The sequence below is a fragment of the Callospermophilus lateralis genome, chromosome 10 (assembly GCF_048772815.1).
Source record: "Callospermophilus lateralis isolate mCalLat2 chromosome 10, mCalLat2.hap1, whole genome shotgun sequence".
NCBI lineage: Eukaryota > Metazoa > Chordata > Mammalia > Rodentia > Sciuridae > Callospermophilus > Callospermophilus lateralis.
In genome coordinates, this window is record NC_135314.1 from 93,470,011 (window position 1) to 93,974,381 (window position 504,371).

Consider the following 504,371-nt stretch of genomic DNA (forward strand, 5'->3'; position numbering starts at 1 on the left):
TTCTGAGTTCCAATTAGTCTTTCCCCACGGGTTTTGTACTCCTGTTGAAAACCAATTTCTGTAGATACATGAATTCATTCCTGAGCTTCCAGTTCTATTCCATTAATCTATATGTTTATCCTTATGCCAATACTGCGCTGCCTGGATCACTGTGACTTTGTAATAAGTTTTGAAATTGGGAAGTGGGTCTTCCAATTTGTTCTTTTTATTCAAGATTGTTTTGGCTATTCTGGATCCTTTGATTTCCATTCAAACTTTAGAATCGGCATGTCAGGTTCTACAGAGAACCAACTGGTATTCAGATACAGATTGCATTGAATCTACAGTCAATTTGGATAGTAATACCATTTTAACAATATTAAATCTTTCCATTCATGAACAAGAGATGTCTTCTTTAATTTCTTTCAGCAATGTTTTGTAGCTTTCAGAGTTTATTTCTTCTTTTGTTAAATTTAACAATGCATACATTTTTAGGATAAGTATTCCTCATGCATACTTATTCCAAAGTATGTGACATACTTGTACTAAAAACAAACTATTCCCTGTTTATCTGAAATTCAAAATTTAAGCAGGCACACTGCATTTTATCTAGTCACTCTAACTCAAAAATGACCGAAGAAAAGAAGAAAGCATGGGAACGCGGAGCTGCGAAGGGCATCTGAGCACCCTGGGATTGGAAGAGAAACAAAGACAATTGGAACTATATGAAAGCAAATATTTAGCTCATAGGAGGTAATAACTGTTAGATTGCAGTAAGCTATTTTGTTCCTAGAAGTTGTTCTATTTTAAACTTTACTCTGAAATATCATGTTGCTTTGAAGAAAAAAGTAAACATTTTGAAAATGAGTGCCATTCATCTGAGCTTCCAAAAAAAAAAAAAAAAAAAAAGAATATTTTGGTATTAAGGTCCAAGATGGTAAAGCCTGTGTTATAATGGTATTGTCATCATTCTTCTATGGATGTAAACTCAAAATGCCCGTGAAGTCTATGCAATACTGGATGTCATGGCGATGTAGTTACACCTTGAGCTCTTACTGGGATTGTTTCATGTCTGAGAAATTGTTTCAGTCTGGTGTCTATTAAGAAATAACTCTTCGATTCCTCATAAAACTTGGAAGGAACCATCATTTGACCCAGTTATCCCACTCTAGGTTTATACCCAAAGGACTTAAAATCAGCATACTACAGTGAAGAAGCCACATGGATATTTATAACTGCTCAATTCACAACAGCTATACCATGGAACCAACCTAGGTGCCCTTCAACAGATGAATGGATAAAGAAAATGTGGCATATATACACAATAGAATGTTATTCATCCTTAAAGAAGAATAAAATTATGGCATTTGCCAGTAAATGGATGGAACTGGAGAATATCATGCTAAGCAAAAAAAAAACCAATCTCAAGAGACCAATGGCACAATGTTTTTCTATATATGCAGTTGCTAATTCACAATAAAGGGGGATGGATTAGACAGAGGGGAGTGAAGGGAGGAGAGGGGATATGGGGATAGGAATGATAGTAGAATGAATCAAACATTATTACCCTATGTGCATATGTGATTACACAACCTGTGTAACTCTACGTCATATAAAACCAGATGAATGAAAAAAGTTATATTCCATTTATGTATGATGTGTCAAAATGCTCTCTACTGTCATGTATAACTTAATTGGAATAAATTATAAGTTTTTTAAAAAAGAAATAACTCTTCATGTCAAAATCATAAATGATCTGAGTATTACCCTGATTAACATGACTGTGAAAGAGAAAAGAGTCAGCAAAGATTGAAAAATGTTAGGACAGAGAAAACAGATATGCGAAAGGGCCCACATAAGAGAGAGGAGACATTGTTGGGGTAACAAGGGGTCTAACACCAGGAACTTTTGCAAAGTAGATTGGAGAAAGCAAAAAGACCTTAGAAATCAAATTTTAAAATAGTACTTAAATAAACTTGAAGTATCTGGAGTTGCAAAGTCTATGCCTAATGAAAGCCTGACACAAAGATGCAACATCCCAGGCAGATCAGCCTGAGACAAGGATACCAAGAGTCTCACAGAAATGAATCAGCACAACTGGACAATGTTTTGTTATAAGAGGTAATCTGGACCTTCAACGGCAACTCTTCCTTATGTTACACTAAGGGTTCTTACTGTATCTTTAGAGAAGGAATATGGTGTATGATAGAAACTGCATGCTTATATAAACTTATAAGTATATTGATTTTATACAAATATTTTATTAGACATATATTCAATTTACATGTGTCAGCATGTCCAATCACATGAAATGGATAGCATTTGGGGGCCATTATATAAAAAGCCAGCTCTTGCCCATGTCCTGCACAGGTGGGGAAAATGGGGTTCCTCTCAGAGCAATGGGCTGGTTGAGAAATAAAAGCTAAGAAAAATAGAACCACCAAAAAAACCCATAGGACACAGAAAATAATTTCAAAATTGGGGGCAGGATGGGCAAGCCGATCAGATGGATCGAGCTTCTCTACTCTGGCAGAATGGAGCCCGCGCCTGCTTTATTTATATCAGGAAACATCAAAGGCTTTCCATAGAATGTTAGTCACCAATAAAGGTTAAGGTGGATTGTCCAGTTTCCAGTGGGTTACACCCATCTCCGGAGCTACTATGAGGTATCTTCCTAGTAGAGCAGAGATAAAGTTCACGTGCATTGGGCAATCTTTTGCTGTGGGAGAGCCCCAGATAGTTTGCAATACCTAAATTTCCCTGGCTACCATACCAAGAGAAGACCCTCAAGTAATTCACAGATGGCTGGCTGCCCGAAGCCAGCCAAATATCAGGTACTTCTTTTCCATTAGAATCCAGGCCTTTTGCAGGCCTTGTACTGTTCTCAGCCAGGTTTAGACTCATCCTGATGAGCCATGTTTACCCAGACCCTAACATCTAGGCAAGCTCATTTTCTTCCACAGAACTAGGTTTTTACTCTTTATTCTAATTCAGTGAGGGAAAGATCCAAACAAAACATCAAACTTTAACTGCAAATTTTAAACTATTAAAAAAGTAAGCAAGGGGCCGGGATTGTGGCTCAGTGGCAGAACACTTGCCTCGCATGTGTGAGGCACTGGGTTTGATCCTCAACACCACATAAAAATAAGTAAATAAAAAATAAAGGTATTGTGTCCATCTACAACTAAAAAAAATTTTTTTTTTAAGTAAGCAAACACTTTGACCTTAACTTTTAAATTAGAACCCTGACAGGAAGTAAGAGAAAGTTGATTTGCACTGTAAATAAACCACCCGAATTGTGTATACCGTTTTTTTGAAAAAAAAACATTTCTTGAAATTATGCATAATTGGATATTTGCAGATTGAACATTGTAGACAAATAAATTAGTCAAGCAGAAAACAATCTTGAAAATTTGCTAGATGGAGAAAAATTATTAGATGATGATGATGATGATGATGATGAGAATAAAGTGAGATACTTAGGAAATTTTCAAGAAATGCAATATATTTATGCTAAAACTTTCAGAAGAAGTCAGAGCAGAAACCATATCTAAAGAAATAACTGAAGAAAACTTTGCTAATTCAAAGAAAGGCCTGAATCTTAAAAATAGAATAAATAAATAAAATTCAATCATTACCATCAAGCAAAACAAACTGAAAGAGATAAATTTCTTAAACCAATCTTTCCCAAAAAGTACTCTATAGAATCTCATGAGATTTTAATATGAAAAAAAGTGTTCTGTAGGTAAGAAGTTTGGGGTTTATAATTTTCTTTAAATCTTTTCAGTACCTTAATATGATTCTGAGATTATTAATCTCAAAGAAATAGACATTAACTGCAATGTTTTTAAAATTTATTAGACCACTGAACTCTTTTTTGTCACAAAATGCCTCTTTGCCTCTCATACAATTCACTTTAGGAGATGCTGGTTTTTGTTTAAAAATCAGTTTTACTTAAGAAATAGGTATTTGCAAAGAAGAAAAAAGATTGGAATTAAAAATAGGAAACTGTTAGCTGAGCTTATCTCTACTAAAAACTCATTGTTCTTCTTTATGTTTTTCTGATTTCCCAAAGATTTTATAATACTTTTAGGGTCAAAATTAGAGGGTTTGTTAATTATGTAATATGAAAGAGATATTTTCCAGAACTGCATGTGGGGCACTTAAAGAGGAAATATGGTGTGATTTTTCAGTTTGCTTTAAAATAGAACAGGGGGAAAAAAAACCTAAGCATTTACAGAGAAAGAGTAAATGTGACACAAAGCAAACAATTTTTGAACCTAGGTGATATTATATATGAAAACTACTACTTTTTCAACTTTAATATGTTTGAACGTTTTCATGATGAAAGTTGAAGATATTAAAAATAAACTCCTCTTTAATGACATGAAAACATAAAAACATTATAGAAAGTGCCTGAAGGGAGATACTACAATGTCTGTGATCATTAACACTTGTCAACACCTGTTATGCAGTAGAGACTTAATATATAGGACTTGTGATTTGTTTTTATCCTCATTACTCTTTGATATAAGCATCCCATTTTATGAAGGAAAAACATAGCTCTAAACATCTATAAAGTTTGTGAAAGGCTATACAGGACAAATTCTGCTGACCTGGAAAATACAAATGCTGAATTGATCTTTATAATTAAAATTCAACACAACACTGCCATGGGTAACGAGTGGGTCAGCTCTTTTTCTCTAAGGTTGTTGCATTACTGTGAATTAAAGGCTTTTAAGCAGAAAAGAAAAAAGAAAATGTCTGAAGGTACATATCTGTACACAGGTACAGATGGTCCCCAACTTATGATGGTTCAACTAAAACAACTTCTTGACTTTATGCTGGTATAAAAGTGTTGCACATGCAGTAGAAGTGTACTTTGACTTTCGGTTTTGATATTTCCCAGCCTAGTGTCATGTAGTGTGTGACACTGGACAGAGGTGGCAGCAGTGAGGGTAAACCACAGCTCCCAGTCAACCATGAGACAACAAGGGTAAACAACCAACCGTTTACAGGGTTTGAGCTATGATGCTCTGTGCATTAATTCTTTTTTTTTTTTTTTGAGTTATGATATTTCCATCAAACAATGGGTCTATCTGGACATAACCCCATAATGAAATAAGGAACATCTATATATAATGCATAGAAAGCCTGTATGAAGATGCACATGAAATAGTGGGTGCTTCTGGGAATGAGAGTGAGCGTTATAGTGAAGATTTCAACTTTATCTCTAATGCATCAAAGTTTTCAGAGTAATGCTCCAGTTTTAGAACTGTTTGGTTCTGTGTTCCAACAATGAAGAGATGATTCTGTGACATGATCCAATGGAAGACATTGGAAGACTATTGAAGACTTTGGCCATGCAAGAAGGCTGAGCTCTTTTCTGAGTTTAAAGAACAGTATGACTGCTTTTTGGGTCTATTTGCCAAGAAATTCTATCATGGCTGGGAATTTCATCTGAGACTTTCTTTAGCTGTAACATACCACAGAGAGTGGTGGAGGGTACTTGTTTGGATATGAAGTGTCTCCCAAAAGCTCCTGTTAATGCAAGAGTATCCAGAAGTGAAATGATTGGATTAGGGAACTGTAATCTCATCTCTCCATCCTAGTTTGAATGGACTGACTAGGTGGTAACTGTAGGCAGGTAGGGGATTATTAGAGAAGTGGGTCACTGGGGGTCTGCCCTGGAAGGGTTGTTTTTTCCCTGCTACCGCTTCTTCTCTATTTCCTGAGTCTGCCATGAGCAGAACAGGGCCTTTCTCCACTGGGCTTTTCCCCCATGATGTGTGCATCTTGGATCCCCACTTTTCCAACATGGAGGTAAGATATATGGGGTAGCCAATTTGGAACTGCTGGCTTCACCAGCAGCCAGGAATGGTGAGATTTCCAACCCAGACCTGGACTCCATCTTTGATACAATTCCTGTGTTCAAACCAGCTCTGTGGACTGAGACCTCTGAAACCATGAGCCCCAAATAAACTTTTCCTCCTCTAAGTTGTTCTTGTCAGGTATTTTGGTTACAGTGACTCAAAAGCTGACTAAAAGAATACCACCATAGGACCCAATGTATGTGAAGGCTCAAATTAGCTTAAGGCAGTTCACAAAATTGATTTTTAAAAAATCCTTTTTCTCTAGCCTGTTACTGAGTTCAGGTAGTAAATGAAAATGAAAATGAGTACCGTGCTTCTTTCTCCTTTGGCCTCCCTACCACTTAATTCTCTCCCTCATTTTTCAGTCCTTTCTCACTGGTGCTTAAAACTGGTCCTTGCTCAGTAATTCTGTAGTACCTGCCCACCCCATCCTTATACCCAACCCAGGGTTCTGAGACTCCTACCAAGAGACCTGGATCCGCACTTATCCAACATGGAGGTAAGATATATGGGATAGCCAATTTGGAACTGCTGGCTTCACCAGCAACCAGGAATGGTGAGAGTTCTAACCCAGACCTGGACTCCATCTTTGATCCAATTCCTGTGTCCAGCCAGCTCTGCCAAGGATTCTCTGAGTTTCCTGTATGGCTCTACCACTCTTAAAGAGTCCTTCAGGGCTCTCCCATAAGGCTGACCAATGAGAAGTAGTGCTGCCCATACTAACCTGATTTTTAAAGCAAGAACTACAAATGGGGAAAAAAGAAAACTGGTAAGTTTTCTCACCCCAGTCCCCTGCCATTTGGCGAAGGGGGTGTAAAAAGAGGCATTTCTTCAGAGTGTGCTGTATGAAGTATTTAATTATCTAAATGAAACTCAGAAGCTGGGGTTGGTGGTGCACTTCTTTAACCCCAGCGACTTGGGAGACTGAGGCAAGAGGATGGCAAGTTCAAGGCCAGCCTCAGCAATTGAGTGAGAACCTGTCTCAAAATAAAAAAATTTAAAGATGGACTTGGGATGTAACTCAGTGGTAAAGTGCTCTGTGCTCAATTCCCAGTAACAAAAATAATAATAATAAAATAAAAATTTAAAAACTAAAAATCAGAGCACATGACCCCAATCTATGTGAATCAGTGGAGAAATTGTTCAAATGGTGCAGCTGCCAATTTTAGATACCGGATATGCTCAACTTCCTTCCTTCCTTCCTTCCTTCCTTCCTTCCTTCCTTCCTTCCTTCCTTCCTTCCTTCTTTCCTTCCTCTTTCCATAGTCTTCATTGTCTGTTGATGCTGGGAGTGGAGCCCAGGGCCTCACATATGCTAGGAGCACCCTGCCACTCAGCCACATCCACAGCCCAACATGCTCATGTTTCTATAGAAACCTATTGAAATTTTAACTTTCTATTATCCACACAGGGTACATATGAATACAAAGATCTGATAATCCTTAGATTAACAGTCTCAGCCTCCTTTTCAATTATCCTATAAAACAAGCCATCAGCTAGCTACCTATTGTCACAATTCATGTTGCTTGATGACTTCAAAATCCAGTGGCTTGCAATGACGATCAGATCACTTATTCTTGCTTGTGTGTCTGTGGTTGCACGGAGGTCAGCTGATCTGGGCTGAGTGAGTCAGGCTGCTTCATGTCTCTCCTGCTTCTCCCTGAAACACTGGGCTGGGTGGAGGGTTCCCTTCCCCTGATAATGGCAAAGCACCAAAGACAATGGAGAACAAAGTACCTGTTAAGGACTAAGCCTGGGAAATCTGCACAATGTCACTCTGCTCACGTCCCATGGGCCACAGCAGGCCACATGTTCAAACCCTCACAGCACTCACCTGCCCTGCCTCAAATTAAATATGAGCCTCCAACCCTTCCTGGAGAAAAATTACCCTGATTTAAGTATTTTTGAATATGTTGTTTTTTCCTTTTTAGAGATCATCGTTTTGTAGAATCTCTGATGTGTTTTCCTGCAACAAAATATTCATCTCATTCTTTTGTTTTCCCAAAGACTTAATAAGGTCCTAGCCATGTTTTCCTTACTACAAATCAGGCTGCACAGGCTGACAGGGAGGAGGGCAGCAGGAAAGGCTATTTAAAACCGGCAATTGCTGCTTTTGACATATTGCCTATTACTGAGAATTTGTATTCTTCATCTTTCTCCTCACAGGGTATTAAATTTTGATTAAACCCAAGGACCTCTGACTATCTCCCATAAATAGGAAGAACTCTGTAAAGTCCTAGGCAATGTTTTTATATGCAAAATGAGTTACTAACTTATCATGCTAATTGTTCTGCTGTTTATCCCCCTAAGTCCTAACTGCTCCCTTTAGATTTGCACTAAATCTTTCTAACAGCCTATGGCATTCTGGGTGATAAGTAATTTTTTTATGAGCTTTCACTTCCACAAATATTATATTACCTCTATAAGAAGTATATGCTTCTGTTTGCCAGGATCTTGGGCCAAAAACTTTCAAATAAAAGATGTGAAAGATTCCTAGGATTAAATAGAGGTCAATGTCACTGTATTTAGGTATCTTGGGCACAATCCAATCCTACAAAAATAACATCAGATCTCATTGTGCACCAGTCCCCTATTATTAAATGCATTATGTACACCATCCTAGCAAATTCTCACAAGAACCCTGTGAAATAGGTGCTTTTGCCTCCTAGGATACTGATGAGAAATCTGACCTGCCAAGAACTTGTAGATATTGGCAGAACCTGGATTTGGACTCTGATGCATCTGAACCCATATTTTTTCACTTTTGAATGTCTCCCTGACTTCTGTCTTCATGTGAGAAAGGTTATAATGGAACTCCAAACCCAACCTCAGATGTGTTACCAAAGTCTGCATCTTGTTACATACTGTAACGAGACCCAACAAGAAGAAATTCTTTAAAGAGCGGTCTTTGGATGCTACTAACCCATTAGAGCAAATCCTAATTTCCCCACATATCTCCTGTGTTTCCTCAAGAATATAGTTTTCAGAGTCCCTTGATTCCCTAGTGTGCATGTTGAACCCAGGACCCAGATACCTCCACAGTGGACAGTTCCAGGTTATTTATCCTAAGTTTTCTCCCAATGCATATAATTAATATAAGCATTTTTCTTCCACATAATTTGTTGCCTTATTTACTAAGGAAAGTTTCTTGCTTGGAAAGACAACTACAATGCAAATATTGATAGCAGCATTATTCATAGTATCAAAAAACTAGAAGCAATCCAAATGCCCATCAACTAGTAAATAGTCAAGCATAGTGTGGTATATCAGTCCAATGGAATACTACTCAGCAATAAAAATAATGGAATTCTGATAAATGATCCATATGGGTAAACCTCAAAAATATTATGCTAAGCAAAAGAAACCAGAGCCCCAAAAGCACATGTATAATTTAATTTTATAAAAAGCCCAGAAAAGGAGAACATGAAAGCCTTTATGAATAGTAGACAGACTCTTGACTGGAGGGATGGTACTGTAGAGAGGAAGGGGGGGATTCCTTGGGGGAGATGAAAATGTTCTAAAACTGGACAACAGCAATGACTGCACAGCTCAGTAAATTTACTAAAACTATTGAATTGTACATTGCAATTAGCGAATTTCACAGTATATAAATGACATTTATTGCCACGTATTTTGAAAACAGTTCAAGGATAACATTTTTAGTCACACAAAACATGGGTCAAATTCTTTGCACAGTCAGGTGTTGAGAGATTAATCTCTTAATCAGTACAAAGAAGATAGAAATTCTTACCTCAAAAACCGTTATCTGAATATTAAGTGAGATATTAAAATTAAAGTGCTTTGAAAAACTGGAAAATGTTAATAGATTGATTTCTTCCACTAAGCTGGGAATGCAATTATCTCATACTCACCTCTAGGTGGCGCTAGAATCTAAAAATGCGCAGCCCCCTGGCAAATGTGGCTGCTTTACAAAAATCACCTTTCCCTAAGAGGTTCTATCACTAAAGGGAGTTTTCAGCCCAATGTCTTTTGAATCCAGAGCCTTCTTCTGAATTATTCTTAGGATAACAGATGTGCAACTTCAGTTCCAGTTTTCTAGCCACACTCACAGTTTTTTTTAGCTGTCAATCACACAGTCCAAGTTGTATGATTCCTTCTGTCCTATTAGACCACATTTATCCTTCATTCCTTTCCACTTTCATGGAACTTTAGTTTCTTTTGTAACTACACATTGCTTTCTAATTACATTTTCAGTACTCTCAGTGCTTTGGGACGTAAGCGGGAAAAGGAAGCTGATCTCATAAACAAACTCAAACATAGCAGGCACTGACGACATCCAGGAAAAAAATGCAACCAAAGAGCCCTTGCCTCTGCCACCTGTTTTGGTGCCAGAGATGGAATCCCAGGGCTCATTGTGTAGCTTTTTATATAAGAAAGTTCATGCATTCAAAGTTGCAATAAGAGCTTCTATGTTATGTTCAGGACTTCCGTGTTTAGCCCAGTTCTACCCTTCTATTAAAAAAAAAAAAAAAAAGGTTATAGGTTGTTCCATATCTGATGGTTTCTAAAGGCATTCAGATCAAGCAGGAGAGCAAAGTCCATTGCACAAGATACAGAGGGGCCTGCTGTCCAACAAGGATACACAATGCCATTATTTGCACCCCTGAACTCCTGCATGATCACTTTACTCAGTTCCAACAGGCGGCAGGGCTGGTCTTTCAAGGGAGTATGAAAGCCGAAGCTTGTGTCCCACCATGCATCTTGCAAAAGGAAGAATACGGAAGCAGCATGAGAGCCACACTTGGGAGATGCACAAACTGACAGCACATTACCAAGAATTCCTCAGTGATAGAAATGCACAAGGAGAAGGGCTTGAAAGACAGCTCCAGCCTCTTGGAGCACTTTCTGCGTGGAAACAAATCAGCTTTTCAAAGACAATACCATAGTAGCTTTAAAAAGTGGTATTTAAGCAGCATGGAAATAGCCTACGAGAAATTAATGCAAAATCAATTCAGGCACATAATTTACATCTGCTGTGTTACCCAGAATGGCTCTCTTCTATAACTGGAAATCTATGGACCTAATTCTGGGATGACTGGAAGGAGTTTAATGTCTTCTGGGATGTAGCTGAGCAATCTGTCACTGGGAGGGAAAACCTGTAGCCCTCAGAGCCAGCAGAAACTGGGGTCTTTGTGTTAGAAAAAACACAGCAAATTAACACCTAAGGAACTAGGTGATGTTCACAAGTCCAGGTCATTAAACCCAGCCCTCTGCCCAAACCTGCAGTCTTTCCACACTTCATGGGCTTTGTCCTTTCTAGATAGTGTGTAGCAAACCATGAGCTGCTCCTGCTTTGAAGGTCAACAGTAAATGTCCAGAAAAGACTCAAACTTATCGGTGAGCGGGGACTGCATGCAGACTTCTCATTGAGTCTCTGGGCAAACTGATTGTCAGAGTTTTCCTATCACCGTGATGAGGATGATGCTGATTTTTAGTTCACTGAAATCATTAAGAGTTAGTTTCGTTCAAAACACATTTAAAGTTTCAAGTTTCGGATAATTATAATGAAAGAAACTAAAAAGGTGCAACTGAGGAGCGCAAGAGGAATGGGGTGAAGGGTGTTCTAGGGAAGTCTTGGAAAGTGGCCATTGTTTCAAGAGACTTTCAAGGAGAAAGGATTGCCAAATGCCTCAGAGAAGATGAATAAGATAAGGATCCTGATGTCCACTAAGCCCAGCCCCTAGGGGGACACCTTTTACCTTGGAGCGTGGTTTTGCAGAGTGGGCGGGGAAGCGGTGGGTTTAGAGAGGAAGATGACTGACAGGTGAGACCGCCAGCTCCTAGGGAGCGAGGGCTGGTGGGAGGGGCATTGCCACCCAGACACATTGAATGAGAGAGGTTTTTCTATTGTAGAGACTTTCTCATAACATTGCATGTCTCTATCCAGTGCTGAAATCGCAGACTAGGAATTGTAATGTTGCCTGAGGCACCGTCTTCCTGTGAATGGCTAAAAGTAGGTTTTCAACCAATATTTGTGAAAGGAAGCCAGTTCGCCCTCTCCGAACTGCCTGCTTGCAGCTTGTGTTGAAAGCAGAAATTCTTTTTAATCAGGTCGAAAGATTTCCACTTATTTTTTTAAGGATTTGCATTTCTTAATTGTGTGACCTGGGACATGTGGTTTCACTTCTCTGGGCCTCTATTTCTTCATGTATAAGAGGGCATGGCTTATGCAAGAGGGGATAGTCGCCCGTGGTACACACCTGTAATCCCAGTCACTCCGGAGGCTGAGACAGAAGGATCACAAGTTCAAGGCCAGCCTCAGCAACTTAGTAAGGCCCTATCTCAAAATAAAAAGAACTGAGAATATAGGTCATGGTGAGCACCCCTGGTGGTTCAGTCTACATACCAAAAAAAAAAAAAAAAAGCACATGTTTCACAGTAAACAGATTAACAGATTATACTCTTTGTTGTTTTTATTATTATCATAACCATCTGCCATACAGAGGCAGGCAGAGGAGGGTAACATTTGCCCTGAATGTCCAAATAACTCACAAAATATTTTTTTCATAAGGGGAATTTCAAAAACAACTCCTGCCTCCTGAGGTCCTTCCTGTATTGAAAATAAATTAGCTTTGAAACTATAATGCCATAAAAACTCCTTTAAAAGATACCAAATACACTTCCAAAAAAAAAAAAAGTTATTGAAAGAAAGGAAAGCCTTTCTTTCCTAATGATGCCTTGCCTAATTGGATTTTCAAACAGAAAACCAAAGCATCATGCCAGAAACCCATGCCCAGCAACTGAGGCTCTGGAGGGCCAGGTGGAATGCAGTCTCTGGGTGCTGTAAGAGGTCCAGAGGGAGGGGCTGCGGAGGACCAGGACTCTGACAGCGCTTTGTGAGACACTGTCTAACTCCACAGAAATATGCCGTGGATTTTCCTGTGCTATTAGTCCTAACAATAGGTGCACCCCAGGGGAAGTACCCAGGTTGGATATCTCTATCACCGAGTCTCAAGTACACTGTCCATATTCATGTTTAGGTGTTTTCTAAGACACAGAGGGGTGACAAGAGGTATCTGCCCTGCTTTGAAAATTGGTCCTCAGTGCCAAGCTGTAAAGCCATGGGCAAGTCACCAATTGGAAATCTTCAGCTTCTTATCTAAATGGGGACAATAGCAGGGCCCACCTCCAGGAGCAGGTGGGACTGAGGAACTGGTGTGTGAGGAACTCACTGTGCTTGGTCCACAGGGGCTATTTTTTTTAAGTTGGTGGATCTAGCACCACCTTAACTTTTGTCCTTCATGCATTCCTGACGTCAGTTTCTAGAAGGCACGGCTTTCTTTCCTTGTTCTCACAAATATCCAGGATTGAAACAGGGGAGGGATTGGTGATAAAATTGTTTTTCTCCTTTCTAAAGGTCAGACCCTAAATTCACATTTCTCTGACGGGTTTCTCTCTGACTCATCTTAGTGCCTGAGGCAAATTACACATTTCCTGTCTTGTTTTCTTTATCTGAAAAATGGGCTTTAGTTTACTGTTTTCCCTGCCTGCCTTTCGGCACCTCACTGTTTTGAGGCTATATTCAGTAACATACCCTGCTTGTTCTGCTTCCTCTTTCCTCTTTCAGCTTGCTTTAGATCCTTTCCAGTAGTACACAGTGAGGGAAGCATTTCTCTAAGGACATCTGTGGAGAACACCACCACAGAGCAGTGTGTCTCAGTCCAGGGGACTTTGTCCCCAGGAGGGATATTGGCAATGCCTAGAGACGTTTTTGGTTATAACAACTGGGGCTGGGAAATGCTACTGGTATCTAATGGTTAGAAGCAAGGGATATTGCTAAATATCTTATAATGAAAGGGTCACACTCCCACCCATCTGGCCTCAAGTGCCACCTCTCTGCTAAATGGTAGAGTAGGGTCCTGAAACTTCTTACCAACCTGTCACAACTTTGGCTTGAGCAGCCCAAAGCAGGAGAACCACCATGTCTAGCCCAGTTCTTCTCCAGGCTGCCTTCACCACCACCACCCGCCCGCCCCCCTTGCTGGGCTGAACTGAAGGGAGTGTCTATTTCCCAAGCCCTTTTTCAGAGGTGAGGGTATGGGGGAGCTTGGGGCCTTGCTTGTCATCAAGTTCCCACAAGGCAGGGCTCATCTGGGACGCCCCTCCCTCTGTGTGTGACTCACTGCCACCGTCTGCATCTGCTTTCCTGTCTGGGGATGGGATGACACCAGATTCATCTGGTTAAACAAAAAATGCTTACTGGTTCGTTTCTTTACTGGGGACAAGATCTGCAGTTGTCCTCTGAAAATCCTCCAAAGTTCACACAGGCCTCGCTGCCAGGATCAAAGCCTCAAGGCCTGCAAGGACAACTGCTCTGGTCAGGGCCTGGCTTAGCTTCCAAAGGAGACAAAGCTTTCCCTTTGTTGGGGTGACCCCTGCCTCTGAGTCCATGTCCCATTTCAGATCCACCTTCCCTTCCTTTCCCTTCCCTTCCTTTCCCTTCCCAGAGCTCCCCCAGCAGGCAGAAAATACCTAACAAAGAACTTTTCCCAAATTCTTTGGGGAGCAACATGCTGACATTTGCAGAGAGTGAGGAGGGGCAATGTTTAATCCAAAGACATTACTAACTGGTTCCCAGGTGTCCTGAGGGGCTGTTTGACCAACTGGCATCCCCAAAGCTTTTACTGGAGGCCATGTCTGCTTTGTTCCCACTGGAAGGGTCAGAGAAGGAAGGAAACCCAAATTCATTGACCCATGGTGTGCTGGGCATAGTGCCAAGCGCTCTCCGTGGGTTTCCATATTTATTCTCCACATTGGCCATTGTTACTTTAATTTCTTTTTTAATCGTTAACATTTGTTCTGTTTAAATATACACGAAAGTAGCGTGCATTTTGACATATTATACATACATGGAGTATAACTTAAGATCCCATTCTTGTGGTTGGGTTACTTTGATTTTTTGTGATAAGGGTACTGGGGATTGAACTCAGGGCACTTGACCACTGAGCCACATTCCCAGCCCTATTTTGTATTTTATTTAAAAGCAAGGTCTCACTTAGTTGTTTAGTACCTAACTTTTTGCTGAGGTTGGCTTTGAACTCTCAATCCTCCTGTCTCAGCCTCCCAAACCACTGGGATTACAGGTGTGCACCACCATGCCCAGCATGTTACTTCAATTTTAATATAGAATAATTGGAATTGAAGCCAACAAATGTTGATTACAATGTTACATTATCATGCTACTCCCATAATAATAGGACCTGTATATTTTCATAGAAACAAACAAAAACAAAAATAGCTGAGCCCTTAATCAGCGTCCTTCTATGCTCCAATGTATAGGTTAGTATAGTTTATCAACATCTAATGGAGACCTTTTGCGTCAGCTGTCTGAGACAATATACAAAGGACAAGAAAAGTCTACTCCAGTTCACTTGCTTTGACTGATTATTGCTTCTGCTGCCTTCATCCTTCCTTTGTAATTGCTTGTGCACAGTCACAAAGGTGAGCCACAGAGGACCTGGAGCAGAAGGTCCTTCAAGTGTGGTCCCCAGACCAGCAATTTTGGCATCTCCTGGAAATTTGTTGGAATCTTATTTCTTAGGCTCCATCACACACCTGAATCAGAGAGGGGGAAGTCATCAAACTATATTTTAACAAATGCTGCAAGAGATCCTGATACACTAAACCTGAGAATCACTGACCTAGAGATTGTCATTGGCATAAATCCTCAGCTCTACATCTAATGAGTTGCTAAACTCTGCAGATTCTGAATTTGTCCTGGTTCAGGCCCTGTTAACTCCTGCCAGAAGGCTCCCACTTCTTATTCCTCATTTTCTTCCGGTTTGTGAACCCATCTGATGTGACATTAACTCCCTGCTCTGGGGTTGTCATGCAGTTGTAGGAATAGGGGGAGCATGGGAGAAATAGATGAACTCTGAATAGGGCAGAAGGGTGGGAGGGAAGGGAGGGGAAGGGAGCGGGCAGGGGGTGAGCAATGATGGTGGAATGTGATGGACGTTATTATCCAAAGTGCATGTATGAAGACACGAGTTGGTGTGAATATAGTTATATACAACCAGAGGTATGAAAAAGTGTGCTCTGTATGTGTAATATGAAACAAACAAACAAAAACACAACTCCTTAGACCTGGAGAAAAGAGTCCTGAAAATAAACATCCAGCTTTTATTTTGAATCTTATTTCTTACTCTTACCTTCATGCACCTGATACTCAAATCGTACAAAAGACTCACAGTTTGCTACAGATTCAAACCTTCTCACCTCTGCCTCTGCCTTGGCTTCTGCAGCTCCCTCTGGCTGGTGATGCCTCCTACTCATTTGCATACATTTTTTTTCAACATCCAGCTCTTTTACAAATCTTCCTTGATCCTTTTAATTACAGAATCCCACATAGAGTTTGTATTTACTTCTCTTAAAACTCTTTGTAGACGATATGCTTGCTTGTGAGCATGTCTTAGATTTCTCCCTACTAGATGACAGGGAGAGAACTGTGTCCTTTCCCACCATTTCATTTCCTACAGCACCCCAATCTGTGGCAAAGCTTCACATAGAGTCATTGAGTGAATCAGTGAAGGTTGGATCTATATAAAAAAGTGACTTTTCATCCCTAGTTTCTTAAAAAGTTTCTATCAATGATAAGACTCTTGCTGTTTTCCTTTTTTTTAATTCATTTTTTTATTTCTATAGGACAGCAGAATGCATTACAATTCATATTACACACACAGAGCACAAAGTTTTTGTATCTCTGGTTGTATACAAAGTATATTCACACCAATTCATGTACATGTACTTTGGATAATGATGACCATCACATTCCACCATCATTTTTAACCCCAGCCCCCTCCCTTCCCCTCCCACCCCTCTGCTCTACCTAGAGTTCATCTATTCCTCCCATGCTCCCCCTCTCTACCTCACTATGAATCAGCCTCCTTATATCAGAGAAAACATTCAGCATTTGTTTTTGGGGGATTTTTCTAGTAAAATACCTTTTCCATTTTATCTCTTCCCAAAATTGGGCCAGTTAGAAATCAGAGATTACAACACAAAGGTATCAAGGATGACATTGTTGTAGAACCAGATCATTGTTCCCATGGTGACTCGAACAATATTTAAGAAGGAAATTACAACTTTTGCTCCTAACATTCACCTTGACCCACACAATGGATAGCCAAGTCCTAGCAGTCTCTCTTGCTAAGCAAAGCAAGAATAAAGCAGAAACGCCTCTCAAGGAAACACGGGCTGCTTCCTTAAAAGTGCCCAGTTACCATCGCTGACCTGGCTTAATTCCAAAACTGAGAAAGAAAACTTATGCTTGGACAAAATTAGCTGGGCAGGTCATAAAATCTCAGCTCAATCTTAACATCCCCGTTCATTGAAGACCTTTTTTCCACATGGGTCAAAAAGATGAGAAGGAACATTTTTCTGGCATTCCACCATCATGTGTTAAGCGCTGAGCAGAAACCAAAGTGGAAGCCCAGGGTTGACTTTAAGCCCGAGTTTACCTACAGACAGGAAGTGTTGCCATGGAGAGGCAGAAGCATTGGGTGCACTTTCAAGAGCAGTCATGATGCTGGTAGGTTTTAAGCATCCATAGAAATCCAGGGATTAGCCATACAGCTTCTCCCACCATGGGCTCTGGCCCCCTGCTCTGTGCGGGGTGTGGGTCTCATCATCTATCTGCCTCAACAGTTACCTTTTCTTGGTAAAGACTTTGCAACCTTTCTGTGCACTCCTGTCTCCAGTGGGTCTTTTCTACTGACTCTTAGGCAGGCAGAGGGAAGAGGGGGGCACAGCCTATGGCTGCAGAGTTGCGCCAGCTGGCATGACAGACCTGAATGAAAGCAATCTCTCCTGCTTCCACCTGGCTGAGTAGGATACCCTCTGGCCATGAGCAGCCCCTTCTGCTATTGTCTCAGCTCTGGGGCTTGCCTCATGTGCGCAAGCTTTGAGAGATGGGTCCCTGGATGATCCTCTGCTGTTCTGGTTTTATTTCTGTCATATGAAGTTTCTTCTGAGAAGCACAAGCATTTCCCAGGTCTGTACATCATTTTGTGTCTGTGAAAGCCTTTTCTTGGACTGTCTTGTGGTGCCTAGATACCTGTCCTTGGCAGAAAGCTCAACAGTCTTCCCTTTATGTCAAGATTAGGTTGTAAAGGGGCAGCACATGTCAGAATAGGTGTCACTGGTTGGCAGTGCCAAGTGTGCTCTGCTCTTAGCACCATGGAGGCAGGCAAGAGGAGCTGCTGGCACTTTATATGACCCCAAATACTCATAGTACAATGCTCCCTCCTTGTGTCCCCACCTATGGGAAACATTCCTCCTGATGAGTTAAGAAGGATGCTAAAGAAATATTTTCAGAGGTTCTTATGTTTACATGGAAGATCTCTGGAATTCACAAGCTAGGCATGAAGAAAGGGAGTTTCTCTGGCCCTTCTTGAGCTTCAGGACAATGGAGAGTCAGCCCCACCAGCTTTGAAGAAATAGATGGCTGATGTACACCAATGATCAGCAGCTGGTTGCTGGGAAGTAAATGAGGATGCATGGATTGGTATGGTCCCTGCAGCATGAAAGGACATAGCTGAACACGTTCCTGCAAGCGAGGGCACCTCAGATCATACAAATTATATGTAACAAAGTTAACCAGTTCTAAATACAAACTTGTTCTTGAAAGGTTTAAACCAGACTTAAACAGGGTATGTTTAAACAGGGCTTCCGCTTTGGTTTCTGCTCAGCACTTAACACATGATGGTGGAATGCTCTTGATAGCAAAGCAGATGTTCTACTGCATGGTGGCGGTGATGTCCTTTTTATTTTTAAAGTAGCCTGCCTCAGGTTACTATTAAAATTCTGATTGGTTTGGTGGGCACAGTGGTACTTTCCTGTACTCAGCTACTCAGGAGGCTGAGGCAGGAGGATGGCAAATTCAACACCAGCCTGGGCAACTTAGTGAGACTCTGTCTCAAAATAAAAAATAAAAATGGCTGGGGATGTAGCTCAGTGGTAGAGCACCCCTGGGTTCAATCCTATTCCTCCCATGGTTAAAACCTTCTAATGACTCAGAATGAGGTCAGAAACTTATACAGGCCTATGAGACATGCATGATATTTCTCTCTCTGACCATATCTTCATTAGTTTGTTTTCATGACTATAAAAACTTATGAAATCACAGTGTAGTTCCTTTCTGAGTAGCTTGTTAACCAAGGTGTACCAGCTCCTCTTATAATTCTATAAGCCAAACAAGAACTTTCTTTTTTTATCTTGAGGATTGAACCCAGGGGTGCTCTACCACTGAGCCACATCCCCAGCCCTTTTTATTTTTTATTTTGAGACAGAGTCTCACTAAGTTGCCCAGGCTGGCGTTGAACTTGCCATCCTCCTGCCTCAGCCTCCTGAGTAGCTGAGTACAGGAAGGTACCACTGTGCCCACCAAACCAATTAGGATTTTAAAAGTAAACCTCTTTTCTGTCGCGATTAGCGGGAGTCCTTTTCTTTTGATGAGGCCTAAGAACCTTGACTGATACAAACTCTAATCTCTGTGTTGTTGAAACCAAAGCTGCTTTCTCTGGCCTCAACTTATTCAGCCCCTCAAGCAGCGTCTGACACAGTTGATCCATTACTTCCTTCCTGAAATGCTTTCAGAACCACTTGGCATTTTTTTTTTAAGAGAGAGAGAAAGAGAGAGAGAGAGAATTTTTTTAATATTTATTTTTCTTAGTTTTCAGCCGACAAAACATCTTTGTTTGTATGTGGTGCTGAGGATCGAACCCAGGCCGCATGCATGCCAGGCGAGCGCGCTACCGCTTGAGCCACATCCCCAGCCCACCACTTGGCATTTTGTGGCCGCTCCAAGGACTTCTCCAAATCCGGTGGTCACTCCTCTGTCTCCTTTCTGCTTCCTAACTCCAGAGGAGGCTTTATAACTCATCCAGGGTCGTGACTGCATCTCCAGCCCTGGCCTTTCTCCTCAGTACCAGTCTCACATCTGACACCTAAGCATATACATCTACTACGGGATATCTAGCAGATTCCTCAAGTTGAACAAGCCCTACATCCCTCTCAGAACTGTTCTTCCCTAGTGTCTCCAACTTCAACAACCAGTTTCCTCATCCGCCCAGATGCTCAAGCCAAGAATGAAAAGGTCAGGCCTGGGCTGGGGATGTGGCTCAAGTGGTAGCGCGCTTGCCTGGCATGCGTGCAGCCCAGGTTCGATCCTCAGCACCACATACAAACAAAGATGTTGTGTCCTCCAAAAACTAAAAAATAAATATTAAAATTCTCTCTCTTCCTCTCTCTCTCTCTCACTCTCTCTTTAAAAAAAAAAAAAAAAAAAAAAAAAAGAATGAAAAGGTCAGGCCTGTCTTCTTCTTCTCATTCCTCATGCAACTATCAAGACTTCTCAGCACCAATGTCCAATCCTAAGCCAGGCTTGTCTTTCTATCTCTGCATCTTTATTGGATCCATGCTGCCATCAACATCTCAACCTCCCCACCTCCTTTCCCACTTTTTAAATAATTAATTTATTTATTTTAATTAGGTAAATATGACAGCAGAATGCATTTTGATTCATTATACACAGTTGCAGCACAAATTTCCATTTCTCTGGTAGTACATGATGTAGCGTCACACCATATTTGCAATCATATGTGTACCTATCCTTTCCCACTCTTCACTCTATGTTCCAAACAGAAACCAGTGTGATTAAAAAAAAAAAAAAAAGAACCAAATAAACATAAATCAGATCCTATTCCTCCCATGGTTAAAACCTTCTAATGACTCGGAATGAGGTCTGAAACTTACACAGGCCTATGAGACACCCATGATATTTCTCTCTCTGACCCTATCTTCATTAGTTTTTATGACTATAATGAAATACCTGAGGCAGGCTATAAAAAGAAAAAGAGTTTATTTTGATTCATGGTTCTAGAGGTGCAAGGTCTAGGGGTCTCAACTGGTGATGGCCTTCTTGACAGCAGAGTCCCAAGGCAGTATAGAGCATCACATGGCAAGAGACAGGGAGTACATGTGAGTCCCTTTGTTTATAGAGCTGCTGGGTTGCAATTATGTGGGCTCCACCTCTTACCATTTACTAATGACCTTATGTAACCGAAAGCACTTTCAGAAGGCCCCACTTCTTACCCCAGTTTCTATTAAAATCAGTAACGTAAGACTTTGGGGCTTAACCTTCTGCATGAGTTTGTGGTGACAACCTATATTTAAAACGTAGCATTCTACTCCTGACCTCCTGAAACTCATGTCCTTCTCACACACAACATGCAATCACTCCATCCGAATAGCTCCAAAGTCCCACTAATTCCAAAGTTCAAAATCCAAAGCCCCATCTGATACTCAAGACCAATTCCTTGCCATTTGAGCCTGTAAATCAAGTCAAGTTATCTACTTCTAATATACAGAGGTGGAACAAGCACACAGTAAACACTCCTGCCGCAGTCCGGCTGCAGCAAAATAACCGGGGGGTGACGAGGAACTTGCATAGATTGATACAGCAGGAGTGGGAGCCGTTTATTGTAGGACAGGAGGGGTATATACACATTCCACACAGCTTATCTTAATTAGCATAAACTAGATACAGCAGTCAACCAATAAGGAATCTCCACACTTAATGGCTCGCTGGTGTTACTTCACAAACCACTCCCTCTGGCAAAATGCCAGGCACCATCCTGACTTGTTTACAGACCCTAACACACTCCCTTTGCAAAAGGGAAGCATAGGCAATTAGAAGGGGAAAACTTTCTGTATTAGTCAGCTTTTCATTGCTATAATGAAACACCTGACACAATCTGATTTGATAAAGTGAAGATATTTATTTAACTCATGGTTTTGGGGGCTGAAAGTCTAAAGAACATAGCACAGGGCCCCATGCAGATGACAGAGCTTCTGAGAGAGGAGACATCACATTTGCAACTAGGAAGCAGGAAGGGGAGGGGGTCAAGCTTTTTCTTTTTATAACCACACAAGGATACCCCACCCCTCCAAGGTTGCCAACACCACCACCCTAGGATCAAATCTTTAGCACATGGACCCTTGGAGAATACTCAAACCATGTATGTTTTTCTACCCCTTTATGTTTCAGTCACATGGGTCACTTGCTGTCACTGTAACCTGTCAAGGTTGCTTCAGCTCAGGCCTTAGCACTTGCTCTCCCCTCTACCTGGAATTGTTTCCTCCTAGATATTTGCATTCTTCACTTTTCCTCTTTCAGGTCCCAGTTCAGAACAATCTGGAATATACAGAACAAGCATTTGATACATATTATATTTTTAATAGATTCATTAATATTTTACAAAAAAAAATACTTTTTTTCACCACTTGGAGAATTTTTTTTTTTTAAAAAAGTCACCTTCCCTTCCTGCCTTATAATATATTAGGCAGTGAACAGAACTTTTCTTTCTCTGATAACCAGACATCTTATAGCAAGGAAGGATCGTTGTAACCAATCAGATGTCCATATGGAAAGATGATGGGTCTCTGAGCTAAACTTCAGTCCCATTTCTAACATTCATTTGTTCATTCATTGTACCCAACAGAAGATACAGATCAGGGATGTGCATGGGGGGATCACTAAAATCAAGGATATGGATGCACGGGAGGAAAAAAGACCAGGGAAGAGCCCTGTGTGATGGCAAGGTGTAGGGACTGGACTAGGAGAAAGATTCCAACAACGTGATTCATAGGAACACAAAGCACGTGTGGTCAGCCTACCGAGCGTGCTCAAGTCCAGTGAGATATGGGCAAAATCTGTAAGGTGGAACAGATCATTAAGTGCAAGGGTGACTGGAGCCTGCTTATAGGCTGAACGGAAATACTCTGAGATATGACCCATTAACATCCCACTCAAAATTCATTTCCCACTCAGCACAATGAGGATCTGTCTTCCACTTTAGACAATGGCTGTCAAAGAAGATGTGTTAGTGTGGGATTTCCAAGACCTATAGGTTTGCAGGGAATTTATTGGCAGAGAAGAAGGGCAGTAGGGAGGCTGGAAAGTCATGGAACAAAGATGTAGATCTGACCCTTATATAGGGAAGAGGAGAGGAAGAAAGGCTAGGTTAAAAAAAAAAAAAAAAAACCTCTTGTCCCTCCCTGTGGTCTCCCAGGACAGGCCTCCCTAGCTCCTGCCCAACTCAGTCCTTGCTCAGACCTGTGGGGCCTGTGGCTTCAGCATCAATGGATGGATTGCAACACAGCAGGGGAGGCCAGAGGTTTGTTAAGCTCCCACACTCAGATCAGAAGGGTGCATTTTATGGCCATTGTGTTAGTTAAGAGATTTCAAAGTCCTATATAAATGTGGAACAGGTGACTAACTCAAGCTGCCATTTTTAATCAACAACTGTTTATTGTTGGTTGCTGAGTGGATAAGAAAAGGAAAGTGCTCAGCTTACACATTCAAGTTGCTTAAAATCAATTAAGGGGCATTTCCATTGCACATTGCCACTGATATAGGCGAGGAAATCGATCAGACTGATTGCTATACAGATCTCAGGGCACATGGAATAGGATTAGAAGAGTTTTATCCCTAATTTTAATTTTCTTATTATGTGCTCTTTCACCTAAAATCAGCAGGAGACCAGGGTTTTTGTTAACAGGGAATTATAAATAGGTGAATTCTGGTTAATGAAAAATTTGGCCTTAATGTCAATTGGACTTGGTAAATCAAAGTCACTGTCATCTAGGTTTCAGCAAAGCTCTTAAGCATTTATGCCCCAGAGCATTAAGTCCATCTAGTAAATGACCAGTTTCAGACAAACCACTTGTTTTCCAAGGCCTGGATAAAGGTGGTGCTAAAGATTTTGAAAGCTGCCCCCTCTCTGAGCTCTTTAGAAAGTTTGCATAACTGTACATAGTGCTACTCTCCTGATGCAGCAGCTTTGCATTTCATTTTCTCTGCCTCCTCTTTTTGCTCTCAACTACTTGGGGAGTCAACAAAACTCATCTCTGAAACTGCTTCATGGAAGGGCAGTCATCTGTGTGGTTCTGGGGCGTGTTCTAATCAGGGAGCATTTTTGAGAGATGCACTGGGTGACAGCATTAGGGGTCCCTGTGCCTTGAATCTGGCCAGGCTGGACCAAAGCAAGCACTGGAACTCCTGGCACTCCACCTTGCAGAGGAGCTCCTCACCCAGCGTTCACCTTGCAGTCTTCACCTTGACTATGAACATGACAGGAAATGTGCTCATCCGGTGTCCGCCGTCTTGCTGAAGCACTTGGGTTCTAGTTGGTGCTACCCAGTATGTTTAAAGCTTGAGGCTGAACATATGGCCATTTAGTATGGGCTTCTTTTTCATTTATTTTTTTACACTGAAAACTCTTATTTGCTCTGTCTTCTCTATTGTGGACTCTTCTTCCCATAGAAATCTTGCATTTGTAATTCCTTGGCATGTGAGAGGTACATCTGGATGGCCCCCCCAAAGGGGTTTTTTAAAACCTAATGGTTTAGCTGGGCACACAGCCACTTAGGAGACTGATGCAGGAGGATTGCAAGTTTGAGGCCAGCCTTGGCAACTTGTTGAAAACCTGTCTCAAAATAAAAAGTGCTGGGGATGTCACTCAGTGGTAGAGCACCCCTGAGTTTCAACATAATACTAGTGCTTCTAAGGCAAAAAAAAAAAAAAAAAAAAAAAAAATCAGAGATTTGCTAGGAGATAACAAAAGGAATAGAAAATCGGAATTGTTTCCTAAGTCATTTTTTTTAATATTTGTCATTCAGAACAGGTGCTTAGAAGTCACATCTAAGATGTACATGGACAAGAATTTGAGATTTGGGTTGCATGGCTTAAGTCCAGTAAAATTCTAACCCATGGCATTTTTTTCAGAAGTATTGAATCTCTTCTCTCAGTAGGTAAAACTCTGTCCTGGACAAATGTTCCTGTCTCCCCCAGACCATGAGATTTTTATTACAAACAAATTAAATGATGTAGCCTTCCATCTTCCCTCGGAGAGATTTCATAATGTACTGAAAAGCTAAGTGTTACTTTAAGAGATGAGACTAGAAAGTGCTCAACTACAGTTTAACAGACCTGCCCAAGCATGGGAAAAATTCTCCAGAAAATGTGCCAAAATGAAATCTGGGGGTGGTAAGGTTAGGGGAGATTGCTATTTTCTTCTTTTATTTTCCACAATAGGAAAACGAGTGGCTTTATTGTTACAGGGAAATTAACTACTTAATCTCCAGTGGGTTGTTAAACTACCTTTATTTTGTGGCTCATGGAATCAGCTTTTTTGATTTTATAGTCAAGCAAACTCTACATTGAAGCAAACTGATCTGTTGTTCAGTCCTCTTTAACATGTGTCTCACTTATCTGCAGGATCACATTTAAGAGAAATATGTCTTTTTTTCAGCAACAACAGAAAATTCCAGCTGTCGGGAAGCCAAACTCACAAAAAGAAAGCTATTGAAGAAGAAGCCGTTTTCCCCACCCTTCCCAAATTCCTGCCAGTGGCCAAGGCCGTGTCAATGACAGAACTCCTGCAAGTGGACATGTGTTGGGAAGTTCCTACAATACAGGGCTGCTTTGTAAGGAAAGCCTGTGTGTCCCGGATGCCCATAGCAGCTGCGTGCCCCTAGGTCACCATGAACAAATTCCCTGCGAGAGGGAGCCTCACTCGGTAGCTAAATAAAATGGACTCATAAGAATGTGCTCATTAAAGGCTAAATCTGCTATAAAGATTCAACAAGTTTGAAATCTAGAGAAGTGAACCCTGGAAATAACCAGCTTACCCTGAGACTCCTTTTCAACTTCAATTTAGGGGTTGGGGAGAAACTCTCATTGCATTCACCTTTTCTTTCCCCCACCATTGATTTAAGCCTCTTTCCTAATAAGAGCTTCTTTGTCCTTAACTGATCTCCAAGAATCAAGGAGAGAGAGTTAGAAAATAAGTCAGAGACCTAAGCTGTGTGATATCACTTACCATGAGCAAGATATTGAAAAGGCTCATTCTGTGACTGTAATGGAGATCTTGGCTTTAGGGAATTTAAAGGAAGAGACCTGGGAGATTACATCATCAGGTCTCAGAGGGGAGAGCTCAGAAAGTATTTTAAAAAAGGAAATGCAAAGCTTCGTAGTCTTGTAATTCTTCGCCTATATGGCTGCTGAGGCCCAGTATCCTCTGAGGATCGAGACTTCCTGGGGATCAGGGTGGGGAGCAGAGTGACTGAGATAGCGCACGGATTGCAAACTCCAGTGCCTTACAGGGGCCAGGAGAGTAACAGAAATGGATGAAGAAGCCTGGATATGAGACAATAAGGGATGTCAGGGGCTGCGGCAAATCAGAAAGGCATGCAAATGCGGGCCAAAGAAAACACAGCTACTAGTACACACTGTCTTTGAATTGCTGATTTGTGACATACAGATAATCGACATTTATTTTGCAGATGAAGGAATAAAGGCTCAGAGAAGTGAAGGGACTCACTGAAAGCCACAGAGCCAAGTGGCAGCAGAACCAGCAATGGCAGCTCAGTCTCTAGGGTTCTCCCCATCATATCCTGCCATCCATTTCTTGCACCTGGGGCAGAAATTGGGTGTCACTGGAGAGACACTCTTTCTACTCTGAAAGCTGATATTGAGCATATTAGTGAGAATAAGGGAATTTATTTCAGTAATTCCATACGGATTCTAGTTAACCCAACAATTGATGCCAGCTGTACATGCTACCGCCACTGATGGTCTTTCTCACACTCTGAATTCCTTCTTTGACCTCATACAAACAGGTCCTTCTGTTGGATCCCCTGTGAGTACAGTTTGAGAACCAGTTCCCCTCAGTTCAAGACTTTGGGCAACAAAGCCGTAAACCGGGTCTAAAACTTCTGAGTAAGGCATCTTGAGCACCAGTGTAAGTTTCCTGAAAGTTACCTTTGAATTTGTCTCTAGGGTGTTATAGGAATTAATTACTAGTTGTAAAACACTTTGAAAATTAGGGATAAAAGGATTCAGGATCCACAAAATATTATAATTAATGAATGCCTATCAATGAACCATGATTAAGAATAATGGGCCTTCTTCCCAGATTATCAAACGGAGCCGTCATTCACACAAGTCCATTAGCTATTTTTCCAGAAATGTTCTCTGTATAATTTGCTTATGGGAATTTTGTCCAATGCAAAACAGTGCATTTTGTACTTTTTAAGAAAGTATCATTGATGTTTTTATATGCCATGAATTAATAACAATGGATATACATACTTAATTTTCACTTACAATTTCTTATCCTTGAAAACTTCAAATTTTCTCAAGCTTGGTTTCAAAAAGAACCTTGTCAGATGATACATATTTTTAGGAGATTTCCTCTCCAACTGGTCCTCTATCCAAGAATTCACTGACCTTCTGTTTTACTGGCTAGGAGGGACTCTTTTGATGTATGAATATCAAATATCTTTCAGAGCTCAGGATATGCATATAGTAAATGCTCAGTGAACACTTGTTGGCTGAGTGGAGGAGTGGGCGGCTGGCCACAGTTGCCTGAGCTGTTTGGGACCATGGTGGATACAAGCACACTGTGAGGTAGGAGGCCACAGTAGCTCTTTAGGAAATGTCCTCCAGTTAGAGGACTTGGCTGGGACTTGATTTGGAATTCTAGTCAATTGTCCAATCCCATCTAGTAGTGATTGGTAGTGGCCTCATTGCTCCGTGGTGATGGAGCCTGGTATGGACCATATGTAAAACTTTCAAAGCTACTGAAGTCTAAAAACAGAACAAAATAATTATCGGGATTTCCATGAGACTCACAAACCACACAGGCACAGCTTTTTATATCTTTATTTTGTTTATTATTATTTTTTTTAATGCAGTGCTGGGAGTTAAACCCAGTGTGTCACGTGTGCTAAGAAAGCACTCTGCCACTGTGCCCACAGGCACAGCTTTGAAACAGACATTTACTTAAGTTTAAATCCTATCCAATAATAGCAGCAAATATTTAAGCAGCAATTATATAATGCCTGGTACTGCATAAAGCCCTTTTTGTGCATTTTCTCATTTAATCCTGGTAGCTACCTTATGAGGGAGATACTAATATTGTGCTCATATTTAACTTGAGAAATCAGAGACAGATGAGTAAAATAATTTACCCCAAGTTACACTGAAAAGTAGCAGAATTGAGATTTGGGCTCAGGTCTGTGGGGTTCTAGGCTTTGATTTCTAAATCTCTGTAGTATGGTTTCTCATCAGTCACAGCTGTGCCACTAATGACCTCTGGATCAATGAGTCCCTGACCTCTCCAGGACTGGGTTATCTCATCTTTAAAATGATGAGACTCTGGCTAGCCACTCTGCAGAGGTATCCCTGAACATCTCCCTCTTCATGGTTCCTCCTTCTGACTCTACCCACAGGTCCAAAGAGGGCTACTCTCTTCTTTCACAGTGTCCTATCTGACCCTTTTCATTGGCCAAAGAATGAGCACATGACCTAAAGAGGACCAATAAAGATTGCCAATCTCCTTGGCTATAGTTATTTGACTAAAATCAAACCAACCAAGCTCTTCTCTGGGATTTTTTTTTTTTTCACTTGGCACTAGAGAAGGTGAATCTCAGCCCTTGCGGGGTAATAAAGGAGAGAGATGGGGTCAGGCTGTGCTTCCTCGCAAGGGGAAAAAGCTTACAGGAGAATGAAATCAACACAAAGACAAAAGCAGAGGAAACCAATGTAGAAAATGCTCAGGTCTAAAAAACCCTAAGTTCCAGTAGCTCCTCTGCCATTTCTCCAGTATAGTTAGAAAACCAACGAATAACCGTTTGTGCCTAAGCTGATATGAGTTTTTCTGTTACTGTGCACACAAAGCCACAACAGAGCATCTTGACAAGTGCGTAGCACTGGGCCTGTATAAGCCTATATGAACACGTGTATAGCGACTATGATGATTAAGCTTGATTACCAGTTTGATAGGATTGAGAGACACCTAGGAAATTAGTAAAGCACACTTCAGGGTGTGTCTTTAAGGGAGTTTCCCAAGAAGATTGACATGTGGGACTGCAAACTAAGGGAAGAGATCTGCCCTGAATGTGGATGGCACCATCCAATAGGCTCAGTGCCAGGAAGGAACAAAAGCAGAAGAAGGAAGCCTGTCAGTAAGTCAGCCCAATTCTTCTTGAGCAGGGGCATCTGTGTTGCCGCCATCACCCCAGAATATCAGACTCCCTGGACTTCAGCCTTTCCACATGGATTCACACCACTGACTCTCCAAGGATCTTCCAGACTGTGAGCCTTGGACTGTGGCTGCACATTGGTCGCTCTTGTTCTGAGGCTATAACTTTTTGAACTGAACAGCTAGCTACTTGTTCCTTGGGCTCTCCAGCCTTCAGACAGCCATTGTGGGATATCCACCTTCTGATATAAGCCAATCTAATAAATTCCTGTTTATAATTACACATATTCTGTTGGTTGTTTCTCTAGAGAACCCTGACTCACACAGAGATCTGTTTATAATGGATCCAGGTTTTAGATCAGCATTTTGAGGGCTAAAGAAGAGACTACATCAGCATCTATATCAGGAAAGATGTCCACTGCGGTTTACAGGACACAGCCTCTGCACTGAGTCATGGATATGATCCCAACATCTCCAAAACTTTATACCTGACCCATGTCCAGTTAATGTAAACTTATTGCTCATCCCAGAAATTTGAAATCTTGGCCTTTGCCAGGAGATCTATTTTGCTGGAACTAGTGCCAAGTATCAGAAAGGCAGGAATTGAATACATGCTAAGTGCTCTGAAAAGCAGCAAACGATGATTTTTATTCAGGGTTTCTCAAGATTGTAAGTATCAATGTTCTTTTGTTCAATTCATTTTAGCACCTAAACTCCTTATAGATAGTGCCAGGATACCATTTTATTTCTATCTCTTTGGCACCTGGATTCACACAAAATGGTGAGAGTTTCAAGTGTCAAGCAAGATTCAGAATTAGTTCTTCTAATCTCAAGACACTTGGCATGATTCTTGGCATAATCATTCCCTTCTGGAGGTAGGAAGTGGGCATCTTTTTAAAAAAAAAAATCTGTACATGAGAAATTAATTCACAGAAATAACATTAAGAGAGTAGAATCCATGTCATTACATTATGGGTATGAGCCCAGTAAATGTTAGTTACACACACAGCATAGGCATACAGTTAACTCTTGCTTTCAAGCTATCATTATGTGAACTCAAGGACCAAACAGATACATGGACAATGTGGGGATCTGTTCCTTCTGTTCTAATTATTCTCCTTTTGCTCTCTAGATCCCTTGACCACCCTCCAATGCCTACATATTGCCCCTAGAGGCTGGCACCTAGTCTGTATCACCACCTTGCCTTCCAGCTTTTCATTGGGTATGGCCAATGGGATATCAATGGTGAGTGTGTTGGGGTATCTATTTCCCTCTTTTCCTGTGTGAACACTCCTAGTATTATACCTACATGCCTGCTGCATGTGTCCATTTCCTGGTTTCTTTGTCCTTTGCTTCTGTTGGCTGGCTCCTGCACCTTTCTTCTGGAAACCACCTATAGGCGGATACAGTACTATAGGTGGTTCGGTACTTCTTGCAGTACAGGTAGAGAGCTGGGAGTACCTAGGAGCTTATGTCCCTCTAGAGATTAACCAATAACTGGTATAGAGTGTGAGAGCCCAGTTCCTTTGCCTTGAGGTGGGACAAAATCATATTTTGACATATGATTTCACTTCAGAACAATCTTAGGGTTGAACCATGGTTGGGCTTTGCTTGAGCTTGCTCTCTTACAAAGCTTTGTCCTTTCCCCTCTCTTGCCTCTGCTGTTCTCTTATGTCTTAATTGTTCATTTACACACAAATGCTTGTCTCAGGGTCTACCTCAATAGGATCTGCCCCACAGTCTTTCCATTAGAACTAGATCATAACCTCGGCAGCGGCTGAGCCCCTCTGCAGCCACAGAGCCTATTATGATTTGGATATGTGGTATCTCCACCCACCCCCGGCCCAAAGCTCATGTGTGTGACAAAGCAAGAAAGTTTAGAGGTGAAATGATTGGGTTATGAGAGCCTACACCTAATCAGAGCATAAATCCACTTGGATGGATTAACTAGGTGGGAGATAACACTAGGCATTTAGGGTGTGGTTGGAGGAGGAAGGTCACTGGGGGTATGCCTTTTGGGTTTCTATTTTGTACCTGGTGAGCAGAGCTCTCTTGCTCTGCTTTTTGATTGCCATGCCCTGAGCTCCTTTCTTCCTCCACAACCTCTCACCATGATATGCTTCTTCACCTCCAACCCAGAGCAAAGAAGTCCGCTATCGGTGGACTGAGACCTCTGAAACTGTGAGCCCCAAATAAATTTTGTCCCCTCTGTATTGTTCTTGTCAGTTCTTTTGATCAAGCCAAGAAAAAGCTGACTAAAATAGAGCCTGTTGGATGGATCACCTCCCAGGACATGGAAGCTCTGGAAATGAGCTTCTCCTTTAAGACTAAGGGTCTTAACTGCTTCCTGTTGGTACTGGTGTTTGGGTTGTTGTTGGTTCCCTTAACCTTGCCCATCAATCTCTAAATAGTGTTCTCCCTGACTCTTCTTCCATTAACCCCTTTGGCTGTACTGTCTTTTTCTGACTGGGCCAAGGTAGAACTTAACAGAAACTCTTCTCTGCCCTTTCAGGAGCTAAAAGTTAATACTTGACAAAGTGATTCAGATAACTAGGTATCCCTTGCCAACCAAACTCCGTCAGGAATCTCTCATGTGGAGCAGGCCTGTAATCCCAACAGCTCTAGAGGCTGAAGCAGGAGAATTGTGACTTTAAAGCCAGCAGCAAAAGCAAGTTGCTAAGCAACTCAGTGAGACCCTGACTCTAAATAAAATACAAAATAGGACTGGGGATGTGGCTCAGCGGTTGAGTGCCCCTGAGTTCAATCCCCAATACCCCTCCTCCCCCCAAAAAATTAGGCTGAGAAATGTTCACTTTCCCATCAGTCATAATAGAGACCTCATAGTGCAAGGGACATTGGCAGGGTACTCAGAGGGTATTGTTTTCCTAGTGAGACTAAATTAACCCTAAAGCAAAAACTTCTCTGGATCCAAACTACCAAAGCTTAAAAGCAAAGCTTGAGAAAATCAAGTTATTTCTAAGCAATTTAACTACATGTCAGAACAAAGCCCACAATTATTCAAAAGAATCACAAAGCCCAGCCACCATAAATAAAAGAACACAAGCAAATGAAAAATTCACAATATCTGTCACTTAATGAAAAATTACCATGCATAAAAATAAGCTGGAAAATAGGATTCATAATCAAGGTAACAATCAATGAGCACAAAGAAAACTAGAATTTACAGAGATGATGGAATTAGAGGAATTGACCATGAAGCAGTTTTTAGAAATATTCTCTACATGCTCAAAGATGTAAAGAAAATGTGGATTAAATGATGTGAAAAATGGAAGATTATTTTTAAAAATTAAATGACACATCTAGAGATGAAAATGAAATATTTTAAATAAAGTCATACTGTATGAAGTAACAGCAGATTAATATGAAAAATATTTAAAAATAGTGAACATAAAGGCATAGGAGAACACAAATTACTCATAATGAAGTAAAGGAGGAAAAATATTTTTTCATCAATAAAGCCCACAGTGACATCTGGAGAAATATCAAGCAGTCTAACATATGGTAAATGGATTTATAAGAGGGGAAACAAAATATTTGAAGAAATGCTGAATGGCAAATATATAGGTCCAAGAATCTCAATAATCCTCAAATGATTCAACATAAAGAAAAATACACAAAATCAAGTTAGACTAACTTGCTGAAAAACAGGGACAAAGAACAGCCAGAGAAAAGAAGCCCCTTTATATACTGAGGAACAAGATAGAATTACAGCATATTTCTTGTCAGAAACTATGCAAGTCAGAAGACAATGCAATCATATCTTTACAGCACTAAAAGAAAAACATAAATCTAGAATTGCATTCCCACTGAAAATATCTTTCAAAAACAAAAACAAATTTTAAGGCTTTTTCATAAAAAACAGAAGCTAACCATTAGTTACTGCAATGAATGTTAAAGGAATTCTTCAGGCAGAAATAAACTGAAATAAATTGGGAATTTGGATCTAAGAAAGGAGCAAATAACACTGGAGATGAAAAACACGGCATCAAGGACTAATGGAAAAAGAGAAGGAAGATTCTCATCCATCAGTAGAGCTGAAGGTAGACTGTCAGCTAAAGACATACAAAGTGAAAACTAGAGCAAACACTAAAAGTAAACAAGTAAGCAACAACAGCAATAACAAAATGCAAGAAACAACAACTAAAAAATCTGTAGTGAGAGTAAAAGTGGGTTATAAAAAATAAAGTAAAAGAAAGATGTAAAGAAGGAAGAAAAAGAAACAAAGAACCAATAGGACAAAATAGTAAACAAATAGCAATATGGTATGTTTAAATCTAACCACATCAATGATTATATTAAATATAAAAAGCCTAAACATTTGCTATAGTTTGGATCTGAAATATCCCCCAAAGGCTCATGTATTGAGGACTGGGTCCCAGCTTGTGGTGGGTGTTGGAGATGTTGGAGAATTTAGAAGGCAATGCCTAGTAGGAGGAAGAAGGAAGTAGGTCATTGGTTGCATGTCCTTAAAGATTGTATCATGTCTATAGCGCATAAGCAAGCACTTGCTCGCTTTATCTATCTATCTATATATCTTACTCTGTGGGTATGTGTGTGCTTCCTGGATGCCATGAGGTGAGCAGCTCTGCCACACACTCTGCCATGATGTCCTGAGTCACAACAGGCCCAGAATCAACAGAGTCAAGTGACCGTGGGAAAACTTCTGAGACTATGAACCAAAATAAATATTTCCTTCTTTAAATTGTTTTGCTCAGGTATTTTGTAATAGTGACAGAAAGCTAACACAATATTCCAGTTAAAATAAAGTGATTGTGGGCTGGGGTTGTGGCTCAGTGGTAGAGTGCTCGCCTAGTGCTTGTGAGGTCCTGGGTTCAATCCTCAGCATCACATAAAATAAATAAATAAAACAAAGTTATTGTGTCTAACTAAAACTAAAAAATAAATATTAAAAAAATATAGTGATTGTCAGATTGGATTAAAAAAGGAAAACTGACTATACATTGTCTCTAAGAAACATGCTTTAAATAAAACAACACAACTTGATTGAAAAAAAAAGGAATGACAAAAGATGATTATATGAACACTAATAAAAAGAAAGCTAGAGTGATTATTAATATCACAGTAGTCAATGGTCTAAGTGTTCAACTGAAGAATTTAGAAAAATAAGAAAAAATTAAATTCAAGGTAAAAAAAGAAAAAATAATGTAAAAAACAGAGATCAAGGAAACAAAAAAAATAATAGATAAAGTCAATGAATCTATATCTGGTTCACTAAAAAGATCAATGCAATTATAAACTCCTAATCAGACTGATAAGGAAAAAAGAGAAAGCACAAAATACCAATATCAGGAATAAAATAGGACCATCACTGTAGATCTTACAGTTATTAATAAAATAAATATATAATACTAAATATATAAATATACCTAAAGTAACATGTAAATAATATAATATATTATAATAAGGGAATACCATAAATAAAAATCTGACAACAAATTCCATAACTTAGAAGTCATGGAAAAATTTCTTCAAAGTCACAATTTACCAAACTTAGCAAGGAAAAAAAAAATAAAAGGTATAAACTCAACTTCCTAACTCATTTTCTAAATCTGGCATTATCCTAATACAGAAACCAGGCAAAATCACTACAATTAAAGAAACCTACTGGCCAGTATCTCTACTGAATATAAACACAAAATTATCAAAAAGTGTTTAAACTGAATCCAACAATTTGTGAAATTATTATTTCATCCAGACTACTGACAATTTTTCAGCCTCTTTTTTCTTTTCTTTTCTTTTTTTTTTTTTTTACTGTAGCAAACTTCCAAGTGACCTGTCAACAGAAGAATGGCTAGAAAATTTAAGGATATTAATATGGCCGGTACATAGGTCATCTAGAAAAAAATAATGGAAACGTTAACAATATGATATCTGGAAAAGTAATTATGATATGCTCCTAACACCTACCACGTGAGCATAGAATAGAAGTACACCAGGGGAGACAGAGGCTGAGATCCTGAGATCCTGAGACCCCACCCCACCCCTCCACCCCCGTCACCTTTTCCCCCAGCTATGTTGGCTGATGATGGCTCTTAACAATGATGGAACCTTCTCATAAGAGCTCACTTTGTCCACAGGAGGTTCAGCTACCACCTTCCCAGGATGCTTGTGCGGTAGTGACTGTCTGACCTAAGCACTCAGTACTCTTGATCAAGATGAGACAATCCCTGGTGCCCTTCACATTCTAAAGCTTCCTTGCAGGGTGGGGGAGGAGGGTCAGATTGAGATGAAATTTCCGCTGAGCCCACTGCAGGCTCCTTTCCCTGCTGGGTTCTGCTTCCCTTGCTTCTTGGTCGGTTTCACCTAGGAAAACTGCCCCCAAATTACTTGCATAAGACACCTCTCCTTAGGCATCCTGGAGGGAATCTGACCTAAGGGTTGGTGCCCAGAGTGACGCTGGGAATCAGACGCCAGGGGTGGGATTCTGCAGTTGGTTTCTCACCTGCCACATGACACTGAGGACCTCATCAGTGGTGCTGGGAACTGAAGATTTCTGTGGTGCTAGAGTAGAGTAATTACCCAGACTTTCACTTGTGGAGAACAAGGGTGGAATACAAGGGAAGAGGCTGCACTAGGGTGTGTAGCGTCTCTGACATTTGAAAAGTATGAGGGAAATTAATTCTACATACTGTGGAATTGAGTGGCTGAATTAAAATGAAGTGTGACTGTCAGAGGGACTCCCAGATAGCATTTGAGAAGACCCTTACTTTCTTTACTCAGAGGTGCAAAGAGAGCTGAGTGCCAGGCACAGCAACTGTAAAAGAAGTGGGACTCTAAGAGAAGCTGAATTCTCAGTGCAGCCAAGTCCTAGGCCAAAGTCAGAGCCCTAATGGGGAAGGGATGGGGGTCTAACGTTTAGGGTAGAGATGTCTAAGTCAAGGGCCCTGAGAACATTGATCTTACCTGAGCATGCTGGGTTTGCTACTTCTCCCCTTGCTTGAATACGATACTCAAATCCCGCAGATGCTTTAAAAGACAATATTTTTCCTCCTTAGGATCTGCCACCACCTCCTCTCCTGGCACAGAGTCAAAGCCAACTACGACCCAACTGAAGAAGTCTAGGCTGACAAATGAAGGGGAAGGTTACATGCCACAGGAGCAACAGGACCCGGATGGCACAGGCCAGCAGGAATCGGTAGAGCATTCCTTTCCTGGGAGAGGATCATGAGGGTGCTATGTTTGAGGGGAGAAGAGTGGAATATCAAGTGGCATAATGGAGAATTTGTCAATATGTGATCGACCTCCTGAGAAACAGAATTTAATACTCTGGTAGGGCCTCAGGAGCCTGCTCTTTTTAATCTGCCCCTGGGAAGGCCCCTGGAATCATGTAAAGAAGCAACGACTCACATTAAAACAAGTATGAAGGAAAAAAAATCAAAAAGCACAGAAAGTGAGACAACAGAAAAGATCTACTATATCAAACTAGAAAGCCAACCCGCAGACAGGTTCCTTGGAGCATTGTTAGGGACTGAATTTCGTGCCTTCCAAAATCATTTGTTGAAGCACTGAACCCCAATGTGACACTATTTGAAGAAAGGGGTTTTGAAGATGTCATTAATGTTAAATGAGGTCAGAACAGTGAGATCCTAACTACAGAACTGGTGCCTTTATAGGAGAAAGAGAGAGCAGAGTTCTCTCTATGCACATAGAAGGCCATCCAACAACAGTGAGAAGGTAGCAATTTGCCAGGCAGGAAGGAAAGTCTTAGTAGAAACTAGACCTGTTGGTACATTGATCTTCTGCTTCCAACCTCAAGAATGGTGAAAAAAATTAATTTCTGTTGCTTAAACCACCAAACCTACAGTATTTTGTTCTGGTGGTCCTAGTGGACTGCAGAAGGCCTAGAAGATACCCTCCCTGACTTTCAAGACAACCAAAAATGATCTGCCAGTATTACTGAGAAGGTCAAATGGAAACACTTAACCATCATAACTGGGTGAACATAATGAAGATGAAGGGCAGTAAAGTCAGAATGGAAGCCAGTCATATCTGATCCATGGAGTCAATGGAGATGACCAAAAGAATGTGGTATTCCTGAAGGCAAGATAGATGGGCCACTGGCAAGGATTACTCTTGTGTACATGTTCTCTCTCTCTCTCTCTCTCTCTCTCTCTCTCTCTCTCTCTCTCTCTCTCTCTGTCTCATCAATTTTATAAATCACAATCCATCCAATTCCCCAAACAAATCCTGTGGTTATTTCCCTATTTCCAGAGTACACAATTATCATAGATATATTCAGCAGCTGGCAGAACAGAATCCCACATTTGTTCCCTGACCTGTGGAATGAGGGCTATTTCGGTGGGAAAAGCCAAAGGAAAGCCATTAGCTCTACCTCTACCAAGAAATATAGTAAACCAAAATCAATGCCAAATTTCTGAAGGGATTGTAGAGATTAATACTGCCGGACTTCCAAGAAGCAGGTGTGGTGATTCCACATTCCATCAACTCACCTATTTTGGCTTATGTAGAAGACAGAGGGATCATGGCTTATTGTAAGCTTAACCAGGTAGTGCCTCCAATTGCACCTTCTGTTCCAGATGTGGATTCATTGCTCAAGCAACTTAACACATCCCTCGGCACCTGACATGCAGCTGTTGATCTGGAAAATGCCTTTTCCTCCATGCTGTCCAGGAGAGGGTACAGTATGCTTCCAAGTGGCAAGACCCCGCAATACACCTTCACTTCCTGCCACAGAGGTACATCCACTCTCCAGCCCCGGGTCACAATTAGTTCACAAGGATCTTGATCACCTGTGCCTTCCATAAGATATCACACTGATTCATTACTTTGATGACATTATGCTGATTGGAACCACTAAGCAAGAAGTAGCAATTACTCTAAACTTATTGGTAAGACATTTGCATGTTAGCAGTGCTGATCATAATCCTAAAAGATTAGTATCCCAAAAGCTGAATTCCTGAAAAAACATAATTTCTATTGAAAAGGAACAGAAAGATAAACCTAGGGAAAAGAGTAGTTTGTTTTCAGTTATGTGCAAAAGGGTTGCAATGTTAGGCAGAATCCATACCGAGAAACTTGATAAACCCCCATCTTGGATGAGTCTATGAAGGTCTCTCCATAAGAGACGAATGTGTGGGTCCGAGTAAACAAGGTGGGAAAGATCCACTCTCAATGTGACAGGCATCATCCAATCTCCCGAGGAGAGAGAGGACAAATACAGAGGGTGAACTGGTCTCTCTCTGAGAGTTTTTTCTGTTGCCTTGGACACTAGAATTCTAGGCTCCTAACCCTTGAATCTGGGATTTATACCCTCCTCCTCCTCAGTCCCCAGGGCTCTCAGGCTTTCTGACTAGACTAATAGACTATCAGCTTCCCTGGTTCTTAGGGCTTCAGACTGGGATTAGGCCACTATCTGCATCCCAGGGTCTCTGTGTAACATTGTGCATGTATATCAAAATATTAAAACTTCCTCAGTAAATGAAGAGATACCATTTCTGTACATTCTTTGTGAAAATTTAAATTTCTCGAGTTTTCTGCCCTTTGGGCAATTGCAAATGTTGTAGTTTTTTATTTATCTCGTCAAAACTTAGGTGATCCAACATGATATTAGCTATAAACCTGGGGGCACAAAATTACCAACCGTAGTGATATGTGCTGATGCATTTTTCTTTTTTATCTACTTCTTTATAAATATTATCTATTTATAACTGTTATACTTATGCAACAGAGATTTTTGTTGCTCATAAAAATATGTATGTTATTATTTCCTCTTTTATTTTGTGAAGTAGCCTATGGAATATTCCATCATGCTTATATATATAAATCCCTCTTAAAATGTAAATGAATGTCTTTTAAATAATTTTTAAATTTTTTTTTCTCAGAATTATGTTTTGGGGACCAAACCCACATGTCAGAGTGTAAGAAATAAATCCAAATAAAATTCAGTGGCTTCTCAGTGAAATTTCTAGAAGGACAGTGGTATGGGGCATATTGAGATATTCCTTCTAGATGAAGGAGCAGTCATTGCATCTGGGCCTCCTGAGAACTTAGCAAGAGGCACAACACCCCATGGTCCCCTCTCAGTTTTAAAGGAAACACATTCCTCATCTGAGTGCACTACTCTGGCACATTTACCAAGTGATCAATAAAGTTGCTAGTTTTGAGCGAGGCCTGGAACAAGAGAAGGCTCTGTTAAGAGTTCCAGGTTGCTGTGTAAACTTCTCTGCTACTAGAATCTTATGAGCCAGCAGATTCAAAAATGGCATTTAATGTAGCAGTGGCAGTCTCCTACATGTGAACTACAGCACAGGCTCTTAGGATTTTGCAGCAAAGCCCTGCCACTCTCAACACATGACTATTCTCCTATCTAGAAGCAGCTCTGAACCTGCCACTAGGCTTTAATAGAAGCTGAACACTTAAACATGGGCCACCAGATTACCATGCAACCTGAGCTGACCATCAGGAACTGGGTTTGTATAGGATGCCCTAAGCCATAAAGCCGGGCATGCACAGCAACGCTCCATCATCAACATGATCCCCATTCCTGCCTTCTCTCTTCCAGTCTGCACCTGTTGGCTTCTAGATAATTCTGCACAACCAAGAGTAGACAGCTGTAGCACTATAGCTCCTCTCTGGGACATTACTGAAGGACAGCTGTGAAGGAAAATCCTCCCAGTGGGCATTCCTTCAAGCAGAGAAACTGGTTGTTCCCTTGGCTTGGCAGAAAAAATGAGCAGACATGCAACTATATAGTGATTCATGGGCTATGGCCAATGGTTTGGATAGATGATCAGGGACTTGGAAGGAACACGAATGCAAAATTGGTGACAAAGAAATTTGGGAAAATGCAGATGAAAGGCCTCTCAATGAGCAAAATATATAATATTGGTATCTTATGTAAATGTTTACCAACGGATGACAATAAGTCTGCTGGGTATCGACCTGACTAAAATGAAGGATACCCAGAAAACTGGTAAAGCATTACTCTTTCTCAATCATTCTATGAATTATTCTCAATGCAATAAACCCTCATACCATCCTCTTCTGCTAAGAGGGAAATCCAGGTGGTTTGGTATTTGATTAGAATGGTCGTGCTGCCCTAGTGTGTGTCTATGAGAACATAATGGGAGGAGATTGGCATGTGAGTTAGTGGACTGAGTGGGAAAGACATGTGCTAAATCAGAGTGGGAACCATCCAATTGTCTGGGGGCTTAGATAGAATAAAAAGGTAGAGGAAAGGCAAATTCATGCTCTCTCTCTCTCTCCTGGAGCCGGTGAGCCCTTCTTCTCTTGCCATTGAACATTAGAACTCTAGGTCTCTGGCTTTTGAACTCTAAGACTCACTCAGGGGTCCCACGGGCTCTTGTACCTTCAACCTTTGACTGAGAGTTATTCCACTAGCTTCCTTCATTCTGAAACCTTCGGACTTGGACTGAGCTATACTACTGGCTTTATTCACTCTCCAACTTGTGGATAGACTATAGGGAGGCATCTGGACCTCCGTATTGAACGAGTATACCAGCTCTTCTATCCCTGAGGAGCACCCTTGCTAAAACTGTGTACTTAGCAGAGGGGGATTTTAGCAATCTAATGAATAGGAAGACCCATTCATGGACAACAGTCGATTTCTTTCCCCAGACACCCCTGTCACCATCCAGTGGGCTCATGTTGTATATGGGTGCCTAGTTGACAAGGGGGAAGCTAGTGATTCTTTTTGTTGTTTTGTTTTATTTTGTAGTACTGGGAATGGAACACAGGGCCATGCACTTGCTAGGCAAGCTCTCTACCACTGAACTATACCCACAGTCTGTAGTATTTAATTTTGTTTCAACTTGGCTGGGTCATAGAACACCATTTTTTTTTTTTTTTTTGTGGGAGTGTTTTTAGATGAGATCAGCATTTGAATTGGTGGACTCAAATAAAGCAGATGACCCTTTCCAGTATGGGTGTTCTTCATCCAATCTATTGAAGGCTTAAATAGAATGAAAGAGAAAGAAAGAAAGAAAGGAAGGAAGGAACATGCCCTTCCCCCTTTTTTCTGACTCACTGCTCTAGCTGGGATGTCTCATCTCATCTGCTTCTGCCCTCAGATTGGGATTTATATTATTTGCTCCTCTGGTTCTTAGGCCTTTGGACTTGGGCTGAATCATACCATTAGTTTCTCTGGGTCTTCAGTTGTAGTCAGCAAGCAGATCAGGAGACTTTTAAGTTTCCTTTTGATCATATATACCAATTTCTCCTGATAGATGATTGATATAGCTTATTGGTTCTGTTTCTCTGGAGAACTTTGCCCACTACACTATCTAGTCCCCCCCCCCTTTAAAAAAATAGATGAAAAATGATAGATAGAAGACTGTGCTCAATCACCCAATGAAAGACAAAATTTCTTCCTATTCCCTGACCTATGTCAGTTCTCAGAGCCCAAATTCCTCCATCACTTTCCCATGAGAAAGGATCTTGCAATACCATAGCAGGGAATTTGGTAGTGACTCTTTCAGTCCTTCTCCCCAAGAGGCTTATGACCATTTGTTTAAGAAATCATACATCAAGGAGTAAGGAATAATGACATCTTTGGAGAGATACAGGGTTCAGGTCGACACTGGTTCCCTGAAAAGTCTCCCCAAAGAAAGTTGTATTAAATTGAGCAGTTCCGCTCCCAAGATAAATGAAGCACATGTCTCCAAATATTCTAGTACAGGAGTGTTATAACTGCTTTATATCATAATAGTCAAACACCAAAAGTATCCCAAATTTATATGGTATAATAAAGTATATATACCTGGTCTTTGTCTCCAGTTCCTGGCTTAGAGCTTCAAAATCCCTTGTAATTTCCTGCAGAATAGGGCTGTTTTGTTATGCAAATGAGGTACAAGTGGCAGAGATCAGGGGCATGGCTAGATAGCTTGGGATGGGACTGATCACCAGAAAATCAGTCACATACAAGTTGGAACTCCGATCCAGCCTGACCTCTGGGCAAGGTAGGGAGTTGGAGGTTGAATTCAATCCTGTAGACAATAATTTAATCAATCATACTTCTATAATAATACATAATGAAGCTGCAGTAAAACTTCAGACACATTGGTTGGTGGACACACTGATATGCTGGGAAGTAACATGTTCTGATGTCACCAGGAGGGAATTTGGCAGTTCTATGTTCCCTCCGAAGGCTTATGCTGTAGAATTCTTTATAATAAAACTGAAATTATAATACAGTGCTTTCCTAAGTTCTCTGAGTTGTTCTAGCAAATTATCAAACCTGAGGTAGTAATAGGAACCCCCAAATATATAGCTAATTGGTCAGAAGTGTAGGTGTTGGATCAATCCAATTAAAAAACGGTAAAAGTAAGCATTTTATTTGGAGTCTTAGGAATTACATTTCAGAAAACACAGGCTCAAATAATTTGAATCAGTATTTTGAAGAAGGTAGGAAAAGTGGGAACTTATATAGGCAAGAAGCTCTTATATCATTACCAGATAATTAAAATTGTTTAAAGAATTTAAAGAATCTTCTATTGAAATTGGAAAAGAAAGCAAAGGCTACTTAGCAGGGCTATGTAACCAATACAAGATAAAGAAAAAAATATATAAACCAAAGGGAAATGTTTATATGACAAGAGGCAATAACCTCCTGACATGCATCTTGAGTTCCTAGGCTCTATGAGTTGTTCTGTCTGCTCTGGATGCTAAGAGTCAAAGTTCACATTGCAGCCAGTAGCCTGAGACATGCATAAATCCTGTTCCCAGCATGGCCTCCCAACTCCATTTTGAAAACTTCTTTCAAAGTTGTTGCCATTGTGATTTTCCTTTTATTTTCATACTGTGGATCCCCAAAGTGCATCTGACATCTGAGGGCAGTCTTGTGGAGGATTTTGCCTTTGATCTGTGGAGCCTGTTCTAACTCTGGGGAGTTCATATTGAATTGATTTGCAGTACACTCAGTTGGTGTGAGACTAGTTAGCTGAAGCAGAATATGTTCATCAACAGGAAAACAGATAAGCCATGGTACTTTTTTTTTCAATAGAATATTACTTAGCAATAAAAAGGAATAAACTATTGATTCATACTATAATAAGAATGATTCACAAATTTTATGTTGAGTGACAGAAGGCAGATACAAAAGAATATGGCATGAACTGAGCATTGAAAGCTAAGTAGGGGTTTAATAGAAAAGGTAGGAATGGAGAGTGCATTCCAGATTGAAGGAGCTTTTTTAAGCAAAGGTAAGAAGTTGGCAAATAGATGAGAATATTGGGAATGAAAAGCAATTTCAGATGCTTGGACGATATGTCTGTAAGTGTGTGCATGTGCATAAATGTACACATGTGCTCATGTGTGGGTATGTTCATACATGTGCCTGTACATGCATGTGTATACATGTGTGTGCATTTGTATAGGTAATGGAAATTATAGGCTTTCTTTGTTAGCAAAGTGTGTCAACACATTCCACAGCATCTCATACAAAATTCTTTTTCGGGGGCGGGGGAGTGGGTACCAGGGATTGAACTCAGGGGCATTAACCACTGAGTCACATTCCCAGCCCTGTTTTGTATTTTATTTAGAGACAGGGTCTTACTGAGTTGCTTAATGCCTCGCTGTTGCTGTGGCTGGCTTTGAACTCATGATCCTCCTGCCTCAGCCTCCCCAGCCGCTGGGATTATAGGAGTGAACTATCACGCCAAGCCTCATACAAAATTCTTCCCAAATTCAATTGCTTTGAAGAATTGGCCTACAAAAAATTCTGAGAGTTCCTGAAAAATCCAGGGTAGTCACTGTTACATACACAGGCAAAGTGTATACAACTGCCTTTGACGTGGCAGCTCTGCTGCCTGCTCCATCAAGCAGCCAGGGGTTTGCCTTGTAATCCTGGAGTAACAAATTCCTGGAGTGCCTTTCTCAGTGTGCTTCATGTCCCTGTTCATGACTTTAGAGGAAAACTGATCTTCTGAATACATTTAATTTCTTTCTTGAGATTCTTTTAGGTTGAATATAGGGTAGTGGCAGGCAAATTCTGCTGCATGATTGGGGATGAATTTTGAAGAAGAGAGTAGCAGAATTATTACCCTGGAGAAAATTTGGGGAAAGTTTTCCCAGCTATGTGGATTTAGAAACATTTTGCTAGTCTTAGTCAGTTCAGCAGAAAATCCTTTTAGTTATAGTTTAGCAGGGAAGAAATGGAAATATTCTCATCCCTAAAATGATCTGCTTTTAAGAAGGACTTTTAATGTATTTGAGAGTTTCCATCTTATTGTAGCACATTTCAACCCATTTTCAATTTGCCTTAATTCCCAGTCTTTTCATCTGAACCTCTGATGAAATAAAACGAATGGCGTGACCTCGCCTAACTACAGACTTCCTCTAATCACATCAAATTGTTTACTGAGGTGGCTCTGGAACTAGCTATACTCTATCAGTTGCATTTTCTGAATTTTGTTGGTTTTCATCCTATGTTTCAAATGCTCTGACCTTGTTAGATTCTCTCCCTATTTGGGGCCTTTCGGGATGAAGATAACTTTGTTAGTAGTAGCTAAACACGGCGACTCATTTTTTTTGCATTGGTGTATTTGGAAAGAGCACTCTTACCTGAGGTAAGTGGCCGAGTCTCCTGAGCAGACAGACAGTCCCTCTGGCATGGCTAGCCCCTAAGCAGAGCTGCCCTTGGTCCTGACTGGCCATCTAGCCACAGTCTACTTCTTACTGCGAAATAGTGCTATTTATTTTTGTATTTGGAAAATCCTTTAAGATTTTTATTTGTTCTAACTAAACATCATTTAACAAATATTTATAGAGTCTCTCTGACATATCTGTCTCTTTGCTGGCTAAGACATACATAGATCAAAAATATAGATAAAAATTCCTTTTGCCAGGAGCATTTTACTATAGAGCAACTAGGAGATTCTACAGAAGAAATATCAAAACACAATATTTAAATTGAAAATACAGGTCTTCAAGACATACAAATAAAAAACATTCAACTCATCATCAGGGAAATGCAAATTAAAGCCACAGGGAAGTATCACCTCACTCTATAAGGAAACTACAACCAAAAAGACAAGAAATAGCAAGTGTTGGCGAGAATCTAGAGAAAAGGGAATCCTTGTACAGCATTGGTGTTTTGGATATAAATCATTACAGCCACTATGGAAAACAGTCTTATGGTGGTTCCAAAAAAAAAAAAAAAATTAGAAATAGAACCACCAGTCCCACTTCTGGGTATATATCCAAAAGAAATAAAAAACAGTATTTTTTTTTTTTTTAGAATTTGAATCTAAGAGGTCTGTTTTCAGATCCCTCATTTTATTAATTTGTTTATTTACTTTTCATTCTAATTTGTTATATATGACAGCAGAATGCATTACAATTCATATTACACATACAGAGCACAATTTTTTATATCTCTGGTTGTATACAAAGTATATTCACACCATTCGTGTCTTCATACATGTACTTAGGGTAATTATGTCCATCTCATTCCACCATCTTTTCTAACCCCCTGCCCTCTCCCTTCCCCTTCCACCCCTTTGCCCTATCTAGAGTTCATCTAATCCTCCCATGCTCTCCCTCGTAACCCCACTATGAATCAGCCTCCTTATATCAGAGAAAAGATTCAGCATTTGTAAAACCAGTATCTTGAGAAGATATTTTCACTGCACTACAATTTACAATAGCCAAGAAATGGAAACAACCTAAGTATCCATAAGTGGATTAATGGATAAATAAAACATGGTGTGCACATACACATACAATGAAACACTATTCAGCCTTTTAAAGAAAAAATTCTTTCATTTGCAACAATATGGATGAACCTACAGAACATCATGCTAAGTGACATAAACCAGCAACAGAAAATCAAATACTGCATAATCTCATTTATATGTGGAATCTTAGAAAGTCAAACTCACAGAAGCAGAGAGCAAAATGGTGGTTTCCAGGGGCTGAGGGACAGAGAGTGAGCAGATGCTAATCAGAGTGTACAAAGTTCCAGTTAATATTACTAAGTTCTGTATGTCTATTATATTGCATGGTGACTATAGTTAATAATGAATTATTTACCTGAAAATTGCTCAAAGAGTAGATCTTATGTGTCTTATAACACATACATGCACACACACACAGACACACACAAAAGATAAATATGTGAGGTGATAAATGTGTTAATCAGTTGGGTTGTAGTAATTGTTTCATAATATATACATATGCATGTATACATGCAAAAAAGCACCCTTTTCTTCACTGTAAATATGTATGGTTTTCATTTGCCAATTATTTCTCAATAAGACTGGGAAATAAAACACAATGTCTCCATCCCTATAAAACTAATAGAAGTAGAGAAAATTCTATAAATACAGTTGTGGTTATGTTCTAGGAAGTCACTGCCAGGGCTGAGTTAGTGAATATTGAACCACGGCTCCTAGGGCTGGGATCATGAAAGCTTCAGATCTCAAGTGGTCAATATGTAATCTTGCTTTTGTGTTCTTTTCTTTAAAGACACCCTATTTAATATACAGCAGTGACCTATTAACTGTTGTAGTTAAAGCTTCATCCCAGGGTTTCATAAACTGACTTCCAGACCACACACATATAATCAAATCAAGTCTTTATTGAGGCACACCAGTGGTGGCTGACCAGAACATAAAGCTGTTCCCCTGATCAGCCCCGAACAATTGCAAGGGCACTCCTTATAAGCCTGAAAACCGCAAAAGGGATGTTCAGGGGATCTAGCCAACGCAAGCAAGCCAGGTTACAGAAGTGGGAGAGTTCTGTCAAGCAGTGGGAAGCCTAACCAATCACAGTTAGCCCAGTCACCCCAGTTACAGAAACAGAGCCCTGTTACCCTAGTTACAGAAACAATGCCCCATTAGGTGGTTCCGTGTTCTTAAAGATTTCTATAGCAAAAGGAAAAGAACATTTTGCCTTGGTCATGACCCTTCTACTTGGCATGGTTGTTTTACAGGATGAAGTCATAAAACAAAATGGAGTCACATTTGCTTCTACTATCACAAACATTGAAATCGGAGTCAGACAACACCATAACCCAGGTCTGAACAAAGCCAATCTAACACTGATTCCTTTTTGTGATCGGGAACACTGGACTTCTGCACTATACTTGGGGATCATTTTAAACAGCAAAATCACCAAAAAGAACAAAAAAAATATGAAAACCATTGGCACTAAATAGATCCCAAAACAAGACACCATTCACAGTCTGACTTAAACAAGAAGACAGAAAGTCATCTTGATCTAATCTTAACTGGAAATGTACTTGTTGGGTTAATAAAAATTTTCCATTCAAGAATGATCACGAGATTCTATCCCTAGCACCAGAAAGAAAAAAAATTCATGAAGGTGCTTCAAATAATTTTGGTAAGTAGGTGAATTTGCAAATACAGAATCTGTGGTAATAAGGATGGACAGCATAAGCTTACTTATAATTTATAATTTGGGAAATCTACCCTTGTGTCAATTATATTTTTCCTTAGGTTGTTGAGAGGTACCTGGTCTAGTGCCCTTTGCATATTAAAGGACTTCACTGGGGGTCACCTGGTCACCTTTCCCAGGGATTCTGAACTTATGCTTCCTTTTGAACCCATGCCTTCTTATTCTTCTGTCCAGATAAAGTTGATCCCCTTCCTCTGTCACTTGGATTAGAAATCTTAGCATTATTTATAATACCTTTCTTTTCTCCCCATCTAGTCAATAAGCACAGATAGCTAACCCCTTGTCTACAACATCTGTAACTTCCTCCACACCTATTCCATTTCTCCTATCTTAGCCACAAGAACCCTCTGCCTTTAATAATATGATATAATATAATTAATATACCCCTCGTCCTACTTTTGTGTCTCTTCCTTCTGGTTAATTCTTTACCTTGATGGTATAATCTTTCAAACTTTTGCCACTCAGGTTCAAAGCCTACTAGGACTACTCACTATTTAACACATTAAGAAGTCTCATTTCCTTTTATGATATTCAAGGCCCTCTGCAATGTCAATCAACTAACTGCCCACTCTCCCCTCCTACAGATTCTCACACCGATTTTATGTTGTAATGCTAGAATAGGTGCTAGAGTGACTATTTTTCAAAACCCAAATCAAGACACTTGCTTTGATTGCATTAAATAAATATGAAGATGTTGGGATAAGAGGTCTTCAATCCATACAGTATGGGAAAAGTCCGAGTCCTCTGCTTAAAATTTCTTATTCCCAGTTCTTTCCTGTCTCTGTCACCATGTCTTGAGGGTTTTGCTTTGTATTGTTTTGTTTTTTCTCGTGCCTAGAAGCATCCACAGCTTCCCTTTGTCTTCCTCATTCACTAACCAGTTGATTGCCCAATTGTCTGCCCAGGTCCAAATCAAATCCTCACCCTCCACTGCACAATTTAAATTAGTTGCTCTGCTCTCCGTGCTCTCAAGACATTTTTAAAATCCTTTAACTATTTTTTCCTGCACTAAAATATGTATCTTATTCCCCTTCGATTTCCCCGTAGTACCTAGTGAGAATAAGCCTTTTCTCAGGTCTGCTGTACAAAAAGGACTCTAAACACCTCACTTCTTTCTCACAAGGAGCTCCTCCCAGGCCGTCGCCCTTTTACCACACCATGGCAAACAACATCCTGTGGTGGTTAAGTGGCTCATCCAGATCCACGTGGTAGTAAATGGTCAGCCTGGAACTTGAGCCCAGTCATCTGTGGCATCAGAGGTGCACACGCAGGGAGCACTCACGAGAGATTTTCAAGAATTGCACTTGAAACAGGTGCACCAAGAGATAAGCAGACTGTTCTGCTAAGAAGTCAGAATTGAGAGAAGTCCTGATGTTCTTTCTCCTTAACAAGGAAGATACCAAATAATTGATTAGATTTCAGAGATCATTGTGGGTGAAGTACAAGAGAGGTGAACAAAAGCAGAGAGCAAAAACAATATTTAGACAGTTTTTAAACATGATGTTCAAAGTGCATTTCCTCTCTCCTTTATTAGACATTTTCTCACTGTTTGCCCAGCAGTTGCTCAAACATCCCAGTATGCGCTGAGTCATGCACAGAGACAGCCACACAGCAGCCCCTGATGGGACAGGACAGGACAGCAGACCACACCTAGGGGTGCAGGCCATGCCTGTTGGACTCAGTACACTCAACTCTCTCCCATACCGTCATTTGCCTCCCTACATCTTTTACTTTCCCCAGTGAGAGATGTTACCTTGGAGACACAATGATGAGGCCCAGACAGCAAAGCTTACACAGCTCCTTTAGAAGCATGTAGAAGAGCCAATGGTGAAAAGGCAGCAAGCCTTAAGTGACCTTGGAAAATATTCTTTGTCTCCTTCTGGCATAGGATGTAGGACAGGGCCCAGGCTTATCTTATGGGCAGGGACTGCAATGGGGAGTGGTATCATAATTATTACTGCCATTAATATTAATGCAAGGTTTCCACCCCTATCAACCCATCTTTATGACCTTATAATGGGGTTCATTGCAGGTCTGACTAGTCCAAAGCTTCCAGAACAAAATTGACTCATCAAATGTGGACTTTCCTGATGAGATGCCTCTGGCTTCATCATGTGATCAGCTCTCACGGAGTTGAAAGCGATGCTATTTTTATTTTTTTCTTTTCTCGTCTCACCCTTAGGGATTTTTGGATAACAGAGTTTATTACCTAGGTTTATTTACCTAGGTTCGCTGGCTTGTTTCCCCAAAGCCTGAAACTACACTTCAAATTTAGCCAGTGTCTTTCTTTGTGAGCGTGCCAAGTTCAGAAGAACACAGACAAGCAGGTGCAAACTCTTCAAGTCATCCTTCCTGCAGAAAGCTCGAGAGCAAGCCAGGCCAGGCAGCCCAGTGACGTTCCCAGCAGCAGAAAGCATGGATACCATGATCATTTTCAAAGTCTGAATATGATCCCACAACTCTAAAGTCTAAAAAGCTCTGAAAAAACAAAAACATTTATTTTGTTTTGCTTAGAAATCTGTAGTAAGCTTATTTGGTGGCAAAATCTGCTGGAACTATCGTGAAACTATCATCTTTATAGGCTTTACTTTATTTAGAAGGAATATTTACACATTGTGCTGCAAGACATAATATGTTTAATTATAAGGTATTCCTTGCTGAAGTGTGTGTATATTTATCTGAAATAGTCAAAATCTCAAAGCACACATAACCCCAAGGATTGTCAATAAGGAATTATAGACACATAGCACAAAAAATTATTAAAATTCCTGCTTAAAAACAAATGAAAAGTTTTGTTCCATCTTTATGTTCATGAATTCCATTTCTTTCACCTACTGGGTTGGAACTTGCTTGTTGGCCTAAGAAAAATTACTTAGTTGTCATGGAACTGGTTCCTAATTGTGAATTTGGAGGCTTAAAGGAAATCAATTTTTCTGAGCTCCAGCATCCCCATCTGTGGAATGGAGATGAAAATCCCAGCCCTGAATTTCCTATTTCTCATACTTTAGAAATAGTATGAAGTATGAGTTTGAGACTCAAATACAATCTACATACTATGTCTATTTAGTGATAGTTGTAAAACCATCCCCAACTCTGGTTACCACAATCATTCCTATCTTTCATGATACTCTGAATTCACTGGCCTCAACCAAGCAGTCCTCCTTTGGGATTCCAGGTAGTGGCTATACGAAGTGGCTGAGGCTGGAGACATCTGGTGACTCACCTGCACCCGACATGTTCGCTAGCTTCTTTGCTCATGTCTGTCTCCTTAGCTGGGTAGTAGGACATCTTGATGCTGCCAGATCGGTCTCTTTTCTCTTCAGGTCTTTTGCCATTGTAAAAATATCAGATATGATTAGCAGAGCCAAGATATCTGACTCCTTGATGTTCTTTACAAAAAAAAAAAAAACAACTTTCAGATAAAAAAAAAAAAATACAGCACATTAGTTCATCTAGGCCTGACTTCATCAATATCTTGAATCTTGTCCTCTCAGTCTTCAGTCATTCTGAGTAAGTGCTGACCTGACATATTTATCTTTGCATACATTTAAAAGCACGGGAATACTCCTTCTTAGATTGCATTATGGTTAAAATATTCCAGAATAAATGCTTCTGGTCCTTTGATTAATAAATGTCTTTAGTACTACAAAAAGACTTTAAAAGATTCTTTTCCAATTTGGAAAAAGAGCAAGACTGAGAGAAGGAGTTTATGCCAACGGGCAACTAGCACAGTTGTGTACGGTAATTAATGTTAAGTGGTTTGTATTGGTGGATCAAAGGAACACCCTCAGCACAGTAGATAAGATCCTAGACCCAGGCTGAAACTGGAGTGGGCAGAAACAGCCCAACAAATCCAGATTCTAAAGAATTCGAGAAAAAGACTTCACAGCAAAGGGTAGGGAGTCCAGAAATCCCTAGGGCTTTTGGCTAATGTAGGTTTACCTTCCAGGGGGTGAATACTTTCTTAGTTCTCAGAGTTTTAAAATATGCATGTATGGAACAAATTTGCATGAGTTAGCTACTTTAAACAGGACTTCGGTAAGGCCTAGAAACAAATTTAACAATAATAATAATGCTTTATGTTTTACTGACTGCCTGCTATGTTCTGGGCACCTAAATACATGTAATCTTCATACTATTTCTATATGACAGGCCTGATGATCATCTTCATGTATTCTCCCTAATTACTGACATGTTAAAAACTACCCAAAGCTGAGCAGCTTACAAGAATCATTTCATGTCTCATAGTTCTGTGAGTTACCTGGGCTCAGCTGAGCATGTCTCCTTGAGGGTTTCAGGCAGTGGCTATAAGAAGCAGCCGGAGCTGGAAACATTGGATGACCAAATATACCTGACATATAGGCTGGCTTCTTTCCTTATAGGTCTGCCTCCTTAGCTGGGTAGTGGGAACAACTAGGGGTTGGCTTGGTATCTTTTCTCTCCTGCTCTTCTTCACAGGCCTGTGTAGGCTTTCTCAAAACATGGCAACCGCAGGGTAGTTAGACTTCTGACATGGCAGCTTCTTCCCCCTGATGAAATGTTCCAAGGGAACTAGGTAGAAATTGTGGGCTTCTTTTGACCCGGCCTCAGAGGTCATTTTGAGTTAATCTCCAACAATTCTATTAGCTAAAAGTGAATTACAGGACCAGCCCCCAAGAGGAGGTTCTAAAAGGTATGGTTCATCAGGGGAAAGAGACTAGCATATAAATGAATGAATGAATCAATCAATCTAGTTCTCTGTGATTCCACTATACAATACTTTATATACCAAGTAAAATTATCTGTAGAAAATGAGTTATTTAACAAGGCATTCTACAAAAAAGGCACATCTGATCACCATCCTCCAAAACCTCTAGAAGGCTGAAGTTTAGAGTGAAAACAACATTGGGCTTGGAGTTAGAAGTTCAGAGTTTGACTCCCCACTCTGCAACTCTGGACAACTCTTTTAACCTCCTGGAGACTCAATTTCCTCAAAAGTAAAGTGGAGGTAACAATGTATTCCTACAGGATTGATGGAAAATAAAATAAAACAAGGTATGTGAGCTTGATACTTTTAGTGACAGAGTAGTACATAAAGGGTGGGCTTTTAGTTGTGAAGAAATCATGGTCCCACAGAAGGTTATATAACCATGGAAAAGAAGACAGCACCTCTTCCCGAGACGTGTGCAAATTCAGGCTAATGGGTGTCAGTCAAGAAGGAGCTAGAAGTGATTCCTGCAGTCAGTGAGACATTGTACCAGATGCCCTGCAAATCTCCTTCCATCCCTGTTCTCTCTGACATTGTGTTTTCCTGGGAAATTCATATAATCCTTGAGAGTTGGATTCCTTTCCTTCATATGATGGCACACTGACATTTTGTCAGGCACTAAAGAGGATCCTAGAGAACCAGAGTGAAATGTTAAAATTTACTCCTGGATTTGATTTTCTTTTTACCCAAACTAAACTTCATGGGATGAGAATGAAATACTATAAAAATGCAGGGGGAACCACAGCTGAACCCTAGTTTGAGCCTAAGTTTAACTATGCCTGATGAACTGGGATCAGAGTCCAGTAGCACAATCCTGCAGACAGAGATGGCTGAGGATAGAGAACAGCCCAAGTCCTGAGCTTGCTGATCCACCCAGTCTGAACCCTGAAGAGAAGGTATCGCCACTACAGGTGGAAATGCAAGAGCTCAAACTCACAAAGGCTCTCTGTGATGCTGTGGGGAAGAGACAGTATGGCTTTCAGGACCAAGTGGTAAAGACTTAAAGAAGGATTTGGGCACTTTATCTTTTCTTTCTGGATTTCTTTATAGTTGGCACAGAGAAGCCTGTCTGGGTACCAGGGGTGTTACATAGGAAGGGGCAGTTAACCTTTGAATTCTAAGTAGTGTGAATGCCACCTTGTTTGCATGGAGGTGGGTAAATTCCCAGGATACAGAACAGTTGGTTCTTAACATAGATTTAATCTATGTATAGCAATGTTTCCAGACCTCTTCCCAAGGATTCATTTCATTCCATTGTCATGGACCCATTTTAAGTAATGAACCATGAAACAAATTTAACTTTCTTTTAAATGTCCAGGTTAGTGGTTTTTAGTATATTCACAAAGTTATAATCATTGTCACTAATTGTATAACCTTTTTATTATATCAAATGAAACCTATTAGCAGTCACTTCTCACTCCCACCTCTGGTCTTTGACAAACACTAAATCCTTTGACTCCATGGATTTGCCTGATCTTGACATTGCATTTCAGTGGAATCATATAGATCTTTCTCATCTTCTTGTACTTAGTATAATGTTTTCATGATTCACCTACATTGTAGCCTGTGTCAGTACTTCAGTTTTTTTTTTCTTGACAAATAATATTCCATTATATGGATATACCACATTTTAGTTCATTCATTCATCAGTTGACAGACATTTGGATTGTTTCCACTTTAGGGCTATTAGAAATATTACTGCCATGAACATTCGTATGTGTGGATTTATGTTTTCAATTCTCTTGCACATATACCCAGGAGTGAAATTTCTAGGTTATATGGTAACCTTCTGAGAAAGTGCCAAACTGTTTCAAATTAAACATTTTGATCAGTAATTTTTCTTTTTGTCTTAATGAAGATATTAATCCGTGTTTCTGATCCGCATAAGCATATTGTTAAGCATATTGAATTCATTATCTTTTTAGCCAAAAGCAGAGAAATTTGCAGTATAATCTATGTAGAATAATTTTGGGGAAATGGAACTTTTCTTTAGACTTTTTGAAATATTGACCTTTGAAGTCTTTCAGGGACCAAATGTTAGGTTGGAAACAAGGCAAAGACTAAAAATAGCTCTGGAACACTTACTGGACTGTAGGATCTCTATTTTCTTCTCCCGTCTTTTTTCTCTTGAATGGAGACTGGAGGTCTTTTTCTTTTCTGTTTTTTTCCTGCCTGCTCCCCAACCCTTTTAAACTTTGCTTTTAGATTTCTCTTTTAAACAAACATTGGATTGCTCCTTCTTTCCAAGAAAATTCAATTTCTCTGCCACAAACATTACTAGGCTTTTGTGATATGAAAATGGGAAAGACCAGCAAGAGATGATTAAAAAGAGGCCAAGTTGATGTACATGATAAAGAGCCAGGAAGGAGAAGGGTGAAGAATATTGAGAAGGAGAAAAACATCCTCTGGGGCCAAAGGCAGTTTTCTTTAGTTGGGTGCAGTGCTGGGGATGACAGATGCCAGGAAGTATATGTGGTGGGAAGGATTTAGGGATGAGGAATAAGAAAAATATATGACATACTGCTTAGATAAAATAGGGCCTCTTTATTGTTTTTCAGAAGAATTAAACCAAAATCTTGGAATTCCTTTTCTTAAAAAAAACGATAAAGTCTAGATCTCATGACCCAGGACCTAAAAGTCACACAAAATCTACCAGTGTATGATGTTCAGATTTAGACTATCCAGCTCCCTTAAAAATTAGTGTGTCTTTTATTGGGGTGGGTCTATTCTCTTTTTTTTATTGGTACCTATAAATTATATAGAATAGTGGATTTCATTATGGCATAGTCATATGTGCATGTAACATAATAATTTAATCAATGTATTTCTTAATATCCCTGCTTACCCTCCCTCCTTCTCTCCCCCGATCCCCTTCCTCTAGCCTAATGGTCTCCATTCTACTTTTATGGTATCCTGTGTTTTCTTTTCTCTCTAGCTTCCACATATGAGAGAAACCATAAGATACTTGTCTTTCTGAGTCTGGCTTATTTCACTTAGAATTATAGACTCTGGTTCCATCCATTTTCCTGAAAATTACATAATTTTGCTTTTTTTGTGGAAGAATAAAACTCGATTTACATTTTCCTTATCTACTCATTTGTTGACAGACACCTGGTTTCATAACATGGCTATTGTACATAGTGCTGCAATGATCAGGAGTATGCATGTATCTCTAGAATCTGACTTTAATTCTCTAGGAGAAATACTGAGGAGTGGTATAGTTGAACAATGTGATAGTTCTATTTTTAGTTTTTTGAGGAAGCTCCATGATGATTTTCATAGTGGCTGTAACAATTTACATTCCCACCAACAGAGTATATAACTTCCTTTTCCCCGAAATCCTTACCAGCATTTATTACTATATGGTTGTTGGGTTTTTTGGTGTTTTTTTTTTTTTTTTTTTTTTTTTGGTACCAGGGGTTGAACACAGAGGCACTCAACCACAGAGATACACCCCCAGCCCTATTCAGCCCTATTTTGTATTTTATTTAGAGACAGGATTTCACTGAGTTGCTTAGTGCCTCACTTTTCCTGAGGTTGGCTTTGAACTCACAGTCCTCCTGACTCAGCCTCCCAAACTGCTGGGATTATAAGTATGTGCCACTGAACCCAGGATTAGTTTTTTTTATATATTCTGGCTACTGGTCTTCTCAGAAGAGTAGCTGACAAAGATTTTCTTCCATTCTATACGTTTTCTCTTCACACTTTCAATAGCATTTCTTCAGTTCTTCTCCAAGACACTCTGGCTTGATTTTTCTACCTCCTACAAGAAGAAATAAAGAATTTTTCTTTTTTTTTTTTTTTTTGGTACAAGAATAGTATATCGGACTTCTCAGAAGAAGATATACATTTGATCCACAGATATATGAAAAAGTGTTCAACATCTCTAGTAATTAGAGAAATGCAAATCAAAACTACTCTAAGATTTAATCTCATGCAAATCAGAATGGCAGTTATCAAAAATTAAGACAATTATAAATGTTGGCGAGGATGTGGGGGAAAAGGCACACTTATACATTGCCAGTGGGAATGCAAATTGGTGCAGCCAATATGGAAAGCAGTGTGAAGATTCCTTAGAAAACTTGTAATGGAACCACCATTTGACCCAGCTATCCCACACCTTTGTCTATACCCAAAGGACTTAAAAACAGCATACTATAGTAACACAGCCACATCAATGTTTATAGCAACTCAATTCACAATAGCTAGACTGTGGAATCAATCTAGATGCCCTTCAATAGATGAGTGGATAAAGAAACTGGGGGTATATATACACAATGGGATATTACTCAACATTAAAAGAGAATAAAATAATGTGTTTGCAGGTAAATGGATGGAGTTGGAGAATATTATTCTAAGTGAAGTAAGCCAATTCCCAAAAACCAAATGCCGAATGTTCTCTCTGATAAGTGGATGCTGATCCATATCGGGGGTGGGAGGCTTGGGAAAAATGGAGGAACTTTGATTGGGCTAAGGGGAGGGAGAGATGAGGAGGGGGCATGGGGTCAGGAAAGATGGTGGAATGAGATGGATATCATTACCCTAGCTACATGTATGACCTCACATATGGTACAATGCTACATCATGTACAACCAGAGAAATGAAAAGTTGTGCTGCAATTGTGTACAATAAATCAAAATGCATTCTGCTGTTTTATAGAACATATAATTTAAATAAATTAATTAATAAAAAAGAATAGTATGTCTGGATACATAGATATGAATAATTATTCTTTTGGTAGAGGAATTCTTCTTTTCATTCTTTAAATTTATTCATACTGGGGCTGGGGATGTGGCTCAAGCGGTAACGTGCTTGCTTGGCATGCGCAGGGTGCTGGGTTTGATCCTCAACACCACATAAAAATAAAATAAAGATGTTGTGTCCACCGAAAACTAAAAAATAAATATTAAAAATTCTCTCTCTAAAAAATAAAATAATAATAAATAAATTTATTCATACTAAGTGAAACACTTTTACCAAAGGGCTATATATAGACAAAATTAATACCTACACCTTAAATTATAAAATATTTTTCTTCATACATGTGAAGAAAGGAAGGAAAGAAGGAAGGGAGAAAGGAAGGAAGGAAGGAAGCAACTACAATAGCACACTGTAACAGTACAATAAGTCACAGAGGAGGAAGTGGGATAGGGGCAGCAAGAATTCATGACAACATCCTCAATGTATCCACTCCCTTTTGGAATGTGGCTTTTCATTTTCTTAAGCTTAATAAGATATACAACATTGAAACAGTCAGACGTGGGTGGAGAACATTCCTGGAAGAAAGAACAGGGAAGACTTAGTTCATGGAGGAGAGACTCTAAAAAAGAATAAAGCTTGGAAACTTAACCAACAAAGGAAGGCGCAACAGAGTGGAGGCTGCAATCCCTGGGATGTGAGTAGGTTTGCATCCCAGGCCATCTTAACTGACAAAGCCCCTGCCCCCTAAGGATCACCCCTCACCATCCTGAAGGTGTACCTGAAAGCAAGATAGATCACATCAGCCGTGGTAAAAATAGCAGTGCTCTGTTCAGCTCTGTTTGGTGGAATCATGAGATGCTCCCCTCCTGCCTCTTCATGTCATGAATTTCTGTCTACCCTCCCAGCGTGCACTTCTACCTTGTAAACTCACCGTGTAGGTTTCTTCACTTGGTGTTTAACCTTGGTTAGTCAAATGCATTCATGAATAGAAGTTCTAACTAATGAGAATGGATTAAAAAGTTTAGCAACATTGGGGTCACTTCTCAGCCATGCCACCTGCCACTGTGTTTTCACGAACAGGTTATACCTTAACCTTTCTGATCCTCACTTATGTACAAAGTAGTAATAAGAGACTCTATTTCAATTTTTAGGGAAGAAAGTACCTGGCCAGGATCTACTACATAGTAGGTACTCAATAAGTAACTAATGTGAATGGACAAATTGCAAGAGGAAACATCTCCAAACTCTAACAAGGTAGGGTTCTGTCTCATACTCCAATTTCTTCATCAGAAATTGGCAGGAAGGCATCATGGAACCAATTTCACCAATGTTCACCTTTTATGTTCCTACCACCTCACCAAATCCATCCCTTCCTTGTCTGGAGGTGGGCTTTTAAAGTGCAACTCGGATGTCAGAGTGATATTGACCTAATGTGATTTCACATTGTTAAATAAAACTAATGTATATTGCAGCAGGTTCAATTGTGTTTCCCCCCAAAAGACATTTCCCAGTCTTAAATTTTGATTTCCATGGAAGTGACTTTATTTGGAAAGAGGGTCTTTGCAGATGTAAGGAAATCAAGATGAAGTCATGTTGGATTAGGGTGGATCCTAAATCCAATAACTGGATGGAATTTTTTATGGAGAAAAGAAAAGGGAGATTCAAACACAGAGACAGAGAGACTTGCACAGGGAAGAAAGCCATCCATGGTGGAAACAGATATTGGAGTGATGCAGCTACAAGCCAAGGAATGACAATGAATTCTGGTAACGACTCGAATTCAGAAGAGGGGGCAAGAACAGATTCCACAGAGGGAATAGGACCTAACTGAAACTTTGATTTCAACTTCCAGTCATTGGAACTCTGAGGGAAAAAAAATTCTGTCATTGTAAACCACCCAATTTGTAGCAATTTGTTATGACAACCCTTGAAAATCAGTACACATACAAATTTTCAGGCAACAGACCATGTTCAACAGCATGAAAATTAGTAGTGATAAGAGTAAAGTAGGGGGAAAGGAGAATAAGCAAGAGAAGGCAACAGAGGAGGTGAGAGCCAAAGGGAACTCACGATGGCAACTGTGGGCATCAGCGGGTAACAGCTGGCAGTGTTGGCCAGACCCAGCTTCCTGCAGAGAGGAATGAGATGGGGCTGGCGTTCACAGCTGCCGCAGAGGACAGGTGTCTGAAGTCAGCCTGCTTAGGACAATTGCTAAGGTCGTACAAGGTCAAGCCAGAAGCCAGGCTGGAAGTGCCCATGTTAGTTCTTGCCGGGCATTTGACCCTTCCTTCCATCCCACATCATGGGGGCTCCTGGTTTGCTTTCACTTGCAAAGGGCCAGTTTGGTAAGTAGATATCTCAATCATTCTGGAAAGTTGTGTTTCATGTAAGTTTCTAGTATCAGTCCCTATGCAACCTTCAATCAGGCATTAATGCACCACCTTACTTGTGTAGTACTTATGGGGACATGGGTCAGTCCCTTCTCCCCACCTTCTGTATCCTAAGGTCGGACCCCATCCTCAATAAGTAGGCAGGACTCACCAGGTTTAAGGAAGGGGAACAAAGCAATGTTGAAGTGCTCCTAGGCACTCAGCAGAGCCCAGAGAACTGGCTTTGTCCTAAATAACTGGGTCTCCCCTCCCTCTGCCTCAGATGAGGGACAGAAAACTATGGACCACATATAGTTTAAAATTTTATGAACCACATATAGTTTAAAATCTTTAACTCGTACATGTCTATTTTTGAAAGACTCTAGGCCAAAAGCTGATTATAAAATGTTATTCAGAAATCATCCTTCAGGCCGCTCTATGTGCAAGACAGTGAACTAAACCTGTGGGAATTGTAGTCAGAGATTAAAACCATTAAAATCTCAGAATTTGGTGTGGAAGAGGGAGCTAAGCAGACATTCAGACACAGGCGTGGAAGAAGCGGCAGAAGAAGGGCCAGTGGGAAGGCCGGTGGAGGAAGGATCGATCTTACAGACTGTGTCAGCCCATGGAAATACAAAGAATAAGCCACTAGAAGAGTAAGAGATCCTCTTCAGGAAGACCACAGTGAAAATAGGCTCAACACCCAGGAACCACACACACACACACACAAAGGTTCGATATATGTGGTTCGTTTCTAGCAACTTCTCTCCTCCCCCTTTCTCTACCCACTCACCTACCCTCAATCACTATGGTGTTTGTTTATTGGTTTGTTTTGTTTTGCTTTGAGACAGGGTCTCCCTATGTTGCCCAGGAGGAACAGTGATCCGTCCTCCTCAGTCTCCCCAGGAGCTGAGACTATAGGCATGCTCCACTTGGGTAGGAAACTATGGTCTATTTTTCACCACCCCCCATAAGCTTTATTACTCCCTGAAACAATCTGGTTCGTTTATTCGGTGACTTGATTTATTACCCTGGCCACTAGAATGGTGCCTGGAAGTTGATGATTGTTCCATGAACACTCATTGACTGAATGAAATATAGCCCAACAGGAGCAGAAGTCACTCATGAAAGAGATCAAAGGAGAGTAGGCCTGGGTCCATCCTGCCACTGGCAGACACCAGCCTGAGTTCAGGCTCTGGCACAGGACCACCTCCTCCAACCAGCAGACCCCCGCCAGAACTCAGGCCCAGCCCAGATCCACCTCTGCCCACCCGAGCAAGACCCAGCCAGGCCCAGGGTAGGTCCAGGACTGTCACTCCCCACACACATCTGGGAGCTCAGCCCACTTTCATATTGGGACACTGCAGACATTGCCATAGCCTTCCCCACACAATAACCTCTACCTTTTGGCAACAGACAGGGCCTAGAAGCAGCTACATCTCAGAGCAGGCATCCCAAAGCTATTGTAAGGCCCACCCTTTCAGCCCCATTTCTGAAATACTTTGCATCCAACTTGGGACACCTCTACTGCTATCTCAAGTTACCTCCGCTATATTGCCGCCACCAACTTTAATTGCAGTAGCATCCATTGTGGGAACCCACAGGGTCTGGAAGTCCAGCATCAAGGTGAGGTACAGACAACATAGAAAAACAAGGGAGGAAAGTGCCCCAACAAACCAGGATACTACAATAACAGAATCCATGGACAGAGAAGTTGGTGAAATGTCAGAGAAGGAATTCAGAAGGTTCATAATTAAAATGATCTGTGAATTAAAGAATGGCCTAAATGAGCAAGTACAGGCAAAAATTGATCACTCCAACAAAGAGATAAGAGAGCAAATGCAGGCAGCAAAAGATTACTTCAAGAAAGAGATAAAGATTCTTAAAAAAAAAATAAATTAGAAATCCTTGAAATGAAGGAAACAATAAGCCAAAAAAAAAAAAAAAAAAAAAAAAAAAAAAACTCAATGAAAGCATCACCAACAGACTAAATCACTTAGAAGACAGAACGTCAAATAATAAAGACAAAGTATATAATCTGCAAAATAAAGTTGACCACACAGTAAAGATAGTAAGAAACCATGAACAGAACATCCAAGAATTATGGGACAGCATCAAAAGACCAAACTTATTATTGGGATGGAGGAAGGCATAGAGTTTCAAACCAAAGGAATGCACCATCTCTTCAATGAGATAATATCAGAAAATTTCTCAAACATGAAGAACGAATTGGAAAATCAAATATAAGAGGCTTATAGGACACCAAACATACAAAATTACACCAAGGTACATTATAACAAAAATGCCTAGCATACAGAAAAAGGATAGAATCTTAAAGGCCGCAAGAGGGAGTAATCAAATCACATATAGGGGGAGACCAATTCGTTTCTCAGCAGATTTTCCAACCTAGACCCTCAAATCCAGGAGATCATGGAACAACATATACCAAGCTCTGAAAGAAAAAACTTAGACTTAACTGACATATATAGAATATTTCATCCTCCAGCAAGCAAATACACATTCGTCTCACCAGTACATGGATACTTCTCTAAAATAGACAATACATTATGCCACAAACAACTCTTAGCAATACAAAAAAGTAGAGAGATACTACCCTGTATTTTATGAGATCATAATGGAATTAAACTAGAAAGCAATGATAAAATAAAAAATAAAAGCTACTCCAACACCTGGAGGCTAAATAATATGCTACCGAATGAACAATGGGTTGCCAAAGACATCAAGGAGGAGATCAAAAAATTCTTAGAGGTAAATGAGAACACTGATACAACATATCAAAATCTCTGGGATACTATGAAGGCAGTACTAAGAGGGAAGTTCATTGCATGGAATTCATTCCTTAAAAGAAGAAAAAGTCAACAAACAAATGACCTAATATTATATCTCAAAGCTCTACGTAAAGAAGAACAAACCAACACAAAAATTAGTAGAAGACAGGAAATAATTAAAATCAGAGCTGAAACAAAATAAACAATTGAAAAAATTGACAAAACAAAAAGTTGGTTCTTTGAAAACATAAATAAAATTGATAAACACTTAGCCATGCTAACAAAAAGAAGGAGAGAGAAAACTCAAATTACTAACATACATGATAAAAAGGAAATATCACAACAGACACTACAGAAATACAGAAGATAATTAGAAATTATTTTGAAAACTTGTACTCCAATAAAAAAGATAATATTGAAGTCATTGACACATTTCTAGAGTCATATGATTTGCCCAAATTGAATCAGGATGATATACACAATTTAAACAGATCAATTTCAAGCAATGAAATAGAAGATGAAATCAGAAGCCTACCAACCAAGAAAATCCCAGGACCAGATGGATATATGCAGGTGAGTTCTGCAAGACTTTTAATGAAGAACTAAAACCAATACTCCTCAAATTATTTTGTGAAATAGAAAAAGAGGGAGCACTTACAAACTCATTCAATGAGGCCAGTATCACCCTGATTCCCAAACCAGGCAAAGACACATCAAAGAAAGAAAACTTCAGGCCAATATCTCTAATGAACATAGATGCAAAAATTCTTAATAAAATTCTGGCAGATCAAATACAAAAAAGGTATCAAAAACTTAGTGCACCCTGATCATGTGGGATTAATCCTAGGGATGAAGTTTGGTCCAACATACAGAAATCAATAAATGTAATTCATCACATCAATAGACTTAATGATAAGAATCATAGGATCATCTCAATAAATGCAGAAAAAGCATTTGACAAAATACAGCACCCCTTCATGTTCAAAACACTAGAAAAACTAGGGACAACAGAAACATATCTCAACATAATAAAAACTACCTATGCTAACTCCAGGCCAATATCATTCTAAATGGAGAAAAATTGAAAGCATTCCCTCTACAAACTGGAAAAAGAGAGGGTTGCCCTGTTTCACCACTTCTATTTAGCATAGTTCTTGAAACACTAGCCAGAGCAATTAGACAGATGAAAGAAATTAAAGGGATATGGATAGGAAAAGAGAACTCAAATTAGCACTCTTTGCTGATGATATGATTCTATTCCTAGAAGACTCAAAAAATTCCACCAGAAAACATCTAGAATTAATAAATAAATTCAACGAAGTAGCAGGATATAAAATCAACACCCATAAATCAAAGGCATTTCTGTATATCAGTGACAAATCCTCTGAAAGAGAAATGAGGAAAACTACCACATTTACAATAGCCTCAAAAAAAGAAAGAAAGAAAGAAAGAAAGAAATAAAAGAGAAGAAAAAAAAACTTGGGAGTCAACTTAATAAAAGAGGTAAAAGACCTCCACAAGAACACTAAAGAAAGAAATTAAAGATTAAAGAAGACTTTAGAAGATGGAAAGATCTACCTTGCTCGTGGATAGGCAGAATTAATATTTTCAAAATGACCATACTACCAAAAGCACTACAGATTTAATGCAATTCCAAACAAAATCCCAATGACATTCCTCATAGAAATAGAAAAAGCAGTGATGAAATTCATCTGGAAAAATAAAGACCTAGAATAGCTAAAGCAATCCTTAGCAAGAAGAGTGAAGTAGGTGGCATCACAATACCAGACCTTAAAATACACTACAGAGCAATAGTAACAAAAACAGCATGATATTGGCACCAAAATAGACTTGTAAACCAATGGAATAGAATAGAGGGCACAGAGACTAACCCATATAACTACAGTTATCTTATATTAGACAAAGGTGCCAAAAACATGCATTGGAGAAAAGATAGCCTCTTCAACAAATGGTGCTGGGAAAACTGGCAATCCATATACAGCAAAAAGAAATTAAACCCCTGTCTCTCACCATGCACAAAAATCAAAGTGGATCAAGAACCTAGGAATTAAACCAGAGACCCTACATCTTGGGAGCAAATCTTTACACCTCACACATCAGATACAGCCCTAATATCTAGGATATATAAAGAACTCAAAAATCTTAACACCAAAAAAACAAATAACCCAATCAATAAATGGACCAAGGAATTGAACAGACACGTCTCAGAAGATAATATACGCTCAATCAACAAATATATGAGAAAATGTTCAACATTTCTAGCAATTAGAGAAATGCAAATCAAAACTACTCTAAGATTTCATCTCATGCCAGTCTGAATTGCAGTTAATAAGAATACAAAAAAACAATAAATGTTGGTGAGGATATGGGGGGAAAGGTACACTCATACATTTCTGGTGGGATTGCAAATTGGTGTAGCCAATATGGAAAGCAGTGTGGAGAATCCTTGGAAAACTGGGAATGGAACCACCTTTTGACCCAGCTATCTCATTCTTCAGTCTATACTCAAAGGACTTAAAAACAGCGTACTACAGGGACACAGCCACATCAATGTATATAGCAGCACAATTCACAATAGCTAAACTGTGGAACCAACCTAGATGCCCTGCAGCAGATGAATGGATAAAGAAACTGTAGTCTATATATATATACACAATGGAATATTACTCAGCATTAATAGAGAATAAAATCATGGCATCTGCAGGTAAATGGATGCATATAATGCTGAGTGAAGTTAGGCAATTCCAAAAAACCAAATGCCGAATGTTTTGTCTGATATAAGGAGGCTGATTCATCATGGGCTTTGCTGGGGGGAGGGGAGCATGGGAGGAATAGATGAACTCTAGATAGGGCTAAGGGGAGGAAGGGGAAGGGAGGGAGAATGGGGGTAGTAAAATGGTGGAATGAGGTGGACATCATTACCCTAAGTACATGTATGAAGACACAAATGGTGACTCTACTTTGTGTGCAACCAGAGATATGAAAACTTGTGCTCTATATGTGTAATATTTTAAAGCCTTCTGCTGTTGTACATAACAAATACAAATAAGAAAATACATTTTAAAAAAGAGATCAAGGGCAAGGCTCTGGATTCAGACTTCCTGGGCTCAAACTTCAACTCCTCTCTTTACTCCCTGTTTGACTTTGATCTAGTCACTCCATCTTTTTATGCCTCACTTTCCTCAAGGGAATAATGGGGATACTAAATCTGGTAGGAAGATTGAATAAGCCAACTAACATATGCTAAAAAACTCCTAAATCAGGGATTAGCAGACATTTCATTAAAGAGACAGATAATAAATATTTTAGAGTCTGTGCTCCATATGGTCTCTTGCAAAGACTCAACTCTGCCCTTGTAACACAAAAGTAGCCATAGACATAAGTGAAGGAGTATGGCCCTGTTCCAATTTCAATATTAAGAAATTATAGCACAACATATACATAACATCTTTGAATAATAACAAAATAGTCATCAATTGACCCGGGAAGTAGAAGTCTTTGTTTTGCAACAGATTTACCATGTGATCCCAAAGTTTCCGAGCCACAGTTTAGTCATCTGCAAAATAGAGATAATAACTGCCCTGCCCTACCTGGATTGTGTGGCAATCAGCCAAGGCAAAAGACGACATGAAAAGTGCAAATGTACTGTGTACAAATAAGGCAAAGTGCCTACAAATAGGGGTAAAAGTGCTGTTTGGATCCAAGGTCTCTACCCAGCAGATAGGTCAAATATTATTTTACTCATTCTACAGATGAGGGAGCCAGAAACATTAAATGACTCATCTGAGGTCACACTGCTGATAAATGGAAGAGCTAAATTGAAAACCTAATTTTTTATTCTAGCAAAAGATTCCTAACAACAACACAGCACCTCTCCCCACATACACAACACAAACCTTACATTACAGTGTTTCTTTTTTTTTTCTTTTACCCTCCTTACCCATTTTCTAGGCACCACCCACACCATAAGTACTGGAACAGTTGCTTCCTGTCCTTGCAGTTATCAAGAAATAATTTTAAACTCGGCCCATACATTTTTTTCAAGTCCCCCCAACCCATGTAAAAAAATTAAAAACCAGTGAAAAACTGTTCCTTAATTAGCTTTCATTTAAAAATGTAAAGGAGAAAATTTCACAGCACAATTCTATCTCCATTTCCCTCCCAACCCCCAATACACATATGTTTGAGAAGCACAAAAGTATATTTTGGTCAGTTTTATGTGAGTTGAGTAGCATATTATGTGCTGCTATAAGAAATTCACTTGATGTAAGCCTATAGAAACAAGGAAATGAAGATCTTGGTAGTTGATGAAGACTTAAGCTTACTTTTGATTTAAATGCCAGAGACCTTCAATCAGGGAAACTCAAGATCCCAGCTTTCAGTCACCATGTGACTAAAAATTACAGCCATGCTGACAACTCAATTTCTGGAAGAGAATTGTCCAAGTATTTTCATCCACTACAACAACTAAAATTTAAAAAGACCAATAATACCAACTATTGGCAAGAATGTGGGGAAACGGGTATCCTCTTGCATTGCTGGCAAGAATGCAAAAATGATATGGTCACTTTGGAAATAGGTTGGCAGTTCCTTAAAAAATAAACTTACATTTCTCATATGACCCAGAAATTCCATTCCTAGATAGTACCCAAGGGATATAAAAATGTATGTCCAGATGAATGGATAAAGAAAATGTGGTATATATACACAGTGTGATATTACTCAGCCATAAAATAGAATGAAATCATGACATTTGCTGGTAAATGAATGGAACTGAAGACTATCATGCTAAGTGAAATAAGCCAGGCCCCAAAACCCAAAGTCTGAATATTATCTATGATATATGGATGTTAACACACAATTAGAGGGTGGGGGAGAATAGAAGTGCATTAGATTAATCAATGGGGAATGAAGGGAAGGGAGAGAAGATGACAATAGGAATGACAGTAAAATGAATCGGACATAACTTTCCTGTGTTCATATATGAATTACACCACCAGTAAAACTCCACATCACGTATAATCACAAGAATGGGATCCTAATTAGAATAAGTTATACCGCATGTATGTATAATATGTCAAAATATATTCTTACTGTTATGTATATCTAAAAAGAACTAATTTTTAAAAATGTATGTCTACACAGAGATTTGTAAGCACATGTCCATTGCATCATTATTCATAAAAGCCAAAGTCTGGAAACAACACAAATGCTCATCAATGGATGAATGGATAAACACAATATGGTATTTCCATACAACAGAACGCTACTTAGCAATAAAAAGGAATGAACTATTGATAGCACATATGACAACTTGAATGAACCTCAAAAACATCATGCTGAGTCAAGAACAGATATGAAAGAGTACATAGCCCCATTCATCTGAAATCTCTAGCAAAAACTAAATACACAGTAACAGAAAACAAATCAAAGGGCTATGCATAGGAGCAGGGATGCACTACAAAAAGGGCATGAATGAATTTGGGGGTGTTGGAAGGATTCTAAATTTGTATCATAGTGATGGTTACATGACTATAAATTTGCTAAAACACCTATAACTGTATAGGTTGACTATTCAAAGTATATAAATAGAACTTTAGTGAATCCATAAAACAAATGTGAATTTTTAGTTAACATTTTTCTTAAAATTTTACATATTTATTTTAGAAAGTGCACAAGATATGAAAATGGGGGAAAGAAAACTTTAACCAGTAATGACCACTATTAATGTTTTCAATGCATCACACTGGAAACTCCCCGTGCTTTACAGTTTTTTGCCTCATGCTACTCCTAAGCATCGTAACATCCATTATAAATTATTCAAAAATATGATATTTGGTGACTACACAATATTACATTATATGTACTACAGTAGTGGATTTACTGATTCTCCTTTGTTAAATATTTAGGTATTCCTCATTTTTCAGTTTTATTCTTATAAATATAGATTCTTAAGATGTAATTGAAGTTCAAAGTTTACCACTGAGGCTCTTGAATATACATTTCCAAATTGCTTTTCAGAATATTACATAATTAGTGTAAGAAAATTACCATAGTACTGTTACTTTGGCAACACTGGGTATTTTTTTGAAAATTCAAATGTTTTAGATTACTTTAATTTCCAATGAGTGTTTTGATTGCTTTTTTTTTTTTTTTTTTTGTACCAGGGATTGAACCCAGGAACGCTTAACCACCAGCCACATCCCCAGTCCTTTTAAATATTTTATTTTTAGGCAGGGTCTCACTAAGTTTCTTAGGGCCTCCCTCAGTTGCTGAGGCTGGTTTTGAATTTACAATCCTGCCTCAGCCTCCCAAGCTGCTAGGATTATAGGCGTGTGCCACCACACCCAGCAAGGCTGATTCTTTCTTCAGTACTGTGGCAATCATCAAGGCTATTCACACATATTTCAATTCATTTTCTTTGGGGAATGTAATGGGTTTGGACTTCTCTCCCTTTGAAGCTCAGCTTGGCCTTGAGACTTGTTTTGGTCAGTGAAATGTGAATGAAGTGACATGTCATTTCTGGCCAGAAGCTTTAAGAGTCAGTGAACTAATATGCCATATTCCCTATCTCCTGCCTGCATGATCATGAAAGCAGGTTGAGATGGAGCCTCTGCTAGCCAGAGGCCCTGAATGACCTCCTTGACCAGAGCTCGCCGGCCAACCCAAACACAAAGAAGCATGCGTGAGAAATAAACCTTTGAAATCAATGAAATTCAAGATTGGTTTTTACTACAGCATAATTGATCTTATCCTTACTGAATTTTTGTATGACAATAAGATAAAAAATTGATCAACATCATTTCACTTTGAGAAAATGTGTAACTTAGTACAAGACTCCGAATCAGAAGCAAAGGAAAAATAAGTTTTCACAATCAATGACTTTCCAATTTGAAAATAATTTCACAATGCATTTCTATAAGTAAAGTAAAGAAAGGCTATTGCTTGACTTCTAGAAATAAAGTAAACCATAATTTTTTTTTCTGAAAGTGGTACCCAAAACTCAGGAAAAGTGAACTCCAAGACTCTGGATTAATCCATTCCTATTTTGACGAGTGTCCTTCTACATTGTTACCCAGACAACCCTGTGGGCAATGTGATTTAGCAGGCGTGTCCAGTGCTGCTCTGCCGAGGACAGGTGTTTAGAAGTCTTACACAGACATGTTATGACAATCAAGTTTCTGCCAATGAGAAAAGCACTTTGGATCCCAAACAGGAAGTTACTTGTCAAAGGAAAGAAACCACTTTATCTTCCCCAGGGCCACAATGGCAGAAATACACACAGGATGCAGAAGGTCAGGAAGAGCCACAGAGGCAGGGAAAGACAGGTTCATGAGTATAGCAAGAGAATCGTGTTTTATAAATTATGTTTTTGGATAGATCAGAAATATTCATCCATAAAAATGAAGCGTATCTAAGAAGTGACTTCTCAGTACAAATAGCCTACAACTTGCAGCCAGAATCCAGACAGAACTCACAGAGCTTGTTTATACAAAGAGAAAAGAAACACCAAATGACTATGCATTCTCATCTTTTGAAACGATAAAAGGACTCTCCTACACAGTGTTCCTTGTTGATACACATAATATGCAGTGTGTGTCTGTGTGTGCATGTGTGCCTGCGTGCCTGCATATATATATATGAATTCATACTCTAAGTACAACCATTCTCAAAAAATTTTTTGCTGTCTTTACAAAGTTCCAAGTGTTAGGTACAGTGGCTTATACCTGTAATCCCAGCTCAGTCAGGAGGATCAAAAGTTCAAGGCCAGCCTCAGAGACTTAGTGAGGCTCTAGGCAACTTAGCAAGATCCTGAGTCAAAATTTAAAAAAATAATAATAATAAAAAGGCCTTGGGATGTGGCTCCTGGTAAAGTGCCCCTAGATTCAATTACTAGTACCAATAAATAAATAAATAAATAAATAACAATCTCAACTATATTACCAGATGATGAGAGACTACTAGAAAGAGGCTCTGGGAATGAGAGACCATCCTGGACATTGCAGCTCCCTCAAGCACCCAGGTGTATATTGTTGAGTAAGAGATAAAAGCAAAACCAGCTAAAGAATCCCAGGTGAACCCCAACCTATAGAATAATAATTTTAAAAAATTGTTTTAAGCCACTACACTTGGGGGTGATTTTATATATATATATATTGGTAGTTGGACACAATACCTTTATTTTACTTATTTATTTTTTTTATGTGGTGCTGAGGATGGGACCCAGTGCCTAGGTGAGCCCTCTACTGCTGAGCCACAACCCCAGCCCCTTGGGGGTAATTTTTAACACAGCAATACATAGCTAAAATATGAGTAATGTAATTTACAATTGACAAATATGTAAATTGGAACTAAGAAAGTTAAAAACATTGTCACTCTTATAATAAGATTATAACTCCAAATGTATCATAAAATCCTGTGTTTCATTCACTATACTCTCCTCTAAGTTCCGGGCTTATATATATAAATTGCTTATTGGGTTGCATGTTTCCTTGGTCCTCTAATAGGCATCTTAAATATAACACCAAAAAAGCTCTTGAAAACACTTCACTCCCAAATTTTCTGTTCCTTTTTGGGGGTTTCCTACTTCAGTCAGTGGCACTGGCACCCATCTAATTGCTCTGGCCAAAATTCTGGAATTTTTATTGACTTCTCTCTTTCAATCACACTCCTAAACCAATCTATCAGTAAATTCCTGTCAGCAATGATCTCTAAAATTACCTCCAGACTAAGGACACAGCTCAGTGGTAGAGCACTTGCCTCATATGCATGAGGACTTGTGTTCAATCCCTAGCAACACACACACACACACACACACACACACACACACACAAATACACCTTTGAATCCAAATATACCTTTGCTATCAAAATACACCTTTGAATCTGACCCCAACTGTTCACTAGCTCCCTTCAACCACCTTAGTTCTGCCATCATCATGACTGAGTTGAACTAGCACAATAGCATTTGGGAGAGAGAAAATAGGGGTAAAATGGCACTGCAGAGAGCAGAGGGTAAAGGGAAGGTAGAGGGCACCTTCTGATTCCACAGCTCTTGCTGTCATCCCCACCCCCAGCATCCTTCTTTATCTTCAGGAAGTGGGGCTGGAGTCTGGCAGGAAAAGAGGTGGCTATCTCCCTTTCCCCTCTGCCACAGAAGCTTTATTTGTTTCTAGAAAAAGCATAGTGAGTGGGTATTTGTGTATCACACCCTCTGCCATCGACTCAGAAATAAGGTTCTATATTTGACATGGGGAAGATTACAACTGGAGGGGACTAAGGTCTTGAACAAGCATGAGCCCTTGCTCTGCACACGGATATGTTGCTTTGGATCTTGATGATTTATTCCCCAAGAGAGTAGATCTGGCCAGGAGAAGGTTAATTGACAAAGCGAAGCCATGACTTCCAATAGAGAATGTTCTTTTAAAATAAAAAAAGGACCAAGATGCATTAGCTCAATAAATAATTCATTGGACTGCCTATTCACAGTCTAATAGAAAAAAAAATATTACAGAATGCCTACATGTCAATCAGTCTGCAGTAAGTTAAATAAACATTCTATGCAGATGTCACTTGCAAAACCCAGATTTATACATTAATTGTATGTCTTCCCCGGGAAAAACACAGTATCTAGTAACTTCATTTCAAAGACTATTAAAATCTCATGGTCTTGGAAAGGTTGCCTGACATCTTGTAGGCCAGATCCAGGGCTGAATAGACATGTCCCCTGCCACTGAGTGTACAATAGCCACTCAAATGACACTTCAGTTACATTTGCTGCCCTTACAGAGAAACATGAAGAGCTGTGATCCTTCTGGGCCTTTTGGAATTCTCTTGGCTTCAGGGGGCACAGCTGCAGCAGCAAATGGAAAGGCAAAATGGGCATCTGCTAAAGCCCCCATTCAGCTCCAGCAGCAACTCCCACCTTTACTTAAACAATTCCCTAATTATTTGATGTGCTTTTAAAAGAAAAAAAATGAGAATGACAATATCCTACTAGGAATTGTGCCAAGTGATTTTCATGCCATTTTCCCCCATTTAATGCTTATAATCACATATGAGGCAGGTACTACCATTACCCCATTTTTTATATTTTTAAACATATACAACAGGATGTTTTCAACACCATGTAAAACATTTAGAACATGACGATCCAGAAGACACAGAGCGATCAAAGTTAGCATCCTGGATAACAAGACAAATGGATACCATGGGGCTCCTGATAAGATGCACTCAGGAAACTGGTTGTGTGGTGTTCTTACTGAAAGAGCATAATCCAAACTCAATCCATATCAGCCAAATCCAAATTGAGGGATGTTCTAAAAGATTCTTGTAGAGTACTCTTCATATGTGTCAAGGGTATGAAAGATAAAAATAGACTGCAAATCTGTTGTAGATCAAGGGAGACAACCAGACAAGGAAACTAAATGCAACATGTGAAACCAGGACCAGATACTAGACCAGAAAAAAAACATGAAGTGGGGCAATTGATGAATTTGAGGACTGTAGGTGAGGGGATGGTACCTCATCAGTGTTAACTTTTTGATATTAACGTTTCTCTATGGCATAAAAAGGTCAACATTTGGAGAAACTAGGTGAAGGGTATTAAGGAATTATTTTGTGCTACTTTTCTAACTTCTTTAAATGTTTTTATTAGTGCTTATAGTTTTACATAATAGTGGGGTTCATTCTGGCATAATCATGCATGCATGGAATATAATTTGCTTCATTTCAGTCCCCAGTACTTCCTCTTTCTCTCCCTTCTCCCCTACCCATGTTCCTCTTCCTCTACTCTACTGGCCTTTCTTCTATTTATTGTTTGTTTGATTTTGTGGTACTGGGGGGTGAACCCAGGGGTGCTCCACCACTGAGCAATACCTTGCCCTTTTATTTAATATTTATATTGAGCAGGGTCTCTCTGAGATGCCCAGGCTGGCCTCAACCTGTGATCCTCCTGCCTCTAATTTTTTTAAATTGGTGCTTTAAGATATATATAAAGGTGGGATTCACCTTGGTATATTCATATTTGTATATAACATAATTTGGTCAATTTCATTCCTCCCTTTTCCTGTCCCTCCTCTCTCCTCTTAATCCCCTTTCTCTATTTCACTGATTTCCCTTCTATTTTCATGGAATACACCCTTTTTTCCTCCTAACTTCTTTTTATAAGTATGTGATAATAATTATTATTATTACAATTATAATAATTCAAAATTAAAAGTTAAAAAATGGAAAAAAAATAAATAAAAAACACAAAATGCACATCCAGCAGGGAATCTGGGGTGACAAAGGAGGTAGCCCCCCATTTGGGATGAAAATAATTCTCTTCCAACTGCTGTGGATACCATTTGAGGTTTGCCCTTGGAGTGGCTTATCCAGAAGATTGATTTCTCTTGTGTAAAATTCTTGTGAATGAAAGGCTGCTGGAGTTGGAAGAGAACAAAGAGGGACTCTGAGGGTCCCCATCTTGCAGGTAAGACCCAGAAGGGCATGAGCATGATGGGCCTTAGTAGTTGTGTGACAACTAGAAAAACAGGATTAGGATCTAGCTCTTCTAGGTCACAGGATATAGTTTCTGTGCTACCACTCATTCCTAAAGAGGACACCTCTTTGCCATGATGAATCTCAAGGCCAGAATCAATAATGTAGGGCCTTTCCCTTTTAGTCATGTGACTACCCACCTACTAGAGATTTGCTTCCAGAACCATATAATAAATCATTTATGTACTCATTTAACTAATACTAATTTGAGTGCTTCCCTGTGCCAGGCACTACTTGAAGAGTTGAGGATACAGCAACTATCAAACACAAAGTCCTCACATAATGATGGATGGATCCAGCCTCCACCATTAATAACCTGCTTGACCTTGGGCATGTCCTATGACCTCTCTTAAGTCTCCGTTTGCTCTTTTGCAATACAAAGATAGACTCATTCAAAGTATTAAACAAGATATTGCACTTAAGCTTGCAGCACCATTGTCTGGCAAGGTAGGACTCAGTAAACATTAAGAATTACCATTATTATGTTTTCTTCTCTAATCCGGAACTATTTCAGTTACATCAGCATGGGGAGATATCCAGGTTCACTTGGAAATTCTATAGAATATTTCTAAATTTGTTGAAAACTCATATTTAGAAAGGTAGGTTTTTCCAACACAGTAATTTTCCATTTCCCACTCCATTTCTTTGTTATTTTCAAAGGTAGATAAGCAATAAAAAGAAGGGCAAGAAAGGCCAGCTGAGAAAATTGTTGCTGAGTGAGAAATTCAAATAGGAGTTGTAATAGGCAGCATATCTGATAGGGTTTATCTAGATTCAAATGAGACTGAGCTGGCTGTATCTCACCTCTTGGGCAAAATTTGAAATGCCACTTTGACCAGCCCTTGATTATTTCCATAAATGGAAAGAATAATAGATAACTGTACATAAAACAAGATGAGCAGAACCCTCTAGTGCTGATTGGAGCAAGCTTCTGGTGCCCTCTCTATTGTTATATCTTAAGACTATGGTCATTGTTCTGTTGGCTGAAATTATCTCACTGCATCCTGTAACTCTGTACAAATATCCCATGTCAATTAAAAATTAAAAAATGTCTATTTGTCCACATGCAAATGGTTGGTTCTTACATAGGAAGTACTTTGGTTTCATGTACTTCCTACATAAAAATTTTCAATGAGAAAATTTTAGGGTTACTTCTTATATTCTGTAGTATCCACTCTTTAAAGGAATTGCACTAAATCTATTTGAAAGATTTAGTTTGGCTGTATGTCTAGGAGCAGAATTAATGGGTCCTATGATGTACGCATCTTTAAATTCCTTGATAAACAGAGATGGATCAGTAGTTTTTAGAAGTGGTTCAGATGTGCTGGGTGTGGTGGTTCATACTTGTGATCCCAGCTACTCAAGAGCAGGAGAATTGCAAGTCATAAGTCAGCCTGGGTAACTTAGAGAGACCCTGTCTCAAAAATAAAAATTTGAAGGGCTGGGGATATAACTCAGTAATAGAGTACCTATCTAGTGTGCATGAGGCCCTGAGTTCAATCCTCAGTGCCACAAAATCTTTTTAAAAATTAAAAAATCAATAAATAAAGCATCCCAGATGATTGTATTGGGCAGACAACGTTGAGAATCCATGCTGCTGTCATTTACATAATCAAGTACACAGCCTAGCAGATTGTGGCATTTGTCAGTACCAACTTCAAATTCTTAGAGGAAAATCTGTGTGGCTCACCTTGGGCCAGGTTTCTGCATCAATTCCAGGCAAGCTGGCCAGATAAGTAAGATCACGTAGAACAAGTACATTTGCTAGAGGTCTCCTCTCTGTGATAGCTCAAGCAATTCTTTAAAATGAGGGGAGATTTTTGTAGGTTGGACAGAATGTGATTTGACAAATATTTAAAATTGTTGTTCCTACTTGTTACAGGAAAATTTAAGATAGCTTGCAAAGGCCAAGCAATGCAAGATTTAAAAAGTATGCCAATTAAATGAAGAGACCTAATGTAACCTAAAGAGGTTGTCGGAGGAATCAGGTATGAAATAAGTTAAGACTAGTGTTCCAAATTATGCATCAGGCCTAGCCCATGCTATTAGAAGGGGATCCCAAATTCGACTGGGAGTTTCCTTGCAGCAAACACACAAGAAAAGAAAATCAGCTATATATTTCCCTGTATGCATGAGATAAAACAACAGTTGCAGCTTTCCCTGAAAAAGGTGAGGGCTTAGGAATTTATCTCAGTGGTAGAGTGTTTGTCTAGCATGCATGAGGTCCTGAGTTTTAGTCCTAGTACTGAAAGAAAAAAAAAAGAAAGAAAGAAAAGAAAAGGTAAAAAATGGTGACCTCTTAGCTGGGAAGAATTGTTCTTGGGTGGTTCAGCGAACCTTATCCTTAATGATCCTGCTGCAGAAAAGGAGGATAATTGCTATGATGTCACTTGTCACCTAAGGCCAGGTGTAGAAGACAGGGTGAGGGCAAGAGAAGAGCACACAACACAACACGTGAGGGAACCGAGAACAACTCTCAGTTGAGACCTCATGCTCTTTTCTGAAGACAAATCTCCTCTCAAACTCTCCCTCAAATTTGCTTCTGCTCTCCTCCAACCACACCCCCTGACCCCCACCACAAACTTTCTGCTGTCAAAATTGGGTTGTTTACTTACACAAGAGCTTCAGAGTTAACTGGACAGAAACCACATTAGGGCTGGTCCTCTTTAAAGAGCCTTGAGGAAGTTGTTTGAGGTTCTCTGTGTGACTGACATTAGTCAGTTCTTAGAGGAAAGATGGGTGTGTGTGAGGTAGAGATGCGAAATGAAAAGGAAATGAAACTTGACGGTCGGGGTGCTGTTGTTGGAGTCCACTTTCCAGAAAACCTGCCCTACCTTGTATCCTCTATCTAGCTCTACCTAAACCTGTCTCCAATATAGACTTTGTTCTCAGTTCCATTTTGCCTCATTTAATCAGGTAATTTCTATTGCCCTGAATTGCATGGAGTCAACACATTGAACATAAAGCAATCAGAGCAAAACACGTCTGCTGTGTTGGCAAATAGCATGGAGAGGGGAGTAATTCAGCCAGAGGACATTTGGAGATGGCGTATGCAGCTGTCTGCCTGGGTTCCACTTGGTGCCCTATCCAGACACAGATTCCTAAACCTGTGCTCTTCTTTCCCAGCAGCACTTGATTGGGCCACTGAGTAAGGCCTGGGTCATCCCAAGAAATGGAGAAGGAGGCAGTGGCATGGGAAGAGGCTTATACCTTGGAGTCAAATAGGCCTGGATACTAATCCTACTCTGTTCAGCAACTCAAGCTCTGTTAGATTCAGTTTCGCCTCCTCGAAACTGGGAAGAATTCCTATCGAAGCTACAGATGATGTAAGGATTAGCAACAATGCCAAGCATTAGAATTAGGACAGCATATATTAGGGCCTGGCAAATAAATCAGAGGTACTCTGTAAGTGAAAGCAATGAATCCATTCAGCCATCAAACTGCTCATTAATTTTATTTATTTTTCCTGCTCTGTGCCAGGTCTGAGGACCAGCTACTCAGCCAAGCCAGGTGGAAGGGACAGAGTAGTGAGGAGAGATTTCATGGGCTTCCTTCAAAAGGCCTCATTCGGGAGGCCTCCTTCCATGCCTCCAGAGAAGCGACCATGGGGCTTTGTGGCTAGTACTCTCCAATTGTTCCACTGTTCAGAGCAATGGGAGGTGGCAAAGCTCTCCTGGCCATCTTCACAGTGGAGGGTGGATGGACGGATGATGGACATGCTACAGCCCATCCACTGGCTCTCGGGTGTTGGTTGTCCGCCTGCCCTTATCACCCTGCAGCACAGCACTGCTAAATACTCCTACATACAGTCCCCTCACGCTTCTCCGCTTGGAAAAAAAAGGATTCTAAGGCTACTTGTCTTTGTGTTCCTGAAATGGGCCTGTCTGACCTTAGGATGCTTTTAATCACTTTGCTGATGGCATTAATTTATTTCCCATTATCAAAGGTATGTGTATCATTCTAATTCCTGGAAGGTTTGTAAAAACTCAAAAAAAAAGAAAAGAGCAATTCCTGCAAATTTTCCCTGCTAACACCTCCAGGCTCTCTGTACTTAGCACCCATCCATTCATTTTTTTCCATTCGTTTTTCCAAAAAAAAAAAAAAAAGAATATCATAAAATCTATTATATATGGTACGCATCATCTTCACATGACAACGTGTTATAAAAAGTGCCTCAATGCCATCGTATATTTCTTTTTATTGTTAAGTCTTTTTTATTTGCTTAGAACCATTATGAAAGCACAAAATCAGGAAGTTGAGATACCTGGTCCCACCTGGCTAGGTGATACTGGGCAAATTACTCAGTCTTCACCAAGATGACCTGCAAACTCTGTCCCAGCCTGAAAGGTTTATGATTCTGAGCAAGGTAGTTATCTTTAAAAAGCACAACAAAACAGATTCCGGATTTAAAAAACAAAAACAAACAGATGCCCTGTTAAGCCCAGGGTTTTCACAAGCTCATACATGTATGATCTATAGAAGGGGAGAACTGGTGACCATCAAGGGTCTCTGTGCATGTCGGGAGTTATTCAGGAAGGAGGAAGAAATGCCTCAAGTGCTCCAGTGAGAAATGCTCCTCTCTCTCTGCTGGCCTGTGTCACTGTGTAAGTCTTTGCAGTTGCTATTTCTGGAGCTTTAGGAACTTGAACTCTAATCTCTACTCAACCTTGACACTTTCAGAGGTTATTGAAGTGATTCGTATGGCTATGGAGGAGACAATTGAGGCCTCTATTTCTTGCTTTTTTAGCACTTCTCACCTAAGCCCTGTGTGCATTATTTGGAGGAAATATTTCAAGGAGATCCAGAATTTTCGTTTTCTACCAAACCAAACCAAACATGGGGTTGGTAGTGTAGCTAAATAGTAGAGTACATGCTTAGCATGTGGGAGGCCCTGGGTTTGATCCCCCAAGGAGAAATAAAAAGTGATAGATTTTGTGATTAACAGATGCTCATTTTATCCAGCCAACTGTTCACCATTAAACCTACTTTATTTTTCAGATTTTATTTCATAAGTCTTATTATTTTAAATCCTAATATTTCAAGGACCATTTCAACCAAAAATACTTTCTAATTTCTCTAACTATAAGGCAAGTAAACAAAAAAACCAAAACAAACAACAAAAATGTAAATGAGCCAAACGTGGTGGCCCATGCCTGAAATCCCAATGGCTCAGCAGGCTGAGGCAGGAGGGTTTCGAGTTCAAAGCCATCCTCAGCAAAAGCAAGGTGCTAAGCAAGTCAGGTGAGACTCTGACTCTAAATAAAATACAAAATGGGGCTGGGGATGTGGCTCAGTGGCCAAGTGTCCTGAGTTTAATCCAGTACCAACAAACAAGCAAACAAGTAAACAAAGGTAGATGAAATGAACAAGTCACATGGTCAGAAGAGAATGGGGAAATAAAAGCATATAAAACATCTGTCTATGCTCATGTGCGCATGCACACACACACACACACACACACACACACACACACTACACAAAGATCCAACACATTTGTGAAAAATAGTTATCACACATCATACTTATTTCATATAAATGTTTTAGAGGAGTCCAGTGCATAAAATTTGGAATCCAAAGACTGGCTGGATGTGTCATCCTGAGCAAGCCTTTCCGGCTCTCATTGTAATAGAACAATAACACTGTCCATGAGAATTAAATGAGAAAGCGAAAATAAAACCAAATCTAAACCAAGGCGTAATCCAAATATAAAGATAAAAAAGTTCAGCGTGGTTTCTTGCCACTCATAACAGGAAGACTGAAGAGATGCCAATTCCCCCAAACCATTTTGCATTCTTTCACAGAGGTTTCTAAGAATGAATATTCGGAATTTTCCTTTTGTACTCCTCTGGCTGACTAAGACAGCCTCAGGGTCCAGCTTCCTTCTGGCAACCCTGAACCTATTTTTAGATCTCAAGTGGGGTCCAGTGTGCACAACAGTGAATTCATAAGCCTCCCTCGCTGACTGCTGGCTTCCGCTTGGCCCAATTGAGCTGCCCTGACTCACTGGGCTACATATTCACCTTCTTGGCAAGTCACTCTCTTCGATTCTAAATGGAGACAATCGGCCTCACCATCTGCCTTACTCAGTGGGTTATAATCAAGAAATATGAAGATGGGAGAAGGAGGATTTTTATGATGTTGAGAAATCTTTCCTATAGACTGAGGGTCCGGTAGGGGTAGGTTGGTACAGTGGTGAGTGTGCAAGAGTCAGGCCCAAGATGCTTTGTCTGTCTGGTACCCTCTGTGTCTACTGAACCTCAGTTTTGTTGTTGAGAAAATGAAATTATTTTTGGCTCTAAATAAATTAATTTTCATAACTATTCTAGATAAAAACAGTGATTTATAATTTATAAACATAATGTTGCTTGGTTTTGTTCTCAGGAGAAGGTGGAGAGAGTGTTTGAAAGTTAACAGTCTCCCATCCTACAATAAAGAAATGTGGGCATTATGCATTATAATGCTCAAGTGGTTAAAACATACTTCAGTAGCTTCCAAATGGTTCTATCATTTAGTTCAGACTCCTCAGCTCGGTTGTCGTTCTAACATTTGATCTTGTCTTCAGCTTCAATGCCACTCATACTACTTGCAGTTTCTCTACAGCAGTGGTTGTCCAAGTATGGTCCCTGGACCAGGGGCACTGGTATCACCTAGGAACTTGTTAGAAATGTAAATTCTTGGGTTCCATCTGGGCCCACGGAGACAGACACTACAGGGATGGTACTTGGTTACTTATCCTTAACAAACCCTCGAGGAGATTCTGACGGGTGCTTAAGCTAGAGAAGCACTAAAAGGCATTCCATTTCTTCTCTCACCCTCAGGCTTGAAAGTGCTGCTTCACTGACATGGAAAGCCTTCCAGCTCTGACTCAGGGTCCAAAGCCTACATACATCCCCACATTCCTCACCCCTCACCCATCTCAGTCCTTGCCCAACACCCCTTCAGCTAGCGTACTCCAACTATCCCAAGCCTGAGAAGTCTTCCCTGGGTTGATTACCCTCCTGCATGCTCTCAGAGGAACCTTATCCCATCTCTCTGGGGAACCTCATGTCACATTGCTCACCATTAAATTGTCTGTCTTGCCACATGCTTCCTCAGATCAAGGTTATCTGTTTCTGTATCTGGGTCTAGTCTAGTATTTGGAACATACAAGGTGTCTGTCTGATAAAGATTTGATGAGTGGAGAAATGAATGATTGAATGAATGAATGCAATTAGTCACCATGTGACACAACTAAGACTTAAATTTGTATCAGCTGACTCCAAATCAGACAGGATCATGTAAGAAAGGACTCAGCATGAAACCTGGGTCACAGTAAAGGATTCACAATTCTCTGTTTTCTTCCCCTTTGCTTCCTTTTCTCCCTTTGAAAACACTTGGCACGAAAATTCAAGCAATGGATAAAGACAAAGTTCTATCTTGACTTTTTTTTTTTTTAGTTGTAGATGGGCATAATACCTTCATTTTATTTATTTATTTTTATGTGGTGCTGAGGATCAAACCCAGTGCCTCACACATGTTAGGCAAGCCCTGTGTCACTGAGCCACAACCCCAGCCCCCTGTTTTGATTTTTTGACTATAAGAAAATGAGAAGAGGTTTTCATCCACCTGGGTTTTTGTTGTTGGTGGTGGTGATTCTAGGAATTGACCCAGAGTACTTTACCACTGAGCTATATCCCTAATTATTTTTATTTGTTATCTTAAAACAGGGTCTTGTTAAGTTGCTTAGGGCTTTGCTAAATTGCAGAAACTGGCCTTGAACTTATGGTCCTCCTGCTTTGGCCTCCCAAATCCCTGGGATTACAGGTGTGCACCACCACAGCTGGGGTTTTTACTAGCAGGCCAATCACAATTAAAACATTTGGCCATCAGCAATAAAAATTTTATTGTTGACTAGTTGGAAATATGTTTTTTTTCTTCTCATATTTTAATTTCACTTCAAACTCCCCTTAATAAAAATTTTTAAATATTTTGGACAGTTGAGAAAGTTAGACCATAATCATCTGTACATTTATTGCCTGGGTCAAATATTCTCAGCTTCAGCAGAATGACGTTTTAAGAGATAATTCTTTTTGTTGGGGGCTGTCATGTGTAATATAGGATGTTAACACCATTCCTAGCTTCTTCCCACTAGATGTGAATAGTACTGTGTGTGTGTGTGTGTGTGTGTGTGTGTGTCTGTGTGTATTTTTTAACTGGTACTTCTGGTGCTGTATCTGAAAGATTATACAATCGTGTTTAACTATTAAATTGGGGCAAACATGTTTAACTATTAAATTGGGGCAAATAATTTGATTCCAAATGGCTTCATTCAACTTCAATGTCCTAATTAAGTATCTTTCATTAAACTATGGCATTGTTGCACCAGGGCACTCAATTTTTTAAAAATAATAAAAATGAAGACCTTTAACAATGAACTACTAATCACATTGGTTGGCAAGCTGTAGACTTTGGTACTTTGCCTACATACTTCCATTTTCTCTTCCATCATTCTTTTTTTTTTTTTTTTTTTAAGGCTAGTGTCCTTTTATTTATTTATTTATTTATTACTTTGTTCTAATTAGTCATACATGACAATAGAATGCATTTTGACACATTGTACACAACGGAGCACAACTTCTCCCTCTAGCTGAACATGGTGCAGAGTCACCCCAGTAGTGTAATCATACATGTATATAGGGTAATAATACTTCTCATTCCACCTTCCTTCTCATCCTCAAACTCCTACCCCTCCTATCCCTCCCTTCTGCACACTCTAAGTTTCCTTCTTTCTCCACCGTCCCCTTCCCCCAATATGGATTAGCATCCACTTATCAGAAAAAAACATTTGGCCTTTGGTTTTTTGGGTTTGGCTTATTTCACTTAGCATGAAATTCTCCAGCTCCATCCATTTACCTGCAAATACCATAATTTCATTCTTATTTAAGGCTGAGTAATATTCCATTGTGTGTGTGTGTGTGTGTGTGTGTGTGTGTATCTCACATTTTCTTTATCCATTTATCTGTTGAAGGATTCCTAGGTTGGTTCCATAATTTCCAAACAACTTTGATAACTGGGCCATCATTCTATGATCAATTTTTAATTGACTCCTCATCTTGTTTGCTCCACTGTCCTTCCTTTACAATTCCTGGTAGATGGATAGCCTTTAAAGAATAGAACTGTTGTTACCTTCTCACATACACCAAGTATCCCAAGGTTTGCTGAAGAAAAATCACCCAAATTGATGCCACTATAAATGCTTGGTCCCCATATTCAGCTGGGCTTCTGATGTCTAGAAATCTTATGATGTATTCATTTTCTAATCTCCATTGGCCCTTTCTTAGATTTCTGGCCTTTGCCCACTCATATTAGATGACCTCACTGAGTCCACAGGAGTAATTCAATAAGAAAGTCTTCAACTTCCAGCCATGCAGGCACCCTAAAAACGCACCTCCATTCTCATCCAGTCTTTCTTCCTGGTTCCTGACTTAAAAGATGGCCCAACCTTCTTCCCAAGGCCCATGCCTTTTACTCTGTTAAGGAGTCTCTCCATCAATTTGGGCCTTGTTCTTCCAATTGAATAGTCCTCTCACCTTCAGGGTCTCCAATTCCTCCTGCCTACTCATCTAAACACGGGTCAAGTCCCTCCCATTTCAAAAAGAATTCTGTCTTTATGCCAGTCTTCAACCATGTCATGATTTCACACATCATCTTAACACAAACTGTGGGAAGATATTTGTGGGAAAATGTTCATAGACTCCATGAGATTCTCATCCTTTTAATCCCAACACAGATTTAAAAACTCTTCTCCACACCCCTTTCCTGAGAAATCTTGTCCACCTTTATGGTTTCAGTTATTCTCCGTGTGCTACTGACTCTTGCTGTGTCTTCTGAGTTCCTTTTCCTAGATTTCCAGTTTGACAGAAATCCAAACTCAACAGGGTCCCAGGCTGAACTTGTGACTTTGCCCCACCCTCAAACACGCTTCTGCTTGTTTCCCATCTTCATGAGTGACACAATCTCCTCTCTACTTCCCAAGGCCCAGGCTGGGATGCATCCTAGAAAGTTCTCACCCTCACCCTGCACACTTAATCAGAACAAGTGCTACAAGAGCTCTGCTTTCTAGATGTGTCTCAGATCCACATGCTTTTTCCCTGGGATTCCAGCCCCATCCAGATGGTCTAAGTGATGGGGACAGCCACATAACTAACCTCTGCTTCAGGTCTTGCTCTGCTCTAGTTCATTAACCACGACGGAAACTCCATAAACTCTCTAAAATGGAAATCCAATAATCTCCTTAAAATCCACTTGTTGCCTGGCAAAGTGGCACATGCCCTCAATTCCAGTGGCTCAGGAGGCTGAGGCAGGAGGATGGCAAGTTCAAAGCCAGCCTCAGCAACTTAACCAGGCCCTAAGCAACTCAGCAAGATACTGTGTCTAAAAAAAAAAAAAAAAAAATACGAAAAAGGGCTTAGGATGTGGCTCAGTGGTTAAGCACCCCTGGGTTCAATCCCTGCTCCCTAAATAAATAAATAAATGCCACTTATGGTTTGCTGTTGTCCTTAGAAAAAATTCAAAACTCTTTCATGCTTGTTTGTTCATTACTTGCCCACTTTTCCAAACTCACCCTGAGCTCTTTGCTCTCAACACCACCCACTCACATATGTAATATTCCAAACATAAGAATTATTTTCCCTGCATGCAAACTCAAGTCAACAATGGTCAACAGTCTTGGAATTTACTGGAGAAATATTTCTTTGGTGATAGTTGAATATTCTACATTTAAAGCCAAAGCCATTCTGCAAATGATAAAAGTTCCTTGTGGCTTACATGGTGCTTCATTTTTTTGTAGAAGTAATATATATTCATGATAGGGAACTAGAAAAATCAGACTTGCATGTAGCATAGATTGATAGATTGTGAGTGTGTGTAAAATGTATGTGTATATAACATGTACATATTAGATGTAGCTAATATATATACATTTTAAAATATATATATACACACACACCCCCACATATTTTAAAAATGAAACACTTAGTTTGTGCTGAAAATTTCAGTAAATAATTTCATAAAACCTCCAGTTGTATGCCAGTAGAATAGTCACAAACCGAAAGAAACCACTGTGGCTTCACATAAAAACTGTTTTTGACCTTACTGAGAACTTCCTACAATCTTCCAGCTACCTTTTTAAAAATACTGTGGCAACATTATAACACAAAATTCACTGTTTAACCACTTCTGCAATTCTGTGACATTAGGTGCTATTCTCAGTGATGTGCAGCCACCACTATTATCCATTATCACAACTCTTTTCTTATCCTTAAACAGAAACCTTGTACCCATTGAATAGTTTCCTGTTTCTCACTCCCTCTAGACTCTGGTAACCAATGCTTGCACATATTGTTTTGTAACTGTTTCATTTTGTTTTAATTTTCTGTACCTTTAACTTTTCTCCAACATAATTTTGTGTGTGGCGGGGTGGTACTGGGGCTTGAACTCAGGGGCACTTTACCACTGAGCTATAACCCCAGTACTTTTAAATTTTATTTAGAGACAGTATCTAACTAAGTTGCTGAACAGCTTGCTAAGTTGCTGAGGCTGGCCTTGAACATGTGATCCTCCTGCCTCAGCCTCCTGAGTCGCTGGGATTACAGGTGTGTGCCACCATAACTGGTCCCAACATAATATTTTAATGATTACAGAGATTTTGTTGATTGCATCATAATTTATTTAACCAGGTTCCTGTGTAGGTTAAGTCTGTTTTAAATTTTTTACTCTCACTACAACACTATACTCTATTTCTTTGCCTCATGTTTTTTTTTTTTCTTTTAACAGTTTTTATCTTCTCAAGTCCCTGTGAGAATCTGAATTGATCATGTTATCTCTCCATTAAAGATAATTAAATGAAACTCAGGAAGGTTATGGCAGAACTGGAACTAGGACCCAGGCCTTCTAACTCCATACCACTGTCCCAGTCTCATTATCTCTCAGTTTAGCAAAAGATGGCAGTTTGGACAGAAAGAAGTATCAGAAGACAAAAAAGCTCATGTGGAGAGATGGTCACACAAAGACATCAAGACAGGGGTTTTATGATATGCTTATGGCCTGTAAGCCACATGGGGATGTCACAAGTCAAAAAAGCAGGGAGCTAAATAATGTGAAAGTGAAAGATAGCTGGGACCTAAGGATGGGCACTACCTGACCTGCTGGTTCCCCCAAAATCCTCCATGTGAAGAACTTGCTAGCATGAATTCCCAGCCTCTGCAGTCCACCCATGTTTGATGTGCCAATTTGATAGGCAATACATTATAATAATCGCATTTGGGAAACTGGTTGGAACAAGTCTTAAGGAAACACACACATTCAGTCACACAGTGTTAAGTAGGCTACTGTAGTTAATTATAAAACTCCAGTCTTCCTTGCTTTTTGGTTAAAATGCTGTTATATTCATGGAGCAAACACTGAAACTACAAGTAATTTTTTTACCTTAAAACAATAGCATCTAGGCTGAGGTTGTGGCTCAGCGGTAGGGTGCTCACCTAGCACATGTGAGGCCCTGGGTTCCATCCTCAGCACCACATAAAAATAAAGTAATAAACGATAGTATTGTGTCCAACTACAAAAAAAAAAAAAACAGCAACAACAATAACATCTATTACTTTTTCAACAATTAATTTGTAGGGAATTTTTAAAACATTGGGTCTGCAGTGGAGAAGTAACAAAAGGGTTTATTCAAGTCAAATTCTTTCTAACTTTTCCATCTTTACTCACTTAGCCATTTTGTCACTTCTATAATTTTGAATTATGTGGGTTTCCCTGAAACAGAGACTGAGATGAAGAGTTGTGTGCAGGCAGCTAATTTTTGAGGAGAACCCAGGAAAGAAAACGTGGAAAGGAGGAAAGCCAATACAGTGTGTGTTGAGCAGTGGGCTTTCATTTTGGTACCTCTAACAAAATCTTGCTTGACTGAAGCTTCCCTAGGAATTGGTGCCTAATCCATTTTTATGGTTTAGATATGAGGTGCCCCCAAAAGCTCATATGTGAGACCATGCAAGAAAGTTTAGAGGTGAAATGATTGGGTTTTGAGAGCCTAAACATAATCAGTACATTTTTTTATTTTATTTTTTATTATTAGTTGTTCAAAACATTACAAATATCATATTTCATACATTTGATTCAAGCAGATTATGAACTCCCATTTTTACCCCGTATATTGCAGATTCACATCGATAGGGATACTGCTACATCGATGTTCATAGCAGCACAATTCACAATAGCTAGACTGTGGAACCAACCCAGATGCCCTTCAATAGATGAATGGATAAAAAAAAATGTGGCATTTATACACAATGGAGTATTACTCTGCACTAAAAAATGACAAAATCATGGAATTTGCAGGGAAATGGATGGCACTAGAGCAGATTATGCTAAGTGAAGCTAGCCAATCCCTAAAAAACATAATCAGTACATTAATCCACTGATAGAGATTAGCTGGATGGTAACTGTAGGCAGGTAGGGTGTGGCTGGAGGAGGTGGGTCACTGAGGGCATGCCTTTGGAGTTTATATTTTGTTTGTGGGGAGGGGAGCTCTGTCTCTGCTTCCTGAGCTGCTTTCCTTCTCCACATCCTTCCACCATGATGTTCGGCCTCACCTCAGGCCCAGAGCAATGGAGCCCACCAACTATGGACTGAGACCTCTGAAACTGTGAGCTGCAAATGAACATTTCCTCCTCTAAAATTGTTCTCGGCAGTTCTTTTGGTCACAGCAATGAAAAAGCTACTAAAAGAACCATTCTTCTATTCTTATGAAACCCTGTTATTTCTGGGCTCAAGAATGTAGCCAACTGTGTACAATGAATTGAAGAGCTTTCTACTGTCATGTATAACTGATTAGAACTAGTAAACAAATTAATTTTTTTAAAGATTTGATAATTACACACACACACACACACACACACACACACACACACATCAATAGTTGCAGAGAAAGCCCTGAGGGAATGGAGACCTTCACACACTGCTGGAGGGGCAACACAAAATACTATGGCTACTTTAAAAAACAGATTGGCAGTTTCTAAAAAAAAAAAAAAAGGAAAGTTAGAGGTCCATATGATCCAGTAATTCTACGCCTAGTAAGAGATTGGAAATGTGGAAATGTATCTTCACATAAAAAGTTTTTATACAAATGTTCATAGAAACTTTATTCATATTAGGTAAAAGTGGAAACATCCCAAATGTCCAATATATGATGAATGGGTAAATAAAATGTTTTATATCTATGCAATAGAATATTAATATAAAAGGAATGGAGTGCTACAACTTGGATTGGCCTTGGAGACATCGTGCTAAGTGAAAGAAGCCACATATTATATGATTCTTTCTGTATGAAATGCCAGAATAGGCAAATTCACAGTTGCATGCATAAAGATTCTGTTCCTGGATACAAAACACAGGTCTTATCCCTAGATTAGTGGTTGCCTGTGGAAAAAATAATAATGCCAACCCACTGTGGAGATTAAACTGAGTAATGTAAATAAGGTGTCTGATACATAGCACTTACTTCCTAAGTATATAGTTATTGTTACTATTACTACTCCTATGATTATTATTAGGGAGAAAGAACACAGGGGGAGGGAATAAGAGACACAAAGAGCACAGTAGGCATAGGCTTGGTGTAGAGATCACATCTTTGTCAATAATTTGATCACTATAAAGCATCAAGGTCTGCTTTATGTCACTTCCAAATACTAATATAGTAGATTAGTGATGGCCTTTTCACTTTAAAAAGAAATTCTTAGAAAGTTTTGTTAACTTAATGATGAAAGTGATATTGTTTTTGAAGTACCAAGCATACAAGAGGAATTTTTGTGTGTGTAGTTTTGTTCACTGATTTTCTTTCTTTCTTTCTTTCCTTCCTTCCCTCCCTCCTTTCCCTCCTTTCCCCCTTCCTTTCTTTGTAACAGGAATTGAACCAAGGGGTGTTCTACCACTGAACTACATCCCCAGCCCTTTTTGTGTTTTATTTTCACAATTCAGTTTGCTGAATTGCCCAGACTAGCCTCAATTTTGTGATCCTCCTGCCTCAGCTCCCCACTCCTACCCGAAGTGGCTGAGATTACAAGTGTGCAACACTGCTCCCAGCAAAGGAAATGGAATTTTAACTTTAAAAAAAAAAAAAAAAAGGATGGTAATTCTATTGATATCCAGGGGGAACTGGTTCCAGGACCCCCCTTGGACACTCAAATCTGCAGGTGCCCAAGTCCTTTATGTAAAATGCCATAGTATTTGCATATAGCCTACACATACCCTCCCTTACACTTCAAATCACCCCTAGATGACTAGCAATACCTATGGAAATGCTATGGAAATAGTGTTACACTTATTGTCTAGGGAATAATGACAAGAAAAACGAGTCTGTGTTCAGAAGAGTTGCATTTTTTTTCCCAAATATTTTCAACCTGCAGTTAATTGAATCCAGGGATGGGGAACGCTGGACATTAAGGGTCAGCTGCTGTCAATTACGGAAGGTGTTATTTCCACCCATAGGACAACTTGGCAATAACTAGGAGTTTTCACCTTTGACTTGGAGTACCAGGCCCCAGGTATTTCAGCAGATTCTTAAAGGCCAATCCCTAAGATCCCACTTCAGATGTGGAGTCTGACATGGTATATCAGCAACTTACCAAATGAATGGCTTATAGGACCAGTCTCAAAATCCTAGCTATTAAAGCTTAGTCCCCAACTGAAGTTATAATAGTATTTTTAATTATTGCAAACCCAATAACCATATCTGAAGTTTCTCAGGTATTCTTAATTACTTTTTTTTTAAAAAAAATCTTAAATGAAAGGTGGATCAATTCAAATAAATTTGAAGGGATGTATTCATGGTAGCTTAAAATTCAATTACACATTTAATAATGTATTAATAATTAAACATTCAAAAACTGTATTGAGATATCACCCTTTAAGTAAAGCTTTAAAATCTAAACTACTGCCCAAGAATCACTGAAAACGAACATACTTTATCAAGTATGTGAAACATGCCAAGGCTGTGGATTGATCATGGTGAAGATTTTCAAAGAGGAAAATTCTTTGTTATTGCCATATAATAATTAAACTAATACCTCTACTCAAATAATGCCTAACAGTTAACACAGCTGTTTCACATTCATCTTTTTATTGATTCCTCACAACGAAAGGAGATATTATCATTCTCCTTTTACAGGTGTAGAAACAGAGTGAAATATGATGGTTTTCAAACACTTTTGCAACTTCACAATTCTTATTAAGAACTCAAATATACAAACCCAGCAGGCACAAAGGGACTCTCTGCCCCCAAACTGCTGGGATCAACCACTCCCAGGAGATTCTTTATACACAATTTGAAAACCACCCATGCAATCTGAAAAACAGCATGGGTTTGGGATTCATACAAACCCCAATACTGAAGACTGGCTGATATTCATAAGCTAAGTATTTCTTGAAGTGCACTATTTAACCTTTCCAGTCCTCTGTTTCCAAATTTGTAAAGTAAAAATGATAACATTGTAGAGTGCTTGCACTATAAGCTTCCTAAACTTAACCCTTTGTCTCCTGAAAGGCTTAAGTGATTTTCTCAATGTATTAAAAGAGTGACTTCTTGGGCCAACAAACCCAGGACTTTTCTCTCTATATCATAACACTGTATTCCTGTATTCCTGACCATGTGGGAGGAGATTGGTAGTATATAGCAGCCTGTCCTAAAGGAATGATGGACACACATGACCTGTCAATAGTGGCCTTCTTGTGACTAGCCACGATAGACTAACAGATTGGGAAGGAACATTTAAGGCATGTTTTTTGGGAGGGTGGGTGTACCAGGGATTGAACTCAGGGACACTCAACCACTGAGCCATATTCCCAGCCCTATTTTGTATTTTATTTAGAGACAGGGTCTCACTGAATTGCTTAGTGTCTTGCTTTTGCTGAGGCTGGCTTTGAACTCATGATCCTCCTGCCTCAACCTCCAGAGCCACTGGGATTACAGGCATGTGCCACCGGGTCTGGCTAAGGCATGTATTCTTAATGCAGGTCCTAGACACTCAGGTGGGCTTCAAGTGCTCTTTGAAGCACCCTTAAATTATTTAACAAAAATTCTGAACCAGATGTGCGTTTTTTCTGGGTGCATGGTTCCTAGCTCCCAAATTATTGAAAGCATTCATAAACTAAGAAGAGTTCAGGACTGATGAATTAAGGAGTCAATATACCTTGATCATGGATTTTTACTTTCTTTTGACAAAAAGAGCCAGAGGTTGTTAATCAGCTCATCCAATCTCTGTCCATCAGAGGTCTATGTTTCCCAAGTTTTCATAAGTGTAAGAATAATCAGAATATAGCAACCAAATAAAATAGGACTGAGTATTAAGTAATAAGCAAACATTGTTATTTTTGTTAGGTGCCTTTAAGGAAAAAATTTCCAATAATTTAATTGTTACCATGTGTGGAAATTTTGTTGCCATAAATTTTTGGTGCCATGCAAAGAAAAATGTCCTCTCTCAAGTCCATTCAAAGACTCGTTATTTTATTTTATGAGAAAAGAGACTAGTAAAATATTCAACATAGAACAGATTTAAAAATAAAGAATGCTAAGTTCACTTGACTCTTGTCTGACAACCACAGGGTAGATCAGTAACCAGTTTCCAGAATAAGCCTTGATTCTGTTCAAGTTCATCAGAAAAGTGCTTATAATTTTTATTGTGAATGCAAATATCTTTGCAGAAGGTGGTTATAAATTATATTATGCAAAAATGTTCTGTCTTTGACATGGTTTAGTCAATTTTTCATTTTAAGTGTAATAGTGACATTGTAGTTGTCCTGCCCCTTACCTTTTTAAATAAGAAACTTTAAAAATTGTAGAATACTGAAAAGTTGCAAAGTAGACTCTCTATCCAATTTCTCCTTTTGAAACATCTTATATTACTCCTGTGCATGTGTCACAACTAAGGAACCAATATTGTTACATGACTGTTAAGTGAACTACACCCTACTCAGATTTTACTAGTACTTTTCTTATTACAGCAGAGTGAGAGTACTTAATATCAACATGAATTATCACTGATGCTGTCACCGATGATGTTAATCTTGTTCATTAGCTAAGGTCCTGTTTACTGTTTGCTAGATTTCTCCACTGTGAAGCAGTCATCCCTCCCCCTTTTCATACTCTATGTTTTGAAAGCACATCACTAAGCACAGCCTAGGTTCGAGTCCCTCCCAGTTTTATTGACATGCATACTGAAATATTTAAAAGTAAAATGACACAATGTCAGATCTGTTTTAAAATAGTCTGCCAAAATAAAAAAAAAATGCATGGAGATGGAAGATAAATAAAAATAAGTATGGTGACATGCTGATGACTGTTGAAGCAGGTGATTTATACAGGGAATTTAGATTTGCTCTATGCTTATGCATGTGTTTGGAATTTTTCAAATAAGTGTTTAAAAGTAAAAGAATCACCACAGAGGTCTTCTTCCTAAATTGCAGAGGTTTCAAATGTATTGATGCCATGTTCTCAGACATACCCATTGGAAAACAGAGCAACTGCAAGGCATGACTTGAGAGGGATGGGTTTGAATTACAAGAGGAATTTAACATCAACAACAACAACAAAATGTCACCATAGAATGGGCTCATGATTTTTTTTTTTTTTTTTTTTCAGCCTGTATTAGTCTGGGGGCAGAGGGTAGTGTGGATTCAATTTACACTACCAAGTTCTTAGGGTCATGCTAGAGACAGAAAGTTTTAGTATTGGTGAAAAGACAAAACAAGGGATATAGCTCAGTTGGTAGAGTGCTTGCCTCGCATGCATATGGCCCTGAGTTCCATCCCCAGCACCACCAAAAAAAAAAAAAAAAAAAAAAAAGAAAGAAAAGACAAAACAATAGAATGGCCTGATTGCTTTTCTACCACAATCCTGGAGCAAGGCTGACCTGGTACTTTGGTGGAGCCTTAGAATGTTCAGGCTGCTACAACAAAATACCATAAACCAGGTGGCTGAAAAAGAACAGACATTTATTTCTTGCTGTTCTAGAGACTGGGAAGTTCAAGATCAAGGCACCAGCAAATTCCGCATCTGGGAAGGGGCATTTCCTCATAGATAGCGGCCTCCTTGCTGTGTCTCTGCCCTCAGGTCCTGGCCACCACCCCAAAAGGCCCTACCTCCTAATACAACCCTCTTGGGGGAGTAGGATTTCAACATATGAATGTGCAGGGGACACAAATCTTCAGGTCACAGCACTGTCCCAAAGAAGGAGCTCTTGGTCTGGTTCTGTTTCCAGAATTTCTAGCATGGTGCAGTCCTGAATCCTCAGCAGCTTTTCTGGGTCTGCTTCACTGAGAATTTACCAACAACACTCTGTCTCTGAATCCTTGAATCCTTTCCACCTCTGTCAGCTCTTTTGCAGTCACTTAGCCTGTTTCATTACATTTGTTTGTAAGATTGGCTTTTGTCTCTTGCAGTGCTATAATCTGCTCCCATTGCCGCCATTATAAATTCAGTCTAACCAAGGAGGGCCTTGCTTACCATAGGCACTCACCAAATATTTGGGAATGGGGAGAAAGGCACCTGAGAGGATACTTGTTTAAAAGTGAAGATTTGCCAGGTACAGTGGCACACACCTGTAATCTCAGTGACTCTGCAGGCTGAGACTGAGGCATGAGGATCATAAGTCTGAGGCCGGCCTGGGCAACTCAGCAAGACCTTGTCTCAAAATAAAAATATAAAAGGTTGAGGATGTAGCTCAGTGGTAGAGCATTCTACTGAAAAAAGAATACTTATGTATGTGTGTGTGGGGGTGTATATATATATATATACAAAATAAAAGTGAATATTTCTGAGTCTTGCTCCCCAATATTCTGAGACTCTGCATAGTCATCAAGCCCTGTCCCTGATGGAAGTGTCCCAGGGATCACTTTTACAAATTCTGCTTAAATTCTAAGGTAGAGACTATGTTGATGACCCCTCTATCCCTCTACTGAACCCATTTTGATGAGTGGACACAGGGTGAGTAAACGAGTTTATAATCTTCATGAACAGACGAGAAAAACAAATCTACAGCTGATTTTTTTAATATTTATTTTTTTAGATGTAGTTGGACCCAATACCTTTATTTTATTTAATTATTTTTTTATGTGGTGCTTAGGATGGAACCCAGGGCCTCACACATGCTAGGAGAGGGCTCTACTGCTGAGCCACAACCCACGCCCTACAGCTGACTTTTTTTTTTTTTTTTTTTGGTCAACTTTTGACACAGTTTTAGTGTGACACTCTTGGTTTATTCTCAGAATCAACTAGTCGGGCAAAATCACAACAGGTTGAAAATGTTGACACTTAGACGGCTTCAAAGACTAGTCCAAAATTTACTGGCTTCAGAGTGGCTAGTTCTGTCTATCTTTAAGCAGCTGTTTCACTAGATTTCATGATTTATTGATTCATTTTTTAATAAGCATCACTTTTATTCAAGTGTTCATTGAAGTCATTTAATATTTTAGGCATTATAGTTGGCACTAGAGAAATAGAGCTGAACCAGCAGCATTAAAAAAAAAAAAAAAAAAAAAAGCCAACAATATAATCTAATCTCTCAAGCACTGAAAGAGAAAGTATTTTCTGGTGTGTGCCTTAATATTCATCTATGTAACCACATGATGAGAGTGTGATAGATCTTTGGGGATGTTGGGCTTCCACCCCCTTTGACCAGCTGATCCAAAAACCCCTTCTTCCTTGATTTATTCCTTGGACCCAAGGAACCTACTCAGACAAGCACTGGCTCCATTTTGACAACTTCTTCCCAGTAGAGCCAATGCAGGCACAGCAAACCAACTCATTTATCTTAAGCTCACAGGATGCTCACACTGTAAGGGAAATGCAACCAGGTATGGTGTGTACTGTACAGTTCCTTTAAGATAAAAAGCACCACAAAAGTGGAGAGTACTTTAAAAGTCTGGGACACAATAGGGTATCATAGAAGGAGCAGTGGACTGGGAATCTCATGGGAAACAATATCAATAAATACAACCTTGCTTTTTTTGTTTGTTTGTTAAGTACAAAGCCTTCAGTCCTCAAAGCCCTTTTCTTGACACTGAGTAAGTCACATAGTGTCTCTGGACCTTGATTTCCTTATCTGTAAAATGAGGGGGTTGGACTTGGTTATCTCTAAACTCCCTTCTAGCTTTAAAAGTCTGATTTAAAAAAAAAAAAAACTTTTATCTTTCTATGACTTCATGGACAGACCCAGCTGGCTTTCCATCCCTTCCCCCAGCTCTAGCTGACCTGTGGGGTTGTGACTCTTTGTATATGTGGTTATCAAATGCAACACTGGAGGTTATTTTGTATGGATGATGGAGTAGGGGAAACTTTAAATCTAAAAATTAAACAGGACATGGTTCTGTAGAAAAGTTATGTGGAAAAAGTGGAAGCAAATTGAGATAGTCAGCAGGGAGTAAAGCACAGAAGGCTTCCGGCATGGTCTGGATAGGCCCTTGGTGATCCGAATAAATGTCCTTTAATCATTTCCATTACAGTATGTTTGGTCACTGAACGGATGTGTATTGAAGTGTTACTGTTGCAAGATGCTACGTTAGTCCCTAAAAATTATTGAAGGAAAAGCAAGCTGAAAACTCCATTATTTGGCCAGAATATAACTAAATTTAAAACTGCTTCAGGATTTAAGGAGATTAAGCAACTTCCAAGAAATTATAAACAATTAAATTTTTCAATAAATATTGAAGGATTACAGCTGCATATTAAAATTTTATGCATATTTGTTGTTGGGAAATTCTCAAAGAATAAAAACAGAAAATGTTTTGGAAGTTCGTGCCAAATTTCTAATAAAAATAGTTTTCTGTGTTTAGAGAAAGTGTAATACTGGTATTTTAGATAAAGTGTGGTGATTGTCTTTGGGCTTCAGTGATGCTGCATAATTAAGAAAATCGCTCCAAACTCATTTTATACAAAAGAGATGTAGTCACTTTGCATTATTGTTCCAAGGGTAACTAGATTTTTCTTTTAAACTATCTTCCTTCCTTCCTTCCTTCCTTCCTTCCTCCTTTCTTTCTTTCTTTAATTCTTTCTTTCTATCATCAATGGAAAACAATAAGACTATGTTACTTTTCTTTTTTATTTTGAGATTTGACCTCAAGCAGCACAGCTTCAGGGGCCATGTTCTTGCCCTCAGATCAGGTTGCATGGAATATGGTATATTGAATTTCAGGCTCCTGAACACTTTGAGGTCCCGCTTGGAAACGGAAAGGGAAATGGACAAGAGGGTAAACCAATGGGAAAGTAATGAAGAATTCTACCAATGGACAGACAGAGAGGCAGAAAACAGTGGTGATGGCCCAGGAGGCTATCAAGAAGTCGCAAGTATAAGGTGAGCAATAGACAAAAGGAAATTGAAGCTTTTGTTTTCTAAGTAAGAGAGGTTTAAGATGATGATAAATTTCTGGTTGGATTCCCGGGAGCAAGTTTAAGTACAATGGAAAACAAAGGCCATTCTAGTTAAAAAATAGTTCCAAGAATTGTGAATTATATATTTAGATAAATATATATATATATTTAGATAAATATATATATTTAGATAAATATTTAGATAAATCTATTACATGAATGTTGACATATCCTAATGATGTGGCCTGAAAATGGACATAAATGATTGACACTTTTTGGAAATTATCAAACATTACAGTTGGGTCAAAGTTCATGAATTTGCAATGCAAGATTTGAAAACCATGTGTATTATTATTATTATTATTATTATTATTATTTGGTGGAAGGTGGAGGCTGTGGGGTGTTGGGTACCAGGGATTGACCTCAGAGGCACTCAACCACTGAGCCACATCCCTAGTTCTATTTTGTGATTTACTTAGAGACAGGGTCTCACTGAGTTGCTTAATTCCTCGCTTTTGCTGAGGCTGGCTTTGAACTTTGTTCCTCCTATCTCAGCTTCCTGAGCCACTGGGATGACAGGCGTGCTCTACTGTGCCTGGCAGCATGTGTATTCTTAATTTAATGGGGTTATTTTGCTTTTTTTTAAAGCACTCTGAAAGCTTCTGTCTTTTAATAAGAAATTTAAATATTTTTCCTTATTCTGATACACATATACTTAGGCCTGCTACATTATTCTTTGATTTCAACGAAAAGCAGAAATGGTTAACATTAGCAAAAAAGACCAAATATTGAGCACAGAGAATTGACAGTAAAGTTTGCAGAATGTGGTAGTTTTAATTTTCAAAAAAATACTGGAATGGCATCCTCTGTCCCACATGCTCATTTTCAATGTGACTTCAATACTCCATTCATTAAAAGATGGGGTATATGTGCCGTCCTTCTGAATCTGCATAGATTCATGAGAGTGGTGAATTTAAGTTACAAGACTGCTGAGCCCAGTTCATAAAAGGTAACCAACTTCTCCATGGTTCTCATGGGACGCTTGTTCTTGCAACTTAGCCACATTGCTACAAAGAAGCCCTGACAACTCATGGAGACACCTACCTGGAGAGGAACTGAAGCTTCCAACCATCATCCCTGGCTGAGCACTCCTGATAGTCCAGGACAAAACTATAAGCTCTTCATTGTTTTGAGTTCCTCCATTTTGAGATGGTTTATTATGCAGGAATAAGTAACTAGCACAGGGAAACAAGCTTGGAACTGAGCAGGAAGTAAGGAAACATAACTTCCTATTCCAAGGACTAGAAAGGAGGAATTTTCTCCTGTGGGTTACCTCATGGGTGGGGTGGCTTAACTGGAGTGAAGGAACACTAGCCACTTCCAGTCTGGTGGTCATCCTTAAGTTCCAGGTTTTTGGGAAGGGCCTTCCACTCTTCCAACTTCACGCACCTCCTCACCCTTTGGCTGCCAATGAGCAGAAATCTTGAATAACAGCCCTGATTATCCATAACTGAAATAAAGGAGAGATTACTCAAAAGGAAATTTAGAAAAAGGAAGTCTGTTTTGTTTTTTTTTTTTAATCACTGCTGTGACAAACTGCCTCAAACTCGGTGACTTTTAGCAACACAAATTTATTGCCTCTATAGTCTGTAGTTCAGAAGTTCAAAATAGGTCTTACTGGGCTAAAACATAGGTGCTAGCAGGACCACTTTTCTTCCTGGAGGCTCTAAGAGAGAATTTGTTTCCTTGTCCTATGCAGCTTCTAGAGGCTGCTCACTCTGTGGCATATGGTCCCCTTCCTTCATTCTCTAAATTGTATTTCTCTGTGCCTTTCCTGTATCACATCTTGCTCTACTTCTTTTCTGTCTCCTTTTGTCACTTTTAAGGAACCTTGTGATTACTTTGGGTACAATTTGATAAGGAGTTGGGATGGTCTCCTCATCTCAGATTCCTTGACTTGAGCACAACTGGAAAGTCCCTTTCCCTTGTTGGGTAACATAATCATGGGTTTCAGGCCCTGGGCCATGGACATCTTTTAGGAACCATTATTCTGCTTACTATGGTACACAAAAGTAAAATCAATGCTAGGAGGGCCAAATTGCCTAAAAATATGTCCTTTATGCTGTATATTCTATTTTATATTTTTTTCTTTTATTCACTTTATTGAATTCATCAATTCAATTACCCTTGTTTTTTTCCACTCAAATAGTTTATACTTTAAATATTCAACTTATATTCACTTATATGGTGACCTTATATTAATCATGCATCAATAATTTTTTTTCTGTGTATTTAAAAATAATACAATGTCTATACATCTCCAAATAAGACAAAAATCTTAGCCTGATTTTCTCTCTCCTTTCTATTTATTCTCATGATATAATATTTTTATAGATTGTCATTATTTCTTTTTATTTTACAAATTAGCAATGATAGAGATTAAATCAAGTTTTGACTTTTATTTTAGGAAGTGTTTGGCTGCAAATAACAGAATACTCAACTAAATGTGACTTAAAAATGAGAAAAACTTATTTTGCATAGGAAAAAAAATTCACAGATATGTTGTTTCTGGGTTAATTTAGTGGTTCAGTGATGTCACAAAGGACCCAAGTGCTTTTCACTTTTTTCTCAAGTTCATCTGTCCTGGTAGGAAGAAGACATCTATAGCTCCAGCTATTATATTCTCATACTCCTTGTCGGAAGATAATGTAGGACAAATCAAATGGCTTAATCATAAAATTTATTATCTGTCATGTTTTCTGTGGGTCAGGGATTTGGGAGCAGCTGTTCTGGTTGGTTCTAGCTCAGGGTCTCTCATGAGGTGATAGTCAGGAGTTGGAATGGCAGTCATCTGAGGACTGTGGCTGAGGATCTGCTTCAAGCTGGCTTTCTCACATGGCTGGTAAGGAGCATGAATATCTGCAGGACACGGTGGCGCACTTCTTTGAGAGCAGTCGTTCTCATGGGGTGATTTTGCTTACCAGGGGACATTCAACAATGTATGGAGACATTTTTGTTGTCACAAACTAGAAGGTGCTATTGATACCTGGTGGATGGAGACCAAGGCTGCTGCTGAATACCTTACACTACACAGGAGAGCCTCCTGAACATGAATTATCAGACTCAAAAATGCCCATTGTGCTAAAACTGAGGAACTCTGCCATACAGCAAGGAGCTAAGAGAGCAAAGTGAAAGCAGCAATTGCCATTTATTATCCAGCTTTGGAACTTCTTTGTGTTCTGTGTTGGATGAATCCATGTGAAGGAGTGAATACCAGGAGGTGCATCTCTTTGGGGGCCAAATTAGGAATAGCTACTATAGGCTGGAGGTTTTTCCTGGACAAATTTTCTTCTTCCTTCCTCCCTCCCTCCCTTCATTTTTGATTTTCAAAGGAGAAGTCCATTCTCATAACTCCCACCAGACTTCTCTTTCCTCCTCGTTTGTCAGTGTTATGTGATAAGCCTATGTCTAAACCAATCACTAGGGGACAGAATGGAATTCCTACGATGAGTTTACATAATATAACATTAACTCTCCCACTGGGGCAGGAGAGAACTCGTATTATTTAAAAATATAGAGTATAAATTCTCAAAATCAGTGTTTTACCAGTAAGGAAGGAGAATGGCTTGGAGTGGGTAGTAAGCAGAGTTTGCTGGGCTGAGAGTAGGTCAGTGTTAGAGAATTTACTTAGCATGTGCAAGGCCCTGGGCTGGATACCCAACACTTAAAAAAATTGTATCACACATTTTCTTTTTGGATTCAGTTTCTCTTTAGTGGAATGTATTTTCTAAAAATAATTTCAGAGATGGTCAGTCATCTGAATCCTTATGTGTCTAAAAATATCTGTCATTATTTTGTATTCTCTCTTACATGTTAATTTAGTTGGGTAGAGAATTCCAGGTTAAAAATAGGTCTCCTAGAATACTACTTTGTTCTATATTAACCTTCACTGTTGCTGATAAAAAATAAAATAGGTAACTTAGCATTTTCTTTTTAGCTTTCATGCTCTGAAATTCCATTATGATGCGTTCAAGTATGATATTTTATATTTATGCATTTGGCTCAGCACCAAATGAGAGCTTTAAACCTGAAGATACTGGAACATTTTCTGTCATTTCCTTGAGTATTTTCTTCCAGCCATCGTCTAGATTTCCCATTAGATGAATATTGGAATTTCTGGATTTATTTGCTATGTTACTTAAATTTTCTCTTATCCTCTTCTCCTGAAAAAAAAAACTGGGCCCAGTTTTTTCTTTCACTAACTCACCCTTCAGTTCAGCTTGCATCCCTACAGCATGGTATTGAAGAGACTAAGTTCAAATCCTGGTTCAGTCACTTTTATTGTGTTGCTTTGGGTAAGTTGAACCTTTATATTCTTCAGTTTTCTCATGTGTAAAATGGATGTGCTAATAATATTGCCTGCTCTTTAAGATTATAAATATTAAGTATGTAATGCTTTCTTAATCCATTTGGGTAGTTGTAACAAGATACCTTAGACTAGGTAATTTGTAAACAACAGAAATTTATGGCTCACAATTTCAGAGGCTGGAAAAACCAGTATCAAGGCACCATCAACATGTTGGGCGAATGATCTTTCTATCTTTCCTCATATGGCAGAAGGACAAGCAGGCTCCTTTAAGCCTTGTTTATAAAGCATAACCCATTCAGAAGGGGTCTGCACTCATGATTTAATCATCTTCCAAGGGCAACACCTCTTAATACCATTGCTATTAGGGTTAGGTTTCAACATTTGAATTTTTTTTGGGGGGGGCACAAACATTCAGACCATATAAAATTCTTAGAATACTAGTAGCATACTAATACTTTATTATTCAATTACTCGTTTTTTAATTTCAATAAACATTCTTAATTAGTTCTCTAACTGGTTTGCTTTTATAATAACCTTGCTCTTTTTGAATGCAAGCTCCCATATTATGCCTCTAAGGATTACAAAAATCTATATTATAATACTTTTTGCTGAGTGCAGTGGTGCATACCTGTAATATCAGTGGCTCGGAAGCCTAAGTCATGAGGTCAAAGCCAACCTCAGCAATCTAGTGAAGTCCTAAGCAACTTAGTGAGACACTGTCTCAAAATAAAAAATAAAAAAGGGTTGGGGATGTGGTTCAGTGGTGAAGCACCTTTGGGTTCAATCCCTAGTATCAAAACAAACAAAAAAAAAAGCTTTTTTTCTCTTATAATAATATTAACGTTGGGTGTTGATTCTGTTTGTTGACTGAAATTAGTGTCTCTCTTTCACAGTAATAGATTTCCACAAATGAATGGTGCTTTGGGGTTGATTGTCCACTCATCCTAGATTTGAAACTCTCATTTGTCTATGTATGGTGTCAATTCTGATTTATAAGTGCTTGCTTTGCTGATTGGTGATGGGAGGAGGTCTGGAAAGTACATGGCGCAGGGAAGAGGATATTGGTAATCTTCTGTGTATGCATGTGGTCCCATTTCCTCCAGCAATTGGTGATCGACTCTCTGGGATGCTATTTCGCTCACTGGCCCAAGTACCCATACTCAAAACAGTACGGGTCAGGGCTGAAGGTAGCCATGTCCACCCGTGAGGCTTACATTCCTTCATATCACTCATCACTGTATGACTAAAATAATCTTAGTTATTGATTATTTATTTACAAGTTTATTATTCTCCATGAAAGCAGGGACTTTTTTTTTTTTTTTTTTTTTTAACCAAAGTTTTGTCTCTAGGGCCTAGTACTGGTCTTACACAGAATGATTCACATATTTGTTGAATGAATGAAAAAGTGAATTAATATTGTTCTTTCATTACTCACCATATGAATGACACTCTCTCTGAGCTTGACCCTGCCCCAGATGATCCCAGTCCCTCCTTTTATAGTCTGGTTTGTGATTCTACTGGAAATCCAGTCCTGCCTGCTTTATATAATCCACGAAGTCCACAGAGTCACCAGACCACTGATGTCGTTAGTTAGTCTTTTACAACTCCAACAAATGACTAAAAATCTACTTTCTGCTGTACTTAGAGATTTGTGGTGATAGAGGTGTATGGCATGTGCTTTTGGAAATTCCACAAGTGGTATTTCTGATTTCTACTGTGTGATTTTAGTTGGTGCATACATTGACACTAATTAACATTGAATGTAATAGGGAGAGTATAACCTCCTTTGGGATTCTTTTTCTTTTATAAATATCTTTAAGTTATAAAAATATTTCAAATATATAAAGATACTGAAGATAATATAATGAATAACCATTACTAATCATTCAGATTTAACAATTTAAACTTTAAAAAAAAAAAAAAAAAAAGGTATCACTCTTGGAGGCTCCTTTGTGCCTTCCCATTCCACTCCTCCTCCTCCCTTCTCATTATACTGGTTGATCTGTATGCTTCCTGCCCATGTTGGTGCTTTTTATAGTTTATTGCCTATTTATCCCAGGCATAAATAGCATATGGTATTGTTCTGCAGGCTTTCAAACTGCTCATAGATGGTATCAGTTTCCTCAGTCCTTCAGATTACCCCAAGAGGAAAATATCACTTTAGTTGAATCTTGAATGTCTGGCATTTGCTATTCTCTCTCCTAACAAACTAAGAGCAGGTCTTAGGCTAGAAGCGGGGAGGGGAGGGGGGGAGAAGGCAATGATAGCTAGCTAGAATTTAATAATACTGCTTTATTTTCTACTATATTTATTTTAAAGGTTTCCTTCCTTAAAGCGAGTATTGCTAGCTTTCCATTTATAGTAGTGACTTATATGTTTTCTTTTAAATTGAAGGTAGGGAAAAATAAAAGTGTTGATTTAAAGAAAAATGTTAAGTAGTAATAGTTACAGGCAGTATACTGACCAGGCCAAAAAAACAAAAAACAAAAAACAGGAAGTTTGTACTCATGTAGCTGAAGGTTGTTCTACACTTGATCTAAAGGATAAAGTTCAAGTTCCTAAATGAGGCATGCAAAGCTCCACCTGATCTGACCTCTGTTTTCTTCCCAAGTTCCAAGAATCACAATCATTACTTCACCTCCAGCTGTACAAACTGCTTGGAGCTTCCGCCTCCTCACCTGTGGCACTAGTTGGAGGTACATTTGCTATGCTAATCATTCCTTTTATGGTATTTCCTGTAGCCAGCTCCCCTACCTTCACCTGGCTCTCACCTACAGTGAGTAGGAGCTCTAAGGAAGTCCTCTCCATTTAGTACCTATCACTGTGCTGCATGTATAATCCTCTAATCCCATCCTAAACCTAAGAGTTGAATTTAGTGCCAGTATCACTGTATATATCTTCATGGCCTGAATAGGTTACTAATGTTAAAAGAACTGACCTGCTTGGATGTGGCAGATAAACTGGGGTATAAAATGAAGGCTCTCTGTAGTGGGAAAAAAGTTTATCTCACATTTCCGTGTTTGACCTTTTAAAAAATAGTTCTGTTTATGTGTCAATACCTGATCTTAAATTTTCTTTCACACTGAGACAATACATTAACCTATTGTTCAGATAAAGGGTAAAGATGAATAATAATAAAGAGGACACAGAAGGGGAAAATGATAATGATGGAAAATAATGGTTTTTTATGTCATTCTGACATGGTGGTTTACTGCATAGTACTTATTACATCGACTTGGATGGTTTCATTAGAAAATGAGAAGTCAAAGAGCGCAATTTTAATATAACACGTTTGACATATAACATTTAAAGACAAAAGCTCCCAAACTGTTACAGCTGTTGAGATGTTGCAACAATTTTCAAGTTTCATGGTCTCTGATCCAACAGTGCATACAAATAAATACAGTATTACTAACAAAAACAGTACAGCAAACACTGAATGCTGTTTAAAAGTCCTTTAATGTTAGCTGCATTAGGTTCCATTCATTCATTCAAAAAAATCTTATTCTGAAGCTCATCTTCACGCTACATAATTAAAACCCTTCACTGCATTTGGCCATAGGTAGATCCCCGTCTTAACACAGATTCAAAGAATACTTTATGAGCTACTGGTATATTTGTAGGGGAAAGTTCAGATTTTGCGTTTTCTTCCAAGATATTTCGCTTGGCTAAGGCCCCGGAGAGCGCGGGGAAGCTGCGGGAAGTGACTTCACTTTCTTGATCACAGAATGTCACGTTTGCCACTGTAAACACCCAGCGTTTAAATGAGAAAGCAGGCGAAGTCAAACAGCTCTCACGCGTACGTCTTCCATGTTACATCTTATCCACCAGCCAAACTTTCTCCATCAATGTGGGTAGGTCAGCTTCGAAATGCCGCCTGAAGGAGAAATACTGTCCTAATGTGGCTTACCCAATGCCGGCCTTGGAGTTACCTGAAACATTCTAGCTACTGCACCCAGAGAATAAGCTTCTCGTTTCAATTCGGTCATTTCCGTGGGGAATTGCGGCACGAGCAGGTCTTGGGTGTGGTGATGTCAAGAGAGAGCTCAGATCCCCTAGCTTTCCCGCTACTGGCAAACCTTCCCAGCCCCGAAGCAGCGAGTGACCGGCGTCCTGGGCCTGTCATCCAGCTTCCTGGGGGCCACCGGTGGCCCCGACCTCGCGTCCGCTACACACTGCTGAAGCGCCAGGCTGCGCGCCCTGCGTGTGCGCTTCTCCCCCACTCGTTCCGCGTCTGGAGGCGGATCCCCTTCCCAGCACACAAGTCCTTATATGCACCGGTTGCACCAGCCCGCCTTACTCCAGCCCCACAAATAATTAATGGGGAGGGAGGGCGTCGTTCTTTTTTTTTTTTTTTTTCTTAGGCTTCTTTTTCAGCGCTACAGCATTCGAACCCCTCCGAGAACCCCCCAAAATGCGGCTTAAGGGCCATTTTGCTGCAGTGCACAAATCGGACACACAAAAATAGAGCTTGCGTCCTTGCGATAAGCACGCCTAGGTTCAGGAACAGCTCTTCCGATCCATCCCCATTAGCCCGCAAAAGCCTGGGCGGAAAGGGCGCGCGCCCCTCCCCCAATCCACGCTAGTGCAGAGGGACAGGGTCAGGAAGCGTGGCCTCTCCCCAGTCGGAGACCACGCCTCCTCCGCCCCCCCCCACCCCGCTTTTACTCCTCCCAGGAAGCGGTGATAGACAGTTCTGTGTGGTTCTCCACCCCCACCCCCAGCTGAGTGGAGGAGTTGATGTGTCTCATTATAACAGCCAATGCAGCCGCCATCCACGCACAAGCAAAGAAGCATGTCCCATTTAAATACACCCACGCAGCCCCAGCGCCCTTAGCCGATCAGGGCGCGCAGCCCACACGCACCGCGGCTCCGGGCTTGGAGATCCGTGCAGGTTGGGCTCCCGGACCCGCGGACAGACGCGCGGAGGATCGTGCTCAGGCTCTGTGGGGCTGGGGTGGGCGGGGGAGGTTTGGCCCGGGGCCTCTGGCGCGACACCCGCATGAGGACGCGCGTGAAATAGACCAAGGTGGAATTTCCAAGGGAGAAGCTTCGGGGTGGTTTTGGTCCATTTCTCCGGCGAAGAAGTAGACATGGCGAGCGACTCCCCGGCTCGCAGCCTGGATGAAATCGATCTCTCGGCTCTGAGGGTGAGCAGAAACGTGCTTTCTGATTTCTTTTCAGTGGTTTGGGGCAGGGAGAGTGGGCTCGGTGAGTGGACTGGGGCTGGGGCTGGTGGGCAGCAGCGGAAGAATGCAACCCCGAGGGAACCTGCATTCGGATTTTGATTCGGGGGTTGCTGAGGTGCTCCTGGCTGAGCCCCTACGGCAGGGGCTGAGCGGTACGTTTTCTCCTCTGGCTGTGGTCGATGCTCCCCGGGAGCTCGGGAAGCTTATGCCAATTTCAAATTAGACCGGTGTAAGAGCATTAAAATGAAAGGCTCGTGGTGTGTGTGTGTGTGTATACACGCCCTGGGCAGCCGTCTCTTGCCAAGGCGCGAGACCCAACTGTCCCTTTCGGCAAAAAGAATAACCGCGTGAATAAAGCCACTGGCCCCTCACGTTTTCCAGCTACCTGCAAGATGACATTGTGAGCCTCCTGTCCCCGCCAAGCCGAACCCACCGCTCCAAGGGGGCAGTTTTTGCTATGCGGGTCTTGTAGATGGCAACTGCGTCCCCCTCCCCCTTTTCTGCCTCCCACCCTGGCTCCCTCTCAGCGCTCGCTGAAATGCCAGTCTGCCACTCACCTTTATTTATGGTTTTAACTCAGCCCTGCCTGTGCTTTCCGACTTTGTGACTGTGGTGACATTTCAGTTTTATGGCTGAACTTAAGCAGGTGAAAGGGATGTGTTTTCAGTTCTCTCCCAATCAGACCGGAACTCCCTGGAGTGTGTGAGTGTGTGTATGTGTGTGTTTTCCCCCGTGTCTGTGGCCATTCTTTGGTAGAGCACCTCCCTTCCCCCTGCCCCGCTGCTTCGCGTTTACCTTCACGTGAATTACCTCAGACGCTTTTCATTGTATTGACTAAGACATCACTGATACAGAATCCATTTTGCTGTTGTTTTGAGATTAGAACACCAGGAATCCCAGTGCAGCCTCCACGTTTCCCCACCCCCAACCCCGGATCCCAACACACTCCTTCGGGGAAGGGGGCTGAGCTTTCTTGCCATTTTAATTAGATGTTGCCTGCTAGGAAGGGGGTGAGGGGTGGCGGTGGTGGGAGCAGCCGGAATCTGAGAAATATTGGACACCAATCTGGGGACGGTGTCTTCCTCTCGTGAACCAAAAAAATAAAATTAAAAAGGAAATAGCAAGTGCATGTACTTGATGTCTGGAGTGCGGGTGAAACCCTGTCCATGATAGCTCTGTGGTCACTGAGACTGGCAGTAGGGGTGGAAGTTCACTTGCCCTCCGGAGGAATACATTGTTAGATTGATGCTGAATCTTGGGGCCATTTACCTGAATGTCTAATGTTTCTTCTGACATTGCCTCTCCCTGGATATTTGAAAGAGCTACCTCTCTAATCAAAGTGTTACTTTTTCTTTAGTCTCCATAAACCTCTTCCCCGACCTCTTTTTTCTAGTCCTTTTCCCCTTCCCCTTAATCGGTTGGTCCAGGAGTTGAGGTTTTAGCAAGGCAGTGCTGGAGTTGAGAAGAAACAGGATGCCATTTGACATGGGCTGTTCTGATAGTTGTGTGGCCAAAGCTCATTCATGCATTATTACAGTAAGCCTGCTGTTTTCTGGGTGCCGGAATACCACATCCAGAACCCCTTGCCCTCTGGGCAGCTAGGGGTGGGGTTGGTAACAGGGTGGGTGCTTTGGACCAGTCTGTGGCTTCCTGCTTTAGGGACTGTGTGTGTTCACTTGCCCTACTTTCTGGATGGGAGTTGCTGCTGGCGGGTTAATGTTAATCGGGTGGATGGATGACTGGGACTTGGGGAGGAGGGGAGTGGCAAAGGGGAAGGGGGTCTGAACAATGAGCAAGGTTTGCAGTGATTCCCCTGAGCTGCAATCTGGACATTATTCCTAAATGGAAAGCTCTCTGATGTGATTTTAAGTTGAGCTGGGACTTGTCTCATGTGGGCTTTCTGTTGGCTGAGGTTTTCTGAGACACCAGACACTGTGCCTGCCTGTAGGCTTAAGAGTAACCATGAAAACTCCTGGGCCCACCTTGAAGGCATTTCTCATTGGGAAAACCTGTACCCTGGTAGTCTGTATTTTGAAAAGATATCTTTGCATGATTCACAGAAATTGTTCTTTGTGGCCTGAGCTGCTGGATTAGTTCTCTGCCTGCCTGGAGATGTACTAAGAGGGAAGGCAGTTTATCCCAGTGACTGCTGGCAGGAAGACTTAAATGATGGTGTGCAGACATTTGCTCCCTGCAGGGATGGGGTCTTCCACCAGCCTTGTGTGGGTGAGATGTGCAGGCCAGTGTGTCTCCAAAGGCCAGAGGTGATTTCCACAAATCAGAGGGTGATCATCTCTGCCTCCTCAAATTTGGAGAGGTGGGCTCATGGAGATGAGAAGTCCAATTTGTCCCTTAGCCCTCCATAAGGCCTGCCTGCTGAGTACCTCCTGGGGAGTGAGTGCCTGACCCCTGAAATGCAGCCAAGGTCAGTGGCTTCTAGGAGAATTTGCTGAGGCCTTACCAGTCCCTTGCTGTTTCGGTGGCTCTTTAATGTACACAATCAATGCTCTTTTTGTAAACCCTGGGCTCAATGCATTAAAAAAGAGATCCTGTCTGGAGAGGCCTTATCTTTCTCACTTTGGGGGCTTATTGTTCTCAGCCAGTGATCCTAGACTGGACCCAGTCTAAATTTTCCCCAAATAGGAACAATGCATAATTCAAACCAGAATAACCCGTGACAGTACTGATCATTTAAATTATGCAAGATTTGGATGGTTTTTAAAAGTAAAACGAAGCTGGGTCTTTTTTGGTTAGAAAATAATCAGAATTCAATTTTAGTCTTGATTTTTAGAACTCATGAAACTGAATCTTGGGGGTGGAGATATTTTCACAGATTTAGAACTGAAAGAAAATTGTAGATTGCTCTGCCACACCTTTCATTTAACACATGGGAAGGAGAAACCCAGAGAGGTGAAGTCTGTTGCTCTATTTCCACAGCCACAGGGATTGGGGGGATGGGGCTTAGGGGAGGTAAGAAGAATGGTTTGAGGAGAGATTCTAGGTTTTCTGACTCTTTATTCAGTGCTCTTTGCTCTAAGTCACGTTGTCTGTGGCTGAATCAGAAATCAATAATACATTTTCTGCCTGAGCACCAAAAAATGGCAGAGAGGAATAATTTCAGTGGGGTGATGGAATTTTATTTATGCAGAAGGGAAACTGCTTCATGCAAGTAAATTGGTAATATAGATAACCATGGAGCTTTAAGGCACCTCTGAAATTCATTTTGTCCCCCTCCTCTCCGTGCTTCCTTTGCAGGCAGATGACTGAATGATACAAGGCAAATGGCTGTCCTGCTCCGGTAGCCTCTCCTAGTAACCCATCTCCATCTGAACATGTCCCAAGGGGTCAGTCTAGACACACACATTATTCAGATGTCTACATGAGAGGTTTATGGAGTCTGTGGATGTTTTGTACAATCTATGTGGATACGGATATTATATATAGTATTATGGATATAAACTCTATCCATGTGGGTGTATGGAAATGTGTGTATACATACATAGGCTACAGCAAACAATTTACTCATTCAAACCTGGGCCTTGAGTCATTCTTGCTTCAAGACATCATGATATTAAAAGATGAAACTTGCCACCAAGATGCTTTATTGCACATGAGGTGAGCTTAGCCCAGAAAGCTTTTTGAAGATTAAAATATTTCTGAACCTGAGCATCTTGGCTGTCTTTAGCTTGGCCCACGGGGTAAGGCATTCAAGGCCAGGATTTGGCCACTGCTGATCTCATACTCTTGGCTTCTGCCAGGGCTCACACATACTTTTCTATTTGAATGGAATTAGATGACTACACTTGTCTTTCCCTGAACCCCTCACTCCTTTTTGGGCCGAACTGTTCCTTTCTCCATCAAAACCCAGATTTAAGCATTGACCATATCTGGAATCTTGCACATATTCTTAACTACACTTTTTATGCTTGTGTTATCAATGGTGTGAGGTTTTCTTTCTGATTCCTCACCAGACCGTGGGCTTGCTTACAGCCCACAGGGTCATCTTTGAGTCCCAAGTCCCCGTTAGTTAGATAAATGAATGAATGTGGGAATGAATGTTTAAGCGAATGGAGTAGAATGAGCACTAGCTTTGGGTTCTGTGTCCACATCTTCTTAGTCAACCTAAAAATGGGAATGATCACAACTGCTTACCTTCCTTGTGCACTGATTTCAAAACATCAAATATTCATGGCAATGCTTTCAAAAGCCCAGCACACCATACAAATGTGCTATTCCATGTTAGGTAGAACTTTTTGGGGGAACTTGATTCCACCAACATTTGATCCTGGTGATTGCACCTAATAGAAAATGATCCTGGGAAAAAGGTATCAGAAGGGGCCTCTTTTCAGTAGCACCTCAGTAGACCTTCATTGCCTGTTCCCTTTTATGTGCCAATCTGACCTTGTATGTTTCTCTGATGTCCTCAGTTGAGCTTAGCCTTGGGTATCAGCATTCATTGCATGTGAGGTAAGCTTGGCTCAGAAGCTTTTTGGAGATTACCATATTTCTGAGCTAGTATCAACTATCAGGCATTATTCATTTAAACCTTCTTCTGTCTTTCTTTTTAAGTGTTTTCTCTTTGTTGGTGATCTGTTATTCAAATACAAGCAATTTTATTAAATGCCTGGGCCTTTTACAAGTGTTTCTTTTCTTTTTTTAGGAGGGTGAGGTGGACACCTAAAATGATAACACTAATAGCCCAGTACTTAAAGCCTGGTCAGAGGTCTCCTGGGTCTTAAAGAAATCTTAAAGAAAACATTATTCATTACCCCAGAGCACTTAATTAAATTTGGTCTAAAATGAGATTTCAGTAAAGTTATACAAATTGATGAGATAACGGTATCTTCAGACAACAACAGCATGGCAGTTTTTCTTAAATGTATTTGTTGTTTTTCAGAGGTATTAAACAGGTGTTTTCTTTGCAATGAAACTGCCTTGAAATAAAATAGGGTGTATCAGTAGTTATCAGAACATCAGAGAAATATGCATAAGCATTTTCAGTATTCATTACTAATTGCAGTAATATTTAGTACAAAAGCTGATTTAAGTCATGGTTTGTTGTCTGAATAGTTATCTACTTAGGAGGTCATGGAATATTTTCTGGAAAAATATCCATTATTTTTCCTTCTTGGGCATATCTCATTTTGCCCCCTTATTTCTAAGACTCTTTGAAATCTTGTAATTTTGAGTCTTGCTAGCGAGGCCTTCTTTTACCTCTAGAATGCATCTTTTGTGCCTTCTGGTTTCAGCACGATTCCTTCTTCCAGTCATGGTGGTTCTAATGTCCACCCAGCCAGGGCTGCTGTGATTGAATCATGGTCGCCATGCCCAGCTGAGCACAATCATACTGATTCTGTTTCTGATAGAATTTGAGATAACTTGAGTCTGAAAGATGCTTTAATGTCAAATTGGTTCTTCCATCCTGAGGGGGAAGTAGTTCTCTGAGAATAGGACCTAAACTAGTTTGTTAGTAGTGTGCTGAGAATTCAAGAGAATCTCTATGATATTTTTTTTTGAATGAAATGTTATTCTGTGCATATAAAAATAAAGTTCCTAGTGGAGAGAGAGGGAGGACTTAAGTAGATAATGTTGGATGAATTCTGCTTGAAAATTCTTCCATTCTGTTTGGAAGTTTATTTCCCTCTAGAGACAGATGATTCCATCCACCTTATTTATTTTATAAAACATGCCCAGGATGATGGCTGTTCTCAAGAAGGTACCCCTAAATTCTGAAAATGTATTTTATTTCCTCCCAACCTTTAAAGTCCTTTCTTAGTATCTTTTTCATGGGTCTCTTTGTCTTTTTCTTTGTTTCATCTGCTGTTGTTACTCTTCCCCTGGGAGCATTTGTGATAAGACCTATCTCCTATGTCTCTACTCCTAGCCTTCTACTCACTAGTGTCTCTTGTACACTGAAGCCAGAGTAGGGTTTCAGTCTGGCTATTTCTTTTTTCAAGGTCTTCCCTGACTCTCCAGTCTACAGTCCAAAGACTAGAGCTTGGTATCAGGACCAGCTGTAAGTCAGCTGAATCTCCCACCAAGCTCTGCTGTTGTAATAATGACCACTCCTTCACTACCCCAGGGGGCAACCTCCTTCTTCCCATGGATGCTCTTTAGGGGGCGCCCTACCTTATTTTCCTTTTCTGCACCTGCTACTGTAAAGTAAACACTCATAGGCCACCTTTTCCATACAGTTTTCCCTGGTTTCTCTCAGAGAGATGTTCTTCCTCCCACTTACAGACTCTGTCAGAACTGACCTCACACCTCTTTCCTAAAACTCAAAACTTTCTATCTTGGATTCTATTCACTAATACACAATAAGCTTCATGAAGGCAATGTGCATATTTGATTTTCTTAGGGATCCCTACCAGTGAGTTTTCCACAGCAGGTGCTCAATAAATAAATATCGAACAAGCAAAATATATAATGTGCAGCCCTTTTAGAAAGGCTGGAGGTGGTGCTGCCTGGAGCAGGAATTGAAACTCCAGAAAGGTGGGGCCAATGCTGACCATAGCACAATTTCAGGGAACACGAATCCCATTATATCCTACTTGCACAACTCCAGGGGACACATTTTATGTAGGGTACAACTCCACTGGATGCCAATTACATAGAGTACAATCCCAGGGGCACCAATTATGAGGAATGTACTGTCGAGTCCTGGTAAGAATCCCTATTTGTAAAATTTTCTTACTATGGAAAATTGCTTCCATTGTGTCCATATTTTGAATTTAAAAAAATATATATATATTTTTAGTTGTAGATGGACACAATACCTTTATTTTATTTATTTTTGTGTGGTGCTGAGGATCAAACCTCACCCATTTGAGACGAGCACTCTACCATTGAGCCACAACCCCAGCCCCCATATTTTGAGTTTTGGGAGACTTAGTGCTCTGGGTTAGACTCTCAAAGCCAGTGGGGTGTGCATGTATGTGTGTGTGTGTGTGTGTGTGTGGGTGGGTGGGTGGTATTTCAGTCTTTTTACTGTTCTCTTAATGTTTGTGACTACTACTTTTATTAAATAATATTAGGGGGTGGGAAGGACTATACCTGTATATTTCCCCACTGGAGGATGACCTTGAGTTTTTATCTTGATAGAGTTGGTTGGAAAAATTTTATACAATAAAATAGGAGAGATACCATCTGGGAGTTACCCGGAGTGCTGGCTCTGACCCCTCACCCTCAGAACCTTAGTATATTCACATGCAAGAGGAATGGTTTGGACCAGAAAATACTGGCGGTGACTTCTAAAGTTGTTATTCTTCTGTGATAAAATCTGGGATATGTAAAGAAGCCAGAGACAGAACTGAGGATTCTTATTCCAGGAGACTCCTAGATACTGCAAGCTAAGCACCACAGAAAACCAGGAATTACCATTGAAAAGTAATATCTTGTTCTCATTTTTAGGTGAGTTATTTTTTCCAGTATAGATTCTGATTTATTATTTAAAATGTCATTCTGTTGTAGCTCAGTGGTAGAGTGCTTGCCTAGGATGTGTGAGGCACTGAGTTCGATCCTCAGCACCACATAAAAATAATAAATATAATAAAGACTACTGTCAGGTATAGCTAATTAGAACAAATAAAAAAAGATTTTAAAAAATGAAAAAAAATGTCATTCTGGTCTTTGAAAATGGAGTAATAGGACAAGAACTGATGATGACTTTTATTTAGACTCTGAATGAAGTAAAGATAAGATATTAAGTACTCTCTCTGATCAGTGAAATCAAAACATTGGCAGTGTGCATCAAACTGAAAATTTGTAGACTTTTAACAATACATTTTATATATATATATGATACTAGTGTTTGATTAATGTATTAGAAGTAATAAGTCTGGATGCAGTGTAAATTTGGAAGCAGTCCCCTATTCTATGATTCTGTGAAATATGATTAACTGAAGGATAAGTATGCATATGGTAGGTGTCCAGCATTCATTCATTGATTTCTTCAGGTGTACAGTCACTCAGCACATGATCATCAGGGACCACTAGTGGCTGGACTGTAGTTCTCCATGCCAAGAAATATTCTCATCACATTTTCACATGGGGGGCTTCATCTTGTTATTTGGGTTTCAGATCAGATGCTGCCTGTATTATTACTTATCTATTGCTGCATTAACAAACGACCCCCCAGACTTAGTGGTTTAAAGCAACTATAACCATTTGTTATTTCACCATTTCAGTGTGTCAGGAATTCAGAAGTGGCTTACCTGGTGGTTTTGGCTCAAGGGTTCTGAGGACTCAGCTCGGGCTAGAGAACCTCTTTCTAAGATGGTTCACGCTTGTGATACTGACTGTTGGCAGGAGGCCCTTCCATGGGCTGCTTGAACATCTTTATGGTATGGTGCTGCCTCTCCCTGGACAGAGCATTCCAAGAAAGCAAAGCAGAGGCAACACAGTCTTTATGACCTAGCATTGGAAATCATATACCATGATTTCCACCCGATTTTGTGGGTAATCCAGGTCAGCTTTATTCTGTGACTGTGTGGGAACACTAATACCAGGAGGTGGGTGTCATTGAAGTCCCTTGTGGAAGCTTTCTATCACAGGGAGAGGCTTTCTTTGATACATATCACTAAATTAACATTCCCTCCTACCCTGTAGCCATCCTATTCCAGTGTTTTATTGTCTTTAAAGCAGTTATGACTATCTGAAATTTAAGATAAAATTTTGTCTTCCTCCACTGGATCTTGCTTGTGTGCCTGCATAGTTTCTGGTGTTTAGAACTGTGCATGGCTTGTGATAAATATTGATTAAGTAAATATCAATTGAATGAATGCAATTAATTAATTTAAAAGGGATGTTATTTATTTATTATACCTCATACCTGCAGAAAATTGGTTTTAGCAGCTTCTGATAAAAGCTGTAAATAGGATTAAATCATTAGATCATTGAGCTAAGGAGGAATAAAATGAAAATCAGCAGGGGATTGTGGGGTTGGGGCTGTGGTTCAGTGGTAGAGCACTTGCCTGGAGTGTGTGAGGCACTGGGTTTGATCCTCAGTACCACATAAAAATAAATAAATAAAATAAAGGTATAAAAAAAAGTGACTGCATTTGTGTATCTTGCTCTTTATATCTTATCTATTTGTCTATCTTCTAGGATTTAATGATCTAACTTATTCCTTTTGTAGGTAGAAGTTGGGGGTAAGAGAAGTTCCTTGTCTTGTTGAAGACCGAGCTAGGTCCTGTTGTGACATACCACTCAGTGGGGCTGTGAACATCCTAGCCATTTGAGTGAAGCAGTTATTCTCACCATACAAAAATAAGCCTGAAAAACAATGACTACAAAGATGGTCAAGTTGCTTGAACGTATAAAACACTCTTAAGACAATCTGGTAGTCAGTAGGTGGTAAAGGAGAGCACAACGCAGTCAGGATAGGTAAATGGCAAAGTCTTTGATGTACAATTAAAAAGTTAAGATTCTGTGTGCTGAGAACCCAACTGTAGGAGCTTGAAATATATATGGGATCCTAACCCGAGTGAGTGACCAGAATGACCTCTGGGGTTGCAGGGGGGCCTGGGAAACCAAAGTAAATGAGAGCTAAGACTACTGAATTGTTAAAAATTTGTTTAATTAAGAAACAAGGGACTAGGGTTGTGGCTCAGCGATAGAGTACTTGCTTGGCACACGTGAGGCCCTGGGTTTGATCCTCAGCACCACATAAAAATGAATAAATAAATAAAATAAAGGTATTGTGTCCATCTACAACTAAAGAAAAATAAATATTTTTAAAAAATAAAAATATTTTTTTTCTCATAATAAAAGCAATGCATAATCATTGAAGAAAATTTGGAAAATGAAGAAAAGGCAAAAAGTTCCCATATCATCCAAATTTGTAATTCTTAGGATAACCATGATATCATAATCCATGTACTTTTGGTATATGGATTAGTAGTTTGTTCTATGCAAAAGTAAATAGGTAGCTTTAAAAATTAAGATCATATTGATTGTATTTTCTTTTTTTTATTTTGTTTTTGTTTTTGTTTTTTTGATTGTATTTTCTGCAATGTGTTTTTACAACTGAACAGTCATTTCTCATGCTATTAATGTTTTTTTTTTTTCTGGGATAATTTATAAAACTCTTTATCTATATGGCTCTGGAGGCTGAGTCAGGAAGATCACAAGTTTAAACCCAGCCTCAGCAAGGGTGAGGCACTAAGCAACCCAGTGAAACTCTGTCTCTAAATAAAATACAAAATAGGGCTGAGGATGTGGCTCAGTGGTCCGAGTGCCCCTGAGTTCAATCCAGGGTGCTAAAAAAATGAACAAACAAGAAAACCCCCAAACTTTTTATCCTAGAGAATTTTGAATATATGTGAAAGTATACAGAATATTGGAGTTTATATACATTACAGGTGGGAATGTGTAAAATGTACAGCAATTTTGGAAAATGGTTTGTCACTTTCTCAAAATGTTAAATACAGATAGAGTTGTGATGTGACCTAGCAAATCTCCTTCTAGGTATATATCCAAGAAAAGCAAAAGCAAAAACTTGTACAAGAATGTTTACTGTAGTCCCAAAAAAGAAACCTCCCAAACGTTTCATCAACTAATTAATAAAAAAACAAAATGTAGTTTATCCATACAGTAGAATATTATTCGTCAATAAAAGGTAGTGCTGACACAGTCTACAACCTGAGTGAATAATATACTAGTGAAAGAAGCCATAAACAAACCATACCATGTTGCATGATCCCATTTATAAGAAATGGCACATCTATAGAGACTTAAAGTGATAGTGGTTACTGGGGCTGATGGAAAGAAAGAGTGGGAGTGACTGCTGTGCCCTAAATCAGGTAGTTTGGATTGTCGTACAACTCTGTAAGTATACCGGAAGTCACCTGAACGCTTCAAAGAGTGAATTTTACAAAATGTGAATGAAATTTCAGTGAAACTATTATAAAAAATAGAATAGGGGTTTGAGGTTGTAGCTCAATGGTAGAGCTCTTGCTTAGCATGTGTGAGGCACTGGGTTTGATTCTCAGCACCATGTATAAATAAATAAAATAAAGGTCCATTGACAACTAAAAAAGAAAAAAAACAGAATAATATCATGATTCTCCCTTCTTAATGATGACCTCATGACCACTCTTGTTTCTGCTATAACTCTGTCCACGTCAATGTTGAAATTTCTAATATGCTTTTTTATACTGCTTAGCATTTTATTGCTGAGATGTATCATAATATATTTCATCAACCCCTATTGGTGACTTGAGGTTACTTCTAGCTTTTCAATTCTTAGAGTGTTTCAATAAACATCCTTTACATAAGTCTTTGTATGTGTAGTTTTCCTTTGGATAATTTCTTAGATGTGGAATTTAGAATGAAGCAGCAGGTCTGATCTCGAAGGCTCTTGACATTGTCAAATCACCCTCGGATTTCTTGTGAGGTTGATGTGTATCATTTACAGATGAACACACAAAGCTTAGAAAAATCAATTAATTTAGCAAAGGCAGGTCATAGAGCTACCGAATGGCCCAGCTTATGACTGACTGGCCCCAAAGCCAGGGCCCACAGGGACTTACATGACCCTGTTTTGACTTATAGACCTTGTCATAACATCATAATTATCTAAGGCATCATCTCTCTGGCTTTCACATTTGGTGTTGGGGACCAGTTCTCTTTGATAGCCTTGTAGTGATGTAAGCGTTATTCTAAAGCATTTCCTCCTTGTGATACTGTGTTTTAAGGAACCAGAGTCAGCTTGGAGTGTGTGAAACATAATTTATGAACCAGTTTATGATTAGCATTTTTATCCTTGGACAAAATGTAGAGAGGTTTACAGTTAATCTGTCATTCTTTTTGGTAGACAACCAGCAAGTGTGTTTGGAAAAGGTATGGAATCAGGCTCAGAGGTCTCTGTTTTCTAAGCATTGGAGATCACTGAATTTGTGATCATCACAGAAGATAACAGGATGATTACAGAGGCCTTACTCAACCCTTTATCTGCCAGACAGTTGTTAACATCAAAATCTTGAGTTGTAATTTAAGTTTTTCATATGAGTATAGATATTTTAAGATTACAATGGAGAAAATAGAAGATACATTCAGGAACCAAAAGAATAAAGAACTCTTGTATTTTGGAGTACAGTCTACTTTCTACGCAGTTTATAAGTAAGAAACTATTAAAACTGACACAACTTTATGACTGTACATTTTCTGGAGGCCAGTTCCCTTGATTTACTGGATTTTATGGCCAAACCCTCCATTTCAAGTGCCTATAAATTATTTATGCCTAGGGTATACATCCAGAACTTCACATGGACATGGTTTCATCATTTCTACCTCTAGGTATTTTTTTAACTGCCTGTAATCAAATTATAGCAGAGTGGTGGGTGGGATAGGTTGTAAGCAGTAATTGCAAACTGTATTTAAATAATAATAATAATAATATTTAGCATTTATAGGGCACTTTATATCTTCAAAGTACTTGCAAACATTATCCAATTAAATACCTTCTCTGATTGCAATCTGGATATAAATGCACTTAAATCCAGAGCAGGGTCATGAGAAAAATATGCATTTGAAAGTTAATGCTAGCAATGCTTAGAAACCTCTGTAGTGATGGGAAGTTATAGTCAGAAGTTCCGTTGGATTGTGTTTGCATTTTGGTTCAGCCCAATGTCGGGATTACATTATAGCTGTACTTTATCTATGCCTCAGCTTAATTTCTGATCACTGAGGACAGAATGTTGACCATGACTTTGGTGCTTAGACATGTGAAAATACAAACAACATAAATAAGATTTAAAAGGGGCTCCCTCGTTACATTTTGTGTCTGGCCTCTGATGAAACTCCCATTAGTGAGTGAAATGAAGTGAGGTAGTACAAGGAAGAAAATCTGTGCATTGTGGTTTGCTAATGTCTATCTGAGAATAGTAGATTAAATTGCACAGTAGGATACATTATCAAGAAGTGCATTGGAGAAATGAAACATCTTTAGTTTGACTGTACTAATTATTTCTTGCTGTTTTGGACATGTGTGTATATATTGTCCCTTTACAGGTATATCCATGCATTGCCAATTTAGATAGTGTTTGGAGCAAGGACCTGTGCTGCTTACCCAGTAGGGAGTAGAGGGCTCTGTAGCCTGTAGAGTCTCAGTAAATATTCATCCATGCATTGAGCTTTTTGTAGGAGCTTTACCTTTACAGTTTTACTTCCAAGTCAGTGGTTTTCAAAGGGACATCCTTAGATCAGCAACTTTGAATCAGCTCTTAGGTCTGCTTCTCTGACCTCCTGAGTCAGAAACTGGACAGCAACCTGTGCATTAAGAAGTCTTCCTGTTAATTCGGTTGCACTTTATGAAGCTTGTGGGGTCTTGTTTGTTTTTGGTGCTAAGGACTGAACCCAGGACCACACACACAACCCTTCAGTTGCACTTTATAATCTCAGACCATTATCATAAATGTTTAAAAGACAATTTTCTCTCCTCTTGTTTCTTTCATGCCAGTTTACTTATTCTTTTAGCAGATATTTATTGAGCAACTGCTGTGTGACCAGCACTGGGCTAGATTTTGGAGATATAGTAATAAAATAATGTTAATGAGTGGAAGAAACTTGTGTTAATGAAATGGTCATAAAACTGGTTTACTAAATACAGATTTTTTAGAAAGACATGGGATATATCTCCAGAACTTTGAGTGTGTCTGAAAATGTTGGAGAGTAAGAATTAGTGATTTGTAAAAGGTAACTGCAGCTTCCCATAAGGGGTTTTGGCCTCAAAGAAATTGTGGAAGGTACACATTTTTAGGAATATGGAATTTAAAACCACACTAATTATGTGTGCATTTGGATTGTTTGTAAGGAAAAGGGGATCAAAGAATCTGTGATCAATCCTGAATTGGTCTTTGAATTGCCTTTTTTTTTTTTTTTTTGGCACCAGGGATTCAACTCAGGGGCACTTAACCACTTGGCCACATCCCCATCCCGTTTTGGTATTTTATTTAGAGTCAGGGTTTGCTGAGTTGCTCAGTGCCTTGCTGAGTTGCTGAGGCTGGCTTTGAACTTGAGATCCTCCTGCCTCAGCTTCCCGAGTTGCTGGGATTACAGACATGTGCCATTGCACCCAGCGCCAATATTTTTTAATTTAGTGAGCTTTTTCAAGATGCAGAAAAGCTTCACCCCCATGATCAAGAAGTTGTATCTTTCCCTAGTACTGGAAAAAAAAAAGTACATCTTTCTGATGTTGATTTCCCATTTTTCCTTATAGGCCTAGAGGGATTTTTAATTTAAAGACCAGGAGATGCTGATTTTTGCCTGGAAGCTGAAAAAAAAGAAACCATACCCACAAACTTTTTCAGTCCGACTTTTTATTTGAAGGATATGTTCTTTGGGTTATGTTGTGAATCCTGGGAAATGGAATGGGTGTCTGGAATCTTGATACCAGGTAAATGATTTCCTTACTGAGAAATCCCACAGAATTTCTTTGGAACAACTCATAAACTTTTCTTAGCCACAAAGAATGTCCCATGTTGTTATTTAATCTACCTTTCTTAGAAAAGTAGACTACTTACGTTGTGTGTGTATTTATTTGGAGGAAGGTTGATGGCAATTATGGTTGTCAAGGCAACTGTATATACAACTTGAGCAGATATCCTAATTTTATTTAATGAATAAAATTTGGGGAAGGTGCTTTGGAAAAAGTGAGTTTGAAGATGCCATCTCAGAATACCTATTTTATTATATATATCTCAGAATACCTATTTTATTATATGTATATATATATATATAAATACGTAGTTTTTTAAGTTGTAGTTGGACACAAAAACTTTATTTTATTTATTTTTATATGGTGCTGAGGATCAAACCCAGTGCCTCATGTGTGCCAGCGAGTGCTCTACCACTGAGCCCCAGCCCCAGACCCGAATACCTATTTTAAATGGAAAAGATGGTTTGATAATCATCATTAAGCTAGAAGTGAAAGGTATCTTGTTGCAAACCATTAGGTTTTTCCCAATTTTGATTATTTGAAGGACAGATCCAACTTTCTCAGAAATGGTTTTAATGTCATTATAGCATCAGGGAGTTACTTGAGCATTTTAGGAGTGTTAAATTATTCTCTAGAAGGGGCTATGTATTCCATCTCCTATAAGGTTTGGATAGTTTTCTGTCTAGGTGGTGATGTCATAGGCTTTTTCTAAGAAAACTGACTTTCAGATGACTTTGCAGCCTCTCTACCCAGTTCCTGCCACACCAGTGGGGATTATAGTGCTGCCATTAACTTGATTGAAAGGCCTTTGACTTGGGGAGTGCTGGGCTTTCCAGCTAAACTCTGAAGCTCCTGTAGAGCACAGGGATTCTGGGGACCCGGAGCTCATTGGTTTGGTGCTGGTGTCTTACTCTTTAATGGTTGGGAAGATCAAATCCAAAGCACTCGCTCTTCCTACTGGCTGTCCTCTTCTCTTTCCTTTAAACCAGTAGCTTCAGCACCAGAGAGAACTTGGTTTTCATTCTGGGCAATTGAATAAACAAAGCACTGTGGTATGTTCCAGATCTTAATACCTGTATGCTGCTAGGAGGCCAGGAGCGTTGCAGACACTCTTGGGTCTGAACAATAAATAATTGACGTGCGCTGGTATTGTAGTCATTATTTCCTAAATATGAGCATCTCTTACTTTAGGAGAACAGATGTAAAAGTGTGAAGTATCCACATCTACACATTTGGGAGGAGGGGCCAGAGGAAGAGGAATAGTGTTTCTTTAAATCAAGGTAACCTAATCTTAGTTACACCTTTGTTTTCCTTGAGTGACTGAAAATCAGCAGGGGAAATCTCCTGGAACCTGCCCAGCTGGGTACCTAAGCGTCCCTATGACTGATTGCACCAGAAAAAGTGCTAGTGGATTGTAGGTCCTCGTCATTAGGTATAAAAAATGTCCTTCCCCAGGAAGAAGCCCTTTGTGAAGAGAGAGGAAAGAAATTATCCACAGTCTGTGAAATGGGTATGAGGCTTGAAAGACAATCTTAGAGATTCCGAGATCCAGATCCCAGGTAGGGAGTTTGTTTTCCAGATTGGAAAGGGAAGGGGTTTGAAAGCCTGGTGTCCTCTGGGATCTCTGAACTAGAGCTCTTGCCAGTTCTCCAAAGCCCTCTTTTAATTTGTGTGCATATTTGCCAGGGGTGCCTTGGGTTTTCAAAGCAACAGGGGCTTTCTTGTGACTATTAGGCTCTCTGTCCCCTGGAGGTTAGGTCTGTTTCTTTTCTTTTTGGCAGCAGGGTCTCTGTTTTATTTTTCATGACCTCATACAATGCAAGTTGCATCAGAATTAAAGAAATAGTTCTGTGACCTTCTGTAAGTTGCTTCTGGTTTGTGGGATTCACAGTTACATTTATGTCCCTTGTAAGACTCATTTTCATATGCAGTGCCCATTCCCATTTGTTGTGCTTATTAGCTCCTTGATAAGTTGCTTTTGACATTTTGGTCAAATTTCCTATGACCATTAGGTTTACTTAGTTGTTGGGTATTGCATTTTGATACCAAATGACTTTAATGATGTCCATGTTTTGAAATGGACATCTCCGGCAATTTTTTAAAGTAAAATTTAAGGGAAATTTGGAATGCAAATCAAATATGAGGCCACGTGAACTCCACTTTTCACAGGCTTGCTCATCGAAATTTTATCTGGTTTATGCTTCGAACATAGTAAATGTCAATAGGAATTTAACACTAAATTATACCCTGACAATATAGATAAACTGGCACTCTCACATATTGCTGGTGGGAGTGGAATCTGGATCAGCCACTTTGTAAAACAATTTGGCTGTTTCTGAAAATGTTACAAAGGAATTTACAATAGGAGCTAACAATTCCACTCTGATAAGAGAAATGAAAACATACTACAAAACCCTGTATGTGAACGTTCATAGCAATATGATCCACAACGACCCCAAAGTGGAAATAATTCAAGTGTCTGTCAACTGATGAATAGGTAAACAAGGTGTGCTTCCCTACCATGGAATACCGTTCAGCAATAAAAAGGAATGAAGTATTGATACATGCCACAACATGGATAAACCTAAAAAAATGATTCAATTTGTATGAAATTTCCGGAAAAGGCAAATCTAATAAAAACAAAAAGTAGATTAATGGTTGGCCGAGGCAGGAGATGAAGAAGGTATGACTACAGACGGGCATGAGAGATCTTTTGAGGTGATAGAAATGTTCTAAAATTGGATGGCGGTAACATGAAAGAATTTTAGGGAATATAAATTATACCTCAGTCAAGGTCTTAAAATATAATAGGCCTGAAATACCGCATCATAGTTGGGCCAGCTCCATACACCGAAGGGGCAAACTCCCCCGTCAGGCCACAGAGTGGTCCTTCTAGAAAGCCTGTATCTTCAGAGCCTGGAGGAATGTAGGTTCTGACAGTATCTTATGTTTTCTACTTTTCTTCCTTCTATCCTTTGTTCTGGAAGGCTTGTCATATTTTACAGACACAATCATGATACCTTCCATTGAGATAAGATGTCCTAGATAATGAAGCCTCTCTCGCAAAAAGCAGGATTTTGGAGCCAGGGATAGCATAGCCGTTCCTGCCTGAAACTATTCCTTGAGAGCGCTTTCTGCTTTCTCAATGTGTTTTCTCTCACCGGTCTGTGCATTATTCTCCTGTCTGAAACTCTTCTCCAGACCCGTCATGATGCCATTTGTGAACATATCCTTTATTTGTTTGTCTCTGTCTTCACCTCTGCCCCCATCCCAGAGGAGACTGGAAGCACCACAAAGGCAAGACCTATAGTCCTCGAACCTCCATATCCATTTATTTATGAAATGGATGACTTCTGACCCACAGCACCAGGCTTACCTCCTGGAGTCAGCAAGGCCTTCTATGATCAACCATTCCTCACTTCTTTATAGCAACCACTCCCCTACTCTCCCTTTGTACACTAACTCAGAGTTTTTAAAATTGTTTTGAGTTGTGGAGTGAGTTCAATGTGTTGTAATAAATCAGCTTTGGGGAAAAATTAGGTAGAATATGGAAGAAAAATATCATTCTACACATATTGTGTATGTGTGTGTATTGGGTCATAGTGTGGAGTGTATTTTTTTTTTTTTTTTTTTGGTACTGGGGATTGAACTCAGGGACACTCATCCACTGAGACACATCTATAGCCCTTTTTTTTGTATTTTGTTTAGAGACAGAGTCTCGTTGAGTTGCTTAGGGCCTTGCTAAGTTTCTCAGACTGGCTTTGAACTCATGATTCTCCTGCCTCAGTCTCCCAAGCCACTGGGATTACAGGCATGCACCACTGTGCCCTGCTAGGAGTGTACTTCTTGCAGAGTATAAGGACTGAAAGTTTGAAGTTCATTTTTTTTCTAGCTCAGGCTATAGACTGCCTGAGACTCAACTGGAGGGATTTTAATGTACAAATTCTAATTCAGTAAATCAAGCCCTGATGTTCACACATCCGCACCCCTGTAGGTTCCACATGTGTTAAAGAACTATGATAAACTGCAATTCCTGACATCTGCATAACTGCCGTAGGCCTCTCCCTCACTTATTAGGCACCTACTAAAAGCTGGGCTCATAGGATCCTGAAAGCAGCTATGAACCCATGAGATATAATAGCTGTGTGGACCAATGGTGGGAACCATTGGTCCTTCTGCTGGGAACCTTTCTCTCCCCATCTTTGGTCCTGAGCAGCTATTCATCTTACTTTTTAACACAGAAGAATTAGACACATCTTCCCTACTTTTCACAAAGTTCAATGACGTTTGAAATCTATAGCGATTCCAGGAGGGCAAGATACTTAAAGGAGCTCTGTTTACTTGAGTGAAGGCATTTTTCAACATTGTGGGAGCAGAAGAGCTGAGTCCTACAGGTAGTAGTGGATGACAGGAAGAGGTGGTATTCAAAGAGGAACGAGTTACTGGAAACTTCAGTAGCCACTGGGGCTCAGAGCTCCCTCTAGGAAATGTGGGGAGAGGAGAAGGCCTGGGAGGGTTGAGAGCAGACAGTGGAACTGGAGGGTCCTTCACATCAGTAATCACTGTGGTCATTCCTCCAGGCTGGCCTGGCCTTGGAGATCATAAAACCAGAGAGAACAGCCTATAGGCTTCTACCATGGGCCAGGGCGAGTCTGGGGAGGCAGAGAGAGTGTGCCCTTTCCCTCAGAGCAGTTGGGACACTTGATAGAAGGTTCATGAAACCTGTGGAGACTGAGCACATGCTTAGCTTTTGGGGACTGCCTGTGCCAGGTGCTGGTTGAGGGGCTGGGAGCAGGTGAATCAGGCTGGTGGCTCACTCTGCCAAGGCAGGGCTTTCCTGGAGGATTTTGTAGTTCAGGGATTTGGTCCTCAACTTTGTGGTTCCTAGAACTGCACTGTGATGTATCCAGCAAATCTCAGGTCATATCAACACACAGATGTACTTGGAACTGATCTGCAGCATAATTTATATAATAATTATAATAATGATAGTAATACCTACAAGTATTATGCATAATTTATACTAAAATATTTAAAATAACATTATGAAAATATTGGGTATTTTTGCAGTTACTTGCCATAGGTCAAGCAGTAGGTTAATAAACAATAAAAACTCTAGTCTTATCAATGCCACCTAATTTTGAAATATGTACTGTTCTTCTAATTTTGCAGATGTGGAACGTGAGGCCTAGGTTAAAGAGCCTGGTTTTTTTTTTGTTGTTGTTGTTGTTTGTTGTTGATGGACAGATTCCTTTATTTTATGTGGTGTGTTGAGGATCGAACCCAGTGCCTCAGATGAGCTAGGCAAGAGCTGCCAGTGAGCTACAACCCCAGCCCAAAGAGCCTGTTTTTTGAACCTGGGTTGGTCTAATTTAAATTAGACCCATTAAATGTAAGCACTGTGCTATTGTTTCTTCCCATTTTCTAATATAGAGAAAACACCTTTCTAGTAGTAAAGCTATTGTCTACTCTCCAGGGAAGTGTATTCTTGATTTTAAAAGGATCTGGGACTATGAAATTTTTATGGGAGATGTGCTTATTGGGGCTAGAATGAGGCTGGCATTGAGCCTGGAACTTGAGGTCAGAAGACCAATCCACCATGGGAGCAATGGTTGATCTGGATAAACCCACAGTCACCCATTTTGGACCCTAATCAATTCACAAATGTCCCTGTTACTAAGACACCTTCTTAAGGAAAACATGTCATCCAGAGTTGTTCATCGGCTGGATCTACTTTGTTTTTGAGTCTTGCTTTGTTCACATTCTCTATAACCTGGGTTTCTGTTTTATTTTAAAACCATTTGTCTCATGTAGCCATTGGTGGCTTTAAACTATAAATGGCATTAGGGCAGGAGTAGCCTCTGGTTTGCATTTATGCCCCATAGTGTGTCTGATACATAACTCAGCCTGAGGTGCCTTTTCAGAACCATCCTGTCTGGATCCTGCATTTCCACTAGATACTGAGTGAAGAGGGGCCTGGCTATAAACTTAGTATGTTTTTGACCTTTGAGAGGAGAGATTGTGATATTGGAAAAACAAACCTTTAGAAAGTGGAGGAACTCCTGAGAAATGGAAAGACCTGTGTCCCAGGTGTTGGGTTTAATGTTGGCATTGTCAGAAACCTCCTGTGTTTCCCAAGGTCAATGGGAAGAAACAGATAGGGGCCCCCGAGTGGTATAACGACCCTTACTGTTGATTCTCTATCTCCACTTCACACTTTAAAGTGGTTCATTTTTTTTTCCAAATATTTTTTAGATGAACACAATACCTTTATTTATTTATTTTTATGTGGTGCTGAGGATGAACCCAGTACCATACGTGTGTGAGGCAAGCGCTCTACCACTGAGCCACAACCCCAGCCCTAAGGTGGTTCATTAGCACAGCTGACTATACACCTCTTAATAAGTGCAGGCTCAGTAGATGAGATGTGGGTGAATTTTTACTGGTGACAAGTGGGTGGTGAGGGACGGTCTTTGTGTTCCCACTTCTGTTCATTGGACTCTCAAAGGCACTGCTTGTGGGCAGCTTCCCCAGGGCCAGCAGGAAAGCAGGGGAAAGGACACTGTGAAGCTTCGTGGTGTGGACAGTAGCTAGCTGATTAGCTGGCCACTCTAATTTCCTCAGCATCTGTCATCAGTGGCACATGGTAGGCACTTGGAGCTCTGTTGAATGAGGTCATGTTAGTCTGCTTTTTGTCATTGGGACCAGCATACCTGAAATAGACAACTTAAAGGAGAAAAGGTGTATGGTTTCAGTTCATGGTCAGCTGGCTTTGTTGTAGAGGTGGAAGGGTGTGGCAGAGGAGAGCTGTTCACCTCATGGCAGTAAGGAGGCAGAGAGTGAGAGAGAAAAGGGCTGGGGACAAGATACAGTCTCCAGGGGCATATCCTGCAGGACCCCCTCTCTTTAACCAGGTCTCACTCCCATAGCCTCTGTCACCACCCCACTTCCCCGCAGTCCATTCAGCTATGAGTAGATTAATCCACTGATGAGATCAGGTCCCTTATGATCCAATCACTTCCCAAAGCCCCACCTCTGAATACTACTGCATTGGACACCAAGCCAGGTACACACCCACCTTTGAGGGACAATCCAGTGCAAACCATAACAGAAGTCATCTGGTGCCTTCTAAGTTTGCTTCTAAGAAACATATGAAAGAGAAGCATCCTTTCCCACTAATACAGGGCATCAGGTAAAGTTCAAAGATGGCTCTATTGTGCTATAGAGGCCTGCACTGGCTGGGCTGGGCTGGGTTGGGATGGAAGGGAAGGACCAGACTGTATTTCTTCGCTGTCATATTTGAGTCCATCAAGCAACTGACAATCTCTGTAACAGTTGCAAATGTTAGTTAGAATTTGGTCTTGGGAGCACCTGTGCTGCCTACCTGTGCTGACACTCATTTCATTCTTTGTTTGATTTTTAGCTTCTAAATATTGATGATCTTAAGCTAGTACTCACTGGCTCCTTAGGTCCCCTTTCAGCTGTAGGAGGCAGTTAAATGGAATTCTTAGAGCAAGGTGGAGGGGATATTTTTTATTTATTTATTTAAACGAGGTCTGCAAAATACAGTTCATGTGTGTCTTCCATGTTCTTTATTAGGTCCCTCCTACTAAGTGTGGGAACATTTTTTCCCCCCAAATGTAGACTGTTGTACTTTACAGTAATTAGCTCTGACTATAATGGACTATGGCTTCCTTGGATAGCATCTTTGAAATCAGGTATATTAAATTGACTCTTCCTTTCTCAGGTAATTCCAGCTATCAACAGAATTAATAGATTCCAAGCTTTTATAGGCTCTGGGGCAGTAATGAGGAGAGGGGAGCTGGTGCAGATGTGGCTGCACTTGGTTTAATTTTTCGCTATTATTGTTTTTGAGATGTGCTGAGATTCCAGACAAGCTGGCCAAGTGATCCCAAGGGGACAAATACAGCATGAGTTCTGTGTGAGGACCAGGGAAGGACAATTGAGGTGGACTCAATCCCTATTCCAATGCAGATTTGTGTTGATGTTCCAATCTTCAGCCTATTCCCAGGCTTTTTAAAATCAAGAAGTATAAAAATGAATGACAATGGCTCTGGCCTCTGGTTAGGAGTCTCCAGATGACACCTTGGCAGGGAATTCAGCCAGAACATTTTTTTGCAGTTCCACATAGGTTCACCTGTATGGAGAGGTCACAGTGAAATAATTCGGACTCATTTCTGAGCTTGTGGTTTTTCTCATTTGTTTTCAGAGTCAGAGGAAGAGAATGACTTAGAGGTTATATCAGGGTCAGACTGTGGGTACTGCTTGCTAGCTTTTCAGCTTGGGACAAGTTATGTAAAAATGTCTAGGCTTTTCCTACACCTGTGCAACAGAGACGGTAATTACAAAGATATGTTTTATTTAAAGTGCTTAGGACAGTGCTTGCCATATGGCCAATGTATAGTAACTGTTCAATACTTTTAATACCAGCATAATTTCTTTGATTTGGGAGCCCATTTTGAATCTGGTATGGTGCAAGTGACTGGGTATATTTAGGTCTATGAGGTATTAGGTTTTGCCCTCAAAAAGCTTCTAGTGTAGTGGTAGAGGGGGAGATGGCTATTGGTATAGGGATGGGCTCGAGATGAGGGTGTGGACCAAAGTGGGTGGAGTGTGCCATGGTGTTGAAATGGCCTAAAGCAATTCTCAGTGATTCTCAGCAAGGCAGTGGGAGCAGCAGTGATTTAAATGTCCATGTAGATGAAGGATGAGTTTTTCTTCAGAAGTGGCCCATGCTGTCCTGCCCTGTTGCCCGCTCCCAGAACCAGCCATATCACTCCTATGTCTGGATTGTCATATCTATCTTTCCTGCCTGCCACCCTTCTCTCTAGTTTTTCCCCTCTTCAATCTTTCTGGCATAGGGTCTGGAAAAATCTCATATGAAGCATTTCTTGTAATAAGCTGCAGTGCATGTGTCCTGCTTTGAAAACAATCTGAAAGTTGCTCATCAACAATATGGAACTGAAAACACAGAAAGCCCCACTGAAGTCCCCTTCTTTCTCTCTTAGGCAACCTATTAATATAATACATTAGTGGACCGAAGGATTTTCACTGTAAAATCATTTCAACAGATGTCAGAAAGGCATTGGTAAAGATTTAAAAGTTACTCTTAACTTGATAAGGATATATCTAAAACCAATAGGCAACCCCACACCTGATCTTTAACCACCAGAGACTCTTTGTGGTGGACATTGTTTGTTACCAGCTGTGGTCATCCCGATCCCCTTTCTCGCAGGCAGAACTCTGAATTTCTTCTGGTATTTACCCTTTCACATTCTCAGTTAAAATGACCCTTTCCTCAACCTCATCCTGGAGTAGGTGGAATGGATTAAGTCAGTCTTTAAGCTTCTTATTGATGATTGGGTTATACAAGTCATGTGACACAACCTCTCCAATGAGAGAACCAAAGGAAGCCTTTCAGTGTGGTCTTGGGGGGTATTATGGTTTAAATATGAGGTATCCCCCAGAAGCTCATGTGTGAGACAATGCAAAAACATTTGGAGATGAAATGATTAGATTATTAGAGAGTTGTGAGCTGATCATTGGATTAGTCCACTGATAGGGATTAACTGGGTGGTAGCCATAGTCAGGTAGGGTGTGACTGGAGAAAGTAGGTCACTAGAGGCTACCTTTGGGGTTTATATTTAGTCCCTGGTGAGTTGAGCTCTCTGTCTCTGCTTCCTGGCTATGTCCCGAGCTGCTTTTCTCCACCCCACTCTTCTGCCATGATGTTCTTTCATACCTTGGGCCCAAAGCAATGCAGCTAACTGTCTATGGACTGAGATTCTGAAACCGTCAGTGCCAAATAAACTTCTCTTCTAAATTTGTTCTCTTTAGGTCGTTTGGTCATAGTAGTGGTGATAAAGTTAACTAAAACAGGGTGGTTTCCCTCACTTTTACATGTGGATTTTTAAAATGAGCCTTTCCCTATCCCAGATTTGGATATTATTTATAAGTCTGTGATATCTGGATTTGTTGCAGCTGTTTGGCAATTGTGAGGGGCAGATCTGAAGAATCTAAGAAAAATTGACTCAGGCCCTGTATTAGTTTCACATTACTATAACAAAATACTTGCATCGGTTAACTTAGAAAAGGTTTATTTTGGTTCACAGATCTGGAGGTTCAAGTTCAAAACTGAGTGACCTCATCCCTCTGGTGAGGGCTGCAAATCCTGGTAAGAGTGCCTGAAAAATCAGCTGCTTACCTCATGATTCAGGAAGTAGAGCAGCTGACAGGCTGGGCTCTTACAATCCCCTTTAAGGCATTCCCCCAGTGACCTAAGGACCTTGCACTAGCCTCTACCTCTTAAAGGCTCCATCACCTCTCAATAGTACCATCCTGGTGAACAAGCTTTAAACTTTGGAGGACACTCATGTAAATCATGGCAGGTCTTTCTGTTGTTGATCAGCAGAATTAATCTACCCTGGAACTGAACTCACTCCAAACTTCAAATTATATTGCATAGTATAGTGTTCACACTGTTGAAGGCCCTCCTGTTTGTATATTCTTTAACTTGCAGTTGCAAACATCCTAATTGGTAATGTATTCATTTTAAAGGATGATACAATGATGACAGGGTTAAGGTAAGGACCAATAATATAGAATGCTCTGGAAATCTTAGCCATTGAAAAAGAGCATGTCATAGAAGAAACAAAGAATTTTAAGTATTAGATTAAGGAACAATTTTGTCATTATATAGATGATAACTTGAAAATATAAGAGAATCAAAGGGAGGAAATTATTAGACCAATAATAATTCAGTAATGCGACTGGATAAAAAATAAATATAGCAAAATCAATAATATTCTTATTAGACAGCTGAAATAAATAACTAGCAAATATATTTGAGAAAGATACCTTTTGCAATAGTAACAAAAATGTAAAATAACTAGAAAAAATTTTAACAAGAAGTATGTAAGACTTATAAGAAGAAAAATTAAAAATTTGATGAGACAAAATGAAGACCTAAATGAACATGAAATATCCTATGTTCCTGAATAGGAAAACTTAGTAAAGGTTTGTATTCTTCCCACATTAAGAAGGGATTCCAATAAAAATATCAAGCAGGAATTCATTTTAGCATCTGACAATGTGATTCTAAATTTTATTTGGAAGCATTATCAGATAAGAATAACTTAGACTTTGTGTTTCTATCATTTGTATGTGTATGTGTGTGAGTGTGAGTGTGTGTATGATATGCCTGTACTGCAATACTTGCTGCACAAAAGCTTTAACAGTTACAATTTCATTTTGGATTATGATTTTTGCTGATATAAACACACTCTGTTTCAGGTGATGGTTTTTCCTAGGAATTATATTTAGTTTTGTAATATTGTTATGCTTATTTTACCTGGTGTTTGCTCAATACATTTGATCTTCCTTTGATTTCTAAACTTTGTCTTGATTTGTTTTTGCTGTATCTCTATATTTGTTTTTACAGCATATATGGTAAGATTTTGGTTTTGAACCTAATCTGAGAGGTTTCTGTTAAAGGGGGTGTTTAAACCATTTGGTTTTATTGCTATAAATGATATGTCTGATCTCTTATTTCATTTATTCCACATTCTTTAGTGTTTTCTTTGTTTTTCTTTATAAATTTGTGTTTAAAAAATCCAATCTTGGGGCTGGGGTTGTGGCTCAGTGGTAGAGTGCTTGCCTAGCATGCGTGAGGTCTTGGGTTCGATCCTCAGCACCACATAAAAATAAATAAATAAATATATTTTTAAAAATCCAATCTCAATATACACTTAAATTAGTTCTCTAATTATGTAAACTAATAATAAGATTGTATTCTTTGATATCTTCATTGCATAATAGGATTGAGTGAAACCTTGTTTCCCCTACCTTCATCTTCCTGCACTCCCCAGTGCTTGTTTATATTGTGTTATATCAGTTTAATGTTATACACTTCTTTAAAAAAGAAAAAAAGGTTAAGTTTTAAATTAAAATGTGAAGATACTGGGCTAGGGGTATAGTTTAGTGGTAGAGCGCTTGCCTAGCATATACGAGGCCCTAACAATGCAAAGAGAAAAGAAGAAGATATTAAATAAAACACATTGTTTTTCAAGGATGCTTTTTGCCTTTTGCGTTAAATTGGTTATCATATGAAATGAGTCATTTCCTGCTGTTATTTGAGTTCCCTATGTTGCTTTTTTCTTTCAATGAGCTGAAATGTATATCTTGAATAATTTTGTTTTATGGGAATGTTATATATGTGTCATGTTTTATGAATTCTCACATAGCTCAAAATTTTGCTCTTACCTTTTTTCATGAACAATGAAAAACTCTTTCTTAAGAGTACAATCATTTTATCACCACTTCTCCACATCAGACTTTGTAAATGGTTTATAGGTTTGTAGTGTTCACTTATGTTTTAGGAGGCTTACGCTCTTTTGATATTAATCTCTTTGTAGTTAACCTGGTTTTCTGTCTAGGTAGTTGTATGAATTTTAAAGATATTTTAAATTGCCTTTTGGGGGGCATAGGTAGAATTTGTTTGCATTTATTTTGCTTAGAAATTGGTGCCGTTTTGCTCTAGGAGTTGGTATTTGTCTAAGTATGAATGTTTACCTTTGCTATTATTATTAGTTCTGTTCCTCACTATTGAATTTCTTCCTGTTGAACATCCATCTGCTCAGTTTGTGTCTCTGTACCCTGGGTTTCCTGTGTATCAACTGTTTTGTCTTCACTTTCTGACTTTTAAAACTGCATCTGGTAGTGTTTCATATTTGTCTTTCACAGCATGGATATTTTTCCCATGGTGTTCCAGTATAGTTTTGTTCTTTACTGCTTTCAGTTTTCCAATTGCATTTTTAGACTTCCTTGTGTTCTTTTTAAAATTTCTATCCTCACCTCAGTCTTTTGTTTCCTTTTGACCCTTTGCTCCAGTCTTCAGGAGCTATCCCTTCTTATCCTTTTTCTTCTTGAGAACATCATGACAGTGCATTTTAGATTTTTTTTTTTGTACCAGGGACTGAACTCAGGGGCACTTGACCTTTGAGTCATATCCCCAGCCCTATTTTGTATTTTATTTAGAGACAGGGTCTCACTGAGTTGCTTAGTGCCTCACTGTTGCTGAGGCTGGCTTTGATCTTGCCATCCTCCTGCCTCAGCCTCCTGAGCTGCTGGGATTGTAGGAGTGTGTCACCACTCCTGGATAAAATTTTTATATGTTTTGTATTTTTTATTATATGTATTTAATAAACCTATAACAGGTTTATTATTGATGTTGTTTTTGCTTATGTATTCTCAAAAAGAGGTAAGTAACCAGTCTTGGGATTTTTTCCAGAAGGCCCGGTGGAAGCGGACAGTCTTCTCATGGATGACTTTTGTAACATTGTTATCAGTCTTAATGTGTTTGAATCCCATGTAAAAGTACTTAATTTCTCTTTTTTTTGTCTGTAAAATTAAGAGTATTGATTTCATCCATCTCAGAGGGTTGTTGTGGAGATTAAATGACATGAAGAAAACCCCAAAGAGCATTCACTAAATGTAGAGGTCAGTTTTTGTACGCGTGCTTACATAAAACATGATGTTTTTAAAATAGTTTTTATATTTTAAAAGTTAACATATTAATTGAAAAAAATTGCTTATTATAAAAACAAAAAATAGTACAAAAATATATGTAAATCCCTATTCAATGAAACACCTGTTAATATTTTGGCATACCTGTTTCCTATTCAGTTAAAAAAAATTGCATTAAAAAGAATGTACTTATATGGAACCCTGAACATTTGTCAATAAAACTCCAAAAGAAGCTAGGTTAACAAATTATACATTAAGACTTGGTATAGTAGCTATCATTGTGTTCTGCTTGTAGTAGACACGAAAAGAAAAAGTTGGCTGATATAAGGAACAAATGAAGCATGTTATACTATTTCAAGATAATTTTAGTGTTAATTATTATTTTCTCTTTTATCCAGAAGATGGTATTTTTATTTTAGGCCCTTTTGATTTAGTTTTTCTTAAACAGTAATTGTCTAAAGACTTAAAGCAAGCATGGTGGATGTGTCAGTCAAATTCCTGTTACTGTAGCACAGACCTGAGATGAGGTAAAGAGATAAGGTTTATTGTGGCTCACAGTTCCAGAGGTTGGCCTTGTGCTTCAGGCCTTCGAGGAGATGTAGCACATCATGGAGGGAGCAGGGAGTAGAATAAAGCTGCTCACCTAATGGCTTGGGAAGTGAAAGAGGAAAGGGTTGAGATCTCGCTGTCTTCTTCAGGTGCAGTCCCCATTGACCCGAAGCCCTCCCACTGGGCCACACCTCTTAAAAACACCACCATCTCCCAATGGCTCCATATTTGGAAACGAGCCTTTAACATACAGGCCTTTGGAAGAAGTTTAAAATCCCAACTATAGCAATAAGCCTATTATGTAAGTATGTAGCTCATTATTACTGTATTTCCTGAAAGCAGAATGTTAAATCTGGTCTAGTTTGGCTTTGCTCTACTTTTCATGTTTTACAACAAGCAAATTATTTAAAATTAAGGCTTAGCGTTCTCTTTGCAGGCATTTTTATTTAGCCACCTTTTCCTGTGTTCACCATTAAGGTACAACCTGAAAACTTTACAGCCGTTTTTCTAAAGTTGAAATATATTGAAAATACAAAAAAAAAAGAGTCTCTGCTAACTTTAGTAATATTAAATTTTTTATTATTAACTAAAATGATTATTTTTGTTGTTTATTTAAAAACAATTTTAATTAATTTTCCTGGTTCATGGCCTAAAGCCAGAGGACTGTGCTATTTAGTATAATGGTTTTTTTTTGTTGTTGTTATTTTTGCTTTTATTTTTCAAAGTTCATGCTTGGAGGCAAAATTCACTGTATGTTTACTGTGATGAAACTACTGGAAACAGTATTGCAAAACTGGTTCCTTGAAGGACAGCTATACACTAGATACTGCAAGTTGATATTTTGCATATTGTTTATTTGGCAGGATCAAACAATGTTAGGCTGTGTTTTATAAGTCAGCGCTGCTCAAACTTTAGCATGACATTAGCTTTACCTGGAGAGCTTGTGAAATCACAAATTGCTGAGCTCTTCTGGAGAGTCTGAGTCAGTAGGCCTGGGGCGGAGTCCAGTAATGTGCTTTGTAACAAGATTATGCTGATTCTTCTAATCCCAGGACCACAGTTTGAGAATCACTGATGGTAGGTTACACAGAAGTGGTAAGGACAGTAGGTTCTAGGGTGAGGGGGGCAGGAAAGTTGTGCAGCAAACTTGGGGGGATGTGAATGGATGGCTCCTGGGTCAAGATCGGATTTGAGCAGGACCCTGATGAGTAGGTAGCATAGGGCAGGGAAGAGGACCTGGAAGACAGAGCCACCTGAGAGGGGACTGTGTGACAGTGGTACAGAAGGAATAATGTGCAGGGCCTGCCAGAGGGATGGAGAGACCATCTGCAAAGGGAAAATGTACCTAGTAGAAAGTTTATTTGAAAGAAAAGCAAAATATGAAAGCAGGCCCTAGCAAGGCATTCTCTAGTTCTCTCTCCTTCCTCCTCTCCTCCTATTTCTCTCAACTTCTGAAGGCAATGTAGAACTCATATAATGGATCAGATGAATGGCATGGACAAAATAGTGTTTTAGAAAATTAAGCCGGTAGTATTATGAGATGAGTTGAAGAGGATGGAAGGGAGGCCCTTCTAGAAATCCTAGGCTTGAGGAGATGCAGGTTTTTATATGGGGATTGTCATATCCTTATCATCAGTAGGGTCAGTGGGAATAAGCAGCTTGCTCTGGGGAGGGGTAATAATGATGGGGGTTTGGTATAGGCTTGTGAATTGACAGGGCAGCATGACTGGTAACAGGAATATGTGGCCCACGGTGTGGATACAGAGCTGTAGCTTGGGAGATAGGTGAAAACTAAATACAGAAACCCAACAATTGATGGGCTGGTTGATTCATTCATTGGTTCAATAAATGAACTAAATTGGGTGCTAGGGGCCCCTCTTTAGAGAATAGCCAGAATGGCTGAGAGTCAGGTCCTGACAGCTTTGCTCAGAGGGATGGAGAGAACAGTTCAGAGGATGTAGTATTTGAAAGAAGAGATGAAAAAGGAAGTGAGGAAAAAAGAAGGGAAGAATGTGGAAGGACTGCCCACAGCTGCCATAGCAAATGGGGACAGTAGATCTCCCCAACATGAAGAGAATTTGAGGATGGAAGTGTTAGGCAGTGCCTCTGGAGAGGGTGATGGGAGGTTGCCTTGCAGGAGTGTCCTTTGGAAGGGAAGGAGGTGCCCCTTGTGGTGGTGGTGGTGGTGGTGGGTGGGGGCAGAGGGTCCTCAAGGAGTCAACGGCATTGGCTATAAGAAGTTGTTCAGGAAGCTTAGCGTTAAGCTCTAGAAGAGATTAGAATAGTGGAAGGCTAATGTGCCTTCTTTTCTCAGTGAGCAAGACCTTTGCTGGTTGACTGTCAGGGGCAGGAAGCAATGGCGGGGAGAGATAAAGGTATCACCCCGCAGTCTTGTGCGTCTCGGTGTAGAACCACTCCATCCTCCCAGTGTCATGGGGCCAGAGCCCTGGGAGACATCTTAGGCTTCTCCTTTTCTTTGCATTGCTGTTTGGACCCATCAGCCAATCCTTTTGGTACAATATTCCCTTGAAAAATATATCCAGGATCTAACTGCTTCTGACCTCTACTGCTATCAATTGGCTAATGTCCTCTTTCTCCTGAACTGTTGAAATAGACTAACTAGTCTCTTCTTCCTTCCTTGACCCTGGGACTGTTCTCAGCACGGTGTCTAACGTTGGATCAAGCCACCGTACAAAATCCACCAGGGACTCCTCTTTTATTCAGTCAGAGTAAACGCTGAGTTCCTTACAGTGGCTTCCAAGGCCCTGTGTGGTCTGGCTGGATCCGCCACTGTCAACCCCAAACACATACTTTTCTCAGACCTTATACCCTGCAGGATGGGTCAGCCTCAGCCTTCCCAGGCGTATTTTTCTCCGGATATCTGCCAGGCCTCTCACCTCTTTCAGGTCTTTGCTCACATGTCCTCTGTGAAATGAAGCCTCCCAAGATATTCCTTGTAAATTGGAGCTCCATAGGACTTAAGCACCTCACATCCTATTTATCATCAGGCTCTTCCTATTAAGTTGTACATTTCCTGAGGGTTAGGATTTTTTGCTTGATTTTTGTTCACTACTATATGCTTAGTGGTTAGAACATCTCTTAGAGGCTCTTGATGAAATCTTACTGTGAGAGGAAGTGGGCATGGTAGTCAAGGGAGACAGGCCTTAGAAGCTACTGTTTGTTAAGCACCTTACTGTGTGGTAGTTGTTTTATTTTTATTTAATTTTGTTTTTAAATTTTTTATTTAATTTTTAAATGATACACAAAAACAAAGAAGTTGTACATATTTGTGGGTTGCTGTGTAATGCTCAGTACATGAATATTTGAATAATATTTAAGTCAGGTTAAACATATCTCTTCAAACATCATTTCTTTGTGGTGAAAACTTTTTGTTTTTTGGTGCTAGGGATCGAACTCAGGGCCTGTACATGCAAGGCAAGCACTCTACCAACTGAGCTATATTCCTAGCCCTGTGGTGAAAACTTTTAAAATCATTTCTTCTAAGTTTTGAAATATACAGTAAGTAATTGTTGTCTCTAGTCACCTATTGTGCAGTAATACTCTAGAGCTTCTTGCTCCTACCCAACTATAACAGTCCTCATCCATCAATCAGTATACCAGGTGCTTTGATATGTGGTTGTATTTAACTCTAACAGCTGCCTCGCCCAACGGGCATTATGTTCCACGTATATCTAAGGGAACTGAGTGTTGGGTAGGTTGATAATCTTTCACAAAGTTAATAAATTTATGTAAGCTGTTTAGATCATAGAGACAGTCTAATTAGGCAGAAGATTTGATCTTAGATATCAGGAAGGATTTTTCTCAAATAAGAAGAAAGGAAGAGAAGAAACGTGAGAGCTGAGACAGAAAGGGGAATGTATGAGGCATCTTTTTTTCTGATGACCTTCATTTTACTTATTAAAGATCAAAGCCAATTTATCCATTGAAATTGAGAGGAGGTGAGCGGAGAGTTTAGAAGGGTAGCAGAGGTTACATTCTGCTGAAGACTCAGATCAACAGCATGGTTCTTGATGTGTTTAGGCTCCATGTAGAATAATGAGCCCACCAACCAAAGGTGTTAGCCATGGATGGCATCGTTGAGATCATTTAATTCAGCTCCCAGCTTCATCACTTTTGTCTGTGATCTGCCAAGGCCATGGTCACTTCCATTTATCTTACACCTATTTTCCATTTGCTTTTTGTTTGCTTGTTATCTTCATCATTGTTGAGTGAATTATTTGTCTGGTAGACAATATCCAATGCCTGTATCTCTTCCTTCATTGGCCTCCCCTTCTTCAGTGACCCCCTCAGTCCACCTGTACCTATTGCTGGGCTTCAGGAGTCTGTGGCTTTACCAGGAAAGCAGTGGAGGGTTGACAGTGGCAGGGCAGGGTGAGAGGGGTTACTGGACAGGGGGCCAAAGAAAGGAGAACTTTTGGTGGGGGTCTAGAGAAGATGGAGCTCCAGTTCAAAGTGAGTTAGAGGCAGGGTGGACCTGAAGAAAATTCATTCCTGTTTAAAGTAGTTCTGTGGATACTCTTAAGATGATTTTATTTATTTATTTTTTGGAACCGGGGATTGAACTCAGGGGTGCTTGACCACTGAGCCACATCCCCAGCCTTATTTTGTATTTTATTTAGAGACAGGGTCTCACTGAATTGCTTAGCACCTCACTTTTTCTGAGGCTGGCTTTGAATTCGTGATCCTTCTACCTCAGCCTCCTGAGCTGCTGGGATTACAGGTGTGCACTACCATGCCTGATTCTGATGTTTAAACACTATGCATTTTTACATACATGGGGCTGTCATTTCCTTCTTTTTGTTATTGTTTTTTTTAAATTTTGTTTATTTATTCTTTTTTAGTTTTAATTTTAATTTTTTATATATGACAACAGGTTGCATAACAACTCATATTACACATATAGAGCATAATTTTTCACATCTCTGGTTATACACAAAGTAGAGTCACATCCTTGTTGTTTTCATTCGTGTACTTAGGGTGATGATGACCATCGCATTCCACTGTCTTTCCTACTCCTTGCCCCCTCCCTCCCCTTTTCCCCTCTGTCCTATCTAGAATTCATTTAATCCTCCTACCCCTGCCCCCGCAGCATATTATGGATCAGCATCCTTAAATCAGAGAAATCATTCGGCATTTGGTTTTTGGGGATTGGCTAATTTCACTTAGCATTATGTTCTCCAGCTCCATTTACCTGCAAATGCCGTGATTTTATTCTCCTTTAATGCTGAATAATTTTTTGTTATTGTTATCTTTTTTTTTTTATTTTAGAGAAACCAGTAAAACATTTTTTTAAACATGGAAAAAATTACTAGTGGAATATTTGATGCATAGAATTAAGGGTAAACACTGTGTAGATATGGGTAATAAATATAGCTTGGGTAATAAATATAATTTCTTAAAATTGGAATTTGTGCATAGTCTAATTATGCATCCTTGTCGTTATATTTAGCCAAGGAGGTGTTACAGAATTGGCATTTATATTGGTGTGAACTAATGTTAATATTTATAACACCACTAACATTTAGCTGAAAATTGTTAGTTTTTATATCAGTTTCCCAGTATTTGCCAGGTTGTTTAAATTGTAGTTTTTGAAATTGGTACATGTATATTTTTTAAAAAGCAAGTATTAATTTCATTGCTTTCTTCCAAACACACAAGTGAATCATACACAAGTCAAATGGGAGTACGCATAATGAAACCTCCTAGTTTATGTGAACTTGGATTTTTAAAAAAATTATAAAGAGTTTGTTTTTAAACAATTTGAGTGATTGCAGTCATTTCCTCTATTTAGCAACATGTACTCAGACTTTTGTAGTTACGCAATAAATACATATTCACAGGTTGACACAGGGTCAAGCATCAACTCATTTGCACACTGGTGGTGGCCATGGAAGCTGATAAAACAGAGGAAAGGTTCATCTGGGGCTTACATGGCAATGAGAATCACGTTTTCCTTGGAAAAGGGATGTGATGGGCTGCTTGGGTCCAGTGTTCTCATTTGTGCAGCTGAAGACTCCGAGGTCCTGAAGGTTTCAATTGCTCAAAGCCACTGGGCTGGGAGCTATTAGGGCACTGAGGAGCACCTTCATACCTGCAAAGAGAATCTTTGATTGAAAAATAAATTTTATCATGGTTTCTCTGGGCTGTAAGATCCTCAAGGGCCCCAGCTAGCTGGGCCCCCTACTATTCATCTTTGTATCTGAGTGCCTAGCGATTTCCAGTACCTGTTAGATATTTGATGAATGCATAATTTCCAAAAATAAGTTATTTCCCCTTTTCTGAGAGTAGTTCTTTTTAAAAATACTAGGAAAACAAAAGGGTCGGTGCCGTAGCTCAGTGGCAGAGTGCTTGCCTATTGTTTTGAGGCACCGGGTTCAATCCTTAGCACCATATAAAAATAAACAAATGAAATAAAGGCATTCTGTCCATCTACAGCTACAAACAAAACAAAACAAAAGGGTGTTTCAAGAAAATACAGTTTAAAAAACAGGCTTAATAAATTGAGTTAAAGCATTTACTTCGTTTTTTAAACTATACATATTATCATTGTTTACAATCTAATTTACATAGAGGGCCCATTTGCAAATAGTGTGTGTGTTTCAGTGTGTATGTATAAACAAGTACATATGTGAGTTATTTGTGTGTAAGGAATTTGATATTTTACTTATGTATTTATTTATATTATTATTATTTTTTGGTTGTAGTTGGATACAGTACCTTTATTTTATTTATTTATTTTTATGTGGTGCTGAGGACCGAACCCAGCACCTCGCTTATACCTTATACCACTAATCAGTAGTAGAGATGGGTCTTCTAATTCAATGTTCCTGTCTTTTTCCCAGCAGAACAGCCTGTCTTTGAGGTTAGCTTCTTCATATGCTACCCTGTGTACTGTGATTGGGGTACAGCTGAAGGTGAGGGTAAATGCATTTCAGGAATATATATTTTAACAGTTGAGAACTCTTGTTTACAATCAAGAGGACCGAAGGTACTGTGACCTGAGAAGGAAACTAGACATCAAAGTCAAATCACAGCATTCCTTACACAGAGTCCATAAAAGGACCACAGAAAGAGGTGTGTGTTTTCTAGATGACATCCTGGTGGGCCATCTTCCAAGAGAGCTTCTCTCACATGGGTCCGTTGACCATGGTGGGTCAGTTCTCCCATGCAGCCTCAGGGATCTCACTTTGTATTTTCTGGAGTATTTGTGCATATGTGAGTGTTACAGGGAGGGATGATGCAGTTTCCACATTTTCTTTAGAACATTGTGCCAATATGTCAGTTTATGGTGATAACTAGAAATGTCCCTGGCATTCAGTTTACGTGTGATGAGAATATCTATCACTTCTCAGTGATGGGGACCCTCGTTGACTGTCTAGCCAGGCCTTTCATATCACGGTCATAGAAGCAGACATGAAGGACTGAGATTTATACTTGTAGCTGTTCTGTAGCAGATCTGGGAATAGAACTAACTTCTCACCCCTGGCCCATAGTTCTTTCCACTGGTTTTGGAGTGGACCTGGGCCTCAGAAGTGCTGGGAGAGGGGGTACCACCTTGAGTGTTGGTACTGCTTTTAATTGCCTTCTCATGTATTCAGCAGTTTTATTGTTTATTCGTGTGGAGAACAGGACATTGGCTAAATGAAAGTGGAAATAAATCTTAAAATTAGTTTTAGGACTGAAGCTAGAATATGATGTCCTGAAGGTAGGGACCAGCTGTGTTCCTCTCTGTGTCCCCAGAGGCCCCAAGAGCCATAGAGAGGTGGGCCTGTCTCACCCACACTTACTAAATGCTGGCTGAAATAGAAGTCTTCATGATCCAGGAGTGGATACTGAGCATCATCAGCTAGCTCTGGCCCTGTCCTTGAGATCATTTGACCACTTGGAAATTTGTTATAATTCTCCATTGGAACTAGACATGCTAAAAGCCTATTGGTTTTACGGACATGCCTTGCCTGGAGTCACAAACACATTCATAGGACAGCAGGCACTTGCTTTGTTGTCAAGAGATGAAGAATAAGTACTTCCAGGTATGCACTAGCTGTTAAGATCTTGAGGTCAAATTCATTGCCTCAGCTTTGAAATTGTCCTTTCCAAAAAAGCAACCCGTTCTATCCAGGAAACGTATTAATATCAACCACAGCCTCACTTACCAAGTGCTCAGGACATGTTGGACTCTGTGTCACCTCATTTCCTTCTTAGCCAACAAGAGCAGAGTGCTCCTGGCTTCACAGGTCAGAGAGAAAGGCCAGGCTCACACAGAGAGTGGGCGTGGGGAACTTGAATCCAGGACACAGTGAGTGGGCATGGGGGACTTGCGCCCAGGGCTTGTCTCTAAAGAAGTTTTTCTTTCATCCTTGGTTAGTCATCTTGGGCCTCGTCTACTTATTTATTATTTCAAAAAAGTTTTACTGAGATGTAGCATATAATTCACCTATTTGAAGCGTACAGTTCAGTGGATTTTAATAGATTCACTGTTGTGTAGCCATGATCAATGTGATTTTATCACATTCTCATTACCCCCAAAAGAAACCTGATAACCCATTAGCAGTTATTCCGTTTTCTTGCAGCTCTCTTCCCACCCCAGCCCTAGGAAATCACTAATCTACTTTCTGTCTCCGTAGATTTGCCCATTTTTGATATTTCATACGAATGAATTATGTAATACGTGGTGTTTTGTGAATTGGAGTTATTTTGGTTAGCATCCGTTCATCCAACATGCTGTTTATTGACCCCCCCACCCCCATTCATATGTTGAATTTCTAACCTTCTTGTGACTGTATTTGGAAGACAGGGCCTGTGAGGGAGGAGACAAGGAAGGGTAAGTGAGGTGGTAAGGGTGGGCCCTAATCTGGGAGGATTATTGGCTTTATAAGAAAAGATTCTAAGGACATGCTGTGAAGATAGAACTGCAAGCCAGGGAGAGAGCCCTTACCAGACACTGACTCTGTTTGACCTTGACCTGGGTGTCTAGGCTTCCACACTACAAAGCAATCATGTTCTGTTGTTTAAACCACCCAGTCTACCATGTTTTGTTGTGGTCATTCCTAGACGACAAAATATACCATGTATTAGTATTTCATTCCTTTTTATGGTTGAATAACATACCATTGTGTGGATATAGTCCATTTTGCTATTCATAATTGATGGCATTTGGCTAGCACCTCACTGGCAACCACTCATTTCTTTTCTTTTCTTCTTGGTTCTTTTTGTTTATATATAACATCAGGATTCATTTTGGCATAGTTATAAAAGCTTAGAATATAATCTGCTCTAATTTAGTCCCCACTACTTATGTTTTCCCCCTCCTCCTCCCTCTCTCTCTTCCTTTCCCTCCTCTCTACTGATCTTTCTGCTATTTACATAATTTTTTTTTAGTTAGTGACTTGTGGATGTAGATGAATATGATTGTGGCATATTCATATATATACATAATAAAGTTAAGTCAGATTCATTCCATTGGCAACCACTAATTTAATTTTTATTTATAGATTTCCCTGTTCTGGATATTTCCTATGAATGAAATCATATAATATGTGACTGGTGTCTTTCATTTTGTACAGTATTATCCAGGTTCATCCATGTAGTCCCATTTGTTCTTTTTTATGGCTGAATAATATTTTATTCTATGATGGTAGGTAATAAGATTTGTTTATCCATTGGTCAGTTGATGGCCATTTGGGTTGTTTTCACTATTTGGCTATTATGAATAATGCTGCTATGAACATTTGTGCACAACTTTTTTTTTTAAGAGAGAGAGAGAGAGAGAGAGAATTTTTAATATTTATTTTTTAGTTTTTGGCAGACACAACATCTTTGTTTGTATGTGGTGCTGAGGATCAAACCCGGAGAGGGTGCTGAGGATCGAACCCAGGAGAGCGCGCAGCCACTTGAGCCACATCCCCAGCCCCAACTTTTTATACAGACATTATTTCTCTTGAGTATACACCTAGAAGTGGAAGTATACACCTATGGTTTAGCTTTAAGCTTTTCTCACCCCCGTGGTGCTAAGGATTGAACCCTGGGCCTTAAGCATGCTATGCTGTGCTCTTTACCGCTGAGCTACATTCCCAATCCTTGATTAAGTTTTTATAAGTCCTTTTGGAAGTTGTCAGAGTACCCAAAATATATTACCTATGGGTTTATGCTGTATTTTTGAAATTTGACAGTCTTTGCCCCCTCTGTGCCATTTAGGAACATGCGATGGAATTATAGAATCCTTGAGGTGCAAGTTGGGTGAGAGGTGAGCGAACCAAAATTTCCTTACCAGGATTGTGCCACTGCATAGTGGCTGAATCTGTGCCAAACATCTGGTCTCTTTTTCTCCTGGGCTGTGCTTTCCATGTGATGGCCTCTCAAGATGGAGCAGTTCTTACAAACAAGGCTCCGTTACTGAAGTAAAGATGTTTTGTATGTTGTTTGCCTCTGGCTGAAATCTATTCAGAGTGACATTCTAGAACTAGTCATAGTACTTTGGGATGTGCCTCAGAGAAAGCTTGCCATTCAAAGCACTTTGATGGTAGGAAGGTGGCAGGATGGGGCCCCACCAAGGTGAGGTTCTTGGGGATTGTCAGGAATGGGTGCTAGTAATTGAAGTTCTGTGAGCTCTCATTTCAGTTCTGTAGAATGGCAATGTCTTGGAGCCTGGTGATCCAGGACATTTACAAATGTCAAGATTCACAAATGGAAATGGCAATTTAAAAAGCAAAGTTTGAGATGAAAAGCGGAAAATTACATGATTTTTAAAATGTTATGATACCTTTCACACCCCTGGAACCAATTCAGTAAGTACTAAAGAAATAAGCAACTTTGAAAATTCTTACTGAAGAGGGTCAAGTGCAGGTGCAGGTGGTATGGACAGGGAAAGATCTATAAATCATGAGACAGGGAAGATTTGCCAAGTTACTTGGCAAAGCAAATCTTGTTAGCAAGCTAGGAAAGAGTATTCAAAAACTGCCATCTCAATTTGAAATAAGGTGTGGTTCTGACTTGTTGCATCAATTATTGAAATTTTTATATGTGAAAAGAAAGCCTTGATTTTCTAATTCCTTAAAAAATACATTTTTTTTGAGATGTGAAGAGTAGTTTAATTGTTAAATATTTCATGATATGCTTAAGAAGCAATTGAATAAAAGTATTATTCAAATCTGAAAGTATTAGTCTTTTTAGTATATTTTGTAGCACAGATATACAAGGTCATTTAAAACTTCAAGCAAATAAGCAGTCATTATGTGGTCTAAATTATAGTAATTTAAAAAATTCAACAAATGTTTATGAGCTGTGTACTCGTTGTTAGCCTCTTGGGAATGTAAAGATTAGCTAGGTATCATCTCTACTGTCAAGGAATTTATTATTTAGTGGCTAAAGTAGTATTTAATAAGAACTTTACTAAATGTTATTGGCAGAGGGAGGAGGAGAGGGGATAAAATAGAAACACAAAAAGACAGGCTTAAGGAATATAGTTTTCATAATCATAAATAAAGATTTATAAACTGTGTCTCTTCCAATTAGTATGAAAAACATCCTGTTTCAGCCTGGCTCTATTGAACTGAGGATATAGATCTTACTGTGATACAATGTATATAACTGGAGGACATGATAGATGTGGAAAGTGCATAGTGATTACATGTAGGAGTGAATAATGATAAATTGGATCCGGGTTTTAATGACTATGAGCACGTGGGTATACCTCATGGAGTTTTTGAGACCTGTACAACCTACAGTCAACTCTCCCAGTTTATGGATATTATTACTGCCCTCTTTCCCCCCACCATCCCCAAGAATTTATGATCCAATCCAGTTTTCTTTTCTTTTCTTTTTTTTTTTAATTAAATCTAAGCGAATCCTTTAGACATTAACTTTTTTTTTTTTTTTTTTTTTGAAGAATCCCGACCAGTTGTCTTGTCTAAAGTCCTACATTGTGAACCTGTGGATGCTTGTCTCATAGTTGCATTTAGGTTAACTATTTTTAGCAAGCATGCTTCCTGGCTGATGTTGAGTAGTTATTAGATCAGATTAGAAGCACGTGATGTCAAGTAGTTCTTCTTCTCTCTGATGATTATCAGTTTACTGTTATGAATGTAAATATCCAAGAAGTACCTTGGGTCTCCTTTCTGAAAGGAGATGGCCTACATAATTTATCTCTTGGTTTTTCACTTATCCCAAGGGGTGAGGTACATTTGCCCTAGGCAGTGAGAGGACTCTTGGATGGGAATGGAAAAGGAATGTTGGTCATTCACTTTTCTTACTAGCCGATGGCCTAAACCAGGGGTTGGTGCTCCAGGGAATTGGCCAGGGCAGAGATATAGAGGTAGGAATGAACAAGGTAGGTGTGTGTGTGTGTGTGTGTATTATTATTATTATTTTCAAGGACCAGTGGGCTGAGAGACCCTGTCCTATGTACAAGGAAAGTTGCTAATGTTTGTAATCTATTATGTTGGGGTCATATCCTGGTGATTCTAGCCCTTGTTTATCATTCCATCTATGCACTAAATTTTCTTTGCATTTGTCCTAGTTGTGCTACTGATGGAGACCAATTATAAACAGATTAAAAACTTGTGGCATGTCAAATACTGATGAGTGCTATGATGAAACAGTAGGCAAGATGGTGTGCGTGTGGGTGTGAACAGGATAAGATGGGTTGACAACCTATCTAAGGAGGCATTATTTGTGTAGAAATGTGAATGAGGTAAGGGAGCAGGCCATGCATGGAAAGAGCCCCATGAACAGGTACCGAGAAGGGACATGCTTTCTGTGGATGTCTCAGGAAGAACCAAGCAGCTGGTTGGGCAGCTGGAGGGCAGTGAGGAAGGGCAAGTCGGGTAGAAAACCGAATGTAGGAAGAGTATTTAAATGTGCTTTGTGCTGAGCATAGTTACAGGGAATCCCAGGAGGCTGGAACTGAATACTTCTATTTTCCTTATAGGAAAGTAAATGTAAAAGACCATGAAAATGGTGAGTGTAAAAATAGACATTCAACTAAGGTCTTCCACTTAGTCTCATGTGGTATAGAACTGAATTAAATAGCATTTGACTGTTTTTGCTTTACATTGTATCTCCAAGATGACAATACAAGTATTTTAGCCAAAATGCAAATTAGCCATGGGTTCCACACTTTCCAGCTGGGTATCTCTTTGTAAAGATGTGCAAATAGTTTTAAATCCCATGGTGCCTTTAAAAAAACATTGAAATAGGACTTGAAAGATCTAAACCAAGGAACTGGCCTCTGGGAAAACTCTTGAGCCCCCAGGAGTCTGTGCATTCCCATTCATCACACTGAGATAAGCTCTCTGGGTATCTGATGGGGCTACTGGAAGGACTGACTGGCATGATGGATATGAATGTGCTTTATAAACTGTGATGCACTACATGAGCCTAAGGTATTATTATCATTTAGATCTTTATTATAGTTTTGCTAAACAGAGGCAGTCTATTATCTACCTTTCATTTGAAAGCAAATGACAAATAGTTACTTCAAGGTAAAAATGCTTTTTAAGAGCAGAATCTGATCAATGCACCTTTAAGGACCTGATGAATTATTCAGCTGTTCTTCCAACCAGCATATCAGAACTAGGGAAATGATCACTTTTTATTTCTATTCCAGGCTCCTAGAAATCAGCATGCTCTATGTGAAACCCTATCTGGGGGAATCTTCTTGAGTTTCAATGATGGATTAAGAAACTAGAAAAGCTTTATGCATCTGGAAGAAATGAAAATTTGAGAAGGATTGGCACATTTAAATTAGAAAACTGGCAAAGATTCATTGAGTCTTTAACATGCATGAATGGATGAATGGGTGGGTGGGTGGGTAGGTGGATAGGTAAATAGATGATTGGCACTATGGGATAGGAAAGAATGTGAGAAATGGATATTGGCATGAGCATAGCTGACATTATTTAGCACTTAGATATTCCAGGCATGAATCACACCCTAAACCATATGAGGTAACTACAGTTATTATCCCATTTTATGGAGGGGGAGATTCTATTTGGAGAGATTTAAGCTTACTCAAGGTCACATAGCTAGAAAATGGCAGAGCTGGGATTTGACTGTAAGTCTCCACCCTTAACCATGAGCTTTCTCAAGTTGGATATGGTATCACTGAGGAGAAAGTTTTTCTTTAAGGAAAGTGATGTAATAATACTGAGTTAAGCATAAATGCAATGGAAAGAAAAAGCTATATATTCAAGAATCTAGAAGAAGAATAGAACAGATAACTGAGGGCTGAATTGGTCATGGGTCATGAGACTTGTTGGAAGAGGAGGGCTTTTAGCAGGATCCACAGGACTTGTACTGAAAAAAAAAGGAGCCAGAGGTTGGTGCTCCAGGGGGTCAGCCAGGGCAAAGACATAAGAGGTAGGAACAAACAAGGTGTATGGGTGTGCATCATTATTATCATTATTATTATTTTCAAAGACCAATGAACTGAGAGACCTTGTCCTATGTATAAGGAAAATGGCTGATGAGGCATAGTGGTGATAGTGGAAGGGGGGATAGGATTAGAATGGAAACCTGAAAGGTACCTGAAAGGTACCTGAAAGGTAGAGGAGGGCAGACCCAAAGAGACTGAATTTTATCCTCTTGCCATTAAAGATCTTTAGATGACTCTGAAGTCAGCTTGTGATTTAATCAGAGTGTTGTCCCTGATTCAGAAAACTCAATTTAGAATCAGATTTAAGGACCTAGCAAAGTCGGGAGAGATTGAATGAATGTAAGCAAAAATATGCACATATGTATGATATTGTCATATATTTATGTATGGCTAGGTAAAAAGAAGAAGGAAAATGTACATTGCTTGCTTGAGTTTCAAACATAGAATATTCAAATTCTCTCAGAATTATCCCAGTTGATGTTTACAGGGAGGCGTTTGGCTCTGGAGGGGAAATGGTCTCCAAGGTAGTTTTCCTGTGGGGCTGGAGATAGAAAGATGGATGTTCCTAATGCTTCCAGGTTTCCTTCTGATTCTTATGGTTCATTATTCTTTTAAGCTTAGGTGTGTTCCTTCTGATCTTCATAATAAAAATAGCTACCATTTTCAAAAAACCTGCTATATTCTGAGAGTTCAGGGTAACTGTATGAATTAGATGGTATGATCTCTGTTTTGCTAGTGAGGAACGAAAGCCCAGAAATGTTGACAACTGAAGTCACAGAAATAGCACAGTAATTGGTGGAGATGGGATTAGAAACTAGCCTTCTCTGGTCAGAAAAGCCCTTTTCCTTCTCTACTCTGTGTAAATGTGAGAGTTGGCCAACCCTACCTCTTATTGTAAGTGCTCTTGGGAATGTTATTAAATATCTTTGTTCTTCATTTTCTCTCCTATTAAATAGGAATAGTCATTGGCATCCAGGTGACATGCCATAAGGGTTCCATTAATAGCTCTTTTAGGGTTATTTATTATTATCTATGACTGAGTCCTTCTGTTGACTGTAACATGCTGGTCCTCAAAAAAAAAAAAAAAAGGTTTAAATTCAGGTGCAAAGAAAAGAGGAACATCTTTGAAAATTCATTTTAGATTGTGCATATTAATTTGGGAACTCTAATTAGCTCTCTGTGTTTTCCCTGGGATTTTCTTAACCCAGTTTTGCACCGATGCTGCCGACCTTTTTGCTCTCTCTGTCATCAGCAGTGACTTTTCGATGCTGCTCTGGGCTGGAGTGTACACCTAATGATGGACAGCAGGAAGGAAACTGATGTCTGCCTCACTGTTATCCTCACTGGGGAGGAACCACTTCTTCTCAAACAGGAAGGAGTAACCAGACCTGCCTTACCTTATTTTGACCTTGTGGGGCAAGGACAGGCTCAAGTAGGATGGTTTGAGATTGCTGAAGAAGTCCCTCAGCAGGTTTGACAAAGGCTTTTTTTAAATCCCAGATAACCAGAGTGGGGGCGGGGAGACCACACACTGGGTTGCAGTTACAAGGAAGAGAAAGAGAAAAGAGAGAGAACCAATTCCTGTGAGGTTTAATAGTCATCCCAAACTGAAAATTCCCTGCCTTGTCCTTTGTGTGTTCTTCCAAGGCCTAGAACACCAGAGATATTCATTAACAGGTCGCTAGTGGGGATAAGCTTCAGTATAATTGCGAAGTTGGCCTTTCTAGGAGTGACTTCCTCCTTCCCTGGCTTTAATGAGCAGTTTTATATGCAGATATATTCTCTGGTACTAGTAATATTGATTTCTGGGTCTAATTTTAAAATAACCTGAAGTTATCCTGCTCATCTAAAGGAATATTCACAACAGGCATTCAAATGCAAGTTTGCATTGCTAATGCTGTGAAAATCTGTATGCCCAGTACTGCAAGATTATCCATTTGTTTCCACTGGTAAGACTAGTGTAAGAAGATGAGCTGTGAGCTCTTTCATTGATCAAAATTTGAAATTAAACCCATTGCGCTCCCATGCAAAACACTAATGGTCATTATTTTTTACACAGAACATGTTATAAATATCCAAAAACATTTATTTATTAACTTGATTATTACCACTAATCAAAGTCAACTCTTTTATTTCATTGTTTTTCTGATAACTTCTCCAACTTTGAAGGTTGTCAGTGAAATGAAAATACCCTAAACAATTAACTAGCCCAGTTGTCCAGTGTCTCTGTTTCTCAGTATTAAGATCTTGATGTCCTAAGGGGAGTAGCCATTTGTATACAAATCTGATCATGATATTCTCTATGTCTTATCTCTGTGATGGAGACCATACCAGGCCTCTCAGCATGTAATCTTGCTCATTATCTCCTCAATGATATGGATAGTGAGGGCCTTTTTTGAGTCTGGAGTTGGAGTTTGGAGTTGGAGTTTAAGTAGTTTGGAGTTGAAGACCATACACACTTATACAGTAGTCCTCCTCATTCATAGGCAATACCTTCTGAGACTCCCATTGGGTGCCTGCTATGTTCTTCTCCTAGATGCCGATTATGAAATTTAATTTATAAATTAGGTACTGTAAGAGATTAACAACAATAACTAGTAATAAGTCAAGCAATTATGACAATTTACTGCAGTGAAAGTTATTAAAATTCTGGAATTATTTATTTCTGGAATTTTTGATTTAATAATTTTAGACAGTGGTTGACCATGGTTAACTGAAACCATAGCAAGAGAAACCTTGTATAGGGGGACTGTAATCTACCCATGGCCCTACTAGGAAACAGTCAATGGAGTGATGAATATTAATCTAGCAGATTCATTTTTGAGCCCTTTTTTTAAATCCATGGGCGGTAGACTGAAGTCATGTTTCTGCAGTCGACATGTATCGTCTATCAAGTGCCTTCCCTGTGCCAGGTACTTTGCTCATGTTGAGGATTCTTTTTTTTTTTTCAAAATCACTTCTCACTTTAATTAAGAATATAAAGGGGTGGGCGCGATGGGGCATGCCTGTAATCCCAGCAGTTTGGGAGGTTGAGGTAGGAGGATTGTGAGTTCAAAGCCATCCTCAGCAACCTAATGAGGCCCTAAGCAACTCAGCAAGATCCTGTATTTAAATAAAATATAAAAAAGGGTAGGGAATATGGCTTGGTGTTTAAGCACTCCTGATATATATATATTCAATTCCTGAGATATATATATATATATATATATATATATATATATATATATGATATATATATTTATATGATATATATATTTATATGTATATATATATTTATATGATATATATATATATATATATATATATATATATATATATAATGAATTTTATAAAAATAGATATTTACTTGAAGAAGTAATTTTTGATGTCTGTGGGATGCCACTTCTTTCTTAGTTTTAGCCAGGCAGGGAAGAATCTGGAATATTAGTTTTATATAAGTATATTGGTGGGAGAAAACCAAAAGTGAGCATAGAGAGCCCTTTCCATTTGCAGCTGTACTGTTGGTAACCTTGGACTGGAGGATTCTTTTTTTGTGAAGGGCTTTTCTTTGCCCTGTTGGATATTTATTTATTTATTTATTTATTTATTTTTTATTTTTTTATTTTTATTTTTTTTTCATCTTTCATACATTTGATTCATGTGAGTTATGCTTTTCCATTTTTACCCCAAATACAAATTGCAGAATCACATCAGTTATACATTCACAATGTTTACATAATGCCATATTAGTGACTGTTGTATTCTGCTGTCTTTCCTATCCCCTACTATCCCCCCTCCTCTCCCCTCCCATCTTCCCTCTCTACCTCATCTGTTGTTGTTCCATTCTCATGTTGAGGATTCTAAGGAAGGTTTGTCCCAGAGGACCTCAGAGAGCTTTTGTTTTTGACGCTTACTTTTCTTTACCTGACTATCTGTTTTCCAGATATTCAACTCCTTTTGGATCTTGGGTCCAAGGATAAGCAAATATTAAATTGCTTGCTACTAATGTATGCCATTAGCATTTCAAATTCTGGTTTTCTCAGATTTTACCCCTGGGTATGAGGACAGAACTCAAAAAAAAAAAAAAAAGCATTAATTAAATGAACACAATGAAAAGGAAAATAGCTGTAAAGTATGGTTGAGTCCCTCTCAGGGAGCCCTGATGTAAAAATATATTAACATACAGTGCTAAACAGGTGGGGGTAGAAAGAAACCACCTGAGAGACGCTCTTTGCTGCTGTTCCATGAGGTGCACTTGAATGACTGGAGCCAGTAACAATATTTCTCAACATTTGTGTGTTTACATACATTATCTCTCTATGGTTTGCAGTGAGGAGAGTGATTTTTGGAGATGCTCAGTTTCCCATAATCCTGGTCTGAGGTTCAGCCAGAGGGGAGGCAAGGGGACGAGGGAGAGGGCTGACCTAACTTGTATTTTAGTCAGCATTCTCATTGCAGTGACTGAAAGACCTGACAAAAACAGCATAGACGAGGAAAAATTTATTTTGGCTCATGGTTTCAGAAGTTCAGTCCATGACCAGCCAACTCCATAGCTCTGGGCCTGAGGAGAGGCTGGAACATCATGGTGGAAGGGCATGGCCGAAGAAAGCAGCTCAGGACCTGGTGACCAGGAAGCAGGACAAAATATAAACCTCACCAAGGACAAAATATAACCCCCAAAGACAACCCCCCAGGGACCTACTTCTTCTGGCCACACCCCACCTGCCTACAGTTACTACCCAGTTAGTATTTATCAGTGGATTAATCCACCATTGGGTTATAGCTCTCCCAAACTAATCTTTTCCCCTCTGAAAATTCTTGCTTTGTCTCATACATTGAGCTTTTGGGGGACACCTCTGATTGAAATCTTCTATGTCTGGAGTGTACCAGATTCTTTAACTTGTCACTTCTTTTCGCATCACTTTCTAACCCACTGAGGGTGGATAGGGTTATAATCATCCTCATCTGACCATCAGAGAAACTGTGGCTAAGGGAGATGAAGATACATGGCTGAGGCAGTTAATGAGTGTGAGGACTCAACTTTGATCCAGATCTGCTTGTTTTCTGGTGTCTTGCGTCCCAAGAGTAGAGAATCTTGGTCATCTCACCCCGGGCCTTCCTTGGTGGATCTTCTCTTCCTTGCTAAATGATGACCGTGGTCTTCTCATTTCATAAAATCAGGGCTTCCATAAGTAAATGATCCTACTTTGCCAAAAATTTCCAAATTAAATGGGGAAAAAAGTCCTAATGTAGTATTTTAGTTTTCTGTGTAGACTTTCCCCCTTCCATTTAATGAAGACATAGAATTTCTATAAGGTACAGCTCATAAACATAATGTGAGAGATGTTATGTTTACTTTGTCATCTTTTTTAGAAGAAGCTGCCACCAAAATGATTTTATGGAAATTGTATCTTGTTATGATTCCCATTTTACTGTGTTACAATTTTTTTCTTTTATCTTTAGCCATTTTTTTAAATTAATTTTTATTGTAGGTTGTTCAAAACATTACATAGTTCTTGATATATCATATTTCACACTTTGATTCAAATGGGATATGCACTCCCATTTTTACCCCATATACAGATTGCAGAATCACTTCAGTTGCACAGCCATTGATTTACATATTGCCATTTTGGTGTCTGTTGTATTCTACTGCCTTTCCTATCCTCTACTATCCCCCCTCCCCCCTCTATCTTTAGCCATTTTATGGGTATTATTATATCAGAATATGTGCTTCAGAGTTGATGTGCCGTTTGCTGTGGGATATGAAAGCTGACTCAGAACCGTGATTATGGAGGAGGTTGGAGATGGGAGGCTGTGGTGAGGCTGCGGTGAGGAGCCTGAACTCTTTCCATTCTGGACCGTTAAATGATCCTTCTTGTTTTAATGAACCTGCCAAGATTGATGGGCACAGCTCCCAACTCTTGAGATTCTCCTGTGCGTTTCGTAGCCGAAGGTGTTGGCATGTCACTGATGACACTTGGGGAAGCCTAACGTGTAGAATCACCTCAGAATTCTTGTTATATTCCATTTAAAAGCATTTACCCTTTGGATGTTTCTGGGAAGTGGAGATGTAAGTTCTTGGGTCCCACAAAAAGGCGTTTGCTCAGTGCTGATTTGCAGAGAGGGCAGGCGCAGTTTCAGTGACCGCCCTCTCTCTCTTTGCCAGTGTAGAGCAAGCATAGAGGAAACGGAACTCCCAGACTTCTTGAAGTCCCGTGAACTCGTTGAAAATATGCTCTTTTAATAATGGTGGCCAATGGTCCTCTGACTCTTGTGTTTTACAAATAAAACGGTTTCTAAGCTTGGAGCAGATAACTGGAAAGCCTATAGAACCTTACCATGGTTAAAGGTCATCTAGCTGGATGCTTGAATTCTCTGTGACGTCCCTGCCAAGACTGGCATTGTCCCCCATGCGTGCCTTTCACGGCTTTCTTCTGCTTCTTTCTATCATGTCCAGCTCCCCTCTAAACACCAGTAGAGACTCCAACCCACCGTCCCCAGTCCTGAGTCCCCTGTTAGAGTCTCCGACTTCTCCTCCCTGACAACTACTGACGGGGCCCTTCTGCCCTCCTGTGCTTCTCCCTGCTTCCATTTCCTCCAATAAGCATGACTGGCAGGGCCTCTCCCCTCCTATTCTTCCCATCTTCCCCAGTGTCCTCTAGGTAGGGTCTCATGGCATTGGTTAGTCTCTGTGTCGGGAAATTGCTGTGTCATCTTGGGTGTTCAGTATTGACTCAGTGATTTGAGGAATAACACAGTTCTAGATGCTTCCATTTGCCATCTGTAAAGTGGGTCATGACCTCTTACTCTGGCTGGTTAATTTTATGGGATCTCTGCTAGAGAGACTTGCAAAATCATGTTTGTTCTCAGTGTGTGGAGGGCTCTTCTGCATGGCCCTAGAGTATAATGCTGTTCCCATTCCCTGACTCTCGATTGGTCTGGCCCCAGGGCCCTCCCTGCCAGGCGGCTCCTTCAATGTGTGATAGGATGGACTCAGATTTTCATCACCTGGGCAGGCAGAGTACTGAGGTAGCCGGAGGGTTCTGTGAGGAAGGAATGTTGCTCACAGCCTTTATCACCACTGAGCCAAAGGCAAGTAGGTGCTATGGGTCTTTTCTTCTAGCTCTTCTTTGGTCATGTATCAAAGATATTGAATTCTGGGGGCTGGGGCTGTAGCTCAGTGGCAGAGTGCTTGCCTGGCATGTGTGAGGCACTGGGTTCAATCCTTAGCACCATAATAAAAATAAACAAATAAAAGAAAAGCATGCTGTCCATCTACAACTACAAAAAATAAAAAAATAAAAAAGATATTGAATTCTTCACTCGATTGTGTGTTTGTGGTTCTGATGTTAAAGATCCAGGTTTGCTTACCAACCTATATTGTAGGTTGATTATGAATTACCAGAGTGTAGGCCATACAGACTTTTAACTGATGGCTGCATCTTCTTCAAACTGTTCCATTCTTAACTCTGTGGAGCTGTGGTTCCCCCAAGAAGTTAGACAGATGCTATGGCTCAGGCTTTCTCTTAGTTCTTACTTGCCCCCAACCTGGCTATTTTCACCACGCACCTACCTCATTGTTTGTTTTATTTAACTAGTGCTATTGGATGACTGAGATTTTATCTTTAACAGTGTATCTTAGCAAGACATCACCCTCTTATTTCTGGAGTTTAAATTTGGTTGAGCAATTGATTTTTAGGATGCTCTGTGGAAACGTTAGAGGCAAATGCATATCCATCTTCTGCCTTGGTTATCGATCATAAGCATCATAATCTGCTACATGGAGTAAAGTCAAGCCAATGTCTTTGAAGTTGTTTAAATAAAATGGATCTGTTTTCTCCAAATTGTTGTTTTACTCAGTGTATTGTCTCTAGTTGTTTCTGTTGTGATCTTCTTACCGAATTGATGTTTCAGAGTTCTTTGCATATTTGTTTTTATAAAGTTTTTTTTTCCAAGGTATAAATTGGTAAACTAAGGGTACAAAAGTTTTAAATTTGTCACATCATCTAAGTAAAATGTCCCAAAGCCTTATTTGATTATTTCAGGGATGTTTTGTTTCCGTTAAAATATTAGAATAGGACAGTAATTTAAAATGCTGGTTACAGAGGGGAGTGAGTTCCTTGTTCTTAGATTTTGAGGTTACTTTTATACACCAGCAAAAAAGTTTTGAGGGATCTTGGTTTACATGTTACTTACAGGGCTGAAGAGAACATTTCATTGTTAATCTAAAGCATTCCACCTACCAATTTTTATCATCATTCATCTTTCAATTAAATCTTGGAAGTTTGTCCCACTGAGTTAGATAGCCTGCATTCAAATCCCCACTCTTGCTAGTAAATGACTTTAAGTAACACAGCTGTTACCCTTTCTCTGCCTCCATTTCCTCATCTGTAAAATGGGGTAATACCTACCTTGGAGAGTGATTGAGGGATCAAATAAGTCTGTTTGTATTAAGCACTCTTTGAGCTACATTGATTTTTCTAATTGTGCTGTTTTATATGTGACATATTGATTTAAAAGGAAGAGGCTGTGTTTCAGATTTATAATTATTATGTTAGAGATTTGAATCGAGCTTATGTATTGTAGGCTTGGCATAGAGGAAATGCTATCTCGAGTGAATATTTTAGCTGAGGGAAAAAAACTGCCTGACGGGCAAAACCAAAAGTTCTGATTTCTACTCCCAAGTTCTGCCAATTACAAGCTTGGAAAAAAATCACTTAACTGCTCTGAGCTTTAGACTCCCTGTCTGTGAAAATGGGTAAAATAATATTTTTCTTGCCAAGCTTACAGGACTCTTAAGAGAATTAATTAGCATAATCAATGAGAATACATATATAAGAACTTTTTTTTATTATTAAAACGCACACTCTGCAGTTGTGAAGCAGGAGGTTTGACTGAAGCCTGGCAGGGATTCTAGATTCCTCAAATTTTCTTTAGCTCAGTTTTTTTTAAGCTCAACTCACAAACTATCTTTAGTAACAGCTGAACATTTGTAAGATCAGATTGCTCATGATTTCTGAACAAAACGTGTTATAAAGATTCATTAAATTAATGAACTGATGAAAATTAGTTGCAGTGATAGGCAAGAGAGAAGACAGACTTTAAAAAAAATTTTTAAAAATTTATTCCTTGTAGTGGTTTTCAGTCAGGCTTTTGCAAATGCATGGAGAGAGAGATTTTCGATTGCCTCAATGACTGGGAATGGGGAGGGGGTGTCACATTGGCATTTGATGGACAGGGCCAGGGATTCTAAACTCTTCAAAATGCACATGACATTCTGACTTAAAGAATCCCACTGCTCAAAAGCCTCAAGGAGCCCCATTTAAAAAAAGTTGTTATCCTATCTGATGTCTGTAGGTCATGCCACAGGGACGTTACCAGTACTACTTTCTGGAAAATAAGTGGTTGTACTTTATATTTTGATACATGGAAAATGCTTGTGCCACTTTTCTCATCTTCATGAGGGAAGAAGCCATATCCTGTGGCCTCTTTGCCTTTGATTCTGTGGGTATGTGCAACACAGAAAGCAAAGTGTAGGTCAACAGCTGTTTCTGGGAAGAAAACATGGAAAGCCACTGGCCTATCCCTATTGATAGGAAACAAAATCCTTTTATTATTCTTAGAATTTGCTTTCTTGTTATTTGCTTTTGAATAGGGAATACATCCACATGGCTCAAAAATTAAAACATCCACGAAGGGTGCAGTATTTTAAAAAGCCTTCCTCCTAGTCCTGATCTGCCCATTCTCCTTCTCTGCTTCCTCTGAGTAGTCATTTTGGCTAATTTCTTATGCTTCCATTGTTTCCTCCTGCAAGCAGATGGGTGCATACCATTCACCCCACTTTCTAGCATAGGAGCTCTTGTCTGTTGGCTTGTTCTGAGTCTCTTCTGTATTCATCTCTAGGTATCTGCAGGTGTTTGTCTATCTCATTTGCTTGGAGTTCTCTCTTCTGGAGCCTCTGCTTATCTTCAACCTGGATTGCCCTAGCTCCAGGCCTGCTACTCTTGGGGAGTGGATAGGATAGAATCTCCTATCACAGTCTTCTGCCCCTTGTCTTGACTTCTTTTTCCAGATTCCATTTCCTCTTTCTTAGCTTACTCCCTTATTTTCATAGAACACATCTTTTAGTAGTTTTCCCAAAAAGAATAGAAAAATTTTAAGCATTGCATGTTTGAACATGTCGTTACTGTGTCTTTGCGAGTTTTTGATAGTTTTGTTAGATAATTCTAAGTTGGAAACCATACTTTATTTGTAGACAAGTGATCATATAAGTTGTGTGTAAGTATGTGAATTTATTTCCTTCCATAAATGGGGACATTAATTTACTCATATAGATATATTTAAAAATGGTTCTGCCTAATGTGGAATAAAAAGGACTAATAAGTAATATAGGATTAGATCTGCTTTCTGAATTTTGGAGACCTACTCTTTAATTCTAGTACCTTGTTTCTTCTATCGGTAATAAAGGGGTGTTTTTTGAAGATGAAAGGAGAATGTATTTTAAGGTGATTAAGCCTTGCTGAAAATATGTATAGTAGACATTGTTCTTTGTATCACTCAATTTATGGAGAATTTTTTTTTTTAATGAAATCTCAATAACAGCAGTACCAGTGTCTCCCCTGAGTTTTGGAAGCCATGCGTTATATCACAGATCCCCTTTCTCTCTTTGCATTCACTGCCAGGTAGCTCACAGCCAAATTTGAGACCTACTTCTAGCACCCTGAAAGGGAACTATTTGCATGTCCATTCATGCCCACTGGGCACCAAATATATTTTTCCCTACCCCTTAAGTTGTTTTTTAAGAGTGATTGTCCTACTTTCTTTTCTTAATTCTGTTCTGCCTGTGTCCTTGGCAACCTCCACAGATCCTTTTTGAATGGGGTGAGGGCTGCAATAACCAATACAGGCTCACAATGTCTCACCCTAAAACAACCTCACTTGGGCTTTCTGAAGAGAACATTATTTTCCATTTTTTTTTTTTTAGTCTTTTGAACTGCCAGATTTATAGCAAAAATGGTACCAGCTAGCTATCTTTAGTCATTATCACAAGAATGCTCAACCTCTAACTATTCAGTCAAAGGGAACTTATAGAAATGGATGGTCATTAGCAGCTCTTGTTGAGGGGCTTAGCACTCCACAGAGCTTGTGAATTTTCTCTGTTAATTGAGGAGTAACTGCTGACTTCTTTTTTACAGGTCCCTAAGAAACAGATGTGATCATTTTGCTTGGTTCTAGAAATAAATAACAACAGCAGTAGCAGCAATTAAAGTAACAGCTAACATTTATCGAACTCTCATTTTGTATCAGATACTGGGCTATGTTTAAATGCATTATTTAGTTCTTCCAACAGCCCTGTGAGATTGATATTAAATTGCTTCCTTGTTCTTTCATGCCAGTTCCCCCAGAAGCTCCCACATACAGATTCATCGGATCACCTGCTTCTCACTTGCTCTCTCTGCATTGCTGAACCCTACCGGGACACAGTCACTCCATGATGTACCTCTGTGCTCCCGGACATCATACAGAGTGGCTTCGCTTCCTTGTTCTGGACAGCACCTCTCTGTGCCTGCTGCTGCTGCTGTCTCCCTTTGCAGACCTTAATTCCTAGTCCTTCCTTCTAGCTGGGCCTTGGGATCACTAGGGAACTTTTAGCAATTACTGGGCCTCATTCCTGTCCCTGAAGATGACAGTTCTGCACGACTGTCACAGGAGACCAGTCCTGTGGTGGTTGCAGAATTGCCTCAGGAGATTCTGATGGGGCTCTTGGTTCAGGATCCCTGGGTGGGGTCCATATGACAGAGAATGGCCTTTGTTCAAGGGAAACCCCTCCCCCCAGGCCCCACTGTCCAGAGCCTTCCTTTTTCTTTCTTCCAGGACTAGATCTGCTTTCTCTGAATTTCCATGGACCCCCTTGGCCCTGTGTGTTCCACTGTGGCTTCACACATTCAAATTTTTCTCTTTGGTCCTGGAAGCGCTAGTCAGATTCTCTCCCATTCTTTTTTTTTTTTTAAATCTTTTTTTTTTTAATCTTTATTAAATTTATTTATTTAGTTTTTTAGTTTTTGGCGGACACAACATCTTTGGTTGTATGTGGTGCTGAGAATCGAACCCGGGCCGCACGTATGCCAGGCTAGCCCGCTACCGCTTGAGCCACATCCCCAGCCCCCCTCCCATTCTTAGATGAACTTGTAAGGAAGAGTATATAAGGTGCATCCTTCATTATTCTGCCTTTGGTTTTTTCCAAGTTGCTTTTACAAAGGTCACCAGCACCCAAATCCACAGGACGCTCTGGGAAGCGCCTGCTGTCAGCTTTAATGGGGCACATAGTGTTGGGGAGACTCTTCCTTCATCTTTTTTGGTACCATATCTGCCTAGGTCTCCTGTCTTAAGTGGTTCTAAAAGAATTTTTTTTCAAGCAACTTTAAGAATAAAATAGAATCTTACTTCATTTATAAACAAAAGGATGTGAAATAATATGGTTGGGGAAGAAATGTCTTTCTTCTAGGGATCTGGATCTAGCATTTTTTTAATGAGGAAAATGTGGACATGAGGGAATGAATTTGGCATAATTTCTTAAGACCCCTAAAAGCCAATTTCAGAAAACCCCAGTTTGGGGTCTTAGGTTTTCTCCTGGAAGGGGGAGGCAATTGTGGGTGCAGAGGATGGTTTCCACCAACTTAGGAAAACCTATCAGTCCCCAGGTCCTCAGAGGCTGATAAACCTCTTGGCAGCTGTCAGATGGAAGGCCCTTGTGTGCATGATCCTGGGGGAGATTTGCTACCCATGTGTCCTGTGACTGTGACAGTGCACCTGCTTCCCAGAACCAAGGGACATCTAGGTTCAGCCCAGAGCAGCACAGCTCAGCAGTTTGAACTCCACTTCTTTCTGCTTTGGTTTTTTTGATTTTGTTCTTATTCCATTCCTTCTTTCTTCTTCCCATACTGAAGTAAAGCTTTGTTGAAGTAAAGCATGTGTGCTATAGAAAATTTGGAAAATACTGAAGAAGAATGAAGAATGAAATCAAATTTCTTAGCAACCATTATTCTGTCACTCAGATGTAGGCACCATAAACATGGTGGCCCTTTCTTTTCTGTCTTCTTACTTGTGCAAACACTCATACATTTTTTTCCTTTTCTTTTTTTTTTTTTTTTGTAGTTCTGGAGATTGAACTTAGGGGTTCTCTATCACTGAACCACATCCCCAGCCATTTTCAGTTTTTATCTTGAGACAGGGTCTCGCTAAGTTGCCCAGACTTACCTTGATCCATTCTCCAGCCCCAGCCTCCCTGAGTTGCTGGGAAGACAGGCGTGTGCCACTGTGCTTGGCCTCACACACATGTTTTTTACAAGTAAAATTTGGATCAAACTACATGTGAGAGTGTTTATTCTGTTTTTGTTTGGTAATGATATCTATGTCATGAAAAATTCTTTTTTTTTTTTTTTTTTTTGGTACCAGGGATTGAACCTAGGGGTGCTTAGCCACTGAGCCACATCCCCAGCCCTTTTTATGTTTTGTTTTATTTTGTTTTTAATTTTGAGTCAGAGTTTCCCTAAGTTGCTTAGGTCCTCACTAAGTTGTTTAGGGCCTTGCTAAGTTGTTGAGGCTGGCATTGAACTCATAATCCCCCTCCCAAGCCACTGGGATTACAGGCCTGTGCTACCATGCCCAGATCATGAAAAATTCTTATTGAGATTTTTTTTTTTTAAATGGTTGTCTAGTATTCTGTCTCAGAGATATTCATAATTTATTTAACTAATCCCCTGTTGTTGAACATTTAGACAGTTTCCAATTTGTGCTCTTATAAATAAATAATGCTACATTTAATAACCTTGAACATAATTGCTTGTGCATTGCTGATTATTTCTTTAGGACATATTTTTAGATGTTGGATATTGCTGGGTTTCAGGGTAAGACCAACACTCTTGTGATTGATTGGCCTCCAGCTAGACAAATCTTCCTTGAAGGAGGGAGGTTCAGAGGCCAAGAGATTCTGCCTGCTGCTGTTCACATCTGCTTGAAATCTAGGCTGTATGCTGGATTTCAGAGGAAGGCTGTAAAGCATTTCTTCAGGAATGCCTACATGGGAGGCTCCCTGCACCCGCTAGGTGAAATTAAGCACATGTGTTTCCAAATCAATCTCTATTTGCTAGTGGCTGGTTCTGAATTTTCTCAGTTCTTTGCATGCTTTGGAGAAGTTCTGAATTATCTTAGAAAGCAGCAATGGAAAAATCTAATATTTGCCATTATTTTACTTACTTTTGGAGATACAGAAGTAAGTAAGCCCTCAAGGGTGAGAAGCATTGTGGGGGCAGAGAGGACTCTCCAATTTTGAGGGGTTGGGGGTCACCGCTGCTGCAGAGCTGATGTATGACCTGAATCTAGAACAACAAGAAATATTTCTTTTGTAGAGAGGGAAAAGTGTTCCAGGGAGAGGGAACAGCATGTGCAAGCCACAGAATTGTGACGATTCTGTGACATGTCAAGGGAGCCATGAATACATGCTCATAGGTGGCATCTAGGCAGAACTTTTCCATCTCTGTGCTGCACCAGGTGATGGAATCTGTGTAGACAATGACACTCCTGGTCCTAGGGCTTGAGCCCTCAAGCCCTGGGCAATTTTGTTCATTTATCTCAGTGTGCCAAATGGCACGAATACTGATTTGTAGAAGGGTAACGGGAGCTGAGATGGAAAGTTGGACAGGGTGCCAAACATGAAGGACAGTGTAGGCCACACAGAAAGGAGTTTAGATTGCTTTGTGAGCTATTTAGAGACAGTCCCCATTACAGACTACTATGGAGACAGGAGATAAGCTAAGCTGGTGTCCTTCTTTGCTCTCCTAACAATTCCACGACATACATCCCCACACAACAATTTGATGCTATTAACTCTGCATACTGACCTGCTTCACACTCGTTTGGGGGAATATCGCAGCATTGGAACTACACAGTGGAAACTCACAGTTGTGAAGTCTGTTCTGGGTTGGCAAAAGGTGACAGTCTAAGGAGGAATGATTTGAAAAGTGCTAATAGTAAAACATCAGTTATTTTGGTATCTCCGAAAGTGCTGTGCTATTTACTGTGACTGGTGTGAAAAGAATCAGTAAATGGGAAAATTGTGTTTTGGCCAACATAAATTAAGCCTCCACATATCACCAGTCTGTTGTATTTTCTTTTTCTGGCATTTCTTATTCATTACATACCACTTCATATCTGAGGTCTTAAGAATTCTTCAGCTATGTGGCTAAGAAAAAAATAAAAATGTTGGAATTCTCAAAGGGCTATTAGACAGGAATTTGCTTTACTATTTATTTTGTTTTTGTTTTAGTAAATGGTGTAAATCTAGACCTTAGAAAATAAAAAAAATAGAAATAATTTTATTTTTAAACCTTACATGCTAATGCTTGATATGGGAATCATCTGAAGGTGTTTGGATTTTAGGAAATAAACAAGCTTTTGTCATGACACATTATTTTCTTTTAGATACAAATACATTACAATGATATCTCTGTGTTTCAAATGTAAATATAATTTAAAAATATTGTTTTATATAGTTGTAGATGGACAGCTTGCCTTTATTTTATTTATTTATTTTTTATGTGGTGCTGAGGATCAAACCCAGTGCCTCACATATGCTAGGCCAGCGCTCTGCCACTGAGCCACCGTCCTGGCCCTATATATAATTATCATTTTTTTGGAGGGGTAAGTTGATATTCTACAAGAGGTATTTCATTTTCTTTTTCCTTCTCTTAACTAATTCCACTTCAAGACCAGGAGAACATGTAGTTCACGTGGGTAGCTGAGCAGTCAGCATATTTTCATGCCAATCACTATAGGGAATTTAGAATTCCCGCTTCCTGGAGCCCACCCCACATCTCCCTCAGCAATGGTAAAACATGAGTCAAACACACCAGAAATTTCATATTAAAATTCAGAGGCATCTATGTGTTGACCAATTCTTAACCCCCTCAACAGAGCTCACGTAAAGGTAAGTGATGTATTCCTTGGTCGGTCACCTCGATCTGTCCATCAATCTATACATGACTAACAAAAGAGGAGTGCAGCAGACCGTGGAGAACAAGGCAGGTATTCAGAAGGAAAATCGGAGACAGATGCCCTTCGCACTCTGGTGTTAAAGGCCACAGCGGCTGGCATGTCACACCTGCAATGATTTGTGAGAGTGGATAGATATTCCAGATGCTACATTTCTCAGGCTCCAGTAGAAGCTCCTGCTCCTACCATTGGCATATTCCTGTGATTCCGACTCCTGGTGGGAAGCAGATTTCTTGTTTATTTGTTTGGTACTAAGATTGAACCCAGAATACCCTACCATGGAGCTGCATCCCCAGCTGACAGAGTCTTGCTAAATTTCCCAGGCGGGTCTTGAACTTGCAGGCCTCCTGCTTAGTTAGCCTCCTGAGTCTCTGAGATTACAGATGTGCCTCACCACACCCAACAGCTTTCTTTTAAATTTTATAAACATACTTGCTACAATTAATTGATCTGAAAAAATAGATCATGTCTCACAAATTGATACTTTTGTAAATCTTCAGTATCCACCCATTATTGTATTCCAGCTTTAGTGGCCTCATTAAAACAGTCATCCACCAACATAATGAATGAACTGAGGCCACAAGAAATAAGGCTGCATAAATGGCATCTTGAGAATTGGAGGAGTCAATTGAGAGTGGCCAAGAAGTGGGGAGGCCCATTGCTTTCTTATCTTGTGACTGGCTTTTTTTTTTTTTTTTTTTTTTAAAGCTGGAAAATATCAGTTCTTACAAGATGGTGCTGCACAATATGAATAATTGATGTATAATTATTAGGTGAATGAAGAGTTTCTTTTGGCAGCAAGAGTCTACCCTTTGCCGAATAGGTTGGTTTCATACACCAAGTTACTAGTATATTTTGGTCTTTCTGTCTCCTGGGAATTAGTGTAAAAGCTGGTGAGTCCATTTCCTCAAAATGTCAGACAGGGTTAGTACGTGACTGAGAAGTGCTACCCTTAGGTGTAATGTACCCCACAGAAATGAAGACTTAGGTTCACACAAAAATGTTGCATGCAGACATTCTTTGATCATCATTCACAATAGTCAAAAGGTGACAATAACAGCAATGCCATCAACCTTCATGAAGAATATATCAAATTTGGTTATCTCCAAATAATGGAATATGATTTGGCCATAACAAGAATGAAGTACTGATACATTGTCTGCAGAAACTTTGGAACCATTATGCTGACGGAAAGAGGCTAGTCACAAAAGGTCAAATATTGTATGTTTTTTTTCATGTGAAATTTCCAGAGCAGAGAAATCTATAAAGATGGAAAGTAGATTAGTGGCTACTTAGGGCTTTGGGTGGGGAGGATAAGGAGATGGAGACTGAGAGCCAACAGGTATGGGGTTTATTTTTGAGATGATAAAATGTTTTAAAATTGCCTGTGGTGGTAGTTACATTTATTTGTAAGTACTATGCCCCAAACTGTTGACTTGTATACTTTAGTTGGGTGATTGTGTGGCTTATGAATTATATATCAATAGAGCTGTTAAAAATCCCCACATAAAACATAAAACTGTGGCTGTAACTGTGGAATGTGACAGGAGGGTGCTTCAGGGAGGAACATTTAGATGACTTGAGCCATAATGTTGCGTTTCAAAGCTAGATGGTAGGTACACAGATGTTCACTGTGTTCAATTTACTGTTTTTATTTAAATTCATAGATCTGTCATCAATATGGTTGGTGTATGTGATATATTTTGTAAACAAAAATATCTCTGACCCATACTTCAAAAGCGCTGGTGAATCATGGAAAAGTGTGCTTTATAATATATACTTTAAAAGGATCAAATGTTGTTCTGTGAAAGCTTGCTACTGCACCTCATTGTCATTCATCACCATCACCAATACCATCGCCATTGTCCAGTATCTAGGCCATCTCCAGGGGGCCCTATCATACAGTGTTGTCCGGTGTTTGACTGGAGAAGGGATTAGTTATAGTTGTAGTAATGGTGGCCATTTATTTGGGACCTGTGAAATGCTAGGCTCTGTTAGAGGGGCTTTTTGTATGCGATCTTCAATTCAATTATGAGATGTGTCTACTGATCCTTCTTTTACTGAAGACACAACCAGGTCTGGAGAGATTAAGTTTTGAGAATCGAGGAACTAGTTAGTAAAGAGCAGGTCTGGAATTTGAACCCCTATCTAACAACAGAGTCTGCTCTTAACGATAGCACCATGCAGCTTTTACTATCCTACTGCTTCATGAACTTCTGAAATCCATGTCCCTCTTTGATAGACTTCATGAAAATATCTTGCCTTCTTTCCAGGTGATAATCACAATCTTTTTTCTGTCTCCATGAGCCAAGACCACTTTGATAAGCCTTATATTGTTTGTTTGCAATGCAGACAGTATTTGTTTTCCAGGTAGGAAATTAGACTGAATATGCATTTTCAAATGAGATATTTCCCCTGGAGTTTTAGACACACTCTTCCCTCTTCTCCCAACACATATACCTCCATCTTAAAGACTTAAATCCGTTTTCAAAAAGATGCTTTGCAGTGGAAGGCAGTACTTGATCAACTCCTGATGAAGAGAATAGTAGGTTGTTTTTATTGAGCATAAAAAACAGAACTGTAGAATGGACGGGAACTGGAGATCAATTATTTTAGAGTTTTCATTTTTCAGATGAGAGACCTGAGACCTAAAAAATAAGAAGGAGAGGTGAGATGATCTGGTTGCAGGTGACCTCCAGAAGTCAGGTGTGAGTTGAGGAAGAGAGTGTCCTGAGGTCTGTTCTTTCATGCTTTCTCTAGTTATGTTCTTACCTCTAACTCCATGCCAGCAAGTGTCCCTGCACCTTTGCTTCAAAAGTGTGCAGACGACAGCCTTTGTTCTTAGAGATCACCGTCTATTAGGGGAGGTGAGAGTCTGATAATTCTAGAATAAAGCATAGGAGGTTGGGAATCACAGAAGAGGGACCTTTATTTTAGCCTTGGGGGTGGGAGGATGGAGATATTAGAGAAGGAGGTTTCAGGTAGTTGGTACTTGAGCTGAATCCTGAAAGTTGTATTACAAATTGAGAGACACTTGGTATATTGAGGAAAATGCCCATAATTTAGAGGAGGCAAGGAAGGGGAGATGGCACTGCGGTGTGAGACTGGGACATATCATGAAGGGCTTCTTACGCTGTGCTTACCTTCAGGTAGGGGACTTATTGACTGGTTTAAACATGACCAGATTTACTGTTGAGAAATCACTCTGGTAGCAGTGTCTGAGGTTTCCTTGGAGAGGGAAGGACAAGTTCAAGGGAAAAGATGACTTTACTCCGTTGAAAAGTATTAAGTAGTCTCTGTGTGGCATGGACAACTGATTATTTGCTACATTATTTTATTTACTAAAACATGGAAATCAGTATCGTAATTTTCAGGTGCCTTCCAATTCCATAAATGTTCAAATGTGAAAAAATATGCATTTTAGGATCGATATAAGTCCTGAATCAATATTTGTTAGAAGAATGAATGAACCAATCTTTTCTGGCAGTGCCCTGTGTAGATGTGGAAGGGAATAAATGCCTGAGAAATGAGCATTACATTTGCTCTCTAAGTTGTGTGACTTTCCTTAGTGAGACACATTTTGAGAGAAATCACCGATTGCTTTCCTTGAACAATTTTCCTTTTCAATTTTTTTTTTTTTTTTTTTTTTTTTTTAGTTTTAGATGAACACAATATCTTTATTTATTTTTAGGTGGTGCTGAGGATCAAACCTGGAGCCTCCAACTTGCTAGACAGGTGCTCTAGCACCAAGCCACAACCCCAGCCCCAAACACTTGTCCTTTTACATTTTCTTATTGGTACATTACAGTTGTATGCAATGATGGGGTTTGTAGTTCCATATTTGTACATGCACACAACACAACAATATAATTTGGCCACTATCACTCCCCTCTACATCACTCTTGATAGAATTTTTGGGAAAATAGATTTGAGAAATGACTGAAGGAGCAAGTTACTCTATGGGAGAGTGTTGCTATTTCATTTAGATTTCAGGTCAAATAGTGGAAGCTGTGTTTGGGAACCCGCAGGCTGCCAGTGGGCCCTTCCTATGATTCAAGAGGTGGGGCTTAAAAATAAGTGATCAGGTCACCACACAACTGAGAAGAAAACCTGGGGACAATTTAGAGGTCAGCCTTTGGTGGCGCTCCTAGAGGGAAATTGCTGTTTGAAAGTTTGGCTTAAGTTTTTGATGACTGCTCAGTCCTGCAGCAGCTGGGTATTTCCTGTACCTCAGTCAGTCTTATCCTTTCTTCCCACTATTTGCTCAGTGGGATTCCAGCCAGGAATGTCTAAGAGACAAGGGCAGCTGGGTCTGCCTTGACCTTGGGATTGCATTTTGCTTCTGTGGCTGTTTTGCTTCAGTTTGCACCATTTCAGGGGCACTTCCACAGGCAGAATGCAGCGGGCCTGCCAAACTGAGATGCATTCTTCACATTCTCCATGTGTCTGTACTTGTGCAACCTGAGAAAGTGAGCTGAGCTAGGAGAGAAGGGTCAAAGGAGGTGGTAGAAAGTGCTGTCTGTCCTTAGATATACTGATAGAGTGGCCTCTTTTACCGTGGTTCCTAGAAATGTGACTTATATGAGCCTGCCACATCACCTTGAAGGGAGAAGGCCCACTGTTTCTATGAGACAGAATGACCAAAAGGTTTTGGAACCTGTTTCTTTGGAACTAACTAGGATGATTATTCTAAAGCCCAGTAAAACGGTTGAAAATTTCTTCTCTTGGGAGACAAAGGTCTGCATGGAAAAGATCCTTGTGAATGCTAGTTGTATTTTCTTAACAAGAAAACACTGATGGTCTCTGAGTGGACTGAAGATGGGCTATTTTTATTTTCTCAAGATGCTGCACACTAATTATGCAAAGCTGCCTTTCTCTTGGGTGGGACCCTACAAGAGGGGATTTCTGCCATAAGCTTTTGTCTGGTTGGCTGACTCCAGCCGTCTCCTTCCATCTCGCACAGCCACCAGTTTCCACATTGCAACCAAGGAACTTGCTGGAAACACCCACCTGTCCACCAGTCCTTCGCTGTATTGGGGCCTTCAACTTCTGTGCCTGATTTTACTTCTTTTGATGGGCTTCTGTTTGCTGTCCAGATTCTACCTTTAGCCATCTAGGCTCAAGATCAGGTTTCCAACAAAGCTTTTCCTACTTTGGAGGTAATCTCTCTCCTTTCTGAGCTAACTTGGCTTCATTTAATCTTTTTAGGGTGCCACTTGACTGCTTTCCACCTCATGTCACAGACGCAGTCGTTAATATATTTCTGAAAACCAGAAATTCTGATGGAAAAGCTACCAAGGGCAGGTTTCCTTTTTTACTAAGTGGGAAAAATGATAATGTGTTACATTTCAAAGCTCTCAAAGCCCTAACCAGTTCTCCAAAAGTGCAGCTAAAACACAGTAAGTACCTATAAATAAGCTCATTTTTTCAGGATAAAAATTGCTCAAATCCTAGTTTTCTGTGATTGCTAAGGATTCTTTTGAGTTCATGAACATAGCCAGCATCTGGGACCACAATGCTGTATTTACCCTAACACTTTTCAAGTCATCTCCACGACATTCTGAGGTCTCACCAATTACATTTGAAGTAACTCTGGTCTCTACCATGTTTTGCTTAAATGTTTTGAATTTTGAAATCATAAATACCCTTTTTTTCCCCCTGTGAACAGTTGGCCAAATTTTGTTTTATTGAAAGTTGGGTACCTTCTCTGAATCTTTAGAATTGAAAACCAAGAGTCATTCTCCTGGGAAGCACATTAGGTGGGGACATTGCACAAGTGTCCTGTGCCCACCTGTGGGTTTCATCTCCTTCTGTAGGACCAATGCACATAGAAAGTACGATCCACACCCAGTTCAGCTTTGTGTTCTAAGACCAAGCACAACTACTCCTTCTGCTTGCTTAAAACCTTTTTTATTTTTCTTTATAAATTAGACGAGAACTTGAAAGGAGGTTTTGAGCTGTTCATTAAAATCTAGACAGTTATTCTTCAGCAATTATAGAGTATTGGAAACTTGTGAATCATAAAGTTCTTTTCTTTCAAGCATTAGCAGATTTTTTTTCCCCCTGGGTGTCTACTTTTTAAAAATCTTGTCCACATCCCCTGGCTTTTTATACAGTTATCAAAAAAAAAAAAAAAAAAAAAGAAAGAAAGAAATTATTCCATGAATGTCTTGTGACAGAGATCAGAAATAGATATTTCTGAAAACTGAAGTTTGCTTTGTGTCATCACAGTTATTGTATATATTCCAGGAGGAAAAAAACTTTTGGTCTACCATCTTGGATTTATCTGTGGCTCAGTAAATTAAACTGAAAAAGAAAGATTTTATTAAAAGAAAAGAACAGATTTAATTACATCCATGTGCAGGGGAGTTCTCAAATATGATCAAAGAAGTGGTTAGAATTTGGGATGTATATACATACCATCTTGGCAAAAAAGCAATAAATTACAGAGTTGTGACGAGAAAAAGGATAAGGATTTGGGGATTGTAGGAGCGGTCAATTATGAGAAGTTAAGAATATGAGGGAAACTAAGGGGAGATAAAGGCTATTTCAGTAGGGTTCTTATGCAGATTCAGGTCACTGCCATCTCCAGTGAAAAGAGTTCTCTCCTCTGCTTGGTATGGGAGAGAGAAGGGGACACCTCCACAAAGGGAAATTTATCCCCTTTGGGAAGATAGGGAAGGGTAGAGAGTTTTATTCTACATCTGTTGTTTCTCTGTTGCCTTCTGCTCAAAATAATCTTCATGCCAAAATGGCATATTTTGGAGTGGCAGATTCTGATCCTCATCCATACAAACACCCCTTCCCTTTTTACACACACACACACACACACACACACACACACACACACACACACAGATAAAAATACTTTCTGTACTTAGGCCTGAAAGACTAGCTCAAAGACAAGTCTTCCCAGCCATGGCACTCTGTGGGTCAGTCTTATACATGGTAGGTACATTGTCTGGGAAGATACCGATCAGGAGCAGGAAGGCTCCTAAACTTATTCTCAGGCAGATACCCCTCAAAACTTGTTTCTTCCCATATAAAATGGAGGTGATGAATGTATCACCTACCCAGCTTGTATTGAGGACTGTTGAAGGGTCAGCTAAGATTCTAGATAATAGAGTTCTTTCAGATGACCAATGCAATGCTTGGATTTTGTTTCCTAAAAAACACACAAAACATGGGATCTAGTTGTAGGAGGGTCACAGATACCAGTGGGCCCACAGGTTCACAGTCCTTGAGCAAGATAGGCCAGCACACTCATTTCGTGAAGGATAGGTGTGAGGTTAACATGCATCTTCCCAGACAGGCAGGAAAGCAGATTGGTAGTTTTGGAAGCTCATGTGGCAAGAGGTGCATCCCCTGCATCCCCTGGCACCATGTTCTTCCTCTGGAAGTGAAAGCCAAGTGCAGCACGACAGTTTGTTGGCAGCTTCTGTGAGCCTAACCAAGGCATTTAGTTCTATTAATTGAGTGGCTATGTGGGAGACCCTCTGAAATAGGGGCTCTCCAGAGGAGTTTGTAAACAATAATTGCTCAGTCCACCAGGGAACGATGTTGAGAACAAAAGGTCTAGAAAAGAGATCAACGATAGTTACGGCGACAAAAGGCATAAAATGAGGCTTCAATCTTGTACCGCTATTATTTATTATCCACTTTTGGTCCTATTTGTGCTGCTTTCAAAGATGGTGTGGCAGTTATTAACGCTGAGTGGAGGTCTGACAGGAGCATATTCAGTTAGGTGGCGTTTTAATAGCTCAACTAAAGCTCTGGGAGTAATTACTCAGGATCTCTTCTGTGTGGCTGATTGTGCACTTGTGCTCCGGGCAGGAAGAGGTACCTTACTTGGTGGGCTTTGCTTCCCTTTGGTTGCTCTATGCCAGAAAGGCATGGAGATCTTCTCACATGTTGCTTGAAAATTGGGCATGCTGGTGAAGCTTTGCAGCTGATGGTGCCTGGGAGCTTTAATCACTGTTAGTTAGGACCACTCTGGTGCACAGCTTTGGGGGGACTGTTCCAGCATATTTGTGTCATGTTGTGATTTATGTGGATGATGCCTTTTGGAGTTGTGTACAGAGGCACAGCAGGTTGCCAGCCTCAATGTATGTCATGGGCTGGTGGAAACAAGGGGCTTCTTTAGGAGGCGGTTGGCTGCGTGTTTGTGGTTAAAGTCTCCATAATGAGAGGTTTTTATGTCTTGATGCTCACGGCTTTGCTAAGTGGCAGCCATATTACCATTTCATTGGAAACCCTGTTCTATTCTTTAAGAACTCCCCTGTAGGAGTCCATCTGTGGGCTGCTCTTCCATTGTCACATGAATGTTGGCAAATGGAGGACATTATCTACCTGAAAGAATATTCTGTGGTCACACACACATGGCCCCAAACAAGTTGCTCTGTGTTCTGTTAAATGATTCATAGATCCCCTAATGGCAGGCTAATGGCATGGAACATCTGCCAATTAAGAACACGTGCTCCAGTCCCTCTCAAGTTCCTGCAGCAGGCACTCCACAAATGCCGGTATCTCCCCGTGCCTGCTCCTTGGGGCTGAGATTGTAACTTTTCATCCTTGGATTCCCAGTGCATAGTACAAAGCTGGCCCAGAGCAGCCACTTGGAAAATATGTTGGTGATGATTAATGAGTGGCTGAAAAAACTCTTGATGAGTGCTGATGCAGAATCTGGTGGAACCAGATTTCCCAGGTTTTAGTGTTATCCAGTACCCATGGAGTTCTTGGTTGGATGTTAGTCCCTGAAGACCACACTAAACCTGGAATCTAGGTGGGAGGTTCACAGATATCAATGCACACACGCAGGTTCTGGGATGTCCTTTACAGAAGTCATGCTCTCATTATTGTTTGAGCAAAGGAAGGACGGTGGCATCTCTTGAGGGCCCCGTAAATACTGGGTGTTGGGTTAGATCTTTCATGGGCAGATAAGAGGTGGCTCAAAACTTGGTGTTAATTGCTCACTTGCTTCGTTTAGGCCTCATTTTTATCATCTCTGGAATTAAACTACTGACGTCCACCGTATAGTGTTCTTGTTAGGGTCACAGATGACGCATGTGGGTGCTCACAGTGCTCCAGAAATGAATACTGCTATAGTGAATTCAGTCACTCATTTAATACTTGCCATAAACCCATTAGAAGCTATTAGAAAGTATAGGTGCTTCAGGCAGCTCCCTCAGTCTAGAGGAGAAGGTCAGATACTTAAATATAGAATTATTACATGGCAGGTGTTAGTCATTTTCCAGAACAAATACTGGGAGAACACCGAGGAGGGGGACTAAGCTCTCCTGGGGAGAAGGCATGGGTTTTAGCAAAGTCTTGTTGGGTTCTATAATTGGTCACCAGCCCGTGGCACCATGGAGGAGTGGTGGAACTTGTGGAAGGTGGGGCCTCGTGGAAGGGTGTTAAGGTGTCGGGGGAGCTATACCCTTGAAGGGCTATTGGGACACTTGTCCCTTCGTCTCTCCTTACATCCTGGCTGCCATGAGGTAAATAGTCTTCCTCCTTCCTCTGCTACATGCTTCTGCTGCTGTGAGGTGCCGTGCCACACAGGCCCAAAGCCATGGGCCAGGAGACCATGGGTGCAAACCTCTGAAACCATGAACCAGAATGAACCGTATTTGTTTGAGATAGATTTCTCAGGTATTCTGTCAGAGTGACGGAAGCTGACCAACACAGTGAATAGGATGTTTAATCCGATTTAAAGGTGGAAAAGCAGCCTTTAAGGAAGTCCCTTATGAACAGAGGAATCGAAAGCAGTGAGAGAAGAGCAGGGTAGTGGTGTGTGTGAGGGTGTGTCCATGTGTGCACAAGGGGTAGAGAGGAAGTCACCCTTTGTGGGAGAAATATTCCCAAGGCATTTAGGAAATTTGGCCAGAAGGTAAAATAGTCTACTCATTCCCGTAGTTCAAAAGTAGCAGGGCCTGAAGTTTGAACTGAAATGATTTCTATGACACCTGGGCTCTTTCTACTTTTTAAATACCTGATCTTGAAAATGTGTGCATTGCTACATTTTCAAGTGTTGCATTATTACCTCCTTCCCAAGAGGACAGTATTTGAGTTAATGGGTGTCCATGGGAAATTTTTGTATTATAAAAGTGAGGTTCTTAGTCAGACCTTTGAGGAGTGACTGTTTTGGGGTAAAGTGAGAAGTACTGGTCTTCTCCAAAAAGGCAAGAGACTTCTCTGTCTAGAGGAAATGAAGCCTGGACCTCCTGATCGGGAGGAATGAGATGGTCCCAGGAGCCAGAGGCTGAGCATGGTGGCATTGATGGTTCATGGAAATGACTAACATGAATTATGCTATATGTTCTATTAATAAGATGATGCCTGGAGACAGTTCAAGTAAAAGAAAGACCCCACATCAAATAGCCAAGTCCTTAACTGGCAGGAATCTTTGGGAAGATCTGTCTGCCTCCCCCAATCGTCCCCACCACTGTATTCCTTTTATTTTACAGTGTTGGTTTAGTTCTGCTGGAGCCCAGGTTCCAAGCTACTGAGCCATTTCTAGAGTGCGTTTGTCTTTTGAGAATTTAGAATCAACCTCATTCATCTAGAAGACTCGAGGAAGAAGAGAGCCAGGGTCTCCCTGCTGGTGAGAAACTTCACGTTCCTTGCCGGCAGTGGTGGAATCTCATGGGACCACAGGTAGCTTTGGTATCAACTGAATGGCTCTCCTCAAAAAGGGAGGTTCAGTGACACGTAGATTTTTCATTATAATTGCTGTCATTATTCTTTTTACAATAATTTTTTTAAAAAATGTTTTTAGTTCTTTTTTATTTATATGTGGTGCTGAACCCAGTGCCTCACATATGTGAGGCAAGTGCTTGTACCAATGAGCCACAACCCCAGCCTGATGTCATTATTCTTAATTCATTACTTGACTTATTCACTTGCATAAAAATCCCACTTTTCCTTACCTCTCTAGCCACATATGCCTCAAGTTTCTTGTTTCAAAACAACATTTGAGTACAGTGGCTGAGCAAGATACATGAGAAGAATGCTAGAAACAACTATCCCTAGAAAGATTTGGGGCCATGTGGAGGATGTGAGAGCTGATACCGGGTTTGGGGGATGTTGCCATAAGCCTGTTGTAATTACACATCTACTGGCAAACTTTGGTATCTCAACGAAGCAGGACTCTACTTTCAAGTATTATGGGCTGAGCATTTTGCTATGTGATATGGTTAATGCCAGAGTGGAATTAAGTAATAAGGTTGAAGATTTCTGCTCTGTAACAAAATATGCCCCCCCCCCTTTTTTTTTTTGTAGTACACTTTACAACTGAGCTACATCCCCAGTCTTTTTTAGTTTTTGAGATAATGTCTCACTAACTTATTGAGGTAGCCTTGAACTTTCAATCCTCCTGCCTCAGCTTCCTGAGTCACTAGGATTACAGGCATGTTCCACCACGCCTGGTTTAGCTTCTGGGTTTTAAGTAAGTTAACACCTTAGTGACTGAGCTCTGAACCATCCTAGGGTAGGGTTTTTTTTTTTTTTTTTTTTAATTGTTGGATTGTTCATATCTATTTTCTCTTTCTTTTAAATTGAAGATGACCTCATAATGACTCCATTGTTTTTTCAAACCTCTTAATTGTGAAGTACTTGCTGAAAAGTGCACAAGACAAATGTATTCTGCTTGCATGAGCGGCACCAGTGTAACCATGTCACCATTCAAGGAACAAAACCATCCTGTTATTAGCCTCAGAGAACCACTTCACTGATCACAAGTATTGAGAGGATCAGCAGACATTTTGTCAGTGAAAAGCAATACTTAATAATAATTCAGAAAGAAACTTAGTATTCTTCTACATTCAGACAATAACTTAGAAACCCTAAAAGGATACAGTTATTTAATAGAGGTCTTGGAACATCAGCCCTAGTGGAGAACCCTGGTTTAATAGAGAAATCTGATTGTAATTAGCAATTGATTGAATGAAAAAATACACACACACACACACACAACAACAGCAACAATACCAAGTATTCCTCTCGTTACCTTTTAAAAAATAATATTACTTTTTCTTGAAATCTATTCTGTATGGTAATAGAAAATTAAACTGGTCTTCAGTTCTAATCTCAGTAATTATAAATTGTGAGTAGAGGTGCAATAAAGAATATTTTTCTGATTTTCAAAATTGGGGCTGTGAATTGTACAGGTGAACAATGTGCTTCTCTCCCCACTCCCGCTCTTTCTTTCTTCCCTTTTCTTTGAGTCAGGGATTGAACTCAGGGGCACTCAACCACAGAACCACATCCCCAGCCCCTTTTGTGTTTTATTCAGAGACAGGGTCTCACTGAGTTGCTTAGCGCCTTGCTTTTGCTGAGGCTGGCTTGGAACTCGCAATCCCCTAGCCTTGTCCTCCCTAAGACTCTGGGATTACAGGCTTGTCCACCGCATCCAGCCAAACAATGCACTTTTGAGCTTGCTTGCCAAAACATTCCTATTGGTGAAGGAGAGGAAATGGGAAACCCTAAGATATGCTAGTGTACTCACTGAGAAGCCTACAGCAGAAGCCTGAGCTTTATTAGCATCTTCTCTGCTTTATTTTAAAATTGGTACCGAGTTTTCCATGTTTAATATATTAAAAAAAAATCCACAAACCAATATCTTTATGGAAAACAGGCTTTCCAGAAGGTGAGCTATATTTGAATGTGGCTTCACAGATTATCAAGCGTCAGCCGGTTCTCCCAGAGGAATGTATATTCAATCTTCCTTGTGCATCTCTGCATTTCCCCAGAGAAAAAAGTAACAGCTTATATATGTGTCCTTGTTAATTTTGGAAAAATCATTTATTTACCTAACTGACCATTATCAGCTCCCTCCAACTCCCATCCTGGTGTCTGCATGTTGCTAAAACCGTCAGAATGAAGAGCCCAGCCCTGTTCCTGGGGAAGCAGGGACACTGGGTGTGAGGAAGGTGGATATAAAGAAATGATCTCAGCAATGTAATTGACGTCGCTTTGTTGGGAGAAGGGAGGCATCAGACATGGTGTTTTGTTTAAGAAAATGAATGGCTTCATGGTCTCGATTCCATGTGTGCCTGCTGTTTTGTCTGCACTGTGCATTCGTTATTTGAAGTTCACCTGCCCCGTGAGATGCTCCTGGAATCGTGGATTCTGGAAATACCCTAACACTGGAGGGATGCCGTTAGGTGCTGTCTCCAAGTGATATGACTTGGAATTTCTGACAAAGTGACACTTGCCTTGATGTGTATACTGTTAAAACAGCACCGCAGTAAGGGCAGGTGTATTCCTTCTGCCGATCTCTCTTGGCTTGTTCAAGTCCTGCTTGTGTTTTGAAGTCCAGCCTGATGCCACCTTCCCTCTCCACATTCTTGACTGTTGGTCTGAATCGATTTCCTGCCTGTGTAAACTCTCCTAGCATTTTTGGTGTGTTCTTCCCATCTGGCTGGGTAGAGCTGGCATCCCTGTCTCCATCCCTTCTCCTTACAGGATCAGGGTTCTTGAGAAGTGGGTGAGAGCAGTTCCTGAAGCAGATGTTTCCTCCCTACCCTCATCAGAGTGGTGGAACTTCTCTTCCATCCAGCTTCAGGCTCTGGCCCTGGTAGCCCCAAGGCCTCCCCCGTGGTTCTGTCTACTCTGGCACCAAGAGGGTCCAAGTCCGCTATGAATTTCTTTTCTCCTGGAATCCACACTGGCATCCCCTCTCACTCCCTTCCCCAGCATTTTGAAAGCCGTGGCCATTCTATAGCCCTCTTCATACTAGCTTCAGTGACTTGTCAGTCAGAGCCAGTGGCTTTCAGCTCTTTCTCCATTTCCATTAAAACTCCACCCATGGGACTGGAGATGTAGCTCAGTTGGTAGAGTGCTTTCCTTGCATGCACAAGACCCTGGGTTCAATCCCCAGCACCACCATAAAGTGGGGTGAACTGAATATTATTCTGCAGTGGCCTTCATGTACTGTTTTTCATCTGTGTGTCCTTCAAGGGTGGCCACCATGAGTTCCCTTTCTGATGGGCACATTTTATTTCAGCATTAACTGATAAAAACCAATTTAATCATTGCTTTGTATTTGGCAAAATTCTTTCGTTCTTTTTATCTCATTTCATTTTTAGTACAGCTCTGAGAGGCAGGCAACCTGCCAATGTTCTTATTTCTGATATATGGGAAGAGAAACCAAGGGCTAGAAGATTTTGGTGGATTTGCTCAATGTCAGACAAAAATTGTAAACGATGAAGTCACTTTGTCAAATTCTTCCAAACCACAATCCTTCTGCTTCCCTTCATTTACATTTCCTGTATGTTAATCTATTATAACTAATTAGACCTGCTCCTTGAGGGACATCTCATTTTATAATGTCCCCTATAATAACAAATGGTTTAATTTGCCATTTGATTATGGGAGCTAAATAGTGGTTTCCCCAATTAGTGTCTCTGACTCTGGGCTGGGTGTTTCCCTACACTTACCTTACATCTTACATGTCTCTGCTAGATAAATTTTGTCAATACTTTTGGATCATTTATGTGCATTTGAATCACCTGGGGATGTTGTTAAAATGTTAATTCTGATTCAATAGGTCTGGGTGGGCCAGGTCTCTGCATTTCTTTCAAGGTTCCCAGGTGATGGGGATACTGCTGGTCACAGAACTCACTTTAAGGAGTGAGTTCTTCACCTCTTTATAGGTGAAGAAACCTTGGCTCAAGACAGCAAGTAGTTTTTCAAAAATGTCACACTTGGAAGTATAAAGTCCAGCTCAGAACCTAAACTTGCTCCCTGGAGAGTTGTCTTCCAGGGTGGTAAGGCAGACACGTTCAAGGACATCTTTGGGGTGTACTTTAATGTAGAATTTACTCCAGTGGAGTGGAATGGGAGGGACTTAGGGATGAATGATGATTTGAGTTGGCCTCGAAGGTCTACCTAACAAAGATGGGATCAGAGGAATATCTGGATAGCAGCAACAAAACAAGAATAAGAACATGAATGGGAGAGTCTATAGGACATCTTCTGGGAACAGGCTGGAGCTGATGCCTGGGGAGAGGTAGGGTGCAGCTTTAGGTAAAGTCTGAGCTGGATGCAGAGTAGAGCGTTCAAGGAAGCTCCTGGGAGACCTGGAGGAGGGTCTGTGATAGCACATTGGAGGTGCCCAGGAAATGAGCATGGATCAATGCACCACCCATTCTCTGGTTGTTAGCCGTCCACTGCCAGTGATGTGCTTGGCATCTCCATGGAGCTCTGTGGCTTGGTCGAAAGCCACAGAATTGCTCTGTGATAGCCTTTACTGTTGTTCCTATAGAGCCCGCCATTGTAAAGTCTGTTCACTTTTGGCAATAAAGGATGCATGACCCCCTCCCTGCCCCCCTCCCCCCCCCACCTTTCCATATTTTCTTCCAGGCTATGAAAAAAGGCTGTTTTTCCACAGACCAGTAATAAACATTCTTAAAAGAAGCATTGTTCCTTTAGTAGCAATCTGTAATGGGAAAAGTAGAACACAGACAAAGTGCAATCCTGGTCTGAATGGAGACCGGTTTTTCTTTGTGTGAATAACCAGCATTCCAGTCAGGTTGCCACGGTGATGCTGAGATTATGACTGTTCATGCCAGCAGTCAGAGAATGTTGCCCAATTAGTTATTCTCGGCTGCTGGGTTACCTTGACAGTGGCTCAGACAGCAGGTTTTGAGTTCAAAGGCCTTCAAATGAGCAGTCAGGAGACCTGTAGTTCTGCTTCCCTGGATGGGGCACAGGGACTACAAGTCCCAGCATGCTCTGGATTAGGCTATATGTGGACATGAAAGCAGGTGCCATTTTTAATTTCTTTGCGCCTTTTGGTAAGAATGGGTTACCAGAATCCTTGGGTTGTTAGCTACATGTTTTGTAAGGGCTTTTCTAGGCTGTGTTTACATGTTTGGATTGGAGACAGAGAGAATGTGCATTTTGTCACTGGACAGAGCTTTAGTTTTTTTCTTTTGTTTTAACTTGCAAGATGTCCTGTATAATTTCTGGGGTGTAGGAGGTATCCAGGGAAATGTGGCTTATTCCAAATATCATTTCAGAAATCACCAAGCATTATACAGAGCAATTATTATTATTATTAGCATCTTTTGTCACTTTATTCTTTTGGTCACAATGGCTTAGGATGTGCTATGGTAACAAAGAATTTTTGAGGCTCTATATGACTTTGATTTATTTTTTGTCCCTGCCACATGCCCATTGTGGGTCAGTAGAGGACTCTCTTCATCAGCGACCTAAGAACATAGACTCCTGGAGGCTTTGTGACCACATGTGTGTCCACAGTCATCACAGTGCTTTGTACAGGAGATCAGATATTCCATCTGGAAGTGGCATATTCCTTCCAGCCACACTTCATCAGCTACAGTAAATCAAGTGCTCCTACTCAGCTTCAAGAAGGGCGGGGAGTGCCATCTTACAACATGCCCACAGAAGGAGAAGTGGAATATTTGTTGAAAAACTCTAATGACTGCAACCTCTACCAAAAGCAAGAAGGCTGATGGAGAAGAGTGTTTTAAAGCAGGACTACTAGTTAGACATAAAAATATAAAAATCTCTAAAGAGTAAATCAATTAGAATTCAGTTGCATCATAGCAAACCCAAGAAATCAATGTATTAAGGAAGACGGAAGTTTATTTCTCTCTCATGTCCAGAAATAGGCAGGTCAGTAGTGGCATGGTAGTTCCATGGCCTTGAGAGGCTTAGGATCATTTTATTGTTTTACTGTAACAGTTTAGCATAAGCCTTCTGTTTTTCAGTTAACCTTAGGATCAGATGTGACTGCAGGGTTCCAGCTATCACATCTTCACTTTAGGAAACTAGTGGGAGAAGGGAAAAATAACAAAAGAGCAAAAGAGCTCTTCTTCCAGCTAAGCCAGTTTCATTTGAGTAGACCTTTTGAATGTCCATCCAATACTTTTGATATTGGCTAAATTATATTGTCAGATTTTGTGCATGTATGAATATGTAAAAATAATTTCCATCATATGGGCAATTATAATGCATCAATCAAAAACATGGAAAAAAATACGTCTGCTTTTATGTAATTGACTTAGTCACATATTCACTTCTGACTTCATTGGAGTTGGGGCACGTATTTTTGAGGTGCATACTTTGCCTCCCAAATAAAATTGAGATTTTTATAACTAAGAAACAAGGGGAGAGTCGACATTGGATGGCACTGAACAGTCCTGGTAACATTAACTTAAGAAGCAAATTTTGGTTAAGTAGGAATGACAAGGGAAAGATGGCTATGTGCATTAGCACTTTGCAGCCTGTGCTCTGCAGTACCCCAGTCTGTAGAGGAGATAGGACTCTCCTTAACGGAGTGTGATGGGAAGTGCAGAAAGCTTGTCTCTAGAGATTTGCAGGGTACATTAACACATTAAAATCTCTGAGAAGCTCTGCTCTAAAGAAACCCTCAACCAATGGGGAGGGGCGGTGGTACACACCTGTAATCCCAGCTGCTCAGGAGTTCAAAGCCAGCCTCAACAAAGGCAAGGCACTAAGCAACTCAGTGAGACCCTGTCTCTAAATGAAATTCAAAAAGTACAAAATAGGGCTGGGGATGTGGCTCAGTAGCCAAGTGCACCTGAGTTCAATCCCCTGTACTCACCCCACCTCGCCCCTGCAAAAAAAAAAAAAAAGAGAGAGAGAGAAAGAAAAGAAACCCCCAGCCTACTACTTTTTTTTTCCAATGTTCCCAGATTAATTTTTTTTAAATTAATTTTTATTGTTGGTTGTTCAAAACATTACATAGTTCTTGATATATCATATTTCACACTTTGATTCAAGTGGGATATGAACTCCCATTTTTACCCCGTATACAGATTGCAGAATCACATCAGTTGCACAACCATTGATTTACATATTGCCATTATGGTGTCTGTTTCCCAGATTAATTTGACAGTGGAAACTCAATACCCATGGAAATCTGTAGGGACTCAGGGAGATTTAGCTATAGCTTCTTGAATTTGCCAAAAATTTCTAGATCCTTGATCAGATGCTATAAAGGCTTTATTCCAAAGTTGTCTGTCTTGCTTAACCAACCACCCAGCCAACAAATCAACCAACTATGCTAGGAATGAAAGCCTTGGGGGGAGGAGTTATGCAAATGAGGTCCTGTTATAAACAACCTGTCCTAGTTGGTATTTACCAGCCATCTGTTCCATTAGTTGTGACACCAGATGATGGGCTGAGATTGGCTTGGATATCTTTCTGCCAAATGACAGGCCCCTGCCCCAGGTAGCTGTTGATAGACTCTGGGGCCATCCCACCATCTCTGGAAGTGAGAGTATTAGAAGATCCAGCCAGCTTGTCTTTCCTTCCTTGAGAATTCAGAGAGAAGGCCTAGGTTCTTGGCCCAAAGGTGTTGGCCCCGCCCCCATCTGCACAACCCTGGCCTTCAAGTGGAGGCTCCCATGCAAAGGGGCAGAGAAAGGTGCTCCTTCCATTGTAGGGGTCACAGGTGGGGGGTGTCTGGTGGGGGCGGGGAGGAGGGTAGATAGACAGCCAGTGAAAGGTGGCTTGCATCCTTATTACCATAGAGTGGAGTTGGCTGTTTCACTAGTTTTGCTCCTGCATGGGTCCTTTTGGGGAAAGAACGCCTGAGAACACATTCAAGAGCACATACCTGTTGTTGGTCTTTTGTGAGCAGGTAATAAGTGAGTAGCTGTGGGGAAGTGGTCCTGTTAAGGCTCTTCTTTCCAAAATAGAACCTGGGATGGCTTCCTAATCTTTCTTACTTAATTATTTAGGTAATCGGTTCTTGTCTTTAAAGTCCATCTGCTGCAGTTGCTATCTTTTTTCTTCATCTAAGCATCTTTGAAGGGCAAAATGCCAAAATCTTTGCTAGTCTGGTTCCCATCAATTGGACCTCTTGTTGCTGGAAATACTGGAACATCACCCTGTCTTGACAGGACTAGAGGGATCTGATGCTTGCACCTCCTCCCTGCCCTGACGCCCCCCTACAAAGGAAGGAGCACCTTTCTCTGCCCCTTTTCATGCAAGCCAGGGTTGTGCAGATGGGCAGGGATGGGTGGGGGGAGGGGTAACATCTTTGGGCCAAGAACCTAGGCCTTCTCTCTGGATTCTCAAGGAAGGAAAGACAAGCTGGCTGGATCGTCTAACACTCTCACTTCCAGAGATGGTGGGATGGCCCAGAGTCCATCAACAGCTACCTGGGGCAGAGGCCTGTCATTTGGCAGAAAGATATCCAAGCCAATCTCAGCCCATCATCTGGTGTCACAACTAATGAAATAGATGGCTGGTAAATACCAACTAGGACAGGTTGTGTGATATACTTCCCCACAATAGTTGTATCATCTCTGTAGCAACCTGATGATGGGAGGGACCCAGGTGGGGAGCTCTGTGAACCTGTTGAATTTTAGAGCAAATTGTGTTGTGTGACCTTGAGGATACTTTGGGAGGGTGGAGGAAAATTCTGTAGGGTGTAGATATAGCTCTTGTTGTGCAAAATTTGCCTGTGTCCTGTTACCCTGGAGAATTCATTCTCTTAACTTGTTTTATGGAGTTGGTGTGCCTATTCCTGATTGTTGATGTGTTGGAACGTAATCTCTGAACATGAATTTGGGGTTTGTACTTTCCACATGTTGCCTTGGCAAATTGTAGCCATGACATGAGACTATCAGGCCAGGAAGCATGAGAAGTGCTGGCCAGCAAATTGCAACAGCTGACAGGGGATTAAAATAGCTGAACACTAGAGCCAGAGAAAAAATATTCAAGTTAATGTTGTAAGTCCTTTCTGGATTGTTCTCATCTTTGTTTTATGTTTTTTAGTTTTATGTCCACATTTTTTTTTCATTGTAAGCCCGTCAACAACAATCAGTTTATATGCAATCCTTTATTTTCATCTGTAAGGAAATAAGTTGGAACTGAGCTAAATGTGAGTATGAATATGTAAAATCTATGAACTGAGAAAAATGTGTTTTTGAAAAATTTCATTTATCTCCTATGCTGATGTTTACATGTGACCTACCAAATGGACTGTCTCAAAGATAATTAAATCAACCACGTGTGATAACATTAGTTATATCAGCTCTGGGCATGAATTAAATTTCTTTCTCATGCCAAGCACCTGAAATTTACAACTGCCTACCCATCCTCCCCATGACCCCTGCTTCCTTCCCTTCCAAGCCCACTATTTAGGGAGCAGTGAGTGATTCCTTTGATCTGTCAAAGGATTTTTTAATTGAACAGAGAAAAATGAGAGGTCCGAAGAAAGACAGAGAGGTCTTGACCTTACACTGTAACTAGTTAAGATCTTGGACAAGTCACCTAAGCTTATTTTGTTGGAAATTCTGTGATTTTATGAGTGTATAGTTCCTCACTCTGTGCCTCCAGTAGCCCTTCTATAAAAGGGGAGAGGGATCTCTTGATTTGATATTGGAAATCCCTGATTGCCAGAGATCCTATTGTGGCCGTGGATGGCAGAACTGTGATGTGGAGACGTCATTCATCCAGCTGATATTCACTGAGTGTCTTTAGGTACTAGCTGTGATCTAGTACTGGGGATACTGTGCTGAACAAAACCAATAGAACTTATTCCTTCTTGGATGAAGAATTTTTAGCAAACACTTTTTGAGAACTTACAATATGCTCGGCTTGAGGTTACTGCCCTTCTCTGGCTCCACTGTTAAACCACAAAGACTTTAACGGTCCCCATCGCTCCAAGTCAGTTTCAGCATTGGCCTCTAGTAGAGAAGTGTGTAATGACGCACTTGGATTCAGAATACCCGATTTGAATACTGGCTTTACCATTTGGGGTAATTTTTAATAATGCCAGCAGCAGCAGTAATATAGCTATTTTATTAAGCACTGCTACACATTGTGTTTAATACTACGTTGTTTCTGATCTTCAGGATAATCCTCCTGGTGTGTATTTGAATCTTCACATTGTCATCTACTCTTGGCTGCTACCTCTTCCATTTTACCTTATGCAAGTTACTTAATTCCTTGAAGGCTTAGTTTCATTGTGAGGGTTAGGAATATCTATTTCCTAGGTTGCTGTAAGGATTGGATGTGAAAATGTATAGAAAGCATGTAGGCCATTGCATGTTCCAGGGGTAGTGATAATGTCTATCATAGCCTGTTCTATGGCAGAAGGTCTTGCAGCTATTAATCTGGGGACTCAGGTTTCCATTCCACTTGTAAAGGTTCCCTTCGTGATGCCAGGCCTGAGCTGCAGAGTGCTGAGGAGAGCAGGTGAGCAGCAGGAGGGTGCTGGGAAGGCTGGTTCTCTACTGGCTGCTGCACTGTACCAGGTGGAACTAAACCGACAGCAATTCGGGCAGGAGAGGAGGAGTTTCCAATCCCTCCAGCATTGAGAACGGTGTTCCCAGAGGCTCAGTTCAGCCTAGGTCTTGACCCTACCAAGAGCTGGCTGGTCACCGAGGACCTAGTATGGTAATAAGACACCAATCCCAGCCAGGCACAGAGGTGTTAGGGCTGGTGGAGTCCTGGAAGCCAGCCTGTGCTCAGGAATGCTCTTCCCAAAGACTGTGCGTGCCGCATGGAGCTGGGGAGTTGCCCAGGAGGTTCACAGTCAGTTTCAGCATTGGCCTCTAGTACAGAAGTGTGTAATGATGGACTTGCAAAGAAGGCAGGCTGAGTGGTATGATCCCTTTTGCAGATGGGAGACCAGAGTATGGGAAATGGAATAACAATAGCCATGAGTAGAATCCAGACTGGACCCCCATTTTGGATCAGTCCTCTAATAGGTCTGCATAGTTTATTTGTCTATACAAGACGTTCACCCAGGAAAAATCAGCAGTGTTTTATCTTCATTTTATTGTATATAATTTTTTACTTGAAATATCTACTCTACTTTGGATGCATGGCTTGGACTAGTTTGTTAATGAACAGAAGCTCTGGGGCCCTAGTCTGCATCTCCTGGATGACTGCTCTTGGAGCACTGTTTTTTTTTCTGTACGCCACTTGTGGTGGTAATTTAATGACTGTGTGCATGTCATCATTTGCTCATGTCTCTTTCCCTCCTTAGACTGGAAGCACCATGTGTTGGAGGTCAAGTGCCTTCTACTTCTACTTTTGGGTAGTACATCACACGGAGCAGGTGGCTGTGGAGGGGTTCAGGTGACTATCGGAACTAAATAAACCTGATGGTGTGAGGCAACACCTTTGATCTCTCAGATATTTAGAAGAGAGGATATTACTGTCCTCCTATATTAGAAGAGGGGACAGTAAGTAAAATGTTGCCTTTAAGGGACCTTCCCTGGCTGTGAGTCAGCTGGGACTGAACCCAGGGGATGTTGAGTCAGCCCGCCTTTCCTAGGCTCTACTTAATCAGGAAGGACACTGGTGTTGACAAAGCCTGAAGGCACAAGATAAATATGGAGAGTTCTCTTACTTTTCTGTTTTTTTTTTGTTCTGTTTTGCTTTTGTTCGAATATGCCTGTCAGTTGTGGCTGAAACAGAACCAAACTGCTGCTAAATTTGGTTCCAGGAGAAATAACGTTTTGGTCTTTAAGGCTGGTAAGTTTAGGGAAAGCACAGTGGTTTGGCAGATGTCAGTAGCCAGTCCTGGGTAGACAATCATACCAAGGGCTATCTGTATTCTGTTAGAGTCTGTTTCACCCTGCCAAAGGACTGGTGGCCTCAAATCAAAGATTCTGTCCCAGAATGACTGTGAGGAGTATTGGACAAGTGATGTCTAGAGTTAGGCCATAGTCCCTTTCTTAACTTCATTTTCAAAGAAGGGCAGGTTTGGGGAAGAATAGTGGCCTCTTTTACCATGCTAAGGAGTCGTTGCCCTTATAGATAGATCTGTTTGCGGTTTGCAATCTTTGGGATTTAGTCTCAAGATGTTATTTAAAGTATTCCCATCAATCTAGTATCATTCAAGGGACCTGGAAGAATATCTGCTCCCAGGGCCTTTGTAATTCGTCAAGGGAGAGAAATATGTAAGGGATAGCAGACTTGTCCCTAGATCCTAAATCTCTTCCCTCTGCTGCAGAGTCTGACTGGAGTCTGCCAATGCTGCCCACATTTCATCAGCTGAGGGATGAGAGAATTTGTTCCAACGTCCCAGGAGCCTGAAAAACTTCATGTGTCTTCTCAATTGCCTCACTCATTTCTAAAGAGACATCTGTTTGTCCATAAATAACTGACCCTGTTTGCTAAGCATGTGGTGACATTATTGGTGGAAAAGCAATAGGTCTTCTTTTACTGGCCTTTGTATGGTTTATAGACTTTCTTTAGTTGAAAATCTATGAAATGCAGATTGGATTTTCCTGTGACATATTTCTTGTTTATTAACTGAACTGGTTTGCAAGGAGCAAGAAAGGAAATAGAAGGAAGGAGATGAATATTTATTGAAGTCCCATTGTGTATCAGGTCCTGTGCTAGTCTGGACACGCGTGGTCCTCAGGATGACCCTGGAGAGAGGTAATACTGTTCTCATTTTAAAGATGAAGGCTCTGAGGCTCAGAGCAGTTAGGAAACTTACCCAAGGTTGGAGAGCTTAGTTCATCACTTGAGTGATATCACTTGATTCATCACTCACTGAGGGATAAATCAAAGCTGATACTTCTGATGCCACGGAACTGATGGTGTATGTAGTTCAGAGCTCAGAGTTTGCAATCTGACGTGCTGAGGTTATATCTTCTCTCCTGCTCCTCAGTGCCATGACCTTGACCAAGTGTTTACTCTCTGCATGCCTCATTTTCCTCACTTGTAAAATCAGAGATAATGATAGCATCCATTTGATAAGAGTGTGATCATGAAATAAAAGATTCTTATAATCATCCCTGGCATAAAACATTGTCTACTATGATTTTTATTATCACGACTGACCATATTTGCCTTCATCAGTGCTTGTTGAAAAGTAACATTTTCTTTCAGGGAACTGCCTGCCTTTGGATATGTAGTTATATTTCATTATGAAATAATGTAAACTACTCTACCTTAGAATTAAATCTCTTCTCGGCCTCCCGGCAAAGGTTAAGATCTGAATAAAGGCATGTGTAGCCAACAGGGATTCCTGACTTTGGTAAATGTCAATGATTTGCTCTTTTCTCCTTGGTGGATGTAACATTCTTCCAGGCCGCCCATCCTGGCTTAGAGCAGCTAAGCAAACACGAGAGGGAGAATGAAGCTGACTCTTGTCTGAGCTTTCCTGTCTATGTAACATGATTATTAGGTACAGGCTCTTCTGCCTGCTGCACTGCAGCTTCCACATCCTGACAGCCTGTCTTCTCCAGGCACATGCAGCCCAGCTCCTCCAACAAGCTTTATGGATGTCTTTGGAGCTGGGAATTCTCGAGGAACTTACACATGTGATAGCTCCGTGTGTCTGGGATTGGTGTAAGAGGGGTGGGGCTCAGTGGCTGGAACAGCTTGTCTAGATTGAAAAGAAATGACACAAATGTGATTTAGACCTTTGGCTCTACATTGTGATTCCCCCTCCCTATTTTTTTGGGCAACTTCCTCTACATATGTCGTGGAGAATTGGGAGTAGGACGTCAACCTTATTTAGTAAATAATTATGTCCAGCAGTTTTATGTCGGACATGGTGCTAAGTGCTGAGAACTACGAAGATGAATATGACATCCTCTGCTCCCAGGGCATTTGTAATTCATCAAGGGGGAGAAATGTGTGAGAGGACAGCACCGTGTGAAAACAGTTTTCTTAGAGCTGAGCACGAAATGCTGCAGGTGGAGATAAGGGAGGTAGCATTGATTGGAGAAAGGCTACACAGAGGAGGTTGCACAGATTGGCCTCTCGAGGATGGGCTTGCCTGCTGGAGAATGGCTGAAGAAAGATCTCTCTCAGCAAATGGGCGTTATGATAACCAAGGCACAGGGCTGTGGGGTGTCAGGGAAACAGCTGGTCTGAGGTCTCAGCTGGATGTAACTTGAGGCTGGAAATGGAGGCAGGGCCTCAGAATGACAAGACCTTGAGTTTTAATTGAAACATATTGTACGGAATTTTAAATCAGGGATTGTCAGGGTTAGAATATGTACAGTAGAAGGATTTGTGTGGTGAGTAGGTTGAAAGGAGGCAGGCACAGACAGAAAGCAAGTAGTGCCACGCAGAAATGGTGAGGCCTGTTGTGTGAATGAGGTGGAGTAGATGAACATGGCGGACATTTGAAGGTCATTAGCATTTACTGAATAAAATGAGGGAGGAGGTGGCGAGGGTGGGACCTGGAGGGACTCCTACATTGAGGAAACAATCTGTGAGAGACTGAGGGGTGTGATGGAGGATGGAGGAGGATGTCCATTTTCAACAGGAGTGGTGCTCATCTGGGGAATGCCTCAAAAGGGGCAAACAGGACAAGACTGAGAAGAGGCCATTACACCGAAGACTTGAGGGGTCATGGACCATCCTTGGGAGAATATTCCCCCCACTTTTCCCCTGTTGTTACTAGTGCATTATAATTGTACATAATAGTGAGAATTGTTGTTACATATTTACACGTGCACACAAGATCATAATATAATTTGGTCAATATAATTTGGTCCCCATTCCCTCCCCTTGGGAGATATAACTTTAGAGGTCTTGCTCGAGTAGAGAAAAAAGCTGGATGCTCACCGTGTTTGAGCTCCACAAGAACATAACTGATATGTGTTTTGTAAAGGAATATTTGCAAAAATTCCATTCTTCAGGTTCTTGGATCTAGGTAATTGGAAAGTTGGGGCAAGAGCCTCCGTGGATCAGGTGGAGTGTGTGTGTGTCCACTGCCTAATAGTGCAGTCTACCTCTGCATGGTCCAGTCCTACCTCCTTCAACCCCAGCAGGTGTGGATTCCGAGGATGCCACAGTAAACTCACTCTGTAAATCAGAGATTCTTCACCTGCTTCTCAGAGAACCAATCTGATACGATGATCGTTTCCACTGCTGTTGTCCACTTAAGGCCACTTAGCAGTGGGCTTCCTTAGTTCCTTCAGCCTTCGTTCCTTTGGATATGTCCAGCAAAACGCCTTCCTCTCTCCTAGCAGGTGGAATAAAGTCTATATTAAGCTACCTTGGCTCTGACTACCTGGGTCATGTGCCCATTAGTAGATGATTGGAGGAGAGAAGGGGCTTTGGAAGTTATCAGTCCAGATCCTCCTGAGACCCCCGCTGTGAACGGGGGTGGGGAGAGCCCCGGGTGTGGAAGCTGATCCCTGGCCTGCATCTGTTCCTGCTCCTGCCCTCCCTCACACCCTTGATGGATTGCTCCTTAAGGCAGCCGCTCCTCACCATCCTGCTTCTCCTTGTTCACATTTATTTCTACTCAAGAAAAATAAATGTTGAAAGCACAATTGAGATATTTCAAGCAAATGTAGAACCTCACTCCAAATATGTTGCAGAAACACCACTGAGCAAACAAACTACTGGGAAGCACAGCTTAGAAACAAACAGCAGCTGCCACCGTTTATGGGCTGTTTTTTTTTCTTTTCCTCATTCCTTTCTAATTCTGTTTGTAATAAAACCTGCTGCTCTAATGGCCTAGTCGTTTAACAAATGACGTTTTTCTTCCCCATCCTGAGGCCTCCCAGGTGGCCCTGGCTGTGTCTTGCAGCTCCGGGGTGTTGGTCGCCTCAGAGGTCTGGTTCTTTCACAGTGTTTTCTTGTTGTGGTTCTGATGGAACATTGTCCACATCTGCCTGGCCCAGGTGGAACCTCACTGGACCTTCTGCACTTCTTGCTTTTCAAGGACACGAGTCCAGAGTGTGCTCTTTTGTACTTCAGACTTTGTGAGAGTGGGTAATGCTCTCTCCAGCATTTCCTCATGACAAAATGCTTACTCTTTTTTTTTTTTTTTTCATTTACTTTTTATATAGAATCTTCAAAGGCACATAGCCAAGAACCTTGAATTTAAGGACACTTTTTACATCAGACTCTTTGCCTACTTTCCCCATTTAAAGGCTACTGGTGCGTGGAAATTCTCAACTTACCAACGATCACTCTTAGGTGTTAATAGATTGTCGCCTGTGTGCGAGTCATTGTGCTGGTACTTATTCTTCATAAGGCTTCAGCAAGGTGGAGGACAGCACTGTTTTATAGGCTCAAATACTAAGTTGCTCCTCCAGGCTCCCCCAGGCTCTCTCAGGCTCCCACAACCAGCCAGGACAAAGCTGGTGTTCAACCCAGGTCTGTCCATAGCTCAGGTTGCTTCCCTCCTGCCTCAAGGCCACCCACCACCATAATATATGGTAGTGTTCACACATGTGTCCACTCAAGATGGGCTAAGATTTGCAGTCTTTTTGTCTTTCAGAGCATTTTTTAAAATTTAGGTGCTTAACAATTAAGATCTCACATTAAACCGATTTTTTTTTTTTTTTTTAATGTCATTAGACTTGGCAGAATAGTTGCTACTGTGTTGACAGGTTGACAGTTGGATCCCAGCTAAGTCAACTCTCCCCACCTCCTCTTCCTTAGCCTCACCTAATGGTGCATGACTTCTCCAGTTTGGCTCAAGCCCCAACGGGGCCACTTTACTCATTTGCTTCTCTCGCTTGGCCTTTGTAGGCCTTTAAGTTTGTGACTTGATTTATACCTTTAAAGAAGCTATTTCTTTCCAATTAGGAATCAGTAGAGGTAAAAGTCAATTTCTGTCTCTGAGTTGAATTTTATAGGCTTTGATTTTTTTCTTTTGATCTGTTTGGAATTGTAATTCAGTAATAATAGCTGTAATTATTGGACATTTACTGAGCACTTTACATTTAACTGATTCCGAGGGTTTACAGACACCTGTTTTGGTGATAAGAATGCACATAATTCTCCAATTTAGTATGTACTCTAAGTCCTGTGGTTACCCTTCATGTACTGCAAAAGCATGTTTGGCAAGGGCAGCATTATAGAGAGGGGAGATGAATCCAGAGAATAGCATTCCAAGAGAGTTAAGTATGTTGATAGTATTTTCTTTTGGAAGCTTTTGACTCTCATAGGTAAGATTGCCCCATGAAGCAGGAACATCCTACTTCACTCCAATGTTCACCACAGTGTGTAAGACATTTCAAGATAAATAGCCTAAAGAATTGGAAGCACCTCAGGATGATGAGTCTTTCATTTTATATTGTTTACCTGGAAGTATATTTTCATTTGCTGATGAGAAACATATTCTTCATATTGTTTTAATAGAACAAATGCCTCTTTCTGTCTGATTTAAACCCATTTCGGAGAAATGTAAAATAGAAACAAAATGGAATTTGATTGACTTCATAGTTGCTGCTGAATTAAGTATTTAAAATTTTGATAATATTAACATGTGAGAGCCCCCCAAACTAAAATTACTTACTTATTTCTTTTAAGTGTTTGCTTTTTAAAAAATTTTTAAAAGATGTTGATGGGCCTTTATTTTATTCATTTATTTATATGCAGTGCTGAGAACTGAACCCAGTGCCTCACACATGCTAGGCAAGTGCTCTACCACTGAGCCACAACTCCAGCCCCAAATATTTACTTTTGATTAAGACAATACCTGGAATATTGCTTTGAATATTTGTTTGTTTGTTTATTTATTTATTTATTTATTTTCCAGGACCCTGCAGGGATCTTTGAATTGGTGGAACTTGTTGGAAATGGAACGTATGGACAAGTGTATAAGGTAAGAGCATTGACCTTGACCATGGCTTATGTGTGACTTTGGTTCTTGAATGCGGAGTGGTAATGTTGTCTGTACTTGCTCATAAATGCCTCACAACAGATGTAGTGAAATAATATACTTGTCACTCGACGCTGTCTTTTTAAATATATCTATAGTCATGTTGCCTGAGCTGGATCCTGTGACTTGGGCTTTTCCCCTTATTATAGATTACTGTGTTTGCATCTGACACATGAATTTGGATGCCCCAGAGTTGGAACTTAGGTGGTTAGTTTCCTTTACTTCAAGCACTGCCAGAGTTGGTTTTCAAAGGAGCAAAGGATGCCATTTACTTTAGAAATTTAAGCTATTAGACTCTGGCAGCTGGGAAACTAGATTTGTTTTAGGCCTAGGGCACACGTTAAATGAGTTTAGAGATCAGTATTAGAGGAAGACTGGCCACCTCACAGGGCTAAGGTCTAATGGCAGCAATGAATTTTACAAGTTAGGAAATAATTAAAGTTAAATTTGGAATTGAGCTTCTGTCCTTTCACTAGTTTTTGCTTCCTAATTCACCCCCAAAATATTTTTAGAATGTATTTTTTCCCCCAATAAATGATCTAAATTTTTTTTTTAATATGGGTTGATTTTTTTTTTTTTTGATTATCAAAAGAAAATGCAGGGGCTGGGATTGAGGCTCAGCGGTAGAGCCCTTGCCTACCATGTGTGAGGCCCTGGGTTTGATCCTCAGCACCACATAAAAAAAAAATTAAATAAAGATTGTGTCCAACTATAACTAAAAAATAAATTAAAGAAAAAGAAAATGCAACTGAACTGTTTTTAGACTAAAATTTTGGGGATTTTGGTCAATGAGCTCTTGAAATGCCTTCAAAACAAACCAGCTGTTTCCTCATGATTATTTCTAGGGAAATAGCCATCATTTCCCTAGTGGTAGTGATATGGGACAGCATTTCCATTACAAATTATCCCTTATCCGTCTATTTTTAAAAATTCCTTCTCTGAACCCTAAACTTCTCTCAGCTGGTTAAAATTATTCTAGAAGTCAGATTGTAATATTTCCAATTCTGTAGAATATCAATATATATGTATAAGATGTTCTTGAGAATCTGGTTTTTAAAGTGCAATTATGAGTAAGTACACAATTTATGCTCCTATCAGGAGGAACCATTTGGTATCCACTCCAGGGGAACATTTTTTTCCTTGCAAATAACAATAATTTCCTAAAATGTCAACCCCCTACAATTAGACAAAGTGTAGTCTACCCAAGCTGTTCACTTGATGTTGATTTTGTCTGACATAGAAAGGAATGTGTCTCGGCAAATGCTTTTAAATACTTTCAATGAAGATAATTAGGTTGGAAGATTGTGTTATTGCATTTTGAGAAATTGGATTGAACTTGTGAAATAATGTGGCTAATGAATTAAGGTCTGATTTAGGTAGAGAATTACTTCTGACTCGCTTTCAGTGAGGAGGAGCTGCTCTGCAGCAGGCTCTTAGTTTTATGGCGCCACTTCATAGAGCCCTTTCATCATGGGGTGCCTCCCACCTGTACATCTGGGAGACAGTTCATTTGTTTGTCCACTAATCCAAGAGGTGGAACTGTATGCTCCAACAAAGGGTTTTGAGAATATTTGGAAAATCCAGAATTATCCCTAATTTCATGTCGCTTAATGAGGAACAGGGAAGGAATGGCAAGAAGACTCAAATCTTATTAAGGTGTTTAGCAACTGGGTTGTTAATGTTAATATTCTGCAGGGTTCCAATCTCTTAGTGGTTGGCCCAATACTTGGCACCTTCCAAGTGAAGGGGAGACCCTGTAGTGTATGGTTGTGGAGAACGCATTGGACTTTGGGGACAAGAGATGTGGTCTTTTTTTTTTACCAGTCCCATTTGTTGTTTTGCGGCCATGGCTGATTTCTGTGCTTGAGTCAAATGAGAATGTTGTCTGAGATGCTTTGGGGGACTTCTGATGATTGATCTAAAGAGTTCTGTCTCCCCACTTAGTTAAGGGTTGGTTTCTAGGCCGCCAGGTGATATTAAGTGGCATTACTCATGAACAGAGACACCTGTGCTCACCGAGGACAAATCCAGAATGCTGAAAGACTAAAATAGCAGATATGAACTTTAAAAAATGAGATCCTAAAAAAAATTAAATCAGGAAGTGATTTTCTTCATATTGTATGTTTTATAACTTTCACGGAGTACATGTTTCTAAAATACTGAAGGCATAACTGAGGCTTTATTACCTTAGGGAGGGGGTCCTTATATTTAAAAATATGATAAATATTTTCTTTACATTAAATACTAAACTTTTTGTTTTAATTTTTTGCAAATTTACCTTTCAGTATTGCTGGTTTTCACAAAGTGAGATATAATTTTATGAATAAACTGGTTGGATATGACCTTTATTTGTGGAAACATTTATCATACTTTTAAAATAAGCTGCCCTATGACAGTCATAGGACACATTTATTTTCAAATAGTTTTTAAGAAACCTACTTCATACAATAAATAAAAACAAAAACATAGATATTAAGAGAATATTTCCTGAAGTATATTTATATATGAACCAGATATATCTGGATTAGAAATATAGATATTTTGTAAAAAGGCCATTAAAAAATGTGTTTTTTTTCAAAATTGTCTCTAGTCTTTCTCCCAAGTCTAGCTCTTGGTTACCTGTTCTTGGAAGACTAGATTTGATTCTCTTTAGCATTTTGGTCCTCGGTGATCAGGACCAAGTTTGGATTTATTATTGTTGTTTGCTTTTTACTTTATCTGCTAGACAGTCTAGGTAAATATAATGAATAACGATTTTCTATCAGGACTTTTAATGTGGAAGCTATCTTTCTATATCCATGGCTCCCATTAAAGAACAGACCAACCCAAAACACACATACCTGTTTGTAGAAGGTCTTGGCTGTTGGTTGGCATGTCACCTATAGGGAACCTAGAGGACTCTGGACACATTTTTGGTAAAATACAGTAATTATTTTAATAAGTTAAAATGATTGTTTAATGTTTACTCCCCAAACACCATTTCAGATTAACCATTTAAAATGAATATTGGTCTATCTGTTTCTTAATTGCCCTTTTGAAATATATATTTTATTACAGAATACAATGGATTCCTCAGCACGCCTCATGCCTCTTTTCAATCCCCTTTAATGTGGTCAAGTGCCCAGTAGAGAGGCCTTCTTGGTAGGTACAGTGCTTGAAAGAGAGAGTCACTGGGAGTATAGGCCAACCATGGGGCATCTCGTCCAGTTGTTCCCCTACCCACTAGCTGTTTCCTTGGTCACCTCTGGCCAGGTGGAACTCTTTGCCTCCCAGTCGGTTCATTTGCCGGCAACTTCTTCGAACGTTCATTACCATACTGAGGTGAAATTCTGCCTTCCTGAAATGTTTACTATTTTAACCTCATTTCATACCATTGGAGCTACGTAAAATTTAAAATTAAATCTTCTGTAAGAATTCAGTCCTCCAGATACCGGAAAATTTCACCCTCCTCATCCCAAATATATGCTTGTATCTTCTTTCCTTCATCCACTTACAGCCCCAGTTGCTTAATTCATTCTTCATATGACATGGATCTGAGGCTCTACATTATTCCAGCTTCTGTCCTAAAACTTTCCTAATATTTTTTATTAAAAATAGTTTATACTTGTCAATAGTTTTTCATTTTATGAAATCTTTTTGTGTAAATCATTTAATTTCCATCATAATTTCACTAGAACCTTGTTCTCACCTCAGGTGCATTACAGTTACAGTTCCCTTTGCTTCAAACACTTCACCCCCAGCCCTCTCAATATGGCCTCCTCCTTCAGGTCTCTCTTCAAATGTTCCTCCTCAAGAAAACTACCTTTCATGCCTGCAGTGGTTAGAGCCAGCCACTGCTTCTTCCCCCCTTTGTCCTACACTTGTAACATCAACTGTCATGTTAACTAAAGGACTGCTCTCTGGATGATTTTATTTCTTTGTTTATGCATGTGCCTAGCAATTTAAATACATAAATAGGTAAAACAAGGGTTAGGCCTACTCTGTTTAGTTTGTACTGTTTTTCTAGAAAGTTCTTTTTATATTTGTTTCCTGTTTTATCAACATTTCTCATAAAATATTAGTCTGCTTACTTCAGAAAATCATATTTGCAGGGGCTGGGGATGTGGCTCAAGCTGTAGCGCGCTCGCCTGGCATGCGTGTGGCCCGGGTTCGATCCTCAGCACCACATACAAAGATGTTGTGTCCGCCAATAACTAAAAAATAAATAATAAACTTCTCTCTCTCTCTCTCTCTCTCTCTCCCTCTCTCACTCTCTCTCTCAAAAAAAGAAAATCATATTTGCACAAAAGTAATCAACAAAATGCTCTACTTGGTTCTTATAGTGGGAGATGGATATGAATTTTGTATTAAATGAATTGTCAATAATCTGTATGCTGGGAATTTACAAAATAAGTCAAGACAGTCTTGTGGGATTCAGTCTCCTCATAGCAGTTCTCATACTTTGCTGTGTAAAATGAATATTTGGGAGAGTATTAAAAAAGTAGATTTCTGCAGCTGGGGTTGTAGCTCAGTAGTAGTGCTTGTCTAGCATGCATGAAGCACAGGGTTTGATCCTCAGCACCACATAAAAATAAATAAGTAAAATAAAGTTATCATGTCCATCTACAATTAAAAAAATATTTTAAAAAATGTAGATTTCTAGGCCCCAAACTCTGAAACTTGTTTCAGGAGTTCTTGGGTGTGGTCCAGGGATATGTACTTGTAATAAGTGCATAGGTTCATTCTGATGTTCAAGGCTCCGAGACCACACACCTAAAGACTTTGCAAACATGATTGTCTCCACTCCTGTAGTAAGGTCATTTGAGTGAATACTCAGTCTAATGCTTTTTTGATCGTTTACTTTAGAATTTCTAAGCTGATTCAGACTTGCAGAAATTGAGAAAAGGGGTGAGGGGAGATCTTGACCTGAGATGTGATACTGACCAGTTCTGCTTCACTCATTCAGAGTTTGGACTTTCGCTGTTTTTATTTGACATGCCTGTGATTACAGTTTAAGGTTATTCTTGAGTCATTCACCTGAAAACCCGAGAATCAATACATTGTCAAAACTGACCTGGTATGGAAGAATTGGAATTACCTGTTGCATGAGATTTCCTCAGATTTGTGCACTGTGATCTCTTCATTAACCTTCTGTGTAAAAACAGAGAAAGCATTTTGAGAGTAAGCTTATTGCTTGTCTTGACAGGAGGGTAATTCTGCGACATTTCCCAGGATGCAATGTAGCTTTCCATAGTTGGTTGCAGTGAATCATGTATTATACTATTCATTTCTTGTTTGGCAAGGAGTTAGTATGGGAGAATGTTGTGTTTTTTAAATAATAGTGGCATTTGTTTTTTTTATTCAGAAATACCCAATATAAAGAATACATTCTTTGACATTTGTTGAGTACCAGTGAGACAAAGCTCTGTGTTTCCTGTGGGAATAAAGCAGAGCTAACTGAGGTGATTCCTACTCTTCTTCTTCTTCTTCTTTTTTTTTTTTTTTTAAATATTTTTAGCTGTAGATGGACACAATACCTTTGTTTTATTTATTTATTTCTATGTGGTGCTGAGGATCAAACCCAGCGCCTCACACATGCTAGGCAAGTGCTCTACCACTGAGCTAAAGCCTCAGCCTGATTCCTACTCTTTAGAAGTATGCAGTCAGATTATCTAATGAGGACACAGAGTGTTTCATCTCCTTTGTCTTAGTTATTCCCCCTGTTAGTTATGGTCCCATTTTATAGGGAGGAAGTTCATTTGTTAAATCACGTCACTCTAAGGCAGGTTTTCTCAGCCTCAGTGCTGTGGAGATTTTGTGCTGGATAATTCTTTCTCATGGAGGTTCTTCTGAGTATTGTAGACTGCTTAGCGGTATCCTTGGCCTCTAACCCACTGGACTCCAGTAGCATCCCGCAAAGCTGTGACAATTGAAATGTCACCAGACCCTGCCAAACATCCTCCAAGGGACAAAACTGATCCTAGTTGGGGACCACTGCTAAAATGATAAGAGAAAATGATAAAACTTTAAAAACTGAGGTATAAGCAGAGAGACAGTGGGTCGTAGAATACAGAGCAGTAAATACTGTTCAGGCAGAGTGGGCTCCTGAACGGGCTGTAGGACAGAGGTTCAGGAAAAGATTAGAAATCGCTGGGTGCGGCAGCGCACGCCTTAATCCCAGTGGCCAGGGAGGCTGAGGCAAGAGGATCGTGAGTAGTTCAAAGCCAGCCTCAGCAAGGATGAGGCACTAAGCAAGTCAATGAGACCCTGTCTCTAAATAAAATACAAAATAGGTCTGGGGATGTGGCTTAGGTGGTTGAGTGCCCCTGAGTTCAATCCCTGGTACCAAAAAAAAAAAAAAAAAAATTAGAAATTTTGGCATTTGCACTCTATCTGGGAGTGCCATTCAGTGATTTTGTAAATGGAAAGGACTTTGGAGCAGTTCTGAGCTGGAGTCCCAGTCTGCTCCTGCCTTGCTGTAATTTTGTGAAGATAATCAACTCTCTCTGAGTCTGAATTTCTTCATTCATTAACAGTGCAGAGTAGAGTTATTATGAAAACTCAAGTTGGAAACACTTGGAGCCCTAGGCAAACCCTCCCACCCCTTCCTGACACATAGTAGGCATTCAGCGACCTTTCTTCCAAACATTTGCCAGTTCTCTCCATGGTCCTGATTATATAGAATATTTTATGATTTAAGAGAAATATTTATGGAAGAATGAAGTCAGAAACATACATTTGGGTGCTTTACCTTCTAAATTTGATTTCTTTGTATCTGTGTGTACTCAGAATAGCATTGTTTGTATTAAATCCAATTCTCAATACTTCTTCTAGGCATTTGATGATATAATTGCTAGTTAGATGCTATCATTGATCTTGAGGTTTGAAAAAAGACAATTTCTTGATGATTTGTAAGGAGAAATGCATTATCAGAAGATGTTAGCATTGGCTATGGGACTCTGGAATTTTGGTAGGGTAACAATATAATTTTTGAATAGTTACAGATTTTACGTGTTTGAGGGGAGAATTGACAATAATTCCTCTTTGGCACTCAAAGGTTTAAATAGAGAGCCTTTATTGTGATATTAGTTGAGGGCAGAGTAGGCCTCACATAGGAACTGAGGACCTGTCTTGAGGCTTTGGTTCTTCTCTTAACTTGTTATAGCTTTGAGTTTGTCATAGACCCACTAAGAGCCTCAGTTATTCTCACCTGTGAAATGAGAATAAAAACATCTTTCCTGATATACCCCATCAGGACATGGTGAGTTTGAAGGTCTATGAAAGTATTCTGTTAAATATAAATGTTGTGAATAGCTAAGGTTTGATTATTGCTGTTGTCACTTATCCTGGGACGGGTGAAGGAGTACTTGATACAGGTGTAGGGAAGTCTAGTCCTAACTCTTCTTTCTCTTCTTCATCCTTGGGCTCATCATGCTAGCTATGGTAAATGATGCTCCTTTCTGGGTAGCCTGACTCCAGCTACAGATTGATTCTTGTACCTCTTCCTCTACTCATATTAGGATCTTTAAGCAAACTAGGGGTATTGGATTGAGTGGGAGGTCACTCTGGCTTTGCCCTTGCCTGACCTTTGTCTCATTGACATTTATGTTAGCTGGTTTGCTGTATTTCCCAAAGTGCATTCAGGGGAACCCCAGGAGAAGTTTCTATAGACAGAGGGTTGAGAGACAGAAGAGGTTGCATACCTCTGCTGACCATTCCTCCCTCTTAAAGGGACACAGTGACATTAGCTGTATTGCTTTGTTTTACCCAGCGTTCCTCCAGTTTATTTAACTTTGGAATCCTCTCTCCTCCTCCAAGTAACCCCTATTAATACCTATTAAACTATGCCCTATATATCCCACAGATAAATCAAGGTGGTTTTTGTTCCTGCATCACAGGGCAGTGCTGGTCTCCATTTCTGCAGGTTCCCTATCCTCCCATTCCTTTGGATCCGAGGGCAGTTAATGTCAAATGTGGTTTCAGGCTGTTTTTCCTGTTTTCTTTTAAACTAGGCTATTGGGCCAGGGCTGGTATGTTGATATTCAAAAAGAGTTTTTGTATTGTTCATAATAGCACATTTTGCCTCTTTAAAAAATTAATGATATGGTCAAGGGTAACTAGTTGGTCTTATTCAATTAAAAAAAAAAAAAGTTGGGCTGGGGCCATAGCTCAGCAGCAGAGCGCTTGCCTTCCTTGCATGTGTAAGGCACATATATAAAAATAAACAAATAAAATAAAGGCATGCTGTCCATCTACAACTACAACTACCAAAAAAACAAACAAACAAACAAACAAAAAAAACCCAGAAAGAAAGAAAAAAAGGTAACTGCAGCATACCCAAGCATTGTTTTTCTAGAAGTGCAGAAACTGATTTTTCTTTTTAGTGGCAAATAGACTTTTATTTGCAAAATGTCTCTAAGATGCTGTAGCATATACAAGCATTGTTCTTGGTAATAGATTCATTTGATTATAGTTAAGGCTTTAGGATTATTATCTAATCTCAGATTTGTACTTTATGTGCAGTTGACCAGAGTTGTAGGTAACAATTTTACACCTGTTCTCCAATAAGGAGAATCATTTCCCTTGGAAATGTGTGGCCTGCTGAGCTTTATGTCCTCATAGACCCTATGTGGTGCCCAGGTGTGCTATGAGCTGCTGGGTATAATGAATTAGATGAATGCTGTCCAAGTATGGAGGGAAGACCTTCATGAGTGCCTGCATGCCAGGTACCTTGTGAAACGTCACCTTCTTTGCCAGGTGGTAGAATCTGCATCAACCTCCATTTTGATGAGTGCTACCAAAATTTGCTACAGGGGACTGTGAAGGATTTCTTGTGGTTGCTTGTGGTTCTCAATCTTCAAAGTACATATAAATCAGCTTTGAAAAACTACAGCTATGTGGGCCTTCTCTGGAGATTCGGGTTTAATTAGTCTACTCTGGGTAAAGTATCCCCCTGCAAAAAATCTTCCCAGATGCAGCCAGGATTGAGAGCCACTGGGCTAAGGTATGGTTGCTTAGGTGGTGTAAGTGCTCTTTGGGATGTTTTTGACATTAGAGATGATACTCTTGAACTCCTAGCTCTATCCTGGTGGGTTTTTTGTTTTGTTTTGTTTTGTTTTGTTTCTGTTTTTTAACATTTATCCATGTGCTCAGCATCAGCCTGAATCGTAAGCATCTAATATCTGCTTGAAACTGCTTTGAGGGCAGGGTTTATAGACCTGCAAGTGGCATAACACTGCCCTCAAATCTTTGAGTATCAAGACCTGTAAGTGAGTTGCTTCAGTGGTGTATTGCAGGGCCCAGAGAAGGACCATGCAGGATTGAGCCAATTCTTTGAGGGCTGTGGGAAGACCAGGACTGGCTTCATGTAGGAAGTGATGCTTGAGTCTTGAATGATGGTAGATGTGTACAGAAGGAGAATTAGGAGGACTTTCTAGGGAGCAGTGCTACTCCTGGTATAGATTGCCTAGGTCAGGATCATTGACCTGAGGTGAAGCAAGACTGGGAAGCATGTAGGATATGTAATAGATAGATCATGGATCTTGGACAGATGGCTCTTTTTAGCTTTGTGTCTTGGCCTTGAGGCATATTAGCTCTATGTGCTTAAGCAAGCCATTTCGTTTTTCTGGTTCTCAATCTTCTGGTTCTCAACCATTTTAGTTCAAAATACTTTCATTCCACCTCATATCAATGAGTGAATTGCCGAATAACTTGATGCACAACACTCTCATGACTTGTAGTTTTTATGTCTCATAATACCCACAATGACTTGGTGATAAAAAGTACTTCCCAGTAATTAAATAATCAATAGTTACTCTGTAATTAACTGTTATTCTGGGGTTATTTGTAACATGTAAAATGAAACCCCGCTAGTATCATAGGTGCAGAATTTAGGGCTGCTCACATTTTAACTGTTTTGTATATGGAAAATATCTGAGACACTCTAAAATGAATAACCAATTAATTGGGGCACTGAGTTTAAATTTCTTATCGCTGTAATTTAACCACAAGGGTAATTTTATTAAATCCACTTGAATATTTTGCATTTGCAAGAAGAAATATCTGCTGTTTGGCAAGCAAATATAGTATGTACTCTCTGCTAAGCAGGAACCTTGCTGGGTGGTGAGGGGCTGGGACTGGACGAAGCCTGGCCAGGATTTGCAAGTGGGACTGGGTTCCACCTCTGTTGCTGAGTGCTGTGGCCTTGGGCATGGTTTCAGATCTCAGTTGTGTTACTCGATTCCAAGGCAATGCACAGAACTTCTGTATCCACTTTGTTCCCATCTATAATAAAGGAAGGAAAGGGTAGCTACTCACTCATGGAGGACGAAAAATAAATACAGTTATTATAATATTAACCACGTCATCTTTGTGGACTGCAGGGAATAGTTAGGAACTAAATTATATGAAGAGGTCTGCCTCCTTTAGAGAGAAGATGGTCTATTGTTTTAGGAGACTTGCCCATAATTGCATAATGTGGCCCACTGGGACACGCAGTTTTGGCAGGCCACTTGCATGTTGGAGTTGATGCTTTTCTTTAAAGCCTTTTTTTGAGAAAGTTAGTTTTGACCCATGTATCGTGTTCAAGGAAGCAGTGTAAGGTTCCTAACTTACTGGAACACTTACTACTTTTTAGTTTCGCCCCTCTCTTTTTCTTTCTTATTGTAGTAAGACATACATGCTATAAAAATGAACCATTTCAGCCAGTTGTTAAAGATACAGTTCAACAGCATTAAGAAGATTCACAATGTTGCACAACCATGACTACCATCCGTCTCCAAGACTGTTTTATCTTCCCAAACTGAAACTCAGTACCCAGTAAACACTAACTCACAATATCCTGCTCCTCGGCCTTGCACCCCTAGACCTAGTCTCTCATTTAAAAAAATTTCCCAGTAAACTTGACTGCAGAGGCTGTGGCTTCCCAGATAACATCCCACAGCACTGAATCTCCAGCAAGCCTGATAGGTGTTGCTTATGTCTCCCTGGCATTCCTCCCAGGTGACAAGCCCACGTTGTCCTTAGGAGACTGACCACCCAGCACTGCAGGGCTACATCCTGTTCTCAGAAGCTGAAGCCCTTGATTTTTCTACCTTGTTTATACCCAAATGGAAAAAAAAAAAAAAAAAAAGCAAAAAACAAACAGAAAAAAACCCCAGGTCCTTCTTAGGTAGAGGTCAGCTAAAATCATACAAGCATTTTGTATTGTGAATGTTTTCTGTACTAAAATGTCTGGACTATGGTTATTTCTATTGCAGTTTTATTAAGCGTGATTCCCCTTTACTTTTACATATATCAACTCTTTTCTTTTTTAGTAGCAAAACATTTTTCCTTCATAGGAAACCTGAATATTTCATACAGAAGCAGAATGTTCTGGATAGAAAATAGTTGGGGTCCACCTCAAGTAGCTGTTCTTTTGCTAGTGCACCCCTCCCCTGACCCCATCCATCTGCAGAGTGGCCACTCCCCTGGGCGGAGTCACACTCCAGGGAGCACAGTCCTAGATCCCAGTCCCTTGTTTTCATGACATGACCTCTGCCTCCCCCTCCAGCCTCTTCTTTGAGGGACCTGACTCCCTTATATGCTTCAGGTATCACGTTGCTTGCCATTTGTTTGCAAGGCACAGAGTTTCTGGTTATTCGTGCTGTGCCTTTCCCTGCTCCCAGTCTTCTAGGGCCAGTGACAATAATGCCTGGTTTGGGCAGCAGCCCCCTCAGGAATGGAGTGCTGTGGTCTTCCCTGAAGAGGAAAAAAAAAAATCTCCTTACATATTTGGCAAGTATTGGTTTTGCCCTGCCGATGCGTTGCATGTTTAGAATTTATTTTAAGCAGATCTCTGATATGTATGGATTTAAAATACACAGCAAGCTGTACATGGTGATGCATATCTGTATCCTAGCTACTTGGGAGGCTGAGGCAGGAGGCTGAGGCAGGAGGATCAAGAGTTTGAGGACAGCTTTGCAATTTAGCATGATTCCACCTCATAAAAAGAAAAAAAAATGTGTGTATGTGGGGGGGGGCAGTGATGACATAACTCATTTCAATAAATGCTTCTAATCTGTATATTTGAAATACTGAAGAGTGATTGCTGGCTGAGTAATTAATCACCGACTTCTTAGTAAGTGGAGACACTGTATTTTTATATAACAAACAATAAAGATAAGATGGGAATTCTTGTCCATCTCCCAAAAAGGAAGTAGCATGCCTTGGGCTAGTTACATTTTACCATATGAAATACTTATGTACTGATCATTTGCAGGAGTTTGTTGATTGTTTTCCTAGGATTTGTTTTTGGTGAGAGAGGGAATGAAATGCATAATTCTTAGACTTCTTCAAAAATCAGCACCAATAGCCAGGTGCATGATTTTTTTTTTTCCTTTGAGAAAAACTCTGCAATCAGACTGGAACTTGCTAAATGTTTGTTGAATTGAATTGATTTATTCTCTCAGCTGCAGACGTGTACTTTTGTGAGCAAATGGATGAATCTCACAGCTCTGGAGACCATGCAAATATTTGCCAGGTGCATAATCTGAACTTTTTCTCTATTCTGAGCAGGCGGAAGTCCAGTTACCTACAACCTGGTGTGGGATTATAGCAAGTTGCTTACTCTTTTGGGGTTTATATTTCCTTCTTTTGGGGACATGCAGATTTTCATGTTTGGGCTTGAAGATGGGGGTGGTAGTGGAAATAATGAAACAGGATGGGAGGAATTTCTGGGTGATAAAGTTGAGGGCCACCTGGCTACAATATCAAGATACAAGTACTTTTTAGATTATTTATTGTGAATGCAAGTTAGGAATACCTCTGTATCCATTTCTGTTTCCATTAAGGGCCACACTGTTCCCCCATCCCCCATGGATTTTATATACATAGTGACAGCCACCCAGGAACACCAACAATGCTTCTGAAGGCTATTCTCAGACTTCAATGACAAGTTTTACTCACATTATCTCATTCTCTCTCTTTATGTGCCAAAACAGTGAAAGTTAGGGAAGACACAGGACAGCATGTCCTCCCCTTTGGATGGAGGCAGAGTTGATTGTACATTATCTTAAAAGGAGTTTTAAATTAGGCAGATTCTGATTTTCCCCAGCTAATGCGTGATTTCACCGGAGGAAAGGAAATGTTTTGTGACCTAAATGTGTAGTACGTTTTGTTCTACCATTTTGTACCCACTTACCTACTTTGAGAGATATTAAGAACTTTTGAAACCACTCATTCCCCAAAGAAGCTTGTCGCCAAGTCCCCCTCTTCACGGTGTGAACATGCCCCTCTGTGAGCTCTCCAAGGAAGAGGTGCTGGGCACCCTGTGAGGTAGCCTCAGCTCTCTTGGTCAGCAGAAGGACAGGGAAGTGGGATGAGCAGATGTTCATAAGCAGCCGTGTTGCCCTAGTCTTTGGGGCTTGGGTTTATCTATTGCTCGAGAAGAGACTTGCTCAAACAAGACTCATGCCTACAGTTAATCATCTGAGTACATATGCCATCAATTAAGGAGTGGCCAAGAAACCAGTGTTGATAGGGGAATGAGGGAAACACACACTCACACACACACACACCCCACAAGCCTGCCAACCTAACCCCAAACAAAATAGCAACCTCCAAAACAAAAAGCTCTTTGTTTGAATATTGTTTGACAGTCTGAAAGCATGGTCTGTGAATACCTGGCTAAGTTGATGAGTAATAGCGTGGTCAAATGTACTCTTTGAAATTTGGCCTAAATCCTGGACATCATGGGATAGCTATTACTCAGATCCCTATACCTATGAGCATCTATGAGCATCTAAAAGGGTAAAGTATTTCTCTTTACCCTCATCCGTCAAGTACATTGCTTCCTCCTGGGCAGTCTCTCCTCTATATTATCTGTGGTTCAATTTCTTGCTGCCTGAAAGGGAGTATCTTTGCATTTCTAACAGTCAAATTCAGAGATTCATTGGGATTTGAGTTCCATTTACTGGTGAAGAACATGAACATCCAGAGGTTTCACATGTTATTCAGGATTTTGCTTCTCATGAACCCCGAGGTTAACGACTTGGGAACGCCTAGGCTTTCAGGCTCATGGCCATCCTTGTTTGGGACCCTCCAAGGGGCTGGTTAAAGCTCAGAGATTTTCTTTCCAAGTTTCCATGAAGAGTCAGCTGAGGTGTTCAAGTTTCAACATGAATCTGGAGCACTTGGGGTCAACTACTTCTCTGTGGCTGGTATTTATTTGCATAATAAGAGGAAGAAGAATATCCCCTCTTCACAGTCAGTAGTTCTGGTTAGAATAGAAGAAATGGAGATGCTAAGTGCTGAGCAATGGCTTAAAAAGGGAGAGGACTAAGGGTGTGTATGTGTGTATGTGTGTGTGTGTGTGTGTTTGTGTATGTGTGCGTGTGCACACGCATGCACGCACATGTGTATGTTCATTTGGTATGTGTGCTTGGTGTACTGTGCTCTACTGGGATTGGATTCTTCTCTGTGATGGTAGCAGTTCAAGACAGGTCTTTTCCTAGTGGTATGGAGTCATCCTAAGGTAGATACAGATGTAGCCTTAAAATTTAATTCTGCTAGAATACAGACAATTTCTGCTAAAATAAACTCTTTGTTTGAATATTGTTTTCCAGTCTGGAAGCATTGTTTTATAAGTTCAACTTTATACAAATACAATTTTGGGGTGGATTTGGAGGATAGAAAATATTTATAGAAAAAAAAAATCCTCCAAAACAAAAATTTTAAGAAATAGCAAATATCAACTTCGAAAGAAATACTGGGACTATAAATATTCCTGCCTGCTATCACTAAGAGAAGGAAAAAAGTTAACTCTTTAACCCTGGCTCAGATGAAAGGCTGGGCATCCCAGAGACTGTGGCCTGACAGGCAAAGGGTGGGCCCTGTGAAAGGTCACCTTGGGGAAGAGTGGTAACTTTCTCTCTGGATTTGAACCTTGAGGTTGAAGTTCCTTTAGAGCTCTCCCAGTAATTAAGGAGCCATCTCTTTTGTTTTTTACTGGTTAGAAAGTTCATAGGTTTAAAATGTGCTTTGGGTAGCAGCTTTTCCCTGTGACTTGTGGCTAATGTGTCTCTTCAAAGCCAAGTTAATGCCCAAGGCCTGACCTTGTTCTGAGAACTAGAATCAGCACAGAAACACGTGTATATAGTGCTGCCAGTTGAATGAAAGGCTCTGTACCCAGCCTCCGTACCAGAATGTCACGGAGTACATTCTTACCATCTCTGCTTTACAGATAGAGTCTGAACCCTGGATCACACTGTTAGTAAGGGACACAACCTTGAGTTGAACCCACAACCTTTTGACACCAGTGACTTAAACAATGATAATTCATTGCATAATGGAAGCGTGGTGGGGCTAACTGATCAGTTCAAGTATTCAGGGATCTAACCTGTAATTTAAAAAATTCTGCTTTAACTAAAAAAATGGTTTCTTATTCTTGGAATTCCTCCTAAATAGGAATCCCACTGGCAAGCCACTCTTCATTCAGCAGTGTTTACAGGCTTTATTTCTCTTCCCTGACCATTTTTTAAAAGGAGAAGAGTTATTCTGTGGCTCAAGAAGGACCTAGTGATGCTGCCCATGGGCTGAAATAAATGTCCTTTAAAATAGCCCACTTGAGAGGTGATTTAAAGGTAGAAGCCCAGCCAAAATATTTTGCTATTCTAGAAAGTTCTTTGGCTTGAGTCAATCAAGTAACCTTGACACCACTTCTGCATTTCTGAGTACATTAAAACCTCATTAATTTTCAAAGAGGAGACCTGAACTGAACTTGACCTTTTAAAATGCCTGAGAAGGAAGAATTTACCTAGCAATTTAAGAGTATAAACAGAAGTTTAAGAAGTTTGTTGTAAAGCTTCTGACCTTGAGTGCCCTCAGGTATTTTAAACTGTTTATTTATGCCTGATGATATGCTAATCACAAGTCATCCTTCAATATTAAAGCATTTCCTCTAAAGAATTTATACTTTTTCCTTAAATTGTTTCTCTGCATGTACTTGGTTCATTATACATACAGTAAAATAATTATACAGTAAAACAATTCCTTATTTACATAGTAGTGCCTACCTTTGCATCCAAAGTAGCCTGTGTTGGTGAGGCCTTGCTTGAACATTTTATGCCAAAACTTCACCATTTTGGAGAATTTGACAATATTCCTTAGGTAATTGAACATAAGAAAACCTGAAACTAAGTATCAGGTTTAATATTATGTAAGAAAAAATTTAATATTAATAATAATATTAAGATGATGTATGAAAAAATGTCTCTCTCCTTACTTGGGGTGAGGTAGCCTGATAGAGCCCCAAAGGCTTAAAAAGCGAATAGATACTCCTGAGAATTATTTATAGAGTTTTAAATGCCACACAGAGATACATAAAAGTTTGTAGATTAGAACCCAGAGTCCTGGATGAGAACCCAGGATAAATCTTCCAAATATTCAAACACATGCTCTTCTTTGAAGCACACTTTTACCTCTCTCTATGAGCTGGACCCTTGGTGCTCCAGGTGTGGCCAGCTGTCCAGCAGTATGTTTGTCACCCTCAGGGGATTGTGAGAAGTGCAGGATTTCAGATCCTCCAAAACCTCCTGGATCTCAATCTGCTTCTTAACAAGATATTCCCAGATAATTTCTGTGTGCATTTATATTTAGGAAGCACACAATTAGACCATCTCATTGGCCCCAGGACTGGAGATAGCTCGATTAGTGAAATGCCTTTTCTAAAGAGAGGGCATAAATCCCGGGTTCAGCGTGGGCAGGTTGCCGGCGATGGACCATTTAATCTTTGCATTGAACAGTTGGTTCTCCTGGGAACTGAGGGAGGCAAAGGCAAGGTCTTGATGCCTGTGCTGGTTGGCTTGTCATCCCCACAGAGATAAATCACACTTTTTGAGTAAGTGAAGAGGGGAAGGCAGAGCATCTCAGTTCTGGCAATGACTGCACATGATGTGGAGTCTTATAGTGCTTAAGTGAAGAGTGCAAACAGATTTGAGACACTTGGCTGCTACTGTACATTGGAAATTTTCCCTCCCAACTCTTATAAATTCAATGATTGTCCTAATCTCTGTCCTTTAAGATATTTTAGATGTTTATCTAGTGCCATTATTGTTCATATTAAAATGAAAAAAAAAGAACACCAGAATAAATGATTTCTGTTCTTGAAAACAAAATCAAATCAATACACTTAATGGAAATACGAGAAGGATGATACATGACGCGATTTTTGTGTGAGTAGTTCTTCATGTGATTAATCTTGTGGAGTATTGAAGATGGCTTTCTTTCAAGGGGCCAGAGATGTGTCAGGTGGTTTGACAATGAAAGGACAGGGGTAGATTCATTCACATACACATACACACGGGCCACCTCTGTATGCGCATGCATTCCTGCACACATCTGCTCATGCATGCTTTCATATATTCTTCTATGGCTTCGGGAACAGTAAATGAGATAATGTGCATATAGGTCTATGGGGCAGATTAAAGTGTTCAGTGTTAGTTACTAGAGGAAGCTGCAATGCAAAATGGTTAAGAGCACAAGCACTGGAGTGACACTGGTCTAGAATCTTGGCTCTCTCACTTAGTAGCTGTTTGACTGAGGATTAACTGCTTAACTTCTCTGCATCTTTGGTTTCTCTGAAAAACAGGAATAATAGTAGTTCCTACCTCTTAAGCATTCAATGAAATTAGAATCCAATGTATTTAAAAGAATTTTGGATATAGGCTAAAAAATTAACTAAATTTTATGTATGCACTGTGTGCTGTTATTTGGAATCCAGTGGATTTGGGTAGACATTCCTTTTTTACTTTGTGTGTGGAAATCTTTCATTTCCTTTGTTGGTTAATTTTATGGTTGATGTTCCTTATCCTAAGTGAACTTCAACAAGCAGTAGAATTAACAGAAAATATCCGAATATGGCGTTGTCAGGTATGGCCCTCTAATCTGTGCAGGCATTGTGTTATGGTTTAGATGTGAGGTGTCCCTCAACAGCTCATGTTAGTGGCAGATGCAAGAAAGTTTAGAGGTGAAGTGATTGGATTATTAGAACTTTAACAAAATCAGTGCATTAATCCCCTGATAGGGATTAACTGGGTGGTAACTGTAGCAGGTAGGGTATGGCTGGATTAGGTGGGTCATAGAGGGCATTCCTTTTGGGGTACAGATTTTTATTCTTGATGAGGGGAGCTTTCTCTCTGCTTCCTGGTGGCCATGTTCTGAGCCACTTTCCCTTACACCCTCTCTGCTGTGATGTTCTGTCTCATCTCATGCCTGGCGCAATGGAATCGGCTGTCTTTGGACAGAGACCTCTGAATCCATGATCCCCAAAGTAAACACTTCCTCCTCTAAAATTGTTCATGTCAGGTCTTTTGGTCCCAGCAGTGAAAAAGCTGATTAAAACACATTGAAAGTAGCTCTCATTCTGGGAGTTGAGATGAACTGTAAAGTAGTTCCAGGAAGACTTCAGAATCCTGGATCCAACAACCTGTTTCCCACCCTAGATTCAGATTTAGCAAATAGCATATTGGCTACCAGCTTTATTTCAGGCGCTGTTCTAATTCAGGGGCTGAGAACCTAAGTTTGGGTCCATGCAGATCTGAGGTCAAATCCTGATTCTGTTTGTTACCAGCTGTAGTATTTTGTGCTGTTATTGACAGAGGTGAGTGAAGTCATTGAAAATCTTACTCAGTTTTGTCATAATGTTGTATTTCATGTCCACTGTAGTTTGAAAGTTTACTGTTGGAACTTACTGGCCAATATTTTAGTATTCTGGGGTGGGGCCTCTAGGAGACCATGAAACCATGAGGGCAAAGTCCTTGTACAAAGGAGTTAGAGGCCAGATGTGGTGGCATACACCTGAAATCCCAGCAGATCCTGAGGCTGAGGCAGGAAGAGTTCAAGTTCAAAAGCCAGCCTTAGCAATTTAATGATACCCTAAGCCACTTAATGACACCCTGTTTCAAAATAAAAAAAATTAAGAAAGGGGGGGCACTGGAGATGTGACTCAGTGGTTAAGCACCCTTGGGTTCAATCCCTGATACCAAGAAGAAGAAGAAGTAGTTAGAGGGAATTAGCTAGGCCCCTTTTGCCCTCTGTCCCTCCTGCCTTCTAAGGATACCTAAACAGTGCCACCGCTGAGGAATATGTCCCAAATAGACCTGAAAATATGGGAGGACTACTCCTTCCCCAGACCCTGAACCTTCAGTCCCTTTGATCTTAGCCTCTAGAGTTTTGAGAAATAAAATTCTAATACTTACAGATTACCAAGTCTCAAAGATTTTGTTTTAGCAACACAAATGCACTAAGACAACCTCTTACTTGTTTGGTAATTCTTTTAAATGTCCATGAGAATTGTATAGAATATTTTGTGGGGAAAAAAACCTGTCTTCATCATCTTTTAAAAACAAATTAAGGACTTCTTGCTTCCGCAGTCGGTAAGTCCATTTCCTCTGGGGCAACAACTATTAAGACATACAAGAAAAACATGAAACTCTAGAATACTACTTTTAGAAGACCCTAAATACCACAGGCTTCTTTTGATTCAACAATGAATCTGTGTTCTGGGAAACTAAGACATGCAAGAATGGACTGCTCTCAGTGGGGAAAATATCCTTCTCTATACCCAAACATGACTGGAACGGAATAATTATAGGTATATTAGAAATACTAGGCCAGAAAATTATTCTGAGTTTTTACTATCCTGTTTTGACAAGTTTTTACTATCTTGTTTTGACAAGATGCCAGAAGAGAGTTTAGGGACAATGTGTCACATGCATGTCGGGCAAGGGTGAACAATATCCTTGTGTGACATGGCCTCTTGGGAGTCCGGAGTCAGCCTCCTCCAGACTCTGTCAGGGCTGATTAGTTGATGCCCTGGGGCTGTCTGTCTTTTGTAAAATTATCCCAGCTGGTAGGATTGGCCTTGCTGATCTCATTTTTGTGTGAATGTCTCATTCTTGTGGGGGATCTTTATCAATTATCTGCCTCTACCCGTGCAATGCAAGAGTTATTTATTGTAGGATCATTTTATGGGCTACTGAAAGGAGGTGCTTTGTCCCAGCCAACAAACGTTTCTTGGTCTCCTAGCACTGTGAACCACTAATTTGGAAAACCATTATGATATGTGATTTGAAACAGAATTAAGCCACTGTCCAACAGGCCACAGTCCAACAATTCCAATTTTCCCAGTAGATCAGTATTAGAAATTCTGGTGCTATTTTGCTATTTTTCTTGAGAGATGAAGGTAGCTCATGATCTATATGGAACCTTTATCTATCTATCTATCTATCTATCTATCTATTGTATTTCAGTTATTCTTAGTATTTCCCAAGCTTCAGCCAAATGTATACCAAGCTCATGATTTTTTCCCCTCCAGAACTTGGTAATATTTTCACTTAACTTTTTTCACCAAGTTACTTCATTTACTTATTTACAATTTTGAAAAAGGAAATTATTGCTACCTTAAATAGGAAACCCACTATTTCCAGCTGTGCTTTAAAATATAGTACATTATTTGCAAATTAAGATGTTTGCTCATTTCTCACCAAATCACCATAGTCTTAAAGAATACTTTATGAAATATCACTTTCTCTGGGTCTTAGACCAGCATAGCAGAGGAGAGGACTGACTACTAGGGCTGTGTAATAGACTGGCAGGAGACCCTTGACATCTAGGCATTTGGGGCTTCTTCCTCCGTAAAAAAATTAATTAAAATTTAGGTTTTTTAGCTGCTTCTATATAAAGCAAATACCTTACATATTAAATCTTTTTTTTTGACCTAATAGTTTAAATTTTTGTTTTGCTTTTAAAATTAATAGGACATTGTCCTTGGCTGTCAGAAGTGTTGCAGGCCCTGGGCACAGTTCCTAGTGCCCAAACTGATCTGGAACTATCCATCCTCATCCAGAGATCTAGAGGCTTTCTTCAGGGTGGTGGTGGTAAACCCCCAAACTGATGTGTGTTTGAAGTCTTGCAGATGGATTTTCCCCCTATACTATGACATCGTCATTGTTGCCTCAATTTAAAATTATTTTAACATAATTCCAACAGAAAAGTAGAATTATAAAAAGATCTGTGGCTTCTTGCTGCTGTTTGGCATGAAGCCATGTGCCCTAGGGAGACCACGTGTCACAGTTAGGAACAGGCAGGAGGCATATTAAGCTTCAAAAGGCTTTCTTGTTCTTTCTTTTCTTTTTCTCCCTTCCTCCCACCCTCCCTCCCTCTCTCCCTCCCTCCTTTCCTTCCTTCCTTCCTTCCTTTTCTTCTTCTTCTTTTTTTTTTTTAACATCTATGCTCAAGGGAAGGGATTGGGTTTATGATGGATTTTCTTATTGTCAAAAACAAATAAACTGCTGATACCCCCCGTGAGTGATCTTATGGTAACTAAAAGTCCACTGGGGTTCTTAGAAGAGGGTGGAAGGATGTGTACTGCCCTGTTGGGTTTCGAGCTCATTTATCAATACCTCCTTTCTTAGAGCCTGGTGAGTGATTTAGAACTCAGCTATTTCTAGCAGAGAGGAGGAACAGTCACTCATGAAGACACTGAAATTCTTCTTGTCACCTGCTCCTTTTTAGGAAGTTCCTGCAGAGGTCTCCTTGGTGTGAAGAGGAGGACGGCTTTCCTCTTTGTCCTGTCATTACTGTCTGATCTAGGACAGGCTGTGATAAAGGCTTTTTGTTTGTGAGATCACTTCTCTGATTTCTGACTTCCCCTTTCAGACCTAAATGCCACACTGCTTCTCCCACATTGCCACTGCTGCCACTGCTCCCAGGGCTTCTGTTTTGTTTTTTTTTAAAGGATCTTTGTCAGACGTTTTGGTCTCTTGAAAAGAAAACCCTAATGAGTCACCCCGTTTGCTAATGTCTTTGTAGGCGCAACCAGCTAAGTGCTATTGGTATGGAGTTGAAACAGAAATCTTTGGACCAGGAGCCCACTTATCCTAAGTCTAACGTGGGCTGCTAGCTTCTCTCTATTTTTTTTTTTCTTATGATGACATACGCTACATAAGTGAGGGCCAACTCTGAGGGCACACCAGGGATCCAGATTCCACTTAAAACTAGCTGTGTTGGGGGCTGGGGTTGTGGCTCAGCAGTAGAGCGTGCAACTAGCTCTAGTGTGAGGCCCTGGGTTCGATCCTCAGCACCACATAAAATAAATAAAATAAAGGTATTGTGTCCAAATACAACTAAAAAAAGTAAGTATTAAAAAAAAAAAAAAAAACTAGCTGTGTTGGCTGTGTGCAGTGGCACGTGTCTGTTATCCCAGCAACTTGGGAGACTGAGGCAGGAGGATTGCAAGTTTGAGGCCAGCCTCAGCAACTGAGCGAGACCCTCAACAACTCAGTGAGACCTGGTTCAAAATAAACAGGGCTAGGGGTGTAGCTCAGTGGTAGAGCACCCCTGGGTTCAGTCTCCAGTACCCCTCTACCCCCCAAAAAACAAACAAACAAACAAATAAAAAACTAGCTTGACTGCCAAGGAGAAGAGACATACTGTTTTCTACCGTGTTCTGTATGATGTTTGGTGCCTGAGCTAGGGTATTTTGTCTTTTTTTTCAGCAAGTGAACAAATGAATGAAGAACATTTTTTTTTTTAACTCCAAAATTCAAGAGTCCCCCATGATATCATCTCCTATATTTGAATCTGTCAACAGGCCTAGTTGATTCTGTTTTCCTAAATGGTTCTTGATTTCCTTCTGTTTTCTGTCTCCACTGCCACTGTGCTGGTCCAGGAAAGGGACATTCCTCTCATCTGAATGTTGGCAGTGGGTTGTCCCCTGATGTGATCCTTGCAGCTCTCCATGCCCACTGTGCAGCCAGTGAAGTCTTATTAAAATGCTTATTTGATCTCTTTCCTGCTTAAGATCTTCCAAATGGTTTTCTGTTTGCTTGAGACCAAACTTTGGCTCTGGAACCCTGCACAGTCTGACCCCAGCCTTCTTCTCTAGACTATCATATTGTTGTTCCTCTTCACTCTCAGGGATCCAGAAGATTATCTCTTTTCTTTTAGATCAGCAAGCGTAGTTTGCTCCCTCTCACCTCAGGACCTTTGTACATTTCTACTTCTGGACTGTTTTCTCATTAATTCTATGTCATTTCCTTGAAAAACCTTTTTTTTTTGTCCTCCATAAGATCCCAGAGCCTGTTTTGAGCTCTCATAACCCCCAGCACATTCCTTTAGGAAACTCAGTTCAGATTATAACAGCACATTGAATAATTGATAAAGACTGTAAGCTCCCTGAGGGCAGGCTTACTAGAGTATTCTCAGTAACCAGCACAGTGCTGAGCAAAGACTAGAGGGCCCAAAAGTAAAGGATAGTGTGCAGTGCATGGGTTGCATGTTTAATATGTATGAATAAATAAAGGATGATATTAGTGTCATTAGGAGAGACCTAATTATGGACCACATTGCTAACAGGGCACAGGACTATGTAACATTTTTAACATTTTTGTTTTTCAAAATTATAAAGTCAATGTTTGGGGACTTAAAGGAGAAGGTATTTATCGATAGGGACTTAATTCTGCATAGAACACCAAGCTTTCTGGAGTCACTGTGCCCGTGCACCTGCCCTGTCACTTGGATTCCTTTCCTCACACCCTCATGTCATCGGCCCCCTCAGGTCCTTCCAGTGTCTGCTCAAATGTTGTTTTATAGAGTGGTCTTCTCTGACTTTCTCATTAAAAGCAGCACCCCATCCCTGGGACCTGTCTTCTCTGCTGTCCCTATTGGGCTTAAGTTTTTTCCCCACAATGCTCATCAGCCACTTATTGGTTCATTGATTCATTCATCATTCATCTCCTCTCTTTCCACTAGGCTGCATGTGGAGGATAAGGATTCTGTTTGTTGAATACTCTGTTCCTAGCACCTAGAATAACGTTAAACACCTTGGTGACAAAAAAGCCCACTTTCTGAATGCACGAATGATCTCGATGAAGGAAACTTCGCTATTTCATCCCGTTACCCCTAAGGGGGAAAAAAAGTCCATTTTCATCTTTGACCTCTTCTTGCCCTTCATCCAAAACTGAGTTTCCTAGTGAAGGTCAGGTTCCTATCCTATCGGTTTGTAGGCTCCATTACAGCTCTTGACAGCCCATTAGAAATCCATGGCTCGTTAATGCAGTTCCTCTGCTTCTAGGGCTTCCTCATGAGCTTGAGGGCTCAGCTACACACTCTTTGCTATGTTGCAAAAGTAAAAATACAAAAAAGAAAGCAAAACAAAAAGAAAGTTAGGGCATTTTTACCTAAAAATAGCACTTGCTCTTCATGAAGTGGCAGCCTGCCCCCGGCTCTCACATCCAGTTCTTCTCCAGCAAGATGTACCATAACAAAGGGAGAGGCTGGTGGTCACAAGCCAGGACATTGCAGGGCTCATTAATTACTTGGAAAGTGGTGCCTGGGCTGCAGCCAGAATCCCAAACAAAGAAAGAAAATAGCTCCTGTTCCCCCATTGACAAGTTGATGAGTGAGGTAAGAATGAAAATCATTTGGGTAAGCAAAAGGGGGAAGAAATCAAATGCAAGCAGTCCTTTTGTTCAAGAATAAGTGTACAATTAAGACATATTCCTACCCCCCCCCCCAGAGGGTTGATTCTTATCAGTTCAGACCATGCAAGTCACTGTCTGCTCCTGGCTATGAAATGAATTCCTTATCTCTAATAAAAGGATTGGGAACACCAATTTAGGAAAAGCGTGGATGGTGTTGGAGCCTGGACCCAAGTACATGATATGTATACAAATCAGTTGTTAGTCTCAGTAGCTCCTAAATCACTTGGTCCTTATGAGAACTGTATTGCAAAAACACAGAGTTAAATATCCTCACTCCAGAAAATAGAATCCATAATTTTGGCAAGGCTAAAAGTCCTAAGCCATTTTAGCAAATGTGTGGTAATTAAATGAGGATAGAGAATTTCTTAATGTTGATGTGAAAAGAGATAACTTAAGAAAAATAGACTCAGTGGGTTAAAAACTGATTTTTCTAAGTGTGATTATAATTTCAGGCAATGTTCCTAAGAGCTAGCCCATGACCCTCTCAATTCAGAGCTGTTCAAGGTTCATAGTGAGTCCTGATCATATAATACTTAGATAAGAGGCCACTGGTAACCTCTTTCTATTGTGAGCTAGATAGTGAGCCAGCTTTCAGCATCTGAATGGGCATATGTCTCTGCCATAAAAACCGTGGCTTTAGGGAAAAAAGAAAATGAATACTGTATCTGTCCCCCCACCCCCCACCCCCCACATCACCACAGATTCTGTACATAAAAGCAAGGTCTTCTTAGTTGTCACATCTCCTCAGGCTCCTCTTAGCAATGACAATGTCTCAGCTTTGCTTATTTTGGTAACCATGATGGTGTTGAGTCCTATTAGGGGTTTTGTAGGCTGGCCCCTCAACAGCTGCATGTTTTTCTCATGGACTAGATTGGTTTGGGGGGAGCAAGAGCACAGAGGCAAAGCACTGATTTGTTACTACTTATCATGTCTTGACTTGTTGACCTTGACCTTGAACACCTGGCTGAGAGTGTGAGTCAGGTTTCCCCACTGTGTATTTACTTCACCCTCCCCTTCCACACTGTGCTCTTTGAAAAGAAGTCTGTCTGCCCAGTGGGCACCGAAGGAGTCGGGAGTTAGACTCTTCCTTGAGGGCAGACTATCTGGGCGATTTTTTAAGAAATTTTTCTGCATAGGAGATTTATGTTTTTCTCTAATTCAGTCCTTTATGCATATCATTATGAAATCATGGACATTATATTTTATACTTTGGGTTATCCTCTATCTTGTTGATTTAGTTGTTCGACTTGTTCTGCTCTGGCCAACTCTTTTGGTTATTGGCTGTGTCTCTGTGCCACCAGAGACCCTCCTTTCCTCCCTTCCTCTCTTCCTTCTTTTTTGATGCAATCCTTCCTTTCTAACACTACAGGTGCTTCAGAACCCAGGTTTCTGAGTGATTGCCAAAAAAAAAAAAAAAAAAAAAAAAAAAAGTCTTCCTGTGAGTCTGTGAAGGACACTTAGTCTTTTGAGAAAACACAATTCTGTAAGGCCTCTTGAGATTCCAGAGTTGTTTGTTTCAAAATTTAATCTAGACCAGTGGTTCTTAAAATATGTTCCCGGGAGCAGCTGCATCACCTGGAAACATGTCATATATGCAGATGATGCGGTCAACTCAGACTTAGTCCTGTGTAGCTCAGTGGTAGCGTGCTTGCCTACTATATGCAAGGCCCTGGGTTCAATCCCCAACACACAAAAAATAAGGATAAAAAAGACGGTGGCTTGGAATGAATTGTGGAATTATTCTTCATTTGGGCCTTTCTCCTATGAGACCATAAACAACATCAAGATAAAGACTAGGCTATCACCAGTGCCTAGAATAGTGCTGAGACATACAAGGTATGTCTACAATGAACATTTGTGAAATGATTGTGTTATTTTTCAGGCTTTTGTTTTCATATAATACTTTGGGGTTTCTGTCTCATGTGCATACCAACTCTACTGTTCTACTTTTTTTAAAAAAAATGGAGATAAAAGTTATGTACAATGAAATATGAGGTTCTGAAGGATACACTGTATTGGGGGTTTAATAGATGCAAGTAAACCTTACTAGTTTTCTTTAAATTGACTCTTTTTGTTGTATTTATGACTGCATTAGTAGAACCATAGCTGGTAGTCTTTGATATTTATTTTCCAATCAGCACTAAAAATCAATGCATATTTGTTAAAATAGACATATCAGTCCAAGTGCCACCTAGAACACTCACCTAAACTCTTTTGAGAAACATTTCCAAGAAAGTACTGCCCTCGATGGGTGGAACTTTCTCGATCACTAACTGGTGGATATTAAATGTGTGATGAAGTTTGGGGTTTGGGGGAGGGCAAGGGTGAGGTTGTGATAAGGAAATCTGCTTGGGTTCCTGGGGTCACCATGGCACAGCCTCAATTATTAATCATCTGAGCCAGTTCTCTCAATACCTGGGTTATTGATATACTTCAACCACCCCCATCTGCCTCTCAAATTGATTTCATTTCAGAACTTTGTTCTCACTTGGGGGAGAGGGTCAGCTTGCTGACTTCTGAATTTGTAGATGTGTTTATTATTGAATATTTTTATGCCATTGTGACAAAAGGGACAGGGAAGAGACTTTTTGACTAGAGGGGGGATTGTTTCCAGTAGACTGCTTGGTTATGTTTTCCCAGAATCACTTTGGAAGAAGCTTTGGAACCAGTTTATATACTTGGAAAATTAATTTGCTTGATAGGCATCTGTGGTTATACCAGTTCCATGTGGGGCTCTGTGTTAGGCCTTTGAGGACGTTCTTTAGGGACCCAGCAGAGAGCCTTGTGGGAGAAGAGAGAGGCCCACGGTTAAGTACAACTAACTGGCACGATTTGGGCATTCCAGAAGCTTGAGCTATGTGATGAGGCTGTATCCTACCTCAGTCTGTGGGGGCTTCACTAGCTTGAAAGAAAATAGGAATAAATTAAAATTCAAACTGCATTTATCTGGTCTATTTAATTAGGTTTACTGACATCCATAGACTAATAATTCGGATCCTAATGGCTTGGAAGCTTGAGCTAAGTATTTTCATGGTATAGCAATATCTGCTTTAGGACATGTTTACAACATTACATTTAGTGTCTTTTTTACAATTATGAAAGTAATATATGCTTATGTGGACATTTAGGAACACACGCAAGAGTGTAGATGAAACACCTAATCACCCATAATTCAATACCTAGAGATTATTGCTGTCTTTTAAAAAAATGTGTTTTCCCATATGAGTATATTGTATAAAAAATCTTACAACTTTAAATTTTTTTTTTTACGTTATCAAATGTTTTTAGGATGGCAGAATTAAAGCCCATTAACAGTCTTGTTTATTCATTCCAGGTTTTTTGCTAAAATAATAGTTTTGAACATAAATCTCAATAATATTTGCATGTAAATATGTAAAAATATTTCTGGATATAACTAGGTAAAAAATAATTAACAGAGCCAAAGGAGGCATGCTGGGCGGGGCTGAGAAGTGGGCCCCTGAGCCAGCAAGTGCCAGTGAACACCTTGCAGGTGCAGGCAGGGGTCCTGAGCTGGCAACCAAGGCTCTTGATCTGAAACTTAAAGGAACAGACTGGGTTCTGGTAGGCGTGTGGAATCAGGGGATCCAGGGAGCTGTGGGGCATCTCAAGAAGTTAGATAGTGTCAGGAGGGGAAAATAGGCAGTAAGTATCTGGAGTCTAGCTAGTGGCAGCATGGCCATCAACCAGCCTGGGATCCTTAGTCTTCAACCAGACATCATTGAGGGCCTACTATGCACCAGGCTCTGTGCTGCAAGCTTAGGATACAAACCAATCCAGGTTTTCATCTTGGAGAAATTTATACTCTAGTGAGAAAAATCTTCCATGGATGTGGACTGACAAAAGCAACCCATAGCTCGGGTTTTAGAGAAACTGGATGTTGACTGTAGTCCAAGACAGACTTAGGTAAGAGGAACAGGCAGAAATCAGAACTAGTTCCTGAGAGGTGCTGGTAGAAACTCAGGAACGGTACTGATGGTCAGCCTGGGACCCAAGGCCAGAGCCAGAGCCAAACCCAGCAAGGATGACTTATCAAGCAATGGGGTAAAGCCTAGACATGCATCTTTCTTGTTTAAAGCCACATTGGTCTAATAGGGAAGCCTCCTTCAGCCTGTAGAAGGGGGGAAGAGTCCAGGGCTGGGACCTGCATACTGATACCTGGTTGTGGGAGATGAGAGGAAACTTTAGTGACAGAATGAAGAAGTCAGAAAGTCAAGCTTTCTGCCCAGCATGTATTATAGTTGGAGGTCAATGAAGATTTGCTGAATGGATGTATTGGTTAAAAGCAGAAGGAGGAGGAGAAGGAGGAAGATGGGGGAGGGGAGGGGGAGAGGGAGGAGGAGGAGAAAGAGAAAAGACCAGCGTTAGGGAGAAAGCATGGGAGAGAAAATAGGACTGCAGATAGGGTGCAGGTGCAATGAGCTGGGGTGAACTCAGTCCCTCAAATCTTAGTTCTTTCAGTTCTGTCTCTGTGACCTTGGACAGATTATGTAAGATCTTGGAACCTCAGTTTCCTCACCTGTAAATTGAGCTAAGAGCAGTACCTAACTCACTGTAGAATTGTTAGGCAGTTTTTGTTTTTTAATATTTACTTTTTTTTTTAGTTTTAGGTGGACACAATATCTTTATGTTACATTTATGTGGTACTGAGGATTGAACCCAGTGCCTCATGCATGCTAGCCGAGTGTTCTGCCACTGAGTCACAACCCTAGCCCTGTTAGGCAGTTCTTATAAAGAGCCAAGCACATTTCTTGGCACATAGATAGTACACATTCAATAAATATTTGTTAACTAAAACAACATTAATACTTTTTAATGTATTCTATTATTAACAATTTACATATTCTGTGGTGAGATCCATCTTTCTTTCTCTCTCTCTCTCTTTCTCTCTCTCTCTCTCTCTCTCTCTCTCTCTTTCTTTCTTTTTTTCTTTACCAATATCATGACCTTAAAAATCAAGAAAGGTTATTATGTTGATAGAGAAGATGGACTTTCATATATCCTCACCTATACACTTCACCTGCTTACTTCTTGAAATGAGAATGTCTCCAGGTTAGAAATAGTCAAGGAAGAGTGGAAAGATTAGCATATGCAATATTATTATTAATTTTTTAAAATGTTTTTTAGTTGTAGTTGGTACAATACCTTTATTTATTTATTTATTTTTATGTGGTGCTGAGGATCAAACCCAATAGCTCATACATGCAAGGCAAGTGCTCTACCACAGTCCTAGCCCTGCAATATCATTATTTTGATTAAAAATAAAAGACTTGGATTGTGGAGTCATAAGATAAACATGTCTTCCTTCAATCTACATTACCAAAATAATTACAGAAAATCGGTCCAAGTAAGATAACCTGATCAAATTAGAGACTAAGAGGTACATGGTTCAGATTAAATACTAAAGAACTTTATCCTTCACTCTTTGTGGGAACGCCTTCTCTCTCTTCTGTTCATGTAGAGCTGTGTAGACATGGGCTTCACTATCAGTTCCTGCTATGTTTTGGCTTTTGCTTGTTGAAAGTGTTGATCCCTAGGCCGTTTTCAAGTTCTCCCTCTGGAGAGGGTCTGTTGCATGCATAGTAAAGCTAAAGAAAATATTTCTAGAAGTGAATCTAATGGCCCAGTGCTTCATTTAAGCAGATGCTCTTTTACCTTCTATGGAACACAGGCCTGTATAAGAATCAGAAAAGATGCTATCTCAGAAGATGCAGGCAGTGGGTGAGAAGTGTATGTAATAGACGTCTGGTTTTTGTGGTGGTTGTTTGTGTGTGTGTGTGTGTGTGTGTGTGTGTGTATGTTTTGTATGGTGCTGGGGATCAAACCAGGGTCTTATGCCTGCTGGGTGCATGCTCTACTTTACTTCTGAGCTACACCCCCAGTCCTAGACATTTGCTTGTGTGGATCAGGGACATTAAGTGGGAATAAGAGAGCAGACGTCTCATTGAAAGTCTTTCAGGCTTCAGACTCAAGAATGAACCGAGGCACCCAAATAGGATGCCCGGGTTTGAACTGCCTTAACCCACGCGGGTGTCCACAGTGCCCAACATTGACTTTCTTTATTCCTCCTTTGGACTTCACGCCCCCTCCTCACCTTGGCTTTTCCCTGCTCAGATCCTGCCTTCTGTTTCCTTCAAGTAACTTTGTTTTTCTAGGCAGCACGACGTGTGCTCCATTTTCTCTGTGAGGATCCATCCTTTCAGTCTGGGTAAAGGGGATGTGTTTTTCTTCATAGGAACTTTCTGCTTCTGCATGAGATTATGGATTCTTGGTAAGCCCGGCCTCCTTCCCTTCCAGCCAGGATATTCGGGTTTCCTATAGTCACAGACTCTTCTCATACCACTCCTGTGTGCTCTTTTGTGTTTGATTGGCACAGGGCACTCTGAGTTGGGCAGAACGTTACTTACCATCCTCACTTTTTGGATGAGGAAGCCTGGCTCTCCCAGGAAGGGCCCGAAGGGATGGGGAAGATGAGGGAATGTCTTGGTTTCTCTCCCTCACCAGGGGTTCAGAGACATAAGGCTCTTCGCAGAGGGAGTTGAGCTGTTAAAATGAACAAAAAGGAAGGCCAAGAACTTATTTTAGGACACTGCACTGGAGCATCAACCCTACTCCAGCCACAATTTGCAAGACGTCGTTAGGGTCGTATTTGCGTAGTGTCATGTATGGCTGTGGAACCAGAAAAATGGGGCCATTCAGGGATCACTCAGTGTTGGTTGATAAGTTCTACTAAGCTTTCCGGTACATCTGGAAACGCTGGCAGAGATTCTCTTCATTGATCCCAAAGAGGCAAAGAAGTATGGGATTCATCTTGGGAAGTTTTCCTTGAAAAAAAATGGAGGAAAGCAAAAATTATTTTTTCAGTCTTGATCATTTGACAGAGATTATTGATATTAGTCAAAATGTATTGGAGAAATTCAAATGAACAAGGTCCTTTTAATTTCCATTAAAAGATATTTGGTTCAATAAAGATTATATGATTGGCCTGAAAGTACACATAGACCTATTGATCATCAGGCAAGTGCGAATTAAAATTGCAGTGAGAGATACCCCGTACTGTGAGTATGACCAAGATTAAAAAGAGGGACACTATTAAGTGTTCACAATGATACAAAGCAACTGGAACACTCATGCATTGCTAATAAGAATGTAAAATGATACAGCCACTTTGGAAAACACTTTGGCCATTAATTGTAAGGTTGCTCCCACACTGCTCATATGACCTGGCAAATCTACTTGTAGGTATTTTACTCAGGAGAAATAAAACACATGTCAGCATGTGTCGCCAGCTGGCCAGGCTGACGAGATGAGCTGCGTTCAAGGAGCTGGCTGTGTTAATAACTATAAAAACGGCGAAGAAACCACACAAACATGAAAATACCTTTTTCTCCATTGCTGGGATCAGGAATGGCTCTGAGACCTCAGGTATCATCTCCCATGCTGGAGAGCAAAGGGAACAAGGGAGGGAAGATGCAAGAGAGTGCACACACCCCAACCCCTCTATTTATTGGGAGAAGGACATTCAATAAAAAGTTCCACCCAAATAAGGCAAGGGATTGGGTTTTGAAGGGAGGAGTCTTGCTTGGTGAAGTCTTGTGGTCAGCAGATTGATTGACATGTTGGCAAGTCACCCCCATCTCAGGTGCTGTGTGGGATCACAGGCAGAGAGAGAAAAAGACACACTTGTGTCACACAGCCCAAAAGGCACAGAACGCCAGACCAGTCCTCTCATACACTCAAATGCTCATAGCTCACCCACACAGCCATGGATGGCTCGTGACAAACATGAGGATCCATATATGAGGGTTCATGGTAGTTTTCCTCATAATCACCAAAAGTTGGAAGTGATCTAATTATCTTATCAACTGGGGAATGGAAAAACAAATCTAGGTCCATGTATGTAACAGCACACTACTCAGCAATAAAAGTGAATGAACTGCTTGAACACGCAGCAGCCTGAGTGGATCTTCAAATCATTATGCCAAATGAGAGAAGCCAACTTCCAAAGACTGTACACTTTGTGATTTCGTGAATATCACATTTTAGAAATGGTGAAAGTATAGAGATGGAAAACAGATCAGTGGACTAGGATTGAGGGGAGGAATTTGATCACAGAGGGACATGAGGGAACGTTTTAGGGTGGATTATGATGGTGATCATATGACAACATACATTTGTCACCACTCTTCCAACTGTGCACTTAACAAGGGTGGATTTTATTGCCTACGTATTATGCCCCAATGTAAAAGCTGTGGACATTGCATTGCTAAATTAATAAACAACCTAAGCATTTTCTTTTGTTTTTCTAGCCTTTCAACTAAATTTTATTACATGTCAACAGTGTCCCAGTCACCACACTTGTCCCTGGGGTCAGAAATATGAATAAAATTAGACTCTAACCTGACCACTCTTACTCTTATATGATAGTAACTAAGCTAACTGAAGTTTATTAGTGATTGTTTATTAGGAGTTTTTTGTTTTTGTTTTTAGAGGAGCTTGCATTTTGGTAAATTATCTGTTTCTCTAAAAACACTCTGAAAGTCATTTCAAATGACAGTGATCTCTTGTGAGCACTAGCAGAGTAATAGAATCTGTCTTCAAAGGGATTGCAATAGTTTATGGTAAAAAATAGCTCACACAGTAAAGATCAGCTGCACGGGATTTGGGTTTTGAAATTTAGTTCAGGCTCTCCTCTTTTCATACTTCACTTCTCCCAAGGAAGTTGCTGGATGTCTGAGGCCCAGAAGCTTGCGGTAGTCCCTAGAAGCAATCTGGTGATGTCATATGTGGTAGGTGAACAGCAGCACCTGTTCCAGGCTTCTCCCAGACTCGCCCCAGTCATTTTGTCACAGCCTAAGGGTGGTTAATCTTTAAAGGAGAGAAAAAGGAATGGGCCTGAAGGTAGCTTCCTTCCAGATTATTTTTAGAAGACTCTTCCGCAGGGATCTGAGTGTCATTATTTTGAGATCCTTGCAGGGCAAGGCCATTTCTGGATGCCCTGGTGCAGACATGAATGAGTTCTGTGGGCAGGTAAGTCTCTGGTGCCCACCGATCCTCCTAGAAGCTGACTGCTTTCTATTCTGCCCTCTCTCTGCATAGGCTCCTTGGTCTCCCCAGGTACCCATTCCCAGCCTTCTATTCCACTTACCCTTTCTTCTCTTAGGAGGGCCCCCCACTTCCTGCACTCACTGCGGAGGGGTCGAACTGAAACAGCAAATATTGCTAGGATAATCTTTCTGAAAGCGAAAACTGACACGAGTCTTGCAGTTCTTAGCGCTCTTCCTCCCATTTTAATTTGTTCATTAGGACAAAACCCCAGTGGCCTGTCATGGGATGAACAGTCCTGGTAACTCAGTCCCAGCCCTGTTCCAGTGTCCTACTTGACTCTGCCCCCACCCCCACCCCCACTTGCCTTTCCTTAGAAGCCCCAGGCAGGGCACTCACTCTCTATGCAGTTGCCTTGTGCTTGTGAGCAGAGGGCCTGTGATCTGTGAGAGGCCCCTCTTTGTCTTCTGGGTGAATTTCTGGTAGGCCTTTAAGTTGAACCTAAGCTCCTCCCTGTCCTCCCCACCTTCCTTCATGGGGAGGTAGTCACTACCCTGCCTCTACCCATACTGCATTTTTTGAGATAACCGTGTGTTTTTACACTTAATTCTGCCACTACAGTTTGATTTTTTTTTTTTTTTGAAGTTGTGATTTTCTTTTGTATCCCTATACCCAGCATATTGAAGGTATGTTACTGCTTGTTCAGTACAAACAACAATGAAAGAAACCAACCCAAACCAGGATTTAGGAAAGAGCTGATTGTACTACCTTCTATCCAGAGGCAGATAAGGTAATGAATATATTATTGTTCCAGATGCAGCTATCAAGGCAAGGAGATGTTACCCTGAATGTAGAAGACGTCAGAGCATTATTAACTAGCTTCCCATGGCTTCAAATATTGTATTAGTCAAGCTGTTCGTTACTGTGACCAAGATACCTGGCAAGAACAACTTAGAGGGGGAAAAGTTTATTTTGGTCCATGGTTTCAGAGGTATAGTCCATGGTTAATAAGTCCATTGCTCTGGGCCCAACGTGAAGCAGAACATTATGGCAGAAGGACGTTGGGGAAGGAGCTGCTCCATTCATGGTGGCCAGGAAGCAGAGGGAGAAAGGGAAGGGTCTGTAGGGAAGATGACCCTTACCAAGGCACACTTCCAGTGACCTGTCTCCTCCAGCCATGTCCCACCTGCCTACAGTTACCACCCAGTTGGTCCATTCAACTAGGATGGACTGATTGGGTTACAGCTTGTCTCAGAACAGACTTGCATTAACGCAGGAGCTTTGGGGGGACCCCTCACATCCAAGCCATAATAATATATGGAGCCCGTCTGACATGACCCAGAACGGACAGTTTCACAGATCTTGTTTACACCTCCTGACAACCTGGTGAAGGATGTCTCGTTGTCCCTACTTTACAGATGAGGAGACTGGGACTTAGAGGGACTCAGCTTTGTGGTAAATGAACAGCAGGCTCCACTTCCTTTGTGGGGTCCTTGCTGTTATCTTCAGATCTTCCATTTCCTTGGCTGCATACCCCACCTGAGGCTTGTTGGTTTCTGGCTTCTGAGGGACCTGGGGAAGTTCCTGTCTAGTTGGGGCAGGGATGCTTTGGGGAGGATGGCCTAGGGAATGGCAGTGAGGTTGGGGAAGAAGCAAGACACTGGCCCTTGAAGTCTGGCTCTCAGACCCCAGGAAGGGGACTTCTGGGTTGGCCTGGGAGCTGACGATTAAAGGACAAATATACTGTTCCAGAATGAAAACTGCCTTTGGTGGGGCCGGAGGGGGGGGGAGTCCCCCGTGCTGTTCTCTTCCACTCACCAGTGAGCATGTTGGGGAAGGGGCCCCGAAACTGCCTGAGCTGTCCCAGAATTTCCCTGGACTAAGGAATGGAGGAAACCTTTGAAAAATCTTGCCTGAGATGGGGCATTGCAAATTTGGATGCCTCCAGGGTCAGCAGGTAATTCTGAGTGAAATGGCCAATCCCCTCAACCCAAGGGGACAGCCACTATTCATTTCTCACCAGTTGTTGCCTTAGGAATCCAGGGCCCAGTGTTGCCAGGCCGTATGATTTTTTTTTTTTTTTTTGAGAGAAGCCAGATTTCACATAAAACTTCCAAATTATTCAATATGAATGTAAAACTAAAAAGAAACATAAAGACATCTCCTTCTTCCTCTGCACTTCTACTGCTATGGTCAAACAAAATATCTTGAAGCAGAATTTACCTTGGAGGCACCAGCTGGGTCCCCTGCCTGAGGAGTTGTAGCTACAGTATCAAGAACAACAATGCTTGCCATTGAGAAGGGTTTGTTTGATGTACTTAGATACTCCATTGTTGGGGGCATAAATATTTACAATTGTTATGTCTTGTTGATGTATAATTCCCTTAAGCAGAATTGAAATGGCCTTCTTTGTCCCTTCTTATTAACTTTGGCTTAAAGTCCACTTTATCTGATATGAGGATATAAACTCCTGCTTGTTTACGTGATCCATGTGAGTGATATGTTTTTCCCATCCTTTCACCTTCAGTTTGTGGATGTCTTTGGCTATGAAGTGAGTCTCTTGGAGACAGGATATTGTTGGGTCTTTTTTTTTTTTTTTTTTAATCCAGTCTTTTAGTCTGTGTCTTTTGATTGATGAGTTTAGGCCATTAATATTCAAAGTTATTATTGAGATATGAGTCATATTTCTGGTCATTTGGGTTTAATTCTAGATTCTAATTTGAATTAGTTTCTCCTTTGATTGACTATTTCTTTAGTATAGTTCCTCCCTTTGCTGGTTTTCACCTTTATTTTTTCATTTCATCTTCATGGAATATTTTGTTGAGAATGTCCAGTAGTGCAGGCTTTCTAGTTGTGAGTTCTTTTAACTTTTGTTTATCACGCAAGGTTTTTATTTCATCTTCTAATCTGAAGCTTAATTTTGCTGGATATAGGATTAGAATTCTATGGTTGGCATCCATTTTCTTTCAGAGCTTGGTATATGTTATTCCAGGAGCACAACACAATAATACTAGGTAACTTTAACATGCCTCTGTCACCACTGGATTGATCCTCTAAACAAAAACTAAATAAAGAAGCTATATAGGTAAAAAAATACAATTGATAATTTAGACTTTACAGACATATATAGAAGAATATTTCATCCGTCATTGACTGAATACACTTTATTCTCAGCAGCACATGGATCCTTCTCTAACATAGACCATGTTATATAAGCTATCATATATGGTGGCATACAATTTTAATATTACCTTAATATATTTTTAGTATCCGTAGGGTTATTTTGATAGCTCCCTTTACAATGATATTAATTTTTGTGTTCTTGCTTTTTAAAAATTAGATTTACTTGATTTTTATCAAATTTTAACTGTATTATTTTGTCTCTGATTCTTATATTTCTGCTCCTGCTCTTATATTTTTCTTCCTACCATGTAATTTGAAAATTACTTGATTGTTATTCTAGGTTCCTTTTGACACAGGTACTGTAAGTTATAAATGTTCAGCTGAGTACTGTTTCATTCCAAAGATCCTGATACTTTAAGCTTTTATTATCACTTAGTTCAAAGCACTTTTTATTTACTTTTCTTGTGCTTTCTTCCTTGAGCTCTGAGATATTTATAAGTGTGTCATTTAATTTTGAAATAGTTGATATGTGGGGGTGGGGTTCTATATGTCTTAAGGTGATTGATTTCTAATGTAATAAATCATACAGGAACACAATCTGCATGACTTCAGATTTATAAAAAGTAATAGAAATGCTTTTTATATTGATTGTATTCGTTACATACCTGTCAAAATTGATCAAATTGCATACTGTCAAGTATGTGCATTTTATTGTACTTCAATTTTATCTCAATAAAACTATGGAAAAAAAACCAAAACAACAACAACAACAAAAGAACACCAATTCTGTGGATCTAAAAGTGCAGAATATGCTTCTTTCTATGGAAGAACTCATTTCTGCATCACAGATTCCTAGCTTTTCTACTCCTTGATTCACCCCAAATTGCCTTAATGTCATTCTGACAAAAATCTCTGAATTTGCAGATAACTCCTACAGAAACAATATCCCTGCTCTGAGCTAAGGTTTTTCCAGTTTTAATGTAGACAATATCCACATGTCTCAGTTTGTGCTTCCATTTCTGGGAATCAGCTTGGACCAAACATGACATTTCAAAGTCATAGTAAAATCTTTGTCTTATTATTCATCATTCCTGTTCCTCTCATTTCAGTGGGTTCTGTTTGGGTAAATGCACCTGGCCTTTGATTATAGCTGAATCAGGAGGGGGTTGGCTGGCAGGAGGATCACCTGGAGACATTTCTGCATCTCTCACTGTTCCTTGGCCACTGCAGCCCACACTCACAGCAGATATGCTGTCCTGAGGCTCTTCCCAGGAAGTGCCACAGCGTGGAAGATTGGCAGTATTCGTGCCAGTTTGGAGGTTATCATATGTGGCAGTGTGGGGTGATGCACTCTTTAGGAAAAGGTTCATTTTCTGGAAAACAGTTTGGCCATTTCTAAAAATGTCCAACCATCTCTGAGAAAGGATAAAAAATATGAAAAACCTTTATGCACAGTTATATTGTTTTTAAAGGTAATTTTGGTAGCCCAAAAGAAACAAGTTCAGTATTCCACAGTAGCAGAAGGATTAAACAAATTTTGGTGTAGCTACATGGCCTAATGATAAGTGGCTCTTTGAGAGAATGCTTATGAAGAATTTTTAATGACATGGGGAAATTCCCTGTCAATCAAAGGATGACAGATCTGTAACTGCATCTATACACAGAGTTAGAGATATAGTTAAACCTATTTCATACCTGTATACCTATTTTATAGGTGTTTTTCTTGCTTACACATTTCTGTAGTTTTCCACATATTCTACAGTGAAAAAGAAGTGTTACCTTTTTAAAAATAATATTTTTATGGGGCTGGGGATGTGGCTCAAGCGGTAGTGGGCTCGCCTGGCATGTGTGAGGCCCGGGTTCGATCCTCAGCACCATATACAGACAAAGATGTTGTGTCTGCCAAATACTAAAAAATAAATATTAAAATTCTCTCTCTCTCTCCCTCTCTCTCACTCTTTCTTTAAAAAAAATGATATTTTTATTTAAAAACACCTTTAGATTCAAATAAAAGTTGTAAAGATAGTGGAGACTTCTGGGATACCTCACTCATTTCCTTTATATTTGTGTTATTTAAAAAAAATACAGTAAACAAAAAAAAAATAAAAAAATACAGTAAACAGTATTTTAAAAATAATTAAGACTATATCCTACTGCTTACAATGCCACAAAGATAACTTTTCTTAGTTTTGTAGTTATTTTTTTAAAGGAGGCTTTCAAAGGAAAAAAATACATTCAATAAGAAGAGATGAGGTTTAGGCATTATTTATTTATTTATTAGCACTATTATCTATAACTGGGATCCCAAGCATTTTTACTTATCCTGGATGGAGCATTGGAAGATTAAAAATTTCTTTAAATTTGTTATTTGTCCTAAAATGATTTCAACAAATCTATTTTTTAAATTTATTTTTTTTTTACTTTGGGATTTGATTCCAAAATCGTGCAGTTGAGACAAAAGAACTTCCTCTTTCCTCCTCTTTATTATTCCTTCTCAAACTTCCTTAGCTGCACAAGCGTCAGTTTTATATGAGACGATAGTGGATGAGAGTTTAGGATGCAGTCATCTGAAATTGAATTTACCAAGTAGATGCTATTTTAATACTTTGTTTTGACTGATCAACTCACCAAAGCTGGAAGCTAAAAATAATAAACCCTGTCATTTTAGCAAGTCAAGCCATCATGGAGATTATTAAGAAATGACAGCGTTGGCATTGAGAGGATTCTCTCGCTGTGCTGATCTCTGGTGAGAGCCCTTCAGGAAGGGGCCAGGGTGTGGTCGTGGATGCCGTGGGGAAAGGTGAATTTATGGAGTGAAGCTCTGTCCAGAAGGGAGAGGTCTGATTCACAGAGGCGTGAGAACTCTGTGCTTCTCTCCCGACAAGGATTAGAACATGGGCTGCTGTTTTAGAGCATCTCAAAATCTTGTCTTCATATCACAGTTTCAAAGGCGTCTGTTGTTCAATTTGAAAATTTTGTCACAGTCACGAAGCTGGCATTCCCATAACTCTTGTATTTCTGCTATTTTGTGGGAGGACCTTCTATGCCTTTTGTTCCCTACCTTTTGCAGTGAGGCCAGACAGACCTGTCCCATCTTCTCACATGGCATCCACTTTTGTTTGGGGATTCCGGGGTGTTGCAATGCAGGGTCTGTAGGCCAGGATTAAATGATCTGATGCATGGATTTATTGTGATCATCATTTGGAATAGAAGGTTTTGAGGAGAGAACAGAGGACAGAGGTTCTTATTTAGGTTTGTTTTGGAGAATAGAGCGGGAATATGTGTAAGATGTCATCTGTATGTAAGATTCACCCCAACTTTTCCCCCCATGTTCCTCATCTGCCTGGTTAAGAATCCCCAACAAGGACTGAGGTTGTAGCTTATTGATAGATAGCTTGCCTAGCATGTGTGAGGCGCTGGGTTCAATCCCCAGCACCATAAATAAATAAATAAATAAATAAATAAATAAATAAATAAAATATAATAAATTGTGTCCATTTACAACTTAAAAAAAAAAAAAAGACTCCCCAACAATATGATTTCCCATCTCTCCTCTCCTTAATAAGGCAGAATTCCTGGCACATGAGAAATAAAACAAAAGCAAGAAGCTCACCCTGTTACAGTATTCTGCTACCTCCCTCCTGAGTTAATAGTCTAAGGGAAAATCTATACACTGTATCTCTAAAAGGCCAGAGAGGGAGAAGGAAAGAAAATTAAGACACAGTTTGGTTGGCGATCATTAATGCTTGCTCAGCCCTGTGGGAAAATGAGCATTCTTTCTTCTACCTATGTTATCGGGTAGATTTAGGTTGTTCAAGAATACTGGAGGCCACCAAGGAAAAGACAATGGTCTTTACAAAGATACTCCAAAGCAGCTGAAAATGTATATTTCTTTAATCATGTCACTGTCTGATTCAGTGGCACTTAACTGACTTGGAATCAGCTTCTACTAAGCCCATGGGTCCTGATCCAGCAGGTAGGTCTCTTCTCCAGAGCCCACACCTAGACATTTCTACTCATACTTCTCAAGAAGTGAGAGGATCATTCACAGTTGCATTTTTTTGCAAACTTTCCAATGCTGAGATCTGAATCATCTATTTAGGGCAGTCAGAGCTGCCTAATGGAAACTGCATAATTGAGTGGAATTAAAAACCACTTTCCTGTAGGTCTCCTCCCCATCCCCCATCTGCAGCAACCTTTGACATTGCATAGATTTTGAAAGTCACACTGTAAGATGACTGCCAGGGGTCTTTCAAAGGGTGCTTGTAGCTGAAAATCTGTTTTCTTATCCTTCAATGCTGCAAATCATGAAGTAAAGAAAAACTTTCTGCTGCTTTTAATGAACAGTCTTTGCAGAATCAGCTTCTTGCAACTTCAATCCTTCATGTGAATCAAAAATAGCAGAAAGTAGGTCATAGTGTAAAAGTGAATTAGGCTTCACTTCATTTTATTGACTTTACTAGGCTTTTTTTTTTTCATTCACAGTGGCTGATGGTTAGCTAATGACTGGCATAATAAGGAGGCATTGATTCTCGTTTTCTTTATTTTACCATCTACCTCTTTCGACTATCAGTGCAGCCTGCTTGCTATATGCTCAGGATTTTAACTTTTTCATTTCTCATCTTCACAACAACCTTGAAAGTTGGAATTTTTATCCTCATCTTATGTGTGAAGCTCATAGAATTTAAGTTAAATGGCCCAAGGACACACAGCTCATTAGTAAAAGATATGAGACTTGGACACATTGCTCTGTCTGGAAGCCTTGATGCTATCAACTGCATTTTCTTGATGTTTAAAAAAAAAAGGCAATTTTATTTTTGGAGCATGGTAGTGGAAATAATTAAATTGAACTAATATTGCCAAATCTTAATGCCTCATGAGACAGTGAAAAATACTTGCCATGTCATTAAATCCTTTTTTAAAATAGCAATAACAAAATACTTATTTAAATTAACACTTGGTATGGACCAGGCATTATGAGGAAGGGAAATATATATTATACAAATAAACAAGAACATTTAATATGTCAGAAGAGAAAAATAAAATAGGGAGGGAGGGAGGGAGGGAGGGGGGGGGGAGAGAGAGAGAGAGAGAGAGAGAGAGAGAGAGAATATCACGCACATGCAGTGAGGAGCTTTTGTTTCTGAGAAGGCCTCAGGAGTATCTTGAAATTTGAGCAGAAACATAAGGGAAGTGCTGGAGCAAATCTTTCAGATAGCTGGAAGAAAACTGCAGAAGTAGTAGCAAGTTCAAAGGCCCTGAGGTGGGGTGGTGTTGCTTTATTTGAGACTCAGGGAAATAACAGTCTCCATAGAGTGGTTGGGCTGGAGTTCTTCAGTGACTTCATGCCACAGCTCAGTCCTCTGGGTGACTGACTGCCTTTGTTCTCAAGGGGCAGAGAGACTTCTATAATGATTGGGAAAGGCAGGCAGTAGCTGCCCCAAAGCTGGAAAAGTTGGGGAGCCAGTTTTATTTTCATATTTAAATATTTTCCCTCACAAGCGAAAAAACTCAACACATTTTAATTGAACATTTAAATCTTTCTTACTGGTAGGTATTTCAGGCATTTGGCTTTATGCCAATTGTTGCATCATCTTAAAAGAGAAGCTTTTATATTAATTAAACCCATTACACCTGAATATTTGATTTCGATTCCTGCCAACACATAATTTTAAATTATCACTTAAAAATAATTTGGTAAGGATTAGTAAACTTATCAAAATGTCCTAATCTGTGCCCTTGGTGATGCACTACCCAGTGTCCTGACAGAGGCAAAGTGGACTTTTGAAGGGGACTTTTCACTCTAGGCCTGGGAAGGCAAATCTGTGGTGTCTCAGACCATAGGTATAATAGGAATACCCTAAACTGAAGGGCTTCGACAGCAAGCTCTTATTTTTGTAGTTCTAGAGGGTGGAGAATTCCAGATCCAGGTGCCAGGAGATCCAGTGTCTGGTGAGGGCCGGCTTCCTGGTTCACAGTCCTCTTTCTGTGTCTTCATGGGGCAAGGGTCCTCTGGGACCTCTCTTATAACACGTGCATGAGGTCAGAGCCTCACCTCCTAATGCCCTCACATTGGGGGTGAGTGTTTCCACATGGATTTTGTGGAGACACAAACGTTCATTCAGTGTATAGCTTGCGGTGTGTCTATGAAGTGGTTTGGCCACAGCAGTGAAGGGCACCTGCCTTCGCATGGCTACATTAGTTAGTCAAGGCTGTGCTGTGCTGCAGAAACACATAGCCCCCTGGCTCACTCTTGGAAGTTAGTTCTTTCTCATGCAAAGTATAGGGCCAGGACCAACATCTGGAAAGGCAGATTTTCTCCAAATGGTGCCATGGACATTCTGGTGGCTTCTACTCAGTCACACTGTGTCCCCCTAGGGCCTCCTCAGAGAATTCTGCAGTCAGCTCAAGAAAGAGAATATCCATTTTTGTGGGTTGTTTTACAGACCAACTGGGGCCCCATGCAGACCTTCTGCCTGTGTTCCACTGGGTACAGCTAGTCCTTTAGCACCTTCCAGGTTCAAGGAGGCTGGGAAAGATAGTCCTCCCATGTGCTTGGAGCAAGAGATCTTTGTGGAACATACACACAACGCTGGCTCTGTAGTTGTGATCCATGGGGCACACCTGGATGCAGTGTTCTGCCGTTTACTAGTGTTTTTCCATCCAGGTCTGCCCCAAATTTCAAGGTACTGCATACTGAGGATTACTGACCTCTCTACCTTCAACCCTGTTCACCTTGGCACTAAGTCTGCTTGGTCTTATTATTCAGAGTGGTGTTTAGGGGCCAGAGTAGATAAGAGTTGTGATTCTAAGTATGATGTTCAGGAGTTGGGAACTTTCTAGACAAGTCTATTTTTAGGGAAGATCTGAACCCTAAGGGCACACCCAGCAGCAGAGATGGTCTGTATCCTTGGTGAGACAAATCTTAAGTACTCATTGTGAACAAATGAATTAAACAGCTTCATTGCCTGTAATTGCACAGTGACCATTCTCAGAGAATGTGCATCCCTAATGGATGGCCCCAGCCAGGTTGCCAGACAAAACACAGACCTTCTGCCTGTGTTCCATTGGGTACAGATTTATATTTTAAATAAAGCATAAATACCATTTTAGGATGATTATGTCCCATAACTGTAAGTATGTACTCTTTGAATAAGTTGTATATTTGAATTTAGAATTATTATAAATGTTAAATTTCAGATAAACAGATAAACTCTTCTCCATATAAGTAGGTTCCATACTACGTACATACTCAGTTCCAGTCTATATTTACACTAAGAAGTTACTTTATCTGAAATTTGAATTTAACTGGACATCCTCAACTTTTAGTAGCTAAACAGTTTTTATTGGTCACAGCTCTTGTGCCTATGGCCAAGAGTTCCTTGGAGGCTGTCAAGATGTCCAGAGTTGCTTAAGAATCTCTAGATGTAGCCCCTGAGAACTTGGATCCTTTGTTTGTGAAGCTGTCATGACCTCACCATTGTCCCTCTGGATTGGGGCTCCCCTTCCTTCTCCTCTCCTGGTGTCTGCCTTCCTGGTCTTCACCCTGCCTGCAGAGACAAGGGCTGACCTATTAGCAGCAGCACCAGCCACTCTGAGGTCCTCCCTTTATCAAACTGGTTTCTCCCTGAAGATTAGATTCATCTTTCTATTTTGGAGCAAGATGATGTCTGAATATTTCTGGGACAAGAAACCTGGCATTTCTGGAAGCTGAGCTAACTGCAATTCTCTTGGGGGGAAAAAACCCCAACCAAACAACAACAACAAAAAACCCACATCTTCGGTGAATCACAAAACCTTTCTGTCTCTCCAAGTGTGTTCTTTGTGTAGGTAATGGGAGCCCTTCTAATTAGGACAATTAGATGAATAAGGACACCTGGCCCCCACCAGCTTGGGTCCTAATGAGACGCCAGTGCAGACAGTGTCAGATAGGACCAGACTAAACAGGCTCTCTCACCCTTCTGTGTGGAAATAACAGAGGCCTAGCAGCCGCAGCAGCAGGGTAAAGTCACTTTGTTCTCTCTGTCCTAGATTCCAGCCGCTGCTTTGCTCTAGAGACCTTTTATGCTTGTTTAGTTCTCTATGAAATCAACAGAAACATGGAACACTAAGGAAGCCCATAGGAGTGAGAGACGCTGACCTAATTTGAATGTCCTCCTCCTACAGTTACTCAAAAGAATTCAAGCCTTAAAGGCGCAGAGCCTCTAAGTTGCTAGAGCTTTACCCAGACTCCCCTTGGGCGAGGAGACTGCAGAAGACTGCTGAAATATCCTTTCTTTCCCGCCCTCTTCTCCCTTGCATGTTGTGGATTTCTTTATATAAAAAAACGTAATGTTGATTTTATCTGGATGAAGTTCTGCTGGGGAATGGTCAGCTGTCACTGGCTGTCAACTGCTGGGATTACATTGTGGAATGAAGCGGGGTGGACTTTTTTGTTGTTGTTCTTTAATGTTTTTAATGGCAGTGGATAGTTTTAGTTGTGTTGCAGAGAGTGGTAATCTCATTTTCCATGGAGGGTCTCGGATGTAGTGTTTGGGGTGGAAACACAGAAAATGAAATTTAGACTCTCAATCTGTTGATGGTTCAGAGCACGCATAGCTTGACATTAGTCATACACTGAGTTCAGGTCCTGTCTTAAATCAGAGGCTAAAATAATCCTTTTGCTCTAAATCATGGCTTATAAAGAACAAGTCAGAGGACACGGAGGCAGCGAGTGGTGGCCGTTTCATTGCTACTTGCTCTCTTGTGCAATAACTACATTATTTTTAAGAGTTTTCCATCTGAAGTTACAGGAATTACTTCCAGTCTTGTCTAATCCCATTCTGTCCTTCAGTTTGCATTCAGTCTCTTATAGGTTTTCACAATTGTAACAAAACAGACTGGGCTGAGAGTCCCAGAAAGCAGAGAAAGTCCATCTGTTGACCCTGGAAGTGTCAGTACCAGGAACACTCTAGATGCTCACCAGACAGATCAAGGTTAGACTCTAGAGCAGTGTACCCCAGTCATTAGCAGATTATACATAATTTCTTAGGAATAACAGAGTTTTCTGAAGATCTAGAAAGAGAAACTGGAACTTCGTCCAAATATAAATAGTCTGTTTATTGGATTACGAGATCATTTTATATGGCACCACCAACCCCCTCCCAGCATACTTCTGGTTATTTTTACCCTCTGAAAGGGTGTGCACATGGAATATAAAGAACCTACTTATAAGTAAGATAGGAGGAAAATAAATCTTACGTCCTAAAACAGGGGTTGTCTAACTTGTTCAGCAAAGGGCCAGAAAGTAAATGCTATAGTTTAGATCTTGAATGTCCCCCGCAAAGGTCCATATATTAAAGGCTTATCCTGGGGTGGTATGATTGATGAAATGGTGGGAACTTTAAGAGGTGGGGCCTCGGGGGAGGACTTTAGGTCACTGGGGGCGTGTATTTGAAGGGGATTGTGGGACCCAGCCCCTTTCTCACTGTCTGTTGCCTTCTGGCCATGAGGTGGATAGTTTTGCTCTGCCACTTGCTTCTGATGTGATGTGCTGCCTCACCATAGGCCAAGAACAATAGGGTCAATGAGTCGTGGGGCTGGAACCCCCCAAAATGGTAGTAAAAATAAACCTTTTCTCCTTATACGTTGATTATCTCAGTTTTTTTTTTCTCTTAAATACTGTTCATATTTCATTCTTTTTTGAAAATAAGATCTTTGTCCCACAACCTCAGCCTCTGCCCTTGGAGTCCGAAAGCTGATGTAGTCAGTGTGCAAAGGAACGGTCCTGGCTGTGTTCCAGTCACATTTCATTGTGGATACTGACATGAATTTCTTAAATTTCTCATATCATGAAATGCAGTTCTTTAAAAAATATTCCCCCAAACATTTAATAATATGAAAACATTCTTAATTCAGTGACTGAATAAGAACAGGTGGTAGACCAGATTTGACCTATTGGTCAGGGATGGACAATACTCATGCACTAAAAAGTATTACTAACACCAAAGGCAAAGCTTTGTGAAGAAAGAGGCATCTTTGCTCTATCTGCTTCCAGGGCCTCCCTAAGCATAGAAATGAGGGACAAAGGGGCCTTTGCTGAGTGGCTTATTTTTATACCCTTCTGTGTTTGTTTATGGGCATATTTGCCTAAGTGCATCCATGTGTGTATGATGGGAGGAAGACAGGGTTTTCATGTTATACTTGATCTATTTTCTTAGCAATTTGGAACAATGAGAGAGAATTGAAGAAAATACAGCATGAATGCAATTTTTAAAAAGCACATTATATGAAAAAAATGATATACAATTATATGCTTGTCAAACACTCTGGAAGGTATTTACTAAATGGTAATAGTGGTCACCCATGAGAATTACGTTTGGGATTGTTAAAGAGTAGGGTTCTTGACCTTCTTCTGAATTATTTGGTGATTTGGAATTTGAGTTGTGTTATTTGTGGAATTAAAAATAGTTAAATATTTAATTAAGAAGATATTCATGAATCAGAAAACACTGTACCTGCTTCTGTGAATCTAATTCATTCGTGATTTTTAATGATACCAGCGTTTTATATTGATGCTTTCTGAAATACAGCTTCTGAGAAAATCTCTTCTCTATAAAAGAATTGATAAATAGGAGTGTTTAGGTTTTATAGTAGTAAGAATATCTTCTCCAGTGATGTTGATATTCAAAATAATGCAAATATACACTAGAAATCCCACAATCTAACTCTACTATGGATCTGAGCCACATACCCAGAGTTTTTAGAATACATGTCTTACTAAAACACAAAAAGCCGTGAAAGCAGGTGGTGTCTTTGTCCCTTGGTACCAATGTTTTTTAATAAGGTTTCACTAGATTTTCAAAGTCTTTGGTTAAATTGAAACTGACATTTATGGTAATTAGCTGGGTTCAGGAACAAAACAGGTAAAATCGAATTAAGATGTGCTCTAAATTATGTTTATTTTTAACATGGTGACTCTGAAGAATGTTAGTTCCATTTGTTGGTGATTTTATATCTTGCTTCTTTTCTCATTCCTTCCTGCCCAGTGTGTTAATCTGGTCATCCGAAATCTTTTTGTCTGCCTGTAATATGATAGCCCATTTTGCTGTATTCCATCTGTCTCCCACAGGAGGTGAAAGTGCTTTCCAGAAATGGCTTGGGTTGATATTATTAATCTTTATAAGCAGAGAAATTCCTTGAATAATTTAATGGCCAAATGGCATTTGGGGGACTTGGTAGGAAAATGAATTTTCTTGTCAGCTTTAAAAAAAATCACAGCATGGCCTGCCTTTCATCTGTGCACCTCAAATATCAAAACGCTGGATGTTTATACTTTTATGTAGGTTTTTCTATTTTGCACCACCTAAGACCATGAAGAAACATCTAGAACATTTTTGTTTACTTTTTCCCTGTTTTTTTTTTTTTTAATACCTCACAATAAACTAATCACCCCAAAAAGAAAGCCCTTCTTGTTCTCTGAAATAACAGATGCTGCCTTCGACCTTGGGAGTTAAACTCAAATCTATTCTTGTTTACATGTCTTGAATTTCTTGGATTTGGCTGTGTGAAGACAGAAGTTGGGACTGTGTGCTTTAGAAAGTATATGAATGATTTTTTAAAAAAATCAGTCTGCACAGCTGTTCTGCTGCTAAAGAAACCATTGTTCTCCTCCCTTCCAATTCATTGATATAAAGGTTTTTAAAAATTATTCTTATTATTTTGGATTTTTCTCCCTAGTATTAATTGGAATGAGCCTTGCTACAGATGTCACAGCCTCTGGGTGTCTGGCCTTCCATCTGACACCTGTCTCATTGTGAAGGTACCCAGGGTTGGAGTATGACATATTTGATTTGCAGGGTCCCATTGTTCCTGTGTGTTGGGTAAGGAAATACAGCCTGTCCAATGTTAGGCAGGCGAGCGGGAGTGGGAATATTGATAGCCAAACACTTTTTTTTTTCCCCCTTTTCCCCTCTCTCTGACAGCATCTATACAATGCTGCTTATTTGCCCTGTCTTTTGGAAAGTCATGTGAAGGCAGAGAAAGCTTTCTAAGAAATATGAGGGCCAAGTAAAATTACTCTGCACAAGTATGTCCACATGGATTTATTAATATTTTGTTAGAAGACCTCTAGCAAGTTTGGTGTTTTTTTTTTTTTTTTGTTTGTTTTTTTAAATCAAAACCAAGGGCTGGGGCTGTAGCTCAGTGGTCAAGAGCTTACCTAGCATGTGTGAGGCATGGGTTCGATCTTCAGCACTACATAAAAATAAACAAATAGAATAAATGCATTTTGTTCATATACAACTACAAAGAAATAAAAAAATCAAAACCAGCAGATATGCATTGAAAAATTTTATTTATTTTTTTGTAAGTCATATATTTGAGAACTGACCCCCACGCCCCCTTGCAACCTGGAACTGGGAATTGAACCTAGGGCATCTTGGGCAACTCCCACTGAGCTATGTTCCCTGCCTCAGAAGGAAACCTTAGTGATGAAAAATTCTTCCTTTTGAGCAGTGCAGACTTTAAGTGGTGGCTTTATCCTTTTCCTGGTGCTGAAACCAGAAATACTTTTCCCCTTTAAATGTCATAAAATGCAATGACATTTCTTTCCATATTATATTTTCAACCTGAGCAAATTGATGTTGAGGTGGCCAAATCATTCTTTGCTTCTCTTCATAGGTAGTTTCACTGTGTTTTTCTATTTATCTTCTTGATGCCGTATTTTATCTGTGGGCCATTATAATGAAGCCTATTACTAGCAGTTTGTGTAATTTTATTAGTCAATTTATAGACAACAGGCAAGACATTAGAATGTTACTTAACTCGATGAGCCACAATCCCAACCGCCAAAAAGGATTTTAATAAACTCAGTTCTCTAATCAACTGCTCATAAATTCATTTTATTGTCTCAGATGCCCAAGATGGATGTTTAAAATTTATTTGTCCCATCAACCAATTACTGAGTCAGAAAGCCAACCTCACTGAATATGTCTTGCTATGAAACTCTTCCCCCACCTACAATTTTTCTAAAGCTTTTAAAAACTATCAAGTAAGGATGTACTTTATAGACGATAACAATTAAACCTGTGAACATATGAGTAAGGGGAAAACAACCCCTATCTGTTCTTTTATCTTCATGCTGAATTCTTTCCACATTAGGGTTAGAGCTTAACTATGCCGATTTCTTGCCCAATAGTGGAAACATTTTCTATATAATAATGGAAAATTGTCCATTCAGGAACACGCTGAACTAAAAAGGATAAAAAGTTCTTCAAAATAAAATTTTGCTCCCAGAGTCTTTACACACACACACACACACACACACACACACACACACATTTTCTTTTTGCGGTGCTGGGGATCAAACTCATGCATGCCAGGCGAGTGCTCTAACCACTGAAGTACATCTCTAGCCCCACCATTTTTGACACTATGTTTGTAGGATAAGGTTTTATTTGCAGTCACTGAGATATTTCTAGATATGTTGTTAATTATTGGACTCTACTGGAATGAAATATATTGCATTGCACTTTAAACCATTTTTCTTTAATTTTGAGTTTATAAAAGAAGGTTTGAGCCTAGGGTGTTTTAGAAGTTGCTTTTTTCAAACTTATTTTTCTTTTAACTTGCTTTATTGGCAAAAGGATGGTGTCCATACGCCATGTGAAGAACTGCAGCTTAAAAATAATTAGCTTATGAAGAATTATTCTTCACTCTTTGTGAGAACATAGCTAGGGTTTTCAGGAGAGTATGTATGAACAGGAGATCTACACCATTTCTTAATGAGAGCTAGATTATTCACAAAATAGGAATTGACTTTTAAAAAAATTTTTTTTTAAACTTAACTACATCCATCCAAGTTTATTCTCTTTAAACAGAAATTTTGGACCATTTGTAACGAAACACTTATCTGTAGTTTGGGAAATGATTACTTGGATTTGATGTTTGGGATATTGGTGCTTTTTCATATTATGCCTGTATATGGATCAGTAATTAAATAATTGACACACTCCTAGTGAATAGTTATACAGATCATCTATCATGGAAGGTTGGAGAACATTAGCCAGCCTATTTTCAAATTTTTTCACAAGGTCGAGTTCAGTCTGAATTATACAGTTGGACATTTCTTCTTTCTATAGTATATTGAAAAAGCCTAGGTTTTTGGATATAGACAGATCTAGTTCAAATCTAAGTCTCTTGTTTATTAGCTCTTTAGCAGCATGTAAGTTATTTAAGCTTCCTGAATCTTGAGAATGGGATGTTTTCTAAATTCTAGGCACCATACTAGGAATTAGTAGACCCTTTTCTTTTTTTTCTCTTTTTAAAAAAAAAAATTTTTTTTAGTTGTCAGTGGACCTTTATGTTATTTATTTATATGCAGAGCTGAGAATCAAACCCAGCACTCTACTCCTGAGCCACAACCCCAGCCCTGACCTCTTTTCTTTACTTGGGCTGGTTGCTGTCCCATGGGGAAGGTAGCCCCGTGGGCATAATTTCGCCATCTATGATGGTTATTCCCAAGTTCAGAGAAGCCTGCTCTGGGCCACTCCTGCCTGGCTACCTACTTCTGTCCAGCACACATATGTCTGAGGCCTAGGTGTGTGCTGGGTGTAGCTTAGGATACAAATGTGAACAAAAAAGCACTGTCTTGTCCTTTCTGGTGTCTTACAGTCTAAACAACAGAGGTGAGCACCTTTCCTACAGGGTTTTTGTGAAAATGAAATGAATTTTCCCTTTCCTTCATGCTATCTCCATCCTCTGCCCTCTGCCCTGTTCAAGCGCCCAAGTCTCCCATCTTCCTGAGCAGGCAATGGAGGCAGATCTTTCTCTTGGTTGACAGTTCCATATACAGAATTTCTTTAGAGGCAGACGGCTGAAATGCCTTCCTATGGGGAGTGTTAGCATTAGCATCAAACCCTCTTGGATGCATGGAGACCACAAGAAGTACCTCTTTTTTTGGCAGGTATTCAGCCACTCAGCAGACAGACCTCCATGGGTAGCTGGGGTGTCTTTCTCAGGTCCCAGTGTGAAGGTGCCTCCTCCTGTTCTGATGGCCTATGTAATAACTGGGATCCCTAATGCTTCCTGAAGAGAAGGACAGATAGTAACCTCACCCTGCCCCGATTATGAATTCTTTTTGTCTCTGGACTTTCCAGGCTCATGCAGAAACCAAAGAATTTGGCCTGACCTGGAAGTCAGATGCTTTGTTATGGGGGAAAGTCCTCTTCTTTCCTTTAGTAGCTCATCCATCTCCCCTGAGGCCATAAATTCCAGAGTCTTCTCCTGAGGAGAGAGTTTGAGACCTGACCTCCATCTATTTTAAGTACTTTTCAGATATGACCTTTTAACTATAAAATGTATATAACTAAATATATAAATTGGTTACATAATCCATTACATCATATGTTTATGTAAACGAATTTTAAAATATAATTACTTGTATGTGATTCTAAGTTCCTCAGGCAAAACAAGGAGGTAAATAGTAGATGCACAGGTAGATATAAAACACTCAAGTACTCTTTGTAATAAGATAAGAACTGCCACTCAGGCAGGAGGATAAAGAGGATCCCATGCACGGAACCATCTCTACATATTTTTTCTTTCCTTCTGAAGCTCAGGTGGGATTACATCACTTCCCTTCTCAACAAGATGCCCCGGGTTCTGCTGTACTCAGAATAGCCTGGGTTCACAGGCCTCCGTGGGCTGCCTTTCTAGTGTATTCACATCCCTGTGGGCACTCTTTGTCCCAGCTTACCTGGTCTATTAACTGTTCCCCCAAAGACTGTGCTTTACATCCGCAGGCCTTTGCTCCTACTCTTTGGTCAGCAGGGAATCAATTTTACTCATTCATTTATAAAAACCCCACTGATGCCACAAGGCTGAGATAAAATACCTCCTCTTTCAGGAAACTTCCAAATTCCTACTAATCAGAATCGATTACTGCTTCCTCTCTGTTCCTCACTGTTGGCCTATCATGGGTTCCTCTATTACTCACGTAGGCTTTTCTCATTCTTGCTTCTGTCTAGTTAATTCCTTCACCTGTCCATGTGCCCATTCGACGGTTAGTTCTTGAAAGCTTTATCCCTGGGGCTGTGCAGGATGAAGGAATGCAGTGGGGAACAGAAAACAGAGATGGCACCTGTGTTCTGGGAGCTCACCGTCTCCAGGTGGAGATGGGTGGTGAGGACATGACCACACCCACGAAGCCAAACCTGTGGCTGTGGTAAGAGCAAGAAGAGATTTTTGTGTTTACCTTTCTAGACTGTAAACAGCTAGATGTCAGTAAGAGCCTCTTGCTTGGTAGAGAACTTAGATAAGCCAACTATGATCACATAGTGGAGTATATACTCTCCACTGTTGTTGAATTGTGTTTCCCAAAAAATATATATGGAAGTACTAATGCCCACTACTTGTGCATATGACTTTATTTGGAAAGTGGGACTTTACAGATGTGTTAAGATGTGGTCAGGGCTGGGGCTGGGGCTCAGCAGTAGCACACTTGCTTGGTATGTGTGAGGCATTGGGTTCAATTCTCAACACAGCATATAGATAAAAATAAAATAAAGGTCTATCAACAACCAAAAAAATATTTAAAAAAAGATGTGGTCATTCTTATTTTATAAATAGGTTTTTTAGTTGTGGATGGACACAATACCTTCATTTTATTTATTTATTTTTATGGGGTTCTGAGGATTGAACCCAATGCCTCACACATGCCAGGCAAGTGCTCTACCACTGACCTATGACCCCAGCCCAAGATGTGGTCATTCTTGAGTGGAGTAAGTCCTAATTCAATATGGTTGGTGTCTCATAAGAAAAGGAGAAAAGACAGACACAGATGTGGGGGAAACCCCAGGTGAAGACGGAAGCAGACACTGAAGGGTGAGTCAAGGAACATTAAAAAATGGCGGCAACCACCAGAAGCTGGGAAAGAGGCATGGAACTGGTTCTTCCTCAGGACCGCCAGAGAGCGCCAACCCTGAACACATCTGGATTCCAGACCTCTAACCTGTAAAACTGAGAGAATACATTTCTGATGTTTTAGGCCCCTAGTTTGTGATACTTTGTTATGGCAGCTCTCAGCAACTAATACCCTCTCCTAGAGGGAAGTTCGTATGAACTAAAGCACAACACCACAATATTGTCATGTGTAGGTGAATGAACGAATTTGGATGAGAGAAAAAAATGAATGCATGAATGTAGTGTTTGTTCTCTGGAGTGGTAAGAGACCAGGGTAAGTTCAGGATATTTATTCTGTTCCAACTCTATTAAGAGGAAAAAAAATGAGGGTTCAGTTAACAACACGGTCATCAGTTGAAGAAGCTGAATGATTTACTCAATTGCCCATGGGGCTCTGTCTTTAGAAATAAAGCTGAGTTTTTATCACTGTGGCTAGTTTACAAAAGCTGGAATCACTTAATATTGCAATAGTAGCAACTCTTTCCCTTCTCCTTACAAAATAGAGTCTTAGTTTCTCATCTCCATCCTTTGTCCCCTCAGGCAATTTGTATTGGTCCCTCTGGTTGATTGACTCATTTCAAGGTAAAGCAACAATTACAGTATTGCTGTTGTTTATGTTTGTTAAAAACCTTGTTGCATGTTTTATTTTCAGAACATTTTACAGTTGCCACTGAGTTCCATAGCACTGAGGAATTCATGGTGTTAAAATGTTTTTTTGTTTGTAAGGAGAGGAGCAAGATGTACAGGGGCTGTACTGAAAGCTACGATAATGTAGGGTACGGCCCCCTTCTGCCTAGAAACAGGTCCTGTCCTTCTACTGCCTGAATCCTTCTGCTGGCTCTACGTTTCGTGCAGTGCCACCTCTCTGAACCCTCCCTGACCTCCTCAAGTCTCACAGATCTCTGTTGACATTATAGCATGAGGTCTGGTTTATGTGGGTTTTAGGCTGCGAGTCCCTGGAGGACCGGCAGCCAAACTCGACTAGTAGGCATGCTGGGACCATCTCTTGAGGGAATGAGTGAATGAACGCATGAAGTTCCCAGAGCTGACTGAAGCCAGGAATTCCCAGTCTTTTAGCGGGGACTTGCTATTTTTATCATCTAAGACCATATCCATGAAACTCTAAGCAAATCACAGAAGGCAGAAATGGGACAGCAGTGCCAGCTTGGAGAACTTCCAGGCCAGCCCGAGGCTCTGTGTGGATCTCCTAGTTTTTTCTTGTCAGTGGAGGATCAGCTGTATTTAAAGCTATCCTGGCAGCCTAAGGTTGCAGGATGATTGCTAGAGAGGCAGCCCAGGTTGGCCACTGTGGCTGAGTCTAGGCGGTAGGTTGAAGGAGAAGTTCACCTAACCCAGAAACCTGCTCTGATGCCTGAAGTTCACAGGCTGCATGGAGGGATGTGGTTGTAAGATGACTCCAGCCACAGGGAGCGGAGCAGTCTGCAATCTGCAGAGAATGGCTCTTATTTTCCTCCTATGCCTTGTTCTCCCTCTACTTATCTATATGTTGAAGAGCCTCCTGTGATCTGGCATAAGTGATCAACATCCATGGGGCACCTGAATCCTTCAGAGTAGAACATTTAAGCTAGATTTGGTTTCTCTGCATCCCTTCTAGGCTGTGTATTTTCTTCTTTATGCCCCAGCCACCCCCAGCACTGCCTGTGAAGCCCCTTACACTGATCCCATGATTTTGCCCCTAATCACTCAGGAGTGAAAGCTAGTTCTAAGAGCACTTGGGTAGGCAGACTTTGAGCAGTTCATAAATTAATCATAGTTTGTTACCTGGAATCATACATTCTCAGAGAGAACTTCTATCAGTATTTATTCTCCAGGTCAGGGGATTGGAATTATAAACCTCTAGGTGACAGATCTGCCCTGTTTTTTTTGTGTGTTTTTTCCTCCTTGTTAAATGTTGGGACCTTTCCCTCTCACTTATCACCCAGCTAGAACCTTGCTTTGAGGAAATATGGCTGTGTGTCGGTTATTTTCTAATGCGCTAATTTATTCTTAACCAGAAGTGAACATTGTTAGAATGATTTAACAGCAAACGAATTTGTCATTATTTGAATTATTTTTACTTGGCAAGAATATTCTTGTGTAGACTATCTTTCTGAGGATGAAAGGAGAAATTATGGATGTTGCTTTTCTAGGATTGGTAGATAAGGAAAACAGCAAGCTATGTTTTGGAACCCACTCTATAGCAATTCTTTGTCCTCCATCAAGTCACCTAAACTTCCACATTTCACAATGAATTTTGAGGGTCCCCTAAATTCATTTCCAGCCCTACCGTTCTGTGATTCTAGTTGGCAAACAGTTCTGAAATATTAACAAAGATGAATTTTTTCAAAATTGGACGAGCTGGGATCCGTGGAGGCAGTATTCCTGGCTTTGAATTTGTAAACTACCTGCTGGTAAAATCTCTTGAGTAGTTTCTAAACATTTGCATTCTTGCTTCCTCCATTTTCAAAACACTGCATGATTGCAAAGTGATTCCCCTGAAATGTAATCTCTTGCTCCGCGTAGCATGCTGGGAGAACGCAGGATCCACGTGGAGAAGTTAAGCACACACAGATCTTGAAGGTCAGCAGTACATTTAATGGCACTCTGCGGTCCAATTCCCTCGTCTTTAAGCGTTAGTAATTGCTATGAATACTCAAAGAAGTGCCCCACGTGGGAGCTGCTGGATTTGGGCCATAAACCAGAATTTGGGAATATGTGCCTTGTGAAAGCCAAAGTAATGTTGTCAGAGACAGGCAGGTAAGGCTGCTGCGTTAACCAGCTGGGCAGTGGGCCACTCCTGCTGAAAAAAAAAAAAAAAAAAAAAGAGGCAGTTTATTAGATTTCACTACGATAGATGAAACTGGTGCATCTACTAAATATGTTTTAAAACCTTGGAAATTGATAATGAAACAGGAAAGAGATCTCAGCTTAAAAAAAAAAAAAAAAAGAGATGCCTAGCACAAAAGGTTGAAAGTACTCAGTTAAATGGATCTTCTGTCTCCTTGAATACTTCCCAAGAAGAGGGCAATTTGGACAAACATATGCAAAGTGGTTTGTGCAGGTTGTAGTTAAAATCTCAACATGAGTACTCTAGTTATCAGGGACCCAATAGAGAGCTGTTGCTCTGGACAGTCAAGTTATCACTCTCCTGTTCCAACTATTTTAAAATTTTGAAAATGAAAATATTTAAAATGATATGCCACATAGAGTTGTATAGACATTTTTCTTCTAAAAAAATGATACTTTTTTTTCCTTATAATTGTGGAAGATTTAGAAAGACAGCTCACAGTTGATAATCCCACTTGCTCAGGGATGATTTTATTAAACTTTTGGTGTATTGCCTTCCTGTCTTTTTTTTTTTCTTTTCCTTTTTTAAACTCCATATTTTAACATAGCATATATACATTTTTAAAAATCGGATTTGCCAGGCACCATCTAGCCTATTTGGATCTGGGCTGGCATCAGGGACTGCTGAGAAGGACAAAGCAATAACACAAAATATCTTCCCTCCCTCTTCTTTCCCCTATAGTCCAGAGGGCTGGGGGTGGGGATAGATGGGCAGAGATTGCCTATGGGAAGTCACAGGTATCCTTGGGGCTTTAGTGCTTCCTGACATTGCATCTACTCTAGTTGCTGAATCCCTTCCTTAGCCCTGCCAAAATCTAGGTGGCTGAACTCTTGCTTATCTGAATTATAGCAAAGTTCATGATGAAAGAGAAAAACATCAACAATGGGTCTTGTTCTTTAAATTTCTTTGTAAAGAAAAAAGTAGTATTTGTTATATTGTTCCATTCCCCGAACTTGTTGAACTCGAGGGAAAGTGCATGGAGAAATTTTGTGATTTGTTCTTCCAGGTTAGCTGACCTCAGGGGTCATGCTTGTTTTTTGGGCAGGTTCTTGAGACTGAGAGATTGCTGCCAGGAAGCAGCCTATCAATTAGACAGAACTGGAATTGAATTTTGGTTTCTTTTCGCTCCTCTATGTGATCCTGAGTGAGTGACCTAACTTTTCTGAGCATGAGTTTCCTCATTTGTGAACCACAGTTGATGGTGCATACGTTCCAGATGTGTAGAGAGCTTGAATGGAAGTATATGTGGAGTTCTCAGCACGCAGTAGGGCTTCCTAGTGAGCTTCTCCCCTTCTGCTTTCCCCTGTGGTTTCAGGGAAGTTTGTAGAAGGAATACATTTCATCAGTGAGTCATTGAGTGATGATAATGGTATGCTAATATTTACCCAGATAAGCACTTTGCACAAAACTATTTGTATAATGTTAATCAGAGGAAAAGGTTCTCATCATATATCATGATGCGAATTTTCCTTCCTTCCTATTAACAAGATTTGAGTGAGAGAAAGTCACTGAATTGAAAAGAAAGATTTTCCATGCATTGCTGTGGGGGACATGCTTTTATATTTGTGAATAAAGCTTGCAACTTCTCTTTTTTATTAATTCTCACCACCCCACAAGTATTCTAGTGAATGGGAGTGGGGAGTGGAAATATTTGGGGGTCACTTGGTGTTTGCATTGACAAGGTATTCATTTGTGTTTGGGAAAATAGATCTGGATCTGAAATAACTGGATGGCACCTGTGTTTCCTAAGTGTTTGATATATTCCTGGAAAAAAAAAAATAGGAAACTGAATATTTTGCTTTTTGCTCTGGCCGCGATTCTAAAGAACGTGGCCTCAGCTTTCTGTTCTGCTTCTTATCATGTATGGTGTGGTACTCATAAATTCTCATACATTTTTCCAAGTATTGCAATACTCGAAAATAAACTACTTAAATATTAATATGTAACAAAAGATTGCTGAACTGTAGTGTGGAATAACACAAAGAATGGAGAAAATTTTCATGCCCCCAAAGTGAAAGACGTTGTTGAATGAAATTTCTTATTTTTCAGCTCTGGTTTTTAATGCCACTCACTGTTTACCCTAGTTTTCTAAGCTCCATGCATTTTCTTCCAATCCTTGAGTTCCCTTCAGTTTCTCCCTTTTTTTTTTTTTTTTTTTTCTTGGCATCCTGACTGCTTTTGTCTTTGAACTCATCTTGAAAGGAGAGACAGGCGTGCAGTACGGAAAGAGCAAAGCTGGGCTCTGTCTTTAGGAATAGGTGCTGTGGGTTCTTTCAGAAGTTCCACTGCCTTGAAGGACTGCCAATATATCCTCAAATGGGAAATTCCAACTTCATATGAACTTCCCTCTAGGAGCAGTAGTTTACAATGAGTGTTCATTAAACATCTATTCTAGGTAGTGGAGGGGAACAAATAAAGCCCAGCCCCTATTTTCTTTTCTCTGTTGGCCTTCAGGAAAGTCAGAATCAGATTCAGTGGACTATTAGAAATGTGTTACAGCTTGGCTGGTTCATTCATTTGCTCCCCCTGTATTCTCTCAAGATTTTTTAATTTCTAAATTGAGTCCTACATTCACTAGTGGATTTGGTCATTAAGCATCTTTTCTATGCTAGTTATAGGGGAAAGAAAAAAAAATCTGTGAATCTCACCATCTTGATGTGTTGAAATCCCATAAAGAAAAACAGGTAGTTGGTCAGCTCTGTAAGAAGTTAGATACTTCCTGTGGAGGGAGAAGATACAGCCCAACAGCCCAATTTTTTTTTTTTTTTTTTTTTTTTTAAGGAGATGCACTGTTAGGTGTGGTGGCATTCATCTGTAATCCTAGAGGCTTGGGAGGCTGAGGCAGGAGAATTGCAAGTTCAAAGCCAGCCTCAGTGAATTTGCAAGGCCCTAAGCAACTTAGCAAAACCTGTTTCAAAATAAAAAATAAAAACCGGGCAGGGATGTGGCTCTATGGTTAAGCACCACTGGGTTCAATCCCCAGTACCTCAAACAAATACATAACAATAAAGACACGTTCTAAATAACAATTAAAAATGCAGTAACATGTAACCACAACGGGGAAGTTGAAGAAGAGATGAGGTGTGTGATTAAGAGCCCCAATGAGCAGCTGTGATGATGGGATGTCAGAAAAAGGATTTATCTGCAAAAACAGGAAACCTTTGTAAGAGGAGAAGTGGCAACAGGACCCTGTAGAGAGCAAGGCCCAGCAGCTGGACAGAGCTGGAGATGGCTGGATTCTAGCCCATCAAGAAAACGATTGAAGGACTTTATGTTTCTTCATTTTTTAAGTACCCTATTGCTCATGTGACATCCTGTTACCAAGTTAAGGTTTATTAAGATTCAAAATGCAAGGCCCCTACTCCTTACAGAATTGTGACCTCAGAACCACTTTACAGTCTTCACAGTATCGGGGACTCCAGAAAGCTTTGTTACAGTGGGTTTATATCTATCCGTGTTTACTGTGGGATCATGAAGGGGGACTTAGTAATTTAATGAATAATTTTTAAAGTCTGAGAGCCTGAGAACACATGACCTATTAGCTGCAGGGTGGTGATGTCATCTCTTGACAATTAAACTCCTTGTGGGTGACAGTGAAAGTGACACATGACATCTCAGTATTGTGATTAAAAATGGTTTGACCTCATAGACCTCTGACTGGGTTGCAGAGGGCCCCAAACCACTCTGGAAATCCTTCTAGCTATTTCTGCTCAAAACTGGGGGGTGATTGTGCACATTCTTTCATTCAGTAAGCCCTCAGTCATTTCTTTTTCCTGGATAAGTAGCTGTGTGCGCAGGTTTAAAAATAAAGAGGGCTGAATTTCACAAATTGCTTGTGGTCTGGAATTGGTACTGCTGGTAGTAAGAAAGAAAACACAATAGCAACAGAGGAAAAAGTTCAGTTGCTGATTTTTCTGTAATTATTTTTAAACCTTTTAGGTTAGACCTATGAATCAAAAGAATGTACTTTAGACATGTAACACAAGGAACTTCTTGAGTCCTTAGAGTAAATGAACTTCAAGATATGTGCAGTCTCCAGGCTGGGGAACATTTAAGAAGAGATGTTCCCTCAAGGCCTGGTTGATGTGGATGAGGTTGGACGCAGGGTTTGAGTTCACTGACCATGGCTTGGCTGGACTTCTAGCTTTCAAGGTTCTACTCCAAGGGGACAGCACAGAATGGCAGTTCTGCCATTAGCAGCCTGTTTTCCCTGTCCCCTCTCCACCCACATAAAACTTAATAGCAATAAATAGAAAATGGAGGTTTGGGGAGCATATGCATGACAGTTTGGTATTAGGGATGATTGTTTTGAGACCTACTGTCCTTTCTGTAATTAGCCTCTGACAGTGGCCATGAATTCCTTTGTCTCAATCCATTTTTCTGAAGATGCACAGTTGATGAGCCTTTCTACAACAGGAGGCTTGCTTTGGACTTTATTCCCAGGTCTGATGTCTGCTAGATCTGACTAGTGAGTTCCCATCACTTCCAGCTGAGATTTTTCCCATCACCAGGACATCAGAGCCTATCTCCCCTTAGAGGGTTTGTTATTTCAAGAAAAGCCCAGCATGGAATTGCTGGGAATCGCTGCTGCTGCTGACCACTGGGAGCACATTTTCCCTACTGGTTGTTTTTCTTTCCAGCTTCCTGGGGCTTTAGTGGTATTTACATTAAGGCCCTGTCATTTCACTCTTTCATGAAAATCCATTTGAGTGAGATGTCTGGATCCAAATACAATTTTTTTTTTTTGTAGTTGTTTAAAATGAGCCCAAATGTCCAACAGTCTTGCCGTTGGTCACTGAAATGGAAAGACTAAAAAATAAAATTGATTTGCTAGTTTTTCTGCTTTAAATCTAGTCAAAAAGTCATTTTGCATGCCCTGAGGAACATGGCAGGCATCAGTAATCTGCCTTTTTATTTTATTTAGCATCACTTTCTACTCCACACTTTCAGATTTGTGATGCAAAGCTGTTGAAAGAATTCTAAATGATTTCCAAGTGAAGTATCTTCTCTAATGTGTAAAGAATGCTTCAAGTCTTCAAATGGCCTTGCAATGAGTGTGGGCTTTAGAGAAAGATAGACAAGTAGATAACGTGTGCTGCGTGATGGCCCCATTAAAGCCAGGTTAAACTTTAGCTCTCCATATTACTGTGTCTGCTGATCTAGTGGTGTTAACACTGTCCTCAAATCCCAGTCTCACTGAAAGCTAGCCCATGGCCTGGTCATTCTTATTCCCATCATCATGGCTCCATCTCTGCTTTCCTTGCTTGGTTTTATTATGATAGGCACCCACCAACTCTATAGCAGACATTTTTCTACTGTTCCTCAATAGCTAACAGACCAGGGCCACTTCACTTCCCTGCAGATATCCCATGCTTGATTCTTTCTGTCTCTCCTTTTGCATCTCTGTCTCCTTCCCACACGATCTAACTCAGGCCATCATCCCTTCCCAGAGCCATGCTCAACTGTTGTGAGTCCTTATTGATTGGACTTCTCTCATATATTGATTGACTTCTTCTCGGCTCCTCTGCATTCTCCAGTCTGCCCTCTAGAAAACCATTCCTTGCCACAGACTGTCTCCATGACTTGCCTTCATTATATTAAAAGACCTGCTGTTGCCTTCCCTCTGAGGACAGGGCCATAGGCTAGCAATGATCTTTTCCCTACACCATCAAGAGACTCAGGTGGAGTTGGGGGCATGTGAGTAGAGTGTTTACTCACACAGCCTCGCTTTTGGAAAGCAGTCATTTAAGTACATATGTTTGACAGACTGGAGATGCAAAGAAAAAAAAATGAGTGAGCCGAACGTTGGGGTGCCTGGTTCTAGGGTTTATGTGTGAAGGCTATGCCATATAATGGCCCACATTCTTAATGGAAAAGCAAGCATGTAGTCACATAATCTGAATGTTTTGAAATGTCACTTATTTTTTAGATACTTATATACAATGTATTTTATATATTTAGAAAAACAAGGATGTGTGGACAGACCATTAAAAATGTTTTTTCTGGGCTGAGGATGTAGCTCAGTTGGTAGAGTGCTTGCCTTGCATGCACAAGGGCCTTGGTTCAATCCCCAGCACCACCACCAAGATAATAATAATAATAATAATAATAATAATAATAATATTTTTCCTTATGTTGATGATAACTTTGATACCTGACCTAGGTGTTTCAAAATGTAAAATGAAAGTTATGGTATGAACATACCACAGACAATTCACTTGAATAGAGCTAATGCCATATATTAGGCCACCTAGATTGTGATGTTTGGGGCTGAAGGATTGAAAGTGGATGCTCAGATTCTCTCGACTGGGAAATGAGACAGAGCTGACTGATTCCAATTCTAGCATTTCTCCAGTGGCCGCTGCCTGTTTACCGAACACTATCATTGAGCAATAAAAGATAAGGGAAGGGTTGTTTTGATCTTGCCTAACTTTAGTACAAATATTACTTTCTAGTGAAACTTGATTTTGTTGGACCTTACAAATTTTGGTAGGTGTGAACTCTGTCACCTTCGCAATGAGATATTTTATGATAATGTCATTATCAGACAAGTTGTCAAGACAAATAATCACTCTGTGGTATGAATCTGACTTTTCATCTTGGAGACACAACTGGAAAGGCTGCTTGATAATGATAAGGAAACCAGATGACGTGAGCCAAAGAGACTCAGGCTAGATGGGGAGCAGATGGTGGAGGCGACAGGGACTCTCCCAAGGAAATAGCTCAGTGTTTTCTGCAGGTGCAAAGGACAGGGAGAGGGCGGAAGATTTGAACCTTGAGATCTTACTCCTTTTTGTCCTTTGGATTTTTTTTTCTTTTTAGATATCAAAATGTTATTTACAAAGAATTTATGACTTCCCTTTAAAACGTATAATGAATTCATTCATATGTGGACTTCTGCCAGGATTTTACGGCATATGCTCTTGACTATTCAGAAGAGAATTCATGATTCAAAAGAAGAATTTTAAAATCTGATGTTTAGGTTCCCACTTGAGCCAGGGTGCAATTGTGACCATGGGCAGGGATGTCAGAACCCTTACCCTCACTGTCCCAAAGTTGTGTTGACACTGTTCCTGAAGTCAGTAATGGAGCAGTTCACAATAGTTCATTTTAGAGTTTGTGCTGTGTTTCAGTGGTTTCTGTAACAAGTGAAATATCCTTTTTCTGATATAGGAAATAATGCCCATTTCCTTATTTTAAATCTCCATACCAAAATAGATGAATCTCTTTGTTCTTCTATTGGATGTGGAAGTTGGAGAGTCTTGACCCATTCTGAACCAGGAGTGCACTGTCTGGACTGTCTTATTCATCAGATGAAGCCAGCCCCAGTCAGAGGGGCTTGTGAGGCCAAGCATGCAGGCTTCACCCGTTGGCCTCTGAGCTTCGCTGTTTTCCATGACCTACAACTGAAACAACCAGCTCAATCAGATGTTAGGTTTTCCCCCTCTATACTTTTACCCAACTTTTTTTTTTTTTTTTTGTAAATGAAAAGCTTCAAATTATACAGACAGCTGTGAGAGTGGTGCAGTACATACCTATATACTTTTCATCTAAATTTGCCAATTGTGAACATTTTACTATTATTTTGCTCTGTCTCCTTCTATATGTGTTTATATGTATGCGTGTAAACCTTTTTTTTTTTTTTTCCTCCTGAACCAGTTGAAAGTCAGTTGATGACATCATGCTATTTAGCCCCTTCTGTACATCAGCATTGTCACTGAAGAACCAGGGCTTGGGGAATCTGGTGAAAATAGAAGGGAGTCGGATAGAGCAGAGGAAGGTAGAGTCGAATGGCGGGTAGGATACTGGGGGATGAAACTGACCAAATTATAGTGTTCTATTGTGTGCATGTACACATATGTAACAATGAATCCCATTATTATATATAATTATAATGTATTGATTTAAAAAGTGGAAAAAATACACAGTTCACATCAAGATTTCTCCCAGTAGTTCTAATAATTATCTGTACAGCTACTATTTCTAATCAACGATCACATGCAGCCTTTAGTTGTTCTGTCTCTTCAGTCTTCTTTAATCTGTACAACTTCCCTATGATTTTGTCTTGTGTAATAGTTGCAGGTTGGCGTGGAGACGTCCAGGTCATTCTTTTGGCATAGTTTCCCCTAATCTGTGTTTACTTCCTCATGATCAGACTCAGCAGTGAGTTTTGCCAGAGTCCTCTGTAGTTAATGTTTGTCCTTCCTATTAACTCAGACCAGGAGCCACTTAATGTTTGCTTGGGCCATGATTGGTGGTACTAAATTTAATCCCTGGTTTAAATGGTAGCATACTAGATTTTCTTTTTATTAAAAAAGAGAAAAAAAACCCCACACATTGGTAAATAACCTTTGGACTGTGTGACTCTCTTTACCTCCAAACTTTGGTCTAATGTTTTTGGTATCCATTGAGAATCCAAGCCTGATTATTTCAGTGGTTTCCGAGACCCCAAAGCCTTGAAATTGAACACTGCTGGTGACTGCAGGAGCCAAGGAGGAGTGGGGAAGTAGAGTTTCAAGACAGAAACAGCACCAAGACCCTGACTGACCAAAGCTGTATCCAATTCATCTTTGTGCTCTTTCTGCCTAGCATCATGCCTGGCACAGAGAAAGGCCTAGATAAACATTATGGTTCAGAGAATAATAAAAAGAACAGCCTTTTTCAATTTCTTTTTAATTAGGCCTTAACAGTTTCTGCTTAGAACATTAGGTTATTTCCCTCAGAAGGGCATGACTGTTGGAGTGCGCCATCAGGGTGCTCTCGGTTTTTTACCAGCAGGCAGCATTTCTTCCATCAGCATCCTTTATATTGAAAGCACAGATTTTTATTTTAACTCATAATTCTTTGCCCAGAATCATTAAAATAGCCTGTTTCCAAGTCCTATAAGGAAATATGTTCTCTCTTCCAGAAATAATGTCAGATATATTTGTTCCTTTCTCTTTCTCAGAAAGTCTCTCCCTTACAACCATCAAAATATGTCCTGGTGATTCTTACTCAACAGGACATGCGCAAACTTGAGAGAAGCAAACTGTGCTGCTGTTCTACATGGTAGCCTGGGGCACGGCCATGCATTGTGCTTTCTAGCAGGGGTTGCTATATGTGGCTGCACCATTTTCCTGAGTAGGTTTACTATTCACAAAGTTACCCATACATTTACTCACACCAAAGTCTCCAGAGCCGAGGTGTATTTCTGGACTCCATTGCCAAGGCAGAAACATGACTCGTCTTGGGGAACTTTTGGTTTATGTCTAAAGATAGAATCCCATTTATCTTTTTCTCACACAATCCCTGATGTTTAGTAGTCAGTGAACACATTTGCATACCATTCATGTTTATTAATATTCAGGAGATTTAGTGTTAGCATTGCTGTTTTTGATTTAAGTTGAAGGAAATTATTCATCGTCGTGATGTGTGTCTAATTCACTGGAATGGCAAAAATGTAAAATGCCGCAAATTATTCCTTTGTGTGTTAGACGGTGTGTTGACTTTTCTCTTAGGGGTTCTGTCAAAGTTCGTGGCCACCACTCATCGCACTTCAGACTTAACCAGGTGGTGTCGCCAAATGAAATGAGGCTCCAATGGTTGGAGGCTCCTAAAATTTGGATGCACACTTTATAAGATGCTGAAGAAGCAAAAGTGGTTGGAGACCAAGCTTGCTTTCTTTTCGCCAACCTCAAGTCAGATTTTGGAGTCCTGCTGAAGCCCCTTTTCATTTCTTCAAGCAGAAGAAAGAGCCCAGCATAAAACCCTCTGAGGTCAAGCAACCAGGAGTTACAAAAGTCATTTTTTTACTGTTGTCAAGTGGTTAAGTAGTCTCCATGCTGTATGGTGGCTAGGGCAGTGACTGGGCTGGCTTCCCACAGCTCCATAGATTTAGCTGGTAAGGTGGCAGCAAGTCCAGGTGAAGTTTTGCACAGGCAGCAAAAGCAAGATGAGCACAGCGGCAGCCCCCTGCTTCCCTGGTTCCACACAGAATAACACTGAAATGGAGAGATCCACATGACAGGTGGCATGTGAGATGGGCCACTTTGCCCTGGAGAAGCATCTTCTTATTTATAGTCAAGAAGTTTCAACAGCAGCCTGCAGCTGTGCCTCAAGGGGAAGGGGACCCAAGGCAGAAAGTCTGAGCAAAACGAGGAAGATGGATGGGAGAGGTCTTGTGGCAGTCCTCCACAAGATGGTGACATAGATGACAAGGACACTTGCATCCCTTTATTCCAGGGAAAATTGCCAGGGCATCTCCCAAGATGTGGATCACACTACTATGACATTTAAGCTTTACCCACATGACTTGTGAAGATATCCAGGGGGTCCCATGGGACACCTCTTCCCTGCATATTGCCCTCCTCATCCATTAGTATGAGAAGAAGTTCACAGAAATAAGGACTAAGGAATTTCGTGAAGCAGGTTGGGTGGAAATGTTAAGATGTTTTGGACTTTAGCTATTATGTTATTCAGAATAAAATAAATGTGCTGCAGAAATAAATAACCTTGTCTTTTGGTGGCTTCCCCCACAAGGGTTGGTTTCTTACTCACTGTACATATCCAACAAGAAGAGCTGGAGGCAGGTGTACCTCACAGTCAACCAGGACCCAGACTCATGGCTCCCTCAGTCCACCATGACAAGACAGGACATAGCCAGAAGACCCTGTCACAGGTTTTCTATGCTTTAGCCTAAAAGTGACCCTAGTTACTTCTGCTCATAACATATTGTTCAAAGAACTGTCCCATGACCCAGCTTAACTGCAAGGGGCTGGAAAGAGAGGGAACAGGTGGAATATTTAGTGAACATCCTTTCTTTTCCACAGGCATGTGTTTCTCCAAAGTCAACCTATCAGTCTAGCTTAGTATTTTTACAAGTGAGTATTGACCAATAAAATAAAATAAAATTCTTCTGTGACTGCTTTAAATTTTACAAAGTGCTTTTCCAGGAATTGTTCATAAAAGAGACAAAGAACTGGACGTTCAGGGGAAGGGACTTACTCATGACCAAAGCAGTGAAGGATGATGTTCCAGACTTCTGAAATTATAGGTGGTCCACGTAATGATACTTAGATAGAAACCAAGTTGTGCTTTAGCTTATATTGATTTTGGTGGGAGGTAGGCTCATCATTTTGTACTTATTCATGTTGAATTGAAATCATGTGGTGGTTGGAACACCATCACAAATCATTGAAGCCACTGCACTGTTCTTCAAACAGTTTGCATCCACACTCTGACCCAAAGTCTACAGTGTGAAGAGCTAAACCCCTGCGCAGTTGGAGGAAATGAAATGGTATCATGACTGCAGGTGCAGAACAAGTAACTCTCCACACAAGTCTAAGCAGAGATTTAATTGCTGCTCTTCAAAAGTACAAAACAAGAGAATGTAATAATTAGAACTGTCATTATATACTTTCTCTCACCCTGATGCTGATATTAACTAGTTTTAAGTATATTTTTAACTTTTACTTTGGTATAATTATGAAATTTTTAGCATAAAATCCAAACTGATTTCATTTCTTACATTTAGAATACTTTAAAATAACAGGCCCAGGTTTAGTTAGGTGAATGAGAGAAGTCACAAAATTATATTTAGTGGTTTAATTTTTCTCAAAGAAAAAAAAAGCAATCTCTGAATTTTATATGATCTGTTATTGTTTTGTTGGGATAATAAATAAAAGTTGATAATTTGGCGGGGGGCGGTGGCGGGGGATGTTATGGAAACAACCTTTCTCCAGTCGATACAATTTTGATGTTATCATGTGCAGCGCTGATAGGGATTGCCAATAAGTGATTTATATTTCTAAAACTCGGGGAACCTCCATTTATATTGGCACCATGAGCCCCAGTAAGAAGCCATTCCCTTTCCTCAGTGCATTGCTTACATGTGAAAGTTGCTTTTGGTGCAAAAACAACCAAAACAACAAACAAAACACACACACACACACACACACACACACACACACACACGCCCAGCATACTGCATTATGTCTCTCTGCTCTATGGGCACAGTATCTGTGTTTTGAAGAGTCAATGGTGAGAAAACAGAGCTGTGTTGGTACCTGAGATGGAGTACAGCATACTCTTTCTGCTGGTCTCCCCATCAACCCCACCTAGATCCCAAGGGCAGGTATGGAGGATTCACTCTGGGATTTCAGAGTGAATCCTAAGCTGCATCCAGATTCCCAGAAACATGACTGGCTTATAAGAGGCAAGGACTGCAGTAAAATTAACATCAGAATTTTGATTTTGGGGCTGGGGATGTGGCTCAAGCCATAGCGTGCTCGCCTGGCATGCGTGCAGCCCGAGTTCGATCCTCAGCACCACATACAAAGCACCATACAACATACAAAGATGTTGTGTCCACCGAAAACTAAAAAATAAATATTAAAAAAATTCTCTCTCTCTCTCTTTCTCTTTAAAAAAATATTTTTATTTCTTTTTGCTTTGGAACAATTGATGGTAGAGCAAGAAAAAAATAAGGCTTTCCTTCCTCCAATTCCTTCCCATTAACCTGTGGGAGCAGGGAAGCCCAAAGAAAATTGTTCTGCAGTTCTTAATAAGGATGGAATTCCCAACAGATTGACTAACATTTATCTCTGGAGAAGAGAAGAAAGTTGTTCATTGAAAGGAGGCATTAATAAATGACTTATATTTCTGATCATTATGAAGAAGTGTCATTTAAGAATTGGTTCAGAAAATGTCAGACACATGAAAGTGGATAGAATGAGTTGACCCATCTTCCATAGGCATGGAGATCTTGCCCCTACTGTTTCAGTTCGTTTCATTTTGCCCAGCTTGTCACTGCCACCACCCTCTTTTAATTTTTTGGTTGGAGAATTAAAAGCAAGCCTTAGCCATTAGTCACCATATGAGGAATTTGCCTTATATCTCATAACTAGAAAGTGGTGAGAAAATAGAAGGAGGCAGCCAAGACTCCCCAGGTGGAGGTGTTCTTCAAGGTATTGTAGCTGCCAAGCAAGCCATCTCTTTCCACAGCACCTCCATGCCCTGTATCTGTGCTCCACACATTTATCAGAAGGGTGATGAGTGTGTGCAGGGTGTTTAGGACCCAGCATTGGAGACTCTTTGCTAGTACAGCATTTTGCCGACATGAAATGCCAGTTTAGTGCAGGGCCTGCCTCTCCCCTGAACATATTTATAGAAATTAATATCTGCTCACGTGCTTCTGCCAACAGTTCACAGGAATTTAAAACAGTGGGGTCAAGCTCAGGTCACCGTTGAGTGAAGGCTTGAGTCGTGGGGTTCCTGTGTTCTGCTCTGACAAAGTGTCAGGGGTTGACTCTTTAATTACAGCATTTGGGAAATGACCAAAGATTTGACACTGACTGTTCTTGATTGTTTAAAAATATACTGTTTTTAGGGAGTACAGAGAACACAGTATCAAGGCTGCTGATGTCTGAAAGGTGCTGATCAATATTTTGAATTCAGTTTGGTTACCCTCACTGAGCCCAGGCCTAGAACTCAGAGCCTGCATTGGTCTCTGTGATCTGGGGACATCAAAGCTAACCCTGGGGAGGGGTGTTTCCTGCTTTTAAAGAGCTGGTGCCCACTGTGAGTTGAGGGGTGGCCAACTAGGACCAGCCAGATATTCTAGAAGTGGCGTTGGTGGATTGACTGTGGTTCCATTGGAAAGGGCCTACCCTCCCAGATGGGGGTCTCTCTATGGCTTGAGGTGGCCCAGGCAGAGGCTGTAGTTGCCACATCTGGCTAGGACGCATTCAGAATAGCAACGTGACTCCAAGAAACCTCCGTATAAAATGTTCCTAATTTCCCTGGAGGGAAGTAAGGAAGAGCTTTCAATTAACACTAATACTGGTTACTTTTTCAAGCTAGCTAATTGAACTCTCAGGAAGCAAAGACTTTGTGGAAAAGACGAGAGACAGGATTAATAAATTGCCATCACAGAACAGTTAGGAAGGAAAGGGTAGCCTGGAGCTGGAGCCAGTACCCAGGTTGTGTGTAGAAGTCTTCTGACATGGATAAGAATCTCTGAGGTCTGTTTGTCTGTCTCTCTACTTTTATGCTGGGGATTGGAAGGCAAGTCAGATGGAGAGATATTAATCTTCAAATTCAGGTTTTTTTTTTTGGGGGGGGGGACCGGGTATTGAACTCAAGAATACTCGACCACTGAGCCACATTCCCAGCCCTATTTTGTATCTTATTTAGAGACAGGGACTCACTGGGTTGCTTAGTGCCTTACTCCTGTCTCAGCCTCCCAAGCCACTGGGATCACAGGTGTGTGCCACCATGCCCGGCCCATGTCAGGTTTTGCTTCCCTTCTGTTTTAAAGGAATATAACCTAGTACATAGTTTCTTGACCTTGAGTGAGTTTCCCAAACCTTAGGCTCATCAAAACTCAAAACTCTCTTGTGGGCATAGAGCTGGTCCCATTTCCTGCCTGCCTGCCTCACAGTGAAGGTGCGATAGACTGAGTTCCAGCCAATGGAGTGTGAGCAGAAGGGATATGTCAACCCTAAGCCTGGCCCAGAGCAGTCTCCCACACTGTCTCTGCTGTTCTTCTTCTCCTTCGTCGTCTTTCCCCGGTCTGTTGAGTGGTATTGAATCCAGGCTGAGGTTCCATCATCCTTAGTTGCTGAAGGAACACATGGAAAACTGCCACAGACCAGAAAATACCCAAAGGGAATTATCAGCACTTTCATGAGCAAGAAGCAAGTTTTGTTGTGTTAAGCTACTGAGATTGGGGATGGGGACAGATATTATAGCAACTAGAGTTATCTACTATAAATATTTTCCCAATTATCTACATATGAACTATACTGTCATTTAGTGTTTTTTAAATTGATTCACCTTTTGTGAATTTTGATTTTAAAAGTAAACTTTTCTATTATTAACACAATTGGAAAACAGTATCCCTACAAATAGAAGGTTGCTAAAAATAGATTGAGTGAGAACAAAATAATGGTAGTCATTTCTAGCTAGATGCTATTGCCTGGAGAAGTCTCTTCATGTGAGCCCTGCTGCCTCTGTGTTGTAAAGGGGAAATTATGTGCTATTAGGAAGGTGTTAAAGGCATATTAGCACCAAACTTGAGATTTATTCCTTGACAGAATAAGAAGAGTTGAAGAAGAATTGAAAATAACTTCCCCCTACTGAGATTCAGTGCTATTTAATGTGCATCTCAGCCATCTGCAGTCATCTCGTTTACCAGTGTAACATGCTGCACTTGGGAATCAAAGGCTTAGCAAATGGAGACCAAATAAGAATGATGGCTTGAAAGGAGTTGAAACGCCCAATGGAGAATGCTTATGTGCCATAGGAAGTAAACCCAGTGCATCTCTTGGAGGGGTGGGGTATAACTACACTTCTGTGGGCACAGAAAGACTTGGCAATGTACGTTTCTTCTATTTTCCCCATTATCTATAGATGACCTATATTGGACCCTGTGTGCATTGGACAGACTCAAAGCAGCACCAGTTAATAATGAAAAGAATCAGACCAGATTGATATGTTGCTTTTTGCAGACAAGACCAGGTTTGCAGTTTAACACAAGTTAATTGCCTGTTAAAATAAACACTGTTCAAAGGAATATAATAGGATCCATAATGCCCACAACAGCTTTCCCAATGTTCAGGATACAATCCCAAATTACTATACCGACAAAGAATCTGAAAATGGGACTACTCTAAGGAGAAGATAGATAGAAGCCAACACCCAAAATGATCTAAATGTTGAAATTATTGCATAATGCTTTAAAGAAGCTAGTATAATTGAGATAGAGGAAAATATTCTTGTACAAATGAATGAAAATATAAGGATTTTGGCAGGAAAACACAAAATACTAAACAAAAGGGGAATTTTAGAACTAAGAAATACAATATTTGAAATGTCAAAAACCCTCTCAATATACTTCATTAATAGCAGAAGAAAAATAATAGGAGGAAGATTTGATAAACACTAAGAGAAATCAAAAGAGAAAAGGATTTTAAAAGAGTGAATGAACTCTAGGACCCGTGGGGCAAAATTAAGAATTAATATGTATTTACTGTTTCAGAAGGAAAGGAGAGGAAATGGAGCAAGGGAAAAAAATATTGAAGAAATAATGGGCAAAATTTTTCCGAACTTCATGAAAAACATAAATTTAAAGATTAAAAAAAAAAAAAAAAACTCAAGTGAAGCTCACATAAGGTAAACACAAAGAAAGACACACCAAAGCCCATTACAGTCAAATTGCTGAAACTAAAGATAAACTGAAAATCTTGAAAGAAGCCAGAGGAAAAGGGCCCACGGTGTGCAGTGGGTAACTGATGCAAATGATGGCTGCCTCCCTGTGAATGTGTGAAACAGATGAGCTGAACAGTATCTTTCATGTCCTAACAGAGGAAAAAACTATCAAGCCAGAAATCTAAATCCACTGCAAATATCCGTTGAGAACAGAGGAAAAGACATTTTTTTTTAATAAAAGGAAATATAAGAAACTTCACTGCCTGCAGATCTGAATGACAAGAAGTATTAAAGTTCATTAAGTGTATGGAAATGACATGAGAGGAAGCCTGATTTTCCATGAGGTGATGTACAATGTTGGATATGATAGGTATCTATGTGAATAAAAAAGGTGGTGCCTTCACTCAGTTTATTTAAAATACATGTAGTGATTTTTAAAAAATTGTCTCTGGGTAGATGTAGCATAGGAGACAACAGCATAAAGTACAGAACTGGCATGGGGGTGGGGTGGGGGTGGGGGTGTTAAATGGAATATGCGGTTACAAGACTTGAGTGTTTTTCCCTGAAGGGGGATATAATAACTCTCTTAGATTCGGAAGAGTTAAGAGGCCATATTACATTCTCTAGAGCAACATTAAAACATGGTGCAAAGAAGCCTAGCTAAGAAGATAATAGGTAAATGAGAAGGAATTCTAAAAAAACAATCAGTGTGTTTGTGATATGGAGCGACTGGAGAGCAGATCTTTGCCCAATTCTTTGGGATCCTCATGGAATTTATATTTGAGTGACTGTTTCTTTCTTCCTACTCCTCTGGTCATTTTCATTGAATTACCTCATCCTGTCCACGACATTTTGTCATACGTGTTCCTGTCCTCCATAGTGAGTGGATGCAAACTTCCAGTGCTGTTCCTTCAGTAGTTGTGGAGGTGTGGATTTGGAAGTTTGAAATGGAGAAATATGTTTAACTTGTATCTTCTGTAGAGATTGTCTTTTCTTACAGATAAGGAAGGTCCTGGAAAGTTAAAAGAAAAAGGTTACTGTGGGAGGCTTAAAAGCAGCCCATAATATTATTAGTACTAGGTAGGTAAGTAGGATCTGATGCTTGAGTTTTCATCATAAAATCCATTTTTGAGAAGTAATAATCACTTCCATTTCAGCATACCTATTAAATGCCAGGGCCATGCTGGGCCCTGTAAATATCATATATTACCTAATACTCAAAATTAGGCCAATGAGAAAAATTATTACCTCCCATTTTACAGATGATCTACTAACTTGTTTTAGGTTATGCAATTAATAGTGGTGATTGGATTCAAATCCAGTTGCTTGGATTTGGATCCTTTCCCACATATCACATACCCTTCTCTTTGAAGTTTATCAAATTTAAATGTTAACACTTGCTTTGTTATCATCATTCATCCATAGGTATTCTTGGGCACCACAGAATAGCAAGATGCACCACAATACATGATCTGGTGTTGATGGTGGGGGTAGTTTGTGCCTTTTCCAAGAGCCCAGAATGCTGGAAGCCCTTTCCCCATCCTCCTCCACGTCTATCTGAAAAACATCAGTTTACAAAAATCTGACAGCATTTGCCAGCATGATTTGTTATTTTCCACTGTGTAGAGGAATCAACTGGAGCCCAAATGAATGATATTGGAGAGGCGGGGTATGAAGTCATATGCCTGGGCTCAAATCTAAAGCAGCGCCTTTCCTTACACTTTAAATTTGAATCTCTAGAAATTTGGTGATAAAGACATGTTTTTCAAAGTGTTCCAGAATTGAACTGGCTGCTGGCAAAGTCAGGCTATCGAGAGGATGGGAATAGAATCTCTATCAGCCAGCCATGTTTTCTCCTGTCTCACGTCTGGAATGTCATGGCAGGATATCAGATCAGTAGTGACATTTACAGGAGACTGAACATTTTTGACAGCAAAGATGCAGAGTTTTTAAGACCTTATTAAGACTAATCTCCAGGTTTCCTTAGAACCATAGCCTTTTAAAGGCGTGAAGGAATGTTAGAGAACATCATTCTTCTGTTCTCTTTCCACAGGGTTTTAACATCTACTCTAGAGGCAAGGATACACAATTAGTCCTTCCTGTGTCCTGGCTCCCAGTTTGGGCATTCCTCACCTTGCTTTACTTCTCACTCACCCTCCGATTGCTTCTTGAAGGAGTGAACTTGTGTGAGGCTTCCTACTATGCCTCCTGAACTACTATCCTGAAAGGGTGCCAAGGGTAAAAATGTGTGTGTGATAACTTAAATTGTTAACCCATCTTGGAACAAGTTAACCTATAACTTGTTGGATAGCATGCAAGATTTTATTGCCATGAATGAACTTGAAGAGGGGTAAGATACATGAAGGAGGAAGTTCACTGCCTCTAATGGTCTTAAATCGTTTTCTCAGTACTGTAAATTCTGTCTTTGGATAAAATACTAAACATTCAAGACATTACTTGGCCTGATGTTGCATTAGATGTGATTGGAATCAAAACTTGTTATCTTCTAAAGTCATGTCATTGTGAAAGAGAGTAAAAATCCCCAGAAAGTTTCCAAAATATGTCCTAAAATATTACTTGGTAGAAATTTTAGTAGAGATCAAAGCCATCATTCTAAGTTAAAACCAGTGGACACAGACATCCTGTTGGATTTCCTTTTCTTACTTAGATGGTCTATTCTAGAGTTTGCATTAAACCCAAGGAAAAGCTGCAAAATAATTGATTAGATGTATCTAAGACCATATTTAAAATATATTGAACTTGGAGTTTAAATATATTGAATTTGAAAGTATCAGTGATAAAATAGAATTTGATGTTATATACTAAGATAATGAATTGGCAACTTTTTCGACAATGAAAATAAGAATTTTTTGTATAGTTTTTAAGTTGGACTAGGGGGGAAAGATAAGATCTGCAACAGCATGCAATACCCAGGATCATCCTGACTTTATTGAGGACCATAGGGGCACCCCCTAGTTTGTGCCTCAGTATATTCCCGGAAACAATACCATAAAGTGACTTATTGGGAATAGGTGTTTTTCTATGAGAATAATATTGAGGAGTGACTTTTCTGATCAAAGACGCAGCATCATATAAACCATCCTGCCAACAATAAGTCATATAAACAGATATGAAGACATAGAATAAAGTTCCATTGTTGTAAAGCTTCATACCACAATTGATTTTTACCAAAGGTTTCCATGACGAGTCCAGTTGTCACAGAGCTCTTGAAACTACAGCCTTGCATCAGGGATGGGGCTGTCTAAATGGAAGGACCTTGCGTGACTCCAGCTTGTACTTGGTATCTCGTGATGTCAGCTGAGTCAGAACAAATATTAAACATGTATTTATTCCCCAAAGTGACATTTCTGCCTCTAAACTTTTATGTTTCTATTTACAGTGCACACTCTTGCATTCTTAGACTATGAGAGAATGACTTAAATTGTGGACAAGTTTCAGAAGACCTAGGTTTCTTCCTGAAGTATTTGAATAAGACCCCACCCCACCCCCACCCTCACGGAATTTCTATAGGATGAGTCAAGGCCTTTGTGAACTGACCTCTTATTGGTTCACATTCTGAGTGCTGGAAGGGGCACTCCTTAGGTATGTGTTATTGTGGTGGACAAAGAAGAAGGAAGAGGAGACAGAGAAGACTTTAAAAAAAGAATAGCAGCTAACCTAGCCTCTCTCCCTGTGTCTCTTCTACTGTCCCAGTTAATTCACTTGCTGTTTCTATGGCTCATCATCAGACAGATGCCCCCTCTTCCCTCACCATAGCAATAACAAGGAAGTATTGGATTTGGTACTTCTTTATCTTTTATTACCATAGGGTTATAAGAGATAATAAGAGCTGAGAACTTTTTCAACAATGAAAATAAGAATTTTTTGTATAGTTTTTGAGTTGGACTCAGGTGTGGGGAGAGAAGATCTGCAACTAGCCATCTCCTAATAATGCTAACACAGGCTAAGACTGTCCTACTCTTGATCCTTCAGAATGGAACAGGTCACTTCAGGAAATGACCCAGTCCTAGACCATCCAATTTTCCCCCAAATTGATTTTTGTAATAATAAGAATAAAAAAAAATCCACCTGGAATAGTGTTTTCTCAGTTCTCATATATGTGCCTAATTCACCAATGCCTGGGGCTCTCCCCAAGTTACTGTGATCTAGTTTTTCTATGGTAGGGAGGCAGTTAAAGAAAAGAAGAAGAAGAAGAAGAAGAAGAAGAAATCATTTAGGCCATTTAATGTAAAGCCAGGGTTTTACTACTGGGTTAGAGCCTTTTCATCTGCCAAATAATGAAAGAAAGAATGAAAGGAGAAGGGTTCATTTTACTAAAATCTAGTGACTAGATGGAAAGTATAAATGATTGCTTCTAAATCCTAATGACAATATGTACTAGTATTTACTATAATGCACAATGCACTGTACATGCATGAACCCATTGAACCTAACCAACAGCCCTTACTTTCCAGATGAAGAAATTAAGCACTGAGTGTCACAGAGAATCCAGCTCTCCTCAAAAAAACCCAAAAAAACAAAAAAACAAAAAACCAAACAAACCACTTTCCACTTTTCCTCTCTGTCCTAGCACATGTACATCCTTACTTTCTCATCTTATTTTTCCTTGAGTAAATGCAGTGCAAGTCAGGCAGGCACACATGCACTACTGATGGTCACATGCTTAGCAGCCAGAGTATTGCTAAGGAATTTCAACAGCTGATGTGTTTGTCCCAGTCTTGGGTAAAAATGATATATTATGAACAGCTTATGAAGAAAATGTTTTATTAAAATAATTGTCTGCTTGAATTCCATGATTGAGGACAGGTAATTTCTGTCCATGCAAGATAAATAGCCTGTATCCTTTAAATAATTTAAAGCATATTTCATGATAATATTCTGCATTTGCCTATGTCTTTTATTTAAAAAGTATTGACCCAGTATCCTAAAGCAGGGCAATGATGAACTTAGTTCTCAGGGAATGGAGGTTTTTAAATAATTTTCTCCATCCCTCTTACTGTAAGCACGTAGCAAAGTCTTGGCATCTGTTCAGAATAAATGTTCTGCTTCTTTTCTGTCTTTTAGTCAATATGCATTTTATCTGAGTTCTCCCGCCCTTTCCCCACCCCTTGGTAATCTACAGGAAACCAGACCTTACTAATTTGAGTGCTTTACTCCCAGAGTTACTTATTATTGCACTAGTCCATATTTGCCAGAGCTTGTAGAGGATTTGTGTTGCTTTAGGTGTCATAAAAATTACAAAAGACAGACCCTTTAAATAATGTGTGATTGTGAGGGAAGCTACAAAAGCAGGAAGATTTATTTGGACTGGCTCTCTGCAATAAATTGCTCCTTTTAAAATGCTGCCATGGAAGAGAATTTTGTTTTTTTCTTTGTTTCTTTTTTTGTCAAAGAACTCTTAAGTAAAACAATTTGTAGTGAAACTTACTGTGGTCAGAGACGGGGTTTCTTCTCTTTGGACACCTGTTCTGATGCCCAGCACCCAGATGTCTTCAAGTCTGACTGTTCATGATTGTGCTGCTCTAGAATGTTCAATGATTCTCCAACTTCAGTGTGCAACAGAATTCTAGGAAGGTTTGTTAAGGCCCAAATAGCTGACTGTTCTTCCCAGAGTTTCAAATTCTTAGGTCTGAGTTGGGGCTGAGTATTTGCATACATGGTCAAGTTCCCAGGTGAAGCTGATGTTGCTCAGGTAATAGGCAAATGATGGTGAAACCCAGCAGGTTTTGATTTTAGAGATGAGATGCCCATTCAGTTTACTTGAGTAAAGTTGAGCTGTAGTTGCATTTTACTGATAGATCACCTGAAGGAACCTGTAGGCATTGCAGGAGACTTGGAAGATGGCTGAGAGGCAGTACCCTTGGGGTAGTTCTGGGGTGTCATACCTGCCCAGCATCTCCACATTCCTGTGACTTGAGGCACTTCTCTGGGGACCAGTTACTGGTGTTGCAGTTTACCATGGCTTTCAGAATCCCAGTGGCACAGTGGGAATACCTGTTTCTCCCCTGCACTCCCACAACCCTGAACCCACAAGATTTCTTCCCATCTACAGGAAAATCCATTTTCCCTTCCTTGGTTTGCAGAGGCAGGAGCCATGGATTTTCCTGGATGGCCTGTTTTAAACGATCTGAATGGCCTTCTGTCTTACTCAGAGCTCTTACCTTTTAGTTAGCTAACTAAACCTCTCTGCTGCTTAGTAGGTGGAGCATTTGGTGATGGTGATGGTTATTATTCAGAAGACTTAGCACCCAAGTTTGAAATTATCCTAAGCAGTGATTTGGGGGATCTACTTCCTTTAGTTATACAGTTGGCTTTCTCCTATGTTCATTCAAGTTGCCAAATCTTCTGTATAATTCTCATCCCCCATCAAAACAGGAAAAAGAAAAAAGAAAAAAAAGTACTTCTATTTTTGAGGAAAAAGAAGAAAGAATGCAGGAAACATTTTTGAGGACTGTATGTTTTCTTAGCTTCTTCTGCTATGCATGTGCAATTCAAGGACAGTTTGTCCAATTGCTAACATTGCATGAGAATTTTTAGAAATTAATACAAAATTTAGCTTTCTCTGCCCTTACCCCTTAAGAAACTATAAGAAATATCCAGTTTGCATAATTTAAATCAAACAATTCTTTTGTAAAGATCATATTTTCTTGTCTCAGAGTTGTCATAGAAGGGTGGCATGGAAAGGTGTCCCTGTGTTCCCAGGTTCCATTGGCATTGTATGGGTAGCACAGCTGGGCCAGCCTTTGGGGGGCCAGGCTGCGTCACTCTGCTGGGATAATTAAAAACAGGTTTGTTGTGAAGTTAGGGCTCTAGCCACCCCTAGAATTGCCTCCTCCTCTCTCTCTTGCTTGAAGCTTTAGATTTTTGTTTTGAATCTTCCTAAGGTAAGAAAATTTATATTCTCGTGAGACTTTACATCATATGTTGATGAGCATCAGAGTTCGTTAACATTTTTTTAGAAATCTCTATTTTTCTTTTTCAGTTTTATTATTTTTCTATCATCATCATCATCATCATCTTCATTATTGTTATTGTTATGTTTTCTTACTGGGGATTGAGCCCAAGATTTCTCATGTGCTAGGCTAACCCTCTACCACTGAGTTATATCCCCAGTCCATTTAAAAATTTTATTTCAAGATAGTGTCTCACTAAACTGCTGAGGCTGGCCTTGAACTTGCCGATCTCCTGCCTCAGCCTCCGGAGGAGCTGGGATTACTGGTGTGCACCATCATGCCTGATGCATTTGTTATTTTTAAAAGGCTTCAAGATACCATTAAGAGAATCCACAGATAGTTCTTTTGGCAGATATGTTGGTTACAAAAATCCTTGGCCACACACCAAGCCAGTGACCTATAAATACTCCATGCTGGCTCTGCTTTCTCCTCTTTGTGATTCATTGGAATGGAGATCTTGGACCAGTGCCTTGAGGGAAATGTTATTTTGATGATAACCAAAGATTTTAATCTGAAGAATTGAAGGCACTGATTATAGACTGGAGGATTTCTCTTAGCCTAAAAATTCATTCTCTCCATCACACTGAAGCATATGCTGAGTTTGGGGAGAGGATAGCACTTCACGTAATCACTGTTTAATAAACTGTACTGTATAATGGCAGGAGACTTTGCCCTCGCTGACCTTTAGGTATGATGAGATCCAGATTACTGTCTGAGATGTGCAGAAAAGCATGTATGTAAGAAAAATAAAAATGGAATATATACTTGGTATAGTTTTAGTGTCGACTGTTGGAATTTTGAAAATATCAATTTTTGAAATGCGGTGCTTTTCATTCTGAGTGAGTGTCTGTTAAGCACTGCATGGGCATTAGCTTATTTTCTCCTCACAACAGTCCCTTGAGGGAAATTTTCTACTTCTACCATTTGCAGATTAAGGAAATAAGACTTTAAGAAGATAAATATCTTGTTCATGATTTCATAGAGGGTCAGTAGTAGCATCAGAATTTGAACTCATCTCTGTCTGACTTCAAAGCAAAGTCCTTATGTACTTTGTTCCCCGAAGGAAGCTTCTGGCTGAAAAAACTGTGATCTGATGTGGTCAAAATTGTGCCCTTGGCAATGCCATTCTGCCTCCTTGCCATCTTTGGATCTTTCATGTAAGAAAGAGCATGGGTGGCAGTCTCCAGATGTTCTTCCCCTCTATCCCAGTGCTTCACCTTTACGCTGCCTTTTAATTAAAAAAAAAAAAAAAATGGAATGAGGGAAACAGAAGGTAGCCCTCATCCAAGCAAAACCTGGGAACTGAAGGTCTATCTCTATTTAACCAGAGTATTTCCTACCAGTAGATAGATGGTGTTCAATACTGTGCTATTCTGTAAAGACATCATTACTCCTTAACTTTTTCAAAGGGGTACTTTCTTAAAGTGTGACTATTTATTCAGCAGGTTGCAAGCACCATGTTTTACTGACTGTTCTAGATTTTAGATTATTCCTGTGGAATCCCACAGTAAAGCCACAATGTAACATTATATTCAGCACATGTAGTAACAGGAAGTAAGAAACACCAATTTCTCTATTTTATTATGGAAATTGCATAACATTGCATTAATAAATTATTAATGATTGACATCAATATTTATAAATTCAATGTTAATATTGATAATTGATATGTTGGGTGACAAAATAAAGCATTACTTATAGTAACCGAATAGTCCTAAGCCCTGTAGATCTGATACTAAGAAATTTTGTATGCTGTCATATATTAATATTGATTCCTTTAAGGGATGAATGCTTCTATTTAATCTATTGATGCATCTCTGAAAGATGGTTCTGTTGAAGGCAATCTTTCCTTTAGAGATCACTGGAACTACATAGCATCACGGTAATTTTCTGGGTGACGAGAATATCAAACAGAAATAACAAAAGGAACTAACACTTGACACGAGGGAAAATTAAGGTGACTTCTACTTACCAAGGATTTGCTACATGGCAGGCTTAGTCAGCATGTTTTCTTACATCAGCCAAACATGCCATACACATTTTTATCCTCACTTCACAGGTAAAAACATTGAGGCTCACAGGGATTAAGCTCTGATCCAATGACACGTAACTTCTAAATGGTGGATCTGGAAAACCAGAACATTGTTTGTGGTGTTTCTGTGCCTTTTAAAACCTGAGATTCTGTTGTTGAACTTGTTCAAGCTGGGGCTCAGCTGAGACTTCACCAAACCATTCATCTGGACCATGCGGATATCAGGCACAGTAAGTCATTAGCAGGACCTTGGGCTCAGGGCTGAAGGAAGTGGCAAGATAGTGTGGTACAGAGAGCTAGTGCCTGGTCATCCATGAGCCACATATCCAGGAGTGAATGGGCAGGACATAGTTTCTGATTTTAAAGGGAACAGATTCCAGGTGAGAAAGAACTTAACTAATTATATTCAAGTGAGTGACAATCTATGGAACTGCAAAACTACACCCATGTCTGAGGGCAGGAAAGGATGGTGATCTCTCTGTTTTCATCGATCTTTTTCTTTATGGTACAGGAACTGTTACCAGGTATGTATTATACCTGAGCAGGCAAGATAGATTTGGAAGGACTCTAAAGCCAGACTGCGTGTGTTTGAATCCTTGTTTTATCTCTTATTAGCTTTGTAGGTTTGCGCACTTTACATCTCTCTGTACTCCCTTCTCTCACTGTAAAATGGAGACAATGATAGCAAAATGTCCCCTCACAGGTTTTTGTGAAAAGCTTAGAACAAAGGCACTGTATAAATGTTTTGTGGCTGTTTTCGTGGTCATCATTATCGCCATCACAATCATCATCACCTATCATTGCTGTTGTCAAAAATGCTAAGTACATTTAATAGCGGCCTTAGGTAGAGCAGTTCAAACAAAGCCCTTAGCCAAACTATGAACCATTTTGAAGTACTAGTATTGGAAATGGATGCTAATAGCCAGAGTTGGCCATGGGGTTGGCATTTAGCATATCATGTACTCGTAGGAGGGCAAACTGGTGCAGTTTGGGGGAGGTCAGTTAAGAGCTTTGTTATCAAAATTCCTAAATAGTCGCAACCTCTGTAGTCTAGGAGCTCGGCTTCTAGAAAGTTCTACAGGTGCCTAACCAGTGTACAAGGATAAATGAAGGTGTTAACAGTTTATAGAGATTTATATTTATGGACATGGAAAGATTTAATAATAGGGGGAAAAGCAAGTTATAAACAATATAAAGGGGGCTCTCATCAGAAATATAGGTATTGGTAGATACTTTATAATGAGTTTTTGCTTTTAAGTTCAATTATAGCCACAGGTAATAATCACACCCCACTTTCAAAAAACTTGCTTATGCTTTTTGTGACTAGTTACAGTTCTTTTCATCAATGTCCACGTACAACTTTTCATCCAAATACTGAGAATTTTAAGATCCTGTGAGATGACTTTTCTCTCCCTAAAGAGGAGAAAACACCATGGAGTGTGATTGATTATTTGATGTTCATTATGAGTACACAATTTAGACAAAGTCAGCCCTTGTCATTTAGGAGGAATACTGCCATTATAAAAAATGGTTTCTTTAGCAGATCATTAGTTTCTCTCCTATTTGCTCTTCCTATAAATTGGATTTACCTCCAGGCAACATTTCAATTTAAAGAATTGTGATGAGAAAAGGCCGAGGACATGGCATTGAAACTAGTGTGGCTTTTGTTGTTTGAAACAAGTATCTATGATGTGTCTTTGAATGCCCAGCTGCCCAATCTGTGGCCTATAAGGCTGAATGCTTTTCTTAAGAGATATTGAATAAGCTTCATTCCAATACATTGAGATACAGGCAAAAACAAAATTGGGGATGGGGGTGGGGTGGCAGGTCCTGGGGATTGAACTCAGGGGTACTTGACCACTTAGCCTTATTTCGTATTATATTTAGAGTCAGGGTCTCACTGAGTTGCTTAGCACCTTGCTTTTTGCTGAGGCTGGCTTTGAATTCACGGTCCTCCTTCTTCAGCCTCCCGAGCTGCTGAGATTAGAAGTGTGTGCTGCTGCACCCCATACAAAATTCATTTTAATGTCAGCATGTACAGACTGCTCTGTTTTAGGACAGGTAATGTCCAGCATATAGCACTGCAACACAAGGGCTGGGTCCTGACTGTCATCTGAAAGGTCAGGAGAATGATCAAGTATTAGACACCAGGTCTTTGAGGCATGTATTGCCTATTCTCAGCAGGTTGATGGGGGTGGGAGGAGGAGGAAAAGAGAAAGGAAGAGAGGCAGACTCCACTTAAAAACTGACTCTTTTCTAAAAGTCAACTTGGCTGTGATAACATTTCCCCAGAAATCCAGGGATTTTCTGTAAAGGGCAGAAATAAGTTTTGTGGGCTGTATGGTCATTGATGGAATTACTCAACTCCGTTGTAGCAGAAAATAGCCCTCGGAATATGAAAACAAATGAGTGGGATTGTGTTCCAATAAAACTTTATCTACAAAAACAGGAAGACTATTTGTTGACCAGTAGTGCAAATGATCATTAATTTCCCAGACCAGCCCACGGAATTTATTTGATAACTTGCTGTAAATTACACATTTACAATAAGATTTCATTTTATTATTTTTTTGTAATCCAAATGATGTTAGGACATGTCTAAAAATAGCAACGTATTTCTACTTAGCACTTCCCAGATCTCTTTCCTAAAAGCAATTACCTTTTCTTTTTGCTGTTTCTTCTGGGTACTTCCTTCAAGACTCAGTTAAATAGGCTTTAATTGTTGTTTCCTAATTTATTAGTTTTAGAGATCTGTTGACTTTGTATCAAGATGGTTGGGAATTTAGTTGCCTGATACCCTCAAATGCCCAGTCCTCTCAATATGATTTTGTTACTTTTGTTTCTGATTACTAAAATAAACACAGCAAAAAGTTTACTTTTTAAGCATACAATTTGACCTATTTTCATTAATATGCACTAGCTTTTAAATTCTCTACTCATTTTTTTTTTTTTGGTACTAGGGATTGAACTCATGGGCACTCGACCACTGAGCCACACATCCCCAGCTCTATTTTGTACTTTATTTAGAGACAGGGTCTCACTAATTTGCTTAGGGCCTCGCTAAATTCCTGGGGGTGGCTTTGAACTCAGTCCTCCTGCCTCCGCCTCCCAGCCACTGGGATTACAGGAGTGTGCCAACGCCCCCAGCAGTATTCCCTACTATTTGAACTTAGGCTTTCGGTATCCTGTACACACAACTTTTTGTATAACCAGGCTAATGGCACCTCATTTTATTCTATCATTACACTTTCAGTCTTCAGTCCTGTCTCAAAAGGTTGATTGTAAAAACTGAAAAGTCAGGGGATAATCTCTGTGAATTGCTTTCAGTGGGGCTAATGACCACTGTAATTCAGTGCTCTTGTTCTGAGAGCTTTCTGCTTTCATGGAATTCCCCAATGCCCTCTTTCCCTGTGTTTTGTCCCTTTAATCACAACTTTTAATTTTTGACATTCTTCCATATCAGGGTGCATTTCACTGCCTATCCCACCAGGTTCTCCTCCCCCGGGGTTCCTCCTTTCTGTTCTCTATCTTGGACTGTGGCTCAGATGTCATTCTGAAAATTTTCTTTTTTTCAGATTCACTGCTTCCCAAACCATCTGTTTTCATCCTAGGGCCACTCCTTCAATGTTACGGTTTGGCTGTGAGCTGTCCCCCACCAGCTCACCTGTGAGATACCTGTGAGCTGTCCCCCACCAGCTCACCTGTGTGCAAGAGTGTTCAAAGGTGAAATGCTTGGGTTATGAGAGTCTTAACCCAATCAGTGAATTAATTCCTTGTTGGGATTAAACCAGTGGAAACTGAAGGCAAGTAGGGTGTGGCTGGAGGAGGTGGGAATTTGGGGTATGCCTTTGGGGTATATATTCTGTATCTGGTGAGTGGAGTCTCTCTCTGCTTTCTGATCATCATGTGAGCTTTTCCTTCACTAAACTCTTCCACCATGAGGAAAGGAGCCAGCTGTTTATGGGCTGAGACCTCTGAAACCATGAACCCCCAAATAAACTTTCCACATCTAAAACTGTTCTTGTCAAGTCTTTTGGTCATAGCAGTGAAAAAGCTGACTGAAACACTGGTTGTGCATATCTTCAGTCTTCCTATGAATGTATGTGTGTAGGGGTGGGAGGTTGACTTGATTCTTTAAATGTTTAAAAATCTGTTTATTTTATCCTCATTTTGGATTGATGCTTAGGATGAATGTGGGATTCTCAGATGAAAGTTGTGCTCCCTTGGCCACAGTAGCATTTGGAGGGTAAGTGGTAAGAATGGGACATGGGGGCGGGGCAGAACGCTCCTCAATAGGAGCTTCGTCCAGACTTGCTCTTGAAAAATTTTATGCTCTTTTCTTGACTGTCTTTGGGAATTCTGAAATTCTCTTTGGGATCAGTTCTCCTCACGTACTCATCTCGATTGTGTTCTTTCTTGGAAGTTTTCCTAATGTGCCTGGGAACCATAATTGCCCATTCTTAATTAGGAGTGAGGCCCATTCATCGGCTGCTTAGTGACTATCTCTGTGGGCTTTGTTTTATGATGATCAAGTTGGGGCCTGAACATGGAGTCTTTTTTCTTTTTCTTTCTTTCTTTCTTTCTTTTTTTTTTTTTTTTTTTTTTTGAGGCCTTACAATTTTTGTACAAAAGATTGCTCCAAAATTTATTTTCTTTTTCGGGGGAGGGTGTGCAGTAGTGGAGAGGGGGAAAGAGGGAGTATTAGAATGGAGCCGGGCACGAGTTAGGGGTTAGGGTCCGTGGTTGGTTGTTCCATGTATATGACTTCAGATAATTTCTCCACCCTGCCCCATATCTCGCACTTAGCCTCTGTCCTTCAGGAATCTCAGGTGTTGTCCAGTTCTGCAGGGCCAGTTGGGTTCTGCCCATGGTGTTTTACATGGTAGACTGTTGGTCCTGTTTCAGTCATTCTGTTTTCTGTAGAGAAAGAGATTCGCTTAGACCTCCTCAGGACACTTTGCATGGTTTTTTTTTTTTTTTTTTTTTTTTTTTAATTTATTGTTATAAGTTTATGCCATTTTTTTTCCCCTGGACTTTAAAAAATATTTTTTTGACAGTAGAGTGTATTTGGACATATTATACATACATGGAGTATAACTTATTCTAATTAGGATTCCATTCTTGTAGTTGTACATGTAGAGTTTCACTGGTGAGGTATTCATATATTAACATAGAAAAGTTATGTTCAGTTCATTCTACTGTCTTTCCTATTGCTATCCCCTCTCACTTTCCTTCATTCCCCTTTGTGTAACCAGTGAACTTCTAAGTTTCTTCTGTCTGCCCCCTATTGTGTGTTAGCTTCCGCATATCAGAGAGAATATGTAGCCTTTGGTTTTTGGGACTGGCTAATTTTACTTAATTTAGCATAATGGTCTCCAGTTCCATCCATTTACTAGCAAATGCAATAATTTCATTCTTCCTTATGGCTGAGTAATATTCCATTTTGTATATGTACCACATTTTCTTTATCCATTCATCTGTTGAAGGGCACCTAGGTTGGTTCCATAATTTAGCTGTTGTGAGCTGAGGTGCTGTAAACATTGATATGGTTGTGTCACTGTAGTTGGCTGACTTTAAGTCCTTTGGGTACATGCTGAGCAGTGGATAACTGTCAATGGTGGTTCCATTCCAGGTTTCCTGAGGAATCTCCATTCTACTTTCCAGAGTGGTTGCACCAATTTGCAGTCCCACCAGCAATGTATGAGTGTACCCTTTCCCCCCCCCACATCCTCACCAGCATTTGTTACTTGTATTCTTGATAATTGCCACTCAGATTGGAGTGAGATGAAATCTTATAGTAGTTTTGATTTGCATTTCTCTAATTGCTAGAGATGTTGAACATTTTTTCCTTGTATTTGTTGACCATTTGTATTTCTTCTTCTGTGAAGTGAGTTTATGCCATTTTAATCTCTTAGCTCTCATTTTAATGAGGTTGATTGAAGGAGAGAAGATAACTTGTGTGGGTGATCAGAAGTCACATTATTCTTTTCCTCACCTGTATTTTGAATTGTAATTAGACAATATTTTATTGTCTGCTGTTGATTTTATTCTGCTGTTGAGTGGCATGGTCTGCTTAACTTAACCTTCCTGGATGTGAGAATTGTTTGAAACCCAGGATTCTAGAGACCACATTTTGATCCTATGTTATAACATTCCTCTCCTCCTTCACTCTCCTTGACTTTCTCCTCCTGGCTGTGTGATGCTTGGCCAAGATGGGACTAGAGGAAGTATCTCCTTACTCCTTAGGAAGGCAGTAGCTGTGAACTGTTTTTGAAGTGATTTCCAGGGCTTCCTGGGCTCAGTTCCCATAAGGAACACAAGAGAGACTGACTCAGATTATTCATAACTCTAGCAATAAATTATATTTTGGTAAGTTGGAACAACTGACTTGTGATTATGTCTTGCTCTTTGGTTCTACAAATTCCACACATACCAAATTAACTCCTGAGAATTACAGAAAATTGGAATGAAGACATTCTTGCTTCTTGTGGGCTTTTCTTTTGCTAAAACTTTTCCCTGTATGCTAAAGAATGCGCGATGGCTGGTTCCCCCTCTGGGATGCAGGGCCTAGGGGTGCCTGTTTCACCTTAATCACAGAAAGAGGTATTGTTGAAAACAGGGGCTGTTAACTCAGGCTCCAAATGGACATACAAGCTTTTGTTCTGCAGAATGAGGGAGAGAAATGGGGTGTTGGGTGTCAATGTGTTTCAGCCCCTCAGGGAGGCTTCCATATCTCTTGGATGGGCCAGACTTCTTCATAAAGTTTAAAGTAAATCAAGCTATGAATTCACCGATTTTCTCACATGGGCTTCCCTCCTGGAAAAACAAAACAAATGGTTACTGTGGTTCATTGTCAGTTGTCAGAACAGATATTCGCATTCCTGTGCTACTTTCTTTAGGCTCAAATTTTTAGTTAATACTGAGTGGTTTTTTTTGTTCATTTTGAGTTTTTGAGCAAATGGTAAGCTCTGAAGCACCCAGGGTTAAAGAGTTATGAAAAGCTCTAGGCTTCTGCTTTTGAAACTGAGGATATTCTCTAAGCCTTCCAACAGCCTCAGAAGTAGTCCCACCCAGAGCTTCCATGACACTGTCCAGATGAAGTCCTGGTGGTGGCATTTTACATAGGAGTTGAGGCTCCATCCAGTTCCACTTGAGCCCATGGCCTTGTGTTATGGTTTAGATCCTAACTGTCCCTCAAAGGCCCTTAAGCTAAGAGCTTGGTTGCCAGTCTGTGGCATGATTGGAAGGCAGGTGGTGACACTTTCAGGAGGTGAGGCCTAGTGGATGGAGGTTACGTGCCTAGGTGTGTGCCCTTGAAGGGCATATTGGGCCCTCTTGCCTCCTCTTTTTCTCTCTACCATCTGGCCACCATGAGACAAATAGCTCTGCTCTGCCACATGTTCCCTGCCATGACACTCTTCCTCACCACAGGCCCAGAAACAGCAGAACCAAGTGATCATGGTTGGCAACCACTGAAACCATTAGCCAGAATAAATTTCTCCCCCTAAAGTTGATTTTCTCAGGTATTTTGTCACAGAGGGGGAGAGCTGACAGACACACCTTGTATGTGAGTGTGGAATGGTCATTTTTCTACACCTACATCCCTTATTTGGAGTATTGGCCATGGGGTACCAACCATCATTTTCTTCCCAGTGCTTGTGGGTTTTCCTGGAAGCTTGTTCAGACTTGTCTTCAGAAAACCAGACACACTTGGACTTATGAGAAAGTGTCTAAGTGGTGACCCTGACCCATGTGTGAAGGTCTTTCAGTTAGATGGGACATGTCTCTGGAATAGGAGAGTCTCTCTGGGCACTGGGTATGCCATTGTGGATATTAAATAAAAATGCAATGGCAAATAGGGGAATGGCAAAAAAGGATACAGGAGCTCTCAATCCTAAGTACACTTAGTTCTGATGGCCACAAGCTACTCTTTTGACTTCAAATTTGACCTAAGTACTGCAAAGCCTTCTCTTTGGAGCGGGCTTACTACGACAGCTCTGGCCTTAGCAGGTCCTACCTTGACATTGGCATCCAACCCCATGCATGAAATTGAACAGGAGGTAAGTCTTAACACACTTCTAGTTAGGTGGCTCCCTGGGAAATGACTTTTGCTGTGTATTTACCTAATCATCATACATTTTTCTGCCCATGAGAGGTATTATATGAGACGTTGTGGGTCACTTAAATATGTGTCACAATATTTAAGTGACACCAATGATCTAATGCTGTAGATAAGGTAAATTATGAAAATAACTTTAGTACTGTGCCAATGTATTCTGTAATGCTATGACTAAAATACTAATTACAGTATATAATTATTTTGTTATATATTTAATACAGTTTGTACATACACTAACTTTAATGTACAGCAGAATGAGAGAGGTAAACCAACTCAGTAAACTCTCTGTGTTATTATTACTTTCTCACAATTATAATAAATACAAACTGATTTTAAAAAAAAAAGATTGGGCAATATCCAAAGTATGATTTTAAAAAAATTATTTGCTAGAGACTTCCAGCTTGTGAATATGATATAGGCATCATTAAAAATACACATTACTGCTTTATCAATTGGTACTGCCATTTGGTACTGTGGTATTTAGATATGGGGCCTTCCGGAAGCAATTAGGATTAGATAAGGGCAGTAGGGTGGAGCCCCCATGATTGAATCCTGGTGGCTCTCTGCGACAGAGCAACCAGGAGAGATGTATGTACACATGTATGTTGCCTGTCTCTTACTACATGATGTGCTCCACCACACTGGGACTGTGTCAACACCAAGGCCATCACCAGATGTGGTCCCGTTGACCTTTGGATGTTGTGTTAATCAGCTTTTTATTGCTGTAACCAAAAATGCCTGACAAGAACAAGCTAGAGGAGGAAAAGTTTATTTTGACTCATAGTTTCAGAGTTCATCATGGCTGACTCCATTGCTCTGGGCCTGATGTGAGGCAGAACATCATGGTGGAAGGGAGTGGAGGAGGAAAACACTAAGCTCATGGCAGCCAGGAAGCAGAGAGAGCAGGAGCTAGGGATAAAATTCATAATTCCCAAGGCATGTTCCAGTGATCCACTTCCTCTAGCCACACCCCACCTGTCTATAGTTACCACCCAGTAATCCCTTCAAATTATTAATCCACCAAATAGATCAACCCACTAATTAGGTTACAGCTCTCATCATCTAATCACAGGAGGTGTTAATGAGGAACAGCTCACAACCAAATCATAACAAACATCCAGAACTGAGATCCAAGGAAACTTCTTTTCTTTATAACTCATCCATTCTGTGGTGTTGTGATATTAAGGAATAGAAAATGGACCAGTAACACTCAGTATCTAAGAATATATTCATGAGCATAAATGAAACAAATTGTAGGAGAGTATAGCATAGTCGATGAGGCATGGATCATGGCTCCCATTCCCTTGACCTCTCATAATCTTTTCTGATTTCTCTTTCCTATTCTCATCTTGAGTAGTTAGCCTGAAATTCATTTTTTTTTTCTTTGCAATCCTGGTACTGGAACGCAAGGCCTCATGCAGGCTAGACAAGTGTGTGGTCACTGAGCTACATCCCTGTCCTAAAGCTCATTCTTCTGGGGAAAAAAAAAAATGATAACAAGGAAAAAAAGAAAACTCAGTGAAAGCCCAATGGTAGCTAAGTCAAAAAGAACAGAGTGCATTTTGTTAATTGAACTTGGAATTTGGTATTTGATATCTGCTTTTAAATTCTTCTTTCACATTTGTATGAAAAATGTAAGGTTTTTCCAGAACATGCATGATCCTCAGTAGTGACCTAGGGACCTTGGAAGATATTGCCAAATATGCTGATTAACCCTAGCTACAGAAACAGATGCTCAAACAAACAAATCCTTAGAAAGCTCATATATGATAATAGTTTATTTCTAGCCTGTGTAAGGTGTTCTTTATTATTCCTTTTAGGAAAAGCAGCTTTCACTCGGTGATTTTGGGAGTTGAACTCCTTCCATCTTATGGCTCTGCTATCTTAAAATGCGTCTTGCAGTGCTTGTCTGAATTAAGCCAGTGGTAGAGAAAGGATTTGGCTAGGAGTATGGGGTAGCAGGACCACATTGAAGGATATTATTAGTCAAGATTAGAGGTGTTGTGTGTCACTTCAGTTTAAATTTGATTGGCTAGAAATATGTGTCTATGCCTTACAACAAGGGAATAGGGTATTACAATCTATTTATAGTTTAGTTTTCAAAATACCAACTGTTTTCTGATTTGTATGTTTTTGGCTGTATGGATAAAAGTGGATGATTTTGAAAGTTTTAGTTCCAGGCATGGTGGCACACGACTATAATCCTAATGGCTTGGGAGGCTGAGGCAGGACTGTGAATTCAAAGCCAGCCTCAGCAACTTGGTGAGGCCTTAAGTAACTCAGTAGATCCTGTCTCAAAATAAAATATATAAAAAGGCTGGGGATGTGGCTCAGTGGTTAAGCACCCCTGGTTTCAATTCCTGGTACAAAAAAAAAAAAAAGTTTTTATTAATTCACAGCTGGTTCTCACCTCAAACTTCCTTTTTCCCTTGGAACCTGGATATGTATAGAGTAATAAAAATAGTACTTTATACCAGCTACAATTGTGCTGAAGGAGAATCTTTGATGATATAGGTCATTTCATAATTATTCGCTGATAGTACTCCACCAACTTTTATTCTGCTGTGGGAGGAGGCAGAAAGATATTCTGAATCTAGTTTGTATCATGCCAGACTACATCTCTGCCCAGCCCTGAGTTTATGGACAGCACGTTGGTAGCTTCGAATTGGCCCTGATGTGCTTCCACTATAAAAACTGGCAAGCAGGAAGCCTCTTTCCCTAGAGAGCCAGTTGTTAAACATTTGCCATCCCATCACTGGATACTTCTCATGTTATCCAGTGGTTCATGGTTTACTGAGCTAGAATGATGAAGGATACTTTGTCATAAGTTGAGAGAGAACAACAATGCATAAAGAATTTAATGAATGAAATACATGTAGGTTTAATAAGTAAGAAATTTTGTCTGCCTTCCTCTTCTTTATCCCAAGGACAGCCACTTTGGGGATTCCCCTTCCTGGCTCCTCAGCTGTCTCCACGTGCAGGGTGCCCTCTTAGGAGAGATACCTTAACAACTCACAGACAAAGGGCACTAGTCCATGATTGAGAAGGAGAAATCTTTTCCCCAGCTGCTGAAGGCCCTCTTTCCAGGTCCTGGCCTTCCCCAGCGGCTGACATTGTGTTTGCCTTATCTGTTATGAAGATTTTGTCACCTATGCCTTGCCTTGTAGATCCCAACAGGAGGACTTTGGCAGTCCCAACACCAGTGATGGCTCCAGTAAGGCGGGGGAAGGGGGGGGGGGGAGTCAGGCACAGTTTGAGTGGTGCATGTGTCTGCAGGTGACTAGAGTCTAGCAAAGGGGCTACTTTGCCTGTTCTTTCCTCTCAGTGTTATCATGTCATATCTTTCCCACCACTAGGCAGTCGCTATAATCATGTGAATCTCCTACTTTGATCCAGTTTCATGAATTTTCTAGAGAGACCGAATTCAATAGTTAAATTCAGTAAATGTTTTGTAAGTTCCTTTTGTGTGCAAGATGGCTTTAGGCATATAAAGGAGACTTTGAGAGGTAATCAAATAGTGGGGTTCAGACAAGTGTCTAAAGCTCCAGGTAACTCTGAAAAACAAATTTAATCGGAACCTGATTAGTTGAAATCGATTTAAATTTGCTTGTAAGCAGATAAAAGTCTTAGCATCTTAGGTGTCATTTTTTTTTCCTTTTTAACTCTGTTTAAATAACTGCATATGGTAAGCTGTGGAATACTGTTCTCAGCACAATCTTAGATACAGATATGATTAAGATATGGTTCTTTTCTTAAGAACTTAGTATATGTAAATACTAAAGTCAAAACAGTCATAAGTACTTTAATAAAAATAGCTTTCCTAGAGAGAGTGCTTTGGGACTATAAGGAAGATAGAGATTAATTTTGGAAGGAACTTTGCATGGAGGGAATGGCATTTGGTCTTGGCCTTGACAAATAAGGAAGAGTTTAACAGATGGATGTGAGGGCTTTCAGGATCTTCCAGGATAAAGGCTCAGCTGGAGCCCAGGCTTGGAGACAGGAAATGCAAGGTGAGTTAGAGGGTATGTGTTGGGCAGCTTATGGGAAGTGATGTTGAAAAAATAAGTCAAGATCTTATTGTAAAGGAGTCTCTGTGCCAGCAAGGGAGGTTGAATTTGATGTTGACAATCTTGGAGTGAAGCCACTGATGACCATTTTCTTTTTGAAAAAATAATCTGAGACTTTTAGATTATTGAGATAACCATGTAAGGGAATGGAGGAGGAAGGTACATTCTTAGACTAATACAGAAAGGCAATTGTGTGTAAATGCAAAAACTATTAAATTGGCAACACAGGTAGGAGAGGTGTACAGTTAGAGGCAGAATTGTTACAGACTTCTTTGACTGAGACTTTGAACCCTGGCACAGTATTGATTATAATCATGCTAAGACAGAACTCAGTCCCCTCATCATGTATGTAGTGAACCTGTACCTCTGTAATGTACTGTGCTCAGAGGAACTACCAGTGTCAGGAGCTAGTCGGGTTGTGGACAGAGGTAAGAGAGGAGTCAGCAAGGTGAGGAACAATACTTCATGATATAAAATTGATACATAGAGAACATTTCGGGCAGATGGTTGGAGATTAGAGATGAATTTCACCTTATGACTGATTTGAACTGTTAATGGGATATTTAGGTCGTGATGACTCTCAAAGGAGATGGGTATTGTTGGATAAGTTCTCAGACATCTCTCTTTGACCATTTTCCTCTCCATGTTCATGGACATTCAGGGTGACATCCCATACATGTTCCATCTCTGTGCGAACAGGGAAATAGATCTCAATGAGGAAGATGTAATAATACCTTTTGACCTTTTCTAAGCAGATCAGTTGCTCATTAAGAATCCATTCCCATTTAATTATCAAACAATATTTTAAATAGCTGTGGGTGCTGTGTGAATACAATTTGGGAGGTGTATTTCCCAACCGTGGCAATGGCTGCGTGTCTACTTCTCAATTTGGAAAGATGGCTAGCCAAGGAAAACCAATCATCTTTGCAGTGTGAAAGCAGAAATTGAATTGTTCAAAGCAAGTGTGATTGCATGTGTGTGTGTGTGTGTAAATATGTATGTGTGTTTATGTGAGTGACTTTTCCATTGAGATGAAGGGATCAGTGTAGATGAGCATGACTGATCTCATAGAGCAGGGAGAAGTCAAAAGTTTCCCAGATACTCAGTCTTTCTGAAGTCCTCTGAAACTTATTTTAGATTAACAAAGGAAAATCTTTGTGGTTCTTAGCTAAGAAGCATTGGCTTGGTTTCCTTTCCTATAACGTGTTTTATTCTGATCTTAATGCAACACTGTCATGTCACCTTCTCTGAAAGGAGGGGTGGAACTACAGTCTTCCTAGCAGGGGCCATTTCCATGGTCTTTCATGTAGGAAATTTCAAAAGCACATCGGCCATGGTCATGGTTTATGGGACAACAGTTTCAAAATAATGGCAAAAATCACATATAGAGACAATCCCTAAAAATTGATGCTTTTTCTATGGTTCTGTTTTGAGTGGTACCACTAAATTAAACTATCCAAGGAAATTAAATATGGAGGCGGGGAGCATTGTGTGATGTATGGTGGCTGAAATACTAAACACTCCAATATAACATCAATACATAATTTGTATGGTTACAAATATTATTGGCATAAATAATTCATGCTGTTGCTTTGTATTCACTTGATTAACGGCGTCTTTGTCATTTTTATCAGTCATGATGCCATTGCAATCTTGTGCATTGTGTTTAAAGAATACTTGGGGAAATGTTTCAACTGTGTGTCTGGATGGCAGAATGTATTTATTCATTTAGTCAGATGAAATGAAATAGAGGGTGTTTAATATGCATGTCTGCGTTACACTAGATACTCTCTAAATAAATTACAGACAGTATTAGTCCCTTTCATTGTAAGAAAAATCATAGTTTGATTTTTTTCAAGTAGCCAAAATGCTGCCATTCTGTATGTTTAATTACAATTTTTTGAGGCTTTTCAAATGAGCTTTGAAGAATCCTGAACATTTTTGCTTTGAGATGTCAATAGGGAAACTTTGCTTAGTTAAGTGAGAGTCAAATTACTCCATAAAGAATGTAGAGTAGTTTTCTTCTTATGGGATGAGAGTACTCAGCTCTACCATAGCTGAGCCTTTCTATCCCATCCCCCGATGCTACTGCCATTATTTTGGCTTCGGGAGCACTTCTGAGGGCTGCCCACTGGAACTTCCCTGGCATGGTGCATTTTGTTCCTTGTCTAGTCCTCTTCTCCTAGGACTCAGATCTTGGGCCTGTGCAGTGTCTTCCCTTGCAGCCACTGAGGTCTTCCTGAAGTACTTTCCTCTCACCTTCTCTCCCTGAAACTCCAGTTTCTTTTCATAGCTGATTTCTGCTTGAGGTTAGAGCTCATAGAGTAATTGAAGTAATTTATGCTCAGCTTTAGATGACCACTATCAAAGAAAATCAGAGCTGGACAGCACTTAAAGCAGTGAAAACAGATTTTATTTGGGGCTTTTGGGATAGGGCAAGACAGACCTCAGGATAGAACTGGGCTACATTCTGATTACAACAGCAAGTAGGGATTTATAGCCAGGGAATGATCAGATATCACCTGGACGGTGGGTGATGAGGAGGGTGATAAAATATTGAGGGTAAGGGATTCTGGTTAAACCAGCTTGACAAGATTCTTGCTAGAATTGGCTTATGCAGATATCGACATGGGAGTCCAAACACTGAGGCCTCCTTGGAAAGAGAATTCAGAGGAGCCTGACTTAAGTTTGATCAAAGAGAGATACTGTCACTGGTAAACATGATTTTCCGGGGGGGGGGGGGGGGGGGGGGCGTGAGGTGGGGAGGTGTGTTTCAAATGAGGGGAAATCAACTCCAAATCAAGCCCAAATTTGAGACTGTCTTCTGGGGGTACTCCCCAGGGTGAAGTCCTGAAGTGGTGTGTGGAAGAGCCAAGCTGGATTTCTTCTGATGAAGAAGGGAAGGGGAGCTGAGGGTTGGGGCCATTGTCAAGGTTTGGAATTGGCAGGGGGTGGGTATGAAGTTGGGGACTTACTTTCCTCCTGTTAAATCCTTAGTCTGTAGTACAGAGCCTGGCATACATGTGGGAGCTCAGTCAATGTGTTGGGTGCAAATGAATTTCACAGACAAGGAAAGTGGCCCATAGAGAGGATGAAGAACTCTGCACAGTTCTTTCATATATCCATTAGGTAAAAAATTGCTTTTATTTTTCCTGCCCTACCTATAAGTTGTGCTCACTAGATAATTAGCAGTTCTTTCCTCATAGAGAGCTCTGTGATTCTTCCATACGATGGCATATTATTTCTAGGTTGACTGCCACATAAGTATGTAGTCTCTGGAATCAAAAAAGAGGAGGACAAAACATTTTGCTGTCACACTAACATATTGTAGCCGTGAGTTGCCTTGAAGAATCTTAGAACTCATGGCTTTCTGCCACGATTGGAACATTCAGATGGCGAACGTGTAGCTGGTGGAAAGATGGGTAATACTGGGCTGAGAGTATCTGAGTTCTGACTGCAGGCCCCTTTCCATCTGCTTTTCTATATTAACTCCGCTTGCTTTGCTGGATCTTCTTTCGTTCTGGAAGAAGCTGACCCTACTTTCCTTAAGGATCTGCTGAGCCAGGAGTTCTTTAGTACTGTATTGAACAAAGCCAGGTGGAGAGAGTGGCTGCACGAGAGGCCTTGGCTGGCATTCTGAGAACCTTCTGGCTCCTCCTCGCAAGATGTGGATTCTATATTTACCAGTTCTTACACTGTGACTCATCTCTGCCATATTGGGCAAATACTACTGTAACACTGAGATGGTTTGATCAAAAGTTCTCCTTCATTGCATACCCTGAATAAAAGATATATTTTTTTAACTAATCCTTAAAAAATAAAGTTAAGTGCATCCTAAAAAATAGAATGTGGGTTCATCTGTGCCAGTTTTTAAAACTAGAAAGAAAAAAAAAAAACAATCAAGTAAACCTGAAAATGCCATTTGCCTTAACTAGGCTTTTTATTATAAGAGAAGCATTTTACTCAACAATCTGAGAGTGAAATGTTTTTGGATTTACGCTGGCCAGGCTGTTCCGAACAGACTCTGGGCGAGAATAGTCCAATATGAGGATCATCTGCGAGGGGGAACAGAAGGAAGCCAGCTTTACTGAAGCTGGACAGATTTTTTTTCAACTTGGAAGACACTGGCTCCTGGTTTCTCAAGCAAGGCCAGAGGAAGGAAGTGTTTTCAAGGCAGCCTATAATTTTTTTTTTTTTTCAGGTTGTTTTTCCAAATCTCTGTTTGGTTCCCTTTGTGAAAAATGTACTCTTTTTTTTTTTTTCTGCTGGAGCCCATTTTCCCATGCAGGCATCCAGATTTCACAACGCGGTTGGCTTAGACACTTGGCAGATCTCACAGAAGTGTGGTGGAGCAGGGCTGCATCCTAATGAGCAGGGCCACATAGTCATCCAACAGAGAGCCCCACACAGTTATCTCAAGAGGAGCCTGGCACTGTGTGTGCCCAGGTGAGGGAACCTGTCCTTCCTCCCCACTCGGAGAGGGGATGAAAGGAACCCAACATGGCAGAGGCAGAGTGGGGAGTTGGATATCTCCAAATTCCATCTGCCTCTCTCTTTTTAAATGCTCCTGGGTATTAGACCTTATCATGGGCTTTTTCTAGTTTAAAAAATATTTAGGATTCTTTCTCTCCTGAGCAACCACCCGCTGGGAATGGAGGTGAAATGACAATTCCTGGAAACTTCTTAGCAATGTGATTTTGGGTTTTCTAAATTTCATGCCCACGATTATTTATTAATAATAACCTCAACCATGGGTTAGGACCCCTTCCATTCGTGCCCTTTCCTTCCCTTTTCTTTCTCCTTTCTTCCTACTTCCTTGTTTTTTTTTTCTTTCTCATCTTTTCTTCCCTTCTTTTCTTTTTATCTGTCCACCCTGAGAGCTTTCTGGACTCATGCTCATTGGCATCTGCCACCTCTTGATTCTTGACTGCATTTGGAGGCATGTTGAGCCCGGATGCCTGTCTGCCTTAGAGCTGCCCCTGGGGCCCCAGGGAACATCAGGCAACTGATGGTAATCCTTGCCCTTCTCATGGCTTTACTGGGGGGAAGGGGTATTCCAGGTAACCTTGTTTAAATTTACATGGGTTTATCCATCATGGTTGGCTTTCACAAAATGAATTGCTTTATGAAGATGATTTTAATTACCATTTTCTTGCAACCTTTAACCATTCCTGCATATGTATTCGTTGGGAGCATCTGTTTGAATTGCAAATGCAAAGAAATTAAACACTTGAAGAGTGGCTGCTTTCCATTTTTTTTTTTGTCTTTTTTTCACCAGTTTTGAAATCCATGTTGAAGGGAGTGAATGTAGGTCTGGGACCACACAGACCTGTTACATCATGAAGGATAAAAAAGAATCATGTTCCATCAAAGCAATTTTTCTAGCCTGCGACTGTTCTGAAAGGAAGTTAGTGGAGGAGAATGAGCATCCACACATCTTTTTAAACTGAGTATTATCTGTTTAGGGCCTGTCTCACAATTCCTCTAGACTTTATTATTTGAAATATTTTCAGTTTTTGATTCCTCAAGTGATAAACAGCTGTGCCAGTTTTCTTCGATTTTGTCAATTGCCAGCTTTTTCTGTTGAAAACTCACTTCGTGCACCATATTCTACTTCTTGGTGTTTACATTTGGAGAATACTGGGTTCACTTTCATGTTCTCAATTTGCATGAGCAATTGCAGCAGGATCTTTGCTTCTCCAGTGAGTGCATCACAGCACTCACATACCATGTCAATCATGTCCATGTCTTCATGGAGCCTCTGGTCAAGGTGCTTAGGAAGGTAAGCTTTTCATGTTATTAGAAGAAAGCACAAGGGAGTCTCAGAAGCCAGTGAAGAGGGGCTTATCCTAAACTAGAACAGGTGATGTAAGGGGGCTTTCATGTGTTAGCTTTTCATCACTGTAACAGTGCCTGAGAAAATCAAAAGGAGGAATGATTTAGGCTCTTGGTTTCAGAGTCCATGGTCAGTTGGCTGTGTTGTTTCTGGGTCTGTGGTGAGATAGAACAACATGGCGGGTGCATGTGGTAGAGCAAGGAAAAGAGAGGGGCAAGGAAAGGGTCGGAGATGAAATATGCCCTTCAAAAACATGCCTCCAGTGACCTACTTCCTCTAACTAAGCCCCACCTCCTGAAGTTTCTACCACCTCCCAATAGCTCATTAAGGTGTGAACTCATCACTGGATTAATCCATTGGTGATATTAGATCCCTCATGATCCAGTCACCTTCCAAAGACCCCACCTCTGAGCACTGCTGCATTAGGGTCCAAGCCTGCAGCACATGAGCATTTGGGAGACATTTCAGATTCAGACCAAACAGAGAGGAAGACTGTCCTTAGCAGTCAGCAGCCTCCCTGGCCTTGCTCGATAGCCTTGGAAGAGAACCCAGCACCACTACCTGAAGATGACTCTGTCTAGTGGCAGAGGTCTGAGATGCCATGGGTGAACTTGTGGAATGTTCCATAACATTTCCAGGCCTCTGTTTCCACGCCTGTAAATTTATCTGATGGAACATGGTCTCCAAGATCCCTTTAGAATCCCCTTACATAGCTTCTTTCTTCTATGTTAAGGGATTATCACCCTTTAAAGCACATGATTGTACTTCAAGCTGTGATCATTCATTTATTCCATAGTAGAAGCCAAGTTTATGAGATTTCTTCCAACTTAAGAGCCTCTGGAGAACATCAGGGAAGGGGGAATAGGATCCTTGGAGGTAGGTGAGGAAGAAAGATACCACAAAGTTCCTTCTGCTTTTGTAGGACTCTCAAATGCTGAGCTCACAAATGCCTTAGCATGTGCCATCTGACCAGGCCCCAGCCTGAATCTCTCTAGCAACACAGATCCCAGCTCACACCCAATACTTCATTCTTTCGCCCCTGTGGGCCAGGTACCTCCCACACCTCCTGCTGTACCCTAATCATTTCAAGTCTCGGCCTACATGTTGTTTTCATTAGGAAGCCCCCTTACATCACCTGTTCTAGTTTAGGATAAGCCCCTCTTCACTGGCTTCTGAGACTCCCTTGTGCCTTCTTCTAATAACAGTCCCCCCCGCCAAATATTAATAAATGTTAACCCTCTGTGACCCTCACTATCCTGTTCACTCCTCGAGGAAAGGAATCGTACATTCAACATCATTGCATTGGGCATCGCCTGACAAATAATAGGTGCTCCATTAATATTTGTTGAATGGATAAATGAATTAAGGGAGGTTTTAAAAAGTTAACATCATTGAAATTACTTTTAAATCATTGAAATTTGAAGACCTCAAAATGGTTGAGGGGGAGAAGGCCAATCACCTACAAGAGGGCTGAGATGATCAAGATAGGTCAGAAGTGGGAACTGTATCATTTCATTGAGGGATAGACAGTAGAAGAAAATCGAAGTTTCTTTATCAACGAGAAAAGGGGGAAAATTGTATTAGTAGGCAACTGATTGCCTGTTAATAAACTTGAATCCGTTTGTAGTTTTGTGTAATTGTGTTGGTCTAACTTTTCTCTACAGTGCTTTAACTGCAGGCCTTTACAAATGCTACTGAGCTTGAGAAGCCAGGTGAATTTACTCCAAGGTTAAAAACGGATGACTTGATTCTGTACTTGTTGATTCTGCCCTGAACGCCTGAGAGTAGTTGCTTCCAGACATCGATCTTTCATCTTCCAGAGTATTTTTAGGAGTTGTGTAGAATTTTTTGCTTTATTTATGGGCTCTGGGGGGGTAAGCCGATAAATTGAGATGTGAAGCACCAACTTTGGTTCTTTCTGTCAGTGTCCAGATGGGAGTGATGAAGAATGACATTCCCGTTCTTTTCAGGGAGGAGACAGGGTGGAGTGCGGGGTGATGGGAGGAGGACCTGAGGAGGACAGGCAGGAGCTAAATCTGATTTGGTTGCTTTATTAAATGGTCAGTGAAATCCAACAGAGCAGACAGTTTTTTTATACAGAAACAAGGGAAGGTAAGCCTCTATAGGTCAGCCTGCCCCAGCTCTAAGATGGTTAATCAGCAGTTATGAAAAAATCTCCTGGACAGACCTAGGGTGAGCTGTCCTGGTCCTGCTCCCACTGTCCCCTGGGAAGTCTACCATGGACCGTCTGGCTGGGTTAGGATTGAAGAGATTATTAATAGTAGTGCTCATGTTTGACTCTAGTTGCCCACACAACCCGGCATCTTGTTAATCAGGAATCAGCTCAAATGTCATCTCTTTGCAGAGGCTTTTTCTACCCAAACCAATTTAAGTTTTGCATCCTCTCCCCCAGTCCATGTTGCCCTGGTGTTTTTGACTCCTTTTTCATTTTCCGAATAGCACATGTCATCATCTGGAATGGCCTTTGTCATGGTTTAGTTGTGAGGTGTTTCCCAAAAGTTCATGTGTGAGACAGTGCAAGAAAGTGGAGAGGTGGGATGATTGGGTGATGAGAGCCTTAACCCATTCAGTGAATTGCTCCCCTGATAGGGATTAACTGAGGGTAAATGAAGACAGGTAGGGTGTGGCTGGAGGAGGTAGGTCATTGGGGGCATGCCTTTGGGGTATATATTTTGTATCTGTTGAGTGGAGTCTCTCTCCCTGCTTTTTGGCAGCTATGACCTGACCTGCTTTCCTCTGCCACATTATTCCACCATGATGTTCTATGTCACCACCAGCCTGAAGGAATGGAACCCACTATCTGTGGACTGCTGTCTCTGAAACTGAGCCCCCAAATAAACTTTTCCTCCTCTTACTGTTCTTATCAGGTCTTTGGTCACAGCAGTGAAAAAGCTGACTAAAACAGCTTTTAAATTTCATTAAAATAGAGGCCTTGTCTGCCTCACTCATTGCTGTGGTCCAACCAATCTAGAACAATGACCTGTGGAATAGGTGCTCATTGTTAAACAAATGAGTCATACTTTGTACAAGGAAGCCAGGAAATTAAAATAGATTGCATTTGGAACATGATCATTTGCCTTGATTTTAGCAAAAAGGATATCCATTTATCCTCCCATCCAACCAAGAAACATTTTTTGATTATTTAGTGGGAACTATCTACTCAAGGCAACATCAAAAATAACAGAGCTTTAAATATCATAAATTAAATATAATACAGGAGTAGATATTATCCAAATAAAATCCTGTCTCTGCAGCAAATTCTGAATTGAGTTCTTACACCACAAATAATTAATAGTGTTTCCTCCATCACCATTTCTAACTTAGAATTAGGCATTATCCAGCAACAAGAGACTGAGGAGGTCCCTAAGAGTTGAATCTCCCACTCAGCTTAGGATGTTACTTGAAAGACTGAATAGTAAGTTATACAACCCTGCTTCTCAACTCAGAGCTCCTCACTCCAAAGCCAACACTCTTCTGTATAAGATTCTGTTTGTACTAATGATATATACCTCCAGTGAGTATGCTTATTTGCATGTAGTAGGTTGAGAAAATGAAAGATTAATCTACTTTAGAGCAGTTGGGTTGATGAATAATATAAATTAGTGTTTGCAAAGAATAACTAGGCTTTCTCTCACCACATCAAAAATCAAAACCAAAATTACTCTTAAACAAAAATCCACAAATAAGAATTTATGAGTTATTTATTTACTCTAGGGTTAAAAATGGAGTAAATGCAGTCTCCTCTCTTTGGTGGAGCTGGTAATTGTGGTGGCATGAACAAACTTCCCAAGCATCTCCATAAAATGTACCTTTCCTTATTCTGTATTTTTTTATATGTACTACTCATTTCATGAAGGCAAACTCCATAAGAAGCAAGGACAGATGAGGATCTGAGGCTCAGAGTGGACCATCGTGCCAGGATCACATGGCTTAGTTACTGGCAGGCCAAGGATTTAAACCCAGAGATCTTCAGAACCTGTTTCTCTTTGATTTCAAAAAGGAGAACTCTGGGGATGCAACAGGAAGACAAAGAATGCAGCTGGACCTTTGAGGATCACAACATTAGTGAAAAACCACAGAATTGTGCTTCAGAATTTTAAAATGACATGTGGAGCTCTCCTTTGAATCACCATTCTTTCAAAGCGAGAATATATAGAGATGGTAGATAGATGACAGGAAAAATAAATGGATGGGTTTATGTGTGAATGGACAGACAGGAAGTTGTAAGTACTAGCAGTTAAGGAACTTTAACCTAAAGTCAAATTACATATACGCTAACTTGTCAAGCTTCTGGCTATCCTTATTTCTCATAAACATTGTGTAGAGACAATTTGTGAAAAGGATTTGTCATCTTTTTTATGTACTGTATATTCTGTGGAACTGTTACAAAGACATTTATTGAAGTCGATCATTCTTCTATTACTTTGTGAAATATGGTAGGCTAAGGGGCAAGCCTTGCCTCCAAGCAGTTTCCCTCAAAGAAGCAGTGTTAAGGAAAGTGCTGAAAAATGCTGCTGCTCTTCACCCCTACTCCTGTCCCCACCCAAAAAGTGCATTGCATTGATTCTTATTTGCCTCTCACAGTGACCAGAAGTGGCTAGGTTTACCTTTGGCTAATAAAGACTGGAGAGGGTACTCAAGGACATTCTCTAGTGGCAGGCGAGACCCTTGGTGGGGCTTCTCATGCCAGGTGCTTTACTTGCTCTTGAACACCACAGCAGTGAAATGCACTGGGCTTCTTCACTACTGAATCTCTACTCTTCACATACAGCCTAGCGCTTAGTAGGCCTTTTATGAGGGGGGAAAAAAAGAGTAAACAGAGTTTATGAAATAGGACTCTTGAACTTTTAAACAGTCTATTATTTGGGGTCCTAGATTTTTATTAAATACCAAATGTAAAACAAGCCCTTTGACTAGGAAAAGATTTAAAAATAAAAATCAGTATTATTTAGTTGGTGAGAAGTTGTTGTGTAATATCTTTGAATAATGAGGGCTTTGGCAAATACTCCATTTGATTGAAAGGAATTTTGCAAAGCATTTTAGCCACTAAAAGGAAAGGAAAGTTCTATTGAGTTTTTAAAATGGACTATGTGAGCCCATTTGTTTAAACTAAACACTGAAGAGCCTTAGGTTTTAATGAATCTAACAGACATTTTATCTAAAAAGAACTCATTGGAAACCAGATGGCACAGCCACCATTGTGAGCTGAGCCTAACTCTCTTGTTTTCTGAAGTGCATGTCAATTTAGCTCCACAGAACTCATAGTACAAAGATGCTATTAATTCTGGAAGCCTCTGTACCCTACTCACCCTCTCCAACCATCCCGGCCAAAGCAATACTTCCGTTCCCTGGAAACTAATGCTTTCAATAAAATGTGTGTCTTGGGCAGGAAGTGGGGCTGGGAAGGATGTCACTTCTCTTGGTTTTTAATTTATTAAAAAATTAAATTATTCAATGGCACTGGTCAAAGCATGGTCAGGCAGACTTTACTTAAGACCATCAAGAAAGGTATAGGGACAGCTGTAACAGGTCTTGGAGAAAGGGAGAGAGATGGGGCTTCACTCTCACAGCATAGGTAAGTGGGAATTTATAGCCAAAGAGTTGGACTGGGGGTCAGTGGGGAACATTGTGAGGGAGATCTGGCTAAAACTCATCTAGCCAGGATTCTCCTGAAGAAAGGCCATCACCTGGGGGAAGGTGGAGCTTGACGGAAGTTCAACCAAGCAAAGACTCTGCCATACGTCTCTTACGTGGCCCGGGACACCAAGCTCTACACCACAGATCAATGTCTCAAAGACTTCAGTTAGTAAGGGCAAGAAGAGAGAAAGCCCTTCAGGAATGCAAGGCAAGTGATGCCTTCTCTGGATCTCTTGAGTAGCCTGGGGAGGGTCAAGGGCAGTGAAAACACAGGGGGGTGGGGGTGGGGGTTCAGAACTCTTGAATGCATGCTATGATAGGAAGCGCCTGGTTTATAAGTATAAAAAGTGAGTGCTTTTCAGTTTTTGCCTTTATTTTTGTGAATTCTTGACCTTTGTCAGTGAAGTTAGGTAATTTTGGTTTCTCTTCACTCTTTATGTGATAATCAAATGGGTTATTCCCCCTCATTTATGAGTGGTTAGGTCTTTCCAGCAATGAGTGAAGCACCCTGTAAGACATAAGAATTCTTCTAGCACTCATGGTTCAAGGGCTTAATGCTAAAGATTCCAAGTTTCTGGGTTGGACTTCTATAGCGTCAGCTTCTAGGCCACTAGGCAGTTTCCAGGGGTGGTGGTCAACTACTTACTGAAAACTGACATTTATTCCTTAATCCTAAAAAGTCTTGGTTCTTATCCCATCCGCCAGGGTATAGGATTCCCAATGGTGACTCCTGAAGACTAAAGAGGGCTGATTCCTGATTAGGTGAGGTTTGACACTCACCTTGCACTTCGTTGCCTGAATGAAAGACCTAGGTCTAAGATGTATTCTCTAAACATATTAAGCACACACTGTGTGCCAGGGTGCACAGGCAGGCGCGCACGCACACACACACACATACACACACACACACACACACACACACACACGACCCACATACACACACACACACACACACACACACACACACACACACGACCCGTGGTCATTGACTTTGTGGGACATAAGCTGTGGGCACCAGAATCACAAAGAGATCGTTGCAACCCACTGCAAAGCTGACAGGCCCGTGGCCATTTATAGTGAAAAATCAAACTTAAGTGCTGTGTGCGAGAGAAGAAGTGGGTGAGCAAGAGAGCTCACTCCTGACTGTTGGAGTAGATGGGGATGATGGCTACGACACTGTAATGACATTGCCATCGTTGATTTGCCTTAGCTGATACTTCATTGGGAAGATAAATACCAGTCCCAGAGTCACTGAGAGGGTCAGGTGAACAGATTGAGAAATCCTGGAAACCCCACTGAATGGACAAAAGGAGGCCATTCTAGGCATGATGTCCCTAGAAGAAATGGAGCTTAATTGGGGGCTGACTTGGAAGAAGTTCATTGTCATCTCTTTCAAGCTGCTTTAAGAACTTGACTGACCCCACCCAAGAGGAGCCTGGACATCGCTTCCCTTTAATGGCTTCCAGGCGGCTTGTGCAGTGGCTATAGGCGATTGTTTTGCAGCTGGGTCCCTGTTGGCTAACCTTTCCTTGACTGACAGGGGGCATTGGAAATAGGTGAGGGGAATTAGAAAACAGCTAGAGGGAGAAACAAAGGAGCTATCCTCCCATCTCCTAGGCCTTTATTATTGGCATTTTCTCTCTGCAAGTTGATTCAGGTCAGTAGGGAAATCATTAGCGGGATAGAGAAGCTTTTTAAGGGTTCCTTATTTATTGATGCTGAAGGCTTTGGGATTGTGCATTTTCTTTGTTCTGTGCCTCCACAGTGGTAGGAGTTCTAGATAAAATATTAATCATAAAGTGTTTTTTTTTTATCATTTCCAGTTGCCCAGAGATATTAAGAGTTATGGCCATGAAGCCTTGGTACAGCTATATTTTACTGCCCACGTGTCTTCCCAGAGACGACACATATGCTTTTCATTTTGCTGCCATTATTCTTCTTGAGATCACAGGGCATCAATCATTACTGTGGTGGAAAAATGAAGATGAGGGAGAAAAGCATGGTTCTGTAAGCACAAGATGACGTGTTTGTCTGCAGTGCCAAGGGACAGTCTCTGAATTCAGGAACCAGAAAAGGCTCTGTGACTTGTACTTCAGGAAGAAGATTCATCAGCAAGGAAACCAGAGCCCCCCAACCAGCAGTCGGTATGCAGAGGTGTTTCGAGAAGCTGTGTTGCATTGTGGAATTCCACCTTCCTGGCAGTGTAAAACAATCAGACTGGGCTGGGGTGAAAGAGTCGAGATGCCTCCTCTCCAGAATGTCATATTAATTGCTGTGTCAATGGAAAAGCTGAATGGGGTGTTAATGTCCCCCCCCCAAAAAAAAGGTGCTCTAGGTAGATGGTCTCCCTGGCTCTTACTAGCCAGCGAAAACCCTGGCTGGCTTTTGCAAATGGAAAGGGTTGTCAAGTCCCTGTCCTGTCCAGCATGCTTTTATTCTCATCAGAATGTTATTTTCCATTCGGAGACACCACATCGCAAGGATAGAGTGCTGTGATGAGTGTAAATACATTTAAAAGAGGTTCCCTGTGGTAGTGACAGTTGTCAAGTCATGAGCCTCTGCGTCATATTTTACGTGGACTCTCTCCCAGCTCCTATCTGGGAGGGAGGTGTTAGCAGGCTCAAAGGAGGAGACTGAGGCCCAAAGAGTTAAAGTGCCAAGGTCACATGGCTGCTAGGGGTAGAACTGGGATTTGAATTCCTTTGATGCTAAATAAATTTGCATTCTGCCACTTGGACAATAATATGTAAATCATAGAAAACTTTTATTTATGTTGAGCCTATGGGAAGTGGGGTCCGAGTCCTAGAGCTCCAGCCCCGTCCCACCAACATTGTTCCTTGATTCTTCCAGCACTCTGGGACCTCAGCAGAACCCCCCACCCTGGCAGAGCAGAGCCTTCCTTTGAAATGTAACAGACCTAGCGCTGACTCTTGCATGACTTCATGTCCTCTCCTGCCCACTTCTCTGCAGCCACTTGCCATGCCAGAACAAGTCTGATCCAGAGCAAACACTTCCTGGTGGGTACTTTGAAGTTTAAAGAAAGTTTAGAGAAAGGCTCTGCAGACCTGGGGAGGAAATGTGTCTCTCTGCCGCAATTCTTTTGTTCCTAGTGGTTTTATATCAACCTGAAAACACGCTTCACACACTCTCACCCTTGGGAAAGGGCAGAGGACTGTCCACATGGAGACCAAAGTTGCTGCACTGTGCTGAGGGAGCACGTAGTTTGTTTTGATCCCTGGCCTCAACTCCAGTCTTCATCGCAGGTGCCCATCTGGAGCCAGAACCCACCTATTTCTACCAGTGGCAATAAATGGCTTCTCTTAGGGGTCAGGAGGAAGGAAACCAGATGAGCACTCAAGTAGTCATCCTGTTTAAGGTTCTGTCTGACTTTGAAACTTAGAAGAAACTGGCTGGAGAGATTATGGTATTTCTTGAGGCATAGATGAAGTAGGTCCCAACAGTCTTCATGGCCAGCCCTTTGTCCTTCTGTCGGTGGCCTTTGTTTTCATGTGTTCCTAAGTATTGCAGAAGAGAGATTGCATCACACTTGGTTAAGAAGATAGCGTCTCTCCTTTGGGACCTCCTGTTTCCCAGCAAATTCTTCAGCCTCCCTAGACTGTACCACGTACGCTAATTAATCTCCTTATGGATTTTCCTCCTCCTTATTTTAATTCTCAACTGGTGTTTCCCGAGGACGTAGGCCTTGGGAATTGTAGGGTCATTTGTTGAATTTCTGGCAGTGTGAGAATCTCTAATAGTTTGCTTTTTGTTCTTACACATCGTGAAGTAGGCATCAGAGGCAGAGAAAATAATTGAGGAAGAAAAACAAAACTTGGAAAAGCCCGGAAACAACATCCTTGCTCGAAATAGCCAGGGGTTGGGGCACTGGATGCCTGTTCTTTTTACTTTGATAGGAGCTATATTTTCCTTATTTTTTTCTCTTATTGGCTGCTCAGAGTACTTTGTTGTATAATTCTATTCTTTTCTATGGTTCTATAGAACTACCTTCCTTCGAGTTTCTCCTGGAGAACTAGGACCACCCCCCCCAACCCTGTGTCACATTACCCCATACCCATTGTGACTGTGAACCCAATAGGCGAGACAAATTTCAAAAACCATAGAGTTGAAAGTACAAAGCAAACTGCCGTGGTATTGATGGCTTTTCGATATCCATCCACCAAAAGACTGTTTATGAAAGGCTGAGCTCCAACAATACCTGTGGTCCCTAACAGTACTTAGGGATAGAAGCCATGGCACCTGAGAAGGTGCAATGGCATCAGCTTGTTCTCTGTGGCCTCTGGCACAGAACATTCTTTTGCCAGCGTTCGGACACTTCACCTGGAATTTATCTCACTTCCAACTAATCAGACAACTTTTTATTTACTCTTGCTCCTTTTGAAGAGGCGGTATGTACTCAGGCTACCTGGAAAGACCTTTTTTGGAAATTTGCCTCAGCAAGATGTTTTAAAATCTGTTGACAAGCAGGTGATGTCTAGGTAGCGAGTAGAAAAATAGCTAAAGCTTGAATCCAGTGTTTGCAAAACAGGGCACTTTGGAAGTGATTTGTAGTTTGATTTTGAAATGTCTTAGCTCTGGCTAAGCCATGGAGCATTGCTTCTGACCAGATACCATTTGTCACCCTGACAGCTTTAGAAATATCTACTGTTTCTTTATGGGGAATAGAGGAGTCTTCTTGGCTTCTTTGAACCTGAAATTTTCGCATAATCCAAAGTGAAGATTAATATTTTCCCTGGCCATGTGAGGTTTTATTGGCCAGACTTTTTTTTTTTTCCTGAGAACATTACACCTTTATTTTCCAAATTGAATCAGCATCAAATAAAACACACGTTGCAACCTCAAAATCAGTTGCACTCCAGCTGAATAAGATTGGTTATAAACCAAAATTAGGGGATAAAGCTAGGGTGGGGTGGCCTTATAAATTCTGAGTGATTTCTAGGTACATTAGAAATGGCTTTCTCATTTTGAATCTTTGGGAAAGCCATGTAATTAATCTACATACTAAATTCCTTTTTATTTTGCTTCTCAGAACAATTCCCAAAACCATTACCATACTCCAAATGAGAACATATTTGTCTTACTTATTCGAACGCAGTGAAAAATCAGATCCTATTTTCTGCAAATAGCTTTTTTGCACTTATATTTTCCATATCACTTCTTTATTATGATATAGCTTTAAAAGAAAGAGGTGTCTGTTTTTGTGTTACCTGCTCACATACTTTATCACAAAATGAGGGACCCGTGCTGTGAAATTAGAATTTCCATTTAGCCCTTAAATGTTGGTACAATAATGGAAATTTGGTCAGTAATAATATTATTATTTTCTACCAACAAAGAAACAAACCAGGCTTATGGGATTATTAACATCAACACACTGCAAAACTTCTGAGTGATACCTGTATCTAACTTAATTTATTTTGGTGATATATTTACCTACAAATGACAAATCTTGAGTTTATAGTGAGACTTTGGTCGACAGGGGTTGGGGGACAAGCAAATATTAAAACACTAAGAATTGACTTCTCTACTAGTGTCGGTCAATTTGAAATTCTGAAAATTATTTCATCCTCTTGTGGCAGTCTGATAGCAAAGGGCCTGGTTATGGTCTTTGGGGTCAGAAGAACTGAAGAATGAACATAAAAACGTTAATTCATCTTTTCAAGACTATTTCAAGGTTTTATTTTGTAAAATGCCTCTAGCAATAGACAACCTACATTAAGAAGGTCAACAGAAATAAGCAATAGAAGATCTTTGTTGTGTTCTACAAATTCTAGGAGTTAGTAGTATTTTCTTACTAAAATGAACATAGCCCCGAAGAAAGCAGAAATGATATAGTTATTGGTCATTTGCATCCTGATGTGAATTAAAGACTTAAGAGCAGATTTTTTTTTTAAATGGATAAAAATGGCTGGTTTTCTTAGCCATGTTCAGAAAGCAGATCCTGAAAGAAAATTTTACAATTTTGCCAGTTGTGTTTTTGTTTAAACCATGGAAGGCTGCATAATTAGTCTTTAATCTGTGGACTTCTGCAAAAGTGTGAATGTTTAAAGACATTTCCTTCTATTTTCCCATCTCTGAGACCTGATTTTTAACTTAATATTTTTCTTTCTCTCTTTAAGGAAGAATGTGGCTGGGTCTGGTTAATCAAGGTTCCCTTTGGGGAGCATGGTGGAAAAGTTGCAAGACTTGTTATTCAGGTTTACTCTAGAGCCTTGATGGTCCAGCCAGGTGAATCTCTGGAATTTTTAGAAAAACATCTTGTCATTTTACATATTCTCCACATCAGATCCATGGGAAAAGAGGTCAACCCAGTTCTTGAGCCAAGTGCAAAGTAAGGGTTGATGTCACTGAGGAGAAAGCTGGCATCTCATTGCAGATTTTGCTTTTAGCTGGATTTATCAGACAAGCCAAAGCTGAGGATGGAAGGATGGAGCCGGAAGAAGGTGCCTGCAATTGAGACTTTCCCAGACCCACTGAGGCTGCCTCCTGGGGGGGGGGGGCGGGCAGGGTGCTGCTGCTTGGAAGTCATGGTTTAATATTTCCAGATATTTCCATTATTTCACAAAGTTGAGTAAGAGTATTTTCCATATCCCCATTCTATAGTATATTAAATATTCTCTACACCCCACCCCATTTAAATTTTCTGAAATGGCTATTTTTTCTGTCTTACATGGCCAAAATCCTAGCTATTGATTCTCCTATTCTTTAGGATTTAAATTGTATCACAGAGACCTAATGCTGCCCCCATCCCTGTTTTGCTATTTGACAGAATCTGGGTTAGATTTTTCCTTCATAAAGAGATGGAACTCACCAAGCTTCTTTCTTATATCCAAGTTACGTCGTGAATAACAAAGAACTAATTCTATGCAGTGATGTAAAATATGGTTCTAATTTACTTCACGCTGTCAGGCTTTTGCTTTACCTTCTCTCCAGGTGGGGAGAGCGATGGGGAATTAGCACGGTTATATGTTGATATGCAAACTACCTATTTTGAATTATCAGGAGACAGTTTCTTAATGGTATAAAATGAAAATTTATGACACTGTCAGTGTTGTGCACAGAAGTTTTTTTTTTTTAATGATTTTGTTCATGTTCTCTCCTTCCCTCTGTCCTCTCCCATTCTAAATCATACCTGCCTTTATAAGTGAACATGTTAATTTTCCACCAGCTGCCCAGATCCCTATGGTTTCCTAGTTCCGTTGCTCAGAACATTTAGGCAGAGATAAGTTTTGAGTTGTAATCAGTCATTTATTCAGTACCAACTCTTGTCCAACACTAAGCTGTCATCAGCTGGTAAATATTCCCTGTTACCTGGTTAAGGGGACAATCACTGGAGGGAAACAATAGGGTTGGTTTTATGTTTTTTGTTTGTTTGGGGGCTTTGGGGGGTAGAGCTATTAAATAATAAGATTTCCCTCCCCTTGCACACATATGCATACACACACACACACACACACACACACACACACACACCCCAGCATTTAACTGTGTAACTGAGTGTCCTTTTCTTCAAAATGGAAGATTGCACCTGTTTCTTTGAAAGTGTTGCATTGGCCCTGCATATTTGAGATCAACCTTCTTTTGATGATGAAATGCATAAACCACAAAAGTTCTTTTTTCACCCCCTCTTGTCATTTAACTTTCCAACAGTTTTATTCAACTTGATTCCCTCTTACCAGTTTAGAATGATCTTAAATGCAAAAAAATCAAACATACTCTTAACAGATGGGCCATAATTCTTTTTCAATATTCAGAGGGATGTGATGATGGCAATTTCAAAAATGATTCAAGCATCAGTATTATTAGAGCCTAGAGACAAAAATCCACTCTAAGTGCAAGTCCTTATAGTTTTGTTAAATAAAATTGGATGCATTACTTATGATAATATGTGTGTGAAATTCAAGTTTCTGGATAAATTAGACCTTGGTTAAGTGCGCATACTATGGTCTGACTTAGATGAAAAATATGCTAATAAGGAGCATCTTGCAACAGTCCTGAACCGTGTTCCCACCTCAGCTAACCTGCCCAGGCCAGAGAAAATTATCCCAGGACCATCGCAGCAAGGTTGATAACCATTATGATGTGACATATTTCTCATTGCTGGACCTATCCAAGTTGTCATCCCAAGTCATTACCCAAATCTGTTCAGACATTTTAGGCCTCCAAAAGTGCAAGTAACCAACCTCTTTCTGGAACAGATCGAAGGAATCCTAACACTCTTGAAATTGTCATTTTTAAAAAATTTTAAAAATTTTAATTAGTTGTACATGAAAGTAGAATGCACTTATATACTTTGATGTATCATACATAGATGGGATATAATTTCACATTTTTCTGAGTGTACATATTGTAGAATCGCATTGATCATACAGTCACATACATACAATAATAATGTCTGTTTCATTCTTCTATCTTTCTTATCCCCATATCCCCTGCCTTCCCCTCCTTTCACTCCTTTCTACCTAATCTAAGGTAACACTATTTCTTTTTTTTTGCATTACAATTATTAATATGCATATATATCACAGTTTTTGTATTTTGGACTCATCACTTCTTCCTCATTTAGCAAGTCCTCACATCCATGCCCTGGTCTTTGCTATTCGTCAACCTTTTTCCTCTCCAGTTGCCCACCTGTAATGGTCTGGTATTTGGCACACATGATGATACCTTTAGGCTTTCCTTCTGCTGTTTAGATGAGCTCCAGCCATTCTATGATGATACACTTTCAAAGATACCATAACATATCAAATTTGTAACCATTTGTATTTGGAGCTTTTCAACAGCATACATTGAATTTGACAATGGTCTTAGACAACTGATGATGGTTGAAACAGAGGACTATAAGAAAAAAAAAATGCTGTCACCAAAGTTAGAAACTTCAAATGTAGAACAATAATATAAATTTGTAGCATTTTAGAGCCTTATGTATTTTGCAAAACTTTCATGTTAGCTAATTTTGTTCTTACAGTGGGCTTAGGTATCATACTCTGGTTTTACTGAGGCTGAGATATGAGTGATTTACCCCTGGTCACACAGCTAAAGGGTGACAGAACCCGGTGCAGATCTGAGGGTCTGCATTGTTTCTGTGTCCCACCACTGAAGGTGTCCTTGCTTTCCTCTAAGTCAGCTGCATGGCCTTGGAGGAGAAGGGTGGAAGGGGTTAATAATACCAGCAGACACAGGTGTCCCTAGAGCTCTAATATTTGCTTTTTTCTTAGACTTTCAATTCTGCTGGGTTTGGGTTTGAGAGATTTTTAAAAGGCATAATTCAGGTTTCCAAGAACCCCTATGCCTGACCAAGCAATTTAGGGAAGTAGGGCTTGAGTTGCATCTTAGAATTTTTAAGAATGAAGCTCTTTAACCCAAGCCCCCACTTTGGTGAAGAAGCTGCCCTATCCATCAGCACCAGTTTCTCAGGCAAACAGAGTCAATGGGTCTCTCCCAGGCTTGCCCCCAAAAAGTCAGAGGGTGCAGATGCTCCTAGAAAACAGAGCTCCCACCCGGACAGGATGAGTTCCCTCTGAGAAGGGAGAGATCAGTGTAGACTGAAGTAGGTAGGGAGTCTTCTTGAACACGTGGCATCCGAGCTGTAGAGAAGTTGGGGGAAATTTGAATGGGGTTCTACAAGGCAGAGGCACATGGATGTGGCTAAGAGCCTGGCCCACTGTGCCTTGCTCTCCTGTTTGGAAGATTGAGGACGGCAGTAGTTCCTCCTTCATATGAGGGCTGTGGGGATTAAATAGTAATTAGTTTAAACTCAGCCTGGCAAGCACATTCCCAATAAAAGCAAGTTATATTGCCAGGTCAGTAGAAACCAGGATAACCAGGAAAGGTTGGAGGAGATTTTCAGGTTGAGTTGGATGGGTTGATGGGCCCTACCTGCCTCAAGAATGAATGAAATAAATGGTTATAGAGGAACTGTACGTGAGAATGCTTTCCTGCAGACTCCTCACTTACGCCATAATCAAGGGCAGTAATATCTAATATGATAGGTAGCAAACTTGACGTTTTTTTTTTTTCATTTGTCTTTTTCATAATGAATTATTCAAGGTAGAATTATGCTAATGTTTACCACCATTATTCCATTTGAATATGTCTTTAAACCTAAAATGTCCTAAGGGCTGCCCAGAACTGACTTAACTAACTGCAAATGAGGCCCCTAATTTGCCATTTCCGCCCTAGCACCCCATCCCCTCGCCCCGCTTAGGTTGGCAGCAGGCACTCTGTCTTGTCTGGTGATGATAATAGAGGGCCTGAGTGATTCTCAATCAAAGAAAATGACAGTTCAATTTACATCTGAACGAATCTGATATTCATATTTGCATGCCTAAATGTACCTGGGGTGAAAAAATATGTGGTCCAACATTGTTTCAGTTTCCTAAATCATCGTGACATAGCCTTGTTCTTGATAGGCAGTGGGATCCAGTACAGAGAAATAATGATGGCCGTGCCACCTTGGGCTGGATTTATGTTGCATGAGATAAAATCGTTCTTAACTTTTTTTGTTGCCATGTCAGCTAGCTAGTTACTGTTAATGCTTCTATAATAAGAAAACACTATGCAAAGGAACATTTTTAACAGAATTTCATAAGCTTCTATATGCCAGGTAATAACCAGAACACTGAAAATAAAACTGTCACTTTCACTTGCATTTTAAGTCAGATTTATAGCTTGCTTTCATCATAACTTGGTCCTAGACTGAAAGCAAGATCACTATTTATTATTTTCTATGTAAAGGTGGAAATCAAAAGATACTAAATGAAACAATTTTACATAAACTGTTCATAGGATTTGGTGACAGAGGCTTGCTTTGGAAGCTGGGCTTTGCCATTAGCTAGCTGGGACTCTGAATAAGTCTCCTGTTATCTGACTTATTTGTAAAATAGTAAGCTTTAATACTATAGTTATATTACTATTACCTGGATGACACCCCACTCTGAAGACTCATACCTTGGACTTATGACCCAGGTCTGTTCTGTTTTCAAAATCATGAATTCACAGCATCCCAGTCTCAGACTACAGCCTCTGATTTGTCTGGTTTATTCTCCTCATACCCTACACAGCTGCCCTTTGATGTTGAATGAGCCCTCTGGTCTCTTTTATCAGTTTCTCAGTCCCCATGAGACTTTAATAACTTGTCTCTCCAGCCTTGGGCCTCATGATTCCCCAATTTCATCATTTTAAACCAGCCTGTACTACCTCCTTTGCCCTTTACTCTTCCAGAATATTCACTTTGAAGACCCCTTACCAAGAGCCATTGGACTATTTGATTGCTTTTTCTGCATTTCGGCTGCACAACTCAACTCCTCACTGCTTAATAATCTGCCGTAGGGACCTGCTCAGCTCCTCCTCCTGTTCCCTGAAAATCACTCTGCAAGTTCACCTCCTTTGCACTCCTCCCTTTTACTGCCCCTGCCTTCATAACAATATGCAGGTGACCTTCTCCAGCACCTCTTACAAAAAGTGGAGCCATTGAACAGAGATATCCTGTTTCCACAAGCTCATCAGTGCCCACCCACATTCTCATCTTCTGTCCTGTCTTGGTGCAAGGCTTGTCCCTCCAGGGTGAGAACTCCTCCTCTCCTGATCCTGGAGTTTCCCACCTTTCTTCTTGTGTTGCCTTTTTCAGATCCTGATTGGTTTAATAAAAGACTCGAAATCTTGGTGGATAATGGAAAAAGTGCTATCCAGAGCTTGGTGGCAGTCCTTGGAGCTGGGGAAAGGGCAGGGAAGATGACGACTAGATGACCTCTCTGCCCAGTCTGATCCTGACTTCCATCTTAAGCTCTTTAATGCCATATTCCTTAGCAAGGGATGGGAAGCACTTCTTGGTTGAGACACAATCTGCTGTTCCAACCTTATTTCCTCATTTTTTTTTTTTTAAGACACATGTAATGTCACAGCCAAATACAGATTCAGGTCCTTCCTGATGTGCTGGCCAGGCTCTTACTCAGGCATTCAGTGCCCTTCCCTCTCTTTCCCTGATGTAATCCTTTGGGAGATCCTTTGAGACTGAATTGGAAGTCTTCCCTTTGTACCTACCGCTCCTGTGCTGCCCCGTCTGAGTTGGCTGCTGTAGCGCTGTTGCTGTGGCATGGTGGGTTACAATATCACTTTCTCAAGCTGGGGATTTGTTTCTGAAACCTCCATCGTGAGGCATCATAGATGAAAACCCAAGGTTTGAAAGAAGAAGTTAGTGCTAGAGAGATTGAGGTTGTTAAATGGAATCCTGAAAGATATTTTCAACTAAATGAGGCGACAAAGAAACTGCAGTAATCCAAGATGAGCCTCATTGAGATGCTACCTGTGCTAAATAACAGGTATTTTGGACAAGTCAGGTAACTTGTTTGTGCCTCAGTCTCCTCATATGTAAAATGAAGGTTACAACAATACCTACTCCCTAGTTTGCTGTGGTAAATTATGTACATATATGCATGTGTCTCGGCACATTATGTATATGTTGGAAATGCTTAGAATGGACATAGTAGGTATTAATCTTCATTTATCATCTATGATTGTCATATCCTATTTCTTACTTCCACTCCCTTATATTATGAAGTGATTAGAATTTGTTCTGTTTTGAAGTGTGAATATCAAGGCACATATTTTGGGATGGGGTTCTGTACCCCAGTGTTCATTGGGTCTAATTCATTACTCATTGTTACTCAGTTTCCACTGTGGTCTCAAAGATGCACCTTTTCATTTGACTTGGGAAGCTCTGAGGTGAGGTTTATCTCAGCAAGTTCAGCTCAGGGCATGTGTCGGACAGTCTCACCTGGCTTTGTCAACCTCTCCTGCAACAATCTTGCTCTTAGGTTCTCCTCCCACCCCCCAGCTCTTTTCCCTTTACCTCATGTTGCAGGATTCAACTTTCCCTTGCCTCTGCTATTTCCAGTGCTGTTCTACACAAACATCTACTTCTGTTCCCCACTCCCAGGTCCCTTTTTGCTTACAACATGTCCAACAGGACATGTTATTAATTTACTTATATTAAAATATTCACAATATTAAAAAATCTATAACAAAAAAGGCCATGACTGTAAGTTACATGAGACAAGAAACAGTGTTTTATTTATTTTTGTGTTAAGAGTGGGCATTCAACAATTAGGGTATAAATCCTCATATAGCGGAAAATTATTGGAAGCAAATGAGATGATTCACAAGCAAAAATGTATAAACTGTAAGGATCATGATATGTATTTTATGAATCTGTTCTTTCCTGTTTCCACTATGGATCACTACAGCACCATTGTAGGAAAATATTGAGGGTCAAAATTGTATTTTTGCCAAAGTAGCTTAAAAACGTGTCCCAGCCTTCCTAAGTAACTCTTGACCTTTTAATCACTGTCACAAATCTACTTTATCAGAAAATTTAAAATTTTAAATTATGGTTTTAATCTATTGTTTCTTTTATTTTGATATAAAAATGTGATTGGTCATTGTAGTGACATTCGTACATTTAATATCTACTGCTTTAGCTTTTCCTTAGCTTGCTTCTGAGGCTCTGATATCATCAATTATTTTTTTCTGGGGGGGGGGGTACCAGGGATTGGACTCAGGGGCACTTGATCACTGGGCCACATCCCCAGCCCTATTTTGTATTTTATTTAGAGGTAGGGTCTCACTGAGTTGCTTAGTGCCTCAATTTTTGCTGAGGCTGGCTCTGAATTCACGCTCCTCCTGCCTCAGCCTCCCCAGCTGCTGGGATTACAGGCATGTGCCACCAAGCCTGGCAATAGTTCTTATTTATCCAATCATTTCAGATCATTTTCCCAAGATTCTTCAAATTCTCTAACTTTGATTTAGGTTGTGCTAATTACATCCTTAACTAAGTGCAGTGTTGAAAGTCCCAAGTCCTTATTTCAAAGGGGCTCAAACCTCTAAGGAGCTAGCACTATTGGGCAGAGCCCCTTTATTCCAACTTCCTAGTCATTGGTTTCAAAACTGTATTTCCTAAGAATATCTTTCTGGCAATCCAGAAAGAAATTGTTCTTAAGTAGTTACTGGTCTTGTTAGATGCAAAATAAATTTAGTGGTTGAAAAGTTCAAGCAAATTTAAGTAGCTTCCTTTCTCATTTTGAATAATCCCATAGTAATTTCAGAACTTTGTTGAAATCAAGGCAAGATCCTGTGTGATAGATACAGAACCAGTAAGTTGTCATACTCTCACAAACTGACTTTACTGAAAAGTGAAGCATGCTGGGCTAACCCCCAATATGCTGGGGTTGTAGCTCAGTGGCAGAGTGCTTGCCTAGCATGTGTGAGGCACTGGTTCGATCCTCAGCACCACATACAAATAAATGAACAAAATAAAGGTATTGTGACCATCTACAACTAACAAAAGTATTAAAAAAGTGAAGCATATCAGATATGAGTGTGTCAGTGAATAAAATACAATAATAAAATTCATTTCCATATGACCTTTATAATGCCTCTGCATTAATGCCAATGAATGAAATTCTAAGTTGAAAATATAATGATTTTCTTAATAATATCTTCACCTACAGCTGTGGAAGAAATAATATGTTTTAAAGAGTGATTTTTATGCTAATAAAAATTGAAATGCAGGAAATCCTTTTTTAAAAATTATTTATTAAGCTATTTGAGAAAGGCCCCCCTACCCTGCAAAGTGAGTACATTTGAGAAGTATTAGAATGTTGATTATTTGAGTAGATGAGTATCTCTGCTGAGAGTAGTCTAGCACAAATTAAAAATCTTATCAGAACCTAAGAAAACAGCCTCTTGGACTCCATCCTCCTCAATAGCTTTTTGCACCTGGGTTATTCTTGGAGGACCTTGCAGCTTAAATTAAGGAGGAACATTCAGTTCTTTCTCAGGGAAACAATCTAGGCGGATTTCTTTCTTTGTGTTTTTTCTTTGTGGTAAATCATGTTTCCCAAAAGAACTCATAAATTAGAGTTTTCAATGCTGTCTTCTCCAAAATCAGATGCTATGATATGGTCTTGGTCATGATTGACTCTGAGGAGGCCTCTGAAAATGGAACAGGGAAGAATAAAAACGCTTATATTTTTGTTAACCTTTTACTTCCTTTAGAAGTAAAATCCATTAAGATGAAATTAAATTAGTTGTGCAAGAAATTAAAATAATTTAAATATTATTTTATTAATAATATTACATTTTTAAATAATTTTGGACTTTGGGGAAAAGGCCTCAAGTTGTGTAAAATGTGACTCGTGACTAGGGTAAGAAGGTGTATTTAAAAATACTTATTATAAATATTATGTTCATTTCATGTGAAATTAGATTTTCTTCATAAGGCCTTCCTTTGTATAAACTTGGCCATGTTTCAGTGTGTACTGAAATCCACTACAGTGTATAGAAATGACACCCTTTTGGAACTGTTTTATCGTCTGCTGTTTTCCTTAATAGAGGAGTAGTACTGATTGTATTTATGATATGCTGTGAACTCCTGGACAGGAATTGTCAAGGTTAGGCAATTGCATTGGAATTTATCTTGAACAACAAAAATGAAATGTTAACTCAATAAGGTGGGCCATAAGAACTCATTCTGCCTATTCATTGCTGTTTGCATCTTAGTCTTGTAAGAGAAAAAGGCACAGCAAGTATTTCCATTTGTCTTCTTTATGAAATCCATGAAAAGTTAAGGAGTTTTACCTAGAGCTTTATTGAAAAATTGAAAACTGATCAAATTCTAAATAGAATGTGTATTTTTACTCCTTTAGCTCCTCTGCATTTCTCTTTCACAGATTTTTCTTGCCTTCCAAATTTGTTTTCTGAAATATTTTTTTCTCAGAAAGATTTTCAAAAATATAAGTCAGAAATATAATGTTTAAAAAGTATAATACAGTCCTTAAAAAGCATCATATGTGCACACTAGGTATGTTTTTAAACAATCAAATCTATAAACCGTTGAATGTCCATCAATACTTAACATATTAGTATATTTTATTATTGGTATCAAATTACTCTCACTTATTTGTTATTATGTCAAGATTTTCTGGTTAGAAGTTTTGGGGATGGCATAAGGTACCTTTTAATAATCGAAGACCCACAGTTTGGTTATTTTGCTTAAATGAGCACCATTTTTATTTCCTTAGTGTCTTTTCTATTTGAAGATAGAAACCACCAAAAAAAAAAAAAACCCCATTAATGTTGCAAATATAAAAATGTCTAAGTTAAATGCTAGAGAAATTCAGGTTTGCTCTACTGAATGGTAGGCAAGTACCTGATGCCCAAGGTGATTGAAATCAGGTGCTGAAGACTAGGTTGAAATTAAGTTTGCTATTTTCAGAGAGGAGATTCTGTTTTCTAGTCTTTAACCACAGGCTTGCCCAGGTGCCACAGCCGGAAATGGGGAAGTTGAGGATGGAGGAAGGCAAGCCAGTGCTTCCTGCTTCCATGCAGGCGACCTTAGCTGGGTGAGGTCTGCAAGGTTTAAGAAAGTTGTTTAACTCTTCTTTCCATTTGGGTCAAGAAAGGGTTACCTATTTTTTTTTTTTTTTTGGTTCTGAAAGCTAAGCCACATGCTTCTTTGCTTCCTATAAGCTTGATCTGTTGGCTGTTACTGGCAGAAATTTAATTCAGAGATGGAATCACCACTACTTCTTACTGTGTCTGTATTACTTTTCAGTACTCTTCAGTATCTGTGTTGTTAACATTTATATAACAATCACATTTTTGCAAAAATAAATCTTCCTGGATAGAAAATATATTGTGATTATCAAGTATTTTAATTTATCCTTTGAGCTTTAGAGAGAACTTAAATAGAATAAAAAGGGGAAGACAATATCTTCTTGCTCCATTTACTTTGATACAGGGCCATTATGAAAAGAAAATATGACCTATGAAAAACTTATTTCTTTGAGCTTCAGATTTCTTCTCTGAAGACAGGACTTGTTCCATCAGAGTTGTTATTTTTTCAAGAAGGTGCTTTTTTTTTTCCCCCAAAAGAGAACAGAGGGCCTTAGAAAAGTGGGTCTGCAAAGAGGTCGGGAGTTCATCACACAGCACATGCATGGGCACCAAGCTGCTCCTGAAAATGGAGTAATCAACAAGACAACAAGAAGCCCCTGACTTCAAGATATTCTTTCCTACAGCAGGGAATACCCAGGGAATTTAGCACAAGATAAATAAATAAATCAGATGTAGAGTTTGTTAGATGATCCTAACACAGGGAAAGGGAGTAGTCAAAATTAGTGTGGAGTTGAAAATTTATATATGGTGTCTAAGGAAGGATTCTTGGAGAAGGTGACATTTGGGGTCTAAGAAGTGAGCAAGCAGGTACAACAGAAGGAAGAGAAGTAAAGACCCAATGGCACCTTGGAGGAAGGCACAGGGTTCAGGGTCTTCAGTGTGGTGAATAAGAAGGGATGGGAGCAGCAGAAGAGATCAGAAAGAGACCTCACAATATGCTCAACACTGCAGCATCTCCATCTTTTACCCAGGCATTCTACCAAGTGTTTCTGCAGATATTGACTTAATCCTTACTACACGCTAGAGAGCTAATAATTTTATGTGTATTTTACAGATAAACTGTAGACCCCAAGTAACTCTAGACCCACTAAAGCATCCAAATGTATCTCATAGCTCCCCCAAATTCTTTCCTCTTAACCTCCAGTCCTCTCTAATGGGTCTACAAAACACTAGCTACAGATCCATAATTGTCTCTACACCTGTGTGAAATAAACTGCTTGAGAAGATTGTCCAAAGAGCCAGGAAGATGCTCTCCCCACTCTTCTTAATAATCTCTGAGCAGGAAACCTAGGCTGGAGGCCTGAAAGCATGGTGTAGAGAATTGCACTGGAGTCAGGGAAACCTCACCCTCCTGGAGGGGAAGCTACCTGCCACAGCACTGGTAGATTACAGCTAAATTTAGCAGCAAATCAATACGTTTTCTAACTCACCAGCTACGTTCAGGCCTGCCCAGAGCTGGGGGCATGTCTTATTTATTTAAAAGAGTCCTCATTCTTTCTCAGGGTATCATCACATTTCATCCACTTTTAAGATTTCAGACAAAAGTATTCTCAGCATTATTGTCCTGGAGGGGAAGATAGAGGTGTCCCATGAGGCACTTGTATCTTTGCTCCCAGAGACTAGCTTCCTGGGGATGGGTGTGTTTGCTGACCAAACGCTGTCATCTATGATGGCCATCCACTTTGAAAAAAATATGAATATATAAGTGCTACCTGCCTTTAAAAACAACTTTCTGTTTTCTGATGTCCTTTATGTCCTCTTGTATTCCTACCCAAACAACAACATTCAGATCTTAGCTCAGAAAACACAATTGCTGGTGCAGCCTGTGAGGACAAGAAGACATCCATCAGGGGGAGAGATTTTCAGCAGAGATTTCTATTGCAGCTGAAGTGATCCTCCCAAACACAGCGAGGATTCCATATTTGGATATTCTTTGCCTGTATCCAGGAAGCTTGAGTTCTTTAATCCTTAAGTACCTCAAAGGTGGTGATGGTTGTCAGTGATATAGAATAATGTTGCTCATCTTATTCTTTCTATAAAGCTATGATTCTACTTCCCTTATTAATTGGAAACAGATCTTGTACAGCAATTGCAAGATTCCCATATCCTTGCACATGAAGACCTTCCATTGAATAAAGGCAAATACTGCTATCTTCTTATAATTGATCATCTATTTTAAGTTCATCATGATTTATATTTTAAACAAAATTATTTTATTCCTGCCTCAAGCTGCCAATAGTTAAAAACCATAAGTGTTTGTGAGGATGGAATGCATACACACATGCACACTTTTATTACAAAGATCTAAATATTGTTGAAAAGCAATAATAGGACAACTTTTTAAAAGGACAGACTTTCAAAAATTAATATAATTAGCAGAAATGGTACCTCTGTGTCCAAATATCATAAACCAAATTCTGTTTAGTCCTAATGCTACTTTACTGTGTTTTTTTTAAAAAAAACTAGAATATGCTACTTAATGATAGTGAAGATCTTAGAATTGCTCTATTACATGAAAAAAGCCAGAAGGAAAGTGGTCTCAGGTGCCGTTACATTAGTGTTAATATTACCTGTATTCTTTTAAAGAATCTATGTAGATATTGGGATTTCAGAAGTATTCCCTTCCTCAAAAACAACAAAAAAACATTTTTTTTTTCATTTTTAAAATGCTACTAAGCAAAGAAAGAACAATGCTGTTCCCATCCACCCTGTCTCTCCTCCTACCTATGAGAAATCCCTGAGGGCAAGGCCTTACCTTTTCATCTTTGTAATATTAGAGACACTAGCATAGCATTCAGCATCCACAGGGCACCCATTAAACGTCAAATTCTCTTAAAACAGGGTTTTTCAACTTGATCCCATTGACATTTTGTGTACAATAATTCTTTGTTGGAGGAAGGGGGTACTCTGAGCAATACGGAAGGTTTCCTAGCATTCCTGGCCTCTATGTATTAGATGCCAGTAGCACTAGATGCCAATAGCACCAGTCACAGCAGTCAGATGTCTCTAGACATTGTCAGATGTCCCCTGGAGGGCACAATTACCCTGTTGAAAACCATGTTTTATAGGGTGTGATGTCAAGTTTATATATTTTTTTGAAGAATAAAACATAGATGAGTCTTAACCCCTCCCCCATATATATAATATAGATTCTATAATGCACACATACACTTTCTTATTGAGGAGACATTTGGTTAGGAGTGCTCATCATAGTCTTTTTTTTTTTTCCTTCCATTGGGAATCATTATGACTCCAGTAAATTGCTCACTAAATTTCATCTGTCGCTCGTGTTCCTGCTCAGATTCAACTAAAGCCTACCGAAATTGATTTTTGTGTCAGCAACAGAGCAGGGATTCAGTAAGAACATGAAAGCTTTCCTTTCATTACTAGTCCCCCCCCCACCCCCGTATTACTTGAGGTGTGGTGGGCCCTAATTATATTCCAGTGCTTTCCTGTTTGACATTTCTTTTGTTTTAATTAAAACTTCTGGAGGTTTGAGGACACTGTGGGAGAGGGTTTATTCACCAGCAGCCCCGAGAAAGAATCAAATGGATCCCCATTTGTGTTCCTAGGGCTCCGAGAATGACAGCTGGGAACACTGTGGTCCTTTTCTTTGTGAACTGCACTGGACTTGAAGCCCTGATCTTGCTGCTGTGGCTCCTGTCTGCGGGTGGCTGGCTTCAACATGAAGCCGTACTGTAGGTGCAGTGAAATGTAGCCCTGTCAGTGGGCAGACCTGCGCAGGGCCAAGGGAAAAAGACATAATATATCTTTTTAATCTGCAGCGGAGAGATGGGATGGAGTGAGCGCAGGGCCTGCCAGAGCTCCTGAGGGGAGCTGCCTTGTGCAGCAGTCCGCAGAGGAGCCATTGATTAGACATATTAAAAAATGAGCAGTGGGTCCTCCCGCCTCCAGTTAGCACTGTCTGAGGAAAAGGGAGCCAGAGATGGAGGGCTTGGGCAGGCATTGTCTAGCCTTGCTTTTCTCCTGTAGTGACTTTCTCTGCCTGACCCTGTCCTCAGGGAAACCAGTGAGATTATGAATTGTGCAGTGCTAATGGCCACTGAGGTCCCCAGGGCCTACTTGCATTTGTTAGTTAACACTTGGAAAAGAAAACAAAAACAAAACCTTGTGGAGCAAAACAGGTCAGATGCTGCAGGTTTTCCCCTCCAGTTAAGGTATTTGAGCCCTTCTCTGGTCCCCTTTTCTTTAAGGAATAGTCGAAGTAGTCTCTCTGCAAGCTTTATCAGGCTTCTTCCAGCTGGATCTCCTGACGGATCACTGGAGTCTGCGCATTGTGATTTGTGGCAACCTAAAGGGCTCACTAGGCCTAGAAACTTGCATGTTTCCAAGCATCATTTAACACCTGCAGGTTAAAAAAGCTTCCTCAGGAAGGTCAGAGGATCAAACAGATGTCAGGCAGAGGCCCTACCTTTGAGAAGCTTCCCCTTCAGTTGTGTGCAGGACAGGGGCCTGAGACACTCACTTGCATCTTAAGGCCCAAAGGCATTAAGACTTGGGGGCCTCAGCAAAAGAGAAGTTGGTTTCTGTGCAAGTCACACAGGCTAGTGCAAGCTGTTGAGGGCTAAGCCCTTTCACATGTGACTCTTTACAGTTTGTATCAAGAACAGCCCATCTTTGTGTCTGAAGAGAGTTACCGACCCTGCTACTATTACTATATCCATGTAATTCTAAAACGCTTCTTCCTCCAAGATTTCAAAGTATTAAAATCTTACTCAGTCACCCACAGTAGAAAACCAAAAACAACCACTGGGAACTGACAGAAGGCTATTAACTATGGTTAAGTTTTAAAAATTAAGAACATTCCATTAATTTTGACCCCCCAAATTTTTAAAAATAAAAGATTCCTGCTTAATTTGAATGCCTTTTATTGTCTGAGGGGAGAAAAAACCCAACTCACCACAGGGTTCTCATATTTGTTCCTCTTTGGATTATACACTTCATCTTGGACTGGGGTCCAGGTCCCAAGGCTTTAAAACACTGTTTCTGTCCCTGGATGCCACCCCTGACGTGGGGGACAGAGAAGACTATTGTGCCCGTGGGAAGGAGCAGAATATTTGAGGAGGCTGAAGAGTTGGCTGCTTGAGCATGTTCTGTCCCCATCCTTTGAACCCCCATGTCCAGGGGGTTGGGTTCTCCCAGAATGAGAGGCCACATGATGTGGTGACTCTGTGACCTAAATTAGACAAGAGCTGGTACATCTTTGATTTGTGCTTATTTTTTTGGGTGCGAGGAGGTCACTGGGAATGTGTTCTTGGCTTGAGGCCATGGCCCAGAGACTGGTTCTCCTTGCTTTCCCAGCTCCGGCCACCCCTTAGCTCATCTGCCTCACCACGGCTGTCACTTCAGCTGTGCGTGCCTTTCTTGGGTGCAGGCACTAGGCTCCCTGCCATGGAATCTGCATACATTAACCGTTGTCTGCTAAAAATTGTGTCTATATGATTTGCATCCATTTTGATTTATAAACTGAGCCCGGCTGGCAGCCACCAAGACTGCCACAAAGGGAAATGAAGCAGCCTCTTGTTCCCACCTTGCGTCTGTGAGGAAGCCTTAGCTCTCAGCTGGCCCACCCCTGAACAGTCTTGAAAACTATCCATTCTCTGCCACTCAGAGGTGCCAGGCGGAGGAATTCACAGCGAGGGTGCCAGGGTGGGAGCGGTTGCGTGGGAATGGCCCCGTGTCAGTACCTCACTTCCCCGTGCCACAGTCTGGGAGCCGAGGCAGCTGGATCGCAGTTCTGCAGACATGCCCAGCATACTGTTTTAAGCTACCAGTAGAAGGCACGGGCTGGCCAAGGAAGCCCAGGGGCTTCCTCTGACCTGGGGAAACCCTGGGAGTAGACCCTGTGCCAAGTGTGTTCGGTGAACATTCACGTTCTTAATCTTAAGGATTTTTGGAATCTTTCCATAAAGTTATCTTGTCTACCTCTCTCTGCCTCCAGACATATTTTCTCAAAGCAAAGTTGCATTCCTGAAAGCATCCAGATAGGTGCCTTTAAAGCTTTCATCTTGACGGGTAGTGAAAAGCCAGGATTCACCTTTGCTCTCGTCTGTACAGCTCAGAGGTACAGCTGAGCTAAAGCTAATTTCTAGTTTCCCTGTGATCTATGGAGAAAAAAAGGAAATTGGTTTCTCTGTAGAGTTTAAAAGATCTTCGTCCACTGAAATTCATCTTTCACTTTCTTATTTATGGACAAAATGATTGTAAACCCTGCTTATAATCTCACCCCATCTGGTCCCAGGCACTGTGTTGGGGGCTGGATAGAAATGTAAGGGGTTAGGGAAACCAAAGTGGACATGTGGACAATACCAGGAACCCAAATGTAATCCTCAAATCTCACTCCTTCATTCAATCTGCTATTTAGCAAATATTTCCCTGAGTCCCTTCTGTGCCATGCAGTATGAGAGGCATGGGGGAAATATGTACCCAATCTCAAGTCCTGCTGCTTTGGCCTTCTGAATATCTCCTGGCTCTGTCTGCCTCTGACATTCTCAGTCTCATTCTTTATTTCTGTCCTTATCCAAGTTGTCATTCTTTCTCAGCTGTCTCTGGGAGGGAGCATGCCCTCGGGAGTATGTCCCAGAGAGAGAGAGACCTGATTGAGGTGCTTCATTCTGTAATGGAGAATCTGGATGGTGCATCCCAGCCTCAATGACTGGTAGACAGATAGACACTGATATAGATGGATGTAGCCAGAACAATTGATTAATGAAGCAACAGCTGCCATTACTACATATTTTACACTATTTTGTTTTGTTTTGTTTTATGGTGCTGGGGATCAAACTAGAGCCTCATGCATGCTAGGCAAGCACTGTATGATTGAATCACTCCCCCAGGTCCTCAATTTGGTTTGATGTATTTCCATGGTTCTGGTCACGCTCATTTTGAAAAATATCACGGCACTCTGATCAATGGGGTTAGCATAGGATGCTGTGAAGCTCAAAGGTAGTGCACTCATTTGCAAGTAGGAAATTGCAGACTGCCTCAGTAAAGGTGAGATTAACTCCAAGCCAAATTTGAAGAATGAGCCACTCTGCCTGCATGCCAGTCCTTGGACAGGGGTGTGGAGATGGTGGGGGGACTGTCTGCATTTTCAATGACCTCACTTTGGCTTGTGTACTCTGCTAGAAACAAATGTATTTCAGTGACCTAGAAATGAAAGCGTGCTCCCTTCCAGCCTGGCCTCAGGCTAGCAGCTTGAGAGCTGTCTTGCTGTTTCTTAGAAAATAACAGCAATAACCCAGGTGAGGGTTATGTGCCTATTTCAGACAAAACCGCTGTTTTTCTCTTGCATTCATTTTCAGAGGAGATAAAGGAAGGGCTAGCGTACTGTACTACTTGAGTGAGTTGGATTTTTACCTTGATGTTGAATTATTTTATATGGAACTGAAATAGGTGTAGTTCTTAACCTTAAAGTGAGGTGGTAGAAAAGATAAGGAGAGTCAATTGTGTTTGCGAGCATGTCTGAGAATCAGACTGGCCCATGGTCCCAGCACCCATGACCCCATATGATCTGCTTTCCCCCTGGGGTACCTCTCTTCCTTCTTTCTTGTGGACAGACTTTTTATGCTTTAGGATATTATCTGACACTAGATTTTGGGTCAGTTTTTTTTTTTTTTTTATAGATTTAGTTGGTTTCTTAACTTTTGTTAATATTGATTATTTCAGGAAGAAAATAAATTCTTAGTTTATGCTTTTATTCAGAAATGACTCAGGAGTGGCACAGGCCTGTTATCCCAGTGACTCAGGAGGCCGAGGCAAAAGGACTTCAAGTCTGAGGCCAGCCTCCGCATTTTAGTGAGACCTTGTCTCAAAATGAAAAATAAAACAACGGCTGGTGATGTTGCTCAGTGGTTAAGCACCCCTGGGTTTAATCCCTGATACCAAGAAAAAAGAAAAGAAATGACTCAGGAGCTGGGAGTGATGGCACACGCCTGTAATATCCCAGTGACTTGAGAGGCTGAGGAGGCTGGAAAATTACAAGTTCGAGGCCAGCTTCAGTAACTTAGCGAGACCCTGTCTCAAAATAAAATGTAAAAAGGGCTGGGATGTGGTTCAGTGGTAGAATTTCCCTGGGCTTGATCCTTGGTCAAAAAAGAAAAGAAAAGAAAGAAAGAAAGAATGAACTCAGCAACTGCACTCTGACAAAACATGTCCTCTAATTTTTGTGGAGATATTTTTTTTTAAACTCTTGTCTAGTGATTTTTTTTCTTTTTATAATTTATTTTTTAGTCCTTGGTTGAACAGGTATTTTAGATTCAAATTTAGATACTGTCTATGTTTGTATTTTTAATTTCTCTTTGTCAGGGGAAATAAATTAAAGTTGAGAGCAACATGAAAATTGTACTTTATATTCCCTCGTGATGTAACATCCTCTCTCAGTACCCTGCCCCCAAATAGAACAAGAAGTTTAAAAAACTCTGATGTGAAGCAAAAGATGAACAGTTCCGTGTGTAATTCAAGTAAAATATGAAAAAGTTTGTTTAAAAAAAATCATTTTAAAATTTCACCAGTGAGGGTTTGTCAGAAGCCAGATGGCAACAGTGGATAGAGGTGAAGGCGTCCTGGGAGACAGGCCTCGTTAGCTGTGAGATTTTGGCGTCACCTGTAAAAAGCCACGATCGTTAGGCACCTTAGGGGCTGTTCTCCTCAATTTATTTGTGTTTTTGTCAGGTTGCCTCCTTAAAAATTCCTAATTGTCACTGTGCTTCAGGTTTCTGATGACCTAAAGGTCAGTTTACTCCTAGCCATTCCCTTCAGATCCACCTCAATCTGGATCCTCATTTGGTCTGATATCCTCCAGTGATGTGGGGCTGCTTAGGCTGGGCGGGTTCTCGGGCACTCCATGATCATCAGGCTCTGATAACTCCGAAGCCTTCCCAATCCAGCACGTGGGGATACCTGGATCTGGGACTGTGTTGAGGCTGCTGTTGTCCCCACCTGCAGGATCTCGCTGACTTCTCTCTGCTGTTAGATCCATGGAGAACTATGATTTCAGTTTGGAGGTGAAATTTAAAATGGAGGAAAAAAATACACGTTTTTCTTTTTCACAATCATAGTGGTTACTATAAAAAATAAACAAAAAAAATACATTAAGTTCAAAAAATTGTAGATATTTTATTGATTTCAAGCCCCAGACAACCCAGGACTTTGCATCTGAGATTTATTGTGGATTGCTTTTCTGTCTCCTTGCTTCTTGGGCCAGTACTGCTGTAACCTAGTTCTGCTCAGTCTCAGGGTGCTGTTAGAAAAAGCAAGGTGGTTGTTCTACCCTTGAAACAAATTATTCACTCAGAGAAGACTCCCTGAATCTTAAAGAGTTAAAAATCTAGTGCTAAGTTTTTCAAACTGTGTGTTGGCAAAGGTGCGTCCAGCTCTCCCACAGGGAAGAGTTTGAGAGGCAGGACTGACTTGACTTGGGTATCAGGCCCCTGCTTGGACCCAGGGAAATTCCACTTAAGGTTTTATTTCGATGAAAAAACTGAGATTTAAAAGGTGAAGGGACTTGTTTTAGATCACGGGATTTGAACCTAGCTGATCTTAGAAACTATAATATACTACCTGATAGCACTGTAGATTGAGATCCCTACTCCAAAAATCTCAAGTTTTCCAAAATCTGGAACTTTTAGCACCAACATGATGCCACAAATGGAAAATTTCACACCTGACCTCATGGGATTATCACCATCAAGACACAGGCACACTAAAAATACATAAAATTACCTTCAACCTGGGTGGAAGCTATACAGGAAACAAAGGGATTTCCTGTTTAGACTGGAATCCCATCTCATTTTTGTATATGCATATATACTGAAATATGGAAAAAATATCTGAAACAAGCATTTCTGATAAAGGATACTCAGTTGGTAGTACATAAAATGTATTTGGGGAACCATATATAAAATGTGTTTACAAGTAATGGATCTGATCATCTTTGCTGTTATCAGAGTATACGTTAAGTTTCTTTAAGGAGTGAGCAAAGAGAAACTGTGGGATTGCCCTGCTCTTCACTGCTGTGCTATTTTCTTCTGATTCCTCAGTGTGGTTGCTGCGTTTGTTTTAGTTCCAAAATCCAAAGATGCCCAGTTGTGGGGAGCTGTTGCTAAAGCTCAGCACTGTCTTGGCTACTACTATGATTAATTGCTATTTCATTTTAGATCCCCTTCTAAGATAAAGATAAATGAACAATCTCAAGTGAATTATAGTAAAAGTGTATACAGCTGATTTTGTTATAGTACTTAATATTAAGAATCAGGACAACTAAAGTTTCTCCACTTGTTTCTTCTGATGGACATTCATGTGTCCTCCATCCAGGCTGGCTCCCCTTCCACATAAATCCACCTCTCACCCAAGCTCTTACTTACATTTTGAAGAGGAGCAGAACCAAATTGTTTAGCATTGCACTTTTTATTTAATTTGATACCCACTGCGAAAGTAACCCCAAAAGACAAAGTGGTGAGGAATGTTTTACAAAATAAATACTAACTAGAAATGAATCTTCACAACATTTGAAGTGTGTATGTGACCGAGTTTGTGTCCCCATTGACATACAGTAACATTGACTCTGGCAATTTTTTATGGTTGGAACAGAATGCTGATATTACTCATCAGAACTAAATCTTTTTTTTTTCTTTACAGGGTCGTCATGTCAAAACGGGCCAGCTGGCAGCCATTAAGGTCATGGATGTCACAGGGGTAATGTATCCTTATTGTCTCTATAGCTATACATTTCTAACAAAGTAGTTAGTGATAGAAAAAAAATGTTTTATTAAAGATTATTTAAAATAATCTTTCTAAATATTTAAGATCCTTACCCACTTGTGCTTCTCATATAGAGTATGCAACAAGAGACTAAGGAGACCATGGATAAATCACTCTAATTAAATTCAGTACCTACATTCCGCTGCAGGTAGTTAGAGTGAATAATGTGTGCCAATAATTTACATAAACATAACCATGGATATTTGCATATGAAGGCAGAACAAGGATTTCAAGGCATTAAAAGAATAATGCTGAAATTACACAGACGAGATGCGTCTTAACAGTTTCCCCAAAGGTCTACCTAACACTGGAGTAGACAAGAGCTTGGATAGCTCTAAAATCCTAGTAGGATATTTAACATGAATATTTTCCAAAACAAACATTTTTGACCAAATAATCATGTAACCACAAATTTTTTTTTATTATAGAATAACACTGAAACAAGATGTCTTCCTGGATGATCAAAAGCAATCTAAGGAGCAGGTTTTATTTTAAATGCAATCTAATGCTTTCAATCCGTTTGCTAGATCTGTTTAAAATATTTTAATGCCTTTTCAAGAGTGCAGAGTGAAAATCAGACTTCAAAGTATTCACTGGACATCAAAAGCATGCTAATAATTTTTATTGTCCTGAGGATTTTTCTGAGATATCTGTCTGCTGTACATGAAAGCTAAAACACCAAAGTCCCTTTTGGCCGAGAAGTGGAATACTCAATATAAGTAGACACAGAGTGAATGAGTCACACAAAAGTATTGAGAACCAAGTTACAAACAAGAAAAACACACAGTATGTCTGTAGGCCTGACTTCAAACCAAAGCTTTCCAGACCCAGTCTGTTACCTTTGATAAGTATATGTTAGATGGCGATTACATACCACAATACCAATTTCACCAATTCTCATTTATACCACACATTGTGTTTTCTTTCCTTAGCTATTAACTGATCTGAATTCCTCTTTAAATTATATTTAAGAAGTTAGATATAATTAATGAAAATTTTTTTAAAAAATAATAAAATAAAAAGTTTTGTTCCTATGTATATTACCACTTGGTTGAAGTTCTACTTCTTTTTTCTTGTCTTAAGAACATTATTCCAGTTGCAGAGGTTACAAATCAGTTGAAATATTTAATCTCAATTAAGTTTTAAATTCACTTTGCCTTGACTAAAAAAGAAATTGCATGTGGATTATATTAATTAGGATTATGCTCTCCCACTTGAAACAGAGTGTTAAGGATGTAGAAGAGTCTTACTCTCTCATGTCGAAGGGATCTGAAAGTTGACAGTCCAGGGATGTGTGGAAGCAGTGTGGTGGAGCAGAGGAAGTGCTTATCTTTCTGCCCTGTCATTCTAGCACAAAGCTCCCCTTTTTAATGTCACTCTGTGGTTCAAGTTGATTGTTGGATTTCCATTGATCATACTCTGTGACTGCAAAATCAAAAAAAGGCGGGTGAACTCAAGGATGCCGAAAGAGCCCATTCCAGTGAAATCTTTTCTACATGGATACAACATCTTTGCTTCTATTTCCATTTGCTATATTTAGTTGCAAAGGAGCTTGGGAAATGTAATTTTTTTAGTCTACCAATGTGTCCTATTAAAAATAAGTTATGTAGGTCACAAATGAAGGGGGAGTGAACTATTTGGGATAGTTCACTTAGCAGGGTCTGACACCAAAATCAAATTCAGATACTATAAGCCTTTGCCTTGAAACCCATTATCAGTTTGTAAATCTTTAACAAAAACCCAACCACAGAACATATCAGTTTGTTTTGCAATTTTGCTGAAGTCATACTACTGTGTTTTCCTTGGATTGAATCAGATCTCCACATAATGAGATGTGCTTGGCAGTTTAACAACTAATGGCTGTGGATGGAGTCCAAGACATTCATGCTGTAGATTAAGTTCTGTTGTGTGGCTCTGCAGAACTACATTTGCGTTTCACTGACATCATTCATCTCAGTGCACAATGTTGTTGATGTACAAAGTTTGACTTGAGAACATTGAATATTACTCTTCCAGTTTCTGGTTCTATTGGTGAGGATTTAAATTGTTCAGAGAACCACTTGCTTAGAGCTAAAAAAAAAAAAAAAAAAAAGTCACCCAATAGTTTATCCTAGAGTGTGTATGTTCAGATTAAGGAGGGTCAGCCCTTCTAAACTGGGTTTCATTACATAGCGAAATTCTACAGAAAATTATTTGAGAGTTGCTTTCTCAGTTTTCCCAAGGCTGGTACAATACTAACACCATTTTACATGCCTGGGAGTGTCAACCCATTATGTACAGTGGATGCTTTATAGTATTTGGGTTCAACTCTGTTGGAAAACCCCTGTTCAGAAAGCCAGGGAAGTTTCTGGGATAATGACATTATTGACTATTATTTAACCACTGATTTTGAACAAAGGCAAACATGGATACACACCAGGAAATGGTTTTCTTATGTCCATGGTGTCTGATGGGCATCAGGTGACTTTTGTATCATCCCCTTACATATCACAGTCAACATAACATTTCCTTTGGGAAATTCATGTGGGGCCTTTGTAAAACAAGCAACTCCATTTTTCCACGTTGTCTTTTGTGTACGATGGAATGCTGCAAAGGCTTCTTACCAATTATCATAATTGTGCTCATTATAGCTGCTCTGTTAAAAACTGAGATGAATTCTCAAAGATCATCTTTGTTGATTGCATGCTGTGACCTACTACACACTACTATAGTTCATTTTAATGAAATTTATGAAGTCATAGCTTGAAATTAATTTTTAAATTATTGTTGCTATTCAATGTCACTTCCTTTTTTATACAAAGCAGCCACAGAGAGAATTAGATACAGTGTCTTTATCCTTCCAGCCTGAGAGCTGAGGCCCTTCCAAATTGGTCGGCATTTGCTTCAGAATTACTGCTTACTCTTGGACTTGGTTTAGAAGTTCTTTTAGTTCCCCAAGTCATTAGGAAAATCTCTCCATTTCATTGCTTTATGGAGCTTCCTTCCCTGCTGGATTTGTGTTCTCTAGATTTATCTTCAACAGCCAAGAGGAATCAGACTTCCAACCTCAGGGGTGCTGGTCAGGAAACACTCAGATACCTGAGCCTGCTGCAGAGGGTGCAGCCTCTGAACCTGTCTTATCTATAAGCTCCTCAAGAAGGCCTACACACCCCAGAGTTAGAGATCCTTTTCCTGGATCTTGCATTAACTCTTTTCTGGACACCAAGTGTGAAGAGCCTGTGATTCTTTAATAATCTTTTAACTAATCCCCATTTTCATTTGAATAAAAAAATCCCTGTATAAGCTAGTCCCTTTACAAAGAAAACCTAAAGGACACATAAGACTTAGTGAAATAATTACTTAATATTGTAAGCTTTTACCTTTACGATTACTGGTTATGATTACATTACTCAGAACACTTGGGAGTGTGTGTGTGGGGGGGGGGGGCGGGTGCCAAAACTTTCCTCAAACTGATGAAACTGAAATGGAATTTACTGGCTTGTATACATTAAAACAAACAAACACATGTTCACAAAAATTCAGCAGGATCCAGGAAGTCACATGATATGATGGGAAATTTTGTCTTTGTCCATCTCTGGGCTCTGCTTTCTTCCCACCCCCAGCTCCAGTCTCATGTTCTCATGACCTCATTGTCATTAGTCCCAGCACAAGTGTCAATCTGAGTATCCATGGCCTCACTTGGGTCATGTCCCCATCCCTGAACCAGTCTGTGATTCTTTTTAGCCAGATTTAGGTTAGCTGCCTGGTTCTGGAATCTACACAGGGACTAAGAGTTAGGGAGAACTGTTGCAGAAATGAGAGGGCAAGGTGCTGTGGGTGTGCAGAAATGAGATTTGGTCCTTAAATAAATTGTCTCTTATCCACTTTTTTATATCTAGACAAAAATAATAATTATGATAGCTAACATTGATGGAGTGATTATTATACAGTAGAACTTCTTGAAATACTTTGTGTATATGAATTCATTTAATCCCCTCAACAACCTATACAATGGGTTCTGTTATTAGTCCCATTTTAGAGATGTGGAAACAGAACATATTAAGTATCTTGTTCCATGTTACATGGCTCTTCTGTGGTATGGTGAATATTTCAGCCTGAGAAGTTTAACTTCATCCTCTCAGCCACATTGCGATAGGCCTTCAATTAATATAGAGTGGTATTTAGTGTTTCATTTAGTGTGATTCCTTTTTGATTGGTTTATTCAGCAAACATCTACTAAACACATACCTGATGACAGACAAGGAAAATTTAAAGTTGAACAAATGATCCTTTGCCTGCAGAGGAGCTCATGATAACACAACTTGACTATAAATGTTTTAAAGGAAAGTTATACCTTTTGCAATAAAGTTACAAAACTCATAAAGAAGGTTACTTATCAGGTTTGATAGGGCAGTCTTTACTGCCAGCCCTGGAGAGTAACCAAGGAAATAAATTTCTGGCCAAGGACACAGGATGTGCCAAGGCATGGAGGCTGAAGAAACATGTTCTGGAAGCCGTACACAGCTTAGTTTTGATGTTGAAAACTGCCAACAAGAAATTGATACAAGAAAAATCCAGACAAATCATGACCCGGTCATGAAAGAATTGAATACTGTAACAAGGAGTTTACAAGGTTTTCTTTTTTTTTTTTTTTTTTTTCCCATACACCACTTTGATCAAATAGTCTTGGGGAAACCCAATATATAAAAGAGACATACAGGTTTGTTTGTTTGATTGCTTTACTGGGGTTAGAAGGCCTTAGTTCTGGTCCTTTTCTCCAAACCACTGTGGCAGCCAGTGTAGGGCCAGAGGTTGAACAGCAGCAGAGTCACATGGTTGCATTTTGCCTGCTAGAAGGATCTGTCTTAAGCCTTGTTCGTGGAGTTCAGGCTTTTGTCTTACTGAATTGTTGTAGGTGAAGCCCAGGAGCAGTCTCCATCTCTTATTGAAGAGTAAGGATGTGACCTTCTCCCAGTAGCCTGTCATACATAGGGTGCTTTGCTTATGTTAAAGGGCTTAGTGGATGTTTGCTAAAATTGGACAAAAAGAAAAAAAAAAATCTTCCCTTCCTGGGTCATTTGGTAGAGTCAAGGGGACACAGTGCTTCAATTACTTTTGTTTCATCCCTCCCATGGGAAGGAGTTCCATGGAGTGAATAGTAGCACAACACATAACGATACTGTTAATGCTAACAACAACTGCCACGGCCAAAATAAAAATGGCTAACATCAATTGAGTGCTTATTATATGCCAAGTGCTATTGCTCTTAGTGTTCAGTGTGTATTAACTCATATGATCTTTCCAACAACTCCCCTCAAGGGAATATTGTTATTATATCCATTTTACAAAGAAGGAATTGAAAGCAACTCACCGAAGCCCCATCATGAGGAAATGGCAGAGGCACAGTTCAAGTGCAGTCTGGCAGGGTGTATCCACACTTACCACAGCGGTCTCATAGGATAAGAGATGGGAGGAGTCTCCACAGCGTGACCTTCAGATTCAGGCAGAGCTGGTTCACATCCCACTCTTCCCCTTCCTGATTATGACCTTGCATAGATTTCTTAACCTTTCTGAGCCTCTCTCAGTTTTCTTGTGTTAGATGAGTATACATATATGGTAAGCTTGTTCTGAGACTAAAGTGGGACATGCTATCTAGTGTCTGACATATAGTAATACATCCTTAGTACATGGTTTTAATGATGAGTCTTGGTAAGATACAGAGACTGACTGAGTGGGACAGGTCATAGGAATGAAGGGGATTCTAGAGTATCCATTGCAACTCCTCAGCTACGTATGTGGTGGCCACCGGTTCTTTAGAACTATGTTTCGTGCCATACCTGTGTGAGTCAATTGTTAATATGTGTAAATAGACTTGGTCTGTCTCTCCATCTCAGTCACAGGGTTGTTAGTCTACCCTGAATAGTATGTCTCTATTAAAATATAAGTACTCAGGAAGGATCCAGGAAAGACAGTAGGGCTAGATTCTCTCTGGAAAGCTGAAGACCAGAATCACAAAAAGGATTTCATCTTTTCACTCATTGAAAATAAATGAATGGAAATGCTGAACTCCAAGGTGATAGAAATGAACAAGACAGAAATGAGCACCATCTTCTGGAATCTTCTATTCCAACATGTGTGAAAAGCATTTGACAGTGAGACAGTAACTTCATCAGAGTTCTGGTTTGCTCTCAAGGAGTGTACAGAGGATCAAGGAAGAATTTTAAGTGAAAACTAACTTAGCTGAGTGGTCAGAAAATGTTCTCTGAGAAAGCAACTGTTTTAGTCAGCTTTTTCACTGCTGGGACCAAAAGACCCGCCATGAAGGAGGAAACGTTTATTTGGGGGCTCACGGTTTCAGAGGTCTTCGTTCATAGATGGCCACCTCTGGTCCTCAGGGCTGGGGGTGAGGCAGAACATCATGGCCAAAGAGTGGGAGAAGAAAGACGCAGGGAACATGGCACCAGGAAGCAGAGAGCGAGTTCTGCTCAACAAAGACAAAATATAAACCCCAAAGGCACCCACCAAGGGACCCACCTCCTCCCGCCACACCCTACCTGCCTTCAGTTACCACTCAGTTAATCCCTGTCAGGGGATTAATGCACTGATTGGGTTAAGGCTCTCATAACCCAAATGTTTCACCCCTAAACCTTCTTGCATTATCTCATACATGAGCTTTTGGGGGACATCTCACATCTACACTATAACAGTGACCCCTAGGTGAGATCTACAGCATGGGCAGACCTTGGTTAGTGGTGGGGAGGGGGGCTCTCCACAGGTGGGAGCCTGCCCCTCAGGTGGGTTCAGTACAGCCTGGGAATCCTCTCCTGAACTCCTCGTTTGCAGAGACCACCTCAGAACTTTTCCTTTGGGGCTATTCAGGTAGACATGTCTAGCAGGCAGAACATTCGGATAAAGCACAAAAATAAGAACTTTTCACAGAACAAAGATAAAATGTCTTTTTTGTCTCCGTAATACTCTGCACCTTTGGGGCTATTTCCGGTACTTCAGCTATGTATGCTGTACTCCATGTACAACTTGGAAAGCTTCTAGAGTTCTAAAAATGAGCAGACTGAGCTGCCCACTCTGTGCACACTTCAGCATCTGTCCTTACCTTGCATGCAGATTATACCCCCTTTGGTGGCTTGTGTGTGTCTGGGTCTTTGCACATTCGTGTGTGCTGGTGTATGGCCTGGATATTGGGCTTGTTCTGTGTGTATGTTTACATGTTAGGGAGATTGCTTAAAAGCAAACACATGGACCTGGGAGCTACTATCCATACCTCCAAACTAATAAAGATGAGAACTGGTTTTAAAAAAAGATTTTTGCATCATAGTGGTTTGAACTCATTGGTGCCTTTTGTTCATATATCTCCAAACATTTGGTTAAAGTTTTATTTAAAGCTCTCAGTCCCTTGTGAGGTTCAGAAGCATGCAAATGAGGAAATTGGCTCAAGAAGTTGGGATGCTTGGAATCCTTGAGTGCTCAGATGCAGAACTACAGGAAACAAGTTCCTCCACTGTGGGCCCACCCTGGGGGTCTTCTCTGGAGGCCATTCCCTCCTTTGTGCTGTCCGCACTTCTGCACCCGCTGGGTCTGCCCCCTTTCTTTTCTGGGCTTTCTCTTATTGAAATTTATTGTTTTGTGGGGATGGTTGGTTTGTTTTCTGTGGCTTGACTTCCTTGTCAATATTTTGGCTTTCTTCCTGATGACTTGAGTCTTCTTTGGTCTTGCCTTTATGAAAAGTCCTCCATCATTTAAAGCCTAATGACTTCCATGAGCTCTAAAGCCAGGAACAGAAGCTGTGCTTGTTCCACCATGGTCTCCCCTGCAGAGCTTGCTAATGCAGAACCTGGCCCATAGTAGATGTTATTCAAAATGATCATGTACATATAGACATGAAATATAAAGAGTTGAAAGCCAGATGGAAGTAAAATCCAAATTGCAGACCACAGAAAACTTGGTAGTTATTTTTCCTGGTAACCAAAGTCACAGAGGGAGCCATGATCAATTACATTATTTTTGCTGTTAGAAAACACAATTCATTCCAATCCCTGTGGCCTTTTACCTGAATTGTAGGTTCAGGATCTTTAAGGATATAAGCTATCTCATTATTGGTGGACTTTAGCCAAATGAATGACATCATCCTGTCATTGTCTTAAATTGGTTTACTTCTGGGTCATTTGAGTTTAGAGCTTTTTATTTTTTTAATTCATGGTTTTCTTTTATGCTTCAGTAGAGGATTAGGTATGAAAAAGATACACATCTTACTTCATTATGTATTCCTGTAAGTAAGAGGGTGAAGGTTGGCCCAATGATCAGACTCTTCCAGAGCTCTACTTATGACACTTCATGGTTCTCTTACCCTGGGCATAGTGCTTAACTTTCTCTATTCCACATCTAGAAATGTGAATAAAATCACTTCTTTGATAAAGTTAGTGTAAGAAGTAAATATAGTTACAAAGCATTAGATATGTCAGACATGGTGTGCAAGGCACATTGTTGTTAGTTACTGGGCCTCTTGTAGACAGTTCGGTTTTCTTCCTCTGGCACAATGACCCATCTTAGGAAGTTGTATGCAATCCCCCTGCAGCTACAGGGCCTTGGCACATGCTGTTTTCTCCAAGAAAAATGATTCCTTCCCCAATTTTAGATATCATGTTTTCTCTTTCCTGTCCCTCAGTGGATGACTTCCACATGGAATTCAGAACTCAACTCAAACTCGCAATTCTTGGGTCCATTGAGATCAGCTACTACATATGTCTCATGGCAGTAATTTTGCATACATCTATATCATTCTTTGTTGTACATCTTTGTCTCCCACTAGACTCCAGAAAGTTTCATTTTGGCAGAGCTTGAATCTGTTATGCTCATGGGTTATATTACTATGTTATTAGCACTGAGCATTATGCCTAGGATAGAGTTGGCATTTAATAAATATTTGTTTAATAAATTCATTGAGCTTAGGATGAATACATACAACAAATCCATTGCTGCCTGCAGAATGTCATGGCAAAGTCCTCAGTTGTCAATGCTGCAATGAAGAGGTGCAGAATCAGGCAACTTATTGAGCCACTCTGGGCTTGTTTCTCAGCTTTGTAAAAATATAGATTGCAAGTACGTAACCCTACCTTGAATTTTTGGTGATTCACAGGCGCTTAATTTTCATTTATTTTCTAATGTATTTTAACGTTAAACTTGTGATTTAAAAAGCAGACCTCAAATCATTTGTTAGATATCAACTTTGACTACATTAGAAAATGCCTGCCTCTTAATTTGGATGCTAGGTCACCCCATTCACATGCAGAATGTCATTTAGTATGAAGTTACTACTGAAATTTCAGGGTGAACTCTAAAAACAGCTTTTACCATTTGCAACTACTTATCTCAGGAAATGGAGATTTTTCTCTTTACCTTCAAACTGAAACAAAACCAAAAATTAGTTGACATTGAAGCAAATACATGACTTTAAATTTCTTTTATAAATTCTAATTTTATAGTCACTAAAGCAGTCTCTTGTCACTGTGTAAGTAAATATTATACAATTAAAGCTATAAAAGTGAATGTTTATTGATTTAAATTAGCTTTTGTCTGCTATAGATTGTCATCCTGAATAAAATTTCTATCAAGAATTTCACTACTACAGATTATTACAAAAAAAATTTAAGACCACTTTCTGAGTGATAGAGATAATCTCCTTAAATCCTTGTCCTCTGTGATCCTTGAACAATAAATTATCTTCACATTTTTGTCACATTCAGTCAATGTTGAAGGTTAGAATGATTGATATGTTAACACAAACACCTGCCTAAGAGCAACAGCTACTATGAAAGAGAAAGTTCTAGCTAGTGTCCCAAGTTTGCACACTTATAGGGTAAAGCATTTACGAGTCTGGACTTAATGATGATCAGTCCCTTGGATTGTTATAGAAATAACATAGGTTTATTCTTGTTCCATGGATCAAGAGTTAAATGTTGGGCAAACTTTTTGTACAAATTATAGTAGAATGAAAAAGACATCATTACCGTATGTGTACATATGATTTTGTAACTCTACATCATGTACCACCAAATGAATGAGAATTCACACTGCATTTATATATAATGTGTCAAAAAGCATTCTACTGTCATCTAGAATGAATCAGAACAAATACAAAATATGTTTTAAAAAGGAAACACTGACACCATAGAGCTGTATTGAGTATTAAACGAAATAGTGTGTATACAACATATACAATAAACATTATGTCCGGTTGGCTTTGGCTATACTTTATGAACATAGTCTGAGCATCATATTGCCATCAGAGGTTATCACCAACTTGAAAGCCTGGCCTGGAATCATCAGTTTGTTTGCATTTGAAAATTGCCATTTCTTTGCATAGTTTCTCATCCTCTGGAGGCCAATTCCTACAATGCTGGACGGAATTTTTGTAAGCACTAGAGGGTCATCCCCAAAGCACAAGTGCCTCCTGTGTCTCTGCTGCAGGACATTTGTTAATGTCCTGCTGGTCAAAGCAAGTCATGTGGCCAAACCCCATTTTAAGAAAAGTAATAGCTGCCACCTTTGTTGGGGACAGTCAAATATCAGCCTTTTTTTCCCTCCATCTACCACCAATACTAAAAAATAAACAAATTCCCATGATCTTAAGGGCAAACAAATAAAGGAAAAAACCCTCAAAGCTCCTTTATGTTGATTCTAAAGATATAATTCAGTAAGAACTGCATCATTTCTAAGCCTCAGAGGGACTTCAACAGGTTTCTTATTCCCATTTACAGCTGAAAATAACTTGACATTAGAGTTTAAATGTCGTGCCTAAAGTTAACACAATAAATCAGAATTGATTTTGAAGTCTTTTGGTTGAAGTAATAGATCTTCCTAAAGTACTGGACTTGGCTTATTAAAATTACTCTTCTTTTTAAATTTCAGACAAATTGGTTCCACTATTTTTTGTTATGAGGTAGCTTCTCAGTAATCTTGTCCCTGTGCCTAATAATTAAGTTGTAGGAATACTTACACAATAGCAGATGACTCTTCTTCTAAGACTGTTTAGTCTAATTCTAGCCTCAGTTGTTCTCTTGGAAACATTCTAACTCATTTTCCTCAATGGGCCATATTGTGACTGGCTGAACCATTTCTGTCATGGTTAAATGAATTCTTGTCATCTCTAGTAAGATCCTTGCTATTTCACTGAATCACTAACTACCATTAGTGCCTGGGACTAGAAATCTGGATAAACAGGGTCCCTGAAGCCCTGATAAATTGCATGCTCACTTACTGGGCCATAGAAGGTCAAGATCAAGATTGACTGTTGGAGCTACATGACCATGACCCAATGCTCCATAATTGTGTTTGGAAACAATGCAATTTAAACTTGAAATTCAAATGACTAGCATTCCTGCTCTCCTACCTTTTTATTTGTTTATTTACTTTAGTTGAGAAGATTAACAATGATGTTTATTTTGTATTACACTTTATAACTTTCATCTTATTTAATTATCTCAAAAAACTGGGACTTGTAATATTTGTATTTCATTATAGATGAGAAAACTTAGGCTCCAAAAAGGTAGATTACTTTCCTGAGCTCTTACAACATGTGCCTACCTTCCCACCCCCTTCTTTCTTTTTTTCTTTTTCTTTTTGTGGTGTTAGTGATCAAACCCAGAGCCATGTGTATGCTAACCCCCCATCTTTCTAACCCCCAAATCAATGCATATATTTCCCGCATGTTCCTAACTGCCTCAGTTTACCTTTGCAAAGTGATGAAGAATGTACTGACTTTATAGTGACCTCCAACACTATTTATTGTAGACTTAATTCCATACTAAATTACACTGTTTTTTGACTCTTTCATAAGCTCTTAATTTTCTTAATGATACAATAAGCTTTTTTAGGTCACATTACCCACCATCTTGCAGAGCACCCAAGAGGCAGGAAACAAGTTCTTGTGGAACCTGCCTGCCTTCTCACTAAGGATGGCTGAAGCCAAGACTGTCAGCTGCTGTTAGAAAGTGATCTGTTTCTTTCAGTGCCTCACGTAGTTGCCTTTTTAATCAAAGCAGCTGTCAGCGATCGGGCCGTGCTCTCCACAGAAACCCTCAAGTTGGTTTTCTCCCCTTCTACTTAGGCTTCCCCAAAGTACATCTGCTCGCATCTCACATTCATGCACAATTATTTGGCTCCACACTGCGAGTTTAAAATAGCTGATGCACACTGTAGTAAGGCTTTTGTGGTGTGCTGCCCGGACCCTTCTACAAATGGAAGATATGTGAAGGTCATTCTTCCCGTCGGCCTGCATCGAAGGCGTGGGCGGTTTCCCACTACTGCAGGGAAGATGCGTGGGTCAGCAGTGTGCCAGCCATGCCCTCAGCCACCATACCAGCTCCTCACACTTCAGCTCTCTTCCTCAGTGCTGGGGCCACATGCACCTCCTTAGCTCAGCATCCCTATCATATGTTCTATTTTGAGATCACCTAGTGTTCGATTTAGTTGTGTCTTGTGGTGTGTAATATGCTTTAGTTCTCCTGGGTTTGCAATCTTCATTTTCTTTCACTAACACTTTTGTTTGGTCAGGAAATGTTAGCATTCTGCCACTGTCCTCCTCCTATTCCTGTTTGTTCCTTTGAACATCACTAGTCTTGCTCTAAGTGTTGGACCCTTTGCAGGTCTTCTTTCTTGTATTCACTTTTATTCACAGGCACTTTGCTGGGTGCTTGAGATGGGACAGAGAGACAAACACAGGCAGGGTTCCTGGGCACACGGTTGCTGCAGACTTGTAGGAGTGGCACTTCTGATAGGTACTGCGAGGGAGATGCATGGTAATTCCTGTGGCTAGAACCAAGACTGTTAGATCAGGCAGCTTGGCCAGTAGGAACTCTGGAACTGAGATCTGAAGTGGAAGAGGCCTTTCTATGGAGAAGAGAGTAAGCAACAGGGCGATTATGACACAGGGAGCTGCATCTCAGCATGAAGAACAGTACTGGGCTGTGACAACATTTAGTCGGGGAACTGGACATTGCTTGATAGAATCAGGAGGACATCTCTGGGTGTCAACTTACTCAGTCAGGAATGGTGTGTAGAAAAGAAGAGGAAGAAGAAGGAAAGAAGACATCACATGTGGGAGACTACAGAAGGCCCCAGATACACTGGAAGGAGGCCAGGCAGCTGGGAGGGACTAACAGGGCAGACAGGGGACATACCAGGCAGGTCTTTCAATCCTGGTACTGTAACATCTTACATGGAGGAATAGTCCCCTTTTACGACGGCATCTAAAATAATTATCTGGAGACAGAAGTCTTTTACAACAACCTCCAAATTAAAACACTTACTTCTCAGTCCAACTGATGTGTACCCATCCGTAAAATAAAATTAGGAGAGAGCACACACTCTCCACCAGGAATTTTGGTAGATTCCAAGTTGAAACTCAAAATGAATGAAACTTGAATATCAGGAAACTAACTCTGTAGGGGAGTTGTCTCCTTTTACATCCTGGGCCCCACCACATCTCCCCTTTCCTTTTCATGTTGAGTTTCCTGAAGGTGATGTGGGTACTCCTGCTTTGTGAACTTGCTCAGATCCTGAGAACTTACTTTGCTCCTTTTCCCTTCTGACTTTCATCACCTTCACTCAGGCACTTCAATAAAGGCAGACTTCAAAGAAAATGAACCTAACCAAATTTAAATCCGAGAGCCTGTGTTTTTCTCTTTCGCTTTTCTGAACCTTTCCCATAGCGGATGTGACCGGTGATAGTAGCTCATTGGGCCTAGTTCCAGAGGCCTAGTGTGGACTGCCTAACAGCCTTAACAGCCTGACCACCTTCATCTCCTCCGGGTGAAGAAGTCAGGTTTCTTTTTCATCCCCAGCTGATTACATGCAATGCCTGTTAGCTGGACTAAAAGAAGACCCCTTTGGGCCACCGTTGTGTGGTTTTGTAAACTTTTTCATTTTAGTCAGATAAAATAATTATGCTCTTTTATCGCCATGAAAGAAAAGACGTAAGAAGGAACTTACCATAGTTTAGTTGATATCCATGGTTTGAAGGCTGGAATTACACTATAGACCATGGATTTTCATGACAGATTCTTTACTGTTCTAGGATGAAGAGGAAGAAATCAAGCAAGAAATTAACATGTTGAAGAAATATTCTCATCACCGGAATATTGCTACATACTATGGTGCTTTTATCAAAAAGAATCCTCCAGGCATGGATGACCAACTTTGGGTAAGTAGATTCTTTTATTATGTGAAGAACATTCAGTGCCAAAGGGGCCCATTTCTCCATTCTCATTACTAGACTTGATTAAGTACCTTCAAATATGAAACCGTTAGTCTCGTGGTTTCCAAAATATTGTGTTTTTGAGGTTTTCTCCCATTTTCATGAACACCACTTCATCTTTTCAATATCTTTAAATCCTCTTTCCCTTAATAGAGATCATCCCCAAAGATGGTTGTTAATTCTGGGGTTTCTTTTTTACCCACCACTAATCAATAGTTCTTTATTGCATTTAATTATATTTTGGTACCATGCTATTTACTATTTATGAATTATATGATTTATTTCAATTCATTGAGGTAAATAGTATTCTAATTTCTTACATGATAAAACTATAGTTTATGGGGAGGATAAACTGTTTCAAGTCTGTGTAGCTAGCAGTGGGGGAGGTTGGATCTAACTACAGAATTCTTTGTCCTCTCTACAACTAAAATGTGGATAATTCTGAAATATAAATTACAATTTGATAAGTAAAATACCTAGCATAGTAGTGTCTGACCCTACTGTAGGGATTCTGCAAATGTTTCCTTTCCTGCATCCCCAGTCCGCTTAGCTAAGTACCCTAGTCCTGGATCTTTGAGAGTCTATAAGAGAGCTCTGATTGACAGGCCCACCAATAAGAATTTCAGCAGGTTTGGTACCAGAACCACCACTTCTTGTTGCTGCTGTGCCTGGTCCATATCGTCTTCTTCTCACCTTCCTCGTTTCCGTCATAGGAAATGTTATTCATTTAGCCCTTCAGCAGACTTGAAAAGCCATCGTGGTTTGACCTTCCCTTTACAGTTTTATAATCACCCTTCTAGTAGGGGACTTTTGATGGAAGCCCAGACTGTGCCGCAGCCTTCTACTTAATCTACTTCCCTGTCTCTTAAATTTCTCACATGATGCTGTTGGATTAGTGACTCTGAAATACCCTTTTACACACTGACTGTCTTGCTCATCTTCCAGAGGTCTTGGTATGAACCTAACACACAAAATTCACTGAATTATCATGTGCCTACTAAATGCCTGTGCTAAACCCCGAGGCTCCAGTGGTGATTATTTCATGGATAATTCTTCAAGGGCTCAGACTTGGATAGAAGTTATCTATGGCATTTGCATGCAGCTGAGAAGACCAAGAGTTTCACATCGTTTGGGATTGAATACTCCATCTTTGGAAGTGAAAAGAGCTGCTGGGACATTTTGTTTTCCCCTGTAAGATTCATCTCCAAATTTAAAATAAAACAAAGAAACAAAAAAACCATTTTGGAATAAACACATTTGTTTTATGTAATCACTGATTTTTATAAAATATTTTATGTAATTTCTGAGAAGGTTACATTAGATTTTAATGATGGTCTCTAAATGTAAGAAGATATGGATGTGAAGGTTAAAAATGTAAAAGTAGTAGGAGAAAATGAATTTATAAATTTATAAAAATAAATATCTAAAGTGAGATCAATGACAACAAAAAATTTCGATGGATTTGATGATGAGCATTTTTAAAAATTTCCTAATACCTAAAAATAAAAATCCAAATAACTAATTTAGGAAAAACATTTATTTCAGATACAGTGAGCAAAGAATTTAATAGCTTTCAGAGATTAAGAATTTTCACAAATCAAAAGAAAAAAATAGGAAACTACTCAGAGAAAGATTGAGTTAAGGACAAGACAACAACTAAAAAAGTAAGAAATGTCAGTTACCAAAAAATATGTTTTTAAAATGTTATTGTTACTAATAATATAAATGTAATAGAAATGAAGGTTTGATAACCATTTTTTACCTAGTACATTGCAGTTATTTTTAAATGAACACATATAAACACTGCTTATGAATATGGATATTGGTACAACTTAACTAAAGTGCAACTGAGCACACACAGATGCACACAGATACAACACATACATGCACATTTGTATGCAATCAGACATGCAGATATTTGGAGATTGAGATGTTTTTAAAGAATGTGCTTGAACTGGGGTTGTGGCTCAGTGGTAGAGCACTGGCCTAGCATGTGCGAGGCGCTGGGTTTGATCCTCAGCACTACATAAAAATAAATAAACAAAATAAAGGTACTGTGTCCAACTCAATTTAAAAACATTAAAAAGAAAGTGGTTTACTTTTGAACCAGTATTTCCACCTACAAAAATGCATCCTAAATAAATATTGGGGCAACCATACAAAGTTGAATGAACAAGTTAACCAGTAGGAAATCATTTAAGAGACATGATGCAAGGAATTAATTGATGAAGATCTATATTTATAAATGGATGATTATTCACAATTTTCTAAAAAAAACAAAAGAAAAAGGAAAATACCATATTGACATAGTTGAGATGTCTGAAATAATACTGATGGTTTGGAAAAATATTTACTCCTGGATAGTAAGTTCATTAATTTAATTTTTAAAACATTGTCTCTTTCTTCTCTACTTTTTTCTGGTCTTTCTCATGAATATGGTATCTAAACCACTTCCTGCTGCTCTTTTTTTTTTTTTTTCTTGCTTCTTGTTGGGCTGTCCTCGCCCCTCGTAATGACAGTCAGATCTCTGAGAAATACGGACTGTGCCTCTTGCACCTTTGCATCCTCCTCAGCAGTTGGGAAGTACAGAGCAATATTATGTTGAAAAAAAAAAAAAAGCATTTCTCCATGGAAGTGATATTGCTGCTACAGGTGCTTTCAAGAACAGGTTCCGGTAGGCCTGCAAGTTCAACAGGACATAATGAGGTGGTATTAGTTGAAATGTCTTTGTTTTCCCAAAGGACTTCTATATTGTCAAGAATCTACCAGTTTAGGGGCTGGGTTTGTGACTCAGTGGTGGAATGCTTGCCCAGCATGTGTGAGGCCATGGGTTTGATCCTCAGCACCACATAAAAATGAATAAATAAAATAAAAGTATAAAATGCTGTATCTATTTTTTTTTTAAAAAAAGAATCCACCAGTTTAGCCATGATCCCATATTGCCATGAGTTGTAGTAGATGACACATAGAAAATGATAGTTATTTTTCCCTAATTCATCGCCAGCACCATGGAGGATTCCTTATGCTTCTTCCTAATAAACAGCTCAAGGGAAACCACTATCTTGAGGGTTTTTTGTTGTTGTTCTTGTTCTTGTGTTTTTCAGTGCTGGGGTTTGAAGGAACCCAGGGCCACATACATGGTAGGCAGTGCTTTACCACTGAAGTATGCCCCAGTCCCTATCCTGCCCTACCACTGGTTTTATTGAAGTATAACTGACAAACAAAAATTGCATCCTGTTGGCAAGGATATGGAGAAAAGGGAACCCAAGTATGCTGCTGGTGGGAATGAAAATTAGTATGGTCTTTATGGAAATATTATGTCTCAAAATATTGGCCATCCCTCAGTATATGGGGTGCCTCAAAACATTGGAAATAGAACTGCCAGATCATCTAGCAGTTCCACTCTAGTTTATATCCAAAAGAAATGAAATCAGTATGTCCAAGAGACATCTGTACACCCATGTTCATTGCAGCATTATGGTCAATAGACAGAGAATGATAGCTATTTTTATGCTATCTGTGGAAAGCATTTTCATTTGGTCAGGACTGTAGTTCCAAATTTAAAAAAAAAAAAAAAAAAAAGATTGCTTTGGGACCACCTTCCAACTTATCATCTGAAGCAGTGAGCTGTTTCTAGATGAGTCACTTCTAACCATTAATTCCATTCCTTTTGTGAGTTGGGCCAAGAAAGATAGTTGATTTTCTTGGATATTGTTTTATTCAGCTTTCTTCGCTGCTGTGATTAATGGACCCGGCCAAAACATTGTAGAGGAGGAAGAGTTTATTTGGAGGCTTATGGTTTTAGAGGTCTCAATCCATAGACAACAGGCTCTGTTCCTCAGGGCTCGAGGTGAGGTAGAACATCATGGTGGAAGAGTAGCAAAGGGAAACAGCGCACATAGTGATCAGAAAGCAGAACGAAAGAGAATCCACTCTCCAGATACAAATTTATACCTCATAGCCACGCCCCACCAATCTCCAGTTACCACTTAGTTAATCCCATTAGGCTAAATCTGTAACCCAATCATTTCTCTTCCAAACCTTCTTAGCATTGTCTTTTGAGCTTTTGAGGGATACCACATCTAAACCATAATAGATACAGATATTTATATGCAAGTTGTTGATTGAGGGAAGGAGAAGGGTAATCAAGCAGGGTGGAACTCATTCATTTTCACCATTTTCCTAATCTTGAGATTTATTTTTAAATTGGCAGGAAATTCAGTTGTCATTCTTTTTCTAGTTCCTGGTGAAATTAATTGATTTCACAGGACCTCAGAGTTCACTAATGTATGATGTAGGTCCAGAATGCAGACTCTTAAAATGTGACAGGTTAGCTTGATCTGAAATTCTATGAAAGGCAATGGAAGGTTGTTTTATTTGTTTTTTTCAATGAGCAAAATCTTCAGTCCATTTTCATGTTGATCTTTGGAAAAAGCAGTGAGCCTATTTGCATCTGTGTGGGATTAAAGGGAGGCTGAGAGATCTTATACCCTGAAAACAGGAGTCTCAACTTGCCAGTTCTCACCTTGATCAATTGCTCTTCCCATGGAGATGGCTTTGGTTGCTGGGAACCAAGAGCCTGGAAGTGAATATGTTCATGCACAGGGCTGTTCTGACCACCTCTTCTAGCAATTGTCCAGTAGTTTCTGTACCACTACAGATAAGATAAAAGCTAGGAACAGCCTCATAGAAGTAAGAAAGTCCTTTTTTTTTTTTTTTCTGGTTGCACTTCTGTGTGATAACAGACTAAGGAGTAATTTTGAAATAGCAAAGGCAGTGTAGAAACATAATAGGAAATTAATATCAGATTACAAAATTGATGGGAGTTTGGTTACAGAGTATAATAGTATGTATTATTACAATTCAGAACTCACTGGAATTTGGGTTTTCCGTTACTGAGGACAGTGGTGCATAATATTTGTCACCTTCTTATCAATATGCCAAGGATTATGTTTGCTAACATTGTCATATTATTTCATTAGATCTTTGAAGCCACTTTACAAATGCATGATTATTATCTCCACTCTACAAATGAAGAAGTGAGGCTCAGAGAAGTTAGGAAGTTTTCCCAAGCCCAGAGCTTGTCAATGATGGAGCCAGTGTGTAGCTAACCCCAGCTGTCTGATGTCAGAATCAAGCCCTTAAACCCTACATTTTTCTCCTTTTGGTGATAAAAGATGGTTTTGAAATCAAAGGTTGGTGTTGAGTGGAATTAAAGCTTTTTGTATAAATAAACTTGTTTTAATTTCACTTTTAATCTTTATTCCTCAGTTTCCCTGCCATTCAAAAAGGGTAGTAGGACCTGTTACCTATTACTACTACGACTGCTGTGTAGTCTAAGAAATACATTATGAGAATTACATTAAACCTTTTGAGAATCTTTTAACAAATAATTGCAAAGGTCACAGTTAGTTGACTCTTTGGACTATTAGTATTTTGTTAGGATTATGTTGATATAAAAATATTATTATGGATCATATAGAGACATAGTTTATGCCACTAAGACCAGTGCTTTCTAACATTTATTCCCTGTGTTCAGTCTACATAAAATACTCCCCAGATATTTCTTTGGCTGTGACTGGGGGACAGAAGTTTGCAATATCTCTCCAGCCAATGTATGTGCTATTTCAGGTGTCTGATTGAAATATAATCTGTGTGAATTCTATCAGTCTCACTGTGGAGATAAACTCTTGTTTAGTACCAGCTCTTTGTAGAAACACAACTACTTCTGATAATGGCCAAGTGATTCTCCTTTATCAACTGCTCAGGGCCTGATCCGGAAATCAAAAAAGAGAGCTCTTTCAATAAAGATTCTGATCTCTGAGAAACAAGTCGAACTCTGACACACAACATTACCATCTCATTCTGCTGATCTCAGGGCAGGGCGGCTGTCCTGTTTTGCTATATGCCGATCAGATAGCAGGAGTGAGGAGTACTATCAATTAAATGGACTAATTTCTCTAAAATGAAAGCACAAAATCTACCTTCTTTTGCTTTCTCTTTTGATACCACCATAACAATCACAGGCCATAATGTCTTACAAAAGCAAATACATTTCTAATTAGCTTCCTAAATACACAGTGATCAAAATATCACAGGTTATTACAGTGTAATGGTTCAATATGCCTTTAACTATATTGTAATGCTGCAGTCTTGCAGAACAGGAGTCAGGAAATTATATTGTATGCTTTTGAGAAATGTTCTAGCAGTTAGCTGCAATCCAGAGACCTGTTTTCTAGCCTTGGCAGAGGCAAGTGTCTCTGGCATTTGGTTTTTACCTTATAAAAATAATGATTTTTGTTAGCCAGGCATGGTGGTGCACGCCTGTAATTCCAGCTTCTCAGGAGGCTGAGGCAGGAGGATCACAAGTTCAAAGCCAGCCTCAGCACTAAAGCAAAGGTGCTAAGCAACTCAGTGAGACCCTGTCTTTAAATAAAATACAAAATAGGGTTGGGGATGTGGCTCAGTGAGTGGTGGAGGGTCCCTGAGTTCAATCCTCAGTACCAAAGATAGATAGATAGATAGATAGATAGATAGATAGATAGATAGATAGATAGATAGATAAAATGGTGATGTTGGACTAGGTCTGAGTTGGCAAACTGGCACACAGAGGCTAAATATGTTTAATTTGGTTCACAGAAGGTAATAGTGTTTTAATTATGCCAACATTAGAAAAATCGAGCAGTTTCACACAAAAGTCTGGATTTCTTGAAAAGTTTGAAAAAATCAAATGATCTAAAAATATTGGTCCTGAAATCCTAAATAGCAGCAATATGTTAGAACAGTCTGCCAGCTGCTAGCAGGACACATGCCACTCCACTTTGTGCCAGAGGCCCCATCAGTCTCTTGTCTCCCCTTCATCCTCAACCTCACGCTCTTGCAGTACTTGCCCAGGCTTGTGTAAGACCATCCAGAAAAGCCACCGAGATGAACTAAGATGTGAACTCATTTCCATCCCAAATAGAGACCCTTTCTAGAATCTGCATTGCCATTGGCCAGAACCCCCAAACTGAAATCTGCCATAGTTTAGATTTAAATTTCTGTGGCATCTTGGCTTGGCAGAAACCACGCCTACTTCATTTTTGATTGTTTTACAATTTAAAAGTAAGGGGCTACATGTAACACTATTAAAAATTCAACCACCTGTAGCAGAGCCTTTGAATAGTTAATTAAATTTCCTCTTAGTTCTATGTACCAGAAATGAGATTTTCCCTTTAAAAAAAATGTTTTTAATCAGTGATCTTCTCTTTTATGAGTGAAGAACTCCCTTCATAGGTAGAAGCTAGGTCACTCATCTGGAGAAATGTTTGAATCTCATCATTTGTGAATAGAAGATTTCTAAAGGTTGAATTTAGTCAATACAGGAGTGCCTGAAATGGTAGGAAGAATAATTATAAACAATCTGCCAGGTGTCAAAGTTGCGTGACCTACAGAGACAAAACATAAGATGCCCAGATATCAACAGATTTTATGCTACACCTAAATTAATGGATGATTCTTTGACAATAATGAGACAACCAATTCCTTCTTCTACCCGCAAAGAATTTCATTAGAATGTGTTTAAACTGCTTTTCATCTTAGCAAAAGGACTTCACGTATGTCCCAAGTTATTTTGCTAATGGTCTAAGTAACACTTCTAGATCCTTTTTTAGGTTAATTTTCAGCCAATGTTCCTATTTACACTGAGCACGCCTCAAAATTCTTCACTACCAAAATGCTTATTCCCAAATGCTTCAAGGCTAGTATTTCTCTTTTCCTTTTCTGTTTCTTTTTTTGAAGTACTAGGGAATGAATGCAGGGCACTCAACTGCTAAGCTACACCCCCGCTCCTTTTTATTTTTTTATTTTGAGACAGGGTCTCACTAAGTTGCTTGGAGTCTCATAAGTTGCTTAGGGCTGGCTTTAAACTTGTGATCCACCTAACTCAACCTCCTGAGTCTCCGGGATTACAGTTGATATGTGCCACCTTGCCTTTCTCTTTTCCTATTTTTAACTTGTCTGAAAACTTACTCCTTGATTCTCACCCCAACTTCTTCTATTTGGTTGTAACATTCTGAGATACAGCATTGTACCATTTCTTACTTCCTGAAGGTTAGCTTCTACAATTGGGCCTGTGGACATAATGGACATTAATGATTTACTCCTCCCAACAACAATTCTGCAGAAGATCACGGCATGCCTACTGTGAAATTCAAGTCCCAGCATAGCTAATTTCTCCAGCACTTCCTTAAATATTTTCATGCTGAGTCTGAGCTGTCTGTCTGTTCAACATGGGCAGCTATTGAGCATGAGTGGGAGGGTGCCCTTTGGACAGGCTCTGGTTGCTCAAAATACAAAATAGGCTCAGTATATTCAAAGTGCCTTTGTCATTCTCAAAGTATGAAGTTATTCATTGTCCAGAAGACTTATTGACGAAGTTTGAGACACTTCACAACCATGGGACTCACTTTCTTATCTTTGGAAAACTTAGAATTGGTACTTCAAGCATTCTCTTTTCAAGTCTAAAAATAAAATACAGAAACCAAAGAGGCCCCCTCCCATACATGCTAATTTCAAAATGATTGCAAAAGGCTGTTGAGGTTGCTTTTCAAATTTGAAATGCTTAACAGTCTTACTTTACTTTAGTTGGTCAGTTGAACGATAAATGTATTCATATGTGGACAAACCTATTTTTGTTTTATGTTCCTATATACATATTTTTTATATTGTGAGACTTAAACTACTTTTGGTGAATGAAGCAGCTCTTCTCTAACAAAGTTACAGAATGTGGGTTTGGTTTACACCTTCATAAATCATGCAGATGAGAGCCACGGCTATTCTAACCACACATGTTAAAAAAATATCTTGTGTCTCACTGAGGTTTCTGGACTTTCAAGGTCAGTACCCTGATCATTTGCAGAGTTGTGAATCCTTGGAAAATTTTTTTCCCACCCTTTTTTCTTTTCTTTTTTTTTTTTTGTAGCAGAGATTAAACCAAGAGGTGCTTAACCACTGAGTCACATCCCCAGCCCTTTTTAGTTTTTATTTTGAAGCAGTTTCACTAAGTTTCTGAGGTGGCCTTGAACTTGTGATCCTCCTGTCTTAGTCTCCTGAGCCACTCGGATTGCAGATGTGCACCACATACTTTCCCATCCTTTTTTAGGGTGTCTCTTCACCTGCTTGGTTCATTTTAGGAAGCCCTTCATCTGCCTGCTCCCCTTTCTTACCTTTTGCTCCTACCCCTCCTTTTACTATTAAAGAGAGCTATCTGTTAATAGTTATTTATTCTGTGGGTGACTGACCAGTGACATCGGGACGGGGGGCCAGGGAGGGTAATGAGGTTCCTTTCACTATATTCTGGGTTAGTACACACCATTTTAAAATACTATCTTAGGGCCTTGTTTCAGGAACTAAAAACCAATTAACTAGAAAGTGAGCAAATCCTTTAGGGACCTCAGAAATCTCCCTAGCTTCTGAGAATTAATCTTTTTAAAATATTTCAGGGGTTTCTGGGGTTGGAAAAGGAAGGCTCTAAATGACCTCATCTGGTGATTCTGTTCCACAGGCCCTTGTCTGTGTCTTGGGAAGGAGGTGAGTTCAGGGCTATTTTGGTGCTTCTGAAACTCCTCTGGGATCAACTAAGGCTGGAGCCTCTTTCATCAATTGTCAGCCTGGGGGTGGAGCGCACTGGAGGGCATAATAAGTGCCTCCCAACCTCTGAGAGAAAAATCTCACACTTGTCAGAAATGTGAGACAGCTGACAAAAATATGAAACAATCGACCATGCAAATGGTGAAATATGTCAAAACTCTGTTTCAAAAACTTAGTCTCTTTTTATTTATATAGGAATAACTATTCATGTCCACCTCATGCAGAAATCCTCATTTCTGATCCTTTGATGGTGCTGCACTGAGCTCTTTTCAGAATACATGATCCAGGCCAGGCCCAGCATGCCTGAGCACGTTTCTTTCCCAACTTCAACTTCACCTTCCTTCTTTCCTTCCGGTGGCATGCATGTTTATTTGTTTCTGACCCATTATTTGTTTAGTTGGTATTGAATGAGAGTTTCAAATGGAAGAGTGATTTTCATCTCTCCTTCCCCCACTTGCATTACTACCACCTTCCAAACAGAAAGATCCACTGTCCTCGTATGTACCACTGTGCCTTCTTGCTGTGATACAAACTTTTAAAACCACGCCATGTGTCCGGTACTCTTTTCTTAATAGAAGTTTTAGAAATATATGTGCCTGATACCCTTTCAGCATCTCTCACTCTGACTCTTCACCAATCCCAGACGTGGGCCTTTGGGACTTATTGATGTCCCCCTCCAAGTCAGAAACTCCTCCTCCTTGCCTTTTACAATGCAAACCAAATAAACAATGGAAAAATGCTCACGCCTGTAATCCCAGCGGCTTGGGAGGCTGAGACAGGAGGGTCTGTGTTCAAAGCCAGCCTCAGCAAGGGTGAAGCAATGAGCAACTTTGTGAGACCCTGTCTCTGAATAAAATATAGAACAGGGCTGGGGATGTGACTCAGTAGTCGAGTGCCCCTGAGGTGAATCCCTGGTACCTCTCCTCCGCCCAAAAAAGAAAAAGAAAAGTAATAGATATATTTTGAGATTTCTGGCCATGGAGAAATTTTATATCAATAGACTCAAGGAATGCTCACATCAAACATATAAAGTTGATGCTTTTATTTTGTATTTTAGCATAGTGGTGATGGGTGGTTAGGGAACCTGCCCAAAGTCTCAAACCTGGTAATTTAGAAAGCAGTATGCTTTATAACTGTGTTAGCTGATTAATGATTATATACTATGCATAATGCTGTAGACCATAACAATGTCCACTTCCAAATAAATAAAGGAATTAAGAGAAGGAGACTAGAAAGACAACAGTTTTGTAACGACTGGTAAATCATTTCACCCAGTCTTTGACCCATGGTAAATTCTCAGCAAACGGTAACAGATATTTATGTTCTAGCATAAACTCTTTGAGAACTTTCTTTGAGGAGAATATTAATGATCCATCATGTCTTCCTTGTGAGATGTGAAGTTATTGACTTATTGCTGCTGGGTTTGGCATGTTGAGCCCTGTCTGTGTTTATTAATGTGATGAGGTTGCTTGTGGGGAGGCCTCCCCACTGTGTGGTGGCAGTAATTATCAGTATTGCTGTGCGGCTGCAGGAACCCCTTGCTACCAAGTGCTGGTTTCTTTCTTTCTTAAAAAAAAAAAAAAAAAAAAAAAAAAACCCATTACATAATTTAACAATCATTTTGTTCCACTGTGAGATGAAAAGAATTCAGCAGCCTTCAGCTGGAGCTGAAAGGAGAAGCAAATTATAGAAATCACTGACATTAGTGCCTGGCTAGAGTAGAATTGTTTCCTACTGAAGACTTGAAAGTATTTTGTCCAATCTAATTTTGAAAGACTAGAGTCACTGGGCTTCCACTGCTTTCCCTGGGAACTACAATTATGTGGCCTAATGCAGCACAGTGCCAGGACAGTATCTCCAGCTGATCCCGGAGCAGTGGACGCATTCATGGGAGGTCTGGTCACTTGGTTTTTCAAAATGAGATTGAAAGAAAAGGCACAAGTGTTTTGTTCACTTGAGAAAATATTTCTTTCCATTCTACACAAGGATGTTTCTTTGGACTGTTCTGCTGGCATTGAATTGTAGTCAGCTACATAATGGTTTTTGTTGAACTTGGTTTTATGGAGGAGCCCCCCAAAAATCACATATCTAGAGCAGTATGATGAACACTTTTCTACCAGTGGCTAATCCCACTCTATCTACAAATTCATCAAATTCCCCCTCTTCTAGGATTAATTTGAAACATATTTATAATTTTCTTTAAAAATTCTGAAAAAAATACACATAATACCATATTTACCTAAATTCTAATCATTTTAAAGTGTACAATTCAGTGGCATTCAGTATATTCACAATGTTGAACAATCCATTACTATTATTTGGTTCCAGAATTTTCCATCATCCTAAAAGAAAACTGTATTCATTAATCAGTCACTCCTGTTTTCCCCACCCAGTACCCGGAAGCCACTAATCTGCTTTCTCTCTTCATCGATTTGCCTATTTTGGATATTTTGGATATTTCATATAAATGGAATATATATATATATATATATATATATATATATATATATATATATATATTCTTTCTTTTTCTGGCTGCTTTCACTTTCACTTAGCATAATGTTTTCTTGATTCACCCATGATGTGTATCCTCTATCTAGACTTCATCCATTACATGGATATACCACTTTTTGTTTGTTCATCTGTTGATGGATACTTTGGTTATTTCCAACTTTTATCTATGCACTACTTTGTACATTCTTATTCAGGTTTTTTTTTTTTTTTTTTAAACATCTGTTTTCAGTGTTTTGGGTATACATCTAGAAGTAGAATTACTGAGTTCTCTATGTCAATTCTGTGTTCATCTCATTGAGGGTCTCATGAACTGTTGGCCACGGTGACTGCACCATGTTACAGTGCCTTCAGCAATGGATGAAGATTCTGATTTCCCTACATTTTTAAAAATTATAGTCATCCTCATGGGTATAAAGTGACACTTCCCTATGGTTTTTATGTGTATTTTCCTAATGACCAATGATGTTGAACAGCTTTTCATGTGATTATTAGCCATTTTTGGTTATCCTTCTTTAGAGAGATGTCTTTTGCCCATTAAATTGAATTTCTTGTCTTCTCATTGTTGAGTTGTAAATATTCTTTATATATTCTGGATACTAGGCCCATGTCACGTAAACAATTTGTATATATATTTATATTCTATCAGTTATCCCTTCACTTTCTTAATAAAGTGTCCTTTAATGCACAATAGTGTATAATTTTGATAAAATCAATATTTTTTCTTTTGTTACTAGTGAATTATTGCAATGTCTAAGAATCCATTGAAAGGTTTCCAGAAGAGTCATTGAAAGGATTCAAGAAAAAAGGTCCCTGAGAATTTTTTTTTTTTCTCTTAAAAGTTTAATAGTTTTAGCTCTTACATTTAGGTCTCTAATGCTAAAAACAAACAAACAAAAATCTAGGTCTTTGATTATTTTTGAGTTAACATTTTTGCATATGGTGGGAGGTAAAGGTCAAACACCGTTGTTCTACATGTGGATATCCAGTTGAGTTGTCCCACCATCATTTGTAGAAGAAACTGTGATACACTTTTATCCATAAGTATGTCTGCATATTTCTTTAAAAGACAAGAACATTTTTTACCACAGAACCATTATCACACTTCTAAAAATGCTAATCTTATTTCCTTAGCATTATCAACTATCTAAGTCTGTATGCAAAGTTGTAAGAGTCTCAAAAATATTTTAGCTTTTTTTTAGAAATTTAGTAATTTCTTTATATTTATGTATCTGTTTTAGTGTCCAAATAAGATGTATCCATTGCAATTTGTTGATTTATTTTTTAAATTAAAAAAATTTTTGTAGTTGTAGATGGACAGCATGTATTTATTTGTTTATGTGATGCTAGGGATCAAACCCAGTACCTCATGCATGCTAGGCAAGTGCTCTGCCACGGAGCGACAGCCCAGCCCCTTGTTAATTTACTTTAAAAACCATTTTATATCTACAGGCTTCCCTTCCATCTCTCTTTTCTTTCCCTTTGCAACTCATTTGGTGAAGAAACAATTTGTCTAGACAAGTTTCCTAGTCTAGACGTAGCTGATTTCCTGTAAGTTGTGGGTGGAAAGAACTAGAGGCTCGAGCAGATTCAGGTTTTGGGGGTTTTTTTTGTTGTTGTTTTTTTTTTTGGCAACACTACCTCTTAGGTGATGCTTTGTTCTTCTATCAAGAAGCAAATCTTAGTTATTTCTTACTTGTTTATGTTAGCAACAACTGATAGTCATTACCGAAGTCTGTTCATTAGGAGGTACAAATAATGACATTGTAGTTCTATTATTTCTTCATCATTTGTTAAATGGGATATCTGCTTTCATGAATAGAAGTTTTCCATGTTTTATTATTTAGCTATCCAGTGGTAAAATTAGTGTAAGAAAGAATACATTTCTGTCACTAAAAGTAAATCTTACGGTTAAAGAAAAAGAAAGAATAAACCAGAACTCTCCCCCGACTTTAACTATTTCTCAAAAGAATAAGTTGGTTTGTTATTTTCTTCTAATATTGCCAATTTTGTTCTTGGGAGGTTACTTTATTAACACATTTAATTAAGCGTATTTAATGTGTTTCTAGACATTGCCAGTATTGTTCTAGTCAGTGACTAGAGTCCTTTTTGACATGAATCTTTGGTCTTTGATAGCTTCCCTTGCATATGGGAAATTTGCCACTTATTCTGGTTGGAATGTAGTCTGTTGTAGCATATCCCTGTAAAAGCTTCTTGTAAGCTTTGAAACTTCTGCTCATCCTTAGGAGAAAATGGGTGGGTTTTATAAGGAACCCAGACTTTTTGAAATCATAAGTCAAGTCAAAACAGACATTGAAAACTCACTCGTGGAACTCATTTCGTAACTTTTTATTGAATTTCTATTAGGCATACAGACAAAAAGAAAACGGTATTCCTGCCTGCAGATTTTGCATCCTGGTGGGTATCTTTTAGGACCTAGTGACACAGTGCTGATATCAGACATACACATTTGCACAAAGCCAAAACCATCAATGTGATTTTACCATATGTCTGTTTTAGTTCTTTCTCTACTGTCAAGTCAGGGATTGATTAATAATTATTCTGAGTTCTTTTTATATAATTACCAAAAGCAATATAAATATCTAAGAAGATGACTTTGTTGAGAAATGCATTTGAAGGCAAAAAGATAGAAATGGATATTTCCTTTCTAAGCCTGGAAAATGGATGTAAAAGCATGTAGACTCCTGTTCCTCTTCTGGGCTCTACTTTGCTGTTAAATAAGGGCAATGTTTATTTTCTGCCTATTTTATAAAGTTGCTGAGTGCTGTAATGAGTTTATATTTATAGAGTGCTTGGAGCTTTTTGGATGAAAGGTGCTAAATTAGAGTTTATTGTTTATTGAATTTATTTGATGTGTCCAACCTCCTGGGAACATTTACCGAAGTTAATTAAAAACAGATCGTCCCCACTCTGACAGCTTACAGTGCCAGTTACAAACCAATAACATAAACAGTGTGCACTTCTGTTGTCCTAACTTGGCACTAACTGCAGAACCATAGGTCTTCAGACAGGGGAATGGTCCTGCTTTTGTAGGAGAGATGCATTCTTGTACTGGGGAGAAAGTACAGATAATCTCAACCGATTCTGAACCACCTACCTGACCCCAGTTTAAAAAAAAAAAAAAAGCAATTTAGAATATGGATATTTTCCTCAATTTCCAACTGATAGGTTGAAAATTTTAAAAACAATCTTTCTATCACTGTAGTATGACATTAAGACAAGCACTTCTGTTTTAGCCTCACATTTTCTTTGCAGGTTTGGCATTCCCAAACAGCCAACTAGAGTACCATCTGCTTTCTTCACCGGACTTGGTAGACGCTGTGAAGTGTAACAATAACAATGGCTCCTTTGCTTCCTTTGCCAGTTGGTGATGGAGTTTTGTGGCGCTGGCTCTGTCACTGACCTGATCAAGAACACGAAAGGTAACACACTGAAAGAAGAATGGATCGCATACATCTGCAGGGAGATCTTGCGGGTAGGTGACAAATGGGGACCAACCTATTTCCCAAAGTCATCAAGCAAAACAGGGTATTTTGGGGGGTGCTGTGGTGCTGTGGCCTTCTAGTGTGATTCACAAGTGTGCCATCTCGCCTCCCTCCTTGAAGGTTACTCTAACTGCTGGTGGTGATGGTGGTTGGGCACTCAGTTCTGCTCTGATGGGCCTGCACCGTTTTCATGGGTCATATGCACTGTCATTTGGAGGTTGACATCAGGTGATTTCCTTTAGCCAAGGATTCACTTCCAATGATATATCTAATTAGAAATCTGATATTTTTTTATCATAAAGGTAGTGTAGTATAAAGATAGATTTAAGAAATGGGTTGTTTTTAAGATGGGTCATTTGAGGTAATCCATTTGTATTATAATTAATATGGTGATGGCTTCCCTGCACTTAAAGTGTTTCAGGATTATGTGATTTTAGTGATTTCTTTACATAGAAGCTAGTTTAGCTAATTTTACTTTTAAAAAACTCTTTGAGGCCTAATTACTTAAAGTAATCAAAAGAGCTAGACAAGACTGTGCTTGTTCTACCAGTTTTATCCACAAATCTCATTATCAGGAGGTAAAGACAATCCTGTCATATTTACTGCACTCAGTTTGGGGAGAAGAAGGTAATTGGGCGCATTGTAGTTCACTCAGAATAGTTTAATTTTTCTCTTGCTGCTAATACAGAGTTGATTATAGGTCTACAGAGCATTCTTGCTAGATTCGCCTGATGATCATCATTTATTTATAAGCTCAGTCTTCTTAATTTAAGGGAACAAAAGTTAAAATTGTTTTTCACTACATGTCCAAGATATGCCTTTGAGAGATAGATTACATGCTGCAAATGGATGAATCAGTGGATGAGCATTAAAAAGGAAGGAAGATGTAAATAGATACTGACCGGGCCTTAAATGCAAACCAAATTAAACAAAATACAAAGAGAAATAAAATTTTTAAATGATAGCATTGACGATAGCATAAAAAGTCAAATATCTAGAAATATACAGAAAGAAGTGAATGGCATCTACTCTAAAAACGACACAAAGTTCCTGAGAGAGATTTATAAAGACCTTAATAATTGGAGTTGTATGCCATTTAACGGATCAGAGACTCAATGTGGTAAAGATGTCATTTCTCCTCAGTTTGATCCATTTCTTTTGAACTCCCAATCAAAATTCCTATAGGTATATTTGTGCACAGTGATGATCTGACTTTTAGAAATTATATGGAAATGTCACCCAGAACCACCAAAGCAATCCTAAAGAAGAAAAACAAAGGTAGAAGACTTATGCCCCCAGTTATCAGGATTTCTTTAAAAAACTAGTAAGTAACTAAGACAAAGAAGAAAAACAAAGGTAGAAGACTTATGCCCCCAGTTATCAGGATTTCTTTAAAAAACTAGTAAGTAACTAAGACAGAGTGGTATTGTCGTAGACTAGACAGGGACCAAATGAATAGACTCAAAGCCCCTTGAACAGCCAGGCATGATGGTGCACCCCTGTAATCCCAGCAACTCAGGAGGCTGAGGCAGGAGGATCACAAGGTCAAGGTCAGCCTCAGCAACTTAGCAAAACTCTGTCTCAAAGTAAAAAATAAAAAAGTTCTGGGGGTGTAGCTCAGTGGTTAAGTAACCCTCAGTTCAATCCCTGTTACCAAAAGAGGAGGGGAAAAAAAGTCTCTGAACAGACCTACATCACATGAACACCGTGTTTATGGAAAAACTAATGTTGTTATGGATTAAAAAAATGCTCTTATGAGCAAAAGTTGATGACTCATATGTAAACATGAGATTGATATCTGCTTTATACAATATTTAAAAACTTAAAATAGGTGAAAAGTAAAAAACTAAAGTTCTTATAAGAAAACAGAAAATAATGTACCTATAGCTTAAGGTAGCAAAAAGATTTTTTTTATTTGTTGTTTTTAGATATACATGATAGTAGGATGTATTTTTTCACATATTATGCATGTTACATGGGGTGCAACCCATTACAATATTGATCCCATTTCTTATGGTTGAATATGATGCAGAGTGATACTGGTTGTGTATTCGTACATGAGCATAGGAAAGTTATGTCCAGTTATTCTACTGTCTTTCCTATTTCCATCCCTCTCCCTTCCCTTCATTCCCCTTTGTCTGATCCAATGAACTTCTATACTTCCCCTCCCTACTCTTTCTTGTAAAGATTTCTTTAAAAAGAACACAAAACACAATTTGAGGAGAAACAACCTGTCTATTGCTGATCTTCTCATCTGACATTTGTCTCTGTGTTTTGATGTGCCATTAACTTAACTTGAATTCATGACTTAAACTCACTCCAGGAAACCATGGTGGATTACTTCATCTTCTAGATCACCCTGTGTCACCAGAGATTTCTAAGGTTTCCAGGGCTGGTTCTCCCCATTTGCACTTCTGGGTACAAGGGTCAATCTTCAGGGTTCTATTTTTTTTTATTGGTTATTCAAAACATTACAAAACTCTTGATATATCATATTTCATACATTCGATTCAAGTGGGTTATAAACTCCCATTTTTACCCCAAATACAGATTGCAGAATCACATCGGTTACACATCCACATTTTTACATAATGCCATATTAGTACCTGTTATAGTCTGCTACCTTTCCTATCCTCTACTATCCCCCCTCCCCTCCCCTCCCATCTTCTCTCTCTACCCCATCTACTGTAATTTAATTCTTTCCCTTGTTTTTTTCCCCTTTCCCCTCACAACCTCTTATATGTAATTTTGTATAACAATGAGGGTCTCCTTCCATTTCCATGCAATTTCCCTTTTCTCTCCCTTTCCCTCCCACCTCATGTCTCTGTTTAAAAAGTTTGTACCATCCCTTGTCTTAAAATTTGTGAAAATAGTGGTTTTTCTTTTTCTTTCCAATACCCCAAATGATACTAGGATTTGACATAAGGTGACTCCCTGGTAGGAATGGTTGATCACCTGGAAGTGATCAGAAGAATTATCAGAGCTGATCCTCCCTATATTGTATGATCCCATTCAGTACAGGCTTTTTGGCTCACTTGTATGCTCTTGGTGTCTGCTTCTGAACATTCAGAAGGTAGAGGAGGGAGGGGATCCTCAGCCCTTCTCTTGAGGATTTATGGTTGTTCATAGACTGTAAAAACTATGCATTTAAATCTGTTTGATGCCCACCTTGAGCCAAACTGACTAGATAAGAAAGGTAGTTTTTTACCTAGACCAGTGCCTCAAACTGTCCTGTTGCATGATTTATGTTTACTAGTATCCTAAGTGTACATGTGAGTATGTCTTGGACATCTGTACTCTAGTGCTGAATCTCATTTCTTCAACTAGGAAATTCAGATATTGAGTGTGTGGGCCCACACACCTTTTATTCTATTTTGTGTTTGTGGCCAACAATTAAAAGAAGAAAATCATAAATAATAAAAGACACTTGGATACACAGTTCTTTGAACTAATAATGGTAGAATATAGCAGGCTTTCCTTCAAGGCTCTAATTTTAGCTTCTTTTAGATTCTAATTCATCTGAAAAATATGTGACTACCTTAGAGTAAATCTGTAGCTTATAGAACTCACAGCGCAAAAAAAGCCAAAATCAGAGTAATTCATGGAAATATGGTACATCATCAGGTGTGGATGTCACAGAATGATTGTCTCATATAATGAGCACAAAGTCACCAAAATCAACCCTAAAAATGACAGTGACAAAATGCCCACTGAGTGAATAGAGATGGTTTTCTTTTTTAATGTGAACCACATTGGCTAAAACCAGTGGGAAAGTTCTTGGCTGCCCTTAGAAATATTTTATTGTGTTCATATATAAAATTGTAAAACTCAAGGTAATTTAACTTTTCAATTCAAATATTGCTCCCTCCACATGAAGATTTAGTTAAATCAGGGTTGTCTTCTGTACAAAGAGTGTTGATGTGTTTCAGGCAAATTAGCACATCGAGGCAGCCCTCACTTCTCATGGTACCTGGTTAACTGAAACTCCTGTGCGTGGGAATCTAACCATGCCATCCAGAGTGTGCTCTGGTGGTATCTAGTGTCAGATCCAATATGCAGGGATTTTGTTTAACACAGTGCCATGAATTGCAAAGATAACCAATAAGTACCCATTTATATTGATCAATGGCCTACTGTTGAGAACAACACTATGAGTATGTCAAAGATGTGAATGTCATTCTGTGAAAGTATCTCTGAGTGAGTTTAATTTGGGGAGAATCATTCAAAATAGGTTGTTTTCATCTTGGCTTATCCTGCTATTACCTCTCTCACCTTTTCATTCCTGCAGGGGCTGAGTCACCTGCACCAGCATAAAGTGATTCATCGAGATATTAAAGGGCAGAATGTCTTGCTGACTGAAAATGCGGAAGTTAAACTAGGTGAGAACAGATTCCTGTGAGCTGAGGGACTGCTAGAATTGATGAGATGATTTCAACAGCTCTTTCTTTAAATTAATGTATATTCGTTACTCATGGGTTTGGGGGCCATTGCCCTAAAAATGGAAAAGAAAATGTTTTGTCTGTTTCAAAGACATTTTCTAAAAGCATTTTGAGGAATCAGTTATAAATGATATGATGAACAGAAGAACCTTGTGCTTAATCAATGTGTAGAAATATTGGGGATTTTTTTTTCAATAAAGATTAGAAGTGATAGACCTTAAAATCATCTCTTGCATCTCACATTTTTTTATATGTTTGCTGTTATGACAGAACACTGATGACCCAATTTTTCATTGAAAATATTCATAGTTAGACATATTTAAAATAAGCAAATTCTGCTATGTTACAATATGTTTAAGTTACATGTATGTTGATTTTATGATTACCTAGGCCACCTGTAGAAAATGGGTGCTTGGTAGTCTGCTTTAGGTGCATAATAATTACCCTCCTACATTTGCCGGTTGCCAGTAGGGGATCACTTTCTTGGGCATATGTATTAGAGCCCTTCCGCACCACAGGTCTGGGATTCTCTAGATGAGGTGCAGAACCCCCATGTGCATTTGCCTGCTTGAGTAAAAGTGTAAACTGACCAATATCCTGTAGGATTCATGATTCATCATCTAGAAAAGGATGACTGTCCATACAGTTGTTTATTTTCATTGAGATTTAAATATTTGCTCTTTTTGTTAAAAATATGTAAATTCCTCTTATTGTATTTGGAGCTAAACTTTCATCTCATGAATAGTCCGTTTTAAAAAAATCAAAGCATACATTTTATAGGCTAAGCAGTCACATATGTGCAGACTAGATGAGCTGTCGGAAGATTTGGTCATCCCTGTTTAACAGTTACTTGTTGAGAGTATAGCAGTGCCATGTCCCTTACAAGGCACTTAGATGATCTCATGTAAATATTAGAGCACTGTATGTAGGTGACATCATCCTCATTTCATAAGTTAGGAAGTCCAAGCTCAAAGAGGTTGATCCACTCATCCTAGGTCACAACACTAGTGAGTGGCAGAAACAGGATACGAACTTTGGCATCTGACTCCAGCCCTCAGCCCTTAATCACTTTTTTTGTATACCCTTTATGGCAACCACGCTTGCCTTTTATTGAACACCTGATTTTGGTCATTATGGAGTCTTGGTGTAACCAAATATAACACTTGGTGTTTTTTCATTGTACACTTCATGCATTTATCATGAAGTTGAAAAATTTATGTTCACAGTATGGAAAATGTAGAAGCCATTTCAGTAAGACAAACAAAATGTGGTATATATACATACAGTGAAATGTTATTCAGTATTACCAAGGAAGGGATTCTGGTACATGATACAACATAGGTGACCTCTGAGAACATTATGCTGAGTAAAATAAGCCAAACCAAAGGACAAACACTATATGATTCCATGTATCTGAGCAGTCAATTTAGAGACAGAAAGTGGGAGGTTGCCAAGGTTTGGTAGAGGGCAGTAGGGCAGTTCTTGCTCAATGGATCAGAGGCACAGTCGGGGAAGTTGAAAAGTGTTGGTGGTGATTGTTGCACAGTGGTAATGGACTTAATACCGCAGATGAAAAATGGTTAAAATGGTACATTTTTACATCTTGCCATGTTAAAAAGCGCATATCCATTTTCCCATGTTAAACCTGAGATTGTGGAATAAACAGTAATTTGGCTGTTTTCTCTTTATTAGTGGACTTTGGAGTCAGTGCCCAGCTTGACCGAACAGTGGGCAGGAGGAACACTTTCATTGGGACCCCCTACTGGATGGCACCAGAAGTCATTGCCTGCGACGAAAACCCAGATGCCACATATGATTTCAAGGTATGACTTCTTCTTTGTGTTTTAAAATCAATGGAAGAATTCTCTTGTGCTTTCAGATTTGGGATTTATGTGACCCAATGGGAGAACTGGAGGAAAAAAGGACATTTTAGTGAGAATCTTTATAATGAATCCATCTCACATGCCTATTTAAAAAAATTTTCTTTAAAAGTTTGAATCATATTCTATATTCTTTTTCTTGGAAAATAGGTTGGATTTCCATTTTGATTATTGTCTAGATTTTTGGCAAAGTACATATTCTCTTCTTTGTCCAGTTCATTTACTAGTTCTTATTTTACCATTTTGATTATTGTCTAGATTTTTGGCAAAGTACATATTCTCTGGCCAGTTCATTTATTAGTTCTTATTTTTAAATTTATTATTTTACATATTAACAGGGTACCATGTGATATTTTGAAACATGTATACATTGCCTGTTGTTTAAATCAAGTTAAATATATTTCTCTACGCAAACTTTAATCATTTCTTCAAGCTTAAAAATTTCAAAATCTTTTCTTCTAGCTTTTGAAAGGTACAGTACATTATCATTCTAGTCACCCCACTGTACACTGATAACACAAAATAACTTTTTGCTTCTAGGTAACTATAATTTGGTCCCCACTGATCGTTCTTTACCTGTCTCTTCCACTCCCAAGTACATATTCTGATAGCTTTTAATAATACAAGAAGCCAAGATATGCATTTGTTATCTTAGGTCATCTTTTTCTGAAAAGAATAATCAGACTTCCTCATTTCTGCATTGCTCAGAGTCTAATTATTCAGGTCTCTTTTCTGTGAGAACCAAATGAGATGTTGATCACTACTCTATGGTGGTCTCTTCAGAAATTTGATTTGCAGCTTATCACTTTGTATTTTAAGCTGGAGATTTTCCAATAAATTCAAAGCCATGTTCAAATAGAGGTCTCCAAGAAGCCTTCCTCTATCTGTTCCACAAGCCAACCACCAAACATGAGTTTGGGTTGCTGCCCCACTGCTAGCTCAAGTATCCATTGACATTGTTTTTTCCTGGCTAAGAATAGATACCATAGGACTGGGTGCAGTGATGTGTAGGTAGGAACTGTGGGTTTTCAGGCTGAGCACTAGGTAGAGAGACACCCTGTGGACAAAACGTGGCACTGCCTGGTTTTAGAGGTTCACGGTCCTTCCAAAAATGTCTGGCCTTTTGCAAGTGTTTACCCAGTTAGTGATCTTCTCTGCATTGGGTCTTGAACCCAGATCTCCCAACTTTCTGAAGATAGTTCTGTTCCTCCATAACTTACTTCAGCGTAAGCCTCCAGTTTACCAAATGAATAGTATATTTGACAAAGTCCTGTTTTAAAGACCATTTAGTTCTTCACATGTGGGATTATTATTGAAATCAGGCCACAATGATGCAAACCTTGGGATCCATTATTTCAGGGCATTGACAAAATCACTTGCCTCCTTGGGGAAATGCAAGCTTGAAGGTCTGAAACCTAATCTCCTGTAAATATGCTCCTTCCTCTAAAGTTAGTCACTGCCATAACCTGACAGCAATCTGTCTGAAAACAACTGCCAAGTTAAAAATTAATCTCCTGCCAAAATAAATGACATTTATTTAAACTGCTAATGATAAACATGTTTAAGTAATTCCATTTGCAAATTTCTCCAGAGGAGCCACCACCAAGTATATGTCCCAGGCTAGACATGTATGTCATACTGGCCATGAGCAATTCTCCATACTTTAATTATATTTTACAATTGCTAACTATTCTAAGTATGGGCCATGGATATTTTAGATTACTTGATCATATACCAGGAGGAATCAGTGTTTTTGGAATTATCTCAAACTTAACCTTTTTTGTATTATGACAGATACATTATATATGGGACTTCTCTCCTGTGGCACTGAGTAGATCCCTCTGATAGATTCTTTTGAGAGGCATAACTAGAAAAGACCTTTCTTCTTTCCAAGCCAAAGCATGGAATTAAAATTATTTCTTGAGGGCTGGGATTGTAGCTCAGTGGTAGAGCACTTGCCTAGCATGTGCGAGGCACTGGTTTTCGATTCTCAGCATCGCATATAAATAAATTAATAACAGTCCATCAACAACTAAAAACAATTTTTAAAAGAATCATATCATGGGGCCGAGGATATAGCTCAGCTGGTAGAGTGAGTGCTTGCTGCTCATGCACAAGGCCCTGGATTCAATCCCCAGCACCACAAAAAAAAAAAAAAAAAAAAAGAATCCCAACAGAACAGGTTCCTCTCCATCAGTCATTTAGACCTTCTTCTTATTAGTTTATCAGGCTCATCATGAGTACAGGCTCATCATGAGTGCAGGCTGTTTGAAAGGAAGAAAAACTCATGGCAATAATGTGGGTTTCACTGGTCACCTGTCACGGGTACAAAAGAAGGTGCATGACCAAAGGGTGAATCAGGAAAATTGGGCAGAAATGAAGGTTTGGGATTCTTTGAAGATTTATTTCAATCACTTCACAGTTTCACTATAGGCCAGAGAAGATGCTAATCTTTAAAAAAAAAAAAAAAAAAAAAAAAGCAAACTTCCTTTCCTTCTTTATCGCCACTATATCTTACCCTTTTTTTTTTTTTCTGTCCAGATTCTCTTAGGAATGTGGTCTGTCACCAAGGGACAACTTGACAATAACACCCCATGTGCCTTAGTGAATACCCACTGTGTGCATGGGGTTGGCCAGGCTCTATTTGTGGCAGCGGTTGCTGGCTGGAGTTCATTTGAGACCCCATCAGAGCTCAAGGATTTGGTCCTGGGTGTTTGATGGTGCATTGACCAGCAGGGTCTCCCAGGCTCAGCATCTGGTGTCAACACTAGGGGCTGTCACACGGGATAGATGTTTTCAGCCCAGATGACATGTTTAGAATAAAAGATGACTTGAGGGCCAGTGGATATTTCTAAATTTCCTGCCATGAGATCCCTTGCTTTAAAATAAAGGCAAAATGCAAGCCAGGACAGGATAGTTTGATTTTGTTGATTATTGATATTAATGATTATTATTTGACTTAAGATGTCTTTAAAAACTGTTTCAAGTTTTTGTTTGTTGTTTGATTTTTAAAACTGAAGTCATTCAGCATTATGAGGGCCTCTGTAGGAAAGTAGTCTGAGAGCTCATGGCTTTTATTGGAGCCTGGCTTTGTGGGTTATCTACTGGGCTCAGTAAGTCACTCTCTGCAATAGAGTCTCCTCAGGAGGAGTGCCAGAATTTCATTTGCCTGGTGTGTTGGCTTCCCCTGGAGGCCCTGCCTTTCTTGTTTTCAGAAATTCTGTCAAAACACTTCAAGCGAAAGGAAAGGTTTCATTTCCCTGATAAGTATGCGGGGCAATAATGAAAGCTTTCCCATTTAATAATAAGCATTCAAAAGATTTGAAATTAATAAAACTACTCAAAATTCCTAGGCTGTTTAAACTGTTATTTTTAAAACTTACTCTGAATTTTATTTCAGTTGGATGGAATCTGCCAAGCATTTTATAGTCCTGTGTACTTATTACTTTTAATAGAACCACCCACTAAAGAAAGTTCTCTGTGGCCAAATGCCTATCAATGGGAAACAGGTTGAACAGAGACCAGAACATCTGTCCAGTAGAATATTACATAGCTATTTTGGCAAAGGGGTGCATATGTGTTGGATCTGAAGAGACCCCAAGATAGCCTAAGTAAGTGTAGAGTAAGGAATAGAACTATCTCATAACATCAACATACTCTACCCCATGCCGTGGAGAGAGAGACACATGAGAAACCTAGAAGGATCTGGAATATCCCAAGAGTGTTTTACCTCTGAACAGGGCATGTGGATGGTGAACTTAAAATTCTTATTTTCTGTCTCCTCTTGTCCTATTTTAATGTTTTTGCCATTAGCAGGCTTTGTACTCATATTAAACTAGTGAAGAGAAGTGAAGTGGATGACCAGTCCTCCAGCCCCATGCCTTCTGGGCTCTTATACCCCAAACCAGATTTGTGCTAACACTGTGTCTATTCATCTATATTCTGTTGATGAGCGTTTTCACCCACAGGTGCTGTGGATTATTTGTAAGCATAGGGATCTCCTCTGGTATTTGGGTGAATATTGTGTTCTGGCTGTGGAGAAACTGCTCAATTCATTGTCCCACGTCCCAGGTATTGGCTTAATAAGCAGGGTAGAAATAGTGCTTCTAAGAGGCTCAGCCAGAGATGACATAAACAACTGCCTGAAAGGAGAGTCACTGTGATGAAGGTGTCACCCAAGAGGACAATAGTCAGGCTACAAAATGGTACATTTGTACTTTCAAAGGAGTCCAGGCCTCTGTCCGCTGAAATCCAAACAGGGGTTCTTCCCTATTTGCTCAAAAGAAAGATGATACAGCTGGGACTGGGCATGGGGATACATGCCTGTGATCCCAGCAACTTGGGAGGCTGAGGCAGGAGAATGGCAAGTTCAAGGCTAGCCTCAGCAACTTATCAGCAAGACCCTCAACAACTTAGTGAGACACTGTCTATAAATAAATAAACAAATAAATAAATAAAGGCTCAAGATGTAGTTCAGTGGTAAAGTGCCTTGGGTTCAATCCCCAGTGCAAAAAAAAAAAAAAAAGGTGGGGGCGGGGAGATGGTACCAACAACCACATTAGTGCCACTAGCAGGAAACTGACACCTATTATACATGTTCGTAAGTGTCCATGTTCACACCCACCTAGATAGGACTCCTCAGTCAGGCCCAGCACCTCCTCCAGGTAACACGCACATCTCAGTGGAAGAGATTAAGTTCAGTAGTTTTCCTTTGGCTCAATAACATGTAGATGGATGGGGACTGCAGAAAGGTATTTCTTCAGTTTATGTTTAAACAGGATTTTTAATACTTACCTCTCTTGGGAATATCACCAGTGACCCTGAACTCACCACCTTAGTTCTGTTTATATATAATATAGTAAGTATGCGACATAATGAATAAGTGAGTCTTTTGAAGTCAGACAAGACAGGTTTAAACCATAGATTCTGCCTCCTGTTTGCTGTATTGGCTCAAGGGAATTATTTAACCTTTCTGAGCCTGTATAAAACGAGAATAATAGATTCTATATCACGGTTATAATAGAATAAGTTGTGTTAATAGATATAAAGACATAAATGCAATGCCTAATACTTAATCTATAAACTTGGTACATAAATATATATATATTATATATGTATTAACTTTGTAGTTTTATATTTATGTATCATTTGAAAAAGCACTGCTATATTAGGGGTCATTTTTGACCTAGAACAACAACAATTTCATGTGGTTCAACTTCATATTTGTATTGCACATCTCTGATTGTCTTCTGTTGAACCAGAATGTGCTTCTCTCTAACTTCTACCACTAGATCAAGATGCTGTCGGTAGGGACCACACATGCAATGCATACTGTTTCCTTTTTCCTACTGGGATATTTCAAAATGAGTACGTAACTACAAATCAGTTACCCAATGAAAGATTATTTTGTGGTCAGTGAAACCTGGTAGAATCCACTGTCCTTATTGTGCCCATGATTAAGCTATTGTCTATCTACTCTTGATGTCCATGCTACCCCTTGCAGTGAGGTCATGGGGCTAGGACTCCACCATGGCCATTTCTGCTCAACAGTCTGACTTCTTAATCAGGCACTGCCATTAGGGGGCGGCAGAGAGAATGCCAGGCTGGAGGAGGCAAGAGGACAGCCTCTACCTGTTGGCTTCCTCTAGCTTCCTGTGTCTGCCTGCCTTGGTCCAGTGAGTGCTAGACTCACTGCCATCTGATCTGACTCAGGTTTACCGGCTGAACTGCCATTTGATAATAACTGACCTAAGGATCTGTCTGCATCCTTTTCTGTTAAACACCAACTGTGTGCACTGCACTATTAGGTGTCTGGTGTATATTATCTTACTGAATTCTCACATCGGCCTTGAAGGATATGTGTGCTCTTCACCTTATAGCTGAGGAAATGGGCTCCGAGTTCTTAAGGGGCTGGGCTGGCTGCTGTGTAGTAAGTAACCTTTGTTCACCTGTGGGCACATTGGGATCTTTCCTCAGATGGCCTCCCTTTCCTTGTGTGGCTGGTTTGGCCTTCTGAGATTGCTGCTCTGCACTGAGTTTGGCAGCCCAGCCTAGAAGGAACGCTCTCTTTTTCTGTTCAAGCTGCCTGTGTGCCCCTGTCCCCAGCTCCCAACCAGAAGTTGTGTCTTATGTCTGCCTCCTCAGAGCCACCACAGTGTGTCCCTGTTCTGTTTGTAATGCACACAGTACTGGTCTATTAATCATGCCGCGGGCCAGGCTACGCAGCCAGCACCTCTGGAATAATGAATTACCCAGCTCCTGCCAAAATGAGTCACGCCATGGCCACGAAGGAAACTTATCTCTTCCTGACTCTCTCCTATCTTGTTCCTCTCTCTTCCCTTTCTTGTCTCCTGTGATCTGTCTTACCAGTGGTAATTGGAATATTTTCTCCCATATTTAACTTCTGAAGTGTCTTTGGGACTTGCTAATGTATCCGAGGGCTTATACAAGGCCTGTCAAGGACATTTAAGGCTTCCGAGCACGGCAGTTAAGCATAGCTTACAAGCAACTTTGGGTATGTATGGCCAGTAATATAAATGTTCCTTTTGGAAAAGAAGGAAACCCCAGCAAAAGAAAAAGAAATCCTAACAGTGATATGAAATGAAAACTTAAAAGAAGCCGCAGTAGCTGGCCTGGTCATGTGAAAAACCTAGGATGCAGGGAGTTGGAATGGAGTAGCTTCTGATTTAAAGGGAAGTATTTGTGGATTGGGGGCAGGCTGCCCAAGAGAGACATGTCTTCAGTGACCCTCCCTGCTTCTAGTAGAATGGATCCAGGATCACTTAACAAGTGAGACGTCCTATTCCCCTATTGTCAAAATCTGCTTTCTTTCTTTTTTTTTTTTTATTGCTGTATATGCATTATCATTCAGGAATGCCTTTGGCTGTATATATGTATTTGTGTTTCTTCCATCCCCAAAAGCTTAGATACAGGTACTCCAAGATTGACGTGGTGCTCATCAATGTCTTTAGAACTCTAGGTTCCTACATTTCTACCCTGTCAACAATGACTTGTCAGCTTATTGCCTCATGAATGCAAGATGGATGCTGTAGCTGCAGATACCATGTTTTGATTCAAGGCACAAAGAAGTGGGGATGAGTTGGCAGGACACAAGCTGTGTTAGTTCCCTATTTTGGGGAAAAGTGGAAGCTCTCTGAAGATGGCTGTTTATGTCTCATTGGCTATAACTGTGTCAGATCCATAACTTGTAGGAGAGTCAGGATAGACCAAGTGTAGCTCTCCTATTCTCTGAAATAGAGACAGCAATGGAAATAGGGGCTGAAAGTGCCTGTTGGGTAAACCACAGCCAGATGGAGGGTAATCACAGAAGACTAAACCATGCAGACAGAGGCAGTCTTTAGAGGAGAAGGAAATCGATACTCTTGAGCTTCAGTGTGTGCCAGGTTTTGTGCCCGGGAGCATACCTGAACATATGCGTTTCAGTTACCTCTTTTATATAGCTGAGAAAGCTAAACTCTAAGCAGCATTCTGTGGGTAGCTAAATTAGGAACCCAGATTTAAATCCAGGTCTGTCTGACTGAAACATGTTGCCTCGAAGAATGAGGCCAGTTTCGTAGCATGGAACTGGGGTGCTTCACTGTCTTAACACCATCATTGAGTTGCCAGCACATTCAGTCACCTGTGAAGTAGGAATCTGGAAGGATTATTTTATGGACCCCTAACTTAAAAAAAATAAAGCATGCATGCTCTTTTCTTTTGTAATAGAGGACTGGCCTGGAAGGTAGGAGACCCAGCTCTGTTGAAAAATGTTGGTGCTTCTTTGCACTATGATCTTGGCTCTGTCGCTTTCCCCAGCTGAGAAGTACCAGGTTGGACGTGAAGGTCTACCAGGGTCCTGCCAGCCCTCAGACCACTCAGGCTCTGCATCCTTCTCTCGTGTCTTTGGCTTGTTCATTCATTCAGTACCTCTTTATTAGATGTCTACTCAGTGCCAAGCGGTGTTCTAGGTACTTGGAATACATAAGTCACCAAAATGAAGATCCCTGTCCTGTAGGCCTTATGTTCTTGTGGCGGGGAGTGTGCACGTGTGTGTGCTGGGGGCAAGGGACACAACCCATAAACACAAAGCACAAAGCACAGTCAATTAACTGTGAGTAAACGCACAGCATGTTAGAAAGGGACAGTTTATGGGGGACTGTCCTAGGAAAGGCAGGGGATGGACAGCACTGGGGGAGGACATGGGACTTAAAGGAAGACCTCATGGAGGGGAGCCAGGCAGCCTGCAGGTCACTGGGAGGTGCTGCTGGCCCAGAGAGATGAGCTTGAACACAGACTCAGAGGCAGGAGAGTGCTGGGTCTTCTATGCATTTTCTGCCCCACCTGAGGCAGGCCCTGGAGCCCTCCCCTTGCCAGACCAGCATGTTCTCTTTCAGTCATGTGGGCTGTTCAGCCAGTTCAGTCTCCTAAACTTGGAGGCCATCTGCGTTTGACTCTGCTGTGGCAGTCAGGGGGCAGAGACTGGCCTCCTCCATCCTGCTCGCACCTCATTTCATGCTGCAGTTTCTAGGGATACTGGACACATGCTGGCAGAACTGCCAAGGCCTGTCGATCAAAATAGCACAGGGACCTTTGGAGCTGACCCTCCATTTCCAGACAATTCTCACTGTTTCCTGCCTGATGCCTCCTGCACAGAGTGACTCAGTGTTTGCATCAGGCTCCTGAACAACTGTCTTTGTCTACCAACCATAAAACCCCACGTATAAGCGAGCTGTTTCCCTCTGTACCAGTTACTGCTCCTGTGCCAGCCTGTGACAGGTGGGCCAGGCCTTCCCCTTTAGCTCTGGAAATGTTCTCCTGAGCAAGGCCAAGAGCCTGTGGGAAACACAGTCCTTTGCGAGACTGTGCACTCACTGGGGGTGTACGTGATTCTGAAACCTCTGAATCTTTCTTGAAACATAGCAAGAAGGTACGAGCTGCCTCCTTCAGCAGAGAAGTTACCTGGCAGAGAAGGTAACTTCTTGAAAGCAGAGAAGTTACCTGGCACCCAAGGACAGTGGTATCTATCTGACAACTGGTGACAGGCAAAGAATCTTCCACTTAGTCCTCATGTGAGGTTCATGTGTGCCCAGCATCTGTGGTAAAGTAGGTGGCATGCTAGGCAAGAGGCCAGTGCCCTGGAAAGTCCTCATCACATTGTGTAGGCCTCAGCTCCAACACTGGACAGGCCTCGGGGGTCACTCACAGGATATTGAGAAATTTATTTGTAGAGAATGACTCAGTAGATGAGTTTCATGGTCCTCTTCCAGTTACATGTGTTTTATGGACCCATGACATTTGTTGGATGGGAATATAAGGAAACTTAACTTTGGTCTCTCTGATGTGAGTGAGGTTGCGGGTGAGGTTTTGAATAATATACACAATGCATAATGTATTTACAATGCAAGGAGGGTGAGACTATATCAGGATGTGGGCCACTGAACCAAATTTTCTCTTAGGTTGGAAAACTCCCATCTGCTGGGAAACAAATGCAGCAATCATCTGTTTGAGGTTTCCTAACCTGGTTTTCCCCATCTATTGATTTGACCCCCTCTCCTGCCATCTTTAGAGACCACTGAGCCATAGACACAGAGTGTGGGAGAAGCATATTGTTAGAGATGGAGACTGCACAGTTAAAGGGGAATCATTGGTCTCGAAAATGCTGATCAGAGCAAAAAATCAGTCTGAGCATAAGCAAGAATGTAAGGGTATAAAAACCTCTGTTTGAGAGCTGGAGATACAGCTTAGTTGGTAGCATACTTGCCTCGCATGCACAGGCCCTGGGTTCAATCCCCAGCAACACACACACACACACACACACACACACACACACACACACAAAAGATCTTTATTTCAAATGATAGTCTACTTACAAGAAGGAGGATATTTCATCCTTATACAAATGTATTGAGCACCTACAACTGTTCCAAACTCTCTTCTAAACACTAGGAAGAAACTAGTAAAAAGCATCCTCAAAGTCTCTCTGTCCTCATCTAATTAAAAAATGTGGGGGATGTCTTGCAGGTTAAAAACCATTGAAAATAGATAAACCTACCATCTGATCCAGCTGTATTCCACTCGTGTCTATTTTCTCAAAAGAAATAAAAATGCACAGCTTTGTATTGACTAGCTCAAACTGGGAACAATACTAATGTCTGTCAACCAGTGAAAGCAAACTGCACTATGTCCACCCAGTGGAAATACTACTGACAAAAAGGAGTGAGGTGCGGGTACATGCTACAAGAGTGGACCTCGAAACATTATGCTAAGTGAAACAAACTGATTGCAATATGTGACTCTTAATAGAAGACTTTGGAAGATGCAGACTAATTCATAGTGACAGAAAAGAGATCAGTGATTGCCTATGGATGGTGGAGTGGGGCCATAGATAGCAGGGACTATAGAAGGGCAAGTGCAATCTTTGGGGAGTGATGGGTATGTTTACCATCTTGATTGGGGTGATGGGATACTGAGAGTATTCATGTGTCATACCTTATAAGATGGCACACTTTATGAATGTGCAGTTTGTTTCATGACAATTAGAACTCAGTAAAGATGTTCAGAATAAATAACAGTAACTTCATATGGTTCCATTCACAGATGAATTTCGGTGATAAGTTGATTTTTAAAACCTTGTATTTATTTACCATATATTTGTTGTAAACTTACCCTGAGTTAAGCATCACACAAAGTATCATCAGTAAAAAAGTGAACGAGGACCTTCTCACCTTGGAGCTTGGTTGGGGGGATTAATTGGTAAGCAGGACAACTGAAGGATTTTCCCAGGTTTAACTAAGTGTTTCTTTGTTGACTGAATTTATGCACGTGTCTGTACCTTCCTTGTTTTTCAGAGTGACTTGTGGTCTTTGGGAATCACCGCCATTGAGATGGCAGAAGGTGCTCCCCGTAAGTATCCTCCTCTGGGGTGGAATCTGTTGCTGGGCCACGCTGTGGGTACTGAGGTTCCTTGCCAGGAGCTGCAGTTGCTTTATTTCTGCTACGCTGAGCCCTGCATGGATTCGAGCTGGCGTATTTAGAAAGCAGAGTCATCTTAAATTAACCAGGAATCCGTTCATTTCAGAGCAGCGTGAGGATCTTGTTTCCATGAAGAAAAAATGAACAAAAAAAAATGAAAGCAAACTCTGAAAGTCTTATTTGTCTTACAGATTTGGTGTGTAGTTTATTCTCGAACTTCTCGTCACCTAACATAAAACTGTGAGCAACCCACAAAGACTATAAGCTCCAACGTACAAAAAATTCAAACGCTGGTTTTTCAGGACCAGGTTATGCAAACACTTATATTCTATTGCTGCCATTTTTTTTTTCAGCAACTATACATTAAACCAGGACCTCACCCATGCAAGGCTAGCACTCTACCATTGAATTACACCCTCAACCTTTTTATTTTGAGATGGTGGGGGGGCGTCTCACTAAGTTGCCCAGGCTGGCCTCAAACTTATGATCCTCCTGCCTCAGCCTCCTGAGTAGCTGGGATGACAGGCATGTGCCATTACACTAGGCAACTCTAACTTTATTGATGTTTAGATTTTTAGATTTCTCTGCCTTTATTTGAGGCAGGATGGTCAGGACTCTGGCAATCCTAAGATCCTCTCGAGTTCCTTAAGATCTGGCACACTGGTATGGCAAAGCATTGCTATCTGCTGTGTGGTGGCCATGAGAATGTACCTCTTAGGCTTCCACACAGGGGATGCCATTCTATGCTGCCAGAATGGTGCTGAGCCTGCCTCTCCCAAGAGCCGCTCCCCATCAGAGACCAAGCATGTCTGGGAACAAGAAGGCACTCCCTTTCCCTGGAAGACAAGATTTATTTTAGGCCCTTGAGGCTCCAAGCAACCCCTTGTGACTTTGCTCACCTGCCTTGGATTGCAGGGCAGTCAGACTTGCAGAGCCACCAGAGGACCCTGCCCATCCTTCCTGGATCCCTCCCTAATTCTAGTTCCCTTCCCACTGGAACTTTTCCCAGTGTTATTCTTGCATATTTAATGTCACCTTGGTGTCTGCTTCTGAAAGGACCAGTTCCAAACCATCCTTCTCACCCAACGGACAGGTCATTGTATTCATAGCTGTTTACCTTCATGTTATCATAGTTTTTTTATTTCTCAATCTCGATTTGGTTGATTTCATCTGTCCCATGATTGATTGGGAGTATTTGTTGTCACAATTCCTCTCATTCGCAATGTTGATGGGCATTTATGAATCAGAAAAGCAATATACTACAGTCTTAAAACTATTATCATTCTTGATACTTGGTAGGTAGGGCCAAAAATAAACATAAACCCACAGAACCCTTTGTTTTTTAAGGAGCATATATACTTAGTCTAGGTACAAAGAAAAAAGTAGTCCCAGCTGTTTGAAAAGTAAACTAACAAAATATTTTGATTAAAATATGACTATATGAGAGCCTTCACTGGAAAAGATAATCTCATGTTGACACATCGAGATATTTTTATAACTTGGTCTTTCTGCCAGACTCAATTTGCCTTAATCCATTGGTCTTCCTGGGGCCAGTGAATTTAAAAAACAAACCAAAAAAAAAAAAAAATCATGAAACATGAGAAGCCACTTGAGATATCTGGAGACAGTGAATGATGTTCTAGGATAGTACTTTGGACTTCAGAAATCCACAGAGATCACACTGAGCTTGGATGAGCCTTCAGTGTATAAGAAACTATACTTTGGATTATCAGATACCTTCTATCTTATGACTTAGGCTTTTGCCAACTAAAAACAACTTAATCGTCCTCATTAGACTTGTCATCTAATGCTGTGTGCTTTGAATGTCAGATGGTTATTTACAGCAAAGATTGTTGACACTTTAAATTATTTTCCTTAAATGTGAAATAAGAGTATTCCCTAGAAATGTTAACATATCTGTTTGAAAGGGGTGGTATCTATTGCGGTTCTTTTAATCAGACACCAGCTTTTGTACATGCTTGCCAGATGGAAGCTTTTGGATCCTCTGTCCTGGGCTGCACTCGGCTTGCGTGAGACCAGAGGGTCAGTTGGCAGTATTCGTTGCACTGCAGGATGGACTTGGCCTGGCTTTAGCCTCCTAACCAGAGCTGGCCCTTGTTTTGGTCTCTTGCAGCTCTCTGTGACATGCACCCCATGAGAGCCCTCTTCCTCATCCCCCGGAACCCAGCGCCTCGGCTCAAGTCTAAGAAGTGGTGAGTTTGGTCCTCAGTGTTCTGCGGATCTAAGGGGGGAAGTTTTCCTGGATATCTCTCTTGAATGAGCTTGGATCCCTGGGTCCTGCTGAATGGATTAAACTAATATAAGTATGGCATGGTGGGTGACTTTCCACATATCATTCATCTTAGAATAGTAGCTGCATTGCCTGCTGTTTGTGCAGCACATCATTGCCTACCAGGTAAGGAGCTACTAGGTAAAATGGGTGGAGGAGCCCAAGTAATGACATGAAAGCTGTATGATTTATAACTCCAAGTGGTATCTTTCCTGGCTTCACACAGCATCTTATCAGATAGGGTGATAGTTTAGAGTCAGCCTGTTAGAGTAGCTGACTTCTCTTCTGTTTCTCAACAATGCGCGCGCACACACACACACACACACCTGGTATCACCTGAGATGATTTCTCTGGCATGTGCTTGAGCATTTGTAGTTTTTTGTGGTTTTCCCATTGCTTTCTTTTTATGGAAGGTGATCCTAGTTTCTTTTTTTGGACAATGATGTAAGCTTTGCTTTTAATTAGCTTATTCTTAAAAAGGTGACGTATTACAAAGGAAAGCACTACTTAAGTATTATGGCCACACATAGGTACAGCAGAAAGTTTGGGAGAGAATATGACTGGTTATGCCAGATGTCAGACTTTTCCTTTCTTGTGTACATCTGTGGGGACACGTGTATACATCTGTGGGGACCTGTGTATCTTATTCTGTAACAAAAATCGTGGCTTCCTCCTTCCTCCTGCAGAAGTGGTGTATCTGCCCCAATGAACTCTTCAGTTTCTGAGTCCTCTTGCCCTGGGGTTGATTCCTGCCCACTTGTGACCTCCCTATCCTTTTCCTAGAGACACATTCTGGCCCCTCAGACCAGGAAGGGACAGCCCCTTTGTCCCTTTTCATGCCACTTCATGATCAGATCTCAATGGGGGGGCTCTGATGTTCCCACCCACAGGTTCACCCCCCCCACCACCATCACACAGGGAGCAGTCTTAATTAATACCAGTCATCTGGTAATGACATAGCAACCCTGGTGAACAAGAGAAAGGCACTGCACAGCGAGAGAGGGAAGGAGACCGCCAAGAAAGAGGCAACAGCCTCCCAGCTGCCAGGCCTGCAAGGCGCGAGTGAGTTGCTATTGGTAACAGGAGGCAGAGCCTCTCGGAGGGTCAGTGAGGTAGGAGACACCACTCTCTCCCCAGCAACAGCCTTCTATTGGGCACTGAATCGCATGTGATCCCAGAGCGCCTAAGGCCCCATCCTCTCCCCTCCCTGGATCAGGCTCCCAAGAAGAGGAGCCAGCTCATGCCCTCCCCTGGAAATCACAGGAACATTACAGAGCCCCCTGGCTGCTGGGTTTCTGCCTGTCATTGTGCCAGGCCTCCCTTGGAGCCGGAGGACTTTACTTCCTGTGCCCCATTCCACCTTTTACACCTCTTCCTTCTCTGCTCCAGGGTGCATATTTTGAGCTTTTTCACAGAGAAGGACAAACTGTCCACAGATGTGTTTTGTCTGATGGCACAGTGAGGCCACACACAGTCTTAAAATATTTGTATTAATTGCCAACTTTTTAAAATGTGTCCATTTAGCTTTATGTTTAGGTGTTTGGTTTCTTTTCCAGAAGGGCACAGTATAGCCCTTGCTGAGTAGTGACGGCTCCCTTTTGGGACAAGAGATTGTCCTTCTACCCCAAGTGCCACTTCTACCCATCTCCTAGACCTCAGTGAGCTGGTTGGCACACTGGTTCTGTTTTCATCTTGACCTTGGTCTGCACTGCCCCTTTGAAAGCTGCACTGACCCCACTGAAGAGTGAGTGACAGCCCTGCACTGGTGGAGGTTTTCAGTGACCCTGCTCCCAAAAGACCACCCACGCTGACTTTGCTGGAGAAATAGACACTTCAAGGGAAAAATGTAGGCTGACTTTTCCACTTCGGAATTCGACACGGAGAACGAATTTTGATGATGCTGAAGGAAGCTGGTGAGGGTTCAGAAACTGAGGAGGCCCAGCCAGTTTCATGTTATCCGAGGCATGCCCTTCCAGACTGGAAAGGAACCAGTCAAAACAGGAGACCTATGCTGGCCAGGGACACAGAGGCAGCTTGGCAGTTGGAGAGCCAATTTCTCACTGAAATCACTACCCTTGTAACCGGTTGACGGTGCATCCTCCAGCCAGGCCATGCGATACCCGAATACGCACCCTGGATCCCACTTCTCTGCAACAGAACTCCAGTTTTTAAGTGAAAATAGTTAAGCTCTTCAGAGTTCTTGATCTTAAAACACTAGATCCAAAGTTATTTGAAATAGTATGGAGTTTGCTTTAATAGGCTCTAATGTTTAGGAGGAAATGAAACATCTTGTTTATTCTCCATTTGTTTGTTTACTTATTTATTTTGGGTACCAGGGATTGAACACAGGCACTTAATCAGTGAGCCACATCTCCAGCCCTTTTTATTTAGAGACAGGGTCTCACTAAGTTGCTCAGGGACTCACTAAGTTACTGAGGCTAGCTTTGAACTCACGATCCTCCTGCCTCAGCCTCCTGAGCCGCTGGGTTTACAGGCATGCATCAGGGTGCTCGGCTTTTATATTTTTAAAGGAGAGGAATTCTCCCTACCCCAACCAAAAGAAACAAAACTCCAAAGTGTGCTGTCATTCCCAGCTGTTCTCTACCTAAGCGACTTGTCAGGTCAAGTGTAGTATTCTCGGTGTACATAGCAACACATTACCAAAGTTGGTGCCTTTGTAGTGGACAAGGGGTCCTGAACTTACTTCCTCAGGAGCAACCAGTTGAGGGTTATTTTCAGCTAACACTACTGACTTCAATGTACAAGACATCTAGTCTCTTAGTGAGAACACTCTTTCTTGTGCCTTTAAGTTTAGGGGAAAAAGGTAATAGGCAGCTATTGTCATCACTCACAGGACCCTGGCTCCTCCCATCAGTGCATCAGGACAGGCCTGGGTGCCTGTGGAGTCCTGGGGCTAGGGAGCCATATGTCAGTCTCAATCCATAACCACAGGAAACCCAGGATGCTCTCACTCCCTCTCCTTTCCCCACCAGCAAGTGAACTGTAAGGCTGGGGCCATTTTTCCTCCTTCTGTCTCCCCTGCTGCCCAGGTGGGTCAATCATCTCCTTCGGATTTCCTCCCCCTTTCTCTTTCCACCTGCTCCTCCACACCTGCCCTGTCCGCTCAGTGCCGTAGCTTCCCTCCGGGGGCTTCTTCAGGACAGCATGACTCTCTTCCTGTAAGCAGATGGTCAGTCTCATTCTTTTCATGCGCCCTTTAAATTTGAAGAGTCCTCACAGCAAAGCAGTGGTTGGAGGAGTCCATTTGGAAAACTATAACCACTCATACACCCAAGATCCCCGGTCCAGACCACGCAACCAGGCAGAGTCTGGGCTCCTCCTCGCTGGAAGAGCCAGCCGGCAACCCCAGGCTCCTGCTGCATTCCAGAGCCTACAGTCACCCTGTGACTTCACGAACCTCCTCTTCTGATTCTTGCTGGGTTGTCAGGAACTTTTTTGTTTTGAGATATGACAGAGCTCTTTGTGTGTGTGTGTGTGTGTGTGTGTTTACTAAAGAAAATAATGGTACTATAAAGCTCATATCATGAAATACTTTAAATACAATGAATCTGCGGGTTGTAATGTGATTATTGAGTTTATTAAATGCAAAACAAACACCGCCCCCCACAGACCTTTCCTTTTAGCCTTTTCTGTCCAGTCTCCTTGGAGATGACAGCCCTGTTAACCCTTCCTGCTGACTCACCTCATTCAGAGACACAGAAAATAATTCCCTCAGAGAACACCACGTAATGGTGTACTGGTCTACAGTGGGCCACACGTAAGACAGTGGTCCCATGGAGTTGAGTCTCCTGGTGACGTCGCAGCCACCTCAGCCTGTGCAGGTGTGCTCTGCAAAGTTGGCACAGTGACCAAATCACCAAACAGCACATTTCTCAGAACATGTCCCTGTCCTTAAACAAGGTAGTGAGTAGAGTCATAAGTGAATATGACTTCAGATTCCTGCTCCCTAGTGTTAAAGGCAGATGCTGTGTTCCTTAAGCCTGGTGACAAAGGAAGGGTGCTCGGATACTGTCCTCACGGTCATAGTAATAAGAACAAAAGAGCAAACCCAAAGAGGGCGTGTGTGTTGTCTGGCACTGTTCTAAGTTTGTGATGTGAATTAATTCATTGGATCATCACAGCAGTCTTTGGAGGTAAGTACTGATAATATTCCCATTTGCAGTCAGAGGCACAGGCACAGAGAAGTTAAGTGCTTTGCTCAAAGCCACACAGTAAGTGCCTGAGCCCCAAGGAGAGAAAGAAGGTAGTTCTATGAAATAGGACAGGGCCACTGCGAATTTTCAAGTTCATTTTGCATTTAGAGAATCCCATAATTACCAAAAAATATTAAGCCCAATAATTATAATGGTTTATGTAACTATCTTTAAAGCATTTTAAATTCCCCTAACATAATTTAATGTATAAACAAGATTAGGCTGGGGAGATAAAGTGTTTACAGTTGCTGGGGATGGAACTAGTGCCTCAATCTGTAAATACCACTAGTTATCATTCATCTCTCCCTTCCCACCCTTGGGAAGTTAGTATTACTAATCTTAGGTGAGTTGTTTGTTTTGTTTTGCTTTTTTAAGAAGGTAGACTGCTGGGGGTGGTGACACATGCCTGTAACCCTAGCAATTCAGGAGGCTCAGGTAGAAGGATCACAAGTTCAAAGCCAACCTCAGCGATTTATTGAGACCCTAAGCAACTTAGCAAGACCCTGTCTCAAAATAAAAGGGCTGGTGATGTGGTCCAGTGGATAAACACCCGTGGGTTCAATTCCCAGCCGAAAAAAAAAACAGAAGTAGATTAAAGAGATTAAAACAGGAAAATTATACAAATGTACTTTAAACCCATCAGAACACTCAGCAAACAGGAAATATTCAACAGAGGTAAAGTGTTTTCACATTTAATTAAACACATCCATTCTTTGGTCACACTAACGTAAATAAGAGACAGTGGATGTGTTTTAGGTAAGATTGTTTTCTCTTTAAACTCTGCCATTTGAACAAGACGTGAAATACACACCCAGCTTCATAGCCCTGCACATCCAGGCCCTCCTTTGGGCCCAAAGTGATTCTCTTGGTGTCTGTGTTCCCTCCCACCAGGAGGGCACCGGAACTGGGACTCTGGTGGCTGGATCCATGAAGCTCCATGAGCCAGGCTCCCTCCTGGAGATCTGGAGAATTCTCTGGCTTTTTTTTTTTTTTTTAGACATCAGTGTGGGGAGTGGAATGGACAGTCTATTAAGTCTGGGACTCATTTTTTAAATTGAATGTGAGTTCTTTTATTTATTGCCCTCTAATTAATAGTGGAGCACTTTATAAAAGATAAGCACTTCCTCCTAGTCGCCAGCAAGAGAGAGGACTGCCATTTGCATTCTTGTGAATATTTAATGGCCTTCTGTCTTCATTTGTTTTTGTTTCCTTCTTTTAAAAAAATGGATTCTCCTATCTAGCAATGCGCTGTGTGGCGTTGTCTGTTTCTATTATGGAGGTCAACCTCGCTCTTTCCAGTTTATTCCTTAAGGGAGTCCATTATTTCATTAGGCTTTTCTTGCAAGGTCTCTCCATAGATGGTACCAGGTTGACACCGGCACAGATTTATTCAATGGATCAGAGAAAGGAAATCCCACCTCCCCTCCAGTTCTCCCATTCGGTCCTTCACACGCACAGAGTTGAGGGTCCTCAGAGCACAATCCTTGCCCAACCCTTCTATCCATGCATTTTTTTCATTTATCAAACATAGAGCACAGCAATTATTCTCGCGATGCAAAGATGACCCAGACAGATCCTGACACTGCTGAGAATTTCCAGTATGGGAGAAGTAGAAATATGGGCTGAAGGACTGAATAGTCAGGTGCATAATATCCATCCTCTCGTCACTATTTCTAGTCCATGGTGTGGCCTATCCTGATTCATCCTGGCATTACCCCAAGCACAGTAGATTACTTTTATTTCTATGCAAACTATTTCTAAAACTTGGCTTAAAATTTTTTGGGGGAAAAAAATACCAGTAATTCAGTACTTCAAAAACACGGAATACCGATTTTAAAAATATGGGGAAAAAATTCAAAAACATGGATTAAAATGAAAAATCATTTTGACGGAGGCAGAAATAGAAAGTAGTCCATATAGAAGTGCCTCTCACATTTGAATACTGAAGTACATACTCCCCAGTTTGTTCAGGCCTGAAATAAATATGGCTTTCTGGGAAACTTGGGAAAGCTGTGGGGATCCACAGGACACCACAGGAGGGTGACAGAGAGCATAGAATGGGCCCTTCCTGCTCTGGGTTAGGTGGGCAGGATGTCCAAGGTTCCACCCAGGTCTCCAGGGACGAAGTACTGAGCTTTCAGTGGAGTGCCTTGGAAAGGCAGAGTCAGTCGTGAGCTTAATTATTTATGGCTGGATGGTTTCTTGGAACCTTCAGCAAGAACATGTGTGCCCAGCTCATGAATCATGGCTAAAGTCCACCATTAATTTCAACCACATGTGGACTTACTGCCATCTCTTGTGGGTGTGTTATCTCTTTACTGATTGACCTGCCCCTATGCATCTCTGGCACAGAGTTAATCTTGGAGGAAAAAGGGCCTTTCCAGAGGGAGTTATATGTGCTTCTAGGTGTGAACTTAGATCCAAATTTTCAAGTCCTTGGGTTGATGGCAAAAATACATACATCCTGTTCCAGTTCATTGGAAACCAAAGTTCAAAGTGATTCAGAAATTACCTGTTAAAAAATGTGCCTAATCAGTATTCACTTTCCCATGTAAGAATGTTGCTCGTGGTGCACCCTCCTCACCCCTCCCTCCCTCTGCTTTTCTCCAGTCTGTGTTTTTTGTCCACCTGAACTATCTTTTCTCTAGAGTGATTTTTCTCCTCATTCTTTAAAGCCCCACTTTGGTTTCTTCATTCCAATAGTCCTTCCAGCAAGGGTCCCCAGGGAGAGCTTTCTCTTCCCTAATTCCTTTTGGTCTTCTGTGTAATGTTATGTATAAACTGTGCAGATGCTTTTATATGCTAACTACCATATGTTACCTCAGTTCTGTGTTGATGGTGACGATGCCTTTGACCCCCATTGTACCTAATATAGTGCTAGACCTATTTTGTGATTGGTTGAAATCTATGCTGACCGATGGATGGGGCCTTTTATTTTTTAATTCCAGCATTTCAGAAAAATATATATTTGGTTTTTTGGGGATTGTCATTTTATCTGCGGATTCATCTCTTTTGTTTGACAGGTCAAAAAAATTCCAGTCATTTATTGAGAGCTGCTTGGTAAAGAATCACAGCCAGCGACCGGCAACAGAACAGCTGATGAAGCACCCGTTTATACGAGACCAGCCGAATGAGCGACAGGTCCGCATCCAGCTCAAGGACCATATTGATAGAACCAAGAAGAAGCGCGGAGAAAAAGGTTAGATGCACATTTGCATTTGAGCAAGAGAAACAAAAGATGGAGTGTGAACCGTGGGCTCTTGGTGGATTCAGAGGTGACTAGAGATTTCAGATGCGTTGCTCTCTTAGTGCTGGGGACCACCATTGAGATCGAAGTCTTAGGACATCAGTGGAGTGAAATCTACTGCTGAAGTAGAATCTTCCATTAAAAAAATAGATCTGTGTGAAACATCACCTCTTCCAGGCACTGAGCAAACTTGTGTTGCGTGATACTATGAAAGCACTTTAAAATGACAAGTGATTTTCTTAATTCAAATGAATATTCATGCTCAGAAGACTAAAAATCTACAGAAGACAGACAACCTGAAAAAAAACCAAAATTCATCCAGTTGACATTTTTCTGTACTGACAGTCTTCAGCATTTAAGCTTCTGTGCTCTGAGGCTCATTTCTGATTCAGTTATTTAGAAGTCTGAAAGAATTTTCTCAGAGCTGCAGTGATATCAAAGATCATTAGGTTGCCAGACTTGCTATATGGAACATCAGAGTTTGAGCTGAAGGTCATTTGAGGCACTTCTTTATTTCATAGATGCAAAAACTCCTCTCTCATACCACGCAGTGTTTTCAGTGCCTCTTTGAAAAGGACATGTGTCCCAACGGGGAGCTCTAGTAGTTCACCCTCATTGTTTGAAAGCTTGCCCCTCCTTCACTTGACCCTGACCAAGTGAAGGATCACGTGACCTGGGGCAGGTTTTATGGCCAGATGAGCATAGTTTAGGGAGATAGGGAAGGTTGGGGTGTGGAAGACAGAGATGGAGAAGATAGTAGCAAAGACTTGCTGGATGGAGAACAGGAAGGACAGTGGGCAGGGAGAGGACAGCAGGAGGCAGTGTGGGCTGGAGGGGTGAGGGTGGAGCTTAGAGCAGAAGACCAGAGGCTCACGGGGTGGGGAGGCACTGGTGATGTGCTCTTCCTTGCTTCCCTCTTCTCCACCCCCTCCTCTTTTTTTTCAGTTCAGAGGGATCCCTGGAGGGTGGCAGACAGGTAGGACAGAAGTTTCCCTCCTTTATTTCCATTTTTCTCCTTTTTTGCCTCTATAATTAGCAACCTCGATGCAGCTAGGTGTGTGAGCTGAGGCTTAGGGAAGGGGCAGCAATAGATGGATGGAGAGGGAAGATCAGCAGAGGACCAAGGTTGGAGGAAAAATCCTCAGAGAAGGTTCTGGAGAAGCCCCCCTTCTACAGCCAGCCTCAGGGACTCAAAGGAAAGTATGTGACCAGGAGTGGGAAGTCATGAGGCTGAGACAAAAAGGAAGCCCATCTCCAGCCATGAGTGGGGGGATAGGGATACGATGTCAGTGAGGCTCCAAGAAACAGGGAGACCAGACCAAGCTGGAGGAACTAGGCCCGAGGAGAAACCCATAGGGCAGTATCGAGAAGTTCCAAAACTGACATTTCAGCTGCTCTTTTTCCGTCGTGGTCTTGGGGGCCACTCCCTGAAGTCAAAACTTAAAAGTGAATGTTTTAGGGCAACATATCAAACATCTAACATTAAATTCCAACTTCTCTAAAAGGGAAATTTGATTATACTGTGGGTATACAGACTAGGTGAAATGTTCAGTCTGTTTTGAGAATCAAATTCTGTGTTCCAGTTCCAGCCCTGCCTCTTATGAGTTATGTGAATTTTATCCCAGTTTTCTCATCTTCAAAATAGGATTGGGGGTATAAAAATAATAATAATACCTAATGCCCGGCCTTGTTGCAAAGTTGAAATAATGTGTGTAAAATAGTTACACCATTTCTGACACATAGGTGCATTCGGTAGCTATTTATTAGCTATTCTTATTTAGGCAATTCTTTATGTGCCTAATTTTTCAGTGCTCTTCAGGGACACCTTCTAGAAATCATGATCTGTGAATAAGACTGGAAACCCAGAACCCATCATGCGATGAAGATAGATCTACTTTTAATGTGTTTATTCTGTAGAGTGGCAGTAGGTCTATTCAAGAGTTACGTTGCAATTTAAGGAATTTCATCCTGTTTAGGTTTAGGGTCCCAGAGTTACAGTTCCAGCCTCATCTTTGTCTGCTCTACAAGGAAGGGCATTTGATCAACTGAAATCTCCTTCCATTTGCTGATGATCAAATCACTTAATTTGCTCCCCCTCATAACTTTTTCCCTCCTAGTAGCTTTCTCTGTGACCAGCTTCTGGTAGAATCAAGCAATTTTAATTTGCATTGCTTTATGATTTATTTAATCTGATACTTTTCCTTAAGGTATGTTGACATGTACTAATTTAACCCAGAAGTACAAAAGCAATCAAACCAAATTCTGGTGAGGTATTAAAATTGAGAAGCCTGACAAATGAAGCTTTTACCTTAGAGAGTGGAATTACACAATTAGGAATAATTGTGCTCTTCTTTCCCTTGCTGCAATTTACTTTATTAGATAAAATGTCTTCATTTTACTTTGAACTCTATGTTTATCCATTTTGGAAAAGTTTGAAGTATTAAACTTTTGATATGGCGTATTAAGACACTTTATGCAGGGTTTTACATTTAGGTGAGAAAAAACCTGTAAAATATAAAAAGTAGCCTGAAAACTTCATACTTAACCTAAAGGTATGAAGCTAATTTGTGCTTTTAAAAAAATACAGTTGAACTCATCACACATGAGTTTTTTCACTATCTCTTTGCTGCCTGCATGGTGTCAAAATTGTAACCTGTTTTACCCTGTGAATGCTGCCTCCTAGTGGTAACAAAACCAAATTGCCATTTTAATTCCCTTGTAGGGGTGCCAAAATGTCTTTGAAGTTGTAATTACAAACTCAGATCTAGGAGGAGATAACAGTAATGTTCCATCGTTAAAGCCTCCTCATCACCCACAGATATATCTCCAGCATGATTATATAAGGATTAGTGAGCTATTTCACTATTCTGTCCTCTCTCCCTCCATCTACTTCTCCCACACCTGGATGCCTAGCTACGCACAACTCATGGTTTCTTGCACATGTAATACCGTTAGCCTTGTTCATGTGGATACGCATCTTGGAATGCCTTTTCCTGCCACTTACAGCTTCCAGCTGCTGGAGAAGGGCCACTGACCTTCCAAGGCCCAGCTCATTCCCACCTCAGTACTTCACTGTTCCTTTCCTCCTTTCTGAGCTGTGGAACGAGCTGCTCTTTTCTTTCATTTTTTCATTGCTCTTTTTATGTTCTTCTGTTTAGCATATAACATGTTGGAAAGAAGCTCTAGTTTTAAGGTTGAACAAGTACTGGATTGAACTCTAAATCCACCTCCCAGCCTGACATTTTATTATAAGGTGATGACACTGGCCACAGCATTTCACCTTTTGTAATATGAGTAGCTTCAGTTGGAAAATAGGCTTTATGTTAGAGGATTATTATGAGAAATAAACGTGAGTCTGCAGGTAAAGTAACTAACACTAGTTGTTTGCATGGGAGACATTCAACCGCCATGACACACGACTAAACGGGTCAAGGTCACTCCAGGAGAACTGGGCTGGCATGAAATAATGACACACAGATAGAGAAATACCTTTGTCTTTGGGTTCTGTGATGGCCCCTCTGACCCAGCTTCCACCAAGGAAGCAAGGTAGGCAAGAAAAAGAGGGAGCACACCTCGAACCTGGGTTTTATTAATGGCGGGGGCGGGAGAGACTAATCCATGGAACATTCTATCCAAAAAAGGGCAGAAGGGTAGGATTATAATAAAACAGGTGCGCGTAATTCAACCCCATTGGGTAACGCCCACTCCTGGAGCTGTGCCTTTCTTATCTGAGCGGAGGTAAAGTCCAGTTGCATTGCAGTGTGCAATACCAGTCCAGTACCTCTTTACTCAGGACTTAAAGGTGTGTGCATAGCTTCTGAAGGGGGCGGCCCCTGACAGTTGACAAATATTCATTCCCTTTCTTCGTGGTCATGGTAGTTCTGATTATTGATTTGTCTTGCCTGTTACATTCTGGTATCTTCTGGAGCACAGACTCAATCTTATTCATGTTAACTTGCTCACTGTCAATCAAAACACATTCTAACTACATGTTAATCGTACCAGTTGTCAAAAGTTTCTTTCTGGTATTTATCAAGATATCTAAAGGCAATTTGTGAGGCCATGTAAGTCATAACAAAATATCACTTTCAAAATGGCTGATGCCACAATAAATCATTTAGTGATAAGTTAATAGTGGGCCAAAAAGTTTGATATGGTGACTCTACAATAGAGGTTACACAGAAGTTATTTTTCAGTTCCTTAGTTTCTTTTTCATGTGAATGTTAGTCACTGGGGACCCCTATTTAAGGTCAGCTGGGACAGTCTTAATGGCAGTTAATGCCAGGTACCTAAATCCAGTTGATGGGAACTGCTATATGACAAGTCAGGAGGCCTAGAGGACACCCCAGACCCATATTAGCCACAACTCTGTGGGCCTCAATTTACTAATACAGTCACACGTCACTTGATGACAAGATGTGTTCTGAGAGTTGTCATTAAACGATGTTGTCATTCAGCGAATATCATCCAGTATACTTATATAGACCAAGTGACATAGGTCAGTCACTGGACATGTTCTCTTGATGTAGTCAAGAGATGCAACAAACACAGGAGATGTCTGAGGCTACTGCCAGCATTACACAGCATATATTTTTTTTTGTTTTGGGTTTTTTGTTTGTTTTTTGCATTACTGGGGATCAAATGGTAGACAAGTGCTCTGCCATTGAGCTACACCCCCAACCTGGCATACTGCTTTATGGGAATTTTTTTTTTAAACAAGTGGCAGGAGAATACTCTAAAATAATGATAAAAAGCATAATAGGGTGAATACTTTTATATGACTGGCAGGGCAGTGGGCTTGTTGGCACCAGCATCACCACCAACAGAGGCATGCTTGGGCTGTGAAGTTAGGGCAGCTCCCCTGTCACTGGGTAGTATGATATTTTCAGTTTCATTATAATCTTAAAGGACATGATGTGAGTTATGACTGGACATGAATAGGGGTGGAGGGTTCACTCGGCTGTCACCGTCCTGTGCACTGATGCACTGTGAATCTCTCTTTAGATGAGACAGAGTATGAGTACAGCGGCAGTGAGGAGGAAGAGGAGGAGAACGATTCGGGAGAACCCAGGTATGAACGCAGAAGCCAGGCCTTCTGATTTCCACATTCTGAATTGTGTTTGTGAACATTCACTTTCCTTTTGATTTATAGGTTCATTTTTAGGAATCCACCAAGGTGGTCTTATTTAATTTATTGCCTACAAACATAGCTCATTAATTTGGGGAAGTTTCCTTAGGCAGACTCTGAAGAAAATGTGGAAATCAGCATATTCTTTATCTTGTCCCCCAAGATTTATGGTCTCTATTCAAGATCTTGTTTCCTCACATATGCATCATGTAAAGTGGGTATTTATCTGGGTAATGCAGAACAAAAAGTACTTAAAACCGGGACTTTTGGGAGACCTAAGTGATATTATCAGACTTGAGTTATTCAGCTCATTACCTTATACTTTTGAGAAGGCCGCTGTCCTTGTCATATGCCTCGGCAAGCTCACTGCAGCCTAATCCAAGAGGAAATGATTTCCAAGAAATCAAATTACACTCTGGAGGTGAGCCCCGAGTGGAAGCTTCCATGCCAGTCTCATTGTCACACGTCAGGCCTGGAGTCAAGTGCTGCTTCACCTTCGCTGTCGTCATCCCTACGTTGTGCATTCCACTTGACTTTGCTTCCAACTTTCTTCCAGTCTGTGTTTATAAATAATTAAGACTCGGGTGCTGGCACTGCCAGGATTTCTCTTTCGTAAGAGAACTCAACTGGCAGCAGCTCAGCGAGGCAAGAGCCATGCATACCAGAGGGCTATGTGCTATAAATTCGAAGTAAGCTCTATTGGCCCACACAGAGGGCCACCAGATATAGGGGTCTCCAAACTGTAGCCATCCAAGGAGTGGATGCATTCAAAGGACCAATTCTTATATTGTTGACACCAAGCCTCCTGACCAGGAGCAGGGCTGTTGCAACTGGAATGAGCTGGATGTCTGTGTTCTCTTGAGCTAGCTCAGACCTGCGGACCAGGAGCCTTGCTAAAAGGGCGAGACTGAACACACAGGGCCATCAGTTTTTCTCTCTTCACCTGCCACAGGATTTCTCAAGGTCCAACACGGAAGGAGACTTGTTTCCTTCCATCTGATACATAGCATGTCGGCCACCCCCACTTTAGCTACATAAAAATGAGGACTCTCAAGCAGTGACGTGGAAAACGAACATTCCTCTAAGGCAAAGGTCCAAATGCCCTGCTTTCTGAGAAATGCTATGCTATTTTTTGAAAGCTTACCCAGATGGTCATATCAACCCTCTGACCATTCTCTGAAGAACTGAGAAACCCGTCTCCCCAGCACTTGCTAAGCCGTGCTTTAGGAGGCACTTAGTGATCCAACCAGCAATCATTTTAACATGTCATTATTTCGTACCCTGTGGAAGATGGTGTGCCAAGTCCTGTTTTTATGGATGCATCTAATTAATCTTCATGAAATCCTAAGAAATAGAAAAGGCAATGGTTATCTCATTTTAGAAATGAAGCGAGAGCTCAAGGGTGGCAATCGGGTCACACGCGGAGTTAATAATTGAGTCACTAATGCAGCTCAGGTCTCCTGACATTGATTCAACATTGATTAATATTAATGGGGCATCCTCCCGTACACGTGAGGTGAGGTTCCCAAGCCCCATCCCCTCTGCACAGAGCAAGTGGCCTGTGCACAAAAAGCACTATCATTTAGGGGTTTGTCTTAGAGTTTTACACAAAGGCAGTAAGTTTTCGAGGAGGCTTGTTAATGGACTGTGGGATTGTCTGCAGAATATCATAAACAAAGCCTTTTTATGACATTTATGGCAGGATCTCACACAGCATGCTAACAACTCTCCTAAACCAAACCTTGATCCTCTTGTTAGCTGCCACCAAAACTGCATTCCTCATTGCAGTGCGCCTCACCACCACCACCAGCTGCCGAGACAAAACCTGCAAGTCATCCCTCTACACATCAGGCTTGTCCGGGGTCTCCATAACTCTATCCCCAAACACTCTTCCAGCCTCCGTCCCTACTGCTCCTGTCCTGGTTGGAGCCCCTATGCAGAACCATTGCAGGAGTAGACCTGCTGTTAGCTTCACAGACTGTGATCCACGCTGCAGCCATACAGGCCTGCTCCCGGGACTCCTCTCCTCAAAGCCCTTCCATGCGTGGCTCAGTGGTCCACACGCTTTTGCACAGTCTGCTTCTCTACCTCCTCAAGCCACAATCCTCTCGCTTCCTCAGTTCTGGGAGAACGGGCTGGTGTTCAGTTCCAGGGAAAGGCCACACCTGTCCTAAACTGGGCTCTAAACTTGCTTTTGTTCTACTTGGGACACTCTTTCCCTTCATTGTGATTCCTGCTGTTTCCATAGAGCCTATTACAGTAGTGCCTGTCACATAGCAGGTGCTAGTAAATATGTTTAATGAGTTTATTTCAGGTGGAAGCTTCCAGAAAGATTTAAAGGGCTAAGTGTGAAAAAACAAAAGCCATTTTCCACCTTTTTGCTAGGCTGTGATGCAGAACCAGGGAGGCTAGAACTGTTAGCTGCTCCCTTGCAGTTAGATTGGGGTAGAGCAGACCCAGACTACCAGCAAACCAGCCAAATGCATGAGTTCATCCTCTTGCTCTCTCTGCTGTGTGCACGTGCAAACACACGCAAACCACCTTCTTTTGGATGAGGAAACTTTTGCTGAAACAGAATCTAGGAGTCAGTGATCTGGGTTGCGACTCCAGCTGCATACTCTGCCGACAGAACCAAGTCTCTTAACTATGATTCCCTGGATCGAGCTCCAAACTCCTTAGACTTTAGCAAACTTGAGTTCCATCCTGGCTCTGTGTTGACATGGCCTCCAGCCTTTTCCTTCCCTGATTGAGCCTTCACAGGAGCAGCTTGACCTCTGCCTCCTGGGGTTTGGTGTGAGCAGCAGGGTAGTGGTATGAGTGAGGGTGATCTGTGCTTGTCCAAGTGAGTGGTTCCACTGTCTGCTCCAGAAGGTTCACTTTTCTTTGCTTTATCTTCTCATAACGTGGAGACAGCCAGCCTGGGGCTCAGGGCTTGCACACTCGCTAGTCTTAAACAAATCTCTGCTGCAGGACTGTGGTGTTGACAGTCCTGGAGGAATGTGGCATCCCTCTGGGGATAGAGATGGCGTATATATGCACCCAGTCCCATTGCAAGAAGGCTAAACATGCGTCTCCTTCCCAGACTTCCATTTTGGAGGTAGATGATTGAACTATTGGAGAAACTAGGAGCCTGTGCTCTGGCCCTGCTGCCCTCCCCCAGGACCCACAGTAGCCATGGCCCCTGCCCCATGCAGAATCCTGATGACTCTTTCCTGCCCACAGCTCCATTCTGAACCTGCCAGGGGAGTCTACACTGCGACGGGACTTCCTGAGACTCCAACTGGCCAACAAGGAGCGTTCAGAGGCCTTGCGGCGACAGCAGCTGGAACAGCAGCAGCGGGAGAACGAGGAGCACAAGCGGCAGCTCCTGGCAGAGCGCCAGAAGCGTATTGAGGAGCAGAAGGAGCAGCGCCGGCGGCTGGAGGAGGTGAGCATGCTCCAGGCCACCCTGCACCCTCTCCCAGCCGTGGCCACTCCCCAGGCATCCACAGAGAGCCCAGATCCCACTCTCGAGGCTGGGGCCACTGCCTGGTTGCTGCACACACACCTTGACTGCAAAGGGGGATGAGGCCTGAGTGCTCTCAGACCCAGAAGACGGATGGTGTGGTCACTGTAGACATGTGGGTGAAGGCCTCCACCCATTCAAGTCTTGCTCAGTATCACCTTCTTGGTGAGGCCTTCCTTGACCACCTTACTTAAATTGCACCTCTCTCCCTGTGGCATGTTCTGTTCCCATCCCTGTTTACCTCACTCTGACCACCTTCAGACACACTCTGTGTAAGTCTCTACCTTCCTGCTAGAATGTAGGCTCCACAGACTTGATCTCTTATTCCCTCATTCCCTAATGTGCCTATAGAGCCGTGCCCAGCGCACAGTAGGTGCCTCATGAATATTTATGGAATGGATGAGTTATATAAGTATGATCAAGAGGTGGGATACAGGTGTTAACTAAACCAGAGAGAATAAGCAAATAAGTGAGATGCCAAGTGTGGAAAAGCAGAGCCTGCCTATTGGTTCTCCTGTTTACCCTGGGAACAGCATTTCGTGAGTCCTTCCCCACACCCTCCTTCAGGGCCTGTTCTTTAGCTGGTAGGCAAGGCCACCTTCAGCAGCAAATGCTACTGTCAGCTGCATGGGAAACCACACTGCCGGCCACAGTCTCTTGCATGGCAGGTCCCCAGCGAGGCTCTGAACCTTGTGGTCACACAGACCTTTATTCAGGCCTCCTTCCCAGAAGCTTTCCCACATCTCCAAGACCTCCATCCTCTCCAAGATAAATCAAAACCTCTGGACAGTTATGAAACTGAGAGTGCTAAGCTACTGGGGAAATTGGGCGGCAAATGAAAGGTTCACTAACTGCACAGTAATTGGGTAGTAATTTCACAGGTCTCCCAAACACTAGCTTCCTCCTCATTAATAGGTTCAAAATGGTCTACTTGTTTTATCAGGTGGCCACTGTAGAGTTAGAGGGTGGTGAATTGCAGACACCAAGAGCAGATTGCTTTTTAAATGGTACATCAAGGTCCGGCCTCCCTTGTTTAAATCAGCGAGGGCCTCAGTTCTACTTTGCAGTAAATCTCATCAACCTCATTATGTCCCTGGAATATTAGTTGCAGACCAGCAACAATAATACCCAACAGCTGCAATTATTGAGTGATTTCTGTGTGCCAGTTATCAGGCAGGATGCTTTGCTTATATCCCATATCTCATATCATTTTGCACATGTTCATTATCTGTGTATAAAGTTCGTATAGTTCTCATTTAACAAAGAGGAAACTGAGATTCAGGGAGGGGAAGTAACTGGTACCATATCACAGGGCTGGGAAGTGAAAGCAAGGATTTACACCCTGTGGTCCCTGGTCCCAGTGTAGGCCTTTTAAGTGTAGATGTGTAATCAGAGCCTTGAACTGTGATCCTTAAAACTGGACCTTGAGGCTTTGGCAAGGAGCCAGTTTCTTTGCAATAGGCAAATAAAGCCCTTTGCAATCTAAGTTTATATTGTTGGTGTAAAGAATGCTAGCACATGTCGTGTTTGAAGTGCATCTGTTATCTGGTGTTCCAAGATTTATGATGCCAAAGACAGAGAGGCACTGTGGTGCTGTGGGACAGAAACCTCCCAAGGAGCAGGTGGGAGCAGGGTGAAGTGAGACGTGGGCATGAGGCAGGTCTCAGAGGTGACGTGGATGGTACAGAAATGGGAGGCATCTGCATGACCTCTGGTTACCTGCCAGGCATAAGTGGAAATTCTCAGGCACTCGCAGATATCCTCAGGTTTTGTCTTTCAGCCCTCCCAGGCCATTTGTGATTTCTTGTCCTGCCCCCCCAGCCTGGGGCCACACCATTTCCTTCAATCTCTCAGGCCACTCAAGGACCAAGGCCTCTGCTGTTTAGACAAGGCCTCCTCCTTCAGACTTAGGACCAAACCCTGCCTTTCCTGCTGCTTTCCTGGTGGGGCTCCTTCCCTTCAAGTGTATTTCCCAGGCCCCACTGACTAGAGCAGCTCAGCCCAGAATCCTTGTCCTTTGATTCTCCTGTCTGGCTACTTCGCACATTAGTTTCAGGCTGTAGGACCTTTTCATGCAACCCTAGAAAGTTCTCCCAATCATCCCTTAAAGCATGTAAGATTCTCAAGGATGCACTCAGGCATGCACTTATACATATTCCCGTCTTTTTCCTTTTTAATTGTAAAACACACTCTTGGACTTATATCCACTCGATGGCTGCAGTCTCTTTTCAGAGAGCACATTGTTTCGTTCTGTTTTTATTTTTTAGATTTTCTTCCCCTCACACATGATGTGATTTGTTTTGCGCTTCATATGTTTATTTATTGAGTTACTAGAATAGTCATTTCTAATGATTATGAAGCGCTGACCACGTGACAGGCACTCGGGTCCGTATGTTACATGAATTGTCTCATTTAATCCTCAGGATAATCCCCAGTCTAAAGATAATGCGGCTGAGTCTTAGAGAGGTTAATAACTTGCTAAAGGTCACCCAGCTCGAGAAGAAACCAGGTTTCAAGTCCAGGGGATTGGACTGCAGAGTCTAAGCACCAAGTCACTGCCTGTGTCCTGCCTCTGCAGTGACAAACTGTCTTTGGTGCTTTCCATGTTCTTTACCAGGCCTATACTTCTGTGGTCTTTTTTGTTGGTTTGTTTAATTTCAGTACTGAGGCTTGAACCCAGGGCCTCACACATACTAGAAAGCACTGTCCCGCTGCTATCCCCCAGCCCTTTTTATTTGTTATTTTGAGCCATGGTCTTGCTAAGTTGCCCAGGCTGGCCTTGAACTTGTGATCCTCCTCCCCCCTCCTCCTCCCAAATAGCTGGGATTACAGGGCTGTGCTACCATGCCTGTGATCTTCTACCTTGGACGTTTAGGGATTTTTGAGCAAGACCAAAGAAGCTATGCCCAGCAGGTACTCAGCTCTGAGCTGTGAGACCTCCTTTGTGCCTCTTCTTTTGTGGCATTTAATGGAGATTCTATCATGAATGCAATCAGAACTCAGCTCGGTGAGGCCCAGGCATCCAAAAGGACACCAAAATGTGGCTTGCATAGGAGGAGTCTTCACACTTGAGGACGTGACCCTCTGCTCCATGTGACAATGAGAATGAACCTTGGCTTCTCACTAGAAACAGGAATGCTTATGGACACAGGCATCAGCCTATGCTAGCGTCATCTTTCTGTCCTTTATCTTGGCCTAGAGCTCAGTAGAGCAGAATGAGAAACACTCAGATGAGCATAAATTCTGAACCCCTAACGATGGTACTGTCTTCCACCAGGGACAGACCCTTCTCCTACACCCTACTTTTGCTGGATCCTATCAACGACTGCCATCCCAGCCAGGCTGAGCACTCTGTGTGTCCTGAGCAGGAACTTGGCTCACAAGGGCACATAGAAAGAGCTAAAGTCCATGGTTCATCTTGAGAATTTAGCTTTCTTGGGGTCAGATGGACTTTTTTAGGCATCCTGAGAGAGAGAGAGAGAGAGAGAGAGAGAGAGAGAGAGAGAGAGAGATTACAGGTTCCAAATAAAGGCCACAGCCATCCCCTTTGGTCACACGGGACTGTGTAGGAGGCCCTGCATGTCCTTTTCTATTTATGGGTAATCATGTGGATCTGAGTAGGTTAGTAATCAGTACCTGTATATTATTAGAAGGACAGTGACTCTTCACTGAATAGTGTCATTTATCAGCTTTATGAAAAGCACATGACTTCAATTAGAAAGTGCAGACCATACTCAGGTGTTGGCCAGTGATAAATTATAATTAATAACTTAAGTTCCGGGACTTGATTCAACTCAGCTAAGGTGAACAAGTTCATCAGTAGTGAGAAAAGACATAGATAACCTCTTCAACTTCCACTCAGTTCAGCAAGAATTTCCATTGCTTAACTTAGATTTACAACTTCTTTCATTGTATCACATTATATCACAGAGTTAGTGTGTGAGAATGGGGGCTCCGGTAACCGGCACCCATCATCCCAATTGCTCAGGAGGCAGAGGCAGAAGAATTGGAAGTTCAAGGCCAGCATGAGCAACTTCATGAGATCCTGTCTCAAAATATAAAAAGGACTGAGGATGCAGCTCAGTGCTATGGCACTTGCCAACAGGTGTAAGCCCTCTGGGTTCAGTCCCCAGTACTTGGGTTGGAATAGGGTGCTGAAGATATTACACCTCCTACTCTGGTTATCTCAGACTAATTTATGACAGATTCGTGGTGATTTTTTGATGCTGCTTAAGAATGCTGAGCCAGGCGCAGTGGCACATGCCTATAATCCTAATGGCTCCTGAGGCTGAAGCAAGTGGATGGCAAGTTCAAAGCCAACCTCAGTGACTTAGTGAGGCCCTAAGCAACTTAGTGAGACCCTGACTCAAAATAAAATAGAAAAAGTGCTGGGGATTGGCTTGTGGTTAAGTGCCCTGGTGTTCAATCCCTGGTACCAAAAAAATAAAAGAATTTTTATAGGATAATAGTGTTTTTATATTTTGTTTCAACTGTCTGAGAGCATTCTGTACCTTCATTTTAGGGGGATATCTTGAAGTTACAGGAAGGACCAAATTGACCTGAGGAGTACCAGCCTGCTTCACAATTTTATTTTTCAGAGAATTGAGTTGTTTTTCAAGCCATCAAGGTCTCATCTAGTGCCCTTCAAGACCTTGATAACATTGTCCAGTTGCAAAAGCAGCAGGTTTTTAGCTAAAAACTACTCTGCTGTTTGGTTCCATCACCTAAAAAAAAAAAAAAAAAAAAAAAAAACATTTAAAAGAAATACCACTAGTATCTTATTAGCCATTAACAGTGGAGCATGAATTTACAAAATAGTGCCTTGCAGCCTAAAAACATGAATTACCAATAAGTCTTGGTAACATTTAACTGTGAGTGAATAGAGGCTTTCAAGGACATTGGGCTCATTTGTTTTTTATAAGTATAAGGTGGAATTGAAACCTTTCTTCTATGCCTGCAGGCAGTCCTCCAGTAAATATTTAGTAAGCCCCTCTGCTGGGCAGGCACCATACCGGACACTTGGAATACAGACTGCCCTTATGAAGACCAGATTGGTGAGGAAGATAGGCAGTTAGTCCCAGAGCAGTCAGTTATTGTCTTTATGGTGACCACAGTGGCAGAGAAGGCCTGCTAAGAGAGGACAGCACAGGGACAATGAGTGGAGCCTGGCTTGCAGGTCAGATGGCCAGAGTCCCACTAAGGAATCTGAGCACAGACTGGGAAGATGTGAGGCAAGGAAACCCAGGCACAGCCCTGCAGGCCAGCTCAGTTTTTTTTTTGTTTTTCTTTTTTTTTTTTTTTTTTTTGGTACTGGGGATTGAACCCAGGCATGCTTTAACCACTGAGCCATAAACCCAGCCCTTTTATAAATACCTTTATTTTATTTGTTTATTTTTTTGTGGTGCTGGGGATCAAACCCAGTACCTCAAACATGCTAGGCAAGTGCTCTACCACTGAGCCATAACCCCACACCCAAGCCCTTTTATTATTATTATTATTATTATTATTATTATTATTATTATTATTGTCTTATTCTGAAACAGGTTCTTACTGAGTTGCTAAGGCTGGCTTTGAACTTGGGATCTTCCTATCTCAGCCTTCTGAGTCCCTGAGATTACAGGTATATGCCACCAAACCCAGCCCAACTCAGATACTTTTGAATTTCATTTTAAAAAGAGTGGGAAACCATTCAATCAATGGAATACAGTCGCTTCTACCTGTGGAAAGTGAAACCTTGGCTACTGCAAGGAAAGCAATGGGAAGGGAGTGAGCATGGGTGGGGAGATGAGTTAGTCCAGAGGGGGGTGCTGCTCTGCGCGGCTGGTGGTAGAGTGGGGACTGAGGCAGCTCTGGCCTGTGGAACATGCAGGACGTGATGATCGATTAATCCTCAGATGAAGGAGAGCGAGTAGTGGCAGAAGGTTTCCCCATGTTGGACTGGGCCATGTGGGTGGGAGAAGAAGAGAAAGACCCGTTCAGACGTAATGAGACTGAGACAGTATGAGCTTGCCCGTGGTGATGCCCAGGATGCAGTTGGTTTAGGGAGATACAACCACCCAAGAAGGACTGGGATGAAAGCAGGGGAAGAGTTGGTTGATGGTAATACAGGTATACATTGAGAAGTGGACAGAATCTGGGCCTAAGCTCTGGAACTCAGAGGGAGAAAAGCCAGTAAAGAAAACTGATAAGGAAGTGGAAGGCACACCAGGAGAGTTCCGTGCTGTTGAAGCAAAGAAAATTGAGGTTTCAGCATGAGGGTGAGTTGAAGGGGCCAGCTCTGCAGAATGCCACCCAAAATAAGACAGCAGCACCCTTTGGTTTCAGTGACAATGACGAAATTTAACATGTAGTTTCTGTGTAGTGCTCTCTAGAAAATGCTGTGATTTCCTCTCTGTGGGAAGGGGAGCAGCCTCTCAGGCAGTGAAAGTTGTCAGTTTGAACCTGAGGGCACTGTGTGCTCCCAGCATGGCCTGGCCACCCTCTTCCATCCCCACTTCCTGTGCCAAGCTTATGTCTACCACCAAAGCCATCCTGAGGATTATCCAGGAAAATGGAAAGAACTCTATCCACTGCCAAGAGCTGGACGGATTATTTTAGTCAGCTTTTTCACTGCTGTGACTAAAGGCTCTGACCAGAACAACTGTAGAGGGAGGAAAAGTTTATTTGAGGGCTCACAGTTTCAAAGATCTAAGTCTAGAGAAGGTTGGCTCCATTCCTCAGGGCTCAGGGTGAGGCTGAACGTCATGGCAGAAGAGTGTGGCAAAGGGAAACAGCTCACATCATGGTCATCATAAAGCAGAGAGAGACTCCAGCTCCGGATACAAAATACATACCCCATAGCCACGCCCCCAGTTAGCCACTTCCTCCAACCACCTGCCTCTTATTACCACTCAGTTAATCTGATCAGGAATTAATTCACTGATGGGTTAAGAGTCTCACAATCCAATCATTTCTTCTCTGAAAATTCTTGCATTCTCACACATGAACTTTTGGGGAACATCTCACATCCAACCCATAACACGGATCTTATTTTTAAAGGATGTGTCTAATTCAGCCCAAAAGTTGCTAAGGACATTTGGAGACCTTTGGTGGCTAGGTGTTCATCTGTTTGTCATCAGCTTTTGCTCATGTTTAGCATTTGCTTTGCTCTTGGGGTAACCGGATGGTCTCACAGAAGCTATCCAGCTGGAGGCCAGACCCAGAAAAGTCACCAGAGTAAATAGGTGTTTAACAGAAATTAAGTAATTTCTCCCAGATGCTCTGAGACAGCACCCCTGACCACCAATCCCACCAAAAAGTAGAAGAGCAGAGGGAAGCTACACATCTGTTGAAGAGTCACCATGCAGGACACATGTTGAAGCTCTAAAATTTCTTGGACAACAGGGTGTGGATTAAAATATGTTGGAAGGAAAGTAGGATTTTGGTTATGAGCAGCAGTGCTAGACCCCAAGACTGCCAAGGACCAGTCCCAGCTTTCTTCCTTAGATGTGGGATTCTGGGTACATCCATTCACATTCCTGTGCCTCAGTTTCCTCATTTGGAAACCTGGGAATGACAATAACATTTGCTTTATGGGGCCAAGAGGAAGCATAACTGAGGTTGTTCATAGAAAGCCTCAGAACCTCAGCATACATACTGAAGTTGCTATAGTTACTGACATGGGTACCTTAGACTGAAATCAAGAGGAATGAGTTTTCAAAGTTTGAGCTCCTGTATGTGCTGAAATGCAGAATTCTTGAATTCATTAAAAGACATTTACCAATAGGTAAGCATCTTTTCATATTTTAGGAAGAATATTGTTACAATACTAAGAGGAATTCAGTTATGTCATTAAGAGAAAAAAATATCTAATAGTTTTTAAATGGCTAGCTGGTAGGTTAGTGCAGAAGTAAAGTTCATCAGCACTGTAGGCCAGGAGGCCAAACTTTAATCCTAGCTATGTGGTCTTGGGAAAACTTCTCAACCTTGCTGCATCTCACCTTCCTTACACATACATACAGTACAGTACAGTGATATTTAGTTTGCAGGAATATATATATATATATAAATAAAATATTTGATACTGGGGATTGAACCCAGGGGCATTTTACCACTGAGCCACATCCCCAGGCCTTTTTTGCATTTTATTTAGGGTCTCACTGAATTGCTTAGGGCCTCACTAAGTTGCTGAAGCTGGTTTTGAACTCATGGTCCTCCTGCCTCAGCCTCCCAAGCCACTGGGATTACAGGTGTGCGCCATTGTGCCCAGCTCCAGGATAATTTTGAGAAGCAAATAAACCATATGCATAGTAACCTGGCCCAATGCCAGACACAAGAAATGGATTGATTTTGCTAGCTGAATATTTTGTTATTTTGGAAACAATAATTGCAAAGTATTGATAGTTTTTATCTTAACAATTCTCGGTGTAGACAGCATTTTTCTATTCCTCACTTTCCTTAATGCCCTAACATACCTTCCCTGGTTACTGTAAAACCCGGACTTTTCCATCTTTTTTTGAGGGACTGAGAGCCGCCCTTCCTTTGTGTCTTGCTCATCTGTCTGCTGCCGTTCGTTTTACCAGCAGCTCCATCCTTGCCTGTGGGTGCACCTTGCTTATTAGCGGGGCCAGCTGCCACCTTGGGAAGTCAGCTCTTCCCAGGAAAGCCCAGAGGACTTTTCCCTGGAGATACTCTGCCTCTTAATGGATGGTCTCTCTAGTGCTTCTTGCCGTCATTTCCAACATGTGTAATTATGACCCCTTTATTGCCACCAAATGGCTACACTAAGTCTCATCTCCTACCAGCATCTAAACAAACCCCGAAAGAAGATAAGAGATCTTATGCTGTCTGAATAGTAAGTTTTGCACTAGGGATACAGCACCTCCAGAGTGATCCTTTCACCAGGAAGGTGGGCACCGGGCAATCCAGTCAGAGATTACCTGGGTTTAAATCCTAGCTCTGCCACTTACTGCCTTTGTCATTTTGAGCCAGGCATAACTTCTTTATGTCTAAGTTTGCCCATTTATAAAATAGGCTAGTAATAACAGATAGTGAGTTAATATATACAGAGCATTTAGGATAGTACCTGGCACCTAGTAAATACCTAAGTAAGTTCAAAAAGAGTGTAGTGCATGAAGGGAAGAATCTTTACTTCCCATTACTAGCCTGGTTGTTCCTATTCTACATCTTCTCTTTCCAGGTACAAGGGTTCCCAGTTGCATGCCGTCTGAGCATGCTCAGTGGGCAAAGCAGGAAATAGGAAAATCAGTGTAGCTTTTCACCCGTGCTGCTTTTCCACCTGTTGGACACACATGAGGCCCTCAGCCAGAAGAAAGCACTGTAAGGATAATTCCACTTCAGAACCTGGAGTGTTAATTCATTGGCACTGCTGAGAAGTGGCCTTTATGTCACTTAATCATTAACTCTAGGCATCCCAGTATGTCCTGTGAGCTGCGGCTGGCTGGTCAGGGGCAGAGTGGCCTTTTGTTCCTAGACGTTATTAGCATCAGCACAAGTCAGATGGCTTCCTTGCTGGGCTTTTGCTCTGTTATTTCAGTAGCTGAACAGAAATTAGGAAACCACTGGGAGCCAGGCTGGCAAAGTGGATGCTCATTGTCTGGGACGGGGCCTGCCCACAGCTTCTGACAGTCGTCACAGTCACATGAATGTCTGAATCACACTCGTGCTTCAGGAAGGCGTGCTGTCTGAGTGGACATAAGGAACCCTGCTTCCCAGCAGATCCCAGAGGGGCTTTTTGTCCTCACTTGCCTGCCCTGCAACAGGAGGTGTGGCCTTGTCTGCTTGTCCTGGGATCCCACCAAACTGAGGAAGTTGGGATGAGATTCCTACGCCATAGTTTAAAATGCTACTAAGATTTGAAGTCCTTGTGCCCAGACTTCTTCCTATATTTTTAAGGAATGAGAAAGCATTTTATACTCAAAGCATTTCAGACTGGTCCCCTAGAGTAAGACAGCTGCTGCCCTCCCCCCATCTCCAGGATGCCTCCCGTGGATGTAGGGTGTGCTTCCAGTGCCCACTGGTCACCACACACCTGCCTTCCATGGCCCAGAGTCTTCATGGAGCCTGTTTTATTAGATCTAGTCTATGTTTCTGGTGTTCCACCGTTTTCCTTCTTATTTCTAACCACAGAACTATGACAACAAAATAGTTTCACTCAAAGTATTATTTCACATGACATTTAAATTGAATTGTTTTCATCTCAACTCTTATTTTCAGGGAGCAGTTTTATAGAATCATAGAGCCTATGAAACATAAGGGACTTCAAAAGTAATCTGAACCAATTCTTCTCTGAAAGCAAGAATCCCTTTGAGACACAGTATTCTTCAAACAGGGTCATTTAACCTGTTTGGCATATCTTGCCTTACACATCCATGGACTTGATGTGGCACCTCCTATTTTTGAACAACTCTTCTAATATTAGAAAATGTATCTTGTTATTGATTGAAGCCCTTGTGATAGCTCTGCATTGATGCCAATTATGCCAAATAAACTAAAATGCTTTCCACATCATTCTTTGAAATGTTTTAGGGTAATAATCCTATTCTTCTCCAAACATCAACCCATTTCTTTCTAAATATGATGTAATTTAACATCTTCGGTATCATCTCAGGTGTTCTGGAGTGGCCCTCTGTTTAATAAACTGGCTTTATAATATACTTAATAACACTCAGCGTGCATCATAACACTCTGTGCATCTGAGGCTCTGCAATAGTCAGCTGTCCTGTTTCTGTGGCAAAATACCTGAGAAAAACAACTTAAAGGTTTATTTTGGCTCACAGTTTTAGAGTTTTCTATCCATTGTTATCTGGCTCCACTCTTAGGGGCCTATGGTGAGGCAGAACATCATGGCCTATGGTGGAGCAAAGCTACTTACCTAATGATTGCCAAGAAGCAGAGAGAGAAAGAGAGAAAAAGGCTGAGATCCTTCAAGGTTATGCCCCTGATGACCTGCAACAAGGCCCTATCTCCTTGAGTTTCCACCACCTCCCAAAAGCTGGGGACCAAGCCTTCAACCCATGAGCCTTTGGGAGGACATTCTAGATCCAAGCTATAACAGGGGCTCATTCGAAGGCTTTGGAATCATGACAGAAGGAATTTGAGGTTTTCGACTGCACCTGACTTGTGCACTTTCCTGCAGAGCCATCAGTACCAGGTATGACCATCGTGCTTTTTTTGTCCCTCTCTGTGATGCCCAGGAAAACCCAAGTAGCTGTTCTCCTTGGGGAAACAGGCTCAGAGATGCTAAGGAGCTTGTGACTAATCACGTGGACTAGCATCCATAGAAAAGACAGGACAGAATTCTTCATTAAGACTGCCCGAGGCTCAGGCGGCTAACACCTTTGTCTCTCTTTCTTGGTGCACAGAGACCGACTTGTGCATGTGTGTGGGCTGTGGGGCGGCCTGTGCATCAAAAGTTGCCCTGGGAGTGCAAAGAAAAGGCTTCGTTTAGGCAGCTAATTAAAGTAGATACAGAGAGAAAGGAATGACATCTATCTAGCCTGTCTAGCTTTACTAGTGTTCTCTGGTTGTTTCTGTGAAGACATGAGAGGGTACAGTGAAATCAGAGAGAGAAAATGGTCACTTGAAAAAGCAAAAAAAACATCCTTCACTTTGCATATGCAGATGCCTCAACCTACTTCTTGCAAATCCATGGTGGCTGGACAGCCAAAGCCAGACACAGAGAACATCCTGGCTTAGCCCTTACCAACTGTGTGACCTGGGCAACATGCTGGCCTGAGTGTGCTTTGATTTCCCTTTCTGTCAAATGGGAGTGATGACATAGTAGTATCTGTCCCAAAGCGCTGTGGTGGGAATTAAATGTGTTAATAGGAATAAGGGCTCAGAACCATAGGAAGCTTCATAGGAAGCTCTGTCTGTTTGTTCTTGCTGACAATGATGATTATTATCTTATTATTATCTTTATTTATTTCATTTACTATGTTGCTGTGTAATGAATTCAGAGGATGACTGCTTTATCATTCTCATGCCTTACTAAAATAGATGATTTGGAATCCCAGTTTTGGTTGCAAGGAATCACGCCCTTGCCCTGCTGTGGTCGGTTTGCCATGGTCTTTCCAAAGCTGCAACTTCAGCAACTGGTGAATGGACAAATGAAGTGCCCAGAAGTTTGAATACCTCATGTCACACATACAGCTCCTGTGCAACTTGTATGAACTCTTCCTGTTTAAAGCGAGGAGCATGTGTGATGTGCAGTCCATTCAAAAGACCACACTGGGTCCATTCATTCCTAGTGCCTTTGAACAGAGCCCCTGTGTTCAGGGGATGGTTTGAGGTACTTCCCAAGGAGCCCGACGTGATGCTGCACAGGCTGCTTTCCTGTCCTCTGGAGGCCAAGCCAGGTCTTCCACACTCACAGTAGGGTCCCTTTTTCACCATTTCCAGGAGGTGTCACCCAAGCTGAAAAACAAGAGAAGCTCCCAAGGGCAACTCAGAATTCTGCTTTTTCTCACTTCTTATTCTGAATTCCTAGTAGAATTTTGCTTTGTGAGGTAGCACATCCTTGCTCAGGCTCTTGGAATAAACACAAGGTTACCTGATGTGACCCCCTCATGGAAAGTGTGGGTGGAGGTGACTTATTCAAGGACATAAAACATTCCCTCATTTATTAAGCAAATATTTGGAGAGCACACTGCTATGTGGTCTTCAGTGTTCACCTTAGTGGCTGTGCAGGACCAGAATCTAGTCTTGTTTCTGATCACACATTCTTCCCCTCACTATCACCTTCTGCCCTCCTGGAATGACATGTGACACTGCAGCTATCAGATGTTCATTCTCAAATGTAGATGTTTCCTCGCAGTCCAGATATCAGAAATGCGGTGTGTGTAAAAGACAGTCCCAGGGCAAAGGTTTCTTTTTCTTCTATTTGTTTATGTCTTTTTTTATGACTTTTCATCATTCTGTGTTTTAGTCGGCTTTTTGATCGCTGCAACCAAGAGATCTGACAAGAACAATTAGAGGAGGAAAAAATTATTTGGGACTCATGGTTTCAGAGGTCTCAGTCCACAGACAGCTGACTTCATCTGTCAGGGTCTGAGATGAGGCAGATCATCATGGCAGAAGTGTGAGGCAGAGCAAAGCAGCTGGGAACATGGCACCAGGAAGTGGAGAGAGATACCCTCAACAAGGACAAAATATATACCCCAAGGTTACCCAAGTACCCACCTTCTCCAGCCACACTCTATCTGCCTTCAATTGCCACTGAGTTAATCCCTGTCAGGGGATTAATACACTGATTAGGTTAAGGCTATAGCCCAATCATTTCACCTCTAAACTCTCCTGCATTTCCTCACATATGAGCTTTTGGGGCTCACCTCATATCTAAACCATAACATCCTGAAAAGAGGACTTAAGGTAGCCTACAGAATTTACTCCAGCCACTGTGCACAAAATACACGAGGAAAGAAAGTAGAAAGGAACATAAAGTAGGAAAGAAAATAAAATGAAAGCAGGAGCAGGGTGGGCTCACAGCATGCCTGCATGACATGGTGTCCAGCGCAGTTGCCTGCGGTGGCCCCAGTCCAACTCTTGAGAGACTTAGCACCAGAGAAAAGAGGCAAACTCAAGCAGCCCGGAGTTGGGAGTTATGCTGTCCATCAGAGAAGAGCAAACCAGTCACTCGGGGCGGTTTTCTGGGGCCACTGAAAGCCTGCACACTTGTCCAGGAGTGGTTGGGTGGATTCTGCTTTGAAGGCTCGGGATAATATTCCTGCCATAAACACAGTGAGTACTCATATTCAGCTATTCCAATGACATTGTAAAATGCCATTTTATGGCACTACAGTTCATCAAAATCACTCTTCCAAGAACTAGAGCCCCCTGGTGCAGGCGCACACCTTTCTGCTAATCTAAAGTGATCCAAGAAGGGCATTACAAAAGGAAAGGAGGACCATTTCGCAGCCTTGGTGATGAACATCCATGAGGGCGATTTCTTACAACCAGGCCTTTGATAAGAATGTTAGTACTTAAGGGTTGAGGCGGTATTCTCTGGCAAGAATTTAAAGAGCAAAAATGGTGCAGGGTCAACTTGGGATAAATGTGTTACTTTTGGAAGTCCCCTGAGCAGGGAGACAGGATTAATATTTCCTCATTACAATTATACAATTAACTAACCTGTTCACTTGATAGTACAGACCACGCCTCCACCTGGAGGTATCCCAAGGGAAACATCCATGGGAGAAATCATAATTTCCCCCAAAAAAGTCATTCTTGGGGGACACTAACTGAAGACAACAGGTGCTAGAAGATCCTACAGACCTACTCCATAGAGTAAGACAACAGCTATTTTAACCTAAAAAAAAAAAAAAAAAAAAAAAATTACAGGATAGATGCTATCAATCATCCCCCAAACAGGAAAACATACTTAGAAATTTATAAGAGCCCACCAAATGGCTAATTTTAAGGGATATCCCTTTTGATAATGAAAATAAACTTCTTGGCCATGGAGAATCTATTAAGAGAAATTGACAAAAGGACCACTATAAATGTTATGCATCATTTGAATATAATCTAAAAATACTGTTTGAGTCTTCCCTGCCCCATTCGTTCCAGCTTAGACTCTTATTCCCTTATTTTATCTTTCTATCTTTCTTTAAGATGACAAATAGGTACCTTGCCAGCACTAGTTATAGGTGACTATCTTTTTAGATAAATATTCTCACATCCTATATGTACTCATCATAAAAGGATGTTCTGGCCAGTAAGGGCTAAGGAAGGGCATAAAAAGGCAAGGACCTGGTCCCAAGCTCTGCAGGCTGTTGTTTATCTAGTGCAGTATTCAATACGGCAAACATCAGTGACGTCAGCCAAGAGTGAGAAATCATGGGAGATAAAACCTGAAATGGAGACACCTTTCAACCTAGATTATGAAGTTGGTAATGATGTGATATAAACTGTAAGTATTGATTGGATGAAAAGTGCCACCAAAAAATGTAAGGGGATACTCACATCCTCTGGGGCCCCAAGTTTCTTAACTCTGTTCAGTTCAACAAACTTTGGTGTATAGCCAAGCCCTGTGTGAGAGGTGGAGGGTTAAGAGAGAATCAAGCATGGGCCTTGTCCCCAAGGAGCTGCTTCAAACAAGAGTCATTGGAGCTCCGTAACAGTGCCTGCTTGGAGCCCTGGTCTTTCTTTGACATGTTTTGATATGTCCCCTCAAAATCCCCATGCCCAGGAGGAGAGAGAGCAAACATCTTTCCAGGAAAGACACCAACATTGAGACACAGCAGCTGGAAATTGGCAAGGTGCCCTTAGAAGACTGAGGAAGTAATTTATTTTTCCAGCTTCGCCACAGGAACTGAAGCCTGGGCATATGCCTCCATGTGTCAGCAGTGGCTGATCGGAGTGAGATCATTCTTAATTATTAGTCACTTTTGAGTGTCTTCCTCTAAAACTGTGGAGTACTTGGGAAGCCAGACCCTCTTGAGTTGTAATCAATACTGTATACACCTTGCCCAGGAACCTGCCTGGCATGTAATTATAAAACAGTATTGATTCCTGGCAGAGGGGTTGAAAATGTACAAATTCTTCACCAAAAAAAAAAAAAGCTAAATCTTCAGAAGGCTTAATTTTTCTCCCTCAAGAAAGAGACAAATGGTTGGAGTTCAAAAAAAAAAACTTGAAATATTAGATAAATTAGGGCTATTTCCTGCCAGGAGCCAGATCTGTACACATAATTATTTTATTCTCTGGGCTGGCACTGATTCACTTCTGTTGAGTGTTGGAAACGTCTCTGTTTTGGGTCTGTAATTCAAATTATTCAGTCGGTTCCTATGATGATGTTTTTCTCCGCGTATCCTCCAGTGTTGTTTTTTCTATAAAACAAATAATTGCTTGTCTGGTACCAATGAGTTCCTGCTTTTCCTGCTCTTCTTTGTCATACCATCTAGTATGCCCCATGGCCAGGAGCTCCGCCCTCTCAAACATGCCCGTCATCACCAAATTCTGCTCATTTTATTTTGGCTTGTTTCTGATTTCTGCTTCTCAGTTGGCATCCACTGCAGTCCTATTCAAGTGACTGGAATCTGGATAGGTTTCAGTCTTCCTTCCTTTTGGCCGCATCTCCAAAGGCGGTCTTTGTGAACACCCTCACAGCCTGCCTTTGCTACCTCCTCCATGCCCCGTCATCTCCTTCCTCACCCAGAGAAAGTCTTCATACTGCCTTTCGTCTTCCAGCCTGGCCCCTTCCCGCGGCTGTTGGGGCTGTTTTGAAAACGCACATCTAATCGTGTCATTTGGCTGTAGCAAGCCCTCGCTCCAGTGGCTCCCTGTTACCTGTAATCTAAGATGGACAACCGCTCACCAATCTGGAAATGATAGATGTTGACTCTCAAATGATGCAGCTTACCTCCCAAGACTCAGAGGTTCCTGGAAGATGGTGGATATGGAGGACTGCAGTGGGGGCTACAGTGGGAAAGTTGCTTTGGGGGCTTCTTGGCATTTTGAGTATCTGTGGTTGGCTTAACTGGGGCTAAGTGAGCTTTTGCTCAAGGCTCTTTCTCTGGTTGTGCAGAGCTGGCTTGTCAGTGTGAGACAGTTATGATCCACTCTGTCCCAGGAACCTCATGCCTCCATAGCCACGCGGTGGAGGGTCCTTGAGAATCTCTCAAGGGAGTGGAACCCCCTGGTCTGTTCCCTCTGAACCTTGTATTTAAAGAACAAATCTCAGTGCCAATACAGTGATCTGACACAAAAGGCCTGCAGCCTTTCTCAGATGGGTGCTGAGGACATGTGGTATGGGGAAACACTTGGTTTTGTGTGACAGTCCTATGCACTGCAACATTTTTGGCATTTCTGGCCCCTCATAGTAAATGCCAATCATGTTCCTCAGGCACTGGGATAACCTGAAAAAAACCCTCCCATGCCCCCACAGTTCTGTATGACCAGATATGGGTAACAGTACCACCCCCACTTGAGAACCATCAGCTCCTATAACCACTTGGCTTCATTTGAACTTCCCCTAAAATGTTCTCTTTTCTGAGAGTACAATTAATGGCCAGATCTTTCTGTCACTCCTCTTTTCCCTTCATCTGATACAATGGTAAGAGCTTAGATGCTGGTGACACATTGCTGACTTTGAAATCAAGCTCCACTATTTAAGGGCCATGACCTTGAACAAGGGCATGACCTTGAACAATTACTTAAACTCCCTGTTCCTCAGTTTTCCCCTATAAAATGGGGACGATAGTATAATATTTAACTCTGAAGACCTGTGAAGATTAAATAAAGCATCTAAGGCACTTATCCCACTGTCCAGTATCAGGGGCTCGGTAGTGGTTTGAGATAATGACTGTCAGTGATCACGATGATGTCCCTGAGCATAAGGTTTTACTGGGACAGAAGTACAAGTTGATGCTTACAAAGGAATAAGTCTAAAAACAGAGGCGGCTTGATATATGAGAAAGAGTCTTGGCCTGGGTGGGACTTAATAAGTTCTGTTCCCCCTTAGCCACTAGTGTTACTGGTTGCTGTATAGTCTTGAATGTGCCCTTCGCTCCTCTGGTTCTTAGATTCTCTATAAAATATTTCTGTTTTGTGGTGTCAAAAAGATGGAATGACATAGCACAGTAGAAAATCCTGTGAATAGTCTGATGATGGGTAATAAGCAGCTGTCAAGTCCTAGCCCTGGTTTGAAAACCGACCCACCCCTGGGAAAGCACATAACAGGACTCCTTGGTGAGAGTCCTCTCTCATGGTAAATGGCAGGTGTTCTGCATGCCCCCCTGCCTGCCCTGTGCCCCCAGTAGCCCAGTAGCCACAGAGTCTTGGAGCAGTCGGCATGTCTCACTCCTAGGTGCTCATGTCCATGTTTAGCAGGTTTCTTACAGCACACCCCCTGCCCCCGCTCAGCTCATGTCCACTGCCATCATGATTGTCTGCTTATGGCCCCACAGCAACAAAGGCGAGAGAAGGAACTGAGGAAGCAGCAGGAGAGGGAGCAGCGCCGGCACTATGAAGAGCAGATGCGCCGGGAGGAGGAGAGGAGGCGGGCGGAACATGAGCAGGTAACGTGCAGCAGGATGGGAGTCCCATGCTTGGTCCCCATGTGACCACCGCGTGTCTGCCATGTTGTGGGTCACCTTCTCCTGGACTCTCGGTTAAGGTTTTTATTCTTTCTCCAGCAACTGTTCTCACCTATTCAAAAAGTCAAAAGCACAGCCTTGGCAATGGCCAAGGTTCAATCTTGTTCCCTACCCAGGCCAGAGTCCCCTGACATGCCTGGGTCTTCAGATTCACAGCCCTGGGGATCTGACGGGAAGATAGCACTGAAGCATGAAAAACAAACCAAGCCCTACTCCTCCAGTGCTTGAGGGGAGGTTTTCCTCTCTTGTACTCCTTGTGCATCGATTCAGACCCCTCTCTTTGCTAGATTCGTATTCTGATAGCAAGTGAGCCTGCAGGAGGATTCCATTGCAAAGATGGTGCATGATGGCATTTCACAATTGTTTTACACCTGCTGCTTTCACAAGAGCCTTAGAACTTTATAGCATTGTTAATTCTGGGTACTTCATAAAGAGAGGAACCTGGAATGGAAAGCTTTTAAAATGTAACTGTGGGTTTATTAAAATCAAGTAGTAACAGTAAAATGCCAAGCCATCTTAGGTATTGCAGGCAGAGGGCTGGTGCTTCTGACTATGTTGAAAGGCTTTGGCTTTGGCTTGGCAAACTCTTCCTGTTTGATAAGGGTGTTGGGTATTTTTTCCCCTCCTTCCTTCTGTACTTTTCTTGCAGCACTTGTCACCTTTGAAATTACTGGTTCTTTTTCTCTCTCTTTCTTTCTTTCTCTTCCTCCGAATTCTCTGCTGCCTATCTCTCCAGGAATACATCAGGCGACAGTTAGAGGAGGAGCAAAGACAGTTAGAGATCTTGCAGCAGCAGCTACTGCATGAACAAGCTCTACTTCTGGTAATGGGAAAGCCACAAGCCAGCTGTCCTGCTCTGTGTCCATTGTGTGTGTGTGTGTGTGTGTGTGTGTGTGCAGTTCCAAAGAAGGTGCTGGGCATGGTGACACATGTCTATAATCCCAGCTCCTTGGGAGGTCAAGGCTTGAGGATTGCAAGTTTGAAGCCAATCTCAGCAACTTAGCAGGCATAGACTCAAAAAGGGCCAGGGATATAGCTCAGTGGTAAAGCACCCCAGTATCCTACCAATAAAAGGAGGGGGGCAGTTCTCCAAGCCTTGAAGACCGGAAAATCTCACAGAAACTTAATGCATTTCCTGACCCAATTTGCCAAGGCCTAATACTTTTAATACAATTGTTATGCATTCTTTATTAAATCCATCTATTTATGAAACTCTAACATGAATCCAGCCTTATTATAAGTTCAGACTGCTTTTGAGACCCACTGTGTTTATTGCAGAGTAATTTTTGAGACCATTTGCACCATGCTGGAATACAATCACAGCAAAATGCACCTTTTCCATAAGAACCCACTCTGCTCTGCAGTCATATTTCATTTGCAGACTATTAGTTTTACCCTTATGATGGGAACATTTTGTGTTCCCTGCTCATGCGGCGTCCACTTGAAGTACTTTTTTTTATTATTATTGCATTGCTCTCCAAATGGGCTGCTTGGTGTATTTTTTTTTTAACTGAACTGATATTTTTTAGCCTATACTTAAGCTTGCTAATGACTTTTGTTCGTCCAAGTTTTATTAAACAAAAAAACGATTTAGGTTTATTTAGTTCTGTACTTAACTATGCATGTTTGAATGATTTAATTACTAAATAGGAAGTGGTTGGCTACTTATGGGGGTTGTGTGCTGACCATCCAAATGTCCTTGTTACTGCCATTTTCTCGGTTGCAATTCATCAGGGACAAGTCACTTTGAGTTTGGTGGTAGTTTGTAGGATTGCCACTAAAATGACAGTCTTCTCCTCAAATGACACATTCTTGTGAGGTTACTAAAACAAAACTGGAGTTTATTTCTGTGCATACCCTGACCTCCTCCTGTATTTCTATTAATGTGTAAGGTCCTTTGTTGTTTAGATTTTTGCCTCACTGCATGCTTTGTCACTACTGCCCAATAGTTTTTCCTGGGATGATTTGGTCGTTTTTGTTTTGTTTTGTTTTTTTAACTCATCTTTCCTGGTCTGGGCAGGAGTATAAGCGCAAACAATTGGAAGAACAGAGACAAGCAGAAAGACTGCAAAGACAGCTTAAGCAAGAGAGAGACTACTTGGTTTCTCTTCAGCATCAGCGTCAGGAGCAGAGACCCATAGAGAAGAAGCCACTGTACCACTACAAGGAAGGGATGAGCCCCAGTGAGAAGCCAGCGTGGGCCAAGGAGGTAAGTAAGCAAGGGTAGACATGCCCTGCCAGCCAGGCTTTCCCCTGCACGAGTGCATCCCTCAGAAGTGCAGAGTCCGCTCCATACCATAGTTGGAAGACAGCTCATCACAGGACACAATTTTTGCCACTGGAAGAACCACAACATCCTTTCTGTAGAGAAATAGCCAGGCATCTTACTCTGCTGTGGTTCTGTTTTGTGTGTGTGTCTTTGTGGTCATAGTGGGGTTTTCTAAGTAAAACAGGAAGTAGAAAAATACTTTTCCTTATATGAGTCCAGCTGAAGTTATGGCAGAAGGAATTTTTTTTTTTTACTGACTTCTCCTTGGAAGAGTGGGATTAGGGCTTGGGAGATTATGGGCAAACTCATTTACTGTCCATACCTGGAGCCTGGACAACACGTGGGTATTGTCATTAATACTACCCTGTTCATTGTGCACCAGCGGGTGCACAGTGGAACTCAATAGTGACCAGAGGTCACTCATAGTTATCCAGTAGTTCCAAAGTAATGGTCCTGAATTTGCTCCACGACTAGAGTAAGGGAGGGTTTTTAGCAACTTAGTTCTGTGATGAGCTGGTTTAAAAATTTGATTTAAAAAAAAAAAAAACTATTTGGATCAGAGAGGAAAAAAAGGGTGATAACGAAATGGGTAAAGGAAACAAAATACTAGCTCTTGCCAAGATCAGGCCACTGCTCAGGGAGCCACTGTGTCTGCTCCTGTACATGACACCCTGGTTTTCAGTTGTCATTACTTGTGGCACCTAGTGACTTCCTTTATTTTCTTGTGAGCATAGCTTGTCACTTAAAAGGATGTTTTGGGTTACGTTGTATTTTTATCTAACTTCTTTAGATATTTATAGCTAGAATTTTTTTTTCAAATTATCCAGACAACAATATTACCAGAACTAGATTTCTTACATAAGATCCTGTTTTTATAAAAACAGTTCTTTTTGTTTTTCTAACCTATTTTACCTGTATACAGGAAATGCTGAAAATGATATCTCGATGTTAATTATGGTGGTTAATGGAAGGTGGAAATTTTTTTAAAAAACTGAATTTTTCTTTTAAACTTTTTTTGTGGTTCCATATCTTCTTAAAATCCTTCATGATTATCATGCATTATTACAAAATAACTTTTATCTTTAAAATCTTTAAAAAATTAAGTCCATACAGAAGATTAGTTTTTGACGAGGGGAAGTACATTTTTCATCGCTTTCCTTTAACATTTGTAAACATGATCCATATTTGCCTCTGTCTGTAACAGCTACTCTTTCTCTTAGATCAGTAACTCAGTTTTGTAATCCTACTCCCAGGTACAGCAGCGACCCCTTAATAATCCACCTGTTCTTCCAGCTAAGCAGAATCACTATGCTGCTAAACAGCAGCTGACACGCTTCCTGGCTGGCAGAGGTGCACCATCTTCCTCCACTGCCAAACCACTTTCTAGCCATGCCAAGTCGAAAGCTCCAGCTAGACCAGACTCACAGATCCTGGCTGTGGCAGGTATTCAGAAAGCTGAAAAACTGACCTCCACAAAGTTAATGCCAGTAGCACCCACAGGAATTCGCGATTCCAGAGCAAGACTCCTGTTTCAGCGTCGCTCATGGAAGAAAGATGGATCAGCAGCTTGCCCTATTAGACGTGGTTTGGAAGAACAACTGAAACCTCAGGAAACCTCAAGGACTGGAGTGAGATGGCCAAAGCAATCTCGCTCCCAAGGATGTAGCCCAACTCAAGATTTAGAGTCTAAGGTCATTTCTTCATCCTTTCCTAACATCTCCAAAGTGACAAGTCCCCAGCTGCCCATTAGGACAATTAAGGAGGGCCCTAGACACTGCCATGGACCACAGGGCAGGAGGGGCATGAATTCCTGTGTCTTTACTAGCACCTCTACTCTCCTAAGAAATGCTGCATCACTAAATGACCTCTCCTTGATGCATGACCACCAGGCCTTCAATATTCCCCATCCTAAGCATGACTTTAGAAAACAGACACCTGCAGATTCCATCAGAGAGGACTGTGATTCCTTGCAAAGCATCCCAGAATTCCTTCTTTCCCCTAGGCAGTTCCCTCATGCACAAATGCACCAGAAAAGATGGGACAGCGTGGAGCAGTTTCCATTTCCTCCCTTCGGCCTCTACCCAGCCTGTTCTGATTTGAACTTGACCACTTTAGCTTCATTGTTTTCTGGGTGCTATTTGTCCTCATCATTAAACTTCCTGGCCTGTCCTCTCTATTCAGAACAAGTTCACAGTTCCCAAGCTTTCAGGAGGCCTGGCATTCCTGGGGACAAGTTTCTGCAGATGTCATCGAGGCCATTTTCTAGACCTCCTAATTTCCCTATGCTTCCTGGCCAGGCTCCTAGCAGGAAGAGAAACCTCGCTGCTGGGCGTGCAAACAGCATGGCTGTGTCATCAAGCACTCCTGATGTGAGGGTTCTTGGCCAGCCTAAGTCCGTGCCACCTCTGGTGGGTGACATCTTCCAAGGTCCCTGGCTTCCCAGTCCCCTGGTATTCTCCTTTGGGCTTCATGCACTTCCAGACACATGTGGGGAATCCTTTGGGAGTTTCACATTTAATCCTCTCCTCCTGGGTGTGGTTAACATACTCCAGCTTCCAATTAATCCTGCATCTAGTCATCAAACCATTCCCAAGTCTTAGAGTGGGTGATTATATTTTAGAAGAAATAAAATTATTTAGATGGTAAAAAGTGACAGTGCTAAATTTGGGACTGAAGCAACTAGTATACAAATCAGAGCCTTCTTTGGTTTGATTCATCCTTTTTGAACACCCAACTTCGTTAAATTGGGAATAAAATGAACATGAGAATTCTTATCTTCTTGATCTTGTAATGCTTCTCATCAGCCATGTACAAACTTTTCTTCTAAGACATTATTTTCAGATCTCATTTCTTATACTAGGAAGGAGAGTGGGGCTCAAAGTAGCCAAACAATAACATGCCTCAAGACTTGAAATATGAACAGAATTTATAGCTTAGTGTTTTAACTATTGCCTGATAAGAAAACTTGGGTTAAACTCTCTGGAGGTAAAAACTTTTCAAGTGCATCTTCTGTCAGGATATAAATTTGAAGACATCCTCAGCCGTGAAGAGCAGGCAGCTGTGCCCACGCCACTGTCTCCTGTGACATGGGGTCTGGACATTTTCGGCCCTTGTGCTAAGGAAGACACTACCCAGCCATCTTCTACCCACTTGCAACCTCTTCACTAATCAACTCCAGCATGTTTCCTAACTCAGCTCTGAAGCTTCTTGTTGAAGATTTTTTTCATCTTTGATTACCCTTCCATCCACTTCTTCTCTTGCTCATTGCAGAGCAAGAGTTTCTCATTGGTATTATAGTGTTGTCATGCTTCATCCTCTTTGTCTTCGTTCTTCATTTTGTGAAAGAGAAGTGATCATTGCATCTCATTATCTTTCCCACTTCTTACTGGATACGCTCAGAGCAAATGAAAATGCTTGATCATGTACAAATCTTGTTGTGCTCTTCCTTCCCTCCTTTTCCAGAGTATTCCATCTGTCCTGAATGTCACATTGGCTTTGCTTTTCAGATTTCAGCCAGGAAGGAAGTTGTCTCTGAATTAAAAGAATAGGGATGGTCATGCCCCCCATCCTGCACCTGCTTTCAAATTCTGTACTATTTCTGGATTGAGATGAAAGTCAGATTTGTTCTGTGAAAACAGAAGCATAATGTTCTGTTGAACCTCAGGAAAATTTGAAGGTCTTTTTTTTTCCTCATTTTTTTGGACCTTGGGATTCCTTTTTTTTTTTTCTGCTGTACCTTAAAATGGCATGTGATTGTCTGGGCCTGGTAATAACTCTGTAGCACCCCCCTTCCTTCCCCAAATACATAAAAAAAAAAAAAATTGCCCTCACACCCAGCAGTGACAGAATGCTCTGTTTACATAGTGTTGCACAAGATAGTATTTTAATTTTTTTTAACTCCATCAAGTTCTCTCTCCACCATGCGTGTCAGTCATCTGGCTATAGTTTTATTTGGCAAACAATGATCTGATCAGGGCCAAGATAGCTTTTTATTTCCCATCATCCCATTGGACCTTGAAATCTCTCTATATAAAAACTTCTACACTTGGATCTCTCTGCTGTACAGTGATTTTTTTTTCCCATTTTTATATGAGTTACTTTATATATGAGGTTTCCAAATTATGAAAGTTTGCAGCTCTGCTTTTATTGTTCTTCCATTTCTGCTTATGTTTCTTAAGATTTGACATAAAAGAAACCTGGACACAAATAGTAGGGAGTGCCTTTGAGTTCATGTTCTTCCATTTCCTGGCAGCGTGGCCTGGGCAAGTCTTGGGGCCTTTCTGAGATGCACTTCTGGGCACCTCCAGCCTCACAGTTAGAAGGATCAGGGCAGTCTCATGTGTCTGTTGACACTGAAACAATGGTACCAATGCAAATCAAGTATGGATTCACATTTAATTCCCAAGGCCACTGCAACCACAAGCAATGTTTTGTCTTTGTTGTTTCTGATTTGGATTCCACGTGACTGATTCACATGCATCTCTATCACCTCACTCACCTCTCCCCTGTAATAGATAAGCAGATTTTATTTCCCGTCTCACTTTGCTAAGGACTTGCTTCACTACTTTTAAGTTATGTGCTCCATTCAAGTGGAATCTATGCTTTTTCTTGGAATATTTGTTATGAGTGGATCTTAGAAAAGTCATTCTAGCCCTTATCTTCAGACAAGATTGCATTTAAAACATTCCACAGGAATGAAAGTCTCTCCTATGCTCAGAGGTGCCCTGGAGAAGAGAGGATCCGTCTTGCCCAGTAAACTTCTGCCTCGTGGTTTTGCCAAAGAACCATATGACTCACCCTTTATGTGCTGGTGAGCACAGGGTCAAAGTATCTAATGAGCACTTAGAAGTTATTTATTGACTTTTTTCCCTTTATCTGGCATTGCCAGTAAAATACAGAAAACACATTATTTTGTTCAGTAAGAGAAAAAAAATTCTCATACAATTATGCTGAATTTAGCAATTAAGTAAAACCTTCTAAGGCTTGTGTAGACCCAGTAAACCCAACATCATATAAAATATTATGAAAATGACATAAATATATTTAACTGTCTGCATGTTTGAAACTACTTCTATATTTTGTTTAAAAAATCTCAAAAAATATTCATTATTGTGAAGTGAAACAATCAACAGACTGTTTTCAAATATACAAGCCAGTTTGATAATTGATATTGGTAGAATGTTTCTCCTCTACATGTTTAAACATTTTTATTTATTTTGAAGTTGTTTTATGACTCTTGGAATCAACAAATTTACTTTTAGCTGGGCACAGTTGCACACGCCTATAATCCCAGTGACTCTGGAGGCTGAAACAGGAGATCACGAGTTCAGAGCCAGCCTCAGCACCTTAACAAGGCCCTAAGCAAATCAGCAAAACCCTGTCTCTAAATAAAATATGAAAAAATGGGATCGTGGGGGCTAGGGATGTGGCTCAGTGGTCAATTGCCCCTGAGTTCAATCCCCAATACCTTCCTCAAAAAGTTACTTTTTGATCTTCTATATTTGTATAGCCTTTCTGCATCTCATAGGCCTTGTCTGGCACCCCCATAGTGCCCAGTGGACAGCTCAGCCCTTCCTGAAGTAGAATTGTATTTCTGAGACCAGTTTTTTCTTTCCTCTCTATAAGGCTATAGTAAACAGTATAGTATTTTTGCAGAGGTAATCCAAGCCTCTTTAAAGTTATTTTAGTTTACATGGTAAAATGATTCTTTTAATAAGAAAAAGAAATTGCTTTGATAGTGAAATTTGATCAACCTCTGCTAATCCTGTGCTCTGTGTTCACTGGTAATCCTGTCAACGAGAAACCCTTTGTAACGGGTTTTTGTTGTTATCATCTAGAACCTGGACACTCTATCAGATTTACTAGAAATCTCTTTTGGGTAATGTTCCTGATATTTTATGTCTTGACAACAGGAGTTGCAGCAGATGCTCTGCTACTAGAATTTTCTGAGTATCCTCAGGCAGATTGAAACATATCTTGAATGTGCCCCAGTTTTTAATCACATATAAGCTTATTCTAGGCAGAGGGGAACCTGTTTCTTTTTTTGTCTCTTTCTCATATCTATCTCTAATTAGTAGACATACATTGTAATAAATCAGAGGAGAGGCCTTTTTGCCTGGTCTCAATATATTCAGAAGGACCATCTTCTAAATATACTATCCAGCTTTCCCTCTGAAGCACCATTTCCAGTGTTTGTTTTTGGTATCTTTGCTCCAATTCTTCAGGTGATCCTTTGGTGCAAGCTCTGTGCAGCATTGCCTTCCCAAAAACCTTAAGACAAGATTTTATTGAGGTAAAATGTGTAGCCAGATGCTTCCTTGTTACAGCCTTCTCATAGATTTTTCAAATTTCTTTGGACACACTCAATTCCAGGAAATTACAGCACACTAGACCCATCCTGAAATAATTTTTAAAGTGTAACAAATTGTTATTTAGACCATACCTTTTAGAATGCTGTGCCTGAAACATATTAATGGTAGAATTTAGTCCATAAGCTAAGTGAAAGAAAGCATAGGAAATTCTACTAGAAGTACATTAGTAACATTTGCCCACAACAATCAAATCCATTAACTGCCTGTGAAAATCAGCACCCAACTTTCTGCCCTGTTTGTTTTCTAGTGTAGTTTTAGACCCCCGGGTGGCCTGTGCATCTATAAGCAGGAACACTTGTTTTACTGGAAGCTTTCTGCTGTCATTGGTTAAAGGAATTCTTTATCTCAAAAGTGATTTCTTTGCTCAAGATGGAGTCTTAGAGGCAGACTTTTCTACTGTTGCTTTTTAAAGTGCTGCGTCTTAATGTGTATTTTAAACTAAATGTATTTTACAGTTAAAAATAATATTAATTACAAGTATCCCTCTCTCTGAATACATTTGATTTCTGAATTTGGGATAACAGGTGGGTAGAGTGCAGACAGCCAGGTGTTCATCTGATGTGTGCCTGAAATTCTTGGGTTCCTGAGCTCAGACATAAATGGTTTGTATAGTAGGAGTTCAGATGTTAAGAGGGACTTGTACCTGTCATTCATCTATTAACAATATTCCCTGGAAATAAGAAAATGGCTGATATTTGACTAATTACAGTGGTCTAGAAATATTCGCCACCTTTTCCAGGTGTCTGGCATTTGGAAAGCAGTATGTTACACACCTTCGTCTCACTTTATGTATTGCTGTCTCTGTGGGATTCTTTCCTCTTTATGGTCTTATCTCAGGGTTGCTTTATTCTTTTGCTCGGTGCAATCATCAAATAATGATTGCTGATGTAATATTTGGTACGCATGCACACATGAAGTACACCAGTTCTGGTTTATATCCCTGGCTTTTTGCAGCTAATCTCATTTGGTGTGTGGTGAGTTTGTGGGACATGGAATCTCAAAACTCAAGCCAGTTGGATGCAGCTGTATGTTCCCTGCACAGCCATGGTGGGAGATGAGACGTCCCAATTACCTCCTCAGTGGGGCAGAAGGGTTCTTTTCCTATTGGCTTATCTTACCATGTTTAAACATTAACAAACTTATTCTGTAAATGAGACGGAGTCTGCCGCTAGAAAGATCCAAAACGGGGCAAGGGATGTGAAAGAACAGCATTTTTGAAGTTTTACTTCAAATCAGGGAGTAAAATGAATAAAATGGTACAACTGTGCAGACGGAACTGAATATTGAGTCAGCAAAAGAGAACGAATTGCCCAGTCTGAGGAGTCCTCAGGGAGAGGAGAAGGGTAGCATTGCCCTGGCAGGTTTGGGAAGCTGGGCGATTAGCTTGACCCTGAAGAAATATAGGAGATAAAGCTGGGGAAAGGCAGATCTGAAAGGAAAAACTGAGGCCCCTTGAGGTTGTGTAAGATCTTACATCATGTCTCACAGTGTATGTCTAAAAATCGAAAATTTTCTTCAAGATGGTCCTCTGCGATAGTCATTCTGCCCTAAATATGTACTGTGGGGTGACTGAACCTTCCCTGTGAAGAGCCTAAGGTCTGTTCCCTGCTTTGGGCTGAAAGAGACCCTAGATGATAGGGAATGACAAGGGAATGAAGTGGCCTGAGAGGAAAGGGCTGGAGGAGAGAGAGGGGGAGTGGAGGCAAGGTCATTGCCACGCCTGGAGAGCAGAGGGGAGGAGGGGAGAGCAAGGCAGGGGAGGCCATGCTTGGAATGGAAAGAATGAGGAGCAGCAGCATATTTTAGGGAGCAGGGAGGGACCATTGAAGAGAAAAGAGCCCTAAAGAGAGAAAAAGAAAATGATACAGGAAGTCTGTTTAAGACAGGCGGTGCTCATTAAGGGGGCAGCCTGGAACACCCACATGCCTATCAGAAGCGTGTGAAGAAGTACAGGGTTCATGGACTCAACTTCACTCTCTGCCAGCCCTCCCCATGGTTCTTTCCCTCCTCGTCCCATGAGTCAACCCAACCCAAGTTTCTATTTTCTCCCAAGCAATCTTAATGCCTAGTACAGTTCCCTTTGATCATCTAGGGTGCAGACAGTCTCCCTGGCTAACCCCATGGCTTTGTGACCAACCTGCAAGATATTATTCCAATCAATGTAAGATAAGCTCTTAGTAGGCTCAGCTAACTTCAGTAATACAAGGTAACAGGTAATGGCTCAGAGTTCTGCATTTTTTTTGTTGTTGTTGTTATTTTTGGTGCCATAGTGTTTGCTCACATTAAAAAAAATAATAAAATTAAAGCTTTCTGCAAATTTTTGAGGCAGAGCAGAAAGGAAGACTCATGGCTCTTTGAATTGATCTGAGGGACTCAAAAATGGCTGTGCAGGTGACTACAGAAAATCCTTACTGGGAATTAATTAACTCCTATCCATTGAGGCTCTCTTTTCCTTTGGCTTCTAGGTAGAAGAACGGTCAAGGCTGAACCGACAGAGTTCACCTGCCATGCCTCACAAGGTTGCCAACAGGATATCTGACCCCAATCTCCCCCCGAGGTCGGAGTCCTTCAGCATTAGTGGGGTTCAGCCTGCTCGGACACCCCCTATGCTCAGACCTGTTGATCCCCAGGTATAATCTCTTCTTTATTTGACTGGGCATTAGGATGTATGATAAAACTTAGTAAAAGCCCAGGGGAGGGACTGGGACTATGGCTCAGTGGTAGAGCACTTTCCTAGCATGTGTGAGGCAAGGAGTTTGACCCTCAGCACCACATATAAACAAATAAAATGAAGGTATAAAAAAATACTATAACAACAACAACAAAAAAGACTCCTAAGAGTTTTGCAAGGTGGGGACAAAAATCTTTTTGGTTATAATTACCAAGACTAAAATTCCTATAGACCTTTGAAGTCTATACACACACACACAAACACACACACACACACACACACACAGAGTCTTTTGTTTCTTGGTATTTTGCACTGGAGTCTGAACCTAGAAAAATCAAATAAACTTGGTGTAATAAAACGGAGTCTTGTAAGCCAGCCGTTTCCCCCCAGCAAGCTCACCCCGCAACTGCTTCAGCATCACCCAGGAACTAAAGAAATGCAGAACATCCAGCCCCACTCAGCACCTTGGGTGGGGCCTGGCAGCCTATGATTTAACAAGACTTCCAAGTGATTCTGCTGCCTTTAGAGTCTGCAAACCACTGTCTTAAGCAACTCAGTGAGGAAAAGAGATTATTTCACTTTTAGGAAAGGAGGAAATTTCTGGAAGCTCTATAGGACTTTTAAATTAAATATGCCCAAAATGGAATATGAAGTGAAACAGAGCATGGAATTCCCATAGAAAGATATAGGTAATGCATTTTTGTACACCTGTCTAGAATTTCTTCCAGGCATCCACCTGTGTTAGGACTTTCCACAATGTATTTTAAGGTCACTTTTGAAATATGGAATACTATCTGAACAGGAGTTCAAAGAGTAGTGATAAAATCAAGTATTCTTTGTGATTTAAGTCACCTCTAATAGATGGCTTCCAAGACTTTTGAGAACCAGCCAGCTCAACATAGCTTCTTTTAGATCGTTTTTCTATGTACATGAATTCTTTTATGCCTACCTTCAAAAGGATACATTTTTACAAGAACTTCTCTTTTAAAACCCCCAACTCTGACCTTATAAGGTTTATTTTTCCCCCTGTTAATAGGCAGTTTAGGAGGAGACACTTACTTTCTAAAAAGTGACCAGAAAATGAAAAATATAGATATTTTATACCAGCTAGTTGGGGGAAAAATTTTTCAGGTGCCTCGGTTTGGGGTTTTATTTTTATTGATTGACTTAGGTTCTTTTTAAAGTAAGTTTGTGTCTTGCAGTAGATATTTTTTAGATGTGCTCTGGTTTTAAGTCCTATTTAATGTATTTAGGGATGATATTTAGCATTGGTGTAATTTTCATTGATTCTGTTCCGATTGAAGCCTTAACATTCAGTGGAGCTGGGCTTTGAGGATTCTCTCCAAATTGTCATTAATAACATGCCAACTAAAATTTCAGACTAGACAAGTTTGACAGGTCCTGTACAAAGCAGATACTAAACGCTTGTTGAATTCATGGTTTGATTTAGAAAGCTCTCTAGATTTCTTTCTCAGCCAATATCTATGGAACACCTTCCACAGATAGGACACAGCTAAACTCAGCATTACAGACATAGCTCCTGTCTCTGGGAAACTGAGCCTCCTGAATGGGAGTGTTGGGTTAAAGAATTATTAAAGATAATGAAGTGTGAGCAGTGCTATGATAAAGGGGTACCCTGTGCCCTGGGTTCTGATGATTACTCTTAAGGACCCCCAGTATCACTTCAAGACTGCATGTCTTGTCTGCACAAGCAATATCACCAGATGGCCAGTGGTGAGACTTAGAACTCACAAGACAAATCCTGGTGTCAAGCGATGATTAATGCTGTAGATGGTCAGAGGCAGCAGCACAGAAAGCAGGACATGCAGAGGTTAGGTGTGTGGGCCATGGGAATTAGATATAGGTCCCAATCCAGGCTCCAGCACCAGTCAGCTAAGGAGTCACCATGTGGCTTAACCTCTTTGCATCTTATGATGCTCATGTGTAAGATGAGGGAAATGGTTGTGTCCACTTCATGGTGGACTCAGTGAGTTGACAAGAAGTTTAGAGCAGTCCTGCTTTTACAGAGGAACAACACTCTCTAAAGTCAAAGTTAGGTGTTTTAAAGGAGGAAGTTTGTAATGTTAGAAGAGAAGTGCGTAAATAGATTGCTGGTCAATAAACGCTCACTCAATACAGCTATTGTCACTAGCATCACACGATCCATGGCTTCTCAGAAAGCCATTTAACTTGTTGCCAAAACTCCAATTCAGCCCTATACATTGCTCTAGATGGGAGATTCTGAAGGGCTGTTTAAAGTGTGCTGTGGGCATGATGGACCCTGTAATTCAATTCTCAGGCCCTGGAATTTTTTCCCCTCCTTCAACTGATTGAGACACTGACAGATCTTCTTCTAATAATGTTGCTCTGATGTTGGTTTGTGCTTAGATCCCGCAGCTGGTAGCTGTAAAATCCCAGGGACCTGCCTTGACCGCCTCCCAGTCAGTCCATGAGCAGCCCACCAAGGGCCTCTCCGGGTTTCAGGAGGCCCTGAGCGTCACCTCTCACCGCGTGGAGATGCCACGCCAGAACTCGGACCCCACCTCCGAAAACCCTCCTCTCCCCACTCGTATTGAGAAGTTTGACCGAAGCTCTTGGTTACGACAGGAAGAAGACATTCCACCAAAGGTAATGTCACCATCGCAACCACCATCCCCGTCATGATGGTCATGAGCACCACCACTGGTCCACCCTGAAAAGCCTGGTGATGCTGACTTCCTCCCTCCTCATGCTTGTCTTGGTCCCTCCTCATTCCCAAGCTGAGACTTGGATTATCACTTATCATTTCTAACTGTCATCTCCCCAAAAGAGCTGAGACTCAGGTCAGTAGAATGGCTTAGAAGTATGTGTCCTGTACCAGAATTGGCGCTCTCAACCCAAGCATTCCAGACCCCTTTACTATCCATTTTAAAAATAGAATAATGGATATTTCCAATGATGACCACATCTACTTGTAGACAAATTGAAAACATCCAGATAAAAAGTAGAACATTCATTTAAAGTAAAATTAGATTTCAGGAATTCAGAAGGTGCTATTTGCCCTTGCAAACTCTGGTTGGCTCCATGTAAGGACAGCTTCTTTTAGGCTAAGTCACAATTCAGTTCCAGCCCTGATTAATTACTAAGGATGAAACTTTAGGGTAAAATACCAGCCTTTCCACTGGACAGAAAAGTCCTGAGTTTGAGTTCTTTTGTTCTCCTGTACCAAGTCATTGTTAGATCCCAGAAATGTTCTGGACTGTGACTAATGGGCTACAAACAACCAAGATGTTTTTCAAAATACTGAAAACATCTTTATATTAGATTCTTCCTAGTTCAGGAATCCCCTTTCTCCTGAACTCAGTGTAGAGAGCTGTGACAGACACATGGAATGACCCACAATTTCCAGGAAACAATGCCATCATTAATTCTATGAAAAAGATAGTATAATATTACAGCAGAATTCTATTATTTGAAAATGAAAACAGCTGATGATGGCTTTTTTTTGGTGGTGTCCTCCTCTTGTTGAAGCAGAAGTGCCATCAGAAAAGGTTACTTAGGAGCAAAGATCAATGTGACAAATGAGGTGAGTCAGAGAGACGGAAAGTGGAAGCTGTTGGTCCACTCTAAATACATACAGCTGTGTATTTGTAAACGTGGCAGAAACTCCAAATTGATTCAGATACTTAAGTTTTAGTAATTAAATTAGACTCTTTCAACTCTTCCAATGTTCATGTTTACAAAAAGAAAAAGGTAACATAGCAGTAGTAATATTTAACTTGAATGGATGGTAGCACCACTGTGGTCACTTCCTTCACTGCCTCATCTTTATGTTAAAATGGGCTGTAATAAAAAATTAATTTTTCAAAACAGAGGCTGACACTTTACATTGAAAGTCATTTTCTACACTAGAAGTCATAATGTGATTCTTTCAAATCGTGGACTCCTTTGGTACTCTGACAATATTTGATTTCATAAAAAAAGGGTCTTGCATGAGTCTCATCAAAGGAAACATACTTGAATCTACCTTGAGCTTTTCCCAGATAAGTTAATAATTCACTTTCCTGCTGTACCTCACAGTCTCCTTGATATTCACACAGACTTTTTGATGGCCCTTTCAGTCTTCAAAAAGTCTTCTGACCTGAGGGTCTAAACGGTAATTGCAGGTTAATTAGCAAGTAGAAATATCCTGGAACCATTGTATCAGGTTCTCCAGTCTCACTGAAATGACTTAATGTCCTGAGTTCTAGCCTGATATCCCAGTTTCTCGGTGGATTTCATAGCCTGTTAGTGGTAATGTGAGTTAAAAATGGAACTTGGCACTGTCTGGGCCGCTTTCATCTGATGCAGCCACCAGTGAGGTAATGGTACCCTAAAAAGGTTTCAGGAATCTACCACTCTTGGCCAAACAAGAGAGGTTAATTACACAGAGCTCAGAAAGTCAAGACTATTAACTTAATCTGTCTTTAAGTTTGCTTTTAAGATTGGAAATCACCCTCCTTCATGGTTGCTGGTATGCTTCAGAGTCTTTGGTCTGCAGATCTTTGTTTGGTTTTATTTGGGGAGTTGAATATTTCTTTGAGGAACAAATAATATAATTCTTCCATATTTCAGATAGTTTCTGTAACTTCTGCTTATCGTTATAAAGGAGTAAGATTTTCAGATAAGAACCTGTGGTCACTATTTTCTGGAAAATATTCCTTTTTCTTCCAGGTGCCTCAAAGAACAACTTCTATATCCCCAGCATTAGCCAGAAAGAATTCTCCTGGGAACGGTAGTGCTTTGGGACCCAGACTAGGCTCTCAACCCATCAGAGCAAGGTAAGGGAAGGAAGGTGACAAGTAAAGGAAGAAGCCTCATCTGTCATTGTCATCATTGCTTTCCTAAGGAAAAAAAAATTAAAAAAAAGTTCCCTGTTTGTTTGTTTTTTTGCTTCAGAAGCTTGTTAACTTACCACCTGGACGTTAAGCATTGACGGACCAGACCACATGCCTCTTGCCACTTCAATAAATCTTAGAAATCAGTGTTACGGTGGGGGTTCAAGAATGAATGAGTGGCTGGATGAGTGAATGAAGCAACCCAGGAGGCAGTCAGGTGTATTGAACTGACAGTTTTTAAAATCTAGGAGCAACATTGCAAATATAAATCAGATTGCAGTATCCCGAACTGTAGCTTCCGAGTCCCATTTGAAGGGAGTCAGCAAATCAAAATGGTCTATTATGAGGTGATTGTTTAGCATCCAGTCAAGAAATGAGCCCTGGGAACCATTGAGACATTACAAAGCAACTGCCCGGAAAAGAGTGACCAACTGCAGAGCTCCTCCAGCCTGGCACTTAGGAAGGGACCAGCTCCAGTAGGGAAATCACTTAGTGGGCATTGTTGAGGGTCTCTGAAATGCAGTTATGCTTTCTCCGTTATTCTCTGCTCTCCTTCCAGAATTTTCCATCAACAATGTCTACTCTTATAGTCAGGAAATTGCATCCACTCCCACTGGTTAGTATAGCAGTCTCGACAAGCTAGAAAGTAAGCAATATCTTTGCAGTATCTGGGCAGATTTTATGTGGTAACAGATGCTGTTTGCTGCTGCCGTTCATCAAGCTTCCCTCAGATTTTTCATGATGAATACATTCCTTTTTAGGATCCACTGAAATAGCAAATGGCCTCTGCTGAGGCTATAAAAAGGATGAGCTTGGGCAGGCTGTTTTCTTCTCCTTCATTGTGTTCATAATAAGAGAAAGACCCTCCTTTTCCTAGTAAGAGAGAGAGAGAGAGACTAGAAATGAAGCTTGCAGTTATTTGTACACATTTTTAAGATATGGAATGTTTTTGATCTTAACGCTCTTTCTTTTTCACATGAAAAGCCTTAGGAAGGGGTCAGTCCATAAATAAGATGAAATTATGCTAAGAGCAGCATGCATTCCTTGAGGGCAAAGATGCTAGCTCATTCCGAGTGGAATTACCAATCACAGGAGGCTCTGAATGAGCCATTTTTTTCTTCCCAGTGACTTGTCAGACTCATGCTGAGCTGGTGTTGCTAAGCAGCACCGAGCAGACCCAGACACACTATGGCTGGGGAGCCAGAGGAATGCCAGCCCTGGCTCTCCAGCAAACTTCCTCTATCCCCTTCCTAGAGCAGCAATAAGCCCCCAATTGTCAGGGCTTCTTGCTCTTTTGAACCCTGCCCTTAGGGCTCTGTTCATTAAATCAGTTGCTTAGAATTGAGGTTGCTTTGGATCCAATATTATTTCAACTTTTAAGTATTTTTCCTTCTGTCAACCGAAAAGTAAAAAGAAAGATCTACCATTATGTGGTCAAATAAAAGAAAGCTTTTTATTCTCTCTAAAGTGAGATTTTAATGACATTGGGGCCCCATCTAATCAGTGTTTGATGGTCAGATGCTTATGAGTTTTTACCTGGAATCACTTAAATATTTTTACCTTTTTTTAATATTTCCAATATTTCTCAATATTTCCAAAGAATGCATGAGAGATGGTCAACAATTTTCTACTCAGGTAGAAAGGAAGCGAGCTAAAAGGTAATAATTATTTACCTACAGTGGAAGAAAATCGGGGACAGTGGAGAATCCCTATCTCTGCATGTAGAACAATCCAATAGAACACCCCCATGTCTTGCTAACACATATCTCCATGTGACCAACATTTAAGATGTAAATTAGCTTTGCAGCTCCAGATTGGATTGCATTTATAAAAGCTTAAAATACAGTTTACTGTATAGAGATAGCTCTCATTCACCTTTCCTGGTTAATAAACCACCCCAAAACTCAGTGGCCTGAAAGATAGCAGTTTATTTGGCCTGTACCTCTTCTCCACAAGGTCTTTCATCTCGGTATCTTTACCCCTTAGCAATCTAAGAGCAGCATTCAGAGAGTGACACTCCAGTGCACACAGATATGTTTTTTTGTTTTGTTGCAGTACTGTGGATCCAATCCCCACATAGTATTTTTTTTTCTTTTTTTCACCTTTGTTGATGTCACACTGGCTACAAGTCTGAACCATGGAAAGGTACCACATAGTGTCATGGTCAGAGAAAAGTTTGATTACCTGGGGCTTCTACACTGCATTTCTTACTCTTGGTTGATAGTCCTTTTTTTTCTTCCCAGTCTTTTCTTTGAAGTGATAATCAGGGGAAACTAAAAAATTAGCAAAGTTAGAATAAATGCCAGTGAAAGCTATAGTTAATAAGGGACAGATTCAGGACACTTCTGTTATTATTTTTAATTCATTTGCTAAATTTAGCTAATATATATTAAGAATCTGCTGTATGCAGGGCTGCACCCAGCCCTGGGACCCAGTGACTCCAACCAAGACTGCCTGAGTTATGAGGCCTACTACTTCCTGCTACTCTTTAGAGTACAGGTATGATTAAGGGCAAATTATATTTGTTTATCTCACCTTTTTGTTGTTGTTTTTTTTTTTTTTGGTGTAAATATGTGAATTAGCTTAATTGTAAAAGGCAGACCCTCTCTCTTCTCCTGTGGCAAACTTACGGACCCCAAGTTTAAAATAACAGTGTTTCAACACCAAAGGATCTCAGGCTCCCAAGTTACCATATGGAGAAGAGCCATCAAGGAGAGCAGTTTGCCCTATGGATAATATGATGTGTGTGAGAAACAACCCATTGTATGAAACCAGTAACAGCCACCAAAAAAAAAAAAATAAATAATTGGCAGAGCATAATGGTTAAGAAGCTCGGATTTTTGCTTCCTGAATTTAGTACTAATATTAAACAGAAACTGCAGAATGTGGGTTTTGTATTTGATAATTTGGAAAACAGTACATTTGAATAAAAAGAAAACTCCTTCGTATCCTTGAAGGGAAGACTCTTGGCAGTGTCAAGCAGTATGCTGACATGTAGCTGTTACAAAATAAAAGCAGAGCTTTATTCTGAATACCCTTCCTTCTCCCAGGAACAACTCCCTGGTAACTCTTCTGCTATCTACGCAAACTGTACCAAATCAGAAAGAGTCCTCTAGATAGTATGCTTTTGCAGTTTTGAGCAGGTGTAGCTGTGCTGCAGTCAGTTGCTCAACCAAGTGTTATTGGGCAACCTTTGCAGGTCCTTGTTTATTTAATGAACATCTCTGGATCACTTATATTTGTGGCATACTGCTCTAAGTACATTGCAAATATTAAATGTTCAAACTCTATAGCAACTCTGTGAGGTAGTGACTGTAGTCATCCCCATGTTTTAAATGCACTGAGATAAACAAAAGTTGAGCAAATTGCCCAATGTGATGAAGTTAATAAGTCGGTATTTGAACTCTGGTAGCCTTACACCAAAGTCTACTCTCTGAAGCGCCACTTTGTTGATCACAGCACCAGTGCAGCTGCCACTGCTGCCTGGTTTTCCTAGGGGAAAGAGACCCTTGATTCATTGACAGACTCCACACCGTTTTTCCTGTTTCTCACTCTGGGGTAGATGAATGTGTTGACATTCCTCCTGATCTTAAGATTATCGATCCTTATCCTGTGAGACTCAATACCTTGTAAATATCATTGTCTTGGGAGATGTATTTATACTCGGAACTCTTACGCACTCAAGCTGGAACTGGTGTCGTCTGTCACATGCTGGTGATGCTTCCCTTCCTAAATGGCTGAAGTCTTGGTGATCCCACGGTTCAGTGACCCCAGGCAACCATCCTGGCTCCTGTTTCTCCTGTGTATGCTGCTGAGCATTGCTCAAGCTGCCAGATCCAAGAGCGGTTCTCACCTATCCTGTGGATTTCCAGTGCCTAATGCTGTCAGGGCAATCAGTTGAGTTTAAATCAAGTTTTGATAAGAACGTTTAACTAGATTGTTTTTAAAACTCCCAGACAGTTTAATATTTAATTTTGATTCATGTGTTCTTTCAAAGCAAATTAAAATTCGATCAAACAAGTATACTCAGAATATAAAAAGATTTAAATTGAGCCAGAAACACCCAGTCAAAACCCAATGACTAAAAGCTTAATTTCAAAATAATTCTCTGTCCCACCCCAAGCCTATCTTCTTATGACTTGTTTATTCTCATTGACTGTATCATCAGAGAACAAAGTAAAGTGAATTTTGGCAGCCAGCCAGTTAATTAAAAGACTTGGCCCAAGTACTTGGGCACAAAATCACTTTGTAATCCTCATTTTCTATTTTGACTTTTTATATGATTCAAGTGGATGGAATAATTGCCACATTTTTACTTTACTATGTGTTTTATAGACCAAACATCATTGTCTGCACAATGGCAAATGTAGGAATTAAAAGTTGGCATTTAAAGAAATCTATTTGGATGTTTTCAAATTTTTACATATTTAGATTGAGTAAGACTCAGTAATACATGAACAAGAGAAATCTATTATTTAATGGAATCCTTCTGAAATTGAACCTAGAGCCTTTATCTCAGACCCCTTGGACCCAAAGCCACACCATATATACATAATAAAGAAGAGAAAAATGTGAACAGTATGACATTTTCTCAAATTATTAGTGTTTGACAAAAAAATAAAAATAAAAAGGTAGAAAAGCATTGTAAGTTCTCCCTTTTTCTATAGGTGGTTACACAGAAACCAAAGACTTCATTTAGTCTACAGCAGCAAAAATAGCAGCCTGTCAAGATCAGCACCCACCCTGGTTAGCTCCAGTGGGGAGGACTTGTGCTAATGAGGCCCAGGTCAGGGATTTAATGCCCATGGGATCCAATTAGCTTCACATGGGAAGAGTCTCTGAGCCCCATCAGAGATGCATGCTCATCTCAACTGATTCTGCTAATGCCCTTGCTCTTGTTCTAAGCTGGGACAGCCCTGGCCCAGGCCTCACCATCTAACATGGCAACCACCCCTCACTGTACTGCCTGCCCTTCTCCTGGCCAGTCATGCATAGGCCTCCCTTGGGGGATGCACCTTCTCTGCCAGGCTTTAAAGGCTGGTGCCTGATCGGGCTATAACCTGACCTTTCCTTCTGATCACCCTCCTCTCCAACTTGGCACTCCTTCCTGTTGGTGTCCCCTCCACACCCACATACACCTGGAAACTCCAGCCCTTGTCTTTACTCAGGCTCTTTCCAGCCTCCCAGATTACTGCTCCAAGACCCAGTAAAGTTCTCCCTCCTTCATCCCACTGCCCTTGACCCCTCCAGTCTGCAAGAATTCCCCAAGCTCCAGCAGTATTTACAGCCTCTTTCACAGACAACACTCAGAGTTACCATGTTTACTGTTGTCTCCATTGTGTGTATCTCATTGCCACAATCATGTTGTAACTTGAGTGTTCACCCTGTGACTTGTGCTTCTCTTTGCTCTTCTCATCCCTCTTCCCAATCCAGTGAGGCTCACAAAATAGATGCTATTAGAAAGGTTTTGGCTAAAGAGTCAAAGGGATGCTACATCTGTATACCTATGTGCACTCACACATAGCCAAGTTCATGCTTTCACCCAAGAATTCCAATTCCAGGAAATAGAGACATGATTGAGTATTGGTGTGCAGACAGATGATTATCTCATCGTTATTTGTCACAGCAATGTATTGGAAGCACTTTAATATCTAAGAGCAGAGGATGGCCAAACTAATTCATCTATACAGTGGACTATAATGCAGCCATGCCTTTTTTTTTTTCCCAAAACATAAGAAAATGCTCACGATGCAGTATTAAAAGCTAAAAAAGCAAAAATCAAAACCAAATTCATGATATGCTGCCATATATACAAAAGAAAAAAAAGATGAGAAGATAATTTACCAAATAGTAAAATAAAGTGGAATATATTCTTGTTCAGGGATTTTGTGTGTTGCTTCATATATTTACCTTTTAATATATTTCAAGTTTAGTATGATGCACACAGGAAAAAGTCAAGGAAGCTTCCCTTTAAGATTCATCATCTCAGAGCTAGTGCTTTTAGTGTAATGACTGAAAGATTGAGTCAGGAGTTCATTCCCTGCATGCTCAGAAGCTGGCCAGGAGCTCCATGGGGAAGTTAAGCTGCCATCTTCTGGGACTCCTTCAGTGCATGGTATCATGAGTGCCCCCTTTACCCCTTGACCTTGCGGACAAGTTCTGTACGGTGCTGCTCCACCAATGGCAAGTTATTTCCCCCAGGCTTATTGATGAACAGTTGACAAATAAAACTTACATATACACACACATACATACATACAGCATCAATGTGATGTTTTGAATCTGTATAAATTAACATCTATCATTTCACATAGTTTTCATGTTTTCTGATGAAAACATTTAAAATCTACTCCAAGTATACATTATTACTAATTATAGTCACATAGTGTACAAGAGATCTTCAGAACTTATTCATCCTAACTGAAACTGTTCCCTTTGATCAGCATCTCCCTGGTCTCCTCCTACTGATCCCAGAGGCCCTGATAACCTCGTTGCTTTTCAGAGTTGGACTTGTCCACATATGAGGAAGATCATGTAGTGCTTGCTTTTCTTGTGTTTGTGTTCAAAACACATATGTGACGGTGGCACAGGCCTGCAATCCCAGGGGCTTGGGAAGCTGAGGCAGGAGGATCACAAGTTCCAGGCCAGCCTCTGCAGATTAGCCAGGCCCTAAGCAACTTAGGGAGACCCTGTCTCAAAATAAAAAAAAAATAGAAAGTACTGGAGATATAGCTCAGTGTTAAGTGCCTCTGTGTTCAATCCACAGTGTGTGTGTGTGTGTGTGTGTATGCGTGCACACATATACAAACATGTACATATACACACACACACACATATATATATATGATATATGGCCGTATTAATTTACATTCCCATTAGGAGTGTGCAATTGTTTCCTTTTCTCTGTATCCTTATCAGCACTTATCATCTCATTCTGATAATTGCCATCCTAACACGTGTCGGGCGATAACTCCTTGTGTTTTTAATTTGATTTCTCTGTGCTTAGTGATGTGGAGCATTTTTACATAAGTCTGTTGGCTATTTTTTGTCTTCTTTTGACAGATGTCTATTCAGATCCTTGGCCCATTTTTAAATCTGTTTATTTGTTTTCTTGCTATTGTGTTGAGCTCCTTATATATTTTGGATACGGAACCCTTATCAGATGTGTGGTTTGAAAAATTGGCCCAGTCTTGAGAGTGTGATCAGTGTGCTCCGCCGTTGCAGTAACCCAGATCTCCGGAGAACGGAGCCAGTCTTGGAGAGCCCCTTGCAGAGGACCAGCAGTGGCAGTTCCTCCAGCTCCAGCACCCCGAGCTCCCAGCCCAGTTCTCAAGGAGGCTCCCAGCCTGGGTCACAAGCGGGATCCAGTGAACGCACCAGAGTTCGAGGTAAAGCCTATCTTACCTTTCCCCAGGGACACCGCCCGTGGAGGAAAGCCACGGGTGGAAAGAGGGGTCTTTTTTGACCCTGGTCCTGGTGTGGTCATCACTCTGTGACCCCAAATAGCCCCTTCGCTGCCTCAGTCTTCCACAGGGACTGGGTCACCACCTTTTATTGTGTGGACCAAATTCTTGCTGATCTCAGGTACTAGTGTTTTCCAGAGAAATCGTCAAACTGTGGTCTTATTTAAAAATAGTGACTAGTCACTGAATTTCCATTTTTATTTGATTGCCTTTAGGATTTTATGTACTTCTGAATGTCCTGTTCCCAATGTGCCAATCATCCCTTTTAGAATTCTGAACATAGTTCTTAATTCTAGGTATTTTTCAAAATGAAATTTAATAAAGACTAACATTTAGAATAAAATACACTTGAGGGAAAAAATAAAATTTCTGACTTGAAAAAAATATATTTGACTTTTCTGGTTATTAGATAGGTAAAAATTAGTCTCTCTAAGCATTTAATGCAAATCATTCATCACTGTTTACTTTTCATCAATGGAGAATCTTACTGAAAACCATTAATATTGTACATGTAATTATATGTAACAATACATTTTCTAGCTAGTCAAAATTCACTCTGGATCACCTTCTGCAAAAGGTAATCTTGGTTCCAAGTGATAAAAACCAGTACTTTTGAAGTGCATTTAATAAATATTTATATACTTATAAACCACTTTGTTCAATGAGAACCACGTTTTGTTTATTCTTTCTTGGCCTCTGCAGTGGAGACAACTGTAGTTTATGTCCTAGTATCCCTTTCAGGTTGTAAATAAGTGGAATCACCATGTGTCCATTCTGAAAAGCTTGGTGTCTAACACCTGATATCCATGTCAGTAACTTGGGACATAGACTGGCCCACAGCTGCCCCTATATACATTCTTTGACTTTTGTTTCATAGACCAGAGCTATGTATGTCTTTGTGTCTGAACACAAATTTTCTTAACTTAGAAAAGTGTCATTCTCTTCTATTCACAAGCAACTTAATTAGAGCAAATACTAAAAAAACAAAAATTATATGTATCATTTTATTCTCTGACCTAGATGAGGTTTAATTCTTAATATTCTTTCCTTCAGTTCCTAGTTCTGGATTTAAAGTGTTTTTGTGTCCCTGGTATGTCCCTGCATAGGAAAGACCACTTTAAAACACAACAAAATATCTCTTCTACCCTGGAGTGTGTCTTTTCTACCTATAAGCCCATCAACAAAAGAAAAGTTGGGAGCCTCCCCCAACTTACCTCTTACCTCTTATTCTGGGGCCCTTTACTTTATCACCAACACTTTCCTACCCCCACCTCATTCTTCCTTCCTCAAAGGTCCCAGACCACTTCCACTCCTGTTTAAAAATTATTCCAAATAAGGGTGTTTGGGTTTTTTTTTTTCCTACAAAATTCCATCCTGGTGAGTAAGTAGTAAAAGAGGAAATCAAGCATAGAACCTTAACTTGGAAGCTGGTTTAGCATAGTGAGGAAGAACAGAACTTGGAGAACTCAGAAAGAATCCCCACTTAACTCATAATAGCATCATGAGTTCAGGCCAGTTGTGTCCTCTTTCTAGTCTGAATTCACCTGTAATACAGAAAAATAGAGCCACACCACTAGGTTGGAGCAAGAATTAAATGAGATAATTGACTCAGAAAGCATTTAGCCCTTTACCTGACACATGAGTACTCAGTTCATGATGGTGGTAGTGTGCTTGCTAGTTTTTCTTATTATTACTACTGACTTCTAAGTTACATGTCTAAATGTGTCTTCCTTATTTTGTTTGTCTGAACATTTATTATTTTTCCATGTATATGCTTGAGGATTTGCCTAAGTGAATGACGAGTCCATCCAGTAATCCTGAGGAGGATGACACTCCATTGATGGCTCACCTGGGGCATGAGTCTGCATTTTTTGATGGTCCTGTCTCTCTTGACCCTCCGTTTTCCCTCTAGCCAACAGTAAGTCGGAAGGATCACCTGTGCTCCCCCATGAGCCTTCCAAGGTGAAACCAGAAGAATCCAGGGACATTACCCGGCCCAGTCGACCAGCTGTGAGTGCCTTCGTCTATGAGTTTTTAAACTCTTTTAATTTACCGGAGAACCCACAAGATAAAGTAGTCGGGGATACATTCATGATTTTATAATGAACAAAAATTGAGATGAATAAAAGAAAGGATGCTGGGAACGTCCAGAGGGAAGTGATACCTGATTTAAAAAGAACTGAGCAGATCTCAGATTGTGTCCTCTGCCTTTGAATGTTTTGCTGATCATCAGTGCTCCTTTAGAGAGTAAAACAGTAAGAGAAATTACTCGTGTCTTTCCATAATTTCTGCTCAGAAATGGCAAAAAAGATGTTGAACTAGCAGTTAAGGATGCTCGAGCACTTGCTATGGATTTCTCTTATCTCTCCCGCTCTTTCCCATATTATTTTCCACATGAATGAGCATTACAGTTTTTCTGCTACTTTTCTTGCCTTCCGGAGATGTCCTTTATGGAGCCAAACTTGATAATCATGGCGCGAACAGGGGCCTGACAACTTGAAATCCAGCATCATTGCTGGACATCATGTAGACTTACAGAAAGAAATAAGAGCATGCAGGCTGAAATTTGAAAGTGGAAAATTAATTTGGGAAGAGTTACTATCCACCCAATTTATTTCAGTTTTCTGAGACTCTTTTCTACAAAATGAATGTGAAGCCTTTTGGGTTTATTGTGTTCTTTTTTTTTTTTTAAAGATCTTAAAGTAAGGAGGTATACTGAATAATAATGAAAGAAATGTGCATGGTCCTGGGTTGAACTTCTCTTTGCCTTTTGTCTTTCTTAGTTTTGTTCTAATGATTGCAATTCTGTGTCTAACCTGCTTCCTTTCTTCTGGATTTTCCCCTTCTATGGATTCTTCTGGATTGGGTCCCTCTTATCTCAGAGCTATAAGAAAGCTATAGATGAGGTTAGTATTACCTTTTCTTGGTCATGCTTTCACAGAATGTAAATATTAAATTAATTTCCTGATGTTGACATTCAGAAGAGGCTGGGGGAATCACAGGTTCAAAGTCCAGTCGTCTACTGGGAGGAGAGCCCCTTCAATGGAAGGCAGCCTGAGACCTTCATCCCTTCCCATGTAAAGCTTAGAGCCTACTCTCAGAAAAATGTCACCTTTCCAATGTTCCATCTGGCTAACACCAAGTGTTAGTGCTTTCTTAATGGCAGAGTTTCTCCTTCCAATAGCAAACCTGTCCTCACCAGCCTTGCTAAGAGATGGCTCTCTGGTTAATAAAACCACTAAAAAAAAAAAAAAAAAAAAAAAGAGAGAGAGAGAGAGAGACAGAGAAAGAGACATCATTCCAGGGCACTCCAAATTTACAGCGTGTGATTTGTGAACAAGGAGTTACTGGGTATTGTTAGATTAATTCTGTGGGGCATTAACAAGAGCATCAGCAGCAACATCAACTTTAGTTAATGAATCCTGGTGAGTTAAGTGACTTTATTTCCTTATCTGTGGAGACATTTTTCCATTAGAGAAGTATATGGCTTTGCCAATCGGAGGTAGCTTGCTAAGAAGGATGACTGCCTCACTGCTGTTTGTCAGGCCTGCATGAGTACAGCATAGTGGGATTTCTTTTCAGAGCCAGACCTTGCAGAGTCCTCAATGCATGGAATCTAAAGTCTATCCTGATGGCTTTAAGGCTGAACCTCTGCTGAGCACTATTTTTGTGGAATTACATGGAAAAAGCACTGGCTTGGGGGATCAGCAAGCTGCATTTAAATCTTGGCTCCCCCAGTAAATAGCTGGCTAGTATGAGTCTCATAACCTCTCTGGGCCAGAGTTTTTTCATCTGTAAAATGAGGATAAAAACACCTGCCCAATCTCACCTATGAGATTGTTTAGATCACTCAAGGTCATGTGTGTAGAAGTACTTTGTGATGCGTAAAACCCTATGAAAAACCAAGAACTTGTCATGATTGTTAGGATTTGGGCCTGAGTCATAGAGCTGGTCTCCAGTGGGAAGAGCACTTTTCTATGCATCTGGGCTTTACCAGATAGCCTCGCTTTTTCAGAATTAGGACAATCTCACCATTTAGTGATTTAGAAAGTTATCCTAGCTAAAGGATTATTGTTTATAAAGGAATGAGCCTCTACATGTCTACCTTGTGGGGATGGTATTTACGGAGAGGGAAGAGGGGAATATTCTTAATAGCTCTCTGCCAAGGCCTTGCCAAATCCTTTCCCTCATAATAGTGAGAAGAATGGGAAATTGTCACAACTTTAGTCAATTTTTTCCCAGAACAGGTGAAGAAAGAGAATTATTTTCTGATACCATGGTTACCAGTAAAATGGTTGAGTGTTTATGCACAATTCAAGGCAATTTTATGAGTCCCAGAAATGGCCTAGGAGTGGCTCTCATGTGGGACAGAGCTCTAATGGATTTCATCTGGTTAACCCTGGATATTTTAGACTTTCCAAATTTGCTTTATTTACTTGGGTGTATTCCACCACGTTGGACAGAGATGAGAAGAGGCAACAGAAGTATAATTAATTAATTATATAATTAATTAGAAGGAACTGAGATGATGTGAACCGTACACCAACATCTCTGGGACCATGTGTAGCTAGAAAAAGCCCCTTGGGTGACCCTGACAACCCCATCTCTTGGGTATTATTAATCCAAAGCACTAAAAATACTGGATTACTTGACTCTCCCTAACCCTGTTGTTCTCTCCCTTACTCCACCACCCTTAGGAGACAGATTTGGCTGTCATATTGAGGGCAGAAGGCACTGCTACCAGATAGAGCAGAGGGATGCTACTAAAAATCCTACAGTGCACAAGAGAACTTCCCACAATAAAGAATTATCTGGCCCGAAATGTCAATAGCGCCACAGTGGAGAAACCTAGAATTTAACTAGAGCTAACCCTAACCCTTCCTTCTCCAGTCCACTGGTTTCAATATGGCTTCCTTCTCAGTGACTGTTCTGCCATTTAGATAACTGAGGGTTGAAATGAAAAGTCTTAAACTCTTGTTTGAGAACTTGTTACTTTTTAGTGCTAATTTAATGGTTTAATTTTTCATAAAAGTCAGTCTGGGAAGTACTCATTAATTTTGCATTAATTTCTCATAAGAAGATGAGATTTTTACAGCCATAGTCTGTGATCACTTAGTACAGTCTTTGAAAATAAGTACTTTTTACTTTAGCACAATCACGAATTTGACATGCAGATTATTTGCATAAGCAAACACTGGCTTTGCCACCATTTTTTCATTAGTATACAGGAATCTGAAAACTCCCAAGCACATCCTTAGATGGGATGGAACTTGAGAAAGAACTAATAATCCAAACACTTTTTTCTTCAGATGAGTATACTGAAGTTAAGTGACTTAGCCAGTGTCATATCTTTTGATTTCCTAAATAGGAAGTAACTTATTTTAATACATAAGGAAAAGACTAGCTTCAGTTCCTTAACAATATAATGGTTAAAAAAGTTGAGCTAAAATTTTAATAAACTATATTATTTCCAAAAAGAGGCCTAAAAGAATACTTTTCTAGCTTTATATCCGCTTCATAGTTTAAAAAAAATCAACCATTTTTCCATATTTCTTTTTTATACATTCTCAGATTTTTTTTGGTAAATAGTTCTTTTATTTCCCCTTTTTAATACATTTTTAGCATCAGGCTTGACACAGCCATGCAATAAATTACCAGAAAGTCTCATTATATGAAGAATATTGTCATTATCTGAGAATAAAATGTATGAAAATGGATCTGAACCCAGTGGTGGCAATTTTAGATCTCGTCTATTTTCTAGAACTTTGTTATTATACATTTTTCCATAGTAGATGGCTAAGAAACAAAATGTCAGCTGAACACATAGGCTGTTGGTGTGGAGAATTAATTTTCTTTGACTGGGGGTATTACTTTTGAGTTACTCATTAATGTTACCCTGAAATTTTCACATATGCCTCATCTTCCAAGCTGTTGCCAATTAAACTTAAAAGGAATTTGCAATTATTTCTAATGTTTCAGGAAGGAGATTTTTAATAACAGAAACAAAACAAATTCTGATTAAAAGCAAAATTATAAAGCAGGTCAGAGCTTTAAAGTGTTTCTAAATAACAGTGTTTAGGAAGATGTAGGTCATTTTAAAAAGTGAAAGTTTCTTGAAATCAATGGGCCATGGACTAGCTAAATATTTCTAAATAATTTTGATTTTTCTAAAATCTCTTTTAGTTGTGTTTTGAGGTGTCAAAATAAGGAAAAGTAGGCCCTGGGGGAAAATGTGCTTTAATTTAAGTAAGTCATAGCTGATAGTATTATATTTTACTCAGAATTATTGATTTAAAATAAACTCTTTTAAACCATATTCTCTCTTTACACTATAATAAAATGTAGTTTTTAATGACAAGTAACATTTTAAATTCTAGTTACATTCTTTGATGAGTCTTAACAAGGTCTTAACATACTATAATCAGAACACAAAAGAAATCTATCTAATTTGTTATTATTTTACTAGTTTAGAAGAGTATAATACCCTTTTCCTTTCATGGCTTTAAAAAATATCTAGACACTATGTTCCCATTGTGTTCAAGTATAGTATACTCTTCACTTTCTTTTCCATTTGATGAAAATAGGCATTAGCAATTACCAAGAGGAAATTAATAAAAAGCTGAAATGTACATATGAGCTTTTCCTATTTTGGCTCATTGCCAAAGAAACCCAAAATAAATTTGCATAAAATTCTATGTGTGTGGTACTTTTCCTCTTCCTTAATAGTATGCATTTTATTTAAATACCATTGAGCCTTTTTAATACGATTCTACTTTCACTTTCACAAATGGGATAGATTTAAGTGCTGAGACTGAGGCTATTTTGTTTATGCAAGTGTGCTTGTATAGAAAAGCCCTTGCAAGGCTGTTTGTATATATAATGCACAGTTAGAAATTGCAGAAGCTTCCCTTTTTCCAAGGGCTCCAATTTGACTTCAGGACAAATTTTAAAGTCATCATTGCTTCCCCTTTGATTTTTATGAAATTAGAAAGAAATGGCTCTTTCACTTAACACCTTGAACTTCCTAAATTTCAACTGAAACGCCCGAAGTGTTTCCTCCCCTGATCTCACTCAAAATAGTCATCCCTGGCATGTAGGTAAGCAATAGAGAAATATGATGGTTTGTAGTCTTTTCAAAATAAAATCATAATTATAATTCATACGTGGTTATCACAGCTCTTCTTCTATCCAATTGGGAGAGATTATGTAATGTCATTTAGGTCACCTAGATTACTCTAATCCTACTTCAGGTGAATCGAACAAATACATTTCTGGAATGAAATAAAGAGAGAATATGGCCATAAGAAAATTGTAGGATTTAGTTTTTTTTCAATGAGTTTCTTTCTCCCTAATCCCCTGTCTCTCACTGAATGCTCTGATTCCCACATGGGTCACTAAATAGGGAGAAATGGTAAGACTGATGTCAAATTGCTTTTTCCTCATTTGCATGCTGTGTGCCATGGGCAGTTTAACCCATGCAAATTAGAGCGGCCATGCTTCTGCAGAACTGCTTCCCTCTGCATTGCTCTGATAGCATGCCAAATAAAAGGTAGTCAGATATTCAGCACACTGCCTGCAGTATGCCTGGTGATTAAGTCCCACATCATCACATCCATAAGGCTAAAGGTTTCATCATACTCATGGAAAACTGAAAAATTCTCTCTTCCTTTTGGTGTTTGCACATCCATTTCAGTGTTCTTTGCCAGGGTTCTACCAGGTGACTAGAATTTAAAACTTGAGACAGTGAAACACCTATAATTCTGGAAGAGAACTCCTTTTCTCCTTTTTTTTTTTTTCTTTTTCTTTTTTTCCCCCTCTTGATTAACTCTGCTCTGTGGCTATCAATTTTGATGGCTCTGGGCTTTGGGGTGGGCCATCATTTGATGTGGTGCCTCTGCTCTCCAGGGAATGATCACACACCAAATGAACCTTGGGAATTGCTCTGTTCTATGACTGATGCTAGATTTTGGTCCAGCAGTGATTTTTAAGAAAGGAAAGGCCATCACTGTGGCTTGGGTGGGAGTCCCAGCATACTGGGGAATCATTTTTAATCCCATGTATTTTCCTATTAACTCTGAGGGTGACCATCTTCACCTTCTCAAAATAAAATGAGAGCACAATTTTGTATGTATGTGTATGCGCATAACATGGCCTACACACACATGCACCTGTCTATTCAGAACTGGTCAGTCTCGGTCTAGCTATTGGTTTTGAACAAAGTTTAAAGTGATTTCATCTTTCTTTTCTAGCTTCTACACACCACAAACATCGTTTCCTTAGTTCCATGCAGTAACTATGTTTGTCACAATTCTCTATAGAGCTTTTTTCTTTCTTTTTCCCCCCCTTTGTTGCTTAAGCTGGAGCACTAACTTGCTGAGAGATGTGGCTTTGGTTATGTCTAAAATTCATACGCTGAACAACCTTTCTTTTGTAGGATCTGACGGCATTGGCCAAAGAATTAAGAGAACTCCGGATTGAAGAAACAAACCGCCCGCTGAAGAAGGTGACCGATTATTCCTCCTCCAGTGAGGAGTCTGAGAGTAGTGAAGAAGAAGAGGAAGATGGAGAGAGTGAGACCCACGATGGGACAGTGGCTGTCAGCGACATACCCAGACTGATGTAAGAGGACTTTGGGGTTTTTTTTGTTTGTTTGTTTTTGTTTTTGTTTTGAGGTGGGGTCCTTGCTATGTTTCCCAGGCTGGCCCTGAACTCCTGGGCTCAAGGGGTCCTCCTGACTCAGCCTCCCAAGTAACTGGCACTACCAGTGTGCACCACCATGCCCAGCTCTAGACTACTTAAGTGCAGACCAGAAGACGACTAGGTCTCCAAAGCTAAAGGACAAAAATGGGAACTAAATATAAGTCGTAGATAGGTCACCGGTAAGGCAAATTGACTTTGGAGTTTTGGGTTCTTATTAGAACATAATCCTATAGTTAATCTCTCTCCATAGATATAATCACTTAGAATTTGTACATGTCTAGAACTGTGTGTCCATTACCTTTCCATAGCCATGGGAAGGTAACATATTCCTTTGGTAAATTTTTTTCTTTTCTTTCTTTCTTTTTTTGTTTTTGTTTTTGTTCTTTTCATCTCTAGAACAAACAGTATTATCATTGGCGCAAGCCTTTCTCCCTGGAACTACAAAAGTGAAATTGTGAACAATGGCATTTAGGGAATAAAATGAAAAAATAAATGAGACATCTATTCCATTGCCACCACTGCCACCAGTAAATAAGGATGAATGTACATGGCATCCTGGGTTAAGCATCCCACTGACAGAATCAGGAGTCACACAATCAGGGAGAGAAACTTCCCAGTGTTTGGTTTAATATACCTTTAAATCTTACCCTTAGGATTTTCTACATCACCACCTTCATTGTCTGTCTTCGCAGTCTTCCTTTTGACTATATCTATATCTATGCCTGCCATTATTTCCCTTAGTAGTTAAAGCCTTTACTTCTTTTTTTTTCTTTTTCTGTTTTTTTAACATGAGGGAGGAGCTTACTGTTCTTTCACATTGGAGTGAATCAAAGCGGGATATCCCCATGCTCTGTTGTTTCCCCATCCCTTCTCCAGATACACACAAGGTCTCATTGCCTTGGTTTACCAGAACCTTGACAGAATGCAATGCTGAGTTTTCCAGCTTCACTTTTCCTTTCCAGTCCTGTGACTTAGCTATCAGTATTGATCACCAGACCTCGCTCACTCTTCTCACTCTGTATTGAGAAGATGCCTCATGGCCACAGGTCATTGTCCTGTTCCAGAAGGATGAGATGCAGGTCTGGTTAGCCTGCAGGAAATGCCATCCATTGTTTCACCTTTGTTACATTACAAGCAAGTCTGAGAGGCAAATCCAGTTATCATTGCCAAAAATCTATGCTTGGTGTTTTACTGTTGATTACCCAGTTATTGACAAACATAAATATACTAAAATATGATATTTTGAAACATTGTATTAAATTGATTTTTTTTAACAGCAAATAATATTGTTCTAGAGGCAAAATCACTATTCTAAAACATTTGTGCCAAACAGGCTGGCCCTTTCGGGTTTTATCTTGATTCAGCATTAATTCTTCTCACAGATGCTCAGAATTCCCTTTAAGCACTAAGCATACACTATCAGGATGAGAGCGGATTATGAAATTAAAAGATTGTTGAAATTCCCATTCTATGTTCGACACCATGCTGAAGGCTTTGATACACTTGAGAAGTATGTACACTTGTATTTGACCTTTCAAAAGTTTATATTCCAGTTGGACAGAGACCAAATTATACATGGACAACTGCAGGTTAATATTAACATTTAGAAGAACAACCAGGGCTGGGGCTATAGCACAGTTGGTAGAGTGCTTGCCTCATATGCACAAGGCCCTGGGTTCAATCCACAGCACCACAAGAAAGAAAAAAAATAGAATAACCCAAGATAGTTTATGAGGAAATGCTAAAAAACATTTGGTTGTTTTTTTTTTTAATAAGCAAAGACATTTTTTTAAATTTATTTTTTAGTTGTAGTTGGACAGAATATCCTTATTTTGTTATTTGTTTTTATGTGGTGCTGAGGATCAAACCCAGGGCCTCTCATGTTCTAGGCGAGCCCTCTACCACTGAGCCACAATCCCAGCCCATAACATTTGGTTTTAAGTCCCCCACCCCCCGCCTCTAGTCATATTTTGCAAAGCTATGTATAGTGTTTGTCCTTGTCCCTCTAAAGGCAGATCTGGAATTCCGCTCCATCCTCCATAGCAGAAAACCCACCTTCCTACAGTTCCCCATTTAGACCAGGCTACACTTCTCTTCTGCTGTCTGGCACTCTCTTGTACCTTTAGAAGTCACTGACTCATAGCCCAGCTTGCAGAGGTAGAATCCATACACTCTTCTGAGCTGCCACTGCATCTCATGTTTATTCCTGCATTTTCTTTCTTTCTTTCTTTCTTTCTTTTTTTTTTTTTTTTTTTTTTTTTTTTTTTGGTATCAGGGATTGAACCCAAGGGTGCTTAACCACTGAGCCACATGCACAACCTTTTTTTATTTTTATTTTGAGACAGTTACTAAAAACCATAAATCTGCTAAAATATGATATTTTGAAACATTGTATTAAATTGCTTTTTTTTAACAGCAAAAAATATTGTTCTAGAGGCAAAATCACTATTCTAAGTTGCTTGCTAAGTTGCTGAGGCTGGCTTTGAAGCTCTGATCCTCCTGCCTCAGCCTTCCAAGCTGCTAGGATTACAGCTGCACCACTGGAATTCCTGCATTTTCATTTAGTGCCTGGAATCAGGATTATTTACCATGTGCCTTTCTTCTCTCTGGGCCATGAGATCCCTGAGCATGCAGATAGCATCTTACCTATCTCTCTACTCTGAACACCTTGAATGTTGTCCGGCACAGAGTGGGTGGGTCATCAGCAACTATAAATTGCATTTAATCACACTGAATAGGTCTTTACTTCAAAGATAGGTCTTTACTTCCTTGCAGCCCTTTGCATTCCTGGGTCCTGTGATCACCCCTGCATGTCTTTACTTCAAAGAGTTTCTAGCTTAATCCAAACAAAAGAAAGATATGTGTAAACAACTTTCTGCAGGATAGAAAGAACAAGGGATAGTATTAGAATTCTAGGCAGGGGAAAGAGTTAAGTAAAAGGCACAGAGGTTGAGTTTGATGAAAGAGATTCATAGCAGTGGGGAAGGGATTCTGGAAACCAGACCAAGACATGCACTTTATCATGTAGCCGTTGGGAACCAGTAGGATTTCTTGAACCAGGGAGTAACAGGATTCATACTATGCTTTTGAGGGAGTTTATTTTAGCAAGATAATATGGGGGGAAAAAGATGAGATGCTAGTATTGCAATCCAGATGATCTAGTACTATGATTCAGGTAAGAAATAATAAACTGAAGCTACTGTGAAATGCTTATAATGGAAGCAAGATTTCACATAGTTCTTGAAGAACTGGTAAATTTTATATAGTTCAAATGATCATCCACCAAAGAACATTTAAAATACTTTATATGTGTGTGTGTGTGTGTGTGTGTGTTATTATACATATATGTGTGTGTATGCACATATATATGATATATGATATATATTTGGGGGAAAAAACATACAAACATATATGTGTATTTATGTGTGTTTACTCCAATCTGGCCAATGTTGTGGATGTACTTTATATGGATATAAAATAGATGCTGTCTCTTCTTCTCCAGCATGATAGTTGTATGCCTACCAAATTTCACACTATTAAAAATCCATTATAAAACAGTTACTTCTTTAAAACAGAATTTTTTGAGGCTATAATGCTTTTTTTTGCACAATGTTACTACTTTTGTTTTCTTTTATTAAGATAAACCTTTATATTTTGTGCTGTCTATTTTTTCTTTTTATTTTTAATTTTATTTATTCTAATTTGTTATTTATGACCACAGTGTGCTCTATATTTTTAGAGCATAAAATAAAAATATATTATAACACAGTTAATTCCCATAGAGTGTAAACAAAAGAGCTTCTCAGAAATGGACCCCAGGCTTTCAGGAAAACAGCTGTGGATTCCAGTGTTTAAAGCTGTAGCTTTTTTCTGTATATGGTTTTCTATTTCCATATTTATTGTATAAGACATGACCTGTAGGACAACACCGATATAAGTTTGTGCTCCTTAACTAACCAAGTGCACTATGTCCCAATGCCTCATGCATAGAAAAGTAATGAGTGGAGGGAAATAGACCAAAATTAGGAAATGATCATCTCTGGATTATACAGTTGTGAGGAACTTTTATTTTATGTATATCCCTGATTTTGTGATGGGCATGCACTACTTGTATAATCAGGAAAAGAAAAATGTTTCATAGAACAAGAAGAAGAGAAGGAAAGACAAGGCAAGTTGATTTGCATCACACCAAGCCAGCCACAGAGCATCCTTTTGTATTGTATTGGTATCTTCCCTCAGGTACCAGCACATTTCCAAACAGTACTTGTGAGGCACAGTTTTACTCATTAGGATCATCTACTGATAGCACAGTCAATAAATTTTATCTTCGGTGCCATCTGGACAATGAAAACCACATACATTTGTGTCCCTTCCTTTCTGTTTTCACTAAAGAGCCTACCTCCTGTGACCTGCCCCCCAGGCTATGGAGTGTCTCCCTTGCCATAAGTCCTCTGCCCTCCTAGCCCTTGTTTAAGGAGTGGCCTGGTTAGTATTGCAGAATGGTGATTGGTCATGTCTAGCCCCCATTCCTTGCAGCCCTTTGCATTCCTGGGTCCTGTGATCACCCCTAGCATGCTCCAGCCAAACTGAGTCCTCATCAGCCCTTCAAAGACCTTGCCCTGTTTCAATAGGGATCACCCCTTCCTCTGTCCTTTCTCACTTAACATCTTACCTTTTATTTGAGTGTATTTGTGATCCTCTGTGCTCTTGTGGATGCCAACCCTTTCAGTTTTAGGAACCATATTTTGTTCAGCTTTTATATCCACTACCCAATGCCAAACCAAGGCCCTTTCATACAGCAGGTGCCCAGTAACCATGTATTGAATTGAACACTTTGACAAATCCAGTTAGAGGAAATTATTGTTCTAAACCTACAGCCTAATTACAGTAAATTTCCTGTAGTTTTCCTTCAAATCAGTGGAGGTTTTTTTGTTTGGTTTGTTTTGATTTGATTCAGTTTTGTTTGTTTGTGTTTTTTTAACAGTCTTTATAGGATTTTGGACAACGAGTATTTCCAATCCAATCTCTAGATTGGAAAAATCATTTTCAGAATAAAGGATTGCCTTAAGTATAACATGTTATAGCTGTTTTAGCCTTCGTGGGGTTTTACAGATTGCCTTTTTCCCCCTATTTTGTTTTTAATAAATTTTATATTTTAAAATAGTTGTAGATTTACAGAAAAATTGAGGAGATGGTACAGAGAGCCGCCCTGTTATTACACCACCATTTTCTCCCCACAGTTTCCTCCATTGTTAGTATGGCACAAATGTGATAAGTAGTGAACCAGTACTGATAGGTCATTATTTACGAAAAGCCATGGCTTATGCAGCTTTTCTTATTTTTTACCATAATGTCTTTTTTTCTTCCCAGGATCCCATCCAGGCTACCATGTTACATTTAGTTACCATATCTCCTTAGATTCTTCCTGGCTGTGTCTGTTTCTCAGAATGTCATTGTCTTGATGAGCTTGACCCTTTTGAGGAGTTCTGGTGAGAGGTATTTTAGGACACCCCTCTATTGGAATTTCCAAGGTCCCTTAGGTCAATTGCCTTCCCATCCCCATTCCTCCTCACTGAGTTGTTCATTCATTTGTGATGTAGTTAGATTCTCTTGTCACAGTTTACATTTTCCCTGGCCTCTTCCAACATCCTCACTGAGCTTTTAAAATTTAAATACATTAAGGCTCACTCTTTGTGCTATAAAGTTCTATAACATATCTAAATAAACTTGTTGTTCCCCTTTAATATCTACCTACTCATAAAAATTACTCTTACACATCCTAGTGAACCCAGTGTCAGAGTTACTTTTTAAATTATAAAATGGCAACAGTTACCATTGTCATTTAGGACTTAAACATGCTAATAATTATCCTTATAGTTAACAATTCATCAATTTGCAGAAAGGATATATTTTGGCAGTAAGCCTGAATGAAATCTCTACTAGGAGCATTAAATAAAACCTTTGACCCAAGACCTTTAGTGATGTAATAAACATTTACTAGGTGCTACTCACATGCCACACCAGTGTTGTCATGAAGAGGCCAATACTAATGATATCTGATCATTGCAGAAGGGTGGACTTGGCTCAGTGGTAGAGGTGCACCCAGGACAGTGTGACAGCAGAGTGGAGACTGCCTGAACCATCCCCGGCTGGGATGGGTTTAGGGTTGCCTGAACTGCAACATAAAGGTTAAGTTAGCCAGGGGAAAGCAGAAGAGAGAAAAGAACCTACAAGGAGAGGGAATAGAGTAAACTCATCAAGGGTTTTATGGTATAATGTGTTTAGGAAACGACTCTACATTAGGGTTTTTAGGGTTGGGGAGATGGGGGAACAGGATTTTATTTAAAAATCAGGTTAGGGAGAGAGGCAAGGACCAGATAATGGAAGTCCTTTATGCCAGAGCGAGGGGCTTTGAGTTTGTCCTGTGGTTCATGAGGAGCCACTAAAAGTTAAAAGCAGAAAAGTCACAGGGTCAAATTTGTGTTGCAAGAGCTCACTTTTGCAGCTGTGTGGAATGACTGAATAGGACTTGGGGGACAGGACTAGAGATGGGGGAACTAGCAAAAATACTGTTGTTCAGGTAACAGAGGAAGCTGACCTTACTGGGACATTACAGAAAGGACAGAAAATATTTGGGACATGTTTAGGAGGTAGATAGGAAGGGACTAGACTGAATGTGAGGGGTGAATGAGAGAAAGGAATCCAGGATGGCTTGGAATTTCTAGCATAGTAATGGCACTCCCTGAGATCACTAAGTCAGGAGGAAGATGATGATGTCAATTGCTACCCAGGTAGAAATATCCAACAGGAAGTTGAGTGAATAAGTTACTGAGTAAAGAGATTAGATTATTTATTTAGGATTATTCTGTAAATGGCTGATTATAATAAAGGTCATAGATAAGAGCATGCCAAAAGGTTATGCAGAATGAAGCAGAATCCTAAGAACCCTACGAACATTCAAGAAGAGCCCGTGAAGGAAATAGGTAAGGAACAGAGGGGTCAGTGGAAAACCAGAGAAAGGTCATGATACAAAAGCCAAGAGAGCAAGAAGGATGTGGGGAGTGATCAACAGTTAGCCAGGCATGGAGGTGCACACCTGTAGTGATAGCTACTTGGGAGGCTGAGGCTGGAGAACAAGAAGTTCAAGGTCAGTCTCAGCAACTTAGCACAACCCTATCTTGAAATAAAAAATAGAAAGAGCTGGTATGTAGCTCAGTGATGGAGCTCCCTTGGGTTCAATCCCCAGTACTGGGAAAAAAAAAAAAAAGTCCCGGGGAAATAATAGCCCCTGTAAAAACATCAATGAAAGTTAAAACGAACACTGTAGAATTTGCTATTGATTAATAATTGACACACAAATCAAATCCTCTCAGTAAAATTTAAACCTTCAGAACTGATCCAAATAAATTGGACTTGGTAAAAGTAGTGACACACTGAAGCCTTTGAAAGAGGATATGGATAAAAAAAAAAAAAGACTATTAAACGTTTGCTATGAATTTATGTAGAAAAGAATTGGACCAGTGATAATTTTTAGTAAAATAATGATGAAAATGCAAAAAGTGGGAATAGTTTAACTGAAATATGTGGAGAATTGAGGAATTACCTTGATGGAATTAGCTCTAAAAGTACTTTTTGCATGAAATTCATCTGTACTCACATAGTTCTGATTAAAATGTCTGGATAGAATTAGAACATTATCTTGGTAGAAAAATAAGTGGAGCCAAAATACTCTCAACCTTTGGTCTTCCTGGGGTCATCTATGGCAGCAAAGACCCTGACTGCTCAATGTCAGCTGGCAATGGCCACCAGATCCACCCAGCCCCTGACAGTGACAAAGGATGTCTGAACTGACAAGGAGGAGGAGGGACTCCTTGCCTGGAAGGCCCTTGACAAACACTTCATTCATGGATTTACTGGCTTGTCCCAAAGAAGGATTTAAGAAGAAAAGGAAAGAGACAGATAAAATTAAATTTCAAATAAGTGAGCAAAGAAATCACAGTTTTGAGAACTAGTCTGATTTACCCATCTATCGATATACCAGAAATTATTACGATAATTTTTTTTCTGAGTCTCTGGAACACTATTAATAGCTCCTTCCTGGGACTGAAATATTGAAAATGAAAAGACTTCTTTGAAATTTCTTCCCAAACACATCCGTCCTAGCCTGCATTGAGTTCATTCAACCCACTGCCCCAGCTTAGTGATTTTTCCAAGTGAACGTCTTGCTATACATTTTCTTGTCTGGACTCACGAGCTCTCTCATCTTTTCACCTCTTTTTGATGAAAATCCTTGAAATATGTCTACTTGGCCACAGAGATGGCATAAATCGGGCATATTTCTTGCTTCTTAGAGTGAATATTTCATCAGGTCCTTGAACTTTCATTCCAGAGGCCACGGATATTTTTCAAATACGAAACAATTAAAATTGAAGAATAGAAATAATAAAAAGGTGCCGTTAATATACCTGAGAGAAATAAACCTTGATCCCTTTCCTGTTTTAAAAATACTCATTTTTAAATAGAGGCAGATATCAAAATAGGAAAACCAAAAATGTAGCCTTGAAACCCGAAACTGTATCACCTGCCAGGCTCTGGGTTTCTGGAGCTCCTGAATCAGAGAATTCCTGTGTCCTGCGAATGAGGCACTTCACAGATTTCTGAAGTCCAGGGGAAGCCCATGTGGGCAATCATTTACTCCTTGTTGAGCCCTAGAGCTGTGCCCTGTGCCACAGGACATATAGGAAACTCAGTCTGTGCCCCCATAGAGGGTGTCCACTGAGCGTGTCCACATCCTGTTAGCTTCTTCCATTGTGTCTTCAGCAGAATAACAAGAGAAAAAAAGTATATCACAGTGTGGACTGAATGCAGAAATTTTAAGAAGTGCTAAATACTGTTTGACTTAAGCCATCCTAGTTCTTGGCTGCCCCAAAGAACCAGTGTTCTTAATTGATATCTATTTTTAATAAATAGCATAAAATCTATTTATCTTATAATAACTTTAAGTGCTCCTAGCATGTGCTGTATGCTGGGTACTGGGTATATAATGATGAGCAGAGAGACAAAGACTGCCTCACAAATGTATATTCTAAGGAGAGAGAAGGAGAAAATGAACAGAGAATGAGATAAAGAATTGCACATTGTGATGAGAACTATTAAAGAAAAGGGGAGAAGAGAAAACAGAGGGGCCAGTAGAATAAGACATAGATGATTTAGGCTTCTCAGGAAAAAAAAAAAATCATTTAAAATGAAATCAAATGAATGAAAAGGAGTCAGCCAAAGGGGGAAGAGCTTTCCAAGTAGCAGAAATAGCAAGTGCTAAAGCAGGTCGGGGTGTCTGCTAGTCAGAGATGGAGGTGGAGGTGGAGAGAGGTCATGAATAGCCTGATAGACCTCAAAGCCAACTAGAGCATTTTTTGCATGGATACCAGAAGCCCACTCACTCTAGCCACTGGGTAGAGAATAGGACAAGATGTTTCAGTCATCTCAGGGACCCCAGTCCAGGCATCAGTGCACATTGAAATTAATATGCAGTGTACTTAAGGCCACTGAGAACGCACACTTGAAAACAGTCGAGATGGTGAATTTTATTATATATATATTTTACCACAATAAAAATAATTAATGTAGACAGGAAATGGTATTCCCCAAATACACCTAATCATCAGTACTGTTCCTTCCCATTTCAGACCAACAGGGGCTCCGGGGAGCAATGAGCAGTACAACGTGGGAATGGTCGGGACCCATGGGCTGGAGACCTCTCATGCAGACACCTTTAGCAGCAGTATTTCAAGAGAAGGGACCCTGATGATTAGAGAGGTAAGTTGGCATAATAACTGTGCAGAAGAAGTGCATTTCTTAAGTGGTTTTTATATTAGAGCATTTACAGAGAATGCTTTCAGCATGTATTTTAAGCATGGGGAGTTGGGGGGGAAAACCTGTGCTTCTTAATGGTTGAGTAATTTTAATTGTCTGCTGCCTTCGTTCCTGCATCCTTCTAAGCTTTTGCAGGGTGATTTAATTACATTAGTTCAAATTCTTTGGTAGGAGTTATGCAAATCAGAATATAAAATTTGAGCCTCAGGATATTAAACTGGCAAATCCAGATGTTCCCTACCACAGGAAAGCAGAAATGAATGGTCTCTCTGCAGCATCAGTAGTTTTGTTTTTATCCTTGTGGATTTCTTATAAAAAATTCTCAGTAATTCCAAGAAGTAGTGATACCATCTTATCTCATTAAATTAACATTTTAAAAGCCAGTACATTATTTTGGTGAAAGAACAAAGAAACATGCAGATCTGATTTAAAATGTGCCTTAGCATTTTGGATAATCTTTTTTTCTTTTTCTTTTTTTTTTTTAACTCTGGGAATATCATTTCATTTGTTGGGAGGCACATGTGTGCTTTTATGGTCCTTCCAACATGCAGTGGCTCCCCACTGTGTCTGAACCAACCAGAAAGGCCCTGACAAATTAGAGTCACCTTTTTTTCTTTTCACTTCATTATTCACCATTGCAAGTTTGAGAGCAGGTCTCTACTTGGAAAAAATATGTATAATAATGACTAGTCACAGTGGGCAATAAAAGTAGACCTATCCTTGCATCCATTTTAACATCTATAAAATTCATAAATAGCACTTATAAGATAGTTGAGGTTGTCACATGGGTTTGTGAATAAAGTTAAGTGTTCAATGGAGGTTAACTATTTTATTTTATTTCTTTCTCTCTCTCCATAGACTGAATTCTCTTTTTACTTCTTTTCACAACCTACTCTTCTATGTGAAACATAAACATTTATCATGTCTCGTTCTCCCTCTTCAGCCAGAAGAGAGTTAGGAAAACCCAATAGCACACTTGACTCTGTAAAAAGGCAGAGGGCATCTCACTTTTGTAAGAAAGAAGGGAACTGTAGTTTGGAGATGAATAAGGCCTTTGAAGTAATAATTGGCAGTAGGGCTATAACTAGAAGACTAGTTCACAAAGCAACTTGCTAGAATTTCATTTTATGGCCTTGTCAAATCTTTCAAGTAGGCTTTAAAGAATCCTTTCACGTAGGCCTTGAGTGGAAAATGGACTTGGCTACTGAGGTTGACATTGTGCAGTGCTGGTAGATAAATCTCCCAGTGTGGTGAATGGATAATTTCAATGGAAGTGTAGAGGGCTTCTATCACGATAGCTTGCCACTTGAGAAAACATGAGGGAGAATGTTCTGGACTGAGTTTCTCTTTAACTCCAAATAAAAGGATTCCAGTTTCTAATGTATCCTAAAATTTACCTGCATCTTTATGATGGTCAGGACCTCCAAGTAGATTTTTGAAGCACATTTTCAGGTCTATTGTGGGCCACATCTGGTTGGCTCCCTCCAGTATTCTATGACCATAACCAATCACCTTGAAAAGATATTCACCAGTGTCTTGAATGAATTTGATCTACAGAGAGGGACCCTCAAATCTTTCTGTCCTCTCAGATTCTATATTCTGCTTTTCCCAAATATAGGCTTTTAAAATAAAAATCTGAATTAATCAGGGTTCTCCAGAGAAACAATATTTATAGATATAGATTGATTATGAAGAAGTGGCTTTTGATGATTAAGGCTGAGAAGTTCAATGATTGGCCATCTGGAAACTGGAGACCCAGGGAAGCTGGCAGAATAGGTGAAGATGAGATAAGATACCCCAACTCAAGTGTGAGGCCAGAAAATAAAAGAGGCACATTCTTTCTTCCTCCTCCTTTTTTTCTATTTATGCTCTCAGCAGAAACACTGATGTCACCCAACTTGGGGATGATAATCTACTGCGTGTACCAGTTCAAATGCTAATCTCATCTCCAGAAATACTTTCAGACACTCATCCAGAAGTAGTGTTTAACCTGGGTACCTGTGGCTCAGTCACATTGACATGAAATTAAATACCACACAACCCTTATGTTAAGATCCATTAAAAGGACATATTAAAATGATAAATGCAGGCTAAAGTAAATCCCTAACAAATAGGAAAATAAGATCTTACTGCAATAAGATTAAGCTTCAAAATCTAAACTGAACTTCTAGTTCAATTCCCCCAAGAAGAACATCCACAGCCTTCAGCTCATTCTCTGCATGTGAGTGGAAATAGAGGGTCCTGTCAGTTTACACTGGCTCTGCCACCGCTGATCTTGTCAGATCCACAGATTCCCCGTGTAGCACACACCCCTGTCCCTGTGGTTCTAATTTTCCCATCCTACAGCTCCACAGGAACATTTTTAATCTAGTTCTAGAACATGCCACACCAGCTGTGATCTGCCATTTTGTCTACAGGAGGCTGTCAGCTGGACTTGCTGTCCTCCCTTCCCCATGGCTGCTCATTCTTCTCCCAGCAGACCCCTGGTCTGGCTCCAGGTTCCCTTTCTCCTTGAAGTCCCCAGTGGAACTCAGCGGGCCTCTGTCCATAGCACCTTCTTGGAATCAGCTGGGATCTCTCCAGTGTCTACCCACAACACTGAGCCAGAACACTGCCATCACAAGACCTCTCAGTCACAAATGCTATGGGAGAGAACCCACTTGAACACCTCTTAAGGAAAAAAAAAAAGTGGAAGAATGGTAGATACCAGGAATAGGGGAGTAAAGCTTCGGAGGTCTTCCATGGAAAGACCTCTTTTTCCTGACAAACCAGCGTTCCCTCCCTCCTTCCCTCCTTCTCTCCCCCCCTCTCTCTTTCTCTCCACACCCCCCCACACACACCTGCTGATGCGGTCACCTCTCTTCCCACCTTTGGAAGACATTCACCACATTCTAGTTCATCTGCTGGCAGGGATTGGCTGGTATCTCCCAGGCAGGGTATTCCATATTACCGGGAATCTGGTCCCACTTGCCTGAAGTGTCCACCACTGGGCCTACTTCTGTGGCCAGGAGGACAGCCCCTTATATAGTAGTGTAGCCCAGAGCTCTTGGGTTCTGCCCCCAGATAGCCCAGATTTGAACTCTAATGTCACCACTTAGAACTCTTGTCACTTGGGACAAGTTAATTGACTTTCTTGTACTGTGATTTTTTTTTTCCATCTGTGAAATGGGAATGATAAAAGCTAACTCTTGGTATTATTGTGAGGATCCAGTGGAATACTCTGCACAAGGTGGTTCGCCCAGCTCAGTACCTGACGTGTTAGTGTACAGAACGCCTTAGCTCCCATTCCTATGGGAATGAGCAGAACATAAAGGTCAGAGACACCATTGGGGTTCTGCTAATGAGGTCCTCCAGGGGAGGGCTGGTGTTCATTTCCCTTGTTATTTTTCAGAGTGCCCAGCACACAGAAGGTATCTAATAAGGAGGTTCTGTTTGAATGAACAAGGGGCAGTGACTCAGAAGTGGGCAGACTCCCGGATCACTGCTTCCCTGCTTAGCCTCTTCCGCTCCTTCTGTGTTAACTAATGTTTCTGCATCGATTTTGGCTGGAGGTTGAGTGCTACTGTACATGAAAGATTGAAAAATTATCAAGGGGCAAGGTGTGATTTATGCTACTGGAAAATTGGGGGGAAATGGGAAAAAGCTTTTCCATATTTGAACAGGAGTATTGGGAAGTGCGTGTGAAAAGCAGGAGCATGAAGATAAATTAGGACTGAACTCCCTAAATGGCCTCTAGAAGGTGAAATGTTTGACTCTGGGAATAGGCACTAGTACAAGCTCCAGATGACCACTGTGTCAACATCAATTCAAAAACGCCCCTCTCAGGGGGCAGTCTGTAGTCCAGGATTGTGTCGCCAGGAGACAGAGGACACTGGGCTTCCGGTTATTCCACAAGCTTCCCTGTGCATCAGTGGCCTGCACCCTTTCAGGAGCTTAGGAGGCTGTTTAAATGCCTGCTTTTACTTGCAGACAGGCAGGTACAGTGCTGTAACTGGAGACCAAGACGGGCTCTGGGAGGAGGGAGCCAGGTCAACGAGATGGTCAGAGGATTGACATGAACATCTGTCCTTCACCATCCCCAAAGAGAGTGAGGGGGTGTCTGCCTTGGTCCAGCTGTTCCAAGTGCACACTTAGTTTCACACGTAGTAGGCACTCGAAAGTGTTGAGCTGATGAATGAAAGAAAGAAAAGGCAGAGAAGAAAACCATCACTATGGTCTCCTCTAAGAATTCCCAGTGAGGTAGTCACATGTGAAATCAAAAAGCACAGGATGATGCCCAGCAAAGGGAGAGAGCCGGCTTGCAGAATGGCAGAAAACATCTGCAAACTACCTCTGATGAGGATCGATGTCCAAGATAGATAAAGAAACTCAAAAACCTCCATAGCAAAAAATAGGCAGTAACTCTAAAGAGACATGTCCCCAAAGAAGACTTACAAATGGCCAACAGGCATATATAAAAATATTTATTGTCACTAATCAATAGGGAAATACAAATCAAGATCATAATAAGATATTCCCTCACCCTAGAAAGAATGGTTGTTATCAAGAAGACTAAGGTTAATAAGTACTAGAAAGGATGTGGAGACAAGAGGACTCTGAAACACTGATGATGGGAATGTAAATTGGTACAGCCATGGTGGAAAAGAGTATAGAAATGCCTCAAAAGATTAAAAAAAAAAAAAAAAAAAAAGCTTCCATATGATCAACAATCCTTGGGTATATATCCCAAGGAACTGAAATTGGTGCGATGAAGAGACATCCAGTGTTTATAGCAACACTTTTCACAATAGCCAAGAAATGGAAACCACTTCCGTGCCCTTCATCTGATGAAGGTTAAAGAACATGTGGTACGTGTACACAGTGGAGTGTACCATTCAGCCACGAAAAGGATGAAATCCTGCCTTTGTGACAAGATGGATGGAACTGGGGATAATTATGATCAGTGAATGAAATCAGGCACAGAAAGACAAGCACCACATGATCTCACTCATACATGGAATCTAAAAAAGTTGATCTCATAAAAAATTAGGGTAGAATGGTAGTTTTAAGAGGCTTCAGAGATGGGGAAAGGATTGTGAATGGGCACTAAATTATAGTTACATAGGAGGAAAAAATAAAGAAGTGTGAGACTAGCCAGGCCTATGATACGGGCACTGGCTTTTGGGGACCAGAACTGTTCTTTAATCCTGTCTTCATCCCCAGGATTTTGGACAAAAGACTGCTCACCAGAGCAGTGTTTTCCAAATGTGTTAGAGCATATAACCCTGTCAGTAAAAATTTCAGAGCATCCACATAGAGCATACTCGGTGGTCGTCCTGCTGCGTGAATACATGTATTATAAAAGTACCCTTAAGAACATTAAAAGAGATACTATAAACAGTATTTCAAATGCTTCGTTTAGTCACCATGACTTCGTTTCTTTACTGCCTACATCACAAAGCACCATCGTTACTTGCGGAGAAACTGGACATTAATGATAGTGGATATAAATCCCTATTTTCAGTCTTCTAGATCATTTTAATGTTTCTTTGCAACCTCTGTCAGATCTGATTAGTTCATTATTATTTTGACCTTGTGAGTGACAAAGAGCCCTGTTGGGTAAGTCTGATCTCCGCATTTCCTTAGAAAACAGTTGTAGGGGGATTGTTAGTATTGCTACAGGCCGCTGCTCCTTACCAGCAATATTTCAGGTCATGGATCTGTGTTGTGTGTTTGTTTCGTGGTAACCTCAAAATATGGTGTGTAAATCCAATTAACCAGTAGTGTGTGCACAAGCCTGTACACACACACACACACACACACACACACACACACACACACACTGTGAAGAGAAACTTCACAGAGAAACTTCACTGGCAACGTCCCTGTCTCCTCACAGGAGACCCTCACACCACACATGACTGTCCCTCACGCAGGAGCATTAGGCTCGGGGTCAATCCATTTAGTAAATATTAGCAAAGCTTAATTTTTAAAAAAAAAATTTCTTAAGATAGAAATGTGAATATTACCTTCCCACATCCCAGTCAGTCAGTTTGGAGTCCTTGGTCCCTGGACTGAGTGAGGGGTGACATTGCTCTAGGGCACTTTCTTCCTTCTCTAATGACCGCCCTGTGTCGTGCTCCTCAGACGGCTGGAGAGAAGAAGCGATCTGGCCACAGTGACAGCAATGGCTTTGCCGGCCACATCAATCTCCCTGACCTGGTGCAGCAGAGCCACTCCCCGGCTGGGACCCCCACCGAGGGCCTGGGACGCGTCTCCACCCATCCCCAGGAGATGGACACTGGGACTGAAGTAGGTGCTGGGTTCTCTTCAAGAATCAGGCCTTGCCAAACTCCTCACAGTGTGTGGGTTGGTTTCTAGTATTCAGCTGTGGGTACAGATATTCAGGAGGAGAAATCATAGACACAGAGTAGTGAAAAGTTTTCAGATATGGTCTGGACCAGTGCCTGTTTTTATAGATGAAAGTACTGAGTCTCGGAGAGATGAAGTAACTTACCCGAGGTGCACAGCTAGTTTAGGGTAGAGCTCCTGTGCCACAAGCCAGTGGTAGAAAAATCTGTTAGGCAATGCTCATAGGGGTCATTGACCATTTGGATGAGTTCATGGGGCATGGTCATATTTCATGAATATCCCCATGAATCACACCAAAAGCCCTAAGTGTGTTTCTAAAGCCTATGCACTTTGGCTTCTGACATTGTCCACACACTGGATTTTTATGATGTCTGCTTTGGATTTCAAAGTTATAAGCAGATGAGCTTTGCATGCCCCAAGGAAAAGAACACGGGGCACATTGGAAAGTACAGCATCCTATTGCAGTGCTTGGAGCCAGTGCCAGCTCACATACAGCCCAGCCTCAGTGGAAGGACCCAAAGGCCACCCCTCCAACAGGGAACCTCTCAGGTTGACTGTGTGCCCAGGGTGACATGCTGCTGTGTAGACATGCTTTTACTAGCTTATTGCCCATTGTGTCAGCTTAGGACCATTTGACCAACATGAGATTGCTTTTACTTAAAGATAAAATGTTATCTTCCAGGTAAGATACTGAGGTGCTATATGTCATCCAAAACCTCATTTTCTTGCTACAACTCTTAGAGTCTGATAGTTGATGAAGCCCTACAAGTGCAAACTGGCTCATCAGCCACCAATACCAAGAGCAATTGAAGAGAAGCACACACTTTGGCAGGGGGTTGGGTGTGTGAAGCTGAACAGATTGAGGAGTCTGCAGCCATTGTAAAGCCCACACAAGGTATTATTAGCACTGTCTGTTCCTGCAGTATTTATTTACCCATTTTTCCTGATCTCCCTGTTTATTGAGCAGTATGGTATGGGAAGCAGCACCAAAGCCTCCTTCACCCCCTTTGTGGACCCCAGAGTATACCAGACATCTCCCACTGATGAAGACGAAGAGGATGAAGAATCATCTGCTGCAGGTAAGTGAGAAGGCCCTGGTTTTTTAAGCAGCAAATCAATTTTCTTTCTGGTGTGGCCTGATGATAAAATTAATCATTATTTCATTAGTTAAGCCATTTAATGCTTAGGCCATGCCTTAAAAGGAAGATCTAAAACAAATCTCTCTCCTTCCTCCCACCCCATCTTTTCTATTTTGCTTCTGGTAGGAATCCAGAGGTATCCAGGAGCCCTAGGAAAAGCTGTTCCCCAGCGATCTCTGAACTTACCACATATTTCCCAAAAACAATTTCTGGGTACAATGCTATGCACGCAGTAGATATTTAATAAGTGTGTGTTGGATTGTGTTGAGTTCTAGGTGTGCGCTTCCCACCACAGAAGCCTGGCTGACTTGGAGCCTGGACTTGCTTTCTGAACTTTCGTAACTCACTAATCATTAAAGTCACCGTAGGCCAACTTTCCTATTGAGAATGTGAAATTTCCAAAATCAGTCTTACATGCATATATTTACAGGAGGTGGTGATGATACATTTAATTTTATGAGATTAATATTAATTTTCATTCAAATAGTATCTGTAAGGCTGTTTGGCTAGTGAATGGGGCATGGTCATATTTTATGAATAACCCCATGAATCACACCTAAAGCCCTAAGTGTGTTTATAAAGCATATGCTTCTATGACTTACGCTTTATTCTACTAAAAAAAGAGTAAAAGAGGTATAATTTCAGAGTTTCTGTGCCCTTCCTATAATACATACTAAACAAGGGGAAATCAGTGTTTTGAAGCCCCTTCTCCAAATCTCCACTGGTTATCTTTTAAGATGCCATTGATTTTTCTGATTCTTTTTCTCAAAGCTCTGTTTACTAGCGAACTTCTTAGGCAAGAACAGGCCAAGCTCAATGAAGCAAGAAAGATTTCTGTGGTAAATGTAAACCCAACCAACATTCGACCTCATAGCGACACACCGGAAATCAGAAAATACAAGAAACGATTCAACTCAGAAATACTTTGTGCGGCTCTGTGGGGTACGTCGGTACTTTTGTCCTTGTTCATTAATGAATTGGCCCTCAAACGTCAAATGCCTGTGGATTTTACCATGAGGAAACACTAATTGAATGGGAGGGGTTAGCAGCCTGGGACTATCTTGGCCTCCAGAGAAACCAAAAGCAGTGCTGTATGTAGAGAGAACCTAAACCCTACCAACCTAATGCCAAGGATGATTTCTATAGCGATGGGCGAAAGGCGACCACAGAACCAGTCACCACTTCTTACACGCCCATTGTATTCCCATTGGGGTGATGTGCCCCACATTCTGTCTCTGTGATCCCTGCAGCATCCTGCAAAGGGGAGATGGCTATACCTTCATTTCACAGCTCCAGTGCAGGATGATTTAGTGAATGCCCCAAGGCCATACCATCAGTAGTAAGAGAACTTGAAACGAACAACAAGTGATGAGCCTTGCCTTCTAGTTGGCATCATCCATGTGCAATTCTCGTGGAAGTGATCTGCAGGTGTTAGCTGACCTCCTACTCAATATAGGCATGATGAGAGTCTATCAAAGCCCTGGTCTGGGTTACTGTAAGCATCACAGGCAGATCAGGACATGGCCCATCTGTATCCATCTAGGCCTTCAACTAAAAGCATTTGGGATATTAGCAAGAAAAGTGTGCAGTCTGGGGATCGTTTCCTAAGAGGCATGACAGCTCTGTCCTCTGGGGATGAGACAGGACAGCAAGATAGCCACAGTTCATATGGCAAGGCTTGACGGGTGGGTGAAAGAGCAGACATGTTCTCAGAAGATAGAAGTACCAAGAAGAGGGGTTCAAAAGGGACATATTTATGAATATAGTCCACTGTGCAGTGAACCTCTTGACGTATGTATGTTGTGGTGGGTGGATGACTGATGTCTTGAAGTGTGAATCTTTAGGATGCTAAACTGTCCAGATAAGACCACTCACCTGCCAGAGCTTTTGCAATCAGGGTAACTGCGTGCCAGGTAGGATGGACGAGCATTAGACCCCTGAGAACTCTCTTAAAGTCAGGGTTCATGTGATCTGTTAACACCCTCTCTGGATGTCCTATTTCCCCAACAGGAAGCTGAGCCTGGAGTGTAGAGGACATAAGAGAGTCAAATTTTGATTTGAGGAGGAGGAAGGGCTTTTGTTCCCATGGAGCATAGAAATGGAAACTCTATTGGATGCCCAAGGTGGATAGTTAGGTTCCTGAGAAATAACTGCATGAGTAAATGTGGGTGAACACTGGGGAAAGAGAAGTGGATTATTTAAGGGAAGCCACGAAAGAGGCGGTTGTTACAGGAAGGAAATAAAGGGAAATTGTGCCACCTTCATAGCTGTGCCTAAGGCTCCTCTTGACAAGGTTTCTCTGCGTTAGGTAGTAAATGGCTCGATGTAATGAATGCAGCTACCACTTTATAAAAGAAAACTGTAATTCCATTACTAGAGGAACAGTGATTTAATTACTATGCCGGAGTTTCTACACTCCCTACTGTAGTGGTGACTTGCCCATTATTTATATTTACAAAGCAGTTCCTTAGGTGTTACGGGAACCCCAGATGCAGAAGGTCAAAGCTCACAGAAAGTCAGTCTTAGGGTGTTTCTTAAATTTGCAGGTGTAAACCTTCTGGTGGGAACCGAAAATGGTCTGATGCTTTTGGACCGAAGTGGGCAAGGCAAAGTGTATAATCTGATCAACCGGAGACGATTTCAGCAGATGGATGTGCTAGAGGGACTAAATGTTCTTGTAACAATATCAGGTATGTTACCAGGTGGATCACCATGGTTCCCCACGTCTGTGCAAGTGGGAAAGGTAATTACCTCGTTCCTGAAGAAATTCGAAACTCTGCCATTCCTGTCCAAGAAGCAGCACAGAAAGTGGTAACAGGGTGGCCAGCGTGAGATCACCCATTGGGAAGCCTCTCACCTCTGCATTAAATCTGAGTGACACAAAATGTTCCACAAAAGCTGTGTATTCATGGTTCTTTACCTCTATCAGGACTCGGCAAGGATTTTTTTTTAAAGATGCCAGCATCCTGAGATGGAGAATGTCAAAATGTAGGCTCCTGGGAGGAGAATTGAGTAAGCAGAAATTTCTCTGAGCTATTCTCTTCTCCCACTTGTGGTCCATTGATATCTTGGAAAGTGCAGCTGGACCTTTGGGGTAATCAAGTCTTCAAAGCAGAGGGAGCCAGTCATGACTGCTACACTCTGCAGCTCTTCCAGGTTCCCAAAGAGATTTTTCTTTTTCTTTTTCTTTTTCTTTTTTTTTTAATCCCTTTTGAATCCCTTTCTCTCGCCATGCACAAAAGTTAACTCAAAATGGATCAAAGAGCTTGATATCAAATCAGAGACCCTGCGCCTGATAGAAGAAAAAGTTGGCTCTGATCTACATATTGTGGGGTCGGGCTCCAAATTCCTTAATAGGACGCCCATAGCCCAAGAGTTAATAACAAGAATAAACAAATGGGACTTACTTAAACTAAAAAGTTTTTTCTCAGCAAGAGAAACAATAAGAGAAGTAAATAGGGAGCCTACATCCTGGGAACAAATCTTTACTCCTCACACTTCATATAGAGCCCTAGTTTCCAGAATATACAAAGAACTCAAAAAATTAAACAATAAGATAACAAATAACCCAATCAACAAATGGGCCAAGGACCTGAACAGACACTTCTCAGAGGAGGACATACAATCAATCAATAAGTACATGAAAAAATGCTCACCATCTCTAGCAGTCAGAGAAATGCAAATCAAAACCACCCTAAGATACCATCTCACTCCAGTAAGATTGGCAGCCATTATGAAGTCAAACAACAATAAGTGCTGGCGAGCATGTGGGGAAAAGGGTACACTTGTACATTGCTGGTGGGACTGCAAATTGGTGTGGCCAATATGGAAAACAGTATGGAGATTCCTGGGAAAGCTGGGAATGGAACCACCATTTGACCCAGCTATCGTCCTCCTCGGACTATTCCCTGAGGACCTTAAAAGAGCGTACTATAGGGATACTGCCACATCAATGATCATAGCAGCACAATTCACAATAGCTAGACTGTGGAACCAACCTAGATGCCCTTCAATAGATGAATGGATAAAAAAAATGTGGCATTTATACACAATGGAGTATTATGCAGCACTAAAAAATGACAAAATCATGGAATTTGCAGGGAAATGGATGGCATTAGAGCAGATTATGCTAAGTGAAGCTAGCCAACCCTTAAAAAACAAATGCCAAATGTCTTCTTTGATTTAAGGAGAGCAACTAAGAACTGAGCAGGGAGGAAGAGCATGAGGAAAAGATTAACATTAAACTGAGATGAGTGGTGGGAGGGAAAGGGAGAGAGAAGGGAAATTGCATGGAAACGGAAGGAAACCCTCAACGTTATACGAAATCACATATAAGAGGTTGTGAGGGTAAAGGCGGGGGAAACAAGGGAGAGAACTGAACAACAACAGATGAGGTAGAGAGGGAAGATGGGAGGGGAGGGGAGAGGGGATAGTAGGGGATAGGAAAGGCAGCAGAATACAGCAGTTACTAATATGGCATTATGTAAAAATTGTGAATGTGTAACTGATGTGATTCTGCAATTTGTATTTGGGGTAAAAATGGAAGTTCATAACTCACTTGAATCAAATGTATGAAAGATGATATGTCATGAGCTTTGTAATGTTTTGAACAACCAATAAAAAAAAAAAGAAAAAAAAGGTTGGAGATAAAAGCGAAAGCCTTATTATTTTTTTAATATATATAAATATATATAAACATACATATTAGTTGTCAACGGATCTTTTGTTTTATTTATTTATATGTGGTGCTGAAGATAGAACCCAGGGCCTCATCATATGCCAGCAAGTGTTCTATCACTGAGCCACAACTCCAGCCCTGAAAACCTTATTATTGGTAAAATGCATCCTGAAAGAGTCTGTGTTTGTTGAAAGGAAGGATTTTTTTTTTTTTCTTTCTCATAATCCTTGAAGGAGTTTAGCAAATGCCCCTCTCCCTCCCAGCCCATCTACATATGGAGTTACCTAGGGAGAAGTGAAAATAAAAGCTGCACCCCAGACCAGGGTCAGGACCTCTGGGAGTGGGGCCCAGGCATGCACTGCATTCTGAGCTCCCGAGGGGTTTCCATCATACAACCAAGTTTGTGAACAGGGATCTACACTCAGCTTTCACCACACAGAGACAATGCAACCTTGCACTGAACCTCAAAGAAAGTTTAACTCTTCAACTGTACTTTATATTTGGAGAAAATGCTTCACTTGACACCCCAGTTCCCTGTTTATTTACCTTTCCACTGAATGCTTAGAGATTTGTTTTGCTTTGTTTGGTTTGGTTTTGGGACTAGAGATTGAATTGAGGAGTGCTCCACCACTGAGCTACATCCCCAGCCCCAGTTTTTATTTATTTTGGGACAAAGTTTCACTAAATTGCCAAGGGCCTTGCCAACTTGCTGAGGCTGACCTTGAACTTGCAATCCTCCTGCCTCAGGCTTCCGAATCACTGGGATTACAATTGTACGCCCCTGTGCCTGGCGGAGGACTTGTTTTATCCTTCCCCAAAATGGGTTAACCAAGTCAATTCTTCCTGTATTGTGAACTGAATTTAATTCTGTGTAGTCCTTTGTTCTGGTTAATTGCTTTTTTGATTGCTACATTACCAAATCAAAATTAGAAGCACATGTCTGTCAATCATCTACCCAAAGTGGAAATGCTACCAGAAAATTCATGTTCGGGCTTTATTATGTTGTTAGTAGCACATCCTCATTCTTAACTATTTCCTGTTATCATGAGGCACAGATGGGGAAAAGAGAAAATTAAAATAGGAGCACAAGGTGCTTGAGTTGCCCTTGGATCCATAGTGTCATAGAAAGGAGGAAGCACTGGTGTCCCTGCCCCTCCTGGCTGTCCTGAGCAACGCATGTTCTACCTTCTGGTTACAAAGGCGAATAGCCACTGCATCATGACTCCTGGATTTCAGGTCCGAATGCTCCAACTCTTGTGTCAAATCCAGCGCATGGATTCTGTTCTTCTGGTATATATCACACCTGTGAAATGTAAAACATCTTTAAAGACAAAGATAAATCAAAGGAAAATAAGTTTTCTAGAAGTAAAACCTACATGCCTATATTTCTCACTACTTAGGAAGAGCCGCCCCAGTGCTCCTCAGATAATCTAATGGAGATAATCTCCATTTTCCTCTTTGCATGCTCTTCCTGCAATCCAGTGGTTTTTTTGGTTTTTTAATTTTTTTTTTTTTTTTGAGAGAGAGAGAGAGAGAGAACCTTGATATTTATTTTTTAGTTTTTGGCGGACACAACATCTTTGTTTGTATGTGGTGCTGAGGATCGAACCCGGCTGTACGCATGCCAGGCGAGCACGCTACGGCTTGAGCCACATCCCCAGCCCCCAGTGGTTTTCTTACCATCCTAGGAATTCTTTACTCCAGATCACTTTAGCAAAAGGAGCTTCTAAGTTGTTTCCAGATACACCTCTTTTTTCTTCTTTCCCATGTTTTTTTCAGTGACCACAGCCCCTTGAACCTGTCCAATATCAATTTCTGAACCCAAACTGCCTTTGTTGAACTTGTCTCCCTGTCTCCTTCTAAAATCCTTTTTTTCGTTAGTTACATAAAGCCACTAACAATTGTCATCTCTAATTCACTAAGTCCCCAGTTTTTAATTCTGCAAATATTTCAGTGAAATTGACACAGATGCATTAAAGTAAGTTAGAAATCATAATCTAGAGCTTCTATATTCTAGTGTTCATTGGTATTAATTTATATATTATAATTATTGCAAAAATAGTTTTTATCTGTATATAATTATATTGTCTACAGTAGTTTAAGTTTTTATAGGTATTCCACATCTGGGATCGTAGGACAAAGTAGGTTCAAGGTATAGAGAAGAGGCTTTCCATTGCCATCCACTGCCAGGTCAGAGCGTGAGGGAAAGACGGGACTCGTGAGGGGCTAAATCGCTCAGCTGTCAACGCTGCTTCATGGGCTCAGATCTAGAATGTCCTGAAACTATGATCAGCCACGCTGTTGCAGACTTGGGTCTTAGTGAGTTTAGCAGATGCTGGCAAGAGAGAATAAGAGCAGCTTGCTCAAGTAAGAAACCACCTGAAAATAAAGACAGATTGTGATTTTGTAATTTGTCCAAAACACTTGGAGCTGTTTAAACCACAAGTCCTGCTAGAGAAAACACTTTAATTGTAAAGCACGGGGGATGCTGGTTATTACACTCTCACACACACAAACTGTAAACAAAAAGATGAAAAAAAAAGTGGAGGTAAGGGAGGAGGGAAAAAAACCTATTACAGGGACTTGGAATTAAAGCTCTGCTGTTTCAACAGGAAAGAAGAATAAGCTGCGAGTTTACTACCTTTCATGGTTAAGAAACAGAATATTACACAATGATCCAGAAGTGGAAAAGAAGCAAGGCTGGATCACCGTCGGGGACCTGGAAGGCTGTATACATTACAAAGTTGGTAAGTCTCCAGACACGGGATTGCAGATTCAGTGCATTTACTTTGTCAGAGTTATTCAGTTAAGTTTCATTCAGTTTTTCAGTCAGATATTGATGATGCCTGTGTGACTAGCTTAAGATGTTGCTGGAACCTAAAAGTATATTCGAATTATTCCCCCCGAAAGTCAAATTTGGGAAGTTCCAAGGAAGCATTCAGAATTAAGTCCTAGGCTCCAGTTTGAACTTTTATAGGTACTTCCTCCCAAGGACACATTAAAAGAATAAAAATGTACTAAGTCTACAAGGTCAAAGGGACCAAGAGGAGAGAAGCCAGCAAATAATAGATGTCAATGAAAGTGAACAAGAGGAACAGACCTAGCAGACCAGGAAATGCTAAACCTATAGTGGGGAAAATTATCAAAATAATCCAGTCACTCTGCAGAACACAGAAAGGCCCAGGGACTGAGGGCCCAGGAGAATCTGAGGCAGAGTTATAACGTAGGTCCTTTTCCTGAAAAAAGGAAGGATTTGGGGGAAGCAGATCAACAGCAAGGCCTCCAGGACCCAGGACCTACCCAGTAGGCAGAGTGCTCCCTCCCTCACTATAGCAAAAGGGAAAGGTTTACATGGCCAGTTGATGGTGGGCATCCTTGTGAGGGCATACATATGCATGACCCTCCCTTTGCCTCTTTAGCTCCCAAAGTGTTGGCAACCATGATGATGATCATATTCTCAAGGAAGAGTTTGAAAGACTTGTCTTTGCAGAAACTAATGGCCAGAAAGAAAAGATGTACAGGTACTAACATTTGAAGTCATGAAGAAAAAGGCCTGCTACCTAGCTACTCAGCAGTGAAGCCCAGCAGCTGATAGATGCTCCTATAAATAAGTGGAGACATGGAACATGAAGGAAAGTGAAACAGAATGTAAGGACCTTAGAATAAACAAAGATAATGAGGAGTGAAGAAAATATAGGGAGGAAAGGAAGGAAAGAATTTTAGAGGATTAGAAAAATTGTTTCGGTAACAGAAGAATAGGGCTGTTTAGAAAGGGAGAGCAGGTGGGGAGAGATCATTAAGAAACCAATCTTAGTTCTGTCGCACATTGGCAGAAATAAAAATTTTAATAGAAATGTTGAAAGATAAAGATGAGGAAATGTCCTAGAAAGAAGAATAAAAGAAAAGGGAAAGGAAAGAAAAAGAGAAGAAAAAAATCAACCCAGATGTTCAAAATCTGAGACTTAGAAAAGAGGGAAAAAAAGAAGAATATAAAAAACTTTTCTAGAACCGAAGGCCTTGACATCCCAGATTAAAAGGATTCTGAGTACCCAGTGTACTTACTTAAAAAAAAAAAAGACTTCAAAGAAGGCTCACCAACTGGATATTTCAGTACCAAGATGGCAGAAGTCCTTAAAGTTTCTGTATTCTAAGGAAATTGATAAACATTTTATATATAGTAGATACAGAAACAGAGCCTTGGTACTTCTCAACAGCAATCCTGGAAGTTTAAAACTTCTGCCTTCAAAATCTGAAGCCAGAATTATTTTTAACTTATATTTTGTAACTGTCAGTATTGGGGTTCATGTGTTTGTGTGTGTGTGTGTGTGTGTGTGTGTGTGTGTATGTATTATAAGGAATTGGCTCACATGATGATGAGACCATGAAGTCCCTGCAGTCAGCAAACTGGAGACCCAGGGGAGCCAATCTTGTAGTTCCAGTTCAAAAGCCAGCAAGCTCAAGATCCAAGAAGAACTGGTGATGCAGCCTGAGTCCAAAGGCCAGAAAAGACTAAGTTCCCAGCTCAGTCAGGCAAGAGGATGCAGACTTTTGCTTTTATCCAAGTGTTCAATTGATCAAATTATACCCACCTATTCTGGGGAGGAAAGTCTGCTCTCATTTAGAAATGCCTTCCCAGACACATGCAGAATAATGATTGACCAAATATTTGGGCACCCTGTAGCCCAGTCAAGCTGACAAATAAAATTAATCATCATATCATCAAACCATTGATCAACTTTGGTGCAGAATGAACACATTTTCAGGTATGCAGGGTCTCTAAAATGAAAATTTCACACACCATGCTCAGAAGCTACTAGAAGATGTGTTCCACCAAAATGAAGAACTAAACCTGGTAATCCAGGAAAAAGATGAAGAAAATACCCAGAATAATGGTGAAAGGAACCAAAATGATAACTCTACCACTAGCCTAGAAAGAAATCAGTCTCAGCTCAGTAGGATGATGCAGGATTCCAGGAGAGGTGACTTCAAGAAAAATAAAATGGTACCAATGGATTCCCTGCTGCGGTTGACCATGATAAAAGGTGTGTCTTAGCACAAAGTTTACACATGCTTAGAGTAGGTAAAATAGGGTAGTGAGGAAAAATTAAGGAAATGTAATTATGGTATATCACATGCCCCAGCTGTGAACACTGACAATTTGAACACTTCATGTTGCTTTAACCAAAAATATAAACTCTAACTATGTTGGAGGTCTGAGGGAGAAAGTGATTTATGTGTATGAAGAGATAAAAGGAGATTATATAAGAAACTATACCCTTTTCTTACTGTGAGGTTTGGTAGATAGTGTCTACAATTGAAGAAAATAAAAAAAAAACTGAATAAGCACATTACTTGGAAATCTGGAAATAAATTGCCAAATAAGGAGTTAAAAAATTTGCAAGTATTTATGGGAAACAGGACTTGGGACTGAGGCAGGGACTTGTTTTTCATAAGCCTTATATGACCATTTGACTTTTAAAAATATGTTTCTATAACATATGTTCAAAGTTGATTAAAAATAAGAGAATGTGTGGAGGTTGTTAAATGTGACCTGGATAAGATGGATTATTTAATGTAAGGAGTATCCATAAAGGAGCAGCAGAGTAGCTTTCCACACCTTCACTTCAAAAGTGTCTGTGACATAGTGACAGAAAAGCATAGTGCACAGTTGAAATTGTTACCTGAAGAGCTGGTCCAGTCGTGTCTGTTATGTGACAGAGGTTGAAAGCTACTTAGGTGTGTTAAAGACAGAGTATGAAACAGGCCATGCTACAGAAGAGCTCAGAAAGCAAGAATTCGGTCATTTATCCTGGCCCGTCCTGGCAAGAACCCCAGTATGTTGTCTTCTGCCAACTAAAGAGGGGACTATTCTGAAGCAAAGTCTTCATGTACCTTTCCTCTAATTTCATTTCAAGTGACCTTTCCAGATACCTTGACACTAGGAAGCATTGGTGCTATATAGTGAACCTGAAGATTCTAGTGCCTAAAGAGATAAGCCCCCACTATTTATCAACATTATTTGGGTTTTATTTTTTTAATTATCCTTACAACACAGTGAGCTTATTAGTATGCATTTAAAGCAGGTGTTGAAAAAAAATAAACATTAAATGCCTGTAAACATATGTGACCACAGCTGCAGTCAAATCTAGCATAGGCAATGCACAGAGAAACAAGTGGTATTTCTAAAGACAGGAATGGATGCTCAAAAGACACAGTATTATTCACAAACTAGACCACATGGGGGAGCATTTTTCCATAGCAAGATGGGAAGGTACAAGCTCTTCTCTGCTCCACTGTGCATTTTGTGAGATTCAGAATTGTTCAGTACTTGCTAATAAGATACCCTAGAATTCTATTTTTTTTTCTTGTTTGTAATCTGATTATTTGGCAGAATATCAAACAAGCATCTCATTATTCTTACCAGGAAGAATGCAGATTCATATGCCCATTTGGTCTTCTTTTAGAGTGTAGGCTTCTTTTGGGGGGAAATAGACCCTGCATTCATAGGAAAACAATGTAGTTTAAGTACTACTATGGAAACGGTTTGAAAGCTATTTCTAGATACTTCTCTCATAAAACTTTTAGGAATTTCTTTCAGTGTTTTACCTTTATTACTTGGCATTTGTAATATTCCTAGTGATCAAATGCTATGTACAAAAACTAAGATTATATAACTACATAGCAATAAAATTCATTACAGGAAATAATAAAGTTTGTGTGTGTTATCTCTTGCATATACCTGGCAAGTATTCTTTCAAAACTCTGAAGCTGCAAAAGTCCTATGGCTCTAAGTGTTAGAAGGGCCAGTGCAAATCTGACCTCTTCCTCCTAATCCTATCTCTTTTCATTGCCCTAATATTAGAAGACTGACCTATATGGATACATGCAAAATGAAATATAACCAGAGAGCAATAACTGATCATTATCTACCAGAATATTGAGACAAGTTTAATTTTCAGAACATTTTTTTGCCTCAGTTATCCAGAGAACTACTTTGGGCTCCATTCTGCTTTCTTTGGGGGGTTTCAGTCAAAACACTGAGATCTTTTCATAGTGCCTGATTGCTTTAGTATACTCAAATTCCCATGAAATTTTAAAAACATAAAATAGGAGAAAACAGAAACACAAGTTATATATCCAAGATTCATTTATATTTATCTATTGCTCTTAGCCTATATATCTTTTGATACACTTGCATTTTCAAGGCTATTTTAAGCTTTAATCTTGAATCTTTGCATAAGTTTTAAGTGAAAAGATTAGAGAATAGTCTCTTAAAGAATTCATATAATGAAAAATTGTGGAGACAATTGGAAACTTAACATGTCGTCTAATAAGTGCATTAGTATTTTCCCCCAGTTTCTTCAGGATAGAGAATATTCTTTTTCAACAGATATTTTATGAAGAAAACGCCTGGTATGTGCATCACTTGTAGATTACAGACTTTCTAAGAATTAAAATCTACATTTAATATTTAAAGATCCTGAGGCATTTAAAGGATTCTGTAACCTCTCAAGGTCATCACTGTGAATATCAATCACTATGGTATCAAAGACACATAGTCCACAGAAGATCAGACAACAATTCTTCCATTCAATAAACATTATTATTACTTTGTATAAGGTGAAAATAAAATAGACAACAGTGAAATTTTATCAAGATTCTATCCATGGAATTTAAGATGTTTAATATTGCACTTTCCCAGAGAATAAAAAAGGAATTGGCAAAGTATGTGAAACTCTTAAAAATAGGCCATTATCAGAATTCAGGTCTCCTAGTATTCCAAAATTCAATACAAACACAAACAAGCAATTATTCTACTTAATAATTAGAACTTGGGGCTGGGGATGTGGCTCAAGCACTCGTGTCCACCAAAAACTAAAAAATAAATATTAAAAAAATTCCTCTCTCTCTCTCTCTCTCTCTCTCTCTCTCTCTCTCTCTCTCTCTCTCAAAAATAAATAAATAATTAGAACTCTAATCTGAATAATAAGCAATTGGCACCTTTTATGTCTCTACCCATTTGCATTTTTTCTACCACCTTGCCATACCAGCTTTAGCTACTTACATTTGGTTGAACCTAAAATCCAGGTAAAGTAACATAAAAGACAAAAAAAAAAAAAAAAAAAAAAAAAAAAGATCCTGCTGACTAGGTATGGTAAAGGAAGTGAAATCTGTATCTATGAAAAAAATCCCACGCCAGGAGCATCACCCTCAAATATGGAGTGTGTATTAGTGTGTATATATTTACATCTTGTGACTTATACATTCACTGATACAAATTATTGAATAAATTGATGTACTTTTTAATTTACAACTATTCTATTACAGTTAAATATGAAAGGATCAAATTCTTGGTGATTGCCTTAAAGAATGCTGTGGAGATATATGCCTGGGCTCCTAAACCATATCACAAGTTCATGGCATTTAAGGTAAGTGGGCCTGTGTTTGCTTGGTTTTCCGTTTCCTCCAGTCATCTGTTCTCCACATAAACCAATACCAATTTTACTACATATGATAAATAATAAACCTATTCTGGAACTGTAGGAACTCATAGATTTATTATTTTTAAAACTACTATGAGATGAGTCAAACTAAATTTCTTTAAATATTTATTTTTTAGTTGTAATTAGACACAATATCTTTAATTAATTCATTTATTTTTATGTGGTGCTGAGGGTCGAACCCAGGGCCTCGAATATGCTAGGGGAGCACTCTACTGCTGAGCCACAACCCCAGCCCAGTCAAACTAAATTTTATGTTTACCCTCCTTCATTTGAGATCTGCAAATCATCATCTGCAAGAGACATTTGGTACAGGATGGTTACCAGGCAAAGTATTGATTATGATGCTGTGCAATGATATCTGTTTTAAAAGCATCTAGACTGCTATCTGGTGTTTGGGCTCAAAAAGGCAGACCACTGGCAGCACTGAATCTCAAGGTTAAACTAAGTCTCCAAGTCTTACAATCATGAGCCTTTCTGGACCAAGTCTCTAAAACTCAGTTGATGCTGTCTCCCTGTTGCTATTAGACTTCCCTGAAATGAACACTGAGTGTAGTCACTCATGGAAATGACCCAGTTTTTCTGCATTTTCCCAGGGGATTCATGAGATTGAGTGGGAGTGGGATTGGAATATGTTTAGTCCCATCTGCCTCAGCTCATGAAAGGTGACCCCCAAATGCCAGAAAGACTTGTACTTGCAGGCCCCCTGATGTGTTCAGACTGCATAGCCAGTGTGACTTTATCTTCTGTTTTCTCTCTGCCTGTGTCTGTCTTTCTCAATAGCTCTTTGGCCCTTGACTTTTCTCCATTTTTATAATTACCATCTCTCTTTGGCTTTTTATTTATTCTCTCCTGCCACATATGTCATGTGGGAGCCAAAGCTGTCCCTCTTCAGGGCTGAATCACCCCACTTCTCTGTTGTTCCCTTAGTGCAAGTGGCTCATTTGTGATGTGCTCAGGAAGACAGATTGATCAGTGGAAATGGGCTCCCCTCCATAACCCCACTTTTATGGAAAGGAATTTTTGGAATGCATTAGGTTCATAATAACACTTAAGGGATGTCTCCAAAAATCTAATGTGCTGCTGCTCCTGTTGTGCCAAATTCTCTCTGTAAAAGCTTTTCAGTGGAGATCCCATTCCCATTCTGACGTTGAAGTCACTGCCATCAGGTTACTAGCCAAAGCAATGAGAGAATGCAAAATGCTCTGTTCAGCAGACCCGCCCCAGCCTGCAAGAGGGAAAAGCAAAGGCAAGAACTTGAATAGGGAGGACTAGATCTGACCTCTAGGGACAGGAGGGGAAAGCTTCCTATGCTGTGAGATGCTAGCAGAAGATGAGAGAAGAAGGGTATATTAGGTAGTAGCGATATTATCACCAGGGCAATGGTGGTTTCTCAAATCCTCCCCTAGATTGCAAGATGCAATAAAGGTAGTATGTGAGTAAGTCATAGCAAAGGAAGAGGAACACTCAACAGCTGGTTGGGGCTTTGGTCCATAGAAGCTCAGCTAGAACTTTCTAGTTAAACCTTAGTTGTCAATGCAAGTCATAAGTCTTATGATATTTCACCTCCATCCCTTTCTCTTATTGTCCAAACCTAAGTCTTAGATCTCAACACTGAGTTTAGAGAGAGCCTCTCTGATTCACACTCAGTAACTGAAGGAAAGTGGGGGCCAGAGCATGCTCACCCCAGGCTGTCTCTGAAAGGTAGCAACCACAGATGGGCCTTGCTGCCACATAGCAAAGAGAAGGGTCAGAGAGGTGGCAGGACCTTCTCCAGAGAGCAAAGGCCAGAAGTAAACAGAACAGCAGCACCCAGACACCAAGTTTTAAAGATAGAATGACACTATAAACATAGCTGTAAACCACCTTCTCTGCTGTAAACCTTGCACTGCCCTGAGGACCAGAGATGGGGAAAGGAGGCAAAAAGGGCTGATAGACCCTTCCTCCTGGAGCTAGAATATGAATAGACCTACCAAAGAGAAATATCCTGGCTTTTCAACTTTTCAGAAATTAACTTAGTGGCTAAATATTATTCAGATAATGTCTTTAAATGATGTGGATACTTACAGGGTGATTTTTAAAGTCTTTTTCAGATCTTCAGCACAAGCCCCTGCTAGTTGATCTCACTGTAGAAGAAGGTCAAAGATTAAAGGTTATTTTTGGCTCCCACACCGGTTTCCATGTAATTGATGTTGATTCAGGAAACTCTTATGATATCTACATACCATCTCATGTAAGTTTCCCAAAGCAGACTATAAAGGGCCTTCTGCATGCAAAAGATTTGTTTTGCACATTTTTAGAAGTCATGCTACCCTTACTAATCAGTAAAGCAGATGGACTTCGGGCCTTCACCAGGAAGACAGAATGCTTTTAACCCAACTTTTCAATTCTGCAGCTATTTCAGTGAAATTGGCACATGGGCATTAAAATAGGTTGGAAGTCAAAATCTAGAGCTTGTATGTATAATCATATTAGTATTATTATGAAATAATTATTATAATGTAATCATATTCTTATTACTGTTTTATTATACTATATATTATATCTATCTATCTATATAATAATATATTATATTTAAGTTTTTATAGGTGCTCCACATCTGGGATTATGGGACAAAATAGGTTAATAAGTAAAACATATAAATTTAGCTAATTTTTATTACTTTCTAAAACAGAGTAACATATAAAGAGATTATGTGACATTAATCTACATATTGTTTCTTTGGACTTTATTAAAATGTATTTTAATTTTTCCTTCAGGGCATGGATAAGTTTCCATATTCAGTTTTGAATGGAAATTGTGTCATATTGTGTGGGAGAAAAACAATGATCAGATACTAATTTCCTGGAGAAAATCCCTTTTCAGCTAGTTTTAGTTCCTCTCTACACTATACTGCCTCTAGCAGCAGACTCAGCCCCTTGCCTTTATCTGAATGGGCTTTGCAGATGGACATGTTAGACAGCTTCTGCAACCTTCAGCTTGCCCGTCTGTCAATGGGAATGCCAGAACCTACCCCATAGGGTTATCAGCATTAAATTAAAAAATGGATATAACATTCATTCAAATTTGTAGTTCTTTTTTTAAAAAAAATATTTTTAGTAGTAGATGGACACAATACCTTGATTTTTTTTTTTTTTATTTATTTTATGTGGTGCTGAGGATGGAACCCAGTGCCTCACATGTGCTAGGCAAGTGCTCTACCACTGAGCCATAACCCCACCTTGTAGTTCTTCTTCTTAACAATATAATATCCCAATTACTGTGCTGATATGCTGCCTAAAACATGACTCCTAGAGGGAACTGCTGCACAGATTCACTCTCTAGAACTGTGCAGTATAAATTGTGCATCCTGTGTGTGATCCTCAGGTGACACACAGAAGACACTGTCAGGAGAGTCTGAGGTCTTTTCTGTTGCTGATGGTATGTGAAGAGTTTGGAGACTCTAAAGAAGCACAGTCACAGAAAAAGATTGTTTTAGTGCATTGTTGTACACATGCACGCACACACACTAGTCATTCATTGCTGCATTACGGCTCTTCACACCTGTGTGCATGTGCACATAGAGCTCACACTCAGGCTCTCTGTGAGGGCATCACTGTGCTTGTTCCTGATCCCAACGTTCTTATCCATCTATCCATCAAGCACATACTGGGCTGCTGCGACATCCTCAACCAGGGATCATAGCAGCACCACATCTTCTAGGACAGGTCAGTTGACACTTATTTCAATTGTATAGTTTTTTTTTTTTAATTAGTGGTAATTCTAATTTTTTTTCTAAACGAACCATTAATTTAGATTATTTTGGTATTTCAGCACCCAGATAAACAATCTGAGTCATGTACTCATAGCCTGCATGTTGGGGACCGTCTTAGCCCCATTACAGCTGCCTCATCTCATTCAGCTGCCTTGCTTTCTCCTCATCTTTTTGGGAAGCAATTGTTCTAACAGAAAAAACATGAATTTCAATACCAGAAACTGATATGCTCAAATGTCAGTTCTCCCACCAAATACTAGCACAGCTTTGGTCAAGTTACCTAACCTTTCTGAGATACAGTCTCCTTATCTGTGAACAAAGATAACTCCCATGGGGATCTGTTCTAAGAGCCAGAGATCATATACGTAAAGGGTGTCTCACAAACACTAGGCACCCCATCAATACTGTGTTGTTGCTTTTAGGAACAAGTAAATTTGATTTGTTATCTAGCAACTAAGTTTATATTTATCAGGACATCTGACAGATCCATGATTAAATTAAGCAAAAAAAAATCCTAGAGTGAAAGTTTCCATAAAAGCTTCTTTAAATTGCAAGAGATGAAAATCAAGGTATTGTCTTATTTTCAAAAAGAATAATGGTGGCTTTTCTTTGTCTTTCAGATTCAGGGCAATATCACTCCTCATGCTATCGTCATCTTGCCTAAAACAGATGGGATGGAAATGCTTGTTTGCTATGAGGATGAGGGGGTGTATGTGAACACCTATGGCCGGATAACTAAGGATGTGGTGCTCCAATGGGGAGAAATGCCCACGTCTGTGGGTAGGTTAACCATTCCTTATCTCCTTCAGCAGTTACACCCCCCAAATGAAACGAAAGTCAAGAAATGTGAAACAACCATTTGAGTCCACAAAAAAAAAAAAAAAAAAAAAAATCTGTGAATAATACTTGTAAGACTTTGTCTGTTTATCTCAAGTCGTTTGTCATTTATGTGGTTAAGATGTGAACAGATGCTGTGAGTTATTGCCCATCTAATGTTTTTAATGCAGTTTTGGAAATTCCTTTTGACAGCCTACATTCATTCCAATCAGATAATGGGCTGGGGCGAGAAAGCTATTGAGATCCGGTCAGTGGAAACAGGACATTTGGATGGAGTATTTATGCATAAGCGAGCTCAAAGGTTAAAGTTTCTATGTGAAAGAAATGATAAGGTAAATCCGTTTCAACATTTGCATTAGTGTTTGCATTTTAAGAGACCACCAGGTACCTGTGAAACCTTCATTCTCCTTTATACTGATCCGAATCACCTCTGTGTTAAACAATCAGTAGTATCTTGAAATGGCATTAACTGGTTTGACTCATGTGAACACTCAAGATATATTACTCACATATCAAAACAAACATCTAGAAATTTCTGGTAAGCTCTTATATAACTTCTATGGCCTGCGGGCCTTCTGACAACTCAACAGACACCCCCAGATTCTCCTACGCACTTAGAGCAGTCGGCCCATCATCTTCATCTCCCAGTGGATCAGCTTCACAATTCCCCTCTTAGACTCTTCCCAAAGTCACTATCAAAACCTAACTCTACTCTTATATTCACCCTTAAGTGTAAAACATTTGACATGTATAAATATGAACTTTTGAAAGTTGCCACCCATTCTTTAAGAAATGCACAATCACAAATTCAACTAGTGCCATGTCCTGTGTCATTCCAGCCATGTCTCTTCTGAAATGTCATAGGGGGACTGTTCTCCAGTGGAATTGGCTGTGTCCATGCAGCATGATCAGTCGCTTCTGAGGGGTATCCTGCTCCAGTGCTTCTTCTACCGTGCCCTCCCTGTAGAGTAACCCAGTTTTTAGTAGCTCAGCTGTATTTGCATTTGTAAATCCCACCTTTGTGGCCAAGGCCAATAAAGAGATGCTGCCCCCATGCAGCAGGCATAAACACCTCTAGGAAAGAATGGGACAGGTTGGGCTGCTGTATACCTCTTCATTCACCCTGGGGTTCCCCATTGGCCAGGCTGGTCTTTGTCCAGCCCTGGTGGAATGGGCCTAGACTACATCCCACCCTGGCCAACTTCCCTGACCTGGTGTGGTCTGGGTGGACAACAGCTATGGGTGGCAAGGATGTACCAGAGACTGAGGAGTATTATTAAAAAAAAAAAAAAAAAACAGAGCTAACCTAGTAAGATTCCAACAGCTACCCAGTCTCTGGGATCACAGGATGAGGAGTGATCTGGGTATGAACACCCACACTCTGGTTCACTGATGACCCACTCTAGCAGGCCTATTTCAAGCCAGGCCCACACCATTAAAAGAGGGCTGGACCACACCAGTGTCTAGACCTGAGGTTGAGAGCCCAGGACACACAGCCTAGAGAGAACAGCAGCCCTTTCCTTCCCTCATTATGGCCTTCCATGGGTTCTCTCTGTCCTTACCCATTTTGATTCAGTGACCCTAAGGGTAGCTTTACTTTCATATGTAGCATTAACTGAATGAAAAGCATTTCCACAGACTTCTTAAGAAGTTGTTGGGAGAGAACATTCTTCTGAAGAAGTCATGGAAATGAAGTAGCAGAGACTTTATACTAGTGATAAAAGCAAAATAAATGCCTTGGACCAAAGTTAGGTGTTGGCTGATGAAGGGCTACGCCACAGCCCCAAATCCTATTTTCCAAGGGCAGTGGTTCATTTACATTCAGCTCAAGCAAGCAGTAACCCGAATTTTGCTCACTTCTCTCAGTCATTTGATAAAATGATTTAACAGGCTCAGACCTAATGGACTGTGGTTCTACTTATTAATGCCATTATCTGCTCTGGCCACAAATATGCCAGCATCAGCAGAGAAGCTAAGTGTTAACTCCCGAAATGCCACAGTAAAGAAGCATTAAACACTTGACTGTGTTTGACAACAGCCATTGGAAATTGCTTGATTTGAGATTTTAAAAATTGGAAATGGAAGTTATATAATAGTAGACCCAAAGTTTGCCTCATGACTTTGGGAATTTGAAAGGATCCTCTTCCACCTTAAAGTCTGCCTTCATGTCATTTATGAGGGAGAGAAGGGGAGCCTCTGTGCCTTTCTGAAAATCATCAAAGGACCTGTTGTGTCCCAGGCCAGAAGTCAGGACTTTTATCCTAGCAGGAAACTCTCTTTTAAAATGTGAGCATTCCAAAAGATGTCACAATGTCATCCAGCCCCTGCAGCGTCCCTGGAGGCCAATACCGTAATAGTAGTTGATATCAAACCAGAGTAATAAAGGCAGGTGTGTTTACATAGGCTGCACTGTCTCAGAAGGCACTTTATAAGCACTAGCCATTGAGTCTTAAGAGCTGACACATGGCAGGGATAGGACATGTGAGAGGAAATGGATGGACGGTTGAAGAAAAGAGGGGAAAAAAACATGCAGTTGAACTAACTTGTTTTTAATTTCAAACAGGTATTTTTTGCATCCGTGCGATCTGGAGGAAGTAGCCAAGTGTTTTTCATGACCCTCAACAGAAATTCCATGATGAACTGGTAACAGAAGAGCACTTGGCACTTATCTTCATGGCGTTATTTCTAATGTAAAAGAACATAACTCATGTGGACTTATGCCAGTCTAGAGGCAGAATCAGAAGGCTTGGTCGAACATACCACTTTCCCCTTTTCCTCTCCCTCCACCCCTCCCGATACAGTCCATCTTTCAGTGTTGCAGCCCGGTTGAGAAGGAGAGAAAAAGGTGGCAGGAATGTCCAGGAGATCCCCAAGGATGCTGCGTTGTCCGTGGACAAAGATGGACCATGTGCCCTTCGGAGTTAGGGATAGAAACAGATATTGTGTGCTCTTCTGAGTAAGCTGTGTTATGGTGGCTTTTGAGGTTTTTTTTTTTTTTTTTTTTACCTTTTTTCTTTACTCCCTTACTTTGTAAGAATGGGGAGAGAATGCTCACTGAGAAAATGAGTCTGTTTTTAATTGTCTGCCTGCTAGCTTTAAGTATACAGTATGTTGTAAAATTTCCAATTTCCAATGGTGAGAGACAGCACAATAAATGTACTTTATCTCCTTTCACTGAAGGCCATCACTGCATAGTGGGGTGATTTAAGAACTCTCTTGCCTTCACCAACCCAAAAGGTTGCTTTTTGATAGCAACTGGCTAATGAGTTTTTAAAAGAGAAGAAAAAAAATACTAGTTTTCCCCTCTTTTGGGAAATAGCTTTTAAATGGCTAAACTACTAGCCTTAGTCTAATAAAATCAACTACCACTTTTGTGAGTCTGACAGGTCATATTTTTATATGGCCCTTTATAGAATGGAGCGTGTTGAATGGGATAGAAATGCCATTGAACAAGTTGGCCTGGCCACTGAGGTGGGGCTGCAATGCACCCTTCCCTCAGCTATTATGCAACAGATCAGGGCAAAAGGGGACAACAGACGGAGTCAGACAGAAAGAGCCTCTGGGAAACAAGCTTATATACGTGTATATGTACACACACATACACACACACACACACACACACACACACGTTGTTTTTTAAATGCACAAAGCGTCCCAGTAAGAGGTCACTTATTTGGGGCTTCATTTGGACTGAGACTTTGTTTTTGTGGGAATTGGGGAGTGGGTGACATCCAGGCTCTGGACATTCCCAGCTCTCTCCTGAGGGTGCCACTTTCTCAAGATGAAAACTGTGACTGAAAAAAAAAAATCAATAATAAATGTTTCTGAGCTGCCAGTGTTCTCCTTTGGTAGGTGAGAGAAGGGAGTAGACTCCTAAGCCTGCCGCAGACAACAGCGGGCATCGTTGGCTCAGATTTTAATGAACTTGAAAGCAAGGCTTTGGCCAAAATTCTGAGACCCTAATCACTTTACCTTCCTCCAAATTACCCAACATACGGTAAACAACATTTGTGCAGAGATATGTATGTATTTAGTTCAGGTTGACTTGTGTCCTTATAAACTCTTACTCAAATGATTTGAACTTTTACGTGACTGTCTGGGATTTTTTTTCCAAAGCTACAAGCATGGCCTCCTGTGGTATCGAGGTGTTGCAAAAAACGATATCTGTGTTGCGCTTCCTGTTTTAACCTACCTCGTTTTGTTTGTTTTTGTTTCACTGTTCATCACAGCAGTGTTATCTCCAGGAGACATATAGAGAGCTCAACTGGCAATCTCAGGAGTATTGACTATTTTAAAAACGAAACAGTAGTTGACCAAATTGTTCTTTAAAAATTGGGGGACAGGGGGAGGGGGTCCAATGACAAAAACTAATATGGCTTGTTTTGGGAGAAAGCAATTACTGTGAATGGATCCAAAGAAAAATCTGTGATCCTACTGATTTTGCCTAAATACATGAGCAGCTGATGTACTATTAATGAGAACGAAATACATTAGAAAACTGGTACCATTTCAATCCTATGGTTTGGGGCAAGGGGGGAAGGGAGGGGAAATAATCTGATTTCCAGACCAGTTGATTATACCCCCGTGCCAAAGGTGGTTGTCATTTGCATTTATTTTAAGCATTTAGCACACAGGAATGCAACTGAGGATCATCTTCAGGCAATCACAAGAGGTCCTCATCGTGGTCCCTTTAGTTCACAAAATCAATGAATTGCTCCCGTTCTCATTTTTACTATTGTGATTATGCTGCCGAACAACACTGTCTTCACAAATTCCATGCAACAAATTCAGCAATAACTTTTTGGACTGAACTTAACAACTACTGTAATTGGATGCCGATGTGGACAAAATGCTTTGATCTGGTCTCATCCCCAATGTGATTGCCACCAGCTCTTTATATTGCTGCTGTGGTATTTTAAACCAGAGCTTCTTTAAATTATGTTGCAAACTGATCTTTGTTTTTATGTTTTGTTTTGTTTTGATTTCTAAGTGATGAGTTCGAAAACACACAGCTTTAAATGATTTTTTTATTGTGGATTTTGGGTACAGTTAAGAAATAAAAGGGAATCATTGTGTTTAAACATAAGGTAGTTTGTGAATGTATTTTTTAAAATCTAGATTCATTGAAACAAAAAAAAAAAAACATAAGAAAACAATATTAATGCAGTCTTGTTTACAGTATGTACAGTGACATGACATAGAACATGAGCTTTTCTGGTGCCAACAACAATAAAACACAAACGTTAAACATCAAGCCATGCCTTTTATATTTTTGTACAAATATCTTACATTGAGTATAAGGCAAAATCAAATTTAAAAGGGACGCCCACAAATCTCCTTAAAACATAGTTCTGGAATTCCTTGAAAGTTTTGTCTTCAAAAAAAGATATTTCCCTATCAGGACAGGGCCCAGCCCTGACACATCCAGGCCTCGCTCATGCAAATTTTATCAGAATTATGTCCTTGTGGCTCATACCATTCCCAAGTTTTTGATTTGCTTTATTTTGGAGGGAGGGACGGGTGTTCTCTTCATTCATTTTAATAGCATCTTAATAAAAATGTCTTTAATTTTGATCTTCATGAAGAACTAGAAATTGGCTCATTTTTTTTCTACAAAATTGGAGAATTGAACTCTCCCTCCCCAAAGTAAGCTTAACTAGATCTCTCTCTCTTCTTCACTGAATTGATCATTATACAGCAAGATAATCATCCAGCAAAATCCACCAAGCCTGCCCACACCATAGTCTTGGTCCAAGGTCTGGCAGGTGATCCTCGTTTCTGGTTGCTGGTCAGGGGACTTGTTGCATGGGTTCCTGCATCCAGTGGGTAGTAGAAATGGATGAGCTATAAGGCCCCTTCGTAATGGGAGTCAGTCGTCTCCACGACAGTTTCATTCAGATGTTTGTCAGTGCACACAATGTAGAGGAAGACAACTTGTACTACACTGCACATAAAATCTAATGACTGTTTGGATAGATCTCATTATTTTTTTGGAGACTCAAATAATGCTTCAAGAAGACCCAGAGCTATTCACTTACTGGACAGGGTAGATTAAGGCATGGGTAAAATCTCTCGAGGCCACTTGGACAGGAGCTCCATTTTTCTAACACTTTTGACATCACTTTCTAAGCTGCATTCCTAACACACCTTGCGTCAAGAACACATTTATTAAAAGCATCCTAATATCTGGTTGTCACGAACTACTAACAGTTTTCTGTCTGCTCTTGTGACTCATTGGTAATTGGTGTCTCTGGTCCCTCCTGTGCTATAGATTAGAAAGAGGTGTGGTATTAAGACTGGAGCCATTTTGGTATTATGTGTTGCCCAAGGAGGAAGGGCTCAAGTCTGACCTCCCGTTCCAAGAAGTTAAAAAAAAAAAAAAAAATGCTAACCCTACTACTATGTGTACCAGGTCCCGTCACTGTATCCTTGAAAAGTGGAAGAGCTCTTTGTGTTAGTAGTGTGTGCTGTCTTTGAAAGTCTCACTTGCATTTGTGCTGGTTGCTTTGAGATGTAAGATGTGCTGCATTATTTTTAAGAAGGAATATGCAGTTATTGGTCAAAGCTTAATCTTAACCTATAGCAGGAAAACCTGAGAAAAATCCACAATATGCTGATAGCAATTCTGAATCACCCTACCATGCACCTTTCCATGCAAACCATCTGCTACTATGTTCTGACAATTTCAACAATTTGTATAAATTGTTAGCTACTTTTTAGTTCACTCCTCAAATATTTAAATCAAACCAAATCAAACAAAGCATAACCAACCAATCAATCAAGCAAAAACTGGTTTCTCCTGAGACTACATAGTACAACATAAAATCTAAAATCCAAGATTCAAAATTTGATTTACTTTACTTGTCAATATTGTCTCATAAATGCTTCTGTACTTTTGCCTTGTTCAACATAGCAATATCAGGAACTCCAAAATGAGCTGTCTTACATGAGTCTAAAATAAAATGGTTATAAATCGATCTTTTTTCGGGAGTCTCAACAAAGAAGAGAACCTCTTGAGAACTGCACATTTAAAACTGAAAATCTATACATTTTTACCAAATATTTTCTAATACTGTTTTGATTTCCATGATGTATCTTTGTTCTGATAATTTTTCCATAGACATCTAGAATATTCAACAATTTGCAAAGCATTAAACAGTGTGAGATCATAACCTGTGCTTTGAAATTTATTCTCCTAGATGTACCATTCCATGAAGGGCCAGACTGCACCAAATAAAAATCTCCAAATGAATATTTCTTAACAAAAATCCCTGGATAACATTTGAGCTATTTTAAATCCAGATCAAAATCTTGGACTCTATATCTGTGTTGCCAAACATTTTGGATAAAAACTAGAAAATACTGAAAAACTAGAAATAAAAATGTCCTAAAGTTTCCAGATTTTTGGCTTTGGGTAGTTCTCAAGCGAACTCACTCTTGGCATAAGTGGGTTTGGTTTTAATAGTTTATTTTTATCAGCATCAAGTTACATTGCATTATTGAAGCCAAGCAAATGCGGGTGGAAAGGTGAGTTTTCATTTCTAGCAATGGATCATTATTTGTATATAGCAAATATCCATGTCCCAATTGCCCATTACCATTCTCTCTTCCCTTGGGGCAAATGTTAAGGAATAGTAATACATACCACGGCTTAGGAAAGCCCAGGCATTACCCGGAATCAGAATTTCAAATGTTAGGTGGCAGCATGGAAAAATAGAGATGACAGACAGGGAGAACTTTTAAAATGAATGTTGTAAAACTGTTTTTGTGCATTCAGTTGTCTTACTTTTAATGTTAGCGTAACTGTAGAAAGATGCTAAATTTATAATATTAGAATGGAAAACTCATTTTGCTGTGCCAGTGATTAGTTATATCTTTTCAATCTCCAGGTTTCAAAAGTGTTTTAAATTGTCAAAAACCACTGAGATTAAATATTGTCATACCTATGTATCTTCCTGGCATATTTTCTAATCTGAAATTTTTAGTTATTTTCCAGTGTTTTTTCCCACTGCATACAAAAATTCTTCAGGATGTACTTTACACAGCTGTTCCAAGCAGTAGCTAGAAATGCTTTTGTAAGTTCTAGGCCAAGGCTTTGTCATACCCATGTCCTCGAATATATTATTTTAATCTATCTCTATCAAAATATAAATACTGAAACATTAATAATAGTAGGAAACCTTTGTTCTTGAAGATTTCAGTGTCCATTTAGACAATTCTACAAAGATCCTGGCTTCTTAATTTTCTTATCTTGTCCAATGAATTTATCATTATTGATTACTAATTAAGTGATAGTGAGCAGCTCTTCCTATTGGCTCCAGGTATGTCCTATCCAAACTCTCAAAATAAAGGCCATTATCTTGTGATATCCTTCTGTCTCTTGCATCAACAATATTTCCTATTTTCCTGCAAGACTTTACTGCACTCATGCTGTGGTCTCTCCTGTGTTATAAACACCCCTCTCCTCTAATTCACCCATCTTACTTGTCTGCACCCCTTGACAAAAAAACAACAACAACAACAACAAAAAAAAAAAAAAAACTCCCTAGGAAGAATTGTGCATGCTCACTGTCTAAATTTGACCCCTTCCTTGGTCTTTTGAACAACTCAAATCAGTCTTTCATTGCCACTGCAGTAGCTTTTGCTAAGGACACCAGTGATCTCCCACACAGTCAAATGCAGTGGTCAAATTGACTGACTTCATGCTGCTTAATTTATTTGTGGTCTTTGACACAATGAATAATTACTTCCTTCTTGAAATACTTTCTTGGCCCGAGGACATCCTTCTTAAGTTCCCTTACCACTCTTCAGTGGATTCTTGGCACAACCCAATACTAGATATGCCATCTTTTTCAGTCTTGGGACTTTCAAAAAACATATGCACTGACAAAACCCATTTTTATCTCCAGCCCCAGGTTAGACATAAAAGAATGCCCGGATTTATGTCTAACTTCCTAGTTAGCATCTTCATTTGGATGTTTAACAGCATCTCAAAGTTGACATGTCCAAAACTAAGAATTTGCTCCTATCCATCAATATATAGCCCCTACAATCTTCCCTGTGTTAGCAAATGGCTTCTCCATTTGTCCACTCCATAAAATCTTATTTAACCCTTACATTTTATCTTTCATATATCATACCTAATCCATTTTTTAAAAATATTTTTTAGTTGTAGTTGGACACAAAACCTTTAGTATATTTATTTTTATGTGGTGCTGAGGATTCAACCCAGGACCTTGCAGGTGCTAGGCAAGCACTCTACCATTGAGCCCCAACCCCAGCCCACCTATTCCATTTTGTAAAAATCAGTTTTTCTTAGCTTCAGAATGTATTCATAGTCCAGTCTGAGTCCAAGTCACTTCTTGTCTGACATCGTGCTTTTAAAACATAGGCCAAGGTGCGTCCACTATTGGCCAAGTCCCTCAATACTGCCCCATCTTCTCCACAACATTATCTTCCTCCCAGGGCTGATAAGGTCATAGAGGTAATCTGCCATATCTTTTGTACCTCCCTATCCACATCCACCACTCCACCTGACTTAGGGTCTATGCCCTTGTTGCCATCCAGTCTGGAAATCTCTTCCGTTCACATGTCTGTATGACTTGCTCCTTCCTTTCCTTCAGGTCTGTGCACAAATATTGCTTTCCTCTCAGAGACCTAAATAAAATCACCTCCAGCCACCACCACACCAGTGATTTTCTGCTTCACTACCTCTCTGGCTATCTCCAGTACTTTAAAGAATCCCTGACAAGTAGCAGTCACTCAGTAAGTATCTGTTGGATGAAAAAATAAATAAAAATTTTAAATGTCATTTTGGGATTTAAAAGCTATTTAATTTCAATGTTAAACAACAACAACAACAAAAAAACTGTCTCCAAAAATTTATCAGAAAAGTGTTTTCTTTCATGTAGAAAATAGAAAACCCTCTAGACTTTCTTTCCTGTGAGGCCACTGTAGATGGAAGGCACCTGACTCTGACCCCGTCTGTACTTTGTAGCTCCATGAATCATCTTTACAGACCAAGTGGCAGGGTTGGAAGAGAGGCTGTTATGTAGAACCTGGAGAAAAGAGGCATTTCAAAACCCTTAGATGTATACAGATAATGATCCATTTTAAGCTATTGTCATTGCACTAAGTGCAGTTTTGGGATGTGGGGAGATTCTGAATTTTTTTTTCTGATCTAAATGTTTAAAAACCACAACAATTTTCCCCCAAAAAGAAGTAGTAAACAACAGTAAAATTATTCCTCCTCAAAAAAGGCCTAATGACATTTTGGGTCTTAATCTTCCAAGTGACCATGGTTCTCAGGCCTCTCTGGGTGGCCTCTAACATCTGTATATATTCAGCTTCACTGAATGTTGTTGCATGAAGTTTCATTGTAGGAAATTGACACATGCCTTCTGATGAATTAATTTATTGTTTCACTCAGTCTTGTAAAGGGCACACCTTGTAGTTTCAATTTGTTCAATCATGTATTTTCCTGCTCATTTAATAAAAGAAATATTTTAAAAAATAAAGAAAGAAGATAGTGAAATGATGTAATATGAAGCAGTATATGATAGTGAAAGAATTTTTTTTGTTCCTCTATTATTTTCTGTGTCTTTTCACAAATCTGTTGAGATGAAGGATAATATATAATTCCTTCTAAAAAGCCAAGGTCAAGGTCTTAATCAATCTTTTCCAGGACCAAAACCATTTTGTGGTTTCATGGTGCTTAGTTGCACATTCCTGAAATCTTTTAAGGCATTAGTCCCAGGTGTAGATGGAAAATGTGAAACAGATGCTAAGAAGTGCACAAAGTGTCAGTGACAGTCCTTGTGGATTATCACTCAAGTTGTTACAATACAATAAATGTTTTCAAAATGAGTTCTCAATAATTTACATGAAAAGAGTATTTTAGAGTGTTGGTTTTCTTTTTCATTGTATTTCACCAGCTTGAACACATATTTTTGTAGTTTCATAAGCAACCATGTCCATGTTTTGTGACAGTAACAACTTGATATACGGTCATTGCCTGCAAAAAAAAAAAAAAAATCATGGTTTCCAGAATTCAAAGTTAACTTGCCAAGTGATGGCAGAAGTACCAAGAGCAGCAACACCATGGTCTGAAACATTTTTCAGCCCTGCATCTGGTTTCATGATTCCAGATTATCTTTTATTTTAAATCATTCAATAAAAGAGGGATTTAGAGCTAGAAGCCATCACTCATGCAGAAAAAAAAAACAGAATAACTATTCACGATTGGACACCAATCAATCAGTGCAGGCCAAAGTCATCACCAGTCAAGGCAAAATAACCACAAAGCACAACACTGTGAGCTATCAAGCTCGCCAGAAATGAACTTATGCTACTGTAAAGATGCATTTGAGCCCTGGGTTCTGGCCCCAGCACCACCACCACCTCCCCAAATAAACAGGCATTTGAGAGCTGACTGTGATAAGCAGTAGCTGTCAGTAGCTGTTCATTTTATTAAATGTTCTGGTTTGGCAAAATTAAAAGTTGGAAGCCTTTTTGTTGATCTCTACAAGATCTGGGGTTGGGTGGGGGAGGTGTCAGTTATGTTTTTTAAATTTTCCTAACCAATGGGGCAGGGGATGTGGCAACTGTTGTAGACTACTTGTAAAGTTCTAGACATTTCTTCAATATCAAAATATACTGCCCATGTCCAAAATCAATGGGGTAAATATAAATATAAAAAAATCAACAGCATCACCCAGTACTCTACTGGTGTCCAAGATTTAGGCTTATGTTGTTGGCTTCCACAAAGTAAGTGGTAACTAACCTCATGTGGCATTCCAGAAACTTCTACAGGCTGTAGTGCCAACCTAGAGGGGGCATGCTGTGAGACATAAGACGCCACAAAGCTCAAAATTTATCAGCTAACTGCATCCGGGTCATCTTATTAGCCCAAGAAAGACTGGCTCCCAATATTTTAAATTATAATTAGTTCCCATCACAACTACTTCAGCAATTTAAAAGCAAGAGAAAGTTCAGTGACACTTTTCAGTGAAACTCAAAATATTTTTAAAAGCCACATTCATTTGAAAAACAATGCTTCTACATGAGTCACTTATCTACAAACAATGCCTCATCTACACGGTGATTGCTGGACCCCTTACTATATATAACTCTGAAACTCCCAGCCCCGTTGAGGTTCTAACCCAGAGTTTGGAAAATAAAATTATGCATTTTCCCTAAAATCTCCCATTTGTGACTTGATTGTGTTTTATGTCGATGTTTCAGTGTGGACAATGTTAATGATCATTGGTTCAGATCATTTTAATAAGGCTGCCTTAATCACTTTCAGTTGTCAAATGACTCAAAAAAATCATAGTATTTACTTTGCCTGTTATATGTCATATTATTTTTGAAGTATTCGAAGCAGCAATGATCTCACTTGACAAGCCATTAAGGAAAACTTAGTATGTCCTATTCATGCCACAGAAAGAAAGTAGCCATGCATTTATCAGCATCTGTTCTGTAGGAGGCCCCATGCTGGATGCTGGGGTAGGAACCACTGAGGAAGCTGGGCCCTGTGCTTGAGCTGCAGTCTCCACGTATTGCAGCTGAGATAGAGAAGGCAGGGACAGGAGAAAAATGTGCTCTGAGGCAAGAATAAAATTCAGAGTCTATTTTCTGATAGAAGAATGCAGGAACTTCTATGGGACCAAAGAGAAAGGGGCCTCTGCCTGGAAAGGCTTCAAGGAGGAGATGGCCTTTGCCAATTTATGGGAAAGGAAAAAAAGGTTTTCTAACCAGCAGGAGCTTTGAGCAAAGGCACAGAGGAATGGAAAAAAAAAAAAAAATGGAATGCTCATGTGGGTGCAGAAGTGGTCCGTAGTTCAGCAAGACTAGAGAAAGTACTGGAAGAGCAGGAAGATAAAATCCTTTGAACACATGAATATATAGCACACTCTTGACCCCTATGCCCAACCTTCTGACAAGCCACAGTGGTTCAGAATCCTGATTCAGCCAGCTGCCTGCTCCCGGTGGGCAATGTTTGGTGAATGAATATCAGCATCAGTTAGGAATGGCCATGATGCCCACGTGTGGGTGGAAGCTCTCCCACTTGCCCATCCCCTGCCCCAGGAGTGGGTCGTTTTGCGTGTGCAGTTCTGATCTTTCTTTTAGTTGCTTCCTGTAGAACTTCCTGAAGAAATTTCCAAATTTTCTCACTGAACCCCAGCTTTGAAGCATGAAACTGTTCTGAGACTCAAGAGAGTTAGAAATAACTTGCTCAAGTTCTCAGGGTGAGTAGTTATAGAATAAAAATCAGAAGTTGGCTCTTTGGATTCCTAGGCTAGAGCTCTTTCTGCCAAAGCACTCCAGTGATAATGAGGGGATGAAGGACATCCTTTTTTGAAATAAAGAACCCTCAGTAACATCTCATCAAAGAACATTTAGCCTCTGTGACTTCACAATCGAGGCTGTAAATGTCAATGACAGCACCCTGGGAGCAGGCTGAAATAAGAAAATAAATTGAGAAGGGGAAAGCTGAGCAATGGAACATTTTTCCTAAAATAAACAGAAGAATAGACTCTGAAGTCAGAATACATTATGCCAGTTGGGTGACCCTAGATAAATCACCTCTCCAAGCTTCTGTTTTGTTTCCTAAAGAGGGATAATGAGACCAGCCCTACCTGCGTCACAACTGTATGCTTTCACATCAGATCTTGGTAAATTTTGTCCCTAGTTGTTCTTATAACATGCCAATAAAATCCAAGAAAAAAGTTTAAAGGAATGACTACATAAAAAGAATACCATATTACTGTTAGGGTGTGTGTCCATCTGTATATCTAAAAAGGGAAACATCTGTATATGTTGTCTATGTCACTCTCAACACCCAAACTCATATTTTCCCTCCCCTCTCCCTTTTATAGAATAAAAACCAAATTTCTTTTTATTGTCTTTCTACTGTTGGATGCACATTTCCATCTGGTGCTTTTGGGTACTTCTGTATCAGCCTGCTTCACTCCTTAAGCTTTAATGCTTTAAAAAAAGATCAATGTAACTGTACCTCAAGGTAAGATCCTTTGTAAGAATGCCATCTTCAGACTGCAGTTTAGCCTCACCAACCAAGCAGTGGCTTCTGTGACCAATCTACAGCTTCTTCCCTGATCTGTTTCCACCAACATTCCATCTTCCATCTTTGTGAAAGTTCACAATGACGATCAGGTAAAAGCATTACTTTATGCATCTGGTAGTGAGTTGCTTTTTTTTTTTCTTTCATTACTCAATAAACTTTCCAGATAGCAATCATTTCAGTGTCTCAGCATCTGGAGCAGTTAGCTCCTCAGCAGAGCTGGCTCTGCAGCAGCAAACTCATGGATTAAAATGCTAAGTGAATTTTCACTTAGCAAGAAATCCGTAAGGACAGTAGATGAGCCGCATTGGGTGCTCTGTGACAAGGACAAAAGGATCAGGGATGCTCTAATGTGGGGACTACCTCTTGGACAGGGTTATAATGACTAGAAATAAACTAGAAGAAAATTTGTCGTTCAGGATGCTTACATATGGAAACACCCCGAAATTTCTCTCTGCTACTTAGACTGAAGCCATCAACAAGGGACCTGCCTGTTGTTCTTGCTGGGCTCTCTTACATGTCCTGAAAGTACAAAATGGTGAATCTATAAGGAACAAAAGCTTAACCCTTCAGATGCCATAGCCCCAAGGGGTTAAGTGGCTCCTTGTGACCTGGAGGGCGGCAGCAGCACTGGGACCAGACAGTGCCCTTCTTACTCCGCCTGTCCTCTCACCCTTTTAGTGCCCCCCCTGGCGAAGTCGATGGAACCTCTTGCTCCTGTCGGTGGCAAAGATAGGGTAATGGCCTTGGTGTATGTTATATCCACAGAGCCTGCCCCTGTGCTTGCTGGATTCTTTCAGTGGGCTCAGGTAAGGGAAACACCGAACTGTGCTCTTACTGAAGCAAAACGAAGCGATTTCCCTTTCAGTTCAGCCTGGCATCTGAGGAGAGTTTGAGAAGAAAGAGAAAAAGAAATGGGGACAAGAGGGTGCAGCCTTGGGGCAGACTCCACAACTTGGGAGGAGAGGGTTGCCACCACAAGCCAAGGTTCCACCCTGCAGCTGTCCTGAACATCCCCATGATACCGCCAGTTATAGGTGATGAGTCCTGCTCCCCGACATGTTGAAGTTTGAACATTAGAGAAGCATGCAGAGGCAAGCATATAAAGCAGGGTTTATTTTTAAAGGGGTAACAAAGACTTTTCCCTGGAGGGAGAAGGGGGCCATAGCTGGTATCCTGGTAACCCAACGAGTGAGGGCATTCTGCCTTTTTTATAGACTTCCTTTGTTCTCCTGCTCTCTTCCCCTTACCTCTCTCCTTCCTGCTTACCTACCTACATGATTAGACCCAGGAGATGCTCAGTGGGATGACCAAAAAGGTGAGAAACAAATAGGTTGGAGGGACCAAACAGGAAGGGGGCATAATTAATAATTCCCTGTAGGGACAATGCCTGGGACAGGTTACCTTAGCAACGGGATGGAGCAGAGGCAGGTTACCTTGATTCTGGCTTCACCTAGATACTCCTAACATTGCTCCCAGGACTATGGAAACTGCTTTGTCTACTTCGCAGAAGCACTGACCTTCAATTCTGGACATTCTCACTTAAATTACTGAAGAAAGAAAAGGACTGTTTCCTCTCTCCTCCAACTACCACAAAGAGCTTGCACAATTCCATGTGCCCTGCTGTAATACAGGAAGTGACTTCAACTCATAAGGAAGAGGGAACTTTTTTTTTCCTTGGGGATTGAACTCAGGGGCACTCAACCACTGAGCCACATCCCCAGCTCTATTTTGTATTTTGTTTAAAGACAGGGTCTCACTGAGTTGCTCAGCCTTGCTTTTGCTGAGGTTTTGAACATGCAATCCTCCTACCTCAGCCTCCTGAGCCTCTGGGATTACAGGCATGCATCACCGTGCTGGGCAGAAGAGGGAACTTCTGTTTGGGCTTATCACACCAATCTTACCACTGTTCTCAGCAGGTCAAAGGAGACACTGGAAGACAGTGTTCACACACATTGGGGATTTTCTGGGGAGAGTGGAGCTTATTGAAGCTGATTGTGTTTCTTAGAGATTCATAAGACAAAGGACTGCCTGAGTCAACAATTTGTCCACCACCGAGTTGCACCATCTGCTTGTTACAGTACATTCCTGGAACTCTGGAAAACAGCTGACAGAAGAATCCCTGACTCTGCTCCATTTATTGGTGACCTATTGGTCAATAGCACAGAGCAACATTGTTTGTTAAACCTTAACAATGACCTCATGATCTTCGCTCCCACTTTCTTATGTCAACCTCATAAGCCTCCCTCAGCACCCAACAAATGAGCAGTAAACAATTTTCAAGGCAATGACAGAAAATAGCACAAAGAGTATCTGAAATGATTAACCCACTGACATTAAAGAGACAAACTCATAACAGAAAGATGCCCTGCAGAGTTACTGTGACCATTTAGGCATATTTGACTGAAAAAAAATGGTTTGGAACAGAGACTTTTAATAGACTTAATTTAAAGTGGGATGCTTCGAGAATTGCAAAGAAAAATTTTCTGCATGCCGCAGTGCCATTCAATTTAGATTGAATTGCCTGGTGATTAATTAATTTAGAACAGTGCTCACTGAAAAATTGCCATAGATACACAACTGTCAAAGGAATTTGCCACACGTTGTTGAACCTCTGAGGCATGAACAGCATAAATTCAGGGGACGCCTGCTCAGTAAGTGACCCCTTGCTCTTTTAATTAGAATTGCCCTCGTTGCCAAATATCACAAGCTCCAAGCTGAAAGAAGCAGCAGCACTTACCTAGCTAGCCAACCAAGAGGGACACAAGACCTTGTGTTAACTTCTGAAGAGGATATTAGATTGAGAATAATCAATCACAGAAACTGAGGGCAGAAAAGTAACAATAACTGACATCAGCAAGTGATTACCATGTGCTAGGCTTTGTTCTAAGCGCTACATCCAGACAATTTTATTTAATCCTTATAACAATCCCATGAAGCAGATATACTCCCATCTTGCTTGTGAAGAGACTTAAAGAGATTGTCTAGTTAGTTTTATAGATAATGTTAAAAAAAAAAAAAAGGTCAAGTAAGACATACCCATGATCAAATCACCTTACCCTTGCAGAGGGAAAACCAAATCAGGTCTCAGTCCTATTCCAGTGCTCCAAACCCTTGAGAGCATGAATTCCATTTTACAAGATGCCTTGGGTTCATATAGGACAAAACCATTCCAGGAAAGGTAATCTCATCTTCCTTAACAAAACCTGAGCCAGTAACTTAAGGGAGTCAGGCAGGCATTGTCTGGCCTGCAAAAATGGTAACACATGCAGTCCTTTCTCAGGTTCTTTCTTAAACCAGCAAGGGTCTGGGGTGCTGGGAAAGGGTATCCAGACACCCAAGTTTAGACTGAGAAATTTGGTGCCACTTGCTATAGATTTCTATGTCATACTAAGAAAAGCAAACTAAGAGAAGCTTCTTGATAAGCAATTACATTAAAACTACATTGTAATAGGATCCAGGAAAACAAATACAAGTCTAAAAGAGGACGGTGGATTGAACTAGCAAACTACAAACTGCAGGTGATTTCTGAGGAGATATCCAAGGTGGATCCAAGGTGGGGGCAGAGGGTCATTTTTTATTTTTCTATATCTTATTAAAATTTCCTAATGAGAATGGCCTAAGTATGTGTGTTTAACTTGATATTAAAATAAAGCAAACATTTTTGAAAGCAGAAGAAGAAGTAAACAAAAGGTGGAAACAGTACCTACACTTGGACAAGCTATTTCATCTGACACCTATGGCCCCAGCATAGGCCATTACATGGCTAAGGTCACTGCCACTGTCCAAGAAGTCTTGACAGTCCCAGTCCCAGTGACCAGTACTGCTTCCTCTGTCCTGTACCTGATGCCACATTTCGGATATGATCAAATGATCCCACAGGACTTAAAGCCAACAATAATGTGTTATATACTTAAAAATTAAGAGGGTAGATCTCGGGGTAAGCGTTCTATGACAATTTAAAAAAAATACAAGTAGTTCTATAATGGCAATAATGAAATGATAATTTCTGGTTCAGAAATTGGTCATTTATCTTGCTGGTATTTATGTTCAAATTAAATGAAACAATGTACTACAAAATTATTCTGTCCTTATCAACAAATATGAAATATGAAAAAAATGAATTATGGCTCAGAGAAATCTCTAAAATGTTAAATACTTTCTTTTGTGTGTGTGTTTCTTAAGTAAGTTATAGCCTAAGAATTTAAACACAGGAGGGTTGGAGTTGTAGCTAAGTGGCAGAATGCTTGCCTAGCACGTATGAGGCAATGGGTTTGACTTTTACCACCGCATAAAAATAAACAAATAAAGGCATTTTGTACGTATACAACTACAGGAGAAATTTTTTAAAAAAAGAAAGAATTTAAACACAGGAAAAACTTTTTCTAAACTGTTAGAAAACTAATAAGTTTTCTATTAAGTTCTAGGCCCTAGTTCTCCTGTTCTCCATAGTTAAGAATGGGAGCTGCACACTGTGCATATTACAAGAGCTATAAGAACAGTCATGATATACACAGAGGGCCAAAAATACGTGAAAAAGTGTTTAATATCCCTAGCAATCAGGAAAATGAAAATCAAAACTACACTGATATTTCATCTTATTCCAGTTAGAATGGCAAGAATAAAAGAACAATAACTACGAGCAAGGGGGGCAGGGGGAGGTACACTTATGCGTTGTTGGTGGGATTACAAATTAGTACAATTACTTTGGAAAGCACTATGGAGATCCCTCAAAAGACCAGGAATGGAACCACCAGATGACTCAGATATACCACTCTTGGTATTTACCCAAAAGATCTAAAATCAGCATACTAGAGTGATACATGCATACCAATATTTATATAAGCACAATTCACAAGAGCCAAGTTATAAAACCAGCCTTGGTCTCCATCAACAGACGAGTGGATAAAGAAAATGTGGCATATATAAACAATGGAATTTTACTCAGCCATAGGAAAAATGAAATTTCGTAAGTTGCAGGTAAATGAATAGAACTGGAGAACATCCTACTAAAAGAAATAAGTCAGATTCAGAATGTCATGGGAGAGAAGAAATATTAAAAAGTATAGCAGGAAATCTCATGAAAATAGAAAAAAGACCATCTGTAGGGAGAAAGGAAATCGAGGAGGAGGGGAGGACATGGGGAAGAACGAGGAAATGAAGTCAACCAAATTATCCTGTGTCTATATATGAATATACAATTATAATGCACTAATTAAAATAACAGTAACAATAATAAAAGAGAGATCAGTAGAGTAGAATAAGCACACGGGGGAGGGAAGGTACAGGGGAATGAGGTTGATTAAATTATGTTATGTGTGCATACAAATATGGCATAATAAATCCCACTATTATGCATAATTATAAGACAGCAATTTTAAAAAGAATAGTCTTATAAATTGCTACATAATTTTTTTCCTGTTAATTAATTATAACTGGGAGAAAAGCAAACCTTTCCCATCAAGTGCTATAATTTATGACTTAATTTTGAATAAAGCAAAGTTGAGGCCATTTTAAAAATACTTTCTTACTCTTGTTCTCATACATTATTTCTATGTGGAACATTGTAAGATTGATCGTTTATTATTTGGACTTGTATCATTTACTAGAGCATGCTTGGGTCTGGGTCTTCTACTTACGTACTTAAAAAGTATGTATTCATCTATTCATTTAGCAAGCATAAAACTCAAAAAATGCTTTGTATTTGAAGAGGTACACTATTCTTCAGAGTAAGAGGAGTTGAACCTTTTTATTTCTTTATTTTTCTCTTTCTGTAAACATTATTCCTTTACTTCTTTGCATATCATTTTTTTTTCATCCTGGACCTACTGTTATATTATTAGGCTATTATAGCTCCTGGATATCTCTCTCTCTCTCTCTCTCTCTCTCTCTCTCTCTCTCCCTTCTTCCCTCCCTCCTCCATTAATTTTTCTTTGATCTGTTATGAGAAATATTCTACCATTTAAGGTTTCAAACATATGTATTCATCAGTTTTTACTAAAGTATTATTCATATACATTAAAATCACTAGATTGCTTTAAAAGAGAGGCAGATGGTCCCATAGTCTCTATGTACCTCTGGGTTTGTCACCTTGAGTCATCAAGACTCTCCAGTGACCCACTTATATTATATAGAAGAATTCCCAAATCCCTTACTAATCCACCTTCAAAGGTCCATTAGACTGAATTTTAGGCAACTTTAAAGAAGGAAAAGAAAAGGAATAAAGAAACTAAGCCTGTTGCTTAGCTACCACAGACAGAATTGGCACCAACAGCTGCCTTGTTTTCTTCCCTCTTAGTATAGCATGAGACACCTTCTTAGAGTCCTAGCAGGCAACCTCAGCACAGACAGGTCTGGATCATAACTTGTCCTCCCAGGACCTCTGGTGAGGCTCATTTCCAGGAGAAGTCTAAGAGATGAGTTTGGATCCCAGGACACCATCTAAACATGATGCCAGCCTTAGCAGGCTCCCCTGGAGACTCAAAGTCCACCCTTTTTAGTGTCCTTCTCTCTCCCTTTCCATCAAGTACCTGGCCCAACCCCCACTCACACTACTGTCTTGTCATAGAGATAACTTCTCTTTATCAAGTCCTCTCCCTCAAATCTATTACATCAAAGCTCAAGCTTTTGGCTCTTATTGGCTTATTTATCCCTGAGGGCTACTCTAAGAAATACATTCTAATTACTATTGGCCCACTGCTTCATATTGCTTATAGATCAAAGTTCAAGTAAGGCTTGAAACTAAGACATTTTTGTGGTCACTTATTTACTCAAGTCAGGGTTTTCCAATGCTAAATGATCTCAAGGGTTCAACCTCAATATAATCAATATAGTCCTCATTTCACCTTCCATTAACAAAGGATATCATAGAAATTTTTGTTATATAGAAAATCTCCATTGAACAGGTAAATTTCTGTTTGGGTTGTGGTGAGACTGGGAAGAGGAAGAGGTATGAGGTTTCACAAGACTTGGTAGAAAACATCGTAATAGTTTTTTAGTTAAATAACCAATCATCTCATCTCACCCATAATGGTCAAGAATCCAGTTCAGTACTCTTCAATAATTCAGGCCATACAGCCTATGAATGTAAAGAATCACATGAATGACAACCATTGCAAGTGGTTTCCAGACAGTACAAAGATAGTAGAATACAGCAGAAAGATCTGAAGCAAAAATCTAGGTTTGTGTGAATCTTTGGTACTACTGATTGCGTGACCTAAAACAAATCACTAAATTGTTTTGAACACCAGCAGCCACAGCTGCAAAATGATCACAATAATAATGCCCACTTTACAGTATACTGTGACAATTGCATAAGGTGGCATTGTTATAAATGCACAAGTCTATAGGATGTTTTTCTAAGAATCATTAGTACAGCTATAACACAAAAGAACAAGGTTCTAACAGTTCATTTCAGTGCAACTACATTGAACCTGAAAAGCATGGAATTCTAAGTATCTTTTACTATATATAGGACCACCCAGGTGAATATGGATGGAAGAACCAAGATTTTGTGTTTCACATCCCTTATTCTTCACTGCTCTACCTAAAAAAAATGACTTTCCTTGAAATAAGTCTGTAAGCACCCTTAAAACTAATAGGAACTCAAAATAGCAATAAAGCAAAGAACACGCACATGGAACGAGGTGGCTAGAACTCTTAGCACTAACTCAAGCCCTTCCCATTCACCATACTGACACTGGATCCTTAGTTCTGCCTTCAGCCATTCGGTGTGAGCATTGACCCATCTCTTAGTTTCCCTTGAAAGCTTTTCTAGTGGGTTAGGGGAACTGAAGGAAACACACATCACGTATCATGAATAACACGAAACCAGGTCATCTAGATTACAAGATCTGATTAGTTTTCTGGACTTTGTAGGCTTAGAGTCATCCACAAAGGATTGAAAGAGGAAAGAGAACATGCCCAGACAATATCTACCTTTAATCCCCTTGATTTTTCTCCTCCTCCTTTTTGTCTTGGGTTCACCAGTTTGGGAAGTAACTAAAATGATTAACTTACCACTTACTTATAGCTCATGTTTGCTCTGACCACAAAAATCCCCTGACCCTGGATGGTGAAATCATCTGGAATTGGCTAGCTGCCCTATATTAGAAGGAGCAACCTCTCCAGTTTGCCATAGACCCCACATCTCTTACACGTTACTTACTGACACTGAAGTCATGTCAGCTGCCACTTGTCACAAATGTATGTTGTTGCAGTTTCCTTCAGTAAAGAGGAAAAGGAGATAAAATGTCTCCAACAAAATTAGGAAAACCAAATAGAAATGAAAGAGAACCTTGTGTTATTGAAAAAAATGAACAAAATTACATTCCTTTGAAAAGTAGAGTATATGTAATTGTTAACACACAAGTGTCTTTTGTTATAGGATGCAGTGTGTAGCCATTCTTATCCTCTGCTTGGCCCTGAAAGTCACTTAAGTTTGCCAATATTTTAAAAAGTTTTATTAAGACAGTGGTTGACTCGGTTTTCTTCTTGGCTGTCACTACAGTCTACAAGTACTGGTTGAATAATTGTTTGTGGCCACTCTGGTTGTTGTTAAATGTCTTTGATACAGTTCTGAACTCCCACCTCATCCCAATTACTTTGTCATTTGAGGAAATCTGAGGTGCTCACAGGGTGGGCTCTAAAATGATCCCAGGCACTATAGGATGTAAATTCCTAGACATCAGGAATCTTTTCTGATAGGTTCACTGCCTTCTCTAGTCCTGGTACACAAACAACAATCCATATGTATTTGACCAACGGATGAGTGAATAGACACAGTTTGTCGCTGATTAACGGAAGAAACTTGGGACAGATCCTTAATGCTTTCAGCCTTGGTCTTCCTCTGGAAAATGAGATAAATGTCTTGTATGGTATGAAGTCACAACGTGTGTGGCGTTCTGAGCTACTGTAGGTGTTTAATAGATTAGAAACAGGTGATAGGAATTTGGATACTTTTGTAACTCCTTAGTACATTTGTGAAATCACCTCTCACCTTGCTGGCAGTTTGTCTAAAGGTTGAAAATAGTTAACAGGATCTTTCTCTGTCAGATGACTGTTGTGGTGGGAAGACACTGATGTCCTGCAGGCTCTTGCAGGGTTTGAAATTGCTCATGGGTAGCCCTCCCCCCTTAGTTAAGTCAATACGAATAGTTAAATCTTCTCTTTCTCTGTCAGTAGGTGAAAGGTGATGTTTTTGAACTGTTTTCTGTGACTAATTCTAAAAGGCATTGGTTAAAATGGGAATAAATAACTTAAAATATTTGCAGCAGGCTCAGGGAATTCGGAAAGCATCACTTTTCCTTTTGTGTCTATTTGCTTTTCCAATGTCCTTATGGAAAACTTCAAAAGGAAGATATCCTTTTATGAAACGTAGCCTATATTCATCACTAAGAATAATTGCAGCAAATACTTACTATGGGCCTGGCACTGCTGCAATCATTCCAGGCAATGGACATGTTCCAACTCAATTTTTACCCACCCTATAAGGAAGGCACTGTTATGTGCTCCATTTCACATATGAGAAAACTATGACACAGTAAGTTTAATTAACTCACCCAAGGTCACTTAGCTAAACAAGATGGAACTGGGACTCAAATTTAGTGTACTCCAGATATAAGGTAGAAAGAGATTCTGGTAGATGGTTTATATTGCCTAATTACAGATTAATCAACAAATGTAATACTTTCTAGAAAGTCTCAAGTTAATAAGTCAATCTTTTATGAATACTTACTGTGTATAGCAGTAATATTCTAGGGACTGAGAACACAACAGTAGGCATAATAGAGCCTGTCCCTCAAAGAACTTGTATTTGGAGACAGACCAAAAATAAACATGTAAATAAATAAATCAGGGTTAACAAATGCAATGAACAAGTCGAAGAAGATAAATCTGATAGTAAGTGACTGAAGGGAAGGTGCTGTTTTGATTAGGGTGGTCAGAGAGGCCTCTTTCAAAATGGGCATACATGACTTGAGATCTAAATTTTGAGGATGAGGCATCTACCCTAGGAGGAGTGCTTTAAAAGGGAGCTAGCTCCAGCAACAGGGTGGCTCCAGCAAGTGAACAAAGATGAGGGTAGAAAGGGAAGCAAGGAATTGAATCATGTGGACCTTGTAGGTGAAGTTAGGTATTTTGATGTTTTCTTATTTAAATGAAAAACAGTTAAAAAGTTTAGAGCATGGAGATGTTTCCTGATTTATTACTTTTTTTAAAGAACCTTCTGTTTACTGTAAAGAAAATGAAGGGCATGTAGGAATGTAGGGCAGCAAGAGTTGAGATAGGACTAGTTAGGAGGCCATAGCAATAGTCAAGGCAAGAGATGACAGCTCCTTGGACTAGGGAGATAGTGAGAGTGGCCAGACTCAGGAAGTATCTGGAAGATGTAGTAGACAAAACTTTCTGAAGTTATAGCAAATTGCCTATAGTCCCTAAAAGACAGAAGTGGATCCTTGGTTTGGAACATCATTAGTGCCATTTACTGAACCAGAAAAGGCTACAGGTAAGAAGATTTAAGGGTAGGAAGTAGAGGAAGCAAGTATTCTATTTACATAAGATGTGAGATTGAAACTCACAGACATTTAGGTGGAGATGTTGATATGTATGAAGCTTGGAAAGAGAAGCACAGTGTTGAGATAGGTGTTGAGACATTGTACATCTATTATTTCCAATATGGTAGTTAGTAGCCATACATGCATATTAAACACTCAAATTGTAGCTAATGTGACTAGCAATCTAATTTTTTTTAATTTAGTTAATTCAAACTTAAGTAGGTATATTTGATAGCTAGTGGCTAATGGCACTAGATTGGACAGCACAAATATGAACTACTATTATCATCACAGAATATTTTATTAGACAATGCTGGTATAGATGGTTCTTAAAACCACTAGACTTGATGAGATCACTGACAGAATGAATGTAGACACATTGTAAAAGAGGGACTTATTAGGTTGGCTTATGTGACCAGAAGCTGGATAGTCCACGATGGCCGCCTGCAAGCTGGAGAGCTGGAAGAACCAGTAGCTGCAGTCCAAGAGGCTGAAGCCTCAGAACAAGAGGGATCAACCGTGCTAGCCTAGTCCAAGACCAAAGGCTTCTGGAGAATCTGCTTTGGAAGAGTGAAGAAGAGGGCTGGGGTTGTGGCTCAGCAGTAGAACACTCGCTTAGCACATGCGAGGCCTTGGGTTCTATCCTCAGCATCACATAAACATAAATAAATAAATAAAATAAAGATATTATGCCAACTACAACTAAATAATAAGTGTTTTTTAAAAAAAAGAAGAAGAAGGAGGAGGAGGAGGAGGAAGAGGAGGAAGAAGATAGAGTTCAGGCTGAGGTTGTAGCTGAGTGGTAGAGCACTTCCCTGACCCAGTGAGGCACTGGGTTCAAACCACAGCATAACATTAAAAAAAATAAATAAACAAACAAACAAAATAAAATATTGTGTCCACCTACAACTAAAAAAAAATTTTTTTAAATAAAAAAAGGAGAGTCTGATATCTTCAGATGATTATAGCAGCAATTAAGAACCCATTCAAGAAGAATCCAGTTTTGCAGCTGCTTCCTTGTTCTTCCAACTTCTATTCCACCAAAGCCATCATCCTATTGGTTGGTGTGGCCCACACTTAAGGAGGATCTCTATTTCAGTTGTCTATTCCACATGCCAATCATTCCTAGACCCACCCTCACTGACACACCCACAATCCTCAGTATCTCTTAATCCAATCAAGTTGACAATTCAAATTAAGCATTACATGAGCTATACCCCAATAACTCGTGTGTGAGACAATGCAAAAAGGTTCAGAGGAGAAATGATCTGGTTAAAAGAGTCATACCCAATCAGTGATTTAATCCCCTGGTAGGGATTAACTGATTAATAACTAAAGTGTAGGGTGTGGCTGGAAGAGGTAGAAATTGGGTAATGGCTATAAGTATATATTTGTATCTAGCAAGTGGAGTCTTTCTCTCTCTGCTTCTTAGTCACCACAATGTGAGCTGCTTCCCTCTACCACCACCTACCACCACAAAGTTCAGCTTCATCTCAAGCCCCAAGAAATGGAGCTGGGCTTCTATGGCCTAAGACCTCTGAAACCGTGAACTTTCAACTAAACTTTTTCTCCTTATAGTGTTCTGGTCAGATCCTTTAGTCATAGCAGCGAAAAAGCTGACTAAAACACTACCCCTCCCTTGGGTGTCAATAGAGGCTGAAGGGACAACCTGGACTTCTATTTTCACCTGGTAATAAGACGCAAATCCATAGTTATAGTTGTCAGTTTCAACACTCCTATCTCAACAATTGACAGAATAACTAGACCAAAGAACTACAGGATCTCAATGACACCATCAACCAATAGGCTATAATACTTATAGAACTCCCTACCCAACAACAGCAGAATGCATATTCAAGTGTTCATTGAACATACACAAATATAGACCATATGTGGAGCCATGAAAAAAGATCAACAAATTTTAAAAAATTGAAATTATGCAGATTGTTTCATTTATCACAATTAAATCAAACTAGAAATCACTAATCAGAAAATATCCAAATACTCAAAAACAGAACACTTCTAAAATAACCCACAGTCTAGAGGAAATTCCAAGGGAAATTGTACAAAAACACATTAAACTGAATGAAAATTGAAATAAAATTTGTCAAAAATTTGGGGACACCACAAAATCCGTGCTTAGAGAGGGAAAATTAAAGCACTAAATGCATATATTAGAATAGAGGAAAAGTGGCTGGATGTGTGGCACATGCCTATACTTCCAGCGGCTCCAGATGCTGGGACAGAATTGTGAGTTCAAAGCCAGCCTCAGCAACTTGGTGAGGCCCTAAGCAACTCAGTAAGACCCTGTCTCTAAACAAAATATAAAAAAGGGCTGGTTGTTAAGCACCCCTGGGTTTAATCCCTAGTATCAAAAAAGAAAAGAAAGAAAAGAGGAAAAGTCCCAAATCATTTAAGTTTCTGTCTCAAAAAATAGAAAAAAAGAGGAGCAAAATAAAGGCAAAGCAAGAAAAAGAAAGAAACTAATAAAGAGAAAAAAATCAATAAAATAAAAAATAGAAAAATAATACAAAGAGGTTCATTGGAAAAAATTAATTTACAAACTTTCCAACAAAAAGAGAGAGAGAGAAGGCTTAGTTTACTGAAACTGGAAATAAAACAGTATTATCACAATAGACCCTACAGACATTAAAATAATGATAAGGAAATACTGGGAACAAACTTCTACATAAATTTGAGAACTTAGACAAAATATACCTTGAAAAACACAAACTACCACAATTCATTCAGTATGAAATAATTTAAATAGTCTGGTAACTTTTAAGAAAACTAAATTTATAACTTAAAATGCTGTAAAAATAAATCTCCAAATTCAGATTGTTTCACTGGAGAATCTTAGCAAATGTCAATTTTACACAATCTCTTCCAGAAAAATGAAGAGCACAGATGACTTCCAAGTTCATTTAATGAAGTTAGTATTACACTGATACCCAAGA

General features: G+C 40.3%; 1 protein-coding gene across 8 annotated transcripts; it reads left to right on the forward strand.

The window, feature by feature from the left end:
* The first annotated feature begins 105,231 nt into the window (after positions 1 to 105,231).
* Tnik (TRAF2 and NCK interacting kinase) lies at positions 105,232 to 479,748 on the forward strand. Of its 8 annotated transcripts, XM_076867736.2 has the most exons (34): positions 105,232 to 105,444; positions 192,922 to 192,987; positions 325,526 to 325,582; positions 339,717 to 339,842; positions 355,423 to 355,533; positions 359,832 to 359,922; positions 361,675 to 361,805; positions 372,710 to 372,764; positions 374,968 to 375,046; positions 382,361 to 382,536; positions 387,589 to 387,655; positions 390,935 to 391,139; positions 409,127 to 409,237; positions 410,052 to 410,138; positions 411,336 to 411,524; positions 420,421 to 420,585; positions 423,015 to 423,254; positions 425,319 to 425,425; positions 432,707 to 432,870; positions 434,858 to 434,955; positions 435,828 to 435,851; positions 441,380 to 441,564; positions 451,332 to 451,461; positions 457,645 to 457,809; positions 458,837 to 458,948; positions 459,135 to 459,221; positions 459,780 to 459,950; positions 461,555 to 461,698; positions 466,299 to 466,433; positions 472,015 to 472,115; positions 474,271 to 474,420; positions 476,562 to 476,721; positions 476,971 to 477,110; positions 479,342 to 479,748. In XM_076867736.2, the coding sequence occupies exons 1-34, from the start codon at positions 105,388 to 105,390 to the stop codon at positions 479,423 to 479,425; spliced, it is 4,170 nt and encodes a 1,389-aa protein (XP_076723851.1). In that variant the 5' UTR covers positions 105,232 to 105,387; the 3' UTR covers positions 479,426 to 479,748. The 8 variants fall into 8 exon arrangements, with proteins under 8 accessions (XP_076723851.1, XP_076723853.1, XP_076723852.1 ...); XM_076867738.2 differs by lacking the exon at positions 459,135 to 459,221; XM_076867737.2 differs by lacking the exon at positions 435,828 to 435,851.
* Positions 479,749 to 504,371: the final 24,623 nt, after the last annotated feature.

Bases quoted from the DNA above. Each gene is read 5' to 3' on its own strand.
- Tnik (XM_076867736.2), top strand. From the start codon at position 105,388: ATGGCGAGCGACTCCCCGGCTCGCAGCCTGGATGAAATCGATCTCTCG. The intron at 451,462-457,644 runs GTAAGTTGGCAT...CGTGCTCCTCAG, and splicing joins GGACCCTGATGATTAGAGAG to ACGGCTGGAGAGAAGAAGCG. The intron at 476,722-476,970 runs GTAGGTTAACCA...TCCTTTTGACAG, and splicing joins AGAAATGCCCACGTCTGTGG to CCTACATTCATTCCAATCAG.